This window comes from Globicephala melas, chromosome 9, assembly GCF_963455315.2.
Source record: "Globicephala melas chromosome 9, mGloMel1.2, whole genome shotgun sequence".
Classification (NCBI taxonomy): domain Eukaryota; kingdom Metazoa; phylum Chordata; class Mammalia; order Artiodactyla; family Delphinidae; genus Globicephala; species Globicephala melas.
In genome coordinates this window covers 14,233,929-14,810,644 of record NC_083322.1, presented here as the reverse complement: position 1 = coordinate 14,810,644, position 576,716 = coordinate 14,233,929, and the positions used below count along the sequence as shown (strand labels likewise).

The following is a 576,716-nucleotide window of genomic DNA, read 5'->3' as shown; positions in this document are numbered from 1 at the left end:
TTTTTTGGGGGGGTGGGGAGGAGTGGAGGGAAGTTCCATCTGTCTCTGCAGGTGACCGACCATAACAGGTAGATACACAGACAGATGTAGGTATTTATTAAGTAAGTCTATCTACATATTTACAAGCCTTTAGTATAATATGTATGTAATAAGTTTATAGATACACTCATACAACTCTGGTATATTACTGATAACAGATATACCAAGAGAGACATAATATATATGCATAAAAAAGCATCTGGAAGAATATACCCCAAACCATTAAGACATACACTGGTGGTTATCTCTGGTGATAGAATTACAGAGAATTATTCCTTTCTCAGTTACACATTTCTGTGTTTGAAATTTTACAAGCAGGTAAGAGTACAAGACGGGGGCCTCATTGCTACAGCCCCATAGCACATGTTGAGGATTTTGGTCTTTATTGTTGAGGAATGGCAAGGGCAAGATGACAAAGAGTTTAAGCACAAGAACAATGTAAGATCTGCACGGATGCGGTGAGGAAAATGAGTTGGAGGAGAGTAAGAGCACAGAGGAGACCAGGCAGGACGCTACCTTAGCCATCCAGGGAAAGGTGATGGTAGTTCAAACCAGAGTGATGCTGGTGGTGGAAAAGGAGATAAGATTAAGGATTCAGCATCTATTAGGATGTTAAATCCACATGGTTTTAGGACTGGCTATGATGATGAGAGAGAAGGGAACAGCAAAGGACAGTTCCAGGTTGGGTAGTGATGCCATGCACTGATGGAAACTGTGAAGAGGAGTGGACTTGGGGAGAAATGTCATGATTTTAATATTGGACGTGGTGAATTTAAGGTGAGTTTGAGACATTCAAGCAGAAATGTGGAGGAGGTAAATGGATATATGAATCGCAGCTCAGAAGAAAGGCCTAGACTAGAGATATAAAGATGGGAGTCATGAGCATATAGTTGGTGATTAAAATCATAAAAATGGGTGAAATCACCTAAGTGGAGAGTAAAATATGAAAAGATGAAGATCTAATATCAAGCAATAAGAATCCTCAGTGGGGGAGCGGGGATGAATTGGGAGATTGGGATTGACATACATACACTAATTTGTATAAATTAGATAACTAATAAGAACCTGCTGTATAAAAAAATAAAGAATCCTCAATAATAAAGAGTAGAGGAAGGTGTACCACAGAGAGACTGAGGAAGAGCAGTGGAAGATGCAGGAGGAAGACCACAAAATGCAAGGTGACGATACCGTAGGAAGGGGACAGCGCGCGAGGGCGAGGCCATCAGAACTGTATGTGAAGGAGAGGTCCCGCAAAATGCAGGGTTAAAACGACGTTTGGATTTAGAGATGTGGCGCTCACAGAGACCTTACCAAGCATTTTGTTGGAGTCAGAAAGGTTGCAGCCAGTTGGAGCAGGCGGACGAGTGAGTGGGGGGAAGGAAATGAGGACAGTGAGGAGGAAGAACTCTTAAGTGGTTTGACTGGAAAGAAGAGGAAAGAGTGAGTCAATGGAGTTCACATTACAGTTTGTAAGCTATGGAATCTTAACATTAAAGTGCTGACCAGAAGGATTCAACATGGAGGGATAGATTGAAATCACAGGACAGATCAATGACAAACCTGAAAAACTCAGAGACTCAAATGAAAACCCATCAGAATGAGTTCAGTAAGCTGGCAGTTTGAAAAATCAATAGACAAAAAACTTAATAGCCTCTCTAAATACCAATAGCTAGTTAGAATGTTAGACTAGAACTTATAATGGAAGAAAATCATCTATTTGCAATAACAATGAAAAGCCTTAAAATGCCTAAGAATAAACTTAACAAGATGTGCAGGATCTATTTGAAGAAAACAAAATCCCAGCAAGGAACACAGAAGAAACACTGAACAAATGGAGAGAAGAACCTTGTTCTTATATGGGAAGACAACACTAAGAAAAAAAGTCAACTTTTCCTAAATTAACTGATACATTTAATGACTTAACAATTAAAATCTTAATAGGATTTGGGCAGACAAGGGAGGCACATTGCAAATGATTCTAAATCTTATCTGAGAAAGAATAGCAATGAGGTGGAGCTTACACAACCAGTTTTGAAAATGTACTATAAACCCCACCTGACTAATGAAAAGAATATGACAGTGACGAAACCACACAGATCAATGGACTAAAATAGCAAGGCTAGAAACAGACCAAGTGATTGTGGGAATATAAGCAGACATTTCTAATCCATGAGTAAAAATATAGGTAAATAAATTAAATAGTGTAGGGACAACTGGCCTGCCATATAGGAAATTATAAGGCTGTTTCCTACATTAGACCTCACACTTTGACACTATGATGGCCTAAAAGAGGGCACGTCAGGGATTTCTGGGTCAGAATTTGGGATGCATTTCACTTTGAGAAAATTGATTGAGTTGTACACTTATGATATGGCAACTTTTATATGTATGTCATATTTCAATAAAAAGTTTGTACACCTTTTCCCCAAAGAAAGACAAGACCAGAGAAGGACTGGAAGAAAAGAGATGTGTATTCTCAGAATTCTAATCATGAACATTGATAAATTTGAGTGTCTATGAACCTTAAGTTTCTGTACAGAGAAAGAGGACCATAAACAAGAAGGAAAGACAAACAAAGTTGGGAGGAATATTTGCAGTATGTCAGGAAAATGATTAAAATCCTTTATATATATGAAGGACTCTTACAAATCAATGTATTAAAGACCAAATTGAAAAATGGACAAGGACCTGAGTGAACAAGCTAAAAAAGATAGCCAATTAAAATATGAAAAGAACATTCAGTTTCATTCCTAATCGAAGAAACGTGAATTACAATATCAAAGATATCATTTACTGCCAGTAATATTGGCAAAGATGAAATAGACAAACAAAACTAGTTGGCCAGTATGTGAAGCAGCAAGGCCTAACACACTGGTACAGGCTTCCCAAAGAGAATTTTAGCACAATGTATCAAAATGGAAAATAAGCAGACCCCCCGACCTACCAATCCAGTTTCTAGGAATTATCCTAAAGAGATAATTGCATAGTTGGATAAAAATGTAAGCACAAGAGTGCTTATAACTGTTGTTTATAATAGACAAATATCAAATAGTCTAGACATTTAACAATACAGAACTGACAAAGTTCTTGAAAGTAATTTTTGGAGTATACATATGACATTTTTCAGCATGAAAAAGGGCTTGACTTTTATTTTTATCAACATGAAAAATGTAACATATTGTTGCATGCCAAAAGCAGGCTATAAAAAGTCCATGAGGGCTTCCCTGGTGGCACAGTGGTTGAGAGTCCACCTGCCGATGCAGGGGACACGGGTTCGTGCCCCGGTCCGGGAAGATCCCACATGCCGCGGAGCAGCTAGGCCCGTGAGCCATGGCCGCTGAGCCTGCGCCTCCGGAGCCTGTGCTCCACAAAGGGAGAGGCCACAACAGTGAGAGGCCTGCGTACCACAAAAAAAAAAGTCCATGAAGGTTTGGGTTCAAGATGAACCCACCTCCTCTCACGGACACACTGAATCTACAGCTACATAGAAAATAATATCCTCTGAAGAAACCCCAAAACTAGCTGAGTGACTCCTACACATCAGGCAAAGAAGAAAATCCCACATCAAAATGGGTGGAAGAAGCTGAGACACAATCTTACCATGAACCCGCCCCCGGTTCAGTGACACACAAAAAGAGGGGAACTCACAACCTTGAGCTTCTCCATGAGGAGTGACGGGTTCCAACCCCACATCTGGCACCACAACTTTTAAGACCTGCACCTGACAGATGAACCCGCAAAATGTCTAGTTTTGAAAGCCAAGAGGGCTTGCATCCACTATAAAACAAGGCTATAGCAAACTGAGCATTTTCCTTAGAGCGCTCCCAGGGACTCACCTGGCTACCCACCTGGGGACCAGTGCAGAGTCAGCCCACTGAAACACAGCCAGTCTTTCTGCGAAAGAGGCTTATTTGCTTATTTTAAACCATCACCTTGTGGGGCAGGCATCTGCTTTAACATAAATCCAGGAGCCTACTGAAATACTCTGCAAAGATGAAGGCTGGCAGGTGCCATCTTTGTGCTGTCTCTCTGCCTTGCTCCAGATCTCTGCTATCTCCCCAAAAGGAGCTTGTGTACATGTATGGTGTCCCAATTTTTGTGGCTACTACCCAGGGAACACCCCTTGATCGCCTGGCTCTGGTGGCCAGCAAGGTTTATGTTTATGGATCCCACAAGACAGTAACAGCGAAAGAGTTCTTAACTACCTACACCCCAGGGCACAGCAGCAGAGAGCCAGCAGACTGAAACACCTTCTTTCTGGGAAAGAGACCTGTAAGCTTATCTTCACAGCTGCAACCTGAGTGGCAGGCTTCTAATTAAACACACATCTAGGGACCAACTATAATCCTCTCCAGAGACCAGAAGACTGCCTGGTACCATCTTCCTGCTCTTCCTCTGCCCACTCCAAAAGTAGTAAAAATAACTATAACTACAATAATGTGTTAATGGATACACAGGATAAAAATATGTAAATTGTGATATCAAAAACAAAGTGTGCATGGGGAGTAAAAATGTAGAGCTTTAGAAAGCATTTGAACTGGAGCTGCTATCAAATCAACAGCTGTATCTCTAAAATGTCTTATGTAAGTCTCATGGTAGCCACAAAGCAAAAACCTAGAGCAGACACACAAGAGAAAAAGAAAGGAATCCAAGCATAGCATGACAGAAAATTGTCAAATCAGAAAGGGAGAGTAAGACAAAAAGAAATGAACCTAGGAACAAAGACAGAAAACAGAGAAATGGCAATAAGTATATATCTATCAATACTTACTTTAAATGTAAAAGGACTAAATTCTCCAATCAAAAGACAGAGTGACAATGGATTTTTCAAAAAATAACAAGACCCATCTATATGTTGCCTACAAGAGATTCACTTCAGATGTAAGAACGCACACAGACTGAAACTGAAAGGATGATAAAAGATACTCCATGCAAATGGAAACCAAAAAGAAAGCTAGGGTAGCTATACTTTTATCAGACAAAATAGACTTTAAGTGACAAAGAAGGTCATTGTATAATAATAAAAGGGTCACTCCAACAAGAATATATAACATTTGTAAATACTTATGCACCCCATACAGGAGCACCTAAATATACAAAGCAAATATTAACAGATCTAAAGGGAGAAATAGATGTCAATACAGTAATAGTAGGGGATTTTAATACCCCACATTCACCAATGAATGAATGAATAATATCCGAAATATAGAAAAACTCATACAACTCAATAACAAGAAAACAATTCAATGTAAAAATGGGCAGAGGGCATGAAGAGACAATTTTCCAAAGATGACATACAGATGGCCAACAGGTATGTGAAAATCTACTCAACATTACTAATCATCAGGGAAATGAAAATTAAAACCACAGTGAGATATCACCTCACACCTGTTAGAATAGCTATTATCAAACAGGCAAGCAATCACAAGAGTTCGTAAGGATGTGGAGAAAAGGGAACTCTTTTGAACTTTAAGACCCCACATTCACCAATGGTGGGAATATAAATTGGTGCAGCCAATGTGGAAAACAGTAGGGCAGTTCCTCAAAAAATTAAATAGAACTACCATATGATCCAGCTATTCCAGTTCTGGGTAATTATCCAAAAGAACCAAAATAGTAGCTTGAAGAGTTATCTGCACTCCCATGTTCATTGCAGCATTATTTGCAACAGCCAAAACATGGAAACAACCTAAGTGTCCATCGGTGGATGAATGGATAAAGTAAATGTGGTATGTATATATACAGTGGAATATTATTAAGCCATAAAAAAGAAGGAAATCCTGGCACTTACAACAGCATGGATGGACCTTAAGGGCATTATGCTCGGTGAAATAAGCCAGATAGAGGAAGACAAATACTGTATTATCTCACTTATGTGGAATCTAAAAACAAACACTGTCACAGGTACAGAGAACAGATTGGTGGTTGCCAGCAGCAGGGGTGGGGGTGAAATGGGTGAGGGGGATCAAAACGTACACATCTCCAGTTGTAAAATAAATAAGTCCTGGGGATGTATGGTACAGCATTGTGACTACCGTTAATACTGTATTATGTACTTGAAAGTTGCTAAGAGGTTAAATCTTAAAAGTTCTCATTACAAGAAAAGAAAAATGTGTATGTATGGTGATGGATGTTAGACTTATTGTGATCATTTTGTAATATATACATATATGGAATCACTATGCTGTACACCTGAAATTAATATAACATTATATGTCAGTTGTATCTCAACTTAAAAAGTATATGGGGATGGGATCAAGATGGTGGAGGAGTAGGACATGGAGTTCACCTTCTTCCACAAAAACATTAAAAATTGATCTACAAGTAGGAGGATTAACACAGAACACCGGCAGAAGACCTCAGACTTCTTGCCCAGAAGGGCAAGGAAATCTCCATGTAACCAGGTAGGACAAAAGGAAAAAGAAAGGAATTGGGATGGGGCCTGCACCCCAGGGAAGGAGCTGTGAAGAAGGAAAGGTTCCTACACCCTGGGAAGCCCCCTCAGTGGCGGGGGAGATCAGCCTGGATGGAGGGGGAGCTTCAGAGCCTTGGAGGAGAGCGCAGAAACCGGTTTGTGGAAGGCAAAACAGAAAGTAACTTGCACAGAAGGTCAGCACTGCCATCTTGCACTCCCCAGGCTGAGACACTCATCTGTTGCTGCAGGTGGGGGCTGGGGGCTGAAGCTCAGGCTTCAGAGGCCAGACCCAGGGGTAGGACTGGGGTTGGCTGTGCAGAGACAGCCTGAAGAGGCTGGACTGTGGCAACCAAGGGTGTACACAGAAGAAGCCTGGGCACACCAGAGAGGCAAGCTGCCATTAATGGGGAGTGCACAAGGAGAGGGGGCAGGACCACCATAAGAGGTTCTTTCCCTACAAGCATTCTCAAGCAACAGGACACTGCCAACAGGAGCAGGGCATAAGTCACCGCCACTGCTACAAGACCTGTGAGCAGGTGCCAAGAACCGCCCTCCCGTCCCAGGAGTGTGCGGACTGCAGCTACCCCTAGGAAACCCACAAGCAGACACCAAGCCCTGCCCCTGCTGTCCCAGAAGCGCACTGGCCGCAGCTGCCACAATGAGACATGTGAGCAGGTGCCAAGCACTGCCCTCCCATCCCGGGAGTGTACGGACCACAGCCATCCCTAGGATATCCACAAGCAGGGGCCAAGCCCTGCCCCTGCTGTCCCGGGAGTGCACTGGCCACAGCTGCCACTATGAGACCTTCAAGCAGGTGCCAAGTGCTTCCCCCACCATCCTAGGACTGCACAAGAGCCACCACACCTGCACACCCCATATCAAGTGGATAACGGCAGGCACACACTGATGGAAGAGGCAGCAAGCATCCAAACTAAAAGCAGCCCCTTGACTCTGGACAAGATGGTGGAGTAGGAGGACCTGAGCTCACCTCCTCTCCTGAAAGCACCAAAATCACAACTAACTACTGAACAGCAATCAACAGAAAAGACTGGAACCCACCAACAAAAGATACTGTACATTCAAAGACAAAAAAAATTCACAACAAGACCACAGGAGGGGTGCTTTCATGACATAATCAAATCCCATACCCACTGGGTGGGCAACTCACAAACTGGAAAATAATTATATCACAAAGATTTTCCCACAAGAGAGTTCTGAGCCCCATGTCAGGCTCCCTAGCCTCAGGGTCTGGCATTGGGAGGAGGAACCCGCCCAGAGCAGTTGGCTTTGAAGGCCAGTGGGGCTTGAGTACAGGAGCTTCACAGGACTGGGGCAAACAGAGACTGCACTCTTGGAGAGCACTCACAAGGGTTCAAATACACTGGGACCCAACACAAAGCAGTAACTCCATAGGATCCTGGGCTGGACCTACCTGCAGGTCTTGGAGGATCTCCTAGGAAGGCAGGGGTCGGCAAATGCTAACAGCCGGAAAAGGAGAAATCAACAGTAATACAATAATAGTGGGAGACTTTAACACCCCACTTACATCAATGGATAGATCATCCAGACAGAAAATCAATAAGGAAACACAGACCTTAAATGACACATTAGACCAGATGCACTTAATTGATATTTATAGAAGATTCCATCCAAAAACAGCAGAATACACTTTTTTCTCAACTGCACATGGAACATTCTTCAGGATAGATCACATCTTGGGACACAAATCAAGCCTCAGTAAATTTAAGAAAATAGAAATCACAGCAAGCATCTTTTCTTACCCCAGTGCTATGAGATGAGAAATCAATTACAGGAAAAAAAAACTGTAAAAAACACAAACACATGGAGGCTAAACAATATGTTACTAAACAACCAATGGATCACTGAAGAAATCAAAGAGGAAATCAGAAAATACCTAGAGACAAATGACAACGAAAACACGATGATCCAAAACCTATGGGATACAGCAAAAGCAGTTCTAAGAGGGAAGTTTATAGCAATACAAGCCTACCTCAAGAAACAAGAAAAACCTCCAATAAACAATCTAACCGTACACCTAAAGGAACTAGAGAAAGAAGAACAAACAAAACCCAAAGCTTGTAGAAGGAAATAAATCATAAAGATCAGAGCAGAAATAAATGAAGTCGAAACAAAGAAAACAATAGCAAAGATCAATAAAACTAAAAGCTGGTTCTTTGAAAAGATAAACAAAATTGATAAACCATTAGCCAGACTCATCAAGGAAAAGAGGGAGAGGACTCAAATCAATAAAATTAGAAATGAAAAAGGAGAAGTAACAACAGACACTGCAGAAATACAAAGCATCCTAAGAGACTACTACAAGCAACTCCATGCCAATAAAATGGACAACCTGGAAGAAATGGACAAATTCGCAGAAAGGTATAACCTTCTAAGACTGAACCAGGAAGAAATAGAAAATAGGAACAGACCAATCACAAGTAAGGAAATTGAAACTGTGATTAAAAATCTTCCAACAAACAAAAGTCCAGGACCAGATGGCTTCACTGGTGAATTCTATCAAACATTTAGAAAAGAGCTAACACCCATCCTTCTCAAACTCTTCCAAAAAACTGCAGAGGAAGGAACACTCCCAAACTCATACTATGAGGCCACCATCACCCTTATTCCAAAACCAAAGATACCACAAAAAAAGAAAATTACAGATCAATATCACTGATGAAAATAGATGCAAAACTCCTCAACAAAATACTAGCAAACAGACTCCAACAGCACATTAAAAGGATCATACACCATGATCAAGTGGGATTTATCCCAGGGATGCAAGGATTCTTCAATATATGCAAATCAATCAATGTGATACACCATATTAACAAATGGAAGAAGAAAAACCATATGATCATCTCAATAGATGCAGAAAAAGCTTTTGACAAAATTCAACACCCATTTATGATAAAAACCCTCCAGAAAGTGGGCATAGAGGGAACCTACCTCAACATAATAAAGCCCATATATGACAAACCCACAGCAAATATCATTCTCAATGGTGAAAAACTGAAAGCATTTCCTCTAAGATCAGGAATGAGACAAGGATGTCCACTCTCACCATTATTCAACATAGTTTTGGAAGTCCTAGCTACGGCAATCAGAGAAGAAATAAAAGGAATCCAAATTGGAAAAGAAAAAGTAAAACTGACACTTTTTGCAGATGACATGATACTATACATAGAGAATCCTAAAAATGCCACCAGAAAACTACTAGAGCTAATCAATGAATTTGGTAAAGTTGCAGGATACAAAATTAATGCACAGAAATCTCTTGCATTCCTATACACTAATGATGAAAAATCTGAAAGAGAAATTAAGGAAACACTCCCATTTACCAATGCAAAAAAAAAATAAAATACCTAGGAATAAAGCAACCTAGGGAGACAAAAGACCTGTACACAGAAAACTATAAGACACTGATGAAAGAAATTAAAGATGATACAAACAGATGGAGATGTATACCATGTTGTTGGATTGGAAGAATCAATATTGTGAAAATGACTATACTACCCAAAGCAATCTACAGATTCAATGCAAATTACCAATGGCATTTTTACGGAACTGGAACAAATCATCTTAAAATTTGTATGCAGACACAAAAGACCCCGAATAGCCAAAGCAGTCTTGAAGGAAAAAAACGAAGCTGGAGGAATCAGACTCCCTGACTTCAGACTATACTGTATAGTATACAAAGCTTTGTATACAAAGCTACAGTAATCAAGACAATATGGTACTGGAACAAAAACAGAAACATACATCAATGGAACAAGACAGAAAGTCCAGAGATAAACCCATGCACCTATGGTCAACTAATCTATGACAAAGGAGGCAAGGATATACAATGGAGAAAAGACAGTCTCTTCAATAAGTCGTGCTGGGAAAACTGGACAGCTACATGTAAAAGAATGAAATTAGAACACTCCCTAACACCATACACAAAAATAAACTCAAAATGGATTCGAGACCTAAATGTAAGACCAGACACTATAAAACTCTTGGAGGAAAACATAGGAAGAACACTCTTTGACATAAATCACAGCAAGATCTTTTTTGATCCACCTCCTAGAGTAATGGAAATAAAAACAAAAATAAACAAATGGGACCTAATGAAACTTCAAAGCTTCTGCACAGCAAAGGAAAGCATAAACAAGACGAAAAGACAACCCTCAGAATGGGAGAAAATATTTGCAAATGGACAAAGGATTAATCTCCAAAATAAATAAACAGCTCATGCAGCTCAATATTAAAGAAACAAACAACCCAATCCAAAAATGGGCAGAAGACCTAAATAGACATTTCTCCAAGGAGCACATACAGATGGCCAAGAAGCACATGAAAAGCTGCTCAACATCACTAATTAGTAGAGAAATGCAAATCAAAACTACAATGAGCTTTCCGGGCTACGGGGATGGTGGGGTTCCGGGCTCGGGTCCCCGCTCGCCCCAGCGCCCGCCGCTGGCCGAATCCCGACCCCCGCGTCTCCATCGTGGGTCGCGATGGTCGAATGTGCGCCCGGGTCCGCGGGATAGGCGGGCGCAGAGGTCCCTTGTGTTGGCGGGGGTGGGTGCGGCGAGGTTCCGGCGCCTCCGCGTAGCATCGTGGGGCCGGGGCTGGGGGCGCCGCGGATTGCTATGCTTTCCGCACCTTCCCGGCTCTGAAGCCTCGAGAACACGGCTATAGGCAGAAGTAGTTTAGTGGGGAGTTTGCCTGCTGGGAACTAGGGGCCTGCTGGGGGTCTCAGTTCTTGGCTGGCCCTGGAACACGAGGTTGCCAGGTGTGTGACGGCAGCAGGTAGGAGTGACCCGCTGGTGCAGTGATGAGCAGGAAAGGTCCGTGGGCCCAGCTTGGTCCTCTGCGGCTGGTCAGTGGGACAGACCTGCAGGTGTGGCTCCTGTCGCTCTAGGACTGGCTTCAGGACAGATCCGGCCGGAAGAGGCCAGGGCACCGCCCTCAGTTCTCCAGGAGAGTGCGCCGGAGTGGAGCCAGGAGGGGTGTGCAGGACTCAGCACGGGGGCCGTGCACGTCCAGTCTGCCGCAAGGGCAGTGGGGAGCCGGGGGAAGTCACGGCCTTGCGAATGCCCTCTGATGAAAGGGAACCTGCGGGCTTAACAAAATAACTTTTGTGTGGAACGTCGGTGTGCTGAAAAGCAGTTGTGTGTGCTTTTCCCCCTTGGTGTGGATCAGCGGTGCTGAGGCAGCAGGCGCGATACTGAACTGTGAGCAGAGACCTTCTGGAATCCCCAGACTCCAGGGAAACTGAAGGTGACGGCCAGCCTAGTGAAGAGGACAGGACGCGGGGGCGGGGGCGGCAGCCCAGCAGGCGCCCCTCGTCTCAGGGCCCTAATCCTGGCTCCAGCCCGCTGGTCAGGGGAGCTGCACGGTCTCCTGGGTGAGCAGAGCCCACAGTCCTGAGCCGTTCTTCGCTGTGTTGGGTCATCTCCCGCCATCCAAGGGGAGAAATCTAGATGAGGTTTAAGAACTAGTGCTTTAAGAATGTGGATCTCATAGTTGAAACCTCGGAACACGTGTCTTCAGCACAAGGTGTTAAAGTGAAGGGAAGGATTCAACCCCTTTTAAAGGAGGGTGTCTCCGTGTGGGCAGAACTAGAGAATAAATGGGTCTTGAATAAAAAAAACAAAAAAACAAAAAACTACAATGAGGTATCACCTCACACCAGTTAAAATGGGCATCATCAGAAAATCTACAAACAACAAATGCTGGAGAGGGTGTGGAGAAAAGGGAACCCTCTTGCACTGCTGGTGGGAATGTAAATCGATACAGCCACTATGGAGAACAGTATGGAGGTTCCTTAAAAAACTAAAAATAGAATTACCATATGACCCAGCAATCCCACTACTGGGCATATACCCAAAGAAAACCATAATTCAAAAAGACACATGCACCCCAATGTTCATGGCAGCACTATTTACAATAGCCAGGTAATGGAAGCAACCTAAATGCCCATCGACAGACAAATGGATAAAGAAGATGTGGTACATATATACAATGGAATATTACTCAGCCATAAAAAGGAACAAAATTGAGTCATTTGTTGAGACGTGGATGGATCTAAAGACTGTCATACAGAGTGAAGTCAGAAAGAGAAAAACAAATATCGTATATTAACACATGTATGTGGAACCTAGAAAAATGGTACAGATGAACCGGTTTGCAGGGCAGAAGTTGAGACACAGATGTAGAGAACAAACGTATGGACACCAAGGGGGGAAAACCGCGGTGGGGTGGGGATGGTGGTGTGCTGAATTGGGCAATTGGGATTGACACGTATACACTGATGTGTATAAAATTGATGACTAATAAGAACCTACAGTATAAAAAAAGAAACAAAAAAAAACAACTAATACTAAACTTTTTTGGGGTTATTTGTATGGAAATAAATTAATATAAATGTTTCAGACATTACATGAAATTTCTAAAAATCTTATATGTTCTGGTATAATGTTATAAGTCATAATTCTAGTTATTACTTTAAAATGTATATCTCAGAAATAACTAAATTTCCTTGTCAATTGCAATATTATGAACTTTCATCAAATCTTTAACTGTGGTCATTTTTAAGTCTTTCGTCATTTACAGACAGTTCTGGGTGTACTCTGATGCTTTTGCAAAAATGTTCCTATAAAAGGGTTTCATCTTCAAGGAATTCATGGAAAAGAATCTGACAAATACAGGTTTCTGGTAACTGACTATACTGCTGAACTGAATGAATAAGCATTTTCAGAGCTCTAATGGAAAACTGATGAATTCATAAAAGTGCTAACAAAAGATCAAGATTAAAAAATTAATACATGGGACTGAGTGAACTGATGAGAATTATAATTTTTGTGACTTTCTGTTTGAATAAAAAAAAATCCCACAAGGACTCAGAGGCAAAAAATATACAAATCAGTTTTCACTGCCAAGTAAAGGAGCTGTTACAGTGGAGGATTACTGGACTGAACATCAATATTATGACATAGTATGAGTGTGTTTCGTGTTTGGTAATTGCAATCATTGTTGCTTTTGTTGTGGTCATCCATTTACAATGCTTGGTGTCAGTTTATTTATCTCTTGTAAAAATAAAATACAGTGTGTGTGTGTGAAAAAAATATGAAGCAGGGGATTAGGTTAACTCTTGGGACTGGGATGAATAACTAATCTAAAACATACTGAGGGTAAAGCAGCTCTGTAAGACAAAATATTGTGTTTATGTATGAACCTTTTGAATTTGAAGTACTTGAGGGATACTTAGGTAGAAATGTATAGCAGGGCATTGGTTTCAAGTTTCTGAAACTCAAAAGCAAGCTGTTGGCCAAAAATACACATTTGGGAGTCACTGATTTTATTTGAAGTTATAGGTTTAGGTGAGGTTACCTAAATGTCATAATTATTATGATTTTATCATGATACTTTAAATTTAACTCCCTAAATGGACAAAGTACTCTATTAAAATAATAATTAAGCAAATGCCCTGCATATTTGCCTTATAATAAATTACAGAATAATCATGTATATTTTTTATAATGTAAGTGCTTTCAGCATCATAGTGCTATTGGTTAATTAGGTCATTCCCCAAGTATTAAAAAGACTCCAAATTTAGAAACTGAGAAAAAATTGTAGAATGATGGTGCCTTATTAGAAGTTTTATGTATATCAAACCTTTGGATGCCCACTGTACTCTAAGCTTTTTGAAATCCAATCAATCAAATCAATGTATCTGAATTCTTCTAGCACATAGTCTGGTACATAGTAGAAACTCAATAAATATCTGTTAAATGTGTGACAAAGACTGTGTAGCAGTTGAACGAGACTGGAGATTAAATACATACAATTTTAAAAATAAATAATAAAAGCTGGTCCTTTGAAAAGATAAACAAAATTGATAAACTTTTAGCCAGACTCATCAAGAAAGACAGGGAGAGGACTCAAATCAATAAAATTAGAAATGAAACAGAAGTTACAACTGACACCACAGAAATACAAAGGATCATAAGAGACTACAGCAAGCAACTGTATGCCAATAAAATGGACAACCTAGAAGAAATGGATAAGTTCTTAGAAATGTAGAACCTTGAAGACTGAACCAGGAAGAAATAGAAAATATGAACAGATCAATCACAAGTAGTGAAATTGAAACTGTCATTTAAAAACTTCCAACAAACGAAAGTCCAGGACCAGATGGCTTCACAGGTGAATTCTATCCAACATTTAGAGAAGAGCTAACACCCACCCTTCTGAAACTCTTCCAAAAATTCCAAAGGGAGCAACACTCCCAAACTCATTCTATGAGGCCACCATCACCCTGATAGCAAAACCAGACAAAGATACTACAAAAAAAGAAAATTACATGCCAGAATCACTGATGAACACAGACACAAAGATACTCAACAAAATACTAGCAAACTAAATCCAAAAATACATTAAAAGCATCATACACCATGATCAAGTGGAATTTATCCCAGAGATGCAAGCATTCTTCAATATCCACAAATCAATCAGTGTGATACACCACATTAACAAACTGAAGAATAAAAACTATGGTCATCTTAATAGATGCAGAAAAAGCTTTTGACAAAATTCAACACCCATTTATGATAAAAAAAAAAACTCTCCAGAAAGTGAGCATAGAGGGAACTTACCTTAACACACTAAAGGCCATATATGACAAACCCACAGCTAACATCATTCTCAACAGTGAAAAACTGAAAGCATTCCCTCTAATATCTGGAACAAGATAAGGATGTCCACTCTCACCACTTTCATTCAACATAGTTTTGGAAGTCCTAGCCACAGCAATCAGAGAATAAAAAAGAAATAAAAGGAATCCAAATTGGAAAAGAAGTAAAACTGTCATTGTTTGCAGATGACATGATACTATATATAGAAAATCCTAAAGATGCTACCAAAAAACTACTAGAGCTCATAAATGAATTTGGTAAAGTTGCAGGATACAAAATTAATACACAGGGCTTCCCTGGTGGCGCAGTGGTTGAGAATCTGCCTGCGAATGCAGGGGATACGGATTTGAGCCCTGGTCTGGGAAGATCCCACATGCTGCGGAGCGACTGGGCCCATGAGCCACAACTACTGAGCCTGCGTGTCTGAAGCCTGTGCTCCGCAACAAGAGAGACCACGACAGTGAGAGGCCTGCGCACCGCGATGAAGAGTGGCCCCCACTCGCCGCAACTAGAGAAAGCCCTCGCACAGAAACAAAGACCCAACACAGCCAAAAATAAATATAAATAAAACAACAACAAAAAAAATTAATACACAGAAATCTCCTGCATTTGTATACACTAATAATGAAAGAGCAGAAAGAGAAATTAAGGAAATAATCCCATTTACCACTGCATCAAAAATAATAAAATACCTAGGGATAAACCTACCTAAGGAGGCAAAATACCTGTACTCTGAAAACTATAGGACTCTGATGAAAGAGATCAAAGATGACACAGATAGAAAGATATACCACGTTCTTGGGTTGGAAAAATTAATACTGTCAAATGGCTATACTACCTAAGGCAATCTACAGATTCAATGCAATCCCTATCAAATTACCAATGGCATTTTTCACAGAACAAGAACAAAGGAATTGTAAATTTGTATGGAAACACAAAAGATCCCAAACAGCCAAAGCAATCTTGAAAAAGAAAAACAGAGCTGGAGGAATCAGGCTTCCTGACTTCAGACTATACTACAAAGCGACAGTCATCAAAAAAGTATGGTACTGGCACAAAAACAGAAATATAAATCAGTGGAACAGGATAGAAAGCCCAGTAATAAACCCATGCACCTATGGTCAATTAATCTATGACAAAGGAGGCAAGAATATACAATGGAGAAAAGATAGTCTCTTCAATAAGTGGTGCTGGGAAAACTGGACAGCTACATGTAAAAGAATGAAATTACAACATTCTCTAATGGGACTTCCCTGGTGGCACAGTGGTTGAGATTCTGCCTGCCAATGCAGGGATATGGGTTCGAGCCCTGGTCTGGAAAGATCCCACATGAGGCAGAGCAACTAAGCCCATGCACCACAACTACTAAGCCTGAGTCTAGAGCCCTTGAGCCACAACTACTGAAGCCCATGCACCTAGAGCCCTTGCTCACAATGAAGAGTAGCCCCCCTTCGCCACAACTAGAGAAAGCTCACAGGGCAATGAAGACCCAATGCAGCCAAAAATTAAAAATTTTTTTAAATTTGAAAAGGAGGTAGGAGATGCAAGAGGGAAGAGATATGGGGATATATGTATAGCTGATTCACTTTGTTATAAAGCAGAAACTAACACACCATTGTAAAGCAATTATACTCCAATAAAGATGTTAAAATAAATAAATAATTTAAAAAAGAAAAAGAACATTCTCTAACACCATATGCAAAAATAGACTCAAAATGGATCAAAGACCTAAATGTAAGGGCGGACACTATAAACCTCTTAGATGAAAACATAGGCAGAACACTCTTTGACATAAATCGCAGCAATAACTTTTTTGATCCACCTCCTAAAGTAATGAAATAAAAACAAAAATAAACAAATGGGACCTAATTAAACTTAAAAGCTTTTGCACAGCAAAGGAAACCATAAACAAAAAGACAACCCACAGAATGGGAGAAAATAATGTGCCAACAAAGCAACCAACAAGGGATTAATCTCCAAAACATACAAATAGCTCATGCAGCTCTGCGTCAAGAAAACAAACAACCCAATCGAAAAATGGGCAGCAGATCTAGTGGGGGTGGAGGTGCCGCACTGCGCTGCACACAGGATCTTAGTTCCCCAACCAGGGATTGAACCCGTGTCCCCCGTGCTGGAAATGCAGAGTCCTAACCACTGGACCACCAGGGAAGTCCCAGGCAGAAGATTTAAATAGAAATTTCTCCAAAGAAGACAGCCAGGGGCTTCCCTGGTGGTGCAGTGATTGAGAGTCCACCTGCCGATGCAGGGGACGCGGGATCATGCCCCGGTCCGGGAAGATCCCACATGCCGCGGAGCCCACATGGCCCGTGAGCCATGGCCGCTGAGCCTGCGCATCCGGAGCCTGTGCTCCGCAACGGGAGAGGCCACAACAGTGAGAGGCCCGCGTACCACAAAAAAAAAAAAAAGACGACGGCCAGATGGCCAAAAAGCACATGAAAAGATGCTCAACATCACTAATTATTAGAAAAATGCAAATCAAAACTACAATGAGGCATCACCTCATACTGGTCAGAATGGCCATCATCAAAAAGTCTACAAACAATAAATGATCGAGGAGGTGTGGAGAAAAAGCGAACACTCCTGCACTGTTGGTGGGAATGTAAATTGGTGCAGCCACTGTGGAAAACAGTATGGAGGTTCCTCAATAAACTAAAAATAGAATTACCATATAATCTAGCAATCTCACTCCCAAGCATATATCAAGGCAAAACTATAATTCAAAAAGATACATTCACCCCTATGTTCATAGCAGCACTGTTCACAATAGGCAAGACATGGAAACAACCTAAATGACCATCAACAGATGAATGGATAAAGAAGATGTGGTACATATATACAACGGAATATTACTCAGCCATAAAAAAGAATGAAGTAATGCCATTTGCAGCAACATGGATGCAACTAGAGATTATCATACTAAGTGAAGGAAGTCAGACAGAGAATGACAAACATCATATGATATTACTCATATGTGGAATCTAATTTTTAAAAATGATACAAATGAAGTTATTTACAAAACAGACTCACAGATTTTGAAAACAAACTTATGGTTACCAAAGGGGAAACGGGGAAGGGATAAATTAGGAGCTTGGGATTAACATAAACACACTACTATATATAAAATAGATAACCAATAAGGACCTACTGTATAGCACAGGGAAATCTACTCAGGATTCTATAACAACCTATATGGGAAAAGAATCTGGAAAAGAATGAGTATATGTATAACTGAATCACTTTGCTGTACACCTGAAACTAACACAACATTGTAAATCAACTATACTTCAGTAAAATTTAAAAATTAATAAAAATAAAAATAGATCTCATTAAAGTGGAAAGAATCACCCTATGAATAATGTTACCATAAATATCATGCTAACAATTGAATTCCAATAAAGTATTTTAAATCTATTAAAAAAATAAAAAGTATATAACTATGATCATATTTGAGTAAAATGTATATGCATATTTATACGCACATATGCTTAGATATATTGCAAGGGCTTCATTAAAATATTTATATTTGTTATCTCCAGTAAAATATTAGGGTAGTAAAATTTTATTTCTAAGTTTTTAATTTTTGTGTTTTCAGTGTGGAAGAAGAAAAAATCACGTGGTCAAAATTGCCTTTGGAAATCTCTTAAATCACTGAAAATACAATAAACACAAATGTTTTTACGAACCACACTTGACATTGAGAAAAACTTTCTCCTTGACCAAACCCTAGCCAGGCTTTTCTAAGCTGCTTCTCGGCTAAGCCTCAATCTTGGTATATAAAGATTTGAACAAAGACTAACAGTTTCTAACGGCTCAAAGCCATACCCCTCGGAGGACCCTAGTTCTCTTAAAAGTGCCTACCTGAACATACTCAAGGCTTCCAAAAAATTTACTGTTTGTTCCGATCGATACCTGGAGATAGGGCTCCTGTCTGGGTTTCACGTGGACCAACCCCTCTTACCACTTTTTGCTGATTTTCACTTCCCTTTCTCTATTGAGACCTTCCTTGTCCTATTCCCTCTTCTCCCTTTAAAAAGCCCAGTCACCTCTGTACAAATCAAAGTTGAATTCAGTTCACACTGGACTCTTTTTCCCTACTGCAATAATTACTAATCAAAATCTGTCCCTACCACTTTAACTAGTGTCTGACTTTATCTTGGACAACATAGTTTCTCAGTAAGTTTACTGCTTACTAGAAATCACTAATGAAACTATGAAATGGATAGATTTTTTATTCCCATTAACTGGTGAAGTTCTGTGTATCATCTTATGCGTTGATTCATTGTTTCCATGCTTCTGAGGAAGGTCAGGCATTCAACAGGACAACAAAATCATTGTTCAGCTGTGACAATTCAATTAGGGTTTTTTGAAACCCTTGAAAAGTAAAGGTTTTTCTTTCATCCTTGTCTAGTATTTTTTTTTTCCTGGGCAGAAATTAAAATTTTTTATGTGGTATTTCCCTCTACAAGAGAAATGGTTTTCCAGAATTCTGAAATCTCCCTTTTCATTTGAGCATATGGCGATGTGAAATTAGAGTCTTATGATAAGCTTGTTCCCCCCTTGCCCTCTCCCAATCCCCTGCCAGTTCACTCTTCAGCAACCACAGTGCTCTTTGTAAATTGCAAAACTGATCATGGCACTGCTTAAAACCCTTCAATTACTTCCCACTCCTCCTAAGAAAAAAAAATCCAAAGTATGCCTGCAAGGCACACTCTCTCCCTGTACTTCTCTGCACTCTGCTCATCACAGCTATCTTCTATTCCGAGAACACACCAAGCTCTTCCCATCCCCAGGACTTTGCACCAGATGTCATCCCACCTGAAATGCTGTTACCCTTTACAAGTTGTCAGCTTCTTATACTTCAGGTCTCAACTCCGAAGTCACCTACCCAGAGAGGCCTTGCCTCTTTTTATAATTTTTTTAAATTGAAGTACAGTTGATGTACTTTATTACATAAGTTACAGACAGGTGTACAATACAGTGATTCACAATTTTTAAAGGCTCCTCTCCATTTATAGTTGCTCTAAAATATTGGCTATATGAAGCCTTGTCTTTTAAAAAGGCCTGTCCCTCATGGAATGTATGGATTTTAATTCAATTTATCTTTCAGTAAAGGAATTTTGAGCCAAAAGGGAGGGGGGAAGGCCTGTCATCCCTTTCACTCAATATCGTTGCGCCTCCCAACATACTTTCAAGTTGAGTGCTTTACAGATATGCAAATAATTAAGATACGCAAATAATTAATTTGAATCATCTTAATTTTGTGCATATTTGTAAAGCACCCAACTTGAAAGTAAGCCTCTTGAGAGCAGGAATCTTGTGGTGGTGTGCTGCGAAATGTTTAACAGGCTTTCCAGAAACAGTCCTGATGGTAGCATTTGCCTGTGGCCACGGGGTAAAAACCACCACCGTGCTAATTTCAAGCTACAACGTGACATCAACTAGCTTGCAAAGTAATTTCCTGAAAATTTAACAATCAGTTTTCACAAGCCAGTGCAGGCCAGTTGCAGCACACCACTGGACCCTGGCCTGGCTTATTTACTGCTATAAATAAAGAGAACAATGTCAGGCACAGAGTAAGCGTGCAATAAATACTGGTTGAATGTTGAACTGGGATAAATTCTTTTTTTTTTTTTTTTTTGGCCGTGCCTCGCGGCATGCAGGGATCAAACCCCCGGCCCCTGCAGTGGAAGTGAGGAATTCCCTTATAAATTCTTGCTTCTACTCTATCAAATATAGATTGTAGCTTATGGAGTCCTTACTGGCATTCTAACTGCCAAACTGTGAAAGAGGCAGCTTGTAGAGAATTACCCTGAAAACAACCTGTCGAATGAGTCACCAAAATAAGTTCCTAAATGAAGGACAAAAGAAAGGAGGAGAAAGGGAAGTGGAGTGGGAAGGGAGAGGAGGAAGAAGAAGCATTAAGTGAAAGTAAAGTCAATTTCCTTGCTGATGGCCACACCTCTCATTGGTCCCCAGACCAATAGCATCAGATTCACTCTGGATTCCTGCTAAAACTGTGGGTGATGGTCCCATATACAGAATCAGAATCTCTGGGTGAAGTCCAGGAATCTTCACGGTATCAAGTTACCCTAGTAACTCTGTTATGCACTGAAGCTTGAGAACCGCGTCCAAGGGTACACTGACTGATGAGCTCACGAGAGTGTCACCAAGCTCTCCTGTCTACCTGGAGCAGCCGGCCCCACTCCAAACCCAGGCAAATATTGTACGAGCAAACACAAAGCTTCCCAGATTCTAACTTCCCATCCTAAACCTGGTGAGGAAAGCAAAACATTCCAATTGCATAGTGATTGAAATCACTCAACTGGGCTTAAATATTTCTCAGTAACAGAAATACTCTTATTTGAATATTTACCATTTGGCCTTGATGCTGTTGGTCACCGTTATGGTTATTAGCTAACACTCATGAGGGCTTCCTACGTGTCAAATGCTGGGCTCAGTGCTTTGTATGTATTAATCTCACGTAATACTGAGAAGAAACCTACGTAGTGGGTGTTATTGTTTATCTTCATTTTACAGATGAGGGGGGCATAGAAAGTTGAGTGACGTCACTGAAGAGTTGAGAACTCCCCGAGAAGGATGCTAAGCAGAACAAAGCCCTCTGCCCCAGGAGACCTGGTCCTAGTTGAGATATTTCCTGGTCCACAAAGTCACCGAAAGCAGGGTGGCCTCAAAGATAAATGCCCACAAATACCCAGAGAAAATGTTCCAAGTGGTTGAGAACCAAGAGACTCTTCCTAATTAAAGCTTGGAGAATAAACGCTACCTCATGACCATCCAGAAATAGGATCAATATTTTACTGCTGCCTTTCACCATTATGTTCTTTTCTGAACATGCTGAAATAATAAGTGCAAAAGAACTGTGAAAAGCACAACTGCAAGACCAAAACTGCCCTCATTTTTAATTAAGTAGGCAAAATATTCCCCAAATAGTTTTAATAAGGGTGGTAGCAAAATCCCATTAAATTATAAGAAATACACGTTACAGTCTGTTTAGCCCATGTCAACCCCCTTTCTCTGAAGACTGCCCCTCCCAGGTTGCATTCGTCCATAAGCCTGACTCTTGGCCACAACTGATTTAGCTCAACTATGAACAACTGACCAGGCCTGACCAGTGAGATGCCAGAGAGAGCATCCTTCTGGGATGCAGAGAGTACTTTGGTGTCTTCTGGTGCCTGGAACTAAGGACAGATGTTTGGGATTTGCGGGGCGGCCATGTCCGTGGACAAGCATAGCACACTGGTCTTGAGGGAGTACAGCCTGAATGCTCAGTGACCCTGGGCCCCAGATAGATGTGAGGAGGACAGAGCCTGGGTCCCTGACAGCCCTCACTGCCTGGATCAGGCCCACCCAGGGCCCAGCCTCACTCATGTCTTTGGCTGCAGCCAGCTCAGGGGGATTTCCATTTCTCGTGGCCAAAAGAGAAAGATCAGGGCAGAGGGGCAAGCTGTTTGACCCTCTGAGGAACCATGACCATGTGGGGCACCATATCCGCCTCTGTTTCTCTCCTGAAACAGGGCGCATCCAATGGTCCAGATCACCCCTGGATTTTCTCCCAGCCTGTGCCTGGTTCGTCCAAATGCTGGACTTAACCTGCCCAGGGCCACATCCGTGCACCCTGGTGCAGCCTCCCTGCACTTCTGGGCTGTTTTTCGATTGCACCCTTGACAGTGTCAGGGTTGGAGCTCACTGTCGTTCAGCTGCCCCAGCTCCTTGTGTCATCCATGTCTTTTGCATCCTCCCCCCAACAATGTCCAGCAAAATCTAAACCCTGCATGCAATGCAATACATGCTATTGACTGGAAGACTGGAAGCATCAATTTAGCCTCTTTTCCCAGCCAAATTAACCAGACAATGGGAAAACAACACCTCAAGGAAACTCAAGTAAACAAATCCTTGGTTAAACCCTTAACCTGAAGGGAGCCAGGTCCCTCTTTCCCCACCTCCCTTAGACATATCCTCCCTACAGAGACCCCTGGGCTGTACCTGGGACATAAATGGCGTCACCATTGCACCAATGCGACACGGGAGCCGCCGGTCCCCATCCCCAAGGCGCGCATCGTGGTGGGGTAGACCTGGAGTGGAGAAGCGTAGAAAGCATCAGTTAGCTGAAACCCCTCTCTCCCAAGTCCTCTGCCCTTCCCTCCACAGGTCAGGCTTCGGTATATATAAAAGGCCAAATATTCTATATGGATATACAGGATATAGAAGATGTTCATTTTCTCAGGTACACAAGTTTGCATTTTAACAATATCAGAAAATAAACACTTAGACATTATCCTTTAAGTGAGCAAATTCCAAAATAGGTGTTTAATATTCCAAACGTAATTTTAGAAAGGTACTTGCAGTCAGACAGGTTTCCACTTTAGAGCTGTAAACATATAAAGGTGGTTCCACTGAACGGACAGAAAATACTCCCCAAGTAATAACAATCCAACCAAACCTTTAATACAGATACAGTGAAAGGAACTGACGAGAGTGCCACGCACACGCTACACCATTCACCATGTTTGTGTTGTAAGATCTTACGGCGCAGTCTACGTTCTTGCATTTATAGTAAAACCTCATTAATCTGTACTTCACTGATTCAGAGTTCTTAATAAATAAGCAAATAGTACTTAATAAAGAAGCTTTCAGGGAGACTATATGAAAGAATGCTTCTTTTAATTTTAGAAATTTTTCTCTTAACGCTATAAATACTGATCAGTTTTCATCAATTCACTGAAGCAAAGCACGTGGCCTCTTTACTTGGCCACATCGTGTTAGCCACCATCTGTCAAATGCAAAAAACAAGACGCTTTCCTGCCCTGGGGGGCACTGCTATATTTATAAGAATGTCTGGGGGTGGAGTGCCTTTTCACAGAGACTTTTTCTTTTTCTAGAAAATGAGGCTAGTGGCTATTGAAAACAATGGATTCAGATACATACAGATCTTTGCTCGAATATCAATTATTTTTGACAATTCTAGGAGATGAAATAACAGAAGACAAGCAACTTCAGGTACACATCTTTTTTTTTTTAAGCAATAAGTATCAGGGAAAAAATACTTAGGAATGACCCTTTAAATGAACACATCCCAAAATATGTTAAATTGAATATTTCAAATATAATTTTAGAGGCACACCACGATACACATAGACTTTTAAGTTCACAAATTCACAATAATTTTAGAAGATTGTTAATGGAACTAAATGAAATACTACATATATGTCAAATGTGTCCTAATTTCCTATTTTTATCTATGTGAGGGGAAAAGAATCTTTTTCTCTGTGGTTTTGATATGTCATCTGTATTCTAAACAGACTTCTATGTTTCCCAAGATGAAGATGAATGCAGCTATAGCAGTCCCTATAGCACCACTTTCTCTGGCTCAACGAAAGGCAAAACCAGTTAAAATACTAAGTTTCCTACTCAGATATTGCTTATTTCTAGGAATATTTGCTCTTTAAAGTGGTGGTTTCTGAGAAGCTCCTCAGAAGTAATGTATTAAGTAGATATAGTAATTCAATAAATTAAGAATAAATTACTATTATATTCGAATTTAAGCTACCTACAACAAACAACAGACAGAGTGAGATGTGATCTTTCAAAAGAATAAAGGTGAAAAATACTTTCTAATTTTAAAAGGGAGAAATAGGGTGTTTTACATTTTATCAGCAACATGCAGGTACCGGGCCCTACCCCTATTTCTTCGGGAAGCATGGGATGAGGGCAAGAGTTGTTTTTTACATGGATGCAGTTTAGTGAGAAAGGGAGAAGGTCTTATCTTTCTTCTCAGAGACTGGCTTTCACTAGACCCCATGGGGCAGGAGAAAGGCCACATCATATCTTCTGGTGTCATTTTAATAGGATGTTTTTAGAAAATCATCAAAAGTCAACAGAAGCCAGGGATGCGTGATCTATAGACAAACACCTGCTCCAAGTAGCTCACCTCACACACCTCAATGGAACCAACCCCTTCCCCAAAACTAACCTCAGCGGTGTAAATATAGATGGTGTTGAAGTTGGACGCCACCAAAGCCCTCAGCATGAAGAGGAAGCCGATGAGGCCGGCACTAGGGAACCAGAGCGAGACGTTACCACAGGCGACACGGAGGGCCTTCCGGGGCCCCGATCCCAGGACATTACAGACGCCAACACACATCCCTGAAGACCAGGTCCCGAGGGAGGGGCTGCTCCTCAGCTGGCCGACTGTGGGGTCTGAGAGCAAAAGCCGGACTCAATCCTTCAATCCTGTCCCCCCAGAGTGTGCCATTCCAGCCCAGCCCCCCAAGATGAGCACACCTCTGCCACCACCCTTAGAAAATGGTACAGACAGTTTGCAGAATAAGTCATATATATTATAAATGAGGCCCACTCTAGGGTCACCAACTCAGAGCGCAATGAATTTTCCCACCACAGGCATGCTGTCTACATCCCTATCTTGACAACGGTGCAGGTCGGCCTCCATTCTCCAGGAAGCTTTGCATAAAGATCCTAAATATCTCGGCAAGTGAACTGAATACTCCCACGCTGGTACCCATGTCCTGTGAGCGCTGAAGATGGACCTGCTCAGGAGAAGAGGGGAGGGGCAGGTACCAGGGGCTTGTTTGATCGTTCTAGTCAAACAAGCAGCCTGTACTCTACTCTCTTGGTGAAAGGGACTTGCCCCTAACCTCCACTGAAGGCCATGGGTCAGGAGACCTCATTTTAAAACCACTGCACAAAACTAGATTGCTTTAAAGCAAACAGAAAGCAAATACCTTGAAGTGCAAATATTGAGGAGAAGGACGAACAAAGCTGTGCATCCCACGGTAATAGAAGGGCTCAGCCGTCTTCCCAGGAAATTAAGGCCCAGGATAGTTAAAGGATTCACTAGGAAAAAAATGACAAAGGCAATTTTCAGAACCTTGAAAGCAAATGGCATGTATTAACAATGGCCTGGATTCCTCCCTCTCATTTCGGAAAGAAGCAACTTAATCCAAACGTCATGCGTATTCCAGCCAAGACCCAGTCACACTGTCATCGACTTCATGACTCCTTCAATATGCTTTTCCCACGGGGATCCGAGAACGACAAGCACTGGAGTATATGGAGGACATTTTACACCCAGGATGCTTATTACAGCACGCAGGTCTATTGTAAACCGCCAACTTGCTAGACCTATATTTTAAATGTTTTATACTCTTTTTCAAATTCAAGGTGCCATTGATTTTTAAGTACCATTACTTTATGTCTATTAAAGCAGAAACAGTGCTTCCAACTGAAATCTAACATGCCATTGTGAGACACATCCCAGTTTCAGAGACGTTACGATGTAGGGGAATGCACGTTAGAACTGATACATGCGCTAATTCAAAGCTCCACTCCTCCAGACTTCTCCCCACACGGATCCGCACTGCAGACACCTCAGCATGATTTGGGGACTCGTCCATTTCTACCAGGCAGCAGTCAAGTGGATGACAGGTCACTCTTCTCTCCTCTGAGACTCTGAGTTGCACGTCCCCCACCCAAAACAGAAAGCCACCCAATAGAGAGATACTTACGAGCAGTTTCGCCAATAGTGCTGATAATCATGGTCTGGTAGTCGGAAACACCTGGCAGCGGCAGGGGCTCTGGCTCTCCTCCGAGACCCCTACGGTCACCACCGCCTCAGACTCCGACCGCGAGCCACAGGCCAGGTCCCGCTCCGGCAGCTCTGCACTGGCCAGCATGACCCCGTCGTAGGCGAAAGAGATGCCCAGCCTGGAAGCAAGAAAAGATGGACATTAGGAAAGGCTGTCACCAGGCCTGAAGGAGGGGTAGCACCGTGAGAGGTGGGGAGAAGTGGGGAGAGCTTCTCAGGTGGAAGGCACAGTGTAGGGAGGGGAGGGGAGTGGAAAGTGGGGACACGTTTCAAGGGGATACTAGGGGGTGCCCTTCAGCGGAGGCTGTACGGTGGGAAATGCATTTGCAAGAAAAAACAGGATGGAACTAGATGGGGGAGGACCCCTCAGGCCAGGAAGAAGTTTTGTAAGAGGCAGAACAGAACTAACACTGCGTTGAAACTGTCTCCCTCATTCTACAGCTTATGTACTGTAGCCCTGACCATAAAGAGTTAAATATTAGAGAAACGTGGCTTGTGCCCAAACAGCTCATTAAGTTACCTGAAGCAAGTTCCCATCCCAGGTGGTCCTGGGTTAGTTATGGCTACTACTTGTAGATAAGTTCGTTTTCAGCTAGCAAATAAGCAGAGATAAGTGCGGTAAAGTAAAAATAACTGCTCACGACTCGAAGTTTTGCAGCAGCCTCGTGATGCAGCCTTGTGAGCAAGCAGAACAGAGAAATGTTATGCTTCCCTTGAAGGCCAGGTGGCTCCAGGAAGTCTGCAGCCCACCTTTAATCCTGAACCCTCCGACTTCCCCTTTTCCCTTAGCATAAAAGCAGCCTGAATTCTCTTCCAAGTTAAGATGGTTCTCTAAGAGTTTAGTCCAGGGCTTCCCTGGTGGCGCAGTGGTTGGGAGTCCGCCTGCCGATGCAGGGTACACGGGTTCGTGCCCCGATCCGGGAAGCTCCCACATGCCGCGGAGCGGCTGGGCCCGTGAGCCATGGCGGCTGGGCCTGCGCGTCTGGAGCCTGTGCTCCGCAACGGGAGAGGCCGCAACAGTGAGAGGCCAGCGTACCGCAAAAAGAGTTTAGTCCACCATCTTCTCCGTCTGCTGGCTTTCCGAATAAAGTCGATATTACCCGCCCCAACACACTGTCTCTTCTTGGCCTGCCATGTGGCAAGCAGGAGGAGCTTAGACTCCGCAACAGTTTGTTTTCTGCAGCTGCTGCCACAAGTTAGCACAAACTTAGCGCTTCAGCACAGTGAGTATCTCACAGTTCTGGAGGTCAGCAGTTCAGCAGCTCTGGCTGACTTCTCTGCGCGGAGTCTCACGTGGCAGAAATGACGGTACAGGCAGGGCTGCTCCACTTTCTGGGGAAGCATCAAGCTCACCCAGACGGTTGGCAGAATCCAGCTGCACGGGGTGTAGGACTCGTGTCCATTTCCTTGCTGGCTGTTGACCAGTGGTTTTCAGCTCCTGCAGGCTTCCTTCATTCCTTGTCTGTGAAGCCAGCAACAGCAGGTCGCGTCCTTCTCAAGCACTGAAGCTCTCCTTCGACCTCACCTCGCGCTTTCACTTCTGCTGCATCTCTGATTCCAGCTGGAGCAATTTCTCTACTTTTAAAGACTCAAGCAATAATATTGAGCTCACCTGCCTAATCAGGATACTCTCCCTATTTTAAGGCTCATAACCTTAATTACATCTACAGTCCCTTCACATTTACATCCAAATTAGTGTTTGATTGAATCCCCAGGTGTTGGAACTCTTGGGCATCATCTTTAGAATTCTGCCTTTCGGACGCCATGAAGCTATGGAAGGTTTTTGCTTTTGCTTGATGTTTTCTTACTATCTTTTGTTCTATTCTTTAATAGATATTTTTATTGAGATATAAACATAACATACAGAAAAGTTCCTATATCGAAGTCAAGAAAAAGATATCAGGAGAATTCGCTGGCAGTCCAGTGGTTAAGACCCTGCGCTTTCAATACCGAGGGCCCGGGTTCGATCCTGGGCCAGGGAACTAAGATCCCACAAGCTGTGTGGCCAAAAAAAAGAAAAAGAATATCAGCCTCCCAGAAGCCCCCCTCATGCCTCTCATTTTTATAAATGGTTGTAAAAGACACAGGTCACATGTAAAAGACAGATGGGGACAATCAAGGAAAATCACATGTGATCTGCATAGTGGATGATGTTAAAGTGATGATTGTTAACCTCGCTGGTGTGATTTTAGGATTGGAATCATCTAAGAAAATGTCCTCAAGCAGTTGAGACTCTTAATGAAGTATCTGGGGATGAAATGGCATGAAGTCTAGGGCCTGCCTGAAAATACTTCGGAACAGAAAAAAACAGCTGAAGTAAATATGGGTAGATATCAGTGATTGTCAGATCTGAGCAATGAGTAAATCAGGGTTCATCAATGGTATTTCATGTGCATTTATAAATTCTCATAATGAAACATTTAAGAGGAAGACAATAATCACAATATCTCTCCTTGTTATTAAGGTAGCTTTAATATTTTTTTTGTTTAATTTCCAAATATGAAGTATATTTTTTTTTCGGCCACACCACGCAGCTTGCGGGATCTCAGTTCCCCAACCAGGGACTGAACCCAGGCCACGGCAGTGCAAGCACTGAGTCCTAACCACTAGTCCACCGGGGAATTCCCCAAATATTAAGAGTATTTTAAAAATTAAAGAGTCTCAAGAGGAGACGCCAACCTATTTTTAGTGATTATATCTGGGAAAGGCAGACAACCTGTTCCCTGAATTCAAACACTATAGATTAGCTTCTACTGTCTTGAATCTTTATATAAATGGAACCACATAATAGGTATTTTGTGTGTCTGACTTTCTTTGCTCATTATTACATTTGTAAGGTTCAGCCATGTTGAGCGCAGAGCACCAGTTTTCTCATTTTTATTACTATGTAGTATTCTATTTTATGAATATAACAGAATCTATCCATTATACCTGTTGATGGGCATGTGGGTGGTTCGTAGTTGGAGCTGTTACAGATAATATAATGCTATTTTATTTTACTAGGCATTTCTGTGGGGTAGAAATCTAGGAGTAGAATTGCTGAGCCATAGGCTATGCATACTTCCAACTGTAATAGAAACCTCTAAACAGTTTTCCAAAGTGGTTGTACTAATTTGAATGCCAATCAGGAGCGCAGGAAAATTCCAGTTACTTTACATCCTTCCCAACATGGTCAGTCTTTTTAATTTCATTTTTTATTTTTTTTAAGGTTATCTTTTCAAACTTTTTTTTTTTTAATTTATTTTTGGCTGTGTTGGGTCTTTGTTGCTGCATGCGGGCTTTCCCTAGCTGCAGCGAGCGGGGGCTACTCTTCGTTGCAGAACACGGGCTCTAGGTGTGCAGACTTCAGGAGCTGTCACATGCAGGCTCAGTAGTTGTGGCTCGCGGGCTCTAGAGCACAGGCTCAGTAGTTGTGTCGCACGGGCTTAGCTGTTCCTCGGCATGTGGGATCTTCCCAGACCAGGGAGAAGACCCATGTCCCGTGCATTGGCAGGCAGATTCTTAACCACTGCACCCCCAGCGAAGTCCCCAGTCTTTTTAATTTAAGCCATTTGGGTGGATTTGTAATGGTGTCTCATTTGGTTTTAATTTGCTTTTCCCTGGTGACTTTAAGGTTGAACATGTTTTCATATGTTTATTTGATACACATTTTTGGTCAAGTGCCTGTTCAAGTCTTTTGCCTATTTCTCTACTGGGTTGTGTATGTTTTTCTTGTTGAAAAAAAATTATATAATAGAAATATATATTAATAATATATAGAACATGTATATATAGTTTGTTGGACATATATATTGGAAATTTCTTCTCTCAGTTGGTGGCTTGCCTTTCAGGCTCTTCATGATTTCTCAGGACACAGAGTTCCTAACTTAATGTAGGCAAACTCATCAATCTTTTCCTTTAGAGTTAGCACTTTTTGTGTCCTGTTTAGAAAATCTTTGCTTACTCAAGGTCATGGCTGCATAGAGAGGACCACTGAGTCTATTCCTTTGAATCTGATCATCAGTGACCTCAAAGGATCAGTTCCTGGAATGTGGTGAGGGAAGAGACCAGGCTGCAAAAGGTTAGTACAGAGCTCATACACTCAGATGAAAAATTTAAAAACTGTTTGTAGATGATTTGAATATTTTTTCTTTCACTTTCTTTTTATATTGTTATTTTATATCTATTTTTTGGTTGGTGGCAGAAAGATAAAGCATTGCTGGTATCTGCCTTGTGTTTTCTCCCCAGAGCACTCAGAAGGGATTTACTTCAATGGGCTTTCTCCCACTGAAATGCTTGTTTATTTAAACCTAGCTTTGAAATAATACCATTCTTACCATATGACCCAGATCTGTAATGTGGTCCATAAATATTTAGCATCCAATAGGTCTGTAAATCTTTCTCTTTTTTCCTGGGGTAGTGAAAGGGGGAGACAGAATAGATTTAGTGGGTTAAGGACAGGCAAAGGTGACTCTAATATTTTAGATCACAGAAAACAAGAACAACATGGGAGTGTGGTAGGGTGAGATAGCCACTCAGCTCCCCGGATACCCCTCACATAAATACTGTTTTTAACACATTCATCTCAGCCAATCAGTCTTTGCATACTTTTTGCTATCATTGTCAAGTACCAAAACTCATTGAATTTAAGATTCTAACCCTTTCACTCTTCCTCTTCTCACCAGTGCTGGCGAGAGGTGGGGTGGAGTACGGAAAATAGGAGTATACATGAAAAGCAACTATAAAACTGATGGGAGAATCTTTTAACATTAAGATGAAAAACCCTAACATTAAAAAAGAGTGTGAGGGGCTTCCCTGGTGGCGCAGTGGTTGAGAGTCCGCCTGCCGATGCAGGGGACACGGGTTCGTGCCCCGGTCCAGGAAGATCCCACATGCCGCGGAGCGGCTGGGCCCATGAGCCATGGCTGCTGAGCCTGCGCGTCCGGAGCCTGTGCTCCGCAATGGGAGGGGCCACAACAGTGAGGCCTGTGTACCGCAAATAAATAAATAAATAAATAAAAAAGAGTGTGGGGTTTGTGCAAAAAAACAAGCAGCCTGAATTTGAAAAGAGGATACAGTGCCTAATTTCTCTGTGTGTTGTTAGGGTAATTTGTAAAAGTTCTTGTCCATAGTCAGTGCCTATTAAGTATGTTTGGATCAAAATAAGTAAGCATGGGTTATAGATGATTGGGCAGTAATGGATTTTTATGTAAAGCCAGGAATGCTTGGGGGCTGGAGGAGGTGCTCAGTTGAAAACCAACTATTCTTTTCTCACAGATTGACCTGGGATTACAGGCCCCCTCTAGGGAGTCCAGAAGTGTGGTCTGGGAGTCCTGGATTTTATTGTCACCGAAAGAGCTTGCAGAGAATTTAGAGGTCTTTTGCCCCATACACCCCCCCGCCCTCGACTTTCAGGCTCAGTTCCTGGATTTCATTGTGGTGGACTTGAGCAACTGACACTCCACTTTCATCTGCTTTACGTATTGGGGCTCTGGTTACTCATCTTTGGAAAACCTCTGATCTAGCCCTATCCTCCCATTTTCCAACACAGAATATATGGCCCAGAGTGGGTAAGTGACCTGCCCAAGATCACACAGCCGTTTGGCGGCAGAGCCAGTCTGGACTCCCAGTTTCCCGTGCACCAGTCCTGAGTCCTGCCCATCTGCCTCTCTGCCATGTTCCCTGGGTTTAGATGTGACTGTGGTCCCCTCACCACCCCAAGTGTCATTGGAGAGTCATGTCATTATAAAATATATACCTTTTATCCTAATAAGTCATTTGGTTCTGAACCTTTGGCTGCAATCCATATGGGTGGACTTATTCACCTCCTGCATGGTGTGACCTGTCCTCAGACAGCCCCCAAAGCCTTTCATCTCAGCGTCTTGGGAGTGAAGCTGCAGAGGCTCCGCTGCCCACAGCATCTTGCCCAGCCTCCTCTGCATGGCACTCTGACGGCCACCAATGGACCAAACTCACTGTGCATTCCCACCTTTGGCCTCACACTGTTCCTCCTGCCATCAGTGGCCTTCTTCCTCCCCTGAGGCTGCCTCTCCTTTCAGTGCGCAGTGACTGCCCCCCTTCTCTCTGGGGGTGGCTCCCACCAGCTTATGGTCACCTCTCTGCTTGGATCCTACACACTCTGCTGCCTGGGCCACTCACCTGGTTCTAAGCATCGGGGCTCTGTTTTGTGACTGATTCTTTCCTACGTGCGTCTCATCTCTCTAAACAGATTTAAGAGCCCTGAAGGCAGGGTCTCCTGTTTATAGCTCTGTATCCACAGGGCCTTTCTCTATAGACCGGCGTGGAGAAGAACAAGATCATCTAATGGGCATGATGGATGGAGGCAGCAAGCTGAAGTCAAGAAAAGTAAAGTGGGAGGAAGAAGGGAGGAGGAGAAAGGGGCAGGATGTACAGTGTACAGGAGGAGGGAGGAAGGAGAATGTCGAGGGACGGCTGAGCATATAGAGAGGCTGGAGGAGGGAGGGCTGTTCTTATGAGAACTGTGTTGCTCCAAATTCATATGTTGAAGTCCTAACCCTCAGAGTGGGGCTGTATTTGGAGATAGGGTCTTTAAAGAGGTCACTGGGGAATCCCCTGGTGGCCCAGTGGTTAGGACTTGGCGCTCTCACTGCCGGGGCCCGGGTTGGATCCCTGGTCGGGAAGATTAAGATCCTGCAAGCTGCGTGGTGCAGCCAGAAAAAAGACAAAAGAGAGAAGTAACTGAGCTAAAATGAGGTCATTAGGGTGGACTGTAAGCCAATTATGACTGATGTTCTTATGAAAAGAGGAGACTAAACCACAGACACACACACAGGGAAGATGATGTGAAGACACAGGGAGAAGATGGACATCTAAAAGGCAAGGGAAGGGACCACAGAAGAAGTCAGCTCTGTAACACCTTGACCTTGGATTTCTAGCCTCCAGAATTGGGAGAAAATTAATCTCTGTTGTTTAAGCCACCCAGTGTGTGCTATTTTGTTATGGCAGCCCAGGTGAACTAATACACAGTGGCAGAGGGAAGGTGGGGGATCAGGGATGGGGGATAGGAGGGTGGAGAGGGAGGGAAAAGGAGGAGGAAAAAAGGAAAGAGGAGAGAAGTAACCTCGGTGCTCTTCAGTCCTGGAACAACTACTGGGTTCAAAGTAAAAAATACACATCAAAAATGGTTGGAATTGGATCATTCAACTGTCCATGGTTTTGAGTTAATTGTCTCTGCTAAGATTTTTTTCTCTCTCTGCAACCAAGTTTATTTTTTATATATTGACAATCAAAATTTCATAGTCACTTAAAGATTATGTGCCAGTCTCTTCAAAGCATAATCACTTCCTTCATTTAATCATTGTTGCCTAGCAACTAGTCTTTCCACCATGCTTTGCAAGATAAGATGTAACTGTCAGTATCTTGGTAGGAAGGTGGGGGTTATCTGATACTGCCTACTAGTAGGGTCCTGACCTCTGAACCACAAGGGCTTATTTCCAAACTCCAGAAAATAAATTAGAATAACAGAATCATCCTTAATTCTTTGGAAGAAAGCTTGAGTTTCTTCCTTTTTTTTTGGCCACAGCACACGGGATCTTAGTTCCCCAGTCAGGGATTGAACCCGTGCCCCCTGCAGTGGAAGCACAGACTCCTAACCACTGGACCACCAGGGAGCTTCCCAAAAGTTTAAGTTTCTTATTTCCCAATTAGGTTTTGAGGCATGTGTAATAATTAGGGGAAACACTCCACAAAGCAAAGTGAGAATACTTCACCAAACTACAATTGTGAGTGTGGGGAAGTTTGGGACATTTAATCCTCATTTTTGCATTATTATTGAGCACACTCTATCTCACACTTGACATGTCCAGCAGCAGGCCAGGTGGCAGTGGGATTACAATGTTTTTGTCATCGGTGATGTCCTGGGAAACCAGTCAGAAACACCCAGAAAAGCCTACCTCTCACTTGTGGGTAGGACACTTAAGAATTGTACATTTGGATATCACCTGTCCTGCTGTTGCCACATAATCCCTGACAGAGTCAGATTTGGGGAGGTGGGTGGGAAGAGCTATTGCCGCTCTGGACCTGGCTCAGGCATGGAGCAAGAGCTGGGTCAAGAAGAGCCTCTGCATAAAGTGGTACAGCCGCTATGGAAAACAGTACGGCTATTCCTCAGAAGATTAAACACAGAACTGCTGTGTGATCCAGCAATCCCACCTCTGGGTAAATATCCAGAGGAAATGAAAACAGGATCTCAAAGAGATCTTCACGCCCACTTCACTTCAAAGTTGTTCTAGAAAAATAGCACTGAGAAAATAGCTTGGAAGATTCTCAAAAAGAACTTTTACAAGGGGTAAGTACCTTACTAAATATGAAAATTGTATTATAAAATACTATAATTAAGAGTGCTATATTAGACCAACAATTAACCTGTATCCTTTTCCCAAAAATACAAAATGCTCTATTTATTATATAATAAATCTCATATATATTTGAATCTACAAACCTATCAATTAGAACATAATATTCAACAATAGATTCAAATATATAGAGGGTGGATTATTCAGGAAAACATGAACCCAAACTAGTTCTGACATATTAGTATGAAAGAAAATAAAATTTAAGGCCCAAAGCATTACAAAGAAATATTTCAGGTAGTCAGATCAATCCACACACCGAATAAGTCAATCTTATGCTAGGATGCAGCAAGATAGCCTCAAACTATATGGAGTAAACTGTCAGGCCTATAAGGAGAAACTAACAAAACCATCGTCTTATTGAAAAACTGTTAGCTGAACCTGGCAAAATCTAGAACAGGTATCAGATATTTACACGGCATAATTATACTGAATATAACAATATATATGCTTAATGAGAACACATGTTCTTCTTAAGCACACATGGAATATTAATAAAAAGTCACTATGTAGAGAACAAAAGAAGTCTCAATAAATTCCAAATAATTGATAACAGGCTCTGGTCCAAATGCAATTAAATTAGAAACAAAGAATTAACAAATCATTAACAAATAAGTCATTGGTTAAAGAGAAACTCATAGCAGTTACAAAATAGAAATAAAATTACTCTGTAACAAAACTTGCTGAATGCAACTAAATGGTTTATCAAAAATCAAAAAGACTGAAAATAAATGAGCTAAATACTGAACTCAAGAAGCTAGAAGAACATAAAAAGCCAAAGAAGTAAACAAAATAAGGGGCAGAAATTAATGAGACCACCAAAACAACCAATAAAGAGAAAAGCAACAGAAACAAAACAGCCCTCATTCTTTGAAGTTTAATAAAACAGACAAGCCTCTAGTAAGAGGACGACAGAAAAAAGAAGGCACAAATAAACAATACTCAAAGTGAAAGAGAAGACATACACAGTAGATACTTGAAACAAAAGGGAACACTGGGGATAACTTTATACCAATAAATTGGAAAACCCAGATGAACTGGGCAATTTTCTAAAATATATATTACCAAAGTTGACTCAATCAAGAGTATTAAACTAAGTAGGCATTAACATTTACACAAACTGAATGATAGTTTTAGAACTCCTCTTTCTGATACCCCCCAATTATTCTGTTACCACTCACCTTAAAATAAATATTAGGGATAAACTACTTTACAGATAAGTTTTACCAAACATTCCAAGAGGTTAATTCCTATCTCACATAAACTGTCTTGGAGATCGCAGGACAGTGCTGGAAAGTTCTTCCAGGAGCCTGTGACTGACCTGCCTGCAGATGGGTGAAGTGGTCTGGGCTGGTGTGAGAAATGATTGCAGATTGACCTTGACAGTCCTGGAACCAATAGAATTTAAATGCCAAATTTTATTTTAAAAAATCATTTAATAAGGTTTATACGTTTGGTATCAATAAGACAAGGCCAATACAAGGAAAATAAAATTATAAAACAATCTCTTCCCTATAAACAGTGGGGCTAAATCATGAGACTAGCTCTGCAAGGTGTTATTATTTCCATTTCATTGATGAGAAAAGTGATGGTAGGCGGTCAGAATGGCCATCATTAAAAAGTCTACAAATAATAAATGCTGGAGAGGGTGTGGAGAAAAGGGAACCCTCCTACACTGTTGATGGGAATGTAAATTGATGCAGCCACTAAGGAGAATAGTTTGGAGGTTCCTCAAAAAACTAAAAATAGAGTTGCCATATAATCCAACAACCCCACTCCTGGGCATATCCCCAGACAAAACTATAATTCAAAAAGATACATGCACCCCAGTGTTCATTGCAGCTCTATTCACAATTGCCAAGACATGGAAACAACCTAAATGTCCATCAACAGATGAATGGATAAAGAAGATGTGGTACCTATACACAATGGAATACTACTCGGCCATAAAAAAGAATGAAATAATGCCATTTGCAGCAACATGGATGGGCCTAGAGCTTATCATACTAAGTGAAGTAAGTCAGACAGAGAAAGACATATATCATATGATATCACTTATATGTGGAATCTAAAATATGACACAAATGAACTTATCTATGAAGAAAAACAAACTCACAAATATAGAGAACAGACTTGTGGTTGCCAAGCATGGGGGGCGGGGCAGGGGGAGGGAAGGACTGGGAGTGTGGGATTAGCAGATGCAAACTATTATATACAGGATGGATAAACAACAAGGTCCTACAGTATAGCACACGGAACTATATTCAATATCCTGTGATAAACCATAATGGAAAAGAATTATGAAAAAGAATATATATATATATGTATAACAGAGTCACTTTGCTGTACAGCACAAATTAAACACAACATTGTAAGTCAACTGTACTTCGATAAATTTTTTTTTAAAAAGTGGTAGTAGGTAACAGCGCTACCTGGCTCACGGTGGAGCTGGATTTAGTATCAGTTCCCTCCGCTCTTTTCCGCACTGGAGGGATCGGTTGCCCTTCCCTCTAGCCTTCCACCACTAAGGGGATTTCTGGCGACCCCTGGTTGGGGGAGAAGAACTCACCAGGATGGGCTCCACGAGCTTCCCCTCCGGCATGACTGAGCGGTTCATCTTGGTGATGCGCTCCAGTGTAACCAGGGCAGCCTGAGTGTTCCTGGTAGAGACACTGAACCAAACAGATTCAGGAATAAACTGGGCACAGATGACAAAGAACACCAGAGTTGCAACTGCTGTGGACCCCAGAGGTACCACTATCACGGTTCCATACACTACACTGTCCCAGTTTCCCGAGATGGGAAAGGATATAGCAAGCTTTACAGCAAAAATATAGCAGCTGTACTCTTGCAACCCTAGCGGAACAAAGAGTTTCCTTCCCCTTATCGCTGTCCCATCTCGGACGACAGTGGACTGATACGGAGCTTCACCCCAGTTCGACCCAACCTACTTAACACAATGAAATTCTTCCATCCAATGTGTAAACAGCCGCTGCCCGGGGTCCCTGGCGCCTCTCCACTCCTCCATCACCCGGCCACTCCCCCAGGAATCCCAGGACCTCACACAGTGCAAGAACCTAAAGGGTGACCGTGGCAGGGCCTCCAGCACCCACGAGTGGAGGAACCATCCTGACTGTAGAGGCCTACAACCCACTGATTACGGCATATTTTGAACACCACACTCAGAAAACAGCACAGCCCTCCACTGATGCTGGGACATTGGTACCTCCACGCAATGAAGGCCAGTGGGTTCTTCCTCAGCAAAGCATCTTCCCCAGCAGCATCCTCTTCACCATTCCCTAGCCAGGGGGCAGTTCAGGTCATCCTCATCACCCACTGGGATTAATCTGATCATTTCTAACTGCTTCTCTGACCTTTTCTGTCTTCCCTCCTACAGCCTCCACACAGCCATGTACCAACTTCCCAGTACATAACCCCTTCCACACCCCCAGTGCCCCTGGTCCTCAAGGCCCTTTGTAATCTGCACACAGGCCTGTCTTTCCAGCCGGCCTCCCACCAGCGCCCCACATTCCAGCCATTCCAGCCTGCCTGCTCTCCCCCAAACATATTCTGCATTCACACCTTCATGACTGGGCTTGTGCATTAACTCTGCCAAAACACCCTTTCCACAGTGAGCCGACTGAGACACATACTTAAATAAGGAGAGAGGTGGACATGAGAAAGATATCTGTGGGGCAACAAGGCCGCTGGGCCAGCTGGAGGGGAGGCCAAGAGGGAGCCCATGAGCTTGGTTACCATGAAGGCCATGATGAGGAAGATGCCAGGGATGGAGGCGATGCAGATGAGCCAGCGCCACCCGATGGTGGGGATGACCACGGAAGCCAGGCCAATGATGAGCAGGGAGCCGGCTCACCAGAAAACCTGGGGCAGAGGGAAGGTTAACGTCCTCCTGTTGATGCTGCACAGCCCCTCCAGGAGCCACCCTCTTCTGCATTGTAACTGTAAGTGGGTGAGATGGGAGGACTTCCCTGGAGGTCCAGTGGTTAGGACTCTGTGCTCTCACTGCCAAGGGTGCAGGTTCAATCCCTGGTCGGGAAACTAAGATCCCACAAGCTGCGCCCCCAAAAAGAAAAAGAAAAGAAAGAATGAAAGAAGGTGAGATGGGAGAGAGGCTTTAGTTAAGGAGCAGCACCGCCTCCAGGACCTGGATGAACTGGGGAAGCTACTTCACTTCTCCACGACTCTGTTTGCTTGTCTATAAGTGGAAGACTCAGCAAGACGGGGTCAGCAATGTCACCAAAGTTTTACAAATCTGGGACCCAAGACATTGACTTTCTTCTCTTGAATAAATAATACATTCCCTGGTTCATAACTCAAGGTACAAAGGAGAGCACTGTGAACAGACCCGCCTCTACTCCTAGTTCCCTGCCGTCCAGTTCCTCTTCTCTGAAGAAACCAGTATCACCAGTTTCTTATATCTTTCCAAAGCTGCTTGAAACATACACAAGCTAGTAAGGATATCTGTTCTTTGTTCACAAATGGTAACATAGTAAAAATATTTCTCAACACTGCTTTCTTGTACTGAAAAATTTATCTTGAGATCATTTTATATCACCAAATAACATGAGAGCCACCTATGACCAGGTCCCATGAGTTTGGAACTAGAACAATTCTGAGTGTTACTCTGAGCATTATTTTCCCATCAGAAGATGAGAAGTAGATGATAACTCCATTCCACCTCACAGAGATGGAGAGAAGAGAATATTAAAAAAGACCCTTTGAACTTATCTTTGATAAAGGAGGCAAGAATATACAGTGGAGAAAAGACAGCCTCTTCAATAAGTGGTGCTGGGAAAACTGGACAGCTACATGTAAAAGAATGAAATTAGGGCTTCCCTGGTGGCAGAGTGGTTGAGAGTCCGCCTGCCGGTGCAGGGCACATGGGTTCGTGCCCCGGTCCAGGAAGACCTCACATGCCGTGGAGCGGCTGGGCCCGTGAGCCATAGCCGCTGATCCTGCGCGTCCAGAGCCTGTGCTCCGCAACGGGAGAGGCCACAACAGTGAGAGGCCTGCGTACCACACACACACACAAAAAAAGTATTAAATTAGAACACTCCCTAACACCATACACAAAAATAAACTCAAAATGGATTAAAGACCTAAATGTAAGGCCAGACACTATAAAACTCTTAGAGAAAAACATAGGCAGAACACTCTATGACATAAATCACAGCAAGATCCTTTTTGACCCACCTCCTAGGGAAATGGAAATAAAAACAAAAGTAAACAAATGGGACCTAATGAAACTTCAAAGCTTTGCACAGCAAAGGAAACCATAAACAAGATGAAAAGACAACCCTCAGAATGGGAGAAAATATTTGCAAATGAAGCAACTGACAAAGGATTAATCTCCAAAATATACAAGCAGCTCATGCAGCTCAATATCAAAAAAACAAACAACCCAATCCAAAAATGGGCAGAAGACCTAAATAGACATTTCTCCAAAGAAGATATACAGACTGCCAACAAACACATGAAAGAATGCTCAACATCATTAATCATTAGAGAAATGCAAATCAAAACTACAATGAGATATCATCTCACACTGGTCAGAATGGCCATCATCAAAAAATCTAGAAACAACAAATGCTGGAGAGAGTGTGGAGAAAAGGGAACCCTCTTGCACTGTTGGTGGGAATGTAAGTTGATACAGCCACTATGGAGAACAGTATGGAGGTTCCTTAAAAAACTAAAAATAGAACTACCATATGACCCAGCAATCCCACTGCTGGGCATATACCCTGAGAAAACCATAATTCAAAAGGAGTCATGTACCAAAATGTTCATTGCAGCTCTATTTACAATAGCCCGGAGATGGAAACAACCTAAGTGTCTATCAACAGATGAATGCATAAAGAAGATGTGACACTATGTACAATGGAATATTACTCAGCCATAAAAAGAAACGAAATTGAGTTATTTGTAGTGAGGTGGATGGACCTAGAGTCTGTCATACAGAGTGAAGTCAGTCAGAAAGGGAAAAACAAATACTGTATGCTAACATATATATATGGAATCTAAGAAAAAACAAAAAAAAGTCCTGAAGAACCTAGGGGCGAGATGGGAATAAAGACACAGACTTACTAGAGAATGGACTTGAGGATATGGGGAGGGGGAAGGGTAAGCTGTGACAAAGTGAGAGAGTGGCATGGACATATATACACTACCAAATGTAAAATAGACAGCTAGTGGGAAGCAGCCACATAACACAGGGAGATCAGCTCGGTGCTTTGTGACCACCTAGAGGGGTGGGATAGGGAGGGTGGGAGGGAGGGAGACGCAAGAGGGAGGAGATATGGGGATATATGTATATGTATAACTGATTCACTTTGTTATAAAGCAGAAATAACACACCATTGTAAAGCAATTATACTCCAATAAAGATGTTAAAAAAATAAAAGACCCTTTGGGAGGCTAATTAAGGGGTGACTATTTCATCACCAAAGAATTCTATTTAAAAACAAAAAAAGAATATTTCAGAAAGTGATTAGGCTATGAAAAAAAGAAAGTAATGTGATGGAGAGTGACTTTTAATGATCAGGGATGATCTTTCTGAAGAGGCAACGTGTAAGAAGGCCAGTAATAAGCCATTGCAGTAGATCAGGTAAGAGGTGATGTGGCGTTGAAAAGGATTTTAGTAGTGAAATGGCAAAAAAAAAAAAAAAAAATTTATCTGATGGATTTGGCACACATTGTGGAGGTAAAGGCAACAGGATCTGCTGATGGACACGGCAGTTGTAGGTCCACTAATAGGGCGTGAGTCAGTGGGGCTCAGTGATTGATTGAATGGTGATGATGGAAAGGGAGGGGTCCAGGACAGCTCTTGAATGTGTGGCTCAGAAAACTGAGGGGACAGAGCTTGCTATGAAATGACAGTGGAGACATGGACAGAAGAGGCTCCAGACGAAGATGGAGAGATCAGGTCTATGAATGTTGTATTTGAGGAGCCTGCAGGATATTCGAGTGGCTATCACGTAACTGGCCACCTGGGTCTGAAGTTCAAGGAGATGCTCTTGGTTGTAGATAAATTCGGGGGAGGTAATAGGTACACAGATAGCTAAAACCACTGGACTCCTCAATTATCAGTAGATGACCCCAGGAGACCTGGAAAATAAGACCAGCAAGGAGAAGACATAACCAGGAAACAGGACAAAGAATGAGTAGCAGGTGGAAGAGACAATGTTCACAGATGAGCTTGAACAGGATTATGCCCATTAAATACCGTTAAGTGTAAAATCGAACCCCTAACTGTTGAAAGTATGGGTGTTCATCTTAACAAAGATCAGAAGAAGAAAGCTGGGAAGAACGTAAAGAGTTAGCGTTCAGTATTTATTAGGGAATAATTTTTTTTGTTGCCTAAATTTAGTGTCAGAAAAATTAAACATAAAATTTAAAATGTTCTCCTACTGCCTTATTTATTGCCCAACATATAATGCTTCAGTGGGAAGTGTCATCACTTTCCTGGGCTCTGAAAGTCAGGGCTTTTGGATAACGATGACATCAAAGATGGTACAAGGGCACCTAGATTGCTTCTGGATGCAAAAACCTCTAGTCAGTAGCCAGCAGGGGTCTGAGGAGGGTGGGGGCGCATCCCCACCTTCTCACCTGGATAAATGGCTCAGCTGGGAGGAGACAATTACAGAAGTTCCCACAGGCATGAGCCAGTTATGGAATTGCAGACCCGAGTATCCACAAGGGAGACTCTAAAAGGGGTGGTAGCTGTATCCCTCCACTGAAGACCCAGTGGGGAGAGAATGTTCATCCCAGATGCATTCCTGAGCTTCTATCATTCTAGTGAAACCAGCCAGCAGAATGTTTCCTGAGGAAGGGGTCACTGTGTTCTAAATGCTGCTGCTGGATGATATACATCCTGGCTCAGAAAACCTTGGAATTGGACTTCTCGTGTCAAGCATCCCTAATGCTCTTTGGTTGGTACCAAGTAACAGGAGTATGCTAATCAAAGAACAATCAACCAACCAGAAGAAACACCATGTACACCATATCCTACAGGATCAGAAGACTGATCAGAAGAATTCCCATTTTACCTTACCTGAGACAAGGGGAGCATATAGCCTCGATATTTTGTAGGCAAAACTTCAGTCTTTATGATTAGCCTAAACAGGAAGGGGGAAAAAATACAATCATGCTTTTATAAAACCAAATAACTTTTTTAAAAAAATCATAATTTTTCTTGTCACAGGGATAAAGAATTCAAAAACATAAATATTCAGCATTGTAAAATGATAAGAAATAGGTGTGTTGGTCTCTGTCCCTGGTTCCTGCTAACCTGGAAACCTTGGGATTTCCTGGGTGATAGGAGCATCATTTGTTCTAATGCAGAGACTCTTGATGAGTCCTGGATGGGGGCTGGTCTAGAAAAACCAAGCCATGATTAGAATCTTGGAACTTTCAGCCCTAACCTCCACTCCTCTGGAGAGAAGAGAGGGGCTGGAAAATGAGTTAATAATCAATCATGCCTATGTGATGAAGCCTCCATAAAAATTCCTAACATACAGGGTTCGGAGAGCTTCCAGGTTGGTGAACATAGCTATGTGCTGGGAGGCGGTGCACCGCAAACTCCACGGGGACAGATGCTCCTGTTCTTGGGATCTTTCCAGACCTTGCCCTGTGTATTTCTCCTCAGCTGGTTATTTATCTGTTTCCTTTAAAATATCCTTTGTAACAGATCTGCAATTAGTAAACTTTTCCTGGATTCTCTGAGACACTCTAGCAAATTATTGAACCTGAGGAGTTTGTGGGAACTTCCAATTTGTAGCAAGTCAGACAGAAGTTGTGGGTAACCTGGGGACCTACTACTGGTGATTGGTGTCTGAAGTGGAGGACAGTCTTGTGGGACTGAGCCCTAAACCTGCGGGGTCTACGCAAACTCCAGCGAGGGTCAGAATTGAATGGAATTATAGGACACCCAGCGGGTGTTGGAGAATTGGTTGGCGTGTAAAGAAATCCACACGTTTGGTGTCAGAAGTGAAGTATTGGCAGAATTATTGAGTGAGTGTGTAAAGAAAAACAGAAGAGAGATTTTTCCCTGTACGATCATACACCAAAATACAATTATTAACCCATGTAAGAAAACAATATAAAATAAACTTCTAAGTGCTCTTCTGTTTACATTTTTATTCCCAAAGTTATTTTAAACCTTCAACCATGTAAGAGATATTAGCCTCATTTCTTTCACCAAGAGAAACACCGTCAAAATATTTTGCCAAGCCTGATTCCCTTTTCTAAAACATATGTGGGAAATTAAAATATGCCCAAGAGGGCTTCCCTGGTGGCGCAGTGGTTGGGAATCCGCCTGCCAATGCAGGGGACATGGGTTCGTGCCCCGGTCTGGGAGGATCCCACATGCCGCAGAGCGGCTAGGCCCGTGAGCCACAACTACTGAGCCTGCGCGTCTGGAGCCTGTGCTCCGCAACGGGAGAGGCCACGACAGTGAGAGGCCCGTGCACCGCGATGAAGAGTGGCCCCCGCTCACTGCAGCTGGAGAAAGCCCTCGCACAGAAACAAAGACCCAACACTGCCAAAAATAAATATAAAATAAATAAATTAATTAAAAAAAAATACGCCCAAGAGAAAGCAAATAGTTTCTCCAACTAATGATGACAGTCAAAGCACAGGTTTCTAATTAAGTACATATTAATTTTTTGAATAGGAGAACAAATGGACTTCTATCTCATCTGTTGTCTAATTGTTCTTATCTGTTGCAGTTATTAACCAGGGTTTGGAGTTTTAACATATTTATTGAGCTGCTTCCTCAGGGATGTTTTCAAATTCTACTTAACTTCTCCGCCTTTAGGGCTCCAGAGCACAGAGTGATGCTTAACTTATGCCCCCAGAGAAGAACGATTCTTTCCCTAACACGTTAGGGTAATAATTAGGTGCTTTGACATCTCCTAATATATTCTAAGGGCAACTTGCTCCAAGGCACCCAGGAGAAAATAGCTTGAGGAGCCTTGTTCATTTAAGGGAGGCTCCCAAGTTGCTGAACATTTAGCATTACAACTCTCACATCCCTGAATGATGAGGTATTACACACCTATCCCAGGGCAGAAAAAAGACAGGCAGCAGCATAGCTGTTTCCATCTGTCTCACCTGCTCTGCAAATTCACTTTGACACAGTCTTCAGTTACAGTGCCGTGGCACGTTAAAAGTTACTCCTGAACGTTACAGGTGCTGATGGTCAAACTAAAGTCTTCCAGAAATTCTCAATAAATTAATGGATTGTGTCTGGGTTGACATTTTTGTTACCTACCTCATACGGCACTTTTTGTTAGCATTTAGTCTAACAAAATATTATTTATCTAAAAAATGCTGATCAGCCTTAGGAACAAAGAAATTAACACATGCTCAGGCTAGCACCCTGCTAGCCTCACCATCAAACATCATTTTGACGGGCAAAGAGCTCCTAGTGGAATGAGCAGCCATCGCTGGGGGGAGGGGGGGACTCAAAAATGATTAGCACAAGTGAAGTGTATAGATTTGAAACTTACTGATGCTCTTAGTCTATTAGCCACAGTGAATGTGGTTCACAGACTAAGTGGATGTGTCTCTGGGTGTTCACATATCTCCCTCTGGGGTCCTCTAGGTGATGTCTTTACCCTTGGGCATGGCCAGACACGCCGCAGCCCACCATTGTCCGCAGGAAGACAAACCAGATGTACGAGGGAGAGAATGAGGTCAGCAAGGAGAAGTTGGCTCCCCACAGGAACGAGATGAGCAAAATCTGAAGCAACAAAAGGAGACATTAATGGGACCTGCCCCCATGGAAGGTCAGGAAGCAAACCTAACTTCTGAAGGTGACTTTTAGTTTCCTCCAGATGTTTGCTTCTCTGTGGAGCTAATTTTTAGCGAGCTTACCGATCACTCACAATCATCAGACAATACAATTCATATCATTTTATTGTCTGAAAGCCCAGACATCCCGAGTTTAGATCATTCTTCAAAACTCCCCACAGCCTCCGCCCTCACAGGTGACAGGAACCTGAACTTGTAAATCAGAATGCAGAAACTTGTCCTCCCTGCTTACAGGGATGTTGGGAGCACAACGAAGCACTGTGCTGGAATGAGTATAAGGAGAAAATGTAAGGATTTGCTTTTTCTCTAATCGTAAGGACAATACAAGTTTATAGTAGAAAATATGGCAAAAAGAAAAAGATATAAAAATATTTAAATCACTTTTGATTCTCCAACCCAGAGAAAATACTATTAACACAGTTTTATCCTATTTTCACTGATTATAAGGGAAAACATAATATTAATAGCTGCAAAGTATTCCAGTGAAAAGACATACTATAATCCATGTAATGTAACACATAAACCTTGCCCCTCTGGTTGAATGTTGAAGTGGTTTCACATTTTCTATTAAAATCAGCTGTGACAATGTCTGTGCATCAATCTTTGTGGTTCTCTGATGACCTGAACAGTCTAGGTTTCTGGAAGACAAATGATCAGATAAGGAGAATGGATATTCTCAAGGTTCTTGACTTATGCTACCAAATTGATGGTCAGAAAAATTACATCAATTGTATGTGAGGGTGTCTAGACACTTGCAGATTTCTTTAAGAAAAGTAAAAATTCCTTATGGATTTGGTGTTTGATATGGCTTTGATAACAGGAAAAAATGATATCTTGCTATGTAATTTTGCTTCTAATAACTCCTGTGATTGAATGTTTTTCAAGGTTTCTTGACCATCTGTATGTCTCTTTTTGTAAAATGCCTTTTTTGTGCTCTCCACATTTTTTTGAGATACTTGTGGTTTCATATTAATTTGTAAGAATCTATGATATTTTGTGCACTTCAAAACATACATCCAAGCCTATTACTGTTTTGTGGGGGACTTCTCCCTTTGTATTTACACCTAGAGAGGTCTTTACCACCAGAAATCAGACAAGAAGAGAAGAGAGACCTGGGTTTATCATCAGAAGACATAGTTTTACGTCTTGATGTGGAATCTCAATACATGTGTGACATCGAGCAAGTGGGTTAGTTTCAAAGCTACCCCCAAGTTAACTAATGTGAAACTGCTTATGTTTATACATGCAATTCTCACATTCTACCTGTTATGTTCTAACTAGGCTCATCCGTCAGCTGTACACCTGGACTATGGGGACCAGGTATGGGGACGGGTATCTCGGGGAAGGATGAGAAAGCAGGAAGACAAGCCTGGAATTCAGGCATGTGGTGTCAGAGAAGGATGTTTCTGTACTTTCTAACTTGGGTATTGACAGAGAAATGTCCACAAAAGAAAAGCAGTGGTGATGTCACCACAAAAGAACACACAAAAGAAAATTCTAAATCATCCTTCAAAGCCAACCTACCTTCCAGTGGCCATATCTGTCAGCCAAGAGGCCAAAGAGGATGCTGAATACCATGTAGCCAAAAAACACCATCTGGAGGTGGGGTGAAAAGAAATTATCCTCTAAGCAGCGTTTTCATAATATGCTAATTACTACCTTAAGCATTCACCCACCTGAACTAAAAGAAGACGGGAAACGTGGGAGGATTGGAAGTTGAAGAACAGGCTTTCACAAAGCTCTCCCCTGACTCCTGTATAACATGTTCAGGGCTTCAGAGGTTGACGATTCCCACACCTGAAGTCACTGACACCAGGTAGAAACAGGAGTCCTAGAAGCAGGTAACTGCTTTGCCTCTGATCCAAGATGACAGCACTGGCCTCATTCTACTCAGATGTACAATTGTGAATTTCCATTTTAATAAGAAGACTCAAAAAGTCTATTCAGGCATGCTCTGTCTTATTCAAGTTGAGACGTCTAGAAGCAGTCTTCCTTCAGGTTATTACAGGGAAACCTAACTTTCAACAAACACCAAAACCAGTCATCCATTTAGAAACATTCTTCATCACTAATATAAACCTACCTTTTTTCCTTACGTCTTCTCACAATAGCTTTTCCTTGATAAAATTCAAGAACTTGGGTGTGATACCAGCGATGTAACTCAGCCTGAGCTGTACTCTTACGTGTAAGCCTTTAGGTGACTTATTTTTCTGCCTCCAGCAGTTCCAAGCTTTACTTAACTCTCCTTTCTAGTAAGATCCCTGACTGACTGCTTCCAGGGTAATCAAAGGAAAGGTGTTAGCTGGCATTTCTAACACTTTTTCAGTGAAAAAGCTCTTTCTCTCTGCTGCCTGCTTTGCTTTTTCTTTTTCCCCCTGACTCTTCATAAGGAAGACTCAAAAGCATTTCTTCTACAGGGAACTATAAAAAAATAAATCATATTTATACTCGAACAACAAAAGCCATACGTTTCCTCTGTGTACTGTTCTCTCTAGGACAGAGTTGAAGGAAGGAAAAGCCAATATTTTCAATGCCCAGCCTGGGATAGATGCCGCACCGTAATGAAATCTAGTCAGTCCTCAGCAAAATGATAAAAATAAGGACAATGGGACACATTTTGCATAAATCCAAATTTATTCATTATGAAGGGTGCTTTTTATTCTGGAAGAATTTTCTTTCTGACTGTTGGTATTAACATGCCCTTATTATTTATTTTTATTTTTATTTTTTGAAAGATGACGGTAGTTGATGGCAAGATTTTCTGCCTCTTTCTCTTGGTTGGAGGTTAAAATTTTCCTCCTACCCTTCTACATTCTTTGGCTGGTCTAATAATTAAATTGATTTATGACAGATTGACAGGAGAAAAGCAAGTTTAAGTTTGTATGTACAGGAGTCCCATAAAAATATAAGACCGAAGGGCAAGTTGGACAGTAGAGGCTTATGTGCCACCTTGAGCTGAGGAATGGGAGGGGACCTGGGGCTTCAAAGGTGGGGGGGGGGGTGGTAATTCACAGGACAATAAGAAGAGCAGATGTTTGGTAAATAGATGTTTGCCCTGCCACACAGATAGGTCATTCAGATGAAAGTCATCTCTGGCAATAACTCTCTCTCTCTGAGCCAGGCCCCCCATCTAAATTCTTTTAGGTGGTTAAGGGAAATGTAAAAGTTTTTCTTGAGTCGGCTGGGTGTTGATTGCCTTCAGCTCAAAATAATTCACAGGCCAAAGGGGCATATTTTGGGGTCACATGTTCTGCTCCCTTTTCCTCTTCTTCTGATGGCCTTCCTTGTCAAATACATATATTTTTAATCTTAACCTTATGTCAGCCACACCATTTTTTTGAGAAGTCATATCAGCTGGTGAATCTCCAAACTTTGGGTCTCCTGATATAAGCAGTTTCTATTGTGGAACCTGCAATTATCAAACTCCCTCCAAGAAGGGAAAGGTGAATTTTTTTTTTTTTTAATCAACTTGAATAATAGGAAATGATAGACAAACTGCCTGTGGCAGGGAGGAAATTAGTTCTTAGGACTTAAAATACTTTATTGAGGGCTTCCCTGGTGGCGCAGTGGTTGAGAGTCCGCCTGCCGATGCAGGTACATGGGTTCGAGCCCCGGTCCGGGAAGATCCCACATGCCGCAGAGCGGCTGGACCCGTGAGCCATGGCCGCTGAGCCTGCGCGTCCGGAGCCTGTGCTCTGCAACGGGAGAAGCCACAACAGTGAGAGGCCCGCGTACCGCAAAAAAAAAACAAAAAAACTTTATTGAGATGCTGTGTTAATAACACTGTATTAAAGTGAATTAGCTGATTAATAAAAGTAAAGGAAACAGGGACTTCCCTGGCGGTCCAGTGGTTAAGACTTTGCCTTCTAATGCAGGGGGTGCGTGTTTGATCCCTGGTCGGGAAGCTAAGATCCCATGTGCCTCGTGGCCAAAAAACCAAAACATAAAACAGAAGCAATATTGTAACAAATTCAATAAAGACTTTAAAAATGGTCCACATCAAAAAAAAAATCTTTAACAGCAACAACAAAAAAAAGTAAAGAGTCAACTAAAATTAAATTCGAATTTTACTCTGTTCTCCCGCATAAGTGACAGATTTTTACTCCTTGCTTTCTTCCCATTCAGTGTAAAAAAGTGACTTTCCTAAGGCTGAGTTCTTTACTATTAAGCCTGTCTAGAGAATAAACCTTAACTCCAAGCCTATGTGAACCCCAAAGCTTGTGAACTCTAATCCTGGGGACCACATAGAGACAGGGATTAATCTCTCTCTCTCTCTCTCTCTCCTCTCCCCCTCCCCTACCTTGGAGGGCCTGCTCCTTTCTACAGTTTTGTTTCTCCAGCACTAACTCTCTTATTCACAAAAAATGTGAGGGACATAATTCACTCACAATCCTTAAGGCCTTAAGTCTTCATGGCCAGACCGTCCAGAAAGTGGAGATGAAGTTGGGGGATGGGAAGCCTGGGACATGGTGAAAATGCTGCCTCTTTGCTAAACCAGTCTGAGGCCTTCCTGTTAGTAAGGTTGTGGTCAGTGAGCCCAGGGGACAGATGGGACTCATAGCCAGGATGACAGAGACTAAATGACAGGAGGAGGCAAGGAACTTGGAGCAGGGAGCAGTCACATCTTGGGTGAGTTGAATCACCTAGAGAAAAGACTTGTGAGCTGTGCCCCACCTAACAAGGGAAGCCGGGTTACTGCTGACATTGAGAAGCCTCTTTAGGCACCAGTAGGAACAACATAAAAGCAACCAACGAGATGTGAGCGGTGAATATAGAAATGGTACCATAAAGTATAGTTTCATGACAGTTACAGATGCAAACACCACACCTGGACCACCAACATTCTCAGGAATGAAGACGCGCAGACCTACAAACCAGCTGTGGTACACTGATAACTGCACAAAACGTTACAGCAGTGATCCTAAAGCTACAAGGATGGACAAGGCATGCTTTCAAAACTGTACTTTTTTTTTTTTTTTTTGCGGTACGCGGGCCTCTTACTGCTGTGGCCTCTCTCGTTGCGGAGCACAGGCTCTGGACACGCAGGCTCAGCGGCCATGGCTCACGGGCCCAGCTGCTCCGCGGCATGTGGGATCCTCCCAGACCGGGGCACGAACCCGTGTCCCCTGCATCGGCAGGCGGACTCTCAACCACGGCGCCACCAGGGAAGCTGTAAACTGTACATATTTTATACGTAAAAGAAAACAAAACACCATGAGTCACTTAACTATTGGTACAAGCCCTAATAAGGTCTTTAGTTATTTTTATTTATACCCTCTCTCTCTTCTAAAAGTATTAGGAAAACTTAAAAATGGAACAAGTGCAATTTTAAAGAAGGAAACAGAGCTAAAAGAATAAAGGCAGGGCTTCCCTGGTGGCGCAGTGGTTGAGAGTCCGCCTGCCGATGCAGGGGACATGGGTTCGAGCCCTGGTCCGGGAAGATCCCACATGCCATGGAGCAACTAAGCCTGTGCGCCACAACTACTGAGCCTGCGCTCTAGAGCCCGCAAGCCACAACTACTGAGCCCATGCACCTAGAGCCTGTGCTCCACAACAAGAGAAGTCACCGCGATAAGAAGCCCATGTACCACAACAAAGAGTAGCCCCCACTCACTGCAACTAGAGAAAGCCCGCGCACAGTAATGAAGACCCAACGCAGCCCAAAATGAATAAACTAAACTAATAAATAAATAAATAGATAAACAACAAGGACCCACTGTTAGCACAGGGAACTACATTCAATATCTTGTAATAACCTATAATGGAAAAGAATCTGAAAAAGAGTATATATATTCATATATATATATATATATATGTATATACACACACACATATGTATACATAATATATATAAAACCGAATCACTTTGTTGTATACCTGAAACTTATACAACATTGTAAATCAACTACACGTCCATTAAAAAAAAAAAAATTAAATGTCAGACCCAACAGAAACTACAGGAGAAATAAAAGTTCTATAGCTAGCAAAAAAAAAAAGGGTACTGAATTCCCAGAAGATAGAACACAGATATTCATGTGCTCATAACCAAACAACTGCCAAAGGTGGAAGAAAAGTATTTGGGAATTATCTACCCCACAGGGTTCCCGCTCCCTCTCACATCCCTCCCTGAGCGGACAACCCCAAGCTGGAGGGAAGTGGAAGACTCTACATGTCCGACGATGAATTAGCTTGGGCGACTCAGAGGATCTCCGAGCACTCACCCCCATGCTGCCCATGATCAGAAAGAGGGCAATGTGGAAACGTCTGAATCCAATGGTCTCCACGGCGTCCTCCACGGTGAATGTCTTTGACTCTAACAAGGAAAGGCAAAGTGAAAGCAACAGCCTCTGTGGGAAGGGAATGTATGCAGATCATCACTCACCCCAGAGGATGTTGGAAAACCAATTTGTTATTATAAAAATAGTAAATACAGGGAAGAGGGGGAATTAAATGGTAACTTGAGGACCAGAGATTTCTATGATCCCCTTACCTTTTGGCTGTGGCTCTGGGGTCCCCAGGTTCAACTCCCGAAGGCTAATGATGGTGACCGGCTCTGTCCGCTTGGCTGCCATCTTGTAAATGGTTCAAATTCCCCACACGGCTTCCCTGCAGGAAACAGGGGAGGGAAAATGCCGGAAACAGGGGAAGGAAGAAGGAAAGAAATAAAATCTAGTGTATATTCTCCTTTAATCTTCATAGAAAATCAGTGAAGTAGGTATTATAATTTATCACTATTTTACAAGGAAAAACCTGAAACACGGACAAGTTAAATCATGGAGAGATTGAATGGCCAAATGAGAGAACTGGGCCCTGGTGGCTAGTAATCAACCTGGAGAGGGGGGCCAGGTGAGCTCTTGACAGTTTAACCAATAGGGTCCTCTGACGGGGAATGAAGGTAGGCTTTGCTACAGAAAACTAATCACAATAGCCAATGCTTTACATCTTCATAGATCCTACGGTTTACAGTGTAATCATGTTACAGCGTGCTTTCTCACCTTATTTTCATTTAATTCTGACAGAAACCCATGGAGCACTTCTTTTTATCTCCCCCCCCACCCCTTTTTGGGTATTTAATCCTAAAAAAATCTTAACCCTAAAAATCAAAAGAAAAATAAAACAAGGAAAGCTGAAATTAGTGAAAAATTTTTTTCAAATGGCTTTAACATAGTAATTTAACTCTACATTCCTAGTGGGATAAACAGATATCTTAATCTGTTCTCAGTAATTATACTGTTAGTAATAATGTTGGTATCATTGATACTAGTACATATTATAGGATAAAGAAATTATGTTACTATTACTAGGAACCAAGATTTTCAATGTAAGAAGATACAAAAATCAAAGAAGTTATATAAAGACTTTATATCCTAATTTTGAATTGCAAATATCAATATGAGTTCATTATGTATCATACACACACACACACACACACACACACATACACACACAAAGAAGAATGGTTGCAAAGAACTGAAGCCCATCAAAGATACCAAAATTTTAGGATTACTAAAATGATAATCTCACTGATCCCCTTTGGAGAATACTAAGAAACCAACTCATTATTCTGAAAACTAGTAAATGTCTTGCCTTTCTTGTACAGATTGTCTGTATTTCAGGGTAACCAAACAGTTGGTGAAAGAAAAGTATTTTTTAATTTCGGCGAAAACATCCTAAAGAAGGATAGAATTAAATTGTGATTGTACAACTCCTAAAGAAATAACGGATCCAGGCAATGACCATCATCAGCTGATAAACTACTAGGTGAAAGGCTGAGAGAGAATTTTACTCAGATGGATAAGACTTATAACTCCTGAACCCAACAATGGCTCCTCATGCCACGGAAAGAGATGATCAGATGTGATGTTGTTCCCGATGAGATGCACGAGGAAGGAAATACACAACATCACCAGTGCCCTCGTCTCACCAAGAGACATTGAACATGAATCTGAACAAGCCCCTAGCTCTAACTAGCAGTTTACACAGGGGAGGAAGAAACATGTCAAACTATACCATGTGGATGCAATACGAAAAACCCAGCATGCTAGAAGTTCTACAGGTTAATGCCCCAACTTCTTCAATAAATAAATGGCAAGAAAAAAAGAGGAAAGGAGAACCTATAGACTAACAGAAAGGAGACACACCAGCCAAATAAACGAGTTAATTTGTCTGGGGCCTCATTCAAACAAACCAATTGTAAAACAACAAGAAGAAAGCAAATGAGATGAAAAAGAGATGATAGAACATCAGGGAACTGCAAGCAAGTTTGAAAGTCTGATGATGTTAAGGAATTACTGATGACATCATTAGGTGTGACAATGATATTATGGTCACAGTAGAAAAAAATCCTTACATTTTAGAGATACATGCTGAAATATTTAGATGAAATTTGACGTCTGGGATTTGTTTTAAAATAATTCAGTGGTGGGTTGGGAATAGAGTGCAAAAGAAGGAGATGGGTGTATAGATGAAAACAGAATGGCCATATGGTGAAAATTATTGAAGGGGATAGTGGGTATGAAACCGTGCACCTCAGACTGGGACTTGAACCCATGCAGCTGGGACTCGAACCCGGCCAAAACCCACAGTCTTCCAACTGAGATCACACACCTGGTTTCAGGACTTAATGAAGCTCAGGTTCTTGATGTCTCATTGCAGAAAGAATTCAGTGAGAGACAAAGTGATAGGTAAGAAGTGGGTTTATTTAGAGAGAAACACACTCCACAGACAGAGTGTGGGCCATCTCAGAAGGTGAGAAAGGCACCAGGGTATGGGGCTGTCAGTTTTTATAGGGGTGGGTAATTTCCTAGGCTAATGAGTGGGAGCAGTATTCCAGCTATTTTAGAAAGGGGCGGGGATTTCCAGGAATGGGGCCACCGCCCACTTTTTGATCCTTACGGTGGGTCTCGGAACTGTCATGGCTTCTGTGGGTGTGTCATTTAGCTTGCTGATGTGAGTGTGTACTGGGGCTCAAGGTCTAGTGCAGTCGACTTGTCTGCCATCTTGGACCCATTTGGTTCTAATCAGTTTATGTCTAATCAGTTTATGTCCTCGGCCTATGTCATTCTTTCAAAGGTTGTGCCCTGCCTCCTTCCCTCCTGTTTCAGGTACACTGGGGTTTATTTGACCATCCTCTGCTTTTGAAGATGTGTAATATTTTTCAAAATAGATAGTTCAGAAAATGAGGTTCTGAGATTCTTAAGTAACTTTTCCAATGTCAGACCACTAAGAAGCAGCAGAATCAGAACTCAAAGATCCCCTTTCCCCAGAACAGAGAAATAGCTGCAGAGCTGCTGTAGAGAAGCACGTCAAGGTCATCAGTGTTTGCCAAGTGCGAGCTCTGTATCTTGTTGTGTGGGCTCCTGTGGAGACTTTGTAGGAGGGTCTGACAGTGTCCCCTTCCCTAAGAAGTTTTTAATCTAGCTGGGGACACAAAAGATACACATAAAAGCAACTATACTGTAAAGTAGATATTATTTGTTTTCTTAAAACACTGTCACAGAGACACAAATATTCCCAGGTGGGAGAGCAATCAATAACGCTCAGAAATGAGTTCATGAAATCCTCTCTACCAAGGGAGACCATGAAAAGTACAAAAAGCTGTTATTTTCACAGGGTGGAAAAAGTAAAAATGATTGGTCTCTCAGCCCATCTGAGAGGCTGAAATTCACAAAGATACACTGTTCTGGAAACTCCTACTGCTTCCTTTCCAGAAGTTGTCCAAATACCCTTTGGAGGGGTGTTCTTTATCTGGTAACTTTTAAAATAAAGTAGTTATGAGAAAAATCAGCTTAATTTGGTTATAAAAAGGACTTCAGTACACATTAAAAATTGGCTATGACTATCATGTTTCGAGATGATAAACTACTAACTTAATCAAAATATGAAAATGAGGTCATTCAGTAAGAATTAGATGGTGGTGATGGTTGCACAACCTTGTGACTATACTAAAAATCACTGAATTAGACACTCTAAAATGGCGAATCTTATTGTATATAAATTTATCCATTTTTTTCCTGAAGAATAGCCATGCCAATCGCAGTAGCCGACTTAAAAACCAAAAGTGATTCTGGCCATTTTTAGTGTTAGAGAATAAAAGAATTTAGTTTGGTAGGCAAATAATTTTTTAAAATCCCAGTAAGTTCATCTTAAGTTCAGTTACAACTAAAATGCTTAACAGTAAATTAAATATTCAATCAACACTTAATCTCTTCTACCAGTCAAGTTTTATGACTTCTCATAGCAGTCTAAACATGTTTTACAATTTTAACAATCATGAAGGCTTACGTTTTAGAGAGTAATAACAATCTCCAGCAAGTCTGCTTGCTAAAGTATTGAGTGGCAAGAAAAGAAACCCAGGCAATCTGCCACTTACTATTAAGTTTTAATTTGATGTGTGTGTTTTAACGGATTAGGTAGCTCCATGGGTCATAAATGCCCTACATACTTTCCTTCTCTTATCAGCAAAGAGAAGTGATTCATCACAGAGTTCCTGGAGAGAAAGGTGTTAGGTCCAAGATAATTGCTTCAGTTTCTCTTCAATTAAAGCTGAGGGAATTCCCTGGCGGTCCAATGGTGGGGACTCCCGCTCTCACTGCCAAGCGCCAGGGTTCAATCCCTGGTCGGGGAACTAAAGTCCCATGAGCCAGGTGGCACGGCCGAAAGAAAGGAAAAGAAACAAGCTGATGGCAGGAAGGGAGGCTCACATTTGCGATTTCATGTTTCTTGATTGAAGAGACTGATATTACTTGGTTTCCATAATATGAAGAGAACTCTGCCTTCAAATTAAAGTGGGTTATTTTCCTCTATTGGATTTGCAAAAACCTTAAAGATCAGTTGTGCCCAATGTAAGGGAAACAGGCACTGATATTGGTGGGAGGGTACATGGCTACAACTTTTCCAGAAAGCAGTTAGGCAAAGATGAAAGAATGTTGACTAAGCAATTTCACTCCTAGGATTCATTCTAGTGAGGTAATCAAAGAGGTGAATGAAGATAAAGGTGCACGAAAGCTCAACACACTGTTCTTTTGACAAGAGCGATGAAAGAATTGGGTACCACTTAAATGCCGACCAGTAAAGACGTGACCAAACAAATGATAATACACTCCTGTAACAGAATGTCATTTAAAAGCTCGTAGGTGAAAGGCTATTTGGCGCTGAAAAGCATTTTCCAATGTGTATGTACCTAATGTATGTATACAATGATCTCAATTCATAAAAATCTTATTTAAATACACACCTGCATAGAAATTTCAGGAGAGATGTCTGAAACTGTGTTTTGTCTTTCAACAAATATTTATGGAACACTACTATGTATCAGACAATAAAATATCTTGAAAAGGGTTCCTGCCCCCAAAGCACTTACAATCTAATGGGGGATAAAGGCAAGTATTCAGGTGGGAACCACATGGTCCCAAGGGTAGCAGAGGTTGCTCTGGCAACGTAAGGGAGGCCCTGCTTTGCCGAGTCCTGGGACCCAGGGAGGCGAGTCCTGAAAAACTGAGACCTGAAGGACATGGAGGATTTGGACCTCTCCTACAGCCTTGAATGGTTCACTTCCAGACATATTTTCCACGGGGAAAAAATAAAGCTCTCTGTGTGTGTGTGTGTGTGTGTGTGTGTGTGTGTGTGCTTTCTTTAGGCTACTCAAGTGAAGCAGTAGGAGTAGAGAAGGAACAAAGAAATCTGTAACTGTCTGTGATCGACTGTAAACACCACTACACTCGGACTAGCCAGGTATGTGTGATTTTTAACTGATAAACTTCCTTCTTTTAAGTGTTACGAGGATTAAATGAGATAATGCTTCTATAATACGGCACAGTGCTCACTGCAAGATAAGCGCTCATGGTCGCACTGTTTCTCATCTCTGAATAAAGGTATCAACTAAATTTCTAAAATTTCACCATAATCACAAATCAAATACACTCAGGGTAAGTTTTAAAGCATCTACAGTGTTATCAAATGTATATCTCTCCAAATGCAATTATTGCTAATATTTGGCCAACATGAAAACACCTTGGACTCAAATTAAAAACCACCCAAATTGGGGGAAAAAAACTTGCTTGTTTTCTAAAATAGATTGATTAAATTTCAAGGGTCATCTTAAGTGGTGTTAGGAAGCCCTCACACGTGCCATACGCCTATTGGAACATAAGACCAAAAATAACCTCTCTAATCAGATATGTAACAGTGATATCACCCAACCCAGTCACCTTATACTTATGAAGAGCGCAACAAAAGGGGTAATTTTCACTAAGAACGCGCTTGTTCTACATTGCTTTCAATTGTAAAACCAGCGTATTTTACAGAAAGAAAAACCTTCTGAACATGGAATGGCCTGGTTGGTGCAGGGGTGCGGTGAGGGTAGACAAAAAAGCTGGCAGTCACGTGTGACCCAGACTCCACTCAGAGGAGCAAACCCGCTCAGTTTCGCCAACTGTAACATCAGTCTTTCTAATGCCCAGCCCTTCCTTGAAGATGGTCAAGGCTCAGATGCATTCCCAGTGTCAGGGGAGGTTGCCAAGGGATGGAAAAAACAAACATATAAACTACCCGCAACAGAGAAAGTTCTCATTCCTGCCCTAGTAGGTTATATGGGGCCTTCAACCACAGGATTTCTTGGTGGGGGCATGTTGGTTGTAGGGGTGCAGGGTTGTTGATAGGGTATTATCAGGATTTTGTTATTCACATCTGTGAATTATAAAGAGGCTTACAGGGCTTCCCTGGTGGCGCAGAGGCTAAGAATCTGCCTGCCAATGCCGGGGACATGGGTTCGAGCCCTGGTCCGGGAGGATCCCACATGCCACGGAGCAACTAAGCCCATGTGCCACAACTACTGAGCCCACGGGCCACAACTGCTGAGCCCACACGCCACAACTACTGAGCCCACTGCCACAACTACTGAGCCCACGTGCCACAGCTACTGAGCCCACATGCCACAGCTACTGAAGCCCACACTCCTAGAGCCCATGCTCTGCAACAAGAGAAGCCACCACAACGAGAAGCCCACACACCGCAACGAAGAGTAGCTCCCGCTCGCCGCAACTAGAGAGAGCCCGCGGGCAGCAACGAAGACCCAACGCAGCCAAAAATTAATTAATTAAAAATAAATAAGTAAAAAAAATAAAGGGGCTTTCATTCCATGTCATTAAGAGGACACGCGAATACTAACTCAAAGTTAACAGATATGGAAAGTATTCTCTTACTACATTTTCTTGAGTTCCAGCCAAAAGTTTCATTTAAAAAGTTTTTATAAAGAGGACAAAATATTTCGGAGATGAATATGAGGAAAGTTACTGAGAGATAGAGCTTGTAATCTCAACGCTGAAAAAGAATGTTGGAAAAGCTGAGTTGGCATCTTCTATTCTTTGGCTCCCTAAGTCATTCTAAATCCCTTCTAGCCTAGGAAGATGGATGATGGATAAATGCATGGAGGGATGGACAGATAGATAACCAGTCAGACCAATTCAAGAAAATAGGGACTAACATGGGGAAGAACGCTCCACATCCCTCACTATCATTCCTGAAAACCTACAATAGGAAAGTAACCATTGCCTGCCTTCAAAGAACTGACATATTGGGGATTTACTGTGAAACTCAAGGGCTCAGATGGAGTTCAGGCTTCATTCAAACAATTTCTAAGGAACTGATGGACATTTTATTCTACTGCATTTTGCTACACTTAATTTTTGAGCCAAAAATAATTAGGCCATGTAGAGCTTTTTAAAACTGAACTTGTGTGTGTGTGTGTGTGTGTGTGTGTGTGTGTGTGTGATGTAATTTGTTTTGCAATATCATCAGTAAGAAGAGAGAAATTTTGATACTCCATCTGTATTCAGACAAGTACTAATGGTCAAATCCCCTTGGCTCCCAGAGCAGAAAAAGCAAATCCAGATCTATGTTGCCTGTCGGAGTTTCTTACCTCTCTGTATTTCCTGGGAAGCTTTCCAGTTTTGGGCTCTTCTGCTCTTCCTTACTGCAGCTGAGTCTTACACAGAAGTTGGGCCACTGATGGCCTCTTGGGGGCTTCTGGACTTCCCTTCCCAAGAAGCCTGGCTCGCAGGTCTTCTCCTCCCCTTTCAGCTTAGTTCTGTGAACAGGATTCTTTAAGGAACAATCGTGCATCCTGGGCGACTGAGTGACATGCCGGTCACACCCTCTTCTCAGCAGCCCTTCACCCCAATCCCTTTTTAAAGGGGAGATGACATCTCTCATTGAGACAGAAAGAGGCTGCCAATCCTTGGAGGAAACTACGATGTCGTTCTCAAGAAGGCCGGGGATTTCTGAAAGAACAGGAGTCTCAAGCAAGGGGCAGAGGGCAGCTTTGTTTTTTCATGCCTTTTCTCACAGCCATCGCTGTTTAGAATTAAACGGCAAAAGGCTGTGATCCATGTAGGCATAGCGTATTTTTAGATAGCCGTTGAGAAGGGCAGTGATGAGCCGAGAGAACCTTGAAACGCTCTGGTGACCTTGGCAGCACGGGGATTTATGGACTTACAAGAACCATTTACGTCCTACTTTAGTCTGTCCTTTTCTTTGATCAATGCCATTGGCTGAGTACCTCATCCATGCTTGGTGCTCTTCGACCCCCAGCAATATGTGGAACACTCCAGTTCCTGCCCAAGGGCATACATGATAAAGTATCAAAGGTGGAACTCATAGATACGGAGTCTTCTGACCCCAACTATATCATTCTTGAGCTCAACCTGTTTTGATCATTAAATGAATACTTGCTGAGCACCTGACTGTGCCTTAAATTGTGCTGCACAAGTCAGGACACCAACGTGGAAGGTGACACGGACGTTTCCTTGGGCTTGAACGACGACACTTGAACATGAACAATCGTCAACCCCGCTACACGGAGGGGCAGGTGGGAGCTTAAAAAAAAGAGAGATCTGTCCAAAAGGCGATTTTGCATTTGGTCAGATCTTCTGGAAACTTATTACAAGCTAGATACTATGTGAAACTGCTTTGTAAACTGTAAAGCACTACACCAATGTTAATGACACTTAATTCTACCTGTATAGTTACCATAAAGATGGTAATTAACCTGAATACAGGCTGTTCAGACTAGTCGATGGAACACATCTTCCTCTACACCTGGATCTTGGAAGTTTGCCAGTGAAGATGCGTAAGAAGTGACTCTGGGGCCGGCTGACCCAGAGAGCATCAGGATAGACTGTCTGGCAGTCTCCTTCCCGGCAAGCCATTTTCCAGAGCTTGCTGAAGCCTACAGATCTCATTCTCCAGTTAACTCCAGCACAATGTGCACTGAGAATAAACAAAATCACTGATGATATCATGTTGTCACACTTCATTCCACAGGATTTAACAATTCGAGCCACGCCAGGGCCAGGCCTCCATCTGAACAGAGAACATTATCTGTGTTTCCTCACCTGGAGTGAAAATTCTTGAGAACGTCCCTAATCCTGTAAAACTTAGCCCCCGACAAGGAAAAAAGGTATTTGAGGAAGGAGGCAATGAGGAATAAAAAACCATAACCTTTCTCTAGGGTTACTTTGTGTAACTCTATTGTTTAGCTTTGGCCTATAGTCATCAATACTCAATTTTACAGAATAATGTTGAAAAAAGACACCTTAATAACAAAGTGGATGACCCAGAAGTTTAATTACAAGAAAATCTCAGTTTGGCACTCCCCTCTCCCCATTTCTCAATCATTCTAGGATTTGACAATTAAGACCCCGCATGAGGTTGAAATGACTTGCCTGTGTAGTCTCTCTACGACATGGTTAAGTCATATCAAATCCCACGGCTTACAGATACAATACATGGCTTCCTCCCTCCGGTTAGCGAGAACAATCATTCCATTGACTGCTTTATGCAGGCTGACGTTAAAGACAAGACAACACTTCTTTCATTGGCACAGAGACTGGTGTAGGAGGTGACTGATGGAAGAGGCGGCTGCAGCCGCCAGACGTGCAGCTACTGCTCAGTTGTCCCGTCCAGGATTTGTTTAAAGGAGAACGGAGAAAACTTGTAACCAGCCCCGACGTAGAACTTGTTCTGGAACTCCACCCTGTTGTTAGGGGCAAGGAGAAGGGGGTTTGAACACATAAACGAGAGGCTGGCAGCTGGAGGGGAGAGGCTGGCAGCTGGAGGGGAGAGGCTGGCAGCTGGAGGGGAGAGGCTGAGCATGTGTAAAATCAAGCACCAGGTGACGAAGGCGCCCCAGGCTGGCAGCCACCACAGGAATCCTCTGAGGCTTTTTTTTTAAATCCTTCTCTTGCCTCCCTCTTACACCTTTCCCTCCCCCGACCCCACTTCTTCCAGGCCTTTGCTAGTGGCCTCAAGGACCAGAGCATGACCTCCCCCAGCTCCCAGCAGCCGGGAAGCCCTCGCTAGGCAGTACTGGATAAGGAGCTGTGATGAGACAGCGTGTCACCAGGTTGTACGAGCTTTTTGTTTCCATCCTGATCTTAAACTGCGGGGCTTACGTGACTGCAGAACCACCACAGCCTTGACATATATATATATATATATAAAAAGAAGATGTTGGGGGTAGGAGTTTAGTAATTTATTTATTTATTTTTGCTGTGTTGGGTCTTCATTTCTGTGCGAGGGCTTTCTCTAGTTGTGGCAAGCGGGGGCCACTCTTCATCGCAGTGCACGGGCCTCTCACTATCACGGCCTCTCTTGTTGTGGAGCACAGGCTCCAGACGCGCAGGCTCAGTAGTTGTGGCTTACAGGCCCAGTTGCTCCGCGGCATGTGGGATCCTCCCAGACCAGGGCTCGAACCTGTGTCCCCTGCATTAGCAGGCAGATTCTCAACCACTGCGCCACCAGGGAAGCCCTTGACTTATATTTTTATAACTTACATAACAGATATCATGTATGATCATTTCCGCTTTATTATACTGCAGAGTTCATTTCTTGAATGAAACGGGGAGAAATGATGTTATAGCCTCGGGCAGGGGACCCTGTGATTCTCTCAACAGGTGAAGTGTAAAACCTTTCCTTTATGAACAGTGGCCACAGAGGGAGGGAGGAAGCCCCAGGGTTGCTAAGGACAGTCTGGTTCAGGGTGCACAGGAGCCCTGATGCTTCAGTATGGACAGCACACTCAAAACCCTCAGCTGAAATGTGACTTGGGAGAGAGAGAAGCCTAAACAAATGTTTTCATATTCGTCGGCCCAGTGATGGCCGACAGTCTCTGGACACACCTGTGAATGTCAAGGGCCTCCAGTGAGTGCCTTCCTCCTGCTGGGTACCCTCCTTCTGTTTCCACTTTCCAAGAGTTTAGTCGCGGGACTTCCCTGGTGGTCCAGTGGTTAAAAATCTGCCTTCCAATGCAGGGGACGCAGGTTTGATCCCAGGTCGGGCAACTAAGATCCCACATGCTGCAGGGCAACTAAGCCCATGCGCTGCAAATACTGAGCCCACACCCCACAGCTAGAGAGCCCACGCGCCACAACTAGAGAAGCCTGCGTGCCACAACGAAGATCCCGCGAGCTGCAACTAAGACCCAACGCAGCCAAATAAATAATTTTGAAAGGAAAAAAAAATGAGTTTAGTTGTCTGTTCTGTTGGTATAACTCCAGCACTCAGCAACAAAGGCCAGACATCCCAGATTTGCTCAGCATTGCCCTCTGTGAGCCTTTCAGATCCGTCATCTTACCAACAGTTGAAGCCAATTATAATAACAAATGAACATTTCTAACATGTCTTACAGAGCAGTCACTGTATATGTATATAGGCTCCCAGGTATTATATCATTTAATATCATACCAACAAGGGGACTAAACTAAGCTTCCAAAAAGGTACGTGAATTGCTAATGTCACACAGCAGGTCAGGATTTGAACCCAGTTGGCTGGCCCTACAGCCCATCCTCCTTCCCTAGAGCACACTGAGAGCATCTACCCTACAACCAGTTCTTACCAGTGCAGCCGCAGGGCGTGCAGGAAAGCCGAGAGGCCCTCCATGATCAGAAGGATGGCTACCGTCAGAACAGCAAATATGGCAAAAATGATGAAGACCCCAATGAGTCCTCCCCAGCCTTGCACGCGAAGGCCAATGTTCATCACCATGGTCCAGAGCACTTCAGACAGTTCTGCAAGATGCAAGACAAACATTCTCAACCACACAGTTTATCTGGCAAATGCAGATTATTTTTACACCATAATCCTGGACCTGCACACCCTACGACTCAGCAACTCCACTCCCAGGTGGAGAAGGCGGTCATGTGTGCCCTAGGGTACCTGCGTGAGACTGTCTACGCAGCTTTGGAGGAGCTTCCAGCAAGAGGACAAGTATAGGATGGCATATTATTCACCAATGAAAGTGAGCAGACCATAGCTACTGGCAGCAACGTGAATATATCCGAGTAACATCATTTTATGCCAAAGAAGCAAAACACAAAAGAATACATGTACTATGATTTGATATGCACTGAATGTTCGTTTCTCCACCAGCCCCTCAAATTCATATATTAAAGCCCTAACCCCAAAGTGATGGTACTTGGGAGATGAGGGTGGGATCCTCATGATGGGATTAGTGCCCTTATAAGAAGAGATACCAGAGAGCCCCCCACCCCTTCCAGGGAGATACTGTAATTACAGGAGTTTGTGCAAGGAGACAAACACAGCCAGAGCAGTCAAGACCACACAGACGCTGAGCACTTGCTTTTCTGCTGTAAGTCAACAATCAGGCTCACTTTCACTGCTTTGCTTTCTATCCCTTTAGCACACATTTTGGCCTGGCTTCTCTGTTCTTGGCATTATGCCCAGGGCTGGGAATGCAGAGATAAAAGTCAGGGTCCTTGCCTTTCAGGAGATGACAGTCTAGTAGGGAGACAGGCTAATGAGACAGAATTACAATCGGTGCTAGGATAGGGGCACCTCCAGAACCCAGGGGAAGGGCACCTTCCAGACTGGGGGCCAGGGAGGAAGACTACCCAGGAAAGGTGCTAGCTAAGCTGAGTTCTGAAGGAAGGATGAGACATCAGGTGGGGAGAGAGTGAAAGAAGGGATGAATTTTACAGGCAAGGGAGCTGCAGGGCAAACATACAGAGGGGCCCAGCTAGTGTGGCATCTGCGGGAGCCTCAGTGCAGTTCCTTGTGGCCACTGCACATGAAATGGGAAAGTGGGTGGGGGCAATCAGGAGCCGGTGGGGCATGGAGGGAAATACCAAGAGACAAGACTAGAGAGGCAGGCAGAAATCAAGAGGGGTTTTACACAGTAAGTTGATAAGTCAAGATTCCAGACTTAAGTCATTCTTGAGGCTTGAATCTTCATACCAGGAGATGCAAGGGGCCTGCAGAAACTAGGAAAGGCAAGGAAATAGATTCTCCCCAAGAGCTTCCAGAAAATACAGACCTGCCAACACCTTGTTTATAGGTCTTCTGGCCTCCAGAACGGTAAGATAATCCATTTCACAGTGTTCTGAGCTGCCACATATGTGGTAGTTGTTACAGCAGCAACTGGAAGCTGATACAGAGGGTAACCATTCCAGCAAGATAAAGCCAGACCTACTGAAAAAGGTCACTTCTACTATGAAAGAAGAGCCATTCTTCTGGTCAGAGCACCAGAGATGACCCAGAAGCCACTTTCACCTAGAAGTACATTGCATCTGTTTCCAAAGGGACAGGCGATGGTGACCCTGCCATGCGGCCCGCTCACTCACGTGCATGCGCCAGGCTGAGGGCCCAGAGCCGGAGGTAGGAGGCTGTGTTGGAAATGCAGCCCAGGCAGTACTCAATCGTGTGGATGGCCTGATGCACAAAGACGTCTCCAAAGCTGAACTGAAAGAGAGAATTTGTAATGCTATTTCATTAAGTACTTTCTACTCAAACGTATTACAAATGATACAACGGACGAATAAGGCCTGGACTCTGCTGTTAAGACACTTCCAGTTGAACGAGGGGGAAATAGGTATTAATATATTTGTAGAAACAGAATGAGCAGCCCACAGTAGGACACGGTGTGTGTGCAGTAACATTTCCCAGAAATGGCTGAAAAGAGCTCAAAGCAGCAGAGTGGTTGGTTGGTAAGGGGAGCTGAGATTTGCGCTGAGCCGTGAAGAACAGGGAGGGAAAAAGAGAAGCCAGTTCATTCCTGGTAAAGAAAATGACTCCGGGTAAGGAAAAGGTAGGGGTTGGGAGCATCATGAAGGTTAAGTTTGGGAGCAAAACCATTTGGCTCGACTGGGAGCTTGCTGAGATGAGGAAAGACTCAGCTGTGGAAGCCGTGGGAAAGGCAAGGATGGACACAATCGAGAAAACCACCTGGAGTCATGAGGAACCAGTAGAAGTATCTCAATAAAATAAAGAAATACTGCAGGCAAGATTAATCTGGTAGAAAAATGGATCAGGGAAAGGACAGCCCATAAGCAAAAAAAGCCAACTTGTTGATTATGTTAGTAATCCAGGTACGAGGGGAAAAGGAACAGTGCGAAGACAGCAATAGATCATTCTTTTCTTTCATTACTCTGATGTTATGAGGGAAACAATCTGACTGGCACCATCCCTGCCCTGAGGCAGCTCACCGCCCAGCAGGGAGAAGATGCAGACAGACAGTTACCACACGTCAGCATGGGAACTGCAATAACCAAGAATGCAAGGGTGTCGTGGGAACACAGAAAAGGGTCCCTCACCCAGCAGGGCCAGGGTCATACAGGGCTCTGAGGTCCCTGAGCCCGAATGGGTGAAAGAATGGTACTGGCAGAAATGAATACATTGGAGAAGGGGGGTAGCTGATTCCCAGACGTGTTGCGTTGCAGGTGATAGCTGGCCATACAGGCTGAATCTCTCAGCACAGACCAGCAGAGGCAGAACAGGCTCAGAGGAAAAGTCTGGGCTGGAAAGGGACACCTGGGACCACAGCTGTGCGAGGAGTGAGAGTGGGAGCTAAGAGAAAATGAACTAGGGGAAGATCATGAGAAGAAGAGCTGCCACCCTCAGGAAACATCTCAACTCAGAGATAAGAAAGGAGGAAATTGATGACAAAATGAAAAGGTCAAAGAGCTGGGAGCAGTCTCAGGGCTGCGGTCCAGGACGTCAAGGATGGAGGGATATCCAGGAAGAAATGGGGGTTGTGGTCACTGGGGGTTGTAGTCAGATGCTATGGGGAAAAGACCAAAATCAGTGCCTCCCCTCCCATTCATCAGTGAAAACAGCAGAGAGGAACTGAAGGGGCGGGGATGGGCAGAGGTGGAGAGAGTGGGTAGAGAGAGTCACAGTAACAGAGGAACGTCTGGTGAAGAATGAACCTCAGCCAAAGAGAGGTCTGGCTTTGCCCTGGCTCCTGGGAGGCAACCTCTAAACGTCTGGCATTTCCCAAGTGAAAGAAACGTCTGATATTCATGGTCCGTCCCTGGGACCACACCTCACCGCTTCTGCTAATGAGGTGTCTATGGTGGGCACTTGGTAGTTTACGTGGGAGCTGGCTTCACGTGGTTAGAGAGTTGAGACTTTCAGCCACACGTTATCAACCCAAACGCATCTCCAGGGAGGGGACAGAGCCGGAGATTGAGTGCAACCACCTGGATTGCACTTGGGTCAATCACACCTACATAATGACACCCCCATAAAACATCAAACACAGAAGCTCACGGGAGCTTCCTGAGTTAACAATACGATAATACTGCCACATGTCAATGCCGGGAGAGCCATGCATCCCTAAGAACACAGAAGCTTTGCATCTGGAACCTTCCCAGTGTCAGATTCTGCTTACTTGTGTCTTCCTCTGGCTGGTTCTGATTTGTAGACTTTTGTTGTAAGTAAAACTGTAATTGAAAGTATAGCATTCTCCTGAGTTCTGTGAGCTGTCTACAAATGACTGAACAAGAGGGAGTCTGAGGGGACCTCCAGACTTGTGGGTGGTGTCAGAAGTGTTGGGTAGACTTGGCAGTCTGGAGAACTGGGCCCTTAACCTGGAGTTTGGCTAACTCCGGGTGCGGACAGAAGTGGGACAGGACCTGGAGGGGGAAGCAGAGTCGAGCCTGTATGTCGAGCCTGTATGTGCCTTGTGCTGGGAGACCCAGGCATTATTGTACTGGGGGAAGAGCCGTCAAATGGAGCCTGACGCTGCCCCCAGTGAAGGCAGCTGGTTCACGAAGGAGGTGGCAGGTGAACATTGACCGGATATATACCGAGGCCACGAGGAGGATGGATGAGGAAGGTTGTACTGGACAGGCTGGGACTTGATGAGTCAGAAGATGTGTGGGTTGGATTCTAAAACATTCCAGCAGGTCTGACAGACCTAGTAATACCAACCGCCATGAATACGGGTTACTCTCTGTACCTGGAATCTTGTTGGGAAAACTTTCCATGATCCAGATTTTTCATTCATTCTAATTGACTATTCATTGGTGCAGATGAATACTTGTTGGTTTTTTTAAAGTAATTAACACCACAGACGGAGTTATTTATAGCATTTCTCAGGCCTCAGGAACCCTGTCCCCACTCCAGAATTAGAACAGAGCTCGGGTTAAGGGACCAGGTTAAACCCCCCTGCCCGGGGTTCAGGACCGTGGGTGACTTCAGTCATGGTATAAAAACAGCCAGCCGTCTTGTCTGGGAAAACATGGTACATTCCTGAGCGGGGAGTGGCTGCCCTTGGATGGAAAGGGACAGGGAGGGAGGAGAGAAGAACACAGGAATTTGTGACTTCCCTTGAGAGGCAGACAATGTTACAAAGATAAGTGAACAAAGAAGAGATTGAGCCAGGGTTGAGGCCAGAGGTGGCGATGGCATCTGAGTGTGCTTACGACTGACAATAAATAACCCACTTCTTTTTTTTTTATTATTATTATTATTTTTTTTTTTTTTTGGCGGTACATGGGCCTCTCACTGTAGTGGCCTCTCCCGTTGCGGAGCACAGGCTCCCGACGCGCAGGCTCAGCGGCCATGGCTCACGGGCCCAGCCGCTCCGCGGCATGTGGGATCTTCCTGGACCGGGGCACGAACCCGTGTCCCCTGCATCGGCAGGCAGACTCTCAACCACTGTGCCACCAGGGAAGTCCCATAACCCACTTCTTGCTTCAATATAAGGGACCAGACTTGGCCTCTGCTCTCATGAGTGAGGGTCACTGATGGGAAAGATCATGATAAATTTAGCAGACTCCCAGGGGCACAGTTCTGACCAAGGAGACTCAGTAACATTTAGGGCCTCCTATGTCACTAAACGTGAGGCTGATATTCACCTCGCACTCACAGATAGAGCGGCACCTGGGCGAAATTATTTAAAATGCTCCCTGACTGGTTGGTAAGTAGCTGCAAGCTTAAGTGCCCCCCCTTTCCTGGGACCTCCCCAACTTCCCATGACTCAGTGATGACAGGGTTGCCACCAGCAGGGTCCTCCCAACCCTCCCAGCTCTACTGCCTAAGTCCGTTCTGATTGGCTGGTGCCCACACGCTACTGGCTGTCAAATATGTGAGCACCATCCCTGACTAGATCTGGCTTCTAGAATCTGTACAAACTGGAAGTCTTCATAGGGTGTCAAGTCCCAAATACCTCTTCCTTCTTCTTTAGATAAGCAATTAATTTTTTGGCCATGCAGCTCGTGGGATCTCAGTTCCGCAACCAGGGATCAAACCTGGGCCACGGGAGTGACAGCACCAAATCCTAACCACTAGGCCACCAGGGAACTCCCCCAGATACCTCTTCATCGTGGTCATCCTGAGCCCCATGGGCACCTGCAGAAGCCCTGTGACCAGGGCTCACGGAAGGATTGGAGTTGTCACCTTCAATGTCCTCGGTGGCATCTTCTTGGATCCTGGAGGCCTGTAGCTTTCAGCAAATAAGAAAATGCAGTGTCAAATTCACCCTTCGAATGACAAAACTTCTATATAAAATAAAGGCTCTCATTAAATATTAGCCATGTCCCAGATACTGTTCTAAACCTTCTATTCAATCTTTTTATGTAAGCACAATTATCACCCCATTTTACAGAGAAGTAAACTTAAGTAACAGAAAGGTTAAGAAATGAGCCCAGGACTGCACAGCTGGTAAGGCTAGTTAGTGGCAGAGCCAGGATTCAAATCCAGGCAGTCTAATTCCAGGGCATGTGCTTTTCTCCACTGTGTTCCAGAACGTGCCAAATTAATCACACTCTTTACAGTAGACCAACCGTCGTGTGACCCAAACAGCCAGATTTCTACAAGCAAAATCAGGAGAGATTAATGACTGCTATGGTCTGAATGTTTGTGTCCCCCCACAAAATTCATGTTAAAATCCCAACCCCCAAAGATGAAAGTATTAGAAAGTGGAGCCTTTGGAAGGCACTTAGGTCATGAGGGTGGAGCCCTTGTGAATGGGATTAGTGCCTTATAAAAGAGGCTTCAGAGAGCTCCCAAGCTCCTCCCATCAGGTGAGGACACAGAGAGTTGTCAGCAGTGAACCAGGAAAGGGGCCTCACCAGAAGGTGATGCTGACACCTTATCTTGGACTTCTAGCCTTCAGAACTGTGAGTAATAAATTTCTGTTGTTTTAGCCACCCAGCGTGTGGTATTTTGTTACAGCAGCCCAAACGGACTAGACAATGACTTTTCCAACACAAATATACTTTTTAAAATAAAAACATCACTTTATGAAAATAGCTAAGAAAAAAATTCAAGGAAAAAAAAATCTAGGTGTAGTCACCATTCAATTTGGCCTGAGTCTGAAGAAAATATTTCTTTCAAGTCACTGTGAAATTTAATGTCCCACATCCAAAGTTTTTCCTAGAATAATTTCACGGGTGGCATATTGCAAATTAGGCATTAAAGTGTCTTTACCATTCTTTCTTCAGCAGGTCTGAACCTGATATTGCAGATCTTTGGGCAAAGGTACAAATGAAAGCCCACGTGCCATATGTTTAAATATTTAAAAGTTAGAAATCAAGCCAACAAACTCCTAAATAAAATATGTTCTGGCGTCTGTCTTGGTAAATAAATTCTCACAAGAACTTGGAAGGCCAGGTTCAAATTCAGCATCCCACACCAGGACATGGCAGCATGGGAGAGCTGGCCCTGCACCCCGGCGTGTGACCCTTCCCTTCTCACCTGTGATTTCATCTCACAGCACAAGGGCCGTGGCCTCGTGTGCACATGTGTGGACACTCCCACCCAAATGTCTACGTTCCACCCACACTCCCTCCTTGGGAGTCCTGCTGCCCCTTGGTCACACCAGGGTCAGTGGTACACAGGGCGGTGCTGTGGTTGGCCCTTTTTATGCCCTGGAAGTGGGCTTGTGTCCATCTGGACAGGAATTCCAGGGTGCTGGGTACCAAGAGGGGGCTCTGGGTAAGCCTTTCCCCTTGGCCCATGGTTCCTTGCCCCATGGTGAGGAAATGGGGCTCAAGTTAACATTACTTTGTCTTCTTGAAATCCTATTTTCTCTCCCCATCAACTTAAGGAAGAAAATACCAAAGAAGAAACAGAAGACAGTTTTTCCATTTCCATCTTTAAATGCTAGCCTTTTCTGGTCATATCCTGAAATTGGTTCAAATGAGCACGAACAACTGTGTAGAAGCGTGACACTGGGACTTTGTGGATCTTACTGACTCTTCTTCCCATTCAAAATATACTTTGCAATCCCCCTAACTAAACGTCTCACAATGTTTGAGCTGGATGCCGTCTGAAATAAAATAGTAATCAATTTTAAATGAGTTACTTGCAACTGTCTAAAAACACGTAAAACACACGTGCACAAAGACAGACACAAGGATGTTCACAGCAGCACGATTTGTAATTACTAACAACACTGGAAAAAAGCTAAATAACTATCAATATACAAATGGATAACCAAATTGTGGTATATTCACGCAAGGGAATACTATAATACATAGCTATCTCACACGCACACACACACACAAACACACACACACACACACACACACACACACGCACACACAATCTCTCAAACATAACACTGGATGAAGGAAGCCAGACCCAGACGAAGGCGTGGTGTATGGTTCCACTTACATAAAGTTCCAGAGCAGGGAAGACTAACCTATGGTGTTAGACGTCGGGATAGTGGTTGACCTTGGGGTGACAGTGACCGGAAGGAAGCACACGGGGACTTCAGGGTCTATGGTGTTCTGCGTCTCTATCCAACTGCTGGTCACACGGATGTGTTCGTGTGATGATACTTCACTGATCTGTGCCCTTATCATTTGTGCCCTTTGATGTATGTAGGTTATACTTCAATGAATTTTAGCATAGAAAACACACATGTAAATGTAAAGATTTTAAACAGAAATGCAAAGTTACTTCACCGTGACCTGGGATACGGAGTGATAGGAGACCTGGGTCCACGGCAGCAAGTCAGAAGAGGAAGCAGAATGTGGGTGGTCCGGGCGGTCCAGGGGGCTGGCATGAGCAGTTCTGGGGAGGACATGTGCGCTCACTGGCTGCCTACAGGGTGCGTGCCAAGAGGGCCACATCACAGGTGGCCCTCTAGTGAAGGGGTTTCCAAACCATGTCCTGCAGGGACCCAGGGCTACAGGGTGACAGAGGAGCCTGAGGAGATGGGACCTCTGCTCATTTCCCCCAAGGCCCATCAGAACAAGTCTGTTTATAATCTCTATGTACTGGGCCTCTTTAAGGTTTCACAGGGGGACTTGAGAGGAGGCCAGATAATTCCATTATGGAATCATCTCTTGGATGGAGGTGGAAGGAAATGTTTCTAACATGAAAAAGGACCATCTAATCTGCAGCCTAAGGAGTCAATCGACAACTACACAACCCAGGGGCCAAGGAGGCAGGCCTCCAAGCAGCCTTTGGGAGCCCCTGTTCCCGAGTCAGCCTAGGAGGCATCGCCCAAGATGGCAGACTACAAAAGCACCTCTACTTCCTTCCCTGTCATACAAGTCATCCGTGGAGAAAAGGGAGAAATCCGTCACTTTGGCCTCAGCCACTATTTAAACAGCTTTTGTGGAGCAAAGAATAAGACAAGCTATGGTTTGAGAGTCCTGGGACTCAGGCGAGCCAGCAGTAACCTAGTCCTCGACTTACAGACAGGTTGAGTTTCTAAGAAAGACAGTTGCATCTGTTTCTGCAGAAAGGTATTTGCCACCTTCCTTTGAAACACCAGTTCACCTATTTGGACAATGGTCCACCTCAACTCTCCTTTACCATCTTGGTCTCTCACCTATTAACCAAACAACAAACAGGCATTCTTTGGTTTGCCTTCCTGTGTATTTATATCCCACATAAATTATATTTCAGACAGGTTTTGGATCTGGTCAAGGCTGGCAGGAAATAGTGGGAGAGGCAGGTGATTTAGAAAGAGAGCGCCACCTAGAGACGAACCTCCTGAACTCCAGCCTGGACCCACCCAGGTCCCCAACTCTACCATCAGCCACGTCAGGGTGTGGAGAAAAGGGAACACTCTTGCAGTGCTGGTGGGAATGTGAACTGGTACAGCCACTATGGAGAACAGTATGGAGGTTCCTTAAAAAACTACAAATAGAACTACCATATGACCCAGCAATCCCACTACTGGGCATGTACCCTGAGAAAACCATAATTCAAAAAGAGTCATGTACCAAAATGTTCATTGCAGCTCTATTTACAATAGCCCAGAGATGGAAACAACCTAAGTGCCCATCATCGGATGAATGGATGAAGAAGATGTGGCACATATATATACAATGGAATATTACTCAGCCATAGAAAGAAACGAAATTGAGCTATTTGTAATGAGGTGGATAGACCTAGAGCCTGTCATATAGAGTGAAGCAAGTCAGAAAGAGAAAAACAAATACCGAATGCTAACACATATATATGGAATTTAAGAAAAAAAATGTCATGAAGAATCTAGGGGTAAGATAGGAATAAAGACACAGACCTACTAGAGAATGGACTTGAGGATATGGGGAGGGGGAAGGGTGATCTGTGACAAAGCGAGAGAGAGGCATGGACATATATACACTACCAAACGTAAGGTAGATAGCTAGTGGGACGCAGCCACGTAGCACAGGGAGATCAGCTCGGTGCTTTGTGACCACCTGGAGGGGTGGGATAGGGAGGGTGGGAGGGAGGGAGGAGCAAGAGGGAAGAGATATGGGAACATATGTATATGTATAACTGATTCACTTTGTTATAAAGCAGAAACTAACACACCATTGTAAAGCAATTATACCGCAATAAAGATGTTAAAAAAAAAAAAGTTTACCTGAAAATATTTCCAACCACTTAAAATATACGTGATCTCAGCACAGCCCACTTAATCTTTTGCACTAACAGAGGGAAGCAGAGACCGATCATCTCAAACAGTGCCTGTGTGTCATTTCTAGACTCTAATGGTCCCTGGAAGGTTAATCTTCCCAAATCCTATTTGATTTAGGCTGACAGTAAACACTTCATCACCCCCTGAGTAAACCTGAGGCTCAGGAGAAGTTGAGACAAAAGGAGGAAGTGGGCTGAAACTGGTGTTTGACAATAGGGTGAAAATCAGAAAAACAAGAACAGACTTATTTAAACGTGTTTCCTCCTCTAGTTCCCTCTCACCATCTGTAACATAATACAGTAAAAGCCCACAACTTTATTTTTTTCCCCACAACTTTAGAATCCTGATGAAAACAACTTTCAATGCTCATTAACACACTAAAGCTACAGTAAAAGACTCTTATTTTCAACTAATAAAACAACCACGTTCAGAGCCTTCAAAGTCATTACCTACCACTTGACTCAGCACACACACCCCAAGCACGGTTTGCAGCAGGTAAGATTTAAATGCGACCATTATGCTGGAATCAAGAAAGCCCCAGGGAAAAGCTGAGCTCTACGGTAGGAAGCATCCCTGGGGTGGGTCAGTTCCTCACCTCACCAGGTCCTTCAGGCCCTGGTCAATGCGGGGTTCTCTCTAAAGCCCAACTTACACTTGCAGGGAGCCCACATTCCTACCCGCAGTGAGTGAATGGAAGTGGGTGGCGCTTACCTGGGATCTCCGATGACTGGCTCTGAGAATAAACGGCTTAATCAGAAGCATCCACGGCACAGAAATCAAAGCCATGATAACACAGAAGCTCTGGACTTCTTGCTGTAAGACCAAAGCCGTAAGATCCCGTCATTGCAAGGTGACTGCACAGCACGTTTCACATGATACAAATGGTAAACATGTATCATTTCAGCTGAACTTTATTTGGAGTGATCTGCAGCGTTTCAATGGACCCATTCACCCTCCCATCTTGGGCTATTCCCAGTGCAGGGAGAGAGCTGTCAGTCCGGTGGTACCGGGTGTCCACTCATGGTGGACACTGGAGTCTCCCTGTCTTTACTCCTTACTCTCCAAGTGGTCCCTTATCATACACCCGCACCATGTGGAGCCTGTCATTGGACAGAAGAGCTCATGAGCCACATCATAAGGGCAGCTTTATTTGTCCCTGGTCCCCTTGACTCTGCTCCGTGGGGACAGTCAGCCCTGGCCCTGGACAAAGCCCTGGCCTGGCACTGCGCTGGCCACTCTGGAGTGACCAAAAGTCCTTGGGTCACTTTAAGTCACAAACGTACTGTCTCCATCAGTAACCTTGTATTTGCAGTACTACTAAGACCTTGTGCTCTCTTTATCAAAACAATCATCCCCTACTCGCACAGGCTCATTGTGGGTGAGTCACCTAACGGGTCCTGGGACGCCTGGGCTGAACTCTCTTTTGCTGTCTCTCTCGCTGTCACAATTCACTCTGGAGTGAGGCGTCTATGGTCTTCATGCCTCGCTGAAGCCCAGGCGACATCCCATTTTATCATCCTGTCACGTATTTCCTTTCACATCCTCACCCCCAACTCTTTTTCCTACCCTCCCGAGTCACTGGGTTTGAGGACTGACCCAGAGCTGCTATGGTCTGAAGAACCAGGACTCCTGGGAAGGCTTCATCAGAGCCATTGAAAAGGTGCAGAAATGGGGTGCTCAGAGTAAAAGGGAAAACGCTTCTTGAGCCCTCACATTTCTTTAACTGTTCTGGCCAAGCTCCCAGTGAGACAATTTATCATCATCCCAATTGTAGCAAGATTTACCCCGATAACAGTGGAAACATTTTATCTTCTCCATCTCCTACCCTCCTCCACTCTTATTTTCTTTTATTTTATTCTTGGCTGAGTTGGGTCTTCGTTACTGGCCACGGGCTTTCTCTAGTTGTGGTGAGCGGGGGCTACTCTTCGTTGCGGTGCGCAGGCTTCTTATTGTGGTGGCTTCTCTTGTTGCAGAGCACGAGCCCTACACGTGCGGGCTTCAGTAGTTGTGGCACACGGGCTCTAGAGCACAGGCTCAGTAGTTGTGGCGTACAGGCTTCAGTAGTTGTGGCACGCGGGCTCAGTAGTTGTGGCTCACAGACTCTAGAGCGCAGGCTCAGTAGTTGTGATGCACGGGCTTAGTTGCTCCGCGGCATGTGGGATCTTCCCAGACCAGGGAGAAGACCTGTGTCCCCTGCATTGGCAGGTGGATTCTTAACCACTGCGCCACCAGGGAAGCCCCCTCCTCCACTCTTAAGTGCTCCCAAGAAGGGGGAGAACCACGGGAACACACACTGCACTTGCCAGTCCCAGGCCCCTGTCCTCGAAGCTACCTCGTTGCCATTTGCCCATTTAGATATCATGCTTTTTCCCCTCACAATGTACAAAGCAACCAGAGATGTCTACTTATCTGTTGCTCTTCTTCTTTGATATTGAAACATGGCACGAAGCAACCAGAGCACTGTTTGGAGGAGGCTGTATTAGTAACTTACACTGTCTCTTCCAGCTGCATGACGGGAAGATGAGGTTATGGAAACTGCAAACTGTGTCTAGATAATGAATCTTCATTCCAGGGTGTGGAAACCAGCCAACTCCAAATAACATTTTTGAATGGAAAGAAGCTGGAAAAGCCATTCACTGTTCAATGTTCAGCGCACTAAGACAGGACTTTAGTCTTTAGGAAAAGAATTAGCACATGAACTATGTGGTGAATCTGAGTACCGTGCCTCAAAGAGAAGACTTGTTTGGGAAATCCAAGTGAACTTTCGTTTAGACTCCAGCATTGCATAAACGAACCTTCCGGATACATTCATTTAATGCCAATAGTCTAGGGATGGTTCCTTCACCATCGATGTATAACAAACAGGTGCAACAATAGTAAGGTGGGATACAAGAGAGCTTTCAGAGCTATATGTCGTCTCTGATTATTCGCTAAAATCATTCCTTACTTTTTCTTCTTCTTATTTGCTGCTTCTATAGGGGAGGAGAACGCAGCTAGGATTCAAACTCATGAGGACGTGTGCAGCTGTAGGAGGAGCATGGCTGTAACTGGGACCCAGGATGAGCAGTCACTGGCAGGTGCCATGTGCTGGTATTGGGAAATCTAGCCCTAGAGCTTGATCCAGAGGAATTAGAACCTATGTAAGTGGGTCCTTCCTTAGTGAAAACCTACCAGCAAACAATATGATCAGGTTATCACTGAGAGAGGCCAGAGGAAAAGAACTATTTGTGTTACCAAAAATTAGTCACTGAGATATTTTTATACCCACCTCTCATGGGACATTTATACTTTTTTAAAATAAAATATTAAGTTGATAATGAGGCTGAAAGAAACAGAAGTCAGAATGGCAATAACGTCCAACTGTTGGAAGGTATCGTCCATAGAAGAAGAGCCCAAAGAAAAAAAAAAAAGCATCTCCAATTAGCCATGGAAGCTCATAGGACAGCATGAGTTTGGTTCAGTTTTCCAGAAACTCACTCCCCCTGTGAACAGAGGGATTCTTCTTCTTGACTCTGCTTCGATTTTCTTTCTTGTGAACCTTAACCAGAGTTTACTTTTATAACAAAAGATTATTCATTTTTAAGGTGCTATTTAGAGCACTTACAGTTTCAAGCCAATCAATCCCAAGGATTATTTTTTTTCTTTCTTCGCAGACAACGTACAAGCTCATTTTCAACCCCACAGCAATAATCCCTCCCACGTATCACCCAGATAGGAACGGCTGGAGCCACACCGCAGCACCGCCCTCAGCACCCAGCCATTCATCCAATAAGACCTTCTGAATCTGAAGAACCTAACACATCGGTGCTGAGACGGCTCAGTCTTGCAAATAATTACTCTCTGCGATACCCAAGGGTAGGAGAGAGATTTAACATAATCAAGTGCGTAAAAGAAGAAAAAAGGCCCATCAGTACCTGATGTTCGTACAGGGGTGCGTTCGAAGGGTCGTTATAGTTAAACAGGAACATGTTGATGAAGTGAATGAGGATGCTCGGGGCTCGCCGGGACACAGAGACGTCGAAGGAGCACCATTTGAAAATGATCATGAAGACCAGGTATCCGAAAAGACACAGGATAAAAATCATCTCGGGGATGAACTGCAGAAGGATGTTGAGAGTGTTCCTGAAGAATCTGAGGGTGGGAAACATACACACGTACAAGACAGAACATTGAAGGAATACCGACAACTCACTATTCTCTCCAAATCACCACATGTTCATTTCTTTGAACCCTGCATCCACTCCCCAGGCACGTGGCAATCATGCATGGCTGGAGAAGAGGAGAAAGAAAGGTGCTTTTGCACAAAAGGTTCAGAGAGAACCAGGGTCTAGAAGATAAAGTCTGAGGCAGAGGGCAGGCTCACAGAGACAACTGATGATCTGGCCGCAGCTTCCCATGCAGAACGGATTCATATTAACACAGTTAATGGTACAAGGATATAGAAGCATGGCTTGGCAGGTTTTCCCCTAAGGATGCCCTAGGACAGGGGTCGGTCAACAATGGCCCACAGGCCAAACTGAGCCCATCACCTAGCTGTGTACAGCTTACAAGTTAAAAATGGTTTTTACATCATTAAGTGGTTGGGGGGAAAAATCAAAAGAATATTTGATGACACATGAAAATGATAGGAAATTCAAATTTCAGTTTTCATAAATAAAGTTCTATTGGAAGACACTCACACTCGTTTGTTTACAGAGTCTGTGGCAGCATTCACACTACAACACCAGAAGTGAGTAGCTGTGACACAGACCATCTGGCCTGCAAAGCCTAAAACATTTACTATGTGGCCCTTCACAGAGAAAGTTTGCCACCTTCTGCTCTAAGACATAGAGAGAGTCCCACAAGACTAAGTTGGGGGACACCCAGTTAAAATGTCAGAAAAGGGCCCCAGACCCTTTGTTAATTGTAAGAGTTATTGGAGGGAAAAATGCAGATCCCATGATAAAGCAGGATTACTAGAGATAGTTGAGGCCAGCCTGACACACGATGTCAATGATAGTCCAAAAATCACTTCCTGGTTTTCTCTCTCATTTAACTCTCACAGCACTTTCAGGCAGGCAGTAGTACCAAGGCGCTGTCATTCGTTTACTCACTAAATAGTTCTTATTTTTTAAGTAGAATCGTACATCTATTGGTTTTCTGATTGGAGGTCACCATGTGCCTGGCTCTGGTCAATGAAATGGGAATGGAGGTGGCCTGTGTCACTCCAGGTGGAACCTTAAGAGTCAGTGTGTAACTGACCACACTCTCCTGTCACAGCAACTGGCAGCTTCCAGGTGGTGGCAGCCCATCAGCTCTGGTCGCAGTGTGAGGATGAGATGAGCAGTGCCCCCGGTGGCCCACGATGACATGCATCACGGTCATAAACCACTGTGATTTGGGAGTTGTTACTGCACAATAACCGACCCATTCTGACTCCTCTATTCCCATTCTACAGCAGAACACGATCTTGGAGACGTTAAGCTACATACCTATGATCACACAGCTATAAAGAGTTAGAACCATCAGTCAACTTTCTGACTCTAAACTCTGTACCATTTCTTTGGCACTGTGCTGACCTCCTGGCAGGTGGGTTTCAGCGATACCTACAAGCTGCCACGTCCACAAAAGCATCTCTAAATAGGCATATTGGAGGCCGTTTTCAAACATTTACAACTCAGCACAAATATGCAAGTTTGAGAAGCTTTCTATAGATCAATCTTAACAGAAAGAAGAGACGGGAGAACGTTAACAGTCAAAGAAATGAGAGAGAGGCTGCTGCCAGCAGGAAGAAATTATACCAAATGGAACTCAGAATTTGAGGGCACGTATGTCCCCATTTGCCCACTGGTGGGAGTTAAGCCTGGATCTAGCATCAGCGGAGGCCCTGCAGGCTGGGAGGACACACAGCACTGTGGCCTTGCAGTCGCTTTCTGAACCCTCAAATATTTCTGAGGTGAAAGGTACACTCAGCTCAGGAGAAACAGAGGTGTCATTTCTGGCAAACCAGCTTGTCTGAATTCAAGTCAAGAGACCGGGGGAAGCAGTCCCCATAGGAAGGAAACTTGCACGGAGGGACACAGGAGCAAAGTGGGGGCTCTGCCACTGCTCATCCCCGACACGGTCAGACCAACAGGCAGAAAGTTCATTGTGAAACTTACATGTGATTGAAAAGGCTGAGAATGACACCAAAAACCATCTGGACAATTCCCAGGATAACTGACATCTTCATCTTATAGGAGTTCAAGAATGTTAGCTTGTTTGAAGCCAAGTTCCAAACCTGGAAGGGAAACGTGACAAGAAAGACATGAGACCAGAGTCTAGAAGTTCTCCCAGAGTCAGGGGCTAGAGCTCGATTTCCCCTGAAAAAGTCGCTCTGGGAACCACATTTTCAAATTTCTGTCCAGTTCGGCACATGCATTTTAGGCTCAGCAAAGGACCAAACCCCTTATAAACGCAACTCTCATGACAACTGTGTTGGAACCAATAGCACCATTAGTAAAACATCAAGTAACTGGAAGAAAAAAAAAAAAACTGACATGATTTTTCCCCTGTTCTAAATGAAAAGACATTCTGAAACATTATGGAGAGATCTCAAACTTGCCTGGGTTCCCACATTAATGGTGTAGATCTCTGGCCCACGAATTTAGCCAATCCCCTCTTAATAATACCACCTTTTACGCTGAATTTCTATAGCACTTTACATTACAAAGCATTTTCCCAGGCCCTTCTCAAGAAGCCACTCCTGTAGCCAACATTTATTGGCACAGAGAGGGACGCATGTACCTGTCCTGCCCACACCAGACAGGCACACAGAACAAGCACTCAGCGGCTGGGGGCTGTCGTGGCCTCACCCTGGTTAATGGTCCCAGTCACTAACGCTCTTCTTCCCCGCAGAAATCTCCAACACCCACCCCCATGCGAATGATTCAAGTCCTTGCTCCTACCCCTGACCCCTCTGGAACTTTAGGCATCTGGAGGGTTTGCTCCTCAGAACTAATAAAGCCACAGGGTCTTCTTTTCTTTCCTCCTAAACTACTTCCTCCTCCAAACTCCTCTGCTTCTGCTAAGGGGTCGACGTCCACCTAGTGCAGCCTCAGTGCACAGTTCCCTTCCCCTCCCCCCTGCAGGAACCACCTCTCACTGACTGTCTCGACAATGTCCTGAGCGGCCGCCAGCTGAACAATCACTAAGGGGGCTGCTGGGAAGATGGGGAAAGGGACTCCTGTCACAGGTGCTCAGACCCCAGAGGCACCTCCACGACCCTCCCCATCTGCCCTGGCACTGAAGCTGCACAGGCTTGCCCTCCACCCTCTGCTTTTTCCCTTTGCCCTCCTGGTGGGCCAGTCCCCACAGAATCACTCAACACAGTAAGGGCAGGGTTACCAGTACACCTTAGACCCAGCCTGGAAAAACTAAAAAATGTTCACGGTTAAGTACCAGGTACATACTAAGCTCTTCAAGTGTATTTATCTCATTTAATTCTAACAACTCTATGAGATAGTTGTAAGTATTCCCATTTTACAGATAAGGGCATTTATCAAAATCTCAGAGAGACTAAGTTACTTACACACCCAAGGAGAAATAATACAACAGCAAACGGAGCGTTTACTCTGTTTATGCACCAGACTCTGCTGGGTGTTTCACCTATAAAATTCGTTCACTCTTCTGAGCAATTCTATGAGGGCTATTATTATACCCATTTCACAGATGAGGAAACAGACCCAGAGGTGATAATTTGCTCAAAATCACGTAGCAAGTAAATAGAAAAGCCAAGATTTAAACACAGCCTATCTGATTCTAAATCATGGGCTTGTAACCATTGTGTAATGTTCATTTATTATAAAATTTACAGACGCCTTTAGAAAGCCCCCTCAGCTCTGATGCCCAAATATTTTGTGATCTGATTCACAAATAGATGCTCAACAGAGTTAATAAATGCAGCTGTAGAAATTTACATTATGTAAAAATCAAACCCTTCATTAATATATATAAGTGCTAATATAAACACAGAAATGTTCTATTAAAGAGATTATCTCTGAGCAATCAGATTGCAGGAAGAGGAAAGGTAAGAAAGGCAACTCTTTCTTTTTATTTTTTAAATTTTTTTTAACATCTTTATTGGAGTATAATTGCTTTACAATGGTGTGTTAGTTTCTGCTTTATCTTTTTATTTTTTAATAATTTTTGTATTATATGGGTTTTTAATCACATATATTATTATTTTGTAATGTTTAAAAAGACCAAAAATCTTTACAAATCTAAATGTTACTAGGAAAAAAATAATTATTTTCAACACGTCACCTTCCCTTTCACCCTCACATTTTTCTAACTAGTGGGCAGATGACAAGATTGCACACAGAGTAAAGACTGGACCACTCAATTCTGAATCGTGAAATTTGCTACCCTCCCTTTGTCCATGAGGAGCAAAACTGGGTAGACAGGATTGCTGATGCATTAGATGGGGGCTGTGAAGAGAAGAGACAGGACAGTGGGAGCAATGAGATTCAAAGGAAAGGAAGGTCAACCAGACCCTAAAAATCACTCCCCTCTAATACTCCTCCCCTGCCTGTTCGCTAATCATGAAATTCCTTGGACTGAAGATAAAGCCTTCCAGTCTACAAAAATAACAACTTGCATTTATTTTTAGCACTTTGCAGCTTACAAACAGGACTTCAAGGACTTCGCCTCTTTTGATAAAACTTTGAATGCAAGTGCCCCTGGGTGGCAAGGATAAACCAATCCTGAGTGATGCGCGCTGCTTTCAGAAGGGACAGGAGGTGGGGAGCAAGTGGGAGGAACAGGGAGACTGAAGAGGAGATGACCCACAAGATAGGAGAGACCAGAGAACCAATTTTAGGGCCAGTGCTATTACTCTCAACTGTCAGCAAGTAAAACTGTGGTCTCAGGTTCTCTTCCAACAAAGTGAGAGTAGAGGAAACTTTTATGAACCCCATCTGCCAAGTTCAGCTCCAGACACTTGTGCTCATTTGGGGCACAAGGCCGCCACCTGGTGGCAATATGGTGCTAAGCCATCGTGTGAGGGGTTTTACCCAAATAGGGATGTGTCTTTTTGACATCTCTTTGTACCTGCAGGCTGGGCGAAGAAGCACCTTTGTTTGTTTGGCTCAAATCCAATTGAGGTAGATATAGCAAACCATTAAAGTTAACACTTTTTTAAAAAACTTGTATAATTCTATGCAATAAAATAAAGCAAATATAAAAGCAAATCCACACTTTTCTAGGAAAAAGAGAGATGTTAATCACTGCAAGAAAACGCCAAAGTTGGGAACTTGGTTAGGTTGCTAAATTGCTTATCTAATATGCATACTTTCCAAGCAACCACGGGCCTTTTAAAGAAGCAACAGTAAACCACCAGGGGTATAACTGAGAAGAAAGAGGCAGATGTTTGGGAAATTGCATGGAAACTGACCCAGGGGCTGGGTAAAGGGTGCAGGTAGGACATTTACTTGAATCCGTTGCAGTGCGTCACAAAAACCTCCAGGACATGCTATTCTATCTCAGTACAAGTTGGTGGATTTGACAGGTTCTGGTACTTTCCTCCCCTCCACACAGAGATCCCCTCAGCAAGACATTCTACATAATGAATATTTAATCTCAGAAGACATTATTACCGGATCAATCCCAAAAGGGTATGGATTTCCAGAGTACACTCCCGGAACGGCTGGGTCCAGCTGTAAATATGGATTTGTTTCCATTACTTGTGTACTACAGAGGGAGAAAGGAAAAACAAAACAAAACCAATGATCAACTAGAGGTAGGAAAAACACTATGGTACCATCAGTCATCCACTTGCAAGCCAATCAAAGCCTAACTGTTGGTGCGACTCACCAATTGGTCCATTCAATTATTCCACAAATGGGTATTGAACACCTACTGTGTGCTGATTCTCACCCTAGGTACTGAGCTACAGAAATTACCATCAGGCCCCCAAGGAGGTCACAGTCTGAGTTTCCAAAGGGCTCCCAGCCTGACTGGGTATAGTAAAGAAATAGTTATACTACATCAGAAAAGAGGCAGGGGGCAAGGGTGACAGGAGTATAGAGGAAATAAAACCCAGCCCTGGGACCAGGCTGGGAAATCTCCCCTGGGAGCATGAGAACTGATCCTGGAGGAGTGAACTGGCTTTCACACATGGCCCCTGACCTCTGGGAAACTCAGCCCCTGAAAGCTGTGGTCCATTAACTGCCTTTAAATCTGTGTCCCATTCTCACCCAGAAGCACAAATGTCAATGGGCAGGAATCTCTTACCATCTGTGCAAACCTGAAGGGGTTAAGAACATTAGGGCTTAATTTTTCTTTTTTTTTTTTTTTTTGCGGTACGCGGGCCTCTCACTGCTGTGGCCTCACCCGTTGCAGAGCACAGGCTCCGGACGCGCAGGCTCAGCGGCCATGGCTCACGGGCCCAGCCGCTCCTCAGCATGTGGGATCTTCCCGGACCGGGGCACGAACCCCTGTCCCCTGCGTCGGCAGGCGGACTCCCAACCACTGCGCCACCAGGGAAGCCCTTAATTTTTCTTTTTTTAAGAGCACACATGTATGGAGGGGCCCAAGGATGAGTATTTGAAAGGATGAAGAACAGAATATTGGCAACGTGGACAGGCTGCCTAGAAACACACTCCCTCCCTCCTGCAGCTGGGGTGTGATGGGTATTCGGTAGCACAGGGGAAATTAGGAAGCCTGATTATGCTGACCAGGCCCTCAGTGACAGTGTAAACAGCTGGCCCTGACCGGCCATCTCAGACCTAGAGCCCGGTCCTAACAGCACGCCTCAGTGCAAATGGTTGGATCTAATGATGAGAGATGTATTTGTGTGTCAACAAAGATAAAAGAGGGAACTGGCCTGGCGCCCACAGCTAAGCCAACAACATCAGACAAGGCCACCCTGTGACCATCATGGACCAAGACAAAAACAAGACCATTCCACAATCTTATCTGATATCAAAATATGGACAGTTCAAAATAAGGACGTTGTCCAAACCACAAAAATGACCACCACTCCCCTTGTCCTCCCAGAGGCCAAATCCTCTAAGCCCTTCTAACACCCTCGTACTGAGATGCCCCCCATCCCCAGAGGGCACCATCTCCCTCACTGAGTCAATCAACCCAATTCTGGTGACAACACACACGATTCTTGTGGTCTGTGGCTGAAGGATGGTGCGACAGTGTCTCTAGCCCACTGTCAGGGAAGGCAGGCCCAAGACCTAGCTTGTGGCCAGTGACACAATCAGCCCGCTGTGCCCTTTGCCGCTCTGATGCGTGCCTACGGTTTCCTTTCGCCTCCCTGCTGAAGAGGGTCTGCTTCATACCATCCATGCTTGGGCGTGGGGCTGAGCTTGGGGTCTCTCCGACTAGGCTTGGCCTCCACAGCCTGGAACTGGGGCCAGGGTAACTTACATGCACACAAAAGAACAATATTCCAACCCACATTTGCAGAGTGACAGCAAGCCAGTTGACTCGGACTTTTCGCAGTCACACTCCAGGGCAGATGAAATGTTGTGTAAATAGTTTGCTGAAGCTATGCTGATTTAACACATGTTCCGGGATCCACCACTGTGCTTATGAGTTTAAGGCTGAAGAGCAAAACTCAGCAATTTCTCTCCAAATGTTATGAAAAGTTTTGTTCTTCGAGGCATCTCTTCAGGGTATTAATTGCAAAGAAAAAACAAACAAAACCCCATACCCATAGCCATCTGTAACTGTAGTCCTGCAAAATGTTTTCTTCTTCATTTTTATTTACTTATTTATTGTTCAACATTCCTGTCCTCTACTACAGGGCACTTGGACCCAGCAAAGGGACTAAAAGGAGAGGCACGGAGCCTCTGTGACACACCCACCTGTACTACGATAGCCCCTGAGCCCCCCTGGGCCTTCAGTCAGCACCAAGCCCCCAAAGGCACTTAGGAACGTTCACGTCGAAAGGAACCCTGCGTTGAATCTTTCCTGAGAAATCCTCAGAGGAGACGGATGGTGTATTCTCTCCCCCCACTTACGATGTGTGGTGCAGATTTTGGTGAGCAGAGAAGACCCCTGACGTGCCTTAAATAGAAAGTCCTACCACGCTTGAGAGAGAAAAGATGGAAGCAAGGTTGCAGACAGGGTTACACATCTCCGCCTCCCCTTTCTCGCGGCGCTCTCCTGTCACACTTCCCACTGGACGTTCCAGAAAGAGACAGAGAAACTTGAAGCTGCCCTGAAGCAGGTGAGTGGGCAGACGTGAGGGAACATCACCTGGGACTTTTAGGCCTCGCAAAGCAACCCAGAACCCACTGTGGTTGTCTCGAGTGTGTGACGCAGGCAGCCGAAGGTGCCCCAAAGATCCCAAGGGAGTCAGCACTCTCCCTCGAAGCCCCTGCCCCTCACTGCCCTCCTCTTCTCCCCCAATTCATCACACTGACCCACCCCTCAAACTCAAAAATCTTTCTCCCTCTCCATAAAAGTCTCCATTCCGAAGCGCTCTCTCCATCCTGATGACTGTGTGTCTGACACACTGCATAATAACTGGGGATGCCTGCGGAAGGTGTGGTGGGTGGGGACGCAGAGAGCTTCCAGGTCTCTTTCCTGCAGCCCAAACTTCTCACCAGCCTGCACATCCTACCCTCTGCGTTCCTCGCCCCGTCCCCCACAAGTACAGGGAACAAGTACAGCAGCGCAAAACTAACCGTCTCCTCCTTTGCTTTCAACGTTCAGTCAAGCTGCTCTGAGCCGTCAAAACAAAAATGCCCTTCTGGTGAGTCCGGGGCTTTGAACGCGGGAAACCAATCACTTACATATAGTTCAGACCTGCAGCAGCCTTTCTTAAAGCGAAGCCTTCTGCCCTAAGTATGTGGCTGCATAATTGCACTCTATCCCCGACTTCCTGCCAAGCAAGGTATGTTTCAAATGCCACCTCCTTCTCCCGGAAGCCTCCCTTCCACGACCGCTACTCAGATGCCCAGTTTATACCTGCCCCACCGTTGTTTTCGCAACAGTGCCTGGCACACGGGGTGCACTCCAGGATACCTACTTAATTCAGCTGAAGTTTTAAAAACTCTTTCCACGCATTACCGTTACCAGCGCAGTTACTGAGGACGTGGTACAAGGTCTCACACTCAATAGAAAAAACCAAATTATCCGGTGAAGTGGTGGGCGCACCTCTGAGCAGGGCCAGGCGTAGGATCCCCCCGCCACGAGAACTGCCACTGAGGCCACCTGGATGGCCACTGAGTGACCCAGCTCTGTCCCAACTTACTTCCATGTGCCATTTCTGAACATGGGTTGGACGCTCCAAGAAGAGCCGAAGATGTTGAAAGACTTGGAGAAGCAGTCGTTGTAGATCAAGCCCGTGTAGATGGAGAAGATGCCCAGGAGGAGGATGAGGTAGCGTCCGTGGAAGAAGGTGTCCCAGATCTGGCCCCAGGGAGACAGAGGACGATTGTCAGTGGGCTCTGAACCAGACCCCGGGGACGCGCGTTACAGGATGCCTCCAGCACCACTGGGACAGCCACTGCAAGGCACACGGGCATCCCACACAGAGGGGCCACGTGACCGGGCAGGCATCAAAGTGATCCAAACAGACAGGGCACACACATCCTGATTTTCCTGAGCTTCTACGGGTGATTCAGAAAAGTCCTAGAATGGTAGCTGTTACTGTGGAAACAAAGCACTATAAGCTTCATATTCTTTAATTCAGCCTTGGTTAGAAAACGTAACTGAAGAAGCAGCTGTGGCCTCCCTTAAAAGGAAGGGACTTGAAAGTGGGTGGCAGCTGCCTCAAGTGCTTCTGGGACCTGCCTCCTATGCTGCTAAGTTTTACAGCAAGTGAAGTCTACGCTCATCTGGGGTCTTGTTATAACAGCGAGTCTCTGTCTCAGCACATCCACCAAGAAGAGTAAAGCGTTTTCCGTAGGACTGGATGATGTATATCAGCCGTTCTCAGAACAGCTGAAGTGTCCGTCTGAGACTTTAAATATTTATTATAGGAAAGCACAGCTGTTAAGATGCTTGTCATGGAAAACTCTATTGGTCACAGGCTGATTCTCCCACTAACCCTGCTTATGACTGACTTGCTATGACATCATTGAACGAGGTCAACTTAAGTCAACTTGTATTAAAGATTGCAGATATTCTTAAAATTCCGAACAGAGTGAAAAGCGTGTTTATAAAATGTATTACAGTGGACATAAAGTGACGTTAGCTGATTAACTTTGAAACAATGCGGACTTGAGTTGTCTCAACCTTCACAACGCTGTGCAGGGACTTCACAGAAAATGTGGAAACTTCAAGTGTGCAAGTGAAGACCCGATACTCAGGATTTCTCAGCATTTCATAAGAATGCTGATCATGGGCTGATCGTAGGAGAAGGGCTCTGCCGTAAAAAAATATTTGTGATATTTTGAGTGAAAAAAAAGGAAGCTACAAATTAATATGCACTATTTCATCCCAATTTTAGAAAATTATATACCCGTGTATAAGCACAGGAAAAAAAACATTAATTGTGATTTTTCTCTAGGTAGTTAGATTATTGTATTTTCCCAATTTTTGCAGTGAACATATATTGCTTTTATAATCAAAGGAAAAAATCAATGTTAAGAAAAAAAAGTAAAGGAAAAGATCAATGCCTTGTCAAGTAATGTACAAAAAACAAAGATGCTACTTCACCAAACCATCCAGAGGATTTACCTTTGGCCAGGAGTTTTTATGTTGAACTCTGGTCCTTTGTTACTTTCCATCTTTCTCTTACTTTTTATAACAACATGTTATTTCCATGGTGAAAACAATATACACATTTTTAATATTCTACTTATAACCTCCAAGAAACGAGGCGAGACATTTGATGAACACTCACCTCATTGGTCGTCTTCTGGGACAGCAAGCGTCTCTCATTAAGGACCATCCAAAGGGCTGCCAGTAGCATCACAATTCCGTGGCCACAGTCTCCAAACATCACAGCGAACAGGAAGGGGAAAGTGATGATGGTGTAGGGAGCTGTAGAGGTGAGACCCACAACAGCCTGAGTCCTCCCGACATTCTTTGAGCCCCACGTCAAAGATTTCTCTACCACGCTCCACGATCTACAAGCTGGTTCCTTGTGTCTTTCTGATTCTGTCTTCCCTCACCATCCCCACCCCTGACACTCACTCAGCTCCCCCATACACTAGCTCATCAATGAGTAAGTATTATTATTCCCCACTTTACAGATGAGCTGAGTTTTGGGAGCAGCTAAGTGACTCTCCCCATGACCATTTACAAGTCAACTTAGTGACACAGCTTGTGACTCCAGTCTTCTGACTACAAGTCCTGTCTACGTCCATCTCCATCTCTCCCACACAACAGCTATGGGACTGTGCAGACGCCTCCAGATGACCCTCATTGAATCATTAAGGAAACAAGAACTGAAGTTGGCTGCCTGATACATCTACAGTTTAAGGGAGAACACGTGAAATCTTGACGAAGAGCAAATCTTTCACTAATCACCATTTGCAAAAGACAATGCAGGGCATTAGGAAACCAAATAAGATTTTAGGAATGTCACAGTTCAAAGTGATTAACTGCCAAGGCCACCGTAGGGGTAAATCTTATCCAGTTTTCATTTTCAAGCTGCCTAGTTGTGCAATACATCGGTCCCTTTACCTGGGTTCATCTCCTGGTAACTGCCTACACCGTATGCATCGACAATATTCTGGAAGCCAGCTGTGAATTTATTGGTCCTGTTAAATGTGGGAGGAGCTGTTTTAGATTGCACTGCTGTCATGATGGGGACCATGGAGGAGCCGCTCAGTTCCTGCAAAAAGAACATATAAGAAGATGTAAGGAAGAGAGCCATAGGCTAGGTGTCAGCAGGTACATCTCACAGTCCAACTCCTGCCGCCGTCACTTACTGGGTGAACTTGGGAAAATTTTCTGACCTCTCTGAGACTCATGATCTCATCTGTAAAGTTAGTACTTATCTCATTCCTCTTACAGGAGAGGTGTCAAGAGAGTAGAGTTCCTCCTGATTCTCTGGGAATTTCCATTCTCCGGCTCCTGCAAATGTTATGCACACTTCTGAGCCCTCTACTCTTCCTTCCTTCCTTCCTACTTACTCTCTCAAGAGTTCATTCACTTTCCTAATTCTGTTCCTAGATTCCCAATGGCCCTGACCCTCTCTGAAATTTCAATTCTCTTTTCATTGCCTGCCTAGGCTTTCAAACACGCATGTCTCAACAACCCCACAAAAATCCAGGAGCCTAAAACTGAACTCACCAACTTGCCCCAAAGCCAGGTCCTCCCCTGACCTCTCAGTAATCTCCAATCTCCAGATTCCAGACACTTTGGAATCACGAGACTTGTCTCTTCTCTCGATTCAGTTAATCACCAAATCTTGCTAATCGTCCCCTTTAAGTCCCTCCTCTTCCCGTTCCCACAGCCACCAGCCTGGCCCCGAGCCCCACCAGCAGACTCCAGTCTCCTTCCCTTCCATTTAGTGCCTACTCCAGACCGCGTAATCCTTCTTTTAATAAAACAAACAAAAAGCACTACCTTAGTCATGTTACCCTCCTACTAAAAAATCTTCAAAGGCTTCCTATTACCTAAAGAATGAAATCAAATCTCTCTGGTCTTATAATCCAGACTTCTTTACAACATGGATTTAATCCTGTATTCACACCTTCACCTGCACTACTTCTCCATGGAAATCAGCCAACTCCACACTAGGCTTCTCTCTTCTTCCCAAGTATTAACAGTTCTCCAGCTCACCCCCCAGGAACCTTCTGGTCACTCCAAACTCCAGCAGCGCTTACCACCTGTACACTCAGTACAACTTAGCACCAACTAAACGAGTGCTCAGCCATCCTCCTAGCGACTCGATGACGTAGGTATCACCACAAGCCTCACTTCACAGATGAGGAAACTAAGGGGCCGAGAGATTAAGTAACTTCCCCAAGGTCACCCAGCAAGTCGAGGAGATCCTCACTCCATTTTTATATGCCTTTTCATATGTGTGATTATGATCTCCTTGAGGGCAAGGACTGTGGCTTCCTCCTTTTTCCTAAACATGCCCTCCAGGAGCTGACACAAGGCCTGGCATGGAGTAAGTATCTTTTGCTTACGTGATGATGATGATGATAGCCACTCCCTTCCACTTCTCTCCTCACCTCCTACCCACACAGGTCCTCTACTCCGATCTCGGGAAGTAATTATCTCAGAGGACTGGAGATGCTGTAGAAATGGTCCCAAGTAGCCCTGTAGGAGTCTGGCCTCTTCACGATTACAGGACGTCACTGTTGGGTTCAGACCCCTGCGTTAGGGCAGCCTTCTCCCACAGCCCGCTGTCTGCCCCACACGGCAGTGAAATGTTTCTAAAACACAAACTGGACCATGTCGCTCCGGCACAGGAAGGTACACCACTAGAGTCCGTCCACCAGCACCTGCCCTGCAGCCTCTCCCCGACCTTACTCGAAGCCTTTCAACTTGCCGCGCCCCAGCTCCAACCACTGGCCACCCCACCTCTCTCCACCTGCCCACTGACCGCCCTTCCACAGCTCAGCCTGTGCACTCCTCTGGGAAGCAGCTGCCCCTCCCAGTCTGGGTGAAACGCTCTGTGTAAGTGCCCCATTTGGGTAGTTACTGGACCACGATGTGGGGACGTTCAAATCCTACCTCCTGGCTAACTAACCGGGGTCAAGTTACTTCCACTCTCTGTGCCTCGGTTTCCTCATCTGTACAGAGGGGATAAAGATAGCTCCTATCTCCTCATCCAACCCGACCTCCAGGTTGGGTCCCTTCAGACCCTTCAGCCCGAAAGCTCTTCCTCCCACCCTGCCTCATCTTCCCATGACGTGCAGGGAAGTCTGCTCCAGTGCCAGCTGCTCAGGGGGCCTTCTCCCCAACAGCCCTAGAACGGTATTAGAAAGACCTAAAGCTTCAGGGCCCCAAAGGCCAAGCCATGCGTTCCTCTGCTCCCACCAGGTATGCCACCCACTTAACAGGAAAGGCTCCCCACCCAGCCAGTTCTCCCAGCAGACAGACCAACGGCACACTGCCCAGGCTTCAACCTGATGAGTTTCACCTCCCTGCCACCCCAGAAAATCATTCAAACAAGCTAATAATCACATTCTCCCATGGAAACAGGGGTCCCCCTATCCTCCTGTCACTATAAAGCCTGCCTCCCCTATAGCTCCTGCTGATTCATTCTGCTCCCAAGTGCAGGTCCCAAGTGCAACCTCCATGTGGTCCTGTGTGACGTGCAGTGTCCTCCCCTGGGCTGTGAGTATATGTGACAAACTGTGGCCAACCTCATCTGTCCAGTATCAGGTGTCGTCTGTTTGGCCACCTTGCAATAGTTAGGGCAGAGGGTCCCTTCTTCACCAATGGGGTGAATAGGTGATCAGACAGGCCCCTCACTCCCCACACCCCTCACTTTCCCCCTGCTTTACTTCCCGTTCACCATGATTTCACTGCCTGAAATCACATTAGTTAGGGACAAGCCTGCTGTCTATCTCCCTTTCGAGAAAGTCTATCAGAGCAGGGCTTTGTTCTGCAAGCACAGCCCTAGATCAGTTCCTGGGGCACAGTGAACACCTAGAGGGATGACTCAAGAGCGCGGTGAGAGTTACATAAGGTGCGCTGAGTGCTCAGCACAGCAGCTGGCACAAGGGAGCAATCCACTCCCTGCGTTCCGGCTGTTATTGCAGGTGCCTGGTTATCTGTCTTTCCAGCCAGACAAAGGTGGTATCTACAGGCATAACTAGCAGAGTGACGGCACATTAGCGCCCAGTACACACTTGCTAAGATCAAAGAAATGGTGCATGTTTATCAAACGCTGAGAAGAGCGGGAGTTTCTGACACGCGCCCACGCCCTGGGTAAGGACCGAAGGCGCAAAGATAAAGGAGACAATCCTACCAGGTGAGGTTCGCTTGACTTAGGAGGCTGACCAGCTGAGGGCCTGGCAGAGAGGCTGCTCAGGCTGGACATGACTCCCCGCCTCCCGCTCCACGCGCCACGCACCATGCCTTGCTCCAGTGCCCTCCTGATGCGCATGGCGTCTGCCACTGGGAACCAGATCTCAGCGATGATGCACTGCTGGGTGACGTCGATGTTGCACATGTTCAGGACGTGGTAAATGGCCTTCATCTTGTGCACCTTGATGACCCAGGAGTGCCAGCTGGCAGCTGCTTCTTGCAGGAGGTGCTGACGGTGAGACTCTGTCTGTGTTATGACCTGGGCAAAAAGTACCAACAGCAAAACAAGGGGCACTCGTGGAGATGCCGGGCAACGTGCCAACAATGGAGGCTCATGGGCCATGGAGGCGTCCTCTGCTCCTGGCCCCCTCTTCCGGCCTGCAGCTCTCACCCGGCCCTTCACTCTCACGAGCAGTTTATCTCCCCCACTAGAGGTTAAAACCCTCAGGCAAGGACTATATCTTCCTTTTCTTCTAAATTCCTTATAGTACTATTGCGATGTATTGAATTGTGTCCTCCCCAGAAGACACGCTGAAGCCCTAACCCCTGGTAACTGTGAATGGGATCTTATTTGGAAATAGGGTCTTTGCAGATATAATCGAGTTAAAATGAGGTCATAAAATGAGGAGTAGGGTGGGTGCTATTCCAGTGTGACTGGTGTTTTTATAAGAAATTTGGACATGGAGGCACACAGGGAAGATATGTGTGATGCAGGCAGAGGCCAGAGTAATGCATCTACAAAGCAAGGACCATCAAGGACTGCTGACAACCTCCAGAGGCTAGGAAGATGCTTAATCAACTCGGGCAGCTATAATGAAGTACCGTAGACTGGGTGCCTTATAAACAACAGAAAGTCTTCACAGTTCTGGAAGCTGGAAGTCTGAGATCAGAATGCCAGCACAGTTGGGTGAAGGCCCTCTTCTGGGTTGCAGACCTCAAATTCTAACTTCACGTGGCAGAAAGCGCAAGCAAGCTCTCTGGGGTCTTTTTTAGAAGGACACTAATCCCATCCACGAGGACTCCACCCTCACGACCTAATCACCTCCTGGAAGGTCCCACCTCCCAACACCATCACCTTGGGCATTAGGTTTTTGACATTCAAATTTGGGGGCAATACAAACACTCAAACCATAGGAGAACAGGTAAGGAAGGATCATTTCCTAGTGCGTTCAGAGGAAGCCTGGCTCTGCTGGCACCTTGATTTCAGACTTTTCACCTCAGAACTGTGAGAGAATAAATTTCTGTTGTTTTAAGCCTCGCAGTTTGTGGTAACTTGTTATAGCAGCAATAGGAAACAAATACACCTATCAAAATGCCTTACATACATAACCTCTCCAATGACAAATGAATTAATGAATGAAGGAATGAATAGGCAATTTGGCCCCCACAGAATTTATTTAGTGGAATTAGTTTTTGTTCTGGTGATACAACACAGAAACCCTCTTCAGTAACCTCTACACAGGGCTGCTCAAGTCATCCGAAATGTAAGTTTAGCATAACTTCCATTCTCCTCACGCAGTTTTCATAAAATCCAGCAGAGTATTTGGGGGGAACGGACTTCAAGGGTAATTGCTTCAGGGAACCACAGTCTCCCTGACAAGTGACAAAGAGGGAACAGAGAGGATTAGAACAATTAAACACAGCTTTTTCTGGGAAGATAAAGATGTTTGTTAGCCTAGGAGTTTCGAAAAACACACACACCTAATTTCTAAAGATACTCATTGAGGACCTAGAACTGTGCTGATCAATATAGCAGCCGCATTTTATACAAATAAAAATCCCGTCCCCCAGTTGCCCTAGCCACGATTCAAGTGCTCCGTGGTCACATGTGGCCCATGGCTGTCGCACTGGACTTGCAGGTTATATAACATTTTCACCACCACAGAGAGTTCTATTGGACAGGGCTGGTCTGGAATAGGCGATTTGATGTAGGCCCAGCTCCTTTCAGTGACTACTTGCAAAGCTTATTGAAGAAAATCCTATGTGTTGAGAGCCATCCTAGCTGATGACAGATTCGAGAAGAGGATATGAATTGGGGGCGTGTTCATATGTGAAACTAGACTCACTGTCTTGACAGAATTAATTGCTTGGCTCACACAACTGGGCAATTCCGTGGAAAAAGAATCAGCAAGACTGGCTGGTCGACTTAATTGGCTAGTGAGTTATATCACAGATGCGGCCTAGGCCAGTCTGGCAATAAAGGGCTCCTTTTATCAGGCTGGGGTGGGCACCTGCAGGTTGTGCCCCTTCTTCTGTGGTTAATTCTAAGCCCAGGCAAAGCATCACTGACATGCAGAATCATCACCGTGAGCTTAGTGAACACTGTTTCCTAATTATGAAGCCTCCTGCCGCAACAGCCAGAAGAGCATAGCAGACATTCCAGCCGGCCTTGGAGCAAGGGCCCTGGGAGACAGGACTTATAAGGAAATGGCAGACGTAGCCCATCGGCAGCCCCCGCTCGGGTCACCAGCCCGAACGCCTCACTCACAGTGATTAAATCTTCCAGCCTCATGTTGACACCATCCAGCATCTCTCTGCGCTCCGACGCCGGCTCTGGGCAGGGGTATATGGTGGCTCGAAACCTGTGTTTCGTACATTTCAAAGGACACACATGGGTTATTAACAAGAAGCCTTCTGCACATCCTTTTCCGCTAACCCATCATTTGCCCACTTTGGTTAGATGACCGCCTTCCCCTAGGTTCTACGTATTGTACTCAATGTATTGCACACACCCTGACCTAATCCTGACCCAAATTGCTGATGAAAAGAGCCCTTGGGCTTCCCTGGTGGCGCAGTGGTTGGGAGTCCGCCTGCTGATGCAGGGGACACAGGTTCGTGCCCCGGTCCAGGAAGATCCCACATGCCGCGGAGCGGCTGGGCCCGTGAGCCATGGCCGCTGAGCCTGCGCGTCCGGAGCCTGTGCTCCGCAACGGGTGAGGCCACAACACTGAGAGGCCTGCATACCGCAGCAAAAAAAAAAAAAAAAAAAAGCCCTTAATAGCCACTTACCCATCACAAATCTTCTTGATTTTCTGCCTGAGCTGCTCTCCTTGATAAAATATGATGAATATATTCTTTTTAATTTCTTCTCTCTGGAAAATCAAAACAGTAAAAAATATATTTTTAGAAAATTTAAAAATTTTCTAAATTTAAAATTGGAAAACTTAAACTTCTCCCAGTTGATTGAAGTTTGTAACTCATGACGGTTGAGGGCAAGGCCACTGAGGCAGGCTGGGCGGGGGCCCCCAGGAAGGCCGATACAGCCTTAAAGGGACCACCTTGCTGTTTGCTACACTATTTGGATCACAGCTGAGCCTTGTGTTCAGCTCTAAGCCCTGTGCTTAAGAGGTGTGTTAAGAAAACACCCAGAAGAGAGGGACCAGGATGTTGCAAGTCTTAAAATAAAAAGAGCTGACCTAGCTCACCAGAGTTAACTCATACACAACATTGACATTTCAGCGGGGACTGGGTGTTTGATATTTAACAAAGGTAGAGCCAGGTCTAATGTTGGACTCACACACTCACTGTATGCCCGTACGAACCCTGATTAAATGCAATTTAAAAGTCCAAGTTTGACATTTCACAAGAAAGGAAAAAATATGCATTTCACAAGAATATCTGGAAAAGTTCAACTTTTACTGTAAGCAAAGAAATGTGCCGTTTTACTCTATTTAGTTTGGGATGGGGGGGTAAAGGCAAAATGAAACCCATTGTTGGAAAAGCGGTAACAAATCCAACGCACTCAGCACACACCACTCAGGTGTCATGTATCTTTGGAATCAGGTATGACCCCACTGAAAAGCCATGTGTCAGGACCTATCAAGGGTCATGAAAATGCTCATACCCTTTAAGCCAGCAATCCTATTTCCTGAATTCATACCATGGAAATACTTCAAAATAAAAATCCACACGCATGAAGATGCTTATCATAGTGTCTATATTCTGGAGAAAAATTGGAAATAAAGTGTCTAATAATAGACGGTTAACGTCCCATCAACTCAATGGAAATATGAGGCACCAACTGAAAATAATAGCAGAACGAACTGTCTCTTTGCTAGTTGCTCATGGGAGCAGGGAAGTATTTCAGGATTTGGGGAACTGCCTGCTTTACATTATGTGAAGGAACAAAGGTTCCTTCAACCATGGAGTTCACCCCTAGTCCTTTGCTGAATCTCTCAGATCCTTCTTTGTCTCTGGATCCACCAGAACCAGGAATCCATTCTGATCTCATGCTATCTGTTCAGTGATCTTCAATGTCATGAGGCTAACGTTATCTTACTTTGTAAATACTCTCTCTACCACCATGACTATTCCATGTCAAAACATGATTGTGAAAAGGAATGATTCAATGTCGAATTTTAAAATAATATTTATAAATGGCACATAGTAATACAGGAGGGCATTTGTGTTATTTAAATCAAGAGAAGGCCAAAAAAAAATGATTTCCATGCTATTACTACAACCATATTAAATTACACCTGCTTACGGCTATGGACGAGAGAGAAAGAGGACAAGAAAAAAATAAAGACATTAGAATGGTAATGCGTTTTTTTCTTTTTTAAGCAAGTGCTTTTTTCTTATTTTAAACTGTTTTAACAGTGAAGTTGTTTTCCATGAAATAAAACTTAAAATTACATTTTTTTAGCCTCTACTATAGACAAGATTATGACTCTTTTAGAAATAAGCCCAACTTCTTGGAATTAAAAAGTAAGTGGATTTAAATACTAGCCGGAAGGGTGGAGGAAGCATACCCTACAGAGTTAGTAGCGATAACCGTGTGGCACTCAGTGAAGGGGACCCTCAAAATCTTCGTTCGAAGTGTGTGGCCCACTGACTACCAGCAACTAACTGCAAGCTGATTAGAAATTCGGGCTCCCGGGCACCACCACCCACTGAATCAGAATCTGTCGATACACTGAAAAAGATCTCATGCTCCCATGAACACTGGAGCTTGGGACGCACTGACCTCAATCAGTTCTCAGGGCTTTGTGATGAAGACACAGCTGCCACTCCACGTGGCACTACTACAGCTAAGTTTCCAGGAGCTGGTACAGCTACGGTATTTGGAGGAATGAACACTTACGAGGTGTTAACAAGACTCAGTCCTTTCATGGGTATTTTTTAAAAGGAGGGGCTGGGGAGGAAAAAAGAAAAGAAAGGAGAAAAAAAGGAAATAGATGTTAGCTTCATAGAGCTAAAGACTCAGTGTTTGAGAGAATGAAACCCTTCTGGTGGGGCTACAGAAAATTTCAGGAAACATTTCCTGCAGCCTGAGATACCCACTGTAACGGGATCTTCCAGAACTGTGTCCATCTCACTGAACTTTAAGTAGATGTTTCCTCGGCAAATTCGCCACAGCAGCCTCTCAAAGGAAGCCATCCTCTCCCGGTTGACCACACCAGCCGTGAACCTGGGCAGTCAGAAGAGGACACATTACTGAGGCACAGGGAGCGGGGTGCAGAGAAAAGGCCCTGTAGGATAGGAAGATGTGCAGCCACAAGGTGGAGGACCACCTTCCCTCTGAGCGGGAGGTAAGGACATAGCCCCGATGCGCAGGGGCCACAAGGCCACTCTGGATCCCAGCCCCAACTTTCCCCAAGTCCCTTTTGACCTCCTGTTTCCTTTGACATGTCCGGGTTTCCTTAATCATCTCAATACTATACATTCACTTATTTGCAATTAAAAATATGATAGACCATTCATTATAGCATTGTAGCTAAAGGGAACAAGTGTCCAATCTGCTCAACAATGGTCTCTGTGAGTTTATACAAATAAGGTACTAAAACTGAAACATATATATTGATTTCTACACACCTCTGCTGTTACAGCCATCTAGGTATCTAGATAATTTCTGATCCGAACTTTTCAAATGAACTTTAGAATGGTTACTTTCACTGGCCTATTACTTTAAATGTACATTGATTCTGTATTACCTTCTGATCAAATATTTTCAATATATATTTTCCTTGCCATTTCAAATTCAATGTCTAGTGCCTCAAATAGCATGCCCCCAAGTACCTATTGAATAAAAAACTAGAATTCTAAAACTCACTTTCATCAGTTTTACTTGGACACTGAATGAAATCCCACCATTTTGAATCAGCACACATTTTGGTGGGTATTATCACATCCTATTACCTCTACTTGTGGAAGACACGATTGCATAACTACCTCATCGCTAATTACACTCAAACTTCACACTCCAAATCTATTTTATTACCAAAACAGTATTTCAGAGACAAGGAAAAAAAAAAACATGTATCCCATAATTGTTCCAAAGCCAGGGAACAGTTGTGAAACCCCATCTAAACAATTATCACTACATCCTTCCCATGTGGAGACAATACACACATCGCACTCTTCAGACTCAAGAAGGTCAGTATCACCATAAACAAGGTAACACTACCTGCAGCTCCACTAACCTGGTCAGGTTAGACTTGGGTTTATTACTGGTGGAGGCCTTACAGTCGTGTGAAAGAGTCCTCATGCCGGTCGCTATTTGTCCATTCATTCATTCATTCACTCAAACACTCAGGGAAATGTTGCGCCGGGCACTGAGCTACGGACCAGGGAGCCATCTACACATAACCTTCAGAGCAGAGAGTTTCACTAACCCCAGCTTTCCACTCATGTATGCAGGTGTAGGTCTTAACTCCAGGAGACCAGAAGTGTCTTCCATAAAGAAATCATCAGCTAAATTGGTTTCCGTCTGAAAGTCAAAGAATCACTATTTTCATTTAAATGTATTTAGACTACCTTAAAACCACACCTCATAGTTTTGTCTGCTTTTAATGATATTTCAATTTTCCACAAATAGTTAGAATTCAAAAGGTAGACTGCTTAGACCTGATCTATTTTTCTGTTTTAAATAAAGATTTATGTGTGTGTCAAAAAAAAAAAAGGTAGAGTGCCCCTTGACAGATCAAAAAGCTTCCGCAGTCTCTTCCTACCAAAATCCCAAACCTGCTCAGACTAACTGGTGCTTTTTTCTGACTTCCACTTCCGTCTGGGCCATTTGGGGCACATACTTTTTAGTGAGCACCTTAATATTTTTGCATTCATTTCAACCAGTACCACATGCCACCCTAACCCTCCCCCTCCACCTCGGCCCAGCCATGTGACAGAAACAGCGCAATTTATTCATATTCCAAACCAGCCAGTTGTCGATATGGAAATTTGAGGTTCTGGAGGAAAAGGCCCTTGAATAAATAGTCCCCAAATTACAACCTCAAAGAAGTCCTGGGTTTTCTTCAGGAGATGTTTGAATTCAGTCAGTTCTAGGAAGCTTTTCTTCAAAGCCTGATAGTTCTCATTGGCTTCCTGTAACTCTCCTTCCAGTTTTTCTAGAGCAGTCTATGCAGGAGGGAAAAGAAAGTAAGCCGGGCAGAAAGCACTATGACATTTCCTGTACATTAACCGTAACGGATAACTAAATATCAAAGCGGTATTCAGTGCATCACAAGGTAGCTTGAAGTTGAGAGGCCTGTTCAGTCAAACTCAGCAAGATTGTAGAGCTGTAAGTAAAGCCACTCACAGGAGTTCTCTCATCAAATGGGGAGGATCAGAAAACAATCTGGGGGAAGGGACGTTAGCTGCATGAGGATGTGAAGGCATTTCAGCAAGTCACGTCTCTTCCCCCATTTTAAACACTGAATGGGGAAGCTGGAGTAAATTTACATGTTGAGAATTCCTTCTGCCCCAAACACGTTGTAGTGATAAAATACAAAATATATTTTCTCATAAGATATAAAAAGAGAAACCACCAGTTCTGAGTTGGGGGGGCCTGGAGAACCAGGTACAAGCAAGTGAAAAAGGCAACACAGAGAAGGGTGAGCACAGAAGGCAAGATGACAAAAACGAAGAAGAAACCAATCTCCCTTTCAAGTGAGGCTACAAAAAGAATATGGCTCATGAAGAAATCTAATGATAGGAAAAGCCACCAACAAAATCAACAATCAGAACACAAAATCGCAGTGGGTGGAATTATTTTTACAGAATAGTCTGAAAGAGTTTTGAATGTTCGAAGAGATAAACAAAAGTATTACTTCCACTAAAAAGTAAAACAAGAAATTACTAAACAAACATGTCATAAAATGAAAGAACAGGAAGTATTAAAAAAGAACTACTTAGAAATCTTAAAAATGTAACATACAGCTACTGAAATTCAAAATCCAATAGGTGAGTAGGGACTTCCCTGGTGGTGTAGTGGTTAAGACTCCGCACTCCCAATGCAGGGGGCCTGGGTTCGATCCCTGGGCAGGGAACTAGATCCCACATGCATGCCACAACTAAGAGTTCGCATGCCACAACTAAGGAGCCCTTGAGCCGCAACCAAGACCCAGTGCAACCAAATAAATAAATATTAAAAAAAAAAATCCAACAGGTGAGGATCAACTCTCTATTGGACACAATTTGAGATTTAGCAAATAATGTTAAAATATGAAAGCTCATTTCTCATTCATCCAATATCCATCAACAATAGAATGGATGAAGTGTGGTACATTAAATAAAAGAAACACTACCCAGCAGTGAAAATGAATTAATTTCAGAAACATGAAAAATACAAAATTCAGGTAGTGATTATCTCCAAGGGAGGAGGGGAGGGGTGAGATGAGGGGCACACAGAGGGCTTTAAGAGCATCACTGCAGTCACCTTTCATCTTATACAGGGTGGTGACACTTGATATTTGCTATATCATTATTCTTTGTACCATACATGTATCTTCTAAAAATCCTAATACACCAATTATTAAATAAAAACAATTACAAATAAATCCATACTTAAACACATAGTAGTGAAACTATAGAACAAAGACAAAACCTTAAAGGCCATTGAGGGAAAAAAGACATATAATCCACAAAGGAAGGAGCATTGAACCAGCAGCAGATTTTATGGGAAAAATTTACTAAGCGTGTATCTCCAGATGTTAAGCTTAACTATAATCTACAGCTTTCAACCCAAGAGAAGGGTGAAAAGGTTGAAGGGTATTACAGAAAGGCAGGAAAGGGGAGGAAAAAAACAAAGGCATGGTATAACAAAGAGCCAGTAACTCAGTAATCACAATAAATGAAAATGGATTAAGCTCACCTATTAAAAGACTGACAGTATCATTGTTGATGTTTTAAAAATCCATCTAAGAGACACCCTTACCAAAGAAATTAAACAAACAAAAAATAAAAAAATAAAAAGATATCCATGCAAATGTTAGTTCCTATCTTCTAAAAAAAGCACCTTAATATCAGACAAAATTGAATATTTAACATTTTTCAAACATACTTTAGTAGGGAGACTACATAATGAACCCACACACTGGTCACCCAGCTTCAATTGCATCCTATTCCTTCCCCTCTCAAAAACAATCACTACCCTGAATTTTGAACACTGACTATAGGTGGCACAAGTTGGGGAAAAAAATGAAATCCTCATTTCTTTTCTTTTTTTTTATAAATTTATTTATTTATTTATTTTTGGCTGCATTGCGTCTTCGTTACTGCACGCAGGCTTCAGTAGTTGTGGCACGCGGGCTCAGCAGTTGTGGCTCACGGGCTCCAGAGCGCAGGCTCAGTAGTTGTGGCTCATGGGCCCAGTTGCTCCATGGCATGTGGGATCCTCCCGGACCAGGGTTTGAACCCATGTCCCCCGCATTGGCTGGCGGACTTCTCAACCACTGTGCCACCAGGGAAGCCCCAAAATCCTCATTTCTTAACCATCTGCTCTATCCATTTAATGATTCCATTAAAAGTAATGCTGCCATTAAAAATATTTTGGAGGACTATGCAGTATCTAAGAAGTGGTTTACAACATGATGGTAAATGGAAAAGTAGAAAACTATAATGTATATTATGGATACGTAGTTATAAAAAATACAGCTGGCAAGAATAAAAACAGAAAAATTAAGTCAGTTTATGCTGAGATGGTAGATTTGTGGGTAGATTTTATTTCCTGAATTATTATTCCCTCTAGGATTGCTACGAAAGCCTCTTTAGAAATTCTGCAAGGCAAGGGCCCAAGCCACTGTGTACTACTGCCAGGATTCTCCTTTCTAGGAATGTGGGAGGAACACTCAAGTCACTGCCAGATCAGCTGAATCAACTAACCAATCCCCGTGATCAATGGTAAGACAGATATTACTCTCATAAGCACATGTTGTTTTAATTTCATCTTTACAATAAATAGTATCTAGAAGGAAAATACTAAGCAAAGACTGTTGGCACGCATCTGACTGCCCCTTATCTAACTGGTTATTATTACAAATGTGTACAGTTTCAAACCAACCAGTCAGCCCATAACAAACTCACTGGGATGAAGTGATTTTTTAAGCTCCTGTCTAAAACATATAACCAATGTCAATTTGGAAATAAAAATACTTGTTACCTGTTTAACAAAAGCAAGAGCCTCCATGCGTGTCAAGTTTCAATATAATAACAAAGAATATCTGCAATTATTTGAAAAGGCTGTTAAAATTCTCCTCCCTTTTCCAACTACCTATTGTGCAAGGCTGAATTCTCTTTACATACTTCAATGAGAATAACATATCCCAACAGATTCAAAGTAGAACAGACATGAGAAGTCAGTCTTCTATTAAGCCATGCATTTAAGAAATCTGCAAACAACCTCACTCTTTTCACTAAAGTTTTTGTTTTGGAAAATACAATTATTTTTCGTTAAAAAAATGTTAACATGTAATGAGATATTGTTATTTTTAAATGAGTTACAGTAAGTCACCTACTTACCAATGAGTTCTGTTCCAAGAGCGCGTTTGTAAGTCCAATTTGTTTGTAAGTCCAACAAAATTAACCTAGGTACTCAACTAACAACACAATCGGCTATGTAGTACTGTATTGTAATAGGTTTATAATACTTTTCACACAAATAATACATGAAAAACAAACACAAAAAATAAAAAAAAATCTTAATCTTACAGTACAGTACTTTGAAAGGTACAACTGTACAGTACAACAGCTGGCATACAGAGGCTGGCATCGAGTGAACAGGCAAGAAGAGTTACTGACTGGAGGAGGGAGAGGAGGTGGGAGATGGTAGAGCTGAAGGACTGTCAGCAACAGGAGACGGAGGGCGAGCTGCCATTTCACTCACGCCTGACACTGATGGCACAGGTTCTGGTTCTTTGCTGGAACCAGATGCACGTTCGCATCTTTGAAAGTTTGCAACTTGAAGGTTCGTATGTAGGGGACCCACTGTAATAACTATTTTGCTTTTTTCCAGTTTTAGTTCCTAATGCAGTAATATCAGTAAATATAACCCTCATAAATAAAGCTCTTTGGGATCCTCAATATCGTATAAGAGTGTACAATCAAGGGACCTGCCCGAGGACAGTGGAGGACTTGAGAGGTAGGACAGGGCTGAGGAGAGCGGGCTTTGCTGCCAGGATGGGCCTGACATAGGCAAGAAGGGAACCATCGTACATTCTCAAGCAGGGAAGTGACAAGATAGAGCAACACCATGACAAAAATTAGGCTGGCGGTAGGGAGGCAGAATGGACTGGAATGAAAAGAGGATGAAAAAGATTACACATATGGATAACTGAGCCACTTTGCTGAACGCCAGAAACTAACACAACACTGTAAAAAAAAAAAAAAAGAATGAAATAGTTAAGAAGCAAGTTGGAAAACTAGGAGAACTTCTGCCAAAACTCAGAAATAAGATTAGAGTGACTTTGCAGCAACATGGATGGACCTAGAGATTATCATACTAAGTGAAGTGAGTCAGGCAGAGAAAGACAAATATAATATGATATCACTTACATGCAGAATCTAAAAAAAGGTACAAATGAACTTATTTACGCACACAGGCATAGAAAACAAATTTAAGGTTACCAAAGGGGAAGGGGAGGAGGGATAAATTAGGAATTTGAGATTAACAGATACACACTACCATATATAAAATAGATAAACAACAAAGTCGTACTACATAGCACAGGGAACAATGTCTTCTAATAACCTATTATGGAAAAGAACCTGAAAAAGAACATATATGTGTATATGTATAACTGAATCACTTTGCTGTACACCAGAAACTAACACAACATTGTAAATCAACCATACAGTCAATTAAAAAAAAAAGATTATGGTAAAAACATGAGCCATTAAGATATCTCACAGTCCACAAGATCAGCTCTAGGTGTTTAGGAAGGTAAGGGGGATAACGGCCGGGGTGGGGAGCTGTTGATTAACAGGGCTGGTATTAGAAGACTAGTGATAAGACTGAAACTGGAGATGACTTTATGGAAATCCGATTCATATGGATTAAAAACGTTCTCCCCAAACATCCATTTTAATAAGACAAGATCCAAAATATTTCCTAGGGGAGTTGCCAGCCTCATATTTTTGTTAGAGGATCTAGATTTATACTACTGATGGCTCCAACAATGTCAAGAATTTTAAGTTATCTTAAAAGAAAACAAAAAACAAACGAGAAAACCCAGCCAGAGATAAGGTTCAACTCGGTGAACCTCCTCCTTACCTGCCCGCCTCCCTTAGGGAGCCCTTCCTCCTCTGACAATAAAAAGTCCAATTATTTTTTATCAAGATCTACAGGGCTGGGACTTCCCTGGTGGCACAGTGGTTAAGAATCCGCCTGCCAATGCACGGTACATGGGTTTGAGCCCTGGTCCGGGAAGATCCCACATGCCACGGAGCAACTAAGCCCGTGCGCCACAACGACTGAGCCTGCGCTCTAGAGTCTGTGAGCCACAACTACTGAACCCGTGTGCCACAACTACTGAAGCCCACGCGCCGAGAGCCCGTGCTCCGCAACAAGAGAAGCCACCACAACGAGAAGCCCGTGTACCTCGACGAAGAGTAGCCCCCGCTCACCGCAACTAGAGAAAGCCCGTGCGCAGCAACGAAGACCCAATGCAGCCAAAAATAAATAAATAAATTTATTTTTAAAAAAAGATCTACAGGGCCTTCTGGGATCTGGCTCTGCCTACCTTTTGGCATCCTCTCCCTCTGCCTCACCCTGCCTTCTCCACCACCTGCTCTAGAGGGCTCCTAGAGGGCAAGGCCGTGTTTCACTTCTCTCTAAGGTGCCCTGTGCGTGGCAGGTACTCAGTGTTTTATAAAAGCAACTAGACAGAAAGGGGAAAGAAAGAGGAAGGGCCCCACCAGCCACAGTGACATTGGCTAAAGAAAACTGCTGTCTTCTCACACTTGACCTCAGGAGCCAGTCTGAGGAGAGGCCTCAATCCAGACTGGAACAAATGCATCAGCTATTCCCCACCACACAGATAATTAGAAAACAACCCATTGGATCCAGCAATTCCACTTCTGGGTATTTTATCCAAAGGAAATGAAATCACTATCTTAAAAAGATATCGACATCCCCAAGTTCACTGCAGAATTAACAACAGCCAAGACATGGAAAAACACAAGTGTCCACCAACAGATGCGTGGATAAAGAATATGTGGTATATATACACAAAGGAATATTATTCAGCCATAAAAAAGGAAGGAAATCCTGCCATTTGCGACATGGAGGTACCTCGAGGGCATTCTGCTAAGTGAGGTGAGTCAGGTTGAGAAAGACAAATACTGTATGATCTCACTTACATGTAGAATGTGGAGCCTAAAAAGAAACTAAACTCAGAGATACAGAGAATAGATTGGTGGTTGCCAGAGGCGGGGTGAGGGGGGGGGGGTGAAATGGGTGAAGGGGATCAAAAGGTGCAAATTTCCAGTTATAAAATAAGTCCTGGGAATGTAATGTACAGCATGATGACTGTCGTTTTAAAAAAGAAGAAAGAAAAAAAGAAAACCTCCCACTGTGCCAGTGTAAGGTCTGTTCAGTGGCATCATATAGACAAAACTTTGCTACCTGTGAGAATCTTATGACCCAAAGGAAACCACTCCTCAAAGCGGAGTGAGCTTCCCTAGGGCTACGTTGAGAAAGAGAGCTCTCTCCTGGATCAGGGAGAGTGACTCTAAAAACTGCACCATGGGATTTTCCTGGGGGAGTAACACTGAAAAGTGGAACAACACATAAATCCGCCTCCCCGCCTTCAGCAATGGGGTAAAGGGCCCACGAGAGGCTTGCAGAGGCCCCAGGAGACAGACTTCGTGACTGTCCTCAGTAAAGTCGTAAAGAACCTACCTCCAGGGTAATCATTTCCCGTGGGAGAGGGGTCGACGGGGACTTCTCAGGCACCTGAATCTCAATCTCATTTTGCATCTGATCTTCCAGAAAACCTGAGGGACAAAACCCCACCAGAGAGCCCGAGGTGATTGTATTTTCTCATACCTATGAAATGGGGTCAAGCAGGACAGGTGCCTTTCCCAGCTCAGCTGCCTGAATTGCCCTGGGGACCTGCCACAGCACCTGGATCCCATCTCTAACCTCCCCGACCCATCTCCAGGATCACCTAGAGAAGCATTACAAATAGGGGCATATTACAGGACATCAGCCCTGCAAACCGTTTCCCTCCCTGCCAGTTCACTTTTAGACAGCAAGCAGAAAATTGGCTCACGGAGGATTCTCTCCAGCGATTCACACCTTCTGACTTCATTCACAAATTTCCTTTGGAAGCGGCTCTCATTCACATTTAACTAGAAGCGGGGGGAAGAAACCACAAGGCACACATTAGTAGCAGCTGCTGCCAACATATTCTCTTTGGTTATTTTATTATATTTTTTTAATGCTGGAGAATGTTGCTGGAATCGTCTTAGGACTAGATACTTCTGTGCACAAGACAGGAGAGTTCCAGGCAAAACACACCTTGATGTTCTTACACTCAACCCCCCAAATGCCTTAAGCTCTGGCCTCCTTAGACTTCTAAGAGTCCTCCTGTAGCTAAGGTTTCCTTATTTTTAGCTGCACTGACTATCCAAATTGCCTTGAATTCCTCAATGGAGTCATGCATATGGCAGGACCTTGAAAACTGCACAGCTCCCTGCAATGTATCCCTGTCTTCAAGAAAAAGTCAGCGTCCTTGTGGTGGTGACTTCACAGCTCAGCCCAATAAATGTTGAGGAACTGCCCCATGTCAGGTCCTGAGCTAGGAACTAGGGCCACAAAGAACAAGACATGACCCTTCTCTGCAGGGCTTACTTTTGACCCTGACCTTAGTGAGAAAATAAAGAGTTCAATTTTCTAAATTGGATTCAAAAGATTTTGGTGAGGATCTAAACTGCCTCTGGGAAATGATAACCCAACATCATACTCAAGACAGTCCAATAGTGACAGATGGTGAACAGACTTCTCATGGTGATCATTTTGAAATGAAAAGAAATACCGATATCCTGGTATCATTGTATACCGGGAACTAACATAGTCATAGGTGTAGGTCAATTATACTTCAGAAACAAACCAACTCATAGAAAAAGAGATCAGATTTGTGGTTACCAGAGGTGGGGGGTGAGGGAATGGAGAAATTGGATGAAGATAGCCAAAAGGTACAAACTTCCAACTATAAGATAAACAAGTACTAGGGATGTAATGTACAACATGGTAAATTATAACTAACACTGCTGTATGTTATGTACGAAAGTTAAGAGAGCAAATCCTGAGTTCTCATCACAAGGGAAAAAAATTTTTTTCTATTTAATTTCGTATCTACAGGAGATAATGGATGTTCACTAAACTTACTGTGGTCGTCATTTCATGACGTATGAAAGTCAAATCATTATGCCGTACACCTTACACTTACACAGTGTTATAGGTCAATTATATCTCAATAAAACTGGAAGAAAAAAAAAAAAAAGAAACAGTCTAGCCCAAGAATGTCACTGCAGAGACTGTGCACTCCAGGATACTTTTTCCTCAGACTAACTAGTCAGGAAGAATTGGTTTCTGCCCTGAGAAAAAAGTTGGTAATCCATGTGCCCATTGGATATATCAAATGTTCTGAAGATGGTACATCAGAAAATAAAATACAGTGCCATCTTTGTGATTAGAGTTTCAAAACATTCCTAGAGAGGAGACACATAGGGAGGAAGGGAGAACATGTTTGCAAGTCACTTGCCCAGTGTTATCGCAAATCCTAGCCAGAAGAACTAGAAACACCCGAATTCCATCTATTCCAGCCCAGGGCTCTTCTCCCTGAACTTTGTTCACTACCAAGAAGTGGAAACTCCACCTTCTTCTGGTCTCCAAAGAATGCAGTACTTACATCTTTGAACTGAACCAATCCAAGCTCTCCAAGCTCAGCTACACAGCAATATGCAGCCTCAACCTGGAGGAAGAGCTGTGACAAACACATCTCCTCACTTCGGAATATGGACGCCATCTTGACCCAGCCTTGGTCTGCAGGAGACAAAGGTATTTGAGGTAACAAATGGGTGAAAACCTTAGGACGAAAACTGGTGTCAGTTGCGTCAAATTAAAATCCAACAGAACTAAAAAATGCAACAGGAACCACTCCTGATTTTAAAAATATTAACAAAAACAAGGTAGCAATTTTCACCACCTATTAGATTGGCAAAAAATTAAAAGATATGATTAAAAACGCACGTTTGTGGAGAGTATGGGGAAGCAGGCATTTTCATACACTTAATACTTGAAGTGTTGCATTTGTACAGCTTTTTAGAGAGCAATTTGTCAATATCTACCAAACTTTATATTACTCATATCCTTGACCCAAGATTTCCACTGCTCTTCACCCAGCTAAACTTGGAGATGTATGGGGAAACAGACTCACAAGGATGTTTCTGATAACACTGTGTATACTAATTATAATAAATAGACCTAACCTAGATATCCATCAACAGGGGGAATGATTCAGTGGATACAACAGAACCCTGTGCAGTCAGCAGGAATTTTTTAAAAAATCTGTATGTCCTCTATAAGGAAAAAGGATATTCACCTAGAATCCATTCTCATCCAAGACCCAAGATACTGCCCTATTGCTGCCAAACCCAATTGTCTTCCTCAAAGTCCAACCTTTTGGAAGAACTGTCACACCTCCCAGAGGGAGTCCCTTTTCCTTATCATTTTATAATATATAATCTACTATTTGCCAGACACTGGGTTTATCCTTCCTGTTTTAATCCTTCCATTGTCCCATTTTCCCACAGGATAAAGTCTAAAACCCTTGACGTAGCCAGCAAAGGGCTGCGTGCGTCGTCCGGCCTCGGCCTTCCCCTCCAGCTTCACAGAATTTCTCCTTCTTACCCTAGATTTAGAACCTCAACTGCTTCCTCCCCACCCTGCTTTCCCCACACCGCGCATACTCCTGTCATTCCTCCCTTTGGGTGTCAGGATCCTCTTCCTCCATAAGCTTTCCAATCCCCAGCACTCCCAGTGAACTTAGCCCCCTCCTATATATTCCTCCCAGAATATAATCATATGCAATTACTTGCTTAGTGTCTGTTTTGCCCACTAACCAGAAAAATCCATGAGGTCAGAACTCTGTGTTTTTCACTCCATCACCAGTCTAGCTCAATGCCAAAGAAGGTGCTCAAAAAACGTTTCCCGATTTACGGACTAGAGGCTAACCCTCATCCCTCCCTCCAGAATGCAGAGTCTGGTTTTCCATTTTTGCCTTTTGACACCGAGATGAAGGAATTTTTCATCCTGCCAATTCTGGTAACTACGGCGATGTTTTCATAGCAACGAGACGGAAGACATTAGCTTCTTGCAGACCAAAGAGCACAAGGTAGAGACCCTTCCTTCCTACCCAGCCTTGTCCGAGCAGGTCCTGGGCGCGGGTCTCCCGCGGCTTCCTTCGCCGGACCCCGAGCAGTCAGCACGGGCCGCAGCGGCCGGGCCGGGTGTGTCGGGCTGGCGAGCGGCGGGCCGGATGGGACCAGCCTGGCCGGGGACTCCGCAGGCGACCTCCCTGCGGCGACGGCCGAGCCCCTCCTGCGGCTTCTCCTCCCCGGGCGCCCGCAGAGGCCGGGAGGCGGCTCTGTTGTACCAACACCGACCTGTCCGGAGCGAGGACAAACCTGCTCCGCCGGCCGGCCCTGCTCAAACCCCCTCCCTCTCCCCGCCCCACCTGTGCCCTCGGCCATGACCTTGGGGCCCCACCAGGAAGCAGTGACTTTCTTCCCTGAGGAAGAAACCTACCCCCCCAGTGAGCGGAGGGTTTGGGAAGTGGTTGCTCGAGGCCTCAGAAGGGCCCCAGAGACAACTTCCTGCGTATCTACTGCGCACATTAAAACACTCCTTTTCGGTGGAGAAATGAAATAACATTTAAAAATGGTTTTGGAAAAACAAACAAACACACACTCACTACCCTACCAACAATTTCAAAAACACTTAACTTTCAAAGGAGAATAGACAAACAAATCCATCTATATAGCCTATGGCTAAAATTCAGCTTCCAGGTGGCCCAGGTAAAGAGACGGAGCCAGTTGAGAGATTTATTCTTTTCTTACTGAGGTTTGCTGTCTTTCCCATTTATCTGGTGGAGGGGTGAGGGGCAGAAGAGTGAGCCAATTAGATGTGTTTCTCTGCAGGGGCCACCTGAGTTCACTTTGTGAGGTGAGCAGATCCCTCACCGAGGCCCTGGGTGCCTGTAAAATGTACCCTAGAATGAGGAGCGTGCTTTTTGGTTTTTTACACTTTGTTATGGAAAAATTCAAGCATCTGCACAAGTACAGAGGATAGTATAAGAACCCCCCATGTACACACCAGTCAGCAGCAACAGTTGTTGAATTTTGTATCATCTAATTCCCACCCACTTCTCCTACCCACTCTGGGCTATTTTGAAGCAAATCTCATACATCACATTTTTCTTTCAAAATATTTGAATATCAAAATATTCAAAAGATAAGGATTCTTCCGTGTATATGTTACACACACACACACACAATACTATGGTCACACCTAAAATTCAACAATAATTCCTTAATATCAAATAGCCCATCAGTGTTCACATTTCCCAGGTTGTCTGGGATTTGCCTTTTTAGTCAGCCCCTCAGGTGATTTTTGTGTACGATCAAATTAGAACCATTGCTTTTGAGAACACAGGGTGAAAAATCTAACTTCAGCCTGGGAGGAAGCAGAGAGAAGCAGGGTGTAGGCAGTTTGGAAACAATCAGCTAAGAAGCAGCAGCAATTTTGCCCCTGGGGCAGTGGAGGACCGGTATTGAGCCAAACTTGACCACACCCACCCATCTCAACAGGGCAGATCCACTCAAGAGTCCAGACTCACCTGGGCAAAGTTTCAAAGACTGAACTCAGCATTCGCAAAGCAGAGCAGGAAGATTAGAACTGAAAACTTCCCAAGGCATCATCAGTGTTGACTCTTCCTCTCCCATCAGATAAGCTCCGGAGGCAAGACGAGCCCCTGCCCCAGTTAGTGCCTCCCTCTTCTTGCCCCTCCCCCTGCCCACCTCCCTTCTGCTCTTCACCCCAGCTGGGAGTGCTGTGTCTTCCGGTCAGTGGGTGGAACAGTAGCTCCCAAAGGTCCTGGTGCCCAGGAGTCACTGAGAAGCATATAGAGAAAAAAGTACATCCTGGGCTTCCCTGTGGCGCAGTGGTTGAGAGTCCGCCTGCCGATGCAGGGGACACGGGTTCGTGCCGCGGTCCGGGAGGATCCCACATGCCGCGGAGCGGCTGGGCCCGTGAGTCATGGCCGCTGAGCCTGCGCGTCCGGAGCCTGCGCGTCCGGAGCGTACGGCAAAAAAAAAAAAATATCTTGATGGTTAAGAGCAGAGTCAACACCCAAACTGCCTGGGTCAGGAGCCCATCTCTGCCTTTTTTTTTTTTTTTTTTTTTGCGGTACGCGGGCCTCTCACTGTTGCGGCCTCTCCCGTTGCGTAGCACAGGCTCCGGACGCGCAGGCTCAGCGGCCATGACTCACGGGCCCAGCCGCTCCGCGGCATGTGGGATCCTCCCGGACCGCGACACGAACCCGTGTCCCCTGCATCGGCAGGCGGACTCTCAACCACTGCGCCACCAGGGAAGCCCATCTCTGCCTTTTAACAAGTGTGACCTTGGGGAAGCTATTTAGCCCCAGGCCCTCAGTGTCCTTATCTGTAAAATACAATAGGATCTTAGATATTTATTTAGCATGTGGAAATATAGAAGGGAGAGGTTATTTTCAGGTTTGCTATTTTTTCTCCTAGAGCCCCAAATCAAAGGTGCAGAAGGCCAACATGCTCATATGACACTGGCAGGACGCTAAATTAGTACAACCTGGGGAACTCCCTGGCTGTCCAGTGGTTAGGACTCCGAGCTTCCACTGCTAGGGACGTGGGTTCGATCCCTGGTCGGGGAACTAAGATCCCATGTGCCACGCAGCAAGACTAAAAAATATAAATAAATAAGTACAATCTGTCTGAAAGTCAATTTGCTTTTCCTTTGACCCAATAATCCCACTTTTGGAAGTTCATCCTAAAAAAAAAAAAAGTAAGGATGTAAACCAAAATTTAACTACAATCATATTGTCTGTAATAAGCATGTAATTGTAAAAGACCTGAATTCTTTCATCCATTCAATAAATATTTATTGAGAGTCTATTATGTGCCACTCTGTTCTGGGCTCTGAGGATAGGGTGGTAGATAAGAGACAAGGTCTTCCCCTCATGAAGCTTAGGTCCAGATGGAGGGAGACAAACAGTAAACAAGTAATAAGTTAGCAAGATATTGAGGATTATGAAAAGTGTAATCAAAGGAAGATAGGCTTTAGAGAAATGAAGAGAGATCATTTTAGACAAATGGTCAGGGAAGAGCTCTCTCATTTGAGAGGAGGTGGCATTTGAGCTGAGGTGTGGAAAATTTTTAAATGAGCCAGTTTTGCAAAAAGGAGCTGCTAGAAGGGTATTCTAGGCAGCAGGAACCCCAAGGCAAGAGCAAGGGTGTGACATCATCGCAATAGCTAATATATCTATTGAGTGCTTGCCATGTGCTGGGCATTGTTCTCATGGCTGTAGAACACAATTAAATACTTTACATGTGGACTTCCCTGGTGGCAGTGGTTAAGAATCCACCTGCCAATGCAGGGGACACGGGTTCGAGCCCTGGTCCGGGAAGATCCCACATGCCACGGAGCAACTAAGCCTGTGCACCACAACTACTGAGCCTGCGCTCTAGAGCCCACGAGCCACAACTACTGAAGCCGACAGACCTAGAGCCCGTGCTCAGCAACAAAAGAAGCCACCGCAACGTGAAGCCCGCGCACCACAACAAAGAGTAGCCCCTGCTCGCCGCAACTGGAGAAAGCCTGCATGCAGCAACGAAGACCCAACACAGTCAAAAATAAATCAATTAAAAAAAAAAAAACTTTACGTGTATTAGCCCATTTAACTTTCTTAATAACTCTATGAGGTTGGCAGTGTTCTTATTCTCATGCTACACATGAGGAAATAGAGGCACAAAGAAGCTAAGTCATTTGCCCAAGGTCACACAGTCACTTATGACAGGTCATCTGACACCAGAGTCCTTGTTTACAACCACTGCATGGTATTGTCTCACACCTTCTAAAAAAATTAACTCAAAATGGTTTAGAGATAAGTTGAAAACATAAAACTCTACAACTTTTAGAAGAAACACGGTAGAACACTTCTAGAACTGAGGGTTTGGTGAAGAGTTATTAGATGGGACACCTAAGTACAAGCCATAAAAAGAATAAAATGGATTTAAATTTTTTTCTTTTTGCTGAACAAAAAGACCCTGTTAAAAGGACGAAAAGACAAGAGAAAGGCTGGAAGAAAATATCTGCAACCCAGATATCTGATAAAGAACCCACATCTAGCATTTATAGAGTTTTCATTCTTCAACAGGAAAAAAATTGAACAATCCAACTAGAAAATGGGCCAAAGACATGAAAAGACATTTCACCAAAGAGGATATACAGGTTGCAAATAAGCGCTTGAAAAGATGTTCAACATCACTAGCCATTAGGGAAATTCAAATTTAAACCATAATGAAATATCAGTATATATCTATTGAAAGAGCCAAAATAATAAATACTGACAATTCCAAATGATGGCAAAAAGGAACAGAAGTTGGATCCCTCATGCATTGCTGGTGGGAATGTAAAAAGGTACAATCGCTCTGGAAAATAGTTTGACAGTTTTTTTAAAGACTAAACATGCATTTTCTTTATAACCCAGCAATCATACTCATGGACGTTTATCCAAAGAAATGAAAACTTATGTTCCCAAAAAAATCTGTATATCAATCATAGCGGCTTTGTTTATAATATCCCAAAACCTGGAAACAACCAAAATTTCCTACTTATGATACATCCACACAATAGGCTACTACTCAGCACTTAAAGCAATAAACTATTGATAAACACAACTCCGGTAGATCTCAAGGTCATTATGTTAGTGAAAAAAGGTCACATACTGGACGATTCCCTTTTTTTTTTTTTTTTTTTGTACTCACCGTGTGTCATGTGAGATCTTAATTCCCCGACCAGGGATGGAACCAGTGCCCCATGTAATGGAAGCACAGAGTCTTAATGACTAGACCACCAGGGCAGTCCCCGGATGATTCCATTTATATAACATTCTTTAAATGACATAAATTACAGACATGAAGGATAGATTAATAGTTGCAAGGGATTAGGGACGGTGACATGTATGTATGACGATGAAGGGGTAAAACATGAAGGAGAACTCTGTGGTGATGGGATAGTTTAACATCTTGATTGTGGCGCTGGTTACATGAATCTATACATGTGATAAAATGACATAGAACCACATACACTCTTTATATTATTGTCAATTTCCTGGTTTTGACATTGTTCTATAGTTATGTAAGATGTAACCAATGGGGAAACTGTGTGATGGAAACAGGAGACCTCCCTGTACTATGTTTGCAACTTTCAGTGAAATCTACAGTTATTTCAAAATAGAAGTGTTTTTTTTTTTTTAAGATTTCAATAAGAGCAAAGATGACTTGTACTTAGGTGGCATCCTAAGAGAGAGAGCAGAGAAAAATTTTGGAGATGTGTGTTCTAGATCAAGCTAGCCCAAGAGATTCGAGCAACCTTCAAACGATAAGTCCCCACCATGAGACTCAGTTCCCCCATTGCAAAATGAAGATGTTGAGCCAGATGAGTGGTTTTTAAATTGGGGCATAGAACCCTAGGGATTTTGCACAGCCCTCTTCAGGCCCCATTTTGGGGAAGTGGAAAGGAAGAGTCAAGATGCCCTGCTTCATCCTGAGCAACAACTTTATCTATGGTATTGCTGTGTAATTTTTTTTGTTTGAACAGAGAATTTCCTCATTAATAAGAAGTATGAAAACTAGAGGCGGGGGAAGAAATAAAATAAAAAACAAATTACTCTGAAAGCTGCATGAAGAAAGGATTAGTAATGGACAAGAGAGGAAGCTAGTTTGTCAGGAAGAACTGTAAAATGATTTCAGTGAGAACAAGTGGTTTGTCCTCACACTGTAATTGGTAAAAAAGAATGATGCAGCCTTTATAGCTGTCATGTTATGAATTTTTGATTATTTAATCTTTTTGTGATAGGCATACATAATTTTATAAAAACAAATTGCAAAACTTTGGGGAAAAGATCTTAAGAAGTTAGAAACAATATAAATGTTCAACATTACAGAACTGGTTAAATAAATTATGATGCAGCTGTGTGATAGAACACAGTGCAGCTATGAAAAGAGCACCAAAAGCATTCTACTGACAAGGAAATCTCTTCTTGGTACACTGTTGATGAAAAAGTATTTTATGAGAGTGTATATATAGTACTGATGACAAACTGAAATTATAATGGAGTGATCACAGCTCAGGCAGACAAAAATGGAGCCAGGTGGCCATCGAGGATCTGGTCTCAGACACGTCTCTGTACCACTGAGAATCTGAACTTGCTTTGAACTATACCGGATCCAAGGACACTACCAGCTATATTCCAAACAACACCTGCCGGCTGCAGCCTTATGGTCTCAAGGTCTCCCCTTGTAACTATGCGACCATTTTGGACTCCAACCAATCTTTAGTCAACAAGCACCTTTACTTCTTGCCAGCTCCGATTGTAATTCTTGATAAACCACTGTAACCTTGCCATTTTTGCCTAAGTCTCCCCCATTTTGTAGTCCAGCAGAACACAATTCACGTGCTTCTTGAATTTGTGTCTCCCAAGCTGCAGTCCTAACAAACCCCAAATCAACACCTTTTTATTTCAATCAGGTCTCTGTTTCTAAAATGAATATACTTGGTGTAGCCGGCAAGATTCAGTGGCAATCGGCACTTCCTCAGGTTTGGTGTAAGGACCTACACAGACCCATTGTGTCCAGCCGTCTCTTCAGCTGCATCAGGTCTCCTGGCCAGGGTCCTTCCAGTTGAGCTTCAGGCCTTTATTTGGGGGTTTTATTGGTGTAGACACTAGCCCACCTCCCTTTCTGAGAGTGGGGTTTTCTTGTGTATTTTTCTGTCTTGAGATGTGGGTTTCATGTTTCCACGAGTATTCGGAATAATGGGACGCTCTTACAGAGAGAAATTCAAAGAAAGATGACACACCCACCCCCAGAAACCCCTGCTGGCCTTATGTTTAACATCTATGGACCCTCATCCTGTAACTACTTATCAAAATGGGTCCATTTAAGCTGGGATGATTTACATTGCATTGGCCGAAATGGCAAACTTTCAAAATTCCCAAATTAGTCTATCTTCATGCGTGACTAAACATGTTTCAGAAACAGACACATAATAGGAAGCATATTTTAATTAGTGTCTGGAGGCCTGTAAATGTAATATCAAGAAAACTGCTTCCCTCCAAGCTGTAAATGCAAAGTTGACTCAGACGGTCTCTAAACTTGAAAAATCAGTTGAATGAACTCTCTTGCCCCCCTCCTACCCCCTCACAAAGTCTGCATCTTCTCTATCTTTTTATGCACCTTTTTCCAAACTCCTTTTTTTTAATCTGCAAGACCCCCCCCCTCCCTTCTCCTTCTCCACCGGATCTCCTTCCTCCTCCTTTCCTCCCCTCTAACCTCCCTCCTGGCAGGCCCTTTTAAAACTAAGCCCTCTGGACAAGAGAAAAGACCTGCCCTGGCGCCTCAGCAATTCCCCAGGCCTTCCTACAAGTAATCAGAAAATAAATCAGCTGCAAGCCAATATTCAAGGGCTACTAGAAGCAACTGTTTTTGTTTTGCAAATCTCTGCAACTCCTACAAACTACTACTACCCACCTACCTTCACCAGCCCCAAGGCCTCACTTATTCCTCTCAAAATGATTATAGATATTATAAAAGATCAGGATATCAGAAAAGAAAATGTCCTGTACTTTAAAAATTTTTTAAATAATCATCATCCTAAGACTTATAATAATAGATACATTTTCTTTCTCTGTCCAATAAAGTTATAAATCTTATCATTTCAATGAAATATAAACACAGCCACATCACCTGAGACTGCAGCTTTGGCTCAATCAGTAGAACCCAAAACTAAAAAGAAAAAAAGAGGGAGAGAGGGCTTCCCTGGTGGTGCAGTGGTTGAGAGTCTGACTGCTGAGGCAGGGGACACGGGTTCGTGCCCCGGTCCGGGAAGATCCCACATGCCGCGGAGCGGCTGGGCCCATGAGCCATGGCCGCTGAGCCTGCGCGTCCAGAGCCTGTGCTCCACAACGGTAGAGGCCACAACAGTGAGAGGTCTGCGTACCGCAAAAAAAAAAAAAAAAAAAAAAAAGAGGGAGAGAGACCGTTTTAAACACAAACTTCTAAAAGGACCCTCTTGCCCAAAGAGCCCCCTTAAAATTGCTTGTCAAAGGCAAAGACAGATCTTAAAAGTCTTCTCCATAAACTATAAAAGACTTTAGCCAACTGAGCAAGTAATCTAATTATCCAATTTATTCCAACTGTTATTTATAAACTAGTGAGTTTTGTAGTGCACCAATTCATGACTAAAGTTTTATTTATTTTTTAAAATTTATTTATTTATTTTTGGCTGCATTGGGTCTTTGTTGCTGTGCGCAGGCTTTCTCTAGTTGCAGCAAGCTGGGTACTCCTCATTGTGATGCGCGGGCTTCTCATTGCGGTGGCTTCTCTTGTTATGGAGCATGGGCTCTAGGCACATGGGCTTCAGTAGTTGTGGCTCGTGGGCTCAGTAGTTGTGGTTTGTGGGCTCTAGAGCACAGGCTCAGTAGTTGTGGCACATGGGCTTAGTTGCTCCACAGCATGTGGGATCTTCCTGGACCAGGGATCAAACCCATGTCCCCCTGCATTGGCAGGAGGGTTCTAAATCACTGCGCCACCAGGGAAATCCCAAATGACTAAAGTTTTTTTTGTTTTTGTTTTTGTTTTGGCTGCATTGGGTCTTCGTTGCTGCACGCGGGCTTTCTCTAGGTGCAGCGAACAGGGGCTACTCTTCGTTGCGGTGTGCGGGCTTCTCATTGCAGTGGCTTCTCTTGTTGCGGAGCACCAGCTCTAGGTGCACAGGCTTCAGTAGTTGTGGCACACGGGCTCAGTAGTTATGGCTCACGGGCTCTAGAGCGCAGGCTCCGTAATTGTGGCACATGGGCTTAGTTGCTCCACAGTACGTGGGATCTTCCTGGACCAGGGATCAAACCCATGTCCCCTGCATTGGCAGGTGGATTCTTAACCACTGCACCACTAGGGAAGTCCACCAATGACTACAGTTTTAAAATGAAAACTATGAGATCTCTAGTTGTGTCTGTCTATATCCAGATGGTATGGCCAAAATTAATTTGTAAAAGAGCTCTATTTAATTGGCTTAAACAAATAAGTGCTTACAGAAACTCTCAGAAATATAATAGAAACTAACCCAAATGAATTTCAGGTTCTCACGACCTGGGGAAATATTCGGTATTAAAGCTAATTTAAGGGACTTCCTTGGTGGTGTAGTGGTTAAGACTCCGTGCTCCCAACGCAGGGGGCCTGGGTTCGATCCCTGGCCAGGGAACTAGATCCACATGCATGCCACAACTAAGGAACCCGCATGCCACAACTAAGGAGCCCACGAGCCACAACTAAGGAGCTCTCGAGCTGCAACTAAAGGAGCCTGCCTGCTGCAACTAAGGCCCGGCACAACCAAATAAATAAATAGATAAATAAATTTTTAAAAAATCAATTTATTTATTTTTGGCTGCATTGGGTCTTCGTTGCTGCATGCGGGCTTTCTCTAGTTGTGGTGAGCGGGGGATACTCTTCATTGCAGTGCGCAGGCTCCTCATTGCGGTGGCTTCTCTTGTTGAGGAGCATGGGCTCTAGGTGCTCGGGCTTCAGTAGTTGTGGGTTGCGGGTTCTAGAGCGCAGGCTCAGTAGTTGTGGCACACAGGCTTAGTTGCTCCGCAGCATGTGGGATCTTCCCGGCCCAGGGCTTGAACCCGTGTCCCCTGCATTGGCAGGCGGATTCTTAACCACTGCGCCACCAGGGAAGCCCAATAAATAAATATTGTTTAAAAAGAAAATAAAAATAAAAATTACTACTTGTTAAGTTTTGGTGTAGTATTAAAGAAAAATATTCACAACTATCTGAAAAAGCTGGTAAAACATTTTCCCCCTTTTTGAAACTACATATCTATGTGAGGCCAGACTTTCTGTATATACTCAAACAAAAATAACAAATAGCAACAGATTGAATGCAAAAATAGATACAAAAGAAAAAAGCTGTCTTCTACTGTCAGACATTAAAGAGATTTGCAAAATAAAACAATTGTCACTCTTCTCACTAAATTGTTGTTTGTTTTGGAAAATCGAGTTATTTTCATTAACCTATATATGATATCAACATACAACAGGTTTCATATTATTTTAGATGAGCGAATATCTAAGTATTTTTAGAATTTCTCAGTTTTAATCTCTAGTGTGATAAATATCAGTGGATAGAATCCACATAAGCCACAGCTCTTTGGGGTTCTCAATAATTTTTAAGGGTATAAAGGGCCACCTAGACCAAAACATTGGAACTGGCCTGGGGAGAGAACAGAGGGGTATATTAGCTTGCTAGGGCTGCCTGAACAAAGTACCACAAATTGCATAGTGTAAACAACAGAATTTATCATTTAGGAGTTCTGGAAGCTAGAGTCCAAGGTGTCAGCAAGGTTAAATCAGCCCTTCTAATGGCTGTGAGAGATAATCTGGTCCATGCCTCTCCCCTAGCTTCTGGTGATTTACTGGCAATCTTTAGGGTTCCTTGGCTTGTAGAAACATCATCTGATCTCTGTCTTCATTTTCACATGCATGTGTCTGTGTCCAAATCTCCCCTTTTTACATGGACACCACACATACTGGAGTAGGGGCCCAGCCTACCTGAGTATGAGTGTGACCTCATCTTAACAAATTACCTCTGCAAAGACCCTATTTCCAAATAAGGTCACATTCTGAGGGACTGGAGCTAGGACCGCAACATATGATTTTGAGGGTGTACACAACTCAGCCCATAAGAAGGCGGAAGCAATAAAGTCAGGCCTGAGCATGGGAGAACTCAAGGTTTCCAGACAGGACAGAGTAGATGGACAAGAAACAGAGCGGGAGAAGGATAATCCGAAGAAGGAGAATTCTAAGGAAGCAAGTGTCTCAAGCACCATGGATTGGTCATGCCAGAGGAGGGCTGAGAAGAACCTGGAGGTTAGGGATGACCCCAATGGACTTACTTCAGTGGAATGAAAGGTGCAGAATTCAAAGTAGACTATGGACTTGGGAAGTCAGCGGCTGGTGAAGAGAAGGTAGATGACAACAATTCTTTCAAAATATCAGGCTAATGAAAGGGAATGAGGGACCAGGGCAGTAGCTGATGAGAAAATAAAGCATCATGGGAGGTTTCATTTATTTTTTTAAGGGCAGAGACAGTTGACAATCCAAGAGAACTCTGTGAGCTCTAGTTGCACTCTAGAAAATAGCAGCTTCTACTTTTTCTCACCCGCTAAGCACCTTTGAGACAATCACTTTGAACCATACAAGGATACCACTTAAATTTCTCTGGAAGTTTCCTGATTGAGCTCAATATTTTATAGGCAACGTTTCATAGCACTGCTGACTCATGGGAGGTTGAAAGAGAAGGTGTTAGCAACCACAGCCCAGTTAGTCTAAAACCAAAGTAAACTTCCTGAATTCTCTAGCCATACAGTAAATCTCCACGGTGAAGGAAGGAGAGAGAGAGTGAGAGAAGAATCAAGCCCAGCTGCGGCCCTAAAAGGGTTTTGCAGTGACTGGTAGAAAAGAGACTGAGATTTACTCCAATCCACTCACTGGAGTGGAGGCCTGTGAGGCTAAAAGATTTACCAAAGCCACATAGGACACTCGCATTTCTTTAATTATTTGTGTCACTGACTTTTTTAAAAATGCAAGTCATTCTCCTATTAATCATTAAATACTATATATTTTTAATATACTCTCAGAATCCCCAATAACACTTAAATTTGGCATTAGGTCTTGAGAGAAACTACGTTCTTAGAGCAGAATCAATCCCCTATATTATCCAAATGAACATTGTTTTTGATATCGAGTGTTTAATACCACAGTCCCCATTCTCTAGACAAGTCTGGGGCACAATGCCAGCTGCGGCCACTATACACTTGTCTGTGCAGGTTTCTGGCAAGACGCTTTCGTGCCCTGAGGACTGTCTATAAAATGTCTCTTGAGGAGCTGAAGAGGGAACACTTGATTTACAGCACTTCAAAGTGGACATTCCTTTCAACAAAGGGCCTCCTTTGTTCTCATAGCCCTGGACCCGGGATTAGGACGATACTGGGAACAACCACATGTTCAGCTGTGCAAGATCAATTTACAGGAGATCGTCACATAATTTAAAAAATGAAAAGGGGTAAGTGGAAAGCAAGGCAAAATCCTTGCAAGAAATTTACGTCAGCAATTCCAAAAAAGGTAAGCTGCAACACTAACAGCCTGATTTTTCTAAAACAGCGTCTAATTTTTCTAAACTGAATCCCAGCCAGATCACCTTCATTCAAAGAACTGATTTTCCCATCCACTTACCTAGCACTTGTCCACCACAGGCCAGGCACTGAGCTCACCATCCACGAGCCTTCACAACAGGCTCTAACAGAGAAAGTGCTGGAGACAGAAAGAGAATGATTTGAGGTTGCTCAAAAGAGAGAGAATGACATCCAGCTTCACACACACACACACACACACACACACACACACACACACACACACGATTAGGTGCAGTTTGTTGACAGTAACATTCATGAGTTCACGAGTCTATGCTGTCAGCACACTGAGGATGGTATGCTGGAGCCAGGACCGTCCCCTGCCGTGAGCATCCCCACTCCCTCCTAGCCTCGGACCTTCTCCAGTGATGGGTCTCAGGGTGCGTTGGTACCATCCAATGTCCATTTGGCCCTCACTGTGGTTCTACAGCTTTCCATCCTCTAGATCACACCCGGAGAGAAAGAGCCCTCCCAGGGACAGCCACTTTCTCCTCCACCCTCCATCCCATCCCACCTCCCTGCCTCAGCACACGGCCACCTCGTTCCCGGGGAAAAGACCCTCCATCATGGCACCCTCCGGCTCCCTTTTCTCCACCTCAACACGCCTTGGTCTTGTCTCTGTTTCCTTTCTCTCCAGAGCAGAACTACTTTACATCCCTTTCATTCCTGTCTCCACTTCAAGTCACAGGCTGACTGGGAGTGAGATTTAGGGAAATAAAATTTCATCATGAAGAGAACAGAACGCCTCTAAGTTTGCCACTGGCCAACTTTACCCATCACCTCTCCAAGTTTTTCACTGGGGAGCATTTCCCCAGTTATTCACCTTTTCTGTAATAATATTTACTCTAAATTCTATTAGGGAGTTTCTTTTCAGCATGATTCTACCTCTACTTTCTTAAAAAAAAAAAAAGACTTTACTACCTCATTTCTCTTCTTTCTCCATTTAATATATAATACTGAGCACAGAGTCATAGAATCGTGCCATTGGAAGAAAACTTAGAGGTCTAATCCAGTCCCTTTACTTCAGAGGTAAGGAAACAAGCCCAGGGAGGTGAAGGAATTTGCCTAAGGTCACACAGCTAATCAGTGACCAAGCTGGATGCAGAACCCAGGGCTCCGGACAAAGGGTTTTTGCTTCATCCCTGTAGCTTCCCAGTTTGTTTCTCATAGGAGTTAACATCCCTTTGTGTAGGCACCATATGGAGCAAAACCCCTTCTGGGGATAATTTATCCCCTCTGGGGAGTCCAGAGGACCCCAGACAAAGGTCTTCCCACACAGGATTGAAGGCAGCATTTCCCTAGACTTTCCCCCCCGTATCCCCCTCCCAGAGAGACGACCACCATCTTTCTTGGGTAACATCATCGGCAAGGTGATGTGACTCCCCCAGGGTCTCACGGGAAGTGACTACATGAAAAGTGGAATCCAGGACTCCTGACTCAGGGTTGGTTTTGCTGATCCCAAGGGGCTCTGGGCAGCCTGGACAGGAGAGATGAGAAAATGAGAGAGAGAGTGAAGGAAAGTCATAGAAGAGACTGGAAGGCCAGGGAGGAGAGAAGTTAGATGTTGGGAAGAGAGGACCAACAATCTCTCACTTGGCTACCTGGTCCTTTTGAGTTTCATGTGGACAAAACTGGAGAAGAAAAATTGGCCGAGTGTTTATTGCAAACATGCAGTTTATTTCCCAAAAACCTTAGCTTAAAATTACTTTTGGGGAACACACATCTCTGTTTATTAAACAAAAGATGAATCTGACCACAAACACTGTTGTACCAACAGAAACATTTTGCACAAATGGTCAGACTGGGAACTGAAGGGAGCCAGAAACTGCCAATCACAGAGGCCCGGAGCTGAACAGGATCTCCCCTCCGTTGCTGATTAACTTCACCTTAAAATGCCCGTCTCTGCTTCATGCTAGTAACTCACTAACATTCCCACAGCTGGAGCTACCCCACGGTGGACATGGCTGCCTTAAAAGTTAGTAATAAACCTGTCACTTAAGGCATTTTAGCAAGTCCAAGGAACAACCTTGAGAAGTCAAATGCAGCAATACCAAACTCTAACCTACTACGTTGTTTGTAGGAGAGAATTCTTACGGCTTAAGGATTGGGCCAGGCGGTCTCTAGGTGCCTTGCCAACACTGAGAGTCCATGTTGTCGTTGTTGTTGTTTTTCCTGTGTCTTATTTCTAGTCTTCTTCTTGTCCTGACATTCTTGGGTTTGTCTGCACTTTCTGTTATACACCTTGGGCACCTCAAGAGCAGAGGCTGTCAATAAGCAGTTCTCTGTACTTGAACTTGAAACTTGATGCAACTTGAAACTTCATTAAACTTAATGCAACTTGAAACTTCATTAAGATTTTTTTTTAATGGAGAAGGTTTCCTGACATTGAAATTTTCCCCAAGCAGTCAGACATTGTAAACTGTAGTCTATCTGCTCCATTGTGACTACATTGCTTTCCTGTGAACTACTCTTTTAAAAAATGTATTAACTTGATTTTATTTCCTGACTATAAGAGTAATACACATTCCTTGTAGAGGATTTGAAAGACATAAAAAAGTATAAAAAAGAAAATAAAAATCATCAAAGTGTAATTTTAGATATGACCACGCTAACATCTTGGTAAGATGCTTTCCAAACTTTTTTCTTTATATATGTGTGTGCTTACAAAACTGCAGTGATACTGAATATATAGTTTTATATCCAGTTTTTTCTGCTTTGTATTATATAGCAAGTGTTTTCCCAAATAATAAATGTTATTCCAAACATAATATTAATTTAAAAAATTGTTTAATATTTTATTCCATTATAATTTGCTTCTAAGCTTTTATTTTTACAAATATTGTAATGTTGAGATAGAGAACCTTGGATATACATTTTGGGCATGCGGGTGCTCATCTCTGACTATTTCCTTGGAGAAAAATATTCCCAAGAGCTGCTCTATAGAAGGAAAGGTGACCAAACTAAGCTGACCCTAACAAAGTCTACAACTCAGCTATAAATCATCTCAACTACTGAGCCTGGACTGACATGATGGCACATTGTTATTGCCCCAAGCACCTGATTAAAGCAACCAACAAAAAAAAATCATGTCTCATCCTAGGTCATCCTAGGTCACAAGTTATTTCTACAAACAATTGTATGTAATTACAATTTTTCACACAATAAAAAATAACCAGGTACACAGGGAAACACAACAACATGAATGGAAACCAACAGAAATAATAGACAATAGAAACAGACCAAAGGGGGTGGGCAAATATTGAAGTTGTTACACAAAGATTTTTTTTTTAATCATGTTCACTCTGTTCATGAAGATGAAAAACACGACTGAATAACAGAAAGCTATTTTTTAAAGTACAAAATGAAAATTTAAGAACTAAAACTAAAATAGTTGAAATTAAGAACCCAATGGGTAGTTATAAAAGTGGATTAGACATAGATGACAAGAGATTTAATAAAAGATAGGGCAGAAGAAAATATCTAGAATAAAGCACATGAAAACAATAGGATGGAGAATAGAAAAGAGGGTAGAGAATTAGAAGAGTCTATGGGAAAGCCTAACTTATGTGTAATTGGAGTCCTGGAAGGAGAGAAAAGAATGGGAGAGAAGTAGTATTTGATGACTGAGAACTTTTCAAAACTGATGAAAGACATCAAACTCCATATTCAATTGCCTACAAACCTCAAGCAAGACAAATAAAAGGAAATCAATACCTGAGCGCATCAGAATAAAACTGCTGAAAACCAAAGACAGAGCAAAATGCCTAGAAACAATCAAAGAAAAAGGAGACAAATTACCTACAAGGACGCACCAATTAGATGGACAGCTCTCAACAAAAACAATAAAAGTCAAAAGAAATAGAATGATATCTTCAAAGCACTGAAAGAAAATATCTGTCAACCTAGAATTCTACACGTAATGAAAATATCTTTCAAGGATATCTTCAAGAGTAAAAACATATCCAGATAAACAAACACTGAGAGCATTAACCACTACATTGAGGGAATACTAAAAGCTGTTCTTCAAGGAGAAGGGAAATGATCGCAGACAGAAGAACAGACATGCAGAAAGGAGTCAAGAGCAATAAACTGGCTAATATGGGGATAACTTTAATTTATTTTATAAAATAGTAGTAATGACTTAGAGTTAAAATGTATGTATAGAGTTAAAAATACATGACCATAATGGTATAAAAATCAGGAGTTGATAAGTAAAGCTCCAAAGTCTTTGCATTATCTATGAAGAAGTTTAAAGTATCAATTAATAATGACTCTGATAAGATCAGAATGCATGCTGTAACCTCTAAAAAACTGAATAATAAAAAACTCAATCCAAACTTAGTAAAAAAAAGAAAAAAAGGAACATAAGACAGATGGGAAAACCAGACAGCACTTGGTAAGATGGTAGATTAAAACCTAAACCAATCAGTAAATACAGTCCATGGGAATAGAGCCAGTGGCCAAATTAAAGACAAAGATGGTTAGAAATGGTTTTTTAAAATCCTACACTATGTTTTTATAAGGTACCTATCTAAAAACATAATAAAAATTTAGGAAAGTTGAAAGAAATGATGGAAAAAGACACAGTATGCAAAACTAAGCAAAAGCAGAGGGTAAAATGAATTGGGAGACTGGGATTGATATATACAAATTAATATGTATAAAACAGATAACTAATGAGAACCTGCTATATAGCTCAGGGAAGTCTACTTCATTTTGCTGTACAGTAGAAACTAACACAACATTGTAAAACAACTATATCCCAATTTAAAAAAAAAAACTAAGCAAAAGAAAAGTGGGATAGCTACAGTAATAGCAGACAAAGGAAACTTTATGGCAAAAAGCATTACTAGAGATGAAAAGGGATGTTACAAAATTATTTTTTAAAGGAGGTTCAATTCACTGGGAAGGTGTCATAATTCTGTGTTTGTATGAAGCCTAATTACAACCTCAAATATTTCATGCAAAAATAGACAAGACTACAAGGAAAAGACAGAAATCCACAATCATCTGTCTCAGTAGTCAATAAAATTAAACAAAAAAAAACAGGAAAAATATAGAAGATGTGAACCATACAATTAGTACTCTAATAGACCTACGTAGAATACTGAACCCCACAACTACGATACAGTCTTTTCAAGCACCATTAACCGTTTACAAAATTTGACCATATGATGGTTCTTAAAGAATACACAAAGTAAGTCATTCAAGTGTGTTTGCAGATCACGATGCAATTAAGCTAGAAATCAATAACAAAACGATAACTAGAAAACCTCCATATGTTTGAAAATTCAGAAATATACTCTTGAGAAGATGTGAAATAATGAGATCCAGGGCGGAGGCAGAATACGGCCTTAGCCAAGCGGAAGTTCCATTCTTTTTTATTAAACCCACCTCTGTCCTGGCCACCGTATCACCGCCCTCTAGTGCAACTGTGGATTAAGGGCAAGCTGAGTCGCCCTGGAACCGCTCAGAAATGGTTCCAAATGGTGGGCTCCAGGCCTTGGTCACTTTGTTCCTTCTATCAGCTCTATGGTATGATCTCAAATTGGACGCTACGTAGTTCTCCATTTTTCTTACAAGGGTACTCCTCATTGTCTCCAAATCCTACACCTATAACTGAGTGGCAGTGGGTGAGGTTAAGCTCCTCCACAAACTAAGTGCTGCTCAGGGGAAGGTCTAGATGTTCCAGTCGCATGAGCAACTAGAGACTGACATTATTTTGTGAAAACGGATCCTGACAAAGCTGCATGCAGGAAGAGCCGCAGACCCCATCTCTGCTCAGAAATTAGGGAATAGCAGGCACAGGCGTGGTCAGGGCTGTGATTCTCAGAGTGGATGAACCGGAAATGAAAGCCCCAAGTTCAAAGCCAGTGGTCTCTTCCCAGAGATGGAGGGGCGGTTAGAGGAAGCGATCAGAATCACAAGGGGGGTTAGGGAGGGATTCATTGGGAGTATGGGATTAGCAGATGCAAACTATTATATACAGGATGGATAAACAAGGTCCTACTGTACAGCACAGGGAACTATATTCAATATCCTGTGATAAACCATAATGGAAAAGAATATGAAAAAGATTGTGTGTGTGTGTGTGTGTGTATATATATATATATATCTATATATATATATATCTGAATCACTTTGCTGTAGAACAGAAATTAATTATACTTTAATAAAATAAATATAAAAAAATAAATAAAAAGAATCACAGAGGAAGTTCCCTCAACATAAAATATCCTTCCGGAAGGCAAAGCCCATTCCAGGCCACAGAATGCTGGTTTTCAATCATTTAGCACAGGAAACCCTCTGCCTCCCTCCTTCTCTTTTTCACATGAAATTATATCAGGGAAAACATAAAATTGGAGGCAGTGAGGGCCCTGGAACCCCATGCTCTAGGCCACCCCAACCTCAACACGGAGCCTGGTCACAGACATTTTAACTTGGACTTTAAAGTATGTGTAACCAAACACCTGTCTCAACCATTTAAAAAAAAAAAAAAAATCTTGAGAAAGTTCCTGCAGAATGTCTAGCTTCGAGCAATGCAACTTCCTGGTATACTTTCCAAAGGAAATCTGATGTAAAATGAAAGATTTACCAGGTGAGGTAACGACCTGCATGGAGTTGCTAGTTATAGACGTGTTAAAATGAAAGAGAGCTAATAATGGTGACACCTGTAAAACAGTTGCCACACGGCCCTTCCTTTGGGAATTAATGAGTGCTCAGACCCCAGTCAAGTCCATCCTATTTTAGAATAATAAAATCCTTTCATCTGTCAATAAGAGAATATGTGTCCTTTAAACTGACTTGCAAACACCTAATCCAAAACAGTCCCCAATCAACTAACAATGTGTTGAGAGAGAGAGAGAGAGAGAGAGAGAGAGAGGACAGATCATTGCCTGTCCCCTTCACATCCACTGCTTCCCAGAATTACTTTCCATTGTATGACTTGATAGGATGCTGTCAGTTTAGACAGGTGCATGCTCTTTAAACCCCCATTACAACAACCCCACACAGGGCTGTTTCGAATCTATGTCCCAGGCTCTCACTATTTTGGAGGGACATGCTCTGCTCACATCAAACCTATTAAAATACACCCAACATCCTACATTAAATTGTTTCTGTTTAAATGTTTGAATTGTATAACTTTGCTTTTGAAATAAATTTTTTTCCTTTTTTTTTTCCGGCTATGCCACAGCTTATGTTATCTTAGTTCCCGACCAGGGATCGAACCCATGCCCCCTGCAGTGGAAGCGCCAAGTCCTAACCACTGGACTGCCAGGGAAGTCCCGAAATAAAGTTTTTGGATTGCACAGGTTTTGTTGCTGTTGTTGTTCATATTTTGGACCTGAGAACATTTTTCAGGTCTCAAACATTTGGGGGGCCCTTGAAAATCCCGTGGACCACACACACTGCTGTTATCTCCACTGCCCTTTGGATAAATCAGCCCTAATCTGTGAAGCTCACTGAGGGGTGTACTGTGAGGAGAATGTCGAAAACAGAGATCAAAAGATAGGAGAGGGACATCCCTGGTGGTGCAGTGGTTAAGAATCCGCCTGCCAATGCAGGGGACACGGGTTCAATCTCTGGTCTGGGAAGATCCCACATGCCACGGAGCAACTAAGCCCGTGTGCCGCAACTACTGAGCTGGTGCTCTAGAGCCCACAAGCCACAACTACTGAGCCCGCATATCACAACTACTGAAGCCCGTGTGCCTAGAGCCCATGCTCCACAACAAGACACCACAATGAGAAGCCCACACACTGCAACGAAGTGTAGCCCCTGCTTGCCACAAATAGAGAAAGCCCGCACACAGCAGCAAAGACCCAATGCAGCCAAAAATAAATTAATTAATTAATCTTTTTTTAAAAAGATAGGAGAAAAAAAATCAAAGAAAGTGTTCATCCTATTAAGTAATGTCATCTCTGTGGGCACCCAAGGGGAAATGGTATCAAGAGCATTTATCTGGTTTTGGTATCAAGAGCAGTTGTGCTTTTAACAGATACACACTACTGTATATAAAATAGATAAACAACAAGGACCTACTATATCACAAGGAACTATATTCAATATCTTGTAATAACCTGTAATGGAAAAGAATCTGAAAAAAAAAATATATATATATATATGCGTGTAACTGAATCACTTTGCTGTACACCTGAAACACTGAACATCAACTATACTTCAATAATGAATTAATGAATAGCAGTTGTACTTCCCCTGTTGTTTCCGTCTTGTGAGGTCATGAATCACGTATGTGATCATGTGACCCTCCTGGCACTGGCTACCAGAAAGCTTAGAAAACATGCATGCCATGTTTGTGCTCTCAACTCACTCATGGATCCATCTTATATTTACTATCCTAACTTTCTCTTTGCCTCACTTCTTCTTGTTTCTTTTATTTTACCTAGCTTAATTAATGTATGTAAGCTTCCTTAAATCCTTTTTGGACCAAGGCAGGATATAAATAAATGAATACATAAACAGCATTATTTTTCCTTAAAACTGCCTTTCTCCCATACTTGCTACTTACGATGACCCTTCTATTATAATGATGTTTACCAGGGGCTGAGTACTTGCCGTCAGCCGGCACTGGGCAATGCGCTTCACGTAGATTACTTCATTAAGTCATGACTACAACTCCTGAGATAGGAGCGCCTCCTATTATTCTTCAGATGAGGAACCTGAGGCTTGGATGTATAAAGCAACCTGCCCAGGGCCCCTCAGCCAATAAAACGCAAGGCTATGATTCTAGCCCAGACTGGCCTCACGGCCACCCCAGCCGGAAACCTTGCCTCCATCCTGGACGCTTTCTTCCTGGATTCCTTTCTGTTGATTCGGCCTGCTAAATACCTCTTGATTCTGTCCCCCCCTCCTCTATCCTCAGTCCAGCTGCTTAGTTCAGGGCTCTTTTGATGTCTGTCTGGGATTTCTGCAGCAGCCTCTTCGATAATCTCTCTGAATACAGACCTGCCCTCTCTCCTCCATTTATCTGAAATACAAAGGTGGCCACATCTACAATTTCCTTATAGGGTGCCCCAATCATAAGATGAGAGTCCAGTTTCCTTAGTCTGGCATGCAGGTCCATTTACAACCTCTTAGTCTAACCAGACACACCACGACCCAGCCCATGCCCCGAGGACAGTAATTCCTCCCCAGGCAAGGGGCACACGGTCATGCCTCAGAGACCAGGCACACACTGGTTCCTTCTCCCGTGCCTGGCGAACTACACATCTCTCAAGTTTCAGGTCGAGATGCCACTTCCATTGTGAAATGTTCTCAGGATCCACTAGTCCTCAACCCTCCTCGCCACACTTATTTCACTGTGTTGTCATTACTTATTTGTCCATCTTCCTCACTGGACCCTGAGCTCCTTGAGGACAGGGGCTTTGCGGCCTTACCCATGTCAAAGCCCCTCCCTCGTACCAAGGGCCTGGATACACCAGCTACTTGGTAATCATTGAATATTCAACCAAGTGGTAGGCTTAAACTGGACTTTTGTACACTGCCTGAAGATCAGCCTTCTTAAAGCTCTTCTGCCCCCAATCCCCAAATCCAAGAGTATAGGGCCACCATTAATTAGTACGTTTGGGCGGATTAGAAAAAAGTGCCCCTCCAGGCTGTTGTATAACAATGAGACATCCTTATTCTGGGCTTACACATGGCTTATACGTCCTTCTGTTAGGGAACTGTAGACCGAAACCATCCCTGAAACTAACCCTGAAGAATTCAGGAGGGGCCAAAAGGAGGGAGGAGAAAATCTGTCCTGCCACCCTCCCAGAAGCCCTCACGCTGGAATCCGTCTTGCCTGAGAGATGCACGCCACCAGGAAGGACCCTGAGTCAGACCAACTATGGGCAAAGCAAGATGATTGGCCAGAAACAACCCGGAAACTATCCCCCTTAACATCAAAGCTGAGACTGTGAGTCACGTGGCAGAGCAGTCCTCCTGGGTTCCCTTGCCCTCTTGCTTTCCCCCCAGGCACCCTTCCCAATAAAGTCTCTTGCTTTGTCAACACGTGTGTCTCGGACAATTCATTTCTGAGTGTGAGACAAGAGCCCACTCTCGGGCCCTGGAAGGGGTCCCCCTTCCTGCAACACTTCCACTGAGCTTTGAACGAGTTTCAAAGCTCATCCCTCACTCTCTTAGCCAGGCCCAAGCTTATTTAGGAACATAACACACGCATCCACACGTGGTAGCCGGCCAGCATGCACACATGCTGCTATTCCTTGTACTCAAAAGGCCCACCACCTCCCACCTGCATACGCAAACTTCAATACCCAGCCCAAAGGTCACTTCCTCTGTGAATCTCTCCTCCACTGCTCTCGGGCAGACTTCCCCCTCCCTCTTTTATATCCCCATCACCGGGGAAGATACCCATACTGAGTCCTACCATATTGCCTCCCAGTTCTTTCTTCACTGCCTGGTCTCACTGCTGTACTGAGTAGGATTCAAGAGGAGGCGTCACATCTTAATCATCTTTGAGTCTCGAATGCCTGGGACGGTGCCTTTACAATACATGGTTGGCACTCAACAAATGCCTTAGACTGGAGGCAGAGCTTCAATCAAGTTACTACTCAATTCAAAATCTTCACAAAGCCTCCCTCTGGCCTCCTGACTGTTTCAAACCCTCCACGCCCAGACTGGCACATCGGATGCTCAGCCTCTTGGTCACAGTGGATTTCTGAGCACCTCTTACCTCCGGGCCTTTGCTCACCTGTCCCTCCTGCATATGATGCCTTTTTCTCCTCTTTGCCTGTCAAAGCCCTATCCATCCTTCAAGGCCCAACCCAAATGCCATGTTCCTCATGAAGCAGCCATCAGGAGGTGAGGCCTCTTACTGCTGAGAAGCAAAGTGCTTTGTCCTTCACTCCTGAAACACTGCTCTGTGCTTTAATGATGTGTGTTTGTAATAAAGCACTTGGAGGGCAGGTATTTCCAGACTTGAGCAGAGGGTAGTGCACGCAGTAGGTGCTCGGTAAATATTGGATAGGATGCCTATGCCTGAAGGTGGAAGAGGCAGTAAACTCATCTTCAAGGAACCAGCACGACACAGATCTCCTGCCCTGTCCTCTTTTTTCTCAGCAGGGACAAAACGTGAGCTAAGGAAGAACCAACTGAGTCACCGTCCATTCCTCCCCCAGCCAACGTAGCTCGGCTTCCCTCCTGGAGAGGTGAGAGCCAGGTGTGACAGCCCGAGTTCCCTTTGCTCCACCCCCTCTCTTTCCCCCAAACACAGAGCAGAAATTCACCTCTGCCAGCGTTGTTTTCAAGTTCCTGCCAGACGGGCCGCACACAGGACGCATGGCAGGCGGCCCTCAGCTTGCCTCTGCGGGGACCGTGATCACAGAAGCCTCCCTCCTCAGCATGAAGCACCTCAACTCTGCGCCCTGGGCCGCCCTAGTCCTCAGCCTGGCCTTTGCCTCTTTCCACCCGGCTTGCTTGGCAGGTAGAACTGTGAGCTTTATTCTCGCCACGCTGGGAAGAGGAAGGGAGGGGAGGGGGGAAAGAAGGAGGTGGGAGAAGGATTCCTTGGCTAGGGTTGGTCCCGCACAAAGGAAAGAGGAAACAGTACTTTCTCATCTGAAGGATTAGGCAAGAGAGGGTAGGGTGGGATGGGAGTTACCTTAAGACCAGCGTCAGCCAGTATGGGAGCAGCCACCTCTGCTGGCCTTTGCCACAAAGAGTCTCTCCCATCAGGGGACCAAACTGGCCTAAAATGATATCTTTGGGTTGCTGTTTCTCAACGGCTCCTTGTCAGCATAATTGTGTTGCAAACCCATATTTTGTGGCTGTCATCCTGCTTTTGCATGCCCTCCTCTCACCTAAGGACCTCTGTCCCTCCCTTGACCCTGTGCGCCCTTTGCAACTTTCACAAAACCTCAACACACAAAGCTGTCGTATGCTGTTTAACCTTCTCCCACCTTGCCCGGCTCAGGAGATGTTGGGTTATGTCCCGATTTTCTTGTGGAGGCTGAAGGGGGATGTTAGGTGGCCTCCCCTGGCTTGCTCTCCCAGGCTGGGCTCTGCACGTCAGGGACCTCGGTCACATTCTCATGCTCCTGGTTTCTGCCTCTGGCTTTGATCTTGCTCCTCAGAACAGTCTGCCCTCCTCTCTGACAGACAGATTCTCCCTCTCTTGAAACCAATCCTCGCCGTCCCCCCTCCAGGCTGTATCTATCTCTCCCATCCTCATGGTCTCTCCTATGGAGGTTCAGAGTGTGGGCTCTCAAGCCACTGAGCCTCAACTCAACTCTGGCTTCCACAACTTACTAGCTGTGTGACCTTGAGCAAATTACTTACCCTCTCTGTGCTCCAGTTTCCTCATTTCTAACATGGAGATAATCATAGTGCTTATATATAGGCTTGTTGTAAAGATGAAATAGGTTACTGAATGTAAACAACTTCTAATAAAATAGCACATGGTAAACCCTCAACGAATGTTAACACATTCCTTTTATTTTCCGAATCACCCCTCCCCAGATAAGAGTGGTTTCTGTTTACCTGGCCATGCTTAAGAGAGGGCCTCAAACACTTGACAAATTTAACTGCACTGAATGGTTGGGTCTTGCCAGCAGCCTTTACTTTGGAAGTGACTCCAACTGGGACCAGTCCCTGGCTGGCTTTGCTTGTGAGGGAGGTGGGTGATATTTAAATTCTTAAGAATTTGTAACAGGGTATTTAGTTTGAACCATATAAAATTTCTGATACTGAATAATTTTTGACCTACAGAAATGCCAATTTCATATGGTTGAACCTAATATTAGTATTCCATTAACTAGGTTTTTTCCCATTCACTAGCTCTAGACTGGGACCACTTCCATTCTAGGGTAGAGGGGAGATGAAAGTCAGGGTCAAGGAAGTTATTTGGGTAACAAGGGAAATTAAAACATTGAGGAATCAATTTTTCCAAAGCAAATAAAGACCAAGCTCTAAGGCATTTAGCTGTAAATTATTTACAGTAACAATCAGATTGCATCAAGGTAATTACTATACTTAAGCAGGACATTGCAGTGGCCGGGGGTGTGTGGCATAAAATTAGTCTGAGCAGCAATTTCATGGCTTTGGCTAAATCAGAAGTTTCCTCCTGACTCGTCCTGCTATGTGACAACAAGCAATTTTGAAGGACATATTAACCTAGAGTCAGTGGGGCCTGGAGAGTTCCAAACTTTTTTTTTTTTCATTCCCAAAGAAGTAGATTGAACAACAACATAATTTCCAGAAAGATTCTTTTAAATGGTCTCTTGGTTTTGCTCTACCGAGATCAGCATTGTCTAACAAAACTTTTTCTTTTTTTTGCGGTACGTGGGCCTCTCACTGCTGTGGCCTCTCCCGTTGCGGAGCACAGGCTCCGGACGCGCAGGCTCAGCGGCCACGGCTCACGGGCCCAGCTGCTCCGCGGCATGTGGGATCTTCCCGGACCGGGGCACGAACCCGTGTCCCCTGCATCGGCAGGCGGACTCCCAACCACTGCGCTACCAGGGAAGCCCATAACAGAACTCTTTTGATGATGGAAATGTTCCATTATCTATGCTGTGCTTCCAATATGGTGGCCACTAGTCACATGTGGTGATTGAGCACTTGGCGTGTGGCTGATATGACCAAGTAGCTGCATTTTTCATTTAATTTTAATAAACTTAAACAGCCACAATGGTTAGTGGTCACCGTGTTGAACAGAGACCGAGACCATCTACCTTCTGTTTTTTGCTTTTGCTTTTAATTTTTGGCCACACCCCATGGCATGTGGGATCTTAGTTCCCTGACCAGGGATCAAACCCGCACCCCCTGCATTGGAAGGCAGAGTCTTAACCACTGGACCACCAGGGAAGTCCAATCATCTACCTTCTTATCCTCAGGGATGAGAGGGAACGTGGGCCATGGTTTTTCTCCCTTGGGGATCCTTACGTTCCTCTCCATAACCCCTCCCCACTCCCCAAACTCTGATATTTCTGCTAAAGTGCTTTTTATCATTGTGCTCCTTGCTTATTAATCAAGGGACAATTCTAAGTGCTGCATGTTCTAGAAACCTCTCAACTTGCTTGTAGCATGTTTAATTAATTTTTTATTAAACCCTCTCTCTGAGTAATAACATCATAATCATCATAAATAAAGAATCAAGGTCAGACTTCAATGTTTACTAGTTCAAGTTTTTGAAGGAAATTGAAGCTAGTTACGAAAAGACATTCCAGATTTTTAAGTGATTGTGTTTATGCTAGAAAAACAGTTTATAGATGTACCTATCTGCATGGAAAGCAGCTAAAAGAAAGTGTTTAGAGGCCCTTGGTGATGGAAGGGACATGAGATATGAAGATAAGGCATCTCTGAATGGGACTCCGGAGTGATAGGAAAAGGGGAGTGTGTGAGTTTGCTAGCCAACAAAATACCACAGCCTGGGTGGCTGAAACAACAGAAGCTTCTTTTCTCACCGTTCTGGCGGCTCCGGGTATCACCGGGTTTGTTTTCTCCTGAGGCCCCTCTCCTTGGCTTATAGATGGTCCCCTCTGTGCTGGGTCCTCATGTGGTCTTTGCTCTATGAGTTCACATACCTGGTGTCTCTTCCCCTTCTTCAAAGGACACCAGTCATATTGGATCCATTTAACCATTTAACCTTAATTGCTTTTGTAAAGCCCTATTTCCATAAAATGGGTTAGGACTCCAACCTACGAACCTGGGGGACACAGTGCAGGCTATGACAGAGGGTTAGCTTTGTTGCATGAAATTTCAATGTACCTCTACTGGAACTTCTATAACACTTTCATAATACTCACTACTGATTCAAAAAAAGATTGCAAACTCTATGCCTGAGAATGGCTTCTCCTAGTGCCTGAGACTATCTTCTGTCTTTTCTTCCAGAAGCCAGCGGCAGCAGCAACTCAACCTTGACTGTCCACCATCCAGGCCTTGAGACCCTGGAGCAGTGCCCCAGTAAGCCTCTCCTGGCAACCTCCCTAACCCCAGGGCTCGCCCTGGAGCGGGGAGGGACACTTAAGCCTCCTTGCTTTCTGCCCGTTGGCATCGGGTGGCTGAGCGCCTGCCTGGCCCTCCTGTGCACCGGTGTGGTTTGCTCACGGCCCCAGAACTGTCTGCAGAGCACGTCTAAAAAGCTCTCTTGGGCTTGGTCCCCATCTAAGCTCACACTCTTTGGTGCAGGTGGCTTTAATGGCCCATCCCCAGGACAGCAGTCAAAACCCCGCTGACTGCAAATGCTTATAGAAATTTGGAAGTGGAAAGACCCTAGACATCAGCCAGTCCAACTTATGCCCAAGGCAGGAGCTTCATTTTGGTACCCTTTGCATATTTGTGTTCATCCTCTATTTGAAGACTTCCAGTGGCAAGGAGCCTACTGCTTCATAGAGCAACCACTGCTATGCGTGTCTAATTAACAGGAAGTTTGCCTTATTCGAAGTTTGCCTCCTTGATTCTGCCTTCATTGGATGACCAGATGTGTTTACTTCTGGGCACTTACAAAGGAGGGTAATACGCAACAACATGTAGAGGTTATGAACATGACTTTGGACTCCTATAGGCTTGGGTTTGAATTCTAGTTCTGCCATCTCGTGACCTTGCGCAGGTGACAGCCTCAGTTTCTTCATGTCAAACAGCAGGAATAACTGTGCCTATCACTCTGTGAGCAATAAATAAGGTAATGTGTGTAGAGCACTTAGCCTAGTACACGGCGTGCTTTAGTAAATGGTGGCTATTCTATTATTACTGGTCTCAATGTTATGAATATTAGAGAAGAGCTCGGGGGAGGGGAGGCTGGTGTGATGCTGTCATTCCCGCTCTCTCTTCCCACCAGATGTCGACTTCTGCCCACAAGCAGCCCGGTGTTGCCACACCGGAGTGGATGAATACGGCTGGATCGCGGCTGCCGTTGGTTGGAGTCTCTTGTTTCTCACCCTCATCCTGCTCTGTGTGGACAAACTGATGAAGCTGACTCCAGATGAGCCCAAGGACTTGCAAGCATGAGACTTAGAATCTCTGTCCCAAGAATGTCAATCACCACCAAGTTGTAGGTAATAGCAGGCAGGGATAGCGCTAATGTGATTTCCATTACTTTAAAGTCTTTTAATCCTTTTTTGTTTGTTTTTGCTTTTGTTTCTGTTTTTGTTTTGGCCGTGCAGTGCAGCTTGTGGGATCTTAGTCCCCCAACGAAGGATCAAACTCAGGCCCTTGGCAGTGAAATTCGGAGTCCTAACCACTGGACCTCCAAAGGTCCAGCAAATTCCTCCAAAGGAATTCCCAAAGTCTTTTCACCCTTAAACTTCAGTTAATTTTAAAAGGGAAAGAAGAAGGAAATGGGGGTGCAAGGAAGACAAGATCAGTGCTGCTGCCGTCACACCTAATTTCAAAAAGCACTTGGGCCCTTTATAATCTGATATCTCCCTGATCATCTCCTTTCTCAAGATGGCCCCCATGAAAATTGCTTGTGGTTTAACCATCGCCTTCTTCTGGCTTCCAAGGGTGTGGTACACGAGAAACATAAGCTTCAGTCTTTTAGTCAACACATTCAAAACAGAACTCAGAACCTTCTCACCAAAAACAAGGTGTTGTCCTTTGTCCCATACTTCAGTCAAGGGCGTCACTGTCGTTTCAAAATGTGAAATTCACCTTGGACACCCCGGCTTCCTCACGCCCACGTCCGGTGCTTCTCCAGCTCTTGTTCTTTCTGTGACGCATCTCCCATGGCTGTCCTAGCCATTCTCCCTGCCGGCACCCTAGTTCTGGCCTTCACTACACCGTCTGACCATCATGTCAGGAATATTTCATTTCATTCTCACTGCTTCAGGAACTGCACCCCCAGCTTGTCACTCCCCTCACCCCAATGTCTTCCACTTCTCTGCTGTCATTCCCTCTTCCACCTCCACCTCCAGAAGGAAGGCCGTTCCTCCAAGTCCAGCTCTAATGCTTGCTCTGCGGGCAGCCTTCTCTGCTCGTCTTTGGGAGACCAGAAGCTGGTGGTCTTAGGGCATTTCCGTGCTGCCCTGAGCACAGCCATTGTGAACGGGCCTCTTCACACTCTGGGGCATAATGTTTTCCAGTGAACGGATGAATGAGCCAATGAATAAGTTCTTGCCCTAGATGAATTTAAGATCATCGCTCTGCATTCAGAACCACTGTTTTTCTATAGATGGTTGACACAACTGACCTCTACTTAGTTCCTGCTGGCTCAGGGAATCCCTCAGGACCAGGGTGTCCCCCATCACTGTGCACTCTTCCAGTGGGAGTCGGGAGGAAAGGAGGGTGGGTTCATGAGAAGGAAGAAAGGACAGTGACTCTTTCTTTATGAAAACATGTCTGCCCTTTGAGAGCAAATATGTGTTTCGAATGGATAAACTCTAAATAATCATAATACAGAAAAAAAAGAGAAGTCAGAGGCCTCTGAAATAGGAAGAAACATTTTCTAGAGGTGGCAAATGACCCAAAGCCGACCGATTGCTCTTTCAGAAAGTCTGAATAAATTTCCCTGCCAATGGGAACTAAAGGATCGCCTGGCACATTTTGCTATCTTCTGAAGAGCCAGATGGTTTCAGAATCTCAGTTGTTTAATCAGTGAAACGGGATGGATTTATTGTTCCTAAGGGTTAATCATGTAGACACAAGTGTCTATGTAAGCCCCGAGCAATGTCATGGACATACACGTGGATGTGTGTTCCACTTTTTTAGAAATTGAAGGAAAGAGTTTCCACAATACATGAATGGTTTAATTCCTTCGAGATGAAAAAATTCAGTGTGGAGCTCACTTGGATTTAATATCTGTGAACATTTTTGAAATAAATCAGTGGGCAATAGTGATAAGAGCACGGGCTCACAAAAGCAAGAAAAAGAAAGGAAATTAAGATTTATTTCTAACGAATGTGAATAGAATCGACTCATGTTGCCTTGGTGAGCTTCAATTATCTAAGTGGAAAATGTAAGAACTGGACCGAATACACGGTTGCAAACTAGGTTCCAAAAGCTCAGGGAGCTATTCAAGGTGCTTCATGAAAGTGGGTGTGCATGAGGCCCTTCCTTGCAACCAGAGCAGCAGGGCTCTAATCTGTTTTACACGTTTGTGGACCTCTGTGGCAAGACTGCATTTGCTGCCTTAAGGAACGCACAGTCAGAGCACCAGTTGGCACCTGGGACAACGTGTAGATTCTCTGACTACACTGAAATGAATTGTGTGTAGTTGCTGCCACTGTCACAATAAAATTTAGGCATTTTGTGAATTGCTTTTCTTTCACAATAGGAAGGATAGATCAAATCCAAACAATCACTTTTTTCTTTGAGACTGGAAAGAAAGATGGTTATATAATTTGATGGTTATGTTACCCAGATGCTGTCTCTCAGATCCACCCTCAACATGGAATCTCTTTATCCTAACAAAGCAAAGATGTGTCAGTAAATTAAAAAGGAAAACCTGAGGGGGAAAACTGAGGATCAACATCCATCTAAGAGCTTCCTGGGATAAGGCAGCAGGACCTGCCTAACAGTAGATGTACTTTTCATTTAAAAACTTTGCCCTCAGTAACCAAGGCTGTCCTCGGCACCATTACAGACTGTGTGACACAGGGCACATCCAGTTTGGGACATTTCTAAATATCTCAAAATGCCCTACACAGAAATAGAATATTTAAACATTAAGGTGTGACACAACTATCTAGGTTTTAAAATCATCATCTTTAAATCTATTCATTTTTAGATGCATGATACCCAAGGACAAATAAACCAAATATATAATTTTCTTTTATATATAGAAACGTTATGCCATGTAAAATTAATTAAAAACAAGTCTTAGGGTAACTTGGGCCTCTTTTCCACAAAAATACATGTAGGCATATTTTTAAACTTAGAGAAAGAACAATCTAGAATTTTTTTTTTTTTTTGCGGTATGCGGGCCTCTCATTGCTGTGGCCCCTCCCGCCGCGGAGCACAGGCCCTGGATGCGCAGGCTCAGCGGCCATGGCTCACGGGCCTAGCCGCTCCGCGGCATGTGGGATCTTCCCGGACCGGGGCATGAACTCGTGTCCCCTGCATCGGCAGGTGGACCCTCAACCACTGCACCACCAGGGAAGCCCTAGAAATTTTTTTGATGAAGAACATTTCTTTCTGTTGGAGGCCTGGCTTCTGTTTTGAAGTCACATACACATACAGTGACATTCCATGGGTTTTCATCGCTGTGTGGGAGGAGTGCCTTGTAGACAACCTCTACCCGATGTCTACAACCAGCCTTACCTGGCTCAGCCCATCCTCCACACTTCCTTCCAGAGTGATCTTCCTAATCCATAAATAAGGGATCGAGTCACTCTTCCCTGCCTGAAATCCTCCAGTGACTCCTCACATTTGACAGAGGAAACTCCATACTCTTACCTGACCCATAAGCCCCTCACTAGCTTTATCTGTTCTATATTCTTCACACACACCCAGTTCTGAATTATTTCAGCTCTCTCACTATCCTCCAAACCTTCGTTCTTGCTGTTCACACAGCCTGGAACATATGCTTCCCAAGAGGCAGATTTGCCATGAACCAAGAGAAGCTAAAAATTCTGGTCCCCTTTCTTGCACGCCCCCCACCCCAAGGTCCTCTACCTAATTTTGTATTCCGAATTTTGTATGTTTTTGTTTTTGTTTTTTTTAAAGCAGGAACTCTAATTGCATATGTTTTAGGTCATAAAACTGGACCTGCCCTTGCTCTTCCCTCCCATCTCCCTCTCCTGATTGAATTCATTTGGTTTACTGGGATTGGTCCTCCAAGTCAAATTATCCCCCCTCCCTGGATGGACACACACACACACACATGCAAGCACACACGCATGCACACCCTACCTCAATGGCCTGTGCTCACCTCCAGGGCAACACTGTGAAAAAGACTCTCTCCTTAAGGGAGTGGAGAAAAAAGAAACCCTCCTACACTGTTGGTGGGAATGTAAATTGGTACAGCCACTATGGAGAACAGTATGGAGGTTCCTTAAAAAACTAAAAATAGAGCTGCCATATGATCCAGCAATCTCACTCCTGGGCATATATCCAGACAACACTATAATTCAAAAATATACATGGGCCCCTATGTTCATAGCAGCACTATTCACAATTGCCAAGACATGGATTCAACCTAAATGTCCATCGACAGATGACTGGATAAAGAAGATGCGGTACATATATACAATGGAATACTACTCAGCCATAAAAAAGAATGAAATAATGCCACTGCAGCAACATAGATGGACCTAGAGATTATCATACTAAGTGAAGTAAGTCAGAAAGAGAAAGACAAATAGCATATAATATTACTTATATGTAGACTCTAAAAAATAATACAAATGAACTTATTTACAAAACAGAAACAGACTCACATAGAAAACAAACTTATGATTACTAAAACGGGAAGGGGGAGGAGGGATAAATTAGGAGTTTGGGATGAACAGATACACACTACTATATATAAAATAGATAAACAACAAAGACCTACTGTATAGCACAGGGAATTATATTCAGTATCTTATAAGAGCATATAATGGAAAAGAATTTTTAAAAAGAATATATATATATATATATATCAGAATCACTTTGCTGTATGTCTTTAACACAATATTGTAAATCAACTACACTTCAATTTTTTTAAAAAAACACACAAAGACTCTCTCCTTGACCAAACTCCTTTGTGCCTTCTTGTCAACTAGACCTCAACCTAGCCTATAAAAACCACAGACTCTCAACACAAATGATTTCATCCCCCCCGTTAAAGGCTTGAATCAACACTAACATATTTTCTAGCAGCTCAAGGCTGCATCCCTAGGATGACCCTAGCCTCTCTTTTCTCAAGGCTGCCAAAAGAATTTGCTGTGTGTTCTAATCAATGCCTGACAATAGGCCCCTGAGCATATTTTCTTAGAACATTTACTAAAAAGGGCTTAGTTGTGAGTCCTTCCACTGTCCCTTCGAGATACCTCTCTCTCCATCTATCTACCTATCCATCCATCCATCCATATCTCCTACAACTCAGGACCTGAAACCTGTTCCTTTAAAATTTATTCATCGAGCAGGATAGGCCCTCTGTCCCCCGGTCTCTGTGGGAGGACAGAATCCTAGCTTCAGGGTCTTCAGGTAGCAGGTAGAGCTGGCCTGATCCGCATTTACACTGACCAACTCTGTAATTCCTCAATTCCCTGACTCTCCTGAGCCCCCCTCACCTCTCCCTTCTCCCTCATCCTCCCTGTAAAATGCCCAGCCACCTCTGTACAGTTGAGTTCAGGTCATAGTGGACTCTCTTATCTATGGCAATAGTTATAGTTCTTATTCAGATCTGTCCTCACCACCTTAGTGTCCAGCTTTGTTTATCTTTGACAACTGAGCACTTTGGACTATACTACCTACATGCTTGCCTTTCCCACTGGTCTCTCTGAAGGCAGAGACTGTGTCTTTCACCTCTGATTCCTTCTGCCTAACCAGTGTGAAGCAAAAACTCCATAAACATCTGATGAGTTAGTGAATCAGAGGAGACCCACGAATGTGGCCTGTGCAAACAACCACAGTGAAGCAGAAGAGCTGTGAGGACAAAGAAAGAGGCTCTTGGGAAAATTTGAGGTTTCAAGGTTGGGAAACATTTAAATTATTGTTTTCATAAGTTTATAAGTATACATAATTAAGTTACTTGTGGAAACAAGTATCTGGCAGACCTACCCCGAAAGTTGATTCCGTGATAAGAGACTAAATATACAAATGGACAAGGGCCAGACCACATATAAAAATAGAACTTTAACCGAGAGTCTGCAGCAACCAGTCCAAGAAGCCAACCCACTACCCTCAGCAACTAGTCCAGGAAGTCAAACGACCTCCATAGCAATCGGCCCAGACAGCCAGGATTTGGTTAATAATGGACAGCTTCAGACAGTTTAATTAATTAATCAATTCTTTTTTTTTTTTGTGGCCGCTCCCGTCGCGGAGCACAGGCTCAGCGGCCATGGCTCACGGACACAGCCGCTCCACGGCATGTGGGATCTTCCCGGACCGGGGCACGAACCCGAGTTCCCTGCATCGGCAGGCGGACTCTCAACCACTTTGCCACCAGGGAAGCCCTAATTAATCAATTCTTGCCCCAACTTACAACTTGGGACCAACCACAGAAAGCCAAATAAGTACCCTTGACCAATCACATAGGATGCCCTGCTCCTACTTAGCCCATCTACAGCCATCCCATGCCAACAGCCTCCGACGGGGCACACCTGAAGACCTGAAGTCTTCCTCCTTTCACCATCAAGCTCTCCCACCCCACTGCCTACCTTCGAGTCTCTGCCAAATGTAAATGATGGTGGCCGACTCCCCGAATAAATAGCGTTTGCTTGTTTTCAGTTGGGTGGTCTTGTTTATTTCCACAGTGACTATTTGTTGAACTCTTTGTTGAAACATTTGTCCTGTGCTTTGTACCCTGCAGGAGATCTTTTTACCTCGGAGATTCCTGTTACCAGGTCAAAATGAGAGAAGCTATTGAGAGGGAGTGTTAGGCTGAGTTGCGTGACCCCCAAAATTCATATGTTGGAATTCTAACCCCCAGTACCTCAGAATGTGACCTTAGTTGGAAATAGGGTCATTGCAATTATAATTAATTAAGATGAGGTTACCCTGGAACAGACCTCTATTGGGCCTTTAATCTGATCTGTCCTTATATAAAAAAGATTTTTTGGCACACACACACACACACACACACACACACACACACGGAGGACAACGTGTGATGAAGGTAGAGATCGGGATGATGCCCACAGGCCAAGGCCCAAAGGTCGTCAGCAACCACCAGAAGTTGGGGGGATGGCGAGAGGCCTGGAACAGATGCTCCCCATGGCCCTCAGAGGGAACCAACCCTGCCGACACCTTGATCTCAGGCTTCCAGCCTCCAGAACAGTGAGACAGTACATTTCTATTGGTCTTAGCCACCCAGTTTGTGGTATTTTATCAGAGCAACCATAGCAAACTAATACAAGGAGTATGGTTTTCTGAAAAAAGAGCAGTTTCAACTTGAAACCAAGGGGAGTCTTGTGCCCAGGGTTTGCAATGCCTGGACCACAGACACGAAGTGATTGAACATGAACAGATAGGCAGGATGGTTTCCCATGGAGCTTCAAGCTGTGGTCATGTGGAGTGAGTGAGTGAGTCACACTTGGGGACCAGAGACCCAGGCCGTCTTCCTGCACCTCCCCATGGCCCAGGATGGCTCTCCTCTCCCACACCACACACTACCTATTCAAGAACAGGTCAGGAGGGTGGAGATGCTGCCTTGGAAGACGGGACTAGAGGTGCCAGATGCCAGCCCCAGGGTCACACACATCCTGTGCACGGCACAAAAACACCATTCCATCCAGACTTACCTGCGTGAGGGCTGGGAGTGGCCAGGGGTGGAGAATGCAGGACTTCAGGGCTCTCATGTAAGTCCTGGGGTAGCAGGAAGCCCCCTTCTAGAAAACCCTATAATAAACCCACACTGCACCCATGGCTGTACACACTGTCGCCTTGTTCTGGCCACACCTGGGGCCCCTGAGCTCGCTTCCCTCACTGGCCCACTCCCTACTTACTGCCTGACACTGCCATGCTTCGTCCCCTCCTGCCCCACTGCCCCCGTCTGACTCTGAATGGTCCTGGGCAGAGGAACACGGAGTGTTTGAGAAGTCAACGCAGGGCGCCTTGGGAGCACATGAGCGGGAGAGCCGAGGCTGCTGCCAGCTGGGATCTGGAAAGCTCTTCTAGAGCAGCTCAGGTTGTTCATACGCACTTACTCAGGTTTCCTTGAGGAATGGGCACCTTTTAAAAGTTGCAAAGAGGTGGCCTAAGGGCTGCCAAAACCTAAGAAAAAAGAAATGACACATAAGATGTAACATGTGGCTTCGACTACAGGCTTGTCTGGTACAAAACACACTTGCTATATAGCATATTTGTAAATGCATTGTTTAAACTGTACTGAAATGGGAATTTCCTGGCAGTCTAGTGGTTAGGACTCTGCACTTCCACTGCAGGGGGCAAGGGCTCAATCCCTGGTGGGGGAACTAAGATCCCAGGTGCCACATGGCGCGGCCAAAAACAACAACAAGAACAAAAACAAAACCAAACTGTACTGAAAAGAAAAGGCTAAAGTTAAAAAAAAACAAAAACTTGATTACAAACAATACTCCATAATGGCCAGACTGGTAAAGCGCCGTTGATAAAAAAGGCCACAGCACAGATGCGACACTGTCGGTAGACTACAAACATGCAGTTATGAAATTTGCACGGGCAAAGAAGCCATTCCTATTCCCCACTAAAGCAGCCAGGCCCACAAATGCAATTATCATATTTCTTCTGTGACATGTTCGTTTCTCTCAAGGAGGAATAAGAGTTAACTGGCTCTATAAAGGTAAGCAACTATTTCTCTGTTCTCACTGGTTGAGCAAGTAGCTTATTTCTCAAATTTTGTATTGTTATAAGCAGTATATGAAATACAGAGAAAAATCATACTTTGAAGATGCTGAGAGCAAATATTCTTTTTAAAAACTGAATTATAAGTTATCAAGCCATGCAAAGACATAGAGGAACCTTAAACGTATATTACCAAGTGAAGGAATCCAATCTGAAATGGCTACTTATTAAGTGATTCCAGCTATATGACATTCTGGAAAAGGCAAAACTATGGAGACAGTAAAAAAGATCAGTGATTGGGGGTGAGAAGGGATGAATAGGCTGGCTGGTCACAGAGGATTTTTAGGGCAGAAAAGTATTCTGTATGGTGCAATAATATAGGATACATGTCATTACACATTTGTCCAAAAACATAGAATGTACGCCAAGAGTGAACACTTATGTAAACCATGGACTTCGGGTAATAATGATGTGTCAGTGTAGGTTCATCAATCGTAACAAATGTACTGCTCTGGTGGGAGATGGTGAGAGCCGGGGAGGCGATGCATGTGTGGGCAGGGCGTATGTGGGAAATCTCTGCATCTTCTGCTCAATTTTGCTGTGAACCTAAAGACCTAACCTAAAAAGTAAAGTCTCTTTTTAAAAGTGGATTTACAAGTATCTGGGAGAATCTTAGTACTCACTCCAGAGAAGGGTGATTTTTTTATGCATCAAATTAAATAACCTTGAGTTTAAAATCTTGAATAGGGCTTCCCTGGTGGCGCAGTGGTTGAGAGTCCGCCTGCCGATGCAGGGGACACGGGTTCGTGCCCCGGTCCGGGAAGATCCCACATGCCGCGGAGCGGCGGGCCCATGAGCCATGGCCGCTGAGCCTGCGCGTCCGGAGCCTCTGCTCCGCGGTGGGAGAGGCCACAACAGTGTGAGGCCTGCGTACAGAAAAAAATAAATAAATAAATCTTGAATAAAAGACTACTTATACAAGGATAACTTCCGTATCGTATGCACTAGCACCAAACTTTAATGCCTAAATTAGTTTATCAAGTCCATTCTTAGGATCACTGAATAAATCAAAAGTGTAAGTACTTGTTTACTCTCAAGATAACTGTACTCATTTATTTACTTATTTATTTGGGGGAAAATGTCTGATATACAGCCAATGGTCAACCCAGCCTTTCTTCATTTTACTCTTTATTCACTTTTACCCCCATTTCTCTCTCTCTCTCATTCTCCTGCGCCCACCCTCTAAGGCAACCATATTGGTCCCTATATGGACTCCTATAAAATATGAAGTATTATTATAAGTTTAGGTACTTTGAATTCACGTAAGCTAGATTTCATCCTGCCTCTTACTTTGTTCACTTGCTAGTAATGTTTTGAAGATCTGTTTACACTTCTATGTCCATAAGTCCAGAGCTTCTAGCTGCTACACAGGATTCTACCATGTGAGCAACCACAGCTCACTTCACCATTTCCAGGGAGATGGACACCCAGGTTGGCTCCAAGCCCACCTCCACATCACACTGCCACGAAAATCCTCAGAGGCTCCCATTATGGGCTTGGGAATGTATTCCCCAGGGCAATACTGCCAGCTGCAGTAACACACGGTCACAGGAGAAACACATTCTTAATTAAACTAAGTGATACAGGATAACTTTCTTTTTAAATCAACACACAGATATTTCATTTTGTCCCAGAAACTGAAACTGACTTTTCATTGTTTCTTTCTATCTCCCTGTTCCAGGATAGACATTAATCATATCCACGCCTCATCCAAGAATAATACACATAACATTCCCACTGTTAGATATTGAATTCGATTTATTGAATTCAATTTTATCTTGAATATGAAGACAGCACTGCTAATCAATTTGTATCAGAGTTAGCATTTTTCTTTTAAATGTGATTTTTTTAAAGGTTAGCTATAACAGAAATTCTATGCAAGTGTGCATTTTAGCTGAATTGAAAAATAAAATTTACTGCCCTGTAACTCTATTCCTGGCTCCGGGGCAGATTCCTCACCTTCAGATATACCAGGTTTGTGCCAGGATTGGGGAAATGTGGAGAAGCGGTTTTGTTCAAGAGAGCAATTCTGAAGGACCTTTTTAGAACTATGATGAGACCTCAGTGTGTTTTTCCCAGACATGAACCAAAATGTAGCTTCAACTGGTCAGTTCTGAAAGTCTGTCCCAGAAGTGAGAACAAACAGCAGAGTGGGCTATGAAGCTGGATGACACCTGTGTTCCATGCTAAGATGGTGAAGAAACCTCAGACATCGTGACTTACAAGGCTTATACTGAGGGTATTTAAGATTCTATAAAACACTAGAATGTAAATGCCAGAGAGGCAGGGGTTTTAATAATTTTAAATCATTTTTAAAAACATCTTTATTGGAGTATAATTGCTTTACAATGTTGTGTTAGTTTCTGCTGTATAACAAGTGAATCAGGTATATGCATACGCATATCCCCATATCCCCTCCCTCTTGCGTCTCCTTCCCAGCCTCTTTATCCCACCCCTCTAGGTGGTCGCAAAGCACCGAGCTGATCTCCCTGTGCTATGTGGTGGCTTCCCACTAGCTATCTATTTTACATTTAGTAGTGTATATATGTCAGTGTTACTCCCTCACTTTGTACCAGCTTACCCTTCCCCCTCCCTGCGTCCTAAAGTCCATTCTCTACGTCTGTGTCTTTATTCCTATCCTGCCCCTACGTAATCAGAACCATGGGGTTTTTTTTAGATTCCATATATATGTGTTAGCATACATTATTTTTCACTTTCTGACTTACTTCACCCTGTATGACAGATTCTAGGTCCATCCACCTCACTACAAATAGTTCAATTTCATTTCTTTTTATGGCTGAGTAATACTCCATTGTATATATGTGCCACATCTTCTTTATCCAATCATCTGTCGATGGACACTTAGGTTGCTTCCATGTGCTGGCTACTGTAAATAGTGCTGCAATGAACACTGTGGTACATGACTCTTTTTGAATTATGGTTTTCTCAGGGTATATGCCCAGTAGTGGGATTGCTGGGTCATATGGTAGTTCTATTTTTAGTTTTTTAAGGAACCTCCATACTGTTCTCCATAGTGGCTGTATCAATTTATATTCCCACCAACAGTGCAAGAGGGTTCCCTTTTCTCCACACCCTCTCCAGCATTTATTGTTTGTAGATTTTTTTAATAATGGCCATTCTGACTGGTGTGAGGTGATACCTCACTGGAGTTTTGATTTGCATTTCTCTAATGATTACGGATGTTGAGCATCCTTTCATGTGTTTGTTGGCAATCTGTATATCTTCTTTGGAGAAATGCTGATTTAGGTCTTCTGCCCATCTTTGGGTTGGGTTGTTTGTTTTTCTGATATTGAACTTCATGAGCTGCCTGTATATTTTGGAGATTAATCCTTTGTCTGTTGTTTCATTTGCAAATATTTTCTCCCATTCTGAGAGCTGTCTTTTCATCTTGTTTATGGTTTCCTTTGCTGTGCAAAAGCTTTTAAGTTTCATTAGCTCCCATTTGTTTATTTTTGTTTTTATTTCCATTTCTCTAGGAGGTGGGTCAAAAAGAATCTTGCTGTGATTTATGTCATAGAGTGTTCTGCCTATGTTTTCCTCTAAGAGTTTTACAGTGTCTGGCCTTACATTTAGGTCTTTAATCCATTTTGCATTTATTTTTGTGTATGGTGTTAGGGAGTATTCTAGTTTCATTCTTTTACATGTAGCTGTCCAGTTCTCCCAGCACCACTTATTGAAGAGGCTGTCTTTTCTCCATTGTATATTCTTGCCTCCTTTATCAAAGATAAGGTGGCCACATACGTGTGGGTTTATCTCTGGGCCTTCTATCCTGTTCCATTGATGTATATTTCTGTTTTTGTGCCAGTACCATACTGTCTTGATTACTGTAGCTCTGTAGTATAGTCTGAAGTCAGGGAGCCTGATTCCTCCAGCTCTGTTATTCTTTCTCAAGATTGCTTTGGCTATTTGGGGTCTTTTGTGTTTCCATACAAACTGTGCAACTTTTTGTTCTAGTTTTGGGAAAAATGCCATTGGTAGTTTGATAGGAATTGCACTGAATCTGTAGATTACTTTGGGTAGTATGGTCATTTTCACAATGTTGATTCTTCCAATCCAACAACACGGTATATCTCTCCATCTGTTTGTATCATCTTTCATCAGTGTCTGACAGTTTTCTGCATACAGGTCTTTGTCTCCTTAGGTAGGTTTATTCCTAGGTATTTTATTCTTTTTGTTGCAATGGTAAATGCGAGTGTTTCCTTAATTTCTCTTTCAGATTTTTCATCATCTGTGTGTATAGGAATGCAAGAGATTTCTGTGCATTAATTTTGTATCCTGCTACTTTACCAAATTCATTGATTAGCTCTAGTAGTTTTCTGGTAGCATCTTTAGGATTCTCTATGTATAGTATCATGTCATCTGCAAACAGTGACAGCTTTACTTCTGCTTTTCCAATTTGGATGTCTTTTATTTCTTTTTCTTCTCTGATTGCTGTAGCTAAAACTTCCAAAACTATGTTGAATAACAGTGGTGAGAGTGGGCAACCTTGTCTTGTTCCTGAACTTAGAGGAAATGGTTTCAGTTTTTCACCATTGAGAATGATGTTGGCTGTGGGTTTGTCATATATGGCCTTTATTATGTTGAGGTAAGTTCCCTCTGTGCCTACTTTCTGGAGAGTTGTTATCATAAATGGGTGTTGAATTTTGTCAAAAGCTTTTTCTGCATCTATTGAGATTATCATATGGTTTTTCTACTTCAATTTGTTAATATGGTGTATCACAATTATTTATTTGCATATATTGAAGAATCTTTGCATTCCTGGCATAAACCCCACTTGATCATGGTGTATGATCCTTTTAATGTGCTGTTGGATTCTGTTTGCTAGTATTTTGTTGAGGATTTTTGCATCTACATTCATCAGAGATATTGGTCTGTAGTTTTCTTTTTTTGTGACATCTTTGTCTGGTTTTGGTATCAGGGTGATGGTGGCCTTGTAGAATGAGTTTGGGAGCGTTCCTCCCTCTGCTATATTTTGGAAGAGTTTGAGAAGGATAGGTGTTAGCTCTTCTCTAAATGTTTGATAGAATTCGCCTGTGAACCCATCTGGTCCTGGGCTTTTGTTTGTTGGAAGATTTTTAATCACAGTCTCAATTTCAGTGCCTGTGATTGGTCTGTTTATATTTTCTATTTCTTCCTGGTTCAGTCTTGGAAGGTTGTGCTTTTCTAAGAATTTGTTCATTTCTTCCAGGTTATCCATTTTATTGGCATATAGTTGCTTGTAGTAATCTCTAATGATCCTTTGTTTTTCTGCAGTGGCAGTTGTTACTTCTCCTTTTTCATTTCTAATTCTATTGATTTGAGTCTTCTCCCTTTTTTTCTTGATGAGTCTGGCTAATGGTTTATCAATTTTGTTTATCTTCTCAAAGAACCAGCTTTTAGTTTTATTGATCTTTGCTACTGTTTCCTTCGTTTCTTTTTCATTTTCTTCTGATCTGATCTTTATGATTTCTTTCCTTTTGCTAACTTTGGGGTTTTTTTGTTCTTCTTTCTCTAATTGCTTTAGGTGTAAGGTAAGGTTGTTTATTTGAGATTTTTCTTGTTTCTTGAGGTAGAATTGTATTGCTATAAACTTCCCTCTTAGAACTGCTTTTGCTACATTCCATAGGTTTTGGGTTATTGCGTTTTCATTGTCCTTGTTTCTAGGTATTTTTTCATTTTCTCTTTGATTTTTTCAGTGATCTCTTGGTTATTTAGTAGCGTAATGTTTAGTGTTTGTATTTTTTAGTTTTTTTCCTGTAATTGATATCTAGTCTCATAGTGTTATAGTCAGAAAAGATATTTGATACGATTTCAATTTTCTAAAATTTACCAAGGTTTGATATGTGAACCCAAGATATGGTCTATCCTGGAGAATGTTCCATGAGCACTTGAGAAGAACGTGTATACTGTTGTTTCTGGATGGAATGTCCTATAAATATCAATTAAGTCCATCTTGTCTAATGTATCATTTAAAGCTTGTGTTTCCTTATTTATTTTCATTTTGGATGATCTGTCCATTGGTGAAAGTGGGGTGTTAAAGTTCCCTACTATTACTGTGTTACTGTTGATTTCCCCTTTTATGGCTGTTAGCATTTGCCTTATGTATTGAGGTGCTCCTATGTTGGGTCATAAATATTTACAATTGTTATATCTTCTTCTTGGATTGATCCCTTGATCATTACGTAGTGTCCTTGTCTCTTGTAATAATCTTTATTTTAAAGTCTATTTTGTCTGATATGAGAACTGCTACTCCTGCTTTCTTCTGATTTCCATTTGCATGGAATATCTTTTTCCATTCCCTCACTTTCAGTCTGTATGTGTCCCTAGGTCTGAAGTGGGTCTCTTGTAGACAGCATGTATACAGGTCTTGTTATTGTATCCATTCAGCCAGTCTGTGCCTTTTGGTTGGAGCGTTTAATCCATTTACATTTAAGGTAATTATAGATATGTATGTTCTATTACCATTTTCTTAGTTGCTTGGGGTTTGTTTTTGTAGGTCTTTTCCTTATCTTGTGTTTCCTGCCTAGAGAAGTTCCTTTAGCATTTGTTGTAAAGCTGGTTTGGTGGTGCTGAATTCTCTTAACTTTTGCTTGTCTGTAAAGGTTTTAATTTCTCCATGGAATCTGAGTGAGATCCTTGCTGGGTAGAATAATCTTGGTTGTAGGTTTTTCCCTTTCATCACTTTAAATATGTCCTGCCACTCCCTTCTGGCTTGCAGAGCTTCTGCTGAAAGATCAGCTATTAACCTTATGGGGATTCCCTTGTGTGTTATTTGTTGCTTTTCCCTTGCTGCTTTTAATAGTTTTTCTTTGTATTTAATTTTTGATAGTTTGGTTACTATGTGTCTCGGTGTACTTCTCTTTGGGTTTATCCTGTATGGGACTCTCTGTGCTTCCTGGACTTGATTGACTATTTCCTTTCCCCTATTAGGGCAGTTTTCTATTATAATCTCTTCAGATATTTTCTCAGACCCTTTCTTTTTCTCTTCTTCTTCTGGGACCTCTATAATTCAAATATTGGTGCATTTAATGTTATCCCAGAGGTCTCTGAGACTGTCCTCAATTCTTTTCATTCTTTTTTCTTTATTCTGCTCCCTGGCCGTTATTTCCACCATTTTATTTTCCAGCTCACTTATCTCTTCTTCTGCTATTGATTTCTTCTAGAGTATTGTTAATTTCAGTAATTGTGTTGGTCATCACTGTTTGTTTGCTCTTTAGTTCTTCTAGATCCTTGTTAAAGGTTTCTTGTATTTTCTCCATGCTGTTTCCGAGATTTTGGATCATATTTACTATCATTACTCTGAATTCTTTTTCAGGAAGGTTGCCTATTTTGCCTTCATTGATTTGGTCTTTTTACCTTGCTACTTCATCTGCAACATATTTTTTTGTCATTTCTTTCTTTCTTTCTTTTTTTTTTTTTTTTGATGTGTGGTGCTGTATTCCTATCTTACTGGTTGTCTGGCCTGAGAAGTCCAGCACTGGAGTTTGCAGGCAGCTGGATAGAGCTGGGTCTTGGTGCTGAGATGAGGACCTCTGGGAGGCCTCACTCTGATTAATATCCCCTAGAGTCTGAGGTTCTCTGTTAGTCCAGCAGTTTGGACTCGGAGCTCCCACCACAGGAGCTCAGGCCCGACTTCCAGCCAGGGGACAAAGATCCCGCAAGCTTTGTGGCATGGTAAAAAAAAAAAAAAAAGAAAGAAAGAAAGAAAAAAGGAGCAGTGCAAAATCAAAGAATAAAAAACAAAATAACATTAGAAAGATAAAAAATATATTAGGAAAATAAAACTATAATTGAAACAACTGCAACAAGGTAAAATAAAACCACAACAAAAAAAAGAGAAAAAAAAGGTGGGGGGGAGCAAGCCAAAAGGAGAGATAACTAACAAAGTATAAAGAATGAAGTAAAATTAGAAAAATAAAAGATTAGGAAAAATAAAAATATAAAAGAATCAACAGTGAATCAACAAGGTAAAACAGAACCCCAATGTAAAAGAGGAAAAAAGAAAAGAAAAAAAAAGCGCCTTGGCTATGGGGGTGGAGTTTAGGCAGGGGTGGAACTTAGGCAGGGGCAGGGTTTAGGGTGGGGTGGGACCTAGGCAGGTGCAGGGAGTGACGTTTCAGCGGCACGGGGCAGGGCCTAGGCTCAGGACCTGTGCAGAAAGAGAGAGGCAGCAGGTGGAAAGGAGGGCCTCTGGAGTGTGGAGTTCTGGAGTTTGGAGGTAGGGCCCTGAGTCAGGGTGTGTGGGTGGGCTTTAGGCCCAGCAGGTTGGAGGGGGTCTCACAGGGGGTCTCCGAGTATAGAGCTAGGGCCCTAGGTGGGGTGTAGGGGCGGACCTTGGGCTCTATGTGGCAGGAGGGAGCTCCGAGGGCAGAGGATTAGGCCCCAGAGCCCAATAGGCTTCCCCGGGTGCCGAAGTGGACAGGGAAAGGCTGGTCCCGTTCCCTTCTGTTCCTTTGCGCCCCTCCCCCACCATCTCCCCCAGGGTCTCCCTGGTCACTGCTGGACGCCTAACCTTGGGTGGGTCCTGCTGGGTGTAGGAACTCCTCCCCTACCCCAGTCGCCCCTCAGGGGTGCTGTCCCAGAGGTCCGGCCTTTACTTTTGCTCTCCCCTTCCCTCTCTCCCACTCCCTCAGGACCTGCACGGCTGGAGAGGGCCTCAGTGGGCAGAGGATCAGGCCCGGGATCTCAGTACGTTCCTGGGGGCCCCAGTGGGCAAGGGAAACCTGGCCACGCTCCCTTTTGATCCCCTGCCCTCCCAATGGTTCCCCAATTTCCTCCTTTGGGTGTGGGATCCCTTCCCTTCCCCCAGCCACCCCTCAGGGGCACCAGTCTCAGCCCGCCTCCACTTCTCCTCCCCCTTCACTCCCCCCATGCCCCACGTCCTACCTGGTCGCTGGGGGTTCCTCCCATCCCCTTAGGTGTCCGTGGTCCCCCACTGGTGCCTGCTAGGTGCCCTAATTGTGAGGAGACATGAATTCTGGGTCCTCCTAGTACACCATCTTGACTCTGCCCCTTAAGAATCATTTTTAATACATTAAAATAATTTCCACAGACTTGATATACCACTGCAAGAGTTAAATTTTCCAGGGGTCAGACAGAACCTCCCAGGGTACCCCAACATCTCCAATTTGCATTCAGAGTTGTCAGCCTTCCAGCCCATTTCTGGATAAAGCCACGTGGAAGGCAGCCAGCTCAATAGGCACAAACAAACCTCTCACTTCCAGCTTCCCAAGGGCAATTCCCTTTGAAGAACTCTGGGGGTGAGAGGTTAGGGTGGGGTTGGCAGGGAGCCAGGTGGATAAGATCTGTGCATGTAAGGCAAATCAGACCTCCATGATGGTCTGAGGATGGTAACATTTTTTTCAGCTGCCTTGAGGTATAATTGACAAAAATTGTATATATTTAAGGTGTACAATGTGACAATATTTAAAAAATTTTTGCCCGGAGATGTTTAGCTTACCATTTAATGTTATCTACATAAATTATTTTTACGGGCATCTGTGGGTTTCAGTGAAACTCAAGGAGACAATGTAAGCGGACCAAAGTCACATCACTCTAAGTAGTTCAGCTTGGATTAAAAATATTAATAATAATAAATCTGATCTTCTCCAGGCTTGGAATTCTCTGCTTTAAGTCCTCATCAGCAAGACTGCCTGGGATACTGGGACAATGTAATGAGTCGCAGAATCGGAGTTGGAAGGGACCTTAGAGGCCAACAGACTTTATCTCCTCTCTCTCTCACACACACACATGCATTTAACCATACCTCAAGAAAGATGACCTGTCTGCTTGGTGACCTCCAGGAAATGATGTTCATTGCACTACGAAAGAGCCCCTTAGGACTCCCCTGGTGGCACAGTGGTTAAGAATCGCCTGCCAATGCAGGGGACACGCGTTCAATCCCTGGCCTGGGAAGATCCCACATGTCACGAAGCAACTGAGCCCATGCGCCACAACTACTGAGCCTGTGCTCTAGAGCCCATGAGCCACAACAACTGAGCCCTGTGCTGCAACTACTGAAGCCCACGCACCTAAAGTCCGTGCTCCCCAACAAGAGAAGCCACCACAATGAGAAGCCCATGCACCGAAACGAAGAGTAGCCCCCGCTCACCACAACTAGAGAAAGCCCGCACACAGCAACAAAGACCCAACGCAGTCAAACATAAATAAAGTTTTTTTAAAAAAGAAAGAAAGAGCCCCTTAAAATCCACGTATATTGAAAACACAATAATTCAAAGGGAAAAAAAGCTTAGGAAATAATCTGGGAAAGTAGTAGTTGTTTCCAGTAATTTGCTATTTTAGATAATGGAACCTACTGAGAAAAGAATACTAAATATCAAAGAACAAGGTAAAGGAAAGATAATACGACTATGGAATATTATATAGATGTAAAATGATAACTATGAAAAGTATGCAGAAATTTTTTATTGGTCAAATTATAAAATATTAAGTATATATAAAAATACTCTGACTCAATGCTGGTGAGGGTACAATGAAATGTATTCTCAAAGTGGACCTTGGGGATATAAATTGGCCCAGGATTTCTGAAAAATAATTGATAATATGGAATAAGACCCTTTAAATCTATTCAGACCATTCACCTCAGTGATTTCACCTCTAGGAATTTATTCTAAGGAAAGGATCTGAAAATTAGACAGTTTATACACAAAGATATTTAGCACACCATTATGTACAAGAGCAAAACATTAGAAACAACCAAATGTTAAACACTGGGGGAATGGATAAATTATGGTAGATGCACAGAGAGGAATATTATGCAAAAATAAATAAATAAATATAAATATATATATAGCCCCTTTCGCCATGTGAGGATACAATGAGAAGTCTGCAACCCAGAAGGGGTGCCTCACCCCAGTAGGCTGACACACTGATCTCTATGAGTTCCACCTCCATAACTAATTACACTTTTCATATTTAAGTGAGAATGGTGAAGGAACCAGGAATTCTTCTGTTGAAGAGTTAAAGGGAATGCAAGTGCCGACCACAAAACTTTACAAAGGAACAAATACAATCAAGTTGCTAAAGGAAAAAATGTTTTTAGTAAACAAATTAACTCAGATACATGGAAGGTATAAGACAATGAATTATACAAGAATTTGGGGGAAAATGTCGATTTAGACATAAAAGGATGGGTAAAAATAGGTCTTCAGTGACATGGGAAAATGTTTATGACAATGCTTAAGAAAGAAAACAGAATAAAAAATTGTATAGAGAGTGTATCCCTCAACTAGGTAAAATAGGAGGCCTATGGAAAAGTCTGGAAGGAATTTCACCCAAATGTTGAGAGCTGCTTGAATAAGCTGCATAGTAACCTCAGGCAACAAAATACAGGGGAATATGTATGTCTGGGTAGCACGTGCATATGTGTTTAATTGTGAATTAAATACCACCATGTCTCCCAGCTTCAGTAAAACTTGTAAAGAGCTGAAACTCTGTTATAAGGTACTTGTATCACCTGTGAAGCAGTATAGTGTTATTTGCAAGTGGACTTGGATGAGTCATAAATACGTATTGCAAACTCTAGGGCAACTGCTTAAAAGAATAAAAAGAGAAGAAAACTTGAAATGTTAAGAGAGGAGAGAAATGGAATGATATAAAATGTTCATAAAACTAGAGAAGGCAGAAAAAGACAAAAAGTACAGAAACAACACAATCAATGAATGAAAACAGTAACAAATATGGCAAACATGTCCACAATCACTTTAAATGTGAATGGCCTTGACATGTATACACTGATGTGTATAAAATTGATGACTAATAAGAACCTGCTGTATAAAAAAATAAATAAAATTCAAAAAAAATGTGAATGGCCTAAATAAACCAATTAAAAGAATATCAAAATAGATAAAAAAAAACAAGACCCAACTATACATTGTCTACAAGAAACCCACTTTAAATATAAAGACATAGATAGATTAAATGTAAAGGGATGGAGAAAGATATACCATGCTAGCACTAATCAAAAGAAAGTTGGCATAGTTATGTTCATTTTAGAGCAGAATTCAGAGAAGGAAATTTATCAGGGATAAAGAGAAGCATTATAAAATGATAGAGGGGCCAATTTTCCAAGAAGATATAACAACCCTTAATGTGTATACTCCTAACAACAGAGCAACAAAATATGTGAGGCAAAAACTGATAGAACAGCAGGGAGAAACAGATGAATCTACTATTATAGCTGGAGACTTCAACACCCCTCTATCAGTAACTGACAAACCCATCAGGCAGAAAATCAGTAAGGACATAGTTAAACAGAACAGCCCCATCAATCAACTGAATTTAATTGACATTTATAGACTACTCCATCCAACCACAGCAGATTACACATTCTTCTCAAACTCACATGGAATATTCACCAAGATAGACCATATTCTGGGCCATGACAAATCAAAGAGAAGAAATAGCTCCGTGTCACTCAGTCATTATGTTACCCCAAATAACAGACACTGTTAATTTGAATGTATCTTTCTAGCCATGGAAAATGAAGCAGAGTTCATCTTTTAAAAAGCACAAAATTAGACAATCTACCGTAAAATATTTTTGCTGCCTATTAAAAAAAACCCTAAGCTAATAAGTCTAAAGAAATGGTAACATATTCACTTGAAATCAATTTTTCTCAGAAGCAGAAAGGTTGTCAGTTTTCGCATCTCTACAGACTGACATGAATCTGGGCTGTGTTCTGTTCTCCCTCCTTGCACAATGGGAAATATCCCTGCTCCTCCGAACACCAATTCCCCCATTATCCTCTGAATCCCAGCCCTTCTCACTCTCCTCTCTGTCTTCACTCCATGGGCCACCCCCATCAGTGCACAACATGTCTGGTATCCATAATTTTAAGGTTGCCCTATTTAGCAAATAAAAATAGACATGTAGGTAAATTTAGTAGGAATAAATGAAACTTTGTTGATGTTCTTTGCCTGTGTTTTAGCTTATCGATATCATTTGTAATTCTGACTGCCACCCATCACAATACCATCCTTCTACATTTTGAGGCATTATCAAATTCAGTAAGTCACTCTGAACTCATTGATGTATACATCAATGTATACTCATTGATGCATACAAACCCTAACTTCTGAGGTCCAGGGGACAGTAACCTCAGAAGACAGAAACCTTAATTATCCAGAAAGGGGTTGAGACACGGAGACTTTTGACCCTGCAGAAATACTTGAGATGTTACTCCTGGTGCGGGAGAAAGAGGTAGGCAGCCTGGGCAGGAAATGCGTTATGGAAAGTTGATGTGTGTGCCAGTAAAGGGAAAGACATCAAGGCAAACACTTTTCACAATGGTCCCCCCAAGGCAGTGTGCAGAAGCTTTTAAGTTACCTGCGTTAAAGCCGAGGCTAGAAATGGAATATGGCTTTCTGGACCCAGCCTCCCTGTCCATGAAGTCCTCTATCTCAGCTACAAGCACTGGGAAGTCCCTGCAAAATGCCATGAAATATGTCAGGAGGTCAATCGGCCAGTGCCCCCCAGTGGAGCACAGAATTAGCCACAAAGGGGTGGGGTTCTCAAGGTCATGGTGCCATTTCCCTCCAGCAGCTGAAGAATCCCAGACACATTCCCCCATCCTTCTTCCCGGATTACATCCTGCACCAGTTCTAATCCTTTTGCCCTCTTCCTGACCTAATCTATTTAATTATAAGATCAATTAGAAAGCAAATCATCGTGATCAGTCCCAATCAACAAACAAGATTAAAGTGGCTGTCTGGATGGGAGGGGAGTTTGGGGGAGAATGGATACCTGTATACGTATGGCTGAGTCACTTTGCGGTGCACATGAAACTATCACAACATTGTTAATTGGCTATACGTCTATATAAAATAAAAAGTTTTTTAAAAAAGATTAAATTGGCTGAGATTTAAATTTTTTAATTAAAAATTGGATTGCAATATCTCTGATGGTGGAGTTATAGTGGTTTTTATTTCCTTTTTTGCTAATCTGAATTTTTCCAGAAAAGGTAAAATTAAATAGATTAGGTTTAATGGGCTACCTATAGTATTGGGTTGACCAAAAGGTTCGTTCGTTTTTTTCCATAAGATGGCTCTAGTAGCACTTAGCTGTCTTTTTCATTCAAAACAATTTTGTTAGAGTGTGACAGCTGTCATACGAACATGCATTTTAAAAAAGACTTATTAAAATTGGTGAATATTTGTGTAGCCATTTTAATATTGAAGATAAAAGAAAAAAGCAATATTTTCGACATATTATGCTTTATTATTTCAAGAAAGGTAAAAATGCAACTGAAACACACAAAAAGATTTGTGCAGTGTATGGGAAGGTGCTGTGACTGATCGAACATGTCAAAAGTGGTTTGCAAAGTTTCGTGCTGGAGATTTCTCGCTGGACGATGTTCCAAGGTCGGGCAGACCAGTTGAAGTTGAGAGCCATCAAATCAAGACATTAACTGAGAACAATCAACGTTATACCACGCGGGAGACAGCCGACAGACTCAGAATATCCAAATCAAGCATTGAAAATCTTTTGCACCAGCTTGGTTATGTTCATCGCTTTGATGTTTGGGTTCCACATAAGTTAAGCGAAAAATACCTTCTTGACTGTATTTCCACATGTGATTCTCCTTAAATGTGATGAAAACGTTCCATTTTTAAAATAAATTGTGACGGACGATGAAAAGTGGATACTGTACAACAACGTGGAATGGAAGTGATTGTGGGGCAACTGAAATGAACTACCACCAACCACACCAAAGGCCGGTCTTCATCCAAAGAAAGTGATATTGTGTATACGGTGGGATTGGAACGGAGTCCTCCATTACGAGCTTCTTCCAGAAAACCAAATGATTAATTCCAATAAGCACTACTCCCAGTCACACCAACTGAAAGCGGCACTCGACGAAAAGCGTCCAGAATTAGTCAACAGAAAACGCATAATCTTCCATCGAATAACACAAGACTGCACGTTTCTTTGATGACCAGGCAGAAACTGTTCCAGCTTGGCTGGGAAGTTCTGATTCATCTGCCGTATTCACCAGACATTGCACCTTCGGATTTCCATTTACTTAGGTCTTTACAAAATTCTCTTAATGGAAAAAATTTCAATTCCCTGGAAGACTGTAAAGGCACCTGGAACAGTTCTCTGCTCAAAAAGATAAAAAGTTTTGGGAAGATGGAATTATGAAGTTGCTTGGAAAATGGCAGAAGGTAGTGGAACAAAAGGGTGAATATGCTGTTCAATAAAGTTCTTGGTGAAAATGAAAAATGTGTTTCATTTTTACTTAAAAACCGAAGGCACTTTTTGGCCAACCCAAAAATATGATGTTCTTATTTAAATTTGGTTAATTACATCTTTTTTCAAGAACTTTACTCCTAAACTTGTCTTGCAAGGAATCCAGAAAGAACAGTAGCAGGGAAATGTAAAACAGCATTCTAAACACATACCGGCTCCTTTGTACTGTTTTCTTTAGAACAATTTCAGAATTGTAAATTGCTGAATGAAAGACACCACTGATTTGAGGCGTATCATCACATCACAGAATCAAAGTCTAAATACTTACACTAATGCGCAGTTTCAGGGTACTGATGTAACCACCTAGGAACCAGTCACTCTAAAACAACTTTATAATAGGAGCTTTCCAGATACGTTGTTTCATGCTTCTGTAATGCTATCCTTTGGCACAAATATGACACGTAGTAGTTTAACTACATGAATATGGGTTACCTAGAATTGTGACTACAATTTTTGCAGTCTCCCAACACCAGAGAGATCAAACACACACCACCTCTAATTATTCCCCCAGGTGGGTGTAGCAAGGAAGGTGTCGGAGATCTTTAGAGGAAGAAAGTTACTGCATAAATAGTGCACGGTCCAACAACAATAAAAACATTTCATTAATTATCTAACCCAGGCACTGGACCAAAGGATCTCTCTTGTTATTGTTCCTTGTTTGCTTTTCCCTTAAACCGTGCTTGGCAGGTGCAATGTGGAAGAGAAAGAGGGGACAAGAAATGCCAACTGTGGTTTAAGTTAACATTCACGTCAACCCAGTGGTCAGGCTCTGGGTGTGGGACCAGCCTGACCTTCCTCCCAAGCCTTAGCTGCTCCTCCTAACTCCTTGTTCTTCCACCATTTTGAACCTTTTTATATTTCGAACATGTAAGATCTCTTAGGGGAACGAGGTGTACCAAGTAGTCCACGGTGTTTTTGGTTTTAATCTGAAGTATACTTATTAAAACATAATATAAAGATATATTAAAACTATTATATTTCTTAAGCTACGTCTAAAATATTGGAGTATCTGACACCACTGTGTGAATATATGTATGTTTTTAAATCCCTTTATTTTTCTTTCAAGGATTAATTTTTGGTTTTCTCAAATGTGCTTAAACTTTCCTGTTATCCTGTCCTTCTGTTTTTTTTTGTTTTTGTTTTTTTTAACCTCTGTAAACAGCCGAAACACACATTCGTTTCTTCATAGTGGTCTTTCTCTAATTTTTAGATTCAAATTCTCCTTTGGGTTGATCCTGTGAACTTTCCTTCATGAAGGCTTATTTTCTGCCAAGACTTGCAACTGTTAACTGTGGTTTCCACTTCAGCAGGAGCTGACTGCCTTGAGAAGCAAGGCAAGTTCTGGGTCATGGATGCCCACAGCAGGCTCTTATTAGCCTCTGCAGGGGCCTATGGGCTTTATCTGTACCAGACTAGTTTTTAAATTTTCAATTAATTTTAGATTTAGAGAAAAATTGCAAAAATAGAGTGTTTCTGTATACCTTTTACATAGCTTCCCCTAATATTAAAGTTAGCAGAATCAATAAATGAACCTCTGTACGATACTGCTAACTACACTATAGACTGTATGTTGGATTTCACCATTTTTTCCACTGATAACTTTTGTTGTTCTAGAATCCTATCCAGGTTTCCACATTTCATTCCTTTGTTGTGTTCCACTGTGTTTTGTAGTTCCTCTTGTTTTTCTCAGTTTCAAGGGGTTATTTTCTTGAGTTTCATAAACAACTCCAGGTTTACCCTATTACCTTTCAAGATTATACAAACGTCGATCTTCTCAGTTATCTTTCTAGACTGTAGTCCTAATCTTTTAATTCCAAAATGAATCTGCTCTTAATGGAAGCATCAATTTGATTAGTGGGGAGCCGTAAAGCAAAACAGTTGAGTAGAAAGGAGTGGCACCAACCAATGTGAGTGACAATTCTGCAAATTCCACACACTGAATAGCCTGCTTTCAACTTAATTCTTCGGAAGATGAAAGTACTAGGTGTTCTCATGAGGGACATGAAAATTAGAGAAAAACATCTCACACAACTTTCACATTTTGCAAATGAGAGAATTATCATGTTGCAAAGGAAATAAACAGAAAATCTCACTTGACACCAATTCATAGCATTTATTGACATTTCCATTTAAAATGCTAGGAAAGCTGTATAAATTGTAAACATGGAAACCAAACACTTGCATAAATTATCTCAAAAACTCTACAGCACATTAGAAAACAGTGCAGCTAACTGAAGGGTAGAAACATAACCAGCAAGAAGGGAGGGTTCGATTACTAAATCATGTACCCATACTGAAATTTAAGGGCCCGTTTGAGACCAGCAAACCATGATTGTCAAGTTCAAACTGCAGTATTGAGCCCACGAGTGCCCTCAATTTACTCTGCATATTTTTGTACATTAATACTCATAATCTAGGAATGAGGGTGCAGGAAGAGTCATAAGGACATGGGCATTGACAACGTCGGAGGAGACAAGTGGGCATCTCAGAGCGGCTCGGCTAAGCAGCCTTTCCCGTAAGGGCGAGCCTCGCCCAATCCCCATGCTCCCTAGGCTGTGGTCCGGAGGAGGGCAAAGTGGAGAGTTTCTACTCCCCTTTTCTGAAATTAACCCTCTGCTGCTTAGAGCAACCGAGCCCATTGGTGGAGCCTCTGTTCCCCCTAGTGCCCCCTCCTCCTTCCCCACATCTGCAGGAGGAACAGTACAGGGAGCCCAGCTAGAAGCTGGCCCTGTACTCTTCCGACCTTGCACACTTACGGGGTCAAGTTATGAATGCTGGGAATCTGCTGGACATGAGAAGGGGCTATTCATGACGTTCCAAATTGTCCAGAAAGATTCCGTGGAATCAGGGACCTCGAGACCCAAATCACTTCAATTTTCGCTGTCCCTTCTACTTATCCACTCTTTCTTTAAATGTGAAGTGGCTCTAGAGCAGAAAAACCTAGAGGAAGAAGGAAAAGCAAAGAGCCTGCATGAGTATCTACCCTGTGGGAAAGGAATTTGGACAGAGTGCCTTAGAGGGAGACATTCCTCCCTTCTTTCACTTGCTCACTGGTTCCCAACTTGGTTTCGTGTTTCCAAGGCATCTGATATTCTTTTCCTAAATGTCAATGCTGCTGCGTGTTATGATAAATTGTCAAGTGTTCTGTTACACACACAGCATGGAATGAGGATCGTACCGTGAGGTTTCGGTTTTCAAGTCTTTTTCATAAAATTAGAGAAAGGAGTCCTAGTTTAAACAATGAACATCACCAAGGATATCAAAAGAAACCTGAAATGCACACACTCCTTGTACGCTAGGTAACAAGTGTAAGCCTAATACAGTTTATAAGTGTGTTACAGCAGTTGCTCAGAGAAACGCCTCTCACCTGTTACGAGAATATCCATGACGGTACTGGATTAAACGTAAAAATGAAGTTCAAGTTACCATCCCATAAAAACGTGCTTTGAAAAAAAAAACCCAGAAAACGTGGTTTGTGTTCAAATGGTCTACGTGCAGGCGCAGAAGCAGACTTCTTCACGCTCCTGCCTGGAACAAAGGTGGGCTCTGGAGACTGGCTTTGGGGACTTGCTCTGGAGGTAGAAATGAAATGGCTAAAACATCTACAGTGAAAGCGGGCGTGGTACTTAACACTGGAGCCCCCTGCCCACCCACCCAGAACCTTAACCAGCTCTCCTTCCAACCAACAGATTCATTCATGTCTAGGAATCTCGTATGAAAGGGATAGAGAAGTGTATTTAATGATTAACTCCTGAAGTGCTGCAAATGCAAATCAGTGTCCAAGCGACTGGTCTGGTCACTGGAGCACTAAGTTGTGCAAACGCAGTAAACGCTGACCCTGTACACAGTTCAACAGGAAGCCCATAAAGCACAGAATTACCTGTTTCAGCCCGAAGCCTCCAGGTGTCCCTTCACCTGTGCCCTGCGTCACAGGCCTCACACCCTGAAAAATCTGGTTGGCAAAAAAACAGCTCAAGTCTGCTGCTCAAAAGCCACGTACCACCAAAAAGAAAACACGCTCTGAAATTAAGTATAATCTGGAGGAAAATGTGTAGGCAGCTGTAAAGAAGTCAAATATATTTATTTATAACCCACCTATGCTCCACAAAGGATTAAATGTGGCCGAATGGCTGACCCTTGAGATCTGCTCTAAGCAGTAGACCTCGGTGGAAGTCTCACTATTTTCACACTTGACATTGGTCATCCAGCAGTTCCTGGGACTCTCCCCTCCCCTTCAGAACGGGTCTCTTCCTCCGCCGACCTTCTTCCCAAGCCTGGTCATTTTCTCGCTGTATTCCTGCAAATGTATCCTCATAGCATCACTTCCTCCTCTTATAAAACTCCCTCGACCGTGCAGTTAGGGATTTCGTCCCCATATCGGAGCAGATCAGGATCAAGGTTATTTTCAACGGCAGCTTCACCCACTTTCGCCATCTGGCTCTTCCCACACCATCTCACCATGCGCCTGGGAAGCTCCTGTCTTCCTTAAAGTAGCTTCTGACATTGAGTTCTCCCCAAGGTCCCACTGTTTCCCCATGTGCAACTTCCATTCCTCCTTCTGAGTGCATAATGCACTTGTGTCCTTTCGGTGAATCTTACTGATGTTTAAACCACGTTATTTTTCCTTTTCTTCCATCTTCTATAGCCATGGGTATTGTCTGATTCAGATTCTAAGATCTCAGAAGGCAGGGCTCATATTGACTTATTTGGTGCCAGGAGCAGGAAGATGCATGATAATTGAGAGTTAACGGTGAAGGAAGTGAATTTAAAGCAAAGCAGGAGAGAGGAAGCGGAGTCACACGGGGCCTCTAGTTTTCCTCTGGTTCCCTCCACGGGAACTCGCTCACTGGGAGGCCACAGAAGATCAGATCACCCCTCCCACCGCAATCACACAGATAGTCTACATTCTCACGGTGCTTTGTGCTCCCTCCTCAAGGGACGTGTGCACATGTGACCACATCTGATTCTCTCAATGAGAATTTTCCTGGGAGGTGGGCAGGGGAGGCCTGTTCTCGTTTGGCTGATGGGGAAAATGAGGCTTAGAGAAGGGACCTGACACAGCTAGTTAGTGATTGTGTAGATTCTGAAAATGATCATTTCTCCAAACAATCGTCTCTAAAACTCTGACTCACATTTATAGCTCTTGTTATTACCACTAGAACTTTTCAAACAGGAAAAAAGAACAGACGTAAAATTTAACTTTTCATTTGGTGGTGTTTCAATAAATGGAACTCCAGAGCCACGCGTGACTGCCACGAGGACCTTTCGTTACGTAGATTCCGTTCACTGAGTGGTGCTCCCCATGACAGCTAGTCTGTTCTGAGTCTCGTGATGGTCAAACTGAGTGCAAACTGAGTATGCTTTATGGCCAACACAAGAGTGCCGGGGATCCCACCGGCCTGCTCACACCCACCACACATCAGCGGTTGTTTATTCCACGTCATCTTTGGTCTTGACGTCGGTTTAAAAGTGTATCGGTTCTAAGAAGAAAAATACAGGTAGAATCTCCTTATGCTAGTTTGAAAGGCATCAAAACTGCTACTGCAGCCCCATTTAAAACAGAGGCCCGTTCCTGCCATGTACTAAGGAGGTAATCATGTTCGTACAATCTGCGTGTGAACACTGAGGACAAAGAGCAGAATGGGAGGAGAGGGGCCAGCATTTACCCCATCAGCTGGCACTCAATCTGAATTCACCGTAAGGTGTCCATGATAAAATGCTGCTTGGATCTCTGAAATTCTTAATTACACATTCAAGAAACCTGGTATTTTTCAATGACATGCAAGGAGAATCTCCACTCTGGGCAAGTCTGGTATTTAACCAAGACCAAGAGGTAAGAATCAAGCCCAGATCAGGGTCTTCTCTCCCCCGTTCTTTGGAGCCTGTGAGGGTCGCCTAAAAAGGAGTTCCCATTCCTTTATTTAGCATCCTCAAGAGACTTGTCCTCCTGCACTCCCCCTTTTTCAGAGGTGCAAAGATGAACAATGGCTACATTTTAACTTCCCAGAACCAACTTCCCCTGGATTGTGAGACTCTGGGTCTATACGACAGGCTTAATTAAGGAAGGGCTGAAACATGACTCTGAAAACCCAATGATTACACTTTAGGAACCCGTTTTAGCTGCTTCAGGGTTCTTAAAATTTGACACAGATACACAGATTTTGACCAGTCACAACCCCGTGTTCTGCCTGTGTATCTATTATTTAGTTCAAGATATTAGTTGATCTACTAAAAAAGGATTCATGGAAATTCTAAGTCTGTTTTTCTTCTTCATTTCACTCAGGTCCCAGAAAACAGAACAGTCCTTGTTACTCTATTCCTTACTCCACTTTGGGAAGGGGAGACATGTTTCCTTCAGGGGTCAATCTCAAGTGGGAGGACCCCTCTGTTGGGCCCAAAGACGGTTTTAACAGTCACTAGACGGAGTCAGGGACAACAGAATCAGAAATTAGAAGGAACATTTTTTCTCCCTCGTGGTCTCAAAGCTCTTCTTTCCTTTCTTGACTCATTACGAAGAGGCTGAACGGAACTCAGTTTCATTTCCAGGTCTCGAACACAGGGAATGTGATTACCATGAAGGCATCCATAGATAACCAACCATTCAGTGGTCCTAGGAATTCTGACAGATCATTTTCGCTTATGTAAGATTTCTCATTCAAACATAATTTGGGAGCAACTCATCAGCAAAGTGCAAGGATCCATTAGGACCTCCTGAAAGCCTCTTTCTTTAGGCCTGGCCTGGATGAAGACATGTACTCAAATGAGATGCAATGAGCAGTTGCATGTGTCCGATTCACAAACCACAAATATAATTAAGAATGTAAATCTAAACTTTGATATGTATTTTGAAAAACCAAATAAATATTAAGCTTTTTCCATTTGGGGAGGCTTTTTTTCCCCCCCTTTCTAGAACAAAATGAAACCTTCCACATATCCTTCCACTGAGAAAGCCAAAGTTGCATTTCACAGACGACGTGAAGGGCTCTTGGAGCTGTAGCACCAGAAGTAGAAGGAAAATGCAGTCGATGGCTTCGTTTGGAATCATCAGGCTCTACAATCTAGCATTTGGTTTCTCGCTAGTAGCTCTTTAAATTCCCAAACAGTCTTACTATTCATGTTGTTAATATTACTATTAAAATAAGTTCCTATGGAGGAAAAGAGGGAAATTAAGTTGTGAATGTCTTCAACTCTCTTTTCTCAGAAAACAAAGCAGCAGGTTCATTGTACAAACCAGTCTGAATCACATCTTCCCACGGAAATACTAGATTCCTTTAATCCCTACACCATCTACACATTTTCATCTTTCACCTTTAAAAAAGAGACTAACTTAGTCACTTCATTAGCTTAGAATCGTGGTTCGTCTTTCGTGAAGTGCTGCTGGCTTTTAGCCAAAAGTACATACATTTCAACTGAACCCAGGTGGTCACAAAATTGCCAACGTATTAAAAGCATCATGAGCTGTCACGTGACTTATGGCATCTTTTACAATTGCAACTCGTTCCCTTACTTGGGCCCTCAGCCCAGGAGATGCTTCTCCTCTTCCAGACACCTGCTCAGTTGATTTCCTTTTAGTCTTGCTTCCACGGGAAGCGGATACTTGGCAAATCTGCAAGGTGGGGCCGATCAGCTGTGGAAGTTCTGCACGGTGGTCTGCTTCTGGGAGAGCCGGAGCAGCTCCTCGCGGATAGCTTTGATGAGAGAGGCTGAGGAGTGGCTGGGCTGGAGGTCTTCCGTGGAGCTGGCAGGGTAGGCCAGCCCGGCGCCCGGCAGCCCCCTGTGCGCGAGGTTCCCAGGAGGAGCCGAGGGCTCCCGACCTGAAGTCCTTTGCACCTGGAACAGCGGTGACGAATACTCCTGATGTCCGAGCACATGTGTCTGAAAAACATGGCAAACGTTACTGTACTTCCCACGTGAAACCAGAAGGGAAGATCAGATGCAAACTGGCATTGGACGTGCTCTGCCCATCTCCCACCCAACAACTCAGCCTCCCAGGACAGGGATGGAGAGAAGTAACTGCAGACAAATTGCTCGAGGGAGAGCAGTACAATAAAGAAGCCCATGAAACAAGGGCCTAGGGACTTCCCTGGTGGTCCAGTGGGTAAGACTCCGTGCTCCCAATGCAGGGGGCCCTGGTTCGATCCCTGGCTGGGGAACAAGATCCTGCATGCATGTCGCAAATAAGAGTTCACATGCCGCAACTAAGAAGTCCACATGCCACAACTAAGAGTCCACATGCCACAACTAAGAGTCCACATGCCACAGCTAAGACCCAGCCCAGCCTAAATAAATATTTTTTTAAAAAACAGAAAACAAGGGCCTATAAGCACTTGCTTAAAGACAGACAGAAAGAATGAATGTGCAGTCGGCCCCACTGGCTAATCCCTGCGCTGCCGTGTGTGGAAGTGAGTGGGCTGCTGGGGAACCAGGAAGGGCCCTAAAGAGCTGGACAGAGAGGGAGGCCAGAGCAGCCCACGGATGGGAAGGTCGGATGAAGATGTCTGCTCAAAGGGATAAGCACATATTGGCAGACGGACCGACGGGAACAGCAACTGCCTTTGCTCAGAGTCCAGAGCCCAAGGAAGGTGTGATGAGAACACAGACTGGGCCCACGGGACAGCGACGAGATCACAAAGTCATCTTCTGTCCTGTCTGTCCATGTGTCTGTGTATCAGTGCTCTGTAGAGCCTTTTCTTTAAAAAGCTATCTGCGCTAAAACATACAATAGTTTTGCTGACGTTGGCAAAATACAGATCAAGCATTCCTTTGAAAGAATTATACTTTTCAGTGATTTTTTTCCATATTTTTTCAATGAAAAATCTCTTTACATACACACACACACACTACGTCTGTGGTTTCACTTGTGCGAAGAGCAACCTGATAGCCTGGTAAACATGACAGTCAAGCCCTAGAAAAACTTCTACATTTCACTTCTCCACATCATGACCGAGAGGCCCTCTAAAAGTGCATGTCGGATTTGACGGGAAAACCCAGAACACCTCAGGAAACTAAGCTGGGCACAGAAAAAGCAAACTGTCAGCAAATGGAAAGCAGAGACCTGAGACTATAAGGATAGCCATGTGTCTTTCAGGGGAACATTATATCCTAAAGTTAATTTCTTTCCACTGAGTAAAAGCAACCAGTCACAAAGGGAATGTACTGTATCTGCTGGAAAAGCATGTAAGTGCAATGAAAGCTGAGGCAGAGTGATGAGGATAAAACAAAAAATATTATTTTGGTTTGTGTTTTCAAATTCATTAATTTAATCCCCTTCGGTATAAAATTCTTGAGAAAAATGAAAGCATTTGTAGAAATTACCGGTGCCCGTATTGGTTCCATTCCTTTCAAGGAGTGACCACAGTGATAAGAAGCCTCCGAAAGATGACTTATGTATTGCGATGTCCCAAACAGTTTGCTTACGGCAAAGGCACCTACTCACGGTGGTTATAATGGAAATGACATTAACAAACCAACAATAAAGCTCAAATGGAGAGCAAGGAGGTATGTGAGATCAAGAATATTTATATAGTTATCACACCAAAGATCAAGTCCAGATTTTAGAGGTTCAAACACACTCCTTAAAGGTCAAAATTATAGAGGCAGAAAGTAGGATGGTGCTTGCCTGGAGTTGGGGGGAGCGGCGAATGGGGAGTTGGGGTTTAATGGGTATAGAATTTCAGTTTTTCAGATGAAATGAGCTATGGAGATGGATGGTGGGATCGTTGCATAATATTACAAACGCATTTAAAACCACTGAGGTGTACACTTAAAAATGGTTCAAACGGTAAATTTTATGTTGACCATAATTGAAAAAAATGGTAGGAAAAGTAACTGTTTCTTAGGCCTCTTGCAGATTTTTCATAATGAATATTGCTTTTATTATTTTTAAGTTTTTTTAATGGATCTTTATTGGAGTATAATTGCTTCACAATACTGTTAGTTTCTGTTGTACAACAAAGTGAATCAGCCATACACATACATATGTCCCCATATCCCCTCTCTCTTGAGCCTCCCTTCCATCCTCCCTATCTCATCCCTCTAGGTCATCACAAAGCACCGAGCTGATCTCCCTGTGCTATGCTGCTGCTTCCCACTAGCTAACTATTTTACATTCGGTAGTGTATATATGTCAATGCCACTCTCACTTTGCCCCAGCTTTGCCCTCCCACCCTGTGTCCTCAAGTCCATTCTCTATGACTACATCTTTATTCCTGTCCTGCAACTAGGTTCATCAGCATCATTTTTTTTGATTCTATATATATGTGTTAGCATACAGTATTTGTTTTTCTCTTTTTGACATACTTCACTCTGTATGACAGACTCTAGGTCCATCCACCTCACTACAAATAACCCAATTTCGTTTCTTTTTATGGCTGAGTAATATTCCATTGTATATATGCACCACATCTTCTTTATCCATTCATCTGTTGATGGACACTTAGGTTGCTTCCATGTCCTGGCTACTGTAAATAGAGCTGCAATGGACACTGTGGTACATGTCTCTTTTTGAATTATGGTTTTCTCAGGGTATATGCCCAGTAGTGGGGTTGCTGGGTCATATGGTAGCTTTATTTTTAGTTTTTTAAGGAACCTCCATACTGTTCTCCATAGTGGTTGTATCAATTTACATTCCCAACAGTGCAGGAGGGTTCCCTTTTCACCACACCCTTTCCAGCATTTATTGTTTGTAGATTTTTTGATGATGGCCATTCTGACTGCTGTGAGGTGATACCTCATTGTAGTTTTGATTTGCATTTCTCTAATGATTAGTGATGTTGAGCATCTTTTCACATGCCTGTTGGCCATCTGTATGTCTTCCTTGGTGAAATGTCTATTTAGGTCTTCCACCCATTTTTTTAATTGGATTGTTTGTATTTTGATTTGAGCTCCATGAACTGTTTGTATATTTTGGAGATTAATCCTTGGTCTATTGTTTCATTTGCAAATATTTTCTCCCATTCTGAGGGTTGTCTTTTTGTCTTGTTTATGGTTTCCTTTGCTGTGCAAAAGCTTTTACATTTAATTAAGTCCCATTTGTTTATTTTTGTTTTTATTTCCATTTCTCTAAGAGGTGGGTCAAAAAAGATCTTGCTGTGGTTTATGTCAAAGAGTGTTTTTCCTATGTTTTCCTCTAAGAGTTTTATAGTGTCTGGTCTTACATTTAGGTCTTTAATCCATTTGGAGTTTATTTTTGTGTATGGTGTCAGGTGATGTTCTAATTTCATTCTTTTACATGTGGCTGTCCAGTTTTCCCAACACCACTTATTGAAGAGGCTGTACTTTCTCCACTGTTATGTTCTTGCCTCCCTTGTCGTAAATTAGGTGCCCATATGTGCATGGGTTTAACACTGGGCATTCTATCCTGTACTGTTGATCTATATTTCTGTTTTTGTGCGAGTACCACACTGTCTTGATTACTGTAGCTTTGTGGTATTGTTTGAAGTCAAGGAGCCTGATTTCTCCAACTCCATTTTTCTTTCTCAAGATTGCTTTGGTTATTCGGGGTCTTTTATGTTTCCATATGAATTGCAAAATTTTTTGTTCTAATTCTGTGAAGAATGCCATTGGTAGTTTGATAGGGATTAAACTGAATCTGTAGATTGGTTTGGGTAGTATAGTCATTTTCACAATATTGATTCTTCCAATGCAAGCACATGGTATATTTCTCCATCTGTTTATGTCATCTTTGATTTCTTTCATCAGTGTTTTATAGTTTTATGAGTACAAGTCTTTTGCCTCCTTAGGGAGGTTTATTCCTAAGTATTTTGTTGTTGTTGTTGCGATGGTAAATGGGATTGTTTCCTTAATATCTCTTTCTGATTTTTCATTGTTGATGTACAGGAATGCCAGAGATTTATATGCATTAATTTTGTATCCTGCAACCTTACCAAATTCACTGATTAGTTCTAGTAGTCTTCTGCTGGCATCTTTAGGATTCTCTATGTATAGTATCATGTCATCGGCAAACAGTGACAGTTTTACTTCTTCTTTTCCAATTTGTATTCCTTTTATTTCTTTTTCTTCTCTGATGGCCATGGCTAGGACTTCCAAAACTATGTTGAATAAGAGTGGCAAGAGTGGTCATCCTTGTCTTGTTCCTGATCTTAGTGGAAATGCTTTCAGTTTTTCACCACTGAGTATGATGCTTGTTGTGGGTTTGTCATATATGACCTTTATTATGTTGAGGTAGGTTCCCTCTATGCCCATTTTCTGGAGAGTTTTTTATCATAAATGAATTTTGAACTGAATTTTGTCAAAAGCTTTTTCTGCATCTATTGAGAGGATCATGTGGTTTTAATTCCTTAATTTGTTAATGTGGTGTATCGCATTGATTGATCTACGTATATACTGAAGAATCCTTGCATCCCTGGGATAAATCTTACTTGATCATGGTGCATGAATCTTTTAATGTGTTGTTGCATTCTGTTTGCTAGTATTTTGTTCAGGATTTTTGCATCTATCTTCATCAGTGATATTGGTCTATAATTTTTTTGTGTGATATCTTTTGCTGGTTTTGGTATCCGGGTGATTGTGGCTTCATAGAATGAATTTGGGAGTGTTTCTCCCTCTGCAATTTTTTGGAAGAGTTTGAGAAGGATCAGTGTTAGCTCTTCTCTAAATGTTTGATAGAATTTGCCTGTGAAGCCATCTGGTCCTGGACTTTTGTTTGTTGGAAGATTTTTAATTACGGTTTCAATTTCATTATTTGTGATAGGTTTGTTTATATTTTCTAATTCTTCCTGGTTCAGTCTTGGAAAATTGTATCTTTCCAAGAATTTGTCCATTTCTTCGTGGTTGTCCATTTTACTGGCATATAGTTGTTTGTAGTAGTCTCTTATAATCCTTTGTATTTCTACAGTGTCAGTTGTGATTTCTCCTTTTTCATTTCTAAGTTTATTGATTTGCATCCTCTCCCTTTTTTTCTTGATAAGTATCTTCTCAAAGAACCAGCTTTTAGTTTTATTGATCTTAGCTGCTGTTTTCTTTGTTTCTATTTCATTTATTTCTGCTCTGATTTTTATGATTTCTTTCTTCTACTGACTTTGGGTTTTCTTTGTTCTTCCTCTAGTTGTTTTAAGTGTAGGGGTGGATTGTTTGAGATTTTTATTTTCCTTGAGGTGAGACTGAATTGCTATAAACTTCCCTCTTAGAACTGCTTTTGCTACATCCCATAGGTTTTGGGTCATTGTGTTTTCGTTATCATTTGTTTCTATGTATTTTTTTATTTCTTCTTTGATTTCTTCAGTGATCTCTTGGTAACTTAGTAGAGCACTGTTTAGCCTCCATGTATTTGTGTTTTTTACAGATTTTTCCCTGTAACTGATTTCCAATCTCATAGCATTGTGGTCAGAAAAGATGCTTGATATGATTTAAATTTTCTTAAATTTTCTGAGGCTTGATTTGTGACCCAAGATGTGATCTATCCTGAGAATGTTCCATGTGCACTTGAGAAGAAAGTGTATTCTGCCACTTTGGGGTGGAATGTTCTATAAATATCAATTAAATCTATCTGGTCTATTGTGTCATTTAAAGCTTGTGTTTCCTTATTTTCTGTTTGGATGATCTGTCCATTGGTGTTAAGTGGAATGTTAAAGTCCCCTACTATTATTGTGCTACTGTTGGTTTCTCCTTTCATGGTTGTTAGCATTTGCCTTATGTATTGAGGTGCTCCTATATTGGGTGCATAAACATTTATAATTGTCATATCTTCTTCTTGGACTGATCCTTTGATCATTATGTAGTGTCCTTCTCTGTATTGTAATAGTCTTTATTTTAAACTCTATTTTATCAGATACGAGTATTGCTACTCTAGCTTTCTTTTGATTTCCATTTGCATGGAATATCTTTTTCCATCCCTTCACCTTCAGTCTGTATGTGTCCCTAGGTCTGAAGTGGATCTCTTGTAGACAGCATATATATAGGTCTTGTTTTTGTATCCATTCAGACCCATTTTATATGGGTATTGTTTTTGTATCTGTGTCTTTTGGTTGGGGCATTTAATCCAATTACTTTCAAGGTTATTATTATGTATATTCTTATTACCATTTTCCTAATTGTTTTGGGTTTGGTTTTGTAGGTCCTTTTCTCCTCTTGTGTTTCCCGCCTAGAGAAGTTTCTTTAGCATCTGTTGTAAAGCTGGTTTGGTGGTGCTGAAGTCTCTTAGCTTTTGCTTGTCTGAAAAGCTTTTGATTTCTCCATCGAATCTGAATGAGATCCTTGCTGGGTAGAGTAATCTTGATTGTAGGTTTTTCTCTTTCATCACTTTAAGTATATCCTGCCACTCCCTTCTGGCCTGCATAGTTTCTGCTGAAAAATCAGCTGATAACCTTATGGGGGTTCCTTTGTATGTTATTTTTTGTTTTCCCTTGCTGCTTTTAATATTTTTTCTTTGAATTTAATTTTTGTTACTTTGATTAATATGTGTCTTGGTGCGTTTTTCCTAGGGTTTATCCTATATGGGACTCTGTGCTTCCTGGACTTGGGTGACTATTTCCTTCCCCATGTTAGGGAAGTTTCGACTATAATCTCTTCAAATATTTTCTTAGACCCTTTCTTTTTTTCTCTTCTTCTTCTGGGACCCCTATAATTCGAATGTTGGTGCGTTTACTGTTGTCCCAGAGGTCTCTGAGAATGTCTTCTTTCCATTCTTTTTTCCTTATTCTGTTCCTCAGCAGTTATTTCCACCATTTTGTCTTCCAGCTCACTTATCCGTTCTTCTGCCTCAGTTATTGTTACTGATTCCTTCTAATGTATTTTTCGTTTCAGTTATTGTGTTGTTCATCTGTTTGTTTGTTCTTTAGTTCTTCTAGATCTTTGTTAAACATTTCTTCTATTTTCTCAATCCGTGCCTCCATTCTATTTCTGAGATTCTGGATCATCTTTACTATCATTACTGTGAATTCTTTTTCAGGTAGATTGCCTATTTCCTCTTCATTTATTTGGTCTCGTAGGTTTTTACCTTGTTCCTTCATCTGTGACATATTTTTTGGCTGTCTCATTTTTTTTTTTTTTTTAATGAGTGGGATTGTGATCCTGTCTTACTGGTTGTCTGGCCTGAGGCTTCCAACGCTGGAGTTTGTAGGCTATCGGGTAGAGGTGGGTCTTGGTGCTGAGATGAGAGACCCCGTGAGACCTCACTCCAATGATTATTCCCTGGGGTCTGAGGTTATTTGCTATCCAGTGGTTCTGACATGGAGCTCCCACCGCAGGAGCTTCGGCCCGGTCCCCAGCTCATGAACTATGATCCCGCAAGCCACGTGGGGTGGCAAAAAAAAAAAAGAGAGAGAGAGAACAATAACAAAGTAAAAAATAAAATTAGACTAGGAAACTAACAGATATGTTAGAAAGAATATAAAAATAAAAATATAGATGAATCAACAACCGGAAGGTACAATGGAACCACAACAGTAAAAAAAGAGGAGGAGGGAGAAGAGAGAAAAAAAAAGAAAGAAAGAAAGAAAAAAAAAGAAAAAACAAGGAAAAGGCCTTGGCTGTGGAGGGTGGGGCCTAAGCAAGGGCTAGGTTTGGGCAAGTGGGCAGGGCCTATGTTGAGGACCCACAGGGCTGGAAAAGGCCCTGGGGGCTGTGGGGGGCAGGGCTTAGGCTCAAGGAACAGAAGGGGCCCAGGCGTGCCCCCCAACCCTGTTCTCAGAGGGCAGGGGACCTCATATGGTAGTCCAGCAGGCTCCCCATGCCCAAGTGGGCGGGGCAATCGCCCTCCGCTCCTCTCCCGCACCTCCTGGAGGGCCCCTCCCGCCTGCCCCTCCTGTTCTCCCCAGCCTCAGGGGCACCAATCCTGCCTGGCCTCCACTTCTCCTTCCCCCTCTGTCCCTCCACATCCTACCGGTTCACTTGGGGGTTCCTCCCATCTCCTTGGATGTCAGGGTCCCCACCAGCAGCCAGCAGATGCCCTAGTTGTGAGGAGACGCTAACTTGGTGTCTTCCCACACCACCATGTTGACTCCGCCCCCTTAAGTTATTTTTTAAAACTCACTACTTCAAGCCTGAAAGCTACCTCAAGAAAAATTATATACTTTCCCAAATTTCAATGCCAATACTCTCCCACTCTGGTCAGAGGGAATTTCCCATCTACAAACTGCAAGAAAAAAACACACTCAAGGGGGAAAAAAGTGAGGGGAGTTAAAACTTTATGTAGGTTTTAAAAAGAGATCCCCCGAGCAGAAGCAGCAGCAGCTACACTAAGTGATCATGTCTGAATTCTCAATGACGATCCCAACACAAGGTACTCACAGCCTCTCTCCGGCCAGCTTCATCCTCCCCGTACGAAGGCCAGCCTGGTCCCCCATACTGGCTGCCTCTGCCTGGTTGGATTTCCACTGGCTGAGCTCCAATTCTGCTGGCAATTCCCACCTGTGTCAGGTGCTGGATCTGGGAGCCTGGAGGAACACAATGAGTGGCCCAGTGAACACTGGTAGGGGGGTGAGGCTGCCCAGTAAGACACTTCGGTTCTGACCACAGCACGCCCTGGGGATACGAGCATTGCTCAAACGTGGCACCAATTCTACCTCCAGAGAAGACATTTCCTAAGAAAAACAGACCATGAGTTTCTGGGTTTGCAGGCTTTTACTTCCTTTCAATACAGTGGCTAATAGTGATGTTCATATTTTCCCAGCCAGACATCAAAGGACTGGGAATAAAGGGCATAACAGAGGGCCCTTCCATTCATTTCTGTAGAGGCTACAAATAAGGATGACCTTATCGATTCAGAAAAAAGGAGTGAAAGCTGTTGGAGCCACGAAGAAGCTGAAACCTGGTTCTTGCTTATGGCTTTCAGACTAACAAGGGGCTGAAAATACAATATGCTTTTGTTTCCTTAACAGGCAGAGTGTGAATTCAGAATGTTAAAGTACATTTTTGTTACATTCACATTGTTTTCATAACTTAGTCATATCATAATTAAAAATTTAACGCCACCCACCCAGCCTTCTCATTGAGGTATACTTGATAGCAAAGACAGATGATCTCTAGCACTCATTCTACACTCAGACTCACTATGGCCTTGTGTGGCTGTGAAAGCCAGGCTTTAAACAACATATTTTTCTCCCCCATCAACTTCGGCATACGGAAATATCTCTTTTCAACAGATGGAGGGAGGAAAAACAGATCTTTAAACACTGTGAAATAAAATACCAATTTACAAATGCTCCTAGGATCATCTAATTCATCTGTGATGCTCAGACTGGTCCCACAAAGGTTCAGGGTTTTCACAGAGATAAGGGAGGTGGCCCCCTCCATCTTCAAGTCTACTCCTACTCTAGTTGCCTAATTAACAGCCTCTGTTAATCAAATACATTTTTAAAAACGTACTCTGCAGGAGTGCTTGTCAGTTACTGAAGATTCATAACAGTATTAAAACTATTAGAACTATCAGTACTGTTTGCCCAACAGACATTGTTTGAGCAAATGTTGCAAAGAACAGAAATGCAGCACAGTGTTCCCCATCACTTATAAAGGTTCAGACAGCTGCATAGGGAGAAAAGCATACCTTTGTGTTAAAATTGTAACAGTAGTTGAGGTCACAGTTCAGGCAGGATTCTGTATCTTGCTTTGTTCACTTAACGAGACAGCACAAGCTCCCCCATGATTCAAGTGGCCCATCACCCCGAGCAAGCCTGGGTTTGCATTGCAGCTCAGCCACTGACAAGTCCTGTGACCTCGGACACCCACTAATCACTCCAGCTGAGCCTCAACGCCTCACTTTTCAAATGAAGTTAAAAAGTCTACCTCACAGTGTTATTTCAAGGATTAAAAGAGATAAAATAGGTCAAGTACCAAATGCACAGGAGGCAACCAGGAAATCGTAAATTCCCTTTTTCTGGCTCTATCTGAGCTCTTCATTTTCAATAGCTGTACGGTTTACTACTGATGCCCTTATAACTGGGTACTGAGGGAGCTCACAGTTGTTTGCTATTCTGAATAATAATAAACATCTTTGTACATGTAGTTTTTCTCCAGTATTTTGCATTTCTTCAGTGAGGGGAGCCTATATTCCCAAACTTATCAAATCAAAGGCTCATGAAGTTATACTGCCAAGCTGCTTTCTGAAAGTTTAATGATTTACACCATCACCGGAAATAATACAATAGTAATAATAATGGCCGCTAATATTTATTAAAATTTGTTGTATGCCACGCACTATTTTAAGCACTTTACGTTTGTTATCTTCTTCAATCATCAAATAACCATAAGAGGTAAGTACTAAAGTTATCCCCATTGTACAGATAAAGAAACCGAACGCTAATTTTGCCACATCACATTATTATAAAAACAATTTCATGATTGAAATGGTGGCTCATCATGGTTTTAATTTGCATTTCTTTAATCATTTTCAAAACTGGACATTTTTCATGTTTACTTTCATATGATACACACGCATTTCTTTTGTGCATTCCTTCTTTCTGTCCTTTGCCTGTTTATCTTTTGCAGTTTGCCCATTTATCAATTTATGAGCCATTCTCTATAATAAGCTTACCTCTTGGTCATATCTGCTATAAATCTTCCTAGGTACTACTTTCCTTTTGCTTTTGGTAAGTTTTAGACATATACATATTTGATAATTTTACATAGTCAGAAAAGTAACTTTTCTAGTATATCTTAGTATTTTTTCCATTTCAAATTTTTACACAATTTAATCTCTTATGGCAAATTTTTAGAAAATAACTTCCTCTTCAAATATTTCATACATATAATTTCTATATTCCTTCAGATTAAAATTGAATATGGCTGAATATTGTTTGGTATAAGTGCTATGCAACAAGGTTCAAATACAAAACAATTAATAAGGGAAACAAGACCCACTGCAAAGCACAGCACCTGCAAGGTATGGGAAATCATGTAGGCTATCAGGATACATTCTTTGTTTTGTTGACTGACTGACAGACAATGCAAAATACAAGAACTGCCAAAAAGACCATACTGGATAATTATCCATCAATTATCGCAAATTTGGAATTGGCCTAAACTAGTTATTTGATGACATTATAAAACTGTATATTCTCCAGAAAATGAGAAAATAGCAAAAGAAATTATTTAACATGTAATGGCTCCTCTTATTAAAGCATCAGACTCCCAAAGGAAGGAAATGAACTAGGAAAATAAAAGATGGGCTCTGAGCCCTGGTAATAAAATGCAGTAAGAGAGAGTAATAATGAACTCTGAGGACTTTTTAGAGTAGCTGTACAAGAAACAGAAAGAAAAAAAAAAAGAAAGAAATGGAAAGAGCTCGGGGAACACTGAGTGATATGCACAAATCAGTGTTCATAGTATCAACTATTCATGAGATGAAGTTTCATGACATGCAACAGTGATTTGTAATCTGGGGCACAAGATTGGGTCTCATGCAACCTGGTGGAGGCTGACCGGCCAACTGCTTTGTCAGAATATCAGCTCAGCCATGCTGGGTGCTGTGTGTCAACAACCAGCAGTGTCTCTCATTATGGGTCTGGAAAGGGTCTCTTAGCTGGTCCACTTACACTTCTGTTGGACTGATGAGGGAAATCAACTATGAGGTCTAGCAGTGTTTGAAAATTTGGGGATTTACAAAGATCTCAGAATGAATCCCTCATAAACGTCAAGCATCTACTGAACTTGATGAGGATTTGTTGTGGGTTCAACTAGTATCACAAAATTCCCAGGGGACTCTGAGACAAATGTATTTTTTTTCTTTTCTTCTCATTTTCTGAAAATAAATTTATTCCTAATCTGGATATAATTATTGAGGATACTCAATTCAGAAACCATTATACCTTTTTTGCTTTACCAAAATTCTAAGGGCTCTTCCTTTCCTCAAATTTCTACATGCATCTCAAAAACTGACAAAAAAGATTGTTAAAATATTGGTATTTATAGCTCTTTTTCTAAAAAAGCAAAACTGAATATATGAAAAAATTTTAATTTTGGTCTGAAAAAAAATTCCCTGTATCTTTACACTGAATATACTAAATATTGTAGTTTTACAAGTAAACCACATTATGTGTAATGTTTCCCAAACAACTAGTTAAAATATATTTTAGAATCCTTTAAAAATAAAACATATTTTCTCTCCGGCTTCAAGAGCTCCAGGAATTGGGCACTTCATGTTCTTTCAAGAACATAAACTGAGAACTTTTATTTCCTCTGTGGAGATAATCTGGTATAGATTTTATTTGACTTCCCACAGGTAATTAAAGCAAACCTAAATACTAAAAGTAAAGAAAAGCAGTGTGCCAAGACTTAAAAGTTTAGTAATGAATTAGAAGACAACTTCAGAAAATGTGACCTTTCACTGTTGAACTGCCAAGTAAAGGACTGCACTGGTTACTCACAAATGACACTAGGATTGTTCTTTTAATGATGACATGAAACAGGAGGTGGAAAAAAACCTAGAACAGTTCCATGTGGCCACCAGCTTCCCCAGGCCCTCCACTGCCGACTCTGCCCATGCGTGACAGCAGGGAAGGGACAGGCATAGAGGCATGGGATAATGACAAGGACACTTTAGAATGAGAAAAAGATGATTATTAATAAAGGTAGAAGGGAAAAAATGAGGGAGGTAAGGCTCAAGGAGAAAACAGTGGTTATACCCTCCCAGAAATGACCAAATAAAACACAAATCTCCCTCTGCATCAACTTTTAGGTTGCTTATTACAAACTGGAAAAGTGCCTTCTTTAAAATAAACGCTTGTTTTCGTGCCACTGCAAGCACTCAGAGATAGGTCTTTCAGTTCACTGTAAGACTTCAGAAACGCTTTCCCTGGAAGAGGTGTGGGTGTGAATTCCATGTGAAGGGACTGTTTTCGAGACACTTACTCAGGAACAAACCAGAGGCCATCAGTCTTGGGATCTCAGCCACTCTCTCCTTTCCTACCTCCCTAGCCCTACATCTTTACCGGGATCCGAGGGGACGCGGCTCTTACCGGCGGAAGAGGCCAGTAACGGGATGCTGATGCTCTGGGAAGTCGAAAATGATCTCTGCAGAAGTTAGCTAAAAAGAAACGCAAGGTAAATAGCCACGTGTACCTGTGGTGCCCCCGACAGGCCGAGGCCGGGCCACCGATGACACCTCGTCAGGGTAGATCCCTCGGGCAGCACACGAGGTGGCTTCAGACGAGGCCTGGGGCTGCTGGGGCTCGGCAGGCAGCAGCTCCGCAGACTGCAGCAAACCGGGGCCAAAACCTGGTCTGAAAGCGAAGCGCACCCAAGCGTCAGGACCACACTTGCCCGACTCCGGCACTTTATTAGGTCCACCCTCAGCCCTTAAGGAAAAATAAGACCTATTTGTCTGTTGGCTCATTATCCATCTCCTCTCCCAGAACGCAGGCTCCAGATTAAAAATGAATATGTCTGAATATTGTTTGGTATAAGTGCTATGCAACAAGGTTCAAATACAAAACAATTAATAAGGGAGACAAGATCCACTGCAAAGCACAGCACCTGCAAGGTATGGGAAATCATGTAGGCTATCAGGATACATTCTTTGTTTTGTTGATTGACTGACAGACAATGCAAAATACAAGCACTGCCAAAAAGACCATACTGGATAATTATCCACCAATTATCGCAAATTTGGAATTGGCCTAAACTAGTTATTTGATGACATTATAAAACTGTATATTCTCCAGAAAATGAGAAAATAGCAAAAGAAATTATTTAACATGTAATGGCTCCTCTTATTAAAGCATCAGACTCCAAAAGGAAGGAAATGAACTAGGAAAATAAAAGATGGGCTCTGAGCCCTCTGAGGGCAGGGACTCTATTTGCTCACAGACAAATCTCCAGGGCTATGAAAAGTATATATGCCATCCAGTATACATGCCGGAACACAGCTGATGCTTGTCCAATCCGCTGGATGACTGAAGAAGAAATGCTCTAGTTTACAGACCCAAAGAGGGTGTGGCTCAAGCCCCGGGGCCCGTTCACCTCCAGCGCCCAACTAAAGGGGTGGTTCTCAACCTTGGCCGCATGGTAGCGTTACCTGGGGAGCCCATGCTGCACCCGAGACCAATGAAAACAGACTCTTTAGATGTGAGACCCAGACACTGGTAGTTTTTAAAGCTCCACTGATGACCCTGAGCTTCATCAAGGCTAAAAACCAGTGCTCTAAAGCAGTGGTTCTCAAACTATTTAGTTCATAAAAATGAGGACTCCCGAGAGCTTTTGTTTATGCGTACCGTACCTATAGATAGTTTTCATGTTCAAAATTAAAACTGAAAAAATTAAATATTCATTTAAAAATAACATTATTAAACCTATTACATGTCAACATTTTTTATAAAATTAACGATATTTTCCACCCCCCTCAAAAAAAATTAAATGAGAAGAATTCTACATTTAAAAAAAAGGTCCTTAAGAGGAGACATCTAGATTCTCATAAACTTTGTATTCAATCAGTTGCCATCAGTTATTTTAAGAAGAAAAGCTCACCTCACATAAATATGTAGTTGGGAAAAGGAGGAAGATTTTAACAGCCTTTCCAGATAATATTCAAATAGTATTTCGGTTAATTATTCTTCTTTGAAACCACATCAGAACTCAACAATATTTCCTTAAGGTGAGTGGCAATACAGACTCTGAAACAGTATCAATGAACTTTTCATCTCTGTTACATTAAAACCACTGGTCTTTCTTGCACTTTGAATAGACCTATGCGTGGTTTTACGACATTGGTCATTTAGAAAATACTGGTTCAATGAGTTATGCAGACTTTTATTTTACTGACACGTTTTATTTTACAGTAACCCCAAATCACATTCATTAATATCACCATTGAGCTCATCAGAGAAGGCTTTAAGTACTAGGAAGCTGTCAATTGCACGGTGGCAGACAAGTTTCCAAAATTCTAATTTTCACCTGAAAGCTCAATTTTATTATTGGCAACAAATGCTGTCAGTTGTTTTCCTTGAAGTGACAGGTTCATTTTCGAGGCCAAACACCCAAGTCCGCTGGCTGTTTGTTCAAGCAAAAACACGGCACCAGTTAGTTCAATTCTCAACTCAAACAAGTGAACAAGTGCCTTTCTTCAAAAGGCCATATTCAGCAGAAGTGCTTTATATGCATCCCCTCTTTTGTCACCCAGACTGTTAAAGACTCAAGGGTCTAGGTTTAATAAAACTAATTTTTACTACTTCATCAATAACATACTAACATAAAACTGGCATTTAAAAAAAAGCTGTGGGGCTTCCCTGGTGGCGCAGTGGTTGAGGGTCCGCCTGCCGATGCAGGGGACACGGGTTCGTGCCCCGGTCCGGGAAGATCCCACATGCCGTGGAGCGGCTAGGCCCGTGAGCCGTGGCCGCTGAGCCTGCGCGTCCGGAGCCTCTGCTCCGCAACGGGAGAGGCCACAGCAGTGAGAGGCCCGCGTACCGCAAAAAAAAAAAAAAAAAGCTGTGATTGCCCAGCAGTGAAGAACACTGGAGCGAGTCCGTCAACAGCTGGGTGCCACCGTCTGGATTCATGCTAAGGCACCAGTTTCACCCACCATTGCTTTCGCACCTTGGTGCAAGGGTCAACTGAATGAGAGAAGTCAGATAACAATATTATTATAAAAAATAGTTTTGACCTGACAGACCTCCCTGAACGGTTCTCAAGGACCTTCTAGGGATCTAAGAATCTCACCCTGAGAACCACTCTTCTAAAGAAATTTAAGAATAAAAAAAGATGATAATTTAATTACAGTTTCTTGCAAATGACAGTTAACTAGTAATTAACAGATTATACCTGTTCGATGAGAAAGTACACCAACTTGCCCTTACCCTATACTGTGATTTCTGGAGTACAGCTCATAAACTGAAACTCAGGCTACCTATATTAATCTCTTTAAATAAATGCTGCTGTTTTAGATTGACCTCGGAAACAGATGTCTGACCTCTCTGGCCTTACATATCTAAGAGCTTAGCCAATGCACACTCCTTCTTCCAGATCTGTAAACTGGAGCTCACCTAACCTAATCATAATCTCTGGACCATCCACCCAGGAACTATCTCTTGTCCTTTACTTATTTCTGCTTTACCCAGTCAATAAGCACCCTCCTGCCTACATTTGCATCCTTTTAATCCTAAATTGTGTGCTCAGATAGTTCAGTACACTCCAAATACTCTAGAATCTTTTATCTTGGGTGACCATAAAATTTATTATCCAAACCAGAACACTTTTGAGAGTGAAATTTATTAATAATTACACTGAACAACAGCTGTAAATTAGGACAGAACTGGGCAAGTCAGGTCACCTGGTCCCCCTATCATTAGCTTCTGCCCGGGATCACCTAATCTCCACCTGTTCCCTTTGTTGCTTTTGGACCACAAAGCACTGCCTTGGTGGGGGAGGAGGGTTGGGGAAAAATAAAAGAAACCCTGCTGAAAATGAGGGCAAATAAAAGAAAAATAAAGAAAAAGTGGGTTTCCCTGGTGGCGCAGTGGTTAAGAACCCGCCTGCCAATGCAGGGGATACGGCTTTGAGCCCAGGTCCGGGAAGATCCCACATGCCGTGGAGCAGCTAATCCCGTGCGCCACAACTACTGAGCCTGGGCTCTAGAGTCCGCGAGCCACAACTACTGAGCCCACGTGCCACAACTACTGAAGCCCGGGCACCTAGAGCTCGTGCTCCCCAACGAGAGAAGCCACCGCAGTGAGAAGCCACACACCGCAACAAAGAATAGCCCCCGCTTGCCACAACTAGAGAAAGCCCGCACACAGCAACAAAGATCCAATGCAAACAAAAATAAATAAATAATAAATAAATTTTTAAAAAAAGAAAAAGGAGGAAGCAGATAACATTCCTACTTCTGTGTGACTTCCGATCATTAAAGGGATAGTGGAATATGATTTCTGAGACTAAATCTGTTTATCTACAATTCCTTCACTGAAATAAATCAACTGTCTATTCACATGTGGGTCTGAATTACCAACCCTCTCTTCTGTTCTAATAGTCTATTTGTCTTGCTTTATACCACACTCTTAATTCCTTGACAGTAATTTATAACATTTAGAACAATCCTAACATCTTATTCTTCTTTCTCAAAGTGTCTTGGCTGTTCTTGGCCCTTTGCATTTCCACATACATTTCAGAGTGAGTTTGTCAATTTCCAGGTATTAAAAAACCCAACAAACTACTGGGATTGTGAATGGGACTGCAATAAATCTATAGATCACTGGGGGAGAACTGACATTTAAAAAATACTGAGTTGCACAATCCATGAATATCTTTCTTTAGAAGGCTTGAATATCTTCAGTTAGATTTATCCTGAGGTATTTTATATTTTTGAACGCTATTTTATATAGTATCTTTAAAATTGTTTATTTTCTGTAACTGCTCATAAACAGAACAGATTTTTGTATACTGGTCTTATAATGCTGTATACTGATCTCTGTAATCTTCGTATCCAGCTACCTTGTAATTTAACTATCTTGCTACTTAGCCATCTTGCTAAAGTCGCTTACTTCTAACAATTCATGTGTTGACATTTTAGTTTTTTCTGCTACAAAATTATATCATCTGTGAATAATAACAGTATTATTTCTCTCTTTGAATTCCTTACTCCTTTTGTTTCTTTTTCTTGCCTTATTACACTGGCCAGGACCCCACAGGGCAATGCCGAATGGAAGTGATGCAAGCCGGCCTCTTTGTCTCGCTCTTGCTCTGAAGAGGAAAGCTTTTAACATTTCACCATTAAGCAATATTTGCCAAGATACCTTATTATCAGATTACTATCAGTCTGCTCCTATCCTGTGTTTGCTAAGATTTTTACCATGTATGGATGTTGAACTTTATCAAATGTTGTATCTATTGAAATGAGAACATTTTTCTCCTTTATTCACCGCAAAGTGGAGAATTACAATGATTTTTAAAAATTTTAAACTACTCTTGCAATGCTGGAAAAAAATCCAATTTGATTATGATATGATAGATATCCTATTGATTATATTGCTGGATATACTTGCTAATGTATAGTTTCAAATTTTTTGGCATCTATGGTCAGGAGTGAAACTGGCCCTTAATGTTTCCTTTCTTACAATGTCCTTGTCCTTCTTGTCTTTGGTATCAAAGTTATGCTGGTCTCATAAAATGAGTTGAGGAGTGTTTTCTCTTTTTTCTGTTCTTTAGAAGAGTTTGTATGACATTGGTATCTTTTACTCCTTCAGTGTTTGGTAGAATTCACTGTTGAAGCCACCTGGCCCTGAAGTTTCCTTTGTGGGAAGAATTTTAATAATGACTTTAATCTCAATAGTTATAGGACTATTCAGGTTTTCTCTTTCTAGGAATTTTTCAAAGAACTAACTTTCAGCTTTGTTGGTCCTCTCTAGTATGGTATTTGTTTTCTACTTCATTAATTTCTATTCTTATTTTTATTATTTCCTTCCTTCTACTTCCCTAGGTTTATTAGGTCTTTTTTTTAACATTGAGACAGACACTTAGATTATTGATTTTCAGCCATTTTTCTTTTCAAATATATTTTGATTCTTTCAAGGCATCAAAGTGCCCCACTAACATGGCTTTACATGTACCACACAACTTTCAATATGGTGCATTTTTAAGCAAGCCTCATGAGTCCGTCAAAAGTTTTGCTCAGCTTCTCAGTCACCTCCTCTGGAATCAGCAGGTATCCGCGGGAGAAAGGCAGGGCTCATCTCTCTGGATTTGCTAGATCTTGGCCCCATACTGCTTCACTGCCCTGTCAGCCACCTGGTTTTTTGTTTTTATTTTTAAATCTTGTCTAGCTTTTCCAGTTATCATCAGCAAATTATCTAGTCTGTCACTACTGGAAGCAGGACTTAAATTCCAACTTTTTTCCCCCTCTTCTGGTTAGATCAAGATAACACACAACTCAAGAGTTTTTCATCTGCTCACATTAGCTAAAAGAAACAAATCTGCAAAATTTAAGAAACAGCATATGTGAGAAAGTCCTGATACATTTTCTCCTAAAAACCTTACCTTGGTAATGGGCCTGATGGGGGAGCCATTCCATAGTCTTCATATCTCTGGAAGAAATTCAAAAGAAGATGAAGATTAACATTCAATACTTATTATAAAGTGACAACAGCAAACTTACAAATTTAGATTTGCAGGATCAACTTCCAAGAGAATTATTTTCTCATAAAAAGTTAGCATGCTATCAGGGCATTCTGCCATCAAGTAATGCTAGAAGTTTCAGTTTGGGGAACTGGGCTAATAAACACACAACTAGTTTCTAGACCTTTCTTTCTTTTGTGAAAATATTAATAACAGACAGGGTTTCTGCACCTGCTCTTCTCTGTAGGCTTATCCTCTACAAACCTGTATCTTCTGCTAAAAAGGTGGTCCTTAAATGGCCACATTTAGTACAAATGACTCTATCAACATGGGCCACAATGGTCACCAGATCTAGTGGGTGCCCAACAGCAATTCAAATACACTCAAGAAACTAAACAATGCAAATGCTGTACCATGTTGTAGAATGCTATAAAAAGAGAAAGAATATAAAGAGAACCATAAGTTAGACCCTAAAGGGTGAAGTGAACACCTTCAGTTTCTGACAGTTTTCTAGTACCAAGGAGGCCCAGCCAATACTCCCTGCCCTTAAATTCCATAAGGTGTCCATGTATCCTTCAATCAACTCTTTTTACTTGAACTAACTTGCACTAACCAAGTGCTCTTTCACTGAAGCAAGAGGGCACCAGAATTTATTTTTTTTTTTTGGCTGCGCTGGGTCTTCATTGTTGTGCGCAGGCTTTCTCTAGTTGCGGCGAGCAGGGGCTACTCTTCGTTGCGGTGCTCGGACTTCTCACTGCGGTGGCTTCTCTTGCTGCAGAGCATAGGCTCTAGGCATGCAGGCTTCAGTAGTTGTAGCACACGGGCTCAGTAGTCGTGGCATGTGGGCCCTAGGGCACACGGGCTTCAGCAGTTGTGGCATGTGGGCTCAGTAGCTGTGGCTCTTGGGCTCTAGAGCATAGGCTCAGTATGTGGCACCTGGGCTTCGTTGTTCCGTGGCATGTGGGATTTTCCCCGACCAGGGATCGAACCCGTGTCCCCTGCATCGGCAGGCAGATTCTTAACCACTGTGCCACCAAGGAAGTCTCCCAGATTTAAAGAAACCTAGACCTATGTTGCATTCCTCATGAAATCAACATACCTTAACCCTAGCATACGCGGGACTCGGATTTTAACACTTCTTTTCAACAACTATGAACCATTATTTTGGAATCAGGTATTTTAGCAGGACAGTAACTCTGGACAGCATCCATCCAACTCCAGTCAGTTTAAACCAATAGGTTGTCCAGGATCAGGAGCTCCAAGTTAAGTTAGTAAGTCAGCCTTGCTTCTGGATCTGCTCTAATATTAGATCTTTATTTTTCTAAGCTGCCATTTACTGAATTATTATTTTGTTATGCACTGTATGAACACTAACTCAGGCCCACAGCAACACAAAGAAGTGCTCACTATCTCTGTTTACAGATGAAACCAACATACAAGGAAGTTAAACAATTTCCTCCTAATTTATCTTTCTGAAATGCTTTTAACCACTGGGCTGCACCACCCATAATTCCTAAAACCAGACTTTCCCTCCTGAATAAATCGCTACTTTGCGGGGTTTGGTGCGGGGGGGTGGGGAGTAGGAGCTTTGGAGTCAGACACACTGACCAAACTACTCCACTTCTCTTGGTATATTTCCTTAGGCCAAGAAGTACAGAACAATCTCTGTACCTCACAGAGTTCTGAAGGGATTATTAGACATGAAACTGTGCTCAAATTACTTCACTTCTGACCCTCACTGCTTCCCCTCCCTTGGCAAAGGGACAAAGATTAGAACCCTGTAGAGTTCCTCAACTGAGGTAAAAAAGCCAAAGGGGATTATGGAAGAAGAAAGAAATAGGATGAAAAGAAGTGTCAATTCCTTTTGCAAATAATTAAACAGAAATCTGAGACTGGATAAAGATTATTTACAGTGGCCCTTGTGCTTTCAGCACAGTTTGGACTTTTTAAACATAGTCACATGCAAAATAAAACCAAAAACAAGGATCAAGTCTTAACAGTTTACCTATCAGGATTTCAAAAGATCTAATAAGTGATAAACTAAAAGAAAATCAATGCAAAGTAGCTATCTACTCTTTAACTGTTTTATTACTGTAGTGCTAGGCATTTCCAATCTATTGTAGTCAGAAAAAGGATACTAGGGCTTCCCTGGTGGCGCAGTGGTTGAGAGTCCACCTGCCGATGCAGGGGACACGGGTTCGTGCCCCGGTCCGGGAGGATCCCACATGCCGCGGAGCGGCTGGGCCCGTGAGCCATGGCCACTGAGCCTGCGCGTCCGGAGCCTGTGCTCCGCAACGGGAGAGGCCACAACAGTGAGAGGCCCGTGTACCGCAAAAAAAAGGATACTATTTTTCTAGAGACTACATGCCCCCAGTGAAAAGGTTGTAAAAAAAATCGCAGACAGACGGCAGGCATTTCCTTTAAGTGGGTCACACGTGTAAAAAAGTTTGGAGGACAAAAGAGAACTTTAAGGTTTCAATCAGCTAGGCGAACAAATATCCCTTTTTAATGCATCCTTTCTTTCTATACAGTATAAAACAAGTCAAGAGAGCAAGAAAGGCAAGTGGTGAGTGGAGTCTGGAGGGGCCTGAGGTAAAGCAACCAGACGGTAAGGTCTGCTCGTAAAATATCTTAGCTCAGGTATTCACACCTGCTACTTAGAGGACAACTCCACGGAGGTTAACTTTACTCAGGAAAGCAGAAATACCACCTATTAAGCGGCCTGACTCACCAACGTATAACTAACATCTTTACGCTGGCAAGAAAAGAATTAAAAATGTCATCAGATGGTAAATAAAGGTTCATGGGGTAACTGAAGGCACCCTGAAATCCACATTCCTGTGGTTTTTCACCACAGTCAGCAGGAGCAAATAAACGGTGATCAGGTTCCTCCTGCCAACAAACAGTAACTTTACAACCAATTTATAAACACGGTGAAGTTACATTAGAGATGCCCAAATACAACCAATGATTCTGATTTTCCACTAGATTAAGTTGCTACCACTCCCATCAAAATATGAAGGGTAACATCAAAAGTTCACATCCAAACCACTCAATAAGAGTATTTATAAAAATCTTGCCACGGGTCTGCGTTGTTGGTTAAGATGGAGGCGTAAGGCATTATCACGGAATCGTTAATCTGCAACACGCATGAACAATGAGGAAAGAATAAAAATAGTAATACAGATCTGTCAAAAATTACTGCTCCACTCGATCAGCAGAAACCAAGCAAGTAAATAAGTGGGTAAGATATGCCCTAAACCGAGAAAAGCAGTGGCCAAGGGGGGAAAGAAAGATCCTGGCAGCACAGTGTGGCCCCTAACTTAATAAGAATAGCCATTCCTCTTTCTAACTTCAAAGATGTGGTAATAAAACAACACAATGGGAGACCACAGAACTATGGAAATAATGTGAGGACCAAAATAATGCCAGTATGACTTTAAAAAATCAACTAATGGGGAAAAGAACAGATACGGTTTAAAAGCAAATCAATGCCACAGAGAAAAGGCCCACGATAACCATAACTGAAGGCAGAGAAAAAAGAACAAAGTAGCTAAAGCAACTAGAGATAAATGATAGATACAGAAAAGAGACCAAGATGAGCCAACATAAAAATAATTGGTACCTTCAACTCCGATAAATAGAACAGAGTAAGACAATTATTTCAGAAATAAAAGAAAAGAAAGTTTCCCTGAAGTGAATGAAAGAACTGAATCCAAAGATAAAATGGATGTTGGTTATTAAGGGCGGAAAATGATTCAGAAAAAGTGGTTGAATGCCAAGAACTATTTACGCTTCCTAGAGGCTATGACATATACATCTTCTATCAGAAAGGGAGAGATTAAGATGGCCACAAATTTCTGCGCGGAACAATTCAAGGAGCAAAGAGAAGCAACATGGAGATGCCAGCAGCAAACAAGTTCAGGTCGGGAAGTGAGATGAGAGCTCTCCTTTTGGAAAAACGCGACTAAGCAAAAAGGCTCCTGGAAGGTCTCCCTCTTCACTCCAAGTCCTCCTGTCACCCACAGGATGCATGTACTGTGTTAGCCTCTCAGCTTCTCAGTCTGCTCAACACCAATAAACAGCATTTCACTTGTCAGCCACCACCCTGACATCCTACTTTCAAGACCACAGGCAGGGAGATGACTAGGAAACCTTCCAATAATCTTGGTGAGAGATGATGATGGCTCCGACCAGTGTAATGCAGTGGGTAGATTTGAGAGGAAGAATCTACAAAGCTCCAGCATGTTTACTTGCCCACTACTTTCCCTTTCAGTGTATCGTCTATCATCGCTTCAAATGCACACTCTGATCTGCACAACATCTCTTCCCAGTTGTCCTTTCATCACACATGCCTGATAAAGCCCCAGCTGCAGATCACTCCAACTGCCTGTTTTCTCCTTGCTACACCTGGGTATCTGAATGCTGATAAACAGAACTACAGGACTTTAATCTGTGCCACTATAACTTCACGATCGTCAGTCTGAACAGCGGCCTCAATGCTAAGTAATTACGCCATCCCTAATCTGTTTTCTCTCATTCTCCACGATAAGTATTTCAAATTTCTACTCTCCCTCAACCTTGCCTTGCCTTGCCACACTTGTCTCATTCTCAACATATGACTCTGCTTTCTCTACTGTGAGAATAGAAACCATGAGATGGGTGGTCCTGCAATGTACTGCCACCCAACTACAAACCGGATTGTACTTGCACCCAATTCTTTCTCCCTCCCATTAAACTGGAAGAAATATATCCCTTCATTTCTGAAGATAATTCCTCCACCAGTACTCTGGATCCCCTTTCCTGTATCGGCAAGCTCTCCTCCTACACTGGCTCAGTGCCATCAGCAATTAAACATGCTGAAGCCATGTTGATTCTTCCTCTCTTGCACTGTGACAAACCACTCTCCAGTGTAAAATGAGAGCAATCTTTCCAAAAGGCACACCTAATGATGTCTCTAGCCTGCTCAAAACCCTTCAGGATCCAGGCACTGCCCTCAGGATGAGGTCTAGGCTCCTAACCTCTCCGCTTCTTCCTTTCCCTCTCCTCCCTCACATCTCACCACTTTTACTTCCCACTTCCCATTAGTTCCCCAGAACTAATTTCAAGGGTTGACTGCATCCCTGCTATCAATTACTGAAAGAGGAGTGTTGAAATCTCTGACCAGAATTGTAGATTTGTTTATACATGCATGCAGTTCTGTCAGTTTTTGCTTCACGTATTTTGAAGCTCTATTACTAGGCACATAAACATTTAAGATTTTTATGACTCTTTTGTTTTGTGTAAAAAGATCCATTTATTCTAAAATTCTTTTTATTTACACTTTTTTAAAAAACATCTTTATTGGAGTATAATTACTTTACAATGTTGTGTTAGTTTCTGCTGTATAACAAAGTGAATCAGCTATATGTACACATATATCCCCATATCCCCTCCCTCGTGCGTCTCCCTCCCACCCTCCCTATCCCACCCCTCTAGGTGGTCACAAAGCACCGAGCTGATCTCCGTATGCTATGCGGCTGCTTCCCACTAGCTATCACTTTTACATTTAGTAGTGTATATATGTCAAAGTTACTCTCTTACTTCGTCCCAGCTTACGCTTCCCCCTCCCCATGTCCTCAAGTTCATTCTCTATGTCTGCATCTTTATTCCTGTCCTGCCCCTAGATTCATCATAACCTTTTTTTTTTTAAGATTTTATATATATATATGTGTGTGTGTGTGTGTGTGTGTGTGTGTGTGTGTGTGTGTGTTAGCATACAGTATTTGGTTTTCTCTTTCTGACTTACTTCACTCTGTACAACAGACTCTAGGTCCATCCACCTCACTACAAATAACTCAATTTTGTTTCTTTTTATGGCTGAGTAATATTCCATTGTATATATGTGCCACATCTTCTTTATCCATTCATCTGTCGATGGACACTTAGGTTGCTTCCATGTCCTGGCTATTGTAAACAGTGCTGCAATGAACACTGTGGTACATGTCTCTTTTTGAATTATGGTTTTCTCAGCGTATATGCCCAGTAGTGGGATTGCTAGGTCATATGGTAGTTCTCTTTTTAGTTTTTAAGGAACTTCCATACTGTTCTCCATAGTGACTGTATCAATTTACATTCCCACCAACAGTGCAAAAAGGTTCCCTTTTCTCCACACCCTCTCCAGCATTTACTGTTTGTAGATTTTTTTGATGATGGCCATTCTGACTGCTGTGAGGTGATACCTATTGTAGTTTTGATTTGCATTTCTCTAATGATTAGCGATGTTGAGCATTCTTTCATGTGTTTGTTGGCAATCTGTATATCTTCTTTGGAGAAATGTCTATTTAGGTCTTCCACCCATTTTTGGATTGGGTTGTTTTTTTTTTTGATATTGAGCTGCATGAGCTGCTTGTATATTTTGGAGATTAATCCTTTGTCAGTTGCAAATATTTTCTCCCATTCTGAGGGTTGTCTCTTCGAAGATTTTTATGACTTCTTGATGAACTGGCCACTTTATTACTATGAAATAATCCTCTTTATCCTTGTTAATATTCTTTACCATGAGAACTGTTTTGGCTAATGTTAGTATAGCCACTCCAGGTTTTGTGATGAGCGTTAGCAATGGTATATCCTTCCTCATACTTTTAACCTACTCGTGCCTTTATATTTAATGTGGGTGTCTTGTAAGCAGCGGATAAGTGGATCTTGCTTTTTATCCAATCTGACAATCTCTGCCCTTTAATGGGGATATTAAACTGTTCATATTTAATATGATTACCGACAGGTCTGGATTTAAATCTACCATCTTGGTACCTGCTTTCTATTTGTCCCATCTGTTCCTTGTTCCCCTTTTCCTCTTTTTCCACCTTCTTTTGGACTACCTTTTTATTATTTCATTTTTACTCCTTTGTTGGCTTATTAGCTACAATTATTTTTTTTTTAGTGGTTGCTTTAGGGTATATGTTATATATTTTTCACCTATCACAGTCTACCTTCAAGTGCTATTATTCCACTTTGCGCATGGTGTAAGAACATTAAAACAGTCCCCTTCTACTTCTCCCCATCTGGTCTGGGTGCTATAGTTTTCAGACATTTTACTTCTACCCCACAATACTTTGTTACTACTTTGCTTTAAACAGTCAATTACCTTTTTAAAAGATTTAAATAATGAAGAAAAAAGTTTCCTACGATTACCCACATATTTACATTTCTAGTGCTTTTCATTCATTTATGAAGGTCCAGATCTTTATCTGGTATATTTTACTTCTGCCTAAAGGACTTTCTGTAACATTGCTTGTAAAGCAGGTCTGCCAGTGATGCATTCTTTCAGCTTTTGTGTGTCTGAAAAAGGTTTTATTTCACCTTAGTTTTTAAAAGAGGTCTTCACTGGATATAGAATTCTAGGTTGACAGTTTTTTCTTTCAGTTCTTTAAATATTTGTTCCACTGTTTTCTGGACAATGAGAATTCTGCTGTCATCCTTACTTTTGTTCCACTGTATGTTATCTGCCCTTTTTCTCTGGATAATTTAAAGATCTTTATCACTTATTTTAAGCAATTTCATCGTATTTTTGGTATCGTTTTCCTCATATTTCTTGTGCATATGGTTCATCAAATTTGTGGATCTGCAGATTTACAGTTTAAATCAAATTCAGAAAAAATTATTCCTTTATTTCTTTCTGACACCCTCTCTGCTCCTTCAAGAACTCCAATTACATGTATATTAGTCTACTTAAAGTTGTCCCACAGCTCACTAATGAGCTATTCATCTTTTAGTCTAATACTTACTCTCTTTGTTTCATGTTGTATAGTCTTTATTACTATGCATTCAGGCTTACTAATCTTTTCTTCTGCAAATCTAATCTGCCATTTATCCCATCCAGTACATATTTTTCATCTCAGACATTATAGTTTTCATTTCAAAATTTGATTTGTATCCTTTAATATTTTCAATGCTTCTAATTAATATGTTCACTCTTTCCTCTAGTTTCTTGAACATACAGAACTCCATTATAATTCTTTTAATATCTCTGTCTACTAATGCTACCATCTATGCCATTTTCTTGCTTCTCTGCTGGTCTGGTTAGTTTGATTGGATGCCAGATTTTGAGTATTAAGTTGACCTTGCTGGATACTGTATAGTTTTGGTTTTCTTTATAAATATTCTTGAGCTTTGTTCAGGTTCAGGTCTTACTTTTTTTCTGTGTTAGGTAGAATGAGAGCAGCTCTGAGCACTCTAATCGAGGCTCCATGAATTATGAGGTCTTTCACACTGGTACAAAAGAAACTGTATTAGTCATCTCAGGCTGCCATAACAAAATATCACAGATTGGGTGGCTTAAATAACAGAAATTTACTTTTTCACAGTTCTGGAGGCTGGAAAATCCACAATCAAGTTTCCAGCAGGGTTCAGTTGTTGGTGAGAGTTCTCTTCCTGGTTTGTGGACAGCTGCCTTCTTGTATTCTCATATGGTGGAGAGAGAGCTCTGGCATCTCTTTCTCTTCTTGTAAGGGCATCAGTTCTATCAGATCAAGGTTCCAACCTTATGACCTCATTTAACCTTAATTTCCTCCTTCAGGACTCTATCTCCAATATATTCGCATGGGGGTTTAGGCTTCAACATACAAACTTGGGGGGAATACAATTCAGCCCACAGCAGGAACATATTCCCACGCTTATGTGAGCTCTGAGGATTGTTCCCGCTAATCTTTTGGGAGTAGTTCTGTACTTAAAACTGGTCAGTACTCAAGTGAAGATTCCATGCAGCTCTCTGGAATTCTCTCTCTGTGCATCTCTCTGCTTTCCTGCACTGTCTATTGTGAACTCTAGCTGCCTTTTCCTCCCCAGACTCTCAACTCTGTTTTCTCAACTCAGGGAGACCACTGAGCTCTGCCTGGGGTCTTCCGCCCTGCACCGTAGCTAGAAACTCTCTCAAGACTAGAAACTCTCTCAAGACAGTTGGGGTGACTGTAGGGTTCTACTCATCTCTAACGACCAATGTTGTGAAAACCCACAGATTTTGTTCAGTTACTTTAGTTGTTTCTGGAGAGAAGGTAAATCTAGATCCTTTCCTCCGTCTTGTCCAGAAGAGGGAGTCTGTACCAGACACTTTCACTTCTGTGTCTCTGATAGCTTCCCCACTACCTGAAATATTCTTCTTTAATTGATAACCACTAATGACCCTCAGACTTCCACTTAGATTTCGTTTTGTCTATAAAATCCTTCCCAAGCACTTTCAGTCAAGTGCTCCCCCCACATACTTTCCTCTTGCCATGACACCTGCCACACTGTGCTGTACGAAGTTACTGCTTCAACTGTCCACATACCCGCACTGGGACGTAAGAGCTGGAGTAGTGCATCACGCACCTCTGTTTCCCGAGCACCCAGAACATGGCAGGTGCTCCATAAATATATTTGAATGAATAAACAAATGAGAGAAGCTTAAACAGACAGCAGCTATAGTCAAATTCATTTCATCACCGAGTTTTGTTCAGTATCATCCATTTCCTTAAAGATTATAAACTACCAGTTACAATTATATACCAACTGTAATTATGAAGTAGTTTAATAGTTATTGTTGAAACTATCTATATTTTTATATTTAAAACAACAATGACCAGATTGAATATTTTTCCCCGCATGGTAGCCGTTATCTATACCTCAGGCCCACCATGTCTTGAAGGAAACAATCTATTGAGAAGAGCATACTTTCAAAATTCATACCAATTTCAGAGATGAAAATTCTTTTAACATATGTTTATTACCACCCAATTTAACCTTAATATGATTAACAAAATTAGAGGAACCCTGTATAAACACTCCTTGAAGAAGAAATTTAAATTGTAACCTATTAACATCTTTCCAGAGTCAAATGTTTCAGTCTGATCGTTTAATCTGAAATTAGCAAAAAATAATATTTAATGCTACATCCTTGAGTTCTACTTCTTCTCCGTGACTTGAGAAGGTACATTTGAAAGGTCTGACTGAATACGAAAAACATAAAGGATCACAAAGACAGATGAAACACTGAAATGTCAACTCCCAAGATGGAAATCTGGTATTTGAAAAGAACTGCTTGGCTACTTGTGGACTAGCTGCCTACACCCAGACCCTCACCTCACCTCTTCAGTCCCAGGTGGCCTACACAAAGAAACTTAATGATTCTAGTACATTCTTAACTGTACCTCTTATGGAGACATCAATGAGAATATATTTTGACACATACTCCACCTATATTTCATGATAACAAAGGGAACTCAGGAAGATACCTGCACAAAACACCTGAGTTGCACAAAAGAATGCTTTCAACACTGAGTATTAACCTAGAAGATAATAAAAACTAAGACTCATCATCCAAGCTTTAATTCCAATCAAATCCAACAAGAGTATTGCAGGGATCCTGAAAACGAGGCAGTCAGGCAACAAAGCTCCGACATCTTGCCCATAAGAGAATTCTAGAAGGTCCACACTTACACTGCATGGGTTGTTGGCCGTCTGAGCTGGGCTGTAGAAGGACCCCCACTGGGTGGCTCGTCTCTCTTCCCGGGAAGGGGTGCTGTTCACAGGCAGGCCGGCTGGGACCCCAGGGCCTGCAGCTGCAGTGTTAGGGGGCTGGCTGCTGGGGGCCACGAGGGCAAAAGCATCATCCAGGAGGGAGTGCATGGTCTGCCGCGCCTCCTCGATGGACGGCTGGGGCGGGATGTACTGGGAGGCCGGGAAGGGCAGGCCTGGATACCTCCCCAGCTCAGCTGAAGACGGTGTCTGCACATCTGCTGGGAGGTCGGGATCAGACTATAGTGGGGGAAACAGCAAAGTGAAGAATCAGACACGAGCTTCTGTGGAGACCCAGAAACAAAACTCTAGGACTGAAAAAGAATTTAACAATTTTCACTGACATTGAGGAATGGGTTTACCATAAGAATTTTTCAAATCACAGCTGAGGAATGTGCATTACCTTTCATGGAGGCAAAAAGTTTGAATCAGAAGAAATAAAAAAGTAAAATTATTCCACAGTCATTTGTCCAGCAAAACTCAATCAACTCCCTGAAATGTATCTCAGTACCTGGAAGTGCACATGTTTTCCTGAAAGCCCCTAGCAACCAAAAATGATGTGTCAGAGTCTATATATTAAAATACCTAGTTGACTTTCCCTAGATACAGAAACCCAAAACTAAAGCAGTCTATTGACTATTAAAAATAGGAAGAATGCACCTATTGTTGTGTAGGTGTATTCGCCCTATACACCCGCAGAAGAGTTCAAAGGCACCACGATATTATAACTACGTGTGTATAAACCATTTTAATACCTATTACGACAACTCTTTACAAACAGTAAATAGTGTCAATTATTTGTTCAGAAACTAACTTCTTTTAAATGGTGGTATCCCTGGATAACATGAGTCAACAAGAAAAGTTTAAATTATATTCTATACCCACTGTCAAAGAGGCAGGGACATAAGTAACAATTAAGATTTTTTAAAAATCTTATTTCCTGATACTACCTTCTGAGCCAAATGTTGTCATAATATATACTCGGTAAACTGTAAGAAACAAAACAAGGAACCAATGGAAGAAGAGGCCTTCCTGGTCTCAGTGGCCCCAGAAGGCCAAACATCACAATGACTACAACTGACACACTGAAAAGAGAAGAGGTTCTGCTGGTGGGGGCTGGTGACCCCTCGTTGGATCACTCTGCATGAGGGCCAAAGGAAGGCATTCCCATATCGCTTTGGATCAGTGAGTCTCTTACAAAGAAAATCTCTCTTGCAGAGACACGTCCTTCCTCTTAGCCAACTGCCTAAAATGCTTCGTAATGACTATGGTCTGTCCAGCAATGATCCGTTATTATTCACACCAGTGTCAAACACTTAACAGCAGCAGCTGCTTAACTCCAAATAGAAAGAAAACCAGATAACGTACTGGCAAACCCACCAACAGCTCACAGACCTGTTTTGCTTAGCCCACACCAGTCTTTAAAAAATAGATGGGCAATATTTTAAAAATCTGAAAATTTCCTACTAAAACTCAAAGAGTTCTGGATTCTCTTGGCAGACCTGGAAGCCCTGGCATCACTGGGCCCTCACCCTCGACAGAAACAAGTGCCATTAGGTAGAGACTGCCCCCCTGAGATGGGCAGGTGCTCTGCCCTTCACAACAGCGAGTGGATGGTCTCACTCCAAGGTACAATACACACTTAGTCCTGCGAGACTGTTTCTCAGAAACACAATATCCCAGTAAAGTTCTACTAAATGACTTAGTCATCAAGGTAAGGATTCGGGGCCCCAAAGGTCTCTGGTTTATGACGTAGCATTGGCAAGACTCTGTGTTCCTCTCCTTACAAGGTGCAAAAAACGGCCCACACTCATCCCCTTCTTCCGTTCTCGGTTTTCTCGAGGAGCAGATGGGGAAGAATGTAGTCAGTAGAAAGCCCCCAACCTAACACTTCATGGAGAAGAGGATAAGCATGTCTGTAAAAACATCCTGCTGGTAAGTAAGAGGGTCTCTCCGAAGCCAGAAGCGATGTTCCTGACGGTGGTTCCAGGAGCTGACTGGGTAACCGCACTGCAGGGAAGACAGCGGTGTGGCCACAGCCTAAACTGAGACTCCAAGGTGGGGGACAAACCCTACATACACTTGAAGAGAGTCCTTAAGAGCTATAGCCACTGCCAGTCTCACCCTCAGTAGTCATAACTTTAAAGAAGGTTTAACTTTTACAGCAAGAGAGACATGTTGTGAAGGTGTGAAGTGAGGTCCCCTTGGAGTCTCACTGATCCCATGAATCCTGCCAAGAAGGCAAAGAACTACAGAGCCGTGATGTCAGAGCTTCCTGTTCTCTGGTCTTCTTGCTGCCTCCACACTTCGCAAGCTAGACTATTAGCAACCTGCAGGCCAAGAAGAGGTCTTGTTCATTTTCCTATGTCCCAACATCCAACAGTGTTTCACATGTAGATGGTACTTAATAAGAAATGAATAACTGTGATCTTCAGAAGCTGAGATTTACCCAGGATCCCTGAGTTGGAATTTGAATTCCATTCTCTTGAATCCAAGTTTGATGACTTTGTTTTAATTTATTTTACTTATTTTTGGCTGCGTCAGGTCTTCATTGCTGCGCACGGGCTTTCTCTAGTTGCGGCGAGCAGGGGCTACTCTTCCTTGTGGTGCGCAGTCTTCTCATCGTGGTGGCTTCTCTTACTGCGGAGCACGGGCTCTAGGCGCACGGGCTTCAGTAGCTGTGGCTCGCGGGCTCTAGAGCGCAGGTTCAGAAGTTGTGGCGCGCGGGCTTAGCTGCTCCATGGCACGTGGCATCTTCCCAGACCAGGGCTCGAACCCGTGTCCCCTGCGTTGGCAGGCAGATTATTAACCACTGTGCCACCAGGGAAGCCCCCAAGTTTGATGACTTTGATATTCAACTTGTTTCCTTTGCACAGATACATGTTCACCTATCACTCCTGAGAAATACACGAGAACTTTTTTACCTTTAGTCATCAGAGACGATGTATCCTGGTGCCTCTTTGCAATCCTTCGTATTATAAGAGAGTGATCACGCACCATGGTTGGCCCAGGACAAGCTCAGTTCATGCTTGTCGTCCCAGGATAATTAACAGCATCTCCTTTCACCCTCACAAGTGTCTGGCTTGGATAATAAATTATATCAGCATTGACAAACTTCCATAAGGGGCCAGAAGCAAATAGTTTAGGCTTCATGAGCCATACAGCTACTCAACTCTGCCACTGTAGCAAGAGCAGCCATAGATAACACAAAAATGATGGGTGTGGCTGTGTTCCAATAAAACTTTATTTACAAAAGCAGACAGCAGGCCGGATTTGCCTGAGGGTCAATGTTTGCTGAGGCTTGAATTATAATGGTAGCCCTAGTTACAAGAAGTCCAGAAATATTTCTTTCACCTCAGGAGAAGAGAGCTCTCAAGAAGAAGATATTTTGAGGCGAAAGCATATAATTCAAGACAGTTCAAAAACATGTAGGTCTAGGGCTTCCCTGGTGGCGCAGCGGTTGAGAGTCCGCCTGCCGATGCGGGGGACACGGGTTCGTGCCCCGGTCCGGGAAGATCCCACATGCTGCAGAGTGGCTGGGCCCGTGAGCCATGGCCGCTGAGCCTGCGCATCCGGAGCCTGTGCTCCGCAACGGGAGAGGCCACAACGGTGAGAGGCCCGCATACCGCAAAAAAAAAAAAAAAAAAATGTATGTCTAGTATAATCTTCAAGATGAAATACTACCTAAGAAAAGGTGAGTTCCCAAAAAGGCATTATCTGTGAAGGTATATGTTTCATCGGACTCACAGACTTAGAAAACAAATTTATGGTTACCAAAGGGGAAAGGTGGGGGGAGGTATAAATTAGGAGGTTGGGATTAACATATACAACAAGGACCTACTGTACAGCACAGGGAACTCTACTCCATCTTCTGTAATAACCTATATGGGAAAAAAATCTGAAAAAGAATAGATATATGGGGCTTCCCTGGTGGCGCAGTGGTTGAGAGTCCGCCTGCCGATGCAGGGGACACGGGTTCATGCCCCAGTCCGGGAAGATCCCACATGCCGTGGTGTGGCTGGGCCCATGAGCCATGGCCGCTGAGCCTGCACGTCTGGAGCCTGTGCTCCGCAGCGGGAGAGGCCACAGCGGTGAGGGGCCCGAGTACCGCAAAAAAAAAAAAAAAAAAAAAAGAACAGATATACGTATATGTATAACTGAATCACTTTGCTGTACACCTGAAACTAACACAATATTGTAAATCAACTATACTCCAATATAAAATTAAAAAATAAACAAAAATCATACAATATAAGTATTAAAAATATATATATATGTTTCAGAATTTTTAGGGAGAGAAAGTAAAAAGTCCATCTGAGGAAGAATTTCTTATTAGGGAACCTTTGAAAAATGGAGCCATGTGGGATGAAGCAGCTGACTGAGTTAGTGTTCTCCAGGGAAGGGCTTCTTCCCACCAGCTGAGGGAGGAACCTCTGTGCTTTCTGCTAAGAAAAAAAGCAAGGAGAAGAAGGATAGTCTGGGCCACCATGAAAGAGGCCTGATTTATGGTCATTGAGAGGGCAAGGGGAGGACAGGTTATTTCCTCACAAAACTCAATGGCACTGGATGATGGAACTCAGGGCTACTGAAAAAAGAACGTGCGGGACTGCAAAGGCTCTCCTACAGATTTGTCTCAGAGAAGGAGCCCTGGGGCTCTGGAAGCTAAGAGGGAAGAAGAAATGCTCCCCCTTCTTCTGCTCATCGGTTTCACACAACAGGATCTCTGAGATCCCGGATGAAACAAAAACGAAAGCTCCAGGGGACCATCCTGGGGAGTCAAGGGAACGGCCCCCCCCCAGATCAAGCCACACACCACAGACGCCCAAACACCGGTCCAAAAACACGGCAGCGGCTCAGGAGCGCCATCTACTGTGAGAACTGCCTGAGGTTCCCTCACCTGAGGAATTCATTCACAGCCTTCAGAAAGGATTCATTCATTCTGTTGGGGAGCAAAGCAGCCTAATTCGTAGACATTCCAACCCACGGGAATCACACCAATCCTCATGAGCCAGTTACGAAGGGATTGTCAGTCTCAGGACACCAGAAACACAGCAAGTTCCAAAGGGAAACCCTGGTTCTTTCAGATGGTCACGACAATTATATTTAGCCCCAATGTCAGTATGGTATTTGGCACGTATGTGTAATTCTGTTTAGTGCCTCTCAGTGTTAGTTATCTGTGTAATTTGAGAGATAAAATATAAAACTCAAATAAGAAATCACTGGTTACCTAAGCTCTAACTGAGTGATCATGTACATCACAAACTCCTTCTCCAAGAATGTGTTTGGCTAATTTCTCTCTAAAAAGGATGGGTCTGTAACTTTGTCTCCAGAAGGAGAAAGGTGGTCTTGTGCAACGAGAAAGGGCATCACCCTGGCACAGGGCTACAGACGTGCACTTTGTGTCCCGGTGCTGCCAGACACACTGGGAACGTGGGGCTCCGGCTCTGTCTTGGTGTGTCTTTGTGTCTGTATTTCTCACGGCCCCTTGAGGAGGCTGGCCCTTTCTTCCCTGCTCAGTGGGGTCTGTATGTGTCTTAATGCTGTCAACGTCTGCTTTAACACTACAAGCAACTCTGTGCCCCTTTCCTTTGGAAAAAAATGTTTAACTCCCTGTTTCTTAATTTCCATTAAGCTCTTTCTTCCTTTAAAACTAGATATATATATATATTAGCAAATGTAATATCCTCTTAGCACTCCAAGAACAGACGATGGGACAAAACCCTAAATGTCCCTCCTACCACCATGAAACCCAAACAACTCTCTGATGAAGGGAAGAAAAAAGAAACTTTCTGGACGCTTCTCTCTGTTTTCCAATTAACCTCGAGAAGTTGCCATTCTGAAGCCTGAGAGGACAGGGTTTGCTTAATAGGAAGTAAAAACACTGAGTGTGTTTCCAGAGGGCTCCCCCAGCAGCCCCTTGGTCTGTATGACTCGAGTCCTTCTTCAAAGGAAGTGCCCACCCCTTCCCCACCCTACGCGCCTCACAACCTAGCTGGCCCTGGAGCATCCCCTACTGGGCATCAGCATCACCCAGGGCAGCAGCCGTCACTGCTCATTCTCCTCTCCCTAAGAGCGACCAGAAGCAAGGCTCAACATTACACACCGGGCAACCAATATAGGCAGAGTTGTGGACACCAGGGGGCCGTTTGTAAGTGCCGTCGCTGTCTGTGGTGATAAGTCTGTCCTTCTCAGCATCTCCGGGGCAGCCATTGACCTGATGTTTCCGGCGTGGTTTAGGAGAACGTTTTATCCTGGAGCTGCCAGGAGAAAAGAGAGGTTATCTTCATAGGAAATAACCTTCCAGCCATGGGCTCATCAACTAAACGCCAAGTATTTTCTGCGTGCCTAGGACCTGCTAGCCCCTGTGGTAAACACCCCACAGGATGCAAACAATGTGTAAGACACAGTCTCTGCTCTAAGAAAGCTCACAGTCCACCGGGGCAGACTATACTAAACACACGGAACAACAGAGAATAGTATCACCGCTGGCTACCTGTGGCCTGATCTAGGTCTTAAAAAATGAGTAGGATCTGCGGACGGGCAGGGAAGTGGGGCAAGTGTGAGGTGCAGGCAGGACCGTGTGGAGGGCCAGAAACAGGAATGCAGATGAATGTTTGGGGGGCAATGAGGCCGCCGCCTAGGGGGCGGCAGTTCCTCTGTGCTGCTGGGCGGAGGGGGGAGCAGCTGGGTGAAAGGCAGTGCCCTGCTAGGTACAGGAGTCCAGGGTCCACCCGGCAGGCAGCCCAAGCCAGCATAGGTGTGAGCAGAGCAAGACACAAACGAGAGCTGATCTTACACAAAATGCCTCTGCATTAGGGGGCAAGGGCCTGGGAGACCAAGAGACCGAGACTCTGAGAGCGGCTGTGCGCCCGGCCGAACTGGTGACCAAGCACGGGGGGTGGAGATGCTGGGGGTGAGAGCTGAAGAAGAGAGGCAGGGAGAGGGAGCCCTGGAGCCCTCTGAGAAGGACGGCGCCACCTTTTCAGAAGTCTGAATTCCAGGAGACACGAAACCCAGGGAGGTGCTCCGGGGCCACTGGGGTGGAATGAATGCAGCCTTCACCACAGGTGACCTCCAGGTGGGATGGCGGCCTCCCAGCCTACCCAGCCTGGAGTCGCTTGCAGAGACTTCTCCCCGCCCCCTCCACAGCCGAGCCATTGTAGCCCTGCAGCAGGGGCCTCCGGCCCGGCTCGGGGCCCACCTCTTCCTGGGCTCTATGAACACAGAGGGCACGCTGGCCGTGGGGTCCAGGATCTTGTCGATCTGCATCTGCGCCCTGCGGTACACGCGGTGCCGCTCCCGCGTGTCTCCCGACGACAGCTCGTCCAGCACCGGGAACTCGTAGTGCCCGCGGCGCTTGGCGCGGAGCCGGATCTTGTTCCGATGGTGCTCGATCTCCGACTTGTGCCGCAGCGCTGTCTGGATCTGGGAAACGAGACAGACGGAACGTTCTGACGGTCTCTGGGACCACGCAGAGAAAGCAGCTGGGAGGCCTTCCTGCGACTCTCCTCCACCCGCCCCCGGCTGTCCTAGGCTCCCACGAGGCCCCGAAGGGGTGACAGGGATAGGCACACCCACACGGGGCGTGGGGAACCTCCATCATCCGGAGCTGTATCCCCACACTCCACGTGGTGGGTGGGACGCGGGAAGCCGTGGTATCGGCCCCCAAACAGGGCAAAAGAACTCAAACCCGGGAAACAGGCCAGTGGCAACTTTGAAGATACTGAGAGACAGTGACAACTATATGTCATACGACCCGAGAAAAGAGTAAATATTTTCCATACCCAATAATATCACTACTTTAGAGATTTTTAAATTAAGACAGAGTGAAAGAAGATATTTGCATTATACAATAAAATACCCATTTACTAATGATGCTTAGTGTTACCAAAACAAGCCCCCAGTCATGAGACACCCCTCCTCAAAGTGGAAAATCGACACGTATGGAAACACATCCTCGCTGGCTACAAGGGGCCTGAACGAGGTCTCCAAGAGCCGGCTGGTTCTGAAGCAGGGGAGGGAGGGAAGTGGGCAGAGGGTGTGCAGGGAAGGCACCAAGGTGCTGAGGGCCAGAAGCAGGAATGCAGACGCAGGTCTGGGGGAACAAGGCCACAGCTCCGGGAGCGGCAGGTCGGCTGAGCTATCAGGGAGAGCAGACGGGGAATGCTTTCCTTCATGGAGGTGCCTCCCCTGGTTTTCTAAGCCCTTAGCCCAGCTTCAGAGGACTTAACAGCAAGCGAGATGGAGACAGAGGGAAAAAGGGAAACCAAACTAGGCATCCGACTGGGAGAAGAGAGCAGAAGCAACGTCTAAGACAAGGTGGGACGCTCCTGGCCACGCCACAGTGGACGAGGAGCCACGTGCTCCTTGCGACGGCTTGAGGGAGGGGCAGGTGGATGAGATTCTTGACAACTTCCCAGCAGGATGATTCAGGAAGCCCCTCTTACTCTATCAGGATCTAACTGTTCTTTAAAATATGTGAGGTCCCCACAGGAGGACCAAGACATGCTAGGAATGTGCACCAGAACCTCCTAAAAAGAAAACATTTCCACTGAGATGTATGGAGCCTACCGGTAGGTGCACCAGTACTGATAATGCTCTTGTTCTTAAGTTGGGCTTTCACTTTATGCTTTATAATCAATATATATGTTTCCTATACCATATGCATGCATCAAATACATTTTAAAGATAGTAAAAGAAAAAAGTGGCGATGAGTGCTATCCAGTTGTGAGGGCTGGTGAGCTTATTCTCTTCTTTTTTTGGCCACACGGAGAACCTACTCCAGGGTGCTTACTCATGGCCATGTGAGGCACATGCAACACACAGGACTGATGGGGTCATAGGTCTAGGCTAGGACCGGGGTCATGCAGGGTCAGGGCTCCTGAGCATCAGTGAGAAGGGACAGCATGTGTCACCTTGAACCCATGACACACGTTCTTCTGGTCATGGCCTTGGCAAGGAGCCAATGAGGTGTGGAGAGGAGAATGTGTAAGAACTCTTGCTAAGACTTCTGTAAGATGATCCACTTTAAGGATTGAATTGCATCAATTATTAGTTCACCTGGCAGAACTCACAACAGCAGCAGGTATTTCTTAGAGGCAAGAAACTGACAGTCATGATGCCACCATGTGTGCGACCCTAAACAGCATTCATTCCACTCATGGTCCAGACCAGGCCAAACTCCTCAAGTTCAAGTTAACAGTGACGTGACCCGGCCTTCTGGTTCCCGAAATCTTAGGAGGAAAGCAGATCTATCTCACTGTTCCAGGAGTCACTGGAAATACAGTTTCTTCCCAAGACTTACTTAGATGTTTGGGGCCAGAGCAGATCTATCAGGCATCACAGAGTCTACTGTGGTCCCAAGATTACCCCACATTCAACAATTCACTAGGAGAACTCTCAGGACTCAGAATGTAAGTCCAATTTATTACAGCAAAAGGACACAAAGCAAAACCAGCATAGAGGAATGGCACATAGGGTGAGGTCTGGAGGAAACCAGGCACAGCTTCCAAGAGTCCTTTCCCAGAAAAGTCACGCAGGATGTGAACTCCTCCAGCAATGAGTTGTGACAACGCATGCGACACGTCTACCAGGGAAGCTCATTAGAGACTCAATGCCCAGGATGTTTACTGGAGGCCGGTCACATAGGCACCCTCTGCCTAGCATGTACCAAAATTCCAGACTCCCAGAAGAAAGAGTCGCTCAGCAAAAATCATGTTGCTTGTACAAACAGTTTAGGCACAGCGAGCCACTCCATTCTGGGAATGGTGGGAATCTTTCCAAGATCCAAATCCCCAAACCCCAGCCACGGGCTAAGGCGGACTTTCTCAGGATAGCCACCCCTTGTCTTTAATCTGCACATCCACCAGTGTGCCTACTAGTGTCCTTGAATGGTATGTGATCTAAAAACACTGAGTACCAGATTTTAAATTAAGAACATCTGTGAGCAGCTCCTAACTTTAGCTCATATTTTTGACACTAACTTCATTTTTAAGCAGTGACCAAATGAGAATGTAAGGTTTTTCTTTTTTTATTAATGTACTTTTTCATAAAACCAAATACCTCTTTGTTAATTTTGTTGGTTTCGGCCACTCGGTCGGCCAGGATGGGGTGTGGAACTGGGGGTGCCGGGATGGGCTGCATGGCGATCAGCTGAATCTTATTGGGGACCCGCCGACTGGCCTCCGAGGAGCGGGAGATCCTGTCCACATGCTCAAAGATGGAGGCTGACGAATGCTGCTCATTCCCCGAGCTGGGTGCTGCCCCTGGAACAGAAGGAAAAGAAAAATTAAGAAATAAAGTCATTGTAAAGAAAGAGCAAATCATCACAATTAGGGATTTCTTAAAGAATCGTCAGATGGGCCCCTGACCAAAAACACATCCCCAACTCCAAGGCAGAGTACTTGAAATGTCACTATTCGAACTTAAATTGTCTGGGATAAGTAGTGTCTCCTTCAGTCTCATTAAAAATTACAAATATCCATAGGCAAGGTATAAAAATCACTACGACATTATGTGCCCCAAGTGGCCCTGTTTTGTCTAAAGGTGTTTCAAAGTCTTCAGTAAGACAGGGTAAAGGACAGGAGAAGCCTGACGCGGGTAGGCCAGTAGCAATTTACAGAACTTGGAGGACAACACTTATGGCAGCTCTGAATGTCCATGCTCATTTGAAGTGATATAAATTCAGTTGCAAGGCAATTACACTGTTGAGATAACAAAAGACCAGGGGATTGTGGACCTGCTGGCAAGTACCAGTGAATGATTAAGGCTTCTGCCTTCTCAGTTCTGATGAAGAAAGAAAATGAAGAGTCAGGAGAAGAAAAAGCTACTGCCTGCATGGAATTAGTTCCCACTTTAAAAACAGATAAGGGTAATTATTTTAAGTAACCGGAACTGCAAAAAAGAAAAATATTTAAATGTATAGAAAAAAAGATAGAAAAACACTTTAACAGAGACTGGATCTTGGTATGAGTAATGTTCTCCAATTTCTTGTATTTTCTGTAACGTGGATTTTCTCTAGTCAGTATTACTTTTATAATAGAAATAATCCAAATAAACTTTAATTTTAAAAAGGCAAAGAGGGTCTTCCCTGGTGGTGCAGTGGTTGGGATTCTGCCTGCCAGTGCAGGGGACACGGGTTCGAGTCCTAGTTGGGGAAGATCCCACATGCCGCGGAGCAACTAGGCCCGTGCACCACAACTACTGAGCCCACGTGCCACAATTACTGAGCCCGCGTGCCCCAATTACTGAAGCCAACACGCCTAGAGCCCATGCTCCGCAACGAGAAGCCACTGCAATGTGAAGCCCATGCACCACAACGAAGAGTAGCCCCCACTCACTGCAACTAAAGAAAGCCCGCATGCAGCAATGAAGACCTAATGAAGCCAAAAATAAAATTTAAAAAAAAAAATTTTTTTTAAAGGCAAAGAAAGAGATGAAGAGGGGCTGAATGGATGGAAAGAACTCTCCAGTTAGACACACTAAGATCCCACATGCCCTCCCTCTAAGCCACAGGTCACCTCTAGACGCTCTGGACACTGCTTGAAAATAAATGGCCAACAGGCCGAGAGAAGAAGTGAAGGCATGCCAAAACTATTTTTAAACAAAAGCCTAAGTTTTGAAACCTCGAGCATAAGTGAAAAATATACAGGTTTCCCCTCAGTGTAAAAAAAGTGTTGAGCAAGAGGGCGGACAACAGAAGCAAAAACTACAATTCTGCAGCCTGTGGAACAAAAACCACATTCACAGAAAGACAGACAAGATGAAAAGGCAGAGGGCTATGTACCAGATGAAGGAAAAAGATAAAACCCCAGAAAAACAACTAAATGATGTGGATATAGGCAACTTTCCAGAAAAAGAATTCAGAATAATGATAGTGAAGATGATCCAGGACCTTGGAAAAAGAATGGAGGCAAAGATCGAAAAGATGCAAGAAATGTTTAACCAAGACCCAGAAGAATTAAAGAACAAACAAACAGAGATGAACAATACAATAACTGAAATGAAAACTACACTAGAAGGAATCAATAGCAGAATAATTGAGGCAGAAGAACGGATAAGTGACTGGGAAGACAGAATGGTGGAATTCACTGCTGCAGAACAAAGAAAAAAGAATGAAAAGAAATGAAGACAGCCTAAGAGACCTCTGGGACAACATTAAACGCAACAACATTCGCATTATAGGGGTCCCAGAAGGAGAAGACAGAGAGAAAGGATCAGAGAAAATATGTGAAGAGATTGTAGTCGAAAACTTCCCTAACACGGGAAAGGAAATAGCCACCCAAGTCCAGGAAGCGCAGAGTCCCATATAGGATAAACCCAAGGAGAAACACGCCAAGACACATAGTAATCAAATTGGTAAAAATTAAAGACAAAGAAAAATTATTAAAAGCAGCAAGGGAAGAACGACAAATAATATACAAGGGAACTGCCATAAGGTTAACAGCTGATTTCTCAGCAGAAACTCTACAAGCCAGAAGGAAGTAGCATGATATACTTAAAGTGATGAAAGGGAAGAACTTACAACCAAGATTACTCTACCCTGCAAGGATCTCAATCAGATTCGATGAAGAAATCAAAAGCTTTACAGACAAGCGAAAGCTAAGAGAATTCAGCACCACCAAACCAGCTCTACAACAAATGCTAAAGGAACTTTTCTAAGTGGGAAACACAAGAGAAGAAAAGGACCTACAAAAACAAACCCAAAACAATTAAGAAAATGGTAATAGGAACATACATATCGATAATTACCTTAAACTTGAATAGATTAAATGCTCCAACCAAAAGACACAGGCTTGCTGAATGAATATAAAAACAACACCCATATATATGCTGTCTACAAGAGACCCACTTCAGACCTAGGGACACATACAGACTGAAAGTGAGGGGATGGAAAAAGATATTCCATGCAAATGGAAATCAAAAGGAAGCTACAGTAGCAATACTCATATCAGATAAAATAGACTTTAAAATAAAGCATGTTACAAGAGACAGGGAAGGATACTACATAATGATCAAGGGATCAATCCAAGAAGAAGATATAACAATTATAAATATATATGTACCCAACATAGGAGCACCTCAACACATAAGGCAAATGCTAACAGCTATAAAATAGGAAATCGACAGTAACACAATAATAGTGGTGGACTTTAACACCTCCCTTACACCAAGGGACAGATCATCCAAAATGAAAATAAATAAGGAAACAGAAGTTTTAAATGACACAACAGACCAGATAGATTTAATTGATATTTATAGGACATTCCATCCAAAAACAGCAGATTACACTTTCTTCTCAAGTGCACACGGAACATTCTCCAGGATAGATCACATCTTGGGTCACAAATCAAGCCTCAGTAAATTTAAGAAAACTGAAATCATATCAAGAATCTTTTCTGACCACAACGCTATGAGATTAGAAATGAATTACAGGGACAAAAACGTAGAAAACACAAATACATGGAGGCTGAACAATACGTTACTAAATAACCAAGAGATCACTGAAGAAACCAAAGAGGAAATCAAAAAATACCTAGAGACAATAGACAATGAAAACACGACAATCCGAAACCTATGGGATGCAGCAAAAGCAGTTCTAAGAGGGAAGTTTATAGCTATACAAGCCCACCGCAAGGAATAAGAAAAATCTCAAATAAACAATCTAACCTTACACCTAAAGGAACCAGAGAGAGAAGAACAAACAAAACTCAAAGTTAGCAGAAGGAAAGAAATCATAAAGATCAGAGCAGAAATAGATGAAATAGAAACAAAGAAAACAATAGCAAAGATCAATAAAACTAAAAGCTGGTTCTTTGAGAAGATAAACAAAATTGATAAATCATTAACCAGACTCATCAAGAAAAAGAGGGAGATGACTAAAATCAATAAAATTAGAAATGAAAAAGGAGAACTTACAACAGACACCGCAGAAATACAAAGCATCCTAAGAGACTACTACAAGCAACTCTATGCCAATAAAATGGACAACCTGGAAGAAATTGACAAATTCGTAGAAAGGTATAACCTTCCAAGGCTGAACCAGGAAGAAACAGAAAATACAGACCAATCACAAGTAATGAAATTGAAACTGTCATTGAAAAGCTTCCAACAAACAAAAGTCCAGGACCAGATGGCTTCACAGGTGAATTTTATCAAACATTTAGAGAAGACCTAACACCCATCCTTCTCAAACTCTTCCAAAACATTGCAGAGGAAGGAACATTCCCAAACTCATTCTATGAGGCCACCGTCACCCTGATACCAAAACCAGATAAAAAAAAGAAAATTACAGACCAATATCACTGATGAATATAGATGCAAAAATCCTCAACAAAATACTAGCAAACAGAATCCAACAACACATTAAAAGCATCATACACCATGATCAAGTGGGATTTATCCCAGGGGTGCGGATTCTTCAATATATGCAAATCAATCAATGTGATACACCATATTAACAAACTGAAGAATAAAAACCATATGATCATCTCAACAGATGCAGAAAAAGCTTTTGACAAAATTCAACACCATTTACGATAAAAACTCTCCAGAAAGTGGGCATAGAGGGAACCTACCACAACATAATAAAGGCCATATACGACAAACCCACAGCAAACATCATTCTCAATGGTGAAAAATTGAAAGCATTTCCTCTAATGTCAGGAACAAGACAAGGATGTCCACTCTCACCACTATTATTCAACATAGTTTTGGAAGTCCTAGCCATGGCAATCAGAGAAGAAAAAGAAATAAAAGGAATACAAATTGGAAAAGAAGAAGTAAAACTGTCACTGTTTGCAGATGACATGATACCATACACAGAGAATCCTAAAGATGCCACCAGAAAACTACTGGAGCTAATCAATGAATTTGGTAAAGTTGCAGGATACAAGATTAATGCACAGAAATCTCTTGCATTCCTATACTCTAATGATGAAAAATCTGAAAGAGAAATTAAGGAAACAATCCCATTTACCATTACCATTTAACATTACCATGTTACCATTGCAACAAAAAAAATAAAATACCTAGGAACAAAGCTACCTAGGGAGACAAAAGACCTGTATGCACAACACTGTCAGACACTGATGAAAGGAATTAAAGATGATACCAACAGATGGAGATATATACCATGTTGTTGGATTGGAAGAATCAATATTGTGAAAATGACTATACTACGCAAAGCAATCTACAGATTCAGTGCAATCCCTATCAAACTACCAATGGCATTTTTTATGGAACTAGAACAAAAAATCTTAAAATTTGTATGGAGACACAAAAGACCCCCAACAGCCAAAGCAGTCTTGAGGGAAAGAAACGGAGCTGGAGGAATCAGACTCCCTGACTTTAGACTATACTATAAAGCTACAGTAATCAAGACAATATGGTACTGGCACAAAAACAGAAACATAGATCAATGGAACAAGATAGAAAGCCCAGAGATAAACTCATGCACCTATGGTCAACTATCTATGACAAAGGAGGCAAGGATATACAATGGAGAAAAGACAGTCTCTTCAATAAGTGATGCTGGGAAAACTAGACGGCTACATGTAAAAGAATGAAATTAGAACTCTCCCTAACACCATACACCTAAATAAACTCAAAATGGATTTGATACCTAAATGTAAGACCGGACACTATAAAACTCTTAGAGGAAAACTTTGAAAGAACACTCTTTGACATAAATCACAGCAAGATCTTTTTTGATCCACCTCCTAGAGTAATGGAAATAAAAACAAAAATAAACAAACGGGACCTAATGAAACTTCAAAGCTTTTGCACAGCAAAGGAAACCATAAACAAGATGAAAAGACAACCCTCAGAATGGGAGAAAATATCTGCAAATGAATCAACGGACAAAGGATTAATCTCCAAAATACATAAACAGCTCATGCAGCTCAATATTAAAAAAACAAACAACCCAATCCAAAAATGGGCAGAAGACCTAAATAGACATTTCTCCAAAGAAGTCATACAGATGGCCAAGAAGCACATGAAAAGCTGCTCAACATCACTAATTATTAGAGAAATGCAAATCAAAACTACAATGAAGTATCACCTCACACCAGTTTGAATGGGCATCATCAGAAAATCTACAAACAACAAATGCTGGAGAAGGTGTGGAGAAAAGGGAAGAACCCTCTTGCACTGTTGGTGGGAATGTAAATTGATACAGTCACTATGGAGAACAGTATGGAGGTTCCTTAAAAAACTAAAAATAGAATTACCATATGATCCAGCAACCCCACTACTGGGCATATACCCAGAGAAAACCATAATTCAAAAAGACACATGCACCTCAGTGTTCACTGCAGCACTATTTACAATAGCCAGGTCATGGAAGCAACCTAAATGCCCATCAACAGACAAACAGATAATGAAGATGTGGTACATATATACAATGGAATATTACTCAGGCATAAAAAGGAACAAAATTGGGTCATTTGTTGAGACGTGGATGGATCTAGAGACTGTCACACACAGTGCATAAAGTCAGAAAGAGAAAAACAGATATCATATATTAACACACATATGTGGAACCTAGAAAAATGGTACAGATGAACTGGTTTGCAGGGCAGAAATTGAGACACAGATGTAGAGAACAAACGTATGGACACCAAGGGGAGAAAGTGGTGTTGGGGGGGTGGTGGTGGGATGAACTGGGAGATTCGGATTGACATGTATACACTGATGTGTATAAAATTGATGACTAATAAGAACCTGCTGTATAAAAAAATTTTTTAAATTAAATTAAAAAAAAGAAGTGTTGAGCAAAGCAGTAAGGAGTAAGTAGTTGATACTGTATAGAAGGAACGCACATCAGTGGTACGTACATCTTTGTACTTCCTCTTAATTTGAATTATATTCACTTGCTATCCCAAGTGATGAGAAATTATGTGCATAGCTCTGTGAACGAAGACATCTCTCTTGTCCAGGAGGCAGACTTGTCTGGATTCAGGCTATTCTCCAGCTTTCTTTCCCTGCCTGGAGGGAGCCTGACCATTTGCACAATACAAGCACAGCCAGACACCACCATTCATCCCTTCAGCTACTCAAATTACAGGCAAGAAGCCTAGAAGGAGATAATTAGCTTCATCAGATAAGGCTAGCCTTGTTAACCCAAACTTTTAAAGTGACAGCAGATGTCACAAGGGTGTCCCATTAAGCTACTGATACCTAAGGCTGAGACTGCTTTCCTCCAGGATGGTAACAAGATCAGGGTGCAAAGGTGACCAGGAAGAAAGGCCCCTCCCCCCTGCACTGTCTGCCTGCCCGGGTCCAGGGAGCTGCAGGCCTGTGTCTCACTCCTGTCCATGCCCCATCCCACTCCCCACCTGGATCCTCGCTCTATAATTCACCAACTGCAACAGGAGAAGCAGGGGACATGCAGAAAACCCTCAACCTCTATACTGCCTGGAACCCAGCTCTTCCAAAAGGCTGAAAAGAGCAGTTTGTTATCTGTCATATTCACATATTATATATACACACATACATATATCTCCATACATATAGATAAACAAACTGGGTTATTATACATAGAAATATATATATAATACATATTATAAACACAGTTATTTTTATTGTTTGCTACGCACTGCACAATTTTTTTAAAAAAAAATTACCTGGATAATAACGACCAATGGAAAGTACAAGGCCTACGTAGAGATCAATACTGTGTGAATCCTGCCTTAAGGCAAGTAGGGACTTTGGATTAAAGTCCTTTCTCTTCAAATATTATCAAACAAACAAACAAAATATATATATATGATAGAAATTACAGTATAGGATAATGTCCACAAAGCAAAATGACACAGGAAAAGGCAATCTGAATTACTGAAATACCAAAGCAACAGAACATTTTTAAAGAAATATTAATTTCATTATCTATTGGTAAATACATCACACTGCATTAATACTAAGGCCTGTGACCCACATTAGTATCCTGTGAGGCAGGGATCACATCTGTCTCTTCGTCTTCATCCTATCCCAGCACCTAACCCATCACAGGCCCTTAGTAAACATTTGCTAACTGCATGAGTAAATGACTAGCCATCTCAACTAAGTTTATAAAATTCTACTCTGGGAATTCACTATAATGAAAAGAGGAGAGTTATAATTTATGGTCTCAATCATTTATAAATGTGTCCTCCACAATTACTTGAAAAACTCTGATGTTAGATGTAGTCAAAATAGTCACCCTACATTGTTGTTAAAAATTTAATTTGCTTTGCAAACTCCTTAGCATGTGCAAAAGTGAATGTCAGCTTAGTTCCTATGTGAGATTCCAGAATCTGGACTTGCTGAATTCAAATTAATGAAGTTCTAAATACTTAAAAATCACAGCCTTGCATACATGCAACCTACGGAGAGCATAAAGAAAATACTCAGCATTTAGCCATCCTTACCTACGTGGTTTATTCCTGATGATAAAGAAGAGACAGAGAAGACTAGAATTATGCCTGGACACAGCACTGGTAGCCTGAACGTAGCTGCCTTCACGTAAGGAACATGTGTTACTCCAAACCTCAGCCGTCTTCACAACTTTGCTAAGGGGAAGCAGTGGTAATGATGTGACTTATTCTAAAACTGCAATAACTGTGAACGCAGGGACACTGAACACAGCGTGAATAATCTCATAAGGGTCTCGAAGGTTGTAAAGGTATGCATCACGGTCTAGCCACCTTCCAAAAATGGTTAGCTGGGAAAGAATAAAGTACAACCTTGAATTGACCCCAAACCAAAACAACGGTCTTTTCTCAGCTTCCATTGCAAGGTGGGCCCTGAAAATGCTGGATGACTTGTGACAGCCATCGAAAGCCTTGCCAAGGAGTCTAAAGAGACCCAGCAGCTATGCCACCCGCTGTAGTGAGCAGCAACACCGGTCCCAGGGCAGCTTGGAGGAGTAACCCAGAATGGTTCTCAAGCAACCTTCCGCCTCCATTAATTTGTGTTTCATTAGGACTTACAACACAAGATGGATTTTTATGTCAATTACAAAATAATTTAAAAGCTATGAATAAAAATTCAGAATAGTTTTATAGGGTATTTAACTAAGTTCTAGGCAAGGAATAAAACACCTTTATGGCAGCATTAAAATTTTTAAGAAGTAAATAAAGTTTTACAGGTGAATTGATATTTGTAGTGAGAAAACCATCTTTCTAAAGCATGAAAATAACATACAAATTCTGGTGCATTTTCAAATCAAAATAGCGGCATCTGAGCTTCTAGGACCCAGGAGAACATCTAGCCCTCTTGTCTCCTTCCATGGTCAACTCTGAGTCGAGTCCCAACACTGACATGCTTACTACTTGGATTTTAAATATATGTTGAGTGATATTTGATTTTTGTTACCATGTCGAATATACTGGTTCTAATACTAACAGTAAGGACTTAAAAACAGGAACTGAAAGCAAGATTTTCTCAGATATGCAATTAACAGAAATTAAGAAACTCCAGAGCTGATTTTTTTCCCCAATATTTCTTTACCAGAATCAAAATTAGATTTTAATCCTGTCTATCTGAAACAGTACACCTGTTACCATAACGCTAAATAATTTTTAAGATTCTATGAAATTAGAGCTAAAGAAAAAATTCTTTATTCTTCCCTTATTCTAAGGGGTATTTTTTTTTTTTTTTTTTTTTTTTTGCAGTACACGGGCCTCTCACTGCTGTGGCCTCTCCCGTTGCAGAGCGCAGGTTCCAGACGCTCAGGCTCAGCGGCCATGGCTCACGGGTCCAGCCGCTCCGCGGCATGTGGGATCTTCCCGGACTGGGGCACGAACCCGTGTCCCCTGCATCGGCAGGCGGACTCTCAACCACTGCGCCACCAGGGAAGCCCTAAGGGGTATTTTTGTAACATTAAAAAAGAAACAACTGGAAGGAATCTCAAAAACCAGCTAGTTTAATCCCACAGGAGCACCAAAGACTCAGGGACATACAAAGTCACAAACATGACAGTGATAGAACAGACCCTCCAGCTTCCAACCAGAATCTATTCATTTATAGAATATGGTTCACTCTGTACTGCATCTTTATACAAAGAAATTTGTGATGAAAATGTAAGTATAAAAATTACTATTAAAAATGATATCCTGGGAACTCCCTGGTGGTCCAGTGGTTAGGACTCCACGCTTTCACTGCCAAGGGCCTGGGTTCAATCCCTGGTAGGGGAGCTAAGATCCTGCAAGTGGTGCAGCCAAATAAATAAATTAATTAAAATAAAAATGATATCCTGAGGCACCCCAATTTTCTTTGCATTGCTAAAACACAACCCTGAAGCATAAATAAAGCTCCAGCAGGGTTTCCCTGGTGGCGCAGTGGTTGAGAGTCCGCCTGCCGATGCAGGGGACACGGGTTTGTGCCCCAGCCCGGGAAGATCCCACATGCCGCGGAGCGGCTGGGCCCGTGAGCCATGGCCGCTGAGCCTGCGTGTCTGGAGCCTGCGCTCCGCAACGGGAGAGGCCACAACAGTGAGAGGCCCGTGTACTGCAAAAAAAAAAAAAAAAAAAACAAAACTCCAGCAAGTATAAGAGCTGTACTAGCACATTTAACAGAATCAATTCAACTAAAACCAACCTACCTTGTCATCAGGCCAAAAAATGCTCCAAGTCTACTAAGACCTATGGGCTTAGTTCTACTGCAGGGCATAAGTTTTATGACAATACTCTTTAGAATGGGAGTGAAGTACATTTCATACCTGGCCTAAGGAGTTACAGCGTCTGACAACACATGTAAATATATGCTAAACCATCTAATCACACTCAACTATTTCTGGAAGACAGATCTAGGACCAGGACAAAATATAATGCACTTGGACCTATGAGAAATAATCAACTTTCTAACAGTGACAACTGTGAAATACTTGAACAGGCTCCCAAAAAGGTCACTGAATCCTGGATGCAGTTTTTGAGACTCTTTAGTTTGGTTCCTCCTTGTCCTTCGGAGAGGAAAATCCTTAGAAGCCGCCACTAGAGTAGAAGGTGACTGTTAACCTCAAAATTTATCAGTGAATCTCTGACTTCTAGCATGGCCCCATCCCAATGCAGACACAAAAACAGTGTTAGATGGTGACAGTCAATCTGAGAAATTCACTAAATGAAAGATGAATATTCTACTGCACAGGTTTTGGGGTTTTTTTTAATGTTCTGCATTTGAAGTAGTATAAAACCCTAGTCTATTGGAACCTCATAATTACTTTTTTTTTTTTTTTGGCCACACTGCACAGCTTGTGGGATCTTAGTTCCCTGACCAGGGATCAAACCTGCAGCCCTCAGCAGCGAAAGCACGGAGTCCTAACCACTGGACCACCAGGGAATTCCCTCATAATTACTACTTTTAAAGTGGAGAACAAGAAGGGTCACAGACCACTCTGTAGGGCTCTGTGGGACTTGCCATCGGTCACCGCTCCTGGAGTCTTGTCCCCTGCTTCCCTCTCACTGGACTCTTCACTTACTGTAGAGTCAGCATCTGAGGGAGAAACTCTGCAGACACAAAACAAATACAAACATTAGGAAAAAGAAAGAAAGGTGGGGGAAAGGTCACATTCATTTGGATGTGGAAGTCAGGCTTCCAGGCAAAACTGGGAGAAATCAAACAGTCCAAAACATTGTTTCGTGGCATGGCATCTTCAAGGAACACATTAATAGCACACAGTCACCTTGTGAAGACAGCTTGACACAGCTGACTAAATGGCTCAGTGGGCTCATTTCAACAAATGGTAGGAAACCAGGTACCCAGTGGAGGATGGTCTCCAAGCTCCCTGGGCTTGGACTGGCAGTCTGGGGCTGGCGTGGGTTGGATTAGAGGATCTGGAGTTCAAGCTTGGTTAGGCGTTAGCTGGGTCTGCAGAATTCCTAAGAAGCCAGGGTAGTTCTGCAGTCACCCCATATAACTCCAAATCTTTGGAAGAAGTCTACACTTGCAACACAAAGGCAATGATTATCGCTGAGATTTGATTCTATATATAAAGAGCAAGGGTGTCACAGAACCCAGGTTGCACCAGGCTAGTGAAAATCCTTAATCAGTTAACACCCCTTCTCTTTGGGCTTCCTGAAATGCCGAGACATTCTGGTGCCCCTGAGACACGCTAAAATATGATATTAACCACGCAGAACATTAAGATGTTGTGACTAAATGTTTAGGATGAAGCTACCAGAGGAGAAAAAAAGACTTTGCTATACTGTACTAGCATATTCAATAATCTTTAATGATTTGATTTACTCTCACTCTGCAAAGTAATTAAGCAAATGATATCTCTCTACATTATTCATCTTCTTTTGTAAAGAGTGTGTTCTAACATTCGTTAAATTCTTAAAACTAGGCCAGAAACACTGGAGTAGGTTTTCTGTTAAGTCAGAAATAATAAGATCATTTTGAACGTTGGTATGATCACACACTTTCCCCTTCTCAGCAGAAAATCAGGATTTAGAGTTCCAAAGCTCAAAGGAAAGCTGATAATCTGAGGCTTCAATACCAAAGCCTGAACATTCTTTGATCTAAAGTCAAGTTAATAAAACCTGATTCTGAACCGTGTCTTCACACAGCTGTAGCCCGTCTCACAGGGTCACCGGGTGATGGTAGGTAGTCTGTTAGCAAGCAGTTCTCTGTGCACTTAATTTTGATAAGTGGAATGGGAATTAACTGGGAAAGGGGAGCTGGGCAGGGGGAGGCGATGAAGAATCCATGCACACATGCTAACATGGGGGACAAGAGGAGCACATGGAGAAAAGCCAAGCAAGGAGAGAAGGATATGATGAAGGTCACCTGCAGACCAAGCAAGGAAGCCACAGCTCCAGTGGCTGGCATTAACGGGCAAGGGCAAAGCTGATACTGGCTGACTGTGTATCACAGGCCATGCATTTTTTTATACATTATTCCTAATATCACCTCCAGAGGGCCTGGCATGGTCACCCCACAATATGGACCCTAGAGCTGGTCAATCCCTAATGAAGTTCCAGGCGGACCACCAAACCATGATGGACAGTGATTTCTAATCTTAAACACTTTGGGGAAGGAAAGCACACAGGCCTCCTTTGAGAGTCCATTAGAGTGGATCAAGAGCCATCAGGTTCGTTGACTTTGGGCAAATGTTGTCAGCCTTCCAAGCTGCAGACCCAGACAACACTCACCATCAGCCTTTCTGCTACTGGAAACTGACAAATGGAAAACAGAAACGCATGCCACGCTAGAGAAAAATACAGAAAGCCCAGTAAGAACCTTCCTCGGTGACGGACGTTCTTGGAAGGGATCTTTGCCTTGGGGCTCGGCACATCTCCATTCTCAGAGGGCGTGGCATGGTCCTTCACAGGTCCTGGCAGCGGGGCTGGCTCATGAATGATCAGTATATCATCTTTATTGTGCTGACCCAGATGCTGCTTAGCAAAGTCGAAGCCCTTCACACTAGGGATCTGCAACTGAAACAGACATACACAAACACACACACACACACAGGAAATTAATCTGAATCTGAGGAATATGAGATGAGATTGTGAGGGCTGGCAAGATTGTGAGTGCCAGCTTCTGATCCAGGAGTGTGCTTGCAATTCAGCTCAACATGCATCTCTAAAGCACTGACCTGTGCAGGGTTTATACCTAGAGTTTGCAGACAAGACAGATACTTGCTACAGATTCAAGTACAGGGATTAGATATTTAGACCATAACACAAAAGACATCACAAGACAATCCCTGACTGCTGTCAGAGCAGCTACACAATTCCAGAGGCTGACGTGGCTGAGATATTCTTCCTAGAGACTGGGGACTTGTGCCAGGCCTCAGAGGACAGGCCAAACTTGGAAATAAAAAGAGGTGGCTACACAGAGATTGTTCTAAGTTGTGTCAAGGTCCAGAGAAGACTTGAGGCTTGGGAAAAGATTACATTAACTGCACTAGAACGGTCAGGATGTAGGGGAATGAGAGAAGGCCAGCCTGTATGCAGACGACTCCACATGCCAGCTTCTAGAGCAGAAAACCACTAAATGTTTCTAAAGAGGCAGATTTCTAAAATGCAAGCATTTAGGACAAAAGGAGACTAGTCAGAGGGCCCAACAGTACTACGTGCACGAAATGACGAAAGCCTGGGCCCAAACCTCAGCAGTGAAAATGGGAAGAAATAAAAAGCTCTGGAAAATGGGAAGGAATGAACAGCTCTAGAGACCAGGCAGAAGCACACGGAAGCTGAACACAGACTCGAGAGGCAAAGGGGAGAAAGACTCCAGTGCTGACATGAAGCTACATTCAGGGTATCCCAAACAGTAGACGTGACATTAAAAGAAAAAGGTGAGTTGCAAAGGAATGATGACGAAGAGGTAGAAAGACAGGTTTCGCTCCACACATGCTTAGTTTGAGATGGCAGGAAAAGCTCCAAAGAAAAGTAGCTCAGGGCTTCCCTGGTGGCTCAGTGGTTGAGAATCCGCCTGCCAATGCAGGGGACACGGGTTCGATCCCTGGTCCGGGAAGATCCCACATGCCGCAGAGCAACTAAGCCCGTGCGCCACAACTACTGAGCTTGCGCTCTAGAGCCCGTGAGCCACAACTACTGAGTCTGTGTGCCATAACTACTGAAGCCCGTGCGCCTAGAGCCTGTGCTCTGCAACAAGAGAAGCCTCCACGATGAGAAGCCCGCACACCGCAACGAAGAGTAGCCCCCTCTCACCACAACTAGAGAAAGCCCGCACGTAGCAACGAAGACCCAATGCAGCCAAAAATAAACAAATAAATAAATAAATCTATAAAAAACAAACAAAAAAAAATTTGACCTTTAAAAAAAAAAGAAAAGGAAAAGTAGCTAGCTCAGCATAGCTGGAAACAGAGGACAAGCTTGGGGGAACTCTCAGGCTGGAGGTGTGACCTGGAGAGCATCTGTATAGAAGGTGACACGTAGGGGAGTTGAGATTTTCCAAGATGAAAACAGAGCCTATGGATAAAATGTTGGAGAACATCAAACAGTTTGCGGCTAAGAGGAGGAAAAGGAAGCCAGGAACAAAATAGGCGACTTCAAAGAAAAAAGAATTTGGAAACTTCAATGTAACAGAAGCCAAGGGAATAAAGAATTTCTAGAAAGGAGTGGCCAACGGAAGTAACGGAAGTAACAAAGATGAAGGAGAGCGGAGTCTTCTCAAGTGTACCCCTCACACTGGTGGATGCAGAAGCCCTACCAGGGGATACCCGGTACCAACAGCAAACCCACAACAAAAACCCTCTGAGCCCTGCGGCCACAGAGTCCAGGGTCAGCTTCTAGGCCTGTGCTAAGACAGAATGAGGTCTGAAGAGGAACAGAAACGTGGGCAATAAAGGTGAGGCACTGTTTTGGTGACACTGAAAGTGCCAGGGGTGGGTGTTAACCGTTTCCTTTATTCAAGCTTACAGAGTAGAGGAAAATAAACCACACATTAGTAGTTGTCCCAAGGGTCTCCTTGGGAGGAGCCCCACCTGCAATCCCATCGGGCTGAATTCCACACCCACAGAGAGTCCCATCAGTCAGAAGACAAAGGCTAACCCATCTAAGGAGCTGTGCCAGACAATATACGGCACGTAGAAGTGAAAGGTTTCAGCGTATTTGTGCCAACTTTATGCACAGATGAGTGACAACGTCAATGGCTTCGATTGTGATCTCTTAAGGTCTTTTCGCACTAAAAATCTAGGCTGGATGGGTAGATGGAAAGCAGCCTGCAATAATGGCTTACACCAGCAGAGGGGGACAGAACTTACTATAAATAGAGTTCACAAAGACACTGCTCAGAAACAAAAGGCAAAGACTGGCGCGCCTGTATTTTCTAAGTTAACGATATCGTGTTACCAGCAGTCTACTTCACCACACAGATTGTGAGTGGCACGCAGTCCTCAGCTCACAAACGCTGCTGCCCAAACAATGAGCCCAGACCTGCAGCTCCATGACTCCCCCCGACCCACCAGCCGTCTTCAGCTGGGCTCCCCAAATCTCTGCGGGTGTATACCTCCCTAGGGGCATGTGGCCCTTTCAAAGGAATCAAATTCCAAACTGACAACTTCTGTGTATAAACTTTTGGTTTCTCCTTTCTGAAGAATCCTTCTCCCACTTCATAGAAGAAGCACACCCGTCATCCACGTGTCTGCTTTTACCCCAGCTGCACCTCATTTTAGCTCCATAAGGTGCCTCTAAATGAAACAATAGGGACGTCCTTGGCGGTCCAGTAGTTAAGACTCCGCCTTCCAATGCAGGGGGGTGCAGGTTCGATCCCTGGTCGGGGAACTAAGATAACACATGCCACAGGGCAAGTAAGCCCGAGCGCTGCAACTAAGACCGGACGCAGCCAAAAATACATAAATAAAGATTTAAATAAATAAATGAAAGAATAACAGATACAATCAACAGTCATTTAATCATCAACATCACCACCTTTGCAACTTAGATGATTTGCTTTATCAAAATTGAAGGAGAAGCCCCAGATTGCCTCCTCTAAGCAAAGGTCTCCAAAGTGATAAGGGAAAAATATGGACAGCACTGCTTCCTTGGTGCAGTCTGTACCCAAATCCAGGAACTAAATGCCTTCCCTGACACGATCTCAGGTTCATGTAAGAAACATACTGTACATATGTATATGTCATAGGGAAACAGAATGTGCTACCCCCAAATGTCTCTCCGGCATGTGGATTATTTCAAGCTGAAAACAATCAAGGCCTAAAAGACTCAGGAAGAAAGTTTGATATTCCCTTCCCCCACCAACTGCCTAACAGAATACAGACAGAGGACCTACCTACTCCAGAAAGAGAGCTATCACCACTCCTCTCTGCGTCCCGTCTCTGACTGGCCCAGCAGGCATTTGTCTAGCAAACATTTGCTTTTCCATCTCCATGTGAACTGCCTTCCTCCCCTCTGAAGTCCCAAACCACCACCAACATCCTCTTTCGTCTTTAGCTGAAGGTGATATTTAAGGTGAGGGTTTTGGTCATTTTGGTGAGTTACTCAGTTCTATACATGCGTCTCTCCCATGTATACATGTTATTAAACCTTTCTGTGATTTCCTCCTGTTAACCTGTCTCAGGTCAATTTAATTTGTAGACCAGCCAGGAAAACCTAGAACATTTCTTCCTCCCTGACAATGTCAAAATGCTTCATAAATGCCAAGGCACCACGCAAATGAGATTTGACAGCAATGTTACTGCTGCTGGTCAATGAAACATCAAGCACTTAATATAGTCAGCTGAGAGTTCTCAGAGACCAGATAAAGCTATAGATATAAATTTAGATACAAAATTTTGTAATTCAGCAACAGGACATGACACGTGGTAGACCCTCAATAAATATCTGATGACTGAATGAATTTCAAAAAAGTCAGTTGAAGCACCAAACTTACTGGATTTTGTGGGGAACCAAGAAAAGGGTAGATGTCATATGAAATATACATCTGTTATAGCCTTAAAGTCCTGCTGGCTTTTGTTAATTCTGACTAATATCTTTTTTTTGGGTAAGTTTTGGTTTTTTTTTTTTGCTTGTCTTTATGGAAATGCAGTTAGTTTTCTTTTATGTTATTTATTTATTTATTATATTTTATTTATTTATTTTTGGCTGCATTGCTGTGCACGGGCTTTCTTTTAGTTGCGGCGAGCGGGGGGCTACTCTTTGTTGCGGTGCGCGGGCTTCTCATTGCGGTGGCTTCTCTTGTTGCAGAGCACGGCCTCTAGGCGCACGGGCTTCAGTAGTTGTGGCACGTGGGCTCAGTTGTTGTGGCTCGCAGGCTCTACAGCATAGGCTCAGTAGTTGTGGCACCCGGGCTCAGTAGTTGTGGTGTGCTGGCTTCAGTAGTTGTGGCTCGCGGGCTCGAGAGCGCAGGCTCAGTAGTTATGGCACACGGGCTTAGTTGCTCCACAGCATGTGGGATCCTCCCAGACCAGGGCTCGAACCTGTGTCTTGTGCCTTGGCAGGTGGATTCTTAACCACTGCGCCACCAGGGAAGCCCCCTGACTAATACCTTTAAATACGTTCATTAGATCCCTGACTTCTCTCAGGATGGGTGAGTCACCTCCTTCTATAAACAATAGAAATTTTTTTGCTTACACACAAAACAAAAGCCGTCTACACAGAAGGAAAAAATTAGAGAAAACACTGTCCTCCTCACTTATGGAATTGGCTCCTTTTGTTTCATCCTTATTTTCTGGAACACTTTTTCTAGTTTTTCCAGGTCTTAAAAAAAAATCTAGAGTTAAGTTTGGCTGTATTGTGCCTCCAGCCTCCACATGCAGAATAAGTGTCAATCAGCATTTTATAAAAGAGTCACAATTCATTAGTGCCTTCAATATTCCCATTAGGACCCAGGTTTTCTGAGGAAAGACGGCTCTTTTGTTCCTTCTTTCTTTAATATATCACAGAAGAGACAGACCCTGTTGTCTGTATCTCATCGGAATATGTCGCTGACAAGTCAGGGTGGGCTGGAAGAGCAGGTCAGCCAAGTAACAGGAGAGACGCCTGATGAATTTTAAAACATGTAAGCCATAAATATAATGCGACCCAGATGGAACACGACACAGTGAAGTCCCCAGTACTCGGGTTAGCCTGAACCCCTGGGAAGGAGCAGTTAAGAGAAACCACAGAGCAAATCCCCAAAGTGGCTGAATAAAAATGTGCAGCCTTGAAGAGAGAGCCATTGTTTAAGCATTTGCTATTTGATGGGTGTGGTGTGTGAAAAGTCACTACAGCCACCATGCTGCTTCCATTCAGGAGGTGAAGACGAGGCGCACCTATTGCCATCTGCGGGTCTCCACTGCAGCCCAGCATGGGGCCGCTGGTCACCCTGAGGTCTAGGAGGTGGCGAGCAGTCCTCCAAGATTCTCCCGCCCCCAGGCCGCAGCAAATCACGCGGGTACACTGAAACCACCAACACTTTAGGTGTTACCAGGATCCTTGCAGAGGGAGAGGAGATGAACTCGGCTCAGATGGAAGAAACCCTCCTGGAACTTCGCTTCAACCCGTCGAGCCCCTTCAGTGGAGGTTCCAAACATAGATGTGTCCAAGCCCCCCCACCCCGAGACCCCCTCAGTGGCTCCCAGGGCCTACAGCATCACCTCCGCCCCCTGACGTGTCCCATAAACCCCTCCAAGAATGGCTCTTGCCTACTTCTGTGGCCTCGGTTTTGGCTGTGCCCTTCCTTCCACTCACCTCTGCTCCATCCTTCCTGCCTGGGCCCACTTCACCTCCACAACCTCCAGACGCAGGGGTGGCTGCCCCTTGCCTGTACTCCCTCAGTGCCCTGGGCAGACTTACGCTGCTGCGTGTCAGCTTTTAGCTGCTTGTCCTTCTTTCTCCCTTATGAAAGCCCTCAAAGGCAGGGATCGCATGTTGTCTGTGCTTGTCACCCAGCCCAGCCCTGCTTGTCTGAGAGCAAGTGCTCAGTGTTGGGTGAATGAACAGGCAGTGGCTGAGGCAGCTCCATCTGGCTGCCCACAGTGCCAGCCGGCTAAGAACCAGGGTCCTAGGCCAACCAGCGGGTGTGGACTGTCCCCAGCAGAAGGAACAAGTTTCCACAGGGCCGGCAGCATCTAGCCAATGCCATTCATGTCTTTAAATAGAACCTCAGCAGGGCGAGGCGGGTCCACGCTGCAATTTTACTGGGAGCAGTAAAAAAGTGATGCCTTTGGGCTACAGATTAAAGGGAATACAGATAAAAGGAAGACATGGGTTAGGGGTTTTTTTCTTTCTCATTAGAAATTTTAAAAGACCCTGCTTCAGAATAAGACAGAATGGCCTCTCTCATCATATTTCAAAACTAACCTACTCCCAGACAATACGAAGAGGTTTCCTTCTGGTTACAAGAAGAAGGGGGTGTGGATTTTGGGTCAGCACATTTATCGTTTCCAGATGTTTGCAGCTCTGGGATTTGCTAAAAGATTTCAGAGAGTCGTGGTGAAGCGCCGTCAGGGGGTGGGGTGAGCAGAGCGTAGAGAGAAAACACAGAGCCGCACAAGAAGGAAAAAGAGCTCTTGCAGGGAAGACAGCATCTTTGCAAAGTGCTCCAAGGAATAGGCTGGAGGCCCTTCACTATTGCCAGATAATCTTAGAAGAAACGCTTATGAAGTAGAGATATTTATTTTTAAACTAAATAGAAATGATCATTTTCTCACTATAAAAACATGACAAGATCTATATGGTGAGTGCCTTTGCCAGCAAAACAAAGACCCTGCTACGCTCCTAACAGGGTCAGAAAACACCTCTTCTGTCAGGGAGTCCTCCATGCAGAAGGCCCTTCGTGCAAAGATGCTGTAAAAGGGAATGCACAAATCCAGGCAGCACTTGCAGAAGAGGGACTCCAAAGGCTTGAAGTTCTATTGGAAACTGTCCATTTTGATGTACAACAACATCTGGGACGTGAGACTCCTTCAGAAGTAAAAGTGGGAGAAGGCGAAAGTTTGCGGAATAGTCTGCTGTGAACTCAAGGGATGCTGTCCTCTGATAGTTTACTGAAGTAACAGACAATGGATGGGCTTCCACAGGAGTGTTTATGTGAGGAAGCACGGCACACTACTGACCTAAATATATAACCATCTACACTGGTTAAATCTCTCTGTAACAACACTCTTTGACCAGAACAAAAGCATTTCCAAACCTACTGTTGATCTCATTACGATGAAATTCACACTGTGAATCACGTAGTATAGTAAGGACTTTTTTCCAGGTTTTTTCCGTGCTATTCACCAGTCTACCAACAAAACGACTTTAGCAGACTATGTAAATAATAAATGAAGATAGGTAATAAATATAACCTTAGTAGAAACTGCTTCCAAAATACTGGGTAACCATAAGCTTGCAATTTAATCAAGAGTTTGCATTTCTTACTTAATTTGTAAGAAAAAGAATGCTCTTCATTTACTTTTACAAACAAAATGAATTTTTAAATAATACTTATTTGTTTCCTCCATCAGGTCTAGGTTGATAATGTGCAGAATTTTTGTATACCCAGAAAATGAGAGTAAAATTAAAAGGTTAACAGGGCGATCCCTTATTTCTTGTTTTTCTGCCTCGGGCTTGCTTTTTCTTAGCAAACTTTTAGAGTCGAGTGAGTCCTCTAAATACGTGAGACCCATGGTGGGTACACGTTAATTAACAGAGTCCGCGAGCACCACTTCCCACGCCCTGGGTGTGGCTGACCTGCGCGCTGAGCTCAGTGTTTGCACCTAATGAGCTCTTCTCTTACTTGGCATGTTCTTGCTCACCAGGGGAGCTGGATACTGACCAAGAGGCTATGTCTTCCTCTGAAACTGGTACGTGACATATACTGCAGAAACTGTCGAAACCTAAGTGTGACAAGGAAACTGCTATTACCATAAAAACTGAACTGAATGCCTTGGAAACACATGGAAAAGGAGCTGCTGAAAAAAAAAAAGAAAGAAAGAAAAAAGAAACTGCTGACAAATTAGGCGCAGGAGAATTAACTCTAAAAGACTGCAGAGCAGGGTGGGGGGGGATATTGAAAAACATCTAGAAAATTCTGTACTCAGGTTGCTCTGCTCTTCCCTAGAGAAACCCAAACTAGAAACTGCAGCTGATGCCTTACGTGCGTTGTTTCTTCACAAGAAAGACCACACAGAATTCCTTTTGATAGACTAATACTCCAAATTGTTTTTAAAGATTGTCAAGTAAAGACTAATTTTATATATATATATATGTGTGTATGTCTGTGTGTGTGTGTGTGTATATATATATGTATGTGTGTGTGTATATATATGTATGTGTGTGTATATATGTGTGTGTATGTGTGTGTGTATATATGCATGTGTGTATATGTGTGTGTATATATGTGTGTATATATATGTATGTGTGTATATATGTGTGTGTAATGTGTGTGTGTATATATGTATGCGTGTATATATGTGTGTGTGTGTATGTGTGTGTATATGTATGTGTGTATATATATGTATGTGTATATATGTGTGTGTATATGTATGTGTGTATATATGTATGTGTATATACATGTATGTGTGTATATGTGTGTGTATATGTATGTGTGTGTATATATGTATGTGTGTATATATATGTATGTGTGCGTGTATATATATGTATGTGTGTGTGTGTATATATATATATAAAGTTAAAATGTTTAAGGCATGTATTACCATTTTTTAATGATTATGTGGTCTTGATCAAGGTGGACAAGTAGGCTTGCAATATGGTGGACGGAAAATAAAGGAGCCGGCCAGCAGAGTTGTGTATGAAAGAAATCGATACACAGATCAAAGAAAATCTTCCTTGGCTCCTGTTCTCTGAAAATATCCAGGGTTAAAATAGGTCAGAATTCATACACAGAATGGATGTGATCTTCTAACTGAACATCTCAAAAATAAAATCACAGTGGAACTCAGAGCCCACAGCATTGCTAAGCCTTCACATGGCTTCATTTTCTGGGCATGTATTTAATACTACAGAAGACCTGGGTTTCTAAGCAAACATGGAGGCAAAGGGACACCAACACTAAAGCCAAAAGATTTCCTGACCAGCTCTCCCCCATGTCCTTCAGTACCAGGAACCTGACCTGCCCTACCCCAGTCCACAGGACGCTCACAGTAACGCGGGGCAGGAGTCTGTCCCTTACCTTCTGACGCTGCTGAATGTTGGCCACGGTGTCAGGCTGAAAGTCCAATTTGTCCGTGCGGCAGAGTTTCCAGTAGAGGATGACAACGATCACCATCACCACCAGCACTGGCACGACCACGCCCACAATGACCCAGAGGCTGCTGCTCTGGGACTCGGGGGATGATGGCCTCTTCACCCTGTCCACAGCTGCAGACGAGGAAGAAAGGTCTCTCAGTGAGTCCTCTGCACTCCTTTACTGGACAGCCCTTCTGGGCAGTAAATGTGCCCTCTTCCATGAGAAACCACGAAAGTCCCTGTCATTTCAGCTCAAGACAACTGGGGAGAGACTATGGTCTCCTGATGACAGGGAACGGGACACAGTAAACAAACACAACACATTCCATCTACAATACAGTAGGGATCACAGCAACATATATGACGTGTCTAAAGGAAAATGGCTAATTCAATGGCAAAGTGAGGTTTATTCCACGTCTCCTGATGTCCAGTTTATTCTATCAGGTCCCTCCCTAAATTCTCACTGCGGGAATATTGCCTTACCAAAAACTAGAAAGTCACAGTAAGCAATCTATGAGCACTGCCTTCATTTCCTTACCCAGATCTCTCCCTCAACCCTTCAATTAAAACATGACTTTTGGGCTTCCCTGGTGGCGCAGCAGTTGAGACTCTGCCTGCCGATGCAGGGGACGCGGGTTCGTGCCCCGGTCCAGGAAGATCCCACATGCCGCGGAGCGGCTGGGCCCGTGAGCCATGGCCGCTGAGCCTGCGCGTCCGGAGCCTGTGCTCCGCAACGGGAGAGGCCGCAACAGTGAGAGGCCCGCGTACCGCAAAAAAAACCCCATGACTTTTAACTGAAACTGCTATACCAGTTGTCAATTTTAAAATTACATTAAATCAACTTACTTATTTTGAATCCTCCACTCCCCAACCCCCCCACCCCCTCCCCTGCCTCAGCCCCCCATCTTTCATGGCCTTGGACGATCATGCTTCAATTACTCTGTCCTCCTTAATCTCCTTCACCAGCTCCTCTCCCTAACCCGGCCTCCCAGTTCTGGGCCCTCATCCTCTTCATTCCGTACTCATCCTCTCGCAAAATTCAGCTCTTCTTAAAACTGCTTCCCTGGTCCTCTTAAAGCCCAGGTTCCAATCACCAGGCTCTGAAAACCAAAATGCCGCCCTTCCGTGCCCAACCCTCTCATCCGCTGGGGCCACTTCACAACGACCTCTCCGTGACCGCACTAGATTCCCCTTGTCCAAGTTCTTTTGTCCTTGGTTGTCTTGGTCTTGTAAATGGTACCTCGTTATTCTTTTACAATGCACTTTATTACATAAATGTATCATCCTGGTATACTATACCACTTTGCTCATTAATATGGTCCTGACTCTAAGCCTTGTCTCTTCAAATATATATCAGTCTTCCTGGGCAGGGACTAACTTTTACGCTCTTTTCATATCCTATAATGGTTAACACGTGCTATGGGATCACAATGTTTTTACTCAAAGATGTAACAATAAAAAGATGCTTAGTGCTGGTTTAAGTTCGGGTTTCGGCCTCTTAGAGAGTGACCAGGGAGGGGCGCAAGCCCTCTCAGGCACAAGCGCTATGAAAGCAGCACAAATCACAAAGCAACGACTATGCGGGAAATGGAGAAAGTGGCAAAGTGTTAAAATGTTGCATTTTTTAATTTGACCTGAATATAGTTTGTATATGTAGTTCATTTAGCATGAAAACAGCTGACAATAGAGGAGTGACACAACCAAACTGAGGAGCTGAGACAACTGGGTCCTCTTCTTAGCTCTAACCTAGTAAAACCTTGTGACTCGTCAAAACGAGGGCCTGACATCAAGTCCGCAGCCGTTTTGGGACTGGCCCTGGTGTTGGCTTAGGCTCCCAATCCCAGGACTGTTGGTTTTCAGCATGAAACTGAGGCAAGAGGAGTGCAAAAGCAGATGAAAGTAGTCTTGAAAGGTGCCCAGAGCCTACTGCAAGCAACCTTTTCTAAAAAGTGAAGTGCTTAGCTGGAGTGGGGCACTCCTCCGACAATCAGAAATGTCACATATGAAGAAATACAAGTAAACACTTCATTATTTTTTTTCTCACTGCTTTGAAATAGAACACACTAATATACAATCATATCTCAAACACGCAAACACAAAGCACCAATGGTTATTTGCTTCAACTCTCCCTATAAACTCTCCCCATCGTCACCTATAAAATGGAGAAAGTGTGCCCATGGCCCTCATCCTGGTTAGTTTCCAGGGTCAAGTATAGCTCTTACAAAGGACATTCCATCATGGAGGATAATCTCAAAGCTGTCATTTGTTAAAAACTGCCTTCATCGCCGAAGTTTCTCGGGAGTTTTTCAACACTCTCTGATGCTAAATTCCTTCTGAACATTTAGTTATCCCTTTACTGTTGGGAGCAAGTTTCTCTGAGCTCTTACAAGGATTGCTCCCAGGATTATAAAGGAAAAACACCCACATCAAAATAGTAGTCTGATTCATAAAGGTATATTTAGAGAAATATACTCTTCCATGCCTCTCCTTTTCAATTTTAAATACCCCACATCTATGAGTTGGGGAACAACGGCACTGAGAGTAGCCATTGCCAGGGGAGCAGGAGCCTAGACTCTTCCAACAATAATAAAGAAATACCAAAATACCTCTTTCTAAATTATGAGTGATATGAGGACAGGGTGGGAGAGAAACAGGATTGAAAAGGGTAAGAATCAAGGACTTCTTTGTGTTAAAAGACCCAGAAGGAAGCCAATAAATGCAGAGGGTACCTCCCAGCTTCCTGCGTGACTCACTGTCCCCATCAACATTCAAAATATGACATGTAAGAGTTTGGAATATATACAGAGAAAACACATTATTTTACCTAAGACAAAAATTTTTTTAAATAGTACAGGAGGAGGGGAAAATTATTAAAGTTAACTCAAGCTACTAAAACTCACTATAACACTATGAATATAAAATGCTGGGTAGGAAAAAGAACAGCGAATGCTACAACTGCATGCAATCAAAATAAAGAAGGTCTTGGCAAATTAATTTTAATGACTGACCTCTTATATCTACTATGCGAACGTAAGAATGCTTTAAATTCAGAGTTTATTGTCAGAAAAAGACTGGCTTTTGACTCCAGCACAGCACAGATGACTGTGAGGGGCCACACCTCACGCACTTACGTTGGGCAACAGCTCCTTGAATTCGGTAACCCAAGATGATGGCTGCTCTCTGGATATCTATCTTGTTAATCAGATCTGAAGACTTGACTGCACTGAGTCTTTCTCCATCTTGATCCTCCACAAAGTAGATGAGCTGCACGGGATTATCATCTCCCTCGAGCCTTGACACATTTACCACCTGAAAGATAACAGAAACTATTAGCATTTTAGAAGCTCATGTTTCCAGACGCCTGAGTAACTGTGTTACTCAGGATTTATTCCTATCCCTAATAAGGTCATTACACCATTCCAGATCCCAGAATGCCCAAGACGCTCTCTTGATGGGAATAACAGTCAAAATGAAAGTTCCTCTGTGCAGAAAAACAAATGTGCTTTGTCTTGCTCGAAGTCTTCTCTGAGACGAAGGGGCAAGCAGGGTACAGAGAACATACCAAGTCCAGCCTACAATAGCCACCAACCAGCTCCAACAGGTCGTGGGAGGGCACTGTTGTCCTCCCAACATCAACCATAACAGTTAGGTACATCCCTGGTTCTCTGAAACTATTGATGGTTCTAGCCAATCCTTTCTCAAATCTATTAGCATTTTCTCCCTGTTCTTCTAGGGCAGGGTTTCTCAACCTTAGTACTATTGCCATTTTTGATCCAGATAATTCTTTGACGTGGGGCACTATCCCAAGTATAGTAGAATGTTTAGCAGCATCTCTGCCCTCTACTCCCTCAATGCCAGTAGCAACAGCCATGCCCTTCCTCACCAGTTGTGACAACCAAAAATGTCTCCAGACATTGCCAAATGAACCCTGGGGGGGCAAAGTCATCCCCAGTTGAGAACCACTGCTCTTGAAATAATAAATACCATAAATTCTTTAATATCCCACTCCCAAAAAGGGATAGATCATCTAGACAGGAATCAATAAGCAAACAGCAGATGTGAACAATGCTATAGACCAAATGAACCTAACAAACATATAGAACATTCTATCCAGTAGCAACACAATACACATTCTTCTCACATGCACATGGAACATTTTCTAGGGCAGATCATATGTTAGGCCACAAAACAAGTCTCAACAATTCCAAAAAGACAGAAATTATATCAAGTATCTTTTCTGACCACAACGGTATGAAACTAGAATCAATAATGGGAGGAAAGCTGGAAAATTCACCAATACTTGGAAATGAAACAATACACTCCTGAACGACCAGTGAACAACAACAAAAAAAAAATCAAAAGGGAAATTTAAAAAATATCTTGAGACAAATTAAAATGGAAACACAACATATCAAAACTTACAGGATGCAGCAAAAGCACTTACAAGAGGAAAGTTTACAGCTATAAATGAAATCAAGAAAAAAGAAAGATCTCAAATAAATAACCTAACATTACACCTCAAGAAACTAGAAAAAGAAGAACAAACTTAGCCCAAAGTTAGCAGAAGGGAGGAAATAATAAAGACTAGCATGGAAATAAGTGAAATAGAGAACAGGAAAACAATAGAAGAGATTAACAAAACTAAGAGTCAGTTCTTTGAAAAGATAAACAAAATTGACAATTTGGCTAGACTAACCAATAAAAAGAGATAGGACTCAAAAACTATAAATGAAAGAGAAGACATTACATCAGATACCACAGAAATACAAAGGATCAAAAGAGACTACTATGAACATTACATGCCAACAAATTTGACAACCTAGAAGAAATGGATAAATTCCTGGCCATATACACCCTACCAAGACTGGATCATGATGAAATAGGAAATCTGAACAGACCAATAATGAGTAAGGAAATTAAATCAGTAATCACAAACTTCCCAGCAAAGAAAATCCCAGGACCAGATGGTTTCACTGATGAATTCTACCAAACATTTAAAGAAGAATTAATGCCAATCCTCAAAATTTTCCTAAAAATTGAAGAGGCGGAAACACTCTCAAATTCATTTTACGACACTAACATTACCTTAATACCAAAGCCAGGTAAAGACACTATAAAAAAAGAAAACTACAGGCCAATATCTCGAAGGAATACAGATGCAAAAATTCTCAACAAAACATTAGCAAATCAAATTCAACAGCATATTATAAGTATCACGTACCATGATCAAGTGAGATTCACAACATATGCAAATCAATAAATATGATACATCACATTAATAAATGAAAGATAAAAACCACATGATCATATCAATAGATGCAAAAAAAGCATTTGACAATATTCAACATCCATTCATGATAAAAACTCTCAACAAATTGAGTATAGAAGGAACATACCTCTACATAGAAAAGGCCATATATGACAAACCCACAGCTAACATTGTACTCAATGGTGAAAGGTTGAAAGCTTTTCCTTTATGATCAGGAATAAGATGAGATCATCCACTCTCACTATTCCTATTCAACACATTACTAGAAATCCTAGCCAGAGCAATCAGGCAAGAAAAAGAAATAAAAGGCATCCAAATTGAAAAGGAAGAAGTAAAACCATCTCTGTTTGCAGATGACATGATCTTATATCTAGAAAACCCTAAAGAATCCACTAAAACACTATCAGAATGAGTAAGTAAATTCAGTAAAGTTGCAGGATATAAAATAAACATACAGAAAGCAGTTGTATTTCTATACACTAATAACAAAGTATCTGAAAAAGAAACAAACAGTCCCACTCACAATAGCCTCAAAAAAAATAAACTATTTAGGAATAAATTTAACCAAGGAGATAAAGATCTGTATACTGAAATATATAAGACATGATGAAAGAAACTGAAGAACACACAAATAAATGAAAATACATCCCATGTTCATGGATCAAAAGAATTAATAATGTTAAAATGTCCATACTATCCAAAGCTATCTATAGATTCAATGCAATCCCTATCAAAATTCCAATGGCATTTTTTTACAGAAATAAACAATCCTAAAATTCATATGGAACCACAAAAGACCCTGGTGACTAAGGAGCCAAGAATAATCAATGGGGAAAAGATAGTCTCTTCAATAAATGTTGTTGGGAAAACTAGATATTCACATCCAAAAGAATGAAATTGGATACCATCTTACTCACAAAAATTAACTCCAAATGGAAACACCTAAAACCATAAAACTCCTACAAGAAAATATATGGCAAAAGCTCCTTGACATTCATCTTGGCAATGATTTTTTGGATAAGACACCCAAAGCACAAGCAACAAAGCAAAAATAAACAAATGGGACTACATCAAACTAAAAAGCTTTTGTACAGCAAAAGAAACAATCAACAAAATGACGAGGCAACCTATGAAATGGGAGAAAACATTTATAAATCATTATTTGATGAGGGGTTACTATCCAAAATATATTAAGGAACTCATATAACTCAATAGCAAAAAAAAAAAATAATCTGGGTAACATATGGGCATAGGATCTGAACAGACATTTTTCCAAAGATACAGAAATGGCCAACAGGTACATGAAAAGGTACTCAACATCACTAATCATCAGGGAAATGCAAATCAAAACCACGGTGAGATATCACCTCACACCTGTCAGAATGGCTATTATCAAAAGGACAGGAGATAAGTGGTGGTGAGGATGTAGAGAAAAGGGAATCCTCATGCACTGTTGGTGGAAATGTAAACTGGTACAGCCTCTATGGAAAACAGTATGGAGGTTCCTCAAAAATTTAAAACTAGAACTAGCATATGGACCAACAATTCCACTTTTGGGATTTCCAAAGGAAATGAAAGCACTATCTTGAAAACATATCTGCACCCCATGTTCACTGTAACATTATTTACAACAGGCAGGACATGGAAAAAAACCTAACTGTCCATCTATGGACGCATGGATAAAGAAAATGTGGTATGGTACATAATACATACCCACACGTACACACACAATGGAGTATTATTCATCCATAAAAAAGAAGAAAATCCTGTCATTTGCAACTACATAGGATGAACCTTGGAGGCATTATGCTAAGTGAAATAAGTCCAGCAGAAAAAGACAAATACTGTATGATCTCACACATATGTGGAATCTAAAAAAGCCAAACTCACAGAAAGAGTGTACTGGTGGTTGCCAGGGGTGGAGAGTAAGGAAAATGGATGATGGTGGTCAAAAGGGGTACACTTCCAGCCATAAAGTTCTGGGTATCTAAAGTACAGCATGGTGACTATAGTTAACAATACTGTATTGCATACTTGAAATCTGCTAAGACAGTAGATCTTAAAAGTTCTCACCACACACACACACAAAAGATAACTATGTGAGCGATGGATATGTTATCTTATTGTGACAATCATTTCACAATATATACATATACCAAATCATCACACTGTACACTTTATTTATTATTTTTTTTAAGATGTTGGGGGTAGGAGTTTATTAATTAATTAATTTATTTTTGGTTGTGTTGGTCTTCGTTTCTGTGCGAGGGCGGGGGCCACTCTTCATCGCGATGCGTGGGCCTCTCACTGTCGCAGCCTCTCTTGTTGCGGAGCACAGGCTCCAGACGCGCAGGCTCAGTAGTTGTGGCTCACGGGCTTAGCTGCTCCACGGTATGTGGGATCCTCCCAGACCAGGGCTCGAACCCGTGTCCCCTGCATTAGCAGGCAGACTCTCAACCACTGCGCCACCAGGGAAGCCCCACACACTGTGCACTTTAAACTTACACAATGTTATGTGTCAATTACATCACAATCAAGCTGGAAAAAATTTCATAAATTCATAATCTGCTGGGTCAAACAGTACTCTGATTTGTCCCAAAATTTATATCCCTCTGGTGTTAACAGTGAAGTACTCTTACATTAGTACTTTAGAATCTAGTACACTCGATATATCACTGTTTTGCATAAATATAGCTTTCTATTTTGTTGCTATTTCTCTTAGTAATATGCAACAACTTTATGGCCCCTTTTAGACTGCAACAAAATGGTGGACTGACGTTCTGAGAGAAAGATCAACGATAACTCCAAGCCCTCTATTTTGTACACGTAATTTGAATGTTTGGTCTCTACATTTGCCATTGGCAAAATGCAGCTGCTACTTTTCTAGCCACATGTACAGAACTGTAATAGTGCCCTGTGCTCTGGACACAGCTGCTGGCCTCCTTCTTTACCACTGGAAACTTTTGGCAAATCAACTATTTCATGATTTCATTGTGAACGCCTACTTCCAGATCATGTATAAAGATCCTTAACACAGGTCCAGGTACGCGGGTCTCTCACTGTTGTGGCCTCTCCTGCTACAGAGCACAGGCTCCGGACGCGCAGGCTCAGCGGCCATGGCTCACGGGCCTAGCCGCTCCGCAGCATGTGGGATCTTCCTGGACTGGGGCATGAACCTGTGTCCCCTGCATTGGCAAGTGGACTCTCAACCACTGTGCCACCAGGGAAGCCCTGTTCTTTACAACTCTATATCTTGATAACGGCTCGCCTGTCTAGCCCTCTGTTTGCTGTTTCTAGGCTAGTTCCTTGACCACTTCTGCTCCCTAACCACCTACTTCTTTCCCTGGAACTGTGCTGCAGTGGTTAATTTTTATTAGCCTTCAGAATGGAATACTATAAAGGGCTACTGAAAAGCAATAGATTATATCCACCTGTTCCTCTACCTACATGCCTATTTATTCCATTTTAAAGTTCTGATAAGTTTTAGAAATGCTTCTTCTTGCAGAAACCATATACCCAAATATCCAATGATAGCCACCTTGAGTAAAGATTCTAGGGACTTCCCTGGTGGTTCAGTGGCTAAGACTCCATGCTCCCAAAGCAGGGGACCCGGGCTAGATCCCTGGTCAGGGAACTAGATCTCACATGCCGCAACTAAGACTCAACACAGCCAAATAAATAAATATTTTTTTAAAAAAATTCTATAAGCTTCTCCAATCTGAAAGTAACAGTCAGTAAAATCTAATCCCAGCATCCTTTCTAGATGACTTTTCATCAGATTCATATATAGAATCCATAAAACCATGGTATAATGGAGTCATCATTTGGGGCAACATTTTCAATTTCTTTTTTTTTTTTTTTTTTGCGCTAAGCGGGCCTCTCACTGCTGCAGCCTCTCCTGTTGCGGAGCACAGGCTCCGGACACGCAGGCCCAGCGGCCATGGCTCACGGGCCCAGCCGCTCTGCGGCATGTGGGATCTTCCCGGACGGGGGCACGAACCCGCGTCCCCTGCGTTGGCAGGCGGACTCTCAACCACTGAGCCACCAGGGAAGTCCTCAATTTCATTTTTTAATATATTTTCTGATTAAAATCACGTGTTCACTATACAAACTATATGTTCATTGGAGAAATTTTGAAAAACATGAAAAATAACTATAAAGAATAAAACAAAAATCACCTGAAATTCAATCAAAGAAAATCATTGTAAGCATTTTAGCATATTTCCTCCTGTTATTTTTTTCATGATTTGTATATTAATATTTGGATATACTGCACACTTTTTTTTTTTTTTGCGGTATGCGGGCCTCTCACTGTTGTGGCCTCTCACGCCGCAGAGCACGGGCTCCGGATGTGCAGGCTCAGCGGCCATGGCTCACGGGCCCAGCCGCTCCGCGGCATGTGGGATCCTCCCAGACCGGGGCACGAACCCGTGTCCCCTGCATCGGCAGGCGGACTCTCAACCGCTGCGCCACCAGGGAAGCCCCTGCACACATTCTTTTGTAGCCTCTCTTTACTTGAGCTTTTTTCTATATTCCCTCACTAATTAAAAAAAAAACTGATAATGGGATTTTCCAACATATAAAGATTTCACTACAATTTTTTTGCCCATTCTCCAAATTGCTGGACATTTAGGTTGTTCCAATACTTTCACTTTTACACATTATGTTTTGATGAAGAGTCCTGTACTGTTGTACATAAATTATCTACATCTTCGTGCTTGGTCACTCTAAAGGGGAAGAGACGTAGGGAACGGTTTCTAAGCAATCCATCCGATGGCACCGTTAGTCTGGGATGGCTTAGTTAGCTTCCATGAATCCCGCATTTCTATCTCAGGGAACTTGCAGAACTAATCAAGTTTTATGGTACTCTATAACTGTTTTATGTGCAGAAATTAACCTCCACCCAGACCTTGAGCTCTGTGAAGCCAGAGCTCCTAAATAAAGCAAGGCTTTTGTAATTCATTTTCATTTTTATTCTTAGTTTTATAGTTATTTTGTTTAATATCGCTCTCAATTTTTTAATGAGTTTTTAAATTTCCCTATATTCTACTGCATCCGGCAAAGGAACTATTATAGAAACCTAACAACCACCTTTCTGGGAGGGAAAATAAAGAGTAACACTTACAGGGGAGAACTTCGTAAAAGGGTTGAGGGATGATGATGATGTCAGCTCTGCACAAACTGCCCAGCTCCCCTACCCAGTGTCAGCTTCACATCTCTCTCTCTAAAGCCTCTAAACCACCGACCTCCCCACCCCTGCACGCCAGGGTTTCACCCTGGCTTCCTGTCTCTGAAACGCCATAGCTCTAAATATCCCCTTTTCCTAGCTCTACAAGTCAGCATTTGATAAAGAAAAAAATCCAAAATAATGTAATTCACATGGAGATGGGAAGAAATTACAGCCCAACCCCCAGCTCCCTCTGAGTGTGTGCATTTTTAAAGGGGTCACTTTGGGATTCAAATGAATCTGTCATTGGTAACTTTCTGCCAGTTTACGTAGTGAAGGCAATTTGGGTAACATGAGACAAGCAGGGCTGGCAGGAGGCAGAGAGGACTGAGTGCCAGAATAGAGGGCAGAAGATTTTCCTCTTTCCGGCCTCTCAAGGTCTCTTCCAGCTGAACCATTTGTCTCTATGACGCTATCAATAATGCTTACCATTCCATAAGACTGACTACATTTTTGGTAATTAAAAAACTACTCTTTGAAAAATCAGGTCATCCAATGGTACGGCAACCCACTTATATATTCTTTTGCTGTGGTCCCCACAAGGCCATTTGCTGTACGGACCCTTACTAAGGACTCGGGAAACATCTGTCTAGACTCCAGTGGAACTGAAACGCTGACACGTTCCGTGGCTGCCTATGATAGCAATCAGTCTATTTAGCAGCATTTTTCCATTTGCATGAAGATACAGCCCATTTTTAGACGGCTCTCTCTCCTTCCCCTCCCCACTCCTTTGGCCTTCTTCTTCTTACCTGTACCATGCTGTTCCCGGCAGCGATGGTAGCCCTTCTCCACATCCGCCTTCTGGTGGAAACTTCGCTGAGCAGCTGGGCCAGTTTGCGCTCCATCTCAGCTTGAAACACTTCATTCTGGAGCTGCTTCTCAACAACACCCAGGAGGACTACATTTAAGGTGAAACACACACAGGCCCCAAAACGAGTTGGCAGCGGAGATAAAAGGATGTGTGCACAAGAGAAATTAACGCAGGATTACTGTAAAATGCCAGTTCCCAGAGAGGAGACATTAAAAGGGGAAAGAGGCAAGCTGAACGGGGTGCGGGAGAGTCCAGGGAGGGTAGCCCACAGGCCTTATCTCTAAAGTTTACAAAGACCAGTGGCCAGAAGCCCCAGGAGCTCGGCCGTGCGGGAGCTTTGCAGCTCAGAGCTCCTACACAAGATCAAACGTTCTGTCTGCACGTATTGCAAAATTTCTGGAAATGGTTTGAGTGCATATCTTATCTTGACTCAAAATTTAGACTCATTAACTGACTCGAGATAAGGAGGCCTGTCTTCAGACATCTAGGTTATCTAAACAGACAACATCTTGTCAGCCTTTACAGGAGAAAAAAGCTTGTGCTTTCCAGCCAGAACTGGCTCAAATCCCCTGTGAGATAGGACCACGGGCAAGTCACTTAACCACTATGACAATTATCTGGAAAATAAGGCCACTGTACCATGCAAAGAGGTGGACCCTTTATATGCGATGTTGTATGTGAAGCAACGAGAGCTGGCGGGGTCCAGGAACCTGTCAGTGGTGACTATCCCCACTCTACAAGTTTCCTCCCCACGACCAGTTGCTTACTCACTGTGCTGCTTACATGCTGGGTACCCGCTGAGCATCCAACTATCTTTTACACTTCTGCATACCAAGTTAGAAAGCCTTTATTTGCAACGCCATAGCTATAAGTATCTGACCCAGGCCCACAAGACTTTAAAACATGCTTCTTATTGGCTCACCAAGTTACCTTATTTGTCCTTATAAAACCAGACATATGAGGCTTTTAGGGAAAAAAAGAGATCCTTGCTTCAGAACCTTGTCCTATTCTGGTCAGAAGATGGTCAATTCCTGTTAGACTTTGCCCTGAACTTGATGTATGAATTTTAAAGAAAGCCAGTCCTTTTTGTGCCGTAACTCAGTGGGACACGTTCCCACAGCCAAATTTGAATCCCTTTCTCATTCATTCTTTGCCAAGAATCTAAGGTACATTTTGCCCTGAATTTAGGACTCAGAAACAGGAAAGGCAGTATCCTTCTCAATACCCCCCCACCACAGACTTCTCACTCTTACAGTTCCCAAAAACATTACGTAAGTTAAACATACCTGTTCTTACCCAAGAGGACTTCAACAACTGCGATAAGTTAAGCTGTAGGTACTGGAAGGCTACAAAAAGGAAAGGGTGAGAAAGGGAGAAAGATACGTAAAAAACCTGTCTGCAACAGTCAGAAAGGTGAGTGTTCTAGGGAGCGCTGGGTAAGTCACAGCACACTGCCTCTCCTATACCAATTAGCTCTGCCTATGGAAGAACAAAGTTCCAGGCTGGGGGCAAGGCAGGGTCAGTGGGAGGGTCCTGAGCACCTTAGTCTCCGGGAGAAATAGAAAGAAAGGGCTTACTCAAGTAACACGATGGGACACTACTTCACAGACAGCTCACCCGTAAGCTTTTTTCAAGGGAAATGTCATTGTTCCAGAGCAATGAATTTTTCACGCCGTGCACCTCAGAGCCCTGGAATTTCCCAGCAATGACTCAGGCAGGGTAAAGTGACAATCTTCTATCACTGAAAGTTGCTATTTGTAAATAACCATTTTACCCCTGTCTACTTTTATTTTACAAGTTATTCCTTTCCATTTAATTAACAGTACACGAAAATACGACAAGAACCATTAAACCTTCTGGCCACTCCATTCTGAAAAAGAATTTGATATCTTTTTTGCCTGATTTCAACTCTGGAATCTACTGTATTTTAAACGTTTTGAAGTAAACGTTTCCCCTACCTCCACTCCATTTGTACTGTGAATTAAATCGCTTCCACCAGGAAGGAAGGTTTTGTTTGTTTTCATTTCTGTTTCTTTTTAAGTGTACACACAGTGAACCCCACTCCTTCTGGTGTAGTTTTATGGGTTTTGACAAATGCATGGACGTGTGGAACCACCACCACAATAAAAATACAAGACATTCTCATCACCCCCCCCCCGAAAATTGCTTTCCTCGCATCCTTCACCCCTGGAAACCACAAATCTGTTCTCAGTCTCTCTGGTTTCACCTTTTTCAGAACCAGTATAATCTTTGATAGTGCCCTTGGCTCTCTAAAGAGAATAATAAAGCAAGCCCAGTGGGAGAGGAGGGTTCTGGAGGCCCACCCTGGTATGATCTGAGAAGCTCCAATTTATATTCCAGATTTCTGTTAGCTATTTTACTTGAAAAGAAGAGGTCCACCAACACAAGCACTCGCAGCCGCGTCCCCAGGAGAGCAGCACTCACGTTCGGCAACCTGCAGCACTGGGTATCCCAGGTAGAAGCTGAACTCCACCACGCTCAAGTTCCTTAGCATTTCGCTCACTTCAGACCCATTCAGAAACCCCTGCGAGCCTCTGACAGCAAAGACAATGTTCACTGGGCCCCGGCGAGGAGCCAGCCTTGAAGACCCCACGGTGATATTCAAGATCTGAAAGAAAGAAATCAGAATAATCTTCTAAAATAAATTAAAATGTCTAGCCAAAAGCCTGACTATGATTTTGCTCTCACAATTTCCCTCACCAAGGTCTTTTTAAAGACCTTTTTTTTTTTGCGGTACGCGGGCCTCTCACTGTTGTGGCCTCTCCCGTTGCGGAGCACAGGCTCTGGACGCGCAGGCTCAGCGGCCACGGCTCACGGGCCGAGCCGCTCCGCGTCATGTGGGATCTTCCCGGACCGGGGCACGAACCCGTGTCCCCCGCATCGGCAGGCGGACTCTCAACCACTGCGCCACCAGGGAAGCCCTAAAGGTGTATTTTTAAAGGAAGAGTAATTGGCTTCACAACCTGGTTCCCTTTTGTAATACTCTTAAACCCTTAGTTTATTGAAAATGTTTTTTACATTAAGTGGGGAACTGAGCACATGTATTTATAGTCCCTCCCCTTTTCTTTCCCACCCTAAATCCCACTGAAATAACAACAAGATGAACAAAGGGGAATAAATCCACAACAGCACTGAGAATGGAAGAAAACCAGAGATTCTGTCAAATTACTGAACGATGGAGACAGGGTGGGATCATGTTGATACAAACCAGAACAGAGGGAACCGAGACTCCAAACACACACAGGCACAGACCACAGTAGACTGAGAGTGGTCTCCCTCAGGGGCCCCAGGAGGCCTCCAGGGCAGAGATCTGCAGGAGCTGAGACCCTGATCCGGGTCACTAATTAAACACTGAGTGCCAACAGCTGAGTCGGTTGTCTCCCTCCCTTCTCCCTTCCAACTTCACACCCAGGCCAACTCAGAAGTGCCAGCAGCTCCACCTTCACCCCAGGAGCCCGAAGAACTGCTGCCTGAGGAAGATGAGCTCCCTGCCTAAGAGGACAGAAGACCCAGGGTGGCACGGCCCCCTAGGCAGGAAGGTGGGTGGAGTTAACTGCAGTGCACACAAGAGACAAAGAAAGAAAGAGAGTGAAAGAAAGAGCAGCTCTGCCATGAAAAACACACTAACTCACTCCATCCCCAGGGTACAGCCTCCTCATCTCACACGGCGGGCAGGGGTGCCCACGCTGGCTGTCCATGACCACACATTGCCTGGTACCCAGGGCTCCAATGAATCCTCCCATCAGGAGACAAGGCTTATGTAGACACAGAATCTACAGCTGAAGTGGAAAGATGAACAAGGTGCCAAAACTAACCACCTGCTTCCTCATTCCTAGAGACAGCCACCAATGGTCCACAGGTGATTACAGAAACCTAACAGCACCAAAGTCAAGGATCAAGATCGACACAGAACAATGGCAAACAAGGACCAAGATCAACACAGAACAATGGCAAATGCAGAGCAAACAGAGACAACTTAGTACACGGAAGACAACATATTAAAAATACTAATTAATGTCTCCAGAAACTTTCAAGGAAATATTGTATCATCATTCAAGATAAGCCTGCATCGTAACACGAAAGGCTGCAATGAAAAAAGAGCAAATAAAAATGAAAAAACAATGATGGCTAAAAGAAAATTCAATAGAGGGATTGAATAACAAAATGAACACATCTGAAGACTAAATTAATAACTTAGAGGACAAGGTTTAGAAATCTGGTAAAATAGGGAATTTTAAAAAGAAATGGAAAAAATAAGAACTAGGAAGGGTGAATCCAGGATCACCAAAATCTACTTAAAATGAATTTGAGAAAGAGAGAACGAAGAATATGGAGGGATAAATATCAAAGAAATGTAAAAACATCAGCAGTTTCCACATAATACATACAAAACCTATCCTTTGATTCGTAGCTGTATTCTGTTTTTAGAGTGAAGAACTGCATTTCATGGTATTCCATGAAACGAAATTCCATAATATGAAACGCTAGTGTATTTAGGCATTTCCCCCATTGGATAGTTAAGTTGATACTTAAAGTTGATATTTAAGTTCTTTTCCGGAACATTCTTGCATTTCCTACATGGGCTCATCTCTCTTCAGCTCACCATATCTGAACTCCCTGGTTATTGGGCTCCTCTACAATGTTCAAATATACTTAGCCTATTCATGCTCTGTGGACTCGATGCCATGGAAAGAGATGATTTCTAATCCATGTGAACTAAATCTCCTCTGCTGGAGGGAATTAGTAAGAGTTAAGTGTGTCTTAAACAAAACATTATGAAACTAGCTCCTCTTTAAAAGATAAAGCATCTTGTCCTGCATTCAGTGCTATTCTCACCTGCACTGTGAGGTTATACGTCCCCTGGTGGTGTTTTCTCACTTCAGAGAGAGCTATCATCAGGCCTTTCTCGATGCGCTGGGTGAAGTTGCAGAAGCCCGTATCCACACTCTGAGGCACAAACTGCAGTACTGAAAAGGACAGTATCACAGTCCCATGAACAAGGTGTTTCTTTAGTATTAAGTAACGAGGAGAGGGACAAAATAGTGTGTAAATCAATGAACTCTGATCCACAGTACAGGATTAAGTACTATGGTGTGTTATTATTTTTTAATTGAGATATAGTTGATGTACATTATTATATAAGTTTCAGGTGTATAACACAGTGATTCACAATTTTTAAAGGTAATATTCCATCCATAGTTATTATAAAATATTGGCTATATTCCCTGTACTGTACAATATGTCCTTGAAGCTTATTTATTTTATACATAGTAGTTTGTACCTCTTAATCCCCTACCCCTATATTGTCCCTCCCACCTTGCCTCTCTCAACTGGTAACCACTAGTTTGTTCTCTATATCTATGAGTCTGTTTCTTGTTATATTCACTAGCTTGTTTTATTTTTTAGATTCCACATATAAGTGGTATGATACAGTTTGTCTTTGTCTGACGTATTTCACTTAGTATAATACACTCTAAGTCCATCCATGTTGCTACAAATGGCAAAATTTTCATTCATTTTTATGGCTGAGTAGTATCCCATTGTGTGTGTGTGTGTGTGTGTGTGTGTGTGTGTGTGTGTGTGTGTGTGTGTGTGTGTGTGTGTGTACCACATCTTCTTTATCCATTCATCTGTTGAGGGACACTTGGGTTGTTTCCATATCTTGCCAACTATAAATAATGCTGCTATGAACACTGGGGTGCATGTATCTTTTCAAATTAGTGTTTTCTTTTTTTTTGAATACATACCCAAGAGTGGAACTGCTGGGTCATATGGTAGTTCTATTTTTAGTTTCTTGAGAAACCTTCATTCTGTTTTCCATAGTGGCTGCACCAATTTACATTCCTACCAACAGTGTACGAGGGTCTATGACATGTTATTTATATGTATCATATCATGGAAATGTAGCAAGCCAACTGTACCAAATGACTACACGCAAGGTGAAGGTGACTTGTATCATTTTAAAATGGAAAAATATCTAAGATAATAATTGGAGCATCAAAAGATGCAACACTGAAACATTTCAAATAGAAATAAATTCATCAGAGATGAATTCTTAAGTATCTATGGGTGAAATGACATGATACCTGGTATTGCTTTAAAACACTCTAGCTTCCTCAAAAAAAGTTTGTGTGAGATACATGAAACAAAATTGGGAAAATGCTGATAATTTTTAAAGTTTGTACGGGCATGGGTGGGCTAAATATGGTATTCTCTCTACTTTTGTATATGTTTAAAAACGTCCATAATAAAAAGTTAAATGAGGGGACTTCCCTGGCGGTCCAGTAGTTAAGACTCCACGCTTCCACTGCAGGGGGCATGGGTTCGATCCCTGGTCGGGGAACTAAGATGCCACATGCAGTTCAGCACAGCCAAAAACAAAGTTAAATGACAGTGAGGAATCACTGTTAATTTTAGGGGGTGTGATAATGATATTGTGGACATATGTATGTGTATGTATATGTATGTATGTGCATATGTTACGTGTGTGTGTATATATGTTTAATAGTCTTATCTTTTAGAGGCATAGGCTGAAATATTTATGAATGAGATGACATGATGCCGTATCAAAATAACATGAGAGGAGGGAGTGTCAATGGGGGTGTAGATGTAACAGAAGTGGCTAGGAGTTGAAAATTGTTGAAGCCATACAATGAGTACCTGGGATGCATTAAACTATTCTGTGTACTTTTGTATATGCTGGAAATTCTCCATAATTATGAAGTTTTTTGAAATTTAACAAATTTTAACATAATCCTCCCCAAATTATTTTGAAACACAAAAAATAAAGTGAAATTCTATTTACAAATCAAAACAACTATGCTCAATTTTCTTACCCGTTTGAACTTGGAACCTGGACTCTGGCATAAGGAAGGAGGGTTTCACAGCCAAGATTAAAGGAGTCTGGTCACGAACAAGTTTACTATTTATAAGTACATTTATGACTGATATTGCTGTGTAAACGAATGGACCAGATGTTACCAGAAAAGTGAAGTCAGCGAACAGTTCATAAACCTATGAAAATAAAAAATGCAAAAGATGATAATTATTAAATTTGAGGGTACCATAATTCAAACTTAAAGGAAATCATACTGAGTAGAAAAATAATAAAGTTAAAAAAATAAATAGTTTTAAATGAAGGGGTATTGCTTCAGAGATAATTAAAATTTTATTTTAGTTATGCGTCTTACATATCTGTCAACTTTCTCAAAAACAGCACAAAATTACAAGAGCAAGGACAGTGCAAAAGAAGAGTCAATAATATGAACTGAATAAGGAACTAAGGAGAATTCAAGGTGTTTTACTGTACTTACCCCCCATAAAAAGGAGCACTTACTCTACTAAGTAGAGCTGGCCAAAAGAAATATGTGAGGCACATATGCAATTTTTAAATTTCTAGTGGCCACATTAAAAAAAATAAAAAGAAACAGGTGGGGGCTTCCCTGGTGGCGCAGTGGTTGGGAGTCCGCCTGCCGATGCAGGGGACGCGGGTTCATGCCCCAGTCCGGGAGGATCCCGCATGCCGCGGAGCAGCTGGGCCCGTGAGCCATGGCCGCTGGGCCTGCATGTCCAGAGCCTGTGCTCCGCGGCAGGAGAGGCCACAGCAATGAGGGGCCCGCGTACCGCAAAAAAAAAAAAAAAAGGTGAAATTAATTTTAAAAACATTTTACTTAAGCCAATATATCTGACATGTCATTTCAACTGTAGGCAATGCAAAAAATTATTGAGCTATTTTACATTCCTTTTTGCACTAAGTCTTTGAAATCTGGTGTGTATTTTGCACTGACAGCACATCTCACTTGGAACAAGCCCCATTTCACATGCTCAACAGCCACACGTGGCTCACGGCTCTGCTCGGGATGGTGCAGGCCTAGAGCGGGGCTTTCTGAGCTTATCAGGAGAGAGAAGGCACCAGCAGACGTCCGGCAAAAAACATCTAGAAATCTATCTCTATCTCACTCGATGTACAGAAACATACATACGCACTCACTCTAAACTCTAATCCAAGCCCTTCCATGTACATAAAGGGAAGCGAGATCATTAGGTCATCACCCCAAACTCTGGTCTTAGAGCCCTTTGTTCCAGCTCTGCCAGCACATCCCCGTGATGGACTAAACCTGGCCTCATCTGGGGTCAGAAGGGGCCTCCCTGGAGAAGCAATGTTTGAGCAGAGATCCAAAGGATGAGTAGGTGTCCACCAGGAGAAGGGAAGGGAGAGAGGAAAGCAAATGTCCCACTCCCGTTATGATGTGCATTCGACTCGGACTCCCCCACCAGACTTCCATGCCGCAGGCACCCACCTTGAGCTCCACCACACGGTTGAAGTGGTTCCTCAACACCTCTTTGATGGACATAATGATGTACTCCTGCACAGCTCTGCGGGCCAGCACTGCAAATCAGCTCAGCGTCATTATGAACAGGCAGAGGATCGACGGCCCTCCCTGGTCTCAGCATGGAGAAAAAAGACCCAGCGCATTCTCCTCCCTCCTCCCCTCCACCTTCCCTGTCCGTCCGCTGCATTCCTGCTCCACCTCTCCTGCCACCTTCTCCCCCTTCTTCCTTTCTGTCCCCCACCCCCATCGACACCAGTACACAGAGCCAGGTCACTGATCAGCCACATGCCGTACTTCAGTACATATGAACAGGGCACCGACTTTATGCGCAACTTGCCACTTCTCAGGAGGAACAAGTGGGAGAGTCTGATCAAGGGGCCACAGTCACCAGACTTGTTCAGACATGACATCAAAGGTATTCCAGCTTCATGGGACTAAAGCAGCCGGCAGCTGCAAGGGAAGCTGCCGCCTGTCGGCTGGTGCCTCGGACTGCAGGCTGGGGAGAAGGTTGAAGGCTGTGACCCAATTCAGAGGATACTGAGCCACTCCACGTTCCTCTGCTCCAAGTGACATCTACAGGACTATATAAAAACAAAGCGGCCCCTCCTTCCCAGGAAAAGTCAGAACAGTAAATGAGTAAGAAATTGCAATGGTGGCCCCTACACATTTGCCCAACTTGACTGCTTGAACGAAACGTGAAGGCGTTTTGCTTTATCCGTGTCATCTACGCATCCAGTGGGTTATGAGCTCCAAAGACAAACATCCCAGCAAACATTTCTAAGGCTCTTTTAAATCTTTCCTTTGTTTCCATTGCTACTAATCTGTAATATTTTGTGGACGCTTCTTATATGCTGGGCACTGGGTTAAATATTTTATATGCATTAATGCATTTAAATCTTTATAACAACCCAAAGAAGGAGGTGCTACCATCATCCCTGCTTAACAGTTGAGGAAACTGAGGCTTAGAGAAGCCTCACTGCCTAACTGTCCGGAGAACTCATGGGAGCTGGCAAAGCAGTGAGGAAGGACTACAACCCAGGAGTCGTCTGGGTCCAAAGCCTACACTCTTTGCCACGATGCCATATATCACATAAGCATTTCGTATAAACACCTTTGGAAGATCACCCCAACCCAGAGAAGTGATGTGAAGCAGGGCCTTACCAGTTGTGATCAAATAGGCATCAGGAACCGTAATATCACACACATACGGCGACTTGGTGGTGACCAGCGCAGGAGTAAGAACCGTCGCTTCGGGAGCGGGGGTGGTCGCAGGATGAAGGGATGGCGGGGGGAGAACCGTGCTGCCCTCGTGACGGTTCTGACCCACAGTTCTGCTGTTCAGGGTGGTGTGAAGAGAATTCTCAGGGCCAGCACTGGTATCAGACGTGCTCAGTTCAGTGGAGGCGTTCCTCGGTAAATCTGTGGGCGTGAACGATGGGCCACGCGTACCACCTGGCTCTGTAGGCAGAGGCGAGCGGATCACCTCAGGAAGAAACGAGAATGCTGATGGCAGGTACCCAGTGCTAACCAGCACTGTGGTGACAGGGATGACTTCAGAGAAAGAGGGTAAGACGGACGTGGGATCGTTCATAGCACTGATACCATCATCAGAAGGTGTCAGGGTTGAAAAGACAGAAGATTCAGTTAAAACGGGTGTGGTAGGAACAGCAGTCAGAAGTGATGTTAAGTGAGTTTCAGCAGTCAAAATGGGCTCAGAACTGGAGGGCACCAGTGTGGTGACTGCAGATTCATGGGACGTGAGTGAAAACTCAAAATAGGAGGTAGTTGCAGTGAAAGCTGAGGTAAAATGAGCTTCGGCATCTGTGGGTGACACTGTGGGTGCTTCAGAAAACTTTGGAGAACTGGAGGGAGAGCTGGAGGGTAGTGACATTTCAGAGTAACTAGGGAGAAGAGTGAAGCTGCTTAAAGGAAGATCTGAGCTTGGCCAGAGCTGAGAAAAGTCGAGGTTTGTGGAATTGGGAACAGAAAGCTGAGGTGACCGAGAACTGACAGAGTTGGTCAACGGAAGTGTCGCAACCAAGGTAGAAAATGCCTGAGAAATGAAGGTGGACAGATCACTTGACCTCGGAGACGGAGAAGCAAGTACTTCTGAAGATGGAGAGACGCAGCTGCTGAATTCCAGTGGGGGGGTGGAGAGAAAGCTGGAGGTAAAATCCCCAATACTTGCACTGTCACGTTGGGAGAAACCGGCAGGTTCTCCGTCAGGAAAAAGCGAAGGCTGTGCCGACAGGTCCAAACTGTAAGACGTAAGAAGACCTGGGCCTCTGACGGCAAGCGATGGGGTGTTTTTATTTGCTGTGATGGGGAAAGAAGAGTCAAGGAGAGCACCTGGGGTGACCGAGGAAAGCACGGCTGTCCCACTGGATGGCATTACTTGAGTTTCGGCGACAGAGGAGGAGGCAGAAGCAGCAGCGTCAGGTGACACAGGCACAGAGAGGTGGCCCTGGGCAGGGTACATCTGTGCGGTCATCACACTACTCATTTCCCCCTCAGCTGAAATACCGACGCTCGTTGCTGAGATTTCCAGAGATGGAGAAGAGAGGGGAACCATCGGTCTTGAGGGGAAAAGTGTATGAAATTCTCGCGGGCCCTCGTCAAATTCAGAGAAGTCCACCATGACGCTGCTCGGTGGAGAGATGCTGCTCACTTCTGAGAGGGTCAGGGACAGGGTCTCGGCACCATCCCCGGACCCCACGTCCTTCTCCGTGAGGCTCGCTGACAGCACGGGCCGAGGCGACACTGCAGTGCACGACACGCACCACGTGTACGGTCTGAACGAAGACACTGGGCTCCAGACGTGAGTGTCACCCGCACCACTTGGGACCACTGAATGGCCAGGCAGTTCTGATGCCTCACTGGAGCTGGCGGGAAGACAGGGGTTATATGAAACACCGGCTGATTGAGTAGAGAACAATCCAGACACGAGAGGAGTTGAAAACAAAGCCAAACGTGCACTGCTGCTGCCAAAGGCAAGGGCCATCTGGGACAGAGCCGCAGAGCCGCGAGCGCCTGGAGAGACGGCTTCATCCAGACTTCGACCCAAAGCGGTAGTCACATCAGAGTATCTGCCTGTACCTGCGGCCAGAGCATCCTCTGGAGGCGGTGAGACCTGCCCTGACGGGGGAGGAGGCTGCCGAGTGACGCCATCACGTGGCGGTCGAGGCTCGGAATACCGCGAGCTGAGGAGGGTTTCTGCGCCCTCTGCTCCTGAAGCCATGATCTCCGGCAAAGTCCTACTTGAAACGTGCCCGTAAGCGTCAGTAGGATAAAACACCAAGTTCCTGCTAGGAGTTGGAATTATGCCCTTGGAAGTGGGAAAAGCTGACCGAAAAGCACTGAAATGATTGGGGGATTCAGCAGACACTGTTGGCTGTTGCACTGTGTTTTGCCAGGCTGATGTCACGTCTTCATCTTGTAGAGAAATGATGGGTAACGATGGAGTCGGCATGGAGTCTAACGTTTCTTTGAGCAGCCCTGGCAGACCGAGTGTGACGTATCGTACGGGAGAAACCACGCGGGATGTGGTCCAGGAAGTCTCTGGCAAAAAGTTATCCATTTCGTCATCATCTATGACCTCGTTGCTCGTCACTGACACATAATTTGCCACAAAGATGCTGTGATCTGCTGTACTTTGGGTCCATTTTCCTTGGTTAAAAAAGTTTGTATCAAAAGTACTGGCAGATGGAGATGATCTCACGTGGAGAGAACTGCTTTGCTGGGACCCTGGAGCGGTTTCTGTTAAGGCCACGTGTGCAGTGCTGTGCTCGGTGCTTTCCCTTGGCATGAACTCCAAGGAGGATAAAGAAAGGTTGTGCTGTTCCAGAGGGAGCTCATCTACAAAGAAAATAACAGCTGAGTTTAGCTGCAAGGCAATGAAAGTCATACTGCTAACGTTTTGTTTCAGATATAAAGGTATCCTCAATCAACAGATATCCACTCACTGTGAACAGCCAAGATTCACGGTTAGAAGTTAAACAACCAACTGGAAGTCAGAAATTGCCACAGTTACTGTCAGCATAATACCTGCGAACAGTCGTAAATCTGAGCACTTTTACTTAAGCGTGTGTGTGTGTGTGTGTGTGTGTGTGTGTGCGCGCGTGTACACACTGACATGTTTCTCTTACTTTCTAGCAACACCACAGAATACTATAAATGGAAGAGACCTTAAGGGCCTGTCTTGTCTGTTCTCTCTCATTTATCACATGAGAAAGAGAGGTTCAGAGAAGGTAACTAAATCAATTACATGATCACCCGGACAGAGGTGGAGCTGGGATCTGCGCATAAGCCTGCCTTGACTCCCAAGCCCATGTCCTTTTTCTTCCATAAGAGTTGGCTCTTACGAGAAATGATCGTGACCACCCTGACAGCATCACTTACTACCCAGGGAAGAGGGTTCAGCAGTTTCCTAGTCATAGGACCTTCCACCTCCAGACCTCAGACTACCTCCAGGCTCACCTCTCATCATTTCCTGCTCCACTCTCATGCCTTCCCAACTATACTCTGGCCGAATGAGCTACCCAGATTCTCTGTGGCTTGGTGTTTTGCACATTCTTCTCTCTCTGCCTGGGATGCCCTTCCCTGGCTCTCCACCTGGATTACTCCTACCGGCCCTGCAGATGCAGCACAGATACCACCTCCCTCCTCATTACTCCAAAGCTGGGTTAGTGCCTCTCCCTAGGTTCTACCTGTCACATCCCTGATCGTGCCCCACTGAAATGAAATGTCTGCTCATTATACTCTGAGATTCTTGAGGACAGAAACTGTTGATCTGTTTCCCCAGTGCCTAGCACAGTGAGTGACATATACTAAGAGCTCGATAAACATCTGTTAAGTGAATGAACACATCAATGAACGAATGAATGGTGTCTGAGGACCAAGTTCTGATATGTGCCAAAAGCATCCCATCATCCTCTCAAACTTTCATATTCTTCATCCTTGTGACAGCTGTCACTATCCTTTAAGTGGCTTAGGTATCTCCATCTGTAATTCAGATACACTGTATAGAGAGGCAGGAAATGTGATGGCCCAGACCCCTGATGAAGGCCCAGGGCACAGGTCCTAGAGGAACACTGAAACAGAGAGCTTAGAGGGACACTGGACCAGACAGCCTGATGCTCAAGCATGACTGCAAAGTTAAAACTTACAAAACACCTAAGAAATAAGGTATTATGAAAAAGAGTCAAGAGAAACCTCCCCAAAAAGTAAAAAAAAAGAAACCCACACAAACAGTATCAGATGTGGAAAGACTTCAGATATTGGAATTATAGGACACATTTTTTTTTTTTTTGGTGGTATGTGGGCCTCTCACTGCTGTGGCCTCTCCCGTTGCGGAGCACAGGCTCCGGACGTGCAGGCTCAGCGGCCATGGCTCACAGGCCCAGCCGCTCCGCGGCATATGGGATCGTCCCAGACCGGAGCACGAACCCGTGTCCCCTGCGTCGGCAGGCGGACTCTCAACTACTGCGCCACCAGGGAAGCCCTAGGATACATTTTTGAAAGTGTGTTTAATTCATTTAAAATAATAAAGAAGGGACTGAAAACATGAGTAAGGAGCAAGAGGCTATGAAGAATGGTCAGAAAGATTTGAAAAACCAAAAGAATATTTGGAAATGAATAATTAAAAATTTTAAACTCAATATACAATATGTAATAAACAATAAACAAATTTAGACACAGCTGAAGAGAGATTTAGTGGACTGGGGGACAGATCTGGAAATTACTCAGAATGTAGCACAGAGAAACAAAAAGAGGAGAAATGAATGTAAAAAAGAGAAGAGATATGAACACAGAATGAGTCCAACACATATTTGATCAAAGTTTTAAAAAACAGTAATGGAAGGAATTGGGCAGAGACAATATTCAAAGAGATAGTGCTAAGAACTGTCCAAAACAGTAGGAGACATGAATCCTTGAATTCAGGAAGACAAAGAATCCCAAACCAGGTGAATTTTTTTTTAAAAACCCTTACCTACACACATGATGATACCACAGAACACCAAAGACAAAGAGAAATTGTACAGGCAGTCAGAGAAAAGGAATGGCAATTACACGATGAGATAACTACTTCACAGAACTAGGGGCCAACTGACAATGAAATAACATCTTCAAAGTGCTGAGAGAAGACACTGACATCTAGATGTGAATAAACAGCAATACTCTCCATTTGTTAAAATAAGGACATTTTCAGGGCTTCCCTGGTGGCGCAGTGGTTGAGAGTCCGCCTGCCGATGCGGGGGACACGGGTTCGTGCCCCGGTCCGGGAAGATCCCACATGCCACGGAGTGGCTAGGTCCATGAGCCATGGCCACTGAGCCTGCGCATCCGGAGCCTGTGCTCCACAACGGGAGAGGCCATAATGAGAGGCCCGCGTACCACAAAAAAAAAAAAAAAAAGGACATTTTCAGATTTAAAAAAAGTGGTTATACCAACAGAAGAAGTCTTTCTAAACAAGGATACATTGATACTTCAAAAGAAAAGGTAATTATCCCAGAGGGAAGATCTGAGAAGAAACAGAGAATAAACAAATGATAAAAATATGGTTAAATCTAAACAAACATTGATGGTATAAATGAACAATAATACTACGTAATTTGTAAGGTTACAAAAGACGTAACATAGAGTTAAAATAGCTTGTTACATTGCACAGAAGCTGAAATGGGGGCGTCCAGAGGAATTTGTGACTCACTAGCAGAGATGAAAATCAAGAGTTAAGACAAAATTCTATGAACAGATTTTGTGTGTACACACCAAACTCTGTAACTGATATTTAGTCATATATTTATATAGATGAAATATTTCTAGCTGGTTCCATTAGCATCTGAAAGTTACAAACTTGCAGCAGATAGAAGCTGCTTACTTTTTTATTGGCGTATAGTTGATTTACAATGTTGTGTTAGTTTCAGGTGTACAGCAAAGTGAATCACTCATATATATATGTATATATCCTCTTTTTTTTAGATTCTTTTCCCATATAGGTCTTTACAGAGTATTGAGTAGAGTGCCCTGTGCTATACAGTAGGTCCTTATTATCTATTTTATATATAGTACTGTGTATGTGTCAATCCCAATCTCCCAATTTATCCCTCTCCCCCTGGTAACCATAAGTTTGTTTTTTACATCTGTAACTCTATTTCTGTTCTGTAGATAAGTTCATTTGTATGCTTTTTTTAGATTCCACATATAAGTGATATCATATATTTGTCCTTCTCTGTCTGACTTACTTCACTCAGTATGACAATCTCTAGGTCCATCCATGTTGGTGCAAATGGCATTATTTCATTCTCTTTTATGGCTGGGTAATATTCCACTGCATATATGTACCACATCTTCTTTATCCATTCCTCTGTTGACAGACATTTAGGTTGCTTCCATGTCCTGGCTATTGTAAATAGTGCTGCAGTGAACGCTGGGGTGCATGTATCTTTTCAAATTATGATTTTCTCTGGATATATGCCCAGAAGTGAGATTGCTGGATCATATGGCGCCCTGTTTTTTTTTTAAGGAAACTCCATACTGTTCTCCATAGTGGCTGTACCAATTTACATCCCCACCAACAGTGTAGGAGGGTTCCCTCTTCTCCATATCCTTTTCAGCATTTATTGTTTGTAAATTTTTTTGATGATGGCCATTCCAACTGGTGTGAGGTGATACCTCATTGTAGTTTTGATTTGCATTTCTCTAATAATTAGTGATGTTGAGCATCTTTTCATGTGCTTTTGAGCTGCCAGTATGTCTTCTTTGGAGAAATGTCTATTTAGATCTTCTGCCCATTTTTTTGATTGGGTTGTTTGTTTTTTTGATATGGAGCTGCATGAGCGGTTTGTATATTTTGGAGATTAATCCCTTGTTGGTTGCTTCATTTGCAAATGTTTTCTCCCATTTGAGGGTTGTTTATTCATTTTGTTTATGGTTTTCTTTGCTGTGCAAAAGCTTTTAAGTTTTGTTAGGTCCCATTTGTTTATTTTTGTTTTTATTTCATTATCCCAGGAGGTGGATCTAAAAAGATCTTGCTGCAATTTATGTCAGAGTGTTCTGCCTATGTTTTCCCCTAAGAGTTTTATAGCATCTGGCCTTACATTTAGGTCTTTAATCCATTTTGAGTTTATTTTTGAGTATGGTTTTAGGGAATGTTCTAATTTCATTCATTTACATGTAGCTGTCCAGTTCTCCCAGCACCACTTATTGAAGAGGCTGTCTTTTCTCCATTGTATGTTCTTGCCTCATTTCTCAAAAATTAGGTGCCCATATGTGTGTGGGTTTATCTCTGGGCATTCTATCCTGTACCATTGATTTATATTTCTGTTTTTGTGCCAGTACCATACTGTCTTGATTAATGTAGCTTTGTAGTATAGTCTGAAGTCGGGGAGCCTGATTCCTCCAGCTCCATTTTTATTTCTCAAGACTGCTTTGGCTATGCGGGGTGTTTTGTGTCTCCATACAAATTTTAAGATTCGTTTGTTCTAGTTCTGTGAAAAATGCCATTGGTAATTTGAGAGGGATTGCACTGAATCTGTAGATCGCTTTGGGTAGTATAGTCATTTTTAAAATATTGATTCTTCCAGTCCAAGAACATGGTATATCTCTGCATCTTTTTGTGTCATCTTTTGTTTCTTTCATCAGTATCTTGTACTTTTCTGAGTACAGGTCTTTTGCCTCCTTAGGTAGGTTCATTCCTTGGTATTTTACTCTTTCTGATGCAATGGTAAATGGGACTGTGTCCTTGATTTGTCTTTCTGATCTTTCATTGTTAGTGTATAGGAATGCAAGAGATTTCTGTGCATTAATTTTGTATCCTGCAACTTTACCAAATTCATTGATGAGCTTTAGTAGTTTTCTGGTAGCATCTTTAGGATTTTCTATGTATAGTAACATGTCATCTGCCAACAGTGACAGTTTTACTTCTTTTTCAATTTGGATTCCTTTTATTTCTTTTTCTTCTCTGACTGTCGTGGCTACAACTTCCAAAACTATGTTGAATAATAGTGACAAGCGTGGACATCCTTGTCTTGTTCCTGATCTTAGAAGAAATGCTTTCAGTTTTTCACCACTGAAAATGATGTTTGCTGTGGGTCTGTCATATATGGCCTTTAGTGTGTTGAGTTAGGTTCCCTCTATGCCCACTTTCTGGAGAGTTTTTATCATAAATGGGTGTTGAATTTTGTCAAACATTTTCTGCATCTATTGAGATGATCATATTCCTTTTATTCTTCAATTTGTTGATGTGGTGTATCACACTGATTGATTTGGAGATACTGAAAAATCCTTGCATCCCTGGGATAAATCCCACTTGATCATAGTGTATGATCTTTTTAATGTGTTGTTGGATTCAGTTTGCTAGTATTTTGTTGAGGATTTTTGCATCTATGTTCATCAGTGATATTGGCCTGTAGTTTTCTTTTTTTGTGACATTTCTATCTGGTTTTGGTATCAGGGTGATGTTGGCCTCAGAAAGTGAGCTTGGGAGTGTTCCTTCCTCTGCAATTTTTTGGAAGAGTTTCAGAAGGGTAGATGTTAGAAGCTGCTTACTTTAAAGGGTCACACTCCTTCATATGGAATATGACTTTTAAAAATGAATAGATAATAAAAGAAGAAAACCATTTCTCAGAGATTTTAGGTTATTTCATGGCAATATTATTAGGCATTTGTTGTCTTCCATACAGCCTGGCTCTAGGATTTCTCGTCCATGTGTTTTTACTATTTACCTGCCACATTCCAAGCATGGGTAAAAGTAAAGATGGTACTTATTACAACTACAGCAAAGTAGCAGCTGTTCTTCTCTACAGTAAAGGTTAAAAAGTTATAAACTTGAGAATAAAATGACAATATGTACAACTATGTAGCATAAAGATTTTAAAGTTTTCCTAAGAATAAATTATTTTATGTGTCTGTTTTAAAACTCTGCTATGATAGGATTTATTTTGAAATACAAGACCTGAACAGAGAGCAAGATCCCTTTTAGAATGAATCAGAAACATATTCGTAAGTGCACTGGAAAACTGCCAGAGATAAAATAGCAAAGAAAGGAGCGTTTAGTGGCTAATTTATGAGCCCAAGTATCTGATGCAAATGAGAATTCAATCAATTCTGCCTACAAAGGACAAGGAACAGGGAAGGCAAAGTGATCAAAAGAATGAAAAATTCTCCTAGCTAGTAAAACTGAGAAAACAAAATCTTCTATTAAGAACTGTGAGGTAAGCCAAGCTGTGAAGGTTTTCTTCCCCCTCCTTTTGGCCAAGCCCCAGGAAAGAGAAATCAACTCTAAAGAGACAGCTGCTGAAATACCATGGGAATCACTTCTGTAGTTAATTCAGGAAGAGGTTAGAAAACCCAGGTGAGTCTCTCCCGGCAGAAAAGGCTTTGAAGACTCTAATTTCAAGCTCTGGAGATCAATTTTCAAGCTCTCAAGCATTAGGTCAGACAACAGTGAAAAGTTCTCTGCGACGACAGAGAGAAAGGAATGGGGATGATACACGCGTGATGGGATATCTTGTTAAGATGTAGGCACTGTCCAGCAGGGCTGGGGTTGGGGGGGCCTCCGCTGAGCTTCTGCATGGCTCCCGGCGGGGCCAGGCCTAACTACACTCTGAGTAGCAAGCACTAAGCCACTTTCTCCTGTATAGATGGTACAACACATACGTATCCAGTGCTGACCTTGTACCTCCTCCTTTGCTAGGTCCCTGCCATGCTCTATGTAACAGAGCAGGAACTGCCCTGGTGCCATGCAGATTCACAGTGATTAAAAATTCACAAGACAAAACCGCAGACAGTACAACACCAAAGGTGAACCCCCAAAGTGACCTACTAACTGTGGGTGACAATGCTGTGTCAGCGCAGGTTCATTCGTTGTAACAAATGTACTGCTCTAGTGGGGATGTTAACAATGGGTGAGGCTAAGCATGGGTGGTGGCAGGGAGTATATGGGAAATCGCTGTACCTTCCTCTCACTTTTGCTGTGAACCTAAAACTGCTCTTTAAAAATAATGAAATCTTAAAAAAACAAACAAACAAAAAAACCATAAAACTTTTTTTAAAAACTCATGAGGGAGATGTCTGTCTCTAGGAATTTTTTGGTCTCACTCCCAATGCAGAATTCGGTGTTTTACTGATATTTACCCTTTTTGAAAGTCATATTTTTCCATCTGGAAATCTTCCCTAAATATAGTAGTCGATCATGGAATCATGAACTTTTCAAGCTGAATGGATCCTTTAAGACCTCGGCAATCCCCTCGCAATGCAAACAAGGCTCAGAGTGTAAGCTGACTTGCTAAAAATAGCATCAAGGCAGAGCCAGGCTAGAAAGGCAGGTTCATAAGTCCTCAGTGGCTGAATGTTCTTCACACCACACCATGTGAAGTCACATCAGCCCATTTCATTAAGACTGCTAGTGAATAAATTACATTGAAAAACATGCTAAGTTATGTTATAAATGAGTTGAAAGCATATGCTAAATTCTGTGCTACCAAAACCTATGCAAGGCACGCTTTGTGAACTGTGAGGGCCCACCGTCCACATGGGACAGCTCACAGTTGCAGGCATGGGCGCTCAGAAAACAAAATGTCCTCTGAGGGCTGGGCTGGAAAAGCCAAGGGACAGCAGCATCACAAATCTCTAAAGAGGGACTTCCTTGGTGGTCCAGTGGGTAAGACGCCACGCTCCCAATACAGGGGGCCCAGGTTCGATCCCTGGTCGGAGAACTAGATCCCACATGCATGCTGCAACTAAGAGTTATTAGCATGATGCAACTAAGGAGCCCAAGTGTCAAAACTAAGGAGCCAGTGAGCCACAACTAAGACCCAGTGCAACCAAATAAATAAATAAAATAAAAATATATATATTAAAAAAATCTCTAAAGAGCTTTAATCCAAATAGAAGAACCATTACTTTTGCTTCTCTGCTAAACTGTGACGTTTTCAAAACATGATGAGTCATCTCAACTCTGTGGATATTAAGTCTACTACAAAACAAGAGCCCGTCTGAACTTCTAGGTGTTTAAAAACAAAAGTAGTCAGGGGCTTCCCTGGTGGTCCAGTGGGTAAGACTCCACGCTCCCAATGCAGGGGTTCTGGGTTTGATCCCTGGTCGGGGAACTAGATCCTGTATGCATGCTGCAACTAAGACTCAGCATGCTGCAACTAAGAAGTCCACATGCTACAACTAAGAAAGTCTGCATGCCGCAACGAAAGATCCTGCACACCGCAGCAAAGATCCCGCATAAGGCAACTAAGACCCAGGGCAGCCAAAATAAGTAAATATTAAAACAAACAAAGTAATCAGATAATTAAACCAATACCCAATTTGGCAAATCTTCAGCAACTTTCATCCTTCTAGTTCTCAGGTTGTCCAAAGTAGGATTTTAGTGCCATTATTAACACCATCCTTCTCCTTTTCCTACTTTTCATTTTTATCTCCCTGGTTTAGAAAAGAGTGTCTCTCTTCTCATTCCTTCTCCAACCCCAACTGTATACTAAATACCTTCTACCAGGAAGGTTACTCTCTCCTCCAACTGGTACTGTTTTTATTATCAAATATCAAGTAGATAGGAACTACTATTTATAAAGATATATTTATCAGGCAGTATATATAATAATATAAAGAACACCTGAGTTCCCATCACTCAGTTTAAGAAAATCAGTATTACCCTTACTTCTGACATCCCCCACGTACCCCTTCCCATCTCTTCCCTTCCCACTGAGGGAAGCACCATCTGGAACTATGCATCTCTCATATCCTTTTCTTTATAGTCTTACCATATGTATGTATCCCTAAAGAGTATATTCTTCAGCTTTGTATGTTTTCAAACTTTATCAAGATGGAATTATACTGCATATATTCTACTGCAACTTATTTTTTTCACTCCATATTGTTTTTCACCCGTGAGTGGGTTTTTTTGGCATGAAGCTATAAGTCATTCATTTTCACTTCAACATGAATTCCATTATATGAATATACCAAAATTTATTTATCTATTGTTGATGGACAGCTGGACTATTGCCAATTTTCATTACTCCAGACATTTCTTATATGACCTTTCTCACCCACCTCCTGGTACACATATGTATATATAAAGTATTATGTATGTTCATGTGTATATATGTGCATTTATGTGTGTGTTTCTGTGTTGGTATATATGTGTGTGTACATGCATGTGTGTAGTGCAGGTGCATACATGTATGTGTGTATTTGTGTGTATGTGTATGCATGAGGGGTGTGGGTGCATATGTATGGGTATGTGTATGAGGAGTGTGTATTAATGTGTGTACATATATGTACGTGTGTATGCACCCATGAGAACTGCCAGGTCAGAGGATATGGTCATCTGAAACTTTTCTAAATAATACCAAATAATCTTTCAAAGTAGTTGAACAAATTTATCCTCCCATTTGACTGCTGCAAATCCTCACCGATACTTAATACTCCTAGATGTTCACATTTTTACTAATCTGGACAGTATGAAACCTTATGGTTGTAACTTGCATATCCCTAATTACAATAGACTGATCACCTTGTCCTATCTGCTGGCCACTCACGTTGTCTCTTCTAGTGTCTTTTCAGTTCTACTGCCCACTTTGTTATGGGGTTGTCTTTTTCTTTCTGATCCAAAGGCATTCTTGATAGGTTTTAGGTACTAATCCTATGTCAGTTATAGCTTCTCCCAGTTTGTGGCTTATTTGATTCTCTTTATGTGGTCTTTTGATGAACAGAAGTTCTCAGTTTTAATATGGTCAAATTTATCAATCTTTTCTATTATTGTTTGAGATTTGTGTGTGTATTAAGATGGAAAGGTTAAGTAATTCTTCCCTACACTAAAAGCCAGAATGATATTCCTATATATTGTCTCCTGAAAGTTTTAAGGTTTTGCCTCTCTCATTTAAAGTCAAACATGCCTTGAGGTATAAGGTGCATGCATGCACGCGCACACGTGTGTCTGTGTGTGTGCGCGCGCGCGCGCGTGTGCACTGCTCCTTCAGAGAGTAGGTCGTGCTACAAAAATATGCCAGCTGAACCAGGCAGCATGTTCCATGAGGGGCTGATTCAGGCTCTGGTCTAAGCTCCTCATCTTAACTTGGATGGAAACAAGGGTTTGCAGGCCAGCTCACTGCGCAGTCCTTTCTGGGCAGAGGATGCGGGATCTGCATGAGGCCCAGGTTGGGGGGGGGGGGTGCGTGGGGGCAGTACTGGCCACTGAAGAACACAGAGAAGAGCAGGAATTTAGGAGGGAAGGGAAGGAAAGATAAAGAGCTCCAAGATGGGGTCAGAGGGAGGTAGGGGATCAGAACATGTAAGGCTTGGTAGCCACGATGCTGAAGACAATGAACAATAAAATAAATGCAACAGGAAGCCATCAAAGCCATTTAAAAGCATGAGAATGGCCGAGACCTTCAAGATGGCGTGAGAGTAAGACGTGGAGATCTCCTTCCTCCCCACAAATACATGAGAAATACATCTACATGTGGAACAACTCCTACAGAACACATACTGAATGCTGGCAGAAGACCTCAGACTTCCCAAAAGGCAAGAAACTCCCCACATACCTGAGTAGGGCAAAAGAAAAAAAAAAAAAAACAGAGACAAAAGAATAGGACGGGACCTGCACCTCTAGAACGTAATATGAAGGAGGAAAAGCTTCCACGGGTGGGGAGACGGGTGGGGAGGAAGCTTCGGAGCCACGGAGGAGACCGCAGAAACTGGGGTGCGGAGGGCAAAGCAGAGAGATTCCCGCACAGAGGACCGGTGCCGACCTGCACTCACCAGCCCGAGAGGCTTGTCTGCTCACCCGACGGGACGGGCGGGGCTGCGAGGTGAGGCTCGGGCTTCGGTTGGAGCGCAGGGAGAGGACTGGCTGCGTGAACACAGCCTGAAGGAGCTAGTGCTAGCCGGGAGGGAGTCCGGGAAAAAGTCTGGAGCTGCTGAAGAGGCAAGAGATCGTTTCTGGTGCGCGAGGGGAGGGGATTCAGAGCGCCGCTTAAAGTAGCTCCAGAGACCGGCGCGAGCCGCGGCTATCAGCGCGGACCCCAGAGACGGGCATGAGACGCTAAGGCTGCTGCTGCCGCCACCAAGAAGCCTGTGTGCGAGCACAGGTCACTCTCCACACCCCCCTCCCGGGAGCCTGTGCAGCCCGCCACTGCCAGGGCCCCGTGATGCAGGGACAACTTACCCGGGAGAACGCATAGCACCCCTCAGGCTGGTGCAACGTCACGCCGGCCTATGCCACGGCAGGCTCGCCCCGCATACAGACGCCTCCCTCCCCCAGGCATGAGTGAGCCAGAGCCCCCGAATCAGCGGCTCCTTTAACCCCGTCCTGTCTGAGCGAAAAACAGACGCTCTCATGCGACCTACAGGCAGAGGCGGGGCCAAATCCAAAGCTGAACCCCTGGGAGCTGTGAGAACAAAGAAGAGAAAGGGAAATCTCTCCCAGCAGCCTCAGGAGCAGTGGATTACATCTCCACAATCAACGTGATGTACCTGCATCTGTGGAATACCTGAATAGACAATGAATCATCCCAAATTGAGGCAGTGGACTTTGGGAGCAACGATATATTTTTTCTCCCTTTTTCTCTTTTTCTGAGTGTGTATGTGTATGCTTCTTTGTGTGATTTTGTCTGTATGGCTTTCCTTTTACCATTTGTCCTAGGGTTCTGTCTGTCCGTTTTTGTTTTGTTTGGGATTTTTTAGTATATTTTTAGCACTTATTACCATTGGAGGATTTGTTCTTTGGTTTGGTTGTTCTTTCTTTCTTTCATTACACTTTAATTTTTTTATTTTTAATAATTACTTTTTCTTTTTTATTTTAATTACTTTACTTTTTTGTTTCTTTCTTTTTTTCTCCCTTTTCTTCTGAGCCGTGTAGCTGACAGGGTCTTGGTGCTCAAGCCAGGTGTCAGGCCTGTGCCTCTGAGGTGGGAGAGCCAAGTTTAGGACATTGGTCCACCAGAGACCTCCCAGCTCCATGTAATATCAAACAGCGAAAGCACTCACAGAGATCTCCATCTCAACGCTAAGACCCAGCTCAACTCAATGACCAGCAAGCTACAGTGCTGGAAACCCTATGACAAACAACTAGCAAGACAGGAACACAACCACACCCATTGGCAGAGAGGCTGCCTAAAATCATAATAAGTCCACAGACACCCCAAAACACACCACCAGACACGGTCCTGCCCACCAGAAGACAAAATCCAGTCTCATCCTCCACAACACGGACACCAGTCCCTTCCACCAGGAAGCCTACAAAACCCACTGAACCAACCTTAGCCACTGGGGGCAGACACCAAAAACAACTGGAACTACGAACCTGCAGCCTGTGAAAAGGAGACCCCAAACACAGTAAGTTAAGCAAAATGAGAAGACAGAGAAACACACAGCAGATAAAGGAGCAAGGTAAAAACCCACCAGACCAAACAAATGAAGAGGAAACAGGCAGTCTACCTGAAAAAAAATTCAGAGTAATGATACTAAAGACGATCCAAAATCTTGGAAATAGAATGGAGAAAATACAAGAAACATTTAACATGGACATAGAAGAACTAAAGAGCAAACAAACAATGATGAACAACACAATAAATGAAATGAAAAATACTCTAGATGGGATCAATAGCAGAATAACTGAGACTGAAGAACGGATAAGTGACCTGGAAGATAAAATAGTGTAAATAACTACTGCAGAGCAGAAAAAAGAAAAAAGAATGAAAAGAACTAAGAACAGTCTCAGAGACCTCTGGGACAACATTAAATGCACCAACATTCGAATTATAGGGGTCCCAGAAGAAGAAGAGAAAAAGAAAGGGACTGAGAAAATATTTGAAGAGATTAGAGTTGAAAACTTCCCTAATATGGGAAAGGAAATAGTTAATCAGGTGCAGGAAGCACAGAGAGTCCCATACAGGATAAATCCAAGGAGAAACACGCCAAGACACATATTAATCAAACTATCAAAGATTAAATACAAAGAAAAAATATTAAAAGTAGCAAGGGAAAAACAACAAATAACACACAAGGGAATCCCCATAAGGTTAACAGCTGATCTTTCATCAGAAACTCTGCAAGCCAGGAGGGACTGGCAGGACATATTTAAAGTGATGAAAGGGAAAAACCTACAACCAAGATTACTCTACCCAGCAAGGATCTCACTCAGATTCGATGGAGAAATTCAAACCTTTACAGACAAGCAAAAGCTAAGAGAATTCAGCACCACCAAACCAGCTTTGCAACAAATGCTAAAGGAACTTCTCTAGGCAGGAAACACAAGATAAGGAAAAGACCTACAAAAACAAACCCAAAACAATTAAGAAAATGGTAATAGGAATATATATATCAATAATTACCTTAAAAGTAAATGGATTAAATGCTCCAATCAAAAGACACAGGGCTTCTCTGGTGGCACAGTGGTTGAGAGTCCGCCTGCTGATGCAGGGGACACGGGTTCGTGCCCCAGTCCAGGAAGATTCCACATGCCGTGGAGTGGCTGGGCCCGAGAGCCATGGCCGCTGAGCCTGCGCGTCCGGAGTCTGTGCTCCGCAACGGGAGAGGCCACAGCAGTGAGAGGCCTGCGTACCACCAAAGAAAAAAAAAAAAAGACATAGACTGGCTGAAAGGATACAAAAACAAGACCCGTATATATGCTGTGTACAAGAGACCCACTTCAGACCTAGGGACACATTCAGACTGAAAGTGAGGGGATGGAAAAAGATATTCCATGCAAACAGAAATCAAAAGAAATCTGGAGTAGCAATTCTCATATCAGACAAAACAGACTTTAAAATAAAGACTATTACAAGAGACAAAGAAGGACACTACATAATGATCAAGGGATCGATCCAAGAATATATAACAATTGTAATTATTTATGCACCCAACATAGGAGCACCTCAATACATAAGGCAAATGCTAACAGCCATAAAAGGGGAAATCGACAGTAACACAATCATAGTAGGGGACTTTAACACCCCACTTTCACCAATGGACAGATCATCCAAAATGAAAATAAATAAGGAAACACAAGCTTTAAATGACATACTAAACAAGATGGACTTAACTGATATTTATAGGACATTCCATCCAAAAAAAACAGAATACACATTTTTCTAAAGTGCTCATGGAACATTCTCCAGGATAGATCATATCTTGGGTCACAAATCAAGCTTTGGTAAATTTAAGAAAATTGAAATCGTATCAAGTATCTTTTCTGACCACAACACTATGAGACTAGGTACCAATTACAGGAAAAATCTGTAAAAAATACAAACACATGGAGGCTAAACAATACACTACTTAATAACCAAGAGATCACTGAAGAAATCAAAGAGGAAATCAAAAAATACCTAGAAAGAAATGACAATGAAAACATGATGACCCAAAACCTATGGGATGCAGCAAAAGCAGTTCTAAGAGGGACATTTATAGCAATACAATCCTACCTCAAGAATCAAGAAACATCTCAAATAAACAACCTAACCTTACACCTAAAGGAACCAGAGAGAAAAGAACAACAAAAACAAAAAAAACCCAAAGTTAGCAGAAGGAAAAAAATCATAAAGATCAGATCAGAAATAAATGAAAAAGAAATGAAGGAAACAACAGCAAAGATCAATAAAACTAAAAGCTGGTTCTTTGAGAAGATAAACAAAATTGATAAACCATTAGCCAGACTCATCAAGGAAAAAAAAGAAGACAAATCAATAGAATTAGAAATGAAAAACGAGAAATAACAACTGACACTGCATAAATATAAAGGATCATGACAGACTACTGCAAGCAACTCTATGCCAATAAAATGGACAACCTGGAAGAAATGGACAAATTCTTAGAAAAGCACAACCTTCTGAGACTGAACCAGAAAGAAATAGAAAATATACACAGACCAATCACAAGCACTGAAATTGAGACTGTGATTAAAAATCTTCCAACAAACAAAAGCCCAGGACCAGATGGGTTCACAGGCGAATTCTACCAAACATTTAGAGAAGAACTAACACCTATCCTTCTCAAACTCTTCCAAAATACAGCAGAGGGAGGAACACTCCCAAACCCATTCTACGAAGCCACAATCACCCTGACACCAAAACAAGGCAAAGATGTCATAAAGAAAGAAAACTACAGGCCAATATCACTGATGAACAAAGATGCAGAAAGCCTCAACAAAATACTAGCAAACAGAATCCACAGCACATTAAAAAGATCATACACCATGATCAATTGGGGTTTATCCCAGGAATGCAAAGATTCTTCAATATATGTAAATCAATCAATGTAATACACCATATTAACAAATTGAAGGAGAAAAACCATATGATCATCTTAATAGATGCAGAAAAAGCTTTCAACAAAATTCAACACGCATTTATGATAAAAACCCTCCAGAAAGTAGGCATAGAGGGAACTTACCTCAACATAATAAAGGCCATATATGACAAACACACAGCCAACATCGTTCTCAATGGTGAAAAACTGAAACTATTTCCACTAAGATCAGGAACAAGACAAGGTTGCCCACTCTCACCACTATTATTGAACATATAGTTTTGGAAGTCCTAGCCATGGCAATCAGAGAAGAAAAAGAAATAAAAGGAATACAAATCAGAAAAGAAGAAGTAAAGTTGTCATTGTTTGCAGATGACATGATATTATACATAGAGAATCCTAAAGATGCTACCGGAAAACTACTAGAGCTAATCAATGAATTTGGTAAAGTAGCAGGATACAAAATTAATGCACAGAAATCTCTTGCATTCCCATACACACAGATGATGAAAAATCCAAAAGAGAAATTAAGGAAACACTCCCACTTACCATTACAACAAAAAGAATAAAGTACCTAGGAATACACCTACCTAAGGAGACAAAAAACCTGTATGCAGAAAACTATAAGACACTGATGAAAGAAATTAAAGATGATACAAACAGATGGAGAGCTACACCATCTTCTTGGATTGGAAGAATCAACATTGTGAAAATGACTATACTACCGAAAGCAATCTACAGATTCAATGCAATCCCTATGAAATTACCAATGGCATTTTTCACAGAACTAGAACAAAAAATTTCACAATTTGTATGGAAACACAAAAGACCCCAAATAGCCAAAGCAATCTTGCGAAAGAAAAATGGAGCTGGAGGAATCAGGCTCCCTGACTTCAGACTATCCTACAAAGCTACAGTAATCAAGACAGTAAGGTACTGGCACAAAAACAGAAATATACACCAGTGGAACAGGATAGAAAGCCCAGAGATAAAGCCACGCACATATGGTCACCTTATTTTTGATAAAGGATGCAAGAATATACAATGGAGAAAAGACAGCCTCTTCAATAAGTGGTGCTGGGAGAACTGGACAGCTACATGTAAAAGAATGAAACTAGAATACTCCCTAACACCAAACACAAAAATAAACTCCAAATGGATTAAAGACCTAAATGTAAGGCCAGACACTATAAAACTCTTAGAGGAAAACATAGGCAGAACACTCTATGACATAAATCACAGCAAGATCCTTTTTGACCCACCTCCTAGAGTAATGGAAATAAAAATAAACAAATGGGTCCTAACGAAACTTAAAAGATTTTGCATAGCAAAGGAAACCATAAACAAGACGAAAAGACAACCCTCAGAATGGGAGAAAATATTTGCAAATGAAGCAACTGACAGAGGATTAATCTCCAAAATATACAAGCAGCTCATGCAGCTCAATATCAAAAAAACAAACAACCCAATCCAAAAATGGGCAGAAGGGCTTCCCTGGTGGCACAGTGGTTGAGAATCTGTCTACCAATGCAGGGGACACGGGGTTCGAGCCCTGGTCTGGGAGGATCCCACATGCCGCAGAGCAGCTAGGCCCGTGAGCCACAACTACTGAGTCTGCGCGTCTGGAGCCTGTGCTCCGCAACAAGAGAAGCCACGATAGTGAGTGGCCCACGCACCGCGATGAAGAGTGGCTCCCGCTTGCCACAACTGGAGAAAGCCCTCGCACAGAAACAAAGACCCAACACAGCCAAAAATAAATAAATAAAAATAAAGAATTATTCCAAAAAAAAAGCTGCAAAAATGGGCAGAAGATCTAAATAGACATTTCTCCAAAGAAGATACACAGATTGCCAACAAATCCATGAAAGGATGCTCAACATCACTAATCACTAGAGAATGCAAATCAAAGTTACAATGAGGTATCACCTCACACCGGTCAGAATGGCCATCATCAAGAAATCTACAAACAATAAATTCTGGAAACGGTGTGGAGAAAAAGGAACCCTCTTGCACTGTTGGTGGGAATGTAAACTGATACAGCCAATATGGGGAACAGTATGGAGGGTCCTTAAAAAATAAAAAATAGAACTACCATACGACCCATCAATCCCACTCCTGGGCATATACACTGAGAAAACCATAATTCAAAAAGTCATGTACCACAATGTTCATTGCAGCTCTATTTACAGTAGCCAAGACATGGAAGCAACCTAAGTGTTCACTGACAGATGAATGGATAAAGAAGATGTGGCACATATACACAGTGGAATATTACTCAGTCATAAAAAGAAACGAAATTGAGTTATTTGTAGTGAGGTGGATGGACCTAGAGTTTGTCATACATTGTGAAGTAAGTCAGAAAGAGGAAAACAAATACCATATGCTAACACATATATATGGAATCTAAAAAAAAAAAAATCGTTCTGAAGAACCTAGGGGCAGGACAGGAATAAAGATGCAGACGTAGAGAATGCACTTGAGGACACGGGGAGGGAGAAGGGTAAGCTGGGACGAAGTGAGAGAATGGCATGGACTTATATATACTACCAAATGGAAAATAGATAGCTAGTGGGAAGCAGCCGCATAGCACAGGGAGATCAGCTCGGTGCTTTGTAACCACCTAGAGGGGTGGGATAGGGAGGGTGGGAGGGAGAGGCAAGGGGAAGAAGATATGGGGATATATGTATACATATAGCTGATTCACTTTGTTATAAAGCAGAAACTAACACACCACTGTAAAGCAATTATACCCCAATGAAGACGTTAAAAATAAATAAATAAATAAATAAATAAAAGCATGAGAATGACGCGATCAGAATAATGGTCTAAAAGTCCCTCCTGCTGCAGCGTGAAGAACAGGTTAACCAGGGCCAAAAGGAGATGCGGAGAGATCAGTTATGCGATCACAGCAGTTGAAGCTTGAGATGATGGTGCCTTAGGTTATGGTGGGGTTTTTTTTTAGAGTTTTATTACTCAGACTGTGGCCTGAAGACCATCAGCATCACCTGCAGTGTTGAGACATGCAGCATCTTAGGCCCATCGAGATCCCACTGGGTCAAAAATGCTTTTAACAAGAGCTCCAGGTGATTTGTGTGCCCATTACAGTGGGAGGCACTAGCCTGAGATTTATTTTAGAGAAATCCATGTGGAAATATCAAGTTTGTAAGCGAATATCTGCATCTAGAGATAAACCTGCAAAAAAGTAAGAAAGGGAAGTCCGAAAGGTGGGGGAACCAGGAACGTGCGAGGACAAGAAAAGAGCAAAGATGTTCAGGAGCCAGGCAGGGTCACCTGTGTGGAATGGCCCTGAGAGGTCAAGAAAAGGAAGCACCCCCTACATATGACAGCAGGGTTCTTTGGCCTTGTGGTGGCAGAAGCCAGGTTGCTACAGGTTGAAGAGTGAATGACAGGTGAGGAAACGGGATTATGTGCAAACAACTTTTTGAGTGGTTTAGCTGTGTAGGACAGGGGAGGGAAGAGATGGCAAGTGGAGAGTCCAGGGAAGGTTGTTTGGTTCTTAGACAATAGATAAGAATCACCAGAGAGCTCATGAAAGGTGCTTCTAAAAATGCAAAACGTCAACCTCAACAAGTGAAAACATCAGACAAACCCAGAGACGTTGTATAAAAGACCTGACTCTTGGACTCCCCTGGTTAAGAATCTGCCTGCCAATGTAGGGAACACGGGTTCGAGCCGTGGTCCAGGAAGATCCCACATGCCGTGGAACAACTGAGCCCATGCGCCACAACTACTGAGCCTGTGCTCTAGAGCCCGTGAGCCACAAGTACTGAGCCCGCACACCACAACTACTGAAGCCCGCACACCTAGAGCCCATGGTCCACAACAAGAGAAGCCACGGCAAGGAAGAGCAGCCCCCGCTGGCCGCAACTAGAGAAAGCCCGCACGCAGCAATGAAGACCCAACGCACCCAAAATTAAATTAATTAAAAAAAAAAAAAAGATGTGACTCTTCAAAGAGATCTCAAGCTCATAAAAGACAAGGAAAGACTGAGAAACTGTCACAGTCTAGAGAAGACTAATGAGATGGGACACCCAAATGCAATGGGGCTCTGGACTGGATTCCAGCACAGAAAAAGTGGAGAAAAAAGGGGTGAAATCCTGTAAAGTCTGTAATCTAGTTAACAATATTGTACCAATGTTAATTTCTTAGTTTTAATAACTCTAGTATGATTTTATAAGATGTTAATATCAGGGGAAGCTGAGTAACCAGCTTATGAGAACTCTGTTAATTTTGCAACTTTGCTAGATGTCTAAAACGCTTTCCAAATAAAATCTAAAATAACTCAGGTTCTCATTCGGCAGCTTGGGCCTGGGGCTCAGGACTCGGTGTGGATATTTGTGTTTGCTGCTGTTCCTACTGTCATGGAATCTGTGTTTTAAACCACGCCATGGGTAATTCTAACCTGAGTACAAGGACCTTTCTTTGTAAAGGGTCGGATTAGGAGCAATGCTGATGGAACAATCCAGAAGAGAGGAAGAAGTGGAAGAGACAAAGGATGAGTGATGAGCCCAGGCGGCAGGGAAGGAAGATGGAAATGGCATCCAGAGGGGACGTGGCCTTTGATCCTCGCCTGGAGGAGAGGGTGAGGGCAGAGAGGACACACCGCACAGAGTTGCTGAGGAGAACTTAAGGGAATTCTGGTCCAGGGTGGGGACGGCAGAGTGACCAGGACAGTGGAGAATGTGTGACACAAACAGGGGAGGGGCTGCCTCCAGACATGAAATGAGATGGCCAGGCTCTACAATGGGAGCTACAGCCTGAAACCAGAGAGCAGGCTTCCCAGGTCCCATGCGAGGAAAACTGCTGTTCCCAAATCAGTGTTTTAAGCTGCAGTTGGATACAGGGACTCAGCCAAAGAACCATCACTAAAGAGCTCTCTGCACAGAAAAGAATCAACCCCACGGCAAAAGAAGAGTAACTGACGGCCTATCCCCAGCATTTTAAGACCGCAGGACTATGTAAAAACTTCTTATAGAAATCTTCCTTTGGGGACTTCCCTGGCAGTTCAGTGGTTAAAACTCCACACTTCGGGCTTCCCTGGTGGCACAGTGGTTGAGAGTCCGCCTGCCGATGCAGGGGACGCGGGTTCGTGCCCCGGTCCAGGAGGATCCCACGTGCTGCGGAGCGGCTGGGCCCGTGAGCCATGGCCGCTGGGCCTGTGCGTCCGGAGCCTGTGCTCCTCAACGGGAGAGGCCACGGCAGTGAGAGGCCCACGTACCAAAAAAAAAAAAAAAAAAAACTCCACACTTCAACTGCAGAGGGCACAGGTTCAATCCCTGGTCAGGGAACTAAGATCCCACATGCCGCGCAGCCAAAAAAAAAAAGAAATCTTCCTCTGACATCCTTTGTTTCTCAACTTTTATCAAGTCACAGACAATATTAAACTGTCTGATCGCTACAGTTCACATCTGTCATGAACTGAATTGTGTCTCCCAGAATTCTATGTTGAAGCTCTAACCCGCACTGTGGCTGTGTTTGGAGATGGGGCCTTTACGGAGATAATGAAGGTTAAATGTGGTCGTGAGGGTGGGGCCCTGACCCAACAGGACCTGCCCCCTCATAAGAAGAGGGACACCAGAGCTCGCTGGCCCTGGGTGCACTTGCACGGAGAAAAGGCCACGTAAGAACACAGCGAGAAGACACCATCCCTAAGCACAGGAGGGGAGCCTCACCAGAAACCAACCCTGCTGGCACCCTTTATCATAGACCTCCAGCCTCCAGAACGAAGAAAATTAATTTCTGCTTAAGTCACACAGTCTGGCGTTTTGCTACGGCAGCTCGAGTGACCAAGACAACATCTTTCATTCCTGGTTCAAGCAAGAAGCTCTGTGACGGCTTAGAGATTACAGGAAACAAGAGCCTGCGGGCCTCGGGTCCAGCCCTGCTCTCCCACAAGTTCATTAACTGCCAACCCTGAGTAACTCACTGCCCATTCCTGGGTCTCAGGTCCCTCTTCTGCTCATAAATACAGGGTTACTGAAAATCGCTACCTGAAAAATGGGCGTTAAAGTGTGGACTTTCCATGCACAGGCCTGACAGGCGACCCTACGCTTACTTATTCTGTAAGGGTTTCTCAGTCAGGATTCTCTGCTGCAGTATAAATAACTCTGGCTACATAAGCAGGAGGGGATTCAATGGGAGGACACCAGAGGGGCCACAGAACGGACAAGGTAGTTCAGGTTCAGAACAGAGTCGAGAACCAAGGGAGGCTGGGCAGCAGAGGGGCTCGCCAGGGTCTCTGCGGGGAGCATCTGCCAATCATACTGAGCTGGGACTGCCATGGGCACAGCTGCCAACAGACCTTCCAGGCCTCTGCTTCACAGCGTCACTCCCACAAAGTTCAAAGTCCAGCTGGGAGTGTCCCACTAGCCCCGCCTAGGTCACATGCTACACCGTCTGTCAATCTTGCAGCCTTAGACCCTCACACGATAGGGATTCCCCAGAAAGGGAAAGAGTGATCCCCAAAATGACAAATAGCTACTGCATCAGTAGTGGGGGGGCGGGGGCTTCAGTTTTAGCTGGAAAAATCCAAGCTAATAAAAAGCTAATAGCTAATAAAAAGCAAAGCATAGCATACAATCCCAGTCAGAGAGAGAGAGACAACAGCTCCAGGACCTTCCACAGATAACAGAACTGCATCCTGCTCTATATCAAACTTGCTCCTATCCCCTGAGGAAATCTGTTGCAGTTAGTCACACTTCCATTTCCTCCTCTAGAGATGGCGATACAGATAACGATTAGTGACTTCACTGAACCATGAAGAGAACTAATGAGCAACTTCAGAAAACAACAACTGCAAGGAAACAATACTGAAATAATGGTACCATGAAGCTTTTTAACAACTCATACTATTATAGTCCAAAACACCAGGATAGCTTCCCGCTGGGATTTGGGACACTATCTCCGCATAATTTTCTCATTTGAGGAGGTAAGGATATTAAAATGTTGGTTTCATTCAAAGCATGTTCCAGAGTATTTATTGGAAGATGTTCTGTTGCGCTTTGCTTTGTTTTATGCTCTTCTAAATAAAATGCAATCCTCTTTTACCAACCTGGAAAGCAAGGCTGTCAGCCCTTTAAGTAACCAAAACAAACTAAACTAAATACTCAATTCACTAAGAACAAAGGCGAAAAAACTCTCAGTCAGCCATCTGTTTCTAAAATAATTTAATTCAAAACACAGTCCCATAACAACAGGGAAAAGGATACCACCAGCTTCAAGATAACCTTCCGTCTCCAATTACACTGGGAGCTGGAATGGCACACGACGTCCAGTGACTAAGCATGAGAAGGCACTTTGCCCCCAGACACAGGAGCCCGAGGCCAGTAGTTTCCACACAAACACACAAGCCCAAGACCAAGTAACCAGGAGACATCAATGCCTCCTGGGTGGTTCTCCTCCCAACAAACAGTCAGGAGCTTATGCTACAGGCTCAACTCCTTAATTCAGCTCTAAATTAAGCTTTTATTTTATATCAAAGGGAGCAGGAGGCTTAAAGGAGAGAGGGGGCCATGCCGGCTGGAAGCAGCAGCGTGGACAAAGGCTCCGCGTCTGCACAATGTGGAGTGTGTTTGCATAACAAACAGTAGTGGGTCCACTTGGTTGGAGAGAATATTAGAAAAGTTGGCTGAGGAGCGTGAGAATGTTGGCGGACAATGGGGAGCCACTGGATATTTGGGGCAAAGCTTCTTATCAAAGTTACGCTGCAGAGAAATCAACCTGGCAGAGCAAAGCACAAAACATTGATCTACCGCACACACAGGTACACAGGCGACGGGGCAAGGAATGAGGAGAGTATGACCAGATGGGCATGGGAAAGATGTTACAAGAGAGACTGCACAGCAGGCCGGTGATAAAATTAGCTACTGATGAGATGGACGGGGAAAGAAAAGAAGAAAAAAGTCCAAGGAGATTCTGAGTCACAGATTCAACTGCCCGCTACAGACAATTCCGTTTGAGTATCTAACAGGCCCCTAAAAAACCCTGATCCTCCCTCTCTGTGCCAGTTAATAAGTCCTTCTCACAGTCAGCTTCTTGTAGTTAACTCTCAAATCCTTTCATCCCCACCACGACTAAAGTCTGGGCCCCTACCCACTGCTTGCTCATAGCCTCTGTGAGGAGATGGGCTTTCCAACGTACTGCAGAGCACAGGACGTAGAGACGTTCTGACACCCTGGACACCAACCCTGCTTCCTTGCTCACCCTGTGTCTGGTTCAAGAGCCAGGAAAACCCAGAGCATCCATAAACAGTCCTCCCAATGACACGGAAGAGACTGCTTTGATAAGTGCTTCTTAAGTGGTGTGGTACACCCCAGTGCAAAGGGCGGTGGCCCAGCAAGGGCTGGGCACCTCCAACATGACAATTTTCTATTCGTGCACAGCGTCCCTAGAGCTGTGTGACTACCTCCTCCCATGCGCCCCAGCCCCTAGGGCTCTAGGGCCAAGGGAAGTTGTGCTAGGAGATGCTGTAACTGTAGGAAATTCTCCCTGATCAGAAGTGTGCTCCTGGCCATGGAAATCAGTCGAGGCTGTGTGTGCTCCTGGCCACAGAAATCAGTTGAGGCTGTGGTCTCTCCCTACCAGCCATAACCTTACTAAACCCCTAAGCCTCTTCTAGCGCCTCCAACCCATCCAGAGTTTTCTGGCATGCAGAAACGATCAATCCATTTCTGTATATCTGAGGGTTATCTAAAGGAAGAAAAGAAATAATCCTTCCATGACATTCCAGGCTTAAGATCCTCCACGGGTTCCTAAGAGCCTTCAGAAATCCAAAGTCCTCAGCTGTGACACAAGAGCCCTCATCTTCCGGTCACTGCCTGTCCTGCTGGTGTCACCTGCCCAAAATCAGCCCACACTCCCACCATTCAGCATTTTCTCTGACCACCACGCTTTTGGAAAGGCTGCTCCCTCTCCTGGAAACACCCATCCCTCCTTTCCCTAACTCCTATCACGCTCCCAGACTTCCTTCTTCCATCATCCCCAGAACGCTGTGTGTGCTTTTCTCATAAAACTTAAATGGCAACACACGGCTTGTTCATCTCCCTCCCCTAGTAGACTATAAGCTGCTTGGAGGAAAAAACTGTATCTTTCACCAGTCTGCCTCCCAGGTCTAGCCCAAGGCCTGACGTGTCCATTCATTCATCAATCATTCATTCATAAATCCAACAAATGTCTACTGGTCATGGAAGCTAAGTGCTGGGTGTGAAGTGTCAACCAAGACAAAAAGGTGTCCTGCTCACGGACCTCACAGTGGAGAAAGGAGACAATAATTATAAACTGAGAAGATGGCTGAGGAAACAAGCAAGGTGCTACGGCTGAGGATGACAGGCAAATAAGGTTAAGAAAGATGACTTTGAGGAGGGCGTGTCTGAGCCAAGACCTAAAGAACGAGCAGGCAGGAGAAGAAGAGTGGGAGACTGCTCCAGGCGGAGGGGATGGCATGTACAGAAGGCCTGGTGCAGGAAAGATCTGGAGAGATGTGAAAAGAGCTGCTGGAAACGGTGCACAGCCAGCAAGGGGGGCCTGGCTCAGGCGAGGCTGGTGTGGAAGGCAGGGAACCAAGTCCAGGTGGGTGGAAATGCGATGCTGGTGCCCAGCAGAGTCATGGGGGCCAAGGATACAGATTTGGTGATTACCTGCAGAAAGATGGTAAGTGAAATCAAACGACTCCGTCAAGGCAGAGAGAGAGAACAAAGTTGGTCCACCACACTCTACGGTGCTACGTTCATCTAAGGGGTGGCAGGAGAGCCCCGTATTCTACAGCAGTCTGAAGGGGCCACCTTTGGCAATCACACCAAATAGAGCGCTGTTTACATACACTTCTACAAGCTAACTCAGTCGAGCACACAAATTATTCTCATCTTTACTTCATTTATTTCCATTCACTGACAGTCTGCCCCAAACCCCCTTTTCTGCCTGTTTATTGGTATGAAGAGCTTACTGATTAGCAATCATCCACAGTGTTAACTCTCTAAGTTTCTGTAATTATGACCTGTCTTGGTTTATCTGAGGGCTCCTTGGGACTTCAGGATGAGGAGTAACATGAAGTTAATGTAAATACTAATTTGCCAAGAAACTAACCAAACCAAATATGCAGATAAGCGAAAAGGCCATTTTCCAAAACTGAGGTTTCTACCAGCCTGGAGAGTTCTATATTTGTTTTTGCTATTTAAAGTGAAGTGTTTAAATGCCACCAATAAACCAATTTTGGCATTTTTAACTTTTTACTATGAAATTTTCAGACATACACAAAAGCTCAAAGACTGGAACCCATTACCCAGCATGAGTGAACACCAGTTTTCTGCTATGCTCACTTCATCTACACCACCCCCCCAGCTTTTTTTTTTTAATGAAAGTAAAGCAAATCCCAGACACCATTTATTTCACTAGTAAATACTTCAGTATCACTTATAGGACTTTTAAAAATCATAACTACAGTGCGGGCTTCCCTGGTGGCGCAGTGGTTGGGAGTCCGCCTGCCGATGCAGGGGACGCGAGTTCGAGCCCCGGTCCAGGAGGATCCCACGTGCCCCGGAGCAGGTAGGCCCGTGAGCCACGGCCGCTGGGCCTGCATGTCCGGAGCCTGTGCTCCACGGCGGAAGAGGCCACGGCAGTGGGAAGCCCGCGTATCGCAAAAAAAAAAAAAAAATCATAACTACAATCATTATCACAGCCAACAAAATTAAAAGTAATTCCTAAGATCATCTAATTATCCATTCCACACTTAGTTGTCCTTGATGGCCTCATAATATTTTTGTACAACTGCTTTTTGCAAATCAGGATCCAAAACCGGCCACACATTTCTTTGGTAGATGTATCTCCCAAGTCTCTTATTCGGTAACAGTTTTCCCCTCCTTTTTTTCTTTTTTTAAGCTCTCACTGTTTACTTGCGAGAGAAAAAGGCCGTTTGTCCCTGTAGATAGCCCACATTCTATATTTGGCTGACTGTATTCTCATGGTGTCATTTAACATGTTCTTCCAAACCTCGGATTCTCTATAAACTGGGTGTTACATCAAGAGGCTTCATTAGATTCAGGATCAATGTTTTTATCAAGAGTACTTTCCAGGTGGTCCTCTGCACTTGTCACTGCATCACCACAGGAGGTGCCTAATACCTGGCTGTCCCACTCCGAGTGATACTAACGTTTATTGGGGGCTTTAGGTGGTGACAGCCTGCTCTAGTCATTATAAAGCTCCCATCATCTTCTCACCTAATGATGAAGCAGTCAAGATGATCACTGCTTAAATCCGTCATTTCATGAGGGAGGTTGGGATTTTTAACCCTGCCTTAATTGAAGATATTCCTAATGCTCAGACATATGATTACAGAAAGAATAATTATTATTTGGTATCTGAAACAATAACGTATTTGTGTGTGTTTGAGAACATTTCTTAAGTCACCTAACTAGGATTTCAATACAAAGATGCTGACTTCTAGACTGTTCTTTAGAAGGATTACTTACAAATCACTGACTTTGCACAGACTAAAGCTCTATGTCTGTCTGTCTGTCTGTCTCCCTAGAGTTCAAAGTTCCAAAAAGATAGTGAATAAGGAATAAAGGAAATCTTGGCAATTACGCCAGTTATGAAGGAGCAGGGGAGGAGGAAATAGAAATGGCAGAATATTTCCCAAAGCAGTACATTTATTTCAGTCCCTTTCCAAAGGAGAGATTAATGAAGTACTAAAATAACCTTAACACATGATGGCTGGGCTTCCCCAGTGGCGCGGTGGTTAAGAATCCGCCTGCCAATGTAGAGGACACGGGTTCGAGCCCTGGGCCGGGAAGATCCCACATGCCGTGGAGCAACTAAGCCTGTGTGCCACAACTACTGAGCCTGCGCTCTAGAGCCCGCGTGTCACAACTAGTGAGCCCACATGCCACAGCTACTGAAGCCCGCGCACCTAGAGCCCGTGCTCTGCAACAAGAGAAGCCGCTGCAATGAGAAGCCTGCGCCACGCAGTGAAGAGTAGCCCCCGCTCACCACAACTAGAGAAAGCCCGCGTGCAGCAACGAAGACCCAACACAGCCAAAAATAAATTAATTTTTTAAAAAAAAGACATGATGGTTAAACAGTTTCAATTTCTACTTCTTCCCAAAGCTCTAAACTAGAGTTTCTAGAAAACAGCCAAAAAGAATCTGAATCTTTTTCTTCCCTATTCCATACTCATAGAGGTGTTCATAAACAGTATAATACCTGTGTGGACAGAAGCAGGAACCCTCCCCACCTCCAAAACTGGCAATGAGAGTTAATACCATCTGGAGAATCATTTAATGCCCCTGAGAAAGCCTCTATTAAACAGCCAAGCCTCCCAGGGTGCCTGCATTTCCCTCCGCTATGGAACGTGCAGTTCACGGAACTTCACCAGCCTGGGGCGATCGGGAGGGGTGAGGACACGGCACCCTGTCCCCAGGTGTGACCTCCAGGGAGGATGATGAGAGAGCCTTATCTCCGCAAAGCAAGGTTAAAAAAACGTGGCAATGACTGCCACTGAGCTGTATACTTTAAAACTATTAAAATGGTAACTGTTATGTTACGTATACTTTACCACAATAAAACAAAATGTTGCAATGGTCAACTGAGAGGTTTACAGGCTCTTGTCAACAATAACCACCACTGTGTTACAGCCCCTAGGATCTTATCCTTCTCACTTTATTGGTGAAGAAACCGAGGCTCCAGAAGATGAACTAACTTGTTCAAGGCCCACAATTACTACGTGGTTTGGATCTGAACCTGGATCCGGAAGCCGCCTATGCCCCTTGCTGTCTCACAATACCACGCTGCCTCTCTGGGGAGGTCTGTTGAACTGCACCCAAGAGTTTTCAGGGGGCATTTCTAATCATCATTCTTGAACAGCTATACACAAAAATCTTCATAATTACACAGCAAACCAGAATTCTATATATGAAAAATGGCTTCCCAATGTGAAAAGAAAACTATGCTCACTGCACCCCAATACAGCCCTGTCAACTTGGAGGGCGTTCCACCATATTTAAAAGAACCACACAGGAAAAATAACATCTCGACACAAAATCCACAGGGGCATGAAGCTAGCTCCTGGGTCAGCTCTGCATCAGGACCGCATGAAGGTGCTGCCACGGAAGGACCTGTAACTGATAACGGTTGCTCAGGTCCACGGCAACTTTCCCGCTGACAGGCTTTCGGCTTTGGGCTGGTAACACATTCACGCCCCTACCTGTCAGGGTAAGTTGGAGGTTGGGCTGGAAGCAGGAAAACTCAAGCAATGAATACAGAGGACCGCTACCCCCAGCAATCTAGAAACGGCTCCCCGGGGCCTCACAGAGCAGATGGGCAACTACAGTGTGTCCCTCCGGGTTGCCTATCCTCAATGTTGAGGAAGCTAAGGCAGCTTGCTAGACCCACAAGAAAGAAGCAGGGATATAATGACAGATCTTCCCACTTGTGACAACGATGAGGACAATAGCTCCAGAGTGCTCACTGTGTGCCCGGATGCTTTAATGGGTCCTTCCTGATGGTCACAAAGCCCTAGGCGGGGAAGGTACTGTCAGCACTGCCGTTTCAGCAAAGGCAGGCATGGAGAGCTCTAGTTGGCCCAAAGCCTGGCAAGAGTCGGGACTAGGACCCTCCAGCACCAGCGACACACAAAACTGTGACCCTGAATTAAGAAAACAACACCCATCTGAACACATTTTAACTTAAAAGCAATAGAGCTGCCAAAAAGCACAAGAAAAGATGCTCAATGTCATTAGTCATTAGGAAAATGCAAATCAAAAGCACAGTGAGACACCGATTCATACCCACTAGGATGGCCAGGATTTAAAAAAGAAAGAAAGAAAGAAAAGTCAAAACAAGTGCTGGGGAGGAGGAATAACTGGACTCCTCATACACTGCCAGTGCATCCACTGTGGTAAAGAGTTTCACACTTACACATAGAATTACCATAGGATCCAGTAATTCCACTCCGAGGTATATACTTAAAAGCACTGGAAACAGGTGTTCAAACACGAACTTGTACAGGCATGTTCACAGCAGCACTACTGACAATAGCCAACAGGTGGAAACGACCCAAATATCCATCAACAGATAAAGTGTGGTATATCCATATGATGAAGTATTATTCAGCCATAAAAAAAGAATGAAGTACTCATACACGCTTCAACGCAGATGAGCCTTGAAAACGTTATGCTAAGTGAAAGGCAGCCAGACACACCCACAAAAACACATATTATTACGATTCCATTTACATGAAATATCCAGAATCGGTAAACCGACAGACACAAAAGCAGATCAGCGGTTGCCGGGGCTGGAGAGAGAGCAACAGAACTAGACAGTGATGGTAGTCGCACACAATACTGCAAACGTACCTAATGACACTGAACTGCAGACTTTAAAATGGTTAAAATGGTAATTTTAGGTAATGTGCATTTTACTACAATTTTTTAAAAAGGCAACCAATTCCAGGGCTCAAATACAAAAACATCTGTATTTGGTGCAAAGTAAACATCCTTATCCCAATTTACCTTTGGTAAGTTCTCATTATCCTCAAGCTGTCTTTCCTTTCTACCAGCGCAGTGTTTCTCAGAGTGGTCCTGCTCTCAGAATCACCTGAAGATCCTTTAAAAATATGGATTTCCAGGCCTCTCCAAGGGGGCGGGACTCAGAAATGCACAGTTTAACACGTGCCCCAGTGCCTTAGCACCACCTCTAAGACTCCCATCCCTGTCCCTCCAGCCAGTAAGCCAGTTGCTGAAGCTTCTCAAAAGGAAAGCGTTAATCACCCCCTTCCCACCTGCTGGCAGCTGCTGTCTGGGTACCACCTCTGAGCCATTAGCATCTGCTGTGTTTAGCGCTCAGCTGCACTTTCCAAGTCGAGACCCCCCCGTCCCCCGGCAGAAGCTGACCTTGGCCCCCACTATTTGAAGTTCTTTTTCTGTTCCACTTCTGGTCCACAGAGGTGGCTATCCTGTTTTTGAGGCTGATGAGACTTTCGGGTTTTCTGTGTTTGTACTTCATCTACCAATGTTATGCATTTAAAGTACTGTCCATATTTAAAGCATGAACTCACACATGCCATCTTACCCAAAGACTGTGTTTGATTTCTGACTATCCCCACTTTAAAACCAGATTGCTAACATGTTTTCTTCTAGGCAGGCATATTAAAATCCTTCAAAACACACCAATCTTAACATAAAATTATAAAGGGTTTCTTTTAATATATGTAAGTGGCAGTTTTAAAATATATCCACAGTCTAGTTCAACAGCAAACGTGGCGAAGAACACATTTAAGCTGGTTCCCCCATCTCTGAGCTCACTAACCCACCACACTCTGCCCCTCCCCCAGCCTCTCTCCATCCTTTGCCAGCCTCTCCCCAGTCCTGTCTTCTTATCTGCCTCTCATCTTCTCCCTTTCCTCAACTGGTTTCACATAAGAATTTGAAACCAAATAATAAAGTATGTTCATTGTTACATTTACAGAGGGAGGTTTCTATTCTCTGCTTTTAAACACTAGTTACAATTTTTTCTTTAAAAAAAAAACTTTATTTTTCTTGTATGTAAGCCTTGGATGACTTCTCTAGAGGAATCAGTGGCCTCTAAAAAGAAAAAGCCTCTTGATTACTGATGCTATTTAAATAAGGAACACAGGGCATCCTCAGTGAGAATTTTAAACCACTCTACTGTCATGATACAATCACTCCTTCTTTTGCTTGGCTATAGGGACAAAAAGTCTCTCATAGACCAAAGATACCCTAAGACAGAATTTTAACTTTAAAAAAATGAAAATAAAGGCTTTATAGCAGTCCTGTTAGAGGCACCTGGAGGTCCCCAGTTCTTTGGAATCCCTGACCCCACCCATTGTCTGTAATCTTCACCCCACTCCGACAATGACAACAAATGTCCCTGCAGTGATCCTGGCCCAGCTAAGGACTACTGTCATGTGCTGCATCTTCACTGGGGAGGCCTGGGGAGGGTGGTAAACCCCCAAGTCACCCACAGCGGTACCCCCATTGCCAACCAGTGTAAGAAAACCACAGCACTGCATTCACTTGGAGAATCAATGAGAGCTAATATCTGTTGACTGCCTGCTATGTACCAAGCTCTGTGCCTTGCAGGTATCATATCACTTAATCTCCCCAACACCACGTTTTATAAACGAGGAAACCGAAGCTAGAGAGGTCAGGGAACCTGCAAAGGCCAGCTGTTCCATAAGCTGCGGAACTGGGATTTGCATGCGGGCCTCCAGCCCTGTGCCTCTGATCCCTCTGGTCAGACAGTCCAGGCGGTGGTCTCCAAACTGATGGGGTGACACACTCCATTAGTAAATGTTGAACCATGTGAAAGTATGACATAATAAAAGCTAGATTAATTTTTTAAATTTTTAAACAAAACACAATAGTATGCCTGCTGTTTCTGGCTGGAAGCCTAGGATCCATGCTTTAGATAATATACCTACTGGAAAATAGTTAAGTCACTGGTACTAAGAAAACCCACAGTCAAAGATACAAAAACTTTCCTGGTGGTGCAGTGGTTAAGAATCCGCCTGCCAATGCAGGGGACATGGGTGCGAGCCCAGGGCCAGGAAGATCCCACATGCCGTGGAGCAACGAAGTTCGTGCACCACAACTACTGAGCCTGCGCTCTAGAGCCCGTGAGCCACAGCTACTGAGCCCGTGTGCCACAACTACTGAAGCCCGTGTGCCTATAACCCATGCTCCCCAACAAGAGAAGCCACCGCAATGAGATGCCCGCGCACCGCAACGAAAAGCAGCCCCCCGCTCGCTGCAACTAGAAAAAGCCCGCGCGCAGCAACACCCAACACAGCCAAAAATAAAGAAATTTATTTTTTAAAAGTTGCAGAGATTCTGAAAGTTCTCCATTTGCAATCTTAGGAGACTCTTAAACACAAATGCCTAGAGAAGCAAGGGACAGAAGAGGTCCAGGAGTGAGCCTCACAAAATAAAGGGCACAGGGTCAAGGAAAGGGGGCCACAGAGATTCATCCTGGGCCCAGCGCCGCAATTCAGGAAAGCAGGCTTGGTGAGGCCAGGTATTCAGTCATTCCAAGAGAAGACAAATCTACATTTTGATGTGAAATCTCCCGATTTTTAAATGTTGACAATTCTTTCAACATTTAGAAAAAATAAATAAATCTTCAAGCCAATGAAACCACTTTGCCAGGCTCCAGCTCGAAGGCAGAGTACCAGGAGATGTCTGCATCAAGTTAAGAGTTCCTAAAGTTACCTAAGAATCACCTGTGTTCCCTGCGATGAATGCAGAGGCCCAGGGGCGCCCAGGATATGGGACAGATCCCAGAACCGCCTGTTAACACACCAGGCTCCTAGAGACCCATCGGTATGTCCCACACATCAAGCTAACACAGCTAAGCCAGCCCCCAGAGGGGCGTGGGGACAACCTGTACAAGTTCACAAGTGCAAGGAACAGATCTGAAGTCGACGGCCTGTGCCTAGCCATAAGCCTCCTGACTGACGCCACATTTGCAAGAAGACAGCTGAGGCCATCTTATTTCAAGATCTGCACAAAACTAGTTACCCTGGCAAAACAGGCTGTAACCAAATTTGTGTATGACGTGAGTGCACATGCTAATTTACTGTTTCAGCTCTTAGACCAGGATAGGGATTACCCTGGGGAAAGGGGACACATGGGGAGCTTCTGAAGGGCAGGTGATGCTCTGGTGCTTGAGTTCAGTGTTGTCATATGCCTGTATTGTTTGTGCCGTCGGGCTCTACACTTAAGAGCACTTTTCTGTGTAAACATTATAGTTACAAGTAAAGGTGTAGATAGATAAGTAGAGATAGAAATACAAACAATTTCAAAAGCTAAGTTTCTATCCAATTTGTAAAATCCTTAAAACACTTCTAACAGATCCAAACACTCACACTAAGCCACTCACTTAAAGCCACTCAACTAAACTGTTAGAAAAAGGAAAGGCTGCCTACAGTCTTCCCTCTGTCTAGCTTTACTAGTCTTCAAGAGAAGAGAAGACACTTTGTAAGCTTAAATTTGGGTTATGAGATGAATTCTCAAAAAGCTGTATGAAAACTACCTCTGGGATCGGAATTATATTTGAACACCGTAGGGGACTCATCATTTAAAGACTATGGAAGAATAATTGCTTCCAGTTTATCTTCCTGTGCAGCATCCCCCATCCCTGGTTGCACTGAGAAGGCCTCCGCCTCCCAGCTCAGGCCCAATACTGTGCTGATGTCACTGCTGGGCGATCCGGTCCCCAACACAGCTGCTGTGCTCCTGCCCTCCCCTGGGGCTGAAACCTCACACCCCCATCAGATAACCTCTCCTACTCTGCTGAAACTATCAGCAGCATATCACACGAGGTCCCTGCCACCTTCAACCTCACCTCAGCCCACTCCGTCGCCACAGTTACCTCCCTATCACTCCTTCATCCCCAAGGTCAGGTGTGCCTCTCCCCTCCCCCACCTACACATCTTCTCCTCCGAATAACCTGAACCCCAAACATGGCATCACAGAATGCAGGCTCCGAAGGACATTCCCTCCACCTTCTTCATCTCTCCCTTTTCCTCAGATCTCCCGTCTCGCCTTCTAACATCACAGGCCTTCTCTCCCTGGAACATTGTCTCCTTAACCCTGTTGCTGCTCCGGGCACTATTTCTCTCTTGCCCTTCCCTTCCCTGGGCATTTCCTGGAATGCACAGTTGGCCTCCTCTCCCCGCACTTCCTCTTTGTTAGCTCTGCACTCACGAGGCTGGCCCAGGGGACAGTTTACGTCCATCTCCGCAGTTTCTCAAGCAGCTCCCAAGTGAGCAACTGCACGGGCTTAAGCTATAAACCCACTCGTTAGATGATAACACCTGCTCTCTCCACAGAACAACTGACTCCAAATAAGTACACCTTTTAACAAAGTACCAAAAACTGAACAAATCATCCCTCTGGGATCATTCAGGGACTGAGTTAATCAAATGCTAATCCGAAAACACTCCTGAAATGACAGAAATTCTATACGTCCTGATGAGCAAACTACAGGAAAAAGGAACACAATATAGATGCCTGAACAATAGCCAGGAATTTAAAAGTACTGATGAACTGATGTTACAGAGTTACCTCTGTAAATATTGCAGGATGCCATGGCTTTTATCTTATTTTTTTTTAATTTTCATTTATTTTATTAATTTATTTTTGGCTGTGTTGGGTCCTTGTTGCTGCGCGCGGGCTTTCTCTAGCTGCCTCGAGCAGGGGCTACTCTTCGTTAAAGTGCGCAGCCTTCTCATTGCGGTGGCTTCTCTTGTTGGGGAGCATGGGTTATAGGCACACGGGCTTCAGTAGTTGTGGCACACGGGCTCAGTAGTTGTGGCTCGCGGGCTCTAGAGCGCAGGCTCAGTAGTTGTGGCACACAGGCTTAGCCGCTCCACAGCATGTGGGATCTTCCCAGACAAGGGCTCAAACCCGTGTCCCCTGCACTGGCAGGCGGATTCTTAACTACTGCGCCACCAGGGAAGCCCCACTGCTTTGTTTTAACCAAACAGCCTGGCTCCAAAGCATAACTAATATGTATTGAAAGAACAGTTTCTGGAATCAGACAAACTGGGTTTGAATCTCCACTAACGCTGGGTTGATCAATCCTGTCCTCAGTGTTTCCATCCATAAAATGCAGAAAAGAACACACACTCCAGAGTGTCATTGGATAGACTAAGACAACGCAAGGGACCCTTAGCTGCATATCAGAATCGTCTGCGGCTCTGAACAGAATACTGATGCCTGTGTCCCAATCCCAGAGGTTCTGACTGAACTTTCTGGGTACACACTGGAATTTTGAAACTTTGCAGATGATTCTAATGTGCACAAGGTCAAGAACCAATGTACAAACACGTGGCAAGCCATCCCGCCAAAATGCCAGGTCTCAGTATGATCATTCATAACATGGCTAGGGAAAAGAAGAATCCGGGGCTCTAGGGCTAAACAAGGTAAGGCACACAGGGACTTCCCTGGTGGCGCAGTGGTTAAAAATCCACCTGCCAGTGCAGGTGACACGGGTTCGATCTCTGGTCTGGAAACATCGCACATGCCATGGAGCAACTAACCCTGTGCACCACAACTACCAAGCCTGCGCTCTAGAAGCCTACGAGGAGCCACAACTACTGAAGCCCACATGCCTAGAGCCTGTGCTCCGCAACAAGAGAAGCCACCACAATGAGAAGCCCGCGCACTGCAATGAGGAGTAGCCCCCACTCGCCGCAACTAGAGAAAGCCCCTGGGCAGCAACGAAGAGCCAATGCAGCCCAAAATTAATTAATTAATTTTTTTTAAAAAAGATGAAGCACATAAAAGAATCAGGCTAAGGCAAGTGAGCATTTTCATCATCAGGAACCTGAAAGGGAAGATAGGCTTGTTCTGCTCTTCTCAGCTTGTAAAATCAGAAAATTGTCGTGCTTAGGAATAAGTTAAGGACTCTATATATCAAGTGATGTTCGTGAAGCTCACTCAGGGTAAAGGAGTAAGAACCGTAAGCTGTTGGTGTGAACTCCCAGGGCCTGAAGCTCTAACCAGCCACTAATATAATAATCACCTAATGGGCCACTTTAGCAAAATATGTATACTCTAGTCTAGAAATGTATGCTTCACCCACTGAAATTTGCACTTGGCATTAGAGACACTTTTTGTGTGTGTGTGGTAATTTATTTTTTTATTTTTTATTTTCTTAACATTTTCATTGGAGTATAATTGCTTTACAGTGGTGTGTTAGTTTCTGATTTATAACAAAGTGAATCAGTTATACATATATATATATATCCCCATATCCCCTCCCTCTTGCATCTCCCTCCCTACCCCACCCTTCTAGCTGGTCACAAAGCACCGAGCTGATCTCCCTGTGCTATGCGGCTGCTTCCCACTAGCTATCTATTTTACATTTGGTAGTGTATATATGTCCATATATACACTACCACTCTCTCACTTTGAGAGACACTAACTCTTATCACTTCTGTCACTTTGTGATAATCTTGAGAAGATTCTTGGTTCCTTGAAGAAGAGTTCTTAAAAGGTCCTATAAGGCTTTAAAAAAAAAAGTCACCCTTCCTACATGAAGCACTGCACACCCTCACCCCCGAAAAAAAAAACCTCACAACAAACAAGCTGAAAAATCCATAGTGAAAAACAAAAAAATGAAAGAAAACGTGAGTGAAATAAAATGAGGAAAGCCACCTTAGGAAAGAATGCAGTGCTACATTCAAAAGGGGGGAGGTTAGGGCTTCCCTGGTGGCGCAGTGGTTAAGAATCTGCCTGCCAATGCAGGGGACACGGGTTCAAGCCCTGGTCCGGGAAGATCCCACATGCAGTGGAGCAACTGGGCCTGTGTGCCACGGCTACTGAGCCTGTGCTCTAGAGCCCGTGTGCTACAACTACAACATGGGCTGAAGAGCCCATGCTCCACAACAGGAGAAGCCACCGCAACGAGAGGCCCGTGCACCACAACACAGAGTAGCCCCCGCTCGCGACAACTAGAGAAAGCCCGCGCGTAGCAACGAAGACCCAATACGGCCAAAAATAAATAAATAAATAAATTTTTTTTTTAAAAAAAGGGGAGGTTACGGGCTTCCCTGGTAGTGCAGTGGTTAAGAGTCTGCCTGCCAGTGCAGGGGACACGGGTTCGTGCCCCGGTCTGGGAGGATCCCACATGCCGCGGAGCTGCTGGGCCCGTGAGCCATGGCCGCTGAGCCTGCGCGTCCAGAGCCTGTGCTCCGCAACGGGAGAAGCCACAGCAGTGAGAGGCCCGCGTACCGCAAAAAAAAAAAAAGGGGGGGGAGGTTACGTGATTCACATTCCCAAAAAGAGAATCCATGGGACTTTAATTTAAATTTTTCAAGAAATAAAATTTCAAGACCTTTTCCTGTAATTTCATCTATCTTCCACACAACACAAATACACACACATGAAACAAAATAAACTAAGCATTTATTTCACATCTATTATGACTCATCCATTCAAAGGAGCGTTTTTTTCCACATTCTAAGATATCTGAAATTAGGATGCATTTGCAACCAAGGGTGTGCCGTCATTTAAGTGGCAATGTTCTTTCTTCATGATTTCTCTTCCTCAGAGGCACAGAAAATAACTGGCCCATCGCACTCTTGATGGCATCCTTCAATGAAATATTATACTAGTCATCAGAAATAATATTACTCTGTGCAAGGCAAGGGGCCAATAATCTAATCACAGAGATAGGATGTATGCAGAGGAAGTTAGATTAATAATAATTTAAATTAGCTCTTAACAAGGGGCTGTATGTAATATGGATGTAATAAACAGAAACTGCTAAAAGAATATGAAGCAGAAGACATGTGTGCAATTGAACTCTGTCAGTAAAAAATAAGCACTGAACTTTGCTCTGAAGATAGAATTTAGCAAACTGGGGAAGCCTGGGCAGGTGTTGCCTCTGGGGGAAACAGCATGAGTAAGATGTTAAACGCAGAACACAGTGGGCCCATCTGGGGCATAATTAACCTGGGTCAGGTGGGCAGTTCAGGCGTTCATGTAATGGGAGACAGGGTTGAAGAGGGGGTGAGACTCTTGAGGACCTGAACTGCTAGACTAAGCAGTTTGGAACTGATCGAACAAGCTGGCCTGGCATCCTTAACACCCAGTCCCTGCCAAGACGCAGGCAACAGCCGAAAGAACTTCCCCGGGTGCCTGCCCTCTGGCCAAAAATGGTCTGCTTCCTCCCTACGTCTTTCAGGGAATTTCTCTGCCTCTGAGCCCCTCTATTCCCAAAGGATGCCAGAGTGGGTCTTCCACTTCCGCTTCCCCTCCAGATGTGGTCTTGCACCACCCTTCCTGGCTCACTGAAGCTTCTGCCTCTCCAGGAAGGGATTTGGACCATGCAGAGCTCCTCAATTTTGGGGAAAAGATGGCCTTAAGCAAGAACCCGGGACTTCCCTGGTAGCCCAGTGGGTAAGACTCGGCACTCCCAATGCAGGGGGCCTGGGTTCGATCCCTGGTCAGAGAACTAGATCCCGCGTGCCACAACTAAGACCTGGCACAACCAAAATAAATAAACAATAATAAATAAATAAATCATAAACAAACTTTCAAGTAACAGCAGAGGAACTCTGGCGGAAGAGAAAAGCAAGAACCGCAGGAAGATTTGTGTAGTGCAGAAGAAAGTGAGCAGGAGACGGGGGACTAAGGTGGGGAAAAGGAGGAGCCGCAGATGGAAGGCAGATCCAGCAACGGCGCGAGAACAGGGAGACAACAGAGCCTTGGAGCATTCGAGCTGTGATGCCCAAGAGGCTGAGGACGCCACAGGAAAGACCCCCAAACAGATCAGCCAGGACTCATTAAGTCACCACCCACGCCGCGCTCCTCTGAAGCGCCCTCGGGTGGCTCCTCCACCCCTTCATACAGACACTGACAGGCCCCCACCCTGTGCCAGAGACAGCACCGGACTCCTGGGATCTGGAGACACTGTCCCTGTCCCCAAATTGCTCCTAGTCTGAGAGTAAAAACAAAATTAAAAATAAGTCGCTGTAAGAGTTTCAGTGTGAGAGCATGAGAAGTTCTGGAGCTAGACAGTGGCGATGGCTGCACCACAATGGGAGCACTTAATACCCTGAAAAACTACACTTAACCACGGTTAAAGAGTAAATCTTATGTATTCTTACGACGATAACCAATCAATCACTGTAATACACGGTGGGAACAGTCAAACCGAGACAATGAACACAGCTGTGGCACAAAGAAGGCTCAGGAAAGAGGTGCTTAACAAAGGAAAGACAGCTGGGGCTGGACCCTGAAGGCTGAGCAGAGGGGATGTTCCAGAAAAGAGCCTGTGTTCCTCCAGCACCCATCCTCCCACCCCCAGATCATACCCTCAGTCCCCCAGGATCACATCCCCGGTGTGGCCAAGATTCCCACTGCCAAACACCCTCTGACTCCTGGGCTCCGGATCTTGAAAGGTATGCACGGGGTAGTGACCCCTTTATGGGTGAGCACCTGTTCATGATGAGATGAAATAGAAGATAACCAGACAACACGGCTGGGAAGAAACAATAGTCCTGGCCAGGTATTCTCCTTCTGGAAAATTGCTGAACTACACAAACTATAAATCTGTTTCTAAAAATCCCCAAACAGAGGGCATATTTTGGAATAGTTATTCTGGAAAGCGTTCTGGTTTACACACACACACACACACGGCTTTTCCTTTTTGACCCAGTTATTCTCCTTCTATAAACCCATCCTAAAGGAAATAACCAGAAGCTCAAAGATCTATGTACAAAGAGGTCCATCAGAGCATTGTATAAAATGGCAAAGGATGAGTTACCAATGTAGACACCAAACCAAGAACGGCTTGAAAAATTCTGCTCTGCAAAGGACTACTATGCATCCATCAAGAAATATTTTAAGGAATATGTAATAGCATAGAAAATGTTTATAAGAAAATGAAAATTGCAATATGGAAAATTATACAGATAATATGATCCCATTTTATGAAAAAGTCTATTATACATACCTGTATGTACATTTTTTAAAAGATGAGAAAGACGCATACCAAACTGTTCATGAAATACTACAGTTATTGTTAGATGACAGAAATAAAGGTGTTTATTTTCTTTTAATATATTTCCATATTTTCCAAAGAATATATAAATGGGTATTATTTATAATCAGAGATAAATAAACTTTTCTTACCCCAAGACAGAAGGAGTCAACGATATGTAGGAAACTTGGACATTGACAGTATTAAATTTAAAATGACATTTGGGCTTCCCTGGTGGCACAGTGGTTGAGAGTCCGCCTGCCGATGCGGGGGACACGGGTTCGTGTCCTGGTCCGGGAAGATCCCACATGCCGCGCAGTGGCTGGGCCCGTGAGCCATGGCCGCTGAGCCTGCACGTCCGGAGCCTGAGCTCCGCAACGGGAGAGTCCACAACAGTGAGAGGCCCGTGTACCACAAAAAAAAATTTTAAATAATAATAATTAAAAAAATGACATTTAACATCCACAGGGGTTTCAAGTTCAAGGAGTAGGTCTGGGATAAAGACACAGTTTTGAGGCTCAAATGTATAGAGGTGACTCCTAGGGCCAAGATACTGATTAAAATCTTTAAGAAAGAAAAGAGGGTGTGAAAAGAGTTTTGATTTAGGATTCAGGAGGAGGGAGTGGCAGTGAAAGATAAAAGAAAGTCTAGCTTTAAGAAGCGGCTGATGAATCCAGGGTACTGCATTCACTGAGTCATTACTCTGGTTCACTCAGTCGCTCATACAATCACGTATCCATTCAATCATTCATTGACAGGATCATTCTTTTCTTCAATCACCCATTTAAGTAGTCAACAAACTTTCACTGAGGGCCAGGCATGGTGCTAGGCAGTGAGGACACAAAGACAAAAACTGCACCATTTTTCTACCCTCAAGAAGCTTCCAATCTAATTAGAAACAAATACTGCTCAGAGTGGTCAGTGCCATCATACGGATGCATGTGGACCGATGGCGTCTAAACCATTCTGGGATTTCTGGAAGGCTTCCTGAAGGAGGTGATATCTGGGCTGAGATTTTTGAGGAGGGAGAAAAATCAGGCAAATGAGGAAGAGAAAAAGCATTCTAGCAGAAGGAACAGCATAGGAACAGCATGTGCAAAGGCACTGAGACATAAAGAACTCGGTGTAGTTCCGCTTAGGGGAATGACCATATGGCCAGAGCAGTGTGGTGGAGAGGCAGGAAAGGGGGGAAAGGCTGCTCCACTATTATAGGCAGATCGAGAAAAATGAAGATTGAACAAACCAAGGACACTGCCATCTGTGGCATCACACTGCCCTTCTGATCAAATGAACTTAGTGAACACGCTGACTAGGAACAGAGCCAAGAGGCCCATGAACGAAAACACAAGCAGAAACCCAGAGTCAACTGAGAAATCTCAGCCAACTACGTTGTTAACGCATGTAACTCTGGACCCCATTCACATCCCATATCACTCACTGCCCTGACCTTATCTCTGCTGTCCCTCTATTTTCTCTCCCTCTTCCACCCTCTACCATTCAGCCTTCCTTCCCCAGTGCATTTTATCTCCAAGCACCCAGGCACTCTGCTAAAGGCATGGACTCCTGAGTTTGTCTGTAAAATTAAACATTTATTTCCATGTATCTATCTATAGGTGTATCGGTGTATGTACTGCTATTAACCTGTATACTTGTACACACGAGGCTTCTTTGTGTACTCGCGTGTCTTTGTGTATGTTGTATTTGTGAAAATGTCTGTTAATACATATTTCTGTCTTTCCTCATGTTTGCCTGAATGTCTTCCTCTGGGTGTACGTACACGCATGTTTCCCTGTGAGTACGTGTGTGTATACAGGTGAAAAGACGTGCCGAGCATGAGTGGGCGTGTGACGCACACGCAGGCCACAGGAGTGGGCATCTGCAGCTTCAGCCTGCATGGTACCCACTCCCCCAGTCTTGCTTTGGGGAACACACCCTCCACCATGATCGAGGTACCATTGTCACCCAAGATGCCCATTCCCTCATGGTCAAGGGATGGGCACCTAACCCAAGCCCCAGTCTCTCCCCCCAGAATTGGAATCTTGAACAGAATAATAATAAAGGCTGAAATCCATCCTGTTGGCTGTGCCCTAAAGGAACAGTCTCCGACTTCTACAGCCTGGATCCTGAAGGTGTGGGTCCTGGGGCATCTTGTCAGGGCCACAGAAGTAGAAATTGACACATATATGAACATTTACATAACTTCCCAGCTGTAAAGTTCTGTGATTCAGGAACTATTTTACAACCTGTCACACACTTCTCATGACAACGGCTTTGCCTGGGATTATTTTTAAAACTGTTTCTCCCTCCCCCGTTCAGTTTCTCGCTGCCTTACTCTCCCACCAGCTATTCTTCCTCTCCCAGCTCCAGAGAGGACCGGCTTCTGCCTAGTCACCCTTAACTGATGTGGACGGCAGACACTTCTGGATCACTCAGCAACAATCCAATATGACCCAAACAATGTGGCAGAGCTCAGAAACTGTTCCTGTTCAGGTAGGCACATAAGTTACACTATTAGAGAAGTACACATTTGTTTTTGCACTGTGGCCAAAAGTTCTAACCCATAATTTTTTAATCAAACAACCGTAGTAGTATTATAAAAACCTGGTGTATATTAAGGTATTCCCTCTTGGCAATTAGCCAACAATCAAAACTAAAAGACTACCAGAAATCATGACCATAAACAACTAGAAAAAGTACCACTGATCCATCCATTCACTCACTCATTTACTAGTGCTGGGCACTGTGGAATACAGGTGACCCTAACAGGGACCCCACCATAGGAAAAGGGAATGAAGGTGTGCGGCCGAGAGGCCCAAACTGCACAGGGCAAAGAGTCTTTGTATTTATTTCCCATAAAAAGCCTGCAATTATAACCCAGATTTTATAAATGCAGAAAATGTAATCATTGTTATGATCATTTTTAACGTTGACACTGGTTATCAATTATTTCAGCAGGAAATATGCCTTGAATGTTTGGTTACAAAATAAGATTTAAATTTATGTTAAATTAGAAACATTTTTTTCTTGATTAGATGATCCATTAACAAATCTCTTTATAAAATTATGTAAATGTTACTGTCAGAGTTATAAGTCAGTAAATTCCAAAGAGCTAAACTGCAGGGTCAAAGTGATGATCACAGAGCAACTGTGTAGGGAACTGTGTCTCTGAGCTAGACATGATCTGTCTTCAAACACTCAAGGACTAATAATTTTCAGCTCCAAATGTCATGGCTGTGTTGTATCAGGTCAGTGCTCAGGACTAGAGGACAAAGATAGAAAAGACTGCCAGTTTCCTGACATGGATAAAATCTGGTCTGGTCAGAAGCTTCAAAAGTTAATCCAAGATAGGGTGAATCAAAGCAGGAATTAGAGTGATGTCCCAGGCTCAATTGCTCAAAGGCTGACCAATTGAGGGGGGCTACCAGGGTCCAGGAGAAACAGAATTAACCCCTGGAACTCTGTGGCATGAGAAATAGTACAGATGATGTGTCAGAAAATACACACTAAAATGTTTCCAATCCCAGCAGAAGGCTGAACCTCCCAGACACCCAGGCTGGAGCCCAGGCAGCAGTGGCAGGCACCTCACGGGAGTTTATCTAGAGCCCTCCTGGAGGTAGAGCTGTTTCTCCCGTATGGAATGTGCTTTTCTCAAGAAATGCTTTCTAAGGCACGTAGAACTAAGAAGACAGGTGGGGGTGCCTTCCGGACCTTCCAAAGTGATCAAACTATTAGGAAGATATACTCCTACGAATCAGTCAAAGTCTCCAGGAACGTAATTGGTCGGAGTGCTGGGAAACTGCAAGAGCACTACAGACCCCACACAACAAGGGCAATTAAAGGGAATGGATGGACACAAAATGCAGCCTCTCCCTCAGTGCCTTCATAACCAGACGGGCCCCACGCAGGCCATCAGCATGACCTGAAGAGCGGAAGCCATCTCCCCCTCCCTGTGACCTGGGTGACAGCCAATGCCCACACCCCCCAGCCCACCAAAAAGAGCAGAGTCTCTTCTGGGGGCACAGCAGGTGGCTGAAATCCACTTCTAAGTTGTCCTAAAAGCCGTCTCAAGACTTGAAGTTTGGCACTTGAAGGGTACTTTAAATAGGCACCCAGCTAAAGGGCAAGAAACATCTATAGGGTCAATGCAGGGGGATTTTTTTCAAATCACTGATGGAAATGCTGCTTTTTGAGAGCCACCAGGGAAATCTTGTAAGACTGAAGCAATCATAGCAGCAGCTGAATAGAAAATAGATCTATTAAATCAACTATACATCAAGATAAAATTAAAATTTAAAAAAACAGATCTATTATACTCTTATGGGCTGAAAGAGCCACTATGGAACCAGTCCCAAGATGTAGCTTCTCTACCTGACAACCCTGCTGCAGAAATCCCCACAGGACTCAGGGAGGATGCTGCTGTACACAAATGACCCTCGCCTCCGTGGGCCCTCGACCATTCACCATCACTTTACGGCTTCCTGCTCTACTCCTTCTGCTATGGTCCACTGACCCTACAGTTATAAACCACCCCTTGCACAAAGCTCAACCTGCCCCTGCCCCTTCGCACTGACGTGCTGACCACCCTACTGTCCAAAAGAAATGAGGCAACCAGACATTAAGTTCCTCGGTGGCATCATCCCCCCACCCCTCACCTGCACCCACGCACACCTGCACCCATCACTCCCTCTGTCCCATCTGTCTCAGTGGAAGAGGCACCATTCTTCCTGTCCAAGAATGCTCCGGAGTTTGAATCCCTCCTGTCCCAGTTACTAGCTGTGTGACCTAAGGCGAGCTACTTCACCTCCTTGTATATGTTTCCTCATCTGTAAAATGGAATTAATAATTGTAGCTGACAGGGTTGTTGCCAGAATGAAATAAGTTAATACAATTAATACATGTCGAGTGGCTAGAAGAATGCCTGGCATGTGGTAAGTGCACATTAAATGTTGGTTAGCTATTATAATTCCTATTGCTTTTATCATGTATTTCTGTCTCTTCTGAGAACTTGCCCTGGTAATTGTATCTTTTTCCCCATTATCTTCAAGCAATTTGTGCTTGTGGTCGATAATCTCCAAAGATGACAAACCATCAATTCATAAGCACATGCTATTCCATCCACCAATGGGTAGATCCTAGTCCCTCCCGCCTCTTGAATCTGGGCTGGCCGGTGACTTCCTCTGACCAAGAGAATGCAGCAGGGGAACTTTCAAGCCCCAGATCTTAAATGAACTGGCAGCTTCTGCTTCGTCCCTCTTGGAAGCCAAATATGACAACCTACTACCCTGAGACCACTTCTCTTTGAGAAAGCCCAAGACAGTCACATGGGGAGAGAGAGGGAGGGTATGTGGAAGAGCACGAAGACACTAGACATGTGAGGGAAACCCTCGTGGACCTTCCAGCCCAGTCCCAGTACCAACCACACTCAGCCAAGTCAGAGACCTCAGGCCAGGCTACATGGAGCAGAAGAATCACCCATCTGAGCCCTGTCCAAATGCCTGACCCACAGAACCACTAGAAATAAAATATCATTATTGTTTTAAGCCATTCAATCTTTTTTTTTAACATCTTTATTGGGGTATAATTGCTCTATGGTATGTTAGTTTCTGCTTTATAACAAAGTGAATCCGCTATACACATACATATGTTCCCATATCTCTTCCCTCTTGCGTCTCCCTCCCTCCCACCTAAGCCATTCAATCTTGATGCAATTTGTTATGCAGTAACAGATAACTGAAACAATGTTCCCCTTCAGCACTAAAAGAATGCTCCATCGTACATCCCATCTTAAAACAAAATATCCCACACAGTTCTTCCATCCTACATTTACTACTTTATATCACCACTGCAGTCCTCTATTATAACACTTAGCATACTGCTGGACAGTTATTTATGTATAGGACTATCTCTCCTACTGGACTGAGCTCCTTCAGGGCCATGACTGACTGCCATGTTTATCTTAGTATCCCCACATCCAGCATCGCACTCAGCAAGTGGTGGTGAGTGCTCAAAAAGTGTTAGCTGAATGATGCATGCATGTGTGAATGAATGAGGCCTCCATACATCTGGTCTACCTGCAGACATGCATTCTGGCACTGGAAACCCAAGACAAATATGGAAGAAACCATAGGATCCAAGAAAGCAAAATTTCAAGAACCGGATTCAAAAGGTGCAGGAAAGAGATAAAGGGAAAGATCAGCATGGTGAAGCCAGAAGCCACAAACTGAAAGCCACTGAGATTTGAGGGTTGTTTCTGCAGCACAACTAGTTTATCGTAAGTGATCAAATACATATTCTACAATTACATGTTGTTTTGTTCTCATGAGGAGCTGAACCCTGAATTGGAAGAGGGAGAAGAGGAACTTGAAGGATGCCAATGGTCAAAGTCTATATACACTGTGATTTAAAAAAAAAAAAAAAAAAAAAACAGTTTCAGGCCTAAGATTTCTGGAAATTATTTGGGTTACACTTTAACACCAGATCCAGGCAAGAATTCAAGGTGTTAAGACGCTGTGTTTTATGAAGAACTAAAAAGGCTCAAGGGGCATATAAAACAATGGAAGTAGGACAGCTTGGTGCACTGGTTGGGATTCAAACAATGTATTTATTTTAAGTTATCGACTTCCTCCCACCAAAATTTCAAAGTTAATGAGAAATTGATTTTTAAACCGGTGGTATACACCAGTTTATTAATAAAGAGGCTGTATCACAACCACTCTGCTGTCAGGAACAAGCTACAGAAAAATAGTACAGTTGAAACAAAGTAGAAATATTATCAAAACCACAAGGAGGGCTTCCCTGGTGGCACAGTGGTTGAGAGTTCACCTGCCGATGCAGGGGACGCGGGTTCGTGCCCCGGTCTGGGAGGACCCCACGTGCCGCAGAGCAGCTGGGCCTGTGAGCCATGGCCGCTGACCCTGAGTGTCCGGAGCCTGTGCTCTGCAACGGGAGACGCCGCAACAGTGGGAGGCCCGCGTACCGCAAAAAATAATAATAATAAAAAAATAAAATATCCTTGGATGTTTTAAAAAAAAAAAACCACAGGGATATGATCCAGGACATGATAAGAGAGGAAATGCAGTAAGATAATGTCACTTGGTATTAGGAAAATGATTACCCTCTGTCCTGCAGGATATGGAATATGGGCTTATAATATGAATTTTAACTTTCTGAAATTTTCTATTTTTGAAATTTTTAATTTTTTTTAATTTTATTTTTTTTTTTTTTTTTTTTTTTTTTGCGGTACGCGGGCCTCTCACTGTTGTGGCCTCTCCCGTTGCGGAGCACAGGTCCGGACGCGCAGGCTCAGCAGCCATGGCTCACGGGCCCAGCCGCTCCGCGGCATGTGGAATCTTCCCAGACCGGGGCACGAACCCGTGTCCCCTACATCGGCAGGCGGACTCTCAACCACTGCGCCACCAGGGAAGCCCTGAAATTTTTAATTTTTAATCTGAAGTAAAACAAAATGGCACCTTCACATAATACCCTAACTTTCAAAAGCCTGCTTCCTTCATTTCTCTTAATCAATATTTGGTGAGCACCTTCTTCTACATGCCCGGCCTTGGTTGTGCCTTCACAGCCAAGACTTCTGACACACGCAAGGGGCTGGCGAGGGGCCACAGGTGGCTCTGACTGAAGCTCTGGATCCACAGAGCTCACTCTACCAAGCGAGCAAAGCCTGTGTGTGGGCATTTCAATGGCAGAGTTCATGGAGTCATTCTCTAACATGGACCCAGAGCGAAGGAAACTCCCAAGGTGAGGACTCCTCCCACTAATTGTGTGACCTTAAGCAAGTTTGTGAACCTCTCTAACCTCTATTTTCCTCATCTGTAAAATGGGGATAACAGTAGTGCCTACCTCATGGAGTTGCTGTATGGATTAAACATGATACATTGCGCCTAGCACAATGTTTGGCACACGGCTAGCGCTCTGTAATTGTTGGGTATTATTATTCCCAGGTCAGCCCTGAGATTTCTGCAAGGGAAACCAGAGAAAGGAACGCAAAGGGGACCTCAATCAAAGGCCTGAGTGCCTACTAACAAGCAAGGAAATGCAAAAGAGATTTTGGGGGGTTTTTTGGTTTTTTGTTTGTTTGTTTTTTGGTACACGGGCCTCTCACTGTTGTGGCCTCTCCCGTTGCGGAGCACAGGCTCTGGACATGCAGGCTCAACGGCCATGGCTCACGGGCCCAGCCGCTCCACGGCATGTGGGATCTTCCCGGACCGGGGCACGAACCTGTGTCCCCTGCATCAGCAGGTGGACTCTCAACCACTGCGCCACCAGGGAAGCCCCAAAAGAGACGTTATAAAGTAGATATTTTTTACCTGTGAGTTTGGCAAAGATAATACAGATTGGTAACAGCCTATATTATGGAAAGGTAGAAGCAAAACTGGCACTCAGATTCATTGCTAGAAAGAATGTTGATTGCTTCAATCTTTCTAGAGAGCAACTTGGCAACATATACCAAAATTTAATACATGAATGCTGCTTAGTCCAATAGTTCTATTTGCAGGAATTTATGTTAAGGAAATAATTGGAAAAGCGTGCCAAGATAGATGTACAGGGCTTCCCTGGTGGCACAGTGGTTGAGAGTCCGCCTGCCGATGCAGGGGAGACAGGTTCGTGCCCCGGTCCAGGACCGTGGAGCGGCTAGGCCCATGAGCCATGGCCGCTGAGCCTGCGCGTCCAGAGCCTGTGCTCCGCAACGGGAGAGGCCACAACAGTGAGAGGCCCGCGTACAGCAAAAAAAAAAAAAAAAAAAAGTTAGATGTACAAAGATGCCCATAGCAGTGGGGTTTTTTTGGTTTTTTTTTTTAATTTAATTAATTAATTTATTTATCTATTTTTGGCTGCGCTGGGTCTTCGTTGTTGCGCGCGGACTTCTCATTGCGGTGGCTTCTCTTATTGCGGAGCACGGGCTCTAGGTGCGCGGGCTTCAGTAGTGGTGGCTCGCAGGCTCTACAGCGCAGGCTCAGTAGTTGTGGCGCACGGGCTTTGTTGCTCCGCAGCACGTGGGATCTTCCCAGACCAGGGCTCAAATCTGTGTCCCCTGCATTGGCAGGCGGATTCTTAACCACCACGCCACCAGGGAAGCCCAGCAGTGTTTTTTTATCACAGCACAAGTTGAAAGCAATATAATTATCCATCAACAGGAAACGGGGTAAATAAAGTGCAGAACATCCACAGCACTGAGTAAAGTCATGATGTGGATCTATATTTGCTGACAAGGGAAAGGCTCTAGGATAAAGTGTGAAGTGACAAAAAGCGAGTCAGCAAACAACACGTAGAAGACGGCACTGTTCCTTCACGTGTATGTGTGTGCGCTTATACGTGTGAAAAAAAAGTCTGAAAGGAGAAACACCAAAATGTCATAGTGGTTATATCTGAGTGGAAGGATCTGGGGTGATTTTCACTTTCTAACTCACATCTTTTTGTACCATCGGAATTCACTAAATGTGCAACAAATCCGACGTGTTAAGCCTCGTCACGTCACTCCTCTCGTTCTAATTCCCACCTTACCTGGGGTGACGACCAGTCCCGTGACACCTATGATACTCCCACCCAGCACCCACTTCCTCCCACTCCCCTCCCCGACCGTCTCTGCTTTGGGCACACTGGCCTCCTTCCCATCCCCCGACACGGGCACACTCCCACCTTTGTGCTGGCTGCTTCATCTGCAGGGAACACCACCCCCCAAAGACCTGCCTGGCTCACCCTCTGGCCTCCTTCAAATCTTAAGAGTAAGTGTTACCATTATGGCTTGAACCATGTCCACACACACACACCAAATTCATAGGTTGACGTCCTAACCTCGAATACCCCAGAATGTGACCTTATTTGGAAATAAGGTCACTGCAGATGTAGGTAGCTAAGATGAGGTCACACCGGTGTAGAGTGGGCCTCTAATCCAATGACTGTCCTTATAAAAAGGGGAAATTTGAACACCGACATGCACACAGGGAGAACCCCACGTGAAGACTGGAGTTTCGCTGCCACAAGCCAAGGCCTGCCAGAATCCAGGAGAGAGGCCTGGACAGACCCTCCCCACCACTGCCCTTCAGAGGGAGCTCGACCCTGCAGACCTTGACCTGGGACGTCTAGCGACCAGAACGCTGCCGCAATAAACTTCTGGTGTTTAGGTCGCGGGTTTGTGGCCCTTCATTATGGAGGCCCCAGCAGCTAATACAGGCACCCTCTTCACGTGGCCTCCCTCACCACCCAGATTCACACTTCAGCCCCTCACTCCCAAACCCTTTACTCCTCCACTTCTTCACCGCATTTTTCACCTAAAGGTAATTACATCATCATGTAATGACCTTTGTTCACTGCTGCATCCCCAGGGCCCAGCACAGTCTCGGCCCAGAGTAGGCTGCTCCAGAAAGATTTGCTGCACAGGTAAACAAACAACTCGGAACCAAACAGATCAAGTCTGGCCTGGCGGAGCTGACTGTCTAGTGGAGGGAGACGGAGAATAAACAGACCCGTGTAAGATGGTGATAAGTGCCGTGGAGACAAATCAGGGTCAGGTGCAAGGAATTACGGAGGGGCTGCTGTTTCTTGAAAATAGAGTTAGAGAAGGCCTCTCAGATGACGTGAGACTTGAGCAGAGACCTGAAAGAAGGGGTGCAGTAAACCATGGAGATCGCATCTGAGATAAGAATGTTCTAGGCAGAGGGAACAGTAAGTACACATTAGTGGAAGGAACACATACCATTTTTACAATCAGAAAAAAAAATAAAACTATTGTAAGTCTGAAAATGCATCCAAATATGTAAAAGCCCAATTCCAAGGGCAAGGAAGAAGAATCTGGTTTTATAAATTCTTAAGACTCTATTCAGGCCCAGGATGAAAACTCCAGCCCCTTCCTAGAGTCCCCTTCCCCAGCCCCAGCCCCATCTCATCCTCCATCAAATGGCTTTCTCAACACTACAGGTGAGGTGAGGTGAGGTAAGAAGTGATGTATGAGGGGCAGGTAAGGTGAGGTGAGAGATAAAGCATAAGGTGAAAGGTGAGGTGAGAGATAAAGTGTAAGGTGAAAGGTGAGGTTAGAAGTGAGGGATGAGGGATGAGGTGACATGAGGTGAAGTGGTCCTGAGGCTGAGAGGCCTGGAGATCCCTGATGGTGCCACAGAGCCAAGTGCAGGAAATGTGACTGCTGTCCTAGCCACCAGCTGCCGACTCGCCCCCATCAGATCTGGCCTCTGATGGCCTGCAGAGGCCTTTCCATCCCAGCCTGTCAGCTGCCTCAGCCGGCATGTTCCCACAGCGAGCACCTGTCCTGTGTTCCTGCCCTGCCCCCAGGCCACAGTGGCTCCCAGCTCTGATGAATGTTCATTCCTGCTACCCAACCAGCTAGTTCCTACTCTGCCTCACTTTGGTTTTTTAATAACCGTAGTTTTAAAAAACCCACATAAGGGACTTCCCTGGTGGCACAGTGGTTGGGAGTCCGCCTGCCTATGCAGAGGACACGGGTTCGAACCCTGGTCCAGGAAGATCCCACATGCCGCGGAGCAACTAAGCCCGTGCGCCACAACTCCTGAGCCTGTGCTCTAGGGCCCTTGAGCCACAACTACTGAAGCCTGCGCACCTAGAGCCCGTGCTCCACAACAAGCCACCGCAATGAGAAGCCCGCGCACCGCAACGAAGAGTAGCCCCCGCTCGCCGCAACTAGAGAAAGCCCGCGCGCAGCAACGAAGACCCAACGCAGCCAAAATATAAATAAATGTTTTTAAAAAATAAAATTAAAACCCCCATAATATTTACTGTCTTAACCATTTTTAAGTGTTCAGTGGCGTTAAGTCCATTTACATTGTCGTGCCACCAATCTCCAGAACTTTCTTCATCTTGCAAAACTGAAACTCCGCTCCCATTGAACACTAACTCCCCTTCCCTCCTCCCCTCAGCCCCTGGCGGGCACCACTCTACTTTCCATCTCTGTGATTCTGACAACTCTAGATACCACATAACTGGAGTCATACAGTTTTTGTCTTTTTGTGACTGTCTTACTTCACCTAGCATTAATGTCAAGGCTCATCCATGTTGCAGCCTATATGAGAACTTCCTTCTTTTGTAAGAAGGAATAACAACTCCCTTGTATGGACGGACCACATTGTGTTCATGTCTGTTGACGGGCACTTGAATTGCTTCCACGTTCACCTCACTTTTGACACCTGTTTGCTTCAGCTGCCTCCAGGTGCTTTTGTAATCCTCAGCTGTCACCACCAAGATCGCTGCAGGGCAATGCAGGGCTGGCCGAAAGGCCTCCCAACACGCCCAGGCCGAGGGCGAACAGCAGCAGGAGCAGTTCTCTAAGCGACGTGTCCCACCAGACGCCAGCCCAGCTCTGAACCCGCGGCTGCCCCTTCGCTCAGTCTTCCCAACCAACTTGAAACCTGAATGTTTACGAGCTGAAGACTCCCCACTAACAGGCAACAACCAAAAGTCTTGGAAACGCACCCAACCTCAAGGAAACACTGCCTAGGCCAGAGCTTTTCAAACCTTAGTGTGCAGACAACTCACCAAGGCAGGCCCTTAAAATGTAGATTCAGCAGATCCGGGCGGGACCTGGGTGCGTGCCTTCCTAATGCGCTCCTGAGGCTGCTCCACGCAGCACGCAGCACGCAGCACGCAGCACGCGCAAAGGCCTTGCCGCCTCCCCTCCCCTCCCCCACCCCGTCCACACCTATCTCCTGGTTTCAGTGCAAGTTCTCCTACAAGATGGCTGTGGAAGACTGTGTGTGTCGGTGTGTCTGTGTGTCTGTGTGTGTGTCTTCCCCCTTTGAAGGCTCCCAGCAGGATTTCCCCAGCGTTTACAGCAGCCCTTCAGGCTGTCTGGCTCCAAAGTTAATCCCAGCACCCAAAACCACGGTAATGAAGGGTTCCTTCCACAGGCCCCAACACGAGAACAAAGAAAGGAGCGGGGAGAGTCTCCCATTGGCTCCACAGGGCCGCAAACACCTGCCCATCACCACGAGCAGGAGGCCCCCAAGCCCCGACCTCCCGCTGAGACGTGCCACCCACCGCCCAGGACGGCTGTCACCCCCTCACGTTCTGCCCAGGCTCTGGGCCACCAGGGCCGCAGGAAAGGCAAGCAGAGCGCGCCTGCCGGGCCTGCTGCCGAGACAGGCCTCCTAGTTGCAGCCGGGCCGGGCACCGCCCGGCGATTCGTCCACTCACCTCCTCTTCATCTCCTCCGGAGACCAGTGGTGGTCTCCTTCCTCACGCTCCCGAGCCCCTCTCACAGCTGCCTTCTTCTCAGAAGAGGGCCTCGTCCACCATCCCCACGAACGGGGGGGTCAGTCACCAGCCCCTCAGCCCATCTCTGCCCCCAGGTCTAGCCTCCTCCTGCTCTCCTCCAGCCTAAAGTGAATCCCTCCAGGGCTTCCCTGGTGGCGCAGTGGTTAAGAATCCACCTGCCAATGCAGGGGACACAGGTTCGAGCCCTGGTCCAGAAAGATCCCACGTGCCGCGGAGCAACTAAGCTCGTGCGCCACAGCTACTGAGCCTGCGCTCTAGAGCCTGCGAGCCACAACTACTGCGCATGCGTTCTAGAGCCCGTGAGCCACAACTACTGAGCCCGCGCTCCGCAGCGAGAAGCCACCGCAATGAGAAGCCCGCGCACCACAACGAAGAGTAGCCCCCTCTCGCCACAACTAGAGAAAGCCCGCGCGCAGCAACGAAGACCCAATGCAGCCAAAAATAAATAAAATAAATGAATTTATTTTAAAAATAAATAAATAAAGTAAATTCCTCCACTCTTCCCTGGGTCTCATACCCTCCAAACCCCCGGGAGCCTTCGCTCCGGCGCTCACTGCCGCCCCTTCCAGCCACATCTGTCTCCTCCTCCAGCCCACCCCGTACTGGCCGATTCCTCCCCTTCCTCACCGGCCCCAGGGACTCCTACTTGCCGCTCCCCCTTCACCCTCCCTGAACGTCCTGCCTTATTTCACCCCCGTGAACAGACACAGCACCCCCCAAAGCAGGACTCGGCCCTCCGGCAGTTGCCGGCCGGTTACCACGAAGCACAAACTGGAGTTGAAAAGCAGCCTCTCTGCGGCTGAGCCTCGATCTGAGGAGGGCAAGTCTCAGGCTTCAAATCCTTTCACTTCCCCCTCTTGTTGGCCCTTTTCAGCACCAACGTTCTGAATACTCTGCACCCGCCACGTCCTAGTCCCCGCTCCCGCCCGCATGTCCTACATCCCCGCTCTTCTCCCACTGCTCCATCCACTGCTTCCCCCTCCTTCCTCATCCAGCCCAGACTCCACACGGCGGCATCCCCACCACAGATCCCTCCACTGCCCTCGGCCCTTCACCGCGTCTGCCCAAGATTCCCAAACCTGACTCAAGCCAACCGCCCACGTTCCCTGGCCACACACGGCCAGTCAGATGCTACAGGACAGACGGCATCACATATGCACTGGCGACACTACAGACTTCTCCCATTACCTTAGGCTTCACTCCCAACCTTCCAGCAGTCCCCCCCGATTCCTTCCCCCATTATTTCTCCCCCACTCGCTATGGTGCGCCAGCCTGCCCACGGGAGCTTCTTCACTTTGCAGGAATTACCCTTCAGTTACTTCTACTCTTTCTTAAATTTTCAACCACTGTATCTTTACTGATTGTTCCTTGAAGCCTATAAACATGACCAAGTCTATACATGTTTTCAAAATTTCCATCAACCCCACGCCACCATGAAGTGACAGGTGGCAAATCTGGTCACATCACTTCCTTCTTGCCTAACTACCTGCAGGGGCTCCCGTGGTTCTCGTGACCTCCGAGTCTGACTCCACAGCCTGTGCTCTTGGGACTAGGTTTATGAGGTGGGGTGGGAGTGGGGATCTAGGATGCAAGGGATCAGGAGAAAATGGACACGGTGGGTGTCCTGGGGGTGGGGATGCAGGAGGGAAGAGTGGAGGAGGATTTTTTTAAAAAAAGAAGTATTGAATACAATGGCCTTCAGTAAGTCACTGGGCTAGGACATCTACAGGACAGTGAGACAGTGACACTCACAAACATTCAGTAGAAGTAGGACAGTTGCTATAACAAGTGCATTCCAAGGTATCCAACCTGTGGACCTGAAATATAAGAGCTAAAGGGAACTTAGAGATCATCTCAGCGACCCCTTATTACACTGATGAAATAACTCAGGACACGGTGACCTATCCACAGTCACACAGCAAGTCACTGGCTGAGAAGAGCACGTTCAGGTATGTTAACTCACAATTCAATGTGCTTTCCAACAAATCATGCTGCCTAAGCACATGAGAGAGAAATCATGTCACAGTGAGCTGCAGATGAAAGGTGGGTGGTCACAACTTGGAAACAAATTAGATCAGTGAGAACAGCATCTTCCTATCTGGGAAAATCAACCTAGTGTAATTATAATTACAGTAATTAGCTGCCTCTAGCACCCAAGGCACTGAGAAAAAAAAACCTGTGGCTCCCAGGTCCCCCGTGACTTTTCACAACCCTGCTGGGTTTTGTTTTCAGGATTAAATGAGGCATTTCCTGACAAAGACCGCAGCAGCTGTTCCCTAGGGGCCAGGAGGTGAGGATTTAAAATGACATCCTCTATGCCCTTTGATTCTCAACCCAAAGACAACCAAGCAAACAAGATATAACCAAAAACAGTTTCAATGTCACGATTTTAAATCAACTGTTCTAACAGTTAAAAGACAATTGCAAGATATTAAGTGGTATATCCCCAAAATGCCATTAACTTTCAATTAGGGGTTTATGGTATCTGGATCATTGGTTCCAAGGTGAAGGTGCCTAAAAATCAGCGGTGAACTTGTTAAAAAGGAAGATTCCCAGTTACTCCCACCGAAGATTCTAATGTAGGCCAAGGGTGAGCCCAGAAATCTACATTCTTTTTTTTTTTTTTTTTTTTTTTTTGTGGTTCGCGGGCCTCTCACTGCTGTGGCCTCTCCCGTTGCGAAGCACAGGCTCCGGACGCGCAGGCCCAGCGGCCATGGCTCACCAGCCCAGCCACTCCGCGGCATATGGGATCTTCCCGAACCGGGGCACGAACCCGTATCCCCTGCATCGGCAGGCGGACTCTCAACCACTGCGCCACCAGGGAAGCCCAGAAATCTACATTCTTAACAAGCACCCACACGTCCCCAAGAGGCTCGAGGAATCACACCTTCGAAACATTTATCTAAGTCTTTGTTTATAGGTACTAAACCACTCAAAAAGTGTAACAATATTCACCTCAAAAAGCTAATAATAAAATAGTGCATTAAGATAAAAATTTAACATGCCATGAAGCGCAATGAAGAAAAACAAATGGCAGATTTTGCTAATCAAAATAATCAAATTTCAAGATTATAGAAAATTTAAAAGAAAATCCATTTGGAGGGGGAGAACACAACAAAAAGGAGGAAAAAAAGGTTGTTATCTTTAATACATAAAGAAAAATTTTAAATATATACGTGTGTGTGTGTATATATATATATATCACAGGTAAATAAGCAAAAACAGAAAATTCGCAGAATACAAATACAAAATAAACAGAAAATATTCAACTCAAGGGACTTCCCTCGTGGAGCAGTGGTTAAAAATCTGTCTGGCAATGCAGGGGACACGGTTTCGAGCCCTGATCCAGGAAGATCCCACATGCCGCAGAGCAGCTAAGCCCCTGCACCACAACTACTGAGCCTGCACTCTAGAGTCCGCGTGCCACAACTAGTGAGCCCACGTGCCACAGCTACTGAAGCCCATGCACCGAAAGCCCAGAAAGCCCGTGCTCCACAAGAGAAGCCACCACAATGAAAAGCCCGCACACAGCAACAAAGGGAAGCCCCTGCTCGCCACAACTAGAGAAAGCCCGCGTGCAGCAACAAAGACCCAACACAGCCAAAAATGATAAATAAAGAAATAAATTTATATTAAAAAATTCAACTCAAGAGTAATAAAAAATTAAAGCAACAAGAGTTTTAAAAATAATATTCCATGCTGGTTATGATGAAGTGAAACAGTAAACTGCATAAACTGCTTGGGTTAATTTCAGCATTACAGCTTTACATAAAAAGTTGATTCATTCAACAACCACCTACTGAGACACGTATTAGGCACCCAGCGGAGCCCACGCACAAAGAAATATAGACAAAGCCTTACCTACGTAGCTATTCATCATAGCATTATTTATAACAACAGAAAAAGCTGGAAATAATAAAAGAATAATTAAGTAAATTATTAGGATGGAAACTGTTTTTGAACAATATTTAATGAATAGGGAGATGCTTAAGTTAAATATTGAGTGAAAAAAGTAAATACATATAATTCAGTTTTCTTTTTATTAACGTTAACAAAGGAAAGACAAAATTATTTACAGTGTTAGCTATAGGTTATGGGATTATGGATACCTGTTTTCTGTACCTTCCAATAATTTCTGAAGTTATCAATTTCATAACTATTATTTTAAGAAAGACTTATCCCTGAATAAGATGAAGAAATGGGCACAACCCTTTCTTTTAATATTGTGGATGTAGGATCTCCTAAAAGGACTCCATTCAAAAATAAGTCCAAAATATTACAATTTGTTTCCACAAGACCAAACTTATAAATGTTTAAACAAGCAAACAAAAAAGGGCACAATCAAAATGCTGAATGAAATAGAAATAGACAAGAAATCAATAAAACATAGAAATTTAAACAAAGACTGAAATAAGGGGAGCAACTGGAGGGTGGACTCCATTTAACAAAAGTTAACAAGGAAAGACAAACCTGCGGAAGGAGACGCGAGTTTGCAGACAACCACAGAAGGGACTACAGCCTCATCTAGGAGACCCAAGGCAGGAGTAAGACATGCCACTTTCTGACTAATACCACTTACTCTTCAGAAAGAGAACTACCACGGCATGTTCGGCAAAGCCTCCCCAGCCCCGCTCCAATGGTGAAAATACAACACTCAGGAAGAGGAGCCAGAGGGTCCTGGTGGCACAGAGACAAGACGTGGACTGAAATGCAGCATCTCTTCAGGATCACCTGCCACTCACCATGCCCAGCTATCCTACATCAGGAAGCCACCCTCCACCAATATCACTCCTCTCAGCCTTCAAGTGGATCGGGGCCACCTTTAAGAGGTCTTCCTTAAGGAGCCCTTTCACTCACTGCCTCTCCTATCCAGTGACAGTCCGTGCAGGGGTCGGCACCTGCTTATGCGCTGCTCTGGGTCTCCACCTGGATCCTTGAGGACCGGCGCTGTGTCCCTCCCCTTCTCAGTTCCTATCCTATGACCCAGACTAGAAGCAGCTTTATGGTTATTATTTTTTGCGTGCCTCAACCAGGGGAGCCCAATACACCAACCCATGAAGAAGTCTCTGCTTCCGTGCTGTCAGCTCTAGAGCGGAAATATAATTTCAAGTCACCAGGTTGAATATTTGTATTTGGGGTTTAAGGGGGAACAGGAACAGACTTGCACCGACGAGAAAGTTATGGAGGAACAGTACAAACAGCTCCATTTATTCTAAATTTATCAAGAGAATTACTTATATTATCCACAACACCTGCAGCAAATCCAGATGGCCATGTTCACATGGGGAAGCTGAAGAGAGGTTACATGCGTAGAGTCTGGAGTCAAACTAACCTAAACTCCTGAAGCCTTAGTTTTCTCATCTGTAAAATGAGTGTGATCGGATCATGTAAGTAAAATGCAGCACCTGGCGTACAGCAAGCACTCAGTAAATGGGAACAATTAGCTTGCCACGTCCCCCAGCAGATGAATCCATGAGTATCAGATGGGCTTGCTTTGTTGACTAACGCCAAGAGCCCTCTTCATGATTACCTCTTCCCGTGGAAAGCTCTGGGTCTCCGCTCCTCTGGACACACAGGCTAGAACGCTCAGAGGCAGGACTGGGAGCTGAGGAGCTAGGTCAGACAAAGCTGTTTACACTCTCTGTGTACTGCATGAAAGAGACCCATTTTGTCCCCCCAGCTCTGGTGTGACTCCCTGAGCAGGGCTCTACCACCCAGTTATGGGAAATCTATGAGGAGGTCTCAGGTGTGCATAAGTCCACGGGTTAAGAGCCGTAAGGAGAATGGAAAAGAGATGAGTCTGCACCAACTAGCCTGTGACCTTGAGCAAGTCACTTCTCTGTCAGTTTCCTCTTCAGTCAGAGGAGCAGTTCCATTCTATGATCCCTTAAGTCCCTTCCTATGCTTTTTTGTCCCATCCTCTATCTGGCACTGGTTATAATTCTGACAGTGAGGTCCAGGGACACCTTCAAATGTGTTCCATTTCCTTCCAAAGCCACTTGCCAGTCCTCTGGCACTGCTCCCATGAGAAGGGAGGATTTGGAGTGGCTTCCATGGCTTTCTGGTTTTGTTCAGTGTGCAGCAGCTCTGCGCACTGCTCACTCCACCTTTCCTGCCCCCAAAGTGGTCAAGTGTGTGTGTGCTGGGGCAATCACTGGCTTGCAGCATGTCATCTCAGAGATGGTTTCCAGACCATCCTCTGTGTAGGCTCGGGGTGGACAAATAAACATTTCAGAGAAGCAATATGAATTAAATCATTTCCTCAACAACAAAACCCGCCCACATGCTTCTTCATAAATCATGCCTCCTAATTCCACGCTAACAGTCAGTAAACTGCATCTATTATAAAAACAACCCTTACTCCTTTCATGCCCTGACACTTAAGAATCACAATATTTTCACATTCTGTTGTATTCATGCCTTTGCAGAAGTAACAGCAATAGCTATTTCCCTGGAAAGATCCATGGCCAGGGCGCTTTCCAAGAGATACTCTTTGAATGTTCTTTGTGTCCTGGTGCACTGGGGGACACCGCCAGCTGCCTGCATCGGGGGGAAGCAGGGCCACCCAGAGTAATGCAATACTGTCTTCAAGCAAACACACCGAATGTACCCCTTCGCCCCGACAATAAAGTATTTCCAAAAATTTGATGTAACCATATTCATATAGTCATGCACAAATACAATTCCAGTGCCTGCGTTTTGCAGGGAAAATAAAGGCACATTCTGAGATGAAGCCACCAGACCCGCCACAGGCTCCCTGGATAACAGAATAGCTTTGCAGACCTTCAGCAAGATTGGCCAGAACCCGCTTGCTTTTTCGTATTATTTTCTGCGTGTCTTTATTTGCTGGGCCCAACAAGAATGGAAAAGCATCTCAAGAAAGGAGGGCGAGGGAGCGGTGGAGAATAAAAGAGGATGGGCGGGGAAAGCCGGATTTTGAAAATAGCAGCAATGAAGGAAGGCAGGGTCGCGCCGGAGGGTCTCCGCGGTGCTTACCTGGGGCGCACAAGGCCGGCCGGGCCAGCAGCAGCAGCCAGAGGCCGGGGAGCAGCAGCCCCGAGCGGCGGCGGCGGCGGCGGCGGGCGCGGCGGGCGGAAGGCCCGCGGTCGCTCGGCCCCGGGACCAGCGCGACCCCGGCGCGGGTCTTCCCCTCCATGGCCGCGCCTCGGCGTCGGCGCCGCGCCTCTGGCTGTCCCGGTCGGCGCCCCGGCCCGGCCTCGCGGCTCAGCGCTCTCAGGCCCGGGAGGGGCGGCCGCTGCGGCGGCGACTGCTGGGACGGGGTGCCGCGCACCGGCGCGGAGGGAGGCCGGCGAGGCGGGGGCTGGCCGGGGGCCGGAACCGCGGACGGACGGGGGCAGCCAGCCGCACGCCGGCCTCCCCGCTCCGCCCCCTTCGGAGCCTCCAAGCCGCTGCCCGGCAACGCGCGGGCCCGAGCGCGGGCAGGCGAGCACCACCTCCCGGCCGGCCGGGCTCCTGCCTGCGGGGCTGCAAACGGCAGGCGCGGGGCGCGGGCGCACGGGGGCTGCGCGGCGCGGGGTCGAAGCCCGGCCCGCCCCCGGGATCCGCCTCCTGGGTGGGGACGCGCGGGACGCTGGGGGCCTGGGCCCGGCCGGCGGCCGGCGCCGCCCCGACCCGCACGGAACACCCGGTCCGCCGCCCTGATGGCCCGGCGCGTCCCGCCCCCGGGGGCGCCCGCCGGCAGGGAGGCCCACGAGGAGGGGTCAGAGCCGGAAAACCTGGCCGGCGCGAACGTGACGGGCTTCTCGCTCCTCCTCTGGCTTGAGTCTGTGCGGGGCAGCAGGTGTGAGTGGGGCGCCTGCGTTGGTAGGACAGCCTTCGGGGACAAAGCGAAGGAAAGGTCGGGTTCCCTTCCCAGGAGCTCGACGTGCAGTAGAGGAGGCGAGAAAAGGCGCACACAGCTCTACCCATCCTGCCTCCCGTCTAGAGGTCTTGCCTCCTGTCCAGGTCATTTGGAAAGGAACATGCAGGATGCTCTGAGTTTGGGAAACCCGCAAACCGCGCATGTAGTAGGCCTGCAGAAGGCGCCTGCAGAATCGAATTGAAGCAGAGCTGGAGAGACCCACACACGTTTAGGCCCTTTTAGGGAAAGCAACGCGCTTGGGAGGTGAAGAGAGTGTCAAAGGATCAGCATTTGGCGGGGTAGAGTTCAGGGTGGGTGGCTGGGATCAGGAAAGCAACGGAGGGAATTAACATTTGTCGAGTACCTGCTATGCGCCGGGCATCGAGCTCCGAGGACGCCCGGGGGGGGGGGTTAAAGGCCTAGGAACATGGAATTGGCAGTTTTGGATATCGCCATCCCATTGGAATGCTTGCACCAATCAGGTTATGAAAGGTGTGAATTGGGGACACTATGGTATTGCCAGGAAGCTATAGTGGACAGTGGAAAATGTGAATCATCCACATTAACAAAAGGATGCACGTTGCTCTCCAGTCCGCTTGCCCTGCTGGGCCCAGCCTTGCAGCGTCAGCCCAACTAGGCTTCTTGCCTGGTGGTAAGATTGTTGGAGAATCAGAAATAGCCCTCCCTCAGAATATGGCTGAGGGGCTTCCCTGGTTGGCTCAGTGGTTAAGAATCTGCCTGCCAATGCAGGGGACACGGGTTCGAGCCCTGGTCCGGGAAGATCCCATATGCCGCGGAGCAACTAAGTCCGTGCACCACAACTCTTTGGTGAATATCCAAAGAAAATCACTATTGTGAAGAGATATCTGTACTCCCACGCTCAGTGTAGCATTCCTCACAATAGCCAAGACTGGGAAACTACCTAAGCACTCATCAACAGGTGAATGGATAAATGTAGTACACAAACACAAACACACACACACACACACACACACACACACACACACAGAGGAATATTATTCAGCTATGAAAAAGAAGGGAATCCTGTCATTTGCAACAACGTGGATGGACCTTAGGGGCATTATGTTAAGTGAAATATGTCAGAGAAAGACAAATACCGTATGATCTCACTTATTTATGAAATCTAAAAACATGGAGCTCAGGGGACTTCCCCAGTAGTCCAGTGGTAAAGACTCTGCCTTCCAATGCAGGGGTTGCAGGTACAATCCCTGGTCAGGGAACTAAGATCCTGATCTAGAAAAATAAGACAGACACTTAGGTGAAGTAGAGAAGAGAGAAAAGGGAAGCTGCGATAGAATAAGGACTCAAACATCTGGCTAAAGGGTCTAGATTTAACTTTGTAGGCAATGGGGTATCATTAATGATTTTTGGAGATATTAGAACTAAGCACAAGAAGGATTACTCTATTAACAATATATAAGATGATTTGGAGAGAGAAAAGACTACAAGTGGAGAGACCCAATTAGGATAAGATCTTAGCAGTGCATGACTGAAGTATCAAGAATCATAAGGTTTTTCACCATCAAATAGACATTTTAAAAAATTGATTATATCCATTTGTGCCAGAGTATGGGGAAATAGGCACTCTCAGATTCTAGTGGTGGAGGTGTAAATTGGTATAGCCATTTGGGAGGATGATTTAGCCTTATCTATCAGAATTTAAAATCAGCTCACCATCTGGTGCAGAAAATTCCACTTCAATATGTGTATATATATATATATATATTCTTTTTTTTTTTTTTGCTTTTGCTTTTGCTTTTCTTTCCCTTCCTTCCTTCCTTCTTTCTTTTCTTTTCTTTTTAGCCAGGCTTAATTCAGACAGGTAAATTCAGCCAAATAATTCAATCAGATAAAATTTACCTTTTTTTAAAGTGTACGTACAGCTCAATGGGTTTTGACATGAGTAACTGTCACTACATTCAAGATATGGAACTTTCCTATTGCCCTAAAAAGTTCCCTTGTGCCAGCCTACAGTCTATCCCCTGCCCCTACCCCAATCCCTGGCAACCACCAATCTGATTTCTGTTTCTATAGCTTTGCCTTTCCCAGAATTTCATATAAATGGGATAACACAGTACGTAGCCTTTTGTGTCTAGTTTCCTTTACTTAGCATAATGTCTTGTGATTCATCCAAGTTTTTGCATACATCAGTAATTTGTCCCTTTCTATTGCTAACTAGTATCCCACTGAGTGGCTATACCACCATTTGTTTATCCACTCACCAACTGATGGACATTTGGGTTGTCTTTAATTCTGTTTTGTTTTGGCTGTTATGAATACAGCTGCTATAAACATTTGCTTCCAGGTCTTTGTGTGAGCCCATTTTCATTTCTCTTAAGTAAAAACCTAGGATTCGAATTGCTACGTCATGTGGCAAATGTATGTTTAACTTTATATAAAACTGCCAAACTGTCTTCCGAAGTGGATATAATAGTTTACATTCTCACCAGCAACGTATGAGAGTTCTGGTTGTTCCACGTCTTTGTTAGCTCTTGGTTTTATCAGTCATTTTAATTTGAATCATTCTAGTAGCCATGCAGTGATACCTTGTTGTGGTCTATAATTTGCATTTTCCTGATGACTAATGATGTTGAGCAACATTTTATGTGCTTACTTTCCATTAATATTTCTTTCTTGAAGTGCCTGTTTGAATCTTTTACTAATTTTATAATTGCATTGTTTTCTTATTATCAAGTTGTAAGTATCTTTACATATCCTGGATATAAACTCTTTTTCAGATAAGTATTTTTGCAAATATTTTCTCTTAGTCCATAGCTTGTCTTTTTTTTTTTTTTTTTTTTTTGGCCACACCGTGCAGCAGGCAGTATCTTATTTCCCCAACCAGGGATCGAACCTGTGTCCCCTGCAGTGGAAGCACACAGTCTTAACCACTGGATTGCCAGGGAAGTCCCCATAGCTTGTCTTTTTATTCTCTCTTTTTTTTTTAAGATTTTTTAAAAATTATTATTTTATTTATTTATTTTTGGCTGTGTTGGGTCTTCGCTGCTGCGTGTGGGCTTTCTCTAGTTGTGGCGAGCGGGGGTACTTTTCGTTGTGAAGCGTGGGCTTCTCACTGCGATGGCTTCTCTTTTTTTTTTTTTTTTTTGCGGTACGCGGGCCTCTCACTGCTGTGGCCTCTACCGTTGCGGAGCACAGGCTCCGGACGCGCAGGCTCAGTGGCCATGGCTCACGGGCCCAGCCGCTCCGCGGCATGTGGGATCTTCTCGGACCGGGGCACGAACCCGTGTCCCCTGCATCGGCAGGCGGACTCTCAACCACTGCGCCACCAGGGAAGCCCCTACGATGGCTTCTCTTGTTGCAGAGCACGGGTTCTAGGCGCGTGGGCTTCAGTAGTCGCAGCATGCAGGCTCAGTAGTTGTGGTGCACGGGCTTACTTGCTTCGCGGCATGTGGGATCCTCCCGGACCAGGGCTCCAACCCATGTCCCCTGCATTGGCAGGCAGATTCTCAACCACTGCGCCACCAGGGAAGCCCATCTTTTTATTCTCTTAATAGTATCTTTTGAAAAGCATAAGTTTTTAACTTTGATGGAGTCCAATTTGTAATTTTTTTTGGCTTATGCTTTTTATGTCCTGTCTAAGAAAATTTTTATCTAACCCAAGGTCACAAATATTTTCTCCTATGTTTCCTTCTAGAAATGTAATGTTTTAGCTCTACAACTCATCTGAGTCAACTTTTATATATTTTGCTAGATAAAGTTTGAAGTTAACTTTTTGCATAAGGTGTCCAGTTATTATAGCACTATTTGTTGAAAAGACTATCATTTCTCCATTGAATCAATTTTATACTTTTTCAAAATTTATTACAATGTACATGTGGGTCTATTTTTGGACTTTCTATTCTGTTCCCTGTAAGATCTATCTATCACATGAGGGAGGGGAGAAAGCAAGATTACAGTATAGTGTAATTCCATTCATGAAAAAAAAAGTATTGATTGGAAATCCACTTTCCCAGTGGGAAAAGAAATAAAATTGGGAGAGGGGTTGAGGAGTAAATATTTGAAGAGAAATGTTCACTTTCATGGAGAGGAACATTCATTTGTTACTCTATATCTGAATGCATCTGACTATAATAATATTACATCATTTGCATTTTTAACACAAGCATACTGCTTTTGTATTTAAACTTTTTTTAACTAAAAACTTTGTGAGTTTGAGGGGAAATCAGAAAATGGATGAGACACATTCTGGATGTTAAATCAGCTCATGAAATATGAGGAGAGAAAAGAATAAAAGATGATTCAGAGGTTTTGAGGCCATATGTTCAAGGGTAGATCAAAGGAAGCCAGTGGAGAGGCTGGGGTGGAGGACGAAAAAGGTTGGGTGTTGAATGCGCTGCGGGGAGCTGGGCCAACACCCAGGGAGTGATGTTAGCACGAGTGGTGGGTGGTGGAGGTGAGCCTCAGGCTTGGGAGATAAGGCAGGTAGGGCTAAAAGTACAGATATGGAAATCATTTGCGCAGAATTATTAGCTAAAGATGTGACAGTGAATGAGTATGCCTGGGAAGAGAGGAAAGCAGAGAAGAGGGCTGAAGACAGGCCCTTGAGAAAGACCTTCATGTTGAAAAAACGGAAGAGGAGGCAATGAAAAAGGCAAGGAAAGACTCTGAGAGAAAGCTGAGGAGAACGACTGAAATGTGATGTCACCAAGGGCCTAGAGGGCCGTTTCAGAAGGCCATGGTCAATGTCAGGGACAATAGGACTGAGAAGATCTCTTTGGACTCGATGACATGGTCATTAAAAAGAAATTTTCTCTTGAAATGGGGGATGGAGAAGGGTAATAACAAGAGTAAAAGAATGAGCTGGTTGGGAAATAATGGAGGCTACAGAGAAAGGTTATCTGGCAGGGTTGAGATATGTTTTAGGATAGATAAACCTGAACATCCCCGTAGGTACAACAGAAGGTGTCTGAAGACAGCGAGAGAATAAAATGCAAGGGAGGGGCTTCCCTGGTGGCGCGGTGGTTAAAAATCCGCCTGCCAATGCAGGGGACACGGGTTCGAGCCCCGGTCAGGGAACATCCCACATGCCGCGGAGCAACTAAGCACATGCACCACAACTCCTGAGCCTGAGCTCTAGAGCCCGTGAAATACAACTACTGAAGCCCATGCGCCTAGAGCCTGTGCTCCGCAACAAGAGAAGCCACCGCAGTGAGAAGCCTGTGCACCACAACGAAGAGTAGCCCCGGCTCGCCGCACCTAGAGAAAGCCTGAGCGCAGCAACGAAGACCCAACACAGCCAAAAATAAATAAGTAAATAAATAAATAAATAAAATCTATTTTAAAAAATGCAAGGGAAAGATAATTGACAGAGTAAATTCTCAGAGGTCAGAGGAGATGGAATTAAGAGAAACATGTAATTCTTTTGAAAAGGTAGAGCCAGTAACCCACGGCCCAGTATCAGGAGAGTGGCTTGATGCAATTAATTACATTACAGTAACAAGAGGCAACGTTATGCTTCTGTTACAATAACTGTGAGGAAACATAAGATGTGTTTGGGTTAAATGGAGAAAAACTAAATATAAAATGGTTTATGAATTGACAAAGCAATGAGTATGACTTGAAAGGAATTGTATAAAACTTAAAATTGCTGTATTAAGATGATGAGATTATGAGCATTCTGTCCTTTGATGTTGTTGTATTTGTGCTTTCAATAAAAAAGTCTTCCTCGGGCTTCCCTGGTGGCGCAGTGGTTGAGAGTCCGCCTGCCGATGCAGGGGACACGGGTTCGTGCCCCGATCCAGGAAGATCCCACATGCCGCGGAGCGGCTGGGTCCGTGAGCCATGGCCGTTGAGCCTGCGCGTCCGGAGCCTGTGCTTCGTAACGGGAGAGGCCACAACGGTGAGAGGCCCGCGTACCGCAAAAAATAAAAATAAAAAAGTCTTCCTCCAAGAGAAGAGAGGAAAGGACAGATGATGATGGGGCAAGATGAAGGGCTTAGGTGGTCTTTAAAGTGATTTCTCCCTCTTCAACACCCTAAGTCTCAGTGTTACCTGGCAGGATTTGGACTATAAATTTGGGATTTTTTTTTTTTTGGAAAATTGAAAAAAAAAAAAAGGAAAAGATCAGCGTGGCCTAGAGTAGGTAGGGAAGTTTTCATGGACTACATGGGGCTTAAGCTGGGTCTTGAACAATCAGAACAATGGTAAAGTTTGCGAAAGGAAAGAGGAAGAAAAGGAGAGAGGGTATTGCAGAGAAAAGAAAGGTAGGGAGACAAGGCAAAGAAAGGCAAGGTAGAAATTGCAAAGGCAAGAAGGTAGAAATGAACAGAATGTGGGCACAGGATGGGGCCACTTGCTTAACTGGAGAAAGAGCTATTTAGAGAAATTTGGGAAAAGAGCAAGTATGGTCAGATTGTAGCAAGCAAAGAGTTTAGACCTGCCATGATACAAACCAAATAACTACCTCGATTTACCTCAATCCCTAAGAACGACCTCCTGCCTATCAAAAGGGAAGCCATGGGGCTTCCCTGGTGGCGTAGTGGTTGAGAGTCCGCCTGCCGATGCAGGGGACACGGGTTCGTGCCCCGGTCCGGGAAGATCCCACATGCCGCGGAGCGGCTGGGTCCGTGAGCCATGGCGGCTGAGCCTGCGCGTCTGGAGCCTGTGCTTCGCAACGGGAGAGGCCACAACAGTGAGAGGCCCGCGTACCGCAAAAAAAAAAAAAAAAAAGGGGAAGCCAATGGAAAGAGAGAGATCCACAAAGTGCCCATGACCGAAGATACAAGGTTTAAAACCAAGATCCTTGTCTTGGATGGATTGGACTGGAGACGTCTGTCCGTCTTGCACAGTCTGGTGGCCTTAATGGCAAGTAAGAATGTTCCTGAAGCAGGTTTCCAGGCCTCACCTCTCTGTTGCATTTTCCCTTACCTCCTTCCCCCAATCCCCTCCCCGCCACACACACAAACTGTCACAGATCAACTGGCTCAATCCTCTGCCCACACCCTCCATGGCCATTTCCTAATATAGCCCCAAACCCACGGGCAGCTCTCCTAAGACGTGCCAAAAATCCACAGGAGAATCGTGGCAGCAGTTGGTGAAAGAATCACCCTCCTTCTCTGGCATTTTACTAACTGCAACTCACATCTGACTGGGTTCTAAAACTCATGGACTCTGGCTCAAGTTCAGAAGGAGAATAATGATGATACCCTAGCTCAGTTCCTCGTTCTTCCCTCTGGTCATGAGTGCGGATCAATTACATGCATAAGGAAAGCCAAACCCACTCTATGGATATGTCTTAACCTCCCTGCTTTTCTGGAAAACTCTTTCCTCACTCAGATCCCTAGAGGGATACCCTTCTTAGGAGAGATCTCTGCTCTTGAGCCCCTGTAGTTGTGTGCATCACTTCTCCACTCATCCATCCCTGACCTCCCCAACCTGGGTGTGTTGCCCTTCCTCTGTGCACAGCCCCTGGGATACCTTGGTCACTGCACTGTCCATGTGGAGTAAATCTTCATATGTTTGTAAGTTCTTCAAGGGCAGAGACCTTCTTGTTTTCACCCCTTTATTCCTGGGTGTCTAGTGCAATGCTTGGCAGGTTGTGGGGCTCAATTAATACTTGGAGGTACAAGAACCAAGTTCAAAGCCAGTCTCTTTCCTCACCTCACCCATCCCTGCCCCCATCAACAATTAAGCTAATTAATTAATTAGGGGAACATGAGTTTGTCCATAGTCCTTTGGTACCAGAGCCAGAAGAATGTACCATGGCATCTACTTATCCATCCTTACACTGACAGAGTAACGTCTCAGACTTCAAAGTATGTCAAGAAATGCTGATTCCTGTGCTATATAGTATGAACTAGCAACAAGAGATTGCTTAAAGGGATTTCCCTTGTGGTCCAGTGGTTAAGAATCCACCTTCCAATGCTAGTCAGGGAACTAGGATCCTACATGCCGTGGGGCAACTAAGCCTGCAACGCAACTAATGAGCCCGCGCACTCTGAAGATCGCACGCCACACTGCGTACTGCAACGAAGAGCCCAAGACCCACAGCGAAAGATCCCGCGTGCTGCAACTAAAACCTGACACAGCCAAAAATAAATAAATAGAAGAGATTGTTCAAAAAACATAAAAGGGGGCTTCCCTGGTGGCACAGTGGTTAAGAATCCGCCTGCCAATGCAGGGGACAGGGGTTCGAGCCCCGGTCTGGGAAGATCCCACATGCCGCGGAGCAACTAAGCCTGTGCGCCACAACTACTGAGACTGAGCTCTAGAGCCCGTGAGCCACAACTACTGAGCCCGTGCGCCTAGAGCCTGTGCTCCGCAACAAGAGAAGCCCGCGCACCTCGATGAAGACCCAATGCAGCCAAAAATAAAATAAATTTATTTTAGAAAAAACATAAAAGGTCACTTCAGACATGACATTAGCTCAGCCTCGTGCAGAGTTTGTTAAGCTATAGTAATTGGCATCAGCAAAAGTTTATTAAATTTAGTGAATAAACTTAAAGGCTCTTCACGGAAAAAGAGAAAGAACCAATCTCTGCCCTTTAGGAAATGACAATCTCCAAAGAATAAAATATGCTTACAAAATTTGAATTTTATAGGCTCTGGATGAAAATTGTGAGAAGCCGGATGATAAAATTACCTGCCCACAAACAGCTCTGTGTGGAGCTCATTCACCATTTAAAAGAGCAAATTAAGACATTTCTAGATCAGTGCTGTCCAGAAGAACTGTATGCAATGATGGAACTGTTCTGTAAGTCTGTGCCGTCCAGTGAAGTAGCTGCTGGACACAAATAGCTATGAGCACTCGAAGTGTGGCCAGTGTGACTGAGGAGCTGAATTTTTAATGTTGTTTAAGTTTAATGAATTTAAGGTTGAACATCCACATGTGGCTAGTGGCCACCATATTGGACCGCACAGCTTGACCATGAAATAAAAGTACAATGACTGCTGTGTGGTAAACTAAGTATACAGAAACTGCCAATGTAGAACTCGCTATTCTGATTCAATAATAAATCCTGGACTTGGTCTATGATGGCCATTTGATGATATCTATGGCAAACACCACTTCCTGTACCTGAGTTTCCTCATCTGCAAAATGGGAATAATTATAATAGTAACTACGTCATACCACCCTCAGTACTGTGTCCCTCTAAACTTCTGAGAATCAACTTGAAATCCAGGTTTGGGTGTGAGGGCCTGTCTGCCTGAGACTCAGGCCAGAGCGGAACTCAGGCGCCATCACCCGTGACCACAGAAGATGTTGGAGTGAGTCCCATGTGCAGGACGGATTAGCCATCAGGTGAATAAAAAATAAAAGACGTCTGCAGATGAAACATCTGTAGTGAAAACAAACACTTCATTAATACAAAAACAAAACTTCAGGGCTTCCCTGGTGGCGCAGTGGTTGAGAGTCTGCCTGCCGATGCAGGGGACACGGGTTCGTGCCCCGGTCCGGGAAGATCCCACATGCCGCGGAGCGGCTGGGCCCGTGAGCCGTGGCCGCTGAGCCTGCACATCCGGAGCCTGTGCTCCGCAATGGTAGAGGCCACAGCAGTGAGAGGCCCGCGTACCGCAAAAAACAAACAAACAAACAAAAACGAAAAAAACAAAACTTCAAAAGCTCCCCATCACTCTTCAAATAAAACCAGCTGCTCAGCATGACCTGCAAATGTTCACAGACTCCTGCAGGGACATCCAGCCGCTGGGACCATCCTTCCAGGCATCGTCCCAGGGCCCCCTACTGGGCTCTCCCACTGGCCCTGGCCCTTCACCCACCCTTCATCTGATGGGCTCCTCCTCAGCCCAGTCTTCCCTGACTGCCCTGCCCCCACCTAAGTAAGCGATTCCTGTTAGTCTCTTCTTCCTTAGCATTTACTATTTGAAACTGTGTATTTAATTTTGTGTTTGGTTTCATGTCTTTGTTTGCGATTAAATCATAAATCTCCATGAGGACAGAGACCATTACTTCTTGTTTAGAGAGGGGTATTTACACAATGGTTAATTGCTTAGACCCTTAGGCTAGGACTATCTGTATCTTGTGTCACAGCCCCATCACTTATTAGCTATGATGCATTAGCCCCTGTGCCTTAGTGTCCTCATCTATGAAATGGAACAATTGTAATAGTACCTGCCTCATGGGGTTGTATAAGGATTAAACAAGTTGGTATATCTAAAGTGCTTAGGAAAAAAGCTAGCATATAGCAAGCTCTACTTTAATGTTAGCTATTATTATCCTTTGCCATTAATTGGTCAATGCCTGGTACAGTGCCTGACACACAGTATGTTCCCAATAAATATTTACTGAATTAATGACTGAATTTCCATCAGGCTACTAGACAAATGTTTTGATCTTTTTTTTTTTCTAACCACTTTTGCCATCTTAAAGCAATGACAGTAATCCCTAAAAGTATTCTAAATAATTATGACAGTGACCAGTTAATTTATAGTTAGTGTGATGACCTTTTTTTAAATTGAAGTATAGTTGATGTACACGTTAACTTGTTTTTAAAGATACAGATGCCAAGTTAATAAAGCATCTACCTGCTTCTAGCTTCTGAGAGTCCGTTAAATATTATACAATGTCTGTGCAGTGTCTATAATCTTCTGATGTTCACCATTCATTCTGTTGTTGACATGAAGTAATATATTCAGAGTTTTCTTTGTGATCTGCTCATCCTGTAAGCTTGGAGATAAGTTCGGCTTAGTCACACTGTGGTTGACAACACAGGGTTTAGGTAAAGACAGGGTTTAAGACTTTGAATACTGTTTTATCGTTTAATAGCCATGTAACTTTGGTCATGACTTTTCTGAGCCTTGGTTTTCCCGCCTAAAAATGGAAATGTTAATACCTACTTCATAGTGTTGTATGAAAAAGTTAGATAACCAGGTAAGTCACTCAGTATTATAATTGGCATCTAATTATATACAATAATTATTATTGCTCAATTCTTTGTTGGAATTTCATTTAAGAATTTTGTAACTATGTTCAAAAATGAAATTGGCTTCTAATAGAATTTTTAAGGATTTTTCCTTGTCAGTGTTAAGGACAGCACCTATTTAACTCACAGAATTAAGTTGGGATTATGCCGTATTTCTCATTTTTCTACAAAGGAGCTTTAATTTTTTTATTACACATTGTAGAAAAAGCAGAATAGGGGCTTCCCTGGTGGTGCAGTGGTTGAGAGTCTGCCTGCCCATGCAGGCGACACGGGTTCGTGACCCAGTCCGGGAAGATCCCACATGCCACGGAGTGGCTGGGCCCGTGAGCCACGGCCGCGGAGCCTGCGCGTCCGGAGCCTGTGCTCCACAACGGGAGAGGCCGCAACAGTGAGAGGTCCACGTACCGCAAAAAAAAAAAAAAAAAAAAGCAGAATATACCAAGAAGCAAAGTTATGAATATTAAAATTATCTGTAATCTCACCACTCCAAAAGAAGCACTGTTAACATTAGACCATACGCTCTTCCAGACACTTCAAATGCATAAATGCACACACACACACACACACACAGAATACTGATATAAAATTGGAACCAGACTGTACATAAAATTTTGTTTCATTCAACAATATATTATGAGCATCTTTTTTCACCTTAGTAAATACTTCCAGGACATCATTTTTAATGGTGGCGTTGTATTCCCATATATGAACCTATCCTAAGTTGTTCAGCAAATTCCCTAATGCTGGACACATAGGTGGTTTCCAATATTTTACCACCATAAGTAGTGCTGCATCAGACATTGTGCTAGATATTTTATTAGCCCATGTTCATCCTCTACCCGTCTCCACCATGCTATTTGCTTCAGGAAGCTGACCTTTGCAAGACTGCATCGTTGACCTTCCTCCCTCTCCTGTGGGTTTGATCAATGGAAGGCACCAGCAAGAAATCAGACAGAAGAAGAGGGACACAAGCGTATTTATCTCCCCAGGTCCTCCCTGAAGGGTTACTAGGTGGTGGTGTCCGTGAACATAAGAACTTGAATTCATCTGGTGGGAGGTTCTGTCCTACAGCTACTCTCCCTGGGCTCCTGTAACAGTCCCTCCCTTTGCACCTTCATGCGTAGGGTGACGTCCCCATCACTGCTAGCCCAAGTACTCCACCGACCCTTGTAGGCTTCCCTGAATTTGACTCATGTCTTTGGAAATAGTCCTTCGTTACATTCTTCCCACTTATCCAGTTTAAGTGTGCCATCTGTTTCTTGCTAGGACCCTAACAAATATAAACAATTTTGTAAGTAAATCCCTCTACATATTTTTATTATCATCACATGATAAATTTCTGAAACTGGAATTACTCGATCAAAGAGATGTATATTTTTACGATCTTGCCAACTTGTCTTCAGTAGACCCTTCCTCCAGCAGTGCATGAGAATGTCAGCCTTCAGACCGCTTGTCCAGCTGGGTATTATAATTTCTTTTTGTCTTTCGTTGTGTTCATAAACACTGCTATAATATGGAGTTATATCTTCAAAAGTGTGTGTTAGGGGGAGATTACCTATTATTCATTTTAGTCTATTTACCTTGGCTGTTCTTGAATAATTTTTGTGTTGTCCTCTGCTATACCTATTATAAATTGACATGCTAGCCCACACTTGGTCTTTAAGAATTCATTAAAATTTACCTGATTTCATCTTACCCATTTGCGTAAGGGCCGCCTCTACCCCTATGCTCTGTCAAAGGTGAAATCGTTTTGGGGTCACATCTCTCTTTGCAGAATCTTGCCACTCTTTGGACTTCAGTGACGTTGGCTGACTTGTGACCACAGTTCTCCTGGGCTCAAGAAAAGTTATGATTTGTAGGTTACCTAGCTTTTTCTTGGGACTTCCTACATCATGAGGTGAAGTACAGCTCCCCATTTAATTTTTTGAAACTTTAATGAAATCTTAAGGATCTTTTTATAAAAGCAAAACATCAAACTATCCAATACCCACATTCAATGTGCTAACAGAAAGAATCGATATCCTGCTTCTGACGTGCAAAATGGAAAACTACTTATATAAATGTCGAGGAGTATGAATTGCTTAATAACGAAAAATGTTCCCCAGCTGCCATGTGCACCTGCAGCGATGTTGAAGTTATATAATTTGTGAGTATCTCCAGAACTACTGATTAGAACACAAAGAGGAGGGAAAATGGACACTGGAAACTACTGGGAAAAAGCTATTTCGTTTTGTAAGATTCTATTGCATCCACGCTATCTGAAAGGCAGGACTTGATAAGTTCATTTGTTTTTGTTTACCTGCATGTTTACATCAGTGAAATCCTCTGCAAAGTCTAAAACCACGTTTCCAATGTCGGCACGGCTTTCTGAAGCGATCACCTTTTGTGTTGAGGACATAGTATAAGTGATGTGGAGAAGCATTTCCCTGGTGCCTAAATGGTGTAAATTATGAGCAGAGAGAAGCTTCTAGAGGCCCAGGCAGAGCCCTCTTGCCCAGGTCTAAGGGCAGTACTGATCTAACTCATCTATGTTTTGATAATTAAATGAGTAAAAAGACTTAGAACTGTACTTGTCACACAGGTAAGGTACAGTGAATGGAAGCTGTTATAATTATCACGATTTCTCAACATTGATGAGACATATTAGCTTTATGTATCTTAAGGATACTGATTTAAGTCCCTGTGGCCTTTTATTTATTTATTTTAAATTAATTAATTTATTTTTATTTTTGGCTGCGTTGGGTCTTTGTTGCTGTGCGGGCTTTCTCTAGTTGCGGCGAGCGGGGGCTACTCTTCGTTGTGGTGTGCGGGCTTCTCATTGGGTGGCTTCTCTTGTTGCAGAGCACGGGCTCTAAGTGCGTGGGCTTCAGTTTTTGTGGCCCTCGGGCTCAGTAGTTGTGGCTCGCGGGCTCTAGAGTGCAGGCTCAGTAGTTGGGCACACGGGCTTAGTTGCTCTGCAGCATGTGGGATCTTCCTGGACCAGGGCTCGAACCCTTGTCCCCTGCATTGGCAGGCGGATTCTTAACCACTGTGCCACCGGGGAAGCCCTATGGCCTTTTATGTAGATTCCAAGTTCCAAAATAATTCTATTTGGTATTTCTTTAAATGTTAACTATCCCTTCTTGGTTGCCAAAAACGTTCTTTATTATTAAAGTTCAACAATTTAAAATATTTATTCAGATTTCTTGTTTTAAACGATAATATTTGACAGGACACTGGGAACATTTTTGAACTTCAAGCTCGGCTTATTTTTGTTTCCAATTCTAGGAAATGCTCCTCATTACAACCCTGATTAAGCTGCTAGTCTAGTACTTCCTCAGAAATTCTTTTTAATCTACAGTTGTTGGCATGTACATACAATGGAATATTACTCAGCCATAAAAAGAAACAAAATTGAGTTATCTGTAGTGAGATGGATGGACCTAGCGTCTGTCATACAGAGTGAAGTAAGTCAGAAAGAGAAAAACAAATACTGTATGCTAACACACATATATGGAATCTAAAAAAAAAAAAGGTCATGAAGAACTAGGGGCAAGACAGGAATAAGGATGCAGACCTACTAGAAAATGGACTTGAGGACATGGGGAGGTGGAAGGGTAAGCTGGGACAAAGAGAGAGTGGTAGTGTATATATGTCCAAATATGTACAAATGTAAAATAGATAGCTAGTGGGAAGCAGTCACATAGCACAGGGAGATAAGCTCAGTGCTTTGTGACCAGCTAGAAGGGTGGGATAGGGAGGGTGGGAGGGAGGGAGACGCAAGAGGGAAGAGATATGGGGATGTATGTATATGTATAACTGATTCACTTCGTTATAAAGCAGAAACTAACACACCATTGTAAAGCAATTATACTCCAATAAAAAAGTTTAAAAAAAAATCTACAATTGTATTGCCGTGTCCTAATGCTTAGGTCAATAATTGTGCTGGTAATACTATAACTCTCTTACTCAGTCCTTCCGTGTCTTGAATTTGATTTTTCAATTAATCTTTGGCATTACTGATTGGCTATAGTATAGACTTAATTATATAGTTATATACTTTTACTAAGCATAAAACATTTAAGTATTATCTTAATTTTTATAGCACTTACAAATACATTGAAGTAGTTTTATCCTAATCTGTTTTTCCTCTAGATCTCTTCTAGAGATCCCAAGCAGATCTAACATTCTGCTTGAAATTTGTATTTCGACAGTTGGTTTTGGCTTTGTTCTTTTTGTACTATTACATTTTTTTTTATTGGTCTCAGGCTATTTTCTCCCATTCCTCTTTCTGTGAGTATTTTTCTACTGATTTTTGATGTTGAAGCTTTTGTTTCAGATGCTTTCATTTGTATTTTAGAGGATTTTGGCAGTTCCAGTAGATACTACAAAAAAGTGTGTTTGCACTTTACACCTTAGAAACAAGCTCCAAAAATGTGACTTTACATTTAGGGCATCAACCATGTTAGAAACCTTCAATTCACATGAATAACCTTTGATATTAAAAAAACAAATATAGAATCATTAATGTACTGTTCTTCTTAATGACATAATTATATCAGTATCTTTATCTGTAAAGTATTTTAATTAATGAAATATGAACCAAGAAGCAAAGTTTAGCAGTTAGCCTCACTTTAATGAGGCAAATGTTATGGAAAATGTTTTCAGCTCTTTTCCATTTAAGAACAGTCTTAGTTTCCTCAATAAGGTAGCAAATGAGAACTGGCTCCTTGTGCCACCTGCTTACTCAGGTTTCTTTCCCTGAGAACTTCTACCAGTAATTGGTCAATATCAGATTGATCTTTATTGAACTGTGCAAGGAAAATCACTGGGATAAATCTCCGTGTCCTATTTGTGAACATCTAATTCATCATGCTCAGTAGACAGTGACTGCCAGCATTGTTAGAAATTTGTTGGTTTTTTTTAAATTTCACATTAAAAAATATTGTTGTGTTTATCAAAGTAATACTTGTAATTAATTTTTTAAATCATATAGATCATAAAGAAATTGAATCCATAATTAATAACCTTCCAAAACAGAAAGCAACAGGCTGAGATGGGTTCATGGGTGATTTCTACAAAACATTTAAGAAAGAAATTATACCAATTCTCTACAATCTCTTTCAGAGAACAGTAGCAGAGGGAATAATCCCTAACTCATTCTATGAGGCTGACATTACCCTAATACCAAAACCAGATAAAGACATAATAAGAAAATTACAGACCAATTTCTCTCATGAACGTATGTACAAAAATCCTCAACAAAATATTAACAAATCGAATCTAAAAAAGTCTGAAAAGAATTATACACCATGACCAAGTAGGATTTATCACAGATATGCAAGGCTGGGCCAACATCTGAAAATCAATCAGCATAATCCATTACACTGACCAACTGAAAAAGAAAAACCACATGATTATATCAATAGATGCAGAAGCAGCATTTGACAAAATCCAACACTCATTAGTGATAAAAACTCTCAGTGAACTAGAAGTAGAGGGGAACTTTCTCAACTTGATAAGGACTATCTACAAAAAAAGTACAACTAATATCAGACTTAATGGTGAGAAACTCAAAGCTTTAAGACAACGATGTTGTCCCCTCTCAGCTCTTCTTTTCAACGTGGAACTGAAGTCCTTGCTAATGCAACAAGACAAGAAAAGGGTGGTACAGCCACTTTGGAAGACAGTTTGGTGGTTTCTTATAAAACTAAACATTCTCTTACCATATGATCTAGCAATCATACTCCTCGGTATTTACCCAAAGAACGTGAAAACTTATGTCCACACAAAAACCTCCACATGGATATTTATAGCAGTTTCATTCATAACTGCCGAAACTTGGAAGCAACCAAGATGTCCTTCAGTAGGTAAATGGATAAACTGTGGTACATCCAGACAATGAAATACCATTCAGCACCAAAAAGAAATGAGCCCCCAAAGACATGGAGGAAGCTAAATGCATATTACTAAGTGAAAGAAGCCAATCTAAAAAGACTACAGGGGCTTCCCTGGTGGCGCAGTGGCTGAGAGTCCGCCTGCAGGGGCGGGGGAGAGTCCGATGCTAGAGGACACGGGTTCGTGCCCCGGTCCGGGAGGATCCTGCATGCCGCGCAGCGGCTGGGCCCGTGAGCCATGGCCGCTGGGCCTGTGCGTCCGGAGCCTGTGCTCCGCAGCGGGAGAGGCCACAACGGTGAGAGGCCCGCATACCGCAAAAAAAAAAAAAGACTACATACTGTGTAATTCCAACCATATGACATTCTGGAAAAGGCAAAACTATAGAGACAATAAAAAGATCAGTGTTTGCCGGGCAGGGGAGGGGAGATGATAGGCAGAGCACAGAGACTTTTTAAGGTAGTAAAAATACTCTGTATATTAGAATAATGGATATATGTCATTATATTTTTATCCAAACCCATAGTATATACAACACTAAGAGTGAACCCTAAGGTAAACTATGGACTTTGGTTGATAATGATGTGTAGGTGCATCCTGGGACTTCCCTGGTGGTGCAGTGGTTAAGAATCTGCCTGCCAATGCAGGGGACACGGGTTTGAGCCCTGGTCCAGGAAGATCCCACATGCTGCGGAGCAACTAAGCCCGTGTGCCACACCTACTGAGCCTGCACTCTAGAGCCCACGCGCCGCAACTACTGAGCCCGTGTGCTGCAACTACTGAAGCCTGTGTGCCTAGAGCCTGTGCTCCACAACAAGAGAAGCCACCACAATAAGAAGCCTGTGCATGACAACGAAGAGTAACCCCCACTCACCACAACTAGAGAAAGTTTCCGTGCAGCAACAAAGACCCAATGCAGCCAAAAATAATGAATAAATGGATTTGCCTTAAAAAAATAATAATAAATAATAAATTTTTTTAATCTTTAAAAATAAACATCTAAAAAAAAACAAAGTAGGTGCATCCTTGCTAAAAAATACACCATTCTGGTGAGTGATCTTGATAATGGAAGAGGCTATGCATGTGTGGGAGCAGAGGGTATATGAGAAACCTCTGCACCTGCCTCTTAATTTTGTTATAAATCTAAAACTACTCTAAAAAACTCAAGTGTGGGACTTCCCTGGTGGCACAGTGGTTAAGACTCCGCACTCCCAATGCAGAGGGCCCGGGTTCAATCCCTGGTCAGGGAACTAGATCCCACATGTATGCTGCAACTAAGAGTTCACATGCCACAACAAAGAAGGCTGCATGCTGCAACTAAGGAGCTGGCGAGCTGCAACTAAGCAACCCGCCTGCCAAAATTAAGATCCAGCGCAACCAAATAAAAAAAAAAATCAAGTGTACTAAAATGTAGCAAATAATAAATGCCCAACCATAGGACTATGATTAATAAATGATACATTAAAAACTATAATGCAGCTATCAAATATAATTGTGAATGCTTTCAATTATGTGGGTAAATACTTACAAAACAATATCAATCCAGAAGAGTATAATATGAAATTGTATTTATAGTATACTCTCAATATTTAAGAATATGTGCATGGAAAAAGACTGAAAGAAATATCCTACATTATTAACAGTGATTGTCTCTACACAGTCATATTATGGGCGATTATATGACTTCCTTCTTAATACTTAATTCCTGTATTCTCCAAAATTTCTACAATATTATTGTATTTGCCCCTCCCAAAAAAATTCTTTTGGAAAAATATTCCTAAATAATAAGGGTAATTCAAGGATACATAATACATTATTTTAAAACTAATAATGAATGTGAGGGGATGGCTGTGCTAACTAACCTTATTGTGGTAAACACTTTGCAATATATGTGTGTATACAGATGTATCAAATCATCACCTTGTACACCTTAAACTTACACAATGTTATATGTCAGTTACATCTCAATAAAGCTGTAAAGAAAATTTAATAGAAATTATAATACGGCTTCCCTGGTGGCGCAGTGGTTGAGAGTCCGCCTGTTGATGCTGGGGACACGGGTTCATGCCCCGGTCCGGGAAGATCCCACATGCCACGGAGCGGCTAGGCCCGTAAGCCATGGCCGCTGAGCCTGCGCGTCCGGAGCCTGTGCTCCGCAACGGGAGAGGCCACAACAGTGAGAGGCCTGCGTACCGCAAAAAAAAAAAAAAATTATAATAACATTACAAATCAATTTACAAAAATTCAAAACAGTACCTAGAATAAAATTTATATTTTGAGAATATAGCAATAAAAAGGAAATTATTACATACACATATAACATATAAATGAAATTTATTTATGAATGTTTAGATGCATACACTTGAAAGTTACCAAATAGGATAAAAAATACATTAAAAGAATACATGGCATTATCAAGTGGAGCTTACTCAAGAATTTAAGGATGTTTTAGTATCATGAAAACCATGAATATAATCATATTAGGTAACTTAAATGATTAACATTATATGATTATATCAAAAGATACCAATTCCTACCAAAAGCTTCTAATAAACAAGAATAAAGGATGTTATTTCCCTTATTATAATAGAGAATATTTGTTTAAAACCAATAATTAACTTCATATTAAATGAGGAAATATCCAAAAATATCTTATTACAGTTTTATTTAACAAAAAGATATAATAGAAATACATAAGACAAATATTTTTGCAGCTACAATTTTATATTTAAAAAAAAAAAACCAGACAAGCCATCTAATACTGTTAGAACAAAGACAACTCACCTAAAGACAAATATTTTGAAAATCAATAGCATTGTGAAGATAGAGATTCCCATACTTAGTAGCAATACAGATATATTTAGCCAAGAAAGAATTTATGCAATAAGGGATATTCATGACCTAGACAAAAACATGAACAAATTATAATGAAAGAAATCAAGAAATACGTCAATAATGAAGACTTAATTCCTTGATGGAAAGAGTTAGTATCATAAACATAAGTCATAAAGAATTAATTTTAGACCTAGACAATTCAAACCGAAGCATCAAAATGATGTTTACCTTATATAACACATTCCTCAGGGAAAAAAGATCCTTTGAATACTAAAAACATGTGAGGAGAAAGGGAATCAACGAGAGCAATATGATACTGAATCAACAGATTCAAACGCAGAGTTTAATTCATTATACGGCAAAAACTATTTAACTACCAAGTGTTATAATTACCAAAAAAGTAAATAATGTTTTTGCTCAAAGCCGGGGAATAAAAGCATTGCAATGCAATGTACGAAGTGCTAGAGCTTTGAGAACACTAGGAGAGCTGCCTGTCTTGGGGTCAGGAAAGGCTAACCTGACATTTTAAATAATCTAATTTTGCCAGGTTTTGAGGCAGGAGGAGGGAAGGAGTGGCACTTACAAGGAGCATCATTTGCAAATAGAGTCACAAGATAAAACGGCACATCCCCAAAACTGCAAGTAGGTCAATACACGCAATATTGGGCTGCATTTTAAGAACTCAATTAAAAGTCAATATTTTAAAATCAGAAAATTTATCATAAAAATTTCTGGATTTGTGGCTGCTTTTGACAAATTGGATGATACGTCAAATTGGGCCCCGCATTCCCACGTGGAAGCAAGAGGCAGTTGTCCCTTTTAGATGGGACAGTTTGCCACGGCACTTCCTCTCTTCCCCCATTCCTCTCACATCCACCTCACTTTATCCATTTATCTTAACTTTCTAGTCCCTGTAGGGATTTGAGTTTTATGACTTCTATCCTCCGTGATGGGGACCAATGAAGGTTATGGCAGAAAAAAGCAATACGATTAGGTCTGCATTTCAAAAGGTCAACCAGGCAGCAGGGGGAGAGAAGGGTGGTAAGCAGATCAATGACATCCACAAAAGCCTATTATATTAAAAATTACAATGGGGGTACCATCCTTGAAGTGGAACAGGGGTCCATCTCGCACTTCCTACAAAAAACTCTCCCAAGACAGACTTGAAAACCACTGAGTTATGAATCTGTAAATTAAATGCAAGAGGTGATGAGGGTTTAGAAAAAGGCAGTGTGTTGGGGATGGAAAGAAAGGGGTAGAGAGGATAAAAATTTGCAAGATTTTTAAAGTGGAAAATTCTGCAACACGGGGTAACCAATCTGACAGAGGGAATAAGAAGAAAGGAAAAGTATAGGACAATTTGCAGGTTTTTGGCTTAAGTCATTTGGTGCTGACACTCCAAAATAAAGAACAAAAGGAGGAACAAGTCTGGAGGAAAGTCAGTCATTCAATTTAGGGTATTTGGAATTTGTGAAGCCTACAGATGTGCAGCTTCATCTCATAAGCCCTGATAAATTGCCAAAGAAATTCTAATCTGATAACTCTCTAACAGCTGAACCATCAAATTAAAATAAGAGACAGGTATGATTACATAAAATGTTTTTATAGGATGAATACCAATGGAACTAAGATTAAAATGCAATATTATAGAATTGAATAAAATATTGCAACAAAGATTACAAAGGGTCAATAACTTCATATATAAAGGCATAATTATAAGATATATAAAAAGAGGGGCTTCCCTGGTGACACAATGGTTGACAGTCCGCTTGCCGATGCTGGGAACACGGGTTCGTGCCCCAGTGGTCCGGGAAGATCCCACATGCCGCAGAGCGGCTGGGCCCGTGAGCCATGGCCACTGAGCCTGCGCGTCCGGAGCCTGTGCTCCGCAACAGGAGGCCACAGTAGTGAGAGGTCCGCGAACCGCCAAAAAAAAAAAAAAAATATATATATATATATATATATATATATATATAAAACACACAATAATGTAAAAATCTACTAAGTCTTTTAATGTAAAGAATATGCATTTATACACTATACTGTTTCCATTAAGGATTTAACATGGCTTACAAAAGAAATATAACAGTAAAAGAATAAAACGTAAATAATAATAATAAAATATAAAGATAATTTTTTAATTAGCACCAGAGAAATTGTAACTAAGAAAAAAGAAGCAAATACGCAAAACATAAGAGCTTTCAGAAATACTGTTGTTGGCAACCAAAATGAAGAGCTTAACATAAGTTGTGTGGCTCTTACTGTCCATTAGGAGAAAACACAGCACCTTCTCACTTTAAAAAGGACAGTTCTGCACACCTCCCCCAATGGAAAAGAAAAGTTTTCATGATTAAAAATTTTCTAGCGGGCTTCCCTGGTGGCGCAGTGGTTGAGAGTCTGCCTGCCGATGCAGGGGACGCGGGTTCGTGCCCCGGTCCGGGAGGATCCCCCATGCCGCGGAGAGGCTGGGCCCGTGAGCCATGGCCGCTGGGCCTGCGCGTCCGGAGCCTGTGCTCCACAACGGGAGAGGCCACAGGAGTGAGAGGCCCGCGTACCGCAAAAAAAAAAAAAAAATTCTAAATTAAATAAATTTAGCTTGATGAAAAGCTCACTACGTTGGCCCTATTTCTCAAATGTTATTTTATTGCCAGACAGTTAAATTAAAAAAAAAAAAACTTTACACACCAACATTTGTGGCTATTAATACAACAAACACAGGAAAGAATTTCACAAAGCTGCTTCTCTGTGGTACCCCTTGATGAAAACAAGGAAATAAACACCAGGTACAACTAAAAAGAGACAGCTGGGTGGGCAGCGGCAGAGAGAAGGGGAGAAGGGAGAAGTCAGTATGGAATGGGCGAGGTATATAGATTTCTGATGGTCCATCCTGATCACAGAAAGAATGGATACAACTTAGAGGAATGTATGAGCTACGCATCCTTCATACTACAGGAATCTGAGACTTTGGTAAAAGAAATGGAGAGTACACAGAGTGAGGTAGAAATCTCTGGGGAGCACCTGTAAGTTATATACTCTGCAGTGCCGGCCGAGGATGGATCCACGAGAGGTGGATACCGTATCATATACAGTCAACATGCTTTTACGAAAATTAAGGAGCCTATTAAAGGCCAAGTCACATCAGCACAGAGGAGGGCCCCAGCAATTAAGGGCATGTACAAACTACACAAAATAAAGACATATGGAAAGAAGACATACGGAAGAATATTAACTTGCATATATATATATATTTTAACCCATGTCCCCTGCAATGGAAGCGCAGAGTCCTAACCACTGGACCGCCAGGGAATTCCCGCATGTATTTTTAAAGAAATGAAAATCAAGAGTATCATTCAGCAACTATACGTGAAGCAAAAGTAAAGAATAACGTAAAAACTTAATATTGTGTGGATTTTAAGAAAAGAGTTATATTCAAAATTTGTTAGAATCAAAATATCCCAGAATAATGGAACTAGTTAAGCAAACGATGATACATTAGTGTATCTGTGCATGAAAATGATTACACATGATAAATGTGAACAAATATGGAGAGATGGTTATGGAATATTAAGCAAAAAAAAAAAAAAAAAAGAGCATAAAGTGTATGTAGTCCCTGAATACCACAATGTAAAAACTATGTATATGGGCGTACAGAAAAGCACTTGGCTGGGTCTCAGAACAAGTCCGCAGGAGCCTGCCCCTTTAAGAGCTCTGGACGGCCAGCCCGGGGAAAGCTCTCAGGAACTACAGGATTTGCCCAGGACTGACCTCATCTACTCTCAGGTTTTACTCTCCCTTTGCCTGTTCAATGTCTAACCTCATCCTCAACCACGCACCCCCAATTTTATCCTCCCAATCTGGCATTTTCTCCTTCTCCATCTTCTTTAATTCTCACCACAACCTGTGAGGTAGGTATCATTATGGCTGTTATTAATAAACGATTAAATGAGTGAATGGTTACAAATTATATCTCAACAGAAGCTTTGTTTTCAGACCTTCCAATTGGACAACGTTCTTCTTATTTCACTGACGTCCTCTAAGGTTTACCTGCACATGGCTTCTTGGCTGACGCAGCAGGGCCAGAGACCAGAGGACCGGCCTCTGCAGCCCTAGCTACGTGTACTCCTTGTTTCTCAAGGCCCTGGGCATGCTCAGCAGAAGAAGCTGAATTATCTAAAAAGAAGAAGAAAAAGATGAGGTTTCCTGACATACCCCTTTACTCTAAATTTCATTCTACATTGGGATCATCAGCCCAGCTAATCAGATCACCGATAAAACTCCCAACACTTTGTATTTGGAGAGTTCGTGTCTTCCGGAGTAAAATATACATATATATTTATACATCTCAACAGCAAGCAGAAAGTCCCATTTCCTAGCTAGGAGAGACCCACTAAACAAGACCAGATCAAGAGAATAACAGGCCCTACCCACAGTACAGGGCAGAATGTCCCTGCCACCATTTAGGGACACAACTGCACAGCCTCTGACACTGGTACATGCAGAACCCTCCCTACCTTCAAACCACCACTCATAGTCGGCCACTACCATCCCAACACAAGAAAATTCCATAGTAAAGCTTAGGGACTCTGACTTTGATGATCTGGTTTTCCTATCAGCAGTTCTCCAAAGCCCACCACCCAATGAAACTGATTTTCAGCTATAAGCAAATCTAATGGAATAAGTACTCTTGCATTGTGATTTAAGAAAACCAAGCCACACTTCATAGACCTTAAAAAAGGACAGACTATGTGGCAATATGAGAAGATATTTATGATGTTGTAGAACGTGAAAACGAAAGATACTAAACTAATGCAGACTTTGACCACCACTGGACTAGTATTTTCTAGTAACAGGACTGAAGGGCCTATAATTAAATAGTACCAATTATTATGGATTAGAGTGAGTGGAGTCATATGTGATTTTTATTTTTACTCTCTATTTTCCAAATTCTTCTGTAATGTCGTTAAAATTTCCTAAAAATTTAAGAAAAAACTTTAACTCAATTTAATGAAAGAAAGCCATCCCTACATTATCCTTACCTAGATTCTAGTCACTAGCCCACCTCCCTCCTCTTTTCACCTACCAAAGCGGTTAAGACTGTTCTTCCTACTTCCTGACCCCCAACTTACCGAGGAGCTACACTGTTCAAACACTTGGGCAGAGGCTATTAGCTGGCAGCGCTGAAAATAAATTCCATCCCTTCCCTCCTTTGGTTAGAACCACAGCTCCGTATCATAGAATGTTGACTGATGAAGCTTCCCCAAGGACAGAGCAGCAATTAACCTAGGAAGTGCTTTTTCCCCAGACTCACTTGCAGCTCAGCACTACACTGTTGACAGCGTTTTGTCTACCTCTGAGAGTCTCACCTTTATTTTCAAGCATCTTGTGCAGCTTCATGTGCTTGTAGGTAGCAATTATCTGAAAATTAACGACACTTGGAATATTCAATCCTTGGTCCTGCAGCAGCTGCAGGGATGTAGCGTGAATTAGCTGATGAGACCGCTTGCACTTCGGCAGCCTGCACTCTCCCCTGACAAAGGACTTGCACACGTGAAACTTGTTGCATTTATCCTTGAGGTTGCAGTAACCATACAGGGCTTCACCTTTGTTGTAGAGCAAACAGACCTGGTACAGAAGTGAAGCAACACTTAGGACATTCATTTTCACTGTATCTCTTAAGCCAATAAAGGACAGCTTCTCTAAATGGCACCTTCTGATCATCAGTGGCTATTAAAATCATTATGGGGGCTTCCCTGGTGGCGCAGTGGTTGAGAGTCCGCCTGCCAATGCAGGGGACGCAGGTTCGTGCCCCGGTCTAGGAGGGTCCCACATGCCGCGGAGCGGCTGGGCCCGTGAGCCATGGACGCTGAGCCTGCGCGTCCGGAGCCTGTGCTCCGCAACGGGAGAGGCCACAACAGTGAGAGGCCCGCGTACCGCAAAAAAAAAAAAAAAAGTGGGCAGAAGATCTAAATAGACCCTTCTCCAAAGAAGACATACAGATGGCCAAGAGACACATGAAAAGATGCTCAACATCACGAATTATTAGAGAAATGCAAATGAAAACTACAATGAAGTATCACCTCATACCTGTCAGAATGGCCATCATCAAAAAATCTACAAATAAATGCTGGAAAGGGTGTGGAGAAAAGGGAACCCTCCTACACTGTTGGTGGGAATGTAAATTGGTACAATCATTATGGAGAACAGTATGGACACTAAAACTAGAGCTACCATATGATCCAGCAATCCCACTCCTAGGCATATGTCCATAGAAAACCGTAATTCGAAAAGATACATGCACCCCAGTGTTCATTGCAGCACTATTTACAATAGCCAGGACATGGAAGCAACCTAAATGTCCATCAACAGAGGAATGGATAAAGAAGATGTGGTACATACATGCAATGCAGTATTACTCAGCCATAAAAAAAAAAGAATGAAATAATGCCATCTGCAGCAACACGGATGGATCCAGAGATTGTCATACTGAGTGAAGTAAGTAAGACAAAGATATCATATGATACTGTTTATATGTGGAATCTAAAAACATGATACAAATGAACTTATTTACAAAACAGAAATAGAGTCACAGATGTAAAAAAAAAAAACAACTTATGGTTACCAGAGGCGAAAGGAGGAGGGATAAATTGGGAGATTGGGATTGACATATACAGACTACTATATATAAAACATAACTAATAAGGACCTACTGCATAGCACAGGGAACTCTACTCAATACTCCGTAATGACCTACATGGGAAAAGAATCTAAAGAAGAGTGGATATATGTGTCTGTAAAACTGATTCACTTTGCTGTACAGCAGAATCTAACACAACATTGTAAATCAACTATACTCCAATAAAAAATTTTTTTAAAGTCATGGTGATATAATATACAGCATAAAGAATATGGTCAATAATACTGTAATAACTTTGTATGCAGACAGATGATTATTAGACTTACCATGGTGATCATTCCATATGTATTTAAACGTCACACATATGAAACCAACATAATACTGCACATCAATTATACTTCAATCAGTAAGCCAAAACGCGGTATGCTGCCTGTGATTGTGATGCCAATTTTCTAAAATGAACCCATAATTTTAGTGCAATTCCTACCTCCCCCAAAGAATTCCTATAAAATAGTTTTAGGAATTTGAATGATTCCAAAGCTCATCTGAAAAAGGAAAGAAGTGAGAATCAATTAATGAAAAAAAGAAACAGGAAGCCAGAACAGTTTTTTGAAAAATATAAGCATTAAAATAAAAAGGTAAAAAAACTCACAAAATGAGTGTAAGTTAAGGCTTCTACAAGACAGTATTAAGCACATATGGTCTTAATTGCTCAGCTCTAGTAAATCTTGAAGCAATAGATTATTCTGACTTGGGGGCTAGGTCTAGGATCTGTTTTCTTTGATCTCCTGTACATTCTGGAACCAGTATCACACAGTTTAATGAAAGTAGTTTATATTTTAAGATATGATGGTTTGAGTCTCTATGCCCAGTTTATTATAAAAGGATATATAACTCAGGAATAGTTGGATGGAAGAGATGCATAGGGCAAGGTATGTGGGAAAGGGTGTGGAGCTTCCATGCTTTATCTGGGCGCCACTCTCCCGGCACCTCCACATGTTCACCAACCTGGAAGCTCTCCTAAAGCCATCCTTTTGGGTTTTTTATGGAGGCTTCATTACATAGGCATGATTGTTTAAATCACGGGCCATTGGTAATTGAACTCAATCTCTAGGCCCTTTTCCCTCCCAGGAGGTGGGAGTGGGACTGAAAGTTCCAACCTTCTAATCACATGACTGGTTATTAGGGAAACCAGCTCCCATCCCTAGGTTACCTAGAGGCTTTCCAAAAGTCACCACATGAACATAACAAAAGTCACTTTTTATCGCTCTCACGTTTGAAATGTACACACTGTTATATTTAAAATGGATAACCAGGGACTTCCCTGGTAGTGCAGAGGTTAAGAATCCGCCTGCCAACGGGACATGGGTTCGAACCCTGGTGCGGGCAGATCCCACATGCCACGGAGCAACTAAGCCTGTGTACCATAACTACTGAAGCCCGCACACCACAAATACTGAGCCCAGGTGCTGCAACTACTGAAGCCCGCGCACCTAGAGCCTGTGCTCTGCAACAGGAGAAGCCATTGCAGTGAGAAGCCCGCTCACCGCAACGAAGAGCAGCCCCTGCTCACCACAACTAGAGAAAGCCCACGCGCAGCAACGAAGACCCAACACAGCCAGAAATTAATAAGTAAATAAATTAATTAATTTTTAAAAAAAGTAAAATGGATAACCAACAAGGACCTACTGTATAGCACAGGAAACTCTGCTCAATATTATGTAACAACCTAAATGGGAAAACAATATGAAAAAAATAGATACATGTATATGTATAATTGAATCACTCTGCTGTACACCTGAAACTATCACATTGTTAATCAACTATAATCCAATATAAAATAAAAAGTTAAAAAAAAAATTTAGGAAATTCCAAGGGTCTTAGGAACTCTGTGCCAGGGGCAGAGACAAAGACCAAATATATATTTCTTATTATAAATCACAATATCACAATACTTGCCCCTTATTGATTTTTTATGTGTACTGTACCTATATTACATACTGAATCTTTAGGAGTGTGGCAGAAAGGAATCACCAGGCATTTTCACACACGAGACGTGAGGTACCACTCCTGCCTCATCCACTGTGCTTGTCCAAGGTCCCTGCTGCCTAAGTGGCCGTGTTTTGTGCCACATGCCACACACCTCCAGTTCCAGATGATTAGACCGAAGGCAGGCTCCTATCTTAAATGCAGCTAACCCATCAACTGCTCACAGAACACTGACATAGTCTAGTATGACAAGATGAGGCTGGACCCAGGGTACTCGGGTAGAAGCCATAAAGAAAAAAATGCATTAACAACCGAAAAATGTTAAGCTTCTATAAGTCAAAAAAACTCATCAACACTAAAGGTAAACAGAAGTTGCACTGCCCCTTCTCTCTGAGACAAAACAGACCGCCCCTCCCTGCCCCCCTATAGCTGCCGCATCCTCCTCTCCCTTCCTGCCAAGATCTCTCGTAATACTTCCTTTGGGGATTCCAACCCTTCCGTTTAAAAAATTCTTTGTGTATAGCTAAACAGATGCAAATGTGCTAATTCTGCCATTATAGCAGTTATAATGGGTACCTTTGGAACAACATAATGTAGTTCCAAAACAATTCAAATTAATATCTAAAGCCCCCAAAAAGTAAATGGGGGGGATATTTGTAACAAATGTGACCAAAAAAGGGATCTGTATCGTTAAAGACATCTTATGAATTAACAGGAAAAGACAAACGCCTGGATAGAAAAGTCAACAAAAGTATAAACAGGTAATTCACAGAACACAGGCTTCGTAATCAGACAAAACTAAATTCAAATCTGCCATTTTCTATGTGACCCTGGGCAAGTTATTTAATCGAGCCTCAGTTGCCTCCCCTGTAAAATGGGGACAGGCATACCTCACTCATAGGCTATTATTAATCAGCTAAGGTATACAAATTACTCAGCATTCAGTAAGAACTCAAAAAAAAACAGTAGCCATTATTATTATTTCTATACCACACTTCTTGTGTATAAAAGCCCAATAAAATCATAGACTGCAGAAAGGCCAGCACTGTATCATACCCACCCCCCCTTCCCCTCAGGCTGTCCTCTGTAAGCAGATTGTTGATGTTCTCCCCTGACTTTTTTCAAGGTGCAGACAATATGAGGGTGACTCCTTAGTGACTCACCTCTGGTAAAAGGCAGGGGTCATTCTGCAAAAGAAGGATCCGAAGCTGGGCCTCATTGAGACCAAACAGTCCCTGGTTTTTCAGAACTTGGATGTTGACAGGTATGTGGATATCATGAGAAAGGGTGCAGGTAGACCTAGAACACAAAGGTCTAGATCAGAGGCCCAGATGAAGGAGGGGCCAGACTGTCAAATCCCTTCCCTAGGGTCACTTTCAACTTGCAGGTGAAGTTACGCAATTTTCCATGAACCCATGGATACTACAGTCTAATAAGCTCTGATAATAAGAAAGCTGGGATGAAGCAACTCCCCTCCCAGAGCCATTTAATTCTGAATGAGGATGCTTTAAGGCCAAAGGGACCCCTCCCCCAGTCATCTGCCTTGACAGAGGGTGCCCGTGGGTGGGTTCTGCAGAGGACCGCACTGGGCCTTCTCCACCCCAAGCGGCTGCGCACCCCACCATCCACCAACCTTAAACAGAAAGCATGCCTCCTCCCCCCACTCCGCTTTGGGGGGCTAGAGGAAACCGAGGAAGACTGGAGTTAGGAGGCCGCCTCTAACGACCTCTTCCAAATCATCCAGCCCTCAGTTTCCTGGAGCGGGAGAGGCAAACTAAACCGCTCTTTCTAAACCTAGAGAGCACAGACTCGCGTCTGTAAAACTGTGCTCAAGTGGGAAGGGCCGATCTCTGGATAAAGGATCCATGAATCTCATGGGGTCCTCAAATGGCCCCCAAAAGGCCACTGGTGGAAATGAACGCAAAAGTCCCAACCTGTTTATTCCGGCCGTGCTGTGGAAGATCTCGGGGGGCGGGGGGGGGGGGAAAGAAGCTGCAATGTGGGGCGGGGGAAGCTGTTGAGAAGTCCAAGTCCCGACGATCTTCCGCCTCATTCCGCAGCTGGGAGCGCGGGGAGGCCTCCCAGCGAAGGACCCTGAGAGGCCCCTTCCCGGGGCTTTCCTTCCGCCCTTCCGGAGGGGGGCGTCAGGCCCGGACCAACGACCCCTTTTCTTACTGCTTAGCTGGGTCCCGCTTCCGGCTGGCCAGGCCAGGCCCGCGGCCCGTGCGCCCTGACCGCCGCGTCCCGCCCGCCGCCCCGACCCGTCCGCAGCCTCACCAGCAGTCGCGGTTCGGGCACTTGCCCATCATGTGGCGGCGGCAGAGGTGCAGCTGGTCGCAGGCCTGGCACTCGCCGCGCTGGTAGCGAGCGCAGAGGCGCGCGGAGGACACAGCCACAACCCGCCAGGCCGAGGGGCCGCCGCCGCCGCCGCCCGCGCAGCCCTCGCCGGCCGCCACCTCGGCCTCGGCGTCCCACGGGTCCTCCCGCACCTCCACCTCCTGCAGCAGGAAGCGGTCGGGCCCGGCCTGGCGCAGCACGTCCCGCAGCCGGGCCTCCGAGAGCTCCACGTGGCCGCGCAGATCCTGCAGGAACATGCGGCCGCCGTGGGCGCACAGCACCTTGGTGAGGAACGAGCATACCGTGGGCTCCGCCATGGTCGCGGCCCGGCTCCTTGTGCGGAAATCCGAGGCGGGCAGACTCCTCCCAGTCACGTCCACGACTACAAACCCCGTTCCCGGGGCGGGCCGGGGGGAGGGTGGGCGAGGGGCGGCCGCCCGCGGGCCGCGGCGCAGAGAGGCGGGACCCGGGGCCTGGGTCCACCCTGGGCGCGGATCGGGCGGGGACAGACTTGATTGAGCGCCTGCTCTGCGCCAGGCACCCTTCAAGGTTAAGTCCTCGTCTGGAGGGGCTCGTAGAGTCGGGGGGAATCTGAGATACTGGTAAGGGCTACAAAGAAGATGAAACAGGGTATGTGGTAGAAGTTGCCTAGCTGGACGGCGTTAGGTAGCTGGGAGAGGAAGACCTCAGGACCTAGCCACCAGCCACAGTTGAGCATTTGAAATGTGACCAGTCCGAGTTGGAACGTGCTTCAAGTGTGAAATACACATACACCGGATTTGGAAACTTTAGAATGCAGAGTGTAAACTTCATATTCATGATGTTAAACTGATAATATTTAAATAAAACGTTATTATAATTTCATCTGTTTCTTTTACTTCTAATGTAGCTATGAGAAAATGTAAAATGGCTCACTTTATATTTCTGTTGGACAGCACCTGTTTAGACCTGTACATTTACTAAGGAACTATCTTTTTGCCCAACACCACGCTGATTTAATGACTATTTTTGAGCCAACCGCTAATGCAGCAACAGAGTATAAAGATGAATAAAACATAATTGAGGAAATCAACTAGCCGAGTTGCTGTCTTAACAGGGCGGTTGTGAGGATTAAACGAGTTAATGTCACATAAAGAAGCCAAAGAGGAAGGCCACTTTAGCTTCCAGATGCCAGAAGACCTTCTCTGCCGTGTTAAGAAATTTGGATTTACGGAAGACTTTGGGAGGCTACTGAAGGAATTTCCGCTGGCAAGTGACGGTGATCCCTCTGCCTAGAATGCTGCCCCGCACCCCTTTCTAGATGTCTCCTTTTTGTCATTCAACTCTGAGCTTAAATGTCTTCTCTTTAGCAAGGCCCTTCCTAAAGTAGCACCCAGGTCTCTGCATGGAACTTATCACTCATGTCTTTCTTCTTACTTATTTATATATTTGTAGAATTCAAACGTGTGAAAGCAGGAATTTTGTGTGTCTTATTCCTTGCTGTATCCCCAACACTTAAAAACAGTGCCTGGCTATATTGTAGGATAGGTGTTTTTTATTTTGTTTTTGTTTTTTAAAAAAATTTGTAGTAGACAATTTTTCAAGCAGGAAATTAGAGGACAGTGAAATAAGCACCCCTATATATCTATTTCCTCGTGTTATAAAATCTTAACACTTCGTCCTATTTTATTTGCCTGATTGTTTTGGCTGAGAACTTGTAAGTTTCCATTTCAATTTCTAGATAATTCAATCCTAAATACTTCAGTAGGCATGACTTTTAAAAATGGTAAATTTTCCTACATAATCCTAACATCATTTTCATAATTAACAAAAGTAACTGTAACTTTCCTTAACACTTCTAATGTAGGATAGGTGTTTTAGAAAGATCCCTGGCAGTAATGAGAATGGATTTCTAGAAAAGCAGGACAGGATAAGGAATAACAGAAGAGAAACAGGAGTTGAGGGATTATCATCTCAATTTTTATGGTGTTGTTTGCAGTGGGCAATCCAAGAGAAGATGCTCAGTGGGCAGGTGTATTTACAAGTCAAGAGCTTAAGAAAGATTGAAGAGACTATCTATTTGAGTGACATCAGAGTACTAGTAATTGAAGCTGTGAGAGTTGTTAAGGTCACTCAGCACAAATAAAGTGAGGAACAGAGATGGGAGGATAGAACCTTGGGGAGTAGCAACATCAAACATTTCTGAAAAATTGAGAGCCTGCTACGGCAAAGTAAATAAACAAATGCAACAAATAACTAAGTGGAAAAACTCAAACATCTGCTTATGCTTGGTTTGATGCCACTTTGTATATTTGAATGTAGGTGGTTTTGACAGCAATGGGTTGGCTATACATTGTTTTATTTACAATGAAGTCCATATCAAATGGCAAATTTTACCTTCACTTTAATCATATCTATGTTGCCATATAAAGGTTTTCTCTCTCCATCCAAAGCTTTATGATTAAAAACGAATGAGGGGCTTCCCTGGTGGCACAGTGGCTGGGAGTCCGCCTGCCGATGCAGGGGACACGGGTTCGTGCCCCAGTCCGGGAAGATCCCACATGCCGTGGAGCGGCTGGGCCCGTGAGCCATGGCCGCTGGGCCTGCGCGTCCAGAGCCTGTGCTCCGCAACGGGAGAGGCCACAACAGTGAGAGGCCCGCGTACCGGAAAAAAAAAAAAAAAATAATAATAATAAATAAAAAGGAATGAGTGGGGACTTCCCTGGTGGCACAGTGGTTAAGAATCCGCCTGCCAATGCAGGGGACACGGGTTTGAGCCCTGGTCTGCGAGGATCCCACATGCCGCGGAGCTACTAAGCCCGTGCGCCACAACTACTGAGCCTGCACTCCAGAGCCCGCGAGCCACAACAACTGAAGCCCACGTGACACAACTACTGAAGCCCGTGCACCTAGAGCCCGTGCTCCGCAACAAGAGAAGCCACCGCAATGAGAAGCCCGCGCACCGCAACGAAGAGTAGCCCCCACTCGCCGCAACTAGAGAAAGCCCACGCGCAGCAACACAGCCAAAATAAATATAAATAAATAAATAAATTTATTTTAAAAAAAAAGAGTGGAGAAGGGCTTTTGAAGGAGTGACTGATAGGACAATTCTGCTGAAGATCATTTATATTTTTTTAACTTTTGTGCCTCAGCCTGGCCCTGTTCCCACCCCTAAGGTGCGTCAGCAGTTTCCAGCGTCTCCCTGTCTCAGCCCTTAGACAAAAGATGTGCCAACCAACTGCAGGCTTCTGCATCACAGCCACCCCACCGTCCCCTGGCAGTGTGCTAAAGGCTCCTTGGTCATTGAGTCCTGGAATGATGAAGCTGGAAGGGGCAACACACATCCTCTATCCCCCATTGAATAAACTGGTGTCTGCAATTGATTATCTTTTTGGAGATACCTGGAAATAGAGCAAATAAAAGCAGCAGAGCCAAAATTAATATTTATTTCCTTTTATTAGATAAGCTCAAATGGAGCTTGGAGAAGAACAGGAAGGAATACAACTACTGAATTATAAGAAGTTGAGCTTACGTTATTCAACAAAATTTATCCAATGTATCAGCATATCAAGCAGTCAGCTAGGTATCTGGGGTGGCACAGTGAACAAGACAGGGTGACTCCGCTCTCATGGAGCTCACATTCTAATGCGGAAAGCAGACAACGCCAGGTTGGACAGATGCTTAAAATGAACAAAGCAAGGTGCAAAGTGTTTTAAAAACCAGAGATCCGGGAGGCAAGCATCCAATTTAATCTACAGAAGGACTCCTTATGGAGGTTAGTAAGCTAATCTAAAGATGCTAGGTGTTAACTGAGTGGTTCTCACTGTGGTATTTTACAAATTGACGGATTGTTGGCTTCACAATAATTGCGGACTTATACTGGCATTGAGTGGATGTAGCTAGGGAAAACAGATGCCCTGCAGTGTATGGGTTAGTCCCACACAAAGAATTATTCGGTACCCTATACGACTTTCTAATGTCCTGCTGGACATTTATGTAGGACTTACAGCTCGCCTGAGAAAATATAATTCCTTTTTTCCTCTTAGACAATCTGTAATTTGTCTTGTCCTATTATCCTTATTTCAATTAACGTAACTACGCTCTTTCCCTTACCACGTACAGAGAAGGTATATGGTCTGTTATGACTTACCCTAATACTGGTTTTCATTCTGGTGTCACCCATACTAATAATCTTTCCTTCTCCTGTACTTCTTTACAGGAAATAGCCTCTGATCGACTCTTAAATCCAGACCTATTCACTATAAGTAGAAGTAGGTATCTATCTCATGATGTCGTATAGCGTGGTCATGCTGAGCATTTACACACTGATATTCATTTTATCTTTATTACAAACTTCTTTCCTTCTGTTTCTCCATTATAATAGATAGGGCAGTAAATTCATTTCTTAAGAAATTCATGTAGATTATAGTATCTGAATCATCTCAGGACAGCAAAGGGGATGTCACAAATTGCTCTGAAAGGGGTGAATAGATCTGATAGGGTTTGTGGTTGCCACCATAGTGGCAGTGGGGGAGAGGGCGCTACTGGCATTTAGTACGTGAGAGCCAAGTATGCTGAATATATTGCAATACGTTGGACAGCTCCTCACAATAAGTAATTATTCTGCATGCTATACGAAGTTTGAATGTCTCACTAGACATTCGTGTATGACCTAGAGCTCGCCTGCAAGAATATAGTTATTTCCTCATTTTCTCCATTTCGACAATCTGTAGAGTTTCTCTTTTTTTAAGTTTATTTTATTTTATTATTTTTTTTTAATTTTTAAATTTTTTTGGCTGCACTACACAGCATGTGGGATCTTAGTTCCCCAACCAGAGATCGAACTACTGCCCCCTGCATTGGAAGCACGGAGTCCTAACCACTGGACCACCAGGGAAGTCCCTAGATTTTCTTGCATAGTATCTTCATTTCAGTTAAGGTGGTTTCGTTCTTTCTCTTATAGAAATAAGTATTATCATATGCAGATAAGTTACTGTATCACTAGTTTTTTTTTTTTTTTTTGTATCACTAGTTTTGATTCCAATGTCCACTCGTATCCCTGCTTTTTTATTTTCCCGTACTTCTTTATGCAGAATAGCTTCTGATCTCCTACCTTCTTTTAAGTTCAAATTTATTCTTTATAAGTAGATGTAAACGTCTGACTACTTAATGAGGTCTTGTAGTATAGTTGTGCCCAAGTTATGTACCTTTCATCCCCTTTTATGTTGATATTAATTTTATTTAATTTTTACTTTCCTTCTAAAATTGTTTATAGGTAGAGTATATTACCACTGAATTGCATTTTGAGGATAATGAAGAGGATGTTACAAAGTATTTGTCATTAAAAAAAAAAAAAAAGGTAGGAATGCTGGGTGAGAACCACCGAGCTAGGTTAAAAGGGGCACCGAAGAACTGAAAGAAAGCCAGGGTGACTGTGAAAGAAAATAAATGAGAGGATAGGGAAGGGAGAGAGCCTCTGGAGCCATGATGATGATTTTGAACTTTATTCTAAAGGCATGATCAGATTTGTGTTTTGAAAGTAAAAAGTTTTAAATTCTTGCTGCTAAGCAAAGAACAACTTAAAAGGCGACAAAGAGATATTTAAAGAGGAAAACATGGGAACTGCTTAGATGTGCAGGGGGAGGGAAAGAAAGGATGACTTCTGCATTTCTGCTTGAGCAGATGTTTTTCTGGGGGAAAAACTGATTTGTTTGAGATAGGCAGATGGAGAGCTCAATTGTGGACATGCTGAATTAGAGATGGCTGTGAAAGATCCAGCTAGAGATGTCCAGTGGGCAGTCGGACAGAGTTGGATACATAGCATCTCTACAATGTGAGGGTCCAGATCAGGAAGTGAAAACTCCAAAACAGAAGCTACCATGAAAAAAATAAGCGAATGAAAATATTTTCGGCAAGCCTCTCAAAAAATAACCCTACCCTAAAACGTATCTTATACATTTGTTACTGTTGGAGCCCTTTAAAGCCAAGGAGCTGTAGAGATCTCTGCACTGCTCTAAAATCTAATATAAAATCAGCTCTAATGCTAATTAATTTTTATAACATACCTGCTGGAAGGAACTGTAACAGGAAATGTTGGCGACTCCTATGCAACGTTGAAAACGAAAATTGGAAGGAAAACCCTGATTCGGAATAAGAAAGGAACTCTTGTTCCAGGCACCTCAGCTGTTCTAAAAACTGATTGTGCTGCAATTCCACACAATCCGTCATATTTAGAAAAAGAAGCCCCTAGCAGGTGCGAGGCTTGTTTGGGGCACTGTTCTCTTCGTTCTGATTCTGTCTCACTAGGAAACTCATCTCACCTGCTTAGGGGCCCGTCCGTCAGCAGAGGGCCCTGCTCCTCATTTCCTGACGAGCCTCAACTGCCACAGGGAACGACTACAACAGCTCTCAGATTTCTCAGTCGTGCTTGTGTGAATCTGGTTACTGCAACTCAGTCCCCCCAAGATACCAACCAACACTTCATGAAAGTCTGACCTGAAAAAAGCCTTCTCTGTAATCATATTAGTTAGAATATAAATGTCTACTTTGCCGTAATTTCGTAGAGCCCAAATGGGCAGTTAACTCCAGTTGGTTGCTTCTCTCTGAGCCCCACTTAGCAGCTTTTTTTATTGAATTTCAGAAAGAGTCAACCTGGATGGAGTGTCCTAAATAAACGCAGAGATAAAGAAATGCATGCCCCCAAATCAGTTTCACCACAAAGAAAAGGTATAATACTGCAGTTATGTCCGTGCTAGCATTTAAATTGCCCTTACATTTTTTCCCCAGTGTATCCCTAAGAATTTTCCGCCAACTTTTCACCATCTTCCATCCAAGATTTGCTTGTACTGTCTTATGTCTTTATTTCAATAGGCATTTTTAGATTTCTCTCAAATTTCCCAAATTAATTTTCTTTCAATTTAACCAAAACAAAACCATGTCATGCAATAAACTAAAAGAGTAGTTGGGAGAGAAAGTTTGCTGCAATTACAAAAGTTTTAGAAGTGAGCCTTTACCAGTTACATCTAAGGCAGTGATTCCCAAACTTTAGACACGTTTCAATCCTCTTCCTGGCTCTTATCCCCAGAAAAAGTGATTTCGTTGGAATGGGGTGAAATCTGGACAGTGGAATGTTTTAGAGCTTCCCAGATGATTCAGATGTGCAGCAAAGTTTGGGAACCACTGATCAAAGGCATTTATAGGAGAGGAAATGTACGTTTAACTATTATCTGGGGCAGTCTGGTTCTATAAGTGAACAGAATAGTTATGGCATCCTTTATGACGCTGTAACCAACATTTCTAACTAATCACGCAGGCTTTGTCTGTTTCCGTATATTCAATCACATATTCTGGGTAAATCTGATCTTTCTGAGGGATGACAAAAACAGAGGGATTCAACCTTGTATCCACACAGCTGTCATACCGCAGAGGAGGGCTCATGTAAGCCTTATGTCCTTCAATAAAATCTCCAACCAGGACTCGGGCTACAAACATAACGATGTTTTTGGGATCACACAGGCAATTTTTATGGGAATTAATGGCATCTTTTGTGAAGTAATTTCCTAGAAATAATCAGAAAAAGAAAAAGGTTAAGAATTATTATAAAAGAAGATATACAGTTTATAAGATTATTTACACATAATCCCGTGATAGGCATTGACCAAGTATATATGTCAGCAATAGCTTACTGATACTTATAACTTTCCTTTGTACTTAAAAAAATGTTCATTATGCAAGTAAACTTGAATACAGTGTGTAACCCTACTGAAATAACAGAAACATCTGCTACTCTGCAGGATTCACAGGTATGGGGTTAAGCCACCGGATACAATGAGCAACTGCTGATATCACAGTGGCCCAATTCATGCAAGGCAAGTTGAATTGTAACTGATAAACCAAAGATACTCTAACAGAGTATTATACTGTGTACATTCTAAGGAGGAAAAGTCATTTACTACTATGGGAAGGTTCTGGAAAAAGGGAAAATGGGGACGAGATGTAGCACGAGCAAACAACTGAGCCTGGCAGAGCTCTTCAGACAGTTGATCCGTCGCCTCAATTCTAAAACAACCTCTGATAATCACTGATGTTTCCAAACGCAGCAGATCAACAACCATGTCCTGACAAATTAAAATTTCCTGTTTTTATTTTTATTATTGCCCAATGTTTTTCTGCCCTTTAAAGGAGTATATATTGCAAATTCTGATTTTTCTATGCAAAAATGAATAAGTAAAATGAATTTGCTGTATTTACAATGATACATGTTTAATACATTTTTCTTTTCTTTTGCTTGGTGTTATTATTGATTTTTTTTTTCATAATGAAGATGTTTGAATTCCAGAAATATTGCTTATCCTGAATAAGTCAGATACAGGCCATTCTGGGTAAATGATGTTCAGCTATATTTAGAATTAAAAACTAAAAGTCTGGCTATACTGACCTACCATTTACACTCCCACTCTCCTTCCCAAACACAGTTAATGGCCTGGTGGGAATACTCTCACACTTGTTTCTATGTATTTACATACACATATGTACATACACTCTGATAAGTTTTATGTTTATTTGTTCCTAAATGGGATCATGCTATATGAACTGTTCTACAACTTTTTTTCCTACTTTAGTCCAAGAAATCTTGCTATGTCAGTACATCTAACCCCAACTCATTCTTTTTAATGGCTGTATAGGATTCCACTGTAAGAATGCATCATAATTTAATTTAATTAATCCTGAAATTAACTGATGAAAATGTAGGTTGGTTTCACTTTTTTTTGTCTATTACCAGTCATACTTCTACATAAATGCTAAAATATCCTAGTAAATATACCTTTGAGAACCCATGTAAATATTTCTGTAGAACAGACTGCAAAACTATAGGGGCTGAGTCATAGGATATGAGCATATTAAAGTTTGATATCACAAGCCGCCCTCTAAAAGTAATCTAAAAATGTTACCACCAATAATAAAATCCTGTTTTCTCCACATCCTTGCCAACATTGGATATTATCTATCCTTTTAATTTTTGTCAATATACTGGGCAAAAAGATCTGATTTTAATATGCATTTTCTGAAGACTAGTATACTGAGCATCTTTTCATATGCTTATTGGCATATTTCATATATGCCAATATATGAACTGCTTTTTCATCTTTTTTTTCTCTGAGCTGCTTTTTCATCTTTTTTTTTTCCTGTTGTGTTGTCTTTTTCTTACCGATGTGTGACCAAAACAAGCTTAAATTCAAGAACTAGTAGGTCCATCAAGATCTTTTTACAGTCTTATGCAGTGAGCCAATAGGTACTTGGAAAATGACCAGGGATACAAACAAAAGTCAACCCAATACATTTCTACTGTGCCACCCACTCCTCTCTGTGCCAAAGATGCTCCTTCAGCTGCATTCTGTACTGCTCTGTTATAGCCTCCGCAAGCAAACTAGGACTAGAGGCTGTGCCCTCTTTTTTTTTTTTTTTGGCGGTACGCGGGCCTCTCACTGCTGTGGCCTCTCCCGTTGCGGAGCACAGGCTCCGTGGCCATGGCTCACGGGCCTAGCCGCTCCGCGGCATGTGGGATCTTCCTGGACCGGGGCACGAACCCGTGTCCCCTGCATCGGCAGGCGGACTCTCAACCACTGTGCCACCAGGGAAGCCCCATACTTCATTTCCTAAGTGTCTACAAAGAGCAATTCCTCATATGTCAATTTCTAGAACTTCTAAACAATTCAACCTGTTTTGGAATGAAATCTTTCTAAAGCATACACACCTCTCTGATTTTAAAAAAAACAGAACAAACTCATTTTACCCTTTATTTTACTAATACCTCAGATGCAGATATTAATTCTGACATATGGTGTTATAACAGGGGGATGCCCTGTTGAGTTACTAAGGTGGATAGAGCTGTTTTCTCCTATACTAATGACTCCAGCATGAGAAAAAAAAATTGTGTTTGTGCCTTGCAGATCATTTTTCCTCCTTCTCCACTTAACAGCTATTAACTTCCTTCTTGCTGCCTGCCTCTAGTATCTCTTTATTCCCACTCCACACACGTGCTGGGCTGAGAAAGAAAACACTGTTATTGGCATAAGACTAAATGGATTCTGGGGAGCTCCCGAGGATAAACATACATGATCTTTGGCACAGAAATTTTATGGCAACATGGGCTACTTATACACAGTTGTTCACTCTTTCAGACCCTGAGTGACATTCCAGAATGCTAACATTTACAGATAAGTGAATTCCAGTTATGCATGTAAAAGGTGTAAATAGTATGGAATTACTGGTAAAAACAGATTTGACTTAAAGCAATTGGAATTAGCCATAAAACCTATTTTCGACATTCAGGGATAGCTGTACATATGTCTTAATGGCACTGAGTTTTTTTTACAGTTGTTCAATTAAATTTTTTCTATCTTCTAAGAAAGTCTGAGTGCTAATATGATTATTTTTGTTTATCAATGATAACTGAATGAAGAATGACTCTTTCTACAGGCATTATAGATCTTTGGAGGACATTTTTATCATTCTCCATTGAGAAAAGAGTAACCATCACCCTAAATAACTGATTTTTAAAAGAAAGCATCCGGCTTTTTTTCCTCTTCTTTTCTTTTTTTATGGAACGCTTCACGAATTTGCGTGTCATCCCTGAGCAGGCACCATGCTCGTCGTCTCTGTATCGTTCCAATTTTACTATATGTGCTGCTGGAGCGAGCACAGCATCAGTTGTTTTTAAATCATGCTTATATAATCTGGAGTCTACATAAGCTTAAATGATCCAAACCAAAGACCCAACCTTTTAGCCCACTCTCCTAAGACCTGGACTCTGTCTTGTTGCAAATACCCCTTTCAAGGAACAGATCCTTTGAAACCCAACATCCTCTTCCCTCCTTCTGCCACTGCGTGGCTGTAGGCCACCCTCATTTCTAGCCGGGACTCCTGAAACAACCTAATTGTTCTCTCCACCTGCAATCCTGGTCCTGCCCATTCTCTTCACACTGTAGCCAGAGACATGTCATTTCTTTCCTAAAGCCATTGGTGGTTTGCAGTTGTCCTCAGGATAAAATCCATCATCCCTTTAGCATGGCTTGCAAGGTCTTTAAGAATCTGACCCCAACCTACGGCTACCACCTCATCTTTCGTCACTCTCACCACACCTTAAGTGTGCTGTGCTGTGCTGTCCACAGCCTCCCTGGCCTTTGTCAATCTCTCGTCTTCATAAACACTCTTCTCTCAACTTTTTTTTTTTTTTTTTGCATAGCTAGCTTTTGTTTGTCCCAGAGATCACACTTAGACTTCACAATGTGCTGATTTTCTAGAGTCTGCTTTGATTTATTTTTTCATTCATTCAGTATAACTGATATAATGGGATAATACTGTCAAAAATATTATGCTTTTTTCCCTCCAATTCTTTATACACAACTATCCTTCATTTAGCCAGACACATACTTTGCCTCAAAGAGAATTAGAATCTTGGAAGGAATATATAAGGAGAAAGAATTATGATCAGCTTTTGATTACCAAAGTAGGACCTAGAAATACACGGCAAAAAATGGCAGACTTTGTTAACTAGAAAGAACTCTGAATAAGACCAGGAGAAGGAACCCTCTCCCAGTTGAGAGTCAAAAAGGGCCAACTTGCCTCTGACTCAGGCTTTCAGGGACCTACGGTCTGGGCCCAGAGGGTGGTCAGTGGCTAAAAGTCAGAGATGACAGGGGAGTCCAGGAGCAGAGGAATGCGTGTGTCGCACTCCCCGGTCGAACACCAACATTCCAATGCCCTGGAGACTCTTTGGAGTTTTCTACATAGACACTCAGATTATCTTGACATTTTTGTTTCCTTCTTTCTAACCATTTGGCATCTTGAGGTACCTGGGTGGCAGAATCTTGCACCCTGGATCCTAAACATGCTCCCTGACCATATACATGACCCGTCTAGGGTCTTGAATCCAGCTGGTATCAGGACAGGTCCTTCCTTGAGTAGCCGCCCCCCAAACAAGTGCTTTTTCTAATTTCACTTTGCTTCTGCTTTTTATCCAAATCTGAGTTTTTATAATCTCCTCTGCTGTTAAGGTGGGTGGCTTTCACCTAACTGCTGCAGTTCTTCTCCTCAATCCAGTCTGATCAGTTCTGGGCCACCTTCCAGCCTGTAGGAACTTGCTTACTCACCTGCCTTCCACTCTTCTCCTCTACGTCCTGTTACATGCCTGGTTTCCAACTCCAGTTTATCAAGATGTAACCCAGAGCCCTTCTATCCTTCGAGGCATGTCTTACCACCTCTTACACATAATCATGTATAAATTACACAGACAACAGCCTATCCAGAGGGGTTTCACGTGTGCAACAGGGGTTCTTTTTTTTTCCCTCAGAGAGTAGCCATCTCTTTGAGATCTGCCCCTTGGCCTCTTTTAAGATAACTGCCTGATGTTTTCAAGATTATGGGCCCAGTGGTTCATACCAGTCTGTCTAGACCGTATTAACAGCATCATGGGAGGCAGGACTGGAAAGCCAACATTAAAAATAAACACAAACAGGGGCTTCCCTGGTGGCGCAGTGGTTAAGAGTCAGCCTGCCGATGCAGGGGACACGGGTTCGAGCCCTGGTCTGGGAAGATCCCACATGCCGCGGAGCGGCTGGGCCCGTGAGCCACGGCCGCTGAGCCTGTGTGTCCGGAGCCTGTTCTCCTCACTGGGAGAGGCCACAGTGGTGAGAGGCCCGCATGCTGAAAAAAAAACACAAAAAAAACACAGAAAACACAAACAGAACAAAAACACCCCCTAATTCCATGTAACAGGAGACAGGCCAAGGAGCAGGACCCCTCCCTGACCTTCACAAGGGAGAGTGGCATGGGGAAAGGTTCCTTGAGGAACACCCTGCACGTCCAGAGAACTGCAGGCACCCTCCTCGCCTCTTGCATCCATGCTACACAAAGGCGTATACTTGGCCACGAACAACTCTCCCCTTTCACCAAGTTAAAGGAAGAATGACAGCCAGTGAGTAACACTGTCAAGCCATCCAAATACATTTCAGAGCGTTTCAGCACTCTTCTGTTCATAAAAGAGGAGAAACAGACGAAGCATCCAAGAATGTCACTAGTAGAGCCAGTTATGGCCAAGACCCGGGAACACGTATATATATATACACCGTATTTCCATTCTCTAGGAGAAATATTTGTTTGACTTCTGACATAAGAGACTCATGAGAGGGCTTCCCTGGTGGCGCAGTGGTTGAGAGTCCGCCTGCCGATGCAGGGGACACGGGTTCGTGCCCCGGTCTGGGAAGATCCCATATGCCGCGGAGCGGCTGGGCCTGTGAGCCGTGGCCCTGAGCCTGCGTGTCCGGAGCCTGTGCTCCACCATGGGAGAGGCCACAACAGTGAGAGGCCCCGTGTACCACAAAAAAAAAAAAGAGACTCATGGGAAACTGATGGGTTTAAATGTCACACCTGTTATATTTCACTCAAGATGGTTACTCCGCTATCTCCAAACATTTCTCAGTAGGTATTAGTGATGTGTTTAAACTTAAGAAACTCAAGAAATGCTCATCTAGTCATTCCCCAGCTTAAAACCCTTCATTAGCTTCCCCTGCCCTGGGGTCAAGTCTATTGCGTGGCCATGTCTTGGACCAATTATTCCTGACTCTATGAGGCTGGTGAACCCCACCTGTTCTTAGGAATACCTCTCCAACCTGTTCAGGTGTCCACAGGGCCTGTTCTTTTCATCTACAGCAGGTGAACATTTGCAATCATTAAATTATGTAAAATAATGGTGTGGGGGGGAGCATGTCTAACTTGTTCACCACTGTGTCCCCAGCATGTAGCACATAGAAGGCACTCAAAAATATTTGTTCACTGACTGATTGGCTTCTTGCTTTTGGGGGGGGCATTGAATTTAATCTTAGTTATATGAGTTGAGCCCCCTTTGAAAATGTGATAAACTATTACTTGTTCCCTTAAGATGAGTGATTCTTGGACTTGCCTGGTGGTGCAATGGTTAAGAATCTGCCTGCCAGTGCAGGCGAGACGGGTTCAATCCCTGGTCCAGGAAGATCCCACATGCCAAGGAGCAACTAAGCCTGTGAGCCACAACTACTGAGCCCACATGCTGCCACCATTGAAGCCCACGCACCTAGAGGCTGTGCTCTGCAACAAGAGAAGCCACCACAATGAGAAGCCCGCGCACCACAACAAAGAGTAGCCCCCGCTCGCTGCAACTAGAGAAAGCCCGTGCACAGCAACGAAGACCCAGCGCAGCCAAAAACAATTTTTTTTTTTTTTTTGTGGTACGCGGGCCTCTCACTGCTGTGGCCTCTCCCATTGCAGAGCACAGGCTCCAGACGCACAGGCTCAGCGGCCATGGCTCACAGGCCTAGCCACTCTGCGGCATGTGGGATCTTCCCGGACTGGGGCACGAACCCGTGTCCCCTGCATCGGCAGGCGGACTCTCAACCACTGCGCCACCAGGAAAGCCAAAAAAAAAATTTTTTTAAAGAAAGAAAAAAAGATGAGTGATTCTTTGGTTTTTGTTTGGTTGGCTTTTGGGTTTTTGGTTTTTGAGTTGCATGAAGGAATTTAGGAACAAAAAGAAAGAGCTGAAAAGATTTTGTGTGACCACCGGTGTGGCCTGAGATGGGAGAGGCCTCATCTCCCATCTTTGATTAGAACCTAGCAGTGGCAGTAGGATGGGCATAGGTCAGGAAGAGCCATGGCCGGTACTGAGTAGCAATGGTAGACAAAGTCATCAACAAGGGGGAGTACCTTGCAAGATGTATGAGATGCCTTGGTTTCCCCGCCCTGCCCTTCCCACAAACCACAAATGACAGGAGGGAAGCAGGGCTAAGGTGCAGTGATCAAGTCCCACGGCAATTTCCCACTCTACTTTGGACATTTCAGGTTAACATGAGCTTATTTTCTCTCCATGACTGTAAAAGCCTGGATGTGCTGGTTAATACAAAATAATTACATATATCTCATAACAGGAGCATGTGTAGAGCCTGAGCGATGGTTTCTACTAGTTCGGCTTCTCTATCCCATACAAACCTTTTCCATATTTGGTGTCACAAGTTCCATGTATGACCCAGTCAAAATTATTCGCACAGACAGACTCCACATGGGTGCGTCTCACTGCACAAAATAGGATTCGCTCGTCTCTCTTCATCTCCTTTTTCTTCCTAATATAAGAAATGTGAGACTCAGTATCGGGAACATTCCTCCTCCGCTCCCGTTAATAACATTAATCCCAACTAAAGTCTAATCATCTTAAAATTTTATTCTGCTAGCTTTCAGAATGGAGCTACTAACATTAAGGCAACAGCTGTAAAAAAGAAATATATGAAAACTTTTAAATGATAGACACATGAAAGCATTTAATTGGAAAGCTGCAGCTGAAAGAGAGAAGCTTGAGTGGACACAACGAAAACACAACTAGAGATTGAAGAAACTGTTGACTACTAAAATGAACCAGTGAATGTAAATCTTAAAAGACAGATCTTCACTAATCCATTCAAACTTTATGTCAAGACACCTGATAATGTGGCCACCAACCTCTCAAAAGCCTTCAAGAGCTTTGCGTTCCGGATCTTCCTTATCTTTTCAATCTTGAAATTTTTCATGGAAGCTTTGAAATGCTCACTCACTTTGGCATATTCCAGGGAGTCATTATTGATCTCAAACAACTAAAAAAATTTAAAAATATATGAGTGTGAAGCAGGAAACATTTAAGGCATGATATGTCCACATGTATGGCTGCCTGTGCCACGGAGTACCCTTGCCAGGCCTCTGACAGCAGACGGGATAAGCTGGCTGAGGCCTTCCACATCTGGCAGTCCATTCCGGCGATGAACTAGATGGCATGGAGCCCGTCTGTTCAGGCTGACTTCAGGCTAACAGAGCATTATGCCTGAAGGCAAACGGAGCGTCCCCACCCCATCCCCAGGTGTGTGACTTAGTTAGTCCAATGACCTGGTGAGTTCCCTGCCTAAGGCCAGTGCAGGGGCAGAGGCATTGGAGGTACCCAAGGAGCCCAAGCAGAGCTGCCTGCACCCAAAGCTGGAGTCTGATGTGGAGGCTAAATGATCCAGGAAGAGTCTCGCCTCAAGCAGGCGAGGTGATGAGGTAAGGCACACTTCAACTCCCATAGAAACTTGTTTGTTAACTCCAACTAACGACAAGTCGCTTTTACTGTGAGTTCCAGTTTTCTCATCTGTAAGGTAGGGAATCGAATATCTATTTTACAAGTTTGTTGTCAGGATCTATCCCAAGGAGATCGTGTATGCCTGGACTCTGGAAACAGAGTGCCCTGGAGAAGACTTGTTCTCTGGGAAAGTGGCACATGACACAATCACCATTTAGATGTCAGCCTTTGCATCTTGATTCAAGGGTTTTGCAGAAGCGATTCACTCACTCCTTCACTGATTCATTCATTCAAATACACACATTTGTAGCAAAGTACTTTGTCCCATCTTTAAACAATTCACCCACTAAAAAGTAAAAACCAAGTACCTCATAGCCAGTTGAGGATGAGGTGCACGTGCCCCGTTGAGGACTAAATACCGAGGTGAAAGGCTCTGGTTGGGTCCTCACCTGCTGATGGCTGCAAACAAGACAGAAAGAAATTCACCTGGCTCCCCGTTTCATGTGCCCAAATCACCTTCTGTGCTTAACTTCAACGAAGGTGAGGTTCCTCAGAAAACTTCCCCTTTGTATCTTCTTTGGACTACATCCCTGCATATTCCTAGTACACACGTATCAGTAATCATGCTTTTAAAAAAGGTGGTAATCATTCATAATTTGGTAAATTGTTATTTTCCCATTGATTTAAAATGTAAAAGCCTTGACTCTTTTTTACATTTCTGCTTAACCTTCAAAGGTCCTAATGTGTTAGCATTAAGTTTGTCTTACAGTTTCTTTGTCAAGTGATAAACACTAAAATAGGGGTATACGGGAAAGAATCCTGCCTTTCCTGGATGAACTGTATTTCAGAGTAACCATACACGTGGGTGTTCTCTACTAACATGTACAATACATAGGGATTTATTGTACAATTTTAAGTTTGAAATTTTCCATAATGAGAAAATTAAATTTTTAAAAATGCTTTAAGGAAAAAAACTCTTTAAAGACCCCCTTCTGGGGCTTCCCTGGTGGTGCAGTGGTTGAGAGTCCGCCTGCCTATGCAGGGGACACAGGTTCGTGCCCCGGTCTGGGAGGATCCCACATGCTGCGGAGCGGCTGGGCCCGTGAGCCATGGCCGCTGAGCCTGCGCGTCCAGAGCCTGTGCTCAGCAACGGGAGAGGCCACCACAGTGAGAGGCCCGCATACCGCAAAAAAAAAAAAAAAAAAAATACCGCCTTCTGTAAAATGAAGATTCTTTTGGCATGAAAGAAATTGGCCCCAATTTATATTTTAAGCTCTGATTTCCATACTATGCTAGTATAGTGCAGAACAAATTCAATTAATACGTTGTAAGGTGCTCATCAACAACGCTATAGTTCATTTCTCTTTGGGCTGTTCAGAATAATACTCACAGCCCTTAGTCTGTCCTAAAGCAGTGTGTCCCCTCTGGGCTCATGACAGGAAGATTCAAGCTGGTTCTCTCCACAGCCGCCCACGAACAGTTTTCTCAATTCATTTTATTCACTCACTCACTTAGCTGACTATTTAGTATCACTACGTACCATTCATCATACAGAATATTTCAAGAGCTTTGAGGAGCTGATATTTGTGGAGGGGAGGGAAGAGGTGGAGGATTATGCTAGGGGAGACAGGTGGGAGTGTACTTGACGCCTCTCAACACTGCGATATTTTTACTTTATTCATTTGAATGTTAAAAGAACTGGAGGGAAGCTTAGCTGGCTAGGCTGATCCGATTCTAATTCTTGGGAGTTGGAATTAAGAAATTCAGAGAAAATTGGGTAGTAGCGGCAGAAGGTACAGCTGAAGGGATATAAAGATTGGAATAGAGTCCGCCTGCCGATGCAGGGTACACAGGTTCGTGCCCCCGTCCGGGAAGATCCCACATGCCGCGGAGCGGCTGGGCCCGTGAGCCATGGCCGCTGAGCCTGTGCGCGTCCGGAGCCTGTGATCCGCAGCGGGGGAGGCCACAACAGTGAGAGGCCCGCGTACCACCGCAAAAAAAAAAGATTGGAATAATGAGGTTAAAATTATCAAGCATTAGCCAGAGAAAAGTCTTAGGAGATATAAAGACAGATATGCACATAGATACAGATAAGGTTGCTGAGTCTCTTAGCAGGGGAATAAGAATAAGAAGAAAAGCAGCTAAGATATACTTGACAAATGTACTAGGATCAAGCCCATGTTACAGATGCGGGGGATGCAGAGTGATTAGTTTGTCCAAATGCACACAACTAATAAGCAGCAGGCAGAAGCTGAGCCTAGACATGTAGCTCCAGAGTCCGGCCGTTAACCTGGTCACAGGCAACGATCTGTGACCCCAGGCTGCTCAGGCCCTAAAGCAGCACTTGGACCCAACTCCCGGTCCTAAGGCCCTCAGAGAGCTCAGCTCCCCAGCCTTGGCTTGTAAAACGTTGTTTTCCCTACTACACCACGTTTATCCCTTTTGTAACTTCCCGTTTCCATGGAATACCTTAATTCTTACAACCAAAAGGACCTAATTAGAACACAGACTTCACACCTGCCTCGACGTCTGTTTCACATAATCACTCATCACCCAGGAAAAAAAAAATCCAACTCCAAAAATGTTCATGAGCAATGTAGGTTTGACTGGGTTTCATGAGCAGACAGAGGCGTCACACTGAATCCCCACAGCAAAATTTCCTTTACAAATCCCCTTTCATCAACTTTATCTTTCCCCAAAGCCTTTGCTCAGGCAGCTACCACATCCCTTTTTTTCTCTCCATTTCTTTCTCAGCCTCCCACCCCTATAAATGCACTCAACAAAACTAAAGATATCCAGAAGAACCCATAGCAAAACAAAAACCCAGTAATTGTGCATTTGATTCTTTCCTGGGAACAACCAGCCGTTCCCAGCTGAAGAAGCTGAGCCCAGAGTAAGAGATCTGCCCAAAGTCCCCCAGGAATTGGAGGGAAAGACAGACTTCCTGCTCTAGAATTCTTTCAGTCATGCTGTACCGCTTAGCAAGTACCTCACTCATCGTTAAAGCAAAAGGAAATTGCAGTGTTATGTGAGCAGGAACATTTCAGAAAACAGGGTCCAGATTCATGAGCGACTCAACGAGGTCAACGTGTTAACATCTCAAACGTGTGCCGGCAAGCAGCGTTCCAGACACTCACACTTGTCCATGTTTCACCTGCTCCACATCCCAGTAAGACACAAACGTCGGCCTTCTGACGATATCCTTTTGGGTCTTGGAAGCTATGTTTGTCTGAATCATCCCTTTAGACAGAAAAAACAAAACACAAATCAAGAATCAGTCCTAGGAAATGATTTATTGTTATTTTTCAGAGGCTAGTAACACAGCAAATATTCATGACTCAACTGTACATGTAAGAATCGAGAAAATCCTTTTGGATGGAAATTACTCATGATAAAAACTTGTATTCTTCACTGCCCTTAGTATAAGACCCAGAAAACAAAGAGGTAAATGAGCACTCCTGAATTAATCTAATCTTTAAATCAAAGTCAGGTGGTAAAGAGAGCCAGGGCAGCCAGATTACGTCACCCATGACAGGCTTCAACGATTATGGGTTGGAATGTGGTAGCTATATCTTAGAAGTTTTTTCCTTCCTCAAATGTGAAATGTCATTTTCAATTCACACATGTTGTACACCTAAGTCTAAGCTGCAGGCAGCATGAGCTCTTTAAAAAGTAAATCATCGTACATTGCTAGTGAAAGTATAAAACGGTGCAACCACTTTAGAAAACAATTTGGTAGTTTCTTATAAAGTTAAACATACACTGCCCATGCAATCCAACAATCCCACTCCTTAGTATTTATCCAAGAGAAATGAAAAGCTACATCCACACGAGAACTTGCGTTTGAATGTTCCTAGTAGCATTATTACAAGAACCAAAAAGTGAAAACAACCCAAATACCCATCAACAGGTTAATGGCTAAACAAACCATGGTATATCCATTTTTTTTAAAATTTATTTTATTTATTTATCTTTGGCTGTGTTGGGTCTTTGTTGCTGAGTGAGGGCTTTCTCTAGTTGTGGCGAGCAGGGGCTACTCTTGGTTGCTGTGCGTGGGCTTCTCATTGCGGTGGCTTCTCTTGTTGCACAGCATGGGCTCTAGGCGTGCGGGCTCAGTAGTTGTAGCTCGCGGGCTCTAGAGCACAGGCTCAGTAGTTGTGGCGCAGGGGTTTAGTTGCTCCGTGGCATGTGGGATCTTCCCGGACCAGGGCTCAAACCTGTGTCCCCTGCATTGGCAGGCAGATTCTTAACCACTGTGCCACCAGGGAAGCCCCATGGTATATCCTTACAATGGAATATTACTCAGCAGTGAAAAGGGAAGGACTACTCTATATGCAACAACATAGATGAGTGAAAAACAGTATTCTGAGTGAGAGAAGAGAGTCATATGCAGAGTACACACTACAAGGTTCTATGTATATGGAATTCTAGAACAGATAAAACTAATCTATAGTGACAAAGTAAACTGGTGGCAGAGGAGAGACCGATTGCAAAGGGGCATAAGGAAACTTTTTGGATCGATGGGAGTGTTCTAGATCTTGATTAGAATAGTATTTGCACTCGTCAGCAGTCATCCAACTGCACACTTAAAATGGGTGCATCTTATTGCAGCAATTACGCCTCAGTACAGTTTTACATCAACATCAACAAAACAAACAATGACAGAAAGAGCAAATCAGATCATGCCACAGCCCTGCTCAAAACCTTCTCGAGGTTTCCAGCTCATAAAATATTTAAGTTTCAACGTCTTCTCTCATCTCTTACACACCTCCTTCCCATGTGCATGGGCTGCCCCCTCCCTTCCAAAGTTTCCTCCTCAGATAAAAGCAGGCTCTCTCCCATGATTCCTCCATCCTCTTTCTGCCTCCTCACATTGCTTCAATTTCCCCGCAGCTGTAATTAGTTTCTGAAGTTGCCTGGTTTGCCAGCATCCAGAACGGGGCCTAACACACAACTGAGACTCTAATACTAGTTTAATGAATAAGAGCAAATAAGAAGTAGAAAGAAAGTAGTCTGGAACACTGCAAACTTCTCTGAACTGGTTTCTATGAACCAAGTGAACAAAATTATGGAGCTAAAATTGTTCAGACTCAGGAACAAGGTATATTGGTTCTCACCTCTCCACCACATTTCACCACAGAGAATACCACCAAAAAAATTTTTTTTAATTTAAGCACATTTTTAATTTGACCATCCAACAGAGGAGATTTTTATTTTTCTCTATTGCCGTCTAGTCTTGGTGCACATGCATACATTCCTGCACTTATCATGCACGTTAAATTTTTAAAAAATTCATTTCTGTTTTAAATATAACATAAAAACCAAAAAGTACAAGAAATACAAACTTGGGGTTCTGTCTTCTTCATTTAACAATATCAAATTTTGCTTTTACTGCACAGTTTTCATAATCATAATTTTTAACAACCGCCCAATACTCCACTGAAATTTAATACCTTAATGTGTTCAGTCACTACCTTACTGGTACACAAGCTATTCCTCTACTTCAGTACTATAAGTAAGGCTTTAACAGAGACCTTTATGCCTATAGCTTATTTTTTTCTTGTGAATTATTTCCTTAGAAAGATTCCTGAGAAAATAAAAAAGCAAGCATATTTTAATATCTCTTGATATGTATTGCCAGGTTGCTTTCCACAGAAGTTGGTATAATGGCCCTTCAAAGCTATATGACTTAACACACCATAACTGGTACAGGACCCAAATCTCAGGTACAACCTGGGAATGTCAAAGACCTGACAAAATCTCCTTTACCTCTTTCAAAGCACCTATAGGGCTGGGTCCTGGAAAGGCAAGTATCTGACCACACGCAGGGGGTGTCCCACGGATGCAGCCGATGGGACAGTACATTCAGAGGGAGAGCAGTCTCTACCCTGGTTTTTTACTAAACACAACAGACAGATGGGTAGAAGGTAACCAGAAAATCTTCCTATGGAGGCTCAAATAAACATGGCGGAAGGCAAAGTCTTTAGAAAAGGTGATGGATAAAACCACTGACCTAGATGATGAAGCCTAAAAGGAACAGCAAGGTTCTAAAATTCAGAAGGGGGACTTCCCTGGTGGCGCAGTGGTTAAGAATCCACCTGCCAGTGCAGGGGACAGGGATCGAGCCCTGGTCCGCGAAGATCCCACAGTGAGTCCGCGGGCCACAAACTGAAGCCCGTGCTCCGCAACAAGAGAAGCCCCCGCCATGAGAAGCCCTTGCGCCGCAACAAAGAGTAGCCACCGCTCGCCGCAACTAGAGAAAGCCCGCGCGCAGCAACGGAGACCCAACACAGCCAAAAATAAACACAATAAAATAAATAAATTTAAAAATAAATAAATAAATGAATAAAATAAAATAAAACTCAGAAGGCACCCACAGGCCCAAGGTCTCTACTGCGATCATCAGCACCTGAAAATTCTGCCTCAGTCTGGGAAGCAGCCCACCTAGAGTCAGAAATTAAGAATGGCAGAGCCGGAAGTACCCCCAGAGACCACGTAATCCAATGCCCCCATTTTACAGGGTGCTCGGTGCTGTCCCCAGCTACTCTGCGTCAGAGCCGAGGCTCCAGAGGACAGGTCTTCTGACCGCCACTGGCTCCCACCCACGGAACTGCCTGCCTTGCTAGAAAGAACCCGGGTCCTGAGCGCAGCACGCCGGGCTACTCCATTCCCACTCCCACGCGGATGCCACAGGCCGGATTCCAGCAACAGGCACCACTGCCAAACACAAAGACTTACCTTGGAAACTCAGCTCGTAGTTTTGTGAACCCGCCTGAAATGGCACAATTCCCCTGCGACAGGATAGAAACAGAGACTCCAGGTATGAAGAGTCGATGTTTGAAATGTGCTCATTGTCTTTCTAATTAAAAAAAAAAAAAAAAAAAAGGTAAAGACTTCAGGGTAGGCTTTTAAGAAATTTCTACTATGATATTTTATATAACTTTATTTTAGCCATGGGATTTGAACTGGAATGCACCCTGCCTTTCAAATCAGACTGCCAAGTTTCCTGGGTGGGACCACGTCACACCCTTCTGTAGTCTCCACCGCGGGGCTGAGAGCACGCTCTGCACTGCAGAAACTGACCATACCCTTGGTGGAGGCCTGAAAAACAAAGCTCTTTGCAAGTCTTTTACACCTTCCATAAAATATGACTCAAGTGTACAGAGCAACTGGTACCCAACGTGCAGACATGATGTCTAACAGAATCCAACATCCTGCCATGAAGTAGAACATCACAGCTATCAGCCCATCACACGATGAGAAAGCACAGTTTAAAGCTGGTATGAAGGCATGTAAAACTCCAGTAGGTGTACTGCTGTCCAAATGAGAGTGACCTAGCCCTTCTCCTCCGGCTATAATGAAAGGGGCACCCCCAAAATGGAACGATATAATATCCAGCCTCAAGGCACATATGATGGGTCTGAACACCAGAAAGGGAAGTAAAGGGAAGTGTGTCATCCTAGCAAGGGGGCAGACTAGGCCACCATTCCATTGTCCCCACCCTATGTCAGGGATGACAGACCAGATATAAGCCCCCAAGAGCAGGGGTTCCCAATATCTAATGGTAAGGAGTTCTTGTTCCTCGTGATCTAGAATGGAAGATGACAGCAAGATCCTGTTGGCAGCCGGTGGTGGGCAGGGGCTCCCAGTCCCTTTAATGACAGGCCAGACTCTGCAGGCTTCCGCTACATCCATCGCATTCCCCTTCCCTAATGGAAATGTCTGCAGGATGTAAAGGGGGAGAACCAGAACGAAAGCTTCCAAGGAAGGCGTCCCAGATAGAGAGGTCTCTTAGCCTGGAGAGGAACATGGTGGTACAGGAAAACTGGGTTCAAGTATTTGCACACAGTGCAAAGCAGGAATAAACTTGATGTGTTTCTGGAGGTAGAACCAGGACAAATGGGAGGAAGGAACGAGAAGGCTAACTTCAGCAGAACTTTCTGAACTACAGTCATGAACAATTACGTCATACCACAACGATGTTCGTTGCAACGGCTGCTGGGACATGTATCGGGATGATTGTAAAAGAGACTGCCATCCAGGGTGGGCAGCAGGAAACTGAGTTTCCATGATTAGATGATTCGCTGGGAAACCATATGCCTTCCTCAGACCCCAGAGAATGGCTTAAGTGGGCAAACACCTGCGAGCAAGGGTGGGGGAAGGCAGCCATCACCTCTCGGCACCCTGGATTTTGGGGGGTTTTCTTTGTTTGTGGTTTTTTTTTTTTTTTGGGCTGCACCACGCAGCTTGCAGCATCTTAGTTCCCTGACCAGGGATTGAACCCATGTCCTCAGCAGTGAAAGTGCAGCATCCTACCACGGGACCACTGGGCCCTGGGTACCCTGGTTTGATGACTTGAATCTCTGCCTTAATTTCCCATCCCCAAAGTCCTGTACGCCTCAACTGCCTGCTCAGCTCTGCAGAACCCTGTTCCTGGCTGGAAGGAATCTGCAAACTCTAGGTCAAAGCCTTTCAAACTTGAATGTAAATGTAAATCACCCAGATCTTGTTAAAATTTGCATAATGATTCAGGGGAAGTGGGGGAAGAGTTCTGGAGCCTGCATTTTTTTAAAGTTAATTAATTAATTTTATTTTTGGCTGCATTGGGTCTTCGTTGCTGCAAGCGGGCTTTCTCTAGTTGTGGCGAGCTGGGGCTACTCTTCCTTGCGGTGCACAGGCTTCTCATTGCCGTGGCATCTCTTGTTGCGGAGCACGGGCTCGAGGTGTGTGGGCTCGGTAGTTGTGGCTCGCAGGCTTAGTTGCTCTAGAGCACAGGCTCAGTAGTTGTGGCGCACGGGCTCAGTTGCTCCGCAGCACGTGGGATCTTCCCAGATCAGGGATCAAACCCGTGCCCACTGCATTGGCAGGCGGGTTCCTAACCACTGTGCCACCAGGGAAGCCCCAGAGCCTGCATTTTGAACATCTCCCAGATGACACTGACATTGCTGGTCTTCTGTGGACCTGACTTTGACCAGCAAGGCTTTAGGGTCCATTCAGCCATATTCACTAGAACTTTCTTTGACAGTGGAAATTTCTCTGTGTTGTCCTATACGGTAGCCACGAGCCACATGTGGCTGCTGGGACAGCTGCTGGTAGAGCACTTAAAGTGTGACTAGTGTGACAACAACTGATTCTTAATTTTATTTAAGTTTAATTAATTTAAGTTTAAAATTAAATAGCCCCAGAGACATTGCTTTGGGAAAGATCCCCCGTGTTCTTCTTCCTTGCTGCAAGTAATAAATCCTTCCTTCTCTGGGGGGAAAAAAAAAATTAAATAGCCACATATGGCTAGTGGCTGTCATACCGGACAGAACGAGGCCATTAAGTCAGTGTCTGAGCATCTGCACAGCCTCTCATGGTTCACGGGGACATTCCTCTGGCTCTGCCCTCACTGTACTCCAGTTCTGAATGGGTGAGTGAATGAATGGTAGAGGCTTCAATTATGCATTCTCCCAGAAGACTTGAATTTATACCTCAGTTTCAGTTACCAGGTCTCGGCTTTTGTCTTGTGCCTACATGTTTGCCTTGATCTCGGCTTTCTAGAGCTATGGCTTGCCCTTGTCCTGGGCAATTCCCTCAGGTCATGGACTCCTGCCCCAAAAGGCCAGCTTTCACAGCTACTAAGCTTGGCTATCTGCTGGTAAACATCTTGAGGGTCTGGATCTGCACCCCCTGACTGATGCAAAGCCCATGACTGCTACCTGGCTCTGCCCTCCAGTCACTCCTGCTGTAACTCCATCCTGCACCATTGCTGCCCACCGTCCTCTCCTGGTCCACCATCCATGTAGGTACAAGTTCTGGTTAAGCACCTGAACTGCCATATATCAATTCTACCTTCCAGAGGGTTCACTGTCAAACATATGCATCTACCCTTTGTTGGCAAAAGTTTCTATTTCTCCCAGTTCCTACCAGAGAGGTTCCTAACCCGGAAATCTCAGTTGCCCAACTCTTTTTTTTTTTTTTTTTTAACATCTTCATTGGAGTATAATTGCTTTACAATGGTGTGTTAGTTTCTGCTTTATAACAAAGTGAATCAGCTATACATATATGCGCAACTCTTATTAAAAATTCAGTTGCAAGAAATAAAAACCGTAGGGCTCTGTCTGAAAGCTATTCAGTCCACTCTTTTCTCTAAATATTCTAACCTGTACACTGGATCAAACCAGGTCATCAAACAGCTGTAAACTTGGACCATAATACATAATACACTGAACTATGAAAGAAACCAGGCTGCAACTTATGTTTGTGTTTCAGATCTCCCGGTACCACCATTTTTATTTTACTTGGATGACCAGCAAGGAAAACACCAAACCCAGGGCCTGTTTTCCCGTCCTTCCTTTCTTTTTTTTTTTTTTTCTTTTATAACAGAAGTGCCCACTCAATTTACATAATGATGGGTCTAACTAATATGAGACAGTAAGAGTTTATTCACATCCTCAAAGAACACATTCCATTTCTTACAACAGACAAGTGCCACAGATTCAATGACTATAACGTTTTTTGTGTTCGTAGGTAGAAAGTTACATTCTAGAACTGTGCATTTAACACAGACTGAATATCCCAGGGAGAACTTCATATTAAAGAAGTTTTATCAGGAAGTTTCTTGATGTTTTACTAGGGGACATGAGTGACAGGACCTGTGTAAATTTAAATATGATCTTTTACCCCTTAAAGTTCCTTTTGGTCTCTGGGATCATGATGTCACTAGAATACAAATATTTTCTAACCCTTCTGCCCTATCTTACTGAAAATTGCAAGTATTTGACGTAAGAACCATTGAGACCTATAGTTTACTATTTTAATTTCATTTCGTTTCGTTTTATTTAATTATTTTATTTAATAACCAAGGCTAAAGAATTTGAGTTTATAATTTCTATTTCCACAGGCACCTCACGGAATCACCTTTATGGAACTGCACTTTGACACCATCCTCGGCTTAAATATAAGAAGAGTCCGTACGAAGCTAAATATCACAGGAGTTTTCACGCCGAGGTGCTTGACAGGTCACCGCAGGAGGGGAAAGCAAAGAGCCCTGAGCCCCGTCCTCTTTGCACAGGGCACCTCTGCTTCACCCTAGTTCGCTCATTTAGGTTCTGTGAAAGATTGTTTGATAGCATGTATCTGCCGCTAAGACCACTGGGAAACCGCCATGTACTGCACGGATGGTGGGACCAAGGTTGAGGACCTCACTCACCACAGCACACAAGGTCCCCTCTGTGTGGCCCCGTAGGAGACCCTTTTCTCAGGCCTCACTAACAGAGAAAAAGCCGTGCTTCTCCTGAGTAACTGGAATGGTCTTTTCATGGAGGCACAGGGGACCATATAACATAGTGTTTCTTTGCTTGCTTTGACAGCTAGGGAGCGCAGAGCCATATGTGTAGCCCGTCCACTTCTAACCCTAGAGAATCCGACGCTGGCATTTCCTCGTCCCTACTTTGGCTTCATTTCCATCTCTTGCTTTTCTTTTCTCTTTCTCATCACTCTGATTTCATTGCCTACTTAAGCTCACTCCCTCCCTCTCTCTCTCTCTCTCTAATCCTATGAACCAAAGGAAAGAAAGGATACTAGACAGAAGCTCTGCTTATCTAAACTTCTCTCCCGAGAGGCATGGACATATATGCACTACCAAACGTAAAATAGCTAGCTAGTGGGAAGCAGCCGCATAGCACAGGGAGATCAGCTCGGTGCCTTGTGACCACCTAGAGGGGTGGGATAGGGAGGGTGGGAGGGAGACGTAAGAGGGAGGAGATATGGGGATGTATGTATATGTATAACTGATTCACTGTTATAAAGCAGAAACTAACACACCACTGTAAAGTAATTCTACTCCAATAAAGATATTTTAAAAAATTAAATTAAATTAAATTAAAAAAAATAAACTTCTCTCCCTTTACTATGTCCCTGTGCGGGTAAGTCTAGAATCTCCTAGTCCATCTGAATCCAGACTCTGACTGCATCCTAGTAACCATCTGTATCAGTCTTCTGATTTCTCAGTCCTGCCTCCTCTTCTGGCTGAAAGCAGTAGTCTCTGTACATTTATGTACTAGTACATAGAAAGCTAGCTCAAGGTTCCAGCCCAGGCCCCGATAGCAAGGAAAGAAGGATATTGGCTGGCTCATGGATCAAGGAGTTCCTTAAAAATAATTATAATTTTTTATGATGCAATCGGAGTCCATGCTTGCTGAGCATCATGTAAAAAAGCACCACTTCCTCTACCATGTCCATGCTCCACGGGTAACCACGTGGGTGTCAGACACTGTACTACTAGTTTCTTCTAAAGTTGGCAAGTTTATACAAGAGCGTCCACCAGGAGGAGTGGTACCCACCTTCTCTCCATATTGAACCCATTTGTCATATCCATTTCTCCAGTACCAAATCCATTTTGTGGTGAAGAGAGAACCGGCCGGCATCGTGACAGATGAAGGCGTGGAGAGACGTCGGATGGGTTTATAATCACAAGTCATCTTCTTGAAACTGATTTTATAATTTCCAATAGAAATGCTGAGAGGGAAAAGTTTAGTGTTAACAAAATGCTTCACTGAAACAAAATGCTTCTGTTTTCTACACTCTGGTCTTCCCTAATAAGAGGATAGAATTAAACCTTGAGAGCTGAAAGGGATGTTTGAATTTCCCTTATACAGCTTTCGGTCTTACACATAAAAGAAAAAACTGAACTACAGAGAGGTAATGTAACCTGCCTGCCCCACATATTCAACGGTGTCACAGAATGTGTTCTTCCCTCAAAAAATATCCCCCATAGACAACTGTGCCCACACAAAACAATGGATTGGCTCAATGTTTGTTAGAAAGTCAGTTAGAAACTCACAGTAAGTCAGTTTTTTTCAATTATTATTCAAATAGTTATCAAAGTGTGGTCCAAGACCTTTTCGGGAGCCAGCAAGGTCACAGTTATTTTCATAATGATATTAAGACATCACCTGTCTTTTTCACCTTCCTACCCTCACAGGTGCACAATGGAGTTTTCCAGAGGCTACGTGATGTTTGATTTCATAATAAAGAGATTTGCAAAAATATATAACAATTTCAGTCTTCTCAGTGAATTTGGTTTTGTTTTGTTTTGGAAAAGTTATTTTTATAGTTTTACTTATATACAGTTATATATGCATATAACTATATATAAGTTGGATATATAATTATCAAAAAATGTTATGTTAACATGAATGAGTTTATTATTGTTATTTTTAATGTATCAGTAAATATTTAATTTTTCTCAGTTGTGATTTTTAATATGGTAAATATAAATAGCTATAATCCACATAAACAGAAGTTCTTTGGGATCCTCAATACATTTTAAGACTCTATAGGGCTCCTGAGACCAAAAAGTTTAAGAGTTACTGCTCTATGAAACACCTCCTAGATCAGTGATGTTCAACCAGGAGCGATTTTGTGACCCAGGGAACATTTAACAATGTCGAAAAACGTTTTTGTTTATCACAACTGGCATGCAGTGGGTGGAAGCCAGGAATGATGCTAAACTGCCCTCCCCCCCCCGAACAAATGATTATCTGGTCCCAAAAGTCAATAGTGCTAAGGTTGAAAAACACTGCTTCAGATATACCTGGGGGGAGAAATACACCTAGAAGCAAAGCAGCTGACGCCACCCTCTAGTGGCAAAAGGTTGCAACACAGAATCTCCACCAAAAATTCACTAAATTTGCAGACGACGACACATCCATATTTTTCCCCCCAAAGAATGTCCTTGTAAAACAGGATGCAGCTTATAAATATGGTCATGGGTGGTATCACCCATATCAGCCCTAATAGAAGCAGAAATATAAGGTAGCCTCTTAGAAACCTCCAGGGTAGAGGAAATAGCGAACACGGAGGAAGGTATAAAATGCTGAAGTATACAACAAAATCCTGCCCTAGAACGATGTGAAATGACTCAAATCATTTTCTCAAACTATGAAATTAAGTCAAAGCTCTTCTGAGCTCATCATTTAGTACTTGTAATAGTCCTACGATGAGCTGATAGGAATACAAACCGACCGACGCATTGTGTTGTTCTGCGGGACACACTGACAAATATTAACTAAACACATATTTGTGTCCCTGTTTCTTTCACCTGAGTTAGCAAATACTCCCAGAGTCCCTTGTAATAGCCAGGCTCTGAGTGACTTCAAAACTGCCCCACTTATGTATTTTTCTTCATTAACTCAGCAGGCATTTGCCATTTTTATCTCAAGAGTTAACCTGAATGGGATTCTGAAGGAAAACTGCTTTTTCTTCTTCCCATAAGCATAGCACTGGGCTTTCTTCTGATGATATTGTGCATCTCACAAGCCAGACCGGCCACCAACTTACTTGCAGACTTGGGGGTCACAAAAGGCCTTCTCTATATCCTCCATGAACGGGAGGTCCATCCAGGTGTTTTCAAGTAACATCTGCCACCGGTAGGGCAGGTGGAAGTGAACTTTGTTGCACCTCTCTAAAAAGACAGAAAAGAAGTCTCAGCGATTCGGCCAAGTTCACTGCTGACTCTCCCCATCCTTTCATGGCCCACCTTTCCCATCCTGCCCTGCAGGCACATTTCCCAGCTACACCTGTGCTCATGCTGGCCCCTACCTGCATTGCCCCAAACTCCAGGTTCCATTATTACCCATGGAGACTCATCAGAAAACAAAATTCTCTGCTCCCCCAAAAGCCATGTTACCCACATGGAAATCTGAGATCATTATAAATTTACAGTTACCCTTTCTGCACCCCACACGTGGATTTACTGAGACAAACTGCTCTCCAGCATAGGCAACTGCTTTTGTGTTTCCTTGAAGCCCTGACCTAAAATTCATCTCTCCCAGAAGAATTCCCTCACTAATCTCGTGCTCTTCTGAACTGACTTGTGTTTTGTATTCATTCCCTCAGCCAGTGCTCGGGACTCAGTTTGTCCTTTATTTACGTATTTACTCATTTTACACAGTTTTCTAATTTGTGCATGTTTTGTTTGTTTGTTTTTCGCAGCACCGCGCAGCTTGTGGGATCTCAGTTCCCCGACCAGGGATGGAACCCGGGCCCCCGGCAGTGAGAGTGCGGAGTCCTAACCACTGCCAGGGAGCCAGGGAGCTCCCAAATTTGTGGCTGTTTTGATGCCCCATCTTAACAACAAACTCATTGAAAAAAGGCCTGCATCATTGTTTAGCTTACTTCTCCCTTGCTTCACTGGCAGAGGGCTGGGCATGAAAAAGATGACCATTCAATGAATGCTTGCTGAAGAATGAATTAATGTTAGAAGTCCATAATACAGGAGTACAGAAAACAGTTCTATTTTTCACAATTTGCATTATGTTTCAACCGTTTTGAAATGTCTAAAAGATGTGTTACTACTTTAGAATAAAAAGAGGCAGGCTTAGACATCACAAGGAAATCCAGAGTGGCACTGCCTGGGATTTGGCTGACTCAAAAAGTATAACCTTCCTCACACCCATTAGAACGGCTGCTATAAACAAACAAACAAACAAATTAACAAGTGTTGGCAAGGATGTGGAGAAACTGCAACCCTCGTGCATTGCTGGTGAAAATATAAAATGCTACAGCCGCTATGGAAAACTGTGTGGCAGTTCCTCAAAAACTTAAACATACATTTACCATATAATCCAGCAATTCCACTCGTGGGTATATACCCAAAAGAACTGAAAGCAAATCTCAAACAGTTACTTGTACACCTGTGTTCATAGCAGCATTATACACAACAGCCAAAGGGAGAAGCAACTCAAGCGCCCATCAATGGATGAATGGATAAACAAAATGTGATAGAATACAATGGAATCGTATTCAGCCTTAAAAAGGAAGGAAATTCTCCCAACGGCTACAACGTGGATAAACCTTGAGGACACTGTACTAAGTGAAATAAGCCAGTGTCTGAAAAAGACAAATACTGTGTGAGTTCATTCATACGAGGGTCGTAGAGAAGTCATACTTATAGACAGAAACCAAAATGGCGGCTGCCAGGGGCTTCCCTGCCAGAAGTGGGAAAGGAGGAGTTGTTGTTTAATGGGTACAGAGTCTCAGTTTTACAAGATAAAAAGAATTCTGGAGGTTGGTTGTGCAACAATACGAATGTAATGAACCCTACTGAGCTGTACACTTAAAAATATTTAAGATGGTAAAATCTGTTATGTGTATTTTACCATAATTAAAAAGAAAATATTTTAAAGTTAAAGATTTTTGATTTAGGGAACGCAGGGCAGACTCTCCTCTTCAGACACAAGGTGAATGCGTCTAAGACCACTAGGTAATCAAGCAAATGAATCAGACATGATGCCTAGGCCTGGGGTGGAGGCATGAAAGGGAAAGAGCGGTGTAAGAGTGAGAGGGCAGCTCTGTGTCCCAAGCAGCCCTGTGGGAAACATTTCTGCAGGAATCCTGGTGGGAGGCAACAGTGTGGACAGGGGTGGCTCATTGACTGCAACGACACACAAGATGTCGGTCGTGTAGAGCACGGGTCCCTCAGTACACACGTTGAGGGGCGACTAGAGCCCACGGCCCAGAAGAGAGGCAATGCCTAAATCACGACAGGACACAAACTTTGAAAATGTGTCTGCTAGGATACTTTTGTTTGCTTTTTGTGTGCAAAAAGATGGGTCCCTGAGTAAGCGTAACAGATCACCTAAAACTGAATTGTAAAAGGAGAACGTATATATCATGCAGTGGTGAAGTGGGTGGTTTGTGCATCTGCGAAATGGGTTAACAACAGAACCTAGGGTTGGTGTGAAGTTTAAAGAAGATGAATGTAAGATTCTTAGCACTGCACCGGACACACAGTACACAGTAAATGTTAGCCATATTACTATTAATAAAGTTTCTGCTTCTAGAAAGTCCTTAAGTAAGTTACTCACTAAGTTGACAACCCTTATACAGATGGTCAAGACAAATTTCGTTTGAGCCATGTTCATCCCTCGTAGAACATTCGGTACTCGCAACGTCAGATACGGAATCTACAAAACAAAAGAGGATGCATGTGTGCTGACCCTAATATTTAAACCGAAAATCAAGATATCTGGTCTTACAGTGGGGAAGAATATCTGAAATGGGGGCCACGTTCAAGAAAATGCTTATGATTCATGTACTGCTGCTAATGAGAGCCTAGACATGAAAGCAAACATGAACATCTGGGGCACCTGAGAGTTATGTTTATTTCTTAAACCATAGTTGAACTATTCCTGTTCTGAATAAATGTAGCACTTATTCTATACAGTTCTAGGGTTGGTCCTTCCATCTTCATATGTCAATCTCCTCATCAGAAGTGCTCCTTAACCAAAACCCCTTTGCCCTTTAATACTGTTAAGGGACATGCAAAGAGAAACCACTAGCCCTAGCTGCTGTGCTGCAGACGTGAGACATGGGGCCCCTCTCTGTCCCTCAGTGACTCACACAGAGCCCAGCCCGAGCCCTTGTTGTAATCTCGCTGGCAGGGGGAACAGACATTTGAGCAGAGTTCCGACCATGGGTCCCTTAGGCTGCAGCTCTGTTGCTTAAGGAAGGTGTAAAATGAGGGACCCTGGGCAGAGTGAGTGCCGCTCTGTGTCGGGGCAGTGGTCTCCCCATGTGTGGGCAGAACCTGGCTTGTCAGCCTCTGACTTTCAGAGCGTAACACGTCTTTCTCCCCACTGACTGCCGACGTGAAGCCCAAACGAGTGGCATCAGTTTTACCTACATCGGTAGTTTCATCTATCACTTTACTAGAGCCATTTGGGGGCACTGTGGACAGACTAGCCCAGAATGTCTCCTCTGTGTGTTTACCATTAACAAAGCCCGTGGCCCCATCGTCGGCAGCCGTCATTTGGCCAGCGGGCTGCACATGGCTGCGAGTCACTCCGGTGTCCTGACCCCTAGGTAAAGATTTTTCTCTCTGCCAACTGGCTGTGGTTTTATGATTTAACAATCTCACGGAAGTGGCATCTGTAGCCATGTCATCGACGTTATTATTAAAAAGCGGGAAATGCTGGCTGTCTTGATTCCCACGTCTGCCCTCCGTGTTCACGCAGTCCGAGGAAAGGATGGCCGTGCTCTTTCTGGTGGTGACGGTTTCAGGTATCTGTGGAGAACCAAGAGGCGAGAAGGAGACAGCCTGACTGGAAGAAAACAAACTCTCTCTACCAGTGTCTCGGTCATTCTGCCAGGATGCGGGGCCCTTCCACTTGGGAGCTGATGTCGAATCAAAAGTGACGTAAGTATTGCTGTGATTCCCATAGAAAAGATCCTCTGGACTGCCATTCTCTGCAAACCTCTGGCTTGCTCCCCCTTGACCGGTTCCTCCAAGATTGGACGCCGCAGACGAGCCTGAGGAAGGCGGAGGGCACTTCTGACTTCCCAAGTGCGTGAACTTGTGGGCAAGATCCTTGACAGGCCCATCATCCGGGGGAGACCCGCGGCCGGTGGGATCTGGACTGGGGGGGCAGGACCTCTGGGCAGAAGCTGCAGCAGATGGAAGAGAGTCCCCGCTGGCCCGGTCTCTGCTCTTGCTTCTGCCTCTGTGTGCCGCGTCTCTGCGATGTGAAGGAGGAGCTGGGAAAGAAAAAGCAAACAACGGAGGTTGGTGTTAACGTGACTAACTTCCCTGCCCTGTTCCGCCTCAGCTTCTCCAGGTTTGCTATCGAAGTTCTATCAAATTACTTTTGTGTGAAAATCTCGAGAAGGTGCTTATGACAATGCAGGAATCTGTCACCCTGCCAGCCCTGCAGAAAACACCACCTATGACCTAGGATAAAGGTCGAACTGACACTGGCTCTGCTTGGCTTCTCTCGTGGGACTTAGATGTAGCCCCCAAATGCCCACACTCTTAGATGGGGCTGTCCACAATTCTCTAGTTCAAGTCACTCACCGCTAGGGTAAATGGAGAGACAGACGAGTACAAATCAGGGAGGAGTTCCCCAAAATCATTTAGAGTTTGCCCATATTGTGATACAGGTGTACCTAAGTTATGGATTCATGACACATAAAACAACAACAACAAAAGAAACTACAACAGAGGTCTGATTTCACTGAAGCTTGAGAATTTTCCAGAGTCGTTCGTCCAGCCCCCCAAATGCCCAAGCTTAAATGAGTAATATCTAAAAAAGAAAAATTGGCCTCTCTCTAGAAACGTGGTAAGTCACACCCCCGGGAAGCAGACAGGAGGGAGGGGGGTGAGCATGTGTGTTCGTGAGTACGTACAAAGTGCGGTGTGCATGCGTGTGATGTTTATAAGTGGGGTGTGCTGTGCTGGGTGTGTGTGCATGCATGAAGTGTGTGCATGTGTGTGTGTGTGTGTGATAGGCACGTGTGGTATACATGTGACGGGTGTATGTGTGTGTATGGTTGCACGCATGGTGTGTGACGTGTGTCGGTTGGTGAGATATGCATGTATGGTGTATGTGGCATGTGCAAGTGAAGTCTGTCTGTGTGGTGTGATTGCATGTGTTTGTGTGGCACGTGTGAAGTGTGTCCTGTGCATGTGTTACACATGTTGTGCGTGCATGAAGTTTGTGTATGTGTGGGGTATGTATGTATGCAAGTGGTTGTTTTTGTGTGCATGTGGCTGGAGGCTGTGTGTGTGTGTGTGTGTGTGTGTGTGTGTGTGTGTGTGGCGTGTGAGTTGTGCTATTGTGTGTGGGAAAGAGGAGGAAGAGAGATCCTTTCTCTTCCAAACCCAGGGGGCAGCAGGAATATAGTAAAAGCAAGCATCCTCCTCCCATCAACTAAATAGATTAACTAGAAGTGACAACAAAGAAAACTCCCTCTCGCATACAACAAATTTATATTGAGAAGCTACACCAAACCCCATCCTTCCAGATATTCCCCTGTCGAGAGGGCATTGTCGTGCAGGAGAGAAAACATGAGATGTGGAATCAGAACACGCGAGCTCTGCTCCTCTCGAGTCCTCTGAGACCCTGAAAACATTACTTTTCTTGATTCATAGTATTACCCTTCACTCTTCTAAAAATGATTTAAGGCTGCTCGCAATAGAACTCACTTAAGGGACTTCCCTGGTGGTGCAGTGGTTAAGAATCCACCTGCCAGAGCTCCCGAATATGACTGCCCCCAGTGCCCATGCCCCAGCGTGAGCACAGCTGCCCCAGCTCTCCAGGAGACTCTCCTAGACCAGCAGCTGTGTGGATGAAAGGCTCTTGGTGCTGCAGCCAGGAGTCAGTGCTGTGCCTCTGAGGTGGGAGAGCCAACTTCAGGACACTGGTCCACAAGAGACCTCCCAGCTCCACGTAATATCAAATGGCGAAAATCTCCCAGGGATCTCCATCTCAAAACCAACACCCAGCTTCACTCAACGACCAGCAAGCTACAGTGCTGGACATCCTATGCCAAACAACTAGCAAGACAGGAACACAGCCCCGCCCATTAGCAGAGAGGCTGCCTAAAATCACAATAAGTCCACAGACACCCCAAAACACACCACCAGATGTGGACCTGCCCACCAGAAAGTCAAGATGCAACCTCATCCACCAGAACACAGGCACTAGTCCCCTCCACCAGGAAGCCTACACAACCCACTAAACCAACTTTAGCCACTGGGGACAGACACCAAAAACAACAGGAACTACGAACCTGCAGCCTGCAAAAAGGAGACCACAAACACAGTAAGATAAGCAAAATGAGAAGACAGAAAAACACACAGCAGATGAAGGAGCAAGATAAAAACCCACCAGACCTAACAAATGAAGAGGAAATAGGCAGTCTACCTGAAAATGAATTCAGAATAATAGTAAAGATGATCCAAAATCTTGGAAATAGAATAGAAAAAATGCAAGAAACACTTAACAAGGACCTAGAAGAACTAAAGATGAAACAAGCAACGATGAACAACACAATGAATGAAATTAAAAATACTCTAGAAGGGATCAATAGCAGAATAACTGAGGCAGAAGAACGGATAAGTGACCTGGAATATAAAATAGTGGAAATAACTACTGCAGAGCAGAATAAAGAAAAAAGAATGAAAAGAACTGAGGACAGTCTCAGAGACCTCTGGGACAACATTAAATGCACCAACATTCGAATTATAGGGGTTCCAGAAGAAGAAGAGAAAAAGAAAGGGACTGAGAAAATATTTGAAGAGATTAGAGTTGAAAACTTCCCTAATATGGGAAAGGAAATAGTTAATCAGGTGCAGGAAGCACAGAGAGTCCCATATAGGATAAATCCAAGGAGAAACATGCCAAGACACATATTAATCAAACTGTCAGAAATTAAATACAAAGAAAACATATTAAAAGCAGCAAGGGAAAAACAACAAATAACACACAAGGGAATCCCCATAAGGTTAACAGCTGATCTTTGAGCAGAAACTCTGCAAGCCAGAAGGGACTGGCAGGACATATTTAAAGTGATGAAGGAGAAAAACCTACAACCAAGATTACTCTACCCAGCAAGGATCTCATTCAGATTTGATGGAGAAATTAAAACTTTACACACAAGCAAAAGCTGAGAGAGTTCAACACCACCAAACCAGCTTTACAACAAATGCTAAAGGACCTTCTCTAGGCAAGAAACACAAGAGAAGGAAAAGACCTACAAAAACAAACCCAAAACAATTAAGAAAATGGGAATAGGAACATACATATCGATAATTACCTTAAATGTAAATGGATTAAATGCTCCCACCAAAAGACACAGACTGGCTGAATGGATACAAAAACAAGACCCATATATATGCTGTCTACAAGAGACACACTTCAGACCTAGGGACACATACAGACTGAAAGTGAGGGGATGGAAAAAGATATTCCACGCAAATGGAAACCAAAAGAAAGCTGGAGTAGCAATTCTCATATCAGACAAAATAGACTTTAAAATAAAGACTATCACAAGAGACAAAGAAGGACACTACATAATGATCAAGGGTTCGATCCAAGAAGAAGATATAACAATTGTAAATATTTATGCACCCAACATAGGAGCACCTCAATACATAATGCAAATACTAACAGCCATAAAAGAGGAAATTGACAGTAATACATTCATAGTAGGGGACTTTAACACCCCACTTTCACCAACGGACAGATCATCCAAAACGAAAATAAATAAGAAAACACAAGCTTTAAATGATACATTAAACAAGATGGACTTAATTGATAGTTATAGGACATTCAATCCAAAAACAACAGAATACACATTTTTCTCAAGTGCTCATGGAACATTCTCAAGGATAGATCATATCTTGGGTCACAAATCAAGCCTTGGTAAATTTAAGAAAATTGAAATTGTATCAAGTATCTTTTCCGACCACAATGCTATGAGACTAGGTATCAATTACAGGAAAAGATCTGTAAAAAATACAAACACATGGAGGCTAAACAATACACTACTTAATAACGAAGTAATCACTGAAGAAATCCAAGAAGAAATTAAAAAATACCTAGAAACAAATGACAATGGAGACACGATGACCCAAAAACCTATGGGATGCAGCAAAAGCAGTTCTAAGAGGGAAGTTTATAGCAATACAATCCTATCTTAAGAAACAGGAAACATCTCTAATAAACAACCTAACCTTGCACCTAAAGCAATCAGAGAAAGAACAAAAAAACCCCAAAGTTAGTAGAAGGAAAGACATTATAAAAATCAGATTAGAAATAAATGAAAAAGAAATGAAGGAAACGATAGCAAAGATCAATAAAACTAAAAGCTGGTTCTTTGAGAAGATAAACAAAATTGATAAACCATTAGCCAGACTCATCAAGAAAAGAAGGGAGAAGACTGAAATCAATAGAATTAAAAATGAAAAAGGAGAAGTAACAACTGACACTGCAGAAATACAAAAGATCATGAGCGATTACTACAAGCAACTCTGTGCCAATAAAATGGACAACCTGGAAGAAATGGACAAATACTTAGAAATGCACAACCTGCCAAGACTGAATCAGGAAGAAATAGAAAATATGAACAGACCAATCACAAGCACTGAAATTGAAACTGTGATTAAAAATCTTCCAACAAACAAAAGCCCAGGACCAGATGGCTTCACAGGCGAATTCTATCAAACATTTAGAGAAGAGCTAACACCTATCCTGCTCAAACTCTTCCAAAATATAGCAGAGGGAGGAACACTCCCAAACTCATTCTACGAGGCCACCATCACCCTGATACCAAAACCAGACAAGGATGTCACGAAGAAAGAAAACTACAGGCCAATATCACTGATGAACACAGATGCAAAAATCCTCAACAAAATACTAGCAAGCAGAATCCAACAGCACATTAAGAGGATCATACACCATGATCAGGTGGGGTTTATTCCAGGAATGCAAGGATTCTTCAATATACACAAGTCAATCACTGGGATACACCATATTAACAAATCGAAGGAGAAAAACCATATGGTCATCTTAATAGATGCAGAAAAAGCTTTCGACAAAATTCAACACCCATTTATGATAAAAACCCTCCAGAAAGTAGGCATAGAGGGAACTTTCCTCAACATAATAAAGGCCATATATGACAAACCCAAAGCCAACATTGTCCTCAATGGTGAAAAACTGAAAGCATTTCCACTAAGATCAGGAACAAGACAAGGTTGCCCACTCTCACAACTCTTATTCAACATAGTTTTGGAAGTCTTAGCCACAGCAATCAGAGAAGAAAAGGAAATAAAAGGAATCCAAATCGGAAAAGAAGAAGTAAAGCTGTCACTGTTTGCAGATGTCATGATATACTATACATAGAGAATCCTAAAGATGCTACCAGAAAACTACTAGAGCTAATCAATGAATTTGGTAAAGTAGCAGGATACAAAATTAATGCACAGAAATCTCTGGCATTCCAATACACTAATGATGAAAAAGCTGAAAGTGAAATCAAGAAAACACTCCCATTTACCACTGCAATAAAAAGAATAAAATATCTAGGAATAAGCCTACCTAAGGAGACAAAAGACCTGTATGCAGAAAACTATAAGACACTGATGAAAGAAATTAAAGATGATACAAATAGATGGAGAGATATACCATGTTCTTGGATAGGAAGAATCAACATTGTGAAAATGACTCTACTACCCAAAGCAATCTACAGATTCAATGCAATCCCTATCAAACTACCACTGGCATTTTTCACAGAACTAGAACAAAAAATTTCACAATTTGTATGGAAACACAAAAGACCCCGAATAGCCAAAGCAATCTTGAGAATGAAAAACGGAGCTGGAGGAATCAGGCTCCCTGACTTCAGACTATACTACAAAGCTACAGTAATCAAGACAGTACGATACTGGTACAAAAACAGAAATATAGATCAACGGAACAGGATAGAAAGCCCAGAGATAAACCCACGCACACATGGTCACCTTATCTTTGATAAGGAGGCAGGAATGTACAGTGGAGAAAGGACAGCCTCTTCAATAAGTAGTGCTGGGAAAACTGGACAGGTACATGTAAAAGTATGAGATTAGAACACTCCCTAACACCATACACAAAAATAAGCTAAAAATGGATTAAAGACCTAAATGTAAGGGCAGAAACTATCAAACTCTTAGAGGAAAACGTAGGCAGAACACTCTATGACATAAATCACAGCAAGATCCTTTTTGACCCACCTCCTAGAGAAATGGAAATAAAAAAATAAATAAACAAACGGGACCTAATGAAACTTCAAAGCTTTTGCACAGCAAAGGAAACCATAAACAAGACGAAAAGACAACCCTCAGAATGGGAGAAAATATTTGCAAATGAAGCAACTGACAAAGGATTAATCTACAAAATTTACAAGCAGCTCATGCAGCTCAATAACAAAAAAACAAACAACCCAATCCAAAAATGGGCAGAAGACCTAAATAGACATTTCTCCAAAGAAGATACACAGAGTGCCAACAAACACATGAAAGCATGCTCAACATCATTAATCATTAGAGAAATGCAAATCAAAACTACAATGAGATATCATCTCACACCAGTCAGAATGGCCATCATCAAAAAATCTAGAAACAATAAATGCTGGAGAGGGTGTGGAGCAAAGGGAACACTCTTGCACTGCTGGTGGGAATGTGAATGGTACAGCCACTATGGAGAACAGTATGGAGGTTCCTTAAAAAACTACAAATAGAACTACCATATGACCCAGCATTCCCACTACTGGGCATATACCCTGAGAAAACCATAATTCAAAAAGAGTCATGTACCAAAATATTCATTGCAGCTCTATTTACAATAACCAGGAGATGGAAACAACCTAAGTGCCCATCATCAGATGAATGGATAAAGAAGATGTGGCACATATATACAATGGAATATTAGCCATAAAAGGAAACGAAATTGAGTTATTTGTAGTGAGGTGGATGGACCTAGAGTCTGTCATACAGAGTGAAGTAAGTCAGAAAGAGAAAGACAAATACCGTATGCTAACACATATATATGTAATACAAGAAAAAAAAATGTCATGAAGAACCTAGGGGTAAGACAGGAATAAAGACACAGACCTACTAGAGAATGGACTTGAGGGTATGGAGAGCGGGAAGGGTAAGCTGTGACAAAGTGAGAGAGAGACATGGACGTATATACACTACCAAAGGTAAAATAGATAGCTAGTGGGAAGCAGCCGCATGGCACAGGGAGATCAGCTCGGTGCTTTGTGACCACCTAGAGGGGTGGGATAGGGAGGGTGGGAGGGAGGGAGATGAAAGAAGGAAGACATATGGGAACATATGTATATGTATAACTGATTCACTTTGTTATAAAGCAGAAACTAACACACCATTGCAAAGCAATTATACTCCAATAAAGATGTAAAAAAAAAAAGAAAAAAAAAGAATCCACCTGCCGAAGCAGGGGACACGGGTTCGAGCCCTGGTCCACGAGGATCCCACATGCCGTGGAGCAAGTAAGCCCGTGTGCCACCACTACTGAGCCTGCACTATAGAGCCCATGAGCCACAACTACTGAGCCCACGTGCCTAGAGCCCGTGCTCTGCAACAAGAGAAGCCATCGCAATGAGGAGCCCGCACACTGCAACGAAGAGTAGACCCCCTCGCCGCAACTAGAGAAAGCCCACGCGCAGCAGTAAAGACCCAACGCAGCCAAATAAATAATTTTAAAAAATAGTCACTTAAAATTTCCAAGCCTCAGTTTCCTTATCCATTAAGTGAGGCCAATAATACACCTGCCTTGCTTCACAGTTTTGCTGTGAGGAACAGTGATGAGATATTTTAGGTGAAAGTCCCTTGTAAATGATAAAGCATTTCTCAAATATTAAAAGATTCTCTCACAGAATCTTAGTTATATATTCTACTTGCTTCATAAAATTCATCTCCTCTATATCCACTTAATAAAGATATTAAAAAATGCAAGTGTTAATTCCATTAAACAACATCAAAATGCTTAAGAAATTGTACTGATCATTTCACTGATCATAATAGGATGGCTATTATCCAGAAAAAACAGAAAGTAACAAGTGCTGGTGAGGAGGGGGAGAAATTGAGACCCTAGTGCTTTGCTGATGGGAATGTAAAATGGTGCAGCCACTGTGGAAAACGGTATGGCAGTTCCTCAAATATTTAACACTGAATTACCATGTGATCCAGCAATTCTACTTCAGGGTATATACTCAAAAAACTGAGGGCTTCCCTGGTGGCGCAGTGGTTGGGAGTCCGCCTGCCGATGCAGGGGACACGGGTTCGTGCCCCGGTCCGGGAAGATCCCACATGCCGCGGAGCGGCTGGCCCGTGAGCCATGGCCGCTGAGCCTGCGCGTCTGGAGCCTGTGCTCCGCAACGGGAGAGGCCACAACAGTGAGAGGTCCGCGTACCGCTAAAAAAAAAAAAAAAAAAGTAGACTGCATTTACCTCTCCACCCAGAGGGTTTCTTCTGGCGGTGCCTGCTGTTGCAGATGTCCTGGATGTTCTGGACCACACGTGAGCTCAGCCCGTGCTCCCTCATGATGGCCAGCACCTTTCTGTCCATCAGGTTATGGGACCGGAAGCAGTTGGCATAACCACAGTTCCCTCGGGTAAAGTGTTCACAAACGTGGAGCCTTTCACACGGTGGCTGCTGGTTACAAATCTGTCTTCCACTCTCTCCCTTATAATTTTTGCATATCTACAGAAGGAAGAAACAATAGTCAGAGATAAAACGTGTTTCTCTATGTGCCACACGTCAAGGAAAGTGTATATAAAAATTTCGGCTGTAATGACCTATATGGGAACAGAATCTAAAAAAGAGCGGATAGGGGCTTCCTTGGTGGCGCAGTGGTTGAGAGTCCACCTGCCGATGCAGGAGACATGGGTTCGTGCCCCAGTCTGGGAGGATCCCACATGCCGCGGAACGGCTGGGCCCGTGGGCCATGGTCGCTGGGCCTGCGCGTCCGGAGCCTGTGCTCTGCGACGGGAGAGGCCGCAGCAGTGAGAGGCCCGCATACCGCAAAAAGATAAAAATAAAATAAAATAAAATAAAATAAAAAAGAGTGGATATATGTATATGTATAACTGATTCATTTTGCTGTACAGCAGAAACTAACACAACAGTGTAAATCAACTATACTCCGATAAAAAAATAAATAAATAAATAATAAAAACGCAGCTTTTCTTACTTCCTGATAAGAAAAAAAAAGCAGAAGCAAGCAGAGATATATCAAAGGAAAAAAATGCACGTGTATTCCACAATCTTTGATGAGTTCTTTTCAATCGATGACTTATTTGCAGCAGAAGAGGCCTACAAACTAACTGAAGGAAACTTGAATTTGATTAACCTCCTTTGGAAGAATCAACATAAGACGGCTAGCTACAGATAGAACCAAACAGGACCCAAAGGGAGCCCTACATTATAAAGGAACCCCGAAGAGGAAGGCCTGTCTTTGGATATCAATTCATTGTTCTATTAAAAGGACATGTGGAGGGACTTCCCTGGCGGTCCAGTGTTTAAGACTCCACGCGGTTCGGTCCCTGGTTGGGGAACTAAGATCCCGCATGCCGTGCAGTGCAGCCAACAAAAAGGACATGTGGGGACTTCCCTGGTGGCACAGTGGTTAAGACTCCATGCTCCCAATGCAGGGGCCCCAGGTTCAATCCCTGGTCAGGGAACTAGATCCCGCACCATGCCACAAGTAAGAGTTAGCATGCCACAAGTAGGGAGCCAGTGTGCCGCAACTAAGGAGCCTGTGAGCCGCAACTGAGGATCCCACATGCTGCAACTAAGGAGCCTGCCTGCTGCAACTAAGATCCAGTGCAACCCAACTAATTAATTAGTTAATTAATTTTTCAAAAGAGGACATGTGGGTCTTACCTACAACTGCTGGAAGTCTAGAATCTAGTCTCAGCTAGGCAGAATGTCAGTTTCTCAAAAGATCAACTGAAGCAGATAATTTGTATATTCCTATGTAAATAGGTATACCTACATATCTAGCTCTACAGAGATGTAGTTCTTACTGAAAGGAGAGCAGAAGAAACACTGTCACTGAGGCCAGACCAGGTGATGCAGGACTAGAAGATGCTGGTTGAAGTCTGGAGCCCTGGAAGCAGCTACATCTGAATTACTTACTTGCTCCCAGCCTCTCTTTCCTTTGCTGTAAAGAAGGAAAATATTTGCTCTCCTCACCTAACCAAGTTGTTGAGCAGATTAAATAATAAAATATGTAAATGTGTGGTGCAAAATATGAAATGTGATGCAAATGTTTGAATCATTACATGAAGAAGCTTAAAGATGAAAACGTTTATAAGTTGTTTCAATAGACTCTGAGCAAACCAGGTCAACACGGGCCACTGTGATGTATCCAAGTGGCAAAGACATGGATTCAGACTCTAACAACAATGACTTAAGCCATATAAACAAGTTCTAAACCTGATGCAAATAGATACCATTGCGATAGAGCCTATGATCCAGATTCAAGACTCTAGACCAACAGTTCTCAAAGTGTGGTCCCTGCACAAGCAACATCGGCTCCAGCTGGAAACTTATTAGAAATACAACTCGTTGGGCCCTTCCCCGTATCTACAGAGTCAGAACGGCCAGAGGTAGGGCCCAGCAATCTGGGCTTGACAAACCCTCCAGGTGATTCTGACACACATTTAAAGCTTGAGAACCAGTGTTCTAGAGGCTTGAGTGAAACAAGAATAATTAGTAACTTCACAAATGATACTTTGGTTAACATTCCTAGCTCTATGCTGATGTTTAAGTAAGAATGCTCCTGCCAAAACAAATGAAATCATTTCTTCCTTTTAATAAATACATCTCAGTTACACAAGTTTCTATATAAGGACGTCAGATTTGCCTGATGCTTTTATGTTCTCGCAGGTCAAGGCAAAGTGGAAGAGTGTGAACATTTTAAGTTTTTGAGGGCAGGCAGTGTGTCTTGTCCACTGCTGCCTTCAGAAGCCTGCCCTTGTAGGAACTCCTGAGTGTTAGTTGAATGAATGCAAAACAAACAATAAGTAAAGTGAGACGCAGAAGGATGAAATGCCTTGTCCAGGACCACAGAGGTGGTTAGTCGCAGAGTCAGGACTTTGAGACACATGGAAGGACCATCGTTGACCGACTATCCTTGGAACTAGCTGAACTCTGGCTGAGCCCCTCCTGCTAAAACCTTGAAAATATTCTGCCCTACTCACCCAAGTTAAAACACTCCTTGAGAGACTACTCTTGCCCCAAATTGTCAAATAGAGACTTATGTTATCGATGCTCTGGTCGATTTTCCACTACAGGAACCAGCGCCTCAGACCTCTGGTTCAGGAAACAGTGCAGTCTGCTAGTCTGTGATCCTACCCCTGACAAGTAGTAAATTAAGTTATTGGCTAAAAATAAACTTCAAGCACACGCCTTCCCACCCCACCCACTAAGCATGGGTACTGAATTATTAAAAGGGAAAGGGAACCTCAGATGACACTTCAGACTCTGTGTGATAGAGGATGACAACGGCATTTTCCTACGAGGACCCTCCCAGCTCTTCTGTCAATGGGCTTTTCCGGGATCCATCAGCAACACCACCTTCTAGTAGGTTCTTCCCTAGAGAAAGGAAGAGCTGTCACTCCCCTTATTCTCCAGGGACGTGATACAGAAAGTCCTTGGTGATTTTGGAGAACAGAAGCAGACAGCAAACCTGATGAGTGACTTTTCCAAACTTCCAAGTTTAACACTAGACTAAGGTTGGACCCCAGGGACACTCCTCTCAAGGGTCACAACAAGACTTCACCTGTCGTCATCCCTTCACATGAAAGGAAAAGGACGGGGTGGGTCTGTTAGTCAACGGGACCTTTAACGAGTTGGTGTGTAAGGCGTCTCCCCATGCTGGTAGCCTGGAGGGACTGAGCTGGCACACAGGCCAAGGGCCATAGGGATCCCAAGACAAGACCTCTAAACCTAGGCTCCTGGAAACGGGGAGAGAGAGAGAGAGAGAGAGAAATCCAAGTACCTAAATGAAAGAATGCCTGCAGAAATGGCATATATAGTCCTCCTCCACTCTCTCCGTCTCTGAAGACATTTTTATAGACGGCCTTGCACTCCTATCTCTCTTGAGCTCAGTGATCAACTCAAAATCACCCCTCATGTCCTAAGGTTTCTAAGTCCTCAGGGAAACACACTGAGCTTAGAGTCAAAAGATGTTTAACCCCCCAGATATCCCTAATAGCTATCTTGCCATAAATAAAAGCACATCTGAATTTCAACCTTGCTTATCTTTAAAATATATATATATATATATTTATTTATTTATTTATTTATTTACTTACTTACTTAATTACTTATCTATTTTTGGCTGTGTCAGGTCTTAGTTGCGGCATGAGGGCTTCTCTCTAGTTGTGGCGTGTGCGGGCTCTGTTGCCCCACAACATGTGGGATCTTAGTTCCCCAACCAGGGATCAAACCTGAGTTCCCTGCATTGGAAGGCGGATTCTTAAGCACTGGACTACCAGGGAAGTCCCCACCTTTGCTTATCTTAATCTCAGTCCCTTCCACTCATTCCACTTGAGCCTTCCATTATGTTTCTGTGCCTCTCTTTCAGTGTGAAGCTAACTTCTCTACACAAGGGTTTTTCTCAGGTCAGATACCATTCTTTAAACAGCATTCTCTGATTTTCAAGTCAATAGTCCTGTGTGGATGAGACTGTTAATTATCTGCCATTGTCCTCACCTTTCTACTAATAATAGAAGCTTCCAAGTTTTAGCTGGACACCTAGTTACCCAGCCAGAAACTACATTTCCCAGCCTCCCTTCTACCTAAGTGTGATCATGTGATAAGTTCTGGCGAATGACATGGAGCAGGTGCGCTTTTTACAATGTCCAAGTTGCATCTTTTAAAAAAGAAAGCTGCTTGCCTTTCACTTACTCCCTCTCTACATTCCTGTTGGTTAGAAAATGATGACAGTGACAAGAGTCTCCTTGTACCTGGAGGAGGAAGCCACATGTTAAAAGAGAACAGAGATTATCTACTGGTCCAAAAATAGAATGGATATATTATATATAAGATAATAAGGCTGACCTACTGGCCTGAGTCCCTGCGTGACACTGTGGAATCCAGCTGCCTGACCATCGGATACCTACCTGCCTACATCTGGGCAAAACCAAAAGTCAGTAAACTATTTCTGTAAAGGATCAAATGGTAAATATTTTAGGCTTTGCAGGCCATTCAGTCTCTGTTGCGAATACTCAACTCACTCTTGCATGAGAAAGTGGCAATAGACAATATATAAATGAATGGGGGTGGCTGTGTTCCAATTAAACTACAAAAACAGGTGGCAGGTGGGATTTGGACCATGGACCATGGTTTAATGACCCCCCAATCCAGACTGTCAAGTGATAGAGAAACAAAGTAATATTTTATTTGAATCACTGCACTTTGAGGTCTCTTTGTTCCAATAACTTAGCCTCAACCAATACACTCTGTCATCTTCCAAAACCCTGCCTCAAAGCCCACCTCTTCCAGTAGGTCACAGGGTTCCCTAGCAGCCTGGCGGGGGAAGCATTCCAGACTCCAAATTCTTGTAAAACTTCTAATAGGAAGGAAATTGTTGGAATCTCTCAGATAACTCAGCAACAATCACCTGTTGACGGCCACCTGCAGGCCCTGGTGCTCAGTTTTCTCTGCTCCCATTCCAACACACCCACGATGCCACGCTGCCAACAGCACTCTCCCTGCTTTTCAAACTAAGGAATTAGAACTTACCTCTGGCATAAAAAAAGGGTCATTTTGGAGAAGGAGCACGGCTAATTCCTCTTTGTTCAGTCCAGAGAGTGCATGATTTTTCAGGACCTTGAAGTTATCTTCTGAGAGAATCTCGTGAGAATATTTGCATAAATTCCTGGAAATAAATGACAATGGTCAGTGTTTCCACTTCACAGAAAGTAAAGAAAAAGCAATAGTCCAGGGAACTTTCAATGAAAATCAATGCCCATATCCTTTGGTAACTAATACAGGTTGGTCCTGCTTCAAGAGTACACTTTAAAAATATAAATTGATGGGCTTCCCTGGTGGCACAGTGGTTGAGAATCCGCCTGCCGATGCAGGGGACGCGGGTTCGTGCCCCGGTCCGGGAAAATCCCACATGCCGCGGAGCGGCTGGGCCACTGAGCCTGCGCGCCCGGAGCCTGTGCTCCGCAACGGGAGAGGCCACGACAGTGAGAGGCCCGCATACCGCAAAATAAATAAATAAATAAGTAAATTGATGGAACACTTAGATGGGAAAAGGGAATATGAGGATTATTTTCACAAATTATACACTTGTATACTTTATGTATTTATTTTTGGCTGCATTGGGTCTTCGTTGCTGCCCGCAGGCTCTCTCTAGTTGCGGCGAGCAGGGGCTACTCTTTGTTGCGGTACACAGGCTTCTCATTGCAGTGGCTTCTCTTGTTGCCGAGCACAGGCTCTAGGCGCACAGGTTTCAATAGTTGTGGTGCGTGGGCTTCAGTGGTTGTGGCACGCGGACTCTAGAGCACAGGCTCAGTAATGTGGCACATGGGCTTAGCTGCTCCGCGGCATGTGGGATCTTCCCCAGCCAGGGCTTGAACCTGTGTCCCCTGCATTGGCAGGTGGATTCCCAACCACTGTGCCACCAGGGAAGCCCCACACATGTATACTTTAAATTATTGCAATACTTCTTCAAACAATGTGTCCTCTAGTATACATTAATAATGTAGGACGAGGAAAAAATGGCAAAGAAACTGATACAAATTTAGTGGAAATGACTGCCCATTGAGAGGCAAAGGATAATTAGGATAACACGTCTATGGATTGACAATAAAATCAATGCGAGAAGAGAATTCCACTGAACAAACTAAATTAGATGAAATTGTTCCTTGCTTTCTCTCTTCTATGCCTTACATACCAATGTATACCTATATGATTTGTGACTACAAAGGAATGGAACAAGCTCATAATTGTACATTTCAAACAACTCTACAAAGAGATAAAAATCCTCTTCACTTTAAGACTGATGATGTAGGTCTGATAGTACTTTCTATGATGATGGCATTGTTCTATAATCTGAGCTTCCTAAAATGTAAGCCATACATGACTAATGAACACTTGAAATATAGGTAATAAGACTTAAGAAACTAAATTTTCTATTTTACTTTACTTTAATTCATTTAAATTTGTATAGCCACACATGACTAGTGGCTACCATACTGCGTGACAGAGATTTCAATCTTTGCTATTCAAAATGTGGCGGGAGAACCAGCAGCTTCACCATTATTTGGGAGCTTGTCACAAATTTAGAATGTCAGGCCCCACCCAAGTTCTAGTGAATCAGAATCCGTCTTTCAACAAGATCCCCAAATGATTTAATCACACTGAAGTCCCACAAGCACTGACTTAGACCATTGAGAAACCCAGACAGTACCGATGTTTTCATTAGACAAACATAATGTGACAGTCATCAATGTTCAGCTAACAAACTCGTTCGACTTCTTAACTTACATACGCTCCCTATAATATCGCCAACGTCCTCGGATTTATGGTTTTAACAGTTGCTAATATGATGGGATCTTAATAGTTTCTGGTTTGCTCAACCGTTATCAAATTGTCAGGAGGTTAGGTAATGGCCAGATTTTCACTACATTACAACCTTTGTACAGACAACCTTTCTTCTTTTACATTATTTCTTGAGATTTATTCCTTTGAGTATTGCCTCAAAGGACACAATCAGTTTCCCTGCAGCTTCTGTTTCATTTTGATCTCCTACTCTCCAGAAAACATACCAGCAATCTGAGAGCATGTCTATTTCCCCGCCAGCACATTAACATAGAGTTTTATCACTTTTGCTCCTTTGGTAAGTAGGAAATAGACTTATGGGGGACTTCCCTGGTGGTCAAGCAGTTAAGACTCCCTGCTCCCAATGCAGGGGCCCCAGGTTCGATCCCTCGTCAGGGAACTAGATCCCGCATGCCACGTGGTGTAGCCAAAACAAAAAAGAAAATTAAAGAAATAGACTCATGCTTCTAATTTGCACTTTAATTATTAGCAAGACTGAAATATTCCCAAATGTAGGCTTGATGCTTGCATTTCCTCTTACTTATAGTATTTGTTCATATCTTTTAACTGTTTATCTAGTGGAGAATGAGTACTAACCTACAGATTTATAACTGTTCTTTATATTTTTTAATACTAATCTTTACCAGCCTTGTGTATTTCAAATAGTTTTGGATTTTTCCCTTTTGATCAAGAACTTATTAAGGTTGTTGTTCAACAATCTGATTGCTGTTCTATACAATCATATCCTTCCAATTCGCCATTCGTAATTTAGCCCACTGTTTTAATACTTGAGAAATTAATTCCTCCACCACAGCTAGATAACTATACCATTTTGTTTCACCTTTAAAAGAGATATTTTCAACTTTAATTCTTTAAAATATCTGGAGCTTATTTTGACAACCAGCATCAGAGGAGGACAGAAGTGCTTTATATCAACTTTTCTCAATAACGTCTATTAAATTGGACTTTCTTACTATTTTGTTATAGAGGACTATTGTTTGTTAACTTTTTAGCAAATTTAGAACTATTGGAATCCTTATTATGTTTTTATCAATCTACGGTTCTACTTTGAATCCAATACCATACAACTAAAATGTCCTTTGCACTGTATTTTAAATATTAACAGAATAATTTATCCTATTATTATTGGCTTATTCCTTTTCAAAAATCTCTTTAGTGTGCTTAACTATTATTTCCTCTATAGAAATTTTATTCTGGCTTTGTCACTTTCCACAAAAGATCATACTGAGAATCTAATTTGTGTTAACGCCATACATCAGATTGGATATTACACATCTTAACTACATTAAATCTTCTGATTCTGGAACAGAAAATATCTCTCCATTTATTCAAGTCTTATTCTATTTTTCTTACTGAGAATTAAAATCTTTCTTTTAATAGTTCTCTCATTTCCCAAATATTAAACATGAATCAGTTGCCACTATTATGTTTTAGTTGTTTGTGAGTAGTAAACAGAAATGCGAATGACTGCAAAATTATCTTATTGAAATTGACAATGATTTTTTTTTTTTTTTTTTTTTTTTGCGGTACGCAGGCCTCTCACTGCTGCGGCCTCTCCCGCTGCGGAGCACAGGCCCCGGACGCGCAGGCCCAGCGCTCCGCGGCATGTGGGATCCTCCCTGACCGGGGCACGAACCCGCGTCCCCCGCATCGGCAGGCGGACTCTCAACCACTGCGCCACCAGGGAAGCCCGACAATGATTTTTTAAATGTAAACATCTACATAAAAGTTATTCTCTAAGAATTAATCTTTAAAAGCCACTATTCAAATAGTGACTTTTAAGAGTCCCACACGATTCACACTGTCTGCGTGTAAGGCATTTCTGAAGCATTCTAGAATTGCCTTCTTATCTAGCCGTGGAACCTCATGAGAAAAATCAGAATCAACAACCATGGCAGCCACTGCCCAAGCCCTTAAAACCCAGCCAGCCCTCCCCACGCACCCTGGTTCATGCACAATTCAAGGGCAGTCGGTCAGGCTCCGGCAACAGCCTGTATCTCAGCCATTTTCTCAGGCGTGCTCTCTCCTGGCTTTCTCTACCAGGAGTTCTGGCTTCTAGTGTGTGTCTGGCACTCCTTGATAAAGCTGACCTCAGCCCTCCACTTGCTCTTGGGGTCTGTGCTTTCAGATAACTGCTCCCCAGCGGCCACCACGACCCAGAGCCCTCAGCAGCTGGGCTGGGACTCCACCTTAACACTCCTCCAACCACCACGGGAGGGGCGATCTGGGAAGAGACTCTACAGCAGGAAGGGGACCAGCCTCCTACTCAAAGCAGGAAATCCCTCCATTAGAGCTTTACCAGATACCTGCGAGCTTCATGACCTCACAAGGCCTTTCACTCCACCGACGTTAAGGATCCTCTTGATACGGAACAGAAAATGACCTTGTTGAAACACCCTGCTGCTAGGCAGGTCCTACCCTCTGGCTCGGAGATATCTGACAACTGGGAGGAATTAAGAACCTTTCTGCCCTTTGAGCTCCAGTCCAAGACATTGTGATCACAGAGCCAAGACTATGGTACCTCTCCTGTGGCCAGATTAGGGTCACAGATGAGGACCCAGTTCCTCTCCAGGTCCCAGCAAGATACAGCGTCGGTCGTATCTGTCCTGTGCCTGCTCTGTCCTAGCCAAGGAGCAGTGGGGCACTTCCAAGGTCCTGGAAGTCAACATTTCCTCTAAATAACTGAAGGCAGCCAGACAAGTCTAATAAGAGCCCCTCTGCCTGGAGCCCTGAGTGTCCAGGCTTTGCCAACCTCACCCAAGACACTCATGCCTGTAGGAAGAGCCCGCCCAGCACACGCTGCGCTGGCTGGGTCCCTGACGTTGCCCGTCTGAGGGCCCAGATCGCTTTTCATTTCTCATCTCCATCCTCAGGCAAACTGCTCGTTCCTCTAGATTCCATAATACTCACCTTGAACTCAGCATGTCATATCTAGCCTTGAGTTCTGACCGGCAGCCCTGTCCCTCGGAGGCCCTGCTCAGTTTTCCCACATTCCCTAGACTTTTCCAAACTTGTTAGAGGCTTTATCTCCACCCTAATTTCAACATAGTATTCAGGGTGGGGCAGTTTGTGCTCACCTATTTGGGGAGTGAGACCAGAAGCACAGACACTAACATTTATTACATAGTTACTAAGTGACAGGAACTTGCATCTGTTATTTATAACCTACGAGGAAACAGTTTACTTTTTACTTTGGGAAACTGAGGCTGGGTAAAATGAGAAATCAAAGGTGACTCAAATAAGAGGAAGAGCTGATCATTGAACCCAGATCTCAAAAAGCAAATAAAAACATAATCTGGAAAAATGAACAAAAACAGACATGTCTGAAATTTTTCCAAACCAGAAAGAAAAAAAAAAAAAAGCCATTCTGGATTATTCAAACTACTGTTCCCTAGCACTAAGTAGAAAATTGAGAGTAGGGTATGAGGAGAGACAGTGCATATAAATCACATATGCCGTGTAGAAGGGACACAATAAATGATAGAAACTGTTGCTTAGGGACTTCCCTGGTGGTTCAAGGGTTAAGACTCCATGCTTCCCCCACTACTGGGCATATACCCTGAGAAAACCAAAATTCAAAGAGTCATGTAAAAAAAAAAAAGAGTCATGTACCAAAATGTTCATTGCAGCTCTATTTACAATAACCTGGAGATGAAAACAACCTAAGTGCCCATCATCGGATGAATGGATAAAGAAGATGTTGGACATATATATAATGGAATATTACTCAGCCATAAAAAGAAACGAAATTGAGCTATTTGTAATGAGGTGGGTAGACCTAGAGTCTGTCATACAGAGTGAAGTAAGTCAGAAAGAGAAAGACAAATACAGTATGCTAACACATATATATGGAATTTAAGAAAAAAAAATGTCATGAAGAACCTAGGGGTAAGACAGGAATAAAGACACAGACCTACTGGAGAACGGACTTGAGGATATGGGGAGGGGGAAGGGTGAGCCGTGACAAAGCGAGAGACTGGCATGGACATATATACACTACCAAACGTAAGGTAGATAGCTAGTGGGAAGCAGCCGCATAGCACAGGGAGATCAGCTCGGTGCTTTGTGACCACCTGGAGGGGTGGGATAGGGAGGGTGGGAGGGAGGGAGACGCAAGAGGGAAGAGATATGTGAACATATGTATATGTATAACTGATTCACATTGTTATAAAGCAGAAACTAACACACCATTGTAAAGCAATTATACCCCAATAAAGATGTTAAAAAAAAAAAAAAGACTTCATGTTTCCACTGCAAGGGCGCGGGTTTGATCCCTGATTGGGGAACTAAGATCCTGCATGCCGCATGGCGAGGCCAAAAAAAGAAAAGAAACCGTTTCTTATGATTGGCATTGCGGAGGCGGCAGCACTCATCATGGTCAGGGCTGGATGGAGATCGTGTTAAGGTTTAAGATGCAGAAGCTTCCTTCTCACTTTCTTCTGATCACTCTGTCCCAGCTCCAGGTCCCTAATATTCGCTAGGAGGATTTAGCCAGGAAATAGTGTGAAAGTCTCCCAAGGCCTCTTGCGAGTTCTCAAAGCCAGTGGTTCTCAAAGTGAGGTCCCCTGATCAGCATCACCTAGGAGGTTGTCAGAAATACAAATTCTCAGGCCCCATCCCAGACCTGCTGGGTGAGTCTCAACCTTCTAGCTCACATCAGAATCATCTAGAGGGTTTGTTAGAACACAGATTGCTGGGGCCCACCCCCAGAGTTTCTGATCAGCAGGTCTGGGGTGAGGGCTGAGAATGTGCATTTCTAACAAGCTCCCACGCGATGCTGGTGCTGCTAGCCCAATGAGCACACTTGGAGCAAGGATGCTCAAGGCTACCTTCTCCGACAGAGAATAATGGGCTCGGCAGAAGGCTGATTCACTGCCACAGGGACTCCCCACCTCCCGGCACGGAAAAGAGCTTGCCCACAAACCATTATGAACTGCCCAGGGGAAAACAAGTGTTTGCAGAATGCTGCTTGCACTTGGAGCAGATAAACTTAAAACAGCATGAGCTGGGATAAGAGGTGATAACTTTTCAAAAAAGAGCGAAGATGACCTTGGAAGAGGCAGGAATGTCTCTCTGGAATCTCAAGCCAAAAGCCTAAAAACAAATGACTTTTCACTCTTCTCTTCCAGTCACAGAACAAAATGTTACTTTAACCCTGGCAATAAATGCTCCCCCAATCACAGATGAAGTCTAGCCTGCAGAGTGGTTCTCAACCCTGGTAACACATAATAATCAACCGGGGAGTGCTTAGAAATACCTAAGCCTGGGCCACACCCTCAGAGACTGATTTAATTTGACAGGATGTGAGACCCCAGATGATTCCCATGTGCAGTCCAGGCTGGGATTGCTGGCCGGGCCTGTCAGATGAAATTCTAAGCTGGGTTCCTGAACTAGACACTCACACGTGTGAACTCTAGCACTTCACGAGTCAGCAAACATAGGGCCAACCCTGGGCTCCACAATCAGACCAGAGGGAAAAAGATAACCTTAAGGAAAGTCTTGTTTTTTCACAGTCATTTGTATCAAAATACCCCTTCTCTTCTCCTACTCACCTGCTCGGTTCCCCAACACCTCATGTGGGAGGGTGGACAAAATCAAAGAGCTAGTCAATTTGTACAGAAGACAGGAAATAGCTCATCATGATTCAAGCCAGGCAAAAAAGGAACCAGGATGTGTGAAAGATAAAATCTAGAGAGCACTCATCTAAAGAATAAAACGTCACCAATCAAAACCAACCCTGAAAAGTATCAGTCATGAGACTCCTATCGTCTATATGTTTGTACTTCTGAAGTTCGAGATTAAGTTGCCAGTTACTAGAGGCAGGGATGGTTCACTGAATCTGGAACCCCTAGTCAGATGGGGGAGAACCAGAGGAGACCAGCAGAGAGCACAGCAACAGGGTAAGGAACAATGTCTGGGAAGAGAAAGGGTGAAGCCGAAGAAATCGACCTGCTTCAACCACAACTGTATTACCCAGAACACATTACACGCGAAGACGACGCCCCCTGACTGCTGATCGTGATTAGCCCCAGGTGCAGAGGGCCCCGGCCAGGCGAGGGGAATGCAGCTGGTAGGCTGCAAGACTCTGGGCTGCAGGGGGCAACAAGAGGGGACCAGGCCCGCTGAGGATGGGAGAGGTGGGGGGCCGAGGACCTGATTGTAACCTATAACTGTACCAAGAGTAAGGCAAACAATGCAGGTGCCACAATATTGTAGACAATCTCCCCAGTTTGACTTATTTCTCTGGTCCTTTTAATCAGTGGTTCTCAAACTCTGCTGCCCATTAGAACTACCCAGGGACTTTTTTAAAACCCTGATGCCCAAGTCATACCCTATACCAATTAAATCAGAATGTCCAGGGGTAGGAGTTGGGCACCAGTATTTTAAAAAGATTCCTCAAGTGATTCCAGTGTGCAGCAAAAGTTTGGGACCATGGCCCTAAGTCCACATCAGGACTGAGAAAAAGCACAGGAAGTGAAGAGAGTGAAGGGCAGGAGATGCCGCAGGAGATGCGGGATCTTAGTTCCCCGACTAGGGTTCGAACCCCTGCCTCCTGTATTGGAAGCATGGAGTCCTAACCACTGGACCGCCAGGGAATTCCCACCAAAATCTTGATTAGAGACAGTAGGTCACACAAGGCTCCTCTCCTTGAACACGCCTCTTCTCCCTCTGCCACACTTCCCAACATAAATCCCTTTGGAAGTTAAGAAGAATATTAAACTAGGGAGAAAGATGAATTAACTGGTTAATGGTGTTTGAGGATTCTTTCAGTTAGAAAGGGGCCGAAGTTTCTAGAATAGCCTACTTTTGGTGACACAATAAATATTTGTTGACATAGTGGGTAGAATGTCTGAGGCTTCCTGTATGTCTTGTGGTTCTATCATATAAGAGTAAGAGACATGTCACCCTAACCTTGGAGGAATGCAACACTTTTTTCATCATTTGCTCACTCAGCACTAAAGAATGCATTTCTCGTTGACTCCCTCAAACTCTAAAGACACATAAAACTTGCATTTGCAATCTTCCAGGAAGCGCATCTGCAGATACTGTTTCTGAAAGTGTGGTTCCTGAACCCCTGCAAGAGAATCCTTAGGGTGATGGTTAAACACAAATTCCAAGGCCCCCATTCATCCCTTCTGAACCAGAATTTCTGTTGTGTGATTAGGAATCCACATTTTAATAAACTCTCCCCAAGTGATTCAGATATACATCAAAGCCTGAGAAGTATTGCTGCAAAGTTGGGTACCTACTATACCACAGGGGCAACCCAAAATCGACCCATCAAGGTGTGGGAAAAAAATGTTACAACTCTTTATATTTATTTTGTATCTAAGAAAGTAAAAAATTATTGCCTGGGCTGAAAGAGGTGAAGGATTAGGGAGGATTAATTGGTTAATTTAGAAGGGGCATAAGAGAACCTTAAGGACTGATGAAAATTTTCTGCATCTTGATCATGATGATGGTTACATTGGTATATCCGTTTGTTACGACTCTTCAAAGACTCTTCAGACTGTACACTTTAAATGGGTATATTTTATTGTATGTAAATCATACCTCAAAAGTTGATTTTAAAGTTCTTTTAAAAGGTTACAAATTAATAAATATTTAATACACAAAGTAAGAGTTATACATCATACGGTTTTTAAATAAATAGATACAAAATAGGAGTACATGCTGAAAATGTTCTCTAATGACAGGGGTGAGGAATCAAAATGTTTGGAAACTACTTCCCCAGATGACCTCTCTTAACCTGAAACTCTGAATTGGTCTAAAACATTCTTCTTTTTTTTTTTTTTTTTTGTTTCTGGCCACCAGGCATGCGGGATGGAACCCATGCTCCCTGCAGTGGAAGCGTGGAGTCTTAACCACTGGACCGCCAGGGAAGTCGCTGGTCTGTAACATCTTAAAATCTCTTCTTAGTGGGGAAGCATTAAAAGCTCATGAATTAGGTCTCCACTTTCTTCTCTCAAACTGAGTCTAACTCTGGTGCCCCAATTTGGTTACATTCATTTCTCAATGGACTTGAAATCCTAGGTTCTTCTAGATTCTTTTACTCCTTTTCCACCACCATCTTGGGGCCCTTGTCAATTCCAAAGTAGCCTGTAGGTAAGGATCACAGACGCCAGTTTGGAAATAAATGTGATCAGGAGCAGTAATCAAATCAGAAACTTTTTATGGACGGAAAAAGAATCTATACTTATTTTAAATCTTTAATTCTGCCATCTCCACATTATGTAAAAAGCAGAAAATATTTTGTTATCAGATGCCTATTTGTCACTTATTTAAGATTGTTTATCTTGATTCACAGTATCACTTATTAAGTTTCTTAGTTTAATTTTTGCAGAAGGCTGCAGAAATTGAAAGTCAAATTTGATCAAATTCAAATAAACATGAAGCAAATCTGAAAGGAGAGCAAAAATTCCCAAATGATTCTTATGGGGCACACACCCCTTCGTGCTGTGACATCACAGAAAGCAGCCTGTCTCTAAGGGCATCAGCCTGACAAGGAGACTCCATGGACACAGCACGATCAGGAACAAAGGAGACGTCCAAGAAGACTCCTCCTGGGTAAATACACCCCCTCAAATGACAAGCAACATGCAAGAGTAAAAGGCAAACCTTGAACACATCTGCTAAGTGAAAGAAGCCAAACACAATGGGACAAATACTGGATGATTCCATTTAGAGGGAACACCGAGAATAGGCAAATCCATGCAGACAGAAAGAAGACTACAGGTTGCCGGGGGCTGGGGAGAAGGAATAATGCGGAGTGCCTGTGGATGGGTGTGGGGTCTCTTTCGGGGATGATGAAAATGTCCTGGAACAAGACAGTGGTGATGGTTGCACAGCATCATGAATGTACTTATTGCCATCGAACTGTACACTTTATGATAAAAAATTAAATATAGTCAAGGTAATTATAGACAAAAATAGAGGACAGAAAAAGAAAAATGCAAACAGAAGCAACAAGTCAGAATTAGACACCACATGAGACAAACTTGAAAAACAAGCACTGGGAATTCCCTGGCGGTCCAGTGGTTAGGACTCTGCACTTTCACTGCCAAGGGCCTGGGTTCGATCCCTGGTTGGGGAAATAAGATTCCACAAGCTGCCCAGCACAGCCAAAAATAAATAAATAAATAAAACAAGCATTATGCCTGCAGCAATATTTTTTGGATCTGTCTCCTAAAGTAAAGGAAATGAAAGCAGAAATAAACAAATGGGACCTAATTAAACTTAAAAGCTTTTGAACAGCAAAGGAAACCATCAACAAAACGAAAAGACACCTACTGCATGGGAGAAAATATTTGCAAATGATATGACCAATAAGAAATTAATATCCAACATATATAAACAGCTCATACAACTCAACATCAAAAAAAACCAACCAAACAACTCAATAAAAAAATGGGCAGAACTGAATAGACATGTTTCCAAAAAGGAAATGCAGATGGCCAATAGGCACATGAAAAGATGTTGAACATCGCTAATCATCAGAGAAATGCAAATCAAAACCACAATGAGGGCTTCCCTGGTGGTGCAGTGGTTGAGAGTCCGCCTGCCGATGCAGGGGACACGGGTTCATGCCCCGGTCCGGGAAGATCCCACATACCGCGGAGTGGCTAGGCCCGTGAGCCATGGCCACTGAGCCTGCGCGTCCGGAGCCTGTGCTCCGCAACGGGAGAGGCCACAACAGTGAGAGGCCCGCGTACCGCAAAAAAAAAAAAAAAAACAACCCACAATGAGATATCACCTCACACCTGTCAGAATGGTTTTCAAAAAGAACACAAATAACCAATGTTGGTGTCGAAGTGAAGAAAATGGAACCCTCATACACTGTTAGTGAGAATGTACATTGGTACGGCCACTGTGGAAAACAGTATGGAGGTCTCTCAAAAAACTAAAAATAAAACTACCACATGATCCAACAATTCCACTACTGGGTATATATCTGACAAAAACAAAAACACTAATTTGAAAAGATACATGCACCCCAACGTTCACAGCAGCATTATTTACAATCGCCAAGATATGGAAGCAACCGAAGTGTCCATCAACAGATAAATGGGTAAAGAAGATGTAGAATATATACACAATAGAATACTACTCAGCAATAAAAAAGAATGAATTTTTGCCATTTGCAGCAACATAGATGGGCTTGGAGGGCATTATGCTAAGTGAAATAAGTCAGACGGAAAAGACAAATACTCTATTATATCACTTATACGTGGAGTCTAAAAAATACAACAAACTAGTGAATATAACAAAAAAGAAGCAAACTCACAGATACAGAGAACAAACCAATGGTTGCCATTGGTCGGGGGGAGAATATAGAGGTGGGGGAGTGGGAGGTACAAACTATTGGGTGTAAGACAGGCTCACGGATGTATTGTACAACACAGGGAACGCAGCCAATATTTTGTAGTAACTATAAATGGAAAATAACTTTTAAAATTGTATATAAAAACTATTTTTTAAACTTTAAACAAGCGTCATGACTTAAAAGGGCCAGAGACGGAGAACATATAAAGAATTGAACCACAGTGAGGGACTTCCCTGGTGGTCCAGTGGTTAAGACCCTGCGCTTCCACTGCAGAGAGCGCGGGTTCGATCCCTGGTCTGGGAATTAAGATCCCACGTGCCCCACAGCATGGCCAAAATAAATAAATAAATAAAAACACAATGAGGCACAATTTCACATTCCTTATATTGGCACAATTTATAAAAGGCTGATGACATCAATTGGCAAGGATACGAAACACGGGAATGCTCAAAATTTTCTGGTGGGAGTAAAACTTGGTACACAAACCTGGAAAACAATTTGGTATTGTCTCCTAAAGCTTCAATCTGGGCATTCTGGTACTAGATACCTAGGTAACTTTTGCACCTTTACACAAGGAAAGATGTACCAAAATACTACAGTTTGTAATAGCAAAAAAACTGAAAACAATCTATATTTTAATAACAAGAAAATTGATATATAAATTGCGTACGTTTGTACAAAAGAAAGCTATTGTTTATAAAAGAAAGAACTAGAGCAGTCCCTCTCCTAAAACTTGTGGGGTTTGAGGCATGATAAAATGGAGGCCCATACACCAAATATCTAAACACTTCAAAGTAATTAGTCAAGCTAAGAAATGGTTCAATAAAATATGTTCTTATATATATATACATATATATATGTATGTATGTATGTATGTACGTACGTATATATGTATTCTCTCTTCCTATCTTAACAAACATACTTTCATAATGACCCGGAAGGCCAAGTTTGAATTAGAATGCTCAGACTCCTTTGAGCTCTATGAATAGGATGTAGTAAAATGAAGAAAGAAAGCCCCCGGGACATCCCTGGTGTTCCAGCAGTTGAGACTCCGTGCTTCCACTGCAGGGGGCGCGGGTTCGATACCTGGTCTGGAACTAAGATCCCGCATGCTGTGTGGTGCAGCCAAAAAGTTAAAAAAAAAAAAAAAAGATGAGGAAAGGAAGACAGCCCCCGCTCCCAACTCCAGCCCACCTCTTCTCTTCTCCCCCTCAGGCTCTGTCCCACATTGCCAGCACCATCATACAGAGGCAATGAACATGTCAACCTGTACATCCAAATTCCTTCCACGTGTAGGAAGACCCAGGGAAGAAGCCCACTCAGGCCCTGGAAGTAGGCTTGGGAATTCTAGGGTCCTGGGAACCCAGAGCATAGTCTAGAACAGGGGTAGGGGCCACAGATGGAGGCCACTGGTTCTAAATGAGCACGATTCCTTAACCCCAGACTCCTCAATAAGTGAGTAGCTATACAGTTGGGCTGGAATAGGACCTGTAAAGCAGAGGGCGCAGGGCAGAAGTCCATCTTCCCCAGGCCTCAAGATGGTACAGAAACAGGGCTTTGTATATTAGAGGTGAGTCTCAGAAACATTATGCTGTGCAAACAAGAGCAAAATAAAGCAAGTATTTGCATACCTAGTATTGATGTAATTTATAGGCTTGAAAACAGGCAAAATATTCCCAAATGTTGCTTAGAAATAAACACATGGGGACTTCCCTGGTGGCGCAGTGGTTAAGAATGCACCTGCCAATGCAGGGGACGTGGGTTCGATCCCTGGACCGGGAAGATCCCACATGCCACAGAGCAACTAAGCCCGTGCGCCCCAACTACTGAGCCTGCACTCTACAGCCCACACACCGCAACTACTGAGCCTGCATGCCACAACTACTTAAGCCCATGTGCCTAGAGCCCATGCTCCACAACAAGAGAAGCCACCGCAATGAGAAGCCCACGCACCGCAACGAAGAGTAGCCCCCACTCGCCACAGCTAGAGAAAGCCAGCGTGCAGCAACAAAGACCCAATGCAGACAAAAATAAATAAATAAAATTTATAAAATACAAATAAAAGAAATAAACACATGTGTAGGGACTTCCCTGGTGGTCCAGTGGTTAAGACTCTGTGCTCCCAATGCAGGGGGTGTGGGTTGAATCCCTGGTCAGGGAACTAGATCCTGCATGCCACAACTAAAAGATCCTGCATGCTGCGACCAAAATAAAGACCCCACATGCCACAACGAAAATCCCTCACGCAGCAACAAAGATCCCGTGTGCCGCAACTAAGACCCAGCACAGCCAAATAAATAAATGTTTTTAAAAATAAAATTAAAATTATAAAAGAAATAAACACATGTAGAAACATAATAAATGTGTGGGAAAAATAAATATCGAAAGCAGAACAGTGTTGTGGGATTGTAAATTGGTATGCCTATTATGGAAAACAATATAGAGTTCCTCAAAACATTAAAAATAGAACACCATATGATCCAGCAATCCCACTTCTGGGTATATATCCAAAGGAAATGAAATCAGTATCTCAAAGAAATATTTGCACTCCCAAGTTCAATGTAGCATTATTCACAATAGCCAAGATATGGAAACAATCTAAGTGTCCATCCACAGATGAATGGATAAAGAAAATGTGGTTTATATGTATAAGATGAAATATTATTCAACCATGAAAAGAAGGAAATTCTGCCATTTGTGAAATGCTTGAACCTAAAAGACATGATGCTAAGTGAAATAAGACAGACACAGAAAGATAAAACAAAACAAAACAAAACAAAAACCTGCATGATCTCACTTATACATGGAATCTAAGAAAGTCAAACACGTAGAAAAGGAGAATAGAATGGTAGTTGCCAGGGATCTGGGTGGGGGAGGGGGGAATGTTGGTCAAAGGGTACAAACTTTCAGTTATAAGATGAATAAGTTCTGGAGATCTAAGGTACAGCATGGTGACCATAGTTGATAATAAATATTGTATACCTGAAGTTTGCTAAGAGCATTGATATTAAGTGTTCTAATCATCAGGGACTTCCCTCGTAGTGCAGTAGTTAAGAATCCACCTGCCAATGCAGGGGATGTGAGTTCGATCCCTGGCCCGGGAAGATCCCACATGCTGCAGAGCAACTAAGCCCATGCTCTACAACTACTGAACCTGTGCTCTAGAGCCTACAAGCCACAACTACTGAGCCCATGTGCCACAACTACTGAAGCCCGCGCACCTAGAGCCCATGTTCTGCAACAAGAGAAGTCACCGCAGTGAGAAGCCCGCGCACCACAATGAAGAATAGCCCCCGCTTGCTGCAACTAGAGAAAGCCCGCACACAACAAAGACCCAACACATCCAAAAATAAATAAATAAATTTATTTATTTATTTTAAAAAAAGTGTTCTCACCGTCCAAAAAATGGGAGTAAATAGAGGAGGTGATAAATAGGTTAATCAGTTGATTGAGGGAATCACTTCACAATGTATACATATAACAAACTATCACATTGTACACCTTAAATATAAACAATGTTTATTAGTCAATTGTACCTAAAGCTTGTATGTTAATCTCTAGTTATCACCTCTAAAATGGGGGAGATGATCAAAGGTGAGATTTCAGGGGGTTTTAACTGTGTAATATTTTATTTCTGAAGCTGATTTGTGGGTACACAGATATTCACTGTATGTTTTATACATTCTCGTAAGACTTAAATATCACATAATAAAAACTTTAATGAGAAAATTCTTTTAAAATAAAAAAATAAGATACCATTGTATACCCTTCAGATCGGCATAAATCAAAAAAATCTGATAATACTAAGTGCTAGTTGGCTATAAAATGGGGAAACTGAGACATCAAACATGAAAATGTAAATGGGTACAACCACTTTTACTACACTGATTTGTCAGAATCCCGAAAAGTTGAAGTGGTGCAAGAACTGAACCCAGCAATTCCATTTCCTAATGATCTACCTTGGAGAAGCGCTTGCCATGAGCACCAAGAGAATGTATAGTCTTGGCAGGCTGCTTTTTTGTAGCAAAAAATTAGAAATATTCTAAATGCCCATTATTGCAGGAATAGGTGCCGAACTGTGGTGTAAATCATATGGTGAAACACTATATGGCTGTTAAGATAAATAAACTAGATCCTTATAACAACATGAATAGATCTTCAAAATATAACTTTGGGTAAAAATTCTAAAACACATAAAACAATACTACATCTTGTATATGAATACAAATATATATGACAGGAAATTTTTAAATCATGGAAGGGCAGGACACACCCCAAAATGATGACTGAAGTTGCTTCTGGGGAAAGAGGGAAATGAGACTAGGGAAGAGAAAAAAACAATAACCTTAGGCCTGTTATGGTATTTATTTTATTTTAAAATAAAAAAAGCAAAAATAGAAATGTAAATATTTATTCTGGGAGGTGAATTATAAGCTTATTATACTATATATTATTTTATATAGTATAGCTTTCATTATATACTCAGAATATATATACTCTGATGCTTTTTGTACTACTCTTTGCATTTTTTTTTATTTGTTTTTTTGCGGTACGCGGGCCTCTCACTGTTGTGGCCTCTCCCGTTGCGGAGCACAGGCTCCGGACGCACAGGCTCAGCGGCCATGGCTCACCGGCTTAGCCGCTCCGCTGCATGTGGGATCTTCCCAGACCGGGGCACGAACCCGTGTCCCCTGCATCGGCAGGCGGACTCTCAATCACTGCACCACCAGGGAAGCCCTACTCTTTGCATTTTTTTGGTTGGTTTTTTTTTTTTTTTTCAATTTATGAAATTGTCAATTAGTTTTCTTCCTATCTACCCACCCCCACCCAAAGTTTCAGTTATGCAAATGAAAAAGGCATACAAACAGGAAAAAACCCAGAGGAAACACCCACATTAGCAGAAACCACAAAGCTAGTTGCCAGGGACAGCCTGCTCTAAACAGTTGAACAGAAATCAGGCTTGCAAAACAGTATCTTGACCTTGAATTAATGAAAGATCCCACTTCATAGAGCTACTTGACGACACCAGTAGCTAAGTTAAGAAGTCATGCAGATCTCGGTTCAACACTAACTTTGCCAGCTATCAGCTATGTGACTTCCGGTAAAATTCTAAACAGCTCTAGGCCTGAGTTACCTTACATTAAGATGGGGCTTAGGGACTTCCCTGGTGGTCCAGTGGTTAAGAATCTGCCTTCCAGGCTTCCCTGGTGGCGCAGTGGTTGAGAGTCCGCCTGCCGATGCAGGGGACACGGGTTCATGCCCTGGTCCGGGAGGATTCCACATGCCACGGAGTGGCTGGGCCCGTGAGCCTGCGCGTCCGGAGCGTGTGCTCCGCAACGGAAGAGGCCACAGCAGTGAGAGGCCCACGTACCGCAAAAAAAAAAAAAAAGAATCCGCCTTCCAATGCAGGGGACGGGGACATGGGTTAGATCTCTGGTCAGGGAACTAAGATCCCACATGCCGCAGGGCAACTAAGCCCGCGAGCTGCAACTACTGAGCCCACGCATGCTTTAGAGCCGTCACGCCACAACTAGAGAGAAGCCCACAAGCTGCAACGAAGAGCCCACATGCCTCAATTGAGACCCGAGGCAGCCAAATAAATAAATTAAATAAATAAATATTAAAAAAAAAAAAAAAAAGATGGGACTTACAACACCTACTTCAGGAATCATAGTAGAGATGAACTTGGATACCATCTCTAAAGTGCTTATCATAGTACTTGGTAGACAGTTATTTGTTCAACAAATGGTAGTTATTATTTGTGCCAGAACTGGGATTAGAACTCCATGTGTGGGCGTATATTTCAGCAAAGCAAATAGAAATACCCAAAATGATGGACCAAAACTAATTATCCAATAGTGAAGCAAGCCCTGCTGTCAACTAAAATGTATAGTTAAAAGCAACATCAAAGAGACTTCCCTGGTGGTACAGTGGTTAAGAATCCGCCTGTCAATGCAGGGGACACGGGTTCAAGCCTGGTCCGGGAAGATCCCACATGTCGGGGAGCAACTAAGCCCGTGCACCACAACTACTGAGCCTGTGCTCTAGAGCCCGCGAGCCACAACTACTGAGCCTGTGTGCCACAGCTACTGAAGACCGTGCGCCTAGAGCCCGAGCTCCGCAACAAGAGAAGCCACCGCAACGAGAAGCCCACGCACCGCAATGAAGAGTAGCCCCTGCTCCCGCAACTAGAGAAGGCCCACGCGCATCAACAAAGACCCAAAACAGCCAAAAATTTAAAAAATAAAAGCAACATAAGAGAAAAGACTGGAACAGCAGAACTGATAGGAGAAAGCCCATCTATAAATAATAGTACTACAGAGGAAAATGTAGAAGTCCAGCAAAAGGCAAGCTATCCTATGCAAACAGAGAACAGTTACCAAACTGAATGGTAACCTCAACATGGGTATCAACTGGTCAACAGCGCCCACCAACCTATAATCCACAAAGAAAGCCCTTAGACTCCCACGTGTCAAGTATTAGAAGATGAGGATTTATAAGTTGCTAAGAAAGGGAAAATATTTTAAAATATACCTGGGAAAAAAATATATTTTCTAGGCTTCTAGGCAAAAGAAAAAGAATTCTCCCAAGGGTCCTTATTATGAGGACACAATGTACATTAATGGATTAAAAATTTGTAATTCCCAAACTCAAAAGTTATATAAAAAGATTTTAAAAATAAGACTGGACCTATACATTTAAGAAATAAGAATTTAACACTCAACTAAAAAAAAAAGGTAATAATAACTTTAATGAATTCTCCAGAGAATCCACCCAAACTTGCATAGACCATATTATTCATATAGAATATATTATTCCTCTTTTAAAATATAAAAAAGTGCAGGTTAACTACCCAGCTTATGAGCTGAAAATGGTTTTGAGTTGCAAACAACAACAACAAATTAATAACAACAATAATAAAACTAAAGTTTCTAAACCTACTGCATGTAACAAATTAAAAGTTTCTAAATATATTAAATATATAACATATTGAAACCATTATGAACTATGACTGTGTAGGTTTTTTTCCCTGAAAATGAAAGTCCAAGTATAGGGCAATCAGAGAAATTTGAACACTAACTGGATAGTATGTGATATTAAAATTATAATCATAGGGACTTCCCTGGTGGCACAGTGGTTAAGAATCTGCCTGCCAATGCAGGCAGCATGGGTCTGGGAAGATCCCACATGCCGCAGAGCAACTAAGCCTGTATGCCACAACTACTGAGCCTGTGCTCTAGAGCCTGTGAGCCACAACTACTGAGCCCTCACGCCACAACTACTGAAGCCCACGCACCTAGAGCCGGTGCTCCGCAACAGAGATGCTACTGCAATGAGAAGCCCACGCACCGCAACAAAGAGTAGCTCCCACTTGCCACAACTAGAGAAAGCCCATGCACAGCAACAAAGACCCAACGCAGCCAAAAATAAATAAATGAATAAATAAATTTATAAAAAGAAAATATAATCGTAAAAAAAAGTGATCATTGTACTGTGGTTATACTAATAAAATAGAGTCTTTAATCTTTGGAGCTACTAAAGTATTTACAAAGCAAATAATCTCTGGCATTTGGTTTAAAATAACACGTTTGAGATGGGGACAGGGATGGGGAGGGGAGAATAAATGAACCAAGACTGGCCTTACTGTACTTTGAAAACTGTTGAACCGATGGGCACATAGGGGTTCATCATTCTCTTTTCTTTACTTTAGTGTATGTTGAAAATATTCATAGTAAAAAATTAAAAGATAAGAAGCCTATGTATTTAAAACTAACAGCCAACACTAACTGGTGAAGAATTTTTCACAACAGAAATGATAACAAAGTCTTCCATCTCCATTGTTATTTGGAAGAGTGTTAGAATGTTCCTTCCTTTTTTCTGTTCTCTACCCTCTTTTCCTCCTTCCTGATTTTATTTGCCGACTTAGATGACTCCCATACACATAACTTCCTGCAACTCAGAAATAGACTTTCAAATTGTTGCCTCACGACATAATAAATATTTATTTTTAATAACAATGGGGCATATTTTTAAAATTTTAGTTTTGCTCTAAACAAATTTTTTAAAAAAATTATCTCATCTACCACATCCACTTAAAACATCTGTCTTTTGTATGTTTTATCAGACAGGTATTGCCAGTGAGTAATCTAAAGTTTTTCGTTCATAAGCGCATGCTGGAAAGTTTGATGACCACCATTTTGGACACTAAGACACCACTTAAAGTTTTTAAGGATGGAGGAAGTGTGACAAGTACTATATCAAGAAAAATAATTTAGCAAAAGTACATACGGATAGGAAAGATGGGGAGAAAGACCATGGTCAGAGAAAATCATTCATTAATTCAACAAGGCATTCATTTAGAAGTGAGATGCGAAGTAGGAACCAGACAGGGAAGGGACGGGATTGGTCAATAAAAGAACTTGGTGTTTTAAGGTATTATGAAGGAGGAAGAAGAGTTTGGGGGTTGGGGGGGAGTGTCACAGACCCTGCGCTGGGGGAAAGAAGATGAGTTCGACAAAGCCTGGCAGGATATTCAGGTGTAGATGCTCCTCAGACCCCTGGAGATGAAGAACCTAGAGTCAGTAGGAAGGCTGGGGCAGCGGATGTACACAAGGAAGCCATCTTTATAGATGTGACGACTAAACCGAAGGAAGTGAGGGCTCTCGGGGAGAGACCTGAAATACAGGTACATCAAAAGGCTTAACTGAAACCTTGGGGCACACCTATATGCAGGAAGCAAAAAAAGAACAAGTGGGAACACAGAAGCAGCTACCTGGGAGATAAGGCACACTGTTTCAAAGTGGTCCCAAAAGTAGGCGGTCAGCGGTGCAGGCCACCGCGGGGCCCACGGGAAAGGAGTTCTGGAAGAGGGCCCATCATTGGTAACCTTGAATAGAACCATTCTGGTCTTGGTGGTGCGGGCTAGAGTCAGATATCAGAAAAGTGATAATGAGGGGAAAGGAGGCGCTTGGAAAGGAAGGCCAAGCAGAGACCCGCAGCTCGCAGCGATGGAGACATATCCCGGGATCGAGTCGGCTGGGGGGCTGGGAAGACCACACAATACCTAGGGGGTAAGGTAGCAGAGAGGGGAAGACTCAAGATTCCAGAGAATGGAGGCATTTTCTTTCGTTCCCAAACCTGCATCCAAATTGTCTAGGCCCTGGCTTGCCCAAAAGTACTTTATCCTTATGGAGGTGGGGAGTTAATCGTAGTCTTCACCGGGGCAGTAGCGCGCTAGCCATATTCGAAGGAAGGTCTGAAGGCGCTGGAGGGAAGGGAACCTTCGAGAGCAGAAGCGCGGGCCCAGCAAGAAGGGAAGCAGAGGAGTGAGCAGCTGGAGGAAGAGTCATCGGGTGCGAGGTCCCCGCGAGGGCGCGCCCCTCACGGAGCAGCAGCCGCGACAGTCCTCCCACACCGGGACCGGGGAGACGCCCCTCCCTCCCAGGGCACTCACCGCTCCGACTGCGAATAGTGGCACCGGCCCAGCAGGTTGAGCTTGCAGAGGTGCAGGTTTCCGCAGGGTTTGTTGCAGAACTTGCGACGGCAGACCCGGGCTCGAGTGGTGGCCACCACGGACCGGATGACCCCGTCCTTGCCGCCAGTCTCCAACACCACGAAGCGGTCGGGCCCGGCCTCTTCCAGCACCTCGCAGAGCTGCGCCTCGGAGAGCTGCACCTCGTCGAGCAGCGCTTCCAACGCCATGCGGCCCCCCTGGGCGCACAGGATTTTGGTGATGAAGCTGCATACCCCCGGGTCAGCCATGGCGCGCTGTACTGGCCTGGCCGCGGCGCGGGACTCTGCTCCAGGGAGAATCGAAACTTAAGAGTCCCGGGGGCGGGCGCGGGTTGGGCGCGCCCAGGGCGAGGGAGCGTGCGCTCTCCGCCGCCGCTCGCAGAGACCAGCGGTTTCAGTTTCCCAGTAAACCGAAAACCGCTGGTCTTTAGGTCGAGAGGCCAAATCTCACCGTCCTGTGTCAGATTTAAAGTCAATCGCGACGGTAACCTAGTGGAAAGAGGGTGAACAAGCGCGGGCTAATCTGCCGGCGACGCGGCGACCACCGGACGGCTCCTCGAGGTCAGGTTCCCCAGCTGGGCACCGAGAGGCTTCTCCGGAAAGAAGCGAAACTAAAAACTGATCTCGGGGCTCTGGTGCAGTTCTTATAAACCAGCCAAAGTGACGAATGACGCGAGTCTTGGGAGCTTTCTTGAGGAGTGCTAGGTTCTCTACCCCACCCGTTTCCGGAAAGAACAGACCCAAGAGAGCGCTTGCTCCGAGCCCGGCGCCCTGCCTCCGGTATTAGTGAATCTTACAACTCCACGAGTTAGATACTGTCATCTCACTCTACTTGAGGAAGTAATCTGAGTAAACACAGCCTACAAGCTGGAGCCTGGGAACCTGAGGTTCCCCAAATCTGGGCCCCAGATCGTGGTCCGCCTGGCCAGGACCAATGTGAACTTTCTCTCACACCACCCTTCCTTCTCAAAGGACAAATATTATTGCTCTCCCTCTTTTTTGCCTTCTTATGAGCTCTTTGAAGAACCACTTCTTGACACATTCTTGCCTGTCTATAGTCACTTTAACAGAGGTGCCCCAGACACCGCTTAATCCCTGATAGTAATCAGTCATAGTCGGGAAGGCGTGCTTAGACATATCCCAAGGCTTCAGATAAGTTCCTCTCTTTGGATATTCGGACAAGACCTTTTCCCTCAGTGGGGACTCACTTGGACCCCCAGAGTTGGTATAAAGTGAGAACATTTGAACTACAGAAGATACAGAAAGAAATTTTATCTGAGTTTCTCTTAATCTGACTAAAGCAAATCCTCCTGAAAATACAGCTACCTTTCAACTCTTTCCAAGGGAGTTTCCTGCTAATTCAGTTGCCCTGGAGACAGAATGTCCATTGCAATTAGCATCAAAAAGCCCAGTAGAACCTTCCATACTCTCCCACTGAAGTCCTAAAAACCCCCCTTTTGTTAAATTGAGATGTATACAGTTACTTCAGGCTCTTCCAGGAGGTTTCCATTATTGGAAACTGCCCCCCCATGCTAAATAAATCTTGTCTTTTCTCTTTTTAATCTGTCTATTGTCAGTTAATTTGCAGGACCCAATCACTGGACTCAAATTGGAAGAGGCAAAAGGTTTTCCTCCCAACACTCCCGGGTGAAATGGGTCATTGATGGGATAAGTAATAAACCTTTTTTTAAATGATAGAATTCAGTTGTCAAACTAGAAATTCTTCAAAATGATTAATGGGCATTCTCAGATTGGTGATTCATGATGATCAGAGTCTCTTAGGAATACAGTACTTTGGTATGAAAACCAGCGAAAGCTAGGTTCCCTCTAGCTATTACTTTATAGTTTCCTTTAATCCACTTGGCCTGATTTGTGGTCTGACAGGTTCCCAGGGACTGGGCTTTCAATATCAAATCAATTAAATTCACCACAGTATCTTCTGTGTGGCCCTTACTTTAGCTAGTCACTCTGAACATACAGAAGTTTAAGAAATAGTCCCTGCACTTAAGGAGCTTATGTTTGGGAAGACATGAGAAAACATTAAAACATAAGGGAATCCGTGGTTAAGTGCTGCAACGGGGTATAAAGGAGGTTGGAGAAGAGTACAGTTTGGCTAGAGTGGTTGGGATTAGAGATCTAAAATTCCCCTCAATTTGAGGCCCTGAGAAACAATTTAAGGGGTTGTGGAGAGGAAAAAAGCAGAGATTTAGGAAATTTGTGTTGTCACAGGTTGGGTTCTCCAGGAAGCAGACACTGATATGGAGTTGAGAGTACAGATCTCCTGGAGTGTAACGCCAGAGAAAGTCAGGGGAAGCAGCAGGATTGGTCTGTGAGGGCTGTCAAACCACGATGCAGACCTCACAAGGTCTCCGCCGGCCCGATGGGAGCAAGAGACTAGCCTCGGGCAGAAAAGCCTAGGCCCTTGTACCACTGCTTTGGATGTTCATTGGCAGGGGCCGCTGGAGCAGTGCCTGACTTCAGCTTAGTCACTGAGGTGAATCCTGAAGGAGCTACAGCTGGAGGCGCTCAGCTAAACACACTCCTTGCAGCTGGGGAGCAAGCCCTGCCTTGAAGGGAAATCTGAGTGACACCCTGTGTCCGCTCTAGTCCACCTTTCGTGCCATGTGGATCTGTTTCTCCATCTGTACTTGGGAAACAGCTTTTTCAGCACTCCGATGGGCCACTCTTCCTGAAAAATAACTTAGAAGAGGGAAGTTAATGGAATGAACTACGGCTTCTGTCATTGCACCTGGTTGTAGGACCACAACTGGCCCTCATCACTTCCCTCCACAACCATCCATTTCTTTCTCTTTTTTTATTGAAATATATTTGATTTACAATATTGTATTAATTTCAGGTGTTCAGAAAAGTGATTCGGTTATACATATGTATATATCTATATTCTTTTTTTTGATTCTTCTCCATTGTTGTTTATTACAAGGTATTGAATATAGTTCCCTGTGCTATGCAGTAAATCCTTGTTGTTTATCTATTTTATATATAGTAGTGTGCATCTGTTAATCTCATACTCCCGATTTATCCCTCCCTTCCCTTCCCCTTGGGTAACCATAAGTTTATTTTCTGTGTCTGTGAGTCTATTTCTGTTTTGTAAAAAAGTTCATTTGTACCATTTTTTAGATTCCACATATAAGTGATATCATATAGTATTTGTCTTTCTCTGACTTATTTTACTTAGTATAATAATGTCTAGGTCCATCCACGTTGCTACAAATGGCATTATTTCATTCTTTTTTATGGCTAATATCCTATTGTATATACATCTATCCATTTGCTGATGGACACTTAGGTTGCTTCCATGTCTTGGCTGTTGTAAATAGTGTTCCTAAGAACATTGGGGTGCATTTATCTTTTCAAATTAGAACTTTCATCTTTTCCAGGTATATACCCAGGAGCGTGATTGCTGGATCATATGGTAGCTCTATTTGTAGTTTTCTCAGGAACCTCCATACTGTTCTCCATAGTGGCTGCACCAGTTCACATCCCCGCCAGCCGTGCAGGAGGGCTCCCTCTTCTCCACACCCTCCCCAGCATTTGTTGTTTCTAGACTTTTCGATGATGGTACCACTATCCATTTCTAATTCCCCTCACCCTGAGGTGGTCTCAGTAGATCACCTGGGTGGGCACCCCAAACCCTCATTCCTAAGAGGTCCAAGCACCTTCTCAGACCACTGTTGCTGCTCTTGTCTTGTCTATTCACAGTCACAGTTGGGCAAAAGAGTACCAACTGACACACAAATAGGTCCCTGGAGTACACACATATTCCTCTCTGCCCCCTCTAACAGCAGCCCTACCTCTTCCTGCTGACCAGGTCAATTACCTCTGATAAGACAGTGATTCCTTGTCTTACTGCTGGTCTCTCAGCATTAGGAGGGCAAAGTGCCTGGTGACAGCCATAACGTGTAATCCAATGGGATATTTGCTGTATCCCCAGGCAAGAATGTGCCCCTTTTGGGGACCAAGACTTCTAATTTCGCAGAACCCGGAATTGTGGGGACAGGGAAGCTCAGTGGATTTGTAGGAGAGCAAAACTTGCCGCCCCCTAATATCACTTTAGCATGTGGATTATTTCCAGCTGAAAATAATCAAGGCCCAAAAGACTCAGGAAGAAACTCTGACCTTCCCACAACTGCCTAAAAAAAATTTAGATAGAGGGTCTGTTCCCAAATAGAGCTATCACCAGAGATACCTGCAAAGAATATGGGCTAGAGGTGGTAGGGGAAACACTAAACAGGGCCTAGAGATCAGAGTCCACTCTGTGTCCCGTTGTTTCTGCCTGACCCAGCAAACATTTATTTACCAAACGTTTGCTTTTCCATCTCCGTGTGAATGGCCTTCTTCCCCTTTGAAGTCCCAAACCACCACCCCCAACATGCTCTTTTGTCTTTAGCTGAAGATGGTATTTAAGGTGAGCGATTCAGCTATTTGGGGGACTTACTCAGTTTTCCTGCACCTCTCCCATGTATACATGATACTAAACTTTGATTTTCTTCTGTTAATGTCTCATGTCAATTTAATTTTTTGACCAGCCAAAAGAACCTGGAAGGGTAGAGGAAAATTTCTTCCTCCCCATTGGGTCATTGGAATGATGCTAACTGGGGCCACTCATGCTTCCACCCATTGTGGAAGACACACCTACGTTATCTGCCTGAAGGAGTATACTCCGATGTCGTGGAGGAAATATAATCACTGCAGTGTGTTGCCTCCATGCTGGAGCTTCGGCTGCACCTCTAACTGACCATTCCAATATTTTATCTATCCAGCAGCTTTGGGATTACACTGTGTGTGATATGACCCGTAGATCCCATGTTTATGGGCCCATTCCTCTATTTACTGTAAAGAATCTTCTGGTCAGATACTGTGTTATGTGGGATCCCATGTCTGTGGATCAGGCAATCTTTAAGCCTCCAGAGTGGTGCTACTGAGGTTCTGCAGGCAGGAAAGGCAGCCCCATACCTGGAATCTGTCTATTCCTGACACAGTAAACCTCTGGCCCTTCCAGGAAAAAAGATGTCACAATGTCACAACTGGTCACCAAGTATCCTGTTGGTCTCCTTAAGGAATAGTGCTTAGCCTTGGTCTTAATGGCTGGCACATTGGACATTTAGAGGTGGCAGTAGCTATATTTGTTTTGGTAAATGACAGTCCACACTGTAGGTTTTTGTATTGCCTCCATCTCTTTGGCCACTGTAGGCTCTTTGGTACCCATCATGTAGCTGGGGTGGGACAGCTGCTCTGACCAAGGCTGGCTACATTAACTGGCCAAATTACTTTGTCTAGTTGGTACATCTTTTGTAATGGATATTTACTAGTGGGCTTAAAACATTATACAAACAACTTCCCACTTTGCATTCACTCCTATAGTTCATCCATGTGCCTCAATTCCAGCTCTTCTTGTCTCTGATTTTACAATCTTTTTCTTTCAGGTCCTCTAGACACCAGCCAGGCCACACATCACTGTCCATGAGTCCACATTTGTTCTGACCTTGGGCCATTCTCCTTCCACACAACGCAGATGACCTAGTGCACATCTGAAAGCTCCTCCATTGGGGAGATTTTCCTTCACCACCGTTTTTCAAGGCCTCCCCTAAGTATGACTGTAATGTAGCTGCCTTCCATTTTCAGCTTGTACCCACATACTGAGGGGACTCAGCCATACTCCCAGCTTGGTCTTTTTCTTCTTCCTTTACTGGTTACATGGGACCCCCCTCATATGGCCATAGGTGTAAGCTGGTGGAGGGGTGCTGGTGCAAGTGTAATGAGTGACATGGAGATCTGGGCTACTTGTTCATACAGTTTCCTTGTACCCCCTAAATCCTGTATCCTGAGACAGTACTCCTTTGTAAATAACTTCTGTGTACAATCTTATATTCCAACTTACTCGATAGAGAGTTCTCAGAATGCTCAGGTTGGAAATCAAAATACATCACTCATTTTAGAGGATTGACAAGGAAAGGAGAAGAGAGGAGAGGAATTACTTGGGTAGCTAGAGAGATTTTTTGTTTATTTGTTTGCTTATTTATTGCTGTTGTTTTACTGGAAGATCTGGGCATATTTGAAAGTTTCAAAGAAATATATCTGGGGAGAGTGCAAAGCTGCAGTTGCTAGGACACATTAGCGTGATATCAGGCTATGCGAATCAGTTGAACCACCAATCAGGGAGGGAAGCAAAACATACACAAGGCAGTGACGAGTTAGCTATGCTGAGTCATAGAAATTTAAAGTACATAAACATTGGAGGGTTGAGTCAGATGGAATGTCCAAAGTCCATGGCAAACAGATGCTCTCCAGGAGATATGGGAGTCAGAGGGGGCATTAGTCAGCCAGACAGGGGAGGGCAGAGGTGAGGAGCAGGCAGACGGGATCTTCTGACATTGAACTTGGCAGCAACAAGGCTCCCTGGGAGGAAGAGAACTGGGACGGGATGAAGCTGGAGTATACAGGTGGAGGGGTTGGGGGTTGACTTCAGAGTGAGAAGGGTCATTTCCCTCTTCGAGGATGAATTTATACTTTGCTTTGGTGGTGTTAAAATGAGGAACTTCAGGCTGCACACCTTTCGATAACACTCGTCTGAAGGCACAGGCCACAGGCATGCAGACAATGGCTCGATGTGGCAGCCAGCTAGGACCCAGCAAGTCTCACCTCCTGGTATTTATACCCCTGTATAGTCCCCTCCCACAATGCATATGACTGATCTCTGTAATCAGTGAGATATGACAGCAATGACAACGTGAGTTTCAAAGCTAGGTCATAAAAAACATTGTGACTTCCTTGTTCACTCTTTTATCACTCACCGTAGGGAAGCCAGTTGATACGTTGTGTGGACCCTCAAGAGGTCCTATGGAAAGGCCCATATGACAGGTAACAAACGCCTCCTGTCCACAACTAGCACTACCTTGCCAGGCATGTGGATGAGCCCCTTGGAATGGGATCCTTCAGCTCCAGCCAAGAGGTCCAATGACTACATCCCCACAGCTGACAGCTCAACTTGAACCTCGGGAGAGACTCTGAGCCAGAGCCACCCAGCTAAGCTACTCAGCAGTATGGGAGCTACTCAGTAACCATGGGAGATAAGAATATTGATTGCTTTAAGCTATTAAGCTTGGGGGTAAATTGTTATGCAGCAATGGATAATTAATACAACATCCCCAAATACACAAAGAAACCAAGGTCCAAAACACAAAGTAATGTGCACTGTGTAAGGAAACTGGGGAGGTAATCAGGTCCAGAGGAGGAATAAAAGAACAGATTAAGTGAAACAAGCAGTTGAGAGAGAGTGGGAATTACAACAGGTTATCAGGTTGTGTGTGACTGGGAGAGACAACGGGGAACTCATGATTTCTGAGACCACTTTATGGAAGGTCAAGACATGGCTGGGCATGGCAGACAGAGAGAGGCCCACAGCAGGCTGCATCAGGGTGGCCTTTCATGGCTTGGGCTTCTTCCTTGAGTACTATTCCCCTTGGGATAGAATAGGACTGGGGCTGTGCCCTGAACCCTATGGCACTGGGTGGGATGCTGACAAGACCACCAGGCCCTAAGCATTTACTATGTGTTAAGTGCTTTAAATAATATGAAGACTTAAACAAATGTGGCATTCATACCATGGAACATTATTCAGCCATCAAAAGGAATGAACTGGGCTTCCCTGGTGGCGCAGTGGTTGAGAGTCTGCCTGCCGATGCAGGGGACACGGGTTCGTGCCCCGGTCCAGGAAAATCCCACATGCCGCGGAGCAGCTGGGCCCGTGAGCCATGGCCGCTGAGCCTGCACGTCCGGAGCCTGTGCTTCACAGCAGGAGAGGCCACAACAGTGAGAAGCCCGCGTACCACAAAAAAAAAAAAAAAAGGAATGAACTACTAGTATATCCTATAATGAACTACTAGTATATCCTATAATGTGAATGAGCCTGGAAAACATTACGCTAAGTGCATGAAGGTAAAGATAAAGGTCATATACTGTATGATTCCATTTACATGAAATGTCCAGAATAGGCAAGTCCACAGAGACAGAAAATAGACTGATGATTGTCAGGAAGGCCAGGAAAAGAGTGAATAGGAAGTGACTGCTAACGGGCACACGTTTCTTTTGGAGGTAACGAAACCGTTCTAAAATTAGATTAACGGTGACGCACATTCTCGTGAACATACAAAAACCCCATTAAATTGTACACTTTAAAGTAGTGAATTTTATGGCATGTAAATTATATCTCAATAAAAAATAATACGAAGACGGAAGCACGTGTAATAGCATTGACCTTGTGCCCAGCACTGTTCTAAATGCTTTCTGTGTATAATTTGCTTAACTTTCACAACCAATGGACCTAGGAGGTAAGAACTATTATTATCATCTTCCATTTACAGGTGAGAAAACTGAAGCCCAGAGAGGTTAAGTGATTTGCCCAGGTCACACAGCTAAAGCAAGTACTAGAGCCAAGAACTGAACCCAGGCAGTCTATCTCCTGAAGCTACAGGCTTAACCATTATGTTATATCACCTTTCACTTATAAATGATCTCAGGTGAATCTTTTTTTTTTTCGGTACGTGGGCCTCTCACTGTTGTGGTCTCTCCCGTTGCGGAGCACAGGCTCCGGACGCGCAGGCCCAGCGGCCATGGCTCACGGGCCCAGCCGCTCCACGGCATGTGGGATCTTCCAGGACCAGGACACGAACCCTCTTACCCTGCATTGGCAGGTGGACTCTCAACCACTGCGCCACCAGGGAAGCCCTCAGGTGAATCGTAAACAAATCAGTGAGGCGGGCTTTAGTACCTCTATTTACAGTACCTCTATTTCACCTCAGAGAATTAAGTAACCCGCTCACACCAGTAGGAGCAGGGGAGGCAGGATTCAAATTCAGGACTTGCTGACTTCAAAGCACACAACTCTATGTCACCTTCAGCTCTTGCTGGCAGCTGCCTTCAGCACTAGGGGATGAACTAAAACGGACCTTCCGAGGATCCGCACCTCAGCAGCGGGCTGACACAGGGAGCTTCTTCTTTTAGGAATCATGGGATTGCAACACCTAGTACTTTTCCTGTGTACATGTTATGATGTCTATATTGCTTTCTCATCTTCCAATTATCTTTTCACCAAATAAACAATTATATTAGCAAATCAGAAGTTGAAAATGCGTTTGCTCAGTATCCTCACATAGACTTAGTTTTAACTAGGATAAATGCAAGTTAACTTTTATATTGAAATAAATATTGACTCCTATGTTTTTTTTTTTTTTTGCGGTACGCGGGCCTCTCACTGTTGTGGCCTCTCCCATTGCGGAGCACAGGCTCCGGACGCGCAGGCTCAGCGGCCATGGCTCACGGGCCCAGCCGCTCCGCAGCATGTGGGATCTTCCCAGACTGGGGCACGAACCCGTGTCCCCTGCATCGGCAGGCGGACTCTCAACCACTGCGCCACCAGGGAAGCCCCTTGACTCCTATGTTTTTAATTCATTTCAGTTAAAAATTTGGCCATACAGAAAAATTTGCGAGTTTTCAAATAGGTACCTCTTTTTTATTTTTGGATTATGGAAATTTTCTATATAAAAATAGAATGGTATAATAAGCACTCATGTACCCATCACCTAGCTTCAACAATTATCACCTATAGATTTCTTATTACATAGTTCTCCAATTTATCAGTAGTTCAGCTATGATTACATTATCCTTTAGTACTGGTTAAATCACTTTTTAAAAGGCAAAATGTTAACAGGTGTTAATAAGTGGTTATAAATTTATAGATAATTTACATTTTCTTTTTTTTTTTTTGCGGTATGCGGGCCTCTCACTGTTGTGACCTCTCCCGTTGTGGAGCACAGGCTCCGGACGCGCAGGCTCAGCAGCCATGACTCATGGGCCCAGCCGCTCCGCGGCATGCGGGATCTTCCCGGACCGGGGCACATTAGCGTGATATCAGGCTATGTGATATCAGTTGAACCACCAATCAGTTTTTCAGTAAATTTACATAGGCATACAACCATCATCACAACCTGGGTCATTTTAACAATTCTTCAGAAACTGCTGTTCTATTGCAACTGCAATAAAGTTGCAAATTCGAACTTTATCTCTTACCCGTGCAACCAGCTTTTGTGTGTCTATGTTATTACATGTTTCGTAACACATTAGATTCTTAGAGCTATAGCTGGGAACAATAGCTTCTTCTCAAGTACACTCAATGCCATATTCTGCCCTTCATAATTACAGCTACAGTTCAAACAGCTTCTACAGGGATTTAGAGGTTTAAAGCAGTATCACAAACTACCGGAAATCAGAGATCTTTTTTTTTTTTTTTTTTTTTGTGGTACGCGGGCCTCTCACTGCTGTGGCCTCTCCCGTTGCGGAGCACAGTCTCCGGACGCGCAGGCTCAGTAGCCATGGCTCACGGGCCCAGCCACTCCGCAGCATGTGGGATCTTCCCGGACCGGGGCACGAACCCGTGTCCCCTGCATCGGCAGGCGGACTCCCAACCACTGCGCCACCAGGGAAGCCCCAGAGATCATTTTAATGGATTTAGCAAGATCGACAAGGTTGTATACAGCATAATAAGCAACAATGCCCTTAGACCTTGGTGAAAGGGGTCCCTGCCCTGGGCTCGGTGCCCTGACTGCACCCTGCACCAGGTGTGAAGAGGCAATGGAGCTGAGGGGTTCCTGCAGCCCTCCGCACCACACTACGGTGCCCAGGACTCGGAATTCCCTGCCCATACCACCCCAAGCCTGTTTCCATACCTGAGCCAGTCTCTTCCCAGCGTGTGTCCTCCCTTTAGGGCTATTGGGGGTGACTGCTCACTGGAGAGCGGGTGACTACCCTTGCACTTGGGGGCTGGGTGGCCACACACATGCAGAGCCTCTCATGGTGCAGGATGGAGAAGAGAAGAGATGGGCTGAAAAGAGAAGGGCGTGGGCTGAGTGAGCACCGGGGGTAGCTCTCTCCACACTGCCACCTCCCCCAACAGCATTCCAAGAAGTCTGAGAATTCTAAATTGGAACGTGACCCTCTTCGTGACGGTGTATTTGTCAAGGCAAGAGGATAAAACATTTTAACAGTCTGCTAGGCTGATTTTAAATTTTTCAGTATTTAGACATCCGGTGTGTGGACCTCTCTTTGTATGGTTTCATTTATACGAAATGTCCAAAACAGGCAAATCCACACGGAGAGAAGATGGGTTAGTGGTTCCCAGAGGGTGGGGGCCGGAGGGGAAACTATGCATGTGCCTGTGGTATGAGTCTTTATCCATGTTTGCATGTATACAAAAGTGTATACATCTGGCAATGAAGATATGCAGTCACCCATTTACTCTCCAAGTGATTGTGGATGAGGGTGAGGGGCGGGGACAGGAGCTAGAGTGCAAGGAGGATGAGAAAGAATCTAAGAAGTCATACCTGCCTTCTATGAGCTTATGGTACACCTGAGTCTCTACAGGGCTAGTTATTCAGGGGGTATGTAATGTAATTCGACTACAACACAACTATCTATACACTTGGGAGAATTACTTCACTTCTCCAGATGTTAGTTCCTTAGTCTGTTAATTCTGAGGGTTGGACTAGATGTCCTTTAAAGGTCCCTTCCAGCTCTAGTACTCCATGATTCGGTGATTTTAGACTACCCTTGCATCTGTGTTAACTGGGTTCAGGAGTAAGACAGATAAATTAAGTCATCCACCCAGCACATATTATAGTTCCTTACTGTGTGTGGGTGTTGGCCACAAGCCAAAGCAACAAGGCCAGGGAAGAATGGTGGGATTGAGAAGTCGTAAAACATGTCATAAGCCAATTGTATAAGAGGCTAAAATCACTTGGCTTATTGCACTCAACACACTCAAATTAGTCACACCCAACAGTAAAGAAAATAAAGGGTTTAAGGAACCACTTTGAAGAGAGATAGGGGAAGGGAGGCATCCTCAACGCAAATGGCAGGCACAGGTTCTAGATGTAGGCAGCGGCAACCTGCATGGCGCTGGCTTTTCTCAGCAATCACCTTCTACTCCGGCAGCTTCTGACACGGGCAGTCTCCAGCGAGCGTAGTGCATGCGGTCCATCGAGACCCTTCTCCAGCAACTGCACTCAGACCCTGTCTTTTGTGAGGTACAATCCCTAGGGTGCAAAAGTTACAACCCCAGCAGCAAGGAGCCTTACCTGTGGACAAAAAAATGTTGCCTGCTATTTCAGTAAACAAAAAATGCTGTCTGCCATCAAGCCAACGGTCGCTGCAGCTGCCCTGACAGTGCATCCTGAGGGGAATTCAGGGTGGAGAAAAAGAGGATACTGGCCCTAGTTAGTTAAGATGCATATCAAAGGAATAATATCAATGAGCCCAGACACTTGCATCTTCCCATACATAGAAAAGCATTAAAACCCTTTACTTGAGATGTCTGTTTTTTGTAATTAGCAGTAATCTTTTGAAGTCTGACTACATTTTTTTTTTCCCAGCAAAAAACTCCTATATATCCTGGCTCCTCACTCACCTCTTTGGAACAGTTCTTCAGAGCCATCTGAGAAGCTAATTCCTGGACTATAGTCCTTAGTAAGGTTCCCCAAATAAAACATAACTGTCAACTTTAGGTTGTTCATTTTTTAAAGTCAACATACAGGGGTGGACCCCGAAAAATTGGGATCGCTAAGACAAAGAGCATTGCTCACCACCCATTTCCACAAGAGTTCAGTTGTAACCCACCGCAGTTGCTGACTGACAGTAGGACTCTTAGAGGAATTTAAGGTGAACACAGAATGAGGCATCTGTGCTTTGGACGCACACGAACAGGCAGGTCCCACAGATAGTTAGATGTATATCTCAGGAAGAATTTTAATGACCCTAGATTCTTGCGTGTTCCCATACACAGAAAAGCTGAAAAGATTAACTGGAGACATCTGTTCTTTACGATTAGTAGTAATCTTACCAAGATATATGCTTGACTTCAGGTATGCCCTGGCCAAAAATCATGTATAAACTGGCTTCTCCCCTACCTCTACCAAGTAGTCGCCACAGTTTACTGAGTGGCTGTCTCCCAGGCTTTAGTCCTCAGAAAGATCCCGAATAAAACTTAAACGCACAACTCATGTTATGCATCTTTCTTTAAGTCTTTCCCCACACCTTTAAAAACAATTTACTGGACCCAGGTGGTCCAGCCGTTAGAACTCCAGGCTTTCACTGACGAGGGCCTGAGTTTGATCCCTGGTTGGGTAACTCAGATCCCACAAGCCCTGTGACACAGCCAACTCCCACCACCAAAAAAAAAAAAAAATCAATTTACTTATTTGACTTCACACTCCAGTTATCTTAATTTACATATTCCAAATCTTACATCAGATCTTTAGAAACAATCAAGATGGGTGCCACACTGGCCACTGTGACTCCATGTTGGGTTTCCCTATTTATAACAAATCAGAGGTTCTATTCTAAATTCTATGAGTAGGAATCACAATATAACGTCACATCACAAGGGTAGCTTTCTCTATGGAAATAAGAAACCGTATTCTGGTGAACTCCCGCCTCCAAACATCGGCTTCCTCGGTTTGGCAGAATTTTTTTCCTAAGCTTTCCGGCACTGCACAAGAGACGGCGATCACGTGCCAGTCAGCGCCCCGTGTTGCTCAGGAGCCCAACGCGATCCAAACCGGAAGTGGTCCTTGAAAATTACTTTCCCGGGAAACTTATATTTGAAAAACAATGCCATTCTAATTCGCTTTTTCCTAAAGTAAACTCACGGAGATAGAGTCAAACTCTCGCTGTCAGCACAGAGAACAACGCTCTCCTCCGGAGAAACTTTCACTCCTGCAGCGGTGAAAGCCTATGGGAACCAAGACGTGGAGGGCACCGGTTCTCCGGCGGACGCTACTCCTGCACGGACCAGTCCCCCAGCGGGGTTGTTGTGGAGACCGAGCCAGCTTTGTGGATGCCGAGGCGCGCTGAGGCCCGGCCTTCTGTTTGTCTGCAGAGGGGATTCATAAGACTGACGCCAAGATGGTTAGTGGCTTTGAACAGTGAGGGAGAACTCTGAGTAGGTCCTGGGACTGGAGATTAGAGGTTCCAGACATACTTCTGGGTTAAGTCTAGGATTGTCAGCAGAGGATGATGTCTGTGCCCTCCCCGTGTTCCCACGGGGGACAGGGATGCAGTTGTAAATACATCGTTGCTTTCTTCCCTCCTGCTTCTCCATTTCCCCACTCCTGAGCTGCGCGTGGGCTGGAAAGCGGACCGAGGGAAGGCTGAGATGACAGCAGCTGCGCGAAAGCATCTCTTACCTCACTCTAATTGGGGGAGATAAAGAACTAGGGAGTAGCAGTTTCGTTAGCTCAAACACAGGGTGATGGCCCTTTTAGTAAAATAACATGTTACAGAAAGAATTTGAATACGCTTACCTGGGGTTCGTTGTTACGGATTTGACTTATAAATCCTGGAGCCGTCACTCTCAGTTTAATATTGACCATCGGAATGGGATCATACAGCTGTCTTTGTTGTTTCTTTCACAGATGCTTTCAAGGGCCAAACCTGCTGTAGGCAGGGACCTACCGCATACTGACAAAAGAAAGAAGAAAGGTAGGAAGATTCCAAAACTAGAGGAGCTACTTTCACAAAGAGATTTCACTGGAGCTATTACCCTGTTGGAGGTAATGTCCAAAGAAGGTTGCTTCTTAGGAGGTGAAAAACCAGAATATAGAGGAATGCATGGGTGAATGCTGGTTGCTATGCTGTTGGAACAGGTGGGTGCCTTCTGGGACTTTCTGTAAATCTTGTCAGGCCCAGATTCCAGATTCCAAGTTAACTATAAACCTGATTAAAGGTGAACTAAAATGGTAGACTTATTTCTCGAGGCACAGTTTTAATTATATCTAGTCCCACTGATGATGAATCCAGCCTAAAAATGTAGAGGGACATTTAATACAGTGTCAGTTCACATGTTGTTCATTCCACCCCCTGACCAATTTATGGTTTATTCCTATTATATGTTATAACATTCTGATCAAATTTAAATAATTCTACCATGTTGCATGCTTATTGTCTAAAAATACTGTATCTTCAGAAGATATTTCAAATCTCTATGGCAGTAGTTCTCAACTTTTAATATGCATCAGAATTAGGGTACTTATTAAAATGTACATTCCTGGACTCCTGCCCTAGGGATTCTGATTCTTTACAGAATCAGCCTACAGTGGTTCTCAGGAACCCGTATTTTGGGCAAGTAGCCTAAGTGCTTCTGATGTAGATGTTCCAAAGATGCTGCACTTTGGGAAACGGCTTTCTGGGAAGCATATGTTATAAAAGAATGAAAGGGTACACCAAAGAATGAAGAGATGAAGAGTTTTGACAGCACAGCCTGGCTGTGTTGTTCCATAATCATTTCTCTAAAGCACTACAACAGCCTTATTACTCTATCAACAGTAAGTGTTTTAATTAGCTTTATGTATCTTTCTCAGTCTTTCACGTATAGTCCTGTGTTTCTTGCCAGTGCTCTGGTATTGAGCACATTGCTTAACTCTTCTGGCATCAGCTTTCTCATCTTTAAAGTGGGGGAGTTGACTTGGAAGGACCATCTAGCTCTGTAAATCAGTGGACTGAGTGGTAGATGCATGTGTAATTTTTGTCAGTCTCTTTTCTCTTCTCTCTTTTCTTTGAGGCAGTGACCACACTTTCCTTACTGTGTAATCCCACGCTGCCTGTAAGTTGTCAGGGAGGTTCTGCACTACGCTTTCATTCTTAGGTAGCCAAAGTGCCATGATGGATGGGAATGGGAACTGCCGTGGTTTAGGATGAGGAGGTGTCGTGAGCTCTCCTGTGGCTCCAGGGAATTCCTGGGGCAAATTCAGGGAGACCTCAAATAAGAATTTTTTCAGACTTAAGGCACTGTACTCAAATTCACAGTATTTGGTGAGAGGAGAATTTCTAATATTATGGAGTTAGCTACAGGAGTAAGTTCTTATTCAGACAAGAAAGTATCAACAGATGTCTTCATCTTGTAATGGTCGAGGCACCTGAGGTTTTGTAACAATGATCTGTTTTTCTTTAATTTTTAATTTAATTTTTAAATTAATTTTTATTGGAGTATAGTTGCTTTACAGTGTTGTGTTAGTTTCTGCTGTATAGCAAAGTGAATCAGTTATACGTATACATATATCCACTCTTTTAGATTTCCTTCCTATTTAGGTCACCACAGGTTAACGATGATCTGTTTAATTTTTACTTTTTTTACCCATGTTTTTGACTTACCACCATATAGAGTGAAAAAAAAAAATCTCACCTTGCCATGGTCATTCAAACTCCTCCTTCAAGGTCTCACTCCTTTCCTCCAAAACAGGACTTTTCTTTCATTGGCTGATGAATTCATGAATATTTTTTCATAATGGACATAAATGATTAGGTGGTCTTCTAAACATCTTTAATTCTTGCAGGCCCTGGTAAGCCTGTTGAAGGGTAATAGAATGATTTAATGGCTTGTCCTCAGTGAAAGGTTATAACCTATGAATAAATGTATGTGTGTGCTCACGGGGCAGGTTTGAAGCATGAAGATGAATGTGGGGTAGAGCATGGAGGGGTGAAAACATGGGCTTTGGAGTCCATGGGCTACGGTGGTCCCTGCCACCACACCTACTGGCTGTATGTGGCCTTGAGTCCATCACTTAATTTCACTAACTTTCAGTTATTTGGCATTAAATATTTCACATAATTCTTATGTTCCTTATATATCACCCAGAATTGTTATGAGGATAACTCTTAAATACTTTCTGGAGTAGGGTGTCAGTAAACACAGAAAAACAATTGTGAAATATTTGAGGTAAAGGTAATTGTGCTGAGTTCTGTAGGTATCAGTTTAATTAAACTGAGATTACCTTGCTTCTACAATTTGTGATTTCCTATTGTTCATTAATAACTTAACATAGCAGTGTTTAACAGAGAGTGTACTATTCAAAGTATTCATGATTTTTTTTTTCATGAAATTTTAACGTAAAGTTCAAACGTCATGTTGGGGAACAAGAAGAGGACACTAATTTGTGGATTGGATACTGTGCTTTTCATCTGGGTGACTACAAGAGAGCTTTGGAGGTTAGTTTAAAGAAACTTTTCTTTTTATAACAGAAGGGTTTTGAAAAGTTATTAAGCTTTGTATTATAATAATACACGCTCATGGTAAAATTCAAACAATATAGAAGGGAACAAAGGAAAAAGGAAAAAAAGTCACCCTGTATGCTTTCCTCAATCCTATTTCTTTGTTAACAGAAGTAACCATTGGCTCTTTTTTGATGTGTTACCTCAGAAATCTTCTGTATATGTTCAAGCATATTTATCTATGTCTGTTTACTTTTTCCTTTTAAATATATACTAATGAGATTGTTCAATATATTAATATTAGTCTTTCTTAAGGAAGTCTTCAGGAGAAGAAAAATAAGTCCTTTTGATAAAAAATTTCACGATTCTTTTCTCAAAAAGAAGTTCATTGTTGTTTTGTGTGGTTAATTTTAGACATAGGAAAGATTATATTATCTTTATATTTTTTAAGTATAGCTTTGAAAAATTTTTTTCTTGGTCATTGTAAACCCTGCAATGTAATTAACAATCTATGGAATTACGGATCTAGATAAAATTGTAGATGCCTTATGTCAAATAATTTTTAATTCATAAATGAAATTGTTTGGAACTTTCCCACATATTCTTACTCTCAAAGTGTAATCTAAGGATATTAAAATAACCTGCACTACTAAAATGAAAAGTATCCAAGATCAGGTAATGAAGAAGTGATATGAACAAAAGCAACAAAATCAGTGAAGGAAAAGTGAAGATGTGAAAAGGGCAGAATAGGAGCTGGTAGTATATGTGAAAGATAAAGGAGAAAAGAGAGTAGCCCAAACAGAGTAAGAAAGAAAAAGGGCATCTGGGGAAGACTGATTAATAGTAAAAGAGTTTATGGAGGGACTTCCCTGGTGGCACAGTTGTTAAGAGTCTGCCTGCCAACGTAGGGGACATGGGTTCGATCCCCGGTCCGGGAAGATCCCACATGCTGCGGAGCAGCTAGGTCCGTGTGCCACAACTACTGATCCTGTGCTCTAGAGCCCGTGTGCCATAACTACTGAAGCCCGTGCACCTAGAACCCGTGCTCCGCAACAAGAGAAGCCACCACAATGAGAAGCCTGCACACTGCAACGAAGAGTAGCCCCCGGTCAGCGCAACTAAAGAAAACCCGCGTGCAGCAACGAAGACCCAATGGAGCCAAAAATAAAATGAAATGACATAAAATAAATTTTATTTTTATTTTAAAAATAAAATGAATCTCAGAAACTGTCCTTAACAGGGAAAAAAAAACAGAAGAACACACCAAATTTTAAAAGTGTAAAGCCAAATAAACAAAGCCAGAGAACAATTAGAATGAAATGAAATTTGTGGGGTATTAAGGTTATCAGATTTTAAGTTAACTGAACCTATGCATTTTTAATAAGGCATCTTTTTTATGTCTTTTTAAGTTAGCAAAAAAAATGTTTTAGTTGCTTTTCATTTCTGCAGTTTGTTAGCCCATGTCAATATTAAAAGGGGAAAAAGAAAACAAGTGTAAGGTTATGTGGACAACAACCCTGCATGGGTAGGATTCAGCCTTAGCTTCAGAATTTTTTTTTTTTTTTTTTTTGTGGTACGCGGGCCTCTGAGTGTCGCGACCTCTCCCGTTGCGGAGCACAGGCTCTGGACGCGCAGGCTCAGCGGCCATGGCTCACGGGCCCAGCCGCTCCGCGGCATGTGGGATCTTCCCGGACCGGGGCACAAACCCGTGTCCCCTGCATCGGCAGGCGGACTCTCAACCACTGCGCCACCAGAGAAGCCCAGCTTCAGTATTTAATATTACAGGTATAGAATAGGTAAGGAGCATATAGAAGTCCCTAAATGTGAAGTTGCCCAGTCACAGTAAGAACTCCTATTCCATTATACATAAAGGAATGGCCCATTGATTACCCTACTGCTGAAAGGGATCACTGCTTAATGTATGTTTCAGGAATATGAAAATGCAACGAAAGAGGAAAATTGCAATCCTGAAGTCTGGGTGAACCTAGCCTGTACCTACTTTTTTCTTGGAATGTATAAACAAGCCGAAGCAGCTGGATTTAAAGGTAAATGGGCCCTTTTAATATCTGGTATTCTCACTAATAGTAAGAGTCATTTTGAAGATTTTAAAACTTATTTAATTCCTTTTCTATTGAGGAAAAATCAAGTGACATTAGAAAGCTAAAAAAAAAAAAAAAGCTTTACTCTTGAAAGAATATTGGATCTTAGCAACTTTATGTTTAAAAAGAGAGTTAATCCGTGTGCTACTTACCCTCCCCAGTTCACCTCCTCAGAAGCTAAAGCCAAAAAGCAGAAGGATGAGAGAAGAAAAAGGGCAAGGTGCCTTTCTTAGGCTCCACTGTGGTAGGAAGTTCATGCTGTTGGTAGGAGTTGGGTATAGTTGTTCAAGCTGTTATGAATGTGCATTTTATAGCTTCTTCTCCTGCTTCTGAATGAGAAGCCAAGTAATTTCAACTTGAAGAATCCAGATTTCTTCCCGTTTGCTTTACTTACCAGGACAGTCAACTTAGGAGAGCTGGACTCAAATTTGCAAATAGAGTAGGGCAAAAGGGAACTATGGGAGGAAAGATTAAGAATAATTAGAGTATGAATCAAATTAAATTCAAAGAAAAGTAGAGAAAGTGGGCAAAAGAATGTTTGTTAGGAAATATGTTAGGGAAGAATGTATTTCAGGGTAGAAATCTTAGAGAATTAACTGATATATACATATTTAGATAGAATTCTAGTTCAGAGTCATGGAATTCTAATTTTCCTAATTTAGTTATAAAGGTCTTTGAGTTATTTATCTCACGTTTCTAGACTTTATCTGTGCCTAGAACAGTTAGACACATGTAAGGTGATCAAGGTAGCTATCTCTCTTTCCATATATATCTTTCTTTTTTATACATTGAAGTATGACTTTTTGTTGTAAAGAGATATAAGATTGAGTGTCTAGAATTAGGAAAATTCTCCAAGAGCACATCTGGAACTTAAGAGGTGTTCACCTTTTTGCTTGGCTCCCTGTTTTAGATGGTAGATTATCATGCCAGAAGATCTATGAAATGGAGACGGGGCTAGTATTTAGGAAAATATGGCACTGTAATTATGAAAAGGGGATTTCAGAAGGAATCGACAAAGAACACTGGAAGACCAGCTGAATGAGAGTGGATTCCTACATGTACTGAGATGACCGTAACCATTTGCTTCCGGTGTTTGCTTCAGTGTGTGAACTACACAGGGTGGGCTGCTGCTGGAACTGGGAGGAGTGCCGTGCTGTGCTTCAGCACCATAGAGTGAGGAGGAAGAAGTGTGGGCAAGAGCGGAACCTTAGAGCATTTTCCTTCTGGTTCTTGGTGATGTCGCTGCTACTGCAGTAGGACTAGACTAAAATAATACATTAATATATTATAGCAGAGACGTAACAGGATCCAGTAGGTAAGGATTTGGGAAGATTTATCTGTCTCGTGTCATTCCTGCAAGGGACTAAGTGCCATAGACAATTGAGTTCTTTAATAAGTACCTTGGATTTTTTTCACAGCTCCAAAAAGCCGACTTCAAAACCGCCTCCTCTTCCACTTGGCTCACAAGGTACTTCCGTTCCTATTTCACACTTTTTGTTTTAATGTGGTAAAATTTAAAAAAAATTTTTATGTATATCTTTTTTTAATTGACGTGTAATTGACTTCACACTTTTTGTTTTTAAAATATATTTCTCTTTCTTCTTGTTACCAACAAGGGTGAAAGAAAATTAAGTAGAAAGTCTCGTTAATGGTATTTCTAGAACAAGTAGAATACAGGTGTTAATTTTATAGGACTTTCTCCCCCATTAATGTTTTTTTACTCTGTTTATTTATTCAGAAATGTTAGGTTTTAGTTCTTCTTAAGCAGTAGTCATTTAAGATTAGTTTGTTTCCACCATCTTATTGTCTCTTAGGAAACAGAATCAAAGACACCTTGTCCTGACTCCTGAAAGTAAATACATACCTTTCAGAATTGCCTTATAGCAATAATTTTGATCATGTCATAAAATAATTTTTAAAATCATTTTTCATATTATAAAATTACACATTCTATTAAGCAAAATATAAATATGCAATAAAAGGATATAACATCTACCATATTTAAAGCTAACTGAATTTCAACGTTTTGGCATATCTCCTTTTGGGGTAATTATTTTTTATATGCATATTTGTATTTTTGTTCATTTGTTTTGCAGAATGGGATTCATGTTAAATATATATTTTTGTATTCTGCTTTTTTTTTTAACTTATCTTTGTAGTACGAGTGTAACCCTGAGTCACTAGTCTTAAAAACCAGACTTTTTAAAATAACAATCCATCATATGCATGTGCCACAATTCATTCAACACTTCTAGTTATTTAACTTTCAGATTGGTTTTAATTTTAATGATAAAAATGTGATTCTAACATCCTAAAATGGACTTACTGAGTTACTGAGTATGAACAATAAAAATTTAAAGCTTTTAATTGATAGTACTAAATTATTTTACAGGAAGTTTATCTAATTGTCCAAAGGTAGTATTTGAAAATAATTATTTTTGGTGCATTTAAAAATTTGGGGAATTCCTTGTTGGTCCAGTGGTTGGGACTCTGCTCTTTCACTGCCAAGGGCACGGGTTCAGTCCCTGGCCAGGGAGCTAGATCCTGCAAGCCAGGCAGTGCGGGGGGAAACAAAAAAAAACTTCATGCTATAATTATCTGTCTCTCTGTTTAGTTCTTTCGATTTTTGCTTTACATGTTTTGCAGACTATCATTAAGTGTTACAGATTTAGAATTGTTATGTCCATCTAGTGGACTGAAACATTTATCATTATGAAATGTCTCTCTTTATCTCCAAAAATCTCTCTTCATGTAAAGACTACTTTGTCGTACTTGTGTAGCTCCACCAGCTCCCTTTTGGTTAGTGTTTGCTTATTGTATCTTTTCCCATCCTTTCACTCTCTATCTTTCTGTGTCCTTCTTTTTAAATGTCTCTCTTATAAACAGCATGTAAAAAAGATAGAGACAGAGAGAAAAAAGAAAGGGAGAAGATATAAAGAAAGAAATAGAAAAGAAAAGAAGGTAAGAAGAGGAGTCAAGTAATTAATATGAGCTGTAACTTAAAGGCTTTCCATTGTTAAGGCTCTGCCTCCAGAGACTATTTAAAAAAAATTTTTTTTAAATATTTATTTATTTATTTTGGCTGCGTTGGATCTTTGTTGCTGCACGTGGACTTTCTCTAGTTGCGGCGAGCAGTCGCTACTCTTCGTTGTGGTGCACGGGCTTCTCATTGCAGTGGCTTCTCTTGTTGCGGAGCACAGGCTCTAGGTGCATGGGCTTCAGTAGTTGTGGCATGCGGGCTCAGTAGTTGTGGTGCGTGGGCTTCAGTAGTTGTGGCTCGCGGGCTCTAGAGCGCAGGCTCAGTTGTTGTGGCGCACAGGCTTAGTTGCTCTGCGGCATGTGGGATCTACCTGGACCAGGGCTCGAACCCGTGTCCCCTGCATTGGCAGGCAGATTCTTAACCACTGTGCCGCCAGGGAAGTCCCCAGAGACTATTTTTATTCTTTCTCTGAAGGAGAGGTAAACACCACCAGGAGCTGAAGGGAAATAGAACAGAGACAAATGGCTGAAGGAGAAGGGGAAGTTAAAATACCCATTATGTAGGTGTTGATTTCTGTAACCGTACTCTAATGTGAATCTTTACACATCTTTTGCTGTCTTACAATTTTAGTTTAATGATGAGAAGAAATTGATGAACTTTCATCAGAATCTTCAGGATATCACAGAAGATCAACTCAGTTTGGCCTCAATCCACTATATGCGATCTCACTACCAAGAAGCTATTGATATTTATAAGCGAATACTGCTAGATAACAGGTCTGTGTCCATTTATGCCTCCTTGAAATCTCATTTTGTTACTTTCTTCTGTACCTAGTTTGACTGAGGACCTAGTGTCCTTTGGATCTAATATCACCACGTGTTCAAATCTATTTAGCTAATAATCTGGTGAGATTAAGAACTCCTTATTGTCTAGATCAGGGTTTCTCCACCTTTATTTCATTATTGACCTACCAAGGAGGCTTTTTAGACTTTTCCCCCGTTAATTGCCCTCCCATGAAGTTTCAGTACCATAGATATATTGTATATCTGTTTATGTACTGTATGTATATCTATGCTTTATATATAAAATGAGTATGATTTTCCACCTCTCCATAAGAACCAATTTTTGCCCCTTTGTGGGTGATATCACACCTGTTGGAAATGCATGGTCTAGGCGTATCAATTTCAGTGTTTTGGTTACACTGTAGGCAACTTGCTGACAAAATTGGAAACAAATCATTCTGAAGAATTAATGTTCCAACTTTATCACTGACCACTTGGCTTCTCTCCTGCATCCCAAAAATATCTCATACACTTCCCTTCTCCCTTCCTTTGCTTTACTGTCACAGTCTCCCACCCATTCCCATTCTCAGTCGTCAAATCTACTTGCCTTGCCTGCTTATTTGAGTTTATACTCGATTACTGATTATGTAAGTTTTTTTAAACATGAATAGGTAGTAGTTGAACTTTTCCCTTTCTCCTCTAGTTGTCATCTTTTACTCTGCTTATGTCAAAACACTTAAATATTATAATACAAAAAGAAAGATGCTACACTGATTATATTCTTCTTTTTTCTTTAAAAGAAGAAATGTCCTCTTTGCCTTGCTGTCCATTTGAGCCATTAAAAAGGTCTGTAGTTTGACAACATTTCTATGAAGTAGACTTAAATTGTTAATCCTTAATTCTTTCATCTAATAGGGAGTACCTTGCCCTCAATGTTTATGTGGCCCTGTGTTACTACAAGCTGGATTACTATGATGTGTCTCAAGAAGTTCTGGCTGTTTATCTTCAGCAAATTCCTGATAGTACCATCGCACTCAATCTTAAGGCCTGTAATCATTTTCGCCTTTACAATGGCAAAGCTGCTGAGGTAGTGATGAAATTTGTTCTTTTTTTTTTTTTTTTTTAATTTCTATTTTGGCTGTATTGGGTCTTCGTTGCTGCGCGCGGGGTCTCTCTAGTTGCAGCAAGTGGGGGCTACTCTTCGTTGCGGTGCGCAGGCTTCTCATGGCGGTGGCTTCTCTTGTTGTGGAGCACGGGCTCTAGGTGCGCAGGCTTCAATAGTTGTGGCACACGGGCTTAGTTGCTCCACAGCATGTGGGATCTTCCCGGGCCAGGGATCAAACACGTTTCCCCCGCATTGGCAGGCGGATTCTTAACCACTGCACCGCCAGGGAAGTCCCATAATTGGTTCTTAATTTACTTAATTCCAGTTTGAATTACCCTGTATTTCCCTATAAAGTATGTAAACATACTTTACACCAACAGCAGATTCAACTGCTGGGTGAAACAGTGTTTAGCAGCTGGTGGTTGGAGAACACATCCTTAACATATGCCCAGATTCACTTTTCATGGTTTATGTCGATAAAGGTGGTCAGTTGTGGCAAAAGAAATGCCTATCAATTAAATTGCTTAATATGCAATGGAGTGGTCCCTTTATATATCGATATTATATAAAATACATTCTTGGAATACTCATTTCAACTAGAGTCCCTGGAGTCTGCCTAATTGGCTAGTTCCCAGCATCAGCAGTTTAATAGTAAACTGGATTTGCAATTTGATCTCATTAGAGTTTTGTTTAGAATAAATGAAAGAAGAGAAGTGTATTCTTGCCTTTCTACCTTGAGTCAGTCTTGGGGACCTTGCCAATTTTAGTATAAGGTCCAACCTATTACATGTTTACATTTTGTCCGCACATGTTCTTTCCAGAGTCTGGTATGGGTGGCATGGCTAACCAATCTGCTGTAGGTCTGACGGTGTCCATGTCAGGATACCAGACTGCACTAAAGGCATGCTTTTTCATTTGAAATTGTGTCCATGTAGATTGCATGTTGATTTGGTAAAGTTCTCCAGCAGTAGTTGACTATGTCAAAGGTACCTGAAGAAGCTATTTTTTTTTTTTTGGTAGCGAGAGGATATAGTTTGTGTTTACCTATGTTAATTTTATTAAACCATTTAAAAGCAGACATTCCTCTAGTAATTTTTATAATGGGCTCTATATTGTATAGTTCATTCTCTCCCCAGACACCAAAGCATTCTGATATTCTATAGTAAACATGAAATAATCTGTAATGATTCACTCAATTCTTTTTTTTTTTTTTTCCGGTTCGCGGGCCTCTCACTGTTTTGGCCTCTCCCGTTGCGGAGCACAGGCTCCGGTCGCTCAGGCTCAGCGGCCATGGCTAATGGGCCCAGCTGCTCTGCGGCATGTGGGATCCTCCCGGACCGGGGCACGAACCCGTGTCCCCTGCATCGGCAGGCGGACTCTCAACCACTGCGCCACCAGGGAAGCCCTCACTCAATTCTTAAAGTACTTTGAACAATTTACCCAAGGTTATACAACTAACAAGTGAGAAATTCAGGTCTCAAACCCTGACTCTAAAGCCCAGAGACTTAACCACTAAAATTTACTGCAAACTTAGGTGTACATTCCTCTTGCTCTTAATTTATATATATACATAATAATATAGCTACTGAGTAATAAGCATGATTATTTAAATGTAATCAAATAATATGGTTATTATATCTTACCAACAAGTAATTGGTAATAATATGACTATTATATATGATTTTATATCTATATATAAAATCATACTTATTATTTGGTAGTTGCCTAATTTTCTTTTTTTTTTCTGAAGAGGTTTTATTATGCACTGAGGGGAGGGAGCTCCGTCCTTCTTGGCTGCTGCTTTCCTCCTGGCTGCCAGGACATTACTCAGCTCCTGTCTCTTCCTTTTGGCATGAAAGTATGTCCCCACCCTTTTCTTGATGAACTTGAGGGCCCATGTGTCCTTGGAGACCTTGAGCAGCTCCGTGGCCTGCCGTTCTTAAGGGGCAAAGCTGCATACCTCTTGGATCACGTCTCACACACACTTGGTATACTTGGTGAGGCGCCCGTGGCGGTGGCTAGGCCTCGGCTTGCTCATGCTATTAGTCACCTTGTGGCCTTTGTTGAGGCCAGTGGCCATGGGCCAGCACAGAGCCATGGCCCTGAGCTGCACTGGGGCCCTGAGGGTCCAGATGGTGGCGGATCCTACCTGAGCAAGACCTCATTAACCTGCTTTAATTATCTTTAATCTAGACAAGCTCATTGAGGGTTGAGACTGTCCTTTGGCATTTGTATCCCAGGACCTGGCACAATGCACACACAAAGTTGCTGCCAACTAAGTAATGGTTGAATGAGAAATTTAAAATATGACTAACAAATTAAGGGTGAATCACATTAGAAGAAGGAGGAGGTTCAAAAGAGGTCAATAAAGATGCAGATTGAGAAAAAGCCATTGGATTTCCTAACTGGGGTTTCCTACTCTGATTCGGGTATCATTATTATTGGGTGTTGAAGGTAGGTGGCAAGGAGATAAAGAGTGAATGAGTAATCACTTGGACTGAGAATTGTCCTGAAGGATGTGGCAGAGGAATGACAAGTAGATGATGAAGAAATAGAAGCAGTGAATATAGGATGCTGGTAAAAGGAAGAAGAACACTGGTTTCAGAGGATAAAGAAATTTTATCCCCCCAAACTGGGAGGGCTCCGGTAGTGATTAAGAGCAGGAGCTTTGAAATCAGATAGACCGTATTCCAATCCTAGCTTACCAGCTATGTGGCTTTCAGTGCACCACTTAACCTCCTTAAGCATTATCTGCAAAATATGCAAACTAATAGTACTGCATTACCGTAGGTTTCTGTAATGTCTGCAAAGTCCTTACCTTCATATACATTGTAAACTCTCAGTGAACTGAGCAATTAGCAAAGATTTCATAGGCTGGAACACAGTCACATTTATAGGCTTCTAAACACCTATTGTTTTGCCTTTTTCAAATCCAGCTTATCTGTAATTACATTTAAAAGGTTTGATTTCTCAATTAAAGACAAAGATTGATGAATTAGATGGAAAAGACAAAACCCTAATATAGGACACAGAAAATTTGAACGTAAAATCACGTATTGATGTTTCACGAGGAATATTTCTTACATGATTTCTATCAAGTTGTCGTGCTTTTAGAAAGGTCATTTTCACTCTAACATATTATAAGATGACCTACATCTTCTATTTATAATTTTATGTTTTAACAGCTTTATTGAGATATATGTAACATACCATACAGTTCACCCTTTTAAAGTATACAATTCGGTGGTTTTTAGTATATTCACCACTATGTGCAATCTTCATCATGGACAATTTTATTTATTTATTTTTAAGCACTTCTTTTTTTTTTTCCCCTCTATTTTTGGCCGTGCCATGAGGCTTGTGGGATCTTAGTTCCCTAATGGGGGATCGAACCCTCGGCCTCGGCAGTGAAATCACGGAGTCCTATCCACCGGACCACCAGGGAACTCCCACCACAGTCAATTTTAGAACATTTCCATTACCTCAAAAAGAAACTCCATACCCTATAGCTATCAACCCCCATTCACCAAGCCCTAAGCAACTACTTAATCTACTTTCTGTCTCTATGGATTTGCCTGTTTGGGATATTTCCTGTAAAAGGAATCATATACTATGTGATCTTTTATGACTGGCTTCTTTTACTTTACCGTAATGTTTATAAAGTTCATCATGTTATAGCATGTTTTAGTACTTCATTCATTTTTATGACCAAATAATATTCCATTGTATGGATATACCACATTTTATTTTTCCAGTTGTCAGGGGATGGTTATTTGGATTGTTTCCACCTTCTTCCTATCATGAATAATGCTGCTGTAAACATTTGTATACATGTTTTTGGACATGTTTTGAACATGTTTTCATTTCTCTTGGGTATATACCTAGGAGTGGAATTGTTGGGTCATACTGTTTTCCAGAGTGGCTGCACCAGTTTACATTCCCACTAGCAATGTATAAGAGTTTCAATTTTTCTACATCCTTGCCAACAGTTGTTGTTATCTGACTTTTTTTTTTTATCTGACTTTTTTATTCTAGCTATCCCAGTGGATGTGAAGTGGAAGCTCATTGTAATTTTGATTTGTATTTCCCTGATAACTAATGAAGTTGAACATCTTTTCATGTGCAGTGAGTGCTGCTTTAAATTTTGCGCCCTAGGTAGCTCACTTGCCTCACCTTTATTCCTGGCTGGCCCTGCCTGAGATCAAAGCTATCATAATACTAAAAGATTTTGTTTTTTCACTCAAGTGTGCAGTGAAGTTTTCCAGGGACAACATGATTTCAAAACAGATTGATTGCAGATACAGATATGTCAATCCAGCTGTCATCTGTTAAGCCAGACATTAAAGAGATTTGCAAAAATATAAAACAGCACTCTTCCCACTAAATTTTTATTTTGGTAAATACAGTTTTTTTAATGAAAAATATGTTATTTGTGTTAATGTGTAGTGGGTTTATTACTACTTTTGATTAATTGATTACTTAAAATTTGTTTTAATTTCTAATACAATAAATATGAATGGCTATAACCCACATAAACAAAAACTCTTTGGGATCCTTAATAATTTTTAAGATTTAAAAAAGATCTTGAGATCCAAAAGCTTGAAAACTGCTGAACTAGCCTAATATTACCCAAGGCAGGGGTCCCCAAGCCCCAGGCCACGGTCCGGTATTGGTCCGCTGCCTGCTAGGAACCGGGCCGCACAGCAGGACGTGAGTGGAAGGCAAGCGAGCGAAGCTTCATCTGCGCTCCCCATTGCTCCCATTACTGTCTGAACCATCCCCCTGCCCCCCATCTGTGGAAAAATTGTCTTCCACGAAACTGGTCCCCAGTGCCAAAAAGGTTGGGGACCCCTGACCCAAGGTTTTGGAATTACTGCTGTGGACAAGAGAGGAGATTAGTAAATGGATTGCTGAATAGGTGTGCATTCCTATGTGACATCAGGTAGAAAAAGTTTGTAGTGCTTAGTGAGAATAATCAAGGATTTAATTATTTTATCCGGAAAAGCTTAGGTACCCACTGATGGAAGTAGAAAAAGGAGGTGAGGAGGTTTAATCAAAATTATAGAGTGGCGGGGCTTCCCTGGTGGCGCAGTGGTTGAGAGTCCGCCGGCCGATGCAGGGGACGTGGGTTCGTGCCCTGGTCCGGGAAGGTCCCACATGCCGAGGAGCGGCTGGACCCGTGAGCCATGGCCGCTGAGCCTGCGCGTCCGGAGCCTGTACTCCGCAGTGGGGGAGGCCACAACAGTGAGAGGCCCGCGTGCTGGGAAAAAAAAAAAAATTATAGAGTGGCAAGATGGGAATAGCAGAAAGCTGAGGAAGGGGATAAGTGAGTCTAGGACATTAGTGAAGACGCTGTGGAAATGGCTGACCATTTCTTCTAAGGGAAGTTAAGGGTGCACGACAATACAGAAGAAATCTGATAGGTCTAATAAATAATAACATAGAGGGGAGAATTTATGTTAATTGCATCATGTAAATTAAGGCCAATTCAGCAGGAAGGAGATAGTATGAAAATTCAAGACATAGGTGGAATGGTCAGCTATAAGAATCAACCTTAGTTGTTAAAAGTTTGTCACCTGAAAGAAAAGACTAACTCTGTGAGTCTACAAACTTGGGTTCACCAGTTTCAGACTTGCTACTTAGTGTAAGGTTCAGTCACTTAATGTTTATAAGCCTCAATGTTCTCATCTGTAAAATGAGGGTAATAGTAATTACATTGATCATTTCTTAGAGTCCTGCAGAACAAGTGGAACAGCATGTTAAATTCTTTGTCAACTATAAAATGTTGTAACATTTTATATGTGATATAAGAACTATACAGTTCTCATTTTCATAAGGCTTTCCTTTTTTAATTTCAGGCAGAACTCAAAAGCTTGATGGACAACGCTTCTTCTTCCTTTGAATTTGCTAAAGAGCTCATCAGGCACAATCTGGTGAATAATAGTTTGCAGTCTTGACTGACTTGAGGCCTACCCTATTTTGGTACATCACGGTGGTTAGAAAGATGAATGAAGGGAGTTATCTCAACAAGTATTTCTCTACTTTAAGTAAACTCTTTCTTGCTGTGGAGGAGAGAGAATGAGTTTAAGGTATCAGGTTTTTTCCTCAAGCAAATCCTTATTGGGGGGGCAGTAATACATACTTAACATTTAGAAAGAAGTGTAAGGCAGTGAGATCCACGTGTTCATTTTGTTGGCAAAGACAAAGGAACATATCCCTTTGGGTTATAATAAATGGGAAGGATATTCTGATGAAAGTAAAACTTGAGCTGGTCTTTGGAAGATGGCTGGGATTTATAGGGTTCATTTGTGGCAGGGACATGGATGAATGAATGAAGAAGACATATGTGATAGGTTGTGAGCAGTTTGAATTTACTAGAACAGAAAGTGTACTGGGGCACAGTGAAAAATTAAAGTTTTACTTAGTGAAAAAGTAAAAAGGGGGTTAGGTTTAGGACTGGATTATGATGGCCATTGCTAAAAAAAAAACATTCAGATGCAGTTTCAAGTTTGATTCCATTGACTATGCAGTAGAGTGGGTGCAAAGCAGCTGCATTCAACTCAGACACCCGGGACATTGAGAAAATTATTTAATATTGTTGAGTTTCAGATTCCTCATCTGAAAATGGCAATAATAATGACTACTACTTTTCCTTCTGATTTCTCTGTACCTTCTTTGGCACCAAGTCTCTGAGTATGAATGCTGAAAACTATAGTTGTTTTAGACTTCTCTTCCCCTTTATCTCTGATAGCTACTCAGTCACTTAATCCTATTAATTCTTTGTTGGTATTGTCTTATATTCATTCCATTCCTCCTCTAATTCAGACCTCCATCACAGATAGCATTTTCTGTGGTTATTTTTTATTATAAGCTTCTGCCTCTAATCTTTTCACTTCTAGTCTAGTTTACAAATTAAAGACAGATTAATTTTTGTGGAAAATGATGTGTTAGAGGTAGTAGTCTGGAAATTAAACTTGGAAAGAGATTAAGACCAGAGAACAGGTTTAAGAGTTTTCTTAAGAGTAGTGATAGTTGAAGAAAGGGTTAAAAACAGAGAAAAACATGGCTCCAGGAGAGCATTTGTATTTAAGTGGCTGGAAGAAGGAAGATAAGAAAATATCTCAAGAAAGGGCAGGCGAGAAAAAGCACCTAGATAATGTACAGTTGACCCTTCTACAACACGGGTTTGAACTGCATGAGTCCACTTATACACAGAATTTTTTCAGTCGTAAATACTGCACGGTCTGAGGTTGGTTGAATCCTCGGATGTGGAGGAACCGTGGATGTGGGTGGCTGACTATAAATCATACTCGGATTCTCAAGTGTGTGGATGGTCAGTGCCTGTAAACCACCCACTCCACCATTGTCAAGGGTCAACAGTAATGTCATTTAAAAATTTTTTTTCTGATTTTTATACAATTTTTAAAGGTTACACTCCATTTACAGTTATTACAAAATGTTGGCTATGTTCTCTGCATTGTACCAATACATCTTTGTATCCTATCTTACACCCAGTAGTTTATACCTCCCATTCTCCCACCCCTATATTGCCCCACCCTCCACTGGTAACCACTAGTTTGTTCTCAATATCTGTGAGTCTGCTTCTTTTTTGTTATATTCGCTAGTGTGCTGCATTTTTTAGATTCCACATATAGGTGTTATCATACAGTATTTGTCTTTCTTTGTCTGACTTATTTCACTTAGCGTAATGCCCTCCAAGTCCATCCATGTTGCTGCAAATGGCAAAGTTTCGTTCTTTTTTATGGCTGAGTAATATTCCATTGTATATATAGACCACATCTTCTTTGCCCATTCATCTGTTGATGGACACTTAGGTTGCTTCTAACTGTAATGTCATTACAGGTACACATTTTAATCACCTGGGAGATTTTTTAAAATAATGATGGGTGAGATTTTTACTGAATGGTTGGCTAGGGTTCAGCCATGAGTACTTTTCTTAAAAGTTTCCCAAGTGGACATAATATACAGCCAGAATAAAGAACTGTTATATGTATGTATAACGGGGAAATGCATATTAGCTAGCAATAGGAATTATTCTTGGAGGGTGGGATTAAAGAGAAAAGTGAAAAAATGGAAATTTTCCTTTTTCCTGTCGTTAATAGTATATGTAAGTTTTTTCCAATGAATACAGATTACCTTAATGTCTAAAACAAAACCTGAAAAATATTAAGCAATATAAATTGTTGTTATTAACATCTACTTTTGGAGTCAGATCTGAGGTCAAAATCAAGTTATACCATGTACTAGCTTTGTAACATTGGGTAAGTCACAAAACATTGATGAGTCTCCATGTTCTCATATGTAGAATAGGGGAAATTACAGTACCTACCTTATTCCCTTGTGAAGATGAAATGAGGTAATGTGTATAAGGTACCTCAAGCAGTATGCAGCATATAGTAAGCATATAGTAGACAGTGCTATTGTTGTCATGCTATTCCATCAGTGTCAAAACTGCAGGTATGTCATGGAGCAAGAGGACAGAATAGTCCATTGAATTTGGCCAAAGGGGTTAATTTGTGACTTGTAGAGTGAGTTTACTAGTGTGCAGAGAGAAGAAGCAAGTTTTCTGGGAACTTAAGGAGTGAGAGGATGAGAAGAAAGTTGAAGCAGGGAACTACATACTTTTAAAGTGTGGCATTGAAAGAAAGGAGAAAAATAAGGTGCTATCCAGAGGGAACAGTGGCACCAAGTGGAAGATTTTTCAAGAGAGCAGAAACCTTTGTGCATGTTTGAAGTTGAGAAATGGGACCAGGATTAATGAAATAGAATGATTGATTAATGCAGAAACAAGATCTAGATGGAGTCAGAAGTTATGACATCAAAGAAGATAGATGTAGGAATTAATCTTGGCAAGAGAAGGGAGTATCTCAGACAAGGAGGAAGCAAATAAGGTGACCATATGGATATTTTGATGTAGAAAAAAGAGATTAGGTAGTTTATGCCTGATTGCCTTGATTTCTGTATATTTATTTGTGAAATAACTGTGTGCCAGATACTGTGCTAGGCTCTGAGTACAGAACAGTATGCCAAACTGTCCTTTCATGAATGGTGCTTTTGTTTTAGCTATTCTCTGTAGCATTTATTATCATACGACAGCATACTTAAGTTTGCTCTTTGAGGGTCTCTCCCCACCTGAGTATAGCCTATATAGTGACAGGGGCGTGACTTGTTCCTGATGTAGCCCTGCTATTACAATACCAAGCATATAGTAAGTGCTAATGAATATTCACTGAAAAACTAAATGAAATATTACCTACTATGAGCCACACATTTAGCCCACTTTAACTCATTTAATCCTCATGATAACCCTGAAAGGTAGACATTACTAATGCCATTTAGAGGTGAGGCAACGGTCTCAGAAAGTATATAAATTCCTTCATGGAGTTTTTGATAGAGAATATCTGTCTAGAAAAAAAGTTTCATTAATTATTGGGTACTTTAAGAGTTTTCTACAGTTCTTACGAGGAGAGAAGGAAATGTATGCAATAAGGTTATGCCTTTATTCTATTTCTTATAATTTAGGATGGTTTTAATTAGGTCAGGGTCATGTGTTTATAGAGAGGGCTTCAAAAATATATTCATCCTTTCAAAGAATAACTGTTGTGTCAGCTGCTTACACATTTCTACCAATAAGTGAACTCATAGTTTTTGCCATAATGCAGAGTTTCTCTGTCTTTAGGTTGTTTTCCGAGGAGGTGAAGGGGCTTTGCAGGTTTTGCCTCCCCTGGTTGATGTCATTCCTGAAGCTAGGCTAAACTTAGTGATTTACTACCTTCGTCAAGGTAAGAAAACTGTATCTTGGTCTTGCCTATTTAAGATATTTTAGAACATTTAATGTCTAACTGAACTACTTGCTTAATCTTTAAAATCAATTCATAGTACTTCCAAAAATATGTTTGCAACAGGTTCGTAGGACAAAACAAATTTATTGGTATTTATTTGTTGTGCCTTTTCTCTTTATTCTCTCTTTCCTCTTCTGTTGCTTCCAATCTCTCACTCATTCTGTTCTTTTCTTTTCCTCTTATTTTTCTGCCCTTTTTTCTCTATTCATTCTATTTCAGTTTTTCTGTTTTTTTTTCCTTCCCCTCCCTTGTTTCTTCTTTTTCTTGTGTTCCCCTATGTGTAATGTACATCTACATTTTCTTGAGTCTTTTCTTTTTCATCATTAATTGTTTTTTATTTGCTCTAATTGTCTGCCTTTCTGTTTATTTGTACCCCCGGCTTCTCATGAGAAATAGTATGATGCAAAGAGAACGTGATATTTGTTTCCCCTAAGTAAGGATAAAATTGTTAGACACATGCCTAAAGCAGTCTTTTATCTAACAGTTGTGAGTACAGGGTAGGAGTTACCATGCAGTGGTGCTGGCACTCTGTCATGGACCTCGGACTAACAGTGTGGGCCTTTTTAGGTGCATGGTAGAAACCAACCAGACAACATATTCCTCATCGAGGAAAATGTAAGTGTTTATTAGCATAAGAACATGAACTTGCAAATAGTTCTCTCTAATTTGATATATAAGCACAAAGAAATATGCTTTTGGACGAGAATTAAAGAAACACTTTATATATTTTATAAATTAATTTTTATTCTAAAAATTTTCAAACATAAACAAAACAAGTTAATAGTATGAACATTCAAAATGAACACCCAAATATGCATCCCAGATTCAACAGTCTTCTAGATATTGCCAGTCTTTTTTCATTTGTCCTCCCTCTCCCATTTTTGTTGCTGAAATATTTTAAAGCGAATCCCAGACTTCATGTCATTTCACTCCTACATACTTTATATATCTTTTAAAAAAATGGTTGTTTTTCTTATATAATTACAATGCCATTGGCATATACTTCCCCATTCCTTATTTTTGGCTTGAACTTTTAGGTGCTCCATGGCTTAATATGGGTTTCCTACAGATACTTGGTTATCTACTACTCAACATTGAACTTGATGGAGAGTTAAGAGACAAAAAAAACAAATCATACTTCCCATGAATGTTTGAAGGATCTTATCGTTTGGGAGACTGTTTCAGAAGAGTTTGCTAGGATACAGATTAGTATAGCTACTTATTTCTTATATTTCAGATGATGTACAAGAAGCTTATAACTTAATTAAGGATCTGGAACCTACTACTCCTCAGGTAATTGCGAATGTGTTGCATTTTTACTAACCAAGTTCTGTTGAAAGTGGAATTTCAGAAGGCATCTTAGAGACGATTCTTGCTTGTAGAATCTCAGGAAAGATCGTATATATTGATCTAGGAATGTTAGGTGAGACTTTTTTTTTTTTTATGTGAGAGTTTTGAGATGAGAATGAATATCCTGGGCTTTTTGATATTTGTAAACTCCTGTATATGTGGTCATCTCCTCAAAAGGGTTGATGTTTGAAAATACTGAAATCTAGAATTCTGATGAAACTAGATACAGAAACTTATGTCAGCAGTATGATTGTCTGTACTATGTCTTTGTCCCCTGCTAGGTTGTTAGCTCCTTGCGGTCAGGGATTGTGTCTGTATTGCATCTCCAACACTATGTATACTAAGCACATAGTAGGCATCCCACTCACTGAGTGAAAGACTGACTGAAAACTGTTTCTAGATCTAAACAGGTATATTTCTCCAGTGTATTAAAGGTTTCAGCATCTTTTGTTCTGTTCTTTTTATGAGCCCTCTTAAATAAAAATAGTACCCACATAAAAATTGATAAAGCTAAGGGGAGTATCTATTAAAGAACAGAACCAAGTCTGAAGGGGATACAGGTGAGGCCTCAGGACTCCAAAAGCAAGAATACCTTACAAAGGAGAATCAGAGGATACTTTTTCCTTTTGAGGTAAGGGATCACTAACAAAGGAAGGTTATTATATCATTGGAAAGGGAAAAATATTGATAATATATATATGATGTCATCACAGAGAATGGCAGTGACTGATAAGATGTAAAAATTATTACATAAACATTTTATTGTTAATTTTTTCCACTGAATTGAAATAAAAATAAAACTTAACTCCTGTGAGTATCCACTGAGTTTTTCTGCTTAAGATTGAGAATTTACAAATATGATGAATTCTGTTATATTAATACTTTCCTGGGAAACAAATGAAAGTCTGCTAATTCTTTCATTCAAACCAGGGATAGAACAGAGAAAAGTGACTTTGGGTAACTTTTGATAATATATATAAAGCATTAAATTGATGCAAATGATCTATTTGAAAGATATCTCATAGTTGCACATTCCTTTTAAATTAATTAGTGATATTCCATGTGTCCAGGAGTATATCCTCAAAGGAGTGGTCAATGCAGCCCTTGGCCAGGAAATGGGTTCGGTGAGTATAAAATCACTGGTAATCTGTATCTTGCAAAGTTATGTGTGTGGAAAAGATCAAAATGAACATCAAATTTCAACAGCAGTAAGCTTACAAATAGGCTCTTTTGCAGTTCCTTTTATTTCTCCATATTCCCCAGTCCAGATTCCATTGTGAAAAGAATTCTGTGTTATTTAAAGACAAAAAAAGGGGAATTCCCTGGTGGTCCAGTGGTTAGGACTTGGCGCTCTCACTGCCAGAGACCCAGGTTCAAGCCCTGGTTGGGGAACTAAGGTCCTGCAAGCCGCACAGCATGGCCAAAAAAATAAAATGAAATAAAAAAATAAAGAAAAAAAAGAAAGCTACAACCCTAAGAATTGCTGCTTTGGTTTAAAAAAAAAAAAAAGCCCAATTGTTAAACAGTGTGTATATATAATAACAAGAGCAAATCATTGCAAAAATTCATTCTTATTTTCACTGACTTTTTAAATTTTTATTTGTTTGGCTGCGTTGGGTCTTTGCTGCTGTGTGCAGGCTTTCTCTAGTTGCAGCAAGCGGGGACTACTCTTTGTGGCATGTGCGGGCTTCTCATTGCGGTGGCTTCTCTTGTTGCAGAGCGCAGGCTCTAGGTGGGCAGGCTTCAGTAGTTGCGGTGCATGGGCTCAGTAGTTGCAGCTCACAGGCTGAGTAGTTGCAGCTCACAGGCTGAGTAGTTGCGGTGTGCAGGCTCTAGAGCACAGGCTCAGTAGTTGTGGCGCACGGGCTCAGCTGTTCTGCGAATCCCTTCCCAGACCAGGGATCGAACCCATGTCCCCTGCATTGGCAGATGGATTCTTAACCACTGCACTACCAGGGAAGTCCCTTCACTGACTTTTTTTTAACCTTGCATACCTCTGAGCTTTAATTTTGACATTTGTAAAATGGGAATAATTGTTTCTCTGGAAAGGCTTTTTATAAGTACCAAAATGCTGACTAAAATTAAGCTTTTATTCCTCTGAATATAGCATAGTAAGTTCTTTTTGGAACAAAGTGTAATATAAATAAATCTTTCTATCTCCAGCTCACTCCAAAGTGCTTAATGTAGTAGATAGGCAATAAATAGCTATTGAGGGCTTCCCTGGTGGTGCAGTGGTTGCGAGTCCGCCTGCCGATGCAGGGGACACGGGTTCGTGCCCCGGTCCAGGAAGATCCCACGTGCCGCGGAGCGGCTAGGCCTGTGAGCCATGGCCGCTGAGCCTGCGCGTCCGGAGCCTGTGCTCCGCAACGGGAGAGGCCACAACAGTGAGAGGCCCGCGTACCGCAAAAAAAAAAAAAAAAAAAAAAGCTATTGAATAAATTAATGATTTTAGTTAATAAATACTCCTTGTTATAGCCATAGCTCCTACCACAAGGTCTGATATATGATAAAAGAGCAATAAATATTTGTTAAATGAATGAATGAGTTCATTTAATGAAGATACTTTTTTTTGTTGTTGTTGTTTGTTTTTTGTGTTACACGGGCCTCTCACTGTTGTGGCCTCTCCCGTTGCGGAGCACAGGCTCCGGACGCACAGGCTCAGCGGCCATGGCTCACGGGCCTAGCCGCTCCGCGGCACGTGGAATCTTCCCGGACCGGGGCACGAACCCGTGTCCCCTGCATCGGCAGGCAGACTCTCAACCACTGCACCACCAGGGAAGCCCGATGAAGATACTTTTAAGATAGAATTTGGGGATTGGATTTTTTTATTCTTTTCTATCTACCCTAAATAGGTTTTAATTCAATTGCATATTATTTTCTAGTTGTTTATGCTAATAAGAATTAGTACGATTGATTTGGGGAGGATTTATAACAAGGGTATATGTTAAATCCTGACAAATATGTTAAAACCACAAAGTAATACAAGTAATGTATTTTCAGCTTATTCTTCTGTATCAGCTCTGCTTTGTTTTTCAGAAGGATCATATGAAAATTGCCCAGCAGTTCTTCCAGTTGGTGGGAGGATCAGCTAGTGAATGTGGTATGTCTGAATCTGTACTTGTGAGCATGATTTATAACTGGAGTTGGTCATATACTGACTGGTGAAGTTTGATTCTCTGTCCAGGGATATATCTGTTAGGCTTCCCATTATAAAGTAGAAACTCAGACACAGGAGAGAATATTGAATTAGCCCTTCTTAACATCTCAGCTAAAATGGGAGGAGAGGATATATAAATAGAGGAGAATAAGTATATTCTCTAGTTCATAAGAGATTTAAAAATTTGATTCTGTTTTTTATTTGAAATGTTAACTTTTATTGATTTCTCAAGAGCTCTTTATATATAAAACTTTTGTCATGCTGTAGATATTTTTCCAGTAGGTCATTTGCTTTTAACTTTGCCTATGGTATTTTTTTCCCATATAAAAACATATCTTATTTATCTTTTCTATAATGATTTCTTACATGGGTATCAAGCTTAGAAAATGCTTTTTTATCCCTGAAGTTATATAATATTCACCTATATTTCCCACCAGTAGTTTTGTGGCTTCATTTTTATTATTAAACTATCAATCTCATCACTGAAGATTCAGTGTAAGATTTGAGAAAGGGATCTAAAAAGGGCTGATAGTTAGCCAGTGTGAACCAATATGGCTGTCTGTACCAGTTGTCCATGGCCGGCATCTATTCTGATGAACAGTGTTCATGCTGAACTGATTGTTAAATATTCTAATCACCCCTGGATATTCATTTTCTTTCAAATGTTTCACCAAAACTATTTGTTGGATAATATTTTCTTTCCCCATTTCAATTCATTTGTACAACAAAAGTGTATTGTGGTGTTAGGGATACAGTAGTAAACAAAACAAACCAATCCCCCTATGCTTGTGCAGTGTACAGTCTAGAGAGAACAGACTATAAACATAATAAGTAGATTATAGGGGACTTCCCTGGTGGTCCAGTGGTTAAGACTCTGCACTCCCAATGCAGGGGGCCCGGGTTGGATCCCTGGTCAGGGAACTAGATCCCGCATGCCGCAACTAAAAGAGCCTGCATGCTGCAACCAAGACCGCGCACAGCCAAATAAATAAATAAATATTTTTAAAAAATAGATTATATAGTATATCTGTGCTAAGTGTTTTGGGGGAAAAATCTTGAGCAGAGGAAGGAGGATTGGGAGTGGCAGTGGTGAGGGCCAGGCGTTATCCTAATCCTCTGCCACTTCAAATACGCATCTGTTATCGGACAAAAAGTTGGTCAGGATCAGGATCAGATGGTTCCATGGCAAAGTATTTCTCCATTTGAGACCAGAAGTGTTGGGTTGTCTTAGATGAGTAATGATGGATACTAAGTCACATTAGTTGAGTGTGCAGGTGTTGGAGTTGGGTGAGAGAATCAAAGCCCTGGAAAAGATCTGGGGAAAACTGTAGCCTGTAGAACATGTGCTCATGTGGGACTCTGTTAACCGCAAAAGAGATTATCGGTCATTCTTGAGTACTGTGACCTCCATCATGCTGAGGTTTTGTCCACTGAACAGAATCTGTAATTTCAGAATCTAGAAAGATGTCTTGGAATACATTCCTGTCTCTAAATTATAAAATAACTCAAAGTTCAGCTAAAGAGAACTTTTTTTTTTTTGCGGTACGTGGGCCTCTCACTGCTGTGGCCTCTCCCCCTGCGGAGCACAGGCTCCGGACGCGCAGGCCCAGCGGCTATGGCTCACGGGCCCAGCCGCTCCGCGGCATGTGGGATCTTCCCGGACTGGGGCACGAACCCGTGTCCTCTGCATCGGCAGGCGGACTCTCAACCACTGCGCCACCAGGGAAGCCCAGAGAACTTTTATTTTTAATATTATTAAACTATTATTTTTAATTAATTAATTTATTTATTTTTGGCTGCGTTGGGTCTCTGTTGCTGCGCACAGGCTTTCTACTTGCAGCGAGCGGGGGCTGCTCTTTGTTGTGGTGCGCGGACTTCTCATTACAGTGGCTTCTCGTTATGGAGCATGAGCTCTAGAGCACGGGCTCAGTAGTTGTGGCGCATGGGTTGCTCCACGGCATGTGGGCTCTTCCCAGACCAGGTCTCGAACCCGTGTCCCCTGCATTGGTACACGGATTCTTAACTACTGCGCCACCAGGGAAGCCCCTAAAGAGAACTTTTAGTTTCATGAATACACCTGGTTTCTTTTCCCATTCCATTTCAGATACAATACCAGGGAGGCAGTGCATGGCTTCCTGTTTCTTCCTGCTTAAGCAATTTGATGATGTCTTGATTTACCTCAACTCGTTTAAGGTCAGTGTAGAATTTTCTAGATGACTTTGTATACAAAATACTGTATATAGTATGTCACAGATAAGATACTTTTAGAGTATCTTTTACTACCACCCTTTTACTGTGGTGGTAGTAGTGGCATCAGCTAATTCCTTAAGATTATTTTTGTGTTTACCTGGTATGACTGATGTTTTCATATTTTATATGTTAATGCTCAGTGTGACCTGTTCTTGGGATGTTTTTCAGAGTTACTTCTATAATGATGACATCTTTAACTTTAATTATGCCCAAGCCAAAGCTGCAACTGGCAATACCAGCGAGGGTGAAGAGGTGGGTACCTGCTTTTGAAGGCGTTTGAATAATTCTATCTAAAAACATTGTTATCTTTTTCTCAAAAAGTTTAAGGGTAAAGGATTATTAAAAGTTCTGTTGTTCTTAGGTTATATTAAAAAGTACAATATAAATAGATATATAGATTTTATAACCACATTCATGTTTTCCTTTTTTGGATAAATTTTATAAAAACATAACATACATGGAGAAAAGTATACAAATCAAAGTACACAGCTTGATGAATTTTTAAAGTGAACATACCCAAATAGTCAGTACCCAGATCATGAAACAGAATATTATCATAACCCTGGGAATGCACCCATCTCCTTTTTGAGTCAGTCTCTTTCCCACAAGGCTAACCACTATCTTGACTTCTAACTCCATAGGTTATCTGAATGATTCAAAATAATTCAATTGAATTATTTAATTCAATTTTGTTATTATTCAACAAATTACTCAACTCATTATTATTCAAATTCTAAGTATTTTCTAGTTTCCATTATGTTTAGAAATGATCTTTTTATTATCTTTGACGATGAGTTATTCTAAAACATGTTTCATGATTTTCAAGTGTGTATGTTATCCTTTCCAGGTTATTTTATTTTGATTTCTAACTGAATTGTATTGTAGTCATAGAGTGTGGTCTGTATAACACCAGTCCTTTAAAATCTGTTGAGACTTGCTTTATTGCCCAGTAGCATGTGCAGTTGTTAATTATTCTGTTCAAATCTTCTATATCCTCACCAACCTCATGTTACCTTGTGATATCAATAACTGAGAGAAGTGTTTTAAAATCAGCACAAAAATTGTCCTTTACTTTTCTCAGTGGCCTGTATAGAATTTGGTCATTTATAATGCTCATTAATCTAAGGCAAGCTGCTATGGATATTTTTATTGTAAAAGCATCTTCACGTTTATTCCCTTTTTCCTCCTCTTACAGATTTTCCTTTTAATCCAAAGTGAGAAGATGAAAAATGACTACATTTACCTCAGTTGGCTAGCTCGGTGCTGTGAGTCTTCTTTTAAATGTTATAGAGGAATGCTTTTATTGAGTGTTTTCTAATTTTGTTTTGTAGAATGAGTAAACTCTGAGATTAAGTGTTGTTAATGCTACTCAGTAAGGATGGCCACGTACATGTGTTATATATGTTTACCCTGTGAATAGTTCTACCATATGACATTGACGTAGCATAAACAGTCCTAAAAGATGCCAAGTTCTTCCTTTAGCCTAGTAAAGCTTCCAGAGTCTGAGTTTACATTGTTTTTTGTTAAATGATATTGTTATGCTAATTTTACCTTTTCACTTTGGTGCAGGCCTGAAAAGTGATAAAATGTCAAAAACATAATTTGTGTGTACTATATAGCCTATCGTCTCTGTCTGTCTGTCTCTCTCTTGCTCCTTTTTTTTCACTTGGTTTTAAAATGTTCACTGAGTTTTTGAAGTCATGGGAAAATTTTAGCAATTAGATTTCTAAGTGAGGCTGGAACTGTATGAGTGGGATTGAATGAATGATAGATGACTTTTCAGCAGATGAGCAAAGTAGGAACTACTGGAAGTCAACCCAATCTAAAAAGATGTAACTATGTAAAGCCTAACTTAAGTATTTTAAGTATGGTAGAGTTCTGACGGGGAAACCAGCTTAATGCCGACAGTGTAAGCTTTCCCATGTAAGGGTTGCTTACCATTACTTTGTATATTTGTAACATAGAACCAAATCCATAGACTAGCAAGATGCAGAAGTGTATTTCTTGTACATTTAAAAAGCATAAATCTTTGTTTCTCTTTGTAGACATTATGAATAAGAAACCAAGACTAGCCTGGGAACTTTATCTCAAGATGGAAACCTCTGGCGAGTCCTTTAGCCTCTTACAGCTCATTGCTAATGACTGCTACAAGGTGCGTCTGAGTGAGACCCAAGGGGAAAGTGACGATCAGTATCACATTGCTGCATTGACTAAATATTAGGGGAAAGTGTCCTAGAGATTAAATGGCTATAGGTGAGAGGATTCGCATCGTGATATCAGAAATGTCATCCCTTTTATGAATGAACTGAACTCAGAGATAGGCAGCATTTCAGGGTTTTATATGTACATAAAACATGTATACATATAAATGAAATATGAAAGAATGTGTATGAAATAGTGGTTTAGAGAGGAGGTTTTAGATTTCTAAAGGCTATGAATCTTTAGGTACCATGCAGATAGAGATATTCATCTGGTAATTGGAAGTTTCGTTCTGAATCTCAAGAATGATGTCCTCTGACATCGAGAGACAAATCTGGAGAAATCATCACCACTTCAATAGTAATTGAAACCCTGAAAAAAGTGAGATTACCGATAAGGGAGTAAAGTAAGAAGAGTAAGAGAGTTGCAAACCAAACCTTTGGGAAAACCATGGTGCAAATAGTGGACAGGAAAGACAAAGGAATCAGAAAAAGAGAATAAAAAAGCAGTCAGATTTAATAAAGGACGAACTGTGTGTGTGTGTGTGTGTGTGTGTGTGTGTGTGTGTGTAGGGAGTTGGAAAGGCAGGGAAGAGGGAGGAGTTTGGGGCCTTATCCTATACATTAAAAGCTTTTTAAAAAGTTAGCCTCAAATTCTGGAAACTCCTATTTTGGGAATATTTCTTCCTGTCCAAAAGACAGGAAAACGTCAGGTAAAGAGAGTCTAGTATCAAATTAATCAATAATATCTCATTGCAAAGTGAATCATTACATTATAAAGTGAATCACCATCAGTGGAAAAGGATTTAAAACATAGGAAACTTGAAAATGTTTAATAGAACTTGGTGGATGGCAATGATATTAAGTGAGTTAGGGAAGGCAGAGGAAAATAAAACATAAAAGACAGGAATTTAGTTCAATTTTAGATGTATTAAATCTGTGTTTGGGGCTCCCAGGTAGAGATATTACATGTGTGAAATTATCAGGGTGAGCCTGGAGCTCAGGTATTCATGTGAGAGGCTCGGACTAGAGATGTAGCTTTAGAAGTTAACAGTAGTTAATGGTGGTGGTGGTAGTAGCAGTAGCAGTAGTAGCAGTGGAGTATGGGAGAGAATGAGATTAACCAGTGAATGGGGTGAGGAACCACATGGAACACCACTATTTAAGGGATAGAAATAGAAAGAAGAGTCAGTGAAAGAGACAGAGGATGAAGATGAACAGAAGGAAAAGAAAAGAACCAGGAGAGAGAGAAAAAAAGTGTTTTTTATTACTCTTTTTCTTGTTCCTATTTTATCAAATGCCAAGGAAGGAAAATGTCAAATCTGCAACTAGATAGAATTGCAAGAGGCCTGAGAAAGCACTGCTAGGTACAGAAGAGGATTGGATTAGGAAGCAGATTCAATGAGAATAACGTAGACCACAATCTTAAAAAACTGATGTATGATTTCATATATATAACATTCTTGAAATGACGAAATTATAGAGATGTAGAAAAAATTGGTGATTGCCAGAGGTTAGGGGTGGTCAGCTGGGAGGAGAGTACAGCTTTGTGGTGATGGAATAGATCTGTATCTTGATAGGGGTGGTGGTTACATGAACCTACACGTTTGATTAAATGACAGAACTGTACATACACATTGTAGTGATGTCAGTTTTCTGGGTTTGATATTGTGATATTGTACTATAGTTGTATAAGCTATAATGGGGGAAATTGGTTGAAAGGGACATGGGACCACTCTGTACTATCTTTGTGACTTCCTGTAAATTTATAATTATTTTAAAATAAAAAGACTTTAAAAAATGAACCAACTAGAGCTCTATCCAGCAATATAGATGAATTGTAAAAACATATACAAGACACAAAAGAATATTTACAGCTTTATTTCATATAGCTAACATACTAAGAGGCAACACTCAATTATATTGTCTAAAGATGTTTACATAGCTGATAAAACTATAAAGAAGGTCAAAGAACTGATGACCATAAAAGTCAGACTACTAGTTACCGAAAATAGGGAAAGAGAGGGTTGTAGTGTGGACATGACACACAGAGCTTCTGTTTTGCTGTCAATGTTTCATTTCTTGACCTGGGTGGTAGTTACACTTATATTGACATTATAGTCATTAAACTGTACATGTATGTTTCCCACACCATTTGGTGTGTTTCTTTACCAAAGAAAAAATTTTTAGGAGACAAATTTGTAGGAAGAAGGATTAACCTTGAAAAGGAATAAGAACACTTCTTTCTGAGAGATATGCAGAAAAGAGGGAAGGAGTAATGAAGGTACAAGAATAATTTGAACTGAAGGAAGGAGAGTTGTGTCTTCCCTATGAAGTATAGAAGAAAGCTAAGCTAAGATGCAGTAGAGATCTTAGGAAATTGGCAAAGGCGTAAAACAACAGTTCACAGGAAAGGAAAGGTAACGAAACCGCACTGAGTAAGGAGGATTGCCAAGCAATTTGCAGACTTCAGTGAACACTATACATTTATGATTGCCAATCAGGAAACCTCGTCTAAGCACAATTTAATGATAGTCAGCATACTCTACAAGGCCAAGGAAATGTGTAGTATATTTGGGCAAGAAGTTTGTCAAAATGAATTAAATGTTTAAAAGGCTTGCTGTTTAGAGTAGGAGTCAGTGTACATCTGGGCATTCTGAGACTTTAGGGACAAGGTAAGGGAAAGACCATCCTCTTGGGCTGAATGGGATCATATTAGCGTAAGGTGAATGATAGTAGTCATCTACAGAATGTATGGAGGAAACTTGAAAAATAACCAGTTCAAATCACAGTCATCAGAGTTTATCCTCAAGATTAGAATATGATTAGAAGAAATGACAAATATGTTGATTACAGTGTAACTTGACTATATGTAGAAGAAATGTTATATTATTGAAAACTTAATGAAGGGAAGGGGGTTTAAACTGAACTCATGTACACAAACTGTGATTTTCCTTCTTGTTTTAATAAGGAATTGAAATTTATCTAATTTGCTAATTGCAAGTGTTGTCATTACCCATGCACTTGTTTTATGAAATTATGTTTCATCGTATCTTTACATTTAGTTTCATTCTGTGTGATCTTATGACTACAAGTATTACCACAGTACTTTCTTTTATTCAGATGGGCCAGTTTTACTATTCAGCCAAAGCATTTGATGTCTTAGAGAGGCTGGATCCCAACCCTGAATATTGGGAAGGCAAGAGGGGGGCCTGTGTAGGCATATTCCAGATGATCTTAGCTGGGAGAGAACCCAAGTAAGTAGACAGACAATAGACACTACCTCTGTGCATTTGCTGGTTCCTGGGGGATGAGAATTGCTTTCTTGGATCATGTCTTCTGAAAACTAAAAATTATTTTGATGAATAAAAGGTTAAGTTTTATATTTCTATCTGACCTTTTTCCTCCAGAATTTTTATTTTATAGAATCAGATCATTCTAAACTATGTATAATGGGGACATTCAGTATACTACAGCTCTCGAGTATAAGAGCACGATATATATTTGGCTCCAAATGAAATGTCATTTTCATACAATGCCTTTTTCAATCTCTTCTTCTCTTTTCTTTGCCTTTTGGCTTTTTTCTTGTGTCTCTTAGTTTAGTCCTCAAAGAATTAGAAATGGAGTGAGTGTGGTTAATAACTCTTTTTTTTTCTTTTGCCTTCTCATATTCCAGGAAATACTGAGACATTAAGTCTACATAAAATTAAGTGGCGTATAGCTCCATTTGTTAAAGTTAAACTACTTAAAACTGAATTCAGTTTTCTGAAAATAACTTTGTGGAATGTATTTGTTACTGATGTATAAACAGAAGATGCGACTCTTTTTTTTTTTTTGGCCGCTCCACGCAGCTTGTGGCACCTTAGTTCCCCCGACCAGGGATTGAACCTGGGCCCCAGCAGTGAAAGTGCTGAGTCCTAACCACTGGACCATCAGGGAATTCCCATGACTATTTAATAAGTAAATAATCTATCAAAAATTACTTCCTGCCTTGTATCTACTTCCACTCCTAAATAAAAGTTGAAAAGAATTTGGGTAGTTGAAAGAAGATACTTAAGGGAAAACGTAGAAAACATGAGAGAACTCTTAGGGAAGAGGGTCAATCGACAGTCATCTATAGATTTGATGAGGTAATAGGGAAGTTTTAGTCTGCATTACTTAAAGCATGAGTTTAAATTTTAATTAAATTTAAGTTACTTAAAATATAAATACTGACATTTGCCAAATCTTGGTCATTAACTTTCCTCTCTTCCATATTTATTAACATATTATTTTTCTTGAAGAAATAATCTGTGCCTGGCTTTGTAAAATTTTACAGATATGGCAATGACACCCAGTTTCGGGTGATTACCACCTTAAACAAAGGAGAAATCTGGGGCTCAGACAAGTTAAGTCACTTGTTAGCACAGAGCTAGAATTTGAACCCAACTCTTTGAACCCAGCTCCTTGATACAACTTTCTACTCTGTCATGCAGAATAAGCATAGAAATGGAAATATTTATGCCATATTAAGACAAAAAATAGCATATATATAGATAGTAGAAGTAAACAAGGAAAACTTGGATTGGTGAGAAGGATTTCACAGAATTTCCATTTTACTATGGCCTCAAAAGAATAGAAGGCTAGGAAGTTTGTAATTGGTTTTTGAATGCACCGTATACACATATCAGAAGCATATGAAGAACAGTCACAAGTTTATTTTACTTGTTAATTTGCATTCTTTACTGAAACAATTTGTCCTTTCAAATCTTTTCCTCAGAGAGACCCTTCGAGAAGTGCTCCATTTACTGAGAAGCACGGGTAACACCCAAGTAGAGTATATCATCCGGATCATGAAGAAATGGGCCAAAGAAAACAGAGTGCCTGTCTAAACTAGCTCCGGAGTCCTAAGGAGCCAGTCACCACGTTGACATAAAATTGGAAATCATTCTCCTCAAGTTTACGTAAGATGCGGGGCTCTGTTTTACTGACACTTCCTTCCTTGCTCTTCGAGCCTCAAGATCAGTGACTGGCTTGCTTAGACCGAGCCTCCTGGCTGAACTAAGAGCCATAATTTGTGCTGTGGCTCCTGTATGATCCGACGACCAATAAGACTTTGGACTTGTCTGGTGCCTTTCTTCTAAAACTACTCAGAGTCCTCTTATGTGATTTACTGACTTGAAGGAGAATGGCATAACTTTTTTTACATATTAGCATTCCATGGCATTTTCTCCAAGCTGCAATAAAAAATGCCTTTAATGCTCAAAGGTCACCATCATTCTGTCATCTTAATTTTAGCCATCTATGTACATTATCCTGTTTTACTGGGAAATTCCATAAAAAGTTTAATAGTGCAGCTCTGAATCTTGGGAGAGCAGAGGTTATAAATAGCTACATGATTCTAAGAATGGCAGTAAGATCCTTTATCAGACTGTCCAGTCATTAATAGATAATAGGCTTATGGGATTACTCTTTCAGTAGTTGAATTCTTGATGATAATAACACAGTTGCAGTGGAGTAACCTGAATATTGCAGTTTTTTTAAAGGTAAGTACTATGAAAAAAATCTGTGTGGTACATTTGAAGATATTCAAGAAACAGTATAAAAATCTCATCAGGCACTTCCCCACTGTAATTTAGGTAACATTACAGGTTAGGTTTTTCTTCATATATCCTGCTGAATAAACATCAAGTTTTGAAAGTAGGGCTACAAAGATTATTTTATTTCTTAATGTAATGTTAGTAGAATATGGATCGTGTAGAGCCCTTTGAGGGATTTCCTAATGGCTGGACTCTGTCCTAAGTCGTATCCTAGCCCAATGTTTCCGAGCTCTCGCAATATAAACCCATTACACAACTGAGCATTTTTAGGCTCACGACCTATTTTCAGAAGATAGACCTACATGTTTTATGTACCAGATTACCTTTGTTTCTATATTACATAATTTTTTTCTGTTAGTTTAAGGTACAAGTATTACAGGTATAGAAAGTGCAGAGCCATCCCTATCCAGCCTGGGAACTGAAACTCATAATTCCTTGAAGCACTAAAGAAGAATAGTGTCAGTTTTCCCACCTATACCCCCAGCATCCACTGTGGATGAAGAATTCATATATAGAATGGAGATGGGAACATGGCAGGAGTCGGAACAGCTAAGGAAAGGAGGTCTGTGATGGCAGAGAGCCTTTGCCTTCTGGACAGTTGCAAGGGGTTCTTCCAGCTCTGCTCAGGAAGATGACCAGTTTTCCAGTCTTTTATTTAGACCCAGATCTAATCAGTTCAGAGCACAAATCAAAATAAACTGACCTGGGGCTTCCCTGGTGGTGCAGTGGTTGAGAGTCCACCTGCCGATGCAGAGGATATGGGTTCGTGCCCCGGTCCGGGAAGATCCCACATGCCGCGGAGCGGCTGGGCCCGTGAGCCATGGCCGCTGAGCCTGCGCGTCCAGAGCCTGTGCTCTGCAACGGGAGAGGCCGCAACAGTGAGAGGCCCACGTACCGCAAAAAATAAATAAATAAACTGACCTGAAAAACTGAATTTTATAAAACAAAGTTATATCATTTTTCATATGCCAAAGCTTCTGTTCCTTATTATGTTGTTTCTGTTTTTTCAAGAATTGGTTCTCAGTATCTAAGTTACAAGGTGGGTCAGATCTGGACAGAACCTGCTATAATCTTTAGAATCCTTGTGATCGTTACCTCACTTAAAGTATTAGGAAACATAATATTAGAAAAAGACACATGAAACTTTTCAGTGGTTCTTTGCAATGAAATTTGTCTTCCAGTTAATTGCTATTATTTTCAAATTTCCTATACTTGGAAAACTTTTCCACTGATGGTGATTTACTTTTAAATGAGTTCTTGTTGAGCTTAACACTCTAGCTTCTCCCTGCCATTTTCCTGTCTTTTGGAAAAAAAAAGATATTCCAAAAAGAGCAATTCCCAGAATTTTAGATTAACTTTTTAAAAAGTTTTTAATCTGTAGAATTGAGACAAAAAAACCATAAAGACTAGTGTAAGAGAGATACTATCCAATTCTGTTACTAAGGATAGCTACTTCTGAAACATCTTGGTGGGCCTCAAGATTGCAGAGTAGTGTTGCATGGAGAGGGGGAGGTCCAGGCTTAGGATGTAGTATAATGTGTACAGTTCATAGCATCAGTGTACTCTTCATAATCTGTAGCAGATATTACTTGCAAATGGAAAAAAATTTTTAAATTATTTTTGTACTTTAAAAGAATTATTATATTCCACTGTAACATATTCAAATTAAAGCTTATTATTTGGTTATTTATAGTTTTCTGTTGAGTGTGAGTGCGGGCCCTGGGTGTGTCATGTGCCTTCTCTCCTTTCTTTCCTGACCCCAGAGTAAAGGGGTAGCACAAAGTTTTGGGCTTCACAAGTTATTCTTTTTGAGGGGAAAGTAGATATCCCCTGAGAAGACTTGTCCGCTAAGGCCTGTGATTCCTGCTCAGTCCTATTAGGTTTGGCTCTTTACTGTGTTACAGCCCATTCCAGAAGTTGTTTGACCAGTGCATGATATAACGCCTCATATGTAGAAAGCTCCCAAATACTTGTTGACTGAATAATTAAACATACAGTAACTGCTAGAGCAGGGGACTTGTGAGACCTGACCTCATGTATTCTGGTTCCCATCTAATTGTTGTTTTATGGTGTGCCAAGCATATCCTAGATGCTAGGGATGCAAAGAGAAATAACGCACAGTCCTGATAGATAACCCAGTCTAACAGAAGTATACACAACTAAACACAGTAAAGTGTGACTGTTTTCTCAATAGGAAGAAGCTATTGAGAGATAAAATAAGGCAATGGGAATGTTTGTATCCATACATATGGGACACCCCCTACCTCATTTTGGAGAAGCAACCAGAATGGATCCTGGAACTCAACGGCTAGCAAGATGTCCAGGCTTCTGCCATGTGAGTAGCACATGCAACATATATCCAAGTACACAGAAGCCAAAGGACTGGTTTCCTTCTTTGTGGCTTGATACACTTAAAAAGTTGCAAGCAAGTGGGCATTAAATCACAAGTTATATTTACTTTCTAATGGCAAAATGAATTAGTGATTTACTAGTTCCTGTACTTATGACTTCCTCAATATGACTTAGGTAAATAGTCATCTCTCTTCTTCATCCTATAAAATACTTATCAGGTTTAAATGTATTTTATGGTAACGTTCAAACAGTCTTCTATTCAGAGATGCTCTCAGAGAAGCAGAGCTAGAGACCTGATGGTTGCCCATAACATACCTCAACTCCGGACTGTAGGAATATGTGAAGATATGAGACACACACAATAAAACGATAGGTGAATACACTCAGCTGATGTGTGCGTATTGAATGTATAGTATATAGACAAGTTTGCACTCTTTTGCATCAAAACCCTCTCTTTAAATAAAGTCTAGATGCCAAGTTCAATAGGGACTGTCCTGGTGGTCAGGGCAAAGGGAAGCAGATGCAGCATGTCCACCACTCAGGCTGCCCCTCAAGGCAACACAGTTTACAAACCTCAGATACAGGAAGAAGTACCCTGCTAGGTGAACATCAGGGAAGAGGACGGTGGGAAGCACAGACGTGAGCATCCATACCATAACCTATGGGTGCATTTGATCTAATTCAAGTCACCATTTTTTGTATATTGATTCATGTATTCATGTATTTATTTGGTCAGTTACTTATATTTCACTGTGTTCCAGAAACAATTTGAGGTGAGTTACCAAGTATATGTACAAGAAAACTTAACAGATAGAAGGAAGAGTAAAGTTCATACACAAAAGTACATACCAGAATTACCAAAGATGGGCCAGAAATTCACTTTCAAGCTTCCCACCAACCAAAGCAAAGGGGGAAACAAAACCAGATGGAAAGTTCAGTCCATCTGTGTAAATGAACTCCCTTATGGGGAAAAAAAAACACTGGATTTTCAGGGATCTCTGATTGTTGGCAGGATTCTGAATTAGGTTTCTGCACCATAACTTAGACATAACCAAATGCTTAATAAAAATTTCAAGGGAATCTTACTGCATCTCTAAGTATGTACAGGTCTTTTCTACTATGTACAGTTAATAATTACACATGTCCTTCTATTTTTAATTTCCTCTATATACATAAAATTATACTCTCCTTTGCCAGTTTTTAACTGAGGAGTAGCTATTAATATGATGAAGCTGAGACATGTTATTCAAGTTTTTAAAATTACAGCTCATGTTAGGATGAAAATGTATGTAACAGTGACATAGAGACTAATTGCAAGGTACTGTAAAAGCAATGAAATTATGGGATAGTATAGCTTATACATTTACTGAGAAAATTCAACAGGGAAAAACATTGTAGAATAGGTCACATAGAAAAGGCTACATGGGGGAAGTGAATCTTAAATGAAACTTGGAGTATAGAATTTAACTATATAGAGAATAAGTCAACGATTATGTCAGATGAAGATAACATAAATGAAGCCTTGAGTAATATTTACAGATGTTTAATCTTAATTTTAATTGTTCCTATTTATCTACTTTCATTTGTTCTTTGAGAAACAGTATGGCCTTTTTTGTAAACTTGTAGTTTCATGCCATGACCCAGCAATTCCACTCTTCAGTATATGTTCAAGAGATACTCATGTCCATGTATACCATGAGATATGGACTCTTGTCCATGTACACCAGGAGATACGTACAAGAATGATCCTCACAGCACTGTGCCCAGGGAAAACCTGGAAACAGCCCAAATACCCATTGACAGGAGAGGAAATCGTGAAATATATATTTATGTTTTTTATAGTTCTATGAGTTTTGGCAAACGTATACAGTCATGTAACAACATATATATGCTATATATATAGATCTATTAATACATATGATTTTTTTGGTATAAAAAAAGCTATTTTTAAAAAAGAATCCCAGGTTTAAGTTCATGCTCACTCTCTATGGTCGCAACCACTATTTGGAAACTGGAATGAGACCTGGGCATCTGTCCAGCGTGTCAGTGGAACTAAAAAAGGTAATTATAGAAACGTTGGTGACAAAGAGAACTAAAGCTTCTGCTGGGGAAGGTCGGCACAGGTTGCACACAAACATTCAAAAATCAGATCGATAAGTAGCCTTGGACTTCTCAGTAGCAACTCTGGAAGCTTTAAAACAATGTTGCAATGCCTTAAGAATTCTGAGGAAAAATTATTTCCAACTAGAAACTGTCATTCAAGTATGTAGTAGAACGAATATCTTTTCAGACATGTATTTAATTTCATAAAATTAGCTCCTGAACTTTGTGCTCCACCAAAAATATGGGAACAAACTAAGGAAAAGAGAAAATATAGCATATAAGAAAGGGGGCTCCACATTAACAGAGAGAGTGGAGGGAATGCCCGCAGTATGAGTGGGGACGTATTTCAGTACAGCTCTGCTACAGTCTCAGAGATCAACCAATACAGACAAGAGCAGCTCAGAAAGCTTCAGGATGGACTCATTCAAGGCTAAATTGAACACCTCATTTGTTAACGTATTGAGAAGAGAGTTTGGGTGAGAGTTTGGAGATAAGCCTCTAGAAAACAAAGCAAATAATAAGGTGTGCAGGAAAGGAAAAGTAATCATAACATATTTCACGGCTCAGCTGTAAAAAGAGTTTATACGGTCAGAAAACTGTAAGCACTGAACACTGATTCAACCAAAAATTGATCCAATAGTATGGGGAGGGGGTGTGCGGGTGAGAAGTGTCCATGTGCAGGGTATGTGTGAGAAAAAGCTAAATCTTCATATTTCATTGCAAAATGATAAATGAAAAAAAGAGAAAAAGTCTACAGTTTAGTTCTGAGAAGCAGAGGAGGCCAAGCAAACCAAAAGACTGGACAAGCCATATTTGCAGGAAGCACTTTGCCTGTAGCAGTTATGACATCATTGTGAACAGCTCCTTATCAAAGGAGGCGGGGAAGGGACTTCCCTGGTGGCACAGTGGCTAAGAATCTGCCTGCCAACGCAGGGGACACGGGTTCGATCTCTGGTCTGGGAAGATCCCATATGCCGTGGAACAACTAAGCCCGTGCGCCGCAACTACTGAGCCTGTGCTCTAGAGCCCGAGAGCCACAACTACTGAGCCCGCGCACCTAGAGCCCATGCTCCGCAACAAAAGAAGCCACTGCAATGAGAAGCCTGCGCTCACGGCAACTAGAGAAAGCCCATGCACAGCAACGAAGACCCAATGCAGCCCAAAATATGTAAATTTTAAAAAGGAGGTGGGGAAGAGTAAATGCAAAACCTCGAGTCTTAGGTAAATACCTGCCAGTGGGCACATGGTCCTGGGGTCCCCCGACATGCATACCCACCAAGATAGCTAGTCCAGGAAAACTCATTTTCTTCAAAGATGCATAACCCAAACAGACAACACGGTTAAGGGTCTATAGACAATTAATACAAACGAAAAGAAACAAAGGAAGGAGGGGAGGAAGGGAGGGAGGGAGGAAAGAAGAAAGTCAAATGCTGGACAAAAAAATATCACTAGAATACTGGTGATGTGTTTATGAAAGCTGTAACCAAATATTCTACTGACAGAAAAGTAGAAAATAGTAGTAGTTCACTGATATTTCATCTTTAAGGTATCATTAAAGGTGACAAATCAAGTAGTATGTAAGCTGTATTTTATAATACCAGGTTAAACATAAAGTATACAAAAAGAGAAAAATAGATGAATTTCATCATCAATCATAGTATGGAATTATGACAATATCCAAAGAAATTGAGGATTAAGTTCATTATAAAATTATCCCATTAGGGACTTCCCAGGTGGTCCAGTGGCTAAGACTCTGCACTCCCAATGCAGTAGGCCTGGGTTCGATCCCTGGTCAGGGAACTAGATCCCACATGCCACAACTAAGAGTTCGCATGCCTCAACTAAAATATCCCGCGTGCCGCAACTAAGACCCGGCACAGACAAATAAATAAATAAATATTTTTAAAGTAAATAAATGAAAAAAAATAAAATTTTCCCATTAGAACAAAAATATAAACCTTCTAAATTATCAGAAGTAACATATACAAAACCTCATGGAGGATTTTTTAAAAGGTTTAAAGGAGAAAGCGTGATATAAAATAAGGTGAGAGATCTGGGCTCAAACATACCTTTCATATCAAAATGTAAATGGGCTTAACTCACCTATTAAAAGAAAAAAGATTAACAGATTGGATCACAAAGCAAAACATAACTCTGTGGTGTTTACACATAAATGCTGACAATAAAAAGATGGTCAATAATACGATTAGGCAAATGCAAATAAAAAGAGAGCAGGTGGGGTGGCACAGTGGTTAAGAATCCACCTGCCAGGACAGGAATAAAGACCCAGATGTAGAGAATGGACTTGAGGACACGGGGAGGGGGAAGGGTAAGCTGGGACGAAGTGAGAGACTGGCATGGACTTACATATACTACCAAATGTAAAATAGATAGCTAGTGGGAAGCAGCCGCATAGCACAGGGAGATCAGCTCGGTGCTTTGTGTCCACCTAGAGGGGTGGGACAGGGAGGGTGGGAGGGAGACGCAAGAGGGAGGAGATATGGGTATGTATGTGTACGTATAGCTGATTCTCTTTGTTAGAAAGTGGAAACTAACACACCATTGTAAAGCAATTATACTCCAATAAAGATGTTAAAAAAAAAAAAAAAGAAGAAGAAGAATCTGCCTGCCAATGCAGGGGACACGGGTTTGAGCCCTGGTCCGTGAAAGATCCCACATGCCGCGGAGCAACAAAGCCCGTGAGCCACAACTACTGAGCCCACGTGCCACAGCGTGCGACAACTACTGAAGCCCGCGTGCCTAGAGCCCGTGCTCCGCGACAAAAGAAGCCACCACAGTGAGGACCCCGTGCACCACAAGGAAGAGTAGCCCCTGCCAGCTGCAACTAGAGAAAGCTGGCAGACGGCAACGAAGACCCAACGCAGCCAAAAATAAACAAACAAACAAACAAATAAAAAGAGAGTAGGTGTCACAATCAAATAGGGTTGAATTCAGGTCAAAATCATTAAGCAAGTGAAAGAAACACATTTTGAACGATAAAGGGTCCATTTCTCAATGAAGATGTAACAGTTATGAAGAGACAACAAAGAAAATGGCATCAATAATCAAACAGCAAAGTCACAGGATAGCAGTAAATCAGTGATTTCACCACAAAGCAACATCCATATTTCTGCTCTGCCATCTCAGATAGTGGACATCTGGTGGATTGCCTGGTGGACCCCATACCCTTTCTTGGAGCAGCATCCTGCCCTCCGCTCCCAACTCCATCCACCTTATCACAAGTTCCTGGTAGCCATACATTCATCACAATTGTTTGATCTGGGGGTGAGCACCTGACCCAAATAGGTCAATCAGAGAAATTTTCTATGATTTTGGAATTGGGTGTAAAAGTTTCTTGTCTTAGTCTGAGCTGGTCTCTCCAACAAAGATGTTAAAAAAAAATTTGGGAAAGTATAACAAGGCCATATTTTTAATCATGTAACTTGGGGAGCAAAGAAAGCTAGTCCACAGAGAGAGGGGAGCAGAATGAAACAGATTTGAGAGAGAAGCAGCAATGAGACAGAATATTGCCGGGAGTCTGTGTAGCTTTTCTAGTCCCTAATTCTGGTTCCATCTTCTTGGGACCCGACTGCATTCCTTTCCCTGGGATAGGAATGCAGGAATTACTCCTGCATCTGCTTTACAAACTTCTCTGAGTATCCAACTAGCTTATGTTGATTTCTTTTAAGATACTTGAAACCAAAAGTTCTAGTGTTATTCAGTTCTAATCCCACTGCCCTTCTTTCAGCCCTGCTGGGGAATGGCAGTTCATTCCATCCTGCCAGGCCACCATACTCCATTTCTAACTCTATGGTCATGCCTTCCCTTGTTCCCCTTATCTGTATCCTTAAGAAGTCTGTCCCTCTTTCCTCCATAAAGTTTTCTTAACTATTCCAAACCTCTTTGATTTCGCCCTCCTCTGTCCCAAATGTCCATGTAATATTTGTATATTAGGAGAAGAGTTGAAAAATGTTTGCCCAGCTATGCCAAATAACACTCAAAGCTTTTTCCATCTCAAGCATCTAACTTTCACACAAAATCTTTTAGTCTTCTAGCTTCTGCTGTGTGAAATTCCCATAGCCTTGCCCCATGGTTACAATCTCATGGAACTGTTCAAGACTAAGTGATTAGTATTTCATTACTTACAGCACAATTTGCAACAAAACAGTTTCTGCTCAAGGGAACTATTCAACATGAACTCCATGACATTTCCCTTGAAATTGGAAAACAGAAAATTATAAGGATAAAAGCTGAATAGTATATAGAATGTCCATTAATAAGATCACTGTATGAACAAATTGTGGTATATTTGTAAGTGGAATACTACACAGCAAGGAAAAAGAATAAACTACTGATAATATGCAATCACATGGATGAGTTTCAAAACCATTATATTGATTAAATGTATAGAAATATTGAATCACTATGTTGAGTATCAGGAACTAACATAATGTTGTAGGTCAATTATACTTCAAAAACAAACAAACTCAAAAAAAGAGATCAGATTTTTGTACCAGAGGTGTGGGGGTGTGGGGCAGGGGGAATTGGATGAAGGCAGTCAAACGGTACGAATTTCCAGTTATAAGAAAAATAAGTGCTAGGAATGTAATGTACAACATGAGAAATAATTTAATTAACACTGCTGTTTGTTATATATGAAAGTTAAGAGTGTAAATCCTAAGAATTCTCATCACAAGGAAAAATTTTTTTCTTTCTTTAATTTTGAATCTATATGAGATGATGGATGTTCACTAAACTTATTGTGATAATAATTTCACGATGTACATCAAATCATTATGCTGAACACCTTAAACTTATACAGTGCTGTATGTCAATTACACCTCAATAAAACTGGAAGAAAAAATAAGACTTCTGGAGATAGACGTTGGTGGTGGTGATTGCAAAACAATGTGAACATACTTAATGCTGCTAATCTGTACACATTAAAATGGTTAAGATGGTAAATTTCATGCTATGTGTATTTCACCATGAATAAAAATGTTTAACTTTTTTTTTTTTTTTTTTGGCAGTGCCACACGGCTTACAGGATCTTAGTTCCCTGACCAGGGATTGAACCCTGGTCCTTGGCAGGGGAAGCCGAGTTCTAACCACTGGACCGCCAGGGAATTCCCACTAAAAATAATGTTTTAAAAAATAAACACACACATGGGACTTCCCTGGCGGTCCAGTTGTTAAGACTCTGCATTCAGGGGGCATAGGTTCAATCCCTCGTGGGGAACTAAGATCCCACGTGCTGCGCAATGCGGCCAAAAAAGAAAACACACACACACACACAAAACAAACAAGAAAACCCCATTGTGTTGATTGAAAGAAGCCAGACATAATAGTACATAATGAGTACATACCATATCAGTCTGTGTATGTAAGTTTCAAGAACAGGCAAAACTAATCTATGGTGAAAGCAGTCAGAATGGGGGTAACTTCTGTGAGAGTTCTGAGTGGAAAGGAACATGAAAGACCTTTCTGGGGTTAAAGAAACCTTATGTATCTTGAAATGGGTAGTGGTTAAAGGGTTGTATACAAGAAGAAAAATTCATTGTCGTATGCATTTTCCTGTATGTTAAGAATTCCTTAATTTGTATAAAAAATAAATAAAATAAAATTCAAAAGAAAAAAATGATGCCCATTAAAAAAAAAAGAATTCCTTAATTTAAAAATTAAAAAAAGATGCCAATGTTAAGCTACCAGAGTTGGCTTCAGCTCAAAACAAGCACACCTCGACTATCTCCAGCTGATAGTTAAACCACCTCTGTTTCAAGCCACACAGTGTCCCTCCACAGATCACTTTTCAGTTGCATGTGTCTACATCCAGATATTTTATGTATATATAAATAATAGGGGGGAGGCATGGTTAATCGGCCCTGGTGCTATTTTTCTCATTTCTTCAGAACGGTACCTTTCTGCCAGAAGCCAAACGTATTTCAATATATCAGTCTTTCCTTTCTTACGTTCTTGGTAAGATTATACTAACAAAACATATTTCCCCTTGTACAACTATGTTATATTAAAAAAAGTCTACCTATGGATTTTCATAAAAGAAACATATGCTGTGCATTTTTTCACTTCAGAATAAAGTTTTCTAAAGGGAAAAAAAATACATTATTTCCCCCCTTTAGCACAATGTTTTCTCTTTTTGCACAAATAGTAGTATACTAAATATTGTTCTGCATGTTGTTTTTTTCACTTAAGTATAGATCTTAGTGATGAAACATTTTTTTGAAGATTGCTTTAAATTCCAGTGACTATATCGACTTATCATAAGAGAAATGTACACTAAAATCATTTAAATAAATATATCAGCTTGGCAAAGATCAAAAAAGCTAATAGGGACTTCCCTGGTGGTCCAGTGGTTAAGACTCCACGCTCCCAATGCAAGGGGCCTGGGTTTGCTCCCTGGTCAGGGAACTAGATCCCGCACGTGGCAACGAAGATCCCGCACGCTGCAACTAAGACCTGGCGCAGCCAAATAAATAAATATTTTAAAAAGGCAGATAACATAATATATTTTCAAGGATATTAGGAAATAGAGACCCTCATGCATTGGTGGTAGAATATAAATTGATACATTCCATGGAGGGTAATTTATCAAATTAGAAATGCACATATTCCTTCATTCAGCAACTGAGTCAGGTTAAGCATATTTCATTCACTTGATAGCCGTTTCTATTTCCTTTCCAGTGAACTATCTGTTCATGTCTTTCCCCATTTTTCTATTAGGTTATTACTGTTGTGTCTCCTTGATCTTTATAGATTAGGGAAATTCACTCTTTGTGAAAGGTGTTGCAATTTTATTCCAGTTTGTCATCTGCCTTTTGACTGATGCTGTTTTTCTTTCATGAAAGTTATTTTATTTTATTATTTTTCAAAATTTTATTTATTTATGTATTGGCTGTGTTGGGTCTTTGTTGCTGTGTGTGGGCTTTCTCTAGCTGAGGCAAGTGGGGCCTATTTTTCCTTGCGGTGCGCAGACTTCTCTTGGCAGTGGCTTTTCTTGTTGCAGAGCATGGGCTCTAGGCTCTCGGGCTTCAGTAGTTGTGGCACATGAGCTCAGTAGTTGTGGCTCGCTGGCTCTAGAGCACAGGCTCAGTAGTTGTGGTGCAGGGGCTTAGTTGCTCCACGGCATGTGGGATCTTCCCGGACCAGGGCTCGAACCCGTGTCCCCTGCATTTGCAGGCAGATTCTTAACCACTGCACCACCAGGGAAGCCCCATGAAATTTATTTTAAATAGTTGCAATTATCAATCATACTTGGAAAGGCCTTTCCTAGTGTGCGTTTTAAAAAAAATCTCACCTGATTTCTTCTAAAGTTTTTATGATTTCTTTTTTTTTAAGTGAAGAAACTACAATTATTTTTATTGAAAAATGTGAAAGTGAAATATTATATTTATTGCATTATTTTTCTTAACATCTTTTGGAGTATAATTGCTTTACAATGGTGTGTTAGTTTCTGCTTTTAACAAAGTGAATCAGCTATATGTATACATATATCACCATATCCCCTCCCTCTTGCTTCTCCCTCCCACCCTCCCTATCCCACTCCTCTACGGGGACACAAAGCACTGAGCTGATCTCCCTGTGCTATGCAGCTTCTTCCCACTAGCTATCTATTTCACATTTGGTAGTGTATATATGTCAGTGCTACTCTCTCACTTTGTCCCAGCTTACCCTTCCCCCTCCCCGTGTCCTCAAGTCCATTCTCTATGTCTGTGTCTTTATTCCTGTCCTGCCCCTAGGTTCATGAGAAACTTTTTTTTTTTTTAAGATTCCATATATGTGTGTTAGCATATGGTATTTGTTTTTCTCTTTCTGACTTACTTCACTCTGTATGACAGACTCTAGGTCCATCCACCTCACTACAAATAGTTCAATTTCGTTTCTATTTACGGCTGAGGAATATTCCATTGTATATATGTGCCACATCTTCTTTATCCATTCAACTGTCAGTGAACACTTAGGTTGCTTCCGTGTCCTGGCTATTGTAAATAGAGCTGCAATGAACATTGTGGTACATGTCTCTTCTTCAATTATCGTTTTCTCAGGGTATATGCCCAGTAGTGGGATTGCTGGGTTGTATGGTAGTTCTACTTTTAGTTTTTTAAGGAACCTCCATACTGTTCTCCATAGTGGCCATATCACTTTACATTCCCACCAACAGTGCAAGAGGGTTCCCTTTTCTCCACACCCTCTCCAGCATTTACTGCTTGTAGATTTATTGATGATGGCCATTCTGACCGGTGTGAGGTGATACCTCATTGTAGTTTTGATTTGCATTTCTCTAATTATTAGTGATGTTGAGCATTCTTTCATGTGTTTGTTGGCAATCTATGTCTTCTTTGGAGAAATGTCTGTTTAGGTCTTCTGCCCGTTTTTGGATTGGGTTGTTTGTCTTCTGGATATTGAGCTTCATGAGCTGCTTGTATATCTTGGAGATTAATCCTTTGTCAGTTGCTTCATTTGCAAATATTTTCTCCCATTCTGAGGGTTGTCTTTTGGTCTTGTTTATGGTTTCCTTTGCTGTGCAAAAGCTTTGAAGTTTCATTAGGTCCCATTTGTTTATTTTTGTTTTTATTTCCATTTCTTTAGGAGGTGGGTCAAAAAGGATCTTGCTGTGATTTATGTCATAGAGTGTTCTGCCTATGTTTTCCTCTAAGAGTTTGATAGTGTCTGGCCTTACATTTAGGTCTTTAATCCACTTTGAGTTTTTTGTTGTATACAGTGTTAGGGAGTGTTCTAATTTCATTCTTTTACATGTAACTGTCCAGTTTTCCCAGCACCACTTATGGAAGAGGCTGTCTTTTCTCCATTGTACATTTTTGCCTCCTTTATCAAAGATGACCATATGTGTGTGGGTTTATCTCTGGGCTTTTTATCCTGTTCCACTGATTTTTATTTCTGTTTTTGTGCCAGTACCAACCATACTGTCTTGATTGTGTTTTCATTGTCATTTGTTTCTAGATATTTTTGATTTCCTCTTTGATTTCTTCAGTAATCTCTTGGTTATTTAGTAGCGTATCGTTTAGCCTCCATGTGCTTGTATTTTTTACAGTTTTATTTTCCTGTAATTGATATCTAGTCTCATAGTGCTGTGGTCAGAAAAGATACTTGATACAATTTCAATTTTCTTAAATTTACCAAGGCTTGATTTGTGACCCAAGATATGATCTATCCTGGAGAATGTTCCATGAGCACTTGAGAAGAAAGTGTATTCTGTTGTTTTGGGATTAAACGTCTTATAAATATCAATTAAGTCCATCTTGTTTAATGTGTCATTTAAAGCTTGTGCTTCCTTATATATTTTCATTTTGGATGATCATTGGTGAAAGTGAGGTGTTAACGTCCCCTACTGTGATTGTGTTACTGTTGATTTCCCCTTTTATGGCTGTTAGCATTTGCCTTACGTATTGAGGTGCTCCTATGTTGGATGCATAAATATTTACAATTGTTATATCTTCATCTTGCACTGATCCCTTTATCATTATGTAGTGTCCTTCTTCATCTCTTGTAATAATCTTTATTTTAAAGTCTATTTTGTCTGATATGAGAATTGCTACTCCTGCTTTCTTCTGATTTCCATTTGCATGGAACATCTTTTTCCATCCCCTCATTTTCAGTCTGTATGTGTCCCTAGGTCTGAAGTGGGTCTCTTGTAGACAGCATATACATGGGTCTTGTTTCTATACCCATTCAACCAGTCTGTGTCTTTTGATTGGAGCATTTAATTCATTTACTTTTAAAGTAATTATTGACATGTATGTTCCTTTTTCTTCTATTGTGTTTGTTGCCTAGAGAAGTTCCTTTAGCATTTGTTGTAAAGCTCGTTTGGTGGTGCTGAATTCTCTTAATTTGTGCTGTCTGTAAAGGTTTTAATTTCTCCATGGAATCTGAGTGAGATCCTTGCTGGGTAGAGTAATCTTGGTTGTAGGTTTTTCCCTCTCATCACTTTAAATATGTCCAGCCACTCCCTTCTGGCTTGCAGAGTTTCTGCTGAAAGATCAGCTGTTAACCTTATGGGGATCCCCTGGTATGTTATTTGTTGCTTTTCCCTTGCTGCTTTTAATATTTTTTCTTTGTATTTAATTTTTGATAGTTTGATTAATATGTGTCGTGGCATGTTTCTCCTTGGATTTATCCTGTATGGGACTCTCTGTGCTTCCTGGACTTGATTGACTATTTCCTTTCCCATGTTAGGGAAGGGAAGTTTTCAACTATAATCTCTTCAAATATTTTCTCAGACCCTTTCTTTTTCTCTTCTTCTCCTGGGACCCCTAAATTCGAATGTTTGTGTGCTTAATGTTGTCCCAGAGGTCTCTGAGACTGTCCTCAATTCTTTCCATGCTTTTTTCTTTATTCTGCTCTGCGATAGTTATTTCCACTATTTTATCTTCCAGGTCACTTATCCATGCTTCTGCCTCAGTTATTCTATTGATTCCTTCTAGAGAATTTTTAATTTCAGTTGTTGTGTTGTTCATCATTGTTTGTTTGCACTTTAATTCTTCTATGTCCTCATTAAACGTTTCTTGTATTTCCTCTATTCTATTTCCAAGATTTTGGATCATCTTCACTATCATTACTCTGAATTCTTTTTCAGGTAGACTGACTATTTCCTCTTCATTTGTTTGGTCTGGTGGGTTTTTACTTTGCTCCTTCATCTGCTGCATATTTCTCTGTCTTCTCATTTTGTTTAACTTACTGTGTTTGGGGTCTCTTTTTTGCAGGCTGCAGGTTCATAGTTCCCATTGTTTTTGGTGTCTGCCCCCAGTGCATGAGGCTGGTTCACTGGCTTGTGTAGGCTTCCTGGTGGAGGGGACTGGTGCCTGTGTTCTGGTGGGTGGGGCTGGATCTTGTCTTTCTGGTGGGCAGGGCTGCATCCGGTGGTGTGTTTTGGGGTGTCTGAGAACTTAGTATGATTTTAGGCATTCTCTCTGCTAATGGGTGGGGTTGTGTTCCTGTCTTGCTAGTTGATTGGCATGGGGCATCTAGCACTGGAGATTGCTGGCCGTTGGGTGGAGCTGGGTCTTAGCATTGAGATGGAGGTCTCTGGGAGAGCTCTCGCTGATTGACATTACATGGGGCCAGGAGGACTCTGGTGATCCAGAGTCCTGAACTTGGCTCTGCCACCTCAGAGGCTGACACCCAGCCAGAGCACCACGACCCTGTCAGCCACAGAGCAGTGAGTGTGGCAGTCTCCATTATGAAGTCAGATTATGAGGGTCTACAATAGCCATTCAACTAGAACAGGCTGACTTGGTAGCAATTTGTCTACGAGGTTGTCTCCAGCAGCCGGTGGCTAAAAGAGTAGGTCTCCGCATGTGCTGCCAGAATGTTAAACGTTTGTATAGCAGTGTTCACTGGGTTCAGTCATGGATTTGGTACAGATCGTCTCAAGAACACCTTACCCTTGTAAGGCTGTGTGCTTGCATCAGCTCCTAAGCCTGAGGGTCTACAAGCTGCAGGAAGACGAGACCACCCGGGGCAGCCTGCAAGCCATGATTCTTGCCACAAACCCTGCTGCTGCCATCGTGGAATCCAGCTTCCCCCGCTGTTGCTGGAAGAAGGCAGGAAAGGCTGCCCCAAGATGGCAGACATGTTGGCACCATGCCTGATTTCACTTTTTACATTTAAAACTTTGATTCATTAGATATTTATCCTTCTGTAAGGTGTGAAATACAATTTTATTCTTGTCTCAGATTTGTCTCCTACATCTTTCCCCATCTTGCTCACTGTGCTCCAGCCACTCTGACCTTTTGGCCAATTCACCAAGTTCACTCCCTACACAGTCTTTTTGCAGTTGCTTTTCTTTTTTTGTGATATTCTGCCTTTGGATCTTCCCAAGACATTCTAGTCTTAAACGTGTCTTCCTCAGAGAGGAATAACATAAAAAGTACTACCATGACATTGAACTGTCTTGAAATCTACCTATTTATGTTAATTCTGTTTGTCTCTGCTATTGTCAATTATGTTTTTCCTATTGCTTAATTCCACAAGGCAGCCATTTTAAGCTTATTGGTAAATTCATTTTGGGTAAAATGGGAGACAGGGATTTGGGGACAATCCTGCTGCTCTGCCTCTAGGATAGAACATTAATGGAAAGGCATTAAAGGATCAGATTGATTTGCCCTTTTTCTATAAATACACTTCTCCATAGGTGCAAGATTACCACACCCTGGATTGAACATTAATCTTCAACATGAGATTTGAGAGTTTGTGAAATTATCAGAATTGAAGATGTTTTAGATACTAATTATTCATAAAAAGGTATGAGTAGCTTGATCTCACAGGATATTTTATATATAACAAAAACTGAATGACTGATCTTACAGCATTACAGTTAGATAGCACGAATATCTTACACATTTTAGGTAATCTAATATTTTAGACAAAGATATTCTGACTTTGCATTGAACAAGAATTGACTTTGACCTATTCCCAGCCTCTTCGAAGGCCCTCACTCCTCCAAAAAAGTATTTAGGATTTTTGTATGAGCAATTGAGAACTGGGAGGGAACATCATACCATCGATTCCAACACCATCTTTATACAAATAGGGAAAGTAATAGGAGGGCAAAAAACCGGAACCCATTCAGAATTCATCTATGACATCATACTGACTCAAAGAGTTAATCCGGTTAATTGAATTAACAGAAGGTGTGGAAGGCGAGCCCTTAGATTTGTTTTCCATTAAATGGATTAAAATGGATGGTAATCCTCATTCTTTTAAAGGTGAATTTCAATTAGTTTATTACAGGTGTGACTATGAGGCCTTCCCAATCAAGGCTCCTCTCCTACCGGAAATGGGTCATTTAGCATTCCACTTTCAAGAGAGTACGTCCCATAAAATACCATCAAACTCTGTTGAGAAGAGTCTTTTTTTAAAAATTAATTTAAACAGTTTAGACTTTATGAACGAGCCCATGTTCATTTGCGTGTTCAATTTCCCAACTGCAAAACGTTACTGAGCATTTTACGACCGTGTCACACAATCCTCCCTGCAGCTGGGCGAGAAAAACAGGAGTCGGTTTAGGAACGGGAGGCCTGTGGGAGTCAACGTCGCGCTTTGCGCAGGGAAGCCGCAGGGCGAGTCCGGCTGGAGTTAGCCATTTCCTTTCTTCCCCCGATACTTCGGGCTGCGGGGGTGCTGGCCGGGCATACACCGAGGCTGGTCCCTGCGTCCCTCTACCCTTTCCCCGCATCCGCCTTGACTAACCAGCTGACAACCCCAACTCTCTGAAAGCGAGAGCGGGAGGCGACCGGCGCCATAGCCAGATCCGTCCCAGGCACATCTCCGACGCTCGCCTTTGGGCGAGCCCCAAACGCGCCTCTGATTTCCAGGTGCGAATACGAAGCTTCTCCGGAAACCCCAGACCCCTCCCCTTTAGGAAGGGCGCAGACGGCGTCTCTGTTTCCAGGGAAACCGGTCTTGCCATGACGTCACTTCCGCTGACCTGTCTGGACTCCAGGCAGTTGGGAGGAAAAGAGGAAAACTGAGCCACAGCCACGACGGTGGATGTGAGCGTCTCCTGTCTGCGCATGCGCCCGCTCAGCGGCCTGCTTCTATTTATGTGGGGGATCCAACATGGCGGCCGCAACGATCCTGGCGATGGCGGTGGAGCCCATCAGAACATAGTGGCGGGGAAGGGGGGACAGTCCGCACTCACGGTGGCGTCGGCGGCGACGGCTGAGGGTGGTGGAGGGAAGAAAAGCGACGGAGAGCAAAAGGAAGGGCAGGCAGGCAAACAACTCGGCGTAGAACCGAGCGCCGGCTCGAGCGAAGGCAGAGGGCCAGAACAGTGGGGATGGCGGAGCCACGCAGAGTAGCGTTTATTAGCCTGTCACCGGTGAGGCGGCGCGAGGCCGAGTTCCCGGGGGCCGAACGCGAGCCCGACTACCCTCGCGAGCCCCCCCGACTGGAGCCGCAGCCGTACCGCGAGCCGGCCCGGGCGGAGCAGTCGGCCCCGCGGGAGGTTGCCCCCCGGTCGGACGCGCAGCCCCCGCCGCGGGAGAAGCCGCTCCCCCAGCGCGAGGTCAGCCGCGCCGAGCCGCCCATGTCGCTGCAGCGCGAGCCCCCTAGGCCCGAGCCGCCGCCGCCGCCGCCGCTCCCGCAGTTGCACTTGCAGCCGCCTCCGCCACGGGAGTCGGCTTCCCGGGCCGAGCCGCAGCAGAGGCCGTCGAAGGAGACAGTGCGCCTGGAGCTGGTGCTCAAGGATCCCACCGACGAGAGCTGCGTGGAGTTCAGCTACCCGGAGCTGTTGCTGTGCGGAGAACAACGGGTACAGAAGATCCCTCCCTCATCCCCTAGACCCCGGGAGCCTCAGGACCCGTCCGCCTCCCCCAGTGGTTTGCCCCTTCCGAAGCCCACCTTGCGTGTCTCGGGTTGCCCCAGAGGGTGGCTGGAGGGGGCAGGGGCCGAGCGGGTGGACGGGCGGTTGGTGCTACTTTCCTCTGGTCCCCAGTGTTGGCCGAGGCTCCCACCCGGCTCCACTAACCCCCCCCTCGCCACCGCCATCGTACGCCCGCTCCAAACGCTGTTCCAAGCCGGCTTCCCTCTGCACCATTCGAAACCTCAGGTTTCCTCTCGGCTTCCCACAAAAAATCTGGGGGCCCTGCACGTTGCGTTGTTGGGTTTTGCTTGCGGAGCTCCAGTTGGGGGACACGCCCCCCAGTCTGAAGCAGAGAGATTGTGTAAGCTCTCCAGTATCATCCTTACCTTCATCGCTGTTGTGCTGGGTCCTGAGATGTGCTTCTGAGCGTGGGGTATTTATCTTAATTGAAAGGGGATTTAAAAGTAATCTAAACATTTTCAGAGTAAGGATTCCACTTTAGGATTGGAGGTTACGTGGGTTAGTTATCTGGTTCCTTATTTTTCTCTCTCGTGTTGATATTGGTAAACCTTTTTAGCTTTGTTTTCTCTAGTGTTCATACAGTAATTGAATGGGAGGGTGTCTCGTATTTGGTGCCTACCATCATATCCTTGTTTGAGTACATATCATTAGTTTATTGGTCCTACTTGGAGGATATTGCACTTGGCCATTGTAATTTTTGAAGAGTGATAAAAAAAACTTAGCTTTGAATTTCTAAAAACTTTATTGAAAATATATAGGTATGCCTTTGGTGGAACTGGTGAACAATGGAGATAGGAGAGAGGTTCGTTGATAACTAATTTTTATTGTTGGTTGGTGATGTTCAGAAGTAAACTAGAAAGGGAAATGGTAGAGTAACAATAATAAGAGAACAGTTTCCTCTGTTGTTTAGAGACTATGCTCTTTATTAGGTTTTGCTTTAGCACAGGTCTAATGGACTCCAGAAGTCACTTGTTTTATTTTCATCTTCAATTATCTTTATAGTTGAAATGAATACCTTAGTTTAAAAATATCATACTAAACAACGTCACTAGATTTTGTTTATTGTAAGGCCAACTAATCTTTTGATCATTATTTACAAATACTACTGTGTGGTCAAACCAAAATGAATTGTTAAGGATAGAGATCATTTTGGTCATTTCCACATAACATTTTGTGCTTTAGATTCACTTTAGTGCCCCTGTCATTTATAAAGTGATGCCATTTTTTTCCCCCAAAGATTTTTGCAAATACTGGATTGGAGCATTTTTCAAAAAATTGTACTATGTTTGCTCTTCTAATCTATGTAAACTTGCAGTTTTACTTCCTAATCTACATCATAAGTTACAGGTGATTATATTTGGGAAAAATACATAGTAATGGCTAACATTTACTGATTTCTTACAATGTGCTAGACACAGTTCTAAGCGTAGTACATGGCTTGTGGAATTTACTCCAGTAGAGCTCCATGAGACAGACACATTTATCCACATTTTGCAAAAGGAGGCTGGTGTACAAAGTGCTCATATGTGTCTTATTAATACTTTTTTCCATGCTAGTACCAATTCTTAGTAAAGCAGAATTCTTACAATTAACTCATATAGTTTAAATTTAGAAAGTCCTGCCGAAATGAACTGAAATAAGAGTTATAGTAGATATACAAAGACCTCTGTTATGACCCTCTTTATGCTGTAATATTGATACTATGATAAACTAATAATAGATACGTATCTTTTAATTATAAGTATAAAGTTAATTTTGATACCCTATCGTATTAACTTGATAATATCAGAATTAATATTTTCATGTAATAGGAGAAAGGTGAATAATTCAGTTTAATTTTTCTGTTTACACTATCAATTTGGGGTATTTTAGTCCAGATTTCTTGTACATTCAGCCATATATCATTTGTCATATTCCACTGAACCAAAAAATCCATTGCTTATACAGTGTACCTTTGCAACAAAGATTTGCCAGATTTTCCTATGGTTACTCCCAGTGAACATATTTATTGCATAAGAAAGTGTAGAAAACACCTTTCTAAATGAAGTTGTCACATTTCCATGAAAGGAAATCCTAGGAAGAGAAACCATCAAAAAGCAAAATGTAAGCAATAGAATTGATCTGCAAAGTGGTGATTCCCAAATTTGCCCTCAGGAGGAGTCCAGTTTATTTTTAGTGATGTTGTAATATTTTCAAAATAGTTTTAATTTTAAGTTATTGTAATTGAACGACGTACTATGTAGCAGGGTTAGAGTAGAAAAGGGAGGAAAAGAGATCTTGTAAAATTAAAAGAAGAAAAGTTTCTAAGATTTTGAAATAGCCATCTATCACCCAATAAGATTTTACTTGATAGGTGTTAAGTATAAAAAAATCTGTTACATGTGAATACCGTCTGTACTAGGGTGAATTTAAATCATCCCCCTTTGTAAATACGAAATGAACAGTAAAACCCCAATTAACCTAATGCAGTTAGAAATTTTTCTAAACTTACTTCTTATTAATACGGAAAAACAATTAAATGAGCGTGTGTTGGCAAAATATGGAAAACAAAACCGCGTCTAGGTTGTCAGGACACAGGTTAGCTAAACCCTTAACCTTGTTATCTATAGAGTATTGATCCTTGATTGAGGCTGAGACATTGCAATCATCTCTATCCTGAAAGATTAATTTGTTCACCATTTCTGGCTAAGGGGAATTGATACACAAGAAATTCTTTTTTAACTCTTAGTAAACCAGAAAATCACTTAACCAGAAAACATCTTCCTATAAACATGGTTAATTGAACATTCAGTATAAAAAGAAAATAAATGATTATAGTGTTAATGTGATTATATTGTTACCAGAGAATTCTATGATATTCCATTGCTTGTCACACTGCATGTTTCGGATAACATATACGAAAGCTCTCCTGAAAATGACGTTAATGAGTTAACATCAAGAGACAGAATCATTGGGTCACTTTTGCCTGTGGGTGGTTGGTAATTTTGATATTTACTAATTGTCAGATCTTTTCACCTGAAAAACGTAAAGCTTACTTAGAGCCTTGATTGTGGATAAGCGTTACTTCTTAACTGTGAAAGAAAGGTGACTCAGTTTTCTTAAGTTTATTTTTATAAACTAGCAAGGGTAAATAAGAGATTTACTTTTGCTGCCTATATAAAGTCTACATAAAATAGTTCAGAATGGTGTATAAGGTGATTCTTATTAAAAATATATATTCGTGTATTTATATTTGCACATATAAAATGGGTCAGACCAGTAGTAAGACCTAGTATTTGGATTTCATAGTGACATGAAGGAAACTGTTTATAATGGCAAGCAAGTCATGGTGGTTGTTTACTCTGCTTAACTTTAGTCTCAAGTTAAGGCTATGCCCTGAATATGCCTAGTACTTCTTATTTCATCACCAGTCTATTTCTGCTAGTTCGTTTCCTTTCAGGTCATATTTATATTTTCCATTGGTAACTCCTATTGGAATAAAAGATTCTATAAATATATTACTTATTATAATAGATAATTTAAAAAATTGATTCAAAAATTCCTTTAAGCTTTAAGATGTATCCTTTAATTCTAATGCCCTAGGTATGATGAATTGTTTTGTATTCATTATGTCCATATTTTTCTGTCATATTTTTAGATTAATCATGTCTCAGACTTAATAGCCAGGATCATGTATCTCAGTTTCAAACTGCAAATCTTCATCCCTTCTGCATTTTTTCTTGCCCTTCAGGGCAAATCTGTATCTAATATTTCAGCTGTGATATATTTTCATTTTTAATTACTGCTTGAAGATGCTACATCAGTAATAGCATCTAGCCTTTTTTTTAAATGGACTTCTTAGTTGTTCATAATTAGATGAAAATAGCATTTTTATCCACATGTAGCTCCTTGTTTTGGGTTTTTTGTATATTGAAATATATATATGTGTGTGTGTATATATGTATATCTATGAAATGTGTCTGTGAAAATAGTGAAGGATGTGATGTATCTTTTTGTTTGTTTTGGTCAATAGATGGCAAATGTGGGATCCTAGCTCTGTGTCTGTGTTTGTTTTTTTTAATTTATTTTTTATAAATGTATTTATTTTATTTATTTATTTTTGACTGCGTTGGGTCTTCATTGCAGCGTGCGGTCTTTCTCTAGTTGTGGCGAGCAGGGGCTACTCTTCATTGCGGTGCGTGGGCTTCTCATTGCGGTGGCTTCTCTTGTTGTAGAGCATGGGCTCTAGGTGCATGGGCTTCAGTAGTTGTGGCACACAGGCTCAGTAGTTGTGGCTCGCGGGCTCTAGAGCGCAGGCTCAGGAGTTATGGCGCACGGGCTTAGTTGCTCCACGGCATGTGGGATCTCCCCGGACCAGGGCTTGAACCTGTGTCCCCTGCATTGGCAGGTGGATTCTTAACCACTTTGCCACCAGGGGAGCCTTGTTTGTGTGTGTTTTAAACCATGCATTATAGTAGATTTTCACTCTCCTTGCTAGAAAGAAGCTATGATAATATAATCTGTTTGTAGCAATTGAACTTTTGTGCTTCGTTTACAAGTCGTATGTATTTTCTGAATGGATTTTCATTGACAGGATGTAGGTGATACAGAGGTGGTCAATGCTAGGCCTCAGCAAAAAGCTGTAGCAGCTACAGATACTCCAGTGCTAACTCAGGGCAGATGATTAAATATTGATTGTAATAACCTAGATTCCAATAACCTTTTAGAAGCATTGTCTGACCAAAGTGGTTAATCTTTGTTGGGAAGATCTCAAACTAGAGTTATAGGTGGGATTTTCATGTTTACCTAATTTTCTTGGGTTGGTGAAGACAGTTTGAATTGTTGAGTTCTTAACCACCAAAAAACTTTAGAATGTGTAAGAGTTCATTAAAACTGCAAATATTTTTGCTATAAACCAACATTTCATTCTATTTCCTTTTTTTTTTTACTATTGAATTTTTTGTTTTCTAATTTTAAAAAAATTTAATTTTTTAAATGAAGTGTAGTTGATTTACAGTGTTGTATTAGTTTCCTTTTTAGTGACTTTTTTATTAAAAATTCTTTTTTCAATTTATTTATTTATTTTTGGCTGTGTTGGGTCTTCGTTGCTGCGCGCGGGCTTTCTCTAGTTGCGGCGAGTGGGGACTGCTCTTTGTTGCGGTGTGCAGGCTTCTCATTGCAGTGGCTTCTCTTGTTGCAGAGCACGGGATCTAGGCGTGGGGGCTTCAGTAGTTGTGGCACGCAGGCTCAGTAGTTGTGGCTCACGGGCTCTAGAGCACAGGCTCAGTAATTGTGGCGCACGGGCTTAGTTGCTCCGCAGCATGTGGAATCTTCCCGGATCAGGGCTCGAACCCATGTCGCTTGCATTGGCAGGTGGATTCTTAACCACTGTGCCACCAGGGAAGTCCCTTTTTAGTTACTTTTTTTTTTTTTTTTTTTTGTGGTACGTGCGCCTCTCACTGCCGTGGCCTCTCCCGTTGCGGAGCACAGGCTCCGGATGCGCAGGCCCAGCGGCCATGGCTCACGGGCCCAGCCGCTCCGCAGCACGTGGGGTCCTCCCGGACCGGGGCACGAACCCGTGTCCCCTGCATCGGCAGGCGGACTCTCAAACCACTGCGCCACCAGGGAAGCCCTTTAGTTACTTTTTAATGCTTCTAACTTTGTTAATATTTGGAAAAATTGACTCATGTTTTAAATTTAGATATATTCAACTCTGGTTGAAGTAATACTAATATTTCTATTTCTTTTCCCATTCACTTTGAAGCAGAAGAAGCCCATTTACATGGAAGACCCGTTCAATGATGATCATCAAGAGAGGCAAGAAGTGGAAATGTTGGCTAAGAAGTTTGAAATGAAATATGTAAGTATGATAAACTTTTCACATAGGTAATTTTATCCTGTTGGCCTATTTTTTTTTTCTGTGACAGTTTGGGAGGGCTGATAGCATCCATTGCTCACCTTATCTTGTTCTAACAGATTGAACCCCAATAAATGGTTAGCTGGTCCTATAAAGATTCTGATAGGTTTGTGATGGCTGTAATAGTAGCTGTCATTTATTGTACTCCTTCTAGAGTTCAGGCAGTTTGCTTATCATCAATATCTCCAATCCTTATAACAGCACTCCAAGGTAAGTAATATGGACCACATTTTACAGATGAAGGAACAGGCTCTGAGCTTAAGGTTGAATAACTGATCCAAGGTCACACAATGGCAAGAATGAGGCTGCATGTCCAGGTCTGTCTAGCTCTAATCCTTTGCTCTTTCCACTGCCATTGAGAACACTTTTAATTCCTTTGGTGTAGTAGTTCTCAAGCCTTCCTGCCTCTTAAGAGTTTAAGAGAATGCATGTGTGTACTTCTAGGCCACTGGGTTCAGGATCAATCAGAAGCAGCATGAAATTTCTTTATAAGTATCTTGTCTACCTTAAAATTCATGTGCATTTTATATTCTTTGCCACAGTAGATTGGTGTTTGTTTTAATATAAAAATAAATTTGAATTACCTGATTGTAAAGTTGCTTAATGTTATTCTCAATTTTTCTAGTATAATTGACTTTGTTGGAAGATTCCCCCCTATCCCCTCCCCATTTTTATCTTATGGCTTTAACTACCCTTTGTCTCTGCTAAAACATGACCCAGGAGAAGCAAGACCTTACCCTTTGTGGTTCCCCTGTGAGCATTGAAAAGTATCTCACAGAGATAGGATATCAGCTCACACTAGCTCTGTCATTCATGTTATCTTCAAAATGCAGCTACGGTCTTGGTGGACACTTGTTGGCTCTTTGCGGTAGTGAAGAAACAGTTTGGGGGATGGAGAAAATACATGAGAATATTTTGAAATGTGGGTCAGGTTCTAGGCCATACTTTGCCAGCTACTAGTTGTGTCCATTGGTGAGGTTATTTAACCTCTTTGGGCCATAGTTTTCTTATCTGTAAATTGAGATGTTCAGGTTTTTCACAGCCCCTTGTGGCTCTGTATTCTGAGGCTGTATAATATCTTTAGGGGTGGACTAATGGGTGTTTCCATGGAAGAAATAGCCAAAGTTGTTACATTTGTAGTGTTAATTATAATACAGTGTTCTCAGAACACTGTTCTCTACAGTGTTATAAATCCTGAAATAACTGTCTAAACTTTTTATACAGATTAATACATTGGTTAAATTTAATGTTTTAACCAGGTAGTACATTTACATGGTTCAAATTCAAAAATGAAAAAAAATATAGAGTGAAAAATCTTCCTTTTATTCTACTGTCCACCCACCTTATTTCACTTCCTAGAGGCAAGTAATATTCTTGGGTGTCCTTCCAGAGATATTTTATGTGTATCTCTCTATATACATTATTCCTCCCCCTACCCCGCACCCCTTTTTACACATGTTACAGAATGCATTACATGGTTCTGCTCTTTGCTTTTTTCATTTACTATATCTTGGAGATTTTTTTCATATCAGGACAAAGAGAGCTTTCTCTCTCTCATTTTTAAGGCTACATGGTATTCCACTGTATGGACATATCACCGTTTATTTAACTAGTCCCGACATAATTTCAGTTGTTTCCAAAAATTTACCCTTCTAATAGTACTGCAGTAAATTACTTAGTAGCATGCCATTTCATACATTTTCAAGTTTATCTTCAGACCAGATTCCTAGAAGGGGAATTTTTAGGTCAAAAGATTTATGCATTTATAGTTTTGGTATATACAGTATTATCAAATTACCAGTTTCTGCTCCCTCCAACACTATATTAGAGTGCCTTTTTTCCCCATGGGTTATAACACCAAGGATTAGATTGCCCTTTGCAAGTGGAAAATTCCTAGCATATCCTGTAAGTAATGTACCTCACGGTTAGCATTAAATCTTATTGGGAAGCTTTTGGATAGTTCTTGGCATAGAAAAACCAATGTTCTGAAGAAGTTGGTTGATGTGTAAAGTTGTTTCAAATAACTAGGATATATACAAGCACTGTCATTGTGCAGGGATAAAATGTTATTCTTGTTATAATCCAAATTAATGGGCTGTATTTCTTCTCTAGATTTTTATTTTGGCTACTGACTCTCTTATTTCCATTCTAAGTAGAGATTTAAAATGTCCTACCTCATGAAGGCTTTATGTGCATAAACCTAAAAGCATGCCATGAATATTATATCCATGAATGTTAAATATGCATATTATAACAAATTATTTGGAACGTTTTAAGAAAATCATCAGGCTAAAAGTGACCTGGGAGAAGATATCTTGCCAGCTCTAGGCTCTAGGCTTCACAAAAGATCACTCTTAAACAACAAAGATTTTTATTGGTGTTCAGGCATATCATATACAGACATCTATATGTATATTTATACATATATGTTGTATATTTATTTATACAAATACTATATATATATTTTTTAAGTAAAAGAAAATCTTTTAGATATTTGCAAAATATTAACCCACCAAAGTTAGATTTCTCTTTTTGCAGATGACAAAAAGATGACTTAGTTCTTTGAGGTTTATAAAACACAGATAAAACTTGTATCCCTAGCTACCTTTTCTTCTTACTTTTTTTCCCTTCATAATATAACTTAGATGTCCTTGTCATTATTTCTTTTTTTAAATTTTATTTACATTTTATTTATTTTTTGGCTGCGTTGGGTCTTCATTGCTGCGTGCGGGTGAGCAGGGGCTACTCTTCATTGTGGTGCGCAGGCTTCTCATTGCGGTGGCTTCTCTTGTTGCCGAGCATGGGCTCTAGGCTCACAGGCTTCAGTAGTTGTGGCACGCGGGCTCTAGAGCACAGGCTCCATAGTTGTGGCGCACGGGCTTAGTTGCTCCATGGCATGTGGGATCTTCCTGGAACAGGGCTCGAACCCGTGTCCCCTGCATTGGCAGGCAGATTCTTAACCACTGTGCCACCAGGGAAGCCCCCCTTGTCATTATTTCTGAAAATCGCTTAAGGTTACTTCTAGCCCTTTGTTTCTTGGAACGAGAGATGGAGTTATTTGTTAAATTTTGTATATAAATAATAAAACATTTGAGCATTTTTGTTGGACATACAAAGAGACATGGTATTTGCCGCCTCCTGGAGAAACTTTCAAAATCATTGGGAAGACAAAACATACATATGACACACAAATTCAAGGCCAAGCAGTGGCCTATGGAAATGAATGACTCTCCTTTGGGGACCTGAAAGTGAGTAGAAGTCCCATTCTTGAAATTGGAAGGAATTTTGGAGACTTGAATGGATACTTTCAACCTCCTTTCTACCCTTTGTAGGCTAGCAATGGATGAGATGCACCAGCAGCAATATATTGTAGTGGAAGGAGCCCAGGATTATGAGTTAATGCAGCTAGATTCTGATCCTCTCTTTGCCATAACTAGCTAGGTGACCTTAGTGAAGGCTCTTGGTTTTTTTATGCTTTAGTATGTGTGAGGGGAAAATAAGGTCTGCTTAGTCAACTTTATAGCACAAGGGTTTTGTCAAAATAAGATGAAAAATAGATTATTAGTGTTTGAAATATTTAAAGTGCTATCTAAATGTGAAATGCTGTTCAGTCACTTAAATATATCATTCTTTCTTTTCTTTTCTGAAAAATAATTTATTTAAAGAGGTAGCAAGTAACTGATTAATTCTGCAAAAGAATAGACATTAAAACACCTAATATTTTTCTCTCCCTTCCAGGCAGCCAGGTGTGTGTGTGTGTGTGTGTGTGTGTGTGTGTGTGTGTGTGTGTGTGTGTGTGTGTGTGTTTATGTTTTTTTTTAATTAATTAATTTATTTTTGACTGTGTTGGGTCTCTGTTGCTGCACGTGGCCTTTCTCAAGTTGTGGTGATTGGGGGCTAGTCTTCATTGCGGTGCAGGGACTTCTCGTTGCCATGGCTTCTCTTGTGGAGCGTGTGCTCTAAGCGTGTGGGCTTCAGTAGTTGTGGCACGTGGGCTCAGTAGTTGTGGCTCATGGGCTCTAGAGTGCAGGCTCAGTAGTTGTGGCTCATGGGCTTTGTTGCTCTGCGGCATGTGGGATCTTCCTGGACCAGGACTTGAACCCATGTTCCCTGCATTGGCAGGTGGCTTCTTAACCACTGAGCCACCAGCGAAGCCCGGGCAGATATATTAACCAGGCCTCTTGATTATCCCAAGGGCTAGACCAATGCAGTGAATTACTTCATTGCATAAAACAGAAATTAAAACATATCATTCTTGTAGAGAATTGCTTTTATTCTGTACCTGTCATAAATTCTTTTTATGTAAACATCTATGTGGTTTTAACCTCTTTTAATTGATGACTCCACTGATTTTGATCTTTTAGTTCAGGCATTCTATTCCAAGTAGCCTTTATTTTTCGTCCTCCAGTCACTTTTTACATATTCTTAACTATTGTGGTCTTCTTAAAGACTACAACAGATTATTTGGAGCCCTTTAAGAAAATCCTCAGCTGGGACTTCCGTGGTGGTGCAGTGGTTAGGAATCCACCTGCCAATGCAGGGGACATGGGTTCGAGCCCTGATCTGGGAAGATCCCACATGCTGTGGAGCAACTAAGCCCGCGTGCCACAACTACTGAAGCCCACGTGCCTAGAGCCCGTGCTCCACAACAAGAGAAGCCACTGCAATGAGAAACCCGTGCACCACAATGAAGAGTAGCCCCTGCTCGCCACAACTAGAGAAAGCCTGTGCGCAGCAGTGAAGACCCAACGCAGCCAAAAAAAAAGAAAATCATCAGCCAGAAGTCGCCTGGGAGAAGAGACCTTGTCCAATCCTAGGCTCTCACAAAAGATCACTGTTAAGCAACAAATGAAGATATTTACTGACCTATTGTTTACTGTCCTTTAGTTACGTTAGTGCCTGAAATTCAGGAGTAGCAAATTCAGATGTCCCCAGTTTCCCCTGATTAATCAGTGAAGCAAGCCAGATGGACAATAAAGGTGGGGGATTGTTCCAAACAGGGGACAGTGCGTGCTCTAAAGGGGACATTGCTACTCAGTTCCAGCCTGTGTTACTTTGTAGGAATTTGGGCTTAGGGTTGCCAGATCTTTCCATTTCTCAAAAGAAGGCTGAAATCTGGATTTTACTCTGTTATCTCTTACTTTTTTTTTTTTAAATAAATTTATTTATTTATTTTTGGCTGCATTGGGTCTTTGTTGCTGCGCGCGGGCTTTCTCTAGTTGCGGCGAGCGGGGGCTACTCTTCGTTGCGGTGCATGGGCTTCTCTTGTTGCGGAGCATGGGCTCTAGGCTCACGGGCTTCAGTAGTTGTGGCTCATGGACTCTGGAGCACAGGCTCAGTAGTTGTGGCACACGGGCTTAGTTGCTCTGTAGCATGTGGGATCTTCCCAGACCAGGGCTCAAACCCGTGTCCCCTGCATTAGCAGGTGGATTCTTAACCACTGCACCACCAGGGAAATCTGATTATATCTTACTTTTAAATGTGGGCTTCTAACTAAAACACCTACTGGGCCAAACAAAATGTCCCTCTGTGGGTCAGATTCGGCTCTGAAGCTTTTGTTTGAGACCTTTGTGTACTTGCTTCACTATTTTTTTCCTAATATATTTAAGTCATCAGTTCATCTACTTTTACATTCTGCCCTTTCTCGTCTGTGAGCAGAGTGGTTGGTGGTACATGTGGGGGCGTGTACCATTTCCATTGTGGAGGAGCGTGCGTTTGTAGGAAGTTTCAGAGAATGAAGCAAGTTAAACTCAATTGGGGGTTTCCAGATATGGAGAAAAATGGGATGCAACTTGATCTCAGAAAATTGACAAATGTAATAACAGGTCCAGTGACCAAGGAGGTGGAAAGTATAAAATAAATCTTACATGTATAGTTTAAAAAAAAAAATTGGATGCATTGAGATGTGGCTGCGTCCAAGAGTGATGTTAGTGATAAATTCTGTGTTTTACTGGAAGGCCTGAGAGGCAAGTTTATGGGCTTTTTGTGGTCTTTAGTATATCTAGCTGTTGCTTGTGCTGGAGAGTTGAGTGAGGGGGAGCAAGCGGCCACCTGAGGGAGAAGGGAAGGCTACTTGTGGAGTATAGGATGTGCCTTATCCTGCAGCAGTTGCTTGTGGAAGAGGATTGAGACAGCTTTGGTGATAGCAGAAATTATGGAGAGTATAGAACCCTGTATTGAATGGTTGGTTTGTGTTTTTTCCCCCATTCTGTCCTATTTTTATTGTCTATGTCATATTTCCTGTTATGTTACTCTTCAGGTAATGTGACACTGTATTCAGCACCAATTGCTAAATGTTCTTTTGGGAACAGAGCAGTATAAGTATTCAGCACTTACTTTTACCTAGAGTATATTAAATTGGTTGTTGTACATAAATCTTAATAAATAGCTAAGTCCGAGTTTTGACATTTGACATTTGTCTTGTTGGTTACTGTAGGAAGGAAGGAGGATACAGTTTAAAGAGGCCCCCGTGACTTTCCTCATTCCCAGTTTTAAGGCTCCAAATGTGGAGACTAAATATCCTACTGTCCAGTTCCGTTTTTAGGTGGTTTCTAGGTTGTGTATGTTTTTCCGAGGCCATGTATACGGTAGATCAGGGAATGAGGTTTGGTTTGATGGGTGTAGACTTGTTCTCTAAGCCTTCTAGGGCATAGGATAACCTATGGTGGTTGGCAGATTTCTTTTAGTGATTTTTCTCACTGTGTTACCCCAGCCATCTTGAAAGATCATGCTATCCTAGAATTGGATATAAATTCCATAATCTAAATGAAAGTGCTTAACACAATACCTGATACATCGCAGTTAATACTGCTTGAATCTGAATGACTCTCTAAACAGGAAGACATGTACTTCTGCCAGGCATTTATTAGCATGTATAAAATCACATTATGACTTTAAAATCTGCTTAGTACACCACATAGACTTTGAATACCACCTTTGATAGTACCACCTTTGATGCTTAATTCTTTGTGATTTTGGACTCTCAGAGCCCTAAGTAGCTTCGTATTTATTTTAAAAGGGAGGATAGGGACTTCCCTGGTGGCACAGTGGTTAAGAATGCAGGGGACACGGGTTTGATCCCTGGTCTGGGAAGATCCCACATGCTGTGGAGCAGCTAAGCCCGTGCTCCACAACTACTGAGCCTCTGCTCAAGAGCCTGCGAGCCACAACTACTAAGCCCGTGTGCCGCAGTTACTGAAGCCCGTGTGCCTAGAGGCCGTGCTCTGCAACAAGAGAAGCCACCGCAGTAAGTCCACGCACCACAACGATGAGTACCCCCACTCGCCGCAACTAGAGAAAGCCCACACGCAGCATCGAAGACCCAACCCAGCCAAAAAAATAATAATAATAAATAAATAAAAGGGAGGATAAGGGTAGATTTGATGAGTTAAAAGTCATTTTGAGCAGTTTTACAAATAAGGCATTTGATGAAATAGAGTTAACTCTGTTTTTAATCAAAAACAAAGTATATTTATAAAAAGTCTTGATTTTCTTTTGGTATGGCTCTTAAAACTGATTTTGTCCAGTTATTTTTTTTTTTTTTTTTTTTTTTTTTTTTTTGCGGTACGCGGGCCTCTCACTGTTGTGGCCTCTCCCGTTGCGGAGCCGGACGCGCAGGCTCAGCAGCCATGGCTCACGGGCACAGCCGCTCCGCAGCATGTGGGATCTTCCCGGACCGGGCACGAACCCGTGTCCCCTGCATCGGCAGGCGGACTCTCAACCACTGCGCCACCAGGGAAGCCCTGTCCAGTTATGTTTTAAAGGATGGCAATATCTTGGAATAACTGTATAATTTCCAATGAAATTGGCTTCTTCATGATATATACTACTCAACTGAGTGGAAAGGAAAAATATTTTTATACTTAAAATAATTATGAATTGTTTGAAAAGTATCCTCAAATATGAGACTGATATAAGTGGATGTTAGAAAGCATTTATGCACCCTATCTGGGAATTTTAAGAATTCTATCTGTTATTCATATTATTAGATGATCATCCACAGTTGCTGAGGCAGTAGAGCGTCCTTGGGAACTTCCTGGGCTGGTTTTCCTCTCTTTGTTTGAGCATTATGTTAGGTCTGGTCTCTAAGGATCAACTTGGTAGGGCTTTGGGTAAAGCAGTTTGGGCCAACTTGTAAATACCACCACAAAATAAATTCTACTTACAAAGCACAAATACCAGTGTATTTAGGTTCTGTTGGCCAGTAATAGTGTAGTCCTACAAATACAATAAAAATGGGAAATAGTAACCTTTCAAAGCAGTCTGAGGGGTGTGATTTTTTAAAGGGCGAGGGAGACTTCTCCACTCAAATAATTGTTTCTTTAGTGCAGTTATCAATTGTAATTGCTTGCCATGACATGCCCTTTTAAGTCCTTGGCTTCTTTGAGCTAAATAAATTCTCTTCATCTTCCTTCAGTCCCTTAGGAACAGTTGAGAATCAGCAGTTTTAGGGTATTTGGGAGGAAGGTTTTGTATCCGTAAGTGGTGATTATAGAAATCTGTGTATAGTATTTCTGTGCTGTTAAGTCAGCTCTTGACTGTCTTTCCACTGACTTAAATCTCTACCCTTTTCTATTGGTAGGTTAAGAAAATTAGTAAAGGTAGAAGATAAGGTTGTGACAGGGCTGGAACAAACAGGAAGCTTTGTGACCAGCAGATATTTTCTTCTCAGTTATCAGACTAGAGTCTTAGCAGTGTCATGATTCTTCTGTCTTCCACAGGTGATCAATGAAAGCTTGTTATTAGTTAGCTTTCTTATTACCTGAAGGCAATAGGGGGTCCCGTACTAAGAACACTTGTTGTTTGTTTTCCATTTTAGTGTTACAGTGTAATCGGACTTCATTGGCTTGAAACACTGATTATCAGGTTAAAGCAGGTACTAATGACTCAGTAAGCTAGTTTTTTTCTGAGTCATAGTGTGTGAACTAGTGCCCTAGGGGAGTAGATTTAAAGGGGTTTCTTCATTTTAGATGTAGCAAAATTCAAGGGTTTTTTAAATTTGGAAAATAAAATTTGTATTTCTATAAGATGCATTTATTGTGTAAACTGTAACATCAACAACTGGAGGAGGCCAGAGAATTTATCAAGGCAGACTTTGATGCTACTGCAGAGTGTATTTTTGCCACAGATGCTGAAAAAGACAGCAACTCAACATAGGCCCAGTAGGGAAGACGTGATAATATAGTCCTTTGCCAATCTGTCTTGAGTTCCTTTAGGTGAATTTTAATATTTGTGGATTTAAAAAAAAAAAAGGAATTCCCTGGTTGCCTCGTGGTTAGGATTCCTGGCTTTCACTGCTGTGGTCCTGGGTTCAGTCCCTGCTTGGGGAACTGAGATCCTGTAAGCCGCATGGTGCGGCCAAAAAAAAAAAAAAATTTTTTTTTTTTTGGTGGATTAACTGGTTTGTGCCTTTTTGGCAACTGTCAAAAATTTGGCTCCACTTTATATCATTTGCGTATCACTGGATTTCAGCATAATTGGGGAACTAGAGAATTGTAAGCTGGAGAATAGAAAAAGGAAGGTAGGGCAGAGGGCAGGCCGGGGACTTGGAGTTTTCCCAGTAAGGCCAGAAGGTGAAGAAAAGTAATCCGAGGCCAGAAAAACTGTGCTCTGTTGGCCTCTGTGATAAAGGAGGGAACTGGGATGTGCCAACAGTAATGCTTTGGCAGCAAGCCAGTATTTGGTAGAGCAAAGACAATGTAACCCTGGCTAGTGGAGAGGGATTTAAGAAAGAACCACCATGGGCATGGGTGTGTCGCATATAGTTTATCCAAAACTCTCCCTGCAGTGGGCCTGGGAAGCAGAACCGTATAAGGAGTCAAACAGTAAATGATGTTGAACATTTGATGGTCCAGACCTAAGAAAAAAAAATTCCTTGAATGGGTAGTACATGCACTTAATAAAAATTTGAAAGATACAAAAGATAAAATAATGAAAAGTAAATCTACCTCCTACCCCTAACTCCCAGCTAATCAGCTCCCTTCTCAGAAATAATCACTGAGTTTCTTGCCCAAGAGATCTATGTATATGTAAGCATTTACATATTTCAAAGATTTTTTTCACTGTAAAAGAATATATAAATACAGATAAACAGAGAGGAAAATAAAAATCAGCTAATCATCTCTAAGCCCACTTCCAGGCATAACCACTGTTAATAGTTTGATGTGTACCCTTTTAGGGCTTTTAAAAATGCATATGAGCTTATGTACGTCCTCTCTTGCACTTTTTTTAATCACTTGAGTATTACATGAACACATTCCAGTTATTAAAAACAAATTCAAATATACATATTAAGCCAAAGTCTTCCTTCACCACTGCCTCCAGTTTTATCCCTTCCACACTGGTAATGGTCATGGTTATCTACGTGTTACAATTCTTTGAGCATTATATATATAATATATAGCTGTAGATGTATATTGTTGTGTTTTTCTTAAATGAGATCCTACTATTTGTATGATAGTTGAAAAAGCAGTATCTTGTCATGTTAATGTTGTCTCCATGATTACCAGTTAGGTTGAACACTTTCAGATGCTTAGTGAACATCACTATTACCTTTTCTGTGAATAGCCTGAACTATACGTAACATCTGGTGAACTGCTTTTGTTGCCCTCTATATTATTAAATATTCTTCTACCACACTGTTTTAAAATGGCTGTTAATATTGCATAGATTTGTCATAGTATATATAATTTATACCTTTATCATTGTTATGATGCTTTAATTGATATGATTTTTGGGAAAGCTTATACTTCTAAGATCCTATTTTGAGAGCCTGTTTTAGTCAGATTAATACTGTTATAGTTAAGTAAAAGCATTAGCCATTTTGGTTACTGTCATTGACAAGAGTCACATTTACTTATTTAACCATTTTATTGCATATATTAGATATGGACTCAGAACTATTAATAACTGCTATCTTTTCCTGTGGTTAACTACTGGTAGCCTTGCCTAGACTTAAATGTTCCTGAATCTGTCTACTTACGCATAAGTTACTTGGACTTCTGCATGTGTCTTGTTGGGCCCATTAAAACAGAACCCATTTGTTTTTCTAGTTTTCCCTACGTAAATCTTTTTTAGGCAGCTAGTTGTGCCTAGACAAAAAATACGTTAGGAGAGCAGAAAAAGATCATTGTGATTTTGAGTAGAAAACATCCAGGAGAAAAGGTTTACAACTTGGGCTGAGGGACTTTCTTGGTGGCGCAGTGGTTAAGAATCTGCCTGCCAATGCAGGGGACACGGGTTCGAGCCCTGGTCTGCGAAGATCCCACAAGCCACAGAGCAACTAAGCCCGTGCACCACAACTACTGAGCCTGCGCTCTAGAGCCCGTGAACCACAACTACTGAGCCCGTGTGCCACAACTGCTGAAGCCTACCCACCTAGAACCCGTGCTCCCCAACAAGAGAAGCCACTGCAATGAGAAGCCCGCGTACCCCATTGAAGAGTAGCCCCCGTATGCCGCAACTAGAGAAAGGCTGTGTGCAGCAACGAAGACCCAACGTAGCCTTAAACAAACAAACAAACAAATAAATAAATTAAATTTATTTCAGAAAAAAACCCCAAAACTTGGGCTGAGCAGTAAAGGGTGGGAGAATTCAGAGAGGAATAAGAGATTATTCCCAATAAGGGGGAAGCATGAGGAAAGATAAGCAAGTGTGCTTGGGAGGAGAGTGGATCTATAAACTGAATGGATTGAAGTGTTCAAGTCAGAAAATCCTAAGAAAAAAGTTGGAAGGGTGGTTTGAGCCAACATTTAGAAGGTATTTAATTACTGCCTTATTAAGGGTTTTGGATATATTTTGTAATAGGATGCTTCTGAAGCATTTTGAGCAAGGGAATTAGAGAAATATTAGATATTAGGCAGGATGAATTGAGAATCAATATGAGGAAGGAGAAGCTAATTAAGGCATTCATTACATTTAAGCGAAAAACAATGGCCACGATTATAAGCAACAGCAGTTAGAATGGAGAGGAAGCTGTCGATGTGAATAATCATATGAACAAAGGTTTGTGGGGAGAGAGAGTTGAAGTAGAAATAATAAGCGTTTTTAAAAATCATCATTATTGAAGTATAAATAAATACAGTTCATTCAGGTATATAATTTGGTATATTTTGGTAAATATACATAGTCCTGTACCCACTACCACAATTATGATATAGAAAAATTTCATCACCCCAGAAAGTTCCCTTTTATCTCTCTACAGATAATCCTCTCCCCTTCAGCCCTGGCTCCTGGCAACCTCTGATCTACTTCATGTTTCTGTAGATTTTTGGTTTTTGTTTTTTCTTTTTCTAGAGTTTCCTATAAATGGAATCTTATAGTCTTTTTGTACATGGCTTCTTTCACTTATTATAATGCTTTTGAAGTGCACCCATGTTTTGCATGTTATCAGTGGTTCCTTCCTTTTTATTGCTGCATAGCGTATGGATGTACCGCAGTCTGTGTATCCACTTACTGGGTGATGGGCACTGGATGGTTTCCAGTTTGTGGGTGCTAAGAGTAAAGCTGCTCTAACGTTGGAACACAAGTGTGTGTGTGAACATATGTCTTCATTTCTCTTGAGGAAATATTAAGAGAGGGATTGTTAGGTCACATGATAAGTGTGTGTTTAACTTTATAAGAAACTGCCGAATTGTTTTCCAGAGTGGGTGTATCATTTTGCAGCAGCATGTAGGAGAGTTTGGATTGTTCCACATCCTTGTTAATGCTTGCTGTCATCAACCTTTGTAATTTTAGTTAATAATGAAGTTTTAAGGCAGAAAAATAGACTTAATAAAATGGAAATGTCAAGTGGGGGAAGCTAATTTGGAGATGATTGACAGCAGGAACACTGGTTTGAGTCTTGGTATTGAGTTTTATGTGTCTCCGAGTGGAAAAATGACCTCAGAAGTTCTATCACTTCTCCTACAGGACTTTTAATAGAATGATACTTTGGAGTCAGATGGTCATGAGTTTGAAAACTGGCTCTGTTACTTTCTCTATGAGCTTAGACAAGTTATTAGTTTTTTCCAAGGTTTAGTTTTTCCCATTTGTTAAATGGGAAATAATATATGGTTGTACTTAGAATAGGTGCTAATGCAAAGTCAGCGCTCGGTGGATGGCGGCTGTCATCATCATTATCATGATTGGTAATTAAATATATGTTTTATGCCCCCACTAACTTGTGACTTTCTTGCAAATCTCTGCATTTTTTTCTTTCCTAACTCATCTCCCCAACTGTGTTCATTCCCCACCACAATGGCCAGAGTGATTTTGTTAAAGCGCTAATCTTACCAGGTTACTTACCAGTTCCAACACTTTCTGTGGCTTCCACAAGTGATTACTTCCACTCATCCTTGTCTGGGCATAAATATCTCAGGAAAGCCTTGATTAGGTCTTCTGTTAAAAAATCCAGTACCACCTATAATTCCCTTTTTACCATTTATTACTACTATAATTATTTAATCTTTCCCTTCTCCACAATACTATGAATATAAAATCCATGAAGGCTGGCACTTGGTAGGTGCTCAGTTAATTTGTTGAGTAGATTATCTTCTTTTAACTTCCTTTAGGGCAGAGACTTCATATTTAAATCTAAGTTCCTTCTGACATCTAACACAGCGTTCCACACCTTTCTGGCACCAGGGACTGCTGTTTTTCCATGGACACATGGGGGTGGGGTTGGTTCAGGTGGTAACGTGAGCAATGGGGAGCAGCAGATGAAATTTCACTTGCTCACCCACTGCTCATCTCCTTCTGTGTGGCCCGGTTCCTAACAGGCCACTGCCTGTTACCGGTCCCTGGCCTGGAGGTTGGGGACCCCTGATTTAACATATTGCTTTCTTTTTTTTTTTTTTTTTTTTTTTTTGCAGTATGCGGGCCTCTCTGTCGTGGCCTCTCCGGTTGCGGAGCACAGGCTCCGGACGCGCAGGCTCAGCGGCCATGGCTCACGGGCCTAGCCGCTCTGCGGCGTGTGGGATCTTCCCGGACCGTGGCACGAACCCACGTCCCCTGCATTGGCAGGCGGACTCTCAACCACTGCGCCACCAGGGAAGCCCTCCTTTTTTTAAAAATTAATTTTTATTGGAGTATAGTTGATTTACAATGTTATGTTAGTTTCTGCTGTATAGCAAAGTGAATCAGTTATACATATATTCACTCTTTTAATAAATTTATTTATTTATTTATTTTTGGCTGCGTTGGGTCTTTGTTGTCACTCTTTTAGATTCTGTTCCCATATAGGTCATTACAGAGTATTGAGTAGAGTTCCCTGTATTATACAGCAGATTCTTATTAGTTATCTATTTTATACATAATAGTTTGTATATGTCAATCCCAGTCTCCCAATTTATCCCTCCCCTCTACTTTTCCCCCTTGATAACCGTAAGTTTGTTTCTACATCTGTGACTCTATTTCTGTTCTGTAAATAGGTTCATTTGTACCATTTTTTTAGATTCCAAATATAAGTGAGATCATATGATATTTGTCTTTCTCTGTCTAACTTACTTCACTCAGCATGACACTCTCTAGGTACACCCATGTTACTGCAAATGGCGTTATTTTGTTCTTTTTTATGGCTGAGTAATATTCTTGTATATATGTACCACATCTTCTTTATCCATTCCTCTGTCAGTGGACATTTAGGTTGCTTCCATGTCTTGGCTATTGTAAATAGTGCTGCAGTGAACATTGGGGTGCATGTATCTTTTCAGATTATGGTTTTCTCCAGAGATATGCCCAGGAGTGGGATTGCTAGATCATATTATAGCTCTATTTTTAGTTTTTTAAGGAACCTCCATACTGTTCTCCATGGTGGCTCTACCAATTTACATTCCCACCAACAGTGTAGGAGGGTTCCCTTTTCTCCACAGCCTCTCCAACATTTATTGTTTGTAGATTTTTTGATGATGGCCATTCTGACTGGTGTGAAGTGATGCCTCATTGTAGTTTTGATTTGCATTTCTCTGATAATTAGTGATGTTGAGCATCTTTTCATGTGCCTCTTGGCCATCTGTATGTCTTCTTTGGAGAAATATTTAGATCTTCTGCCAATTTTTTGATTGGGTTGTTTGTTTTTTTTGATATTGAGCTGCATGAGCTGTCTGTATATTTTGGAGATGGATCCTTTGTCAGTTGCTTCATTTGAAATATTTTCTCCCATTCTGAGGGTTGTCGTTTCATCTTGTTTGTGGTTTCCTTTGCTGTGCAAAAGCTTTTAAGTTTAGTTAGGTCCCATTTGTTTATTTTTGTTTTTATTTTCATTACTCTAGGAGGTGGATCAAAAAGTTTTTGCTGAGATTTATGTCAGAGAGTGTTCAGCCTATGTTTTCCTCTGAGAATTTTATAGTATCCAGTCTTACGTTTGGGTCTTTAATCCATTTTGAGGTTTTTTTTGTGTATTGTGTTAGAAAATGTTCTAATTTCATTCTTTTACATGTAGCTGTCCAGTTTTCTCAGTACCACTTATTGAAAAGACTGTCTTTTCTCCATTCTGTATTCTTGCCTCCTTTGTCATAGGTGCATGGGTTTATCTCTGGACTTTCTATCCTGTTCCATTGATCTTTATTTCTGTTTTTGTGCCAGTACCATACTGTTTTTACAACTGCAGCTTTGTCGTACAGTCTGCAGTCAGGGAGCCTGATTCCTCCAGCTCCATTTTTCTCAAGATTGCTTTGGCATTTTGGAGCCTTTTGTGCTTCCATACAAATTGTAAAATTTTTGTTCTAATTTGATAAGGATTGTGTTGAATCTGTAGATTACACATATTGCTTTTTACAGCATACATTTTTTTTTTAAATTTATTTGGCTGGGTGTTAGTTGTGGCATGCAGGATCTTTTAGTTGCAGCATGCGGGCTCTTAGTTGTGGCATGAGGGATCTAGTTCCCTGACCAGGTATCAAACCCAGGCCTCCTGCATTGGGAGCATGGAGACTTAACCACCGGACCACCATGGAAGTCCCTATAGCATACTTTTTTTTTTTTTTTTTTTTTTTTTTTTGCGGTACGCGGGCCTCTCACTGTTGTGGCCTCTCCTGTTGTGGAGCACAGGCTCCGGACGCGCAAGCTCAGCGGCCATGGCTCACGGGCCCAGCTGCTCTGCAGCATGTGGGATCTTCCTGGACCAGGGCACGAACCCGTGTCCCCTGCATTTGCAGGCGGACTCTCAACCACTGCGCCACCAGGGAAGCCCTATAGCATACATTTTTAACAGATACTTTTGAATCGAAGTAGTAGTTCAAAATAAGCTATGTAACTTCGTAGAATTATTGAGGCAAATATGATGAAGAGTTTTAAAACTTATTTTAGTATATTTCCATTTTGGCATTAATACTTCATAGAAATTTTAGAAAACATAGTAGAGACAAAAGAAGAAAATGTAAGCGTATGGCAGAATTTCTTGGCAGATGCTTTCAGATCGCTTTCCAAGGGTTTTATTGGTAACTCTTATCAGCAGTGTTTGAGCAGTCCTGTTTCTTCTCCATCTTGCCAGAATTTTAAAAGTTTATAATTTGATAGATGAAATTGGTGTCTTACTTTAATTCCATTTATTTATTTATTGCTCTCCATTGAGCTGTAATGTTGCCTTTTTCATATTAAATTCATTCTTGTATTCCTGTCATATCTATTTTAACTCCTATAACTTTAAATATATTTAATATGTGACAGGGCTAGTCCTCCTCATTAGTTTTTGTCTGTGGATTTTTATATTATTAGAACTCTCTCTCTCTTTTTTGGGTGAAACATTCCCTCGTGTGTTTAACTGCTTGTGTGTTACTTTTTCTTGGTAGAATAACTTCTAACACACAAATATCTTTTTCCTTTACTTACTTCTTATTCTCACTGTAATTCTGTAACCTAGTGTAAGAGTTCCAGCTTGCAGACCTAGCATATGGAAAAAATAAGGACACTTTATTTATGTGTTGCATTTAAGCATATACATGCGTTTTGTGTGTGTGCGCATGTGTGTATGTGTGTGTAGGTATGTTTAAGTTGCCAGTTGGTGTCTCTTGAGAAGCATTGTTCTTATTCTGAGTTATGCCTTCAGTGGTCTTATTTAGCAAAATAAAAGGGTTGCCACCCTGTGTTGGTCTCCAAAATTGTTTTTGGAACTTGTAAAATCTAAAAACATGAGAGCCATTACTTTATCTCACACCAAAATGACCCTCTTGGTGGTGATGGTATAATAGAAGTTTTGGTCATTGAAAAACATAAACTGGAGTCATAGTTATGGGAATTAGGTTTTTTAACATCAGTATGCAATACAAACATAGCATTTAGTCAGAATTACCTTTACAAATTAATTAGAAAGTAAATGGTACCATGTTGGAGACTTTTCTCAGTAAGTCCATCATATTTGTTTTTTTTCACGTAAACACTGGAAAAGATCATTTCTTTACATGGAAATAAGATGAAACAATTTGCTTTCATTTAAGAGCCATGTTGCACAAAACTCAGCCATCTTTCACCAATTAGAACCAGTGACACTGCATTGAGAGACATGCACTATGGGAATTGAAACCAAAGGAGAGTCATGTCTTGCAGATTTCACCAGTTTTTGCATACATTCATTTTTTATTTTCTTGTATGTCTATGTGTATAAATAAATCTAGGACATTAAAAAATAATTTTAAGATTAGTTTGGATTTACAGAAAATTTGCAAAGAAAATATAAAGAGTTTCCATATAGTTCTCATCCACTTTCCCCTGTAACATCTTATATTTGTAGAGTAGATTTGTTACAACTAACAAACCAACATTGGTTCATTACTATTAATTAACGCTGCATTTTATTCAAATTTTACTATTTTTCCCCTAATGTCCTTTTTTAGTCCCCGGATCCCAACCAGGATACCAGATGACATTTAGTTATTATGTCTCTTTAGGCTTATCTAGACTATGCCAGTTTTTCAGATTTTTGTTTTTGATAATCTTGACAGCTTTGAGGAACACTGGTCAGTTATTTGTAGAATGTCCCTCAGTTTAGTTTGGTGTTTTTCTTGTTGTTTAGTTTGTCATGATGTTTATCTCATGGTTAGCCTACAATTGAGGTTATAGGCTTTTGAGAGGAAGACCACAAAGGTAAAGTGCCATTTGTGTCTCATCATGTCAAGGGTAATGCTATCAACATGACGTTATCGCTGTTGATGTTGACCTTGATCACCTAGCTGAGTAATGTTAGGTTTTTCACTGTAAAGTTACTTTGTCTCCTCCTTGTCATACTGTACTCTTTGGGAGCACGTCCCTAGGTACAACTTACATTCAAGGTGTGAGGGGACTTAAATTCAACCTCCTGAGGGGAATTAATCTGCAGAAATCATTTGGAAATTCTTCTAACAGGTTTTTTGTTGTTGTTCTTAGTTTTATTTATTTATTTATTTTTAACATCTTTATTGGAGTATAATTGCTTTACAACGTTGTGTTAGTTTCTGCTGTATAACAAAGTGAATCAGCTATACGTATACATATATCCCCATATCTCCTCCCTCTTGCGTCTGCCTCCCGCCCTTCTTATCCCACCCCTCTAGGTGGTCACAAAGCACCGAGCTGATCTCCCTGTGCTATGCGGCTGCTTCCCACTAGCTATTTTACATTTGGTGGTGTATATATGCCCATGCCGCTCTCTCACTTCATCCCAACTTACCCTTCCCCTTCCCCGTGTCCTCAAGTCTGTTCTCCTCAGGTCTGTGTCTTTATTCCTGTCCTACCCCTAAGTTCTTCAGAACCATTTTTTTTTTAGATTCCATATATATGTGTTAGCATATGGTGTTTGTTTTTCTCTTTCTGACTTACTTCACTCTGTATGACAGACTCTAGGTCCATCCACCTCACTACAAATAGTTCAATTTCATTTCTTTTTATGGCTGAGTAATATTCCGTTGTATATATGTGTCACATCTTCTTTATCCATTCATCTGTCGATGGACACTTGGTTGCTTCCATGTCCTGGCTATTGTAAATAGAGCTGCAATGAACATTGTGGTACATGACTCTTCTTCAGTTATGGTTTTCTCAGGGTATATGCCCAGTAGTGGGATTGCTGGGTCATATGGTAGTTCTATTTTTAGTTTTTTAAGGAACCTCCGTACTGTTCTCCATAGTGGCTGTATCACTTTACATTCCCACCAACAGTGCAAGAGTGTTCCCTTTTCTCCACACCCTCTCCAGCATTTATTGTTTGTAGATTTTTTGATGATGGCCATTCTGACTAGTGTTAGGTGATACCTCATTGTAGTTTTGATTTGCATTTCTCTAATTATTAGTGATGTTGAGCATTCTTTCATGTGTCTGTTCGCAATCTGTATATCTTCTTTGGAGAAATGTCTATTTAGGTCTTCTGCCCATTTTTGGATTGAGTTGTTTGTTTTTTTTGATATTGAGCTGCATGAGCTGCTTGAATATTTTGGAGATGGATCCTTTGTCAGTTGCTTCATTTGCAAATATTTTCTCCCATTCTGAGGGTTGTCTTTTCATCTTGTTTACGGTTTCCTTTGCCGTGCAAAAGCTTTTAAGTTTCATTAGGTCCGATTTGTTTATTTTCTAACAGGTGTTTTTTAATTTTATGGAAACAGCATGAGTACTGAATCAGTCTAACATATCTGTTCTTCACAGGGTGGGAAGCCCCGTAAACACCGGAAGGATCGGCTACAAGATTTAATCGATATAGGCTTTGGCTATGATGAGACAGATCCATTTATTGATAATTCAGAGGCTGTGAGTAATGTATCTTTAATATAGCAGCAATTCTTTTTTTGGATAGTAGAATTCAAGGAAAAACTAAATGTTTCAGCAAGTGTTTTTACTAATTAATCCCCTTTCAGTATACATCTAAATTGTTTCCAGTTTTATGTGATTACAAATAGTTGAGCATCTGTATACATTTCTCTTTGTGTACTTGAGTATGTATGTAAGATAATTATAGAGTATAAATATATGTGTAGGGTAAATTTCTAGCAGTGGGATTTATTGATCAAAGGGTATTTACATCTTGAATTTTTATTGATATTCCCAAACTTGGGCAGGTATATTTTTGAAATGACTTCCAGATAAGTACCACGTGATCTTGAAGACTGGAGCTATTGGGTTGAAGTTAATCTGGCACATGTCTTTAAAATGTACTTAATATTTTTATTGCTGCCAAACCTTACTACAGTGGCGGTAATTGAATGCCAGGCCTTATCACTGTCTGTTTTGATCAAGCCCTACAGCTTTTGCACTGGAATCCTCTTTCTCTTATAAAAGGAAGAGGAATTCAGGAGAGCATTTCAGGACTACAGCAGTCCATTGATCACACAGCAAATAAATAAAGGCATGTCTTGTTAGGTGGGTCGGTAAGGTATATGTTCTTACATTCTTCTCAGTGTAGTAGAGTAATCTAATCCCTGGATTATATCCTCTGCAGTGTTCAGTGATTACTTAGGATATACAGAAAGTGACCCTAAGGCCGCTGTTATACTACCTACAAATTAGTACCTCTTTTTCCTGTTACTACAGTGCTTGGTTGTGTAGATGATGACAAGGCATATAGTGGTAGGAGAGTGATAGGAAGGACTTCCAGCATAAGGCGTACAGGATACCCTGTCATACTCCTGTGTTATTTTGGTGTCCTGATATAAGGTGATTTACAAGCCTAGTCTGTAGAAATAAAATGTTGACAGTGCCTTTGGAGTAGAGAGGATTTCCTGTTACCAAAAATGTTGTCAGCCTTTTTGTAGGTTAGGGCATGGAATGTTTTCAACAGTATTGACCTTGATTTGGCATTCAAGTCAAAAGCCCTAGATTCTAGACCTCACTTGGTTTCTAATTCACTGTGGACCAGGAGCAAGTCTTTTATTTTAGCATCACCCAGTTTTCTCTGTTATGAGTGGCTTGCCCAGCAGAATTTGTACTCTGAGACTCAAGATAATGACATGCTGAAAAGCATAATGCAAGTATAAAGCATTGGTACTGGTGTTAACATTATATGTAAAGTAGATTTTTGAATTCTAAGTAACCCAAGAGGGAACTCAACCATATATAAATGGACATTCCATGTACTCAGGTTTACATAAATAGAATTTTTTAAAAATTAATAAACTTGGGACTTCCTGGTGATCCAGTGGTTAAGACTCTGCACTCCCAATGCAGGGTGCCTGTATTCAATCTCTGGTCAAGGAACTAGGGATCCTGCATGCCGAACTAAAAAAAAGAAAAGATCCCACATGCCACAACTAAGACCCTGTGCAGCCAAATAAATAAATAAATAAATGCTTTTAAAAAATTAGTAAAGTTAATTTTTTTAGAGCAGTTTTAGGTTCACAGCAAAATTGAATGGAAGGTGCAGAAATTTCCCATATACTACCTGCCCTCACAACACAGGTTCCATTATCAGCGTTCCCCCACCAGAGTGGTATACTAGTTACAGTCCAAGAACCTACATTGACGCATCATCACCCAAAGTCCATAGTTTACCTTAGGATTTCCTCTTGGTGTTGTACATTCTATGGGTTTTAACAAATGTGTAATGACATGTACCCACCATTATACTGTCATACAGCATAGTTTCACAGCCCTAAAAAAGTATGTGCTCTGCCTATTCATCCCTCCCTAACACCTGCAGCCACTAATCTTTTTATTGTCTCCATAGTTTTGTCCTTTCCAGAATGTCATGTAGTTGGAATCATATAGTATGTAACCTTTCATAAATAGCATTTTTAATGTTTTCCTTTGTAGCATTCCAAATATTTGAATAAAGTGTTTTTCAAACAGATTTTTATAACCCATAATTGGACCTGTGTATCAGTTTAGAGACTGTGGCCAGCATTTTTAAAGAGAATAAAATAGAATAGAATAGGAGCTGTTAACAGTAAACCACTGGTACATTATGTGATTTTTATTATGTGTGTGTGTTTGTACCATGCACTGGCTTTTGATGTGTAGTATATTTTCCACTTGGGTTGTGGTGAAGAAAATTTGAAAGCCACTGCTCTAATAAATAAGGATAAATTTTATAGGTATAAGTTGTATAAGTTATACAATTACTGACATTTATAGGACAAGTTAGGTCCCTGTTTTATACGAGGAAATTGAACTAAAGCACAGGTTGTTTATTGACTTGCAAAATAATTTTGTATCATTGTCCTTAATAGATTATTTGGTTCTCATTATAATTCAGTAATTCAGACATAAAACACTTAGGAGCCAACCAAATAATTCTCTGTTTTTTAAAATGATTGTATTGCCAGTTGGCCATTTTTGGTTTTTTTTTGCTGTGCCACGTGCCTTGTGGCCTTGTGGGATCTTAGTTCCCTAACCAGGGATTGAACCTGGGCCCTCAGCAGTGAAAGTGTGGAGTCCTAACCACTGGACCTCCAGGGAGTTCCCACCAGTAGGCTTTCACTGTTCGTATATTATTCGATAGAGAGTGATAATAATCTGGTTCTAATTAACTTTCAGAATTGTATACTACTTACTACTATAATATCTGAAAATAAATGCTTTTGAATATTATTTTTAGTCTAACACTTATGCTGCCAAATTTTTAAAAGACCGAAAGAAAATGTTTTTGTTATTGAGAAATAATAATAATACCAGACATGAGTAATGCTTTTATTTAGGTTATCTCTTTTAAATTTCACTAGAACTTTCTGAAATAAGTAATATTGTTCCTGTTTTACAACCTTGAAGTATTGATGTTAAGTGATTTATTCTGGGTCACAATAGCTAGTTGTTGGCAAAGGATCTAGTAAATCTGATTCTCAAGTTCAGTGATCCATTGCCTCTTAATACATCGTACTTAAAAGGCTAAATTATACAGAAGTAGAAATATAATGTACATGTGAAACTTATGTAAGGTTATAAACCAATATTACCTCAATAAAAACAAACAAACAAAAAAACCCAGAATATTTCCTGTACCTTACAAAAAAAAATGCTTGGCACATGTATAATTCACAGTGCAGTGAAGGCTGTGTATTAATCCTTGCTCTGTCACTTATTGGTTGTGTCACTTTAGTGTGGTTGTCAGATTTAGCAAATAAAACTACAGTCTACCCAGTTAAATTTGAAAAAAAAACAAAAACAAAAACAAAGGCTAAATCAAATATGCATAAAGAGTTTGTTCTCCTGAAAAGTGTTCTGATAGGGAAAGCTCAGCAGAATACTGCAGAAGACAGACATTGAACATCCACATTGCCTGGTAACCTAGTGATGAGTGTGTTTTCCACATGAGATGCTGCTTGGTATAGTGGATGGGCTGGGAAACAGTCAGTGACTCTGCCATAAACTAATAAAAGTACTCTGGCAAGATTCTTAACCTCTCTGAATTTGGTTTTCACTTATAAAATGGGAATATTTATTTTCCTTACCTCAAAAGGGTATCAGGAAGATCAAGTGAAATAATTTATATGAAGAAGCATTGAAAATTATAAAGCAGTATACAAGTATATGTAAGCAAAAAGTACAGGTGTATTTATCTTATCATAATGACACATTTTCAAAATAATTACTACAGAGCCTTTTCACTTTTAATCCTTTACTCCTCACATCACTCCTTTACTTGCAGATAGTACTGGGCCCTTTCTGAAGGTCTTGCCTGTGGGTCTTTGTACAGTAGTAGCCCCTCAAGTGGAGCGACAAGAAAGGAGTTCATTCCTTTTTTCTTTTTCTAACTTCATTCCTTTTTGATTCAATATGATTAAATGTACATTCTTTCTTTTTCCATTTTCCATGTAATTTAAAATGATACAGGTTAAAATCATAACTTTTATACTTAGCCTTAATATTTTTAGAATAACTAATATGTTCTGTATATTTTTTGCCCATGGCAAAGAATTTTCCTTACAAATATGACTTTCTTAAAGACTAATTATGTAATATGAAGAAAACCCTTAAATAGAGTTCTGGGGAACCCGGTAGCAGGTATCTTGCTTTTGTTAGATAAGTAGTTCCTTTTTTTCTCTTCTGCCATGAACATCTTCGTTTAGTTAAGACTGGCCTTCCATTTAATGATTGTTTTTTCTTCATCTTCATCAGGTGAGATAATGATAAACCTTAAAATCTAGGCTTAGAGTACATTCAGACTGATTTAGACAATTTGAGTCTCTTTTTCGAAGCCAAGTGCCTCGCTCACTATGGGCCCTCGGTGTATGCTTACCGAACAGGGCAGTTCTTTTTCTACTTCCCTTTAAAACATATATATATGCTATTTTTCTTTTATATGTTTAAAAAATATTCCCTACTTAAAAGCTTAGAGCTAAGGCAGAAGAAATAACCTTTATTTTTTATAATCTCTTTATGAATAAAATTATATACCAATATGGTAAGAAATGAAGTTCATTTGCTGCCTGGACATTCAGTCATTTGTTTTAACTTGTTTCAGTTTCTCATCAGAATCATTTGTCATTAAGAATAGCAGTGATCCTTCAATTTTTCTCGGCAGATGATACATTTAGAATCTGCTTCAGCATTCCAGAAGTTCATTTCTTAAATATTGAATGATCAGAACTCATTTCTATTCCAGATAGTAACTTTTTCTTTATTTATTCACAAACATCCTCATTGCAGTTAGTTTTGCAGTTAAGATTTAAGGAAGATTCTGACATGGTGATTGAATTTCTTTGACATATTTATAGAATTAAAGATAAGATATATCTGAAGCCTTTTTTTTAAACCTAGTATGACGAATTAGTTCCTGCTTCTCTAACAACAAAATATGGAGGGTTTTATATCAACACTGGCACTCTCCAGTTTCGCCAAGCTTCAGATACTGAAGAAGAAGATATTACAGACAACCAAAAGCACAAGCCACCCAAAGTGAGTTTATCCAACATTGGAACAGTAATGAGAGCATTCAATTAAAAGGATATATTTTTTGATTTTTACTTGTACTTTACAGCTGTGAATATAAGGAAAAGTAAAATGCTAACCATTGTTTAATGAATTTATAGTTAATTACATGCTTTAAAGTAAAATTATGTAGATATGGGGAAATTTATTTTTATATCATAAAATTCTATTATAATTCTAATATAATACTTTCTTTTAAAACTTCTCTCTCCATATCTAGTCTAATAATCTGTTTCTGGATAAGGTTGAGGTTTTAGGATACGTTAAGACTTGATATGGAAATGACTGTTAATAGCTGTTACTTTTCCTAAGATGTAAAGCAAATTTTATAGAATATATATATTGTATTTGGGAAATTAATAGAATGTCCTCAGATAAGCGTTCCTTGAAGTGTGAGCCAAAGACATATTTGTACCAGAATCACCAAAATGTTTGTTAAAAATGCAGATTAGGGCTTCCCTGGTGGTGCAGTGGTTGAGAGTCCGCCTGCCCGATGCAGGGGACACGGGTTTGTGCCCTGGTCCAAGAAGATCCCACATGACACGGAGCAACTAAGCCCTTGAGCCATGGCCGCTGAGCCTGCGCGTCTGGAGCCTGTGCTCCACAACGGGAGAGGCCACAACAGTGAGAGGCCCGCGTACCGCAAAAAAACAAAACAAAACAAAACAAAAACCCAAAAAGCCTCTACCAAACCTTTAACTGAACCAAAACCAGGGGTGGGAGTTCTCATGGACCCAAAGAATCTGCATTTTTAACAAGCAATTCTTATGTGCCCTGAAATTTGAGAAAAACCACTTGCCCTGGATGCTGGATTGATAACATCAGCAAGTAAAGCAGTAATACTTAGGTAAGTTATGCATTTAATCATTTTGTAGATTCCCAAAATGAAAGAAGATGATATTGAGATGAAGAAGCGGAAGCGGAAAGAGGAAGGGGAAAAGGAGAAGAAGCCAAGGAAAAAAGTACCGAAACAACTGGGGTATGTGAAATTAGACATAATGAGGGAACTAGTGTTGTAGCATGACAAACTCTCCTTTTAGAAAGATATATTTAGCATTAATTAGTTCAGTTTAGCTGGGTCTAATTTAATACAGTATTTATAAATGTCAGTGACCTATCAACTTATATTTTAATAATATTTATTAATAAGTAGAAGTCATCTTAGAGATTAAGGTGTTTTAGATCAGATTTACAAATTTGTTAAGTATTTTGCTCATTACAACATTTTATCAACAGGAACCAGTTTGAAGAGATGGTACAAACATTGAACATGTTATTTTAATTTTCTTGTACTAAAACTGAGCTTAGATGCCTGGGGATTGACAATTGGCCGTAGTCTTTGTATAAACGGTTTATGGTTGTTTTAATATTTTTTAAAAAGTCATTGATTTTATTTAGCTATTCTTAACGCTTGTGACTAGGTAATGATATGGCCTCTAAAAAACCAAGTAGAATTTCTCAAAAGCCTTATTAAGTCATAAGAGGGAATTCCCTGGCGGTACAGTGGTTAGGACTCAGCACTTTCACTGCTGGGGCCTGGGTGAAATTCCTGATCCCTGGTGGGGAACCAAGATCCCGCAAGCCGCGAGGCACAATCACGAACAAAAAGAAAGAAAGAAAAAGAAAAGAAAAAAAAGTCCTAAGAATAAATGTTTGTACCTTGCAGTCATAAAGCTACCATTTGTCTCTACTTCTCTATGGCTTTTTTTGTAGAGTCAAGGTAGAGTCAAGGGACAAAAACTTGTGAGAGGCTGGGTTTTCCTCCCCTCCTTAGCAGAGGAGGTACATCTGAATTGGGGGCTGTCAGTATCTCCAGAGTTGATATAGGGAGGTATTTATCCCCTCCTAAACATGAGATTATAGTGATCCCTGAGTCATTAAGAAATTATTAAGAAAAAAAAATATTACTACTGGTTGTTTTAAATATTCATTATTTACAAGTAAACTTCTTTATGAACAAAACCTGTAAGTAATGCCTTTTATTGAATTTATCATTTTCTCAAATTTGTAAACTGATTTCATTCAGCAAATATTTACTAAGTGCTTACTGTGTACCAGACACTGTCTGGGTTTCGGATATATAACAGTAAATGAAACACTGGCCTACCTGTAAGGCACTTATGATCTTTTAGGTTCTGTAGTGCACGTAGAAGCATATAAGCCATAAAATTTAGAAAAGATTTTTTAGAGAAGGTGATAGCTAAACAGAGACCACCCTTTCCTCTTAGTCCCTATAGGGAGAAAGTTGTCATTGAAAATTACACGTATCTATCCGAAAGCCTCAGAACGCTGTTCCTAGAATGGAAAGTGAAAAATGATCAGAAGGTAGTAGCAGATAGAATAGGGTCTGGATAGAAGACATGGTAATGAATGAAGGCTCACAGATTGACACAGACATTTTGCACTTCTTTGGCAGTTTGTAGCACAAACCACCTGGGGTACCAGTGTGAAGGTGTATTATGTAGGTTTCTCTGGTTGTAATCAACTCTGTTTTCAGCAAAAGTGCATTTCTTTACTTCGTTAATTCTTTAGGTGCCTACTTTATAGATGTGCTAAAGAATGAACATTCCAAACAGAGTAGTAAGTTTAACTTCGTATACTTTCATTTCCTTTTATTTTTTTTATTTTGGCCACGCTGAGGGGCTTGCGGGATCTTAGATGCACGACCAGGGATTGAACCTGCGTCCTTGGCAGTGAAAGTAAGGAGTCCTAACCAATGGACCGCCAGGGAATTCCCTAACTTCGTATACTTAATAAACCAGAGCTCTATTCAGTTTTGTTTATTTCTGTTGACGTTATTTCGTTTTCTTCACTCTAATGGCCATTCACCTGCCTTTCATAAGTGACAATCCAGATGATGATGAAGATGCCGTTGTAAAAGTGTAATTTAGTAACAAATTTGCTTCCTCACCTATCAAATGATTATTTTAATTCTGTGCCTGCTTATTGGGGTTTTAACCTTTAAAATCATACATAGCCTAACTGATCACTTTTTTCTTCACAGAGTTGTGGCTCTAAATTCACACAAATCTGAAAAAAAGAAGAAACGTTATAAAGATTCTCTTTCTCTAGCTGCCATGATAAGAAAATTTCAAAAAGAGAAGGATGCATTAAGGAAGGAGTCTAACCCTAAAGTCCCAGTGAACTTCTCGACCTCCTCTCTGCATAAAACCCCCTCTGCTGCTGTGGCATTGGGGAATGATGTCTCGGACTTAAATCTGAATAGTGCTGATCCGGACCTCCCCATTTTTGTTAGCACAAATGAACATGAACTATTTCAGGAAGCTGAAAATGCCCTAGAGATGCTAGATGATTTTGACTTTGACAGATTACTGGATGCTGCTTCTAATGGTAGCCCCCTGTCTGAGTCAGGAGGAGAGAATGGAAACACCACCCAGCCAACCTATGCCTCTCAAGTTATGCCCAAGGTGGTACCTACACTCCCAGAGGGTCTGCCTGTCCTTCTTGAAAAACGTATCGAAGACCTCCGTGTAGTAAGTGTGATAATTTTCTTGTGTTTGCTGCACAAACATAACAATAATTACTTTCAGGCAAAAATAATAACCTATAATCCTAACTACTTAGAAGTAACTTTATTTTCTATATTTCCTTTTAAGCATTGGCTCTATGCATAGTCTTTTTCTTTTAAATATAGTTATAACATGGATAAAAGTTGGTTGTTTTATTATCTCACTTCACTTTATATTTTTCTGCATAGGTTTCATAAATATATACATAGTCATGTAAAGAAAATAGAAGAAAGGTAGGAACAAATAGTAACAATGCAGAAGTGTACTTGAACTTGGTCCCAACTGTTGTTAACAACTAGTTATTCTGCAATCGATTTTACCAGCTAATCCTTACCAGCTAATCAGCAGCTTTAGTAAGCATACATTGTGTTCTCACTAGACAAACTTTTAAGAGTTGAGATTTTAGCATTTCACAGTAGATTCCTCTCCCGATTGACTTGGGTACATAATCTTTATTTAACTAGCTGCAAATCCAGGTATGTCAGTACACTTCTCCCTTTAATCTCAGGGAAATATAATTTTGACTTAAAATGTTTCAAACCTTGCTTAAAATGCCCTTTTTTAATTACTTTAGCATGTTTGTTTGAACCCATGCCATGTTTTAGTCCTCTTTTTTTTTCTCCTGATTACAGAAGTTGTACACTCAATATAATTTTTTTTTTTTTTTTTGGCTTCACTGGGTCTTCCTTGTGGCTCTCGGCCTTCTCTAGTTGCGGTGCGGGCTTAGTGGCCCCAAGGCCTGTGGGATCTTGGTTCCCTGACTAGGGATCGAACCCTCATCCCCTGCATTGGAAGGCAGATTCTTAACCACTGGACCACCAGGGAAGTCCCAATTTTATATATATATATATATATATATATATATATATATATATATATATATATAATTATTTTTTTTTTGCGGTACGTGGGCCTCTCACCGCTGTGGCCTCTCCCACCACGGAGCAACAGGCTCCAGACGCGCAGGCTCAGCGGCCATGGCTCACGGGCGCAGCCGCTCCGCGGTACGTGGGATCCTCCCGGACCAGGGCACAAACCTGCATCCCTTGCATCGGCAGGCAGACCCCCAACCACTGCGCCACCAGGGAAGCCCCCGATTGTATTTTATACTTAGGGAAAGATGCCCCATAATCAGACATTCCCCACCCCCAACAGGGATAACGACTATTAAACTAATTTTTCTGGATTTTAATCCATGCATTTGCAAATATGTTGTTATTAAAAATAATTGTTAGTCGAAGTATAATGTGTGGATTATTCTACAAGTTGTGTCTTTCTTCTAGGGTTATAGTAACCATTTAAATCACATCTTAAATTTATTAATCTCTATGTTGTATTTATTTCTCTTAACTCTTTCTGAATTAGGGAAGAGAGAGATTTATCTAATTTTTCCAACAACTGACTCATGGATTCTGTTTATCAGTTCTATTCTTTTTTCTGTTTTTGTTCTTTAGCATTTCTTCTGAGGTTGTGGCTTATTAAATTCTCTTACATTTTTACTTATTTTAAGGTACTTTATTTATTAGTTCAGGACTTAGAGAGTTGTGCTCAAGTATCTCATTGCCAGTGTTTTTTAGGTTATAACTTGTATTTACCATAGTTTTTGCTTTGTTTTCTTTACTTTTTTTGGTAAGATTTTCACTGTCATTTATTTCTAAGTATCTTTTATTTTACTCATGAGCTATTTTTATTTTATTTATTTAATTTTTTTTGGCTGCACTGTGTCTTCGTTGCTGCGCGTGGGCTTTCTCTAGTTGCGGCGAGTGTGGTCTACTCTTCATTGCGGTGTATGGGCTTCTTGTTGCAATGGTTTCTGTTTGTTGCAGAGCACAGGCTCTAGGCATGCGGGCTTCAGTAGTTGTGGCACGCAGGTTTCAGTAGTTGTGGTGCATGGGCTTAGTTGCTCTGTGGCATGAGGGATCTTCCCGGACCAGGGCTCGAACCTGTGTCCCCTGCATTGGCAGGTGGATTCTTAACCACTGTGCCACCAGGGAAGTCCTCTGCTTTGTTTATTTCTATGCTGTATTGTTTGTTGGCCCATAAAATTCTTAATGGCTAGATCTCTGTTGTGATATTTATCACTTGAAGGTGACCCTTTCTGTGCTATTAATGCTTTTCACCTTGAATTCAGTTTTGTCTGATTTTACTGTAGACTCCTTTCTCTTTATTTTTGCATGGTATAGCTTTTTCCATCATTTACCTTCATTTTAGCTCTTTTTTTTTTGAATTCTTTTATTTTTTGACTTATTTTAGCTCTTTCTCTTATAGACAGCATGTAAATGGAAATTTGTTTATCGACCTCATCTGAGTCTTTTTTAAGATTTTCTCTTTAAGATTTTATCTTACCTACCACTGTTATAATGATAATGATATATAATTCATCTTTATTCTGTCATTTTCCTTTATATTCTGTTTTATTGTTCCCTCCCCCTCCTTTGTTTTTCATTCTTTTGCTATTTTCTGTGCTTATTTTTTGAAAAGTATACAATCATTTTATTAATCAAATAGGTTTTTTATTTACTATTCTTAACCACTTTATGTATGAAGTGTAGGTATTATTTCCTTTTTATGGTTAACAAACTTAAGTGGAGGTAGGTTAAATAGCTTGGTCAGTCCACACAACTAGTAAGTGGTGGAGCCTGAATTTAAACACAGGGGTTCACCTGACTCAATAGTACATGCTTTTTGCTATCCCATGTTGCCCCTAAAATCTTTAGTTTCTTTTATGTTTTAAATAAAAAGTGCTAGGGATGTAATCCAGGTTTTTCAATATATAATTAATAATAACAGCTATTATTTGTTTAGCAAAAACCTATACCTTGTATTGAGTGCAGTGCTCCTGGGACCCACAGCTTCACAAGACATCATTTATTGTTCAGGAGACAGTTCCCTGACTAGGCTTAGAATGCTGTATATACTGTGGAGTCTAATCCTCCAACAATTATGTGAGGTAGGTAGTATTCTTCCATTTAATAGATGAGGAAACTAAGGTTCAGAAAGGTTAAAGCAATTTCCCAAGGCCACATAATTTTTAAATGGGTGAGGCTTGATGCAAAGTCAGCATTTAAAGGCAGGACCATCATGCTTCATAACTTGCACTCCGTCCACTGTGTTGTATGCCATTCATATTCACTTAATAAACAGAATTGATTAGTAATGAGTGTGTTTCAATCTTGTAAGGTGCTGTTATATCTCATATACTAAAAACTCTTTCTGTAGTAGCCATGCTAGGATTAGAACAGCTACTTCCTAACCTCTTAGTAGGAAATTATCAATAAGAAGATTCATTTCACTTATTAGTATCTGTGAATTCTCTGTATTTTTTTCTTTGAAATAGGAGATGGTATTTTGTTCTTCAGGAGATGAGAATTCATTGTTGCCTAAAATGCTCATATCTGTCTGATAAGGACTTTCTTCTTGTTGCTCTTTTCTCACTTTGTAACATATCTTCCACTGTTCAGCCTCTTGAGTTCTTTTGATTCTCTTTCTTGAAGTTTAGTTTCCATTCTGGCTTTCTTCCTATATTTCTTCTCCCTACACATACCCAGTCTTCATCCTTTCTAAGAAGCACTGAGGCACATCTCAGAAATTGTCCTCCTCTATTTACAGAATGTGATGTTGTCAAACAGTGTAAAATTATCAATCTGCCGACTGACAGAGTCAGCATGTGGCTTGCTCAGGTTATTGGATCAGGCCTCTCGATGTCTTACATCTTGGGCATCTCAAGATAAACTATCTTTTGTTATTTCCCCAGTAAATTTTGCTTATGGTACAGTGTCTTGGTTTGCATACTCTTTGTTTCTGTTAAACTGGCTAAGATGACAAACACAGTGATGAAATTATTCTTATCCTCATTGAATTAATTGTTGCTTATCCCTTGATAATGACTGTGGCTAATTTTTTCATTGTTAGTAATTAGGTAGAACCCAGACTGGCTGCAGTAAGCTGAGTATCTTTGTACAGGGTGACACTGTTGTACAGTTGAGGTCAGAAAGCTTCTGGTCTGAGTCCTGGATTCACCACTTACTAGCGGTGTGATTTGGGGGCATTATCATGTAACTTCTGTAAGATTTAGGTTCCTTGTTTGTAAAATGGGAGCTATAATACCAATGCCACTGGCTGTTATGAAGATTAAACATGGTAATGAGTATAATATATAGAATATCAGACACGTTGGACAGTATTGTCTTGTAGAAAATGAGACATCTGCTTTCTCTTATCTTGGAGATCACAGCAAGAATTGATAAACAAACCTTACAGATACTCAAAATACACAAGACACCCATAGCACCCATAAAAAGTCTTATATGTGTAACTTTTAAAAATATAAATTTATTTATTTTATTTATTTTTGGCTGCGTTGGGTCTTTGTTGCTGCATGCGGGCTTTCTCTAGTTGCTGCAAGCGGGGGCTACTCTTCGTTGCAGTGCGCAGCCTTCTTATTGCAGTGACTTCTCTTGTTGCAGAGCATGGGCTCTAGGCGTGTGGGCTTCAGTAGTTGTGGCACACGGGCTCAGTAGTTGTGGCTCACGGGATCTAGAGTGCAGGCTCGGTAGTTGTTGGCGCATGGGCTTAGTTGCTCCACGGACCAGGGATCTTCCCGGACCAGGGCTCAAACCCATGTCCCCTGCATTGGCAGGCAGATTCTTAATCACTGTGCCATCAGGGAAGCCCCTGTGTAACTTTTTAAATTTAGGAAAATTCAGAAAAATGAAATACAGACATAACAGGGAAGAATGTTATGTATGCTAAATTTTGTTTCAGCACTGTTTCATTGCCTGCTCATGCCAGGTAATAAGCTGGGACAAAGTGAAGTTAATCATAGCCCCACCCTCAAGGAGCTTATTCTAAGTAAATAGATATGGAAGCGTATAATGTGTAATGTGTTTATTGAGAGTTATATTGACAATCTTGTGTTTCTCTAGGCTGCCAAACTTTTTGATGAAGAAGGAAGGAAAAAATTCTTTACACAGGATATGAATAATATTCTTCTGGAGTAAGTAATTTTCTTCTTTGATTAAGAAACCTTGAAAATTATTTAAACCTTAAGAAGTCATTAAAAAATATAGTAGGCCTTTGAGGTACAGATGCTGAGTGGTTGGCTAGTCTCATGCATTAGCTCTTCCCTTTTGGCCTCACAGCATGTGTGATTAACATTTGTTTCTTAGCAAAACGATGCTTCTACATACATTGGTTCTCCGGGACCCCTTATGATAATCAAAGCTTCCAGTGTTATAACTGCCAGAGCAAGTGACTGCTGTATGGGTTGAATATTATCCTAGATTTAAATGCATTCTTTGTCACGTTATGTGAAAATATCTTTCTGGGACAGTTCTGATTGTTTGTATTAAATTTGGTGTACTTTCCTTCTACTTTGATTCAGATGTGGGGAAAATAATTCCATTAGTATCCAGTGAGGTTTATTATAATTCATACAGACATTTATAGCCAAATGGAAAGTGTGGTTTAATGAAGAATCATTTTTGTGGGGTAGGACGGAGGCAGTGTGGAGAAGACAGATGTTAAGTTGGAAAGGAAAGGGTGAAAGCTGGTTTATGATATAAATTGTATTTAAATTAGTGATAATTTTCAACCTTAGCTAGAGTTTAACATTAATGAAGTTGCACGTTCTAAGACTATGGTCACATAAGCTGTACTTATAAACCTTATAAGGCTTATAAATTTTGACCATGGTTCCAGAAATTGAGTATATAATTGGCTACAAGCAGAAATGGGCAAAAAGGAAGTGGTCCTGGGAAAAGCAGCAAATTCCTCTCTGATGAAAATAATGTATGCCTACTTTTGGTGGTTCAGTAGCATCATATACAAAGAAACAAGGCAGTGTTTCCAATACGACGATTCCTGTCTTTTAAATATATAATGGAGATAGTTTCTCATGAGATATAAAGGTTGGATTAGCTTATTGGTTTTGATAACTATTTTAATTAATGCAATCTCTCATTCTCCTGAAGTACGTAAAAAATCATTTTGGTCTCCATGGACTCATAAAACACATAACCTAGTATGCTAGTAGCATGGAGACAGGAATTTCTTGTTCCTATTCTTTATTTTAGCCAGGGGTTTTCAGATTTATTCTGTCTGCCTGCAGGTGCTTCCTGTCTGTTCCACCTCCTTTTACCTAGCTCCCTTTTAAACCTTAGATTCAATGAACAGTGTAACCATTACTCATCAGAGCTGTCCCAGATTCCAAAATCTGGGATCTGACTATCTCCTTTTTTTTTTTTTTTTTTTTTTTAACCTAAGAGCCCTAAGTTTTCTAGATCAGATCTTTTTCCTGTGACTGAGACAGTCCTTTTTTATTTTACTCTTCTGTAAGGGGACAACTCTTTCTCTTCTGAGAGAATCAAAAAATCATCCTTGGGATATAACATCTCAGAGAAGCATCTCTGTTAATTCCTGCCATGTCTGTCTTAAAACGAATCTTCTAGTTTTCTTGGAGCTCATCTGCTTTTTATTTCACTGAGAGTGTGCCTCTAATTCTACAAGCCCTAGTGTTCAGAGTTGAATTTTTTCCCTTTTAGTGACTACTTTCTTATGCCCCCTTGTCTTCTTTTTTTTTTTTTTTTTTTTTGCATTATGTGGGCCTCTCACTGTTGTGGCCTCTCCCGTTGCGGAGCACAGGCTCCGGACGCGCAGGCTCAGTGGCCATGGCTCACGGGGCCCAGCCGCTCCGCAGCATGTGGGATCTTCCCGGACTGGGTCGCGAACCCGTGTCCCCTGCATCAGCAGGCAGGCTCTCAACCACTGCACCACCAGGGAAGCCCTATTTTCAGCTTTAACTAAGCTTTTATAATGGGGCAAGCCTAGAATGCCTCCTACCCAGAGTCTTGACTTTTAATAAAGAACTAACCACAATATTTAACCAAGTGTTTGTACACAGGACTCATGACCGGAATGATTGTCTTCCATATGAACCTCTGATTTGACCCTCTGGCTCTAATAGGCCTTAAAGTTCTTTTTATTTATCCTTTTGTTGTATTTGGCTTCTCTAATACCAAGAATTTTCAACTGTCAGTTCTAAGGAGTATAGTTTTCCACATTTCCTTGTTTCTGAAATTGCAGTGTATGTTGTAAATGTTGGGTACATTTGATCTGGCAGGGTTTCTTTCCTTCCGCAAAAGCTGTTAATTGAATCTTTGCATGCACCTTATATTTGTGAAAATATTTACGTCTGTTTGCACCTTCTTCTATAGTAAAACATGATGATTTGGACATAGTTTGTTGCCAAGGGCCCCAGTTTGGTCTTGACCTTCAAATTAACATCTGTTCTCATCTTTCTACAGTAGCAACTGCCAGATATACTGTCTTCCATCTGGAAGAAACCTCAATTGTTTATCAGTAGGCTTGTCTTGCTGAGAATATGGTGGCTATTACAAACTCTTCCCTTTTTTTTTTTTGAAGTAACTGTTTGGTTAAATACCCTTTTAGCAGGAACTGGAGAACTGGAATAAATTGAACAAACTATTAAATATCTAGTTCAGTGGAGGCACAATAAGGAAAACAAAGAAGGATAAAACAGTCTGTGCGTGTAGCCAGGAGGGCTTTACCTCTTCTGAATCTGTAATTTTTTCAAACACCTTTAAGGAAAAAATACTCTAAGAATTCACTGAAACTGTGACTCTAGTATAGCAGTTGCAGGGTGGTGAGGGGAAGTATGATGTCTCTTTGAGGAAGTGAGTTTTTGGTTAATAATGGAGTTCCTGTGCTTTACCCAAAAATGTAGACTTTGCCCCTGTCATCAAAAACTTATTTGGGCGGGGTGGGGAAAAAATTAGGAGTTTAGGTTTTTTGTGGGTTTTTTTGGCTGCATCGTGTAGCTTGCAGGATCTTAGTTCCCCGACCAAGGATCGAACCCATGCCCCCTGCAGTGGAAGCGTGGAGTCCTAACCACTGGACCACCAGGGAATTCCCAGGAGTTTAGGATACACACTACTATATATAAAATAGATAAACAACAAGGACCTACCATATAGCACAGGGGTCTATATTAAATATCTCATAATAACCTATAATGGAAAAGAATCTGAAAAAGTAATTATATATATATATATATAAAACTGAAACACTTTCCTGTATATGTGAAACTAACACAGTATTGTAAATCAAGTATACCTCAATTAAAAAAAAAAGAAGCAAAAAAATTATTTGCCATCTTGTTGGGGTTATAAATTCTACTCTTAAACTAGATTCATTGAAATTTTTTATAGCATTACGATTTATGGTTTTGTTTGTTTTTTTCCTTGAAAAATACTGTCTAGGAAATCATGGAAAGGTAAAAGGAGAAAAAAATCACTGCCTCTGCCTCCTTGCTTGTTTGTTACTACCTAAAAGAAATTCTGTACTACTTATTTGTTGTTGTTTTTGGTCAGCATTGAGTTACAGCTGCAGGAACTAGGCCCTGTCATTCGTAGCAGTGTCTACTCCCACCTTGAAGCTTTTGTGCCATGCAATAAAGAAACACTGGTAAAACGTCTAAAGAAGTTACATCTCAATGTCCAGGTAAGAGGAGGAACAATAATACCTGCTTCTGGGGTTTTATAACCTGAAAGGAGACTGATTTCTGTTTGCTGCTTTTGCATACTAATTGCTTTATAATTGTATTGTACATATTTAGTAACCATAGGATGTTCTTTAGTAACCATAGCATGTTGGATCCCCTGGGAAAAAATTGCTTTTCATCAATTGAGAGGTTTAGATGAGACATAATGTTTTCTAATGCTTCTTGGACTAGGTAAATTAACCTCAGTTCCACAACTGACACAACTTTGCCCTCAACAAATAATCTGACATACGTATAATTCAATTTTCTTATTCCTGAAATGGACCTATACAGATATGCTCACACTGACATAAAGACCAATGGAAAGAATCACAGGGTTGCACTTAAACTTAAAGATTATCTAGTGTAACCATCCATGTTCTGCTAGATTCTTCTCGACTACAGTGCCTCTAAGTAATTGTGCAAGTTTGCATGCTTCCAGTGATCAGAAACTTATTTCATTACAATATCAGGAAGTTCTTGCATATGTTGAGTCAAATCCAAGTGCTTTCCATCCCATTGGTCCTAATTCTCCTTTTGCGTTTATTCACAAATTATGTCCCTTTCTTTACTTCATATAAAATGGGCTTCAGTACCTTCACTGTCCTGATTACTCTTCCTTTAATGATTTGTTTGACTATGTATTTTAAAAATATTTACAACTTGCAAGTTATAGAAAAAATAACTTGGATGCAGTTTAAGATTAAAAAAAGAACACTTTTTTTCTATGAATAAAGGTATTTCCTGGAATTAAGGTCAAGAATGCAACCAGGAAGGAATGGGAACTGATAATCTGAATTAACTCTGTTTCTCTTTACCTCTCTTGCCCTATCTCACTTTTATCCTTTTATGTGCATCTGCAGATAAGTTTTCTTTATTTCCAAGGTTTTATATTACAGAAAAGCTACACACAGAGATTGACTGTAGATTTCTCATCCCAATCCATATTCTTGGGGTGAAAACTCTGGTGGTATTATTTTGAGTCAGTCTGAACTTTTCTGGTCGGGGGGTTAGAGTCGCAAAGCACAGCATGGTACAGATAGGGGACTGAGTGTGGTGCTCTGGGTCACCGCAGTGGGTGTGATCTGACAGGCATAGAATTCTTTGTTAAAGGTGCTATACTTCTACTAATAAAATAGTTCTTTTGAATTGAGAAACTGTAGTTCTTTCTCAATTCAAAGCAGGTTAATGAACAAATGAAATTTATTTGAGGTCTCAGATTTTGTGCCTATGCCTGGACATTGACTATGGAATGTTGACTATGGAAGAAAGACATTTATCTAACCCTTGCTTTTCTTTATATGGTATAATCATGTACCTTTGTATCCCTAAACATTATATTGTTTGGTTTGACATGTTTTTGAGCTTCGTATAAATGGAGCAATAGTGTCTGTTTTCTTACGCAGCTTGCTTTTTTACACTCACCATTATGCATCTCAGATTTATCTGTCTTTACATGCAGGGGAACTCCATTTTTACTGCTGTGTGTACAGTATTCCATTGTATGAGTATATCTCAGTTATTCATTTTACTGTTGATGTATATTTGGATTGTTCCCAAGCAGATAGTCTCAGCTATGTAATTCTTAAGATGAGATCACCCAGAAACCATGATACTGGATCTTCCGTTTTTTTAAATGGGATTTTATAGCAGACACTGTCATATGTGCAATAATATTTATTAATTGGTATGCATGAAATAAGTAAAATGCTTGTTAGTAATATTTGTATTTTGTTTTTATTAATAAAATTAATGTTATTAATAAAATGTTTTAATTTGTAAAACACACCTGCCATAACATGATAATTGCATTCCTAAAAATCTTCTCCTTACCAAAAATCACATTTTAAACACAGTTGTGTCAGTAAGAAAAGCAAAGTCTAATATTTCTGCACCTATGACAGTAATAAGAGTATGTTCTAAATAGCTACATATATATTTTGTTACTTGCAAGATGAAATAAATAAATTGATTGATTAAAGCTGTCAGATACAAACCTACTTTTCTTTTTGCCCTGAACCGACATGAATAAGAGTCTCCCATTGTCCTCTTTCACTTTGGCCTTGACCTTGCATTTTTGCTTACAACTTAAGTCACAGTTACTAACAATAAACAAGAAAACAGGATGCCAACATTCTGTTGGTAGTCACCAAACCAAATTGTGCATTCCGGTCCTCCAAAGCAGGATCTCTTCTTGTGGTACTAGTTCCCCATCATAATGGGGATTAACTGGTAGTAGTCTGCACAGTGTAGATTTTGTTCTCTATTTAATCATTTTATTACAGTTAAAGTGTCCATATAATTTACTGGAGTATTTTTAAGAGTGTAATTGAGCACTATTAATAATTATGCTGAGGCAACAGGCAAAAACTGGGACTCTGCTTGGCTTTCTGGGAAGTAGGGTTATCCTAATTTTATTATATACAGTGTGCATTATGAAAAGTCAGCATTTTAGAAGTAATGTCCATATTTGAATATGCTAACATTTCAAATGTGTGATCAATATCTAAAACCCAAATTTCATCTTCTGAGGATCTGCTTGCAAAATAAGTTTTGTAAATATGTTTGAAAAAACTTTCAGTGTTTTTTTTTCCTCAGGATGATCGTTTAAGAGAACCTCTGCAAAAACTGAAACTGGCTGTTAGCAATGTCATGCCTGAACAGCTATTTAAATACCAGGAGGACTGCCAGGCTCGTAATCAAGCTAAGTGTGCCAAGTATGTACCTCTTCTATTTGGACTGGCTTTTGCATTTGAGAAATACTTGTAGCTGTTAGAGATTGGTCTTAAGTGGACTTCATCACCAAGTAGAAATCCACATAAACCACTGAAGTGGTATAATTGAATATATTTTCTAAATGGCAAGTCACTTCCCACTCAACTGCTTTGGTGTGAAAGGCAAAAGGTCTTTTGATTTAGTGTATGGATGTGATCAAAGCTAGAGCTGACACTGGTCAGACATTTCACATGTTGACCTACTTGACTGGTTGAAGTTGGATACAAAAGATAAGTGTTCATGCCTTTATATTAGAGTTTGAAGACCTTATTTACCAGAGCGCTTTATAATGCACTTCAACTTCAAAGTATTATGTGGAAAGGTAGACTCCTCATTTACCCTGTCTTTTGAGTTAACATTCAATTAAGCAATTCAACAAGTATCTAAGGAGCATATTATAGGCAGTGTTGGGTTGAAACTTTGCTTCATAAAATAGTTTTCATTTTTAGGTTTCAAACAGATGAAGAACGAGAAAAAAATGGATCTGAGGAAGATGATGATGAGAAACCAGGGAAACGTGTCATAGGACCAAGGAAGAAATTCCACTGGGATGACACCATTAGGTAAGATTTAACCAAAACCTTCACTTTTAACCAAATAGCTGATGCAGAAGTAAGGTTTCTCATAAAAAGAATCGATAGTAAATGGAAAACTAGATAGAAGCAACCAAAAGTTAGTGTGTAGGAAAAATTTATTCAAGAGAAAATTAATTTGGTTCTAATATCCTTAGAGTTCTATCACTTTTATTTACCTATAGTACTTTTTATAAGTTAATCTTATTATTGAGTAAGTCATACTGGTTTCAGAGGTGAAGTACTAAATATATTTATATAACCAGTCATCTTTCTTACCAGTATTTCTGTACTCCAAGTGGAGGGTTTAGTTGTAGGACTATCCCTTTTAATCTTTGGTGCCTGGATTAAAGGTATCAAAGGAAATTATCTCATATTGGAAATTTGGCTATAGTACACCGAATGATATATGTTAGAAATTATCTATCTTCATGTCATCTTCTGAATTCTTCAGATAATAGTCTTTATTATTGCTGTCAGATTTGTGTGCTTTTAAAAAATCTGTTTCAAGCTTAATTTTCTACAATTTTGCAGTCAGATTTATATATAAATATATATTTTTAATCTGTTTAGAACTTTGTTATGTAACCTTGTTGAGATCAAATTGGGATGCTATGAGTTAGAGCCAAATAAAAGCCAGTCTGCTGAGGATTATCTTAAATCCTTTATGGAGACAGAGGTGAAACCATTGTGGCCTAAGGGCTGGATGCAGGCAAGGTAAGAAATATGACATCCTAGATTTTATTTTACTTTTTTATTGCTGTTATTAAAGACATATACACACACATATGACATTCATTTTCCTAAGAACCTAGTGTGTTTAACATTCTTTACAGTCATCTCAGATGATGTCTGCTTTGAAAGCTTCACTCACTCAAAAGACAAAACAGTTAGTCACATGGACATAGAGATACACATAAAGGTGTTTTTTTTTTTTTTTTAACCGACCACTTTTTCTTTTTTGCACGTGAATTTCCTAATAAGAGAAAAGAGGGGGGGAAGAAAGTTTTGAACTTTGGAAGGGGAACTTTATATGGGTATCATGAAGATAAGTAACTGAGTACAAGATTTAGAGTGTAGAAAAAGAGGCACAGCCTTAGTGCTATTGAAAATAGTCAATGTAGAGTGGTATCTCTAAAACTAAGTGTAGCCCAGTTTAAAGAGTTAAGTAAAGAATGTTAAAATTAATAGACTTGGCTGTCTCAACCTGTCATCCTGAAGTATTCATCTTAAATCAACAGAAATCTGTTAAAAGATTTAAATAAAGAGGTAATATAACACTTCCCATAAAATAGGTTATTGAATTTACTGTACCATTATAAGTCTTTATTTGGTAAAAAAGCAAATAGTAGCCTATTGAATATTAAATGATTAAAATGACAAAGTGATTATCATGTTATTATCTGCTGTGGAAAAATAATTGTGTCCTTTTAATTTTTCCAGAATGCTTTTTAAGGAAAGTCGGAGTGTACATAATCATCTTACTTCTGCTCCGTGAGTAAATGCAGACTCCAGATTGCTTCATTTATATTTATTCACATTATGATATTTAGTAAACAAAAATATCATTTATTAAATGCTAGGTAAAATAGAACTTAAACATACATTTATACAATCTCTGTCTTACCACTGCTTTTTTGTTTTTAAAAATCGTTTAAACTGTTGACTCTGTAGACCTCAGGACACATTTATCTATTAAAGAACTTCTCAGGCTAGCCTCTAAAAACTTGAATCCATAATGTAACATATTGGCCTGAGATCTGGTAGTGAGAAGCCATGTAAACAGGAAGGCTCTGGTGGTTTCCTTTGTTCCTGGAGGATCTGCCCTCCAGTTGTTTTGTATACTTTTTTCTTTCCCTCTTAATGACCATCTACAAAGGTAATCTGTTATCCTCATGCTTTCCAAGACAGTTCTGTATATATCCTACCTAGCCTTGCCTTGCAGTGTTTTATTCTACAAAATTAACATACTCTTCATGTCCTTCCCTCTGTCCAAAACTGAATCTTTCATTAGTGATGTATTGATAATTACTAAAGAATTAATTTAGAATTAATTAGTGAAAAGGCAAGGGTCTCTAGTGAAAAGGCAAGTTTTTTCTGTGGTTACATTTTTGGGTGAATACTGGTTAATTTGACAAGGATTTTATTTTTACCTACAACTTAAGGTCTCTAGTGAAAAGGCAAGTTTTTTCTGTGGTTACATTTTTGGGTGAATACTGGTTAATTTGACAAGGATTTTATTTTTACCTACTACTTAAGGCTACTTCTCTATTGCCTAGAAGTGTAGTATTAAGGGTTAATAAAATATAAAATTAGCAAGTCACTGAGTTACCGAGCACTGTAGTTCAGTATTCCATTAAGAGATCTGGTTAACATCTGGGTAATGTTACAAAATTCCCCCTCTCCTTGTATACAGTTATAGTAGGTGGAATTTTTTTTTTTTTTTGCGATACGTGGGCCTCTCCTGTTACGGAGCACAGGCTCCGGACGCGCAGGCTCAGCGGCCATGGCTCACGGGCGTAGCTGCTCCGCGGCATGTGGGATCTTCCCGGACCGGGGCATGAACCCGTGTCCCCTGCAACGGCAGGCGGACTCTCAACCACTGCGCCACCAGGGAAGCCCCCTGTAGGTGGAATTTTTTACAGCTTTTAGGAAGGACACTTTGTTAGTATACCATCAGAGATGTATTGAGTTGGTGTGGTTTTCAGATCTTGCTAGTTTTGTTGTTTTGGGTATAAATTTGGAGTAGTTTGGTTTCATACATTATAGGTTTACTTTGTTGCAGGTGGTTTAGATATCGCGGAGGGGGGGGTATGTGTATTTTTTATGCCTTTATATGTATTTGTGTCAATAATATTTCAGGCCTTTAATTTCCCTATAGTTCTAAAATCACGTTACAATTCAAGTATAAATAATTCATTCCTTTAATTCTAAAGCAAGTGTTTACATAGATCCTTTACCTCAGTTTTTTTTTCTTTTTTAGTAGCCTCATTATTATGGCTTTATGTTTCATTTTGTATCAGAAAGTCGGAATCTGTGTGATAATATGGGCCTGAAAGTCATGAATATTACTGTTGCCTTAATGAAGTTGTAGATTTTAATCAAGATACTTGTTAATTTAATTGATGGCATTTTAACTTAGTGAAGTCGAAATATTCTGACATGTGAGGTATTTTAGCTTTTCAACCCTTTTTAAATCTTCAAACATTCTCCACACTGGTTCCCAAAGGTTCCAAGGATCCATGGTATTTTTATTGCCTTTTTTCTGTCATTTTGAAATTTTTTATCTAAATTATTATGTTAAAAATAATTTTCTTTAAAAACTTGAGGATTTTTTGTTTTGTTTTTTAAACAGTATCTCATTTACAACTTCTTAGCATGGTTTAATTTGAGTTTAACGTTCCTTGAAGCTCTTATTCTATAAATAATTACAAATTCTTACCAATTCTTTGAAATAAGTCTCCTTAGGCAGCTTTGTTAGCCTGTTTTGAGTTATTTAACATTTCTTTTTTGGAGTATTTACATTTAAATTTTTAAAAAACTATCATCCACATTTCACATTTTACTAATGGTTTGGCCTTTATTCTAGTTAATTGAAATTGGGGAACATGTTGCTGTATATTCACATATAAACTGAGCACTTATATAACTTATATATAGTTCCTTCAGAGAACTTCCCAAATAGAAGAAATTATTTACCCATATAATTACAAGATTATATGTTACCATTTCCTAATGAGTGACTTAACTGCTCCTGAAATGGACTCCTTTTTAATCTTTTCTCTTAGGGCAAAGAAAAAGGTGATTCCTGCACCTAAACCCAAAGTGAAGGTAAGTAATGAACCAAATCTTTAATTAGTGATAATTGGTGACTGTTGAAATACATCCTTATGATGAAAAGGTTATATGGTATTTCACGTGTATTTTAGGTACCATACTCTTAAGATGGGTGTTTTCAAACATTGTAAAAATCCTAAAACCATTGTATTTGGGAGAAGAGATGACTTTGTGGCAGTGGGAAATTTATATACATTAGTTAAATTGTAAGGCTTATTACTACTTAGAAGTGTTGAATAAAATATGACAAATATCTCTCAGAAGCATCGCTGAGGTTGCAAATATAAATATGTAAGAGAAATTCCTAAAGCTCAAAACAAAGAAGAAGCTGCCAGAGTGTTAATCTGTCACTGAAACTTTAGTTGCCTTTAGGTGCCTTTGCTGATTCCTATCACCTTCTCAGAGCACAGCAGATAAGATTTTCTTAGACTTAAATAGGTTGGGAATTGGAATGAAACTCTCCGTAAACCTGGGACTCTCAAAGGATAACATTTTTAGTAAAAGAAAGAACTGGAAAAGAAATCCATTCACCAGCAGAAAGACTAAGAAATTTGTGTATCTTGGCCTGGGTTCTGGATTAGGAGAAGAAATCCTCCCTGAAATTTTTCTCTGGATTAGGAGTTTAATTTACACAACCTGCATGAACTGGGAAAACCTCAAGCTACGAAAATAACTTAAAGTTGTTAGATTAGTATTAACCCAGGGCACTGGCAAATCACATTCACTCTTTAATAATGTGCCTTCATCCCAGGCCTCAAAGGCTTATCACATATATACTGTGTCAAACATGAGTTTACAATCTGAAAATACAGAATACGTGAGGAAATAAGTTACTGTGAGTGAGTCAGTGGAAACAGCCAACAGAATTAGATCCCTAAGAAGGGCAAGTGATGGATTTATTAGATTTAGAACACAAAGTAACTTAAGTTTTTTAATATTTAAAAAAGTAGAAGGGGGGACAAAAAATATCCGATCAAAGTAGACAAAGCAGAGTTGAACCAAGCATAACCTCTAGAAGTGAAAACTATAATCATTTGAAATTAAAATTATAATGAAAGCCCACAACTTGTAGGTTTTAGACGTTTCCCATAGCCTTCATCTCTTTGAATAGAGTTTCTTTGCTTGTGAGGTTAGGGCCAGAAGGTCAACATTTGCTACTCCATGGTCTTCTTAATTTATTGTATTAGAGGCTCTTTGAACACAGATTAAATAGTCTTCTTTTTTTTAGTTAACCTGCTTTGTCTTCTAATCCAAATAATATGGAGCCAGTATTTCATTAAATCTATTGACTTCATGCTTTGTTTTGACATTTGACTTTATTTTTAAACTCCTAATACCCACCATAAAGGGTTGGTTAAATTTTGATACATCTATTTAAACATATGATTAATTTACCAGAATTCTAATAATGGGTGTGCTGGGATGGTACAGGGGAATTATGTTTTGTTCCTTTCTTTGTGATTAAATTACCCTTTCCTTTTCCCCAAATGGAAAAACTGTATTGCAGATACGGTTTTTTCCTGCCCTGCTGACCTTTAAATACCTATTTCAGTTATAAAGGTAATATAAGGAAATGCTTGCAGGAGAAAATGCAAACAATACAGAAAAGTAAGAAGGAGGAAAGTAAAAGTATCCAGAAATTTCTGCTCACACAGAATAAAAAGCTCCTAACTTTGTGGTACACATCTGCCCTCCCTTCTTCTGGCTGTCTGTCCCTGCCTCCCTTCCTTCTTTCCTTCCACCCATTCATCCATCCATCTAACCATCTATCCATCTGCCCATCCAGTCATTCATTTATCCAGATTGAATTAAGATTTTATATAAATGGAATAATCTGCTTTTTCGGCTCAAATATATATCCTGAACAATTTACCAATATAAATCTACACAGTACTCTCTTGGCTGGATTTACTGTTATTTTTGTAAAGAAAAAAATATTAAAGAAAAATTAAAAGAAAGTTACTTAAAATGGCAGTTTTATACTGGTAACACTCCCAATGTTATTTTGATACACTCTCAGTTTCTGTACTTTTTATAGTAATGCAGCTTTCACTAATCATGTGATTGGTTGGCATGTCAGTGCAGTCATGTCTCATCTGCATTAGCTGTTCATCTTAGCAGACAATTTTGATCTTAATGTAGTTACGCTACAGACTTCTAAAAGGTATTGAGGTTTTCAATCACGACTTTTTAGAATAGAAGTTTAGAGAAATTGCTAAGAAAGAGTGTAGTGGCATTCTTAACAGAAATAAGAATTTATTATTCTTATTTACTCTAATGCCTTAGAAAGTAGGTGGTAAAGACCCTTTCTCTCCATGCTTTCCCTACTGTAGTTAGAGGAAGTGCTGTCATGGTGTAAATTAATGTATAATATAAGGGTTTGGGTTTATTTGGATTTGTCTGTTTTTATGAAACTAATTGAAGAAACTTGGAAAAGATTTTTATGTAGTTTTATTTCTTCTTAATCATAAATATAAAATGAGTCATGTACTTTATATTTTTCTTAAGAGAAGGATACTTTTTTTTTTTTTTTTTTTGCGGTATGCGGGCCTCTCACTGTTGTGGCCTCTCCCATTGCGGAGCACAGGCTCCGGACACGCAGGCTCAGCGGCCATGGCTCACGGGCCCAGCCGCTCTGCGGCATGCGGGATCCTCGCGGACTGGGGCCCGAACCCGCGTCCCCTGCGTCGGCAGGCGGACTCTCAACCACTGTGCCACCAGGGAAGCCCGAGAAAGATACTTTTTAAATTCTTTTGCTCTTTGAATATTTTAAACTGTGCCCTAATTCTCATATCTCTTCCTTGAATTTTAAGAAAGTTAATTTTTTTTGATAAAACAGAAAATATTCTCTCTTAGGTATTCCAAGTTTTAATTCCTAATGCTCTTGCTTTCTTAGCATAGTGCCTTGCTCATAGTGAATATGTGTGGACTAAATTACAAATGACTTCTACCAAAATGAATAGAAAAGGTAATTTAAGTGTGCTTGAATTGAATCTTCTGCCAGTTTGATGTACCAGTTTCTCCATGCGCTGCCTATGGGTAGCTGTAGGACAGGCATACAAAGAGGCCGAAATGCAAGGAAGCAGAGAGTGAGGGCCAGTATCGTAGCAAACCATACTATACGAGATGGGTAGAATCTTTTTTATATATAATTAATTTATTTTTATTATTATTTTTTTAATTTTTGGCTGCGTTGGGTCTTTTTTGCTGTGCACGGGCTTTCTCTAGTTGGCGGCGAGTGGGGGCTACTCTGCGTGGCAATGCACAGGCTTCTCATTGCAGTGGCTTCTCTTGTTGCAGAGCATGGGCTGTAGGCTTGCGGGCTTCAGTAGTCGTGGCACATGGGCTCAGTAGTTGTGGCTCGTGGGCTCTAGAGCGCAGGCTCAGGAGTTGTGGCTCACGGACTTAGTTGCTCCCTGGCATGTGGGATCCTTCCAGACCAGGGCTCAAACGCATGTCCCCTGCATTGGCAAGCGGATTCCTAACCACTGTGCCACCAGGGAAGTCCCTGGGTAGAATCTTAAGATTCTACCTTAAGATTCTATTTCCCTGGCGGTCCAGCGGTTAAGACTCTGCACTTCCACTGCAGGGGGCTCGGGATCAATCCCTGGTCGAGGAACTAAGATCCTGCATGCTGCACGGTGTGGCCAAAAGATTTAAAAAATACAAATAAAAAAGATAAAGGCAGAAGTTCTCCTAGGTATAAGGAGGATAAAAAGAGAATAGTCTCTGAACAAATGGATTCGGAATAGTATCTGAAGATCTGATAGAGGTGGGTGAGGGGAGAGGAGGTTTCATTAGTAGTAGACCTAGTATATGAATGTTCCTTTGGCTTGGTTTTAAGCCTTCTTAGAATGGCTTACTAAGATGTGGCAGCTGTGTGCAATACATCAGTTACTTTGGCTTTTGAGGACAGTTCAGTTAGGAGCTCTACCCTCTGGAAAATTATTTTGGTTTTTACAGTCTCTAAATAAGATTTCTAGTAGAATTTTAATTATGAGAATTCCTTTGTCCTTTAAAATCTAATACTTTGTAATTTTTGATTAATCGTTTTTGTTTTTCCAACATAATGCTGTTTATGCTAGGAGTGTAGTCCAAAAAAGGACCAGAAAACTCCTGCATCCTTGGTGGCTTCAGTTGGTGGCCCTTCAACGAGCTCTAGCACATCTGCTGTGGCCTCCACCAGTTCTAGCTCTACACCGGCCCAGGAGACGATCTGCCTTGATGACTCACTAGATGAAGAACTTTCTTTTCATCCACCTGCACTGGATCTTGTTTCTGAAGCTTTAGCTGTTATCAACAACGGGAACAAGGGCCCTCCATCTGGCTCAAGGATAAGTATGCCAACTGCAAAACCTCGTCCAGGACTGAGAGAGGAAAAATTAGCAAGTATCATGAGTAAACTGCCACTGGCTACTCCCAAAAAACTAGATTCTACTCAGACCGCACATTCATCAAGTCTTATTGCTGGCCACACAGGGCCAGTACCAAAGAAACCCCAGGATTTAGCTCATACTGGCATCTCTTCAGGCCTTATTGCTGGTTCTTCAATTCAGAACCCTAAAGTTTCCTTAGAACCTTTGCCAGCCAGGCTACTTCAACAAGGACTACAGAGGTCAAGCCAGATTCATGCTTCTTCCTCTTCGCAGACCCATGTCTCCTCTTCTTCCCAAGCCCAAGTTGCTGCCTCCTCTCACGCTCTGGGAACATCAGAGGCCCAAGATGCTTCTTCGTTAACACAAGTAACAAAGGTGCACCAGCATTCAGCTGTCCAACAGAACTATGTGTCTCCATTACAAGCAACTATTAGTAAATCACAGACCAATCCAGTGGTGAAATTAAGTAATAATCCCCAACTTTCCTGTTCATCCCCACTTATTAAGTCTTCAGATAAGCCACTTATGTACCGCCTTCCCTTATCTACTCCCACACCTGGAAATGGTTCTCAAGGGTCCCACTCCCTGGTTTCTAGGACAGTACCTAGCACCACTACCTCCAGTAACTATTTAGCCAAGGCAATGGTGTCACAAATCTCCACGCAGGGTTTCAAATCTCCCTTCTCAATGGCTGCATCCCCAAAACTTGCCGCATCTCCGAAACCTGCCACGTCTCCTAAACCCTTGCCCTCACCTAAGCCTTCTGCCTCACCCAAGCCCTCTCAGTCAGCTAAGCCTTCAGTATCAACTAAACTTATTTCTAAATCCAACCCAACTCCCAAACCTACTGTATCCCCAAGTTCTTCCAGTCCAAATGCACTAGTGGCCCAGAGTAGCCACTCTAGCAGTAACAACCCAGTCCATAAACAGCCCAGTGGAATAAACATCAGCAGACAGTCTCCCACCTTGAATTTATTGCCCTCTAATCGCACTTCAGGCCTTCCATCTACAAAAAATCTTCAGGCCCCTCCAAAGCTAACAAACTCATCATCCACTGGAACTGTCGGCAAGAATAGCTTGAGTGGAATTGCAATGAATGTACCGGCCAGCAGAGGTAGCAACCTTAACTCAAGCGGAGCTAATAGGACTAGTCTATCTGGGGGAACAGGAAGTGGAACACAGGGTGCTACTAAACCGTTGTCTACTCCACATAGACCATCCTCTGCCTCAGGGTCGTCAGTGGTAACAGCCAGTGTGCAGGTATGTATGTTAGATACATTCACGTGATAAAGTGTAAGATGGTGTAATTTCTCTTGTGAGTCAATTTAATGACTTTATTATAATATCATCAGTTGTTTATGATGACTTATAACTTATGGATGTTGACATCACAGTGATGGAGACACCTGGGAATGAAATTTTTGTTGGGATGTGGATTTTTTTTATTACATGCTTTCAAAATTTTTTAAAAACACAACTAAAATGCATATTTAAAACTGTACCTTATTAAAGTCCAGAACAAAATAGTCATTTATGATTTTAACATACCTTCACATGTCTCTTCTTTTCCCCATCCTAGTCCCCTTTCTCCTGCCAACTTTCATATATATATATATTTTTTGGTGGTACGCGGGCCTCTCCCGTTGCGGAGCACAGGCTCCGGACGCGCAGGCTCAGCGGCCATGGCTCACGGGCCCAGCCGCTCCGTGGCATGTGGGATCTTCCCGGACCGGGGCATGAACCCGTGTCCCCTGCATCGGCAGGCGGACTCTCAACCCCTGCGCCACCAGGGAAGCCCCATAATTTTTTATTTAATAAAATTTAGACATTCATATTATTTTTTTCCTCTAACCATTTGTCTTTTCGAATAAAATTTTTATTTTGCACAAATTTTACAGTTATTCATATATAATTCTCTGTCAAGTTAGTATCGGTAATCCATTTATACCACACTTTTCCCATTTGTGAGTTTTTAATTTAAATTTATCTCTCATTTAGCAGGAGTACCTAATTCAAGGAATCTTTTCAAGAAGGCTAATGTGAAAGCTGTTTTACTTTAGCTCTTGCATACCTGATAATTTCTGTGCTGCCACACTTGAGTTGATAAAGACTCTTGGGTCACTAACTCCAAGTTTTGTAAATACTGCTCCGCTGACCCTTACTTACTAATTAAGGTTATAAAAAAGTATGAGGCAATTCTGACTTTTTGTTCCCTTATAAGTAATGTGTTTTCTCTGCCTAAATGCTAATCACATTTTCTCTTGTTTCTTGAAAATCAAGTGTTCCCAGATAATGGCTAGGTTTATCTAGTTTTCATTAATTGTGTACCTAGAAAAATGGTAACATCTTTCAATCTCAGACCTGCCCATTTTTTCAGCTCAAGAATATTTTGTTCTATTATGTTTTCTGATCCATTGGCCTAGGTTTTTTGAGAACTCTTTAGCACTCATATATTCCATCTCTCTGCCTTTCATATCATCTTCTCTGTTATTGTTTCCATCTATCTGCCACTTCTTTGTATTCTGAGGCTTTTCTCAGATTTGTCTTCACTTTACTGATTTGGTTTCTTTAACTTTTTTCCCTTCCCCTGAAACATAATCCATGTTCGCAGTAGGTAAAATTCAGAAAAAAAGAAAAGAAAAGCCACCCATCATCCCACCAGTGTTGATACTTTCCTGATAACTCTTTTAGACTCTTCAAGAAAGTGGATTTTACATAATATTCTGTTTCATAAGAAGCTTTAAAAAAATATAACATTTATGATGTTATTTCTTAGCTTCTCAGTTATTCTTTGAAAATATGACTTTTATTGATGTCTGAAATTCTGTTGTCTAAGAAAGTGCTCTAACTTTGTACTGCCTCTTATTTATGTGGAATAGGAACATCTAATGAAATACGTTTCCCTTGGTGTCTGTAGAGGGTCTCTGCTACTCAGTACAAGCTAAGTGTTGGTATTCAATATACACTTAAAACCCAAATCATCACTCTGCCTTTACTAAAGTAGGCTTAGGAATGAATGAATTCTAGAATTCTAATATAGAACAAAATTCAATTAACTGATACTTCATTAACTGAAATCTAGGATAAATAGATGTTTTATCTATATGATTTTGCTTTTATCAGAAATTAAAAAAAAACGATTAGGGATTGTATGTTAAAATTTGAGTTATAACTAAGGTCTAGGAGTTAGTCCACATTCCTGTTTTATTATCTTTATTAAAATGTTGACTGTTTTTGAAATCAATCTTTAATTTGATTACAGGAATATGTGAGAGGATTATAACCGAAATGGCAGTTCCGTGCCCCAGATCCTCCTTCCTAGTGTCAACTACTTTTAACTCTCTTAGCTTTTTCTCTTGTGTTTTTTAAAAATTGTGTTTTCAAAAAATAAGAATGAATGGAAGACTATTTATTTTAGTATTATCTTTCAGCTTCTCATTGTGATAAATAAGGCTTTTAGCTCACTTTTACCTTTCCCATTTTCTTCAAAGACTAAAATTACAACTTTTGGTTAAATCTGTGACTATGTAAAATATTGTCTCTGTTGAGCTAAGTGTCATTAACTGTGGTTTCAATTATAAATTTTGGACTTTTTTCCTGTAGTTAAAAATTGCTGTTTTTCCACTTGCTTTGTTTTCTTTGAATTTAAAGTTAAATCTCCCTCTGTCTTTTGTCATCTCCAGAATCTATCAGTTCTTTTTTTTTCCTGGAAACCTTCCTATATTTGATCATTTATCCCTGAAGAACAACTTGGTTTGTTGTTTACCAATTGGTTTGTTGGCAAGGAAACTATGTGGCAAAATTTGTGTTTCTAAAATATAACTACTTCCTCCCTGGTTTTCTTCCTCTCCGAATGGCTTTCTGATTTGGAGACCTTAGTGTTTCTGCCTTCATATCGGATCCTTTTTGTCTTTCTTATTGGTTTGACTGAGGAAAAGATCAGTAATTGAATAAGGTTATTTCTAACTTCTGGTCAACCTAAGGTTCTTTTTTTTAACATAGCATCTCACTGAAGTCTTATCAGCTACCTTGTGGCCTCTAGATCCTATCCTTCTAGCTGGCCAACACTAAAAACAGGTTTCCTATCTATGCCTATAAACTATTCCACTCCTTTCTGAAAGACATCTTTAGCTGTTTGCAGATGTGAACATGACAGGTCCTGAGGTTAGCAAAAGTTAAAGTCTTTCTGGGTTCACATTATTATCTCTACCTGCTTTTTATTAACTTGCCACTCAAGGCTTTCCTGTTCTTTCTTGCCCTTCAGCTTATTGATTTTCTGTGAATCCTGTCTTTGCCACTTTATAATTCCCAAAATAATTCACTAAGCAAATGTTTACTAAGTGTTTAATGTGTGCCAGGCACTCTTCTAGGTGCTGGGGAAATGGGGTGAATCAAGATCCCTCCTCTCATGGGGAGGGATATTTTAGGCAGGAAGATAAGCAAAACACAAGTACTTAAAAATACTTTAAGCGCTATAAAAATAAAATAAAACAGTAATATGCTAAAGTGTGATTGCTACTAACGTGGATCAGGGAGATGGAGAAGGCCTCTTTGACGAGGCAGCATTAGAGCTGAGAATTGAATGAGCAGGAGCCAGCCGTTTGGAGAGAAGAGCGAAGAGCCCAGGCAAGAGGGGGATGGTAGATGTGAAGACACTGAGATAGGAGAGAGCCTGACGACCTGCAGGCCTGCATGGCTAGACAGCAGGGAAGGATGGGGAGGGGAGGAGATCACAGATCAACTCCAAACCATGTGATGGAGGACCTTGTGGGCTACAGTAAGGGCTTGGGCTTTTACTTCTGTTCAGTGGGAAGCTGTTGGAGGGGAGTGGTATGGTCTGATTTATATTTCAAAAGATCACTCTGGGTGTTGTAGAGAATGGGGGACAGATGTACTCACCAAAATGAAACACGTCGTCAAAAGAAAAATGTAATACCCACCACAGGAAGAGCAAGGTGCCCGTTCATATCTTCCCCTAGGAATGAAATGTGGAGGCCATGGAAACTATTTTTGATTATGGGGCATTATCCCGAACTGATTGCCTACTGCATGTTGACAGCTTCTCCTGTGTGCTTCCAAATGATATCAACAGTGGGATATCCCACTTCTGGAAGGTCTCCACCTTCTATGAGAGAAACTTAGATACTTAGGTAATCTGGTGTTTCACTTTAGCTTTATAAACAAAAGTGATTATGGAAGGTTTTTAAAAGCACAGAATGTTAGATACTTATGGCGTGGTGCCATTTTTTATTGCTAATACACGTTACTTAATTGTGAAAGTTGCCCTAATTTGCATTTTCTGTCAGTTTAATGCTTCCATTAGCCTCCTCCAGAAAAGCATAGAAGAGTTCTCCTTATTAGCAGTGTTTCATGTTCCTCACTAGGGGGGCTCCACTTGGGGCACATGGCCTTGGAGTGTGTTCCCCATATTATCCTGAGACTAAAATAGAATTAGATTAAAAAGAAAGAACCCTTGTTAATTCTTAAATTGATGCTGGATCCTTTTTTTGCTTCAGAAGCACTGTTGTTTCTAACTTAGTAATTCTTTCCTAAATCACCCATTTTGTATATCATGGTGGGCACAGTAGAGGGGAAAGACCGGCAAGTAAGAAAAATAGTCAAGTCCAAGCGTAAAGTGATAACGATTTGTACTTAAGTGTGGGAGGAAGTTGCGATTAAAAAAACAAAAAAAGTTATGTTGACTGCGAGCTCATCTTGTTCTTCATTTCATGATGCTTAAAAACTAAGGTTTCAAGCCAGAGTGGTGGCAAAGAATGAAACTACTGATCCTAGCGTTTAACATATACGAGAAGGAAGTGATTGTAGCAGATGATGAGTTCAATTCTGGACATGCCAAGTTGGCGAGTGTTAGATATCCAAGTGGAATTCTTCACTAAACGGTTAGCTAAACAGCATTGAAACTGAGATGAGAGTTCAGAACTATAGGTATAAATCTGAGAGATAAATAAAGGAGATAAGGGAAGGCTATTGGAGAACTAGTGGAAAAACCAGAATAGAAAGCTTTGGGAGGATGTTCTTCATTTTTTTTGTTCAGCAGTGCTGTGGACCATTAAGTGTATAAATATATGATGTAATGTGGCATTTTTGCATGGGAAAATCACCTACCTTGTTCTCATTCATTAACTAAGAAATAAAATGATTAGCCCTTAATTAATAATTTACTGGTAGAAATAATGAACATACAAAGTAAAACTGACCATAGCTAATGCTTATTATTGATTAACAAATATTCAGAGAATTCAGTTTTCTTGACCAAATTTAGAACTGTAAAGTTTTTTACCACAGAAATTTTGAGTTGATAAAATAAGGCTACAAAATTGCAGAAACTATAGTAGATAATGTCTGATACTGCGAAATTTTGATTATAATCTTTGTTGATAAGTACACATAAAAAAAGTCAAAATGGGAAAAAATTATTTAATTGCTTTATAGAAAAGTGTTCAAAGAATTAAATTAGCTTACTAGAGTATATTTAAGTAATTTGTCCATGAGAGCTCATGAGTGCTAGTGTATTTCTAAGCACAAACATGGCGTCACAGCCCAGGTCCGGGAGTGTCAAAACACTCTCTAATTTACCTTTTGCCTTGGGAGTCTAAGTTCAAAAAAGTAGTGGAATTGGAAACCTCCTTCAGGGGTTAATGAGAGGCTAGATAATGTGGAAAAAGGAGGCTGTCATTCAGCAAGTTTGATAATAAAAGGAAGATCCATAAGTCAGGTTTTTGCCAGGGGTTGGGGAAGAGCCAGGAATAACAGCGTGGTTGTAAAACAATGTAAGAGGACTCTATATTTGCGAAGGCAGAGGAAATACGGAAAAGGTGCAGTGCTTGACATTTGTCACAGAAAGTTCTGCATGGGTGGGATTCGTGGCATAGGTCAGGTGTTCAGCTTCTGAGGAAGAGGCAGGTAAGGCTAATGGTGAGGAGGACACAGGATGGCTGTTATGATGAAAGTACAGGGTATCAAGTTGGGGGATCTGAGAGAGTAATAGTCTAGAACAACAGCTGCAGGTATTGTGTCGGAAAAGATTGTAAGGCAAACAGTAAAATTACAGAGCATTTTCAGAGACCAAGTTGAAATTATATGGAATAAAGTACCAGTGTCAGATCTAGGGGCTGAGAGCAAACATGGAAATCTAAGGTTAGAAATGAGTTGATTAAGAGAGTGAATGGGTGTTAATATAGGCGTTGCAGTAACAGTTAAGAAATCTAAACTGGTGATGAAGAGCTGAGTAGAAGTATTTCCAAAGCCAGTATTGGTCACTCTTTGAAATGTAATTTATGCTTCAGTCTTCATTTCTGTCTCCCAAAGTTTCTGTTAGAGCAGATGTAAGACATAGTCTCGTGTCCATGAGGATATTAAGTAAAATAAATCAATTCAGGTTAAAGACTTGATTTCTTATGTATTTTGACCCCTGGTTTCTGCAGTCCACAGCAGGAGCATCATTATTGGCTAATGCCTCACCTCTGACTCTCATGACATCACCTTTGTCTGTAACAAATCAAAATGTGACTCCTTTTGGGATGCTGGGTGGCCTTGTTCCAGTGACCATGCCCTTCCAGTTTCCCTTGGAGCTACTTGGCTTTGGAACGGACACAGCTGGAGTGACAGCCACCTCGGGATCTACCTCAGCCGCTTTCCACCATAGCCTAACTCAGAGTAAGTGCGGCTCTTTTATTTACTTGGCTACCTAGTTTGATAGAACAGGAAACTTCACAAATTTATACTAATTGAGAGTAGTCCAGTTGGAGTTAGTGAAAATTATAGAATTTTTAAAAAAGAAATGCAGTTTATTTCATCTATATATATAAAATAAGTCAAATTACTGGACTCTGAAATTTTTTTATAGTTTGTAAGTGAACTGTCTATTCCACGTTTCTATCTTAATGAAATTTATAAGAGGGAGTCAGATTTGCTGGGTTATTTGCATACACATTTATATTTATACATGTAAATATTTCTTAACGTATGTGCTCTAGTTTAAGAAGTCAAGGTCTGTGCTTGCATTAGATAAACTATTTTCATTTTTTATCTAAGAGGGCTCAAATCTTAGTTTTAAGAAGATTACTGACAAGTCTGTTTTCCTCTCAGATTTACTAAAGGGTTTACAGCCAGGAGCTCAGCATGCAGCAACACTTTCGCACTCACCTCTGCCTGCACATTTACCGCAAACATTTAATGGTAAGAAAGCCACCTGTTTCTTCCTCTCTTCATTATTTATACAAATTTACAAATATATATTTTAAGTCTTTTCTGAAAACCATGTGAGGGAACGACAAAGATTGGAAAAACTAATTTTCATGTGACTGAGTCCTTATTGGCAACAAACACCTTACAGAAAGGAAATAGGTAAAGGAGATCTTTTATTACACGTGCAGAGAGCCTTTTTGAAGATGTTTGTTATATGGAAATGATGACAAAGAATAGAATTCATAGGACAGTGTACAAAAGTCATGTCCGGTAATTAATCATAGTTGACCTTTATTGAAAGCTTACTAAGTGGACAGTCTTGTGACTACTTACATGTATTAGCTAATTTAACCCTTACAACAAACCTGTGAATGAGATAACAGTCCCCATTTTACAGATCAGGAAACTGAATCAGAGGTAAGCAACTTGCCCAAGATGATAGGGTAGTTAAGTGTTTAATCTGAGATACAAACCCAGGAAGTCTGACTCCATGGCCTGTATTCTTAACTATTAAACTTCTCTGCCTCTTAGCTGTGATTAAATTAACGTGATTTTAAACTGTACACGTTATATATTTGCAGCCCAACTAGATCGCTCTGAAATCTGAAATTGGATAGTGGACACTGGACACAACACTGGCCTCCAGATTCTTGCTCTCACCAGCACTTGACCCCCATAGAACGCTGATACTGTTCTGAAGGCCATTTTCAGGATCTGTGAGCCGCTCAGCTGCTCTCTTAACTTAGGAAGGTTGACTGGGGCCTCACTATTCTTTTTGGCCACTGCATTTAAAACTATTGTTGAACAAGTTTACAGTTGACCACAATGTGGAAATGGGAGCTTTAGAACAATCTTGAGGCAATAGGTTGTAATTAATCCTCTAAAGCACCTAAGTGGCAAGCTGCCCCAGACTCTCCCTTGAGAGAATGAATACAAAACCACAGTTGTGCAAATGGGGGACCACAAAGTAGGCACAAGTGTCAACAGTCCTGATCTTCCTGGGCTTCTTGATTAGGTTTAAGTGCTTAAGGAAAATTGCCCTGTGACTAAGGCAGTTCCACCCTGGGTATTGATGACAGCTTGGTAGGATGAGTCCGGCTTAGAGCTGTATGTTTGAGGGCAGACCGGTAGAAACCTGCAAGGAATTAGACACCTGGGATTCTTGTGGTTCAACATGACCCCAATAGTCCAAGTGTAGGTACATTATCTTGTTTTCTGGCCAGCACCACTGTTCCAGAGGGAGAAAGGAAATAAGACTGTCGGTATTTTCCAAGTAATTGAAATTTAAAAGTTTATAATTTTTCATTGTAAAAACATTTTGAAGTATGAGACACTAAATTTGAGAATCAGGCTGGGATTTTTGAATTCGAGGACTGCCGCTTTGAGCAAGTCTAACTTGTTTGACCTTCACTTCCCTTGCTTGTAAACTGAGGACAACAAGATGTTTTTAATAGGCTTCTTATGAGAATTTAACAAAAATATTTATTTAGGGCTTCCCTGGTGGCGCAGGGGTTGAGAGTCCGCCTGCCGATGCAGGGGACACGGGTTCGTGCCCCGGTCCGGGAAGATCCCACATGTCGAGGAGCGGCTAGGCCCGTGAGCCATGGCCGCTGAGCCTGCGCGTCCGGAGCCTGTGCTCCGCAGCGGGAGAGGCCACAACAGTGAGAGGCCCGCGTACCGAAAAAAAAAAAAAAAAATTAAAGCTTCTAGCATGGTACCTGGTGCATAGTAAGAGCTCAGTTAATGTTCATTTTCTGACCTTATCTAAAGACTGGGGTCAGTAAACTTTTTCTATAAAGCTGCAAATAGTAAATAATTTAGGCTTTGTAGTCCACATAGTCTATCACAACTACTCCACGCTGCCATTGCAGTAGGAAAACAGTCATAGACAATATGTAGCATGAGTGTGGCTGGGTTCCAATAAAACTTTATTCATAAAAAGAGGTGGCATACCAAACCCTGGTCTAAAGAATTTCACAGTCCAGTTAATATGAGTATTTTATTTTGGTAATTAACCAAAGCTTCTTTGAGCAAAATCCCACTCTGCCATTTTATGAATTTAATTATGCCTCAAGTCAAATCATTTCTGTCTACAAATGCAAGGGTATAATACCACATTATAAATGGAAAAGTCAGTTCCTTAGATGTTGTCACCAAGTTCATTTTAATAATATTCTGTTTATACAGCTTTCGAAATAATTGTCTTGTTTCATTGATACATCTTTTCTTCAGTGGAGGCAGTTTTTTTGTTTCGCTTATGTTTCACCCGAGTGATTTAGGTTTCACGCGAGTGGACTTAGCATTGTGACTTTTGTGGTCTCCTCCAGCCTTAGGATTGTTACTGAATGCAGTAATTTGTTCCTTTACACCTGTGTATTTCTGCCCTTTGTGCCTCCCTCTTTTTCTCTCAGGCCTGGTGGGGGCTTAATTTTCCTTGCTAAGGCAATGAATGATCTATTAGAGATTTTCTCTATATTCTGTTGTCTCTAGAGGTCACTGGGCCCTACTCATGTCCAGTTTAACTTGAGTGATCAGCATTTTCCCAGTAAAAGTTACATAGCCATATGTAAAACTAAGAAACCATTGTTCCCAGTAGCAAACTTTCCTGCCTTTTACAACTTTTGCCAGGTTAGGACTAAAACAAAGACTCAGCTGGAGTTTTCACTACCAGTGTGGTCCAGTCATTTACATAAATAATTGAGAGTTATTAAATGCTGTGTCATGGCAGGAAATTTAATCTCACTTGCAAGAAAATGAAATTGACCTTGTCTTCTAAAGGAATCAAAAAATGTGTTAGGTCCCTTGAAGGAGAGGGATTATGTCTTTTATGTTTCTTTATAATCCTCACAGCATTTGACACAATTGACAGTGAGGGAGATAATAAATACTTGTTGAAATAGTATTTGTAGGACACTGAAAACCAATTAAACCAGTCATTTGAGATAAGAGGATCATTCGTGTTGAGTTTTTATCTCCTTTATGTTCTCAACCTCTATACTGCTATATAACACGTAAGGTACTAAAGGTTATCTTTTTAGCAATGTCATCATCCACGTGAAAATTAAAAGTTAATTGTTCTTTTGGCTTTGTTTTTATTTTTTATTACATGCCGACCCATACCAATTAAACATCTCTTTTCTCAGATGGAGGCCAAAGTAAAGGGGACACTAAATTACCACGGAAATCTCAGTGACTTCCAGCAAGCAAAGGAGATGACACACTTGGCTGGCTGATGGAATCTACCTGATGGAAAAGTACTCATGTGGTCATAGGGCTGCTGTTCTGTCGATGTTTACATTCTCTCGTCCCAAGCACTGTGGTGAGGAGGAAAAAGAAAAGAAAACATTACTTGAGTAAAGCCAGGTGCAGGAGGAAGAAATGCTTTCGTGCAAAGTTAGTGACCTTTGGTCTCTTCTAAAGAAAGACAAAGTTACCATATTAACTGACTTGAAAGAGACTCAGTTGTCAAACCCACAGAAATACAAATTTGATTTTTCCCGGGGGAGGAAGAAGGAAATTGAGGATTTGGGTAAACTCCATCCATCCTGGGGGTTGGATCTGAACACGTGTAGACATAATTGCATAATAAAAGACAATATATCTGAAATTAGGCCAGTTTGTCAGGAGTAATGATCATGTCTGGGTGGACTGTGCAGCAAATTTGCCACAAAAACAGTTAATGACCCTGTGTCTGATACAGACAGTAGCTGAGTATAAATCACGTACCCTCAACAATCCTGAACAAACTTGAATCTACTCCAGTGTGTAGCAACTCCTATGTAAGTCAGTGGACTAAAGATGCTTCAGGAAAGTCATTTTAGCACAGTGATATATATTACATTTTTAAGTCAAAAAATTGAGCCCGTTGCTCTTAACAGACAAAACTTAGATGTTCCCTTTTTGTAAAAGGGTCAATTACATCTTCCATTCAGAAGCAGGTACTTAACTCTCTTCTTCAGGTGATTTGTGCATCTGGTATTGACTGGTTAATTCTTATTTCCATTCTTGATGTTAAAACGTGACTGTGTTCACATTTTCCTCTTGAGAAATGGGGATCTTTGATATAGGGCTGTGGCTTTGGTCCACTTAGCCTTTGCAGGCCTGCCAGTATGAACTTTAAATTTCCCCCAACATCACCTCAGGTTCACAACGTCTTCTGTTCTTTTAGCTAGTGGTATTTCAGGTGATTATTAACTATTGATATAAACAGGTATAAGTGTGCATTACAATGCTTCTTCATTGGTCATTCAAATGGCATATATGTATTTTTTTTTGAATTTTGAAGATGGTATTTTAAAGGGAAGAATTAAATTAGGATCATTATGTGTACAGGGGATTATTTTTATAACAATCATAGTGTATTTTTACTCCCTATATCCAGTGTAGTGAAATTGATTTGGAGCATTTGGGATTTTAAAGCTTTACTAATATTTACTCAGAGTATTGATATGTGAGTAAACCTGCATATAATAAGACTCCGTTATTACAGCTTCCTCATGCAAATAGCATATTCAACAAAGGACGTTAAGGGAGATTTTTTTTTTTTTTTTTTTTTTGCGGTATGTGGGCCTCTCACTGTTGTGGCCCCTCCCGTTGCGGAGCACAGGCTCCTGACGCGGAGGCTCAACGGCCATGGCTCACGGGCCCAGCCGCTCCGCGGCATGTGGGACCCTCCCGGACCGGGGCACGAACCCGTGTCCCCTGCATCGGCAGGCAGACTCTCAACCACTGCACCACGAGGGAAGCCCCAAGGGAGAAATTTATGGTTATGTTTGGATACATTTTGTTTGGGTTTTTTTCACCTCATCATTGTTCTAGTCTCTCTGTTTTCTTCCTATTTAGGCTTCTGAATGTTTTCAGACTGTACTCAAGAATAGTGTAAGCTTGATCCATTAACAATAACAGACTAACCTAAAAAAACCAGCATCAGATTGGTAGTAGCAAGATTCCTTGCATATGTTTTCATTACAAATCATCGTGTTACATTTACTCAGATAAGGGTATTAACCAGGCCCTTTTTTTACTTTCATGAGCAGAAGTTCCAAATAGCTTTAGGACTGTGAATAAATTAGCACAGATCTCTTTAGATCTGTAAGCCTATATTTTGACTTCAGAGTCACATTGGCTTGGCTATAGCAAAAAAAAAAAAAAAGTTAATAACTGAAAACTTTAGTTCTAAGAACTTGTTACAGTAAGAGGAAAGGATTATTTCAAAGGAATCATTGATATAATTACTTGCCTCTAAGAATTTAGTTTACCGGTAAAGCAAATAAGAATGTTGTATCAACCCTGGTGGATATTTTGGAAGGATATTGGGATGGTGCAGATAGGTTTGACTTGAATTGAGTATGTTTGATTAAAGTTTGTTTGGTTTTTTAACTAGGGAAACGTATCCAATTCTTGAGTTGTTCCTCCAGTGTAGCATACCTCTTGCTTTTATTTAATTTAGAAAAAAGAAGTCTTGCTATTCTATTGGAACTTTCCTTTGGGAAGCTGCCTTTGTTTTACTTCCCGTACCAGGAGAGAAGTCAGAATGCACACTAATCTCTCTTCCTGAGGACAGCTGTGCATGTATTCATCTGCATGTGTATATCTGTACACATATATTTATCTATACGTAAGTTCATTGGGACTTTCGGTTAAGGAGTAACTTTAATTTCTTAAATCCATGAACTGAATCACGCCATGTGAAGATCCCTGATGACTCTGTCCTCATTAGAGAAGAACAGGATTATCAGTTCTTCCCCAGTATCGTTTATAACTAACCGGTAAAAATAACTGAAGGCCCTTGGCTCTGTGGAGTTCTCATACGTGGAGATTCTGTTCTTTTCTCTTCGGTCTTGATTCTGCGTCACTGCACCACATTTTCACTACCTTAATCCACTCCAATCAAGACTACCCTTTTCTGTTGTACAAGTGAAACCAACTTCCTTATATTTCTTAAAAAGTATGATCAAAGAGTTACTACATGTAAATACCTCTTTCTTTTCTAGGCCATAACATTGAAAATGGTGTCCATACTGTACAGTCACCTATTTTTACAGTTTGTCTTACTAAAATCATACATACAAATCGGTTATTTTTTAGCACAGAGGCTTGTGACTCATATTCTATTTTTGCACTTGAAAGTCAAATTATGTTATTTTTTAAAATGATGAGTAATTTGGAAAGGATATAGAGCAATGTGTATTTCTGAAGAGCATTAGCAACACCCCGATGTAAAAGTAATCAGCACACAATTATGTCCCATTTCAGCGGGATTTCTTGATTCAGGAAAAGTAAGCTGTTTTCAACTGTCTTGTATTTTAAATTGCCTTCACTGATGTATAAGCTGTTACTGTACATACAAGTTAATCCTCAGTATTCACGAGCAATAATGAATGGTCAGCAGAGTTGTCTCCAGAGATAGCAGTGCTGAGCCTCCGTTGGAGACTGAGAGCAAAGTGTCAAGCTCATTCAGAGCCTCCACAATAGATGTAAGCAATAATTTAGTTATAAGTCGATTATAATTCTTTCTCATATGCTTCTGAGATCAGTGGGTAAAAGAAATCATGATTTTAAAGCAGCCTGAAGAAATTAAGTTTTGGGGAAAGAAGTGAGGTTAATCTGAAGTCACAAAATCTTGATATTGAGGGAATCAGAGGATTGTGTTAGTACATTCTTTTATGCCTACCACCCCTTTGATGGATGCTGTTAGCCCAAATTACATTTTTTAATATCAGAGAAGCTGAATAGAGTTTATCATATCACCCAGGTAGGAGGAAGAACCGGGCACACACATGTTTGAATGCTGTGGGTTTGACACCTGTTTGAAAACAACTTATCTGAAAAGATTTTTAACCCAGGATTTTTTTTTTCCCAAAGCAGATCTAAATTGTTTACTACCCAGGTTTGGAAAGGGCAGACACCTCTAATCTTTCTCCTCTCGTTGCCCTCTACCACACCCCTTTCCACCTCTACTTGGTTCAAGACATTTTCTGAAATGGAATTCTACTGTTATTCAAACTGCCATTGATTATGAGAACGCTGTGTCCCTTGGGATCATCTCTTAGCACTCCAGTTATCTATCAGATTTGCTGCTACATTTGTAAAATGAACTTTGCCTGTAATGGTCAACTTTAATCTAATTTACAGTTCTTTACTTTTAGGAGGTTTTGTCATATAATTTGACCCATGTATAGAATTAGGATACTTTATTTTAGGAGTGTACCATAAAAGCACACTGGTCCCTGTATTCTTTTTATCATCATTTAGGTTTTGAATTTTTGTTTGCTTTTTTTGTTCGTTGATGTTTGTTTTGTCTTGTTTTAAATTAGAAGAGTGAGAGAAATCTGTAATCAGGCCAAAATTGAGAACTTGCCCCATGCTTCAGCACTGTAGTTTCTGCTGACCTTATGTTCTCAAAAGGGCACTTTTACTTTCTATTGTGCATGTATGATTGGTTTTTTGTTTGTTTTTGCTTTTAGGGGGCTTTTGTTTTTGTAATAATGATGTGGAAGAAAAATGCAGTAGTAGGTAAATGACTGATTACAAACATGTTAAACAATTTTATTTTATAAAATTTAAGGGGAAGGGTTTAACTCTGTAGATCGTTTCTTAGCTCTGGTAAAATGGCTTATATTACTCCTCTAAAACATACTCAGTTCAGGCCTTTGTCTTTGTTAAGTGCCTTTTTTTTCTTTCTTTTTTCCCTTCTTTTGAAACTGTTCTCAGATATCCTAAAGTACAGGCTAATACGTCAGGGGATTCAGGAGGAAGAATCTCAAAACTTGCCAAGATCATGTCATGCTGTAATATTCTTCCTTTTCCTTATATGAATATGGATATATGTGTAAGATACATACATACATGCATACATATATATATATCTGTATATATATGTATACATATGTAATATATATACAAAACTAGTAGCTGCTGTACCATTGCATCCTTTCTAAGCACTCCCCTATTAATGCTTGCAAAACTGCCTTGTTTATTCCATTGCTTTTAGTCAATTCAAATGGATAGATTGGGAAATTGTCTTTTCACAAGATACTATTTTCCCCCTTTGAATATCTGTTTGTAGAAGTCAACAGCAACAACAACTATAACTATATATATAGATATAGATATATAGATATATATATAGATATAGATACATAGATATAGATCTAAATAAAATAAGTCAGTTGTTACAAGTAAAATAAATTTAGTGGACTCATTGACTATTCCTGGATGTAATCCACTACTCTGTGCCCTTCAAACTTGGCGTGCATAATACTAGAGAAAGCATTGGAATAACAAGAATCTTAGAGTCTTTCTGGGTCAAGTTGATAAGGTACACAACGGCAGGCAAGACTAAAGACATGGGAGAGCTAGAGTTAGAACCATGGTATTGTTTCTGAGTTTTGAAGGAAATTAGCAACTTTGTCAATATTAAAAATGCATCATGTATTCTTCTGGGAAATAATTTTTGAAGAATTCATATAGCTGCATATCTGTCAAAAGGTTAATAAACTTAGAAGTAGAAAGACTTCAGATTCTGAGGAAAAACACTCATATAACCCATGGCATTCTTGAGAGAGCTTCAGTTTTCTTATTTGCCAAATAATTACATTTGGCTTAATACGATTTAATGGTCATTTATGTTTCTCCCTTGAGCAAAATAACATAATATTCGATAGCTAATATTCATCAGTTTCTTGTTGAAAACAGATGTGACATGTTAAGGGAGACTAAATTGAACCAATCCTCAAAGCCCAGTACAGATATATCTAATAAATGCCCCCTTTTAACTACATTTTAACTGAGGAGACTGGTGGCCAAAAAGGAGAAAGCAGAGGCTCCTGGTGGTGTTACCTGATAGCAAGACTGTTATCAGGTGGCCTCAGTTCAGTCATGTTACTCTTGAATTACTGTGTTTAGGGGGAATATCATTTAACCTTTGTGCCTCAGATTACCCATTAGAAAATTGGGTATAATAATATTCACCTACCTCCCAGGGATATCAGAGACTTTTTCAAAAATATTTTGAGTTTTTCTAAAATGTCCTATATAATTAAAAAAGTATTATCATTTTCCTGCAGAGGCTAAAAAATGTTTCCCTATGATGGGTATAAAAAAGTACCATATGATTTTTAAGTTTAAAAAAAATCACTGGAATTCTAATTTAGATACATATTTGTTATTTAAACATATTATATTTGTGGTTGGATAAAATGCTTAGTTTCAGGTTAATAAGTGGGGAGGGGGTAAATAACACTAAGTTTCTTAATTATAAGTAGATTTTTTTTAGCCATTTATGGTATTATTACACGTGTGATCTTTGCCAAGGTTGTGGAGCTGAAGCTAGCTAAAGCTTGGACGATTGGTTATTGGAGTTGATTAATGATCCCAAACATTTTATCTGCCTCACTTTGCCATATTCTCAGTCTGATTTCCTTATATTCCTTGTTTAGTGATGGATAGCTAAACTTTTAACTTTCTAAGAATGAATGGGAGTCTCCTCCTTCTTGTAAATCGAGATTGTGTACTCTTGCTGTAACTGTAGGTTTATCCAGCTTTGCACTGAAGGGGCAAGCACTACATACAGTCAGCTGGGTGTACTTTTAGCCAGTCTACCTTTGTAATTTATGCTTCTTCAACCGTGAAAGAGTTGGAGCCATCAACTGCTCAGGTGGTAGGAAAATGGGAGAGGGGGGAGGCAGGATTCTTTTCCTATAGCTGGGGAGGGGGCGGGGAGGGCGGGGGTAGAAGGAAACATGTTTTGCTCAACTCCAAAGAGGAAAGGAAGGTCATCTTATCCTACCCTCCACTGGGTATATTAAGCAGTAATACATAGAATTTTCCTTTTATCATTGGAAACAACAACAGGAAAAAATGGATGCCGCCTCTCGGAGCTAATTGCTTAGCAACATTTGTTAGGGGGTGTGTGTAGATTTAAATTGTAGCACGTATTCAGGGTCAGGAAAGAGAATGTAGGGGGATGAGGAACAAATTATCCAGTGTAAGTGAGTCAGCAGAAAGCGCCAGGCCCAAGCAGACAAAGCCTCTGGGTTAATTCCCAGAACTGGCCGAGGCCCATTTAATCTCTAGTGATAGGATGTTTTTCCTTAAAAGTCACTTTTTGGTTTTTTTGTTGCTTTTTCCAGATAAAGCCTTAGTTAGTAGCCTCTAAATATCAACTATGCAGATAAACACACAAATTTTCCACACTTTTTCTTTTCTCCATTCTTTAAATAACAGATGTTAATTAAGACTTCTACCCAAAGAAATAAGGCATAAGGGTTTTGTTGAATGTGTGTTTGTTCCTCTAGGGAAAATTAATGGAAACATAAAAATAGAGATATTTTGTGTGTTCATCTATCCTAAAATGTGAACTTTATATTCAAAAACTAAGTACAGATACTGGTGCAAACTGTAGTTAGAATCATGGAATGTCTTTGGGTTAAGATAAAACCATCCCAGTGTTCAATTCTGAGAAAGTTTTAGATTCTGTGGCACAGTGTTCAGGTTTGTGGAGCTAAACAGATGGTCAGACTATAATTAAAAAGCTTTGAATATTAATGTCAAATTCTTATTCTTTCTTCATTTTCTTTAGTCTTCATTCTTCTTTCCTCTAGTCTGAGCTCTTCAGTTAACCATTCCATCAACCAATTGCTACACTAGAATATAAGTTGCTAAGAGTCAGGGGAGGAAAGGTTAAACTGTCTTTCACCTCCTTTTCTCACTCACGTTGGCCATCTATGCTGTGTTCCCACTGAATTCAAAAGTAAAGACTATAGGCATTTCTAGGAGACGGTTTACATCCCAGCACAGACTCAGACAGGGACTGGTAGGATTTTAATCAGACTGCTTTTGAATAACTTAGTATTAAATTACATTTTTCTCAGATACTCCCAAAGTACCGTTTGCTTGAAAGTAACTATTTGTGATCTTTGTTTAATTTCCTCATACTGTAATACTTCTTTTTTCCAGCCTTTCTTACATATGTACATTTTAGATCGGGTTAGTACTTAAATTTTGGACACTTTTCCGAACTGTTACCCAAACAGGTCAAGAATACTTTTAAAAATCTCAGTAGTAAAATCAAAGGGGTCTATATATGTCCAGAACTTAGAGTCATCACTGGTGACCTGAATTACTTTTCTCTTCTTTGCGTTAAAAATAGATTTCTCTACTATATAATGTAGTAGCAGCTACATTGCATGGCTTCCTCAATACTTTTCAAGATTATTCAGAAGAGACACAGACCTTTTTTAGGCCTCTTATTTCACATAATACTCTGCCTTGCTTATTTTCATTACTTCCCCAGGAATAAACCTACTTTGCAGAGGTCTGAGTCAGAGAGGCCATATGAATCCTTAGTACCAATTTTACGTTCCTCAGAAAACTCTCTATACGTTATTTACTCCCATTTGCCAATAATAATATAATTCTATTTTAATCTAGTTTTAAAATATTTTGTAATAAAGCACTAATGGAAACCTAATTGAAATACAAACAAGATGATTATTACCTAAGATAACTTGGAGATACTTCTGTTTTTGAAGTTAACAGCTCCATCTACCCTCTAAGCACATTTTAGGAGTCAGCAGTAACCAAGACCAGCCAAGTGGCATGTTTTTCTATGTGACAACCTGCCCTTTATTTGTCACATCTCAGCTATATTATATTTTCTGTCCTTGCGGCCATAAACTTCCCTCCTTTTTTTGGTTCTCTATTCTGTTTGCAGGGGTAGTCTGCCCTGTGCCCGCATATTGGGTTTTCTTTCCTGTACCTGTGAAATTACCAAGAATTACCCCAATTTTGGCCAGAGGCATTAAAAGAGAAGTTATTCTCAGTTGATAAATGTATTACTGTTTTATATAGGTAGTCGGAAAGTTGACCAAGTTTGGCCAACTTTTAAAATCCTGGCTATGTTACATAATTAATTACATATACTTCTGAGACCTTCAGATAAGCAAGGGGCCCCTTCACCAGTAGAGGTAGGTTTCCAACCTATACGTAATTTCCTGGCCAGCCTCCAGAGAAAGGATTCAAGCTTTGTACTGTTCTTTTGTTGGCTGTCATTGAAAAACTATATTATAGAATGTATCAAAAATATCTAATTGTTCTTAAGAAGAGAATGTAAATCTGGAGCTTGCCCTTGTTTGTTGCTCGCTAAACATTGTAAAGCTTAAAAGAAAAGGAAAGGAAATCTCTGGCTGGTGAAAATTTTGTGCCCCAAATAATGTGTTAATCAAAGTTATCTACCACGGTAACCAAGTGATGAGTGTTTTCTCTTTTATTACAAGCAAGAAAATTTATTTGCAGTTGTAAAACTTATTGTGGGACTGCAGGCCTATTTACTATAAATGATTGGAAATAAGGATTCTGATTTTTAGTCTGGGTTAAGCACATATTTCCAACCCTTGCGGTATGAATTTTCATAAAGGAAAGACTTTTGTTTGGTAACAGAAGGAAAAACAGGACTTATTTATACAGTGAATGTTCACTCTGTAGAGGAGCTTCCCTCCAGTTACACATCATGTTCTTACTTTAGCCGCCTCCACACTTGATATAGATGCCAATATGTTTTACAACGAGTCTTGAAGGAAGGAGCCTACATAATTGTTGCTCCTCCGGGTGAAAGGCCCTGGTTACTGTACTGCATTTGTTTATAGGGAGGTGTGTTTTTGCTAACTTGAAGGGATATACTGTATTTTAAATAAGTGTGTGACTTAATATTTTGGGATTTTTTTTCCTCCTTTAAAACTGGACCTGAACACAGCTTTGAGTTGATATTTGTAATAATCTCAGGACCTGAAAGATTGTAGCATTTAGTGTGTCTTAAAAATTATGTACTGTACCAGCCATGGATTTTTGTAAATATACCTGTCTCCCTTTTTTGTATTATTTTAGTAAAAAAAATAATAATAAATTTAAATACAATGGGGTGGTGACGACATGTGGACGGGTGTGGGTATGTATGTGTGTGTGTTTGTATAAGGCTCTTTTGAGATGAACTGGTGCTTGTTTAATTTCCGGCTCTAATGAGAGCAGGAATATGGACAAACTGCTGCTACTGAACCCTGCACTGAGCCTAGCTGTTTCCATTGCATTTCCTAGTGATTGACCAGGAAATGACTAAGTTAAATTCTTCTTCCCACTGCCATCTTGCCTTTGAATTCTCAGTTCTACACACTTTTTGAACTTCAGTGGTAAATCTTTCCAAACTTTGGGTGGTTTGCTGGTCTGTAGTTTTTAAAGAGCTCTTGTCACTATTTTCTAAGAAGAAAGAAAGGTAAATTTTTTTAACCAAAAAAAAATCACATTTCATAAAATCCTGATGAATTTTGGACATGTGAGAGGACTTGAACATTCCTAAATGTGGATCTGTGAATTTAGTAAATTGACCCCATTGATATACTCTTTCAGTGCAGGGATTTCTTTTTTTTTTTTTTCGTAACAGCCTTGCTCATATTCCAGGTGTAGCTAAGCAAACCCCTGTTTTAAAGCAGGAGCCTTATTTGATTCAGTGTAGATGTTTTCCTGTCTATCCTTTGTGACAGGGCCTTTTACATGAGTGTTTTTTCTTTTTGTATGTGTTATGTGTTTGTTGTATTAAATAAAGAGGAATGTACATATTATTCTTGTGTCTGTTGTATCATTGGACTAACTTGGATTTTAATATCTCATTCTTTCAGTGGTGGTTGAGTATCTCTTGCCTGTTTCACACTGTGCGCGGTGCTGTGGGATACAGAAGTAAGGGCATAGTCCCCACCCTCCATATATTTACAGTTTGCAATCACATGAGAAGTTAAAAGACAACAGATCAAAATTTATCACAAAGGTGTGGTCCATGGCCATCTGACATTTGAGTTCAGAGCAGGGGAGAGATTGGATTGGAAAGATCTGGGGAGAATTGTCAAGTTGATGGCATTTGAACTGGGCCTCCAAGAATAAGTGGGATTTGGCTGGGAAGGAGGAAAAGGGAGCATCCTGAGCGGAGTCAGGAACAAACAGGAAGGAGGCCAGGCTGGTATGAGGTAGACACAGGGGTGAGTAGGAGAAGCCAGACTGTGGGAGTCTGGAATGCAGGCTTACCAGGTTCTTCCTTCAGGTTATATGGTGTGTGTGTGTGTGAGTGTGCCTCCAGGATCAAGGCTTGCAGTTGTAGATACAGGAATTAGTTGCATAGGTGAGCATCTTTTAGTCTCGTGGAGGACTTCTTTAGGAAAAATATTGTTAAGAGAAAAAATTTAAAATTCAACCTTAGAAATCCAGGTAGAGTGTGGGAAAAGGATGAAAAGACAGAAAGCAACTTGTCAGAGAAATTGAACGGTTTTGTCATTTGTAAGTGTATATGTGCATAGAAGATACAGAAAATAACATAAGCCCCCAAATACAAGAGTGGTGGTACTTAAGTGTATTTTCAGTGCATTGTCATCAGGATGAAGAATTTAAAAGGCATGGTCCTTGTGCAGGGAGGAGGGTAGGCTGTAAGTGCTTTTATGAAAAACCAGTAACATATAAGGACAGTTTTGCAAGTGTGTTCTTGAGAGTAACAAGAAATCTGTAGTTAAATAGTAAGACTACACTTAACTATGTTGTCACCATCTTGTAAATGTGTGTTAACATATTAAAGGTGCCATTGTTAAACCAGATTTTTTAAACCCATAATTTCCTGAGGCTTATTTGACCATGAAATACTTTTTTTCATGTAACTTCAATTAACATTAAATTATATAAGGCATGTGAAGCACTTAGCCCAATGACACATAGTAAGTACTAGGTAAATGTTAGCTTTTATTATCATTCATACTAGTTCTGTTTTATTATTTATTATATAGTATATATATTTTTAAAGTTTTTAAGAAGAAAAAACATGGCCCAAGGAGTTAAGGATTTCAGAATAACCAAGTCAGTTTAGAGAGCCGAGAAGTAAGCAGGTAGAGAAATGCAGCCAGTTCTCTAGAGTTGAATGAAGGACAGGTGTCCAGAAGGGGGGCTGGTTCAAAGGAGTATAGAAAACTCCAAAGCAGGAAGTACGTTTTACACTTGTCTGTGTAGTCAAGAAACCGTCTCAGACCTTAGCTTTGGCACAGAAAAGAGTGTGGCTAGTTACGAAAATCGACAACTGTAGATGGAGCTCGAAGGCGGAAGTTAACAAATTGGTGATGGAGCTACTTTGCTTCTGCAAATTTATTCTAAGGGGAAAATGGCCTTGTACAGAGGTTTCTGTACGAGTGTGTTCATCTGTGTTGCTCATAACAGTAAAAGTTTGAACCAATCTAACGTGCTAGAGGGGATTGGTTAAGCAAATAAAAATACTACTACTAAACAAAATTGTTTTAACAGAAGAAATGATTAAGATGTCCATGTATTAAATAAAAGAGCAGTTATAAGTGTTAATACACATAGATAGGCACAGAAAAAAATATATGGAGGGACATACACACCAAAATATAAAGATTGGTGAAATGAATGCTTTTATCTTTATCATTTTACTTAAATGTATTTTCAATGAACATGGATAACATTAGCAAGCTTTTTGGTTTGGGTTTTTTTTTTTAAGAAATAGTAGGTGGACTTAGTTGAGGAAAAGGGGAGAGAAATGGGAAGGAGCCTCTTGCTGTCTCATCACTGGGAGAGGGAAAAGGAAATAATTTATTTCTTCCACTCAGACCCTGCTAGATCCCAGAATTGGATCTGGCTTAGAAGAAGACACCTGAACTGCTTGATTTAAAGTAAAGATTTTTCTGGAAGATTATGCTTGCACTTAGTTAACAAGAAAAAAAGTACCAAATACATGATTATACAGTGAACGCAAAGCATCTTTCCTACCCATGGCCCCATTTTCCTCCCTCAGACCAACCACTGCTACCAATTTCTCCAGTTAAAAGTATAAATATGCATCTGACCTTTTGCCATAAATTTAGCGTACGTATCTGCTCTACCATACCTAGCATTTTTTTCTCTATTATCTTGGAGATTATTCCACACAGTACATAGAGGTCTGTCTTGTACTTTTTGACAGCTCGTAGTATTCCATAGTTATAGTACCATAATTTATTGTATCCGTTAATGGGCAGTTAGGTAACTCTCACAGGTCACATTGTGATATCCTGTAGGTATTTGCGGTCTGTGTACGCATGTCAAACCAACAGTCAAAAGTTCGTTTTGTGATGGATGATAGTGACTAACATTCCAGATCTGAAAGTTCGTGTCTGGAGTCTGTGGCATCGCTTCATATCTATGTAAAGCTTTGAGGAATACTTGAGAAAAGAAATCTTTTCTAAAACAGTTTTGAAAATTGGAAGTAAAAGAACTGCTTCTAGGTGCACGAAGGGTTGCGTTAGCTTGCAGGTGGGATCGTGAGCTTTTCAAAGGACAGTGACAGCCCCTCTGATGCAGGTGTCATCTAGTAAGATTGCTCTTCCTCATCAGTATGTGCCTTGACATGGCTTGTTTTCTCTGTCTCTGTGTATAGTTACCTCTTCTGTGTCCCTGTGTCGACCTTTCACTATTTCCCACTATCGTTTTTCTAGTAGGGTGACACGGCATGCAGAATAGGCTGACATTAAACAGACTTGGGTTCTCAGGTCCCTATTATGAAGCTGTGGCACTTTAGACAAGATGTGGATCTCCTTTCAGCCTGTTTCCTCATTTCTGCAGGGATAATTTCCAGTGGTGGGGTTTGTTGTTGAATTAGAGACAAGATATAGAAAGCACCTAGCATAGTGCCTAGCACATAAGAAGAGCTAATGAATGGTGGCTACTATTATTCTGTCTCTTTTCTGCCTTTTTCTTCTTAAATTCATGCTTCCTCTTGCTCTCCTAATTTCCCCAAATATAGAAGTGAAACCAGTGTTTTCAAAAAATCTTAAGAAATATACACATATATATATATTTAAAAGTACAGGAGTGGATAAGTATTAGTTAAAATTCTTTCATTGCAGGTGTCAAACCCCTGGCATAAAAAGTAAAGGGAGACTGCTCTAAAAATGAAGTCTGTTAAACAAAACAGTTAAGGGAATCTTTCGATTCATGTAAGTGAGCCGTCTAGAGGTAAACCTAGTTTAGGTAAAGCTTTATCGACTGATTCAGTGTCACCAAGAGCCAGCCATCTGTCTCTGCCCTGGCATTCGAAGTGTCAGGTTTCACAGGTAGCCCTCTGACAACTACTGCCTCTCCCTTCATAGCCAATTGGCTGCTGCATTTCCAAACTGTATGTTAGTATGTGTTGTATATAGTTTATTTCTGCTTTATTGTACCTCAAATGCAAAGCAATGCACTAATCATGTGCCTCAATCCATAGCACATGGTTTTCATCACTTAATACAAGATCTCATTCCCTCATTTTATTATAAATTACGTTTCTCCTTCCTTCCTTAGTCCCCATTCCCTCTGTCCCAAAGGTACCCACCCTTACTCTTTTAATATGTGCCCCTTGTTATGCATGCTTTCTTCTATAACTTGTAGTGTTATTTTGTGTGTATGCAATTTTAATTTATATAAATGGTCCTGTGCTATAAATTGTGCTGTTTTCTACTTTTCTCACTTATATTGGTCCATGTTGCTCTCTGTACATCCTACGTGTTGCATAGTATTTCATATGATGCGTCCACCACTTTCTGCATATCCGTCCTCCTAGAGGTGGATACCCAGGGTGTCTCCAATTCCTTATTACCATGAGAAAAGCTATAGGTAGTCTGCGAATTGCCTGTTCATCTTTTCTCATTCTATTGCATTTTCATCTTTTTATTGTGATAATAATCTCTTAACAGTTTCAGACATGTCAGATATTTTAGTCTATTACCTGTCTTTTTAACTTTGCCTATGCCATCCATTATTGACCAGAAAACCTTTTTTAATAGTCAGTTTTTGTCTAACTTATGTTTTGAGGGGTTTGTTATGAAATATTTCCCTTCCCCTAGATCACAAAGATATCCTCCTACATTCCTTTGAATATTCGGTTTTTCATTTAGAATCCATCTGTTGTCCATTATACCTTGTATAATGTAGGGGTCCAGCTTTATTTTTCTTCATTTAGTGGGCCAGTTTTTTCCCAGCACCATTTAGTAAGTCAGTATTTCTCCCATTAATTTTTGGTGCCATTTTTATCATATGTCAAATACTCATATATGCAATGGTCTATTCTGAGCTCAGTTCCATTCCATTGTTCTTTTTATTTCCATACCAGTATAGACTTATAGTCTCCCTTAATATTTAGTAGGCAGAGTCTCCCTCTTTGTTCCTCCATGTTCACTCAACTAATCATGAATTGTTATTCTTCTATATAAATTTTAGAATAAAATCTTCAAGTTCCATTCAAAAAATCTAGCTGAAATATTTATTAGGATTGAATTTAATTTGTAGTTTACAAAGAATGGAATCTTTAATGTTAAATTACCTCATTCATGGTATATCCATTTATTTAAATCCTCTTTCATGTCTTCTAGTAAAGCTTTTAAATTTTCTCTGTAAAGGTATTGTTTGTGTATGGATTTCTAGGTACTTTATAGTTGTAGATTTTAAGTATGGTATGTTAATCTCTATTATGTTTTCTAGTGACTTTTGCTAGGATCGGGGAATGCTGTTGATTTTCACAAGTTACGTTTGTATCCAGCAACTTTGCTGTACTCTCTTATTCTAATAACTTGTCTGATTATTTTATTAACTTTTCAACTGAGTTAATCATACACTCTACAAATAATGGCAGTTTAATCTCTCCCAGTTTTTTCACTTTTTATGTCTTATTTTAGAGTATTAGACTCTTTAATAAGTACTATGTCAGACAGTAGTTGTGAAAATGCCATCTTTGTTTCCTTCTTTCTTTTTTTTTTTTTTTTGGCCACACTGCACGGCTTGTGAGATCTTAGTTCCCCGACCAGGGATTGAACCTGGGCCCATGGCAGTGAAAGCATTGAGTCCTAACCACTGGACTGCCAGGGAGTTCCCATCTTTGTTTCTTATTTTAACAGGAAAATATCTAAATTTTCTCCATTAAGTATAGCGTTTATTCTATATTTCTGGTTTATAGTTTTTATGAAGTTAAGTAAATTCTATTCCCAATTTTCTGGAAATCTTGCTCATAAGTATGATTTGAATTATGTCAAGTGCTTTTCCTATAACACCTATGTACAATCAACCCACTTGCAGAAAATTTCTTAGAAATGTATTCATAATATTTTTTATTCTTATAAACTCTGTTGTATCTGTATTTGTTTTCCTGTCCTCATTCTCTGTTTTGTTTATGTGCATCATCTCCCTTTTTCTTATTCAGTCTTGGCAGAGGTTTGTTCTTATTAGCTTTTCAAGGAACCATGAGTTTTATTGAGTTCATTATGGTTATATCTTTTCTTTTTTTTAAATTGAAATATAGTTGATTTACAATGTTATGTTAGTTTTGGTTATATATATATATTTTTTAACATCTTTATTGGAGTATAATTGCTTTACAATGGTGTGTTAGTTTCTGCTTTATAACAAAGTGAATCAGCTATACATACACATATATCCTCATATTCCCTCCCTCTTGCGTCTCCCTCCCACCCTCCCTATCCCACCCCTCTAGGTGGTCACAAAGCACCGAGCTGATCTCCCTGTGCTATGCAGCGGCTTCCCACTAGCTATTTTACATTTGGTAGTGTATATATGTCCATGCCAGTCTCTCACTTCGTCCCAGCTTACCCTTCCCCCTCCCCGTGTCCTCAAGTGCATTCTCTACAACTGCATCTTTATTCCTGTCCTGCCCCTAGGTTCTTCAGAACCACTTTTTTTTTTTTTTTTTTTTTAGATTCCATATATATGTGTTAGCATACGGTATTTGTTTTTCTCTTTCTGACTTAACTTCACTCTGTATGACAGACTCTAGGTCCATCCACCTCACTACAAATAACTCAATTTCGTTTCTTTTTATGGCTGAGTAATATTCCATTGTATATATGTGCCACATCTTCTTTATCCATTCATCTGTCAGTGGACACTTAGGTTGCTTCCCCGTCTTGGCTATTGTAAATAGAGCTGTAATGAACATTGTGGTACATGACTCTTTTTGAATTATGGTTTTCTCAGGGTATATGCCCAGTAGTGGGATTGCTGGGTCGTATGGTAGTTCTATTTTTAGTTATATCTTTCTGATCTATTGTTCTTTTCACCAATATATAATGTCGCTCATTTTTCTTTATGACGTGTTTTTGCCCTAATATTAAATTTAATATTCCAGCTATCTATATCCTGAATAATATTCCATTGTATGAATATATTATATTTTTATTTATCCATTCATTAGTATGGACACTTGGGCTGTTTCCACTTTTTGATTATTATGAATAATGCTGCTATGAACATTTGTGTAAAAGTTTTTGTAGGATATATGTCTTCAGTTCTTTTGGGTGTATACCTAGGAGTGGAATTCCTGGGTCATATGGTAACTCTATGTTTAATTTTTTGAGGAACCACCAAGCTGTTTCCCACAGTAGCTGGATCATTTTACATTTCCACCAACAATGTATAAGAGGTTAAATTTCTCTACATCTTCACCAGCACTTGTTATCTTCCTTTTTTTTTTTTCTTGGTTATAGCTATCCTGGTTGGTATAAAGTGATATCTCATCCTTTAGATTTGCATTTCCGTAATGACTAATGGTTTTGGGCATCTTTTCATATGCTTATTAAGTATGTAGTGTATTAAGTATAATTTACTTATATTAGTATATTAAATATATAAAAGTACTTTTTCCAGGAGAGTTTTCTTTCTTTTTTTATATTTTATATTTTTTATTATTTTTCTTATTGAAGTGTAGTTGATGTACAATATTATATGTTACAGTGTACAATATAGTGATTCATAATTTTTAAAGGTTATACCCCATTTATTACTATTATAAAATATTGACTATATTCCCCATGTTGTACAATATATACTTGTAGCTTATTTTATACCTAATAGTTTGTACCTCTTAATCCCCTACCCCTAATGTTACCTCTCCCCCATTTCCCTTCCCCATTTTTAACCACTAGTTTGTTCTCTATATCTGTGATCTTCTTTTCTATTATATTCACTAGTTTGTTGTATTTTATTTATTTATTTTACATCTTTATTGGAGTATAATTGCTTTACAATGGTGTGTTAGTTTCTGCTTTATAACAAAATAAATCAGTTATACATATACATATGTTCCCATATCTCTTCCCTCTTGCGTCTCCCTTCCTCCCACCCTCCCTATCCCACCCCTCCAGGTGGTCACAAAGCACCGAGCTGATCTCCCTGTGCTATGCGGCTGCTTCCCACTAGCTATCTACCTTACGTTTGGTAGTGTATATATGTCCATGCCTCTCTCTCGCTTTGTCACAGCTTACCCTTCCCCGTCCCCATATCCTCAAGTCCATTCTCTAGTAGGTCTGTGTCTTTATTCCTGTCTTACCCCTAGGTTCTTCAAGACATTTTTTTTTCTTAAATTCCATATATATGTGTTAGCATACAGTATTTGTCTTTCTCTTTCTGACTTACTTCATTCTGTATGACAGACTCTAGGTCTATCCAACTCATTACAAATAGTTCAATTTCATTTCTTTTTATGGCTGAGTAATATTCCATTGTATATATGTGCCACATCTTCTTTATCCATTCATCCAATGATGGACACTTAGGTTGTTTCCATCTCCGGGCTATTGTAAATAGAGCTGCAATGAACATTTTGGTACATGACTCTTTTTGAATTATGGTTTTCTCAGGGTATATGCCCAGTAGTGGGATTGCTGGGTCATATGGTAGTTAGTTTGTTTTATTTTTTAGATTCCACATATAAGTGATATTATACAGTATATGTCTTTCTCTGTCTGACTTATTTCACTTAGCAGGAGAGGTTTCAAAGAGACCCTTTGTGCTGTAAACTTTCTAAGGCCTTGTATGTCTGAATGTATCATCTTTCCATCCTTACATTTAAGTAACAGTTTAGCTGGGTATAATATTCTAAGTTATTTTCCTTCATCACTTAGAATATATAACTTCATTGTTTTCTTTGTCTCCAGTGTCTTTTAGGAAGACTAATGTCAATCTAATTCTTATTCTTTTGTGAACTATCTGCTTCTTCTCTCCAGAAGCTTTTAGAGTTTTGTTTTTGTCTTTAATGTTCTTAAATTTCACTGTAATGTGTCGAAGTTTTGGTTTTTCCATATTTATTCCATTTGGTACTCCATGAGATCTTTGAAATGGAGTCCTTTTTATCTTTCATTTTTTTAAAGTTCTTACTTATGATTTCTTTAAATATCTCTTCCCTAAATCCATTTTCTCTCTTACTGTGATTCATATTGTACAGATATTGACATTATTATTATCTCTTAAATGTTCTTTCATATTTTCCATCTCTTTCTAGTACCTTCTAGGAAAATTCCTTGAGCTGATCTAGATTATTATTCACTTTTCAGCTAGCTAGCCATTGTTTTTATCCAGTCTGTTGGGTTTGTTCAGCTATTACATGTTTCATATATATTTCCATTTGGTTCTGTGTAACTGCTTGTTCCTTATTATTAGCCTCTTTGTGAGGATCTTTATTATGCTTATTTTAAGTTCTTGATCTGTGTTGTTCCATTCTGGTTTGTCTATTAGGGTATGTTCCATTAATTGTCTCTTTGTTGTGATTATACTCCTCAAGTATCTCATTATTTTCAGGTGTGAGCCTGTTTTTTCTTGGGTTTAGCAGCTTTCTCAGCTAGTGATATATACGAAGGGGAGAGGCCAAGGTCAGGGCTCTAGCATATGCTTAGTGGGTTGGGAGCATCAGACCCACAAGGTCCCAGGCACCAGAGTCAGACCTTGAACCAAACTGTAGGTCCAATCCTACAGTTTATTGTTTTCCACTAACTTGCTTATACTGGCTTATTTCTGCATGTGTGTGGTGATTTTTTATTATATATCCATATCCCTGCACTTTGGCTTTGGGCATTCTTTGAGGCCTTGTTTTAAAGTGTGTTCCTCTAAAAGAGTATTTGAGTTTGCTTCTTCCAGGCTTCTAGGAACATTACCAACCCAGGACCACTTCAAACTAAATGCTCAGCTTAAGGATTTCAAGGACACACAGACAGGAGGACTTTCAGCCACAAATGTATTGGAGTGGTTACTGCTGGTGGTTAAGAATTCTTGTAGAAGGTTCCCTACCCTGCCACCCAACCCTGAGCTGAGGTTGAGACAGATAAGTCTCCTCTTGGTGAGGTCAGGGATATTTTTTTCATTCCCAGAAATAAGGTCAATTGTTGGGGGCTCCATCATTTTGCAAGAGTTTATGATCTGACCTCCTACCATGCTGCTCTGAGGCTTTCTTTCCTTTGGACTTCCTGAGGCAAATTAAAATCTAGACTGTAGGCCACCAGGAGTGAGCAGATATCTTCAGGGCAAATGTTGCTTTTATTGCTCACTTACCTCCTTTTCTCTGACCTCGGTTGTTCTGGCTTCCTTTACTATCAGCTCAGTCAAACTTAAAAAAATGTATTTTTATGTTTGTTAAAATTTCACCCAGGACTTTGTGTTTTATATGGAGAGAGATTTCTCTGCACATCTAATCTTCCATAATGTAAAAAACAAAAGTCTTATATATAGGTTCTATAAAAATAGTTATATCTCTATATAAACACATAATATTAAAATTTAATATAATTAATATAAGATACTTAATAATTAATATGTAAATATCAAAAAGTTCTATATTAACTGTACATTCACACAGTCCAGTTCACAAGTCAGACTGTCCCATGCTGCCTGCAGTGCATCAGGTGTCCTGCTGAAAGAGCAGGAGTTCCATAAGGAGGGTTTGACAGTGGTAACTTCATTTACTAAAGTGGGAATCTTTCTGTGTCAGTTTCACCAGAAACCCCAAAGGCTGAGAACAAAACAGTAGGTGCCAAGTCCATCCACATTCTAAAGGGAAAAGGAGCTAGATCACCTGTGCGCCACATGCTAAGAGATTGTGAACTAGATACTGGGAAGCACTGGCTCAGTGCTGGGAAGGAAGAGCTCGGCACCCACCTTCAGGCTCTGTGAGAGAATGTGAGAAGATTCCTTTGGAAGCAGCTGTCAGTATGCTGGACGTTTCCATTCCGCTCCCCAAGCAGGAGAGGGTGGAGGTGCTTCCTCTTCACCTCATGCCAAATGAGGAGGCTGCTAGAGGACCATTGGGAGAGCGTGACACATCCTGTGGAGTATGAGGGACACAGAAACTGGTGTCTGACTCACTCCTAAAAGTCTAAAGACAAATGAGGAGTAGGTGGCTAGCTCCTGGAGAAGACAGAAAAGGAGAGAAGGCTGCAATGGGAATGGTTTACACTCCCAAAGTTTCCGAGTTCCTGTGGGCCTGATGTGGTTCTCAAGAAAGGGAGCCAGATTTGGTCATTTTAAGAAGGAACCCAGCCAAAGGGAACACCTGGACGGATGGAATGACCTCAGTGGAGGGGAGGCTCCTGGAAACTAAGGGGCCGGGGCAGGAATTCTAAGTAACTAGAGAAGGCATGGCCTACAAGGGAACTACAGCTGAGAGATCCCCAGAGAAGGAGAAACTATTGAGAACCTATAAAAAAAGAAGCAACACTGGAATCTGCTGCTCCCGGAGGACACGGACACCAGCTTATCTCTACCAACAAAGTAAGACCTTACGTCTTTCTTCTTTCCCTTGCTGTAACCGGCCCACAGGCCTGGAAGAGCAGCCAGCAAGGGGGCAGGAGGTAGTGAGAAACAGAAATGACACTGATCCTGACCCCCGTTCTCCTTCACATTTCCAGACTGGAGGAGGACAGAAATGTTAAATTAACTGACATTTGAAGTTTTGATCTGATCCTGGATGAGACTTGTTCATACCTAGAAAAAAGAGACTATTCTTAAAATGATCATGATAACTCTTTAACCTGTTTGTCACCTAAAAGAGTAAAGCTGTAAACTTCATCCAACCATAAGAACAAATCATTACAGCAAGTGTGTAGGGGCGCTCATGAGAAAACAAAGTTGCTTTCTGTTTATACAAGTCTAGCTTGTTCCAGGAAGAGGTTGCCTTTGAAGAGCAGAAGAGTAGGTGGGACGTGTCCTACTGCCCTAACTGCCCATTTTTCACCCTGTGGCAGCCTCAGCTGACAATGGGGAGAGGTCTTAAGCAATGATGCTTGGAGTTTTAATGTTAAACAGACTGGACTTTTTTAAAACCAAAGGAAAAAAAAAAAAGCCAACTGTCCTGTTATTTCCTAGGAAAGCTGTGTGAGCCACCCACGATTTCATGCCGGAGAGGAAGAAATCCACAAGCAGCAGTGGAAGGAGGAATAAATTGCTCTCTGCTTGTATCTAGCAAGTCCAGCTTGCTGGGTAATAGTCACCTCTACTTCTGAGTATTATAATGTACTGCAGTCTATATGCTACAGGATGTTATCAGTAAGGTTAATTTGCTTAAGAGTAAGACATTTAAATGGCAGAAACTACTATGTAATGGGAAGTAAACGACATAAAAATCTGTAAACTACACAGATGGAATGATTATCTTGCTGAAAAGTATTTACAAGAGTTGTCAAACTTAAAAATTACCTATTTTTCTTTTGCAAAAGAGGCAAGTGTTTCTCATTTGCTGTCCTCCTCTGTGATGACAAGAGGGTATGAGGAGTATGCTGCTGTGTGGTCTGCAGTCTGGTTTTTGGCAGCCAGCATTCATTCCCATATCCTTATGTATTACAGGGGCTAGATTTATGGAAACATTCCCAAACTCCTTGCCTTCAAGGTTCTGGATGTGATTTCTTTCTGCTAGATGTATTCATGAGGTATTTTGTAGGTGGGAGGAAAAAGTGATATTTTTTCTTCTGGCAGCACCTAGCAAAACGGGCAGGCCATGGGAGACTTAAAGTTCTGCCGTAGCTCCCAAGTAATCTCCTATCAGCCCCTACGTGAGCACTTGGGGACCAGCTCTGATCAGCAGTGGGGGGACCTGTATTTTTCTGACCTAGGTGATAGCAGCAACCTCCCAATACTCTGAACTGCTGAACGTTAGTGGCAGCTTTCCTTAACTCCTGCAGCTCTTCTAATAGTGCCGTCAAGCGTCTACTGAATTGAATGCCCTGCACTCAGTTCCTTTCTGCTTGAAAAGCCTGCAGTGGTTTCTCTTTTTCTGACTGAGCCCTGATGGATACAGGTGCATAGCTGATCTTCTGAAAGAAATGAACATACTTAATGGGTCCTTTTAAGCTAAAAGTGATATTTTAAAGCTAAGTGAGGCACTGACTGCCTTTTTAAAAGAAACTCAAGCAATGAAGAAATTTGAGAATGGATGTTTAGAAATGTTTTATCACTATGTGATTTTGTTGTCCCAAATGATGTGTTAAACCAAGATTTTCAAAATAATAAAACATACTGTATTACATTGCATTTTCAATAAAATAAAGAATAATAATCTTTCTTTACTGAGAGAAATTAGTACTTTTTTACTGTTAATAAATAAAATAAAAATATTTTCAAAATATTGTTTTTCTTTTTTAAAATATACGTTTTATTTCTATTTTGTGCACGTTTTAAATGTATCTACTACATTGAGTCAATAGTACATGTATATAATTTAAAAATAAATACAAAGGGGGAGGCACAGGATTTTTACCACAGTGGATACACAATCAAAGAAGTTTAGAAATCACTGCCTTGAGACACACCATCTCTAGAATCACGATTGATGGAAGCGAGTGCCTACAAACGTCTACTCTCAGATACACCCGCTTTCATTAGTCCTGGCTCTTTCCCACCAAAATTTCCCCCAGATTCCCAGGCTCATGGCCAGGTAGCTAGTCACTGCTATAGTTGCAGTGTTAAGACTGGACCTTCAGGGTCTGTTCCTACAGTTTCACTGGGCATAGAAAACTTGTCCCAGAACTCCTCCTGTACCCTCCCAGAGCTTGAAGGACAGAATAATGGTGGCCTCACAGTGGGTGGAGACTGGAGGTAGGGTCTCTCTACTTAAAGTGTGGGCACTTCCCCACGCCAACACACACACACACACACACACACACACACACACACACACACACACACACACACACACACACACACACACACACACACACACACACACACACACACACACACACACACACACACACACACCCTGAAGATGCAGATTCTGCAGGTCATTTGGGTCTGTGCTCAAACGTCACCTTATCAGTAAGGACCTCCCAGAACGCATTACCAGGTCTCAATTCCTGGCCCCTGGCTTTCTTTTTCTTTATAGCATTTATCACCATTTGATAAATTTTATGTTTTGCTTGTTTATTTGATTATTGTCTGTCTGCCCCTTTCTAGAATGGAAGCTTCATGAGTAGAACTATTCTACTTGTGCTTTCCCTGGCATCTGGAAATGCCTGCCTCACAGCAGATGCTTAATAAAAATTCATCGAATGACAAAATATTCGCTTTCCCAGCCTCCCCCGAACAACATGGGAACATAACCCAGGCCATGCTAATTAGAAGTACTCAGCCCAGAACTCTGACTCTTAGGTAATGACTTAATCTATTCTGGCACAAGTGGAAGCAGAGGAGCCAGCTACTGCCAGTGTCCTGGAGCGACAGCTTTGATGCCATTGTCCAGCCCCTGTCCAGTGTCACTGTGTTAGCACTGCAACTGCAGCGATTGTGCCTGCTGGTGTTTTCACTGGACCAGATCTGGGACAGACTTTGAGGTGAGGTTTCTTGCCTGTGTAGCTTCTAAGCCTAGTGTCTAGCCTTACCAGGAAGTTCTGAGAATCACCCAGTACCTTTTTAATAAAAATCCCTTTTCTGCTATAAATTCTTTAAGTTTAAAAAATAGGCTTTGGAGTTAGATTGCCTGAGGTCAAATACCAGCCTTATCACTGAGCAGTTAGTAAAGTTGGCTAAACCAAGAAACTGCCCTGAGCTTGTTCCCACATTTCTAAGTAGGTAAAATCCGAGTACTACCTCATAGGATTGTGGTGAGGGTCGCCTGTGAAGTGCCCCAGGACATAGTTTGAACCCTGGCAACCCTAGGTTATATAAGGTCAACAGAAGTGTTTTGTTTGACAGACAGTATTGTTTTTAACTGATTGCTAACACTTAAAGGGGCATTGCATAAAAATTCTGGATTTACAACTTCTCTTGAAAAATCAGCAGCTCTGGCAACACTGTAACCACATTCCTACTTGCAACTAGATAGAGCTGAAAAGTCTCGCTCCTGTGCAGGAGGCAGGAACCCACCTGCCTGATTCACTCTTGTTTACCTGCCTACTCTCTTCTGTAGGGCTTTGGGTATGTAGCCCTGCACTAGGAATATAAAGATTTTCCAAAGTTGCAAAATTATGAAGTTCGGCTAAATTGTCTCTAAGAACTTTTCTAGACTGATTTGGTTTTCTGTTGACACACAGTAATTCTAAAATTTAGTGGAATTTATTCCCAGACAGCCATTTTATTATCTTTAATGTTTCTTTGGGTTGACTGGGTTTAGCTGGGCAGTTCTCTGCTCCATATGACATTGGTTGAGACTGTAGTCATTTGGGGGTGCCACTGGATTGGGACACTCAAGATGGCTCACTGAACATGATAATTCATGCTGTCAGCTGAGAGGTCAGCTTGGCGTATTTCAGGACTCTTCATGGGCCGTGGGGTTTTCACAGCATAGTAGTTAGAAGCAGATTGTGAAAGTTGCCAGTTTTAAGGCCTGGGACTCCAGAGAAGTCCCAGAACATTCTATTTTAGTTAAATCTGGTCACAAAGCCAGCCTAAGCTGGCTTTCAAGTGTGGGAGGGGTGAGTAGGATGAGTAATAAGCTTCACCTCTTGATGTAAGAAGCATCATATGTATGAAAGGGGAAGATCTTGGGGGGCCATCTTTGGTGACTAGTGGCTACATAGAGCTAACATTTTATGATTATCTATTTACTCTTGCTTTAGTGTAAAAATGGAAGAGTCTCTCTGCAGTTCAGTAAAAAGGAACTCAGAATTATGTCTTATTGCCCCTTATCATAACGTATCAACAGTTATTGAAAACCTACTTCCAATTAATTCTCCCACTTCCTCAGAGCTGGCTTAAATTTGCTACATCTTAGAAAGTTGGATAAACAAATTTCGACTAAGGGGAAAATAGCTGACAGCATTCTTCTTAACTCCCTGCATATTTGCCTTTTAAATATCAGACACTTGTGAATTACAGGGTGATAAAATGAATATTTTATGAGTGTGACAGGGAGAGATCAATTCATTCACATTAAGTCATACTGGTTTACTCTTGAGTTG

At 42.1% G+C, this 576,716-nt stretch overlaps 7 protein-coding genes, 2 non-coding genes and 2 pseudogenes across 17 annotated transcripts in view; 3 read left to right on the top strand and 8 right to left on the bottom strand.

Moving 5' to 3' along the window:
- LOC132597849 (nucleolar protein 56-like) overlaps positions 1–11,078 on the bottom strand; it is a 13,618-nt pseudogene extending 2,540 nt beyond the window's left edge.
- Positions 1–60,052, bottom strand: part of SVOPL (SVOP like) — a 73,845-nt gene extending 13,793 nt beyond the window's left edge. Inside the window, 15 exon segments of the mRNA XM_030854408.2 lie at positions 23,185–23,225; positions 23,228–23,273; positions 25,172–25,253; positions 25,941–26,052; positions 26,724–26,768; positions 26,771–26,922; positions 31,120–31,193; positions 37,745–37,873; positions 38,932–39,057; positions 43,247–43,310; positions 45,813–45,937; positions 47,533–47,604; positions 52,230–52,321; positions 52,499–52,614; positions 59,927–60,052. Coding sequence (XP_030710268.2) covers positions 23,185–23,225; positions 23,228–23,273; positions 25,172–25,253; positions 25,941–26,052; positions 26,724–26,768; positions 26,771–26,922; positions 31,120–31,193; positions 37,745–37,873; positions 38,932–39,057; positions 43,247–43,310; positions 45,813–45,937; positions 47,533–47,604; positions 52,230–52,321; positions 52,499–52,580 — 1,242 coding nt within the window. The 5' untranslated portion in view covers positions 52,581–52,614; positions 59,927–60,052.
- Positions 60,053–61,940: 1,888 nt separating this feature from the next.
- ATP6V0A4 (ATPase H+ transporting V0 subunit a4) lies at positions 61,941–146,683 on the bottom strand. The gene is made up of 22 exons (XM_030853671.2): positions 146,622–146,683; positions 122,918–122,995; positions 109,222–109,355; positions 107,581–107,659; positions 107,208–107,302; positions 100,322–100,447; positions 99,709–99,803; positions 98,378–98,504; positions 96,104–96,186; positions 95,583–95,676; positions 93,141–93,353; positions 89,786–89,936; positions 89,001–89,140; positions 87,405–87,562; positions 83,788–83,881; positions 80,314–80,432; positions 78,088–78,304; positions 74,885–74,986; positions 69,623–69,751; positions 65,646–65,763; positions 63,902–64,073; positions 61,941–62,041 (listed from the first exon to the last, which is right to left on the bottom strand). The coding sequence occupies exons 3-22, from the start codon at positions 109,336–109,338 to the stop codon at positions 61,948–61,950; spliced, it is 2,523 nt and encodes an 840-aa protein (XP_030709531.2). The 5' UTR covers positions 109,339–109,355; positions 122,918–122,995; positions 146,622–146,683; the 3' UTR covers positions 61,941–61,947.
- On the top strand, positions 134,140–138,840 carry TMEM213 (transmembrane protein 213). The gene is made up of 3 exons (XM_030853672.3): positions 134,140–134,320; positions 137,725–137,796; positions 138,671–138,840. The coding sequence occupies exons 1-3, from the start codon at positions 134,176–134,178 to the stop codon at positions 138,838–138,840; spliced, it is 387 nt and encodes a 128-aa protein (XP_030709532.1). The 5' UTR covers positions 134,140–134,175.
- Positions 146,684–163,660: 16,977 nt separating the features above from the next.
- LOC115851733 (zinc finger CCCH-type antiviral protein 1-like) lies at positions 163,661–348,258 on the bottom strand. 5 transcript variants are annotated; one of them, XM_060305258.1, is made up of 23 exons: positions 347,805–348,258; positions 346,691–346,826; positions 342,268–342,526; positions 340,949–341,074; positions 253,538–256,231; positions 252,344–252,432; positions 250,880–251,057; positions 248,880–249,010; positions 246,468–246,651; positions 245,309–245,368; positions 243,961–244,109; positions 235,847–236,024; positions 232,660–232,847; positions 223,318–223,514; positions 221,494–221,582; positions 210,160–210,362; positions 207,299–207,522; positions 206,201–206,354; positions 200,020–200,337; positions 189,490–189,536; positions 183,583–183,743; positions 178,816–178,961; positions 163,661–170,442 (listed from the first exon to the last, which is right to left on the bottom strand). In XM_060305258.1, exons 1-23 carry the CDS (start codon positions 348,179–348,181, stop codon positions 170,191–170,193), a joined length of 6,540 nt encoding a protein of 2,179 aa, XP_060161241.1. In that variant the 5' UTR covers positions 348,182–348,258; the 3' UTR covers positions 163,661–170,190. The 5 variants fall into 5 exon arrangements, with proteins under 5 accessions (XP_060161241.1, XP_030709808.2, XP_030709809.2 ...); XM_030853948.2 differs by lacking the exons at positions 340,949–341,074; positions 342,268–342,526; positions 346,691–346,826; positions 347,805–348,258 and adding an exon at positions 316,409–316,589 and having other exon boundaries at positions 221,467–221,582; XM_030853949.2 differs by lacking the exons at positions 163,661–170,442; positions 178,816–178,961; positions 183,583–183,743; ... (14 more) ...; positions 252,344–252,432; positions 253,538–256,231 and adding an exon at positions 334,541–336,254.
- A 3,028-nt stretch (positions 348,259–351,286) lies between these two features.
- On the bottom strand, positions 351,287–418,323 carry ZC3HAV1 (zinc finger CCCH-type containing, antiviral 1). Its single transcript, XM_030853950.3, has 13 exons — positions 417,649–418,323; positions 396,041–396,176; positions 390,736–390,988; positions 381,715–382,479; positions 380,811–380,909; positions 378,283–378,406; positions 376,284–376,458; positions 370,696–370,816; positions 367,095–367,197; positions 364,326–364,416; positions 363,369–363,499; positions 362,865–362,995; positions 351,287–355,402 (listed from the first exon to the last, which is right to left on the bottom strand). The coding sequence occupies exons 1-13, from the start codon at positions 417,954–417,956 to the stop codon at positions 355,140–355,142; spliced, it is 2,700 nt and encodes an 899-aa protein (XP_030709810.2). The 5' UTR covers positions 417,957–418,323; the 3' UTR covers positions 351,287–355,139.
- On the bottom strand, positions 358,439–358,545 carry LOC115851969 (U6 spliceosomal RNA). The gene has a single exon (XR_004038984.1). It is a non-coding gene; the product is annotated as a U6 spliceosomal RNA (small nuclear RNA).
- Positions 418,324–431,555: 13,232 nt separating the features above from the next.
- IFT56 (intraflagellar transport 56) lies at positions 431,556–465,797 on the top strand. 4 transcript variants are annotated; one of them, XM_030853954.2, is made up of 18 exons: positions 431,556–431,684; positions 432,191–432,328; positions 434,667–434,759; positions 436,693–436,807; positions 438,280–438,329; positions 440,472–440,617; positions 441,539–441,710; positions 447,587–447,661; positions 451,429–451,531; positions 452,829–452,884; positions 454,012–454,065; positions 455,978–456,041; positions 458,203–458,291; positions 458,517–458,600; positions 459,544–459,613; positions 460,394–460,500; positions 463,670–463,803; positions 465,306–465,797. In XM_030853954.2, exons 1-18 carry the CDS (start codon positions 431,682–431,684, stop codon positions 465,415–465,417), a joined length of 1,665 nt encoding a protein of 554 aa, XP_030709814.1. In that variant the 5' UTR covers positions 431,556–431,681; the 3' UTR covers positions 465,418–465,797. The 4 variants fall into 4 exon arrangements, 3 of the variants coding, with proteins under 3 accessions (XP_030709814.1, XP_060161239.1, XP_060161240.1); XM_060305256.1 differs by lacking the exon at positions 431,556–431,684 and having other exon boundaries at positions 432,302–432,421; XM_060305257.1 differs by lacking the exons at positions 431,556–431,684; positions 432,191–432,328; positions 434,667–434,759; positions 436,693–436,807; positions 438,280–438,329 and adding an exon at positions 439,736–439,822.
- LOC115851916 (large ribosomal subunit protein eL36 pseudogene) lies at positions 442,137–443,826 on the bottom strand (annotated as a pseudogene).
- TRNAE-UUC (transfer RNA glutamic acid (anticodon UUC)) lies at positions 464,413–464,485 on the bottom strand. The gene has a single exon. It is a non-coding gene; the product is annotated as a tRNA-Glu (tRNA).
- An 18,386-nt stretch (positions 465,798–484,183) lies between the features above and the next one.
- UBN2 (ubinuclein 2) lies at positions 484,184–551,071 on the top strand. Of its 2 annotated transcripts, none has more exons than XM_030853960.2 (17): positions 484,184–484,867; positions 490,686–490,778; positions 510,423–510,524; positions 515,466–515,603; positions 516,512–516,615; positions 518,641–519,130; positions 524,092–524,162; positions 527,557–527,686; positions 530,325–530,443; positions 530,951–531,064; positions 531,647–531,790; positions 532,517–532,567; positions 534,862–534,904; positions 538,996–540,546; positions 546,732–546,963; positions 547,396–547,485; positions 550,638–551,071. In XM_030853960.2, the coding sequence occupies exons 1-17, from the start codon at positions 484,394–484,396 to the stop codon at positions 550,685–550,687; spliced, it is 3,996 nt and encodes a 1,331-aa protein (XP_030709820.1). In that variant the 5' UTR covers positions 484,184–484,393; the 3' UTR covers positions 550,688–551,071. The 2 variants fall into 2 exon arrangements, with proteins under 2 accessions (XP_030709820.1, XP_030709817.1); XM_030853957.2 differs by having other exon boundaries at positions 490,683–490,778.
- Positions 551,072–576,716: the final 25,645 nt, after the last annotated feature.

Coding starts and splice junctions, on each gene's coding strand:
- ATP6V0A4 (XM_030853671.2), bottom strand. CDS start 109,338: ATGGCGTCCATATTCCGAAGTGAGGAGATGTGTTTGTCACAGCTCTTC. Junction 99,804..100,321: donor AAACCCAGGACTTCTTTGAG/GTTGTAATTTGG, acceptor TTTGACTTTCAG/ACGGAAACCAATTTAGCTGA. Junction 78,305..80,313: donor CTCAGCCTTTTCAATCACAT/GTAAGTTTCACA, acceptor TCCCACCCTCAG/ATTCTTCAGGAACACTCTCA.
- TMEM213 (XM_030853672.3), top strand. CDS start 134,176: ATGGCAGGCGGCCCTCAGCTTGCCTCTGCGGGGACCGTGATCACAGAA. Junction 134,321..137,724: donor CCACCCGGCTTGCTTGGCAG/GTAGAACTGTGA, acceptor CTTTTCTTCCAG/AAGCCAGCGGCAGCAGCAAC. Junction 137,797..138,670: donor GACCCTGGAGCAGTGCCCCA/GTAAGCCTCTCC, acceptor TCTTCCCACCAG/ATGTCGACTTCTGCCCACAA.
- LOC115851733 (XM_060305258.1), bottom strand. CDS start 348,181: ATGGCGGAGCCCACGGTATGCTCGTTCCTCACCAAGGTGCTGTGCGCC. Junction 245,369..246,467: donor AGTGCTGCAGGTTGCCGAAC/GTGAGTGCTGCT, acceptor TCCTTTTTGTAG/CCTTCCAGTACCTACAGCTT. Junction 232,848..235,846: donor TCAAGGAGCTGTTGCCCAAC/GTAAGTGCGTGA, acceptor CCTCGTCTGCAG/CTGTGGACAGGGTGAAGAGG.
- ZC3HAV1 (XM_030853950.3), bottom strand. CDS start 417,956: ATGGCTGACCCGGGGGTATGCAGCTTCATCACCAAAATCCTGTGCGCC. Junction 378,407..380,810: donor GTATAAGGGTTGTCAACTTA/GTGAGTAACTTA, acceptor CTGTCTTTTTAG/AGAGGTGCAACAAAGTTCAC. Junction 376,459..378,282: donor TGTGACCCCCAAGTCTGCAA/GTAAGTTGGTGG, acceptor TTTCCCTCTCAG/CATTTCTATTGGAAATTATA.
- IFT56 (XM_030853954.2), top strand. Junction 436,808..438,279: donor CGAAGCAGCTGGATTTAAAG/GTAAATGGGCCC, acceptor TTTTTTTCACAG/CTCCAAAAAGCCGACTTCAA. Junction 463,804..465,305: donor TTAGCTGGGAGAGAACCCAA/GTAAGTAGACAG, acceptor TCTTTTCCTCAG/AGAGACCCTTCGAGAAGTGC.
- UBN2 (XM_030853957.2), top strand. CDS start 484,394: ATGGCGGAGCCACGCAGAGTAGCGTTTATTAGCCTGTCACCGGTGAGG. Junction 510,525..515,465: donor TTATTGATAATTCAGAGGCT/GTGAGTAATGTA, acceptor TTTTAAACCTAG/TATGACGAATTAGTTCCTGC. Junction 534,905..538,995: donor CACCTAAACCCAAAGTGAAG/GTAAGTAATGAA, acceptor TGTTTATGCTAG/GAGTGTAGTCCAAAAAAGGA.